Source organism: Oryctolagus cuniculus, chromosome 14 (assembly GCF_964237555.1).
Source record: "Oryctolagus cuniculus chromosome 14, mOryCun1.1, whole genome shotgun sequence".
Lineage (NCBI taxonomy): Eukaryota > Metazoa > Chordata > Mammalia > Lagomorpha > Leporidae > Oryctolagus > Oryctolagus cuniculus.
This window is the reverse complement of record NC_091445.1, coordinates 45,577,421-46,154,136: the sequence shown is the minus strand read 5'-3', so window position 1 is coordinate 46,154,136 and position 576,716 is coordinate 45,577,421. Positions and strand designations below refer to the sequence as shown.

The 576,716-nt window shown below is 45.0% G+C and overlaps 3 protein-coding genes, 1 long non-coding RNA gene and 1 pseudogene across 10 annotated transcripts; 3 read left to right on the top strand and 2 right to left on the bottom strand.

The window, feature by feature from the left end:
* Positions 1 to 28,282: 28,282 nt before the first annotated feature.
* LOC138845172 (uncharacterized) lies at positions 28,283 to 76,588 on the bottom strand. The gene is made up of 2 exons (XR_011381978.1): positions 76,429 to 76,588; positions 28,283 to 28,606 (listed from the first exon to the last, which is right to left on the bottom strand). It is a non-coding gene; the product is annotated as an uncharacterized lncRNA (long non-coding RNA).
* A 32,491-nt stretch (positions 76,589 to 109,079) lies between these two features.
* On the top strand, positions 109,080 to 353,813 carry MYO10 (myosin X). Of its 3 annotated transcripts, none has more exons than XM_008262083.4 (41): positions 109,080 to 109,541; positions 160,964 to 161,062; positions 210,254 to 210,412; positions 229,322 to 229,509; positions 244,334 to 244,468; positions 245,945 to 246,069; positions 246,509 to 246,522; positions 246,640 to 246,724; positions 248,290 to 248,393; positions 262,159 to 262,288; positions 264,606 to 264,724; positions 265,212 to 265,358; positions 265,529 to 265,629; positions 265,739 to 265,805; positions 266,324 to 266,416; positions 266,836 to 266,904; positions 267,089 to 267,171; positions 269,907 to 270,015; positions 273,761 to 273,841; positions 310,765 to 310,850; positions 310,988 to 311,102; positions 317,310 to 317,416; positions 318,168 to 318,377; positions 318,732 to 318,771; positions 319,438 to 320,322; positions 321,071 to 321,194; positions 325,518 to 325,761; positions 330,450 to 330,545; positions 335,557 to 335,650; positions 336,365 to 336,420; positions 338,542 to 338,684; positions 338,906 to 339,100; positions 340,265 to 340,422; positions 342,488 to 342,611; positions 343,525 to 343,822; positions 344,572 to 344,779; positions 346,222 to 346,358; positions 347,718 to 347,838; positions 348,229 to 348,681; positions 350,905 to 351,096; positions 352,330 to 353,813. In XM_008262083.4, exons 1-41 carry the CDS (start codon positions 109,521 to 109,523, stop codon positions 352,429 to 352,431), a joined length of 6,117 nt encoding a protein of 2,038 aa, XP_008260305.3. In that variant the 5' UTR covers positions 109,080 to 109,520; the 3' UTR covers positions 352,432 to 353,813. The 3 variants fall into 3 exon arrangements, with proteins under 3 accessions (XP_008260305.3, XP_008260304.2, XP_069912710.1); XM_008262082.4 differs by having other exon boundaries at positions 310,765 to 310,889; XM_070056609.1 differs by lacking the exons at positions 310,765 to 310,850; positions 310,988 to 311,102.
* On the bottom strand, positions 240,625 to 241,209 carry LOC127492760 (transcription factor BTF3 pseudogene; annotated as a pseudogene).
* A 26,744-nt stretch (positions 353,814 to 380,557) lies between the features above and the next one.
* RETREG1 (reticulophagy regulator 1) lies at positions 380,558 to 529,186 on the top strand. Of its 5 annotated transcripts, none has more exons than XM_051853556.2 (9): positions 380,558 to 381,020; positions 423,118 to 423,224; positions 429,433 to 429,463; positions 518,361 to 518,487; positions 522,152 to 522,236; positions 524,532 to 524,669; positions 525,432 to 525,496; positions 525,731 to 525,857; positions 528,371 to 529,186. In XM_051853556.2, exons 1-9 carry the CDS (start codon positions 380,707 to 380,709, stop codon positions 528,865 to 528,867), a joined length of 1,491 nt encoding a protein of 496 aa, XP_051709516.2. In that variant the 5' UTR covers positions 380,558 to 380,706; the 3' UTR covers positions 528,868 to 529,186. The 5 variants fall into 5 exon arrangements, with proteins under 5 accessions (XP_051709516.2, XP_069912708.1, XP_069912707.1 ...); XM_070056607.1 differs by lacking the exon at positions 380,558 to 381,020 and adding an exon at positions 381,553 to 381,573; XM_070056606.1 differs by lacking the exon at positions 380,558 to 381,020 and adding an exon at positions 381,666 to 381,685.
* A 10,291-nt stretch (positions 529,187 to 539,477) lies between these two features.
* ZNF622 (zinc finger protein 622) lies at positions 539,478 to 560,355 on the top strand. The gene is made up of 7 exons (XM_017344654.3): positions 539,478 to 539,688; positions 540,612 to 541,842; positions 542,959 to 543,207; positions 543,416 to 543,578; positions 548,960 to 549,072; positions 557,437 to 557,580; positions 560,098 to 560,355. The coding sequence occupies exons 2-7, from the start codon at positions 541,209 to 541,211 to the stop codon at positions 560,223 to 560,225; spliced, it is 1,431 nt and encodes a 476-aa protein (XP_017200143.1). The 5' UTR covers positions 539,478 to 539,688; positions 540,612 to 541,208; the 3' UTR covers positions 560,226 to 560,355.
* The last annotated feature ends 16,361 nt before the right edge of the window (positions 560,356 to 576,716 follow it).

Below are 576,716 nucleotides of genomic sequence, written 5' to 3'. Positions count from 1 at the left end.
AATCAAAACAACAAAAAGACCAAAAGAGTGAGGAAATTCCATGTAAATTGAAATAAAGGCCTCTTCCTCAAATTAAAAATTATAAAGAACATCTGCTAAAAAAGTTTAAATTTATTGAAATAAGACAGCAATGGGAGGGTTGGTATAATTTTTAAGGAATAGGACAAGGGAACTGGTTGACTGGCTACAAAGAGATCACACGGAGACATTCTTTGAGTGATGAAACTATTCTTTACACTATGGTGCTGATAGACACATGATTCTATTCATTGGCCAAAACTCATGAAACTGCTAATGAAAAAGAATAAAGTTTAATGTACACAAATTTTTAAAAACCTAACCTGGGGGCAGGCATTTTGTATAGCAGTTAAGTTACCACTTGGGACACCCACACATCCTATATTGGAGTGCCTGGTTCCCAATCCTGGCTCCTCCACTTCTGATCCATCTTCCTGTTAATACACACCATGGGAGATAACAGATGATGGCTCAAGTACCTGAGTCCCTGCCACGCACCTGAGAGACCTGCATTGAGTTATGGGTTCTTGGCTTCAGTCTGATGCAGTCCTGTGTGGGTGTTTAGGGACTGAACCAGTGGGTGGAAGATACCTCTCTCTTCCCCTCCTCTCTCTCTCTCTCTAAGAAAAATTAAACAAAACCTGGATTTTGGGGAATGCCAGGATGAATTTCAGACTGTGACAATAAGCAAAGTTCAGTCTTCCACACCCTTTCCTGTCTCCATCACTCCACAGATGATTTTTTTTAAAAGATTTATTTATTTATTTGAAAGCCAGAGTTACAGAGAGGCAGAGAGAGAGAGAGAGAGAGAGAGGTCTTCCATCTGCTGGTTCACTCCCCAGTTGGCTACAAGGGTCAGAGCAGCACCAATCTGAAGCACTTGGGCCTTCTTCCAACTGCTTTCTCAGGCCGTACCAGAAAGCTGGATTGGAAGTGAAGCAGCTGGGACTGGAACTGGCGCCCATGTGGGATGCCAGCACTGCACGCATCCACTACGCCATAGCACCGATCCCACCACATCTGATTCTTTAGCAAAGAGAAAACTCACATTAAACTGCCTCTAAAGATAGGTCATACATATAAAGGCTCTTAGGATTTATCTGTTGATATATGAAAACTAGAAGACAAAAACAAAGGCATCCAGGCCAAAAACATTATAAGGAACATATGTAAGAAGAGGAATTAGTCCAAGAAAATAAGGGAAAATGGGGCTGATGTCATGGCGCAGTAGGTTAATCCTCCACCTGTGGCACCGTCATCCCATATGGGCACTGGTTGTAGTCCCTGCTGTTCCTCTTCTAATCCAGCTCTCTGCTATGGCCTGAGAAAGCAGTAGAGGATGGCCCAAGTGCTTGGGCCCCTGCAACTGCATGGGAGACTGGGAAGAAGCGCCTGGCTTCTGGCTTCGGATCGGCACAGCTGCAGCTGTTGCGGCCATTTGGGGAGTGAACCACCAGAAAGAAGACCTTTCTCTCTGTCTCTTCCTCTCACAGCCTATAACTCTACCTCTCAAATAAATAAATTAAAAAAAAGAAAGAAAGAAAGAAAATAAAGGAAAATGTCCCTAGTACAGTTTGGATATGGTTGGAGTTTTTCCTCCAAGGATTCTTGTGTTGGAAGCTTGATCCTAGGTGTAACAAGATTAACAGGTGGTGGGAACTTCTACAGGTGAGCTCCAGTGGGAAATCATTAGGGTATAGGAGGCATAGCCCTAGGAAGGAGTTGAGGTAGTTCTGCTAGAACCCTGATTAGTTCTCTAAGAGAGCTGCTATGAAAGAGTGAGCCATGCCCCTACCTTCTCTCTGGCTTCCTGTCTCACCAAGTGACCCCTTCCTCATGAGCACCCACCATCAGGATACAATCTACCATGAGGTCCTCACCAAAACCAAGCCAGTGCTGGTACAGTGCCATTGACCCTCCAGAATTAATAATCTTCTTATCTTTACAAAGCATGGAGCCTCAGGTATGTTGCTATAGTAATGGAAATAGGACAAATACAATCCCAAATTGTTTTTCAAAATCTCAAAGCAATTAAACATGATATGACTACTTTGTAAAGAGAGGTCATCCAAAATTTACAAAAATTTGAAATGAAGGTGGTGAGACTGCATTAAGTTGGCCATGTGTGAGAAAGAAATGCAAGAGAAAATGAAATCATGACAGAGATGAAAGGCACATGAGAAGCAAAAAACAACAAAACAGAGAGAATACACAAAAGTTAAGATAATCATGGACATGGAAGGAAAAGTTTGAAGAAATTACACACCTCATAAAGGAAAAGAACAGTGATGTAGAATAGTTAGAAAGAGAGGCCAGTGCTGTGGCACAGCAGGTTAAAGCCCCGGCCTGAAACCCCGGCATCCCAAATGGGCACCGGTTCTAGTCCTGGCTGCTCCTCTTCCAATCCAGCTCTCTGCTATAGCCTTGGAAAGCAGTGGAAGATGGCCCAAGTCCTTGGGCCCCTGCACTCACGTGGGAGACCTGGAAGAAACTCCAGGCTCCTGGCTTCAGTTCAGCGCAGCTCTGGCCATTGCAGCCATCTGGGGAGTGAACTAGCGGATAGAAGACCACGCTCTCTGTCTTTACCTCTCTCTCTGTAATTTTGTCTTTCAAATAAATAAAATAAATCTTTAAAAAATAAAAAAGAATAGTTAGAAAGAACATCAGCAATATAGAAAATAGGGAAAGGATATCCAATAATACATAATTGATGTCTTGAAGAGAATACAACAAATGGATCATAAAAGTAATATAATACTGGAGTTTAACCTCAGACATGCAGATGAAGAAGGCACACATGTCCCTGTGAAAACTTACACAGACCTACTTATTACTATATCTTATGATGGAAAACCCATGGAAGTTTAAGAAATAGAGAAATAATTCTTCAGGCATTTAGGTTCAAGAAGAAATTTAATTTACTTGAGAAAAAAATTACTTCAGCCTCAGACTTCTCAACAGTCAATACCAGAAACTCTTGTTTCATGTTTACAGAATTATGTGGAAAAGTGTCTCTCTGGAATCTTGGGTCCAGCTGAACTGTCCTTCAAGTATAAAAGCACATCCTTAGACATGCAAGAACCCAGAAAATACAGCACCTGTATATATGCCTTTTTCAACAAAAGGCACTTAAATATTTCAGGCAAATCATACAGACAAATCTAAGAGTGGAACTGCCAGTTACCGTGTGACTCTGGTCCAGTGACTTAATGTCTCTGTGCCTATTTTCTCATCTGTAAAGAGGAAATGATTATAGTATCTACTTCAGAGAATTGCTATGAGAATTAAATGAGACACTACAAGAAAGTGCTTGGTATAATGTTTGGTACTCAGTCAGCACTAAATAATCTTAACCATTTTTAAGATTTTTTTTTTATTTGAAAGTCAGAGAGACAAAAACAGATAACAGAGAGAGTGCTATGGTCTCCTATATGGGTGGCAGAGACCCAAGTTCTCAGGTGGGCCCATGCTGTCTCCCAGCATGTGTATTAGCAGGGCACTGGAATCAGAACAGGAGCCAGGACTTGAACCCAGGTACTCTGATATGACATGCAGAATTCTAAGCAACATCTTTTTTTTTTTTTTTTTTTTTTTTTTTTGACAGGCAGAGTGGACAGTGAGAGATAGACAGAGAGAAAGGTCTTCCTTTTGCCGTTAGTTCACCCTCCAATGGCCGCCGCAGCCGGTGCGCTGCGGCCGGCGCACCGCGCTGATCCGATGGCAGGAGCCAGGTACTTATCCTGGTCTCCCATGGGGTGCAGGGCCCAAGCACTTGGGCCATCCTCCACTGCACTCCTGGGCCACAGCAGAGAGCTGGCCTGGAAGAGGGGCAACCGGGACAGAATCCGGCGCCCCGACCGGGACTAGCACCCGGTGTGCCAGCGCCGCAAGGCGGAGGATTAGCCTAGTGAGCCGCGGCACCGGCCCTAAGCAACATCTTAAGCACTGTGCCAAATGTCCACCCCCTGTCGGGTTTTTCCAAGCATATGAGTCTCCAATACACGTTCTGAGCAGTACTCAGAAGCCATTGGAGTCAACTTAAGAGCTTTAAAAAGCAGCAATGTCAAGCCCATCCCTGGAAGTTCAGACTCCATTGGTAAGGGAAGGCAGGCAGGGTAAACCACAGTGAACATTGTCAGCATCGAAAAAGAGGCCTCTATGTGGAACCCTAATAAAATGGAGGCAGTAGCCTTGAGGGGAAAGCTCTCAAACGCACACACACCCATGGTAACTATTACAAGGACTCTGCAAGCCACAGCCTTGAACAAATGCCACTGCAACCTTGACAAAGAATACTTTTTTGAGAATATCTGCCCAGCAATTGCCCTGGGCTGACACCGCCCTCATGATTAACCCTTGTAGGCTCAGATAATTGTTCCCAAACCACTTATGTCACCTTCCTCATTTAACATTTATAAATTCACACCTGTTGCCTCTGTGAAGGTGCTCCAAATCCACAGGCCCCCCAGAGTACATCTTTCATTCCTCAAGTTTTGAGAACTGTTCTTTCCATTGTTATTTTACTTGACATGTGTGTTTTTTAAGTCTTTTTTTTTTTTTCCAAACATCTCTTTTTGGGGCCGGCACTGTGGTGCAGCAGGTTAATGCCCTGGCCTAAAGTGCCGGCATCCCATATGGGTGCCAGTTTGAGACCTGGCTGCTCCACTTCCGATCCAGCTCTCTGCTGTGGCCTGGGAAAGTGGTAGAAGATGGCCCAAGGCCTTGAGCCCCTGCACCAATGTGGGAGACCAGGAAGAAGCTCCTGGTTGCTGGCTTCAGATCGGCGCAGCTCCGGCTGTTGCAGCCAATTGGGGAGTGAACCAACAGATGGAAGACCTCTCTCTCTCTCTCTCTCTGTAACTCTGACTTTCAAATAAATAAATAAATCTTTTAAAAAAATCTCTTTCCTCATTTTTTTTACCTTTCTGGGATTCTTCATACTTACAATCAGTCCACAAACCTCATAATTTTTTATAATTCTTTGTTCTTTCCTACTTGATTTGTCTGTTGGTTTATTTTTGAAAGATATATTCATTTGAAAGGCAGAGTTACATAGAGAGGGAGAGAAAGAGAAATCTTCCATCTACTGGTTCACCCCTCCAGAATAGCTGCAACAGCCAGGGCTGGAGCAAGCCAAAGTCAGGAGCCTGGAGTCTCCTGGGTCTCCTAAGTGGGTGCAGGGACCCAGAGATTTGGGCCATCTTCCACTGTTTTCCCAAGTGCATTAGCAGGGAGCTGGATGAGAAATGGAGCATCCAGGTCTCGAACTGGTGCCCATATGGGATGCCAGCATCACCTCTGGCAGATTTACCCACTATGTCAAAATGCTGGCCCCACTTGGTTTTCTTCTTTTGGGATGAGAAGGTTTCTAAATACAACTTTACAATTTACAAAACCATTAATTCTGTAGATATTCCATCATGTCTCTTCTTTTATTGCAATATTATGCATTTACTGATATTTCTTTTTCCTAATATATTATTATGGGAGGTACAAACATGCAGAAAGATTGTCTTTAATTTTGCAGTGAACTCACCTATACTCCCAACCTAAATTCTGTCAGTAATATCATTCAAGATTTGCTTTATCATATGCCTGTCCCTTGAGCCATCTTGTTTTTTGGACATATTTCCAAGTAGATCACAGACATCAATATACCTCCCCTCTAGATTTCAGCATCAGATCAGTATCTTTTAACTCATTCTCCAAGCCATTCTTAAATACAACCCAGCTTGAAAACCACTGTGAACCTAAACAAACTGCTAGCTCACAGCTTCCTGGCTCATGGCACTCAAAGGATTTAAGAAACTTCTTTCTTCTACTTGCTCCTGAGAAATCCTCTCTAAAACCCTTGTGGAAAAAGCCAGACCAATGAGAAATAATGTCTAAATCCAACATGAAGCAAATACAAGTTGAGCAGATCAATATTAGGTTAAACTCCAGGAAAAGACAGAACAATGTCTTACACATCACTCACACTGGTAGTCAAAAGGGAAGGACATAATCACAAAGTTTCAACCCAGGATGTCTTTCAACGGATGGTCTTCCTGTGGGTAACGAGAAGGGTTCTTTTCCTTTCTATTTGACTTACTGTGGAGTAATGAGGATTCGCCCCACCAATCTTGGCAGTTGCCTTTAAATACTGCCACTGGGGTGGGCATTTCGCTCAGTCTACATTGATTGGAGTGCCTGGGTTCAAGCCCCAGCTGTGCTCCCAGCTTCCTGGAAATATGCACCCAGGGAGGTGCACTCCTATCATCCCTACTGCAGATACCTCTGGCCCTAGCATTTACCAAGGTCACAGATTTAGTGAGAGTAAGTAAGGCAATTTGAGGAACATTGACCCTCTCCCCAAGGGGGCTGATTGGGTACCCCAGGCACTTGTGAGGAAGGGATTGATTTCAAGATCTCAGTCCTTAGGTAAAACCTGGGTTTGCATGAGTTAACAGCATTCTAAAGTGCTTGCGCTTATCAATTTTATATCTAGAGTTCCTGCTGAGTGAAACTGTCTAATTATGCATACCCTTTGTTAACTGGCCCTAAATGTGTGACCTCCTAATAGGCTGAAAGAGAGCACACCTGAGACGCAAACTAGTTTGCTTATTGGATTCTAACTAATTTCTGAGACTAACTGCCTCATCTGTGCTCAACTTCATGTGAATTTGGCTAAAACTTTTGAGCATAAAGTGGATTTATTGTAAATACTACAGTACAGTGGAAGAGACAGCTTGGCTTCAACTATCTGCTCATTCCAAAATAAATGCTGTACTTTTCCTCTTTCACTAGGATGCTATTTGTTCTCATTTTTCTTTGATTTTTCCAATCAAATCATATAATAATGTATGCAAACTACTGAAATTTCTGTGACTTTAGAGATGAGAATAATCACTTTTCAAGAAGTTCAAAAATTCTCATGTGCATGTGCACCTCCATTCTCAACTAGTACATGTTCAGCAAATACTTTGAGTTTAAGCAAACACTGAGTGGGAAACACAACTCTGGCTTGTGGGCATATTTTTATTCTTTAGCAACCAACTCTACAAATTTCTGAACCAGATTTCTTCCCAATAGGCATATAAATAAACTTTGCTCTGCTTTGTGCCAAAGGAGGTGACAGGCAAGTCCACTTCTCACAGGATGTGTACTCACAGTGCTGGACCAAGGGTGCAGAGAACAATGGGAAAGCTGGAATTGGCTCTCCCCTCTGCTGCTGCCTCCTGGGTGTCTGATCTTTTGAACACCAAGGCCTGGATAGGCCAGTGGTGAGGAGAAACAGACTCCAGGATCCAAGCTGAGAGCCATGAATGCTCATGGACACATCAACCACCTCCCCAGCAACCACCACTCCCAAAAGGCACAGACCCCCAAGAGGAGGAGGTGCTGGGTTCAGGAACAATTAGGACAAGGAAATTGCAAAAGGAAAGAAAGGTAATCAGGAGAAAAACATGTGAGGCCCTCATAAGGTAGTAATTATTATCCTGGGCTTCTTGTTTTAATGAAAAATGCTAGCGTTGTCAACACCAATGTTGCAATAAAATTCCATGTGTTGAAGCCTGCAAAATGCAAACAAGAGTTCGCAGGCCTGAGGATTTAAGTTTTGTCAGCCTTCTGAGACAAACGTTCTGCTTTAAAACAAAGCTAAAATTCTCCCTTGATAGTTCAGTGCTTGCTGTTAGAAGACTTCTGCAGTGTGGCATCTTCTAGAAGCCTCAGGCTTTACCAGGGGATGACTCACTCTTAGCGAATACCATCTGACATTCATTTTCTTAATTGGATTCATTTTGCAAATAGGGATATGAAATATGGAAAGGGTTCAGATGGCTTCTTTGCAAATCAGAATCCAAGAAGAGCCCCCTATTCCTCTATCTATACTCTTCTCATATCTTCAGAGCTTGCCTCATTCTGACTTCTATTGAACGGATGAATCAAAATGTCCTTACAATCTAGGCAGGGGTATGTCTCTCAAAAGTTTCCTTCCATCAAACACAACCCCTGTCCTATTTTTTTGTACCTTATGAAACCCACATTTACCTATGAAATAGATTTTTTAAATTTAATGTTAACAATCATGTTACTGACACAATATGCCAAATAAACATAACCCAGGACGTTTTATCTTTGTGAAATAGGGAAGAACTGGGGCTGGCATTGTGGTGCAGCTGGTTAAGCCACCACCTGCAATGCTGGCATCCTATATGGGTGTTGGTTCAAGTCCCAATTGTTCCACTTCCAATCCAACTCCCTACTAATGTGCCTGGGAAAGCAGTGGAGGACGGCCTGAGGCATTGGGCCCCTACAACCATGAGGGAGACCCGGATGAAGCTCCTGGATCCTAGCTTTGGCCTTGCCCAGCCTTGGATGTTGGGGCCATCTGGGGAATGAACCAGCAGATAAAAGAGTCATTCTCTCTCCCTTCCTCCCTTCCTCCCTCCCCCCGCCCCATGTGTGTGGGTATGTGTGTGTATGTAACTCTTTCAAATAAATAAATAAATTTTTAAAGAAAAATAGGGAAGAATTTCTCACAAAGAACCAAATGTTAAAATGGGAGCCTAGTCCTGTATTTAGTTAGTCTAATGCCAAGGGGAGTTCAACAAAGAGTGTATCTTGAGCTGACAGCACCCAGAGAAATTTGAAAGCCAGGCTGAACTGGGAAGGAAACCTTGGTTTCCTCTCTCTGCTGATTAAGAGTCTAGCACTCTAGGGTGCAGCTCCAGACACGGAAGGAAGATCTTATCATGACCCGGGAAAATCTCCATTGTTCAGTGGTCCTCATTTCCTTAATGCTGGAAAGGAAAAGAAATAACATTTAAAGCTCATTCTAGCTTGTCAGCTGACTGGATTCAAGAGTTTACCTCTTTTTTTTTTTTTAAGATTTTATTTATTTATTTGAAAAGCAGAGTTACAGAGGGAAAGAGAGAGAGAGAGAGAGAGAGAGTCTTGCATCAGCTGGTTCACTCCCCAAATGGCCGCAACAGCGGGGGCTGGGCCAATCCAAATCCAGGAGCCTGGTGACTCCTCCAGGTCACCCACATGTGTGCAGGGGACCAAGGAGTTGGGTCATCTTCTACTACTTTCCAAGCCATAGCAGAGAGCTGGATCAGAAGTGGAGCAGCCAGGACTCGAACCAGCGCTCATATGGGATGATGCCAGCACTGCAGGCGCAACTTTACCTACTACACCACAGTGCCGGTCCCCAAAAGTTCACTTCTTACCAAGGACTGATGGCTGCCTGAGGTACCCCGAGGAGCCTGGGATACCACCAATAAAATTTCTCAGTAACCTACTGCCATTGGTTGTATCTGTATTCACAAGTTCTAAATTAGGGTAAGAACTATGCCATTTATTATTCTCTACCAATAAATTAGGCTCTACTATGTTAGGCAGAGCTTGGGTCACACAGTGTATTGAGATGTATATTACTGATTACCAAGTTTATTAGCTTATGAGAAAAAAATACAGCCTCTAAAATTTCCACTTTTTGGAGTCTGTTAATGTTTGCTTTGTGGCTAACTACATGATTGGATTAGGTAAACACCCACGTCATAAAAGAACATTTTTTCCACAGGACATGAACTCCTACATATAGGTCCTACTGGGAGTGATTATTATATGCTTCTAAATTTATTCTTTGTTATTTTTATCCACTTGGTTTATTAAATTTTGAAAGATGTATATTAAGCCTCCCAGAACAATTTTTCATTTTCAAGTTCTCTTCACGTATCTATGAGTTTCGTTTTATATATTCAGCTATTGTATTGTTTTTCCACAAGGGCACATGACTATAATAAATTCTTGTGATGTATATATTTTATAATAAAATAACATTATTCTTTGTAACATTATATATAGGATACCTTATATATACATATTATATATGCATGCTTTCATTGACTTTCACCTGACTTTACACCATTTCTTTCAAATGTATTTTCTATCAAATGTAGAAAGAACAATATCTTCTCTGAATCATTATGAACAAAACCTATATAAAGAGTTGGTAATATAATGATAATTAATAGTAAATTATTATTCTTTAAATCTATTTTTTCATTCTGATTATCCTTGTGTGATAAGCTGAAATGATTTTAAAATTAAATGAATTAAATGAATGACTTTTGCTTTTTTCTAGTCAATATTAGGAGGAACAGAGTAATAGAAAACTTGCCTACTACCCCGGGCCCTTCCTTACCAGCTGTTCCTCATCAAACAAGTTAGCTTGGAAAACAAGGAAGGTGTGTCTGGCCACTGCCTCTGGGCAGTCATTAATTTCATTTGGAGCCACATATCTAGTTAGCTGTATTGCTTTTCAGAAGGTGAGGAGTCATCACTTTAAATAAGGTAGAGAAAGAAGCCACACATTTAATTCTTTGGTGTCTTCTTAATGACTTCTTTTCTCTTGAGAGAACAGCTTGACTTTAGGTCCAAAAAGATTGACACAAACTCAGCATTTTTGTAAGTATTCAAAATGGGAAATTGAGAAAGAGTTTATAGTACTGGAAGCTGCAAGGAGTTCTTTCAGAGGATCCTGGGAAGTCAACGCTGCTTGACTTTCTGAGAAACTGGAGAATCAGCCGCTCTCCTGAGCAGCAGGGTCAGAAGAATTTTGTCAGTAGATAGGCATGTCCTCCTCCCTCCTTCAGGCCAAAACCTAGAAAAGTTAGTACACTATTTCCAGTACTCCAGTGCCCTAGAAATGGCGCTGTATGCATTTCTACCCATTGTATACTTAGGCAATCAAAGCCATTCTGTCAGTAAATGGCCCTTTATCATTTTTGTGACAGCTGGAAGGAAGTCTTTAGAAATTTCTCTAGAGGGTGCAGTGGGATGTCAAAGGAATTGCAACTTTTAGCAGGAATCTCAAAGGTGCCAAGTTCACACTTGGCTGAAAGATGTTTAATCCCTAATCAAGCAAAGGGAAACAGGATGGTCAGAGAGAAGGCAGAAGGCACTAGCGCTCAACATTTCTCCAAAAAGGGGAAACAGCTTTTTTTTTTTTTAACTGCCTACCAAATAGGAATGTTCTAGATATAAATCAGGTGAGGGGGTAGTGGGGTGACACACAGTAAGGCAAGTAATTTATGCTGAAGCAGTGATACAATTTTACATATCTATCCCCGAATGTAAACCTGTAGCAAGGGAAGAACTTCCAGAGATCCTCAGTACATCAAGAGGTTTCATTTGAGTACATGAAACTTCAGCTTTTAAAGGCAAAAACCAGGGAAGAGGCTGTAGTGCAGTAGATTAAGCTTCAGCCTGTGATGCCGGAATCCCAATTGGACAGTCAAGTCCTGGCTGCTTCACTTCTGATCCACCTCCCTGCTAACGGCCTAGGAAAGCAGTGGAACATAATAGCCCAGGTGCTTGGGCCCCTGCAACTATATGGAAGACCCTGAAGAAGCTTCTGCCTCCTGGTTTTGGTTCGGCCCAGCTCCTGCTGTTGCAGCCATTTGGGGAGTGAACCAACGGATAGAAACCCTCTCTCTCTCGCTCTCACTCTCTCTCCACACTTGATCTTAGCCAAAAGGCCTAGAAGCGATCACTCTCTCTCAATCTGTAACTCCACCTCTCAAATAAATAAATCTTATTTTTATTTATTTATTTTTTTGACAGGCAGAGTGGACAGTGAGAGAGAGAGAGACAGAGAGAAAGGTCTTCCTTTCCTGTTGGTTCACCCCTCGATGGCCGCTGCGGCCAGCGCGCTGTGGCCGGCGCACCGCACTGATCCGAAGCCAGCAGCCAGGTGCTTCTCCTGGTCTCCCATGGGGTGCAGGGCCCAAACACTTGGGCCATCCTCCATTGCACTCCCGGGCCACAGCAGAGAGCTGGACAGGAAGAGGAGGGACCAGGACAGAATCCAGTGCCCCAACCGGGACTAGCATCCGGTGTGCCGGCGCTGCAGGCGGAGGATTAGCCTATTGAGCCGTGGCGCCAGCCATAAATCTTATTTTTTAAAAAAAGGAAAGGGACCGGTGCTATGGTGCTACAGGTATGAGCCCTGGCCCACAGTGTCAGCATCCCATATGAGTGCTGGTTCAAGTCCCAACTACTCCGCTTCTGATCCAGCTCTCTGCTATGACCTGGGAAAGCAGTGGAAGAGGCCCAAGTCCTTGAGCCACTGCACCCATGTGGGAGACTCAGAAAAAGCTCCTGGCTCCTGGCTTCGGGTCAGCTCAGCTCTGGCCGTTGTGGTCATTTGGGGAGTGAACCAGTGGATGGAGGACCTTTTTCTCTCCCTCTCTGGCTCTACCTCTCTCTGTAACTCTTTCAGATAAATACAATAAATCTTTAAAAAAAAAAGTCAAATAAAAATACCTATCAACTCCTTTCCATCAATTTTTCTCTATATTTGATGTTCAGTCTGCTTCCAAAAGTACAAAACTATCATTTGTACACCCATGTGCTTACAGAAGCATTGTTCAGAATAATCAAAGGGTGGAAGTAAACCGAGTGTCAACAGGCAAATGGCTGGCACCGCGGCTCACTAGGCTAATCCTCCGCCTTGCAGCGCCGGCACACCGGGTTCTAGTCCTGGTCGGGGTGCCAGATTCTGTCCCGGTTGCCCCTCTTCCAGGCCAGCTCTCTGCTGTGGCCAGGAAGTGCAGTGGAGGATGGCCCAAGTCCTTGGGCCCTGCACCTCATGGGAGACCAGGATAAGTACCTGGCTCCTGCCATCAGATCAGCGTGGTGTGCTGGCCGCAGCGCGCCAGCCATGGCGGCCATTGGAGGGTGAACCAACAGCAAAAGGAAGACCTTTCTCTCTGTCTCTCTCTCTCACTGTCCACTCTGCCTGTCAAAAAAAAAAAAAAAAAAAAAAAAAAAAAAAAAAAAAAAAACAGGCAAATGGATCAGCAAATTGTACAATGAAATACCACTCAGCCTGAAAAGGGAAGTAAATTCTGATATATGCCACAACTCAGAAGAACCTTGAGGATATTAAGCTAAATGAAGTAAGACAATCACAAACAAATACTATGAGACACCCAGAAGAGTCAAGCCCATAGAAACAGTAGGTAGACTAGTAGGTAGACTAGTGGTGGACAAGGCTGGGAGTAGTGGAGAATGAGTTATTATTTAAGTGGTATAGTTTCAGGCTTGGAGCAAGAGTCCAGCTAGCATGCACTCCAGGAGGCAGCTGTGTGGACAAGTGCTTGGGTCCCTATCATCCCTGTGGGAGCCCCAGATGAGTTCCAAGCTCCAAGCTGCTACAGGCATTTGGGAAGTGAACCAGTGCATGGAGAATATCTCTCTTTGTCTTTTGTCAAATAAATAAACAAAAACATATTTTTAACAAGATATGAAAAGAGATATGGAGATGGATAAGGGTGTTGCTATTATTAAACACAGTGTAATGACACTGAACTGTACTCTGAGCAATAATTGGTAAATTGTATGTTATATGTGTTTTACCATAATAAAAAAATGGAGAATAACTGCAGAGTCTGTGGAAAGAGATACATTTCTGCAGCAGGGGTGAATAGACAGCAATCCATGATCAATGTTGTTGGTAAGAAACAGCTTCTGTTTCGGGACTGGGGGAGGTGGTAAAGGGTCCGTGATGTGTATGTGTTTTATTTAAACTCGACTTGGCCTTCATGGGTCAAGCCAGGATCCAATGTGTTCAGAGAAAGTGGAACTTCATGTGGTATTTTCAGTCCAAACAGAAACAGGAAATTCCAGTGACCTCTGGACAGAGAACAAGTTCTCTTGAGAAGATCTCACTGAGTTTTCCATACTGAATGGGTTCTGAATGGTTCGGATGACATCCTGAAACACATGTGGACCATTTCAATTTCCACATATCCTCAGCATTGAATAAAGTTCCACCATCTCAGAATGATGTTAAAACTTGGAATACATTGCATTGCAAACAAGCAGAGTTAAATTCTGCTCTGATCACACAAGAGATGAAGGTTCTTATTCATTTTATTTATGAGGCCTTGCCTATCCCAAAAATGCAACCACTGAAGTTATTCTATTAAACAGAGTAACATTAAGTCCCTTATTAAAATTAATGCACACAAAGTCACATGGAGGTGGCACATGTTACCACCCCAAACTGAATTATCAAAGTTAATTAACCATCATTAAGCAGAATGGAAATGAGGAAAGAAAAGAATTAACATTCATTTAGCTCTTTCTATGTACCTATATTCAGCTAAGTTCTTACATAACTTTTTGTATTGCATTCTTATGACATTTTGATATAATGATTATTATTTTTTAATTTCTACAGTTAAGAGAATTAAGACTTAGAGATATTAAGTAAGTTGTCTACAGCTTTATGGCTAAGAACCTGATTTTGAATCCAGGTCTGACCAATCCACCCACCCTCTGCCTAGTTAACACCCATCCCGTGGTTGAGCGGAGAAATGGATATAAAGGAAACAGAGTAGCATTGCTCCACAGAAGTAGAATGGGAGGCATCTATGTAATCATAAATTTTCTTGTGGTCCTGTTTTAAAAAGTAAAACTAAGCTGGTCAAACTTATTTTAATACTATATTTTATTTATTACAATGCATCCAAATCCATATCTTTTTTTTTTTTTTACAGGCAGAGTGGACAGTAAGAGAGGGAGAGAAAGGTCTTCCTTTTGCCGTAGGTTCAACCTCCAGTGGCCACTGCGGCCGGCGCACCGCGCCTATCCGAAGGCAGAAGCCAGGAGCCAGGTGCTTATCCTGGTCTCCCATGGGGTGCAGGGCCCAAGCACTTGGGCCATCCTCCAATGCACTCCCTGGCCACAGCAGAGAGCTGGCCTGGAAGAGGGGCAACCGGGACAGAATCCAGCGCCCCAACCGGGACTAGAACCCGCTGTGCCGGCGCCGCTAGGAGGAGGATTAGCCTATTGAGCTGCGGTGCCGGTCCCCATATCTTTTCAATGTGTAATTAAATGGCATAAAAATCTTTAAGACATTTTTACCTTTTTTTTTTAAAGATTTATCTATTTGAAAGGCAGAATGAGAAGGAGGGAGGGAGGGAGGGAGAAAGGGAGGGAGGCAGAGAGAGAGAGAGACAGAGACAGAAATCTTCCAGCCACTGATTTACCCCCACCAAATGACCACAAGAGCCAGGGCTGAGCCAGGCTGAAGCCAGGAGCCAGGAATTTTATCTGGGTCTCCCACATGGTAGATAGGGGCCCAAGTATTTGAGTCATTGTCCACAGCTTTTTTCTTTTTTATCATCCACAGTTTTCTAACCATGTTAGCAGGGAGCTGGATCAAAAGCAGAGTAGCCAGGATTCAAACCAGGACTCTGATATAGGATGCCAGATCACAAGCTGTGGCTTAACCTGCTGTACCACAACACCCACCCAATATTCATTTTTTCATAGTAAGGCTTTGAAATATACATATTTCATTTTTTATGTGAAAGAATCAGCAAGAGGAGACAGATATATTTTCCATCTGCTGCTTCACTCCCCTAAATGCCTGCAACAGACAAAGCCGGGGCAGGGCAAAGACAGGAGCTCAGTATCCAATCTGTGTCTCCCATGTGGATAGCAGGGATCCAGGTTCTTGAGCCACTACCTGCTGCCTCTGGAATTTTAAGTGGAACCAAGACTTGAACCCAGGCACTCTGACATGGGATGTCAGTGTTCCAGGTGGCGTCTCAGCTGCTGTGCCGAGTACCCACCCCAAGATCCAGTGTGTATTTGACATTTATTGCTTATCCTAATTTGAACTAATTCAAGTGCTGGCAAGTCATGTGTGGCTGTGACTACCATATTGAGCCACATCACTCTGGAGCACTACTTCCTTGTAGATTTCAACCATTCCTAAATTTGATCATTACAGTTTTGTCTTCACCTAAATTACTTAGAAAAATATTGACCAAGACAAAATCCTCAAAAGGTTAACTTAGAGTTATTAGCTTATCCAGCAATCCTACTTTTAGGTATGTACCCAAGAGAAGCAAAATGAAGCACAAACATTTCAAGAGAAATGATAACATACATATATACAAGTTGTATGAGAGTGTTCATACCACCATTATTCAAAATAGCCAATAAGAGGAAACAACCTAATATTCATCAACTGTTGGGAAGATCAGAAAAATGTGCCATACACAGCATGGACTATTAGTCCATGCACTAAAAAGGAGTGAAGCACTGTTGCATGCTGTACCACAGATAAACCTAGAAGTCATTATGTGAGTAAGAAGATCCAATAACAAAAAGACCACATATTATATGATTCTTTGTGTATGAAATATACAGAACAGACAAATCTATAGAGACTGAAAGTGGATTCATAGTCTTCTCGGACTGAGGTGGGACAGAGGAGAGAGGGATTGGGAGGATATGGAGAGTAACTATTAATGGATATGGAGTTTCTTTTTAGAGTGATAAAAGTGTTCTAAAATTGATTGAAGTGATGGTTTCTATTCTAAAAATTACTGACTTACACTATTTAGATGAGTGAATTATATGTGAGATATGAATATATGAAATATATGTGAGATATGAATTATATCTCAACAAAGTTGTCATAATAAACAAACTCACTAGAACCCTTAAAAATATACTAAGTGAGGCAAAGGCTTAAGTGGGAGCCTACAATTAGATGTTCATCAGCTAATCAATAATCATTAAATATAATATTTCTAAAACTGCTATCATGTTTCTAGTCCTCTGGCCTGTACCAGTGTTGATTATGTTCCTAATCTTGTCTCTAGGGAGAAAATTCACCCAAGAAACTCCTGGGGAGGATGTGTTGGAGTTAAGAACTTTGTCAGATACATATGGTAGGCCCCTACCCACTAGAGTTAGTGATCCATAACAGCAGAAATGCAAAGAAATGAACAGAGATAGCCCCTGTAAATAGTCAAATAATGGAGACTCTATAGAGAACCTCATAGAATGTTCACAGGAAAATAAATTAAATGTAGCATTTCTACCAGTATAGTGATCCCACCAAAAGGACTGATTACAATAATTCATCATGGGTTATTTTTAGTGACATTCTACTAAGTCCTGGGGACCTTCCTTTCTTTTGTAATACTCTGAAGCGAATCATATCACATTTTCTGTTTTAGAATATTGCCAGGATTCCTCATCATGCCAAATGGTCAATAGACCCCAGATTCTGTTTTCACTTCTTGAAAATAGTTAAAATGTTTGGTACCTTCAATTCTGAGATCTTTTTCTAATTTGCTGACGATTCCTAAATAAAAAGAGTCTGATAAAAATTCCTCTAATTGTGCACGTGTGCAACAGGAAAAATGTTCATCAATGTTATTATCAGTGCTATCCATAAGTACCCATCAACAGTACAGTGATTAAAAGGTACTAATTTTCCACACCATGGACTATTACATGGTAGTGAGAATGAATGGACCATGCAAACACACCAATGTGACTGAATTTCAAAAGCAAAGTTGAACCAAAAAAATAAATCACCTGGAATGATCGCATATAGAGTTCTAAAATAGGCAAAGCTAAATGTGAGAGCACTTCTAAAAATTCAAGGAAAATGGAACTAAAAGATAAATTTTTAATGTTTATTTATTTTCATTACTTTAGAGGGGAGAGAAGGAAGGAAGAGGGAGGAGAGAGGGAAGGAGGGAGGAAGGGTGGGGGAAAGAGAAAAAGAAAGGGATAGAGAGTTAGAGAAAGATTTTCTTTCTACTGGTTCACTCCCCAAATGTCCATAAGAGCCAGAGTTGGACCAGGTCAAAGTCAGGAACCCAGAACTCCTCTGAGTCTGCCACATGGGTGGTAGGGGCCTAAGCACTTGACCCACCATCTCCTGCCTCCTAGGATGCATCAGCAGGAAGTTGGTTGGGAAATGGAGCAACCAGGGCTGGAACCAACACTCTGATATGGGATGCAGGCATTCCAAGCAGTGGTTTAACCCCCTGTACCACAATTCTTACCCCAAAGTGCAAAACAATTTTAAATCCATACAAATGATTGCATAAAATGCATTTTATGAACTTTTTGAAGACCTATCTTGCTCAGATTTCAAAAATTTCTGTACCAAAATAAAAATTTTTAATCTACTTTCAATGAACTTTTTGAATTACCCTCATACACTTATGCATATACACTATTTACTAATACACAGAAACACACAAAAGCAAGGATACGATTAATATAAAATTCAAAACACTGGTTTTGAGGGAGATGGGGAAGGATGTGCAGTCTGGGTAGAGCACATAGGAAACTACTGGGACACTGCTGATATTCCATTTCTTGGCATGGATGTGGTTGAAGAGCTGTTCATTTATTTTGATGTTTCATCTATACCTATGCATTTTCACATCTGTTTGTTTGCTTTACAAGTAAATAACAGCTCCACATTCTGCCAGATGGGAGAGGTTTCCATAGGCCTCTATCATTTAATGTACATATTATTCTGCCTTACTGGTCTATAACAGAGCCAGCAGTAGCTGGAATCTGAAATTCAACTCTACTTAAAATATATAGATTTCCTTGTCAGCCAGGAGTTTTAGAGTTGGAAAGATATTTGAGACAGAGGCTTCCTGGAACCTCGGAGGGCTGCCAGGGAGCAAGCACAAGCCTCTCACCTCATGTCTCATCTGGCTAATGGCCCAATCAGACCACCCCCAAGCAGAGCAAGTCAGGGAAGCTGGTGGAAGATGTGCACAGAGGCCTGATACATCCATTTATTAAATCTTTGTTCTTGGACATCAAAAACTTCCAAAGATGAAGAAGAAGACCATCCTAGACCCTTGGGCAAATGATAATGGAAGTAGATGCCATCTGCCTACTCATCATGATCATAAATCATTCCTCTGGACAGAGGCCTAAAAGGAACTCTGGCCCAGCAGTTACCAGTGCACTCAGCGGGCTGGGCTATCCGTAAGTGCCCACCATCTTCTACATGCCCACAATGCATGTAGAAGAGCCATGAGTGTGGAAGGAAGGGATGGTTATCACCAACCAGCGACTCACTCTCCCTCTAGAGGACTTGCCAGACAGCTTCAGAGCATCTTCTCTACAGACAAACCCCACTACCCACAGAAGATGAGTGGCCTTTCTCCCAGTCTTGGTTGAGATCAGCTTTAAACCACATTCATCAAACAGTCTTCACAAGGATCCAGAGACCCCCCTCATTTCCTCTCCTTTATAAAATCCTCTCATTACTTGGTTAATGCTACTATTAGGCTCATTGGTTGCTATTCTCACCCTATCTTTTATACTATTGTGTCTGTTTAAATGTTTACAGCAGTTGATAATGGAATGAACCAAGGCCTTCACCAGCTAGGCAGTCAACCAAATGCTGCTACAGGGATATACTGTTTCCCATCCAGGAGACAGCGGCTTGAGACATCACCCCATGCCAGCAAAGAGTACCTCATCACCCCATGTCAGCAGGAAGTAGCTCTAAAGACAGATCATCATCTCTGTACCCTTCCTGGACTTTTGGGACTAATGTAACCCCATACAACTCTTGCTTTTTAAAAAGCAAAAGGGGGGAATGTTAGTAAAATGGCAGACTTATTTATGGCGCAACCTTCACCCCGGACACCAACCTCTGCAAGAGACTCTAGCCCCCGCCTCCATGGCTGGAAGGCAGGTGGCCACAGGGCCCCACCACTGGTGTCAGCTCCACCCACCCTAATGGGATTCATTGCTCTTACTTCCCTGGCTGCCCCCTCACAAAGGTTTAAGAGGACCTGTTCCTGAACACGTGGCTCTTAATCTTTCTTTCTTTCTTTCTTTCTTTCTTTCTTTCTTTCTTTCTTTTTTTAATTTTTGACAGGTAGAGTGGACAGTGAGAGAGAGAGAGAGAGAGAGAGAGAGAGAAAGGTCTTCCTTTGCCATTGGTTCACCCTCCAGTGGAGCGCACCCGATGGCAGGAGCCAGGTGCTTATCCTGGTCTCCCATGGGGTGCAGGGCCCAAGGACTTGGGCCATCCTCCACTGCACTCCTTGGCCACAGCAGAGAGCTGGCCTGGAAGAGGGGCAACCCAGACAGAATCTGGCGCCCCGACCGGGACTAGAACCCGGTGTGCCGGTGCCGCAAGGCAGAGGATTAGCCTGTTGAGCTGCGGTGCCGGCCTCTTAATCTCTTTCACTCTCTGTCTCTCCATCTCTCTCTTTCTCTCTCTCTTGATCTCTCTCTTATGCTCTTCTTGTCCCTCTTTTCCTTCTTCACCCCTTCCCTCCAGTCTGTTGTGTTTCTCCCAATAAACCCTTTCCCTAAAAAAAAAAAAAGTGTCAACGGTAGTCACTTTTTTTTTTGGACAGAGTTATACAGTGAGAGAGAGAGACAGAGAGAGAGTTATAAACAGTGAGAGGGAGAGACAGAGAGAAAAGCCTTCCTTCCGTTGGTTCACTCCCCTAATGGCCGCCACAGCCGGTACTGTGCTGATCCGAAGCCAGGAGCAGGGTACTTCCTCCCAGTCTCCTATGTGGGTGCAGGGACCCAAGTACTCGGGCCATCCTTCATTGCCCTCCTGGACCACAGCAGAGAGCTGGACTGGAAGAGGGGCAACCGGGATTAGTACCCGGAGCCCCAACCAGGACTAGAACCCGGGGTGCCAGCGCCACAAGCAGAGGATTAGCCAAGTGAGCAACAGCGCTGGCCCTGGTAGTCACTTCTAAAGACAGCAACAACTACACCTGTTTATGTCTCATTTATTCAGGTTCCTTCTCTGCAAGAGATGATGTTTTTACTTAACAGTTACCCTCTGAAGGAACAAGAACAACAAACATTTTTAAACTTTGCCATGGTAACTTATTTCCAAGAAAGGATATACTAGAAAAGGTAAGCAAAACAAGAGCTATTTCAGGGACTTTAATTTTTTTAAGAAAAAAAAATTTTTATTTGACAGGTAGAGTTATAGACAGTGAGAGAGAGAGAGACAGAGAGAAAGGTCTTCCTTCTGTTGGTTCACTCCCCAAATGGCTGCCACGGCCGGAGCTACGTCGATCCGAAGCCAGGAGCCAGGTGCTTCCTCCTAGTCACTCATGCCAGTACAGGGGCCCAAGCACTTGGGCCATCCTCCACTGCCTTCCTGGGCCACAGCAGAGAGTTGGACTGGAAGAGGAGCAGCCAGGACTAGAACCCAGCGCCCATATGGGATGCCGGTGCTGCAGGCGGAGGATTAACCAAGTGAGCCATGGTGCCAGTCCCGATTTTTTTTATAAAATTAAAGTGTCTTCTCTAAGCTGTGTTGCAGAAGGTAGTTGCATCTGCAGTCCCCAAAAGGTTAGCCATCCTGGATTGGCTATCCCACAAGGATTCACAGCATACAGGTCTTGCACAAAATGTTCAAATCAACCTGAATCTGGATTACTTTTCTTCAACTATGGATTTTCAGGAAAAAGGCGGCTGGTGGGCATAGGACATAACCTTTCATCTCCATCAGTCATGCTCATTTGAGGGACATATACAATTTAGAATGACCCACTACAAATGCCTACCGGGGGAGGGGCTCTATCCTTCCAATTGAGTGTTTGGGTACAGAAAAGGAATTAGAACTACAGTATTTGCATGTGACTTTCAGCTCTATGCTTGTTGGCCTAAATGGCCAAGATTTTCACCTGTGTCGACTCTATTCTATCTTAGATCCATGGTGCTCAGGCCTGTCTTCTCATTAGAATGGCCCACATAGGATTTGGTGGTTGGTTAGTTGGTTGTTTGGTTTTAAGTACCACTGTCCTGGCTTCATCACCCTGGCCTCCGACTGAGCTGGTCTACAGTAGGGGTTCAGGGCTTGCAATCATTGAAGATCTCCATGTGTTTTCTTAAAACATGACTAGGCTCAAAAAGTGACCAAGTGAAAACTCAGGAAGGGTCGGCACTGCGGCTCAATAGGCTAATCCTCCACCTAGTGGCGCCGGCACACCGGGTTCTAGTCCCAGTCGGGGCGCAGATTCTTTCCCGGTTGCCCCTCTTCCAGGCCAGCTCTCTGCTGTGGCCTGGGAAGGCAGTGGAGGATGGCCCAAGTGCTTGGGCCCTGCACCGCATGGGAGACCAGGAGAAGCACCTGGCTCCTGCCTTAGGATCAGCGTGGTGCTCCGGCTGCAGCGCGCCAGCTGTGGCAGCCATTGGAGGGTGAACCAACAGCAAAAGGAAGACCTTTCTCTCCGTCTCTCTCTCGCTATCCACTCTGCCTGTCAAAAAAAAAAAAAAAAAAAAAAAAAAAGAAAGAAAGAAAAGAAAAAAGAAAACTCAGGAAGATCAAAGGCAGTCATACACCAGAGACTTGCTGTCACTCCAGATGTTTATTTATGTCTAATTTGATGAAAGGATGAGGGAACACAGGGGCATTTTACTGCAACCCCATATGATGCTGGGACACAGAGCATGGAGCCCCCATGGCCTGGGAGGAAGATGGGAATAGGAACTGAAATTGGAATCCATCACTTACCTAGCAGCTATGTAACTTGAGCCAAGGAAGAAAAGACTGAGGAGTGAGAGAAGAGCCAAGTTAAGGCAGAAAAGCATTAGTGAGGAAAGTAAGAGACCTGACAGCAAGTCAGGGAGTGTCAATAAGGATTAAGCTTTGGAGTCAGTTGGACCTTAGTCCCAACAACAAGTTATGATTTTTTTTAAGCCATGACCTTAGGTACATAACCTGTTCTCATCTGTGAAACTGGATCCTAACTCCTAGGATTTTTCTGAGAATAAAATGAGATAATGTACAGGAAGATATGACAACTGCAAGCACCTGGTAAATACTCTGTCCAAATACAACAGAATTCCTGCCCTCCCGTGCTAGCTTGCTCCTCAGATAAGGAGAATCCCAGATAGGGAAGGAATGAATGTCAAAATAAAGAGTCAGTTAAGTAAAAGATACATTCTCATTTGGTTAAAAGAAATTCTACATATTCATTGACAATATTCCATCAATATTGATTGAATAGGGAAACACTGTGATACTAATATTACAAGGATATTTCAAAAGTTTCATGGACAAATGAAATTAAAAAAATACATTTACGGGGGCTGGCACTGCAGTGCAGCGGGTTAAAGCCCTGGCCTGCAGTGCCAGCATCCCATATGGGCACCGGTTTGAGTCCCTCTTCCTATTCTAGCTCTCTGCTGTGACCTGGAAAAGCAGTAGAAGATGGCCCAAGACCTTGGGCCCCTGCACCCACTGGGGAGACCTAGAAGAAGCTCCTGGCTCCTGGCTTTGGATCAGCTCAACTGTGACCGTTACAGTCATTTGGGAAGTGAACCAGCAGATGGAAGACCTCTCTTTCTCTCTCTCTCTGTAACTCTTTCAAATAAATAAAATAAATCTTTTTTAAAAATACATTTATTTGGGGGAAAATGAAATCCCTGCATGGCTTTTTTCATAACATGCATTCTCCATGAACTCTTTGAAGACCCCTTACCTGCATGGATTTTAAATTTTTTGCACCAAAGTAAATTTATTTTTAAATTCTATCTTCCCACAAGCAACTCATATATCCTGTGTGTGTGTGTATATATATATATACATATACACATATATACACACACACACATATATATACATATATGCATATATATTATTACATATATGTCGCTCCCCCTCTTCGTGGAGGAACGACACTAAGCCCTGCCTAGGCTTCATATCCGAGTCACGGCACCATTATGTCGCTCCCCCTCTTCGTGGAGGAACGACACAGGACCCTGCGTTGTTCTTTCGTCTGCTCAGCCCTCCCCGGGTTTGCTGCTGGTTCTTCCCGGGTTGGCTACTATCCCTTCCACCTCCGTGGAAGGGCAGTTCCCCCTGGCCACATTCCCCACTTCCGCAGGGGAGCGGCACACCGCCGGCCGGCTCTTCTCGGGGGCTGCACAGGTGTTCCCCTTAGATGTTCCCCGTAGATGTTCCTGGTGCATGCCGTCTCTCTCCTCCTTTATAGTCCTCCTCCGCCAATCCTAACTCGGCTGCCCACACGCCGAGTACGCTGCTCTCCTCCAATCAATAGCAAGTCCTACAGTTTATTAGTTGAACTGGAGGCAGCTGTGCGGAAGCTGTTTACTTCTCTCCCAGCGCCATATTGTGGGAGAGCAGATGCATAGAATAAGTCTTAATTCCAGTAACTCAGTCTAGTCCGGTTGCTCCCCACACATATATATTTATGATTCTAGTGGGATGTCTAACTATTGAACCTATGAAACTGAGCTGCTTGTAACACCCTCTCCTCCAACCAGCCAGCTCCTTCCTGAGCTTTGGAGTTGCCATTTACTGAGTCATTCTTGACTCTCCTATACTCACATCTAACCTGTCAACACATCTTAACTCTACAGCAGAATAAATTCTGACCACCACTCACTTCCTCTACTGCCATCAGCCTGGCCCAAGTCACCAACTAGTTAGTCCCCTGACTGGTTTCCCTGGCCCCAGCTTTGTCACCTAATACTTTGTTTTTCAGCCCTGAAGATGCAGTGATTTTGGTTCAGACATAAGTCAGATGATCACCCCTTCTCTCATCAAAATGTTTCCTTTCCCTCCTTTCTCCAGCCTTCTCACCACCCTCATGGCTTCTTCCCTCTCTTCTCTTCTTTCAGGTTTGAGATGGCTCTTTCTAAAACCTCACGCCACCTCCCACTCCACTCCTTGCTCCTGCCCTGTTATCACTTCTCACGTGCCATATATTTCCCTTGTCTGCCTCATTTATAGTCTCTCTTTGCACCAGAGAGTAAGTTGGTGATGGCAGCAATGTTTGCTCACAGCAGTCTCTTTAGCACCCAGAAAATTTACCAGCACACATAAATGTTTAACAAATATTTGTGTAATAAATAACCAAATACATAAATGGAGTACTTTCTCCTACAAAATGTGCCTAGGAAGACAGCCATGTGAGAACTCATGTTAAATGAAGGATTTCACGGTCAGAAACATTTTTAATCATTGACGCAAGCAGCCAAGAGGGCAAAATGTATATCTGGTCTAGAAGCCAGAAAGAGATTTCATTCATGGTTCTATGTGGCTGGACAGCCATAGCCACCTTTTGGCACCTCAACCTTCTTGGAAAAGTGAGATAACAAGTAGAGTTTTCCCTAAGAATCAGTAAATCCAAAAAGTCTCCAGAAACTGGGCTTTAGAAAAATGTATAGCAAAGAATTCATTGGAGAATTATTTGATCACTTAGTTGAACTCAACCTTTAAGGATAATATGAAAAAAATCATAGTGGAACTTGATCCAAGACAAGGTTCAAACTGTATTTGGGCACAAGCGTCATCTCACCATTGTTAGGGGAATTCCCACAAACTGCCAAAGCTGGGACTCTGGCCAGGAAGGGATTATCTCCAAGAAAATGCTCCCTGAGTGCTTTCCAAACACATCCACTGCACGCAGTACCCTCTGTACACTCAGATGCTGTCTTTTGTTGTTTCTGAACTGTGCCTTCTACAGTACAGTTGAGAAAGAACAGAGGAGCTCTGCCTCCAGGCCCTGAACTCCTGGCATCTGGCTGCACTCTCAGGCAGTGGAAGCGACTAAGAAGACCTAGCCTCTGGCTCTTTGCCACTCTCTCCTTTGTCTCCCGTAAAGAATTGGGGCTGGCATTCTGGCACAGTGGGTCAAGTCTCCACTTCTAACACCAGCTTCCTGTATCAGAGTGATGGTTCAAGTCCAGACTGCTCTGTTTCATATCAAGTCCCCTGCCAAAGTGCCTGGGAAGGCAGCCGGTGATGGCCCAAGTGTTTGGGCCTTGGGATGAAGTTCTGAGCCTCGTCCTGCCCTGGCCACTGGGGCCATTTGGGGAGGATAAAAGATCTCTCTCTCTCTCTTTCCCTATCTCTGTCACTTTGCCTTTCAAATAAATAATAAACAAAAATTTTTAAGAGAACTGTTCTTTGTGCATAATTGTGTGGGTGTCTCTCAAATTTCCATTTTCTTGAGGTAGAAGAGACTCCCTGTCACACAGAATTTATCTGTTTGTATTTCCCACTCTTGGGAAGTTGCCTGGAGTCACTCCCCTAGGGGGCTTCATTTTGTCACTTAACTGCTCTGTTTCCCTGCTGCTGAAATGCCTGGAGAAGCTCACCACACACAACCCCCACCCCACTGCTTGGACTGCTGAGTACATCTCCTTCAAATCAAACATCAAAGTCATCTGGCAACCAGTTTAGCAAGTTTGGTTTTTTTTTCCCCCTTCTGGGACCCTGGGGCTGTTCCAGGTTCAGCTGATCAGGGTTGTCATCTTTTTCCCTTCCTGGGATGTTTCCTGGATAAGTAGAGACTATGAGTAACAGGCAAGGCTACCGGAGATGAGCAAAATGGCATTGGATGACTTGCAAGTTCTTAAACACATCTGTCACTTGTGTGCTTTGATTACAGTTGCTTTTCTCTGGCACAATCTAAGGACGGCCTATAGGCCAAGGTAAAATATGACGAAATTCATCAGGATGTTGGTGAATGTGAACATTTTTACTCCTTCGCCTGCTGGGGTTAGCTGGAGGTTCCTAATAAACTTAATTAAATTAAACCCTAAGCAATGACTAATATCATCCAAGCTATGCAAGAGAAACATTTTCATTTTAATACTCTAAAATTATACATTTCTGCAGTTTTTTCTGCTCATAATTTTACTTAAATATTTCAGAATTGCAGACACAATGGGGAAAATTTCTTTTTTTTGGTTACATTTTTTAATTTCTTAGGGCTATTGCCAGTCATGACTGATATATAATTGAATATTTAAATACTGCATTTGTAACTTCATTTTAATAACTTGTATAAGGGAGATAAGTTCTTTCCATTTATCCTACTACTTACAGATTCTCACTCTAAAACATTTTAATATTAATGGCATTATTTTGTATTTTTTAAAGCCCAGCACACACAGACTCTTAATGAGCTCCTGTCCTTAAGGGTGAGGGACAGAAGCTTAGAATTCTAGGAAAGCCATGAAGTTACTGTCAAATAGTTAACACATGAAGCAAGAGGTGGATTTGGATTTCAGGAGGAGGATGCCAAGAATGGCTTGCTCTTTACCTGACAAAGTATCATTAAAGGAATTGGAGAGAGAGGTTTTCACGGTGATGCTCTTTAAGAAATTCTGTAGGTGTCGTGCAGGGCGGGAATCACACCAATGTGGGAGACAAACATGACTTCCTGGTTGACCTTGCTTTGCCCTAACATGACCACTGGGAACAGTCTACTTGTTTGGGGTCCCAAAGCATAAGTTCTTCACCCAATTAAGGTTGACACTTGCAGGAGCAGGAAGGCTGTAGCTGACACCTAGGAAGACTCCAAATATTACTCCCAATAAGTCTGTGAGGACAAGCATGACAAAAGCACAGCTGAAGTTCCAAGGTTTGGGCATAGGTATATCCAGGTAACATGTCATCTTTTGGAATATAAGAAAAATCCCTCAATAAGGCCTGCGCATAAAAATTTTTAATCAGTTATTTTCTATCTAACCCATAAGAGAAAATATATCTAAGCAGTTCTCGGGGAAACTAAGATAGAACAATGAAGTTAAATTCCACTGAGGCAAATATTTAGATTTCCTATCTTTGTATGGGCACAAAACAATAGAAGATTCTAAACAGGGATCCTGACAGTGGGGTCTCTAAAGAAGACGGACTCAAGACAGATCAGTTCTATGACAGATCAGTTCTATTTGGGAATCAAGAAGCTATCTGTCCATCACTGTTCTTGTATTCTTGTATGATATCATCCATATTCATCTGATGCCAAGGCAGAATCCCACAGTGTTCTCTAAAAGTCTGTGGTTAAGTCCATTATCAAAGAGCAGTATTTAGAAAAATTTCTAATGAGTCAAGTTATGTCAGACTCCAGTCAAAGCACTTTGCCTGTATCATAAAGTTTAATCCTCAGTATGAGCCATGAGATAAGAACTGATAATACCACCCCTATTTCACAGATGACCAAACTGAGACAAATGGTGTTAAAGGGATTGGACCAAACTCTGAGGGTGTGAATGTCAGACCAGGCAAGCCAGCACTGGAGGCACCTCATGACACTGCCTCTTTCTTGAGTGGCATAGAGACAAGAGACAGAGATCTTCCACCCACTGATTGATTTCCTAATGCCTGCAACTTCCTGGGCTGGACCAAACTGAAGCAGGGAACTCAGAATTTCATCTGGGTCTCCGATGTAGGTGTCCTGGAACCAAGTATTTAAATCATTACCTGCTACTCCCCATGGTGCACTTTAGGAAGAAACTTGGCTCAAAAGTAGAACTAGGACTTGAACTCAGGCACTCTGATTAACTGCTGCAATAAATCTTGATCCTCAATCTTTTGTTTAAGGTAAATGGATATTTTATTCACTTATACTTAAACCAACCAAACTGGTTCTAATATCATTATGTAGCAAAATATAAAAATTTTTAAAGATTTATTTATTTGAAAGGCAGAATTACAGAGAGGCAGAGGCAGAGGCAGAGAGAGAGAATCTTCCACCCGCTGGTTCACTCTCCAAATGGCCGCAACAGCTGGAGCTGGCCAATCCAAAGCCAGGAGCCAAGAGCTTCTTTCCAGGTCTCCCATGCAGGTGCAGGGGCCCAAGGACCTGAGCCATCTTCTACTGCTTTCCCAGGCCATAGCAGAAAGCTGGATCAGTAGAGCAGCCAGGACTTGAACCGGAGTCCATATGGGATGCCAGCACTGGAGGCGGCAGCTTTACCTGCTACGCCACAGCACCAGCCCCTAAAATATTTTTTACAAATATTAGAATAATGAACACATTAGGGATTATAATAAAACACAAGCCTAAAAGGCCGCTACGGCCAGCACACTGTGGCCGGTGTGCTGTGCCGATCCCAAAGCCAGAAGCCAGGTGCTTCCTCCGGTCTCCCATGTGGGTGCAGGGCCCAAGCACTTGGGCCATCCTCCACTAAACTCCTGGGCCACAGCGGAGAGCTGGACTGGAAGAGGAGCAACTGGGACAGAATCTGGCACCCCAACCAGGACTAGAACCCGGGGTGCCGAGGTGCCTGCGCCGCAGGCGGAGGATTAGCCTAGTGAGCAACACCAGCCAATTCCAAATCTTAGCTATTGTGAATTGAGCTGCAATAAACATGGAGGTACAGATAGCTATTTCATATGCTGATTTCATTTCCCTTGGGTAAATTCCCAGGAGTGGGATGGCTGGGTCATATAGTCATTCTATATTCAGATTTCTGAGGTATCTCCATACTTTCTTCCATACTGGCTTTACCAGTTTGCATTTCTACCAACAGTGGATTAGGGTACCTTTTTCCCCACATCCTGGCCAGCATTTGTTTGTTGATTTCTGTATGAAAGCCATTCTAACTGGGGTGAGGTGAAAGCTCATTGTGGTTTTGATTTGCATTTCCCTGAGGGCTAGTGATCCTGAGCATTTTTTCACATGTTTGTTGGCCATTTGGAATTCCTCTTTTTAAAAACGCCTGTTTAAGTCCTTTGCCCACTTCTTAACTTGGTTGGTTGTTTTACTGTTGTTGAGTTTCCTCATCTCTTTATATATTCTGATTATTAATCCTTTATCAGTTGAATAGTTTGCAAGTAATTTCTCCCATTCTGTCAGTTGCTTCTTCACTTTGCTGAGTGTTTATTTTGCAGTACAGAAGCTGCTCAATTTGATGTAATCCCATTTGGCCATTTCATCTTTGATTGCCTGTGCCTCTGGGGTTTTTCCAAGAACTCTTTGCCTATGACAATGTCTTGCAGGGTCTCCTCAAATTTCTCTAATAATTTGATGATATCTGGTCATAGATTTAGGTCTTTATAGATGACAACTTCTTAAGTCTTTATATTCTCTGAGCTGGCCCAGAGTGCAATCAAATCACTTTACCTAAAGCTTTGCTATTTAGGGGTAGAGGTGGGGGTTCAGAGGGGATGGGGATTGGAAATAGCCTGAATTTACAGTGGCAGTCTATCCTAGTTAAATACATTGTTCAACTCTGCACTTTGCTTTTTAGATGTTCAACATATGAACATAAAGCATGTATTTCAAACAACGTACAAATTTGTTCAAAGTTTATGAAATTCCGGCCGGCACTGCGGCTCAATAGGCTAATCCTCTACCTAGCGGCGCCGGCACACCGGGTTCTAGTCCCCGTCGGGGCACTGGATTCTGTCCCGGTTGCCCCTCTTCCAGGCCAGCTCTCTGCTGTGGCCCGGGAAGGCAGTGGAGGATGGCCCAAGTGTTTGGGCCCTGCACCCCATGGGAGACCAGGAGAAGCACCTGGCTCCTGCCTTCAGATCAGCACGGTGCGCTGGCCACAGCGCGCCAGCCGTGGTGGCCATTGGAGGGTGAACCAACGGCAAAAAAGGAAGACTTTTCTCTGTCTCTCTCTCTCTCACTATCCACTCTGCCTGTCAAAAAAAAAAAAAGTTTATGAAATTCCAAAAATTGAAAGAATGTCAGCCTAAATCACACAACTCCTAATGTGTGTCAACTATAGCTAATAAGCACATGTAGTAAAGTTCACTGAACAACACACAAATATTCTGGTGAAAAACAATTTTATTATTATTCACTGCATCTTCAGATGAAAAATTGTGCTGCATTAATATTTATAGTATAAGTTTTCTGAGCCTGACAGCAATATTGGCAGTGCACAGTCAAATATCAAATGGCAACAAAACTTGTCTAGTACTAGAGAAAAAGGTTCCCAGCACTTGTACATTCAAAGTTTCTTTGAAGAACAAACAATATTTCACAGAAATGTATGAGGTTTATGTTTGCATCCCCTCCTGCTGGTAAAGTGTTCTCATCTATGGCCTTGGCAATCTGCTCAGCGGTGCTGGGCTTTCCCACATCACTGAGACTGACTTGTTTTCAGTTGTATTGTAGTACAAGTTGCCACAAGAATGCAAAAGCTTTTAAACAAAACTTGGCACCCATGTGGATAATGTGAACCTGCTATGTGAGGTCATGCTATTGTTGGCAGTGTTTACTTCAGCAAGTAGGAATTTGTATCCTGCATTGTCCAATTGTCAACAAAATAGAGTTTTTAAAAATTTGTATTTTTTCACTCAAGTAAGTTATTTAAATCTAGCCATCGATTTGTGAGCTCCTGGAGAATGGGAATGACTGTTGCATTGCCATCTGCCTTTTTTATCTTTCACATGATTTAGTCATACTAATCAAAAATGCATGTACAAGGGCTGGCGCTGTGGCACAGTGGGTAAAAGCCACCACCTGCAGTGCCAGCATCCCATATGGGCGCTGGTTTGAGTCCCAGCTGCTCCACTTCTGATCTAGCTCTCTGCTATGGCCTGGGAAAGCAGTGGAAGATGGCCCAAATCCTAGGCCCCTGCACCCACATGGGAGACCTGGAAGAAGCTCTTGGCTCCTGCCTTCGGATCAGCCCAGCTCCAGCTGTTGCAGCCATCTGAGGAGTGAACCAGTAGATGGAAGACTTCTCTCTTTCTCCCTCTCTGCTTTGGCTTCTCTATAATTCTGCCTTTCAAATAAATAAATACATCTTTAAAAAATGCATGTACATATTCACACATATATACTCATATATGCAAACATATAAACATTTATGGTTGAAGTGATCAATGCTATACTTTTTTTTTTTTTGGACAGGCAGTGTGGACAGTGAGAGAGAGACAGAGAGAAAGGTCTTCCTTTTTCCGTTGGTTCACCCCACAATGGCCACTGCGGCTGGTGCACTGCGGCCAGCACACCACACTGATCCGAAGGCAGGAGCCAGGTGCTTCTCCTGGTCTCCCACGTGGGTGCAGGGCCAAGCACTTGGGCCATCCTCCACTGCCTTCCCGGGCCACAGCAGACAGTTGGACTGGAAGAGGAGCAACCAGGACAGAATCCAGCACCCTGACAGGGACTAGAACCCCGGGGTGCCGGCACTGCAGGTGGAGAATTAGCCTACTGAGCCGCGGCGCCGGCCAATGCTATACTTTTAAGTTGATCACTCTAATGGAATGGAGGGAAGCTCAAATAGAAGATAGAGAGAGCATTTTGAAGATAATTGTAGTATTCCACACAACAGTAGGAGCCACAGATTTAGAAAAGCAGTAATGGATTTGACACCAGGATTCAAACCAGACTCTTCAGCTCCAGAGCCACCTCTTTGTGCTGCTTTGACTTTGGCAATGTATCTAGAAAAATACAATTAATGGGGGAGGGGTGGAGTCATGATGCTTAATTTTCAGATCTTCTAGATATTCTATATGTTCAATTGTGAACTTGAACAAAAATTTATAAATTTTTATGTTCTGGTGTGTGTCACAGTAACCAACTTAACATCCCCATTCACCAAAAGATTTTCAACTTGGAAAAAAACAAAAAAAACATTTAAAAAGTAGTGATTGATCCCCTTCGTTGTCTACTCAGTAAAGCTGTCCCAGGGCAATATTTAGATGGTGGAATGGATGGGATTAAGTAGTTGATGGATGATGAGTATGAAAGAAAAAGAAAGATATAATAGGATAATAACACTTGTTTTACTCAGCTTTTTGTCATTATAACAAAATACCTAAGGAAATCTAGCTTTATCAAGAAAGAGGTTTATTCTTGCTTATGATTCTGGAGGTTCACAGCCCAAGGTTAGGAGGCTCCATTGTTTAGGTCTCTGATGATGGTGCTGTTTCTGGCTGGGTCCTGGGGCAGCACAGAGCATCACATAACCAGAAGGAATGGGCTGGTCTATGTCTCTGCATAAATCCACCACGATTAAATCACTGGGCTCTAGTGAGTCAATGCAATCTAATCACACCCTACAGGCCCCATCTCTAAACATCATCACTAGATTAAGTTTCTACCCTCTTAGTACCAATAGCATAAGACTTGAGAAACCTAACTCCTGTGTTTTGGGGGACAGATACTCAAAACCTAGCACAACTTTATTCATTCTGAGAAACTTGCAGATGGGAGTGTAATTTTCCAAGGTGGAAGAAATTTCCCAAATAATCATTACAAGCATCTACCTTCCTTTCTCCCATGGGCTTTCCATTAGTATTGGGGTCAACTCTTCAACTGATGTACTTGAACTGTATTTAATCATTGCCTAGTTATTTCACTCCAGATATTCCTGATATATTCCAAGCAGCCCTGATCAAGCTGAAAAGCACTGAATTTTGCACAGGGTGCCAACATATCTCCTGCAACAAAGACTGTCTCTGACAGGGCTATGGACTTCATAACACTGCTAGGTGATACTCTGGATGATCCAACTGATCATCCCGCTTTACTAAAATCCATTGACTTCTTCAAATCAATCGGCCTTAATCCTAATATGCTTGCACTGGAGACAATAAGCTACCTTCCTCTACTAACACAACCAATAAGTAAAAAGTGTTTAGCTTTCATGTGGAGTTGCAGAGTTATCTACCTAATGAACTGAATTAAAGATGAAGCAGGGCATGAATTGGAAGAATCAATATCATCAAAATGTCCATTCTCCCAAAAGCAATTTAGAAGTTCAATGCAATACCAATCAAAATACCAAAGTCATTCTTCAAAGACCTAGATGCTGAAATTCATATGGAGAAACAGGAGACCTCAAATAGCTAAAGCAATCCTTTACAATAAAAACAAAGCCGGAGGCATCACAATTCAAGACTTCAAGACATACTACAGGGCAGTTATAATCAAAACAGCCTGGTACTGTACAAAACAGTACAAAAACAGATGGATAGACCAATGGAACAGAATAGAAACACCGGAGATCAATCCAAACATCTATAACCAACTCATATTCAACAAAGGACCTAAAACCAACCCCTGGAACAAGGACAGCCTCTTCAACAAATGGTGCTGGGAAAACTGGATGTCCACATGTCGAAGTATGAAGCAAGACCCCTACCTTACACCTTATACAAAAATCCACTCAACATGGATCAAAGAACTAGAGATGCGCCACGACACCATGAAACTAATTGAGAGCATAGGGGAAACCCTTCAAGATATTGGAACAGGTGAAGAATTCCTGGAGAAGACCCCAGAGGCATGGGAAATCAAAGATAAAATAAACAAATGGGATTACCTCAAATTGAAAAGTTTCTTTACAGCAAAGGAAACAGTCAGGAAAGTGAAGAGGCAACCAACAGAATGGGAGATATTATTCACAAACTACACAACAGATAAAGGATTAACAACTAGAATCTATAAAATGATCAAGAAACACCACAGATTCAAAACAAACAACCCAATAAAAAGATGGGCCAAGGACCTCAACAGACATTTTTCAAAAGAGGAAATCCAAATGGCCAACAAACACATGAAAAAATGCTCAAGATCCCTAGCCATCAGGGAGATCAAAACCACAATGAGGTTTCATCTCACTCCGGTTAGATTGGCTTAGATACAGAAATCAACCAACAACAGATGCTGGCAAGGATGTGGGGAAAAAGGGACACTAATCCACTGTTGGTGGGAATGCAAACTGGTAAAGCCACTATGGAAGACAGCTTGGAGAGTCCTCAGAAACCTGAATATAGCACTACCACAGGACCCAGCCATCCCACTCCTTGGAATTTACTCAAATGGAATTAAAGGAGAGAAAAAAAGAGCCATTTACACCTCAATATTTGTTGCAGCTCAATTCACAATAGCTAAGACATGGAATCAATCTAAATGTCCATCAGCGGGTGACTGAATAAAGAAATTATGGGATATGTACTCTATGGAACACTATACAGCAGTAAAAAACAATGTAATCTGAGCATTTACAACAAAATAGAGGAAGCTGGAAAATATCATGCCGAGTGAAATAAGACCGTCCAAAAGGGACAAATATCATATGTTCTCCCAGATCGATGGCAACTAAACGAGCATCTAAAATGATACCCATTGAAGTGAAATGGACACTATGAGAGACAATGACACGATCAGCCCTTGTCTAGACTGTTGAGGAACAACTTACTATTTTATTCCTTTTAGTATTTTGTTGTTGTTATTGTTGCTCTGTTTGTTCTACTTAATACCACTGGTTGAACTCTGTAATCAATACACACTCATTCTTAGGCGTTTAAAATGAACAGAAAAGTGATCTCTGTTAAATATAGGAGTGGGAATAAGAGAGGGAGGAGATATATAGGTCGGCACATGCTCACTCGGACTTACCTCCAAAGGTGGAAATAGAAATGTGCCAGGGCTTTATTTCATTTAGTCTTCTCATAAAATTAAAAAAAAATTCTACCTGGATTATATTATTACACTCAAGAATGTGTGAAAAATTAAATGGTTGTGAATGAAAAAAAAAAAAAAAAAAAAAAAAAAAGAAATGTGCCAGGGGATTTCAACTCAATCTTATCAAGGAGGCATGTACCAATGCCAGCGCACTTGGTAAAGTGATAAGAGTAAGTACACAACCGAAGAGATTTCACAAATAAGACCAGTGTAAGCAAATAATGAAGGATTGAATTAAAAGGGAGAATGATCCTGCAGGGGAAGCAGGACACACAGCAGACTCATAGAATGGCAAACGCCCCAAACAGCACTCCTGCCTCAGAATCAACCCTTGGGACATTCAGATCTGGCTAAAAGGCCCATGAGAATCTCACAGGCATGGAAAGCCATGACACGGTGGCAAAAAACAATCTAAATGAAAGATCCTGGTGAACAAGACCCCAGCAGAAGGAACAGGCCATCAAGGAGGGAGGCGCCTTTCTCTGAAGGGAGGAAGGAACCTCCACTGTGATACGGCCTTGACTAAACAAGTTCAGAGTTGGTGAACTCAAGGGGCTTCCATAGCCTAGACAGCTCATGGCAAGAGCCTTGGGTGACTGCTGACGTCATAAATAAGAGTGCCAATTGTTAAATCAACAACGGGAGTCACTGGGTACATGCTCCCCACGTAGGATCTCTGTCCTTAATGTGTTTTACCATGAGAGTTAAAGACAACACTACTAGTCGAACAATACCCTATACCTTGTGCGGCTATGTGAGGGCAGCCTGTTGAAATCCTTGCTTAGTATATACTAAGTTGATCTTCAGTATATGAAGGTAATTGAAAATGAAACTCGATGAAGGGCGGGATGGGAGAGGGAGTGGGAGAGGGGAGGGCTACAGGAGGGAGGGAGGTTGGGGGGGGGAAGCCACAATAATACAAAAGTTGCACTTTGTAAATTCACATTTATTAAATAAAAAAATAAAATAAATAAAAAGATGAAGCAGGGGTCAGACCCTCAGTGGAACTACCAGTGAACTCACTTTGAAATTGCTATAAGGCAGATTTACCAATCATCGACTTCTGCCCAAGTATTCCTCTGGATATGGTGACATCAACACTTGTAAGCACTTATCTGCCACCATTTGGAGAAGCCCATATTAACAGGAAAAATAAAAGCATTCTTTTTACATCTTGCGTTATTATGTTAAGAATTTTTTAAGTCTATGGATAAAATTAGATATTTCTAAAAAAAATTAGATTCACAAATAGATTTTTTACTTTTCCAACACCAACACTGTTACACCTCTCAATTCATAGTCATATTATCAGGAATTTATACTAATATAATAAATAGTCAAATCCTCTCCAGTGTCCAAAATGTTTTTAAGTGTTGTAGAAATTTTTTTCTTTTGCCTTGACAGTAAAAGGAATGTTTGTGAGTCATAAGTTAGAATGTCAGAGTTGAAAAGACAATTCCAGCCCCCTTAGCTTTGTAGAGAATTAAAACAGGAATTTAGGATGACTGAAAAGCAGTCCCTTTTTCCTAATTATGAAACAGGTTAATATAGTGAAAAAATCCAATTGACAAAAATGCTAACCTTTGAACTCATTATAAGCACAAACAAGCAAAATATGTTTGAAAATTGATTAATTACAACCCCACTTAGGACTTTAATGTCACAAATCTACATATATAGACAACAAAGAGATATCATGTTTCCTATACCAGGGGAAAACATTAAGGTATTTGATTTACTCCAAATTATCACTGGATAATATTTTAGACATTTTCACTTATCTACAATGTTTGCACTATTACAAATCTAAAAGCAAAGCATTACTCTTTTTTTCAAAATTCAATTTTTACCTTTCTCACTGCTCTATGACTTCAACTTCATGAACACTGTCACATTTTGTATTTATTATTTTGTTTTAAGTTTCAGCTGTAGAACACATGTTCAAAGTGTTTTGAAAATAAAAATTAAAAAAAAAGGGAAAAAAGCAACTTCGGAACAAGGAAGTGAGTGTATCTTTCTATATTAGGTTAGGTACTTGGTGGAAGGAAAAGGAGAGTCATTTTAAAGGTCTCATTAACTTTTCTTTGTTATTTAGCCGGATGCCTTCCTAAATAATGGCCTACTCAGTTGAAGAATGTTGCACAAGACCTAAAATTCTCCCTGGAAATCTCCTAAGATTAGCTCAAATCCAAAAATTAGATGCAGAAGTTTTTCCTCATATGCAGATGGAACACCTGTCTAGACAAAAGTGCAATTTTAGCCACATGCTAATGTTACTAATGACATTATACTCATTCGAAGAATTTATTGCAGGGCCACCAAATACAAATTATCTTTAAATCTTATAGGACAGATGCAGTTGCAATCCCAGAGGAAATAAAACACAAATGATTCAGAGCAGTAGGGGAATGTACATTAAATGTGAAAATGTGAAGATATATGCACAAAAGGAATTGCAAAAAAACAGCTCTGCTTGAGAAAAAAGTTAAAGATCACATGAATTGATTTGCACTGGGCTTATCAGCTCTAGCTGCCATAACAAAATACCATAAACAGAAATTTCTCATAGGGCTAGAAGCTGCATGTCCAAGGTCAAGTTGCTGGCAGGTTTGGTTCCTGGAGCGGACTGGATTCATGGGATGCAAATGGCCACTTCTGGCTGTATCTTCACATAGCACCCCAGGATAGGAATGGGTGAGAGAGAGAGTATGTGTTCTGGTCTCTCCTTACCAAGACACTCTCTGCAAAGGGAGGTCCCACCCACATGCCCTCACCTAAACCTAGTCACCACTCAACAGCCCCATTTCCAACCACCATCCCACTGGGGTGAGAACTCTAACAGGGGAATTTTGGCAGACATCAACATCTGTCCATAACAGTGACAAGTGGAAGAAAGAGAGCCTTTGAAAGGGGTAAAGTGCAGTGTTTGATGTAGGAGAGAAAACTGCTGATTGGACTAAGACCAAAAACTTTCAAAGTAGGTTCAATAATGACAACCAGGGCCAGGTGTATGGTTTGTATAGCCCGGGCCAGGTGTATGGTTTGTATAGCCCAGCATAAGATGAAAATATGCCAGCCCTTATCACAAGGAAAAGACAAAATGGCCGTTAAAAGTACCAAGTACAAACATATGAAGTTTTCTCTGTTCTGCTGCGCTCTCTCCACTGATCATTGCATCTTTTATTTGCCATTTAATGTTATTCTAAGTAAATTAAAATTTAAAATGTAGAGTACTAACGTGATTTTTGCTGTTTTCTATGTATTGGTCAATGTCCATTTAAAATGCAAATATAAGAGCATTTAACTCCTGTGCGGATTACTAAAATCACACAATGTATATTTCAAAGCTTGTAGACAGATATGTCTTTCATTATTACCAATATAGTGGAAACATGTATAAACTAATTCAGATGTCTTTTCATATCTTGATATGCTCACATTCCACTAACACACACTCTACCTTTGGCTTCCTGGAGAGTAAGGAAAGATTGAGAGGAAAATGATCTATGAGTGACGCTGCCATTCCTTTTTCCCAATGTCATCATTTTCAGTACACGTGGTTGGACAACATAAGGAAGTGATCTGAGTAAGAAAGAATGCCAAATGGCCCCTTGGTCATTTACATTTCTTAGAATATCACCACTTCTTTCTGTAGCCAAAGGCAGTTCTGTTTCCAAAGAGAAAAGCATGGTTTCTCAGGGTGGTCCAAGACTCTGCTTACTAATTTGTAGATATACAATGCTGAATTCGCACTTGCTCTGAGCTGCTCTGAAGACCCATGGGTTCTGTGCCCATGGAGTTTTCAAGAGATACATGCAAATAGGACAGCCAAGGATGACTATGAATGCGAATATTGCCCACATCCCTTCTGCTCCTTGGTTACACCAGACTGAGGCTTAGGTGCAAAGCACAGATTCAAAGACAAAATGAGTTCAGAATTTCAAGTTAAATACTGCAGGGCATTAAACCAGGAAGAAACCCTTCAGGGCATGGGACCCCTGTAATCCTGTAGGTCACACAACCACGAAGTTGGCTCTGGTAACAATACAGATATATAGGGAGGAAAATATAGAAAAGGCTCATTCCAGAATGTAAGGGAATTGGGAAGACAATTGTCATCCATGCTCCCTCTATCCAAGCCAAAACTCCAAGTCTACCAAATGACAGGGCCCCCTAAAAGCCAAGTGTTATGACAGACATCCTATGACACTGACATGACTGCACCATGCTGGAAAAGGCATGCTGCTATACATAATTTTTGGTCCCCTGAGACTGCCAGTTGCACATGCTTTATTCTCTCAGCCCCATTAGGGAATGACTGTGGTGGCTGCCCGTCAGTCTGCCTGCAGGCAATTTGATGGTACTTTGTTCTCAGTGATAACCCTCATTGTAAGAAATGCAACCTTTTTAAGATGCTATCAGAAAAATCACTTACAAGGCAGTCAAGGCAAAGAACTATTGTGATAAGGGGTCCCAACTGCAGAAGTTACACCTGAAGCTCAACTGATATAAGGGAAAGTTGATTCCAGAACTTTTTACCAAGTTTTATATAGAACCAAGAGTCATTAGAGTGACACTACCTAAAAAATTTGAAATAATGGAAAATGTCCTTCAGTGCCTATCAGAATCCCCTGCAGGCAGTCCCAAAACAGGCTCCTGGGCCCTGCCCCAAGAGTCGCAGCTCAGTGGATCTCAGACCCAAGAAGGTATCAGAATTGGGACTCTTCTGAACCAGCTATGAAAAAGTACCATTTTGGCATCAGTCATGCACCATCTGTTAAAATGAAATGGAGAGCTGTCAACACACTGCTTTCCTGGTCCTGTGCTTTGCTCAACCATCCCGTCTAGGTTTACTAAACAGACTGCAATAAAAACTTTACAACCTACACTTGGACTGAAAGGAAATTTCGAGAACACTGATCACATTGATCACAGGAGCATTACATTCTGACATTTATTGTCAGGGTTCAAGGTTACACTTGGTTCTTTTGCTGCCTCCTGGTAGCAGTCACTCTACCTCTAGCATCAGCAAACAGAGCCATTCCACAAGATGCTTGTGATTACAGAGCAAGCAAGTCTCCCAAGATGCTGCGTTCTCTCTTCTCCCTCTATTTCGTGCCTAGAACACAGTGAGGTACAGGAAATCCATGTGGAAGGATAGAGGGAGGCAGAGCTGGAGGGAGGAAGAGAGACCCAGTGGGATAAATCAAGGTTGCTCACAAGAGTCAAAGCTGAGTCTTCATGTTTCTGTACTATTTTGCCACTCTCTGAAATTCCCAACTTCCCTTTTCTTAGGATGAAGTTGCTCTGTGTACAAAGGTGACTGGTATCATAGCCTATGCCCAAGAGACGCAAAAACAAAAACCCCAAATGCTATTTTTAACAGTTGGTGTAAGCAGGATGTGAGGGACATTGTTTGAAAATCACATTACCCAACAAAGAAAAATAATCTTAATCGAGGTTGTTGTTTTGGGTTTTTTTCCCCTGACTCACTATACTGTAAGGGTACTTCAAAAAAGTCTGCAGAAAAATAATTAAAAGAGAAGCTTACTGTGGTGCAAAAACATTTTGAAATCCACACACAGTTTTTTCACAATCTCTATTTTCCAAAGATCCCTCATTTTCTCACTGCCCTGGACCCTGTCTTATTTCATTCTTAGCATTTCCTTGGATTACTATTTTTGCAATAACTTTGGACTGAAGTAGGATCCAACATTGGCTTTTCAACTTTATACATCTTAGGTATGACTGTCGGGCAGGGTTTTCCTTTCAGATTTCAAGGTCCTTTTGTATGCAGCACCCCAGCCATCCCCTTACTCCAACCTGAACAACCTCAACAGAGATCCCTCTGGGAGTACAGGCAGGTGTGTGCACCCGTGGTATCCGCACAGGCTGCCCACAAGTTCTGCACCTCCCTTCCTAGCTTCAGTCTACAAGCTAGCCAGATGTCAGGGGTGGGGTTTTGTTTCATTGTATTGTTTGCTTTTCTACTTACTGCTCTGAATGGTTTTCAAGCAAATGATTACAGGCATGTTAGGAACGGGATGTGTTCAGAAGGTTTGTGGTGAATAAGCTGTTCAAAGAAGCTTAGTGCAGCCTGCTATCCCTAGCTCACCACTGGCTTATGGGCTCAGGGTGAGCTGTCCTCTGGGGACTAGATGGAAGGCAAGGGGCCTTAGGTCCTCATTTTATCCACTGTTCAGTGGAAGAAACAACCTCTTTATAAGAAGTTGATTGTATTGACAACTCAGGACTTTGTATAATAGCTGGCGTTTTTGAAGACTGCTATTTATTCAAGTTGCGTTATCTCTCAGACAATGCCCTGAGCACCCCACCAGTCACCCTGGAAGGTTTGGACAACATAAGTATTTCCCTTTAGAGAAGCCAAGTGAATTCTACAATAGTACAAAGTGGCAGCCAGTTCTCTTTGTCTCCAAATCACTAGACCGAATGTTCATTGGATTCTTTGTGCCAATCCCTCTCTGTGTATTGTTTTTATGAAATAAGAATGGAAGGAGGGTGAAGAAAAGCTACAGGACATGTCCTAATCACATAGAGAGATTACAAATGTGCTAGACCCAAACCCATGCCTCCAGGTCCGAGCCCGCTTCCCTCTTCCTTGTCTGCAGTATGCATATTTTAGTGGAACTGGATCCAGTTCTGGGGATGAGTGTGCAGATGAACGGGGTCCGTGGTGTAAAGGCACCGTCCCTCAGTGGGTGGATGTAAGTCCCAGCTCAGTGCTCACCTCCCTGTGTGACCTGGAGCAGGTACTTCCATTTCATCATCTGTAAAGGCAGGCGATGACAGTGTCCTTAAAGGGCTGTTCTGAGGGTCTTTCTAGTAAAAGAGTGGCCTTTTTATCAACAGCTATTGTGTCTGGGGAAAAAGAGTGGATCCTTTCTCTATTTTGACCAAAAAAAAAAAAAGAAAGAAAGAAAGAAAGAAAGAAAGAAAGAAAGAAAGAAAGAAAAGAAACAGAACAGAAGGTTGTCACAGTGGTGAGTGAATGTTCTCGTTTTCCTCAGACAGAACTTGATGAGATTTCAGGTCACTGGGATTAGCTCAGGGAACAAGTAAGATACTAACTAAAGAAATTAGGGTAAAAGGCTAATTAAAGTCTTGAAAACACTACTTAGAGAGCAGGCCACATCTGCAAATTCCAACTCTGCATCCCTGGGGTTCTGAATCTTCTGGAAACACTTCTGGTGGGGTAGGGGTGGGAGGGATGATCTAGAAAAATTCTAACCTGGAGGGGAAAAGAAGTGAGGGTGAGACTGAAGAGTGCAATGAATGCTGGAGTTGATGTGAACTGAAGTATTGATAATTAGGCAATGGAATGACACCCGGCAACGTCAATGTAACTATTGCTACACATGTGCCCCTTTCAAAGCTGTGAGACACAGACACTTAGAACTTTTAAAACCAAAGTCTGGGCAAGGAGTGATGATTGCACAACATTGGGAATGTGCTGATCGCTATTAGGATTGCATGTAGAAAAATGGTTCAGATGGTTAAAAAATACTCAAACTCAGCCTTCCCTGTCCATTCCTGTAGAGCTGCCCCAGGGCGTGCACCTCACAGCACATGTCTTCCACGTCCAGATGTCCAGGCTTGTTGGTCACACATATCCTGGTCACAGTGTAACACTCACAGTGAGTCAATCAACAACAAATCAAAAAGAGAATAATAGAATTTCACTTTGAAACAAGCAGTTCCTGCTGCTCCTGTTCCAAGCATCAACATGAAGTTTAATTGGAGCGTCTCCTTGAGATTACAAGATGAGGTGCTCTGAAATTGTTCCTAATTTAGTATTATTTTTCCAATAATGGGTTTGTCTCTATACCGTGCAACCAAAACAAGGCAAAAGAGTAAGTAGGGTGCTGAGACTGACAAGGCCTGCAAATGTCACTACAATGCCCAGTTTCCCATTTGTTGCAGCAAAGTGGTCTCATTATATTATTTGCTATTTTTGCTTAAAGTTGTTATAAATCTGAAACTGTAACACACAGCTGTGCTAATAAAATAGGTGTTGATTCTTGTTTGAAAGCCCCAGGCAGAACAAACTGAACAGTTCAATGTCTCTGCTGTTCATCCATGGTGATTTATGATTTATGCAGTTAATGGGGAGCGATGTGCACTGAACCTTGGTTTTCATCCACTCGAGGGAGAGTTACCTATCCCTCACTTGCACATGGCTGGGTCCTGTAGCTGCACTGAAAGTGACCAGGAGGCAGTAAGCCACTTCCTGCGGTGAGAGGTGCCAGCAAGAGCACAGACTGAGAAAAATTTCTGGAGATTCTGGGAGCCTGTAGGGGTGTGAAGTCACCAAAGCTCCATGTACACAATCTTAAAATGGGGCTCAGAAAATTGCAAATTTAAAACCAAATTGGGGGGGCACTGTGGTGTAGCAGGCAAAGCCACTGCCTGCAGTATGGGCATCCCATACGGGCACCAGTTAAGAGTCCCAGCTACTCCACTTCCACTATGGCCTGGGAAAGCAGTAGAATATGGCCCAAGTCCTTGGGCCTCCGCACCCATGTGGGAGACCCAGAAGAAGCTCCTGGCTCCTGGCTTCGGATAGGCCCAGCTCCAACTGTTGTGGTCACATGGGGAGTGAGCCAGCGGATGGAAGACTTCTCTCTCTCTTTCTATCTCTCTCTCTCTCTGCCTCTGCCTCTCTCAGTAACTCTGCCTTTCAAATAAATAAAAATAATTCTTAAAAAAACAAATCGGGGACTTAATATTTAATTTGTATATGGGGAAAAAACTTCTCTCTCTCTCTCTCTGTTTTCTTTTTTGACCGACATATATAGAGAGAGACAGAGCTCCCATCTACTGGTTCACTTGCCAAATGCCCACAAAGGCTGGGGATACGCCAAGCCAAAGCCAGGAGACAGAAACTCAATTTGGGTCTCCCACTTTGGTGGCATGGACCCAAGTACTTGAGCCATCACTTGCTGCCTCCTAGAGTGCATGTTACCAATAACCTGGCTGGAATCACAAGCAGAGTTGGACTTGAATCCAGGCACTCAACTGCTAGGCCAAACGTCTGCCCCCTTGCTTGCTTCTCTTTCCTCTGACTTCACATGTCTCTGTGGCAACAAGGCGTAAGCATATTTACTTTGTATTCTTCAGTTTCTCCAGGGTAAGAAAAGATCCACTGGAAAATGGGAGATAAGAGGCTGGTGCCGTGGCACACTAGGTTAATCCTCCGCCTGCAGCACCGGCATCCCATATGGGCGCCGGTTCTAGTCGGTTGTGCCTCTTCCAGTCCATTTCTCTGCTGGGCCTGGGATAGCAGTGGAAGATGGCCCAGGTGCGTGGGCCCCTGCACCCGCATGGGAGACCAGGACGAAGCACCTGGCTCCTGGCTTTGGTTTGGCACAGCTCCAGCCGTTGCGGCCATTTGGGGAGTGAACCAACGGAGAGAAGACCTTTCTCTCTGTCTTTCTCTCTCTCTCTCACTGTAACTCTACCTGTCAAATAAATAAATAAAATATTAAAAAAAAAAGAAAATGGGAGAAAATTCACATACTTCACTGTTTTTCATAGCCAGTGCTGTACAATTTGGAGTTACTCAGTAAGTCAGCGTTTGCCATTTAATTTTATCTTGTGGTTAGGTGGGACAGATTAAATAAATAAATTAAATTTATTTATTGTTAAATAAATAAATTAAACTGTGAAACAGAGTGGGAAGCTAATTCCTCATGACAATCAAGGCCAGCCTTAGATGGAACTCGGAGCCCTGACCTGTCCTGTTGCAGAAGTTTCTGAAGAAAGCATCATTGCTGAAAGTTGTCACCAGGTCAGGTCAGGGGGCAGAACCCCCTAATCTCTTTGTTCTCAGCCAGAAACCTTGGGCAGATAGAGGATGGCAGGAACTGTGGCAACACATTCACCTGACATTGCACTGATCTCACAGGCCTGACATCAAACCTGTTGATTTACCGGAAAGAAGAACCAACAGCATGAGGATGCCAGCCTTTGGGAGAAGACAATCAAGGCTCTCTCTGCTTCCTTCCTCACCTGAACTCCCTCCTCTACTTAGCTGAATTGGAAAAAGGCAAATACATTAATGCTGATAAGGATGGGTCTAATTCTAGGAAATCATATTGGCCCACTTCCTAGAGCTGCAACCTTTCAGATGGGACAGGTGACCATAGCAGTTGCTGCGTTCTTCCCTTCCTGAGGTCACAGTGGCCACATCTCTCAAGCACACTTGGCCACCTCCTTTTCTTTAACTGGAGAAAACATCTGTAGAATTTATTAAGCACTCACTCTATAGGGTGGTCTACCATGGTGGGAAGAGACATCTTAATTATCATTTCCATTTACCAATGAGGAAATTGTGGCCCAAAGAAGTCGAATTTCCCAAAATCCCAGAGCTGAAATTCAGACTCAGATCATCCAGTTTTCCAGCATGGGAGCCTAACCATCATTCCATACCGAAAGTCATCACACTTTATTGAAATTGTATATAGGGTGACCGGCAATAGACTGTCATTTCCATGAGGGCATCTTGATCTCTTGTTCCCCCTGGGCTCCCAAATCCATCACAAGGATGACTGCTAGTAGGTACTCAATAAATATTTGTTGAATGAATAAAACAAGAAGGCCAAGAACAGAAAGTATAGGCATAAAGTTCTCTGGTTCCCTCTTTGCTCCCTTTTCAGCTCTCAGATTTGAATACCTCTCTTCAAGTCAGCCAAGGCAAAGGACTGGGGTTCGGCCCAAGAATGTGAGCAGAGTATACGTTGAGGGGCTCACATTCTAGGCCTTCTGAGTACACTCAGATTAAAAGATGTGTCCTTTGAGGTCCATCTAATCCCCAGACAGGGAGGCACCAAGGATGACAGCCAAACCCCAGTGAGCAATGAAGCATTTTCCAGTTTTGCTTTTCCTTGTTTATCCTCTGCATATATACTGCCTTCCAGCACCTCACAGCAAATAGGTGACTGAATTTAGATGTTCTCATTTCCAGGTCAAATCACCATTTTGTAAGGCCTTTTTTTTTTTTTTTAATTTATTTGACAGGTAGCGTTATAGACAGTGAGAGAGAGATAGAAAGATCTTCCTTCTGTTGGTTCACTCCCCTAATGGCCGCTATTGCCGGCACTGTGCGGATCCAAAGCCAGGAGCTGGGTGCTTCCTCGCGGTCTCCCATGCAGGTGCAGGGCCCCAAGCACTTGGGCCATCCTCCACTGCCTTCCTGGGCCACAGCAGAGATCTGGACTGAAAGAGGAGCAACCGGGACTAGTACCCGGTGCCCCAAACGGGACTAGAACCCGGAGTGCCGACGCTGTAGGCGGAGGATTAGCCAAGTGAGCCACAGTGCCGGCCTGTGAGGCCCTTTAAATATCAGCTCAAACACAGGTTTTTTGTTTTTGTTTTTGTTTTTCAAATAAATATCCCATACCAGTCAAGCACACAATGATAGCATTTCTCATTCCATTTCCCTACTTAATGATTTTCTATAGCACCTATCTCCATGTTATCTCTTACAAGTTTTTATATCTATCTTGCTTATTAGTGATCCCCTCCTGCTAGAATGTTATGCTCCACAAGGATGGCAATTTGTATCTATTTTTTTCACAATATATACAAATCCTCAGAACAATGCCTTGCTCATAATAGTCATTCCATTAATGCAAAGGGGTCTTCCAAAAGCTCATGAAAATGCATATTATGAAAAAAACTACATATGGATTTAAAAATTTTTTGCAACAAAATATAGCAGAGACAAAGGAAGATCCTACATCTACCAATTCACTCCCCAGATGCTAGGGCTGGTTCAGGCTGAAGCCAGGAGTTAGGAACTCAATACGGCTCTTCCACATGGGTGGTAGGGACCCAAGTACTTGAGCCCTCATATGCTACCTCCCACAGTGCACATTAGCAGGTTCCTGCTGAATCAAAGACAGAGGAGCCAGGACTCAAACCAAGGACTCCAACATGGGATGCAGGCATCTCAAGCAGCATCTTAACCACTGTGCCAAACGTCCATTCAGTTATCATTTAATTTCACTTTTCTATGAATTTTTTGAAGTGCCTTTATAGTTCTCAAATAATCTGTGTATATTATTTAGCACAGAACCATCCTTGTTTGGTATTGTGCATACTGTTTACGGTATGCTGTGTATACTGTTTATTACTCAATAAAAACAAGTTTAAAAATTCAAATATTCAAGGGAAATATTTACTAAGATGGAGTAACCCAAGGCAATGAATGGTGAGTGACTATTAAAAGCACAGGATTTCCAATGGGAGGGACAAAAATATTCCAGAAGTGGATCATGGTGATGGTTGTGCAAACCTATGAATATACTAAAAAGCATTACATTGTACTTCAAGTAAGTGAATTGGAAGGTATGTGAATTACTTCTAATACCAAACTGTTTAAAAAAAAAGTGCTAGTAACAAAAATCATTCAGTTCTGCTAACTTTAAGAAGATACCAATTTTACATCTATGATAATTAACTTTAGTTTATTAGCAACCAGTGGCTTCTGGGGGACAGAGGTAGAATATCAGGATCATTCCCAGGCCTACTCAGCTGAGACCACAGGGCTCGGCCTCAACTTGAGCTGCACACAATGATTTTAATCCCTTTACTGGGAAATGACAAAAAAAAAAGTAAATGACTGGCTCAATAGGCTAATCCTCCGCCTTGCGGCGCCGGCACACCGGGTTCTAGTCCCAGTCAGGGCGCAGGATTCTGTCCCGGTTGCCCCTCTTCCAGGCCAGCTCTCTGCTATGGCCCGGGAGAGCAGTGGAGGATGGCCCAGGTCCTTGGGCCCTGTACCCGCATGGGAGACCAGGTAAAGCATCTGGCTCCTGCCTTCGGATCAGCGTGATGCGCTGGCCGCGGCGGCCACTGGAGGGTGAACCAACAGCAAAAGGAAGACCTTTCTCTCTGTCTCTCTCTCACTGTCCACTCTGCCTGTCCAAAAAAAAAAAAAAAAAAGTAAATGACTGAATATTTGCTTGTTGTCAAAAGCAAAGTAAGTCTCTGATTGTCCACAAGGACATTAAATAATGTCCTTCTGAAAACACACCAGACCATGTGGATGACCCAAGAGGCCTACAGTTAGTATCTATTTCTCAACTGTTTGCTAGGCTTGCTTATTTAACAGATTAGTGGGGCAAGGGAGGAGAACCCTGGAGAGAGTTTACCAGGACTTCTCTTTCTTTGGTAGCCTATACAGACTGCTCTTGAACTCCTCCATTTATTTTAACAGCCTCCTCTGCAACCTGAGTGCCAGCTCTGAGTTAAAGAATTGTCACACACACACACACACACAGATCTAGCATAGCATATCTCACCACAAAATGTAATGCACGAAAAAAAATATAATGCATGTTTTCATTCAATATTTTTTCCAAATAAAAACTGAGGTCTACAAATGCTTAAAGAGTCATCCAGACACTTCTATGCATGGGAACGATATAATTCTTCTGGACTCACAGAATCACATCACTGGGGTTAACTGGTGCTTTATGAGGGCTCTGAAGAGAGGGCTATTATCTCCTATGCACCACCCCACAGACACTCCATGCTGTCCCCAAAAGGCCTGGACTTCATAGGCCTGGCTCTCACTCAAAAGCAATTCACGAGGATGTACGGCCTCAGGCTGCAGCAAATTAAGGAATTCAGTTAAAATATACAACACTGGCTACCGCTCTATCGCTGACCTTTTTTGGGCTGTCCATGTTCCTGGCTATCAAGGCTAAGGCTGTTTTGGAATCATGGTAAGACAAAGGTTAACTGACCTGCTGTTTCCTTTCCCTTTAGTGTTAAAACTTAACAATTGCAGGAACTGGGACTAAACCTCTAGACATTTTATTTCATTTTTATTCTTTAAATTCTTACAAGTTTAGCAATTGAAAATATTGTAAAGTATCTCACTATTGTTCTCACGAGAAGTGAGGTATAATATTAGCATGCCATTAAAGACTATCTTTTTCTCTGCTGTTCCCCAGTATAGTCCTCCAGCATGTTTGAAACCTGAGGGTTGTGTTAAAGCATTAATTGAAATTTCATCCCCATAGAACAGCTCTTCAGCTTCCAAATCAAGTATAACAAAGATCAACACTTAGCTTGGTCATTTGATTGAGTGATTGATCAATTATTTCTACCTCATCTAGGTCCCAATTTGAGTTTCCAGTAACCAGGAAGAATTCTTTCCTTTGAGAGATGGTCAACAACTTATCCAGGCTTTCTTATTCACTTATAGCAAAATGTGGGGAAAAAGAAAAAGAAAAAAGAAAAAAACAGCTGGGACTATGTTCCACAAAATTAAGTGCAAAGTTTTGTGCATGCTGTCATTTTCTAGGAGTAAGTTTTCTACTTTTCAAGAGAGTCTTCAAAAGGGCTTACAAACCAAAAAAGCTAGGAACTAGTTTGAGGATATCACTGCTTGAACATAGCTAAGAGCAACATTGCTTCTTAGAATTTTCTTTTGGATTTCATCACCCCAATCCAAGCAGGGGTGAATGTTTTTAGGGTAAACGATAGTGGGGCCAGAACACCATCTGGCTGGCTGGGTTAGATCCTCCCAAGAGCCCCTGTATGCACTAGGCAAAACTCCCATGCCCATTCAGCCCTTACTCTATGGAAAAACGAAGCTCTTGGATATCCCTGATGTGGTAAAGAGTGTCAGGAATTTCACGCTTTGTTTGGTGGAGGCCAGATATCCTGTGTAGGAAGACACAGAGAAGCCTCTTCCCCCAGGAGCTACAAGTGCAGGTGTGGTAAGAGCTGCACTGAGTTTCCACACCCATCGGTCAGTGATGAGGCCCCATCCATCACCAGGGCTGTGATTCTGCCACCTGCTTCCACCAACAGCGTGGATGATCACCACACCCCCACCCCACCCGTTAGCTATCATACTCAATACACATCAAAGTCAATCTTGAAGGAGGGAAATAGCCATAAAAGATTGCCTTAGGAAAAAATGACTAAACGAAAGATTTCTGTGAGTGAGATCCCAGTGGAAAGAAGAGGCCATTAGAGAAGGAGGTACCTTTCTCTGAAGGGAGGGGAGAACTTCCACTTTCATTATGGCCCTGTCTAAATAGTGTCAGAGTTTCTGGACTCAAAAGGCTTCCATATGGGCCGGCTCCATGGCTCACTTGGTTAATTCTCCGCCTGCCGGCATCCCATATAGGCACCGGGTTCTATTCCCGGTTGCTCCTCTTCCAGTCCAGCTCTCTGCTGTGGCCCGGGAAGGCAGTGGTGCATGGCCCAAGTGCTTGGGCCCTGCACCTGCAGGGGAGACCAGGAGGAAGCACCTTTGCTCCTGGCTTCGGATTGGTGTAGCTCCGGCCTTAGTGGCCATTTGAGGGGTGAACCAATGGAAAGAAGACCTTTCTCTCTCTCTCTCTCTCTCTCTCTCTCTCTCTCACTAACTCTGTCAAATAAAAAAAATTAAAATTTAAAAAAAAAAGGCTTCCATAGCCTTGGCAGCTCATGACAAGAGCCTCGGGTGATCACTGACATCATAAATAAGAGTGTCAATTGTTAAATCAACAACAGGAGTCACTGTGCACTTGCTCCCCATGTAGGACCTCTGTCCTTAATATGTTGTACTATGAGAATTAACAGTAAAACTAGTCTTCAAACAGTATATTATACTTTGTGTGTCTGTGTGGGTGCAAACTGTTGAAATCTTTACTCAGTATAGAGTTTATCTTGTGTATATAAAGATAATTAAAAATGAATCTTAATGAAGAATGGGATGGGAGAGGGAGTAGGATGTGGAATGGTTTGGGGGTGGGAGGGTGGTTATAGGGGGAAGAACTGCTATAATCTAAAAGTTGTACCTATGAAATTTATATTTATTAAATAAAAGCCTTCTATAAAAAGATTTCAAACAGGACTGCCTTAGGGACACTACATGCAAGGCAGGACTCTGTTGGAGGTAAGGAGTTTAGGGTGGGTAACTGTTGTGAACTGCAGATTTATGTCCCGCCCCCCACAAATTCACTCACTGAAACCCTACTCCCCAAAGTGGTGGTACTTGGAGTTGAGGCCTTTGGGGAGTCATTAGGTCATGAGGGATAGGAAGAGACAAAGGAGAACCCGCTTTTCTTTCTGTTCTCCATCATGGCATGACAAAGCAAGAAGGTGGCCATCTGCAGGCCAGGAAGAGGGCCCTTTCCAGAAGCTGCCCATGCCGGCACCCTCAGTTCAGACTTCTGGCCTCCAGAACTGTAAGGAAAAGGTTTCTGTTGTTTGTGACAAGCAACACAAACCGGCCAAAGACAGTGGCTTACAGCATTAGCTGTGAGATTTCCACACTCCAGTTACAGACTTCCCACGTAATCAGACTGAGTATCTAGAAATGCAGCCTGATAGAAGACAGTGAACACTGCTTGACATTAAGAATGCCCACCATGGAGGCAGCTTTCCTACCACAGTGCATTAGGCCACGTCCCATATTGGAGTGCCTGGTTCATGGCCCAGCTGCTTACACTTCCCATCCAGCTTCCTGCTGGTGTGCACTCTGGAGGGTGACAGATGGTGGTTCAGGTGTTTGAGACTCTGCCACCCACATGGCAGAGAGGGATGGAGTTATGGGTTCCTAGCTTCAGCCTGACCCAACCCTGGCAGTTGTGTGCCTCTGGAGAGTGAACCAGTGAGTTGAGGATCTCCCCTCAACCTCCTCCTGGTGTGTTTGTGTATGTGTGTGTGTGTGTGTTTCTATGCACTTCAAATAAATAAAAAATAAATTCATTAACATAAAAAAAAGAATTCCTGCCATCTTCCACTCTTCCCTGCTGTTCCTTTTTTCCTTTTTCAGGGTTATAAAGTGGATTCTGGACTTAAATCTTGGTTCCAGTTTTTCCACTATTGTCCTTTAACTTCTCTATCTTTTGAATGTGTCCCCAGAAGGGAATTTTTAGTATTAGCTTAATCATTATTGATTGGAAGAGTGAGTGAAGAATCAATGAATCAATTTCAACCAAAGATTTGATAGTGCTGGGAGCTTTACCCTCCACCTTTGAATTGTGCTTCATGCCTCCCTTATGTTCTCCCAAAGTATTCAAAAACATTATTTCCCCACTAGGAGCTATGAAAGTTGATGCTGAAAATACATCCAAAAGAATCATCACATTCAATATGGATACTTGTCTCAAGTCAGTCCAGTGTGTTTTATTTTCTTTGTCCTTCAAAAGGCCATTGGGCTCAAGAATAGAGGCAGGTGAGCCAAAGGGTTCCTTCCTGCCCACCACATCAGCATGAAGGCTGTGTGTCTGGGAGCCAGCAGGACCCACACCTCCCAGGGTGCCTGCAGGATGTTATGGCCCCCACGCTTCCTCCAAGGTGGGGATTTTCTTTCGTGGCCTGTGAGTTTGTTACAGCTCAGTGTGACCACATGATCCCTTGTGATAAGGGATGTTTCACTGGATCCCATTCCTAGCTATAACCAGGTTAGAGAAATCCTATAAATGATCCAAAGCTAAAAATTAAAGTGGAATGGGGCTGGTGCTGTGGCATAGCGGGTAAAAGTCATTGCCTGCAGTGCCGGAATCCCATATGGGTGCCAGTTCGAGACTTGGCTGCCCCATTTCTGATCCAGCTCTCTGCTATGGCCTAGGAAAGCAACAGAAGATGGCCCAAGTCCTTGGGCCCCTGCACCTGTGTGGGAGACCTGGCAGAAGTTCCTGGCTCCTGGCTTTGGACCAGCGCAGTTCTGGCCATTGTGGCCAATTGGGGAATGAACCAGTGGATGGAAGACCTCTCTCTCTCTGCTTTTCCTTCTCTCTGTGTGTAACTCTGACTTTCAAATAAATAAATCTTTTAAAAAATTTAAAGTGGATTGGAGCTCTATACCTACAGTCAGCACATGGCACTGTTGCAACAGAGGCTAGCTCCCTGTCCTTTGCCCTGTTACTACATGTTTCTTATCCCTCTGAAGAACGTACTAGTTTTTTCTACACAGCAGCATATTGGTAACACATTCAATGGATATCCCAGCTCCTTATTCTTTGAGGAACAGACTTCACCCAAGATTTAGCCACAAACCCCTTGAGAAATGACCCCTATGTTCCCCACACAAAGGAGTTCTTTTGAAAATTTGTCAAGTGGTATCTGACTGATTTAGTCTATATTGAAACAAGTGATAACATAGATGTCTAGAAATCTATTTTAGGCTGCAAATAGTTCCGGGTCACTATTAACATTAGTAAAAACAGGTGGATATAATCTAGCATTTTAGCAGCAAACCAGGTATATATACTTAATAGAGATTTAAAACCTACTAAGTCTGTTTACCTATCTGTAAAGTGAATACAATAATTTAATTGATATAAAGTGACTTGATTTAGGCCATAATTAACAAATATTAACTATTATAATTGTCAATATCCTAAGTATTGCTAACTACCTACAGCTCAAAGGCCACAGCCCAAATAGGGAATTTGGCTATTACTCACTCTGCAGAATGGAATGAACTTGCAGCTGCTTTGCATTTTCAACTGAACAAACCATTGCCCATTAATAAATTCCAAGTGCTCAAACCAATCACAGTCCATAGTGAGGAAACTCTGTAACTGGTTGTGCAATATTAAGCAAAAAAAGACATGGATACTTGCAGGGAGAGCATGGGTGTTAGATTCCAAGAACAACTCAACAAATCACTTACGTTATGAAAATAGCCCCCAAATTGTCAGTGCTTTGTTCCTGCGTAACTTTAATCCTACAAACTTACTTCTACAAATATTATCAGATGATATCAGTTGACATTGAGCCCCAAAAGATCATATTATTGCAGGACATTTTTGAATTCTCAATGCAAGGCATGCCCACTTAGAGCATCTTCATAGTTTTGGCATTCATAGACTTCTAGTCCCATAGACTTCTAGCCCCATGAGGCTGAATATATCTAGGCCAGAGAGAGTTGTCTCATGTTCTAAGTTCCCTTAGGAGAAGAAAATGAAGAGGAAACTTTCAACCACATGACCCCATTCCTGGTAAACCAGAAAACTGCTCAACCGTGGCATGTCAACTCACGGAGCAGTCCACGCCATATGCCTGGGGTGCTTTCCCCCATCTTGCTTATCTGCTAAAAATGTACTCACCCTCCATGTCTCAAGAGCAACCTCTCCCTGAATGCCTTCAAGACTTTCTTAACTTCCTGGTTTTTTTTTTTTTTTTTTTTTTTTTTTTTTTTTTTTTTGACAGGCAGAGTGGATAGTGAGAGAGAGAGAGAGACGGAGAGAAAGGTCTTCCTTTTGCCATTGGTTCACCCTCCAATGGCCACCATGGCTGGTGCGCTGCGGCCAGCGCACCGCGCTGATCCGAAGGCAGGAGCCAGGTGCTCCTTCTGGTCTTCCATAGGGTGCAGGGCCCAAGCACTTGGGCCATCCTCCACTGCCTTCCTGGGCCACAGCAGAGAGCTGGCCTGGAAGAGGGGCAACCGGGAAAGAATCCAGTGCCCCGACTGGGACTAGAACCCGGTGTGCCAGCGCCGCAGGTGGAGGATTAGCCTATTGAGCCGTGGCACCGGCCACTTCCTGTGTTTTAAAACACAACAGTAAGGCTGGCGCTGTGTTGCAGTGGGTTAAGCCATAGGCCTCCGCACCGGCATCCTATATGGATACCGGTCTGAGTCCCAGCTGCTCCACTTCTGATCCAGCTCCCTGCTAATGTGCCTGGGAAAACAGCGGAGGATGGTCCAAGTGCTTGGGCCCCTGCACTTGCGTGGGAGACCCAGAAGCTCCTGGCTCCTGGCTTCAGCTTGGCCCAGCCTCAGTCATTGTAGCCATTTGGGGAGTGAACCAGTGGGTGGAAGACCATTCTCTCTCCTATCTCTCTGTAACTCTGCCTTTCAAATAAATAAATAAACCTTTAAAATAAAAAAAGAAAACAGTTGCACACACGCCTTTAAATATCTTTCACTAAGCCCATGACTCTATAACACCTCTTTGTAGTCCCAAAAGCTAGCACAGTGCTGGAAAATAGAAGTCTCAAACATTCTGGAAAGTTCTTATTTACTACAGAAGCGGTAATATTCATCCTCTTCCTTACTTCCCTGCTTTCTTAGGTATTTGGCTCTGTTTCTTCTTCGTCCATGATCCTCCCCCATATGATTTCCAATTTTGAAGAATCAGATCCAAACAGATCCTAAATTAATATTTCCTTCAAGTTTTCCAAACTCCTCCTTTTATGTTCATTCAGCCTAGTTAATAGATTCATACTTCTGAAGTGCTGGGAATATTCAAAAATAACATGACCCCATGAATCCAATTAATCATTAAAAAATGTTATTCAGCTAGCCCTTAAAACATTGAAGTAAATGTTAGGCTGAAGTGTTGAACTCTTTACCTAGAATAGAGTTAATCCTCTGTATATAAAGTTAAATGAAAATAGATCTTAGTGAAAAACAGGACAGGGAATGGAGGAGGAGGGGTGGGAGAGTGGGAGGGCAGGTACAGTGGGAAGAATCACTATGTTCCAAATGCTGTATTTATGAAATGCATGCAAATAAATAAGTAAATAAATAAGAAAGTCATTCAGTGGATCCATGCACAACCGCATCCCGATGACAAAGGTGTTCTTGCTGTACACAACTCCTCCTGTATACAACCTCAATACCACAGTTTAATATCAATTGGGTGAAAGGTAAAGACACAGGAACATCTAAGGTAAGAAGAAGTAGGCCCTTTCACCCACAGGATCTGTTTAAGTAGTTAGATGCAATTGCAGAATATTTACATTCATTAATCTATTCAAAACAATACAGGGAAAAATTAGCTACACCACTTTTGACTTCAAACCCCCCTTTCTCTCCTTTAAATGGAGGGCTTCCTCCAAATCTGATGACATATTTCCTGTAAAGCCCCTCTTTACACTTTATACCTTGGTAATTAATAGATTAAAAACAGTACCAGAAGGAATTTTTACATTCCAATAAAATGCCTCTGTGATACTGTGGGAAAAAAAGAGAGAGCAAGAAAATGCTAATCATGGGAAGAGCTGAATTCAGCAGCCCCCAGCTTGCTCTCTTGGCTGGGGTAGTAACAAGTAACCCAGCATTAGCCCTTAAGGGCTCTCTCTTGCCCTTGGCCATTCATCATTTGAATGATGCCTTATCGTCATTTCAGCAATGCTTTCAGGAGTCAGGTAGCATGCACCATTAGCTCTGCTTATTTGAATTAAAATTTTATAATTTTTTTCTGGCATTAACCATCAAAGTACAATTGGAGCCCAGTTGAATGACAGTATCCAAACCACCAGCCTATGGACAACACCAAACTTCAGCCCACAACTAGCCTGGAGCCTTTCTCCACCAAATATACCTTTTCTCAATGACTTATTTGGGAAAAAAAATTCTGCTGAAAGTGATTACTCTTTCATATATCTTCCTCTATGGTTTAAAATCTTAGGCAATATTTAATACTGCAATATTGAAAATTATTTTGAGAAATCAGTTGCATATATAAAATTCTCAAGTATTCATCATCAAATATTCATCTGGAGAAAGACTAATTGCTCAAACTTGACCTCTCTGTCATTGTTTTGACTTCGTGGGTGGGAGGCAGTTGACAAACAGGGATTAGATTCCCAGCTTCCCTGTCAGCTTCTCGACAAAGCCCACCAATAAGGGCAGTGGTGGTGACACACGCCATTTCCACATCAAGTTAGTAAGAAGCAGTGAGTGAACCTTTCCCCCTGCTCTGTGTCAGGGTGCCCACGTGATACAGCTGAGCACAGGGCCCTGGGAAGCCATGTGATAAATATGACAGAGCTGCAAGATGTAAGGAGCTCAGATCCCTGACAGATTGGAGGAAGCCACTCACCCAACAGGAATGTCCACGTTAGACTTTACCTGAGTAAGAAATAATTTTTTTAGATTTTTATTTATTTATTTGACAGGTAGAATTACAGACAGTGAGAGAGAGAAAGAGAAAGGTCTTCCTTCCGTTAGTTCACTCCCCAAATGGCTGCAACAGATGGAGTTATGCCAATCCGAAGCCAGGAGCCAGGTGCTTCGTCCTGGTCTCCCACGCGGGTGCAGGGGCCCAAGCACCTGGGCCATCCTCCATTGCTTTCCCAGGCCACAGCAGAGAGCTGGATTGGAAGAGGAGCAGCCGGGACTACAAGCGGCGCCCATATGGGGTGCCGGCGCCACAGGCAGAGGATTAGCCTAGTGCACCACAGCACCAGCCCCAGAGAAATAAATTTCTGTTGTGATTGAGCTGGTGCACATTTTCCAGTTTGTTTTACAGCAGCTAGCATCATCCTTCCTTAAAAAAAAAAAAATCACTCTTATTTTAAGCCAAAGTACATAACTGTCCTTAATGGTACGAGCTTAATTTCTGACCCTAAAAACAAACAGTACAAGAGAACAACGTTATCTGTTAACTGAAAATGTCTTTTTTAATAATGGAGCATTTATTTTTAACAAAAAAACTCTGACCTTCCTATCAATGTTATGCCTCCAGAACATTCTGTTGCTGACTCAATATTATTTTATTTATTTACTTTTATTCTAGAGGCAGAGAAAGAGAGAGAGAGAGAAATAGACAGTTCACATCTACTACTTCATTCCCCAAATGTCTACAACAGCCTGGCTGGGCTGAAGCCAGGAACCCAGAACTCAATCCAGGTCTCCCATGTGAATGACAGGGACCTAACCACTTGAGCCATCACTGATGCCTGTCAGGGTTTACTTTAGCAAGAAGTTGGAACTGGGAACCTTGAGCTGGAAATGAAGCCCAAACAATCGTGGGTTGTGGGCACCCTAATGGTAAGCCAAACATCTACCTCCCTCAAGTTATTTCAGCACATGACTTACTATTGATCTACATTCAATGCTCTACAATCATCTTCTCATACTCCTAATAATACGCTAGTGATACTCTTAGCACAGTCTCACAATTCCTCAGTTTCCTCTTTAATAAACTTTCATCTCTATTCAAGACACCCAGTGAGGCAGGCTATCACTCAAATCTGTTGATTACCAAGATATAATATGCTAATATTCCCTGCCTTCTTCCTTTCCTCCTTTGTCTTGTGTTGAACATACTGTTTCACTATTACGAATTCTAGTATTTCACTCCAATGTTGTCATCCACATCTACTCTTCCAATCATATATTCTGGAAGATCACACACCCCAAAGGCTATTCTGTTACATGCTTAGCACAGAAACATCATATTGAGACACTTGATACCCTTGAGCTACAGGTCTCTGCAGAGAAAAGAGAGTTCTGATCTAGGATGAATGAGTACTGGAAAAGCATTTCTGTTCTCTTTCTCCAATTCTTTCTACACTACTAGGCAGAGTGCTTTATCCAGATGACCACAAGTCAAGAGTAGCATCTCATTCTTGTTTCCATGTGGGAAGGACATCTGGCTCAGAGTCCCAGGCCAGCTATTTTTCTGAAAACAGACCTGGAGATCCACATCGACAGCTTACTGTTTCCTGTGCTGAATGTAGCTTAACGGCTGGCGCCGCGGCTCACTTGGTTAATCCTCTACCTGCAGCGCCGGCACCCCAGGTTCTAGTCCTGGTTGGGGCACTGGATTCTGTCCTGGTTGCTCCTCTTCCAGTCCAGCTCTCTGCTGTGGCCCGGGAAGGCAGTGGAGGATAGCCCAAGTCCTTGGGCCCTGCACCCACATGGGAGACCAGGAGAAGCACCTGGCTCCTGGCTTCGGATTGGCGCAGTGTGCCAGCCGTAGGGGCCATTTTGGGGGTGGTGAACCAACTGAAAAAGAAGACCTTTCTCTCTGTCTCTCTCTCTCTCTCTCTCTCACTGTCCAAATCTGCTTGTCCAAAAAAAAAAAAAAAAAAAAAAAAGAATGTAATGTAACACAACTGTTGCCCTCCCTGGCACCAGTACTGCTCTAAATGAGTTTAAGGTCTAAACTCATGGGGTTGTTTACGTGGGTTTAAAGTAGGGTTTATTGAATAATTTTCTGAGTCAAGATGGATCTACTCTGCCTGCCCCAAGAAAGCACACAGGAGGTCTTGTAAATGGAGGTCAGAGGTATGTTACCAGTCTCTGATTCTTATCTGAGTCCTGGTCTGATCAGGACCCCAAGGACAAAGAAGGACAAGGTACAAAATAGTCTCTTTTCTGAATATATGGTCTCTTGGGAGACACAGGTATGAAACCAGTGGCTATATTAATATATGTATGAGTATGTATGTCTATGCATGCATGTGTGTATTAAATATGATATTGGAGGGTGGGTAATTGGCACATAAATTAAGATATCACTTGGGACACTCACATCCCATATCAGAGTGTCAACTCCACTTCCTGCGAGGCAGCAGGTAATGGTAAAAGTACTTGGGTCCCTGCCACCCATGTGGGAGACCCAATTGAGTTTCCATCTCCTGGCTTCAGCCTGGCCAACCCTGGCTGTTGAAGTACTTGGAGAATGAACCAGTAGATGGATGTCCTTTATCTCTATCTCTGTTTCTGTCTCTTTTCCTTTCTAATAAATGAAAATAACATTTTCAAAAAATACAATATTGACATATGCATTCATTGTGTGGAAACAAAGAAAAAGAAAACCAATGAAATAAAATTCCTCTTGGCAGGAATGACTGGGGAATAGGAAAGAAGAGAAGATCAAGAAAGCCTTCTGAGATGCATAACTTCTGAACTGAATCTGCAGGACATGGAAGAGATAGCAGGCAGAAAAGAGAGGAGGGCTCACCAGGCAAAGTGACAACCCAACCAAAGTATGCAGTCACAGGGAGGTCATGCCACTGCTAGGGATTTTCAAGTGTGTAGACATGACAAGATGCTTGTCAAAGAGAGGTAAAAAGATTTCAGGTTGGAGAAACAAGTAGAGACCAGACCATGAAGACTTTTAGAACTAAATTTCCTCCAGCTTTGGTCGTGAAACACTACTAAGTTGTAGAATCAATTTAGTGAGTTATGATCTTTTTTAAAATGGAGAACATTACAGTATTTTGCACTTTGTAAATCTGGGTATCGTTTCCTCAAATTAGAAAGGTTGGTACTTGTGTGGATTTGCTTACTGGCTTGTTAGGTAAATGTTTTTCTTACAGCAGTTCTTCTCCTGTGGGGTAACCATGATGATGAAGACATCAATGTAAATGCATGTTTAGCTCAATTCCAAGATAGATACATATAGAAATATTTATAGATGCATATGTCTGGGTGTGAATACACAAGGGTTAGTATGTCAACATATATTTCCATGCTTTGTTGGCTGAGAGAACCACCTAGAAGAGAAGCAATGATACCCCAGCGACAAAAAGCATGCCTCACCATCCACATTTTGGTTTCTAGCGTCATTTTTCAATAAAAGAGATAGGGCCTTAGAGAAATCACTGATTCTGGGACTGGTGCAGGAAATGTACAAAATGAAATTGGGGGCATCTTCCAGTGCCAGAAATCAGGTAGTGCTACAAACAGCACAAAATATTCACACACCACATGAGCATGTCAAAGGAGCAAATAAGTCCACAGAAGCAGCTCCCAAAGGCCAAAGCTAAAGCATCTAAGCAACAGAATAAAGTAGCTGTGGGTTATAATCCAAAGTATAAATACCCATGAGGGTTGGGGGTGGGGAGAAGGAGAGGGAGAGGGAGAGGGAAAGAATAATAAGTCTCCAGCACAGAAGAATTCTAAGTGATTTATGTATGTATTCCACTTCTAAGAAAGGTAGAGCTTGACTCCTCACCCCTTAGGTTAGGGTTGTACATGGTCACTTCCTTCCAAAGAGTGTCACTTTTCCTGTGTGGAAATCATTCTGCCTTTCCTGTTTAGTCATCTTCATACCTCCAGACAATTTTGCTATAAAATGCCTTAGGCTGATAAACACTACCTCGGCTAGATGGTTCAAGTTAACATCAACGTGAGATGACATGTTGACAGACCTTGCCTGATATAATGCAATGAGAATGGTAGATTACCTCTGTTGTCTTCTTCCCCCAAATCAAAACTGTAAGTCTAATCATGAGAAAAACATCAGGCAAATTTCAATCATGGAACATTCTACAAAACACTTAATTGTAACTCATGGGAAATTTAAGGACTTAAAAAAAAAAAAAAAGATAGAAAGTCTGAGAAGCAGTCCCAGCCCAGAGAAGTGTATGGTGACATGATGACTAAAATGTAATATGGCATTCTGGGACAAAAAAAGAGATATTAGGTAAAAAAGGAAAAAACTGTGAATACAGACTTTAGTTAATGATAATGTATCAGTATTAGTTAGCTAACTTTGACCAACATTCCATCACAATGTAAGATACAATTAATTAGAGGGGGTTGGCATTTGATTCAGTGGTTAAGATGCTCCTTGGGATGCCCACAGCCCATTTCCAAGTGCCTGGGTTTAGTTCTAGCTGTGCTTCTGATTTCAGCTTCCTGCTAATGAAAATTCTAGGAGGCAGCAGATGGTGGTTCAAGTACTTAGGTTCCTATCACCCATTAGGCAGACTTGGATAGAGTTCCAGGCTCCTGAATTCGGACTGCCCTGGCACTGGTTGTTGTAAGCATCTGGAGAATGAACAAATGGATGAGAGATACATCTCTCTCTCTCTCTCTCTCTCTCTCTCTCTCTCCATCTCCCTCTCCCTCTCCCTCACTCCTTACCCCCAATATCTCTTTCTCTGTCTCTCAGCTTTTCACATAAATATCACATAAATAAATTAGTAAATACATAAAAATAATAATTTAAAAGATATAATTAACAAGGAAAATTCGTTATGGAGTATTTGTAAACTTGTGGTACTATCTTCAAAACATTCAAATAAATCTAAAGCCATTTTAAAATTTAAAACATTTCTATTCAAAAAATCACAGAATGTAGTACAGAGAGGAAAAAAATCAAGGACAATATTTAACATTATTCAAAAAATTAATACATCACATTGAACTAACAATAGAGCAGATCTGTTGTGGGTGTCTCAGCCAATGCTAGGATAGAATTTAACATTTATAATAATAAAAATAGGTTCTCCTCATTTAAGAATCACAAAAATTTTTCAGTATATTCAGACTTAAAAGATTATGGGGGGCCGGCGCCGCGGCTCACTAGGCTAATCCTCCACCTAGCGGCGCCGGCACACCGGGTTCTAGTCCTGGTCGGGGCACCGGATTCTGTCCCGGTTGCCGCTCTTCCAGGCCAGCTCTCTGCTGTGGCCCGGGAGGGCAGTGGAGGATGGCCCAGGTACTTGGGCCCTGCACCCCATGAGAGACCAGGATAAGTACCTGGCTCCTGCCATCGGATCAGCGTGGTGCGCTGGCTGCAGCGGTCATTAGAGGGTGAACCAACAGCAAAGGAAGACCTTTCTCTCTCTCTCACTGTCCATTCTGCCTGTCAAAAAAAAAAAAAAAAAAAAAGATTATGGGGAAGTGACATGCATACAAAATTTCTGCTGTTCTTTGGGTTAGGATTTTAAAACCATTCTTCAATGAGAGTTTGTCATCAAGAACCTAGGAGACTATAAGGCAATACCAAATTTTCTAAGCTAAACTAGTTGAGGCACATTTTAAAAAGCTAAGAGCTTGGATTCTACTTTGTATGATATTTGCCAAATCACTAGACACTTCTGGGCCCTAAGTTTCTCTATTCAAATAATGAGCAAAGTAATCTTGAATAATCTCTAATATCCTTTGACTTTCAACTTGTCTTTCATTCCAGTCAATGCAGTGTGAAAACTCAAGAAATACTTTGAGTAGGTATGCAAAGGATTTGGGTTACAGAGTAGAAACCAATCTATCAACAGTAAGCACTGATTGGCCTGGATGGGCCAATTTTCTGGAATCTTTATTAATAATGTAGAACTGTATGGTTTTTAATGGAATTAAAAAAAACTTGCTTATTTGTTTGAGTAGCAAAGGGATAGGGAAAGAGAAAAACAGAGAGAGTTCCCATCCACTGTTTAACTCCATAAATACTTACAATGTCTGAGACTGGGCTGGTTGAAGCTGGGAGCCAGGAACTCTACCCAGGTCTCCTACATGAATGGCAGGTACCCAACTACCTAAGCCATTACTACTGCTTCCCAGATTCTGCTTTGGCATCAAGCCGGAGTGAGGAGCTGGCAGAGCAGGACATGAAACCTAGTCACTCTGATATAGGACATGGGTGTTTCAATATCTTATTTAACCACTAGGCCAAATGCCTTCATCTATCAGAAAATAACTATATACCTTGTTTGCCCCTAAAAGCCCAAGAAAGAAATAGACAGCAAAATTTTAAAAGCTATCCAAGGAATATTTCAAAACCCTCGCTTCTCAAGTAATATTTGGCATTAGTCTAAAAATCAAATGTTCACTTTTCAGAGTGTCTTAGGTCTTCAATTAAAAATGAAGTATAATAAAGACTCTGATCCCAGTTTGATGTTTAACTGCTGACAATTTCAAAGTCCTACCACACCCCCCTTACCCCTTCAGCCCCATATCTGGGCAAGTTGATAAGAAAGCCCAGATGTTCCCTTCTTTAACACCAGTGAAGTTCAAACCACATAAGTGTGGCACACACATGAAAGCCCTCACTCACTCCTGGCTACCTCCCCAACTTAATAAAAGCCAAGCGAGTCATTTTCTGCTTCCTAAAGCCAACTTTGGACCTGTTTGGGTGCCTGCCCTGCTCTCTTCAGAAAGCCTCACCACGTGCATAGCACACCTTTTCATTTCCTCTTGGCGCTGTGTGTCATCAAAACCGACGACCAGACTGATCTGGGTGGAGTCTCATATAATGCCACAGGATGATTTCAACAGGGGAAGATGTCTCTCACTTTGTTCTCATGAATCACACTAGAAGAAATCATTTGTCTGGTGCTGTGGTCTGAATGTTCGTGTCCCCTTCAAATTCCTCAGTTGAAATACTAACCTCTCAGGTTAGTAAGTCCCCAGGTAACTTCTCCAAGTGACTAAGACTCCAGGTGACTCCTGCTCATAATTCCTGTGCCAACTCACAAATCGTTACTACAGGACAGTACCTAGAGGTAAAACAGGATTGTAAATCATGTTCTTTGGAAGGAAGAGACCAATCTGCTTTAAACACCCAATTTGGTTTTTGGCATAATTTATTTAGTTAGAACAGGCATTAAGATTGAAAGTCCATTTCTGTCTATTAATAAAGAAACACTACAAGGTCCTTAGTGGGTTACAGATAGTCCATTAATGTAAGTTGAGGGGCCGGAGCCGTGGCTCACTTGGTTAATCCTCCACCTGCAGCACCGGCATCCCATATGGGTGCCAGGTTCTAGTCCCGGTTGCTCCTCTTCCAGTCTAGCTCTCTGCTGTGGCCCGGGAAGGCAGTGGAGGATGGCCCGAGTACTCGGGCCCCTGCACCCACGTGGGAGACCAGGAGGAAGCACCTGGCTCCTGGCTTTGGGTTGGAGTAGCTCCCGCCATAGCAGCCATTTGGGGGGTAAATCAATGGAAGGAAGACCTTTTTCTCTGTCTCTTTCTCTCTCACTGTCTAACTCTATCTGTCAAATAAAAAAGAAAAGAAAAGAAATAATGTAGGTTGGATTCAGGGCAACCAACCAGTGCTGAAGGCAAATATTTCCAAGGGTCTACCACTTGAAAGAAACTCTGCCAATGAAATGATTAGATTAGCTGTTAACTCTCAGGATTCTTTTTTTTTTTTTTTTTTTTTTTTTACAGGCAGAGTGGACAGTGAGAGAGAGAGACAGAGAGAAAGGTCTTCCTTTGCCGTTGGTTCACCCTCCAATGGCTGCCGCGGCCGGCGCACCGCGCTGATCCGATGGCAGGAGCCAGGAGCCAGGTGCTTCTCCTGGTCTCCCATGGGGTGCAGGGCCCAAGCACCCGGGCCATCCTCCACTGCACTCCCTGGCCACAGCAGAGGGCTGGCCTGGAAGAGGGGCAACCGGGACAGAATCCGGCGCCCCAACCGGGACTAGAACCCGGTGTGCCAGCGCCGCAAGGCGGAGGATTAGCCTAGTGAGCCGCGGCGCCGGCCAGGATTCTTAAACCAGTAAAGATCACAGCTTCATTTTAAGTCATCCGAGTGTGCACATTACTTGGCATCTTGTTTTGTAACTCTATTGCAGGTGATAATAGAAAGCTTAATTTATACGTCAAAGTTTTTCCAGTTTGTATGTTATGTGTCACATGAGCTATTCTTAAAAATCTTCTTGAAAGCCTCATGAAGATATTTCTGTTGAGGGGAAAATGGAGCAAAATGCTTTTATGCCAGTCTGCTATGAGGAGGATACCTTGCCATAGAAAGCAGAGAGTTCCCTCATTAATATTGCTTAGCCCTGTAATGCTTCAATTTTCAGCTGGGTTCCAAATAGAAGACGTCATAATAGAGCTGACAAAGCGTTTCTATGAGGGTAAGAGTCATCCATGTCTGAAGTGGCTCCACTGGGATTATCGTATTACATTTGTGGAAAACCACCAACGCAACCCAGGCGACACTCAGGTTGGCCGTTGAGAGTAATATATAGTTGTCTGGTGCTGAGGTCAGACTAATATGGATAAGAAAGAAAAATGCTTTGAAAAAAAATCAAAGAAAGAATGAAAGGAAAAACAATATTCCCCTTGTTGGTTTGTTTCCCAAATTGGGACCAGTCCAATATGCACACCCCGTTGCTTCCTGCTGGCATGCTCTGGGGGTAGGAATCAATCCGCCCTTTGTAGATATTAAGAAATTGTGGAGGCATTAAGAAGAACACTGAATGGATGCAATGTAGTTAGAGACAAAGGGTGTAAGTGATGTAGAGGAGGGGTCAAGAGGAAAGTTGGTTAAGTCTTGAGGAAACTGGTGTCCTATTGGATGGATGGAACAGCACGTGGGGAACCTCAGGGCATCCAGGAGACCACCCCACAGCTCGGAGGTTACTTTTGGTTCTACTACTCTTAATGATTTATTCCGCCAACCAGAAGCAAACAGCAGATTTCATGTGTGACTACATTTAAAAGGGACTTCTACAAAATTCTTAAAATGCAATGCTTCTTAAATGTTTCATTCTGGGCCGGCGCCACGGCTCACTAGACTAATCCTCGCCTGTGGTGCCGGCACCCCAGGTTCTAGTCCTGGTCGGAGCGCCGGATTCTGTCCCGGTTGCTCCTCTTCCAGTCCAGCTCTCTGCTGTGGCCCGGGAGTGCAGTGGAGGATGGCCCAGGTCCTTGGCCCCTGCACCCGCACGGGAGACCAGGAGGAAGCACCTGGCTCCTGGCTTCGGATCGGTGCAGCGCGCCAGCCTCAACACGCTGGCCGTGGCAGCCATTTGGAGGGTAAACCAAAGGAAAAAGGAAGACCTTCCTCTCTGTCTCTCTCTCTCTCACACAGTCTAACTCTGCCTGAATAAAAAAAAAAAAGTTTCATTTTACAATAAGCTTTATGTGTGTGCATTTATGGCTGACTCATTCTGCATCCCATAGTTAGGATATACCAAAGGACTTCACAAAGTTCACGAGAAAACAGAATCAAAACAGAAGTTAATGTTGATGCAAAAAAGTTTTTGACATCCACACACAATATGCATAATGTGTATTTCCTATGAACTTGTTGAAGATTCTTTGTGTTCTTCCTATGCCTTTTAGCAAACACAAGTCCTGTATGCATCTTGTCTAATGTTCATATTAGACCTAGCTACAAAGTTGTTTTAACCTTGAGATAATTGTGACTGTTAAAGGCTTTACTCCACACTAGAGAATAAAATGGAGAGGTATTTTTTTTTTCTTTTTAAGTGAACAACCAAAACATTATTTCGCTAAAGCAATAAACCTCAACTGTAAATCATACCATGTAGTAAGTAGGTCACTGGAAACTAAAATGATATCAGATGTAGTCTAGGATTTCAGTTTAGCAAGATTATCTTTTGTAATTGCTATTAAAAAAAAAAAACAACCATTTTTCACTAAAAGCTTGGAGGAATGTTAGTTTTTAAAACCAAACAGAAAATCCTTCCTCTCATGACAAATACTATTTATAAAACTGCATCAGTTCACCTTCCTACTATAGTAAAATTGTATAAAGACTCTTGACTAAAAGTTGCATGATAAAGCCTCTGCTAATATGGATTTTCGATCAGGATTCACAAGCCACTGCTAAAAGTGCTGTCCCACCAAGCAAGCAAATAGTGAATGAGAAGTGAATTCTGTAGAGAGAGAACAGAATTCTCTACAGAATTTCAGCTGAAGAGGGAATGATACAGCTAGAACAGGACCACCTATGAATAAACGGGCCAGCCCCTGGGCATTTCAAAAGAAGACACAACCAGATCATCTTCCCGAAGGAAATGCACCACATCACTTATTCAACAATCTTGCTGTACTCCCTCTCAAACACTGAACTGGGCCTGGCATTGTGATGCAGCAGGTTAAGCTGTTGCCAGCAACGCCAGCATCCCATACAGATGCCAGTTTGTGTCCTGGCTGCTTTACTTCTGATCCAGCTCCCTGCTAATGCACCTGCTAAAGCAGCAGAAGATGGCTCAAGTGCTTGGGCCCCTGACACCCATGTGGGAGACCCAGATGAATCTCTTGTCTTCATCGCGGCCCAGCCCTGGCCAGTGTGGCCATCTGGGAAGTAAACCAGCAGAAGAAAGATCTCTCTCTCTATCTCTATCTCTCCCTCTGTATCTGTAACTCTGTCTTTCAAATAAATCTTTATGAAAAAAAAGTTGAATTGGAATCTGAGCAAGACTTTAGATCTAACTATACATTTATAAAGAATAGAGGGATGTTATATGACACCATGCAGATCCAATCAGCAAATTCTATTTATGGAAAACTACATGATAACCCAGTTTCTTCAGCAAATAAATTACAAAGCATTAAAAAAAATGAAGGGTATATTACATAGTTTAAGAGACAGTTAAGAGAGATATTCATCACAAGGTATGTTCTTAGAGGTATCCTGACTCAAACAAACCAACCAAAACATAATGTGACATACACTTGTATGACACAGCTGGAAGCTGACTGGACATTTTATCATAGCTAAGTAAACATTGTTACTTCTGTTAGTATTAAGAACACTATTTTGGCTATGTTAACAGAGGGAGAATCCTTGTCTTCAGAAACAAAGACAAGCATTTACAGATTTTTAGGATTCTTTTTTTTTTTTAGATTTATTTATTTATTTGAAAGTCAGAGTTACAGATAGAGAGGCAGAGGAAGAGAGAAAGAGAAGTTTTCCATCTGCTGGTTCACTCCCCAGATGGCCATAACAGCCAAGGCCAAGCCAGGCCAAAGCCAGGAACCAGGAGCTTCATGCAGGTCTCCCGCATGGGTGCAGGAGCACAAGGACCTGGGCCATCTTCCACTGCTTTCCCAGGCGCACTAGCAGAGAGCTGGATTGGAAGAAGAGCAGTCAAGACTTCAACCGGCTCCCATATGAGACACTGGCCCTACAGGCATTGGCTTTACCTGCTATGCCACAGCACCAGCCCCTTAAGATTCATTTTTATTTGACAGAGCAGGTACTTTCTGAGATTATTTGATCCTGGAATGCTATTCTCCCCACCCTCTACCCTACCCCCTCATCATGTCTCAATGATACCTTGCACATATCTCTATCTTTACACCTATATATTGCTCAATATCTTTTTTTTTTTAATTTTTTTGACAGGCAGAGTTAGACAGTGAGAGAGAGAAACAGAGAGAGAGAGAGAGAGAGTTATAGACAGTGAGAGAGAGACAGAGAGAAAGGTCTTCCTTCCGTTGGTTCACTCCCCTAATGGCCGCTATGGCTGGCGCTGCGCGGATCCAAAGCCAGGAGCTGGGTGCTTACTCCCAGTCTCCCATGCAGATGCAGGGACCCAAGCACTTGGGCCATCCTCCACTGACCTCCTGGGCCACAGCAGAGAGCTGGACTGGAAGAGGAGCAACTGGAACTAGTACCCAGCACCCCAACCAGGACTAGAACCCGGGCTGCCAGCACCGCAGGCAGAGGATTAGCCAAGTGAGCCACGGCGCCAGCCCCAATAATCTTTTTATGTGCGTGTTACTACTAGACTGAGCACTGTAAGTTTAGAAATGATGCCATTATTGACTTGTTTTCTCTAATGCCTGACACAGGGTGAATCAATGAATGAGTGAATTCAGGGCTGATTCATTAAATTAATATCTTAGTTTTAGCTATATATGTTTACCGCTGCCAAGAGTTTTGAACTCTCCAATAAAAATACTAAGTAGTGTCTGATTCACAAGCTACAGAATTACCATGCCAGCTTTCATCCTTGCTGTTTTGGCTATGTCTTCCTCCAAAGATACAAAAATTTATAGTCATAATAGCTAACCTTTGTAGCCTACTTCCTATACACCAGGCCCTGATATGAGCATTTTATGTATTTTAAATCCTATCTCCACATCTTTACGATGCAAGATCTGGTATGATCATCTCATTTTAGATGATCTGAGGCACAGATACACGGGAAAATGTCCACGTTCTCACCTGATAAGGGGCAGACCTGGGACTCATGTCCAAGAGGTCTGGCTCCAGAACATTCTTGCTAGACCAGGGTCACCAGCCTTGGAGATAACTAGATTCCTGCCAGCCTAATGGCCGTGAACTTCACAGAAAATGTCAAGTCTCGGTCTTTGTGGTTCCAAGCACCTGATATATAAATGGTGACTTTATCTCAATCAAAATAAATTCAGAAATAAGCACAACGTTTGGAAGATGAATAATTGGTATACAACATCAGAATAATTTAAGATGTTCTTCAGATGTTTAGTTGAGCCCATTGAGTTGCTTCCCATTTAAGTCTAGCTATGTTGCCCAGCTGGTTAACGAGTGCCATTTCTCAGGATGAGATCAGATGTGGCATTGACCCCACGCATAAGACATCCATCATCCAACTGGGAACAAACCCGCATTCCCAATTCAGCTCTTTCCTCTTGCTGCCTCTTGCCACCACGTGGGTTCTCCCTGTTTGGAATCATCATGGCTAATCAAGGTTACAAAACATTGGGCATTCTTCCTTTGTTTCAGGAATGTGAAGCTGGCCAAAATAATTGTTGAAAAAAATATCCAAGATATAATTGGATAGAAATTTCTAAAACCCCACCCACTCCCCCCCCCTTTTTTTTTTCAAGGAAGAAAGAGGCTGATTGACTCCAGTATTCTTGGCTAGGCCATTACTCAAGCCACAAATACTCCAGTTATCCAGTGAGTCAGTGGCCTTCAACCACACTTTAAATAAAAGCCATGTATTATGATATTTTTCACGTTTTTTACTCCCAACTGTGTACCCCATGAATGCTAAGCTATTGTGATTTTTTTCCCCATTTCTTCCTGCCCCATCCATTATTGCAAGAGGACTCTTGCTTGTTTCCTACTAGCATTCAAACAACAAACTAACATTTTTTATCTACTCACTTATTTATTTTCATTTGATTTTGAGAGACACAGAGAGATCTTCCACCTGCCAATTTACTTCCCAAATACCCACAACAGCTAGGACTGGGCCAAACCAAAGCCAAGAGCCTAGAATTCAATCCAGGTCTCCTAAGTCGGTAGCAGGAACCCTAGTACTTGAGACATTTGCTCCCACCCAGGATATACATTAGCAGGAACCTGAATTGAAAGCAGAGGAGCTAGGACGCAAACCACACACACTCATATGGGATGTGGGCATGGCAAGCAGTGACTTAACTGCTGTGGCACACATCTATTCCACAACAAGCTTTCAGGTTAACTCAATTAACAGCATCTTGCAGTCTATCCTAATCCTATTCTTTTTATTCTTTTCCTCAGTTTTACATTTTTCATTATAGTATAAATACATCCATAGCATTTTAGCCATTTTCAATTGTGCAGTTCAGTGGCATCATGTACATTCCCATTTCTGTGCATCTGTTGCCACCATCGTCTCCAGAACATTTTCATCTTCCCAGACTGAAACTTGTGCCCATTAAACACCAACCCCTCCCCCACCCCAGTTCCTTGCAACCTCCATTCTATTTCCTGTCTCCATGAATTTGTCCTTTGCTGTTTGAATGGTTCCAATAAATGTGATAATTATTATAAGGGCAGTGGGTTGCTGAAACAAGGAGAGGTCTCTGTCTTTGTTCTTAATTATCATTTTTAAACTTTTGATTATTAAACTTGTGAATGAACCTTACTCTTGACCATGTAAATCCACTTGCTCACTACATTTCCTTCAGTACATTTTTGTGGTCATTAATATAATCAAGTAGAAAAAAAAGGGGGTCTAATTAAAGATAAATTTAGAGTGTGCTGGAGAAATAAGTTGCACCATTGGTTTGCAATTCTATGTATTTCAGTGGCATCTCTGTTCATGGGCAAGGTCAATCATGGATAATTAAGAACTTTTGAGGTAGTCAACTGATTTTCTGTAAATCATGGTTTTTTTGGTTTTGAAGATTTATTTTACTTATTTGAAAGGCAGCATTGTGGGGAGAGAGGGGGAGTGGAAGAGGGGAGAAGGGAAGAGAGAGAGAGACAGAATCTTCCATCCACTGCAACATTTGGGGCTGGGCCAGGCTGAAGCCAGGAGCCAGGAACTCCATCTGGGTCTTCCATGTGTGTGGCAGGGGCCCAAGGGCTTAACCTGCTGGCCACAACGCTGGCCCCTTGATCATGTTTTTAAATGAAGAACTTTTTCCTTTCTCTGATGTCTTCAGGCTGGCAGTTCAGAAAATAGGCAAGATGGTAACCCTCAGAAGGGAACAACTAGGGAGAATTAAGTACTTCATAGCACCTGGGGGCAAATGGCAAGGCAGAAAAGACTCCTCTGTTTTCAAAGCTAAGAGGGCAGAGGGCAAAGTGCAGCAGGAAGAGGCCCAGCAAATCAGCGGGGCATGGACGCAGGTCCTGGAGTTCCAGTGGGGGGAGGAGGAGGTAGCAGAGTTGAACAACAGTGACTTGGGGCCTTGGATCAAATTTCACAAGAAACAGTCCTTTTCTGGATCTCACAGAAACAGGGGTAAAACATACCCCTATTCCCAACCCTCCGACACTCTAATAAAGTAATGATTTCGAAGGGAAGGGAATGGAATGGTAGGGGAAAGGATCACCTAGATTTAGTGGGCAATGTGATATGGCCCAACAATGAGTTCTAAAGAACCTGATTGAATAAAACACCTTTTAGCATCATTGGTGAATTGTTCCAAAATATTTCTTTCATCCTCAAATTTCACTGGGACAACCATACACACACTTAAGATCCTTGAACAAATATCCTATACATTTTATGGAATCTATATAACACATTAAATAGAATGCATACATTGGGGCCGGCACTGTGGCATAAAGGGTAAAGCCCTAGTGCCGGCATCTCATTTAGGCTCTGCTTTGGGTCCCAGCTGCTCCATTTCTGATCCAGCTTTCTGTAATGGCCTGGGAAAGCAATGGAACATGGCCCAAGTCCTTGAGGCCCTGCACCCGCAAGGGAGATCTGGAGGAAGATCTTGGTTCCTGGCTTCAGATCAGCTTAGCTCCAGCTGTTGTGACCAACTGGGGAGTGAACCAGTGGATAGAGGACCTTTCTCTCGCTCTCTGCCTCTCCTTCTCTCTCTGTGTAACTCTGACTTTCAAGTGAATAAATAAATCTTTGGGGGAAAAAAAAGAATGCATACATTATACATGGCGTGTGTGGGTGGAAGTATATGAAGAGAACTAAAAAGTGAATTAGCAAGTGATCCACAGCATATTGGATGTTATTCTCTTGTTAGGCAAAATATGGCCTTGGTAAAGTCCTCCATAAGATAAGATGCCAAACATAGATCACTCAGTTGTCCCACAAGCCCTGTAAAAAAGAAGGAGAGATGTCCTGAGCACTCTCCTGGTGGGGTAATTACAAGGGACTTTCTAAAACAACCATCCCTGCTTACCTTTCTGCAGTAATTATCCTCTCAGGGAATGGGGTCTGTCCTGAGGTCCCTCCATCCAGACCTCCAATACCTCTCTCTGAGGAAAGCAGTCACCTTTCCTTCTAGCCTGGGCCTGAACTATTTCAGATTGTATTGCTCAGGGCTCTGAAACCCAGAAACAGAGTAGAGGAGATTGTATGGAGCCTTAAAACTCCTTTCCAGCAACAATTCCAAAAATTTCATTGATTTTGAGAATGGCTAAAATCCACAACTGTTTGCTGGTTGTGTTTGACAGGCAAAGAGACACAGAGACAGATCTTCCATCCACTGGTTCGCTCCTCAAATTCTCAGAATATCCGGTCTGGGCCAGGCCAAGTCAGCAGCCAGAAGTCAATCCAGATCTTCCACATAGCTAGCAGGGACTCAACTACTTGAGTTGCCTACTCCCAGGGAGAATACTAGCAGTGGAATTTACAGTGGAGACAGGACTTGAACTCAGGCACTCCAATATGGGATGTGGATATCCCAAGCAGTCTCTTTTTTTTTTTTTAACTTTTTTTTTTTTTTTTTTTTTTTTTTTTGACAGGCAGAGTGGACAGTGAGAGAGAGAGACAGAGAGAGAAAGGTCTTCCTTTGCCGTTGGTTCACCCTCCAATGGCCGCCGCTGCAGCCGGCGCACCGCGCTGATCCTGGCAGGAGCCAGGAGCCAGGTGCTTTTCCTGGTCTCCCATGGGGTGCAGGGCCCAAGCACCTGGGCCATCCTCCACTGCACTCCCTGGCCATAGCAGAGAGCTGGCCTGGAAGAGGGGCAACCGGGACAGAATCCGGCGCCCCAACCGGGACTAGAACCCGGTGTGCCGGCGCCGCAAGGTGGAGGATTAGCCTATTGAGCCACGGCGCCGGCTCTTTTTTTTTAACTTTTATTTAATGAATATAAATTTCCAAAGTACAGCTTATGGATTACAATGGCTTCCCCCCCATAATGTCCCTCCCACCCGCAATCCTCCCCTTTCTCACTCCCTCTCCCCTTCCATTCACATCAAGATTCATTTTCGATTCTCTTTATATACAGAAGATCAGTTTAGCATACATTAAGTAAAGATTTCAACAGTTTGCTCCCATACAGAAACATAAAGTGAAAAACACTGTTTGAGTACTAGTTATAGCATTAAATCTCAATGTACAGCACACTAAGGACAGAGATCCTACATGAGGAGTAAGTGCACAGTGACTCCTGTTGTTGACTTAATAAATTGACACTCTTGTTTATGGCATCAGTAATCACCCTAGGCTCTTGTCATGAGCTGCCAAGGCTATGGAAGCCCCCTGAGTTCACTGATTCTGATCATATTTAGACAAGGCCATGGTCAAAGTGGAAGTTCTCTCCTCCCTTCAGAGAAAGGTACCTCCTTCTTTGATGACCCGTTCTTTCCACTGGGATCTCACTCGCGGAGATCTTTCATTTAGTTTTTGTTTTTTTGTTTTTTTGTTTTTTTTGTTTTTTCCCAGAGTGTCTTGGCTTTCCATGCCTGAAATACTCTCATGGGCTTTTCAGCCGGATCCGCATGCCTCAAGGGCTGATTCTGAGGCCAGAGTGCTGTTTAGGACATCTGCCATTCTATGGGTCTGCTGTGTATCTCACTTCCCATGTTGGATCGTTCTCTCCTTTTTTTATTCTATCAGCTAGTATTTGCAGATACTCATTATTTATGTCCAAGCAGTCTCTTAACTACTGCACACAGTTTTATAGTAAATATACAGGTAAAGAATAATTGACACCTAGGTATAATTTTTTCATAAAATACATTTATCATGTCCAGTGCCGCAGCTCACTAGGCTAATCCTCCACCTACGGTGCTAGCACACCGGGTTCTAGTCCTGGTCAGGGTGCTGGATTCTGTCCCGGTTGCTCCTCTTTCAGTCCAGTTCTCTGTTGTGGCCTGGGAAGGCAGTGGAGGATGGCTCAAGCGCATGGGCCCTGCACCTGCATGAGAGACCAGGAGGAAGCACCTGGCTCCTGGCTTCAGATCAGTGCAGTGTGCCAGCCATAGTGGCCATTTCGGGGGTGAACCAACGGAAGGAAGACCTTTCTCTCTGTCTCTGTTTCTCACTGAATAACTCTGCCTTTCAAAAAAATTTTTTTTAAAATACATTTATCATGAACATTTTGACGATCTCTGCCCTCCACATGCATAGATTTCAAAGTTTTTTGGGGTACCAAAATAAACATATCTTTCATTCCAATTCCCTGAACATTTTGAGGTACCCTCATGTTAGCCAGAATCACCAAACACTTGCTGAAATACATCAGAATCTTGAGAAGACACTCACCAATCAAGCTAAAACTACACAAGGGTGAGATGGTGAAGTCAACCAAACTTGGAGCGCTTCATCTGTTCAGGCAAAACCACTGTTAAGCTCACTTCAAACATCTTGGACTGAGACCAGAAAAGCTGTTTCTGCCTTCTGGGATTTTTTTTTTTCTTCCTTATCCTAGCATCAAAATGTAACCACAAAGGGAACACAACAGCTCAAATCCCAAATGTTGTTTCTCTGTTAGCTCCAGCTGAGAAATTCATCACATCCCAATTTAGTAGCTATTCTCTTTCAAGTCCTGTAAACATCAACTTAGACACAAACAGGCAGTGCAGGTAGTGAGAAACTCAAAACATCACCAGCACCTCCTGGGCAAGCTTCCTTTCTCTGCCTTTCCGTCACACTTGAAGGAGCTGTGCACGACTGCCAGCCACACAACAAAGCACACTGAGGCCTTTCATGGAGAAACGTCCCTCCTGCCTGCCCTCTCCAACTACTGTGCATGCTGCTGCAGGCTGTGAGCCAGTGATCTGGCTAACAGCAACCTGGTACTTCGGGGTGACTGCCCATTGAGAGGAGAGGCGAGAGGTCATTGGAGAAGAAATTCTGCACAGTTAAGTGTCTTGCTCAGCGGGATGTAATGAGTGTCTGATTCACCATCCAGAGCTCAGTTGTTAAAGATGGGTTATTAGAGAATACAACACGAGGAGCGTTGGAAGAGAGGAGAAAATCTGTGTTTTGTCCTGCCCAGCTCTCTGACTGCCTGCTTCTGACTTGTGCTAGGAGAGCAGGGACCTAGCCCAGCCCTGGGCTTGTGGGCATCGTCACAAAGCCCGCAGCCTGAGCTGCAAGACTGAATGGTGATGTACCAGGTGCAAAGCAACACTTTAAACGCGTTCAATGTTTAAGTTATTCCGCTCTCCTGAAGCGCTTTGAGAAGTAAAAACATTGGCTTTCACTACTCTTCGTGTATTATATCTCTGGGAAACTGGGTTAACCAAAGACATATATTTGCTCATGTTTTTCGTCTGAGTTCTGTTCATTTTAATTCCTTGAAGGATAGAGAACAGAACCTTTCTATGGTCTCTACTGGCAAAATATTTGCCCATCACTCTAAACCAACTTAGCCCTTTTCCTTTTCTTCCCTTTTTTCTTCCTTGCCTGTTCCTCCGATATCACAGCTCTTGTCTCCTGTTTTCCATCCTTTCTGTTCACTTCAACCTCTCTCTTCCCTTTTTCTCCCAGTTTCTATTTCACAGCTTAGGCTTTCAAGACATCTCACTTGTTATAGGAGAAGCAGCAGATACTTACTGAAGGAATGGATGAGTGGGTGAACCTGCCATCCAGACAACCTGGGGCTGCTCCCGAGACACAAGGTAGAAGAGCCAGGAGGAGAGTCATGGAAAGGAGAAAGAAACACAGAAATCCCTTGGACAAGACGTGGCATTCTGTCAGAAGAAAAATAGAGCTCAGCAGGGAGCGGAGGCTGGCCAGGTCCCTCTGCCCTTTCTCAAGGAAGGAGAGCAGAGGAGCCTGGCTCAACTGAAATAATTGACGAGTCATGCCCAGCTGCAAGAAATGAGCAGGCAAGTAACAAAAATTCCTAAAAAAAATGACCCAAAAAAGGGCTTATTCCAAACCGAAGTTACCAGTTGTACAGGAAAAACTCATTCATGGATTGGAACACAGTGGTGTTCATCTCCTGAAGAGACAACAAAGAACCTCCCATGTAGAACCTGTGTCCCTGTGGCCAGACAAAAGACAGGACTAATGTGAAATGGCACAACTGAAAAGAGAAGGACCACACACAGCCAGGAGGCCACCAGCACACAGGTCCTCCTGTATACACCCACATAGAACACAGAGCGTAGGGGCCGGTGCTGTGGCTCACTTGGTTACTCCTTGCCTGTGGCGCCAGCATCCCATATGGATGTCAGTTCTAGTCCCAGTTGCTCCTCTTCCAGTCCAGCTCTCTGCTGTGGCCCGGGAGAGCAGTGGAGGATGGCCCAAGTGCTTGGGGCCCTGCACCTGCATGGGAGACCAGGAAGAAGCACCTGGCTCCTGGCTTCGGATCGGTGTAGCTCCAGCTGTAGTAGCCATTTGAGGGGTGAACCAACGAAAGGAAGACCTTTCTCTCTCTCTCTCTCTCTCTCTCACTGTCAATTTAAAAAAAAAAAAAAAGTGGACATTCTTGTTTAAAAAAAAAAAAAACACATAGCGTATTCGATAGTGAGAAGCATGCACTGTCCAAGGAGGAAAATCTATTCCTTTTAGTTATCTCATTGCAAGGCAACTCACTTTATCTTTGTGTCCTGAGCAATGGCACAAGTGGACAATATCAAAGGATCAGGGGGTTATTTCTGCCCGTCCTCTCTGTGTTTCCATACCACATCCCAAATTCGAAAGATCAACAAAGCACCAGTTTACACAGATACTGACAGCAAAATCCATTCCAGGAGATCCGATTTCCCTCCCTCATTGTTGCTACTTCTGGCTCTAAGATCCTACCCTTCAGCCATATAAAACAGGGCCTGTATAGGAGGCATTAGGGATGAGGTTAAAGGGAAAGATGGAAAAGTGAAGAGTAAATGGAAAAAGAAGTGTCATGTGTCCCCCATGTCTTTTTTTTTTTAATGAAGACGCAAATGAAAAACAAATATGTAAAAATATTTTGGGGGGCTGGCGCCATAGTTCACTCAGTTGATCCTCCGCCTGTGGCACCGGCATCCCATATGGGCGCCGGATTCTGTCCCGGTTGCTCCTCTTCCAGTCCAGCTCTCTGCTGTGGCCCGGGAAGGCAGTGGAGGATGGCTCAAGTACTTGGACCCCTGCATCCACATGGGAGACCAGGAAGAAGCACTTGGCTCCTGGCTTCGGATAGGTGCAGTGCGCCGGCTGTAGCAGCCATTTCGGGGGTGAACCAACGGAAGGAAGACCTGTGGGAAGCAGGGCCCGGCTCCCACAACATGGCGCTGAGAGGGAGTAAACAAATTTTACACAGCGGCTTCGGCTGCTTCATCAATTTGACTAACGAGCTGCAGGAGCTGATCCAACCTCTGATTGGAAGAAAGCGGCGTGCTCAGCGGGGGGGGGGGGCGGGGGGGGCGGGGGGGGCGGTGGAGCACGGATTGGTGGAAGAGGACTATAAAAGGGGACTCAATTGCACTTTCTAGGACAACTGTCTCCGGCCTTGTGGAGAGTTCGGGGGGTGGTTTGGTTGGAGAGTCGGTTGGAGAGTTCGCTGGGAAGCTCGTGATTTCTCAGTTCTTCTCTTTGCTTGTGCTTGCTTTACTGTAGAAAAAAACGACTAAAAGGGGATAACAGTGTCCGGTCCAGTGCCGCTCCTCCGTGAGCGGAGAGGAGTGACAAAGACCTTTCTCTCTGTCTCTCTCTCTCTCTCACTATCTAACTCTGTCAAATAAATTAAAAAAAATTTTTTTTGAAGTTCATTAATATAAATTTTGTCTTGGCAAATAAATGTGACAAATCAGGTAACCCTATGGCATAATCCCCCCCTTTATATTTACTTCTCTATAATATCCAAAAGACTTAGAAAATGGCTCCACATAATTCCTCAAATGTTTTTCTTCCAGGCAGCATATGATATTGACAACTGTTGGTTTTATTAAATCTCAGGTCAGCTTCACAGGTTTTCCTGTGCTGACAATAACTTGCAAACACCAAGCTTTCATGGAAGGAATACACTTCTATCACTACCTGGTTCACTACCTGGTTCTCCACTCCACATCTTTACTCATCCTTGGCTTCTAGGGTACATCTGAAGAAAAAGTTGAATAGTCTCCACAGGAGAGTCTGCCCTGCAGTTGGTGGTTAACTAGTAACTTTTTTTTTTTTTTTTTTTTTTTTTTTGACAGGCAGAGTGGACAGTGAGAGAGAGACAGAGAGAAAGGTCTTCCTTTTGCCATTGGTTCACCCTCCAATGGATTTGGGCCATCCTCCACTGCACTTCCGGGCCACAGCAGAGAGCTGGCCTGGAAGAGGGGCAACCGGGACAGAATCCGGTGCCCTGACCGGAACTAGAACCTGGTGTGCCGGAGCCGCAGGCAGAGGATTAGCCTATTGAGCCACGGCGCCGGCCTACCTAGTAACTTCTAAAAAGCTGTGTCTCCAAAGAGAAACCAAGGTGTTAATCTCACACTACTGTGACTATAATTTAGGTAACTCCATTCTAGGCCAAATTAAGCCGTCATTTTCCTTCTCAAAATATTCAAAGTGCTTTACAGAGACGAGCAAACTAAACCTCTCAAATCTTTTTTGGAAGATGAAAAAAATCATACTTGCTTATGGAAGGGCAAATGTTTTTCTCCTCTGTTCATTCTTCTTTGTTTTTAGTGGTAAAAACAGAGGCAACAGCTCCAGAATGCAATGACATTGGAAAGCAGGTAGGAATTAAGCCACGCTGGCCCACAGCTTCTCAGTGCGTGGACAAGGATGACCCAGAGATTTTCCCAGAGAACCATTCTGGCTGGTGGTGGGAGTCTCAGAGACCTTGGACTCCCAGACCTGCTGGAACTCAGTCCTTTATTTAATTGTTCCAATCTCAGCGTACATTTCAACATTCTGGGCCTTTCTTCTCCCTGCAATGCTGGCAAATTCTGTATTTTCTTGTGTTAAATTTGAAAGCTACTCCCATCCCCCAACTACACGCTATGTGTTCCTCGGGGAGGAGGGAGAGAATCTTTTGAAGAATAGATCAATTGTCCTCCAATACTTTCTCTTTCCCCAACCCTGTCCCCAAATACTCCCATTTATTCTCTCCATATTTTAGCGTCATTAAAAAAATGCTCTAAGTAGAGTTAATATGTTCAGTGCCTGGGAAGCTTGGAGAAAGGGTCTAAGAGAAAGAAGAAAAGAGGAAGTGCGAGCACATCCCATAAATTGTTTCAACATTCATGCTGAGAGATTATGAGCAGGCAGAAAACAAAAGGGCCCTATGAGGGATTTAAGAGATATATTGTATTCGGTTCTGCAACTCTGGGGTTGTTACAAAGGGTTCTTTAAATATTTCTGATGGGAATGAAATGAATTATGGCTCAGGAAGGGGAGGAGGATGTAAAAGGGCAGGATGTCAGGTAAGTGGAAATAGCGAAGTTCCTTCTGGGCCATAGCCAGCCCACCCTTTCCCTGAGGGTTTTTTTTTCCCCATTTGTATTTAATCCCTGGAAGTTAATTATCCTTTGCATAACTAGTTTCTCACCTCAATATAACCTAGGTCAGAGCCGCTTGCATTTTATACACCTCCAAGTTCTATGCATTATATTTTTAAAATGGAATCCTCATATAAGTCATCAAAAGACATCTCCACCTTTTGAAGTATAAAAAAAGCTCTCACCACGCATCATTCATTTAGTCATTTTTTTTTAAAGATTTATTTATTTGAAAGGTAGAGTTAGACAGATGGCCCTCTTCCATCTGCTGGTTCACTCCGCAAATGGCTGCAATGGCCAGAGCTGGGCCAATATGAAGCTAGGAGCTTCCTCCAGGTCTCCCACATGGGTGCAAGATCCCAAGAGCTTGAGCCATCTTCCACTGGTTTCCCAGGCACGCTAGCAGGGAGCTGGATCAGAAGTGGAACAGCAAGGCCGGCGCTGCGGCTCACTAGGCTAATCCTCTGCCTTGCGGCGCCGGCACACTGGATTCTAGTCCTGGTTGGGGCACCGGATTCTGTCCCGGTTGCCCCTCTTCCAGGCCAGCTCTCTGCTGTGGCCCAGTGGAGGATGATCCAAGTTCTTGGGCCCTGCACCCACATGAGAGACCAGGGGAGGCTCCTGGCTTCGGATCAGCGTGGTGCGCCAGCCGCAGCGGCCATTGGAGGGTGAACCAACGGCAAAGGAAGACCTTTCTCTCTGTCTCTCTCTCTTTCTCTCTCTCTCACTGTCCACGCTGCTTAAAAAAAAAAAAAAAAAAAAAAAAAAAAGAATCATCTCCCAGGCCTGCGTTTAATCCTATGACAGCCACGGGGAAGGTTAGTGTCTCCTAGTGTATGCTAAAAAAGTGGAAAGGGAGGCAGTGAGCAGCACAACACCTGAGCTAGCATCAAACAAGCAGCTTCCCCGCTGCACCTGACGCACCCTGAGCTTTCCCCTGCTGCTGCCCACTCACTCTTTGCTAAAATGGGGGCATAAAGGCTGGCCCCTCCATCTTCAGTCTTCCAATCCAACTCAAAGCAACACAGCTAAACATGAAGTTAATTTTAAATTTCAGGTATTTAACATATAAAATGATCTCGGCCAATAACTACTAGGCTTTCCTTGTGTTGGTTTGCTTTATGTTCATATCTGTTTTAATCTGGAAAAGGAATGTGTGAAGTCTTTCACTCATTTATTTGTTTTCTTTCCTTTTCTAAAAAAGGCCGACAGCAAAATATCTAGATCGAAAACCTACCAGAGCTGCAAAAGCCCAGAGCCAGCTGTGTTCATGCTGCTACACATGAACCAGGGTTCAGTGAGCCTTTTCCCTAAAGGGCAGTGAAGAGACACTTAAGGCTCTGCTGGCCTGCCACACTATTCAACTCTGCATGTGCAGTTCAAGGGCAACTGTGGACAGAACATAAATGAACAGGCATGGCTGTATTTTAGCAAGTCTATTTAAGGAACAGCCGAGTCAATCCACCCTCTACTGCACACAGGTGCACCCCCTAGAGACCTCCTCTGAGGTCCAGGGGTCCAAAGCCTTCATGGAATCTCCAGCCGCCCAGTCCAAAAACCATCTACCAGGCTCATTTATGCTCACAGATTTTATGGTTGGCTTGGGAGTGTTTCAGTGGCAGGACCCATAGCTCTCATCAGAGTCAAAGAATCGATGACTCCAAGGTTACACCTGAGATCTGGGATGTTCTACTCCTGGCTCAGGCCTGCAGGGTTAAGTCTGGGGCAGACAAGGATCCTCACACCCTGCTGCATTTTCCATTTCTTCTCCCTGTTATGGGCATCACTCACACTGCATCATTAACCTGGGTGCCCAAAACACCTTGCAGAACTTTCTTGTCTCTGAATCTTTGCACACACTTTGCAAGCTGTTTGACGGGAACCTTCAATTTGATCCAATTTAATTCATGAACAACTATTTGTAAAGTAGCTCCACACAGCCAGGCTGTGTGTCCTTGGAGTGGAGGGGTTAGGGGTGGGCAGAGGAACAGTCAGAAAAGCAAACCTGCAATTACCAACTCGGTGTAGCAGCGAGAGTTGAAGGTGCTGTCAGAAAACTCAGGAAGGGCGCCTAACCTGGATTTGGGGTCAGGGAAATGTTTCCTGGAGGAAATCCCCGTTATATTGGGCCTTAAAGAATGCACAGGAATCTGAATCTGGAACCAAAGCTTGCTGAGCAAAGAGGCGCAGATGTGTAACTATCAAAACACAAAACATGACTGAGTTTGTCAGAACATGTGACAAGGTGGGCATGGCTGTGTCACCAAGGATCTTGGACTTTAGGACAAGGACAATGAGAAGTCATCTCATCGAGGCACAAACCTGCCACTCAGTGTGGCTGTCCAGCCAGCACTTTTGTCACAACTGGGAGCTGGTTAGAAATGAAATCCTGGGGGCCAGCGCTGTGGTGCAGCAGGTAAAGCCACCGCCTGCATCCCATATGAGTGCTGGTTTGAGTCCTGGCAGCTCCACTTCTGATCTAGCACTGTACTATGACCTGGGAAAGCAGTAGAAGATGGCCAAAGTCCTTGGGGCCCTGAACCTACATGGGGGACCTGGAGGAAACTCTTGGCTTCCAAAAGACCCAGCTCTGGCCACTGTGGCCATTTGGGGAGTGAATCAGCAGATGGAACACCTCTCTCTCTCTCTCTCTCTGTCTTTCTCTCTCTCTGCCTCTCCATCTCTCAGTGTGTAATTCTGCCTTTCAAATAAACAGATAAGTCTTAAAAAAAAAAGAAGAAGAAGAAAAGAAAGAAAAGAGAAAAAAAAAGATCATGTTCCTGTTACCACTCTAACCTGAAACTTTTCCATACTATAAAACTGGACATCTTGTTCCCTCATGGCTGCTGGCTGGGGCAGCTCCTGCCACCACCCAAGGTGAGTATCCCCTACCTCTGCCACCACTACCTGCAAAGGGCTTCACTTCACTGGCCTTGCAAGCCATCCAAGAAATGTGTTTGACCCTTTGATCTTCTGTGACAGCAAGTTTCTCCCAATGACCACAAGCTGCACAAACAAGTTGTTTCCTTTGATTTGCTCTAAGTTTCTTTCATAAACCCCCCCCTTTTTTTGACAAGCAGAGTTAGACAGTGAGAGAGAGAGAGACAGAGAGAAAGGTCTTCCTTCCGTTGGTTCACACCCCCTCCAATGGCTGCTAGGGCTGATGCTGCACCAATCCGAAGCCAAGAGCCAGATGCTTCCTCCTGGTCTCCCATGTGGGTACAGGGCCAAAGCACCTGGGCCATCTTCCACTGCCTTTCTGGGCCACAGCAGAGAGCTGGACTGGAAGAGGGGCAACCAGGACAGAACCGGTGCTCCAGCTAGGACTAGAACCCGGAATGCTGGCACCACAGGCGAAGGATTAGCCTAGTGAGCAGTGGCGCCAGCCAAACAGTCCCTTTTAAGAGAATAACTTTTAAAGGAGACATTAATTCAACTGTTTGTGGTTTCATTTTGTGTTGGGGGGGCTCCCAGGGAATATATTTTTTAAAACCTTTGCAAAATCTGATTTTTTTTTCTTTTTTAAAAAGATTTATTTATTTGAAAGGCAGAGTTGCAGGGGGTGGCGGGAAGAGACAGAGAGGTATATTCCACCTGCTGGTCACTCCCCAATGGCCACAGCAACCAGAGCTGGGACAGGTTGAACCCAGGAGCCAGAAGCTTCTTTCGGTCTCCCTCATGAGTGCAGGGGCCCAAGTACTTGGGTCATCTTCTGCTGCTTTCCCAGGCACATTAGCAGGGAGCTGGATTGGAAGTAGAGCAGCTGGGACTCAAGCTGTTGCTCATATGGGAAGCTGCATTGCAGGCAGCAGCTTAACCCACTATACCAAAGCACCAGCCCCTCTGATTTAGCTTAAATTGTATATTTTTTGATGGATATATAAATAATACATGTCCATTTCCCAAATTTTGGAAAGTAAAGAAAATATAAAGAATGTTCATCTTGAGGCCAGTGTTATGCAGTAGCAGGTTAAGCCGCTGCCTGCAATGCTAGCATTCTACATGGGCGTCAGTTCAAGTCCTGGCTGATCCACTTCTGATCCAGCTCCCTGCTAAAGTGCCTGGGAAGGCAGCGGAGGATGGCCTTAGTGCTTGGGCTCCTGCACCCACGTGGGAGACCTGGAGGAAGCTCTGGCTCCTTGCTTCAGCCTGACCCAGCCCTGACCATTGTAGCCATTTGGGGAGTGTATGGAAAATCTCTCCCTCTGTCTCTGTAACTCTTTCAAATAAATAAATAAAATTTTTAAAAAAGGAATATTCATCTTAACTTCTAGAATGTTATGGGTGTGTTACTGATTTATATGATTTAAACAGGCACATTAGCATTTTCTCCTATGTAAATGTTGTTATTATACCCCATGCAAACAGAATCAAATTCATGTCTGTGCAATATTCTGATGCCTGAACTCTTATTGACTCCCAGGCAGAAAGGTGATAGAAGAGACTGGATGGATGGAAGACCAGCTGAGGCTCCAGGGCATGGGAAGGGACAGGGTGAAACTCCCACAAGGAATTCTTAATGGTCAATGATTTCTCACTCCAGCTCCCTCTGGAGTTAAAAAAGAAACTGAAACACAACTATGACAATATGAAATCTCTAGTGCTTTCCCAAACATCCTTGTGCTTCACAAATCCATGTGAGCATAGAAGTCCCTCATTGGTCCATCAGTATCCATGTATGATCGGTCTTAGGATCACGGATGCTCATGTCCCTTGCACAAAATGGCGTGGTGTTTGCATAGAACCTGCACACATCCTCCCATACACTATGAATCATTGCTAGACTACTTACACTACATAATGCAATGTAAATACTATGTGAATAGCTGTTATCCTGAATTGTTTTGAGAATCGTGACAAGGGGGGAAAGTGCTCTGTACAAATGCAGTTTTTTCCTGAATCCCTGACTGGCACCTTCCTACTCCAGGCCTTTGCATTGGTTTCAACGGCACCTGTTCAATTTCAGAGGTACTTTACGAACCCATGGACCAATAATGCACCCTCCTTTGGCACAGCTCTGCCATCCCACAGCTCTGAGCCATCCTGTGGATCCCTTATCAAAGATACTAGAAGGACAAGATCTTGGAGGAAAAATCTTGAAAGAGCCCTGAAAAGTTGTGCATCCAAATTTCTACACAATACAGGAGTCTCTCTGATAATGTCCTTGCCTGGATTCACCCAGCATTTTTATGCTTTCCAAGGATACCAACACAACCTGTTCCATTCCAGGCACTCTTTTTGTGAATCAACCCCTACAACAATGCCACTCATTGACCAAGGTATGGCTGCAGTGTCCACACATAGAAAGAGTCTTACCTATGACCACAAGTAATCCCTCACGTGGGAAAGACCCCGTTGACTTCTCTTTCCCAGGTTAAACATCCCTGTTAGCTTCTGTGGCCCCAAATATGATGTGATATTCAGCCTCCTTATGACTCTGCTTGTTTTGTTTAGAAACAAAAAACCTCTTGCTTCTGATACTGTTTTAGTTTCCTATAACATTAGTTTCCTATAACAAACTACACAAATGTAGCAGGTTACAACAGGCACCTTTGCCAACCAATGGACCAATAATGCACCCCGATTTGGCAGCACAGCCTTGCCAGGTCACAAGCTTCCAGTTCTAGAGGTTTTAAGTGTGAAGGAAGTCTTACAGAGCCAAAATCAAGGTGTCAGTAGAGCTGTTCCTTCCTGCATCTTCAAAGCACATCTTTCCAGTTTCCCATTGTCTCCCTCTTGTTTGAGGACAGTTGTGATTACACTGAAGCCCCACCCAAATAAACCAGGATAACTCTTCCATGTCAAAATCATTCAGGATGCAAAGTCCTTTTTGCCATAGAAGGTAATACATGCAGATTCCAGTGGATTAGGAATTTAATCCAGCCTCCCACAGATACCTCAGTGAATGCATAAAACTGCATTAACTTTTTCATCAGCCAAGTCTTTCTTAGCCTATGTGGCTTTTGCCATTACGTCATCTTTCACATGAATAGCAGTTGAGCCAGGTCTTAACTGTGATGGTCATGAGGGCATTTACCTCTCCCAGGCACATAATAGGAATATTCAGATGCTCCTTGACTTACAATGGGGTTAATTCCTGATAGACACATGGAAGTTGAAAATATCCAAAGCTGAAAATATCCTAAGTTGAAATGCAATGAATACACCTATCCCAACCTACTGGGCATCACAGCTCAGCAACACAGTTCTCTGCAGAGTACTAGCAGCTGTCCCTGGTGCTAGCAGGGTTGATTGGGAGCTGGGTCTCACTGCCACTATGCAGCATCCAAAGAGAAGATCACACTACATATCAATAACCCAGGAAAAGACCCAAATTCAAAATGCAAAGTGTGGTTCCTACTGAATGAGTGTGACTTTTGTACCATTGTAAAGCAAAAATGTTCCAAGTCTTCCACGATAAGTCAGGGACCATTTGTGCTTCCCCAGTCCATCTAGAGTTAGGTGTGGTTATGTGACTTGCTCCGCTAATGTGATAGGAGATGAAATGTATTATTTTGCTGGAAGCTTTAAGAGCTAATGCCGTTATTTGCCATGTGACTACTCCCTCTGTCACTGTGAGCAGCAGTGTTCAGATAACTGCTTCCATCAGCCAAAATCTATCAGCAGAGATGCCAGAGTGAGGAAAACATGGAGCGAGGGTCCTGAATGAACCACTGTGGAAGGGGCAGGAAAATAAGAACTAAAACGTCACCACTGAAGTCACTGGAATTTAGGAGATTATGTGTTACCATGTATACTCTAGCCTATCCTGACTGATACAAACTCTATAAGTGAGTCAATTTTTAAAAATTTAAACAGTGAATGTCACATTTATTACAATGATGTTTCTTTTCTTTTTGACAGGCAGAGTGGATAGTGAGAGAGACAGAAAGAAAGGTCTTCCTTTGCCGTTGGTTCACCCTCCAATGGCCACCAAGGCCGGCGCGCTGCGGCCGGCGCACCACGCTGATCCGATGGCAGGAGCCAGGTACTTATCCTGATCTCCCATGGGGTGCAGGGCCCAAGCACTTGGGCCATCCTCCACTGCACTCCCTGGCCATAGCAGAGAGCTGGCCTGGAAGAGGGGCAACCGGGACAGAATCCGGCGCCCCGACCGGGACTAGAACCTGGTGTGCCGGTGCCGCAAGGCGGAGGATTAGCCTAGTGAGCCGCGGCGCCGGCCACCATGATGTTTCATATTTTCTATCCGACTGCCTGGCTTAACTCCTGGCCCCTCCATTTCCCATCCAGCTTCCTGCTAATGTGTATCCTGGGAGTCAGCAGATGATAGCCATACTACCCATGTGGGAGACCCAGATAGAGCTTTGGGCTCCTGGCTTCTATCTGGTTGCTGTAAACCTCTGGGGAGTGAACCAGTAGATGGATGATCTCTTTCTCTCTCTCTCTCTCTCTCTCTCTGCCTTTCAAATGAGATGAAAATAATTTTTTAAAAAAATCATGTTTTCTGTAATGATCAAATCTTCAAATTTTCACAACTAGAATATCAAATCATGCAATAAACAATGGATATTTTACACTTTAAAATCCATTAAACATTTTCTTGTGTTGTGATCAAAATTACTGAGTTGAAAAATTTTTTATTAGGGCAAAGTCAAGTGCATCAGCTTTTGGCCTACTATTTGAAAACTTTCCCTAGATTGACATTAATCCAAAAATAAATCTCTTGATGCACTGTCATTCAACCCATGTTCTTTCAACTTAGCCGTAAGTCACAGGATTTTCAAAATGCTTAGTCAAGTTTAGCAAGAATATATCGTTATTATTCTAGTAGCTTTTTAAAAACTTAGTTAGCATGTAAACTTCAGTTTTTAGGAATCCAGGCCAATTTATAGCGATCCCTGCATTCTTTATAATAAAAACTATAATAAATAAAAACTCCTGTGTTCGCTAACAGGTTTCTGAATGTATCGCTGTGGTCCACAGAGAAGGCTGCGCAGGGTAGCAAGGAGATGCTGTATCAGCTACCGCAGCCGTAAAACGAAGTTGCTGTCTCTCTGGACTTTAAAATTGTTCCTATGCAGCTTATTTTATTTTTGTTGAATCAAATAAACAAGAGGGTTTTTCCATGGAAAAAAAAAAAAAAGAGCTCTAAAACTGTACAAGGTTTTATGTAAATGTCACTAACTTGTATTTTCCACGAAAGTTTTTTGTTACTTTTATTTAAATTTTCAAATAGTTTTTAACAGATTCAATGTGACTTATAGGTACAATTTTTTTTTTTTTTTTTTTGACAGGCAGAGTGGACAGTGAGAGAGAGAGACAGAGAGAAAGGTCTTCCTTTGCCGTTGGTTCACCCTCCAATGGCCGCCACGGCTGTCGCGCTGCGGCCGGCGCACCGCGCTGATCCGAAGGCAGGAGCCAGGTGCTTCTCCTGGTCTCCCATGGGGTGCAGGGCCCAAGCACTTGGGCCATCCTCCACTGCCTTCCCGGGCCACAGCAGAGAGCCGGCCTGGAAGAGGAGCAACAGGGACAGAATCTGGCGCCCCGACCGGGACTAGAATCCGGTATGCCGGTGCCGCTAGGTGGAGGATTAGCCTTATAGGTACAATTCTAAGAACATAATGATATTCCCTTCCTCCCTCTCTGTTTCTTTCCTTCTTCCTTTTTAATTTTTGAAAGAACATATTTTAAAATTATATTACAGCAAAAAGACTCAATGCTTCACAAAATAAGAAGTTTAACAACTAACTTGTGTTTTCTGAGACTCCCTGAAACACCAGGTATTGCTAGCCCATTTCTTTTTTTTTTTTTTTTTAAGATTTATTTATTTATTTGAAAAGCAGAGTTACAGAGAGGCAGAAGCTTCTGGGTCTCTTGTGCAGGTGTAGGGACCCAAAGACTTGGGTCATCTTCTACTGCTCTCCTAGGACGTAGTAGAGAGCTGGATTGGAAGTGAAGCAGCTGGGACTCGAACCAGCGCCATATGGAATGCCAGCACTGCAGAGGCTTTACCTGCTACACCACAGTGCTGGCCCTCTAGACCATTTCTTGAGACTTAAAATAGCAAAGGAAATTGTGTTCCCTCCTATTTCCTGTGAGTGGTTTTAATTTGAGTTCAAAATTACTGAACAGAAGCAAAAGACACTGGATTTGCCATTTCTTAATACTGTTCCCTTCTGCCATACTGCCTTTCAGAATTAAACATCCCAGGTTCACCAAACATAGTCACCTTTGTAAAGAGGAGGAGAGATTCATGCAAAAGATACCCCTTATAATCTTTTTAAAAACTATTTATTTGAAAGGGAGCATGTCAAAAAGAGATTTTTATTTGCTGGTTCACTCCCCAAATGTTCAAAAGAGCCAGACACTCTGATATGGGATGGCAGTGTCATCACCAATGGTTTAACTCATTGTACCACAAGGCTGGCCTTTGTTCTTAAACTCTTAATCTCTATACAGCAGTTAAGGAACAGTGCTATTTTAATAGATTCTCAGAGACACAAACGTGGCAAGAGTGGTTAAGTTCAGGGGACTCTAGAATCAAAGCAGCAGGGTTTGAATTCTGTCTTCATCACTCATAAATTTCAGGAATTCAGATAAACTGCTCAACTTTTAATTCTTAATTTCCACATCTATAAAGCAGGATAATAATAGGACTCACCTTGCAGTGTTACTGGGAGGATTAAAGTACATAATGGAGGTAAATTGCACAAAATGAAATAAGTGCTTACCAAGTGCTTTTAAAAGTTGTGTAAGATTTCCCATTGTACTGCAGAGCATAGAGACAAAGAATCGATAAATTAATTTGCTGGTCAATAGTATATAAAAAAAGGACCACCTTTTCTTTATGCCAAACTGTTATATGAAATAAATGAAATAACGAAGAGTTAAGTACAGTCCAGATGTTGCCTGGTGCTTGTGGAATTTGGCTACAAATTCCTTTCAAATGTGAGGCTGCGTGCCTTTATAATTCTTTCTCCCTGACAAATGGCGTGGACTCAACTTGACTTAGGTTGCAAAGGCTGGACACATTTTGATTACTTTCTTTACTGTCGCTTGCTTTTCTTAGTTGGGTTGGTTAAGACCAGCAGATCATTAGGGACTCTCACCCTTTCTTGTCATTTCTGTCTCTAAGAATCCAGTTTCCCTATCTGTGTAACAGTGTACTTAGGACTCCAGAAAGGAAGAAGAGGAAAAAAATCCATCAAAGTCACTAATCCAAGACATTCTGATGTTACTTTCAGAGTACTTTTACAGAAAACAGACTTAATCAAAGGGGAGCAGGACTATTATTTCTGATATTTTGTAGATTAATTAATTTCCATAAAATATTCATAGCAAAAAATCTATAAGGATATGGCATAATTGAGTTTATCTGCATTTTATTGATCAGTTAATCAACATAAAATCCTCTTACATTCCCTTCAGACTGAACTTCAGGTTGACTGTTTGGGGTGAAAAAATATGTATGTATGTATATAATTTTCCTATCGAACAACATCAATGACATATAGCCTGTCGATTTTATTTTTCTTCTTTAACTACATTTGTGTTCTACTTTACAATGATTGAACAAGGGAACCTGTGTGACCTGTCCCTCTCTTCTCTCCTCCTTCTACTTTGTGCCTGGGATGTGTGCCCTGCACTCGGGCTCTTCATTATGCTGGGGCCGCACATAATGAAAGCCTGGCTCTTGGGCCTCTTTCATCTTTGCGCTTATTTTCTGAAGTGCATTCCTTCACGAAATCATGGTCAGCTCTGCCCTTCCTAAAATAACACCAGGGCACTTCAAGCTCTACCTCGCCCTCCCCCACCACCCTGACTGCACATGAAACTCCTGTGTGGTAGCATCTGGGAGAAGGGTGCTGTCAGGGCTGGCGACATAATTTATGGGACCCTTTGTTCAAAATGCAGGGGGAAAAAAACTACCACTAGTGGTACCAAAATAGAAAACTCTTTCCAGTCTTCTGCATCCTCTCCCTTGACTCAGTATGGTGCTTTAAACTTGCTATATAATGTCTTTTTAAGTAAAAATTTTGTAAAATTTAAATTAGTAACAGGAGTTTTGCTGTTCATCCTTATGTTGGACAGTGCCACTTTTTTAGTGAATTCTCAACTTTGTATTCTTTTTTTTAAAACTTTGTTCATATGAAAGGCAGAGAGAGAGAGAGAGAGAGAGAGAGAGAGACTCAGACATCTCACATCTACTGATTCAATCCCCCAAATTCTCACAATAGCTAAGTCTGGGCCAGGCTGAAGCCAGAAGCCAGGAACTCCATCCAGGTCTCCCATGTGAGTGGCATGGACCCAGGGACTTAAGCCATCACTTGTTGCTCCCCAGGCACATTAGCAGGAAGCAGGATCAGAAGCAGAGCAGCCAGGACTTGATCCCAGGCACTCCAAAATGGGATGCAAGCTTCCAAGCAGTGGCTTAACCTGCTGCACCAAAATCCCTGCCCCACTGCCAGTTTAAAATGAAAATATCAGGGCATGCAAAACTCATACCTGTTCCTGTACACAGCACTGTGTTACTTTGTTCTTCAGAGAACAGTGGAAATGCTACACAAAACTCACCCAACCATCTTAATTTCACTTCTTGATGCACACATATTTTACCTCCACTTTACCTTACTGACGATAAGGAAGGACCTACAGGAAAAGGAATCAGGCCCTGCTCTACTTTTCTTTTTCTTTCTATAGCACCATTTCTTGCACAAGTGCTTGCCTAATACATGGAGGTAACACAATTGACAAAAGATATGATAAAACTCCTTGTTTGTCATGTTGCCTAAAATATTATTGCCTTCTCTCTGCATTCAAAGCAGTTTTGGTTTGAACAACAGTGTGGCCTCTTGGAGCAGTCAGCAGACACCCCTCACCCACCCACCTCCCAACATTTCAGGCACAGACATAACCCACTTCCCTTGTACTCACTTTGAGCCTCCCTGAACTCCATGCATCCAGGTCCTCAGGAATTCCATGCTCATTGGCACCAGGAATGCTGTCCACCCACGGGGCAGCAGGGTCACCTGTAAACATGCATGTTGTGTTTTGCTTCTCCGCTCACCTGCTCCATTAGACTTCACCAGGAAATACAAGTTCAAAGATAAGAATTATGAAGGCTGTCAAGAGGGTGGCAACAGAGAACCAAACCAAAAATGGGACTCTGATAAGCTGCAGTTCTGTGCACATCCAGAGGGTACATCCCCAAGACACTGGCTCTGGATCCTATTGTGTTGGCAATTGGTCTTATTCACATAAGACCTCATGACCACCTCACCTCGACTATAAAAAAAAGAGAGAGAAAGAGAGAGAGAAACAACACCCATCTTGTTGGGCCAAAGACTGTTAGTCACACTTCACTACACGGCTCTTCTGTGACTTTTTCTAATCCTGCTTAATAGGCAAACAGATCCAAGAGTTAAACATCTCATTGTCCCAGGCATAAAGTGTATGCAACAATATTGTGGACATGGGTTAGAAAAGAATTTGGAGAGATAGGTTTTTTTTAATTTTCTTTTTTAGTATTTTTTAACTTTTATTTAATAAATATAAATTTTGAAAGTACAACTTTTGGATTATAGCAGCTTTCCCCCCCCCATAACCTCCCTCCTACCTGAAACCATCCCATCTCCCACTCCCTCTCCCATTCCATTCTTCATCAAGATTCATTTTCAATTATCTTTATACACAGAAGATCAACTTAGTATATACTAAGTAAAGATTTCAACAGTTTGCACCCACACAGATACACAAAGTACTGTTTGAGTTCTAGCTTTACTGTTAATTCGCATAGTACAACATATTAAGGACCGAGATCCTACATGGAAAGTAAGTGCACAGTGATTCCCGTTGTTGATTTAACAACTGACACTCTTATTTATGATGTTAGTAATCACCCGAGGCTCTTGTCATGAGCTACCAAGGCTATGGAAGCCTCTTGAGTTCACAAACTCCAACCTTATTTAGACAAGGCCATAATCAAACTGGAAGTTGGAGAGACAGATTTTCATAGTTCATAGGATTCTTTTTGAACAGTGACTTAAGTGCCTAAAATAACACTTTCTCAAATCTAGAACAAGTTCACCTATTTTAACACACAATTGAGTAACTTGCTGAATATATATATATATTTAAGATGTATTTATTTATTTGAAAAGCAGAGTTACACAGAGGCAGAGAGAGAGAGAGAGAGAGAGAGAGAGATCTCAAGAGATCTCCCATCCGCTGGTTTACTCCCCAGATGGCCACAACAGTTGGAGTGGAGCCAATCCAAAGCCAGGAGCCAAGAGCTTCTTCCAGGTCTCTCATGCCAGTGCAGGGGCCCAAGGACTTGAGCCATCTTCTACTGCTTTCCCAGGCCATAGCAGAGAGCTGGACTGGAGGTGGAACAGCCGGGACTTGGTGCCCATATGGGATGCTGGCATAGCAGGCAGTGGCTTTACCCACTATGCCACAGCATCAGCCCTTGAATGTATTTTTAAGAAGCTTCCTAGGGGGTCAGTGCTGTGGTGCATTGAATTAGGCCACTTCTTGCAATGGAGCACCAGCTTGAGTCCAGATGCTCTGTTCTGATCCAGCTCTCTGCTGATATTCCTGGGAAAGTAGTAGATAAAGCCAGAGTGTCTGGTCTCTGCTACCTCTGTGGCAGACCATATGGCATTCCTGGCTCCTGGCTCAGCCCTAGCTGTTGTGGGAATCTGGTGAGTGAATCAGTAGATAGAAGATCTTCCTCTCTCTCTCTCTCCCTCTGTTACTCTGCCTTTTGAATAAACAAAACTTTTTTTCTAAAAAAAAAAAAAAAAACCTCCCTGGATATTATTAATAGATAAGATGAAAATATTTTATAATATATATTTGTACTAAAAAGTATTCATTGCATATCTAAAATTCAAATTTAACTAAACGTACTTAATTTTTATTTGTCAAATCTAGTAACTGACTCTAGTGCAGATTGGCCACATATACATTCTTAAGTTTTCATGAGGTAGAATTGTTTACAGTTGCCTGAAAGTATTTTTTTTTTTGACAGAGACAGTGAGAGAGAGACAGAGAGACAGAGAGAAAGGTCTTCCTTTGCTGTTGGTTCACCCCCCAAATGGCTGCCACGGCCAGCACACTGCACCAATCCGAAGCCAGGAGCCAGGTGCTTCCTCCTGGTCTCCCATGCAGATGCAGGGCCCAAGAACTTGGGCCATCCTCCACTGCTTTCCCGGGCTACAGCAGAGAGCTGGATTGGAAGGGGAGCAACCGGGACAGAATCTGGCGCCCCAGCTGGGACTAGAACCCGGTGTGCCGGCGCCGCAGGCAGAGGATTAGCCAAATGAGCCACGGTGCTGGCCACCTGAAAGTATTTGATGAGCAGACATGAGGTTTTGACAGTACTGTCTTTGAGCACAGTGGATCTAAAAGCCATCACGACAGAGTTCCAGAGCATTCCCTACAGAGATGTCACTCCAAATATTTCCATCTCTTCCAGGAGTCCTGCTAATATCTACCCCTTTTCTCACCCCTTTTCCCTCACTAGAGCTTTCTACCAAGTGAGGGCATGGGGAGGAGGATCCTGATTTTGTGGGTCCCATAGTCCCCCTGTGCAAATTGGGGGTCTCTTTATGAAAAATAGTTCCCAATCACAAGTACAAAAGTAGGCTGAAAATGAGCATTACATGGAATGAATAAAGAAATCACCACAAATTGCAAATTACAGAAAGCCTATTATTCATGAACACTCAAGTATAATAATGTTTCCCTGTGTTTCTTGACTGCATACTTCTTAATCACTTCTTCAAATGATAGCTTGTTTTGTAATAACACTTTCTATAGAGAGAAATTAATGGTATTCCAGTCTTTAGCAAGAAGAATGGAAATCTACTTTCTATTGTTGATAACATAGAGGAACTTCTCTCTATTTAAAAAAGAACAAATGGCCATGGTTTGTATGCTTTTAAGGTTGTTGATAAATTTGGGCAGACTTCATTTAAATTTCTTGTACACATGAGCTGTCAGATTTCCAAGGACTTGCTTTGTTTATCTCTAACCTAGTTCTGCCCCTGGTGTTGGGCAGCGGTCAAACATAATTCTGGATGCTTCTGGGAGGGTGCTTTGAGATGGGATTTACATTTAAGTTGGTGGACTTTGGTAAGTCAGATTGCCTTCCCAAATGGGTGTGGGCTCCTTCAATCAAGAGGCCTTAATAGAACAAAGGCAGACCTCCCCTGAGCAAGAAGGAATGCTGCCACCAGATAGCTCCTCCCTGGGTCTCCAGCCTGCTGGTTCACCCAGCAGATTTTGGACTAACTAGGCCTCTGCAATCATATGAGCCAATTCCTTCAAACAAATCTGTCTCTTCCTCCTTCTCCTCTGAGGTTTTGTTTCTCTAGAAAACTCCAATACTAAATTTCCCATTTCTCAGGACCCCTAACCTCCCACCATCCACTCTAATGCCCTCAGAATACAAAACAATAGAGTGGACTTCAGTGGAAAGATCAGCAGTCTAAAGGTGAATCAATTACAGTGAAAACATCTCATCAAAGATTTACAAAGTCATAGGAATGCATCACTAAGTCCTCTCTAAGGCCCTGAAAGCCACTGAATCAGAGAGAGGTCCTTAAGTCCCACCTCCAAAGTTAGGGTTCTTTTTGCAATCCTGAGGCTATACTTCCTAGGCAGACACACACCACACAACCAGTACCAATCCTCCACCCCTCTGATCAACTCAAAGGTATCCCTCTTCCTCTGCCCATCTCCCCTTGATCAATTCACTTCCCCCTTCAACTGGTCCATTCCCATCAGTGTCCATAGTTCTCTGCTTCTCTTTATAACAAAAGTACCAGCATTCTGCACTCAGTGTCATTGGTCTTCTTCCAGTGTGTCTTACACCTGCTTGAATCAGCTTAGTGGAAAAGACCTGGAAGGCTTCAACAGCCTAGAGCCCCTACACAATCCCTAGATGACCACTTACCTCTTTATTTCAATGAGAGGGAAAAAAATAAGCTTCTGTATACTGAAACTCCAATTACTTGTGCTCACATATGGCTAATCTTCATCTCTGGGAATTCTGCTAAGGGTGAATTCTTCCCCAGAGGATTTGCTATAAAAGGCCTCTGCCTACTATATACACTGAAAATTCATTATTTTGCTTGAGTTTATGCCAGGTTTGGCCCACAGGCCACAGTTACTGAGTACAGAAGAAAACAAAGAGTATATAAGATCATTTCAATGACTGATACATGCTGTAAAGGAAATCAGGAGAAATAATGTGATACAATATAAACAGTGTGTCAAAATTAGGAGAGCTGATCAGATAACAACTGAGTAGAATCTTGATCCAGGAGATGAGGCAACCCTGCAGAACAAGGGTGAGTTGCTAGTGAGGAAGCATTGTAGATGAAGGAAACTCAAGTGCAAAAAGCTCTGGTGTAGGATCAAACTCCATGGCTGGTGTGCTTTAGATACAGAGAGGTCTGTGTGCCAGGCAAAGAATGGGAGGAAGAAAGGCAGGAGACCAGTCTTGTAGGGCATTATCAGCCTCAAAAGAAGATGGTACATATGCTAAGTATAAGTTCTTGGGAAGGGTTAAGTATAGCAGTAAAGTATTGTCAGCTCACATTTTAAAAGCTTACTCTTAACACTGTTGTGGAACAGAGAAATCACTGTTGACATTGACAGTGGAAAGGAGAGAACTGAAGAAGAAAAAAGCCTCACAGATGCCCAAGAGGAAGAATGCTTTGGATACGTTTTTCTGTAAGACTATGGGGTGGCAGCTGAAGGGTGTACCTAAGTGGTTTAAAGAGGGAGCTACTGGAACACTTTGCTGATCAGAATGTTCTCAAAGGGGCTGGCATTTTGCCTAGTGACTAGGATGTCACTTAACCGTATCAGAGTGCTTAGGTTTGAGTCCTGGCTGTGATTTAGATCACAGCTTCCCGATAATGCATGCTCTGCAAGGTAGCATGTGATGGATTGAGAACTTGGGTCCATGTCACTTATGTTGGAGACCAGGATGGAGTTCCTGGCTCCTGACTTCTGCCACAGACCTGGCGGCTGCAGGCAATTTGGGAATGAACCAGCAGATGGAAGATCTCTCTCTCTCTCTCTTTTTGCCTTTCAAATAAACCAGCTAACTTTAAAAAAGAAGAAAAAAGTGTAAATCACCTTAATTTCTAGTTCTCTAGGAAGTTGAGACCCTGTAGGACATTCAGTGAGACAACTCCTCATCAATCCTCCTCTCCATCTCATAATCCCTCTCCCCATAAATCTTTGCAGCTCTACATCTTTCTTATCTTCCTCATGTGTACCATAGTTTACCCTTACCTCTCTTCTTGAAGGCTCAAGTTGACCTTCTTTTTAGTGATGGTTGAAATATCACCCCAGCCATGGAGAGTATCCATCCTCTGATACCCATAACATTTCACCTTCTTCAGTAGTGATCTCAAGTTCCTTTTTTAATGTGTACGCATGATCTCCTCAACCAGATGATAAAATTTGCTATCTATTATATTATTTTCTGAGTCCTAAGCTGCCAAGGACAAGCACAATAAATCATGAAATAGTAGATGCAACAAGGGTGTGCTCATCCCAACTCATGAGAACAGATTGTTAAATTTTCTGTAATTTTGTAAGCCAGTCATCAAACACAATCATCACTGTAAATTAAGTCATACAAACTTACAATTAAATAAGTTCAATGAAAATCAAAGGTTGGGGCTGGTGCCACGGCTCACTTGGTTAATCCTCTGCCTGCGGTGCCAGCATCCCACATGGGCACCGGGTTCTAGTCCCGGTTGCTCCTCTTCCAGTCAAGCTCTCTGCTGTGGTCCAGGAAGGCAATGGAGGTTGGCCCAAGTGCTTGGGCCCCTGCACCCGTACGGGAGACCAGGAGAAAGCACCTGACTCCTGGCTTCGGATCAGCGTAGCTCCGGCCATAGTGGCCATTTTGGGGGTGAACCAATGGAAGGAAGACCTTTCTCTCTGTCTCTCTCTCTCTCTCTCACTGTCTAACTCTGTTAAATAAATTAAAAAAAGAGAGAGAGAGAGAAAATCAAAGGTAACAAATCCTCAAAGATCACTGTTCCCAATTCTTCTAGTACATTTTACTATTATCTATGCACTTGAGATGATTTTGTCTATTGGATCGATTCTGGTGGAAATCCAACGTGAGCTTGTGCATCTCTTCCTAACTCTGTCTTTAATTAACCATACTGGTAGCTTGAAGTCAGTCATTGTGAGAGAATGTACCCAACAGATATTGGAAAATCTCTAAGTCAGTGCTCTCCTCTCTAAAAAGTCAGATATCAAACACTCTCCAGGGTGCTATTAACTGTAAAGTAAAATAAAGGAAGCTTAAAGAACCACACTATCCAGGTCTTATGTGCCATAACTACACACACACACACACACACACACACACACTACCCTAACCATTCTGAACTTGCATCCTTGGCTGAAAACCATCTTTATAACTCGGATCTTTCCATACGCTCTCTGCCTAGAATGTGTTTTCCTCTCTTCTGCATCTGGTAGGCTCCTCTCATCCACAGAGCCTGATTCAAGGGCAGGGAATCTTCTCCTGACTCCCTGCACTAGTTTTGCAGTGCTGCTCTCACAGAGGAACATAAACTGGGGGTTCACAGAGCAGAAATGTATTATCTCATTGTTCTGGAAGATGGAATTCCATGGTCAAAATGTTGGCAGGGTTGATATCTGCGGAGGCCTCTCTCCTTGGCTTGCATATGCCACCTTCTTCCTGTGTCTTCACCTGGCCTTTCCTCTGTGTGCTCATATCACTGATGGTCGCCTTGTATATTCAGATCCCTTCTGATAAGGATACCAATCACATAGGATTGGAGCCTGCACTGACCTTCACAACCTTATTCTAACTGCATAACCTCTAAAGACTTTATCTGCAAGTACAGTCACAGATTGAGGTAGTGGGCATGATGGATTTAACAAAGGAATTTTGGGAAGCACAACTTAGCTCTTAACTCTCCACTAGGCATCGCTTATTATTTTATGTCTTATAAGCTTGTGCCATTCTTCTGTTGCAGAAATTTGCAGTCATTGTGAAATGATCTTTTGGTGTCTCTTTCTCTCTCCCTTTGCCACTGGTCTATTGATTTCCTTAATGGCAGAGTCCCAGTCTTAGGCATCTTTACATTGTTTAATGCTTGACATCATAGGCTGAAAAAAAAAATAGTAGATTGAAAAGGAAGAGTAAACTAATGAAGGTCTTCCCTTACACAGGAAATCTATTTTCTTTTTCTTTTTTTATTTAGTTGACAGATAGAGTTAGATAGTGAGAGAGGCAGAGAAAAAGGTCTTCCTTCCGTTGGTTCACTCCCCAAATGGCCACTGCGGCTGGAGCTATGCCGATCTGAAGCCAGGAGCCAGGTACTTCCTCCTGGTCTCCACGTGGGTGCAGGGGCCCTAGCACATGGGCCAGCCTCCGCTGCACTCCCGGGCCACAGCAGAGAGCTAGACTGGAAGAGGAGCAATCAGGACTAGAACCCGACACCCATATGGGATGCTGGCACCGCAGGCGGAGGATTAAACAAGTGAGCCACGGCGCCAGCCCCTATTTTATTTTTCAAAATAAGAATGTTGTCAAGATTATATAGGAATCACCCACAATATCAGAAACTAGAGTAAAGGGTAAAGAATAGTTTTTAATTACTCTACTCCCACCATCTAGAGATAACATCAGCTCATCATTTTTGTTCTTTTGCTCAAAGCTCTCTAGACAATTAATTTTTTTTTTTTTGATAGGCAGAGTGGACAGTGAGAGAGAGAGACAGAGAGAAAGGTCTTCCTTTGCTGTTGGTTCACCTCCCTCAATAGCCGCTGCGGCTGGCACGCTGCAGCCGGCACACTGCGCTGATCCGAAGCCAGGAGCCAGGTGTCTCTCCTGGTCTCCCATGGGGTGCAGGGCCCAAGCACCTGGGCCATCCTCCACTGCACTCCCGGGCCACAGCAGAGAGCTGGACTGGAAGAGGGGCAACCGGGACAGAATCCGGCGCCCCGACCAGGACTAGAACCTGGTGTGCCGGCACCAGGCGGAGGATTAGTCTATTGAGCTGCAGCGCAGGCCTACACAATTAATTCCATCACAGGGAAAGAGACAGCTAGTTATCCTCCCATATCTAGTCTTTCCCCCTTCCAAATAATAGTTTCAGCTGAACAGATAAGGACACAGTTCTCAGTGTTCCTTGCACTGATGTTTGTGTTCTGGTCAAGAGAACAGGAGTGGGTACTGTGTGTGACCACTTCTAGGAATCTTCCTCAAGAGCCTGCAGATGCACTTATGGTCCCTTCCCTCGTTCTCTCTCCTGCCTCCTGCAGCCCAGAAAGCAAAGGCTGTTTGCTGGAACTGCAAGACTGAGGGCCATACTGGCACAGAGGTGAGAGAGAGCTGGAAGGAGTGGTGTCCCTAAGAACCTTATGGGATATCTTAGCCTTCTGAGCTCTGCATATGGTAGAAAAATAAACATGTCTGCTCTAAGCCACTGGTTTCTAATAGAAATTCTATCATGCACAGATACAGCACACCATTGTAACTTGTATTAATTCCTAACTCCATATCAGTACAGAGGACTTGCAGCATTTGCAGCTGTTGGGTAGTCTTTTGGATTAGAAATGGCCACAAAAGAAAACAGTTCAGTGGTTGCTAAAAAAGGTAAACATAGAATTATTTTAGGACCCAGCAATTCTGCTCCTAGGTGTAAACCCCAATGAATTGAAAACATGCACATGAATGTTCATAGAGGTATTATTCACCATAGCCAAAAAGTGAAAACGACCCACATGTCTACAAACTGATGAGTAGATTTTTAAAATGTGGCCTATCCACACAATAGATTACTAATCAGCCATAAAAAGGAATTTCATGAAAGATCATTTCAATGAGTGATATATGCTGTAAAAGAAAGCAGGAGAGATAATGTGATATAGCCTAACCAGTGTGTCAGAATTAGGAGAGTTGATCAGATAACAACTGAGCAGATCCCTGATCCAGGAAATGAGGCAACCCTGCAGAAAAGGGGTGAATTGCTAGGGAGGAAGCATTGTAGATGAAGGAAACTCAAGTGCAAAAAGCTCTGGTGTAGGATCAAACTCCATAGCTGGTATGCTTTAGACACAGAATGAAGTACTGATACAAGCTACAACATGGTTAAACCTTGAAAACATTACACACAGTAAAAGCAGTCAGTCATGGATGGTCACCTTTTATGTGTTTCCATTTCTACGAAATACCCAGAATAGGTAAATCCAGAGGCAGAAAAACAAACCAGTGCTTTCCAGATTCTGGGGACAAGAAACAGGATCACAGCCAGCGCCATGGCTCACTAGGTTAATCCTCTGCCTGCGGCGCCAGCACCCCGGGTTCTAGTCCCGGTCGGGGCGACGGATTCTGTCCTGGTTGCTCCTCTTCCAGTCCAGCTCTCTGCTGTGGCCCAGGAGTGCAGTAGAGTATGGCCCAGGAGGAAGCACCTGGCTCCTGGCTTCAGATTGGTGCAGCGCACCCGCCGTGGCAGCCATTTCGGGGGTGAACCAAAGGCAAAGGAAGACCTTTCTCTCTCTCTCTCTCTCTCACTGTCTAACTCTGCCTGTCAAAAAATTAAAAAAAAAAAAAAAAGAAACGAAACAGGATCACAGAATATTCTGTATCAAAATAGTAGAGATGGTGGTACATCTGCTATCTGCTCATGAGCTCTAGGGTTTAGAATGGTGAGTTTTGAGTTGGGTGAATTTTACCTCCTCCACTGAGAAAAACAGCCACGGATTCTTTGCAGCTTCTCCCATTAAGAGAGACTGGGTTGGCCTTGGTTCATGGTTAGACCAATCAACTGCAGCCCAGCAACATCATGTGACTTGTGTTCAAGTACTCTAAAGGTCTTGCAGCTTCTTCTGTCACACTAAGGGAATCCTTCACACCACTACAGTGTGAAGAAAGGCCACGCGCAGAGAGTGGACCAGCCACCCCAGTGGGACTATTACCTAGTGTGAGAGGCTGCCTGATGAGTGAGGTGCTAGATCACCAGACACAGCCCAGCAGCAACATGACTGCTGCTACCTGAGTGCACTCAGGTGACAGCAGTGGTGGCCAACCTGGTCAAGCCACAGAATTGTGGGAAATAACAAGAGTCATCTTTGTCTTAAGCCACTTAATTTTAGGTGATTTGATATGCAGAAACAGATTACTAACACAAAAAGCCTGTTTTTTATGCACATAGTTTACTTAACCAATCTCCTTCTGAATGGCATTTAGGTGCTGTCCAGATTTTTAACTGTTCTAGACAATTTTTCCCTGGGAAATCTCATATAAACAACTCTGTATACTTGTTGGATTCTTCCTCTCTGACTCTCAGCTGTGGCTCACTTGCATTTAATGGACCCTTTAGGGAACTAAACCCCAAACATAGTCTTGACACAAAAGCAAAATCAATAGTGGTGTCTCAGGCAACTTTCAGTGGGAGAAAGCAAGGCCCTGCCAGGTTGATGAAGAGAGTTTGTGCAAAATTGATCCTGTGATGCAGCCCATGAGTCATTCCTCAAGTTTCTCACTTGGTCAGCCTTATACTCTTTTTTTGTACTATTTTTCAAGGCTTCTCTTGGGGTGTGTGAGACCCCTATAGACATATATAATTTAAAAACATATTACAACTTTCATGGATGATCCCATGTGATTTCTCACATGGGCCCACTGCTTTTTATTACCATCTGTGCTACCAAAATTCATGCTCAGAGCCTTCCCTGTTTCCTCCAACTGCTTGTTCTCTAGATTAAACCTTGACTGAGTGCACTGATCAGTAGAATCAAAGCCATACATTTAAGGCAAGGGACTTTGGGGAAGTTGCCAATGGATTGGAGGGATTGTCAATGTAGGGATGAACCTCTTAACATATGAATAAGATCTTCCCAAGATTTAGGGCAGCTCTGAAGACAGATAACCTTCTCATCAAGGTAACTGAAATATGATTAATAATTTAAATAAATAAATATAGGGAAGTTGGGAGAAGCTGGAGAGGGGTAAGTGAAAGTTTAGTTTGAGAATGTGATGTGTGAGAAGAATTGCAGTAGGAAAAAAGTAACAGTTAAAAAATGTAGGCTTGGATGTCTTAGACTTGAATTAAGGACCTGAATCATTTATGAATAGATGATAGTTGAAGCACCAAGAATACAGGAAGAATGTAAGAATGGAGGGGAAAATGCATGCTTGGGGTTGACCACAGGTTGGAGGAAGGGGAGCCTACCAAAGAGAGAAACAGCTGGTTGAGATGGAGAATCAGGCAAACTCAGAGTTAAAAAGCTAAGAAGGACTGGCCCCATAATTGGTGGGGCCCAGTGCAGAATGAAAATGCAAGGTTCTTTGTTCAAATCCATAAGAATGTCAAGATAACAGCAACAGAGCATTACACCAAGTGGGAGGAGATCAGTTCTGTGCAGTTTTACTGGCTGTACGTCTATGAAGCTGGTCCTTAGGCTAAGACATCAGAGAGCTTTTGAAGGAGGCAGGCCAAGCAGGGTGAGTTTGGAGGACAGTCTGTTGAATGATGCTGTGAATATTCTAAGGTCATAGTGAACTTCAGGGGAGTGAGGCTGGGGACAGAAATCAGATCAGAAGGCATTGAAGTTGATTGTCTGGGGGACAGACAAAGTACAGACAGTAAAGAATGAGGAGTGTCCTGTTTTGTGTCGTTATTACCAGAATACCTGAGGCTGGTCATGTATGAAAAAAAGAGGTTTATTTGGCTTATGATTCTGGTGTCTGGCAAAGGCCCTCTAGCTGCATCACCACGTGGCAGAGAAGCAGAAGGGGAAGCAGGCATGTACCAGAGACAAAGCACTTGGAAGAGCTTCACTTTATAACAATCTCTCTAGAGTAACTAATCCAGGTCTAGAGACCTCAGTCACTCCCAAGAGACAGAAATCAATTCTGAGGGTGGTGTCCCATGAGCTAATTACCTTCCATTAGACCTTAGTCCCACCTTTGATACTGCTACATTGAGGACAAATGCTCGGGTATGCACAAACCACGTGGGTTTAAGGAGATGACCAAACAGTTCAGGGAGCAATTAGGTTAGGACTGAAGTGTTTTGTTTTGTTTTTAATAATATATTTATTTGAGAAAGAGTGAGCGTGCGTGCGAGAGAAAGAGAACACTTGCAAATGTTCCCATCTGCTGGTTTACTCCTCAAATGCACACAACGGCCAGGGCTGGACCAGATGAAAGCTGGGAGCTGGGAGCTGGGAGCTGGGAGCTGGGAGCTGGGAGCTGGGAGCTCAATTCAGGTCTCCCACACAGGTGGCAGGGACCCAACTACTTCAATCATCACTTGCTAGGCACTTGGAACCCAGGTACTCTGATACCAGATGCAAGCATGCAAAGTGGCATCTTAACTATTAAGGCCAAATGTCAGTCCTCTGGATCAGCTGTTTTTAGATATGAATAGAGTAGGTGCAATCACATTTATGGGCTTAAATTGGAGCTAGAAAGACTGAAGATGCAAGAAAGCGGAATAAGGAAGGCCTCGGGGCTTGCTGTGATCAATAACACAGGGGTGGGAGGATGACCTATGGGAAGTCAGCCTGTGAGCCTCCCGGGGGGGATGGAAGACAGAGGAAGGGGCTTGAAAATACAAAGAAATCAGAGAATGGGGAGACGTCATGCACAGCCCCAAGAGGGCTTAGTTCTCAACACCGAGGTTTTCAAGCTTTCAAGGATTTCTTACTATTTATGTATTATACTCAACAGGACCAGGTCCAAGCATGGAAATGGATTAATTTACAAAAACTACGCTCCATATTTATATAGGATATCACTTTAGAAGGAATTCTTGTTATAGCTCAAAGTGACAGGGATTTAGTTGGAATTAACTGTCCATCAAATGCTCTCTGATGGAGCAAATTACGTTCTTGTCCTAGCTCTTGTTGTTGAGAAAAATGACTGCTGGCAAAATGAACCCTTTGAGGGTCTTACCCCTGTTTTATTTTTGTGTTTAGTTTTCAGCACTTGATTTATTCTCTTACAATGTCAAACATTTCAGGTATTTTCCCCCCAAATTGTACTCTTTATTTAGAAGTCATTCACAGTTGTTTTCAATTTCACAGGAAAAAAAAATCCCTCAAAGATTTTTGAATTGTAAGTTAGGAGAAGTCAAAGAAATGCTAATCTAAGTATTTTTGAAAACAAACAAAAAAATTTTCCTTAATTGTTGTTAGTTCAAAAAAGCAAAACCCTCGCATTTTTAAACCCCCAAGACCATTTGTGAACAGAAAGGACAAACATCTAGTTAGTGAAGCATGAAAGGATTTGAGAATTGTGTCAGTTATTAACTTCTAATTTGTGTGAAAGACCTTCCAGAACTTTCCCTTTCTGTAACTAGTAATTAAACCATTACTCTGGAGCAATTAAGTGATGAGTATTTAATAAAAATAAAGATAATGGAAGAAGACTCTACACCTGAACACACATCAAGATTAGGAGCAGCAACAGCAGCAGTAGCAGCAACAAGAGACGGCAATTTGAATTCACATAGGAATTTCTGAGAACCCATTTCAACTACACACACACACACACACACACTGGGGAAGACAAAAACAGAGGAAGATCGGATTACTACTTGTATAAGCATATACATAATTATCCCATAAAATAGGGAGATGGTCCACTCAATAAAATAAAATTTCGTCAATTCTGGGTTAATTTATGCCACTTAAAAACCGATCTTCAATTGAGTATTCTGGTTGTTTTCTTTCGAAAATGCTTGGTATATTTGAAAACAAGCAGGAGAGTTTGTCCCAGAGAAACTTACCCACTGTGGCACTAATGTTCTCCTGCCTTGGTCATCTCTCAGGTTCGAGAATCAGTCATTTAGCCTTAGCTGCTTTGTCCATTGGGACGCAGTTTGCCAAGAGGAAGCACTTAACTTCTAAAGAATAGCAACAAGAGTGGGTATTCTTAGAAATCTCTTGATTTTAAAAGCTTGCCTTTCTCTGTCCAATCTTGTCAAAGCCCTCGTAAATGTGGCACAGTCCTTTGTAACAACTGATGCAGCCCCAAATACTTGAGGGTTAGGTATCCTACTTAGAATGCTTAAAATAACATGAACTTTGCTGTTTGTTAAGCAAATAGTCTTTAGGCTACAGTTTATCTTTACACTTTTTTGAGAACAGGCTCCTATACAGAAACAGAAAATCTGATTAATTCTGACACCCCAAAGTGGTGATTCTTAAACTCTGAATTGTCTCCCTGTGTGTTTATTAAAATGCAGATTCGTAAGCACTCTACCTGCCCCAGAGTCAAAGGTAGGGTTTTTTTGTGTTTGTTTTTCACTGCCCCTGGGGACTCTGATAAGCTGGTCTAGGAATCTTTTTTTTTTTTTTTTTAACACTGCTGTGAACTCCAAAAATGATTCAGTAAAATTCAACCTTATATACTGGACCTCGCTCATAATTCTTGTTTTTGTGTGGTTGGGGGTGGGGAGAGAAACTCCTGCACCCATCGGTTCACTCCTGAAGCAACAGAAGAGGCTGGGGCTGAGCCATATCTCCCTTGTGGGTGGCAAGAAACCGGTAAACATTCTGAGTCCCCGCCACTGATCTCCAAGGTCTGCACTAGTAGAAACTGGAATCAGGAGGCCAAGACAGGCATCGATCAAGCACAGGTTGTCTGATCTTGGACTCAGGTGTCTTAACTGCTAGGTCAAATGCCCTACCTCAAACACCTGCCTCAGGCTCATAATTCTTTTTAAACATTTATTTTCCAAGTGCTTGAAAGGCAGAGAGGGAGAGACAGAAAGAACTGAGATCTTCCATGTGCTAGTTCACTATTCAAACGCCAGCAACAAGTGGTGCTGCACCAGGCTGAAGCCAGAGCCCAGAACCCAATTGGGTTCTCCCATATGGGTGGCAGACACCTAAGTACTTGGACCATCACCCGCTGCCTCCTAGGGTGTGCATTAACAGGAAGCCGTATAGGAAGCCACAACTTGAACCAGGCACAATGATACAGGATGCAGGCTTTCCAAATGGAGTCTTCACTGCTGAGTGAAACACTCACCCTATGCTTGTAATTCTTTATGTGAGTCAAATTGGGGAAAATTATTAATGCTATCGACTTAAGTGACATAAAAAATTAAGGCCTTATTTTTTTGGGGGGAGGGTGCAGCTTTAGGTTTACAGAAAAACTGACAGGGAAAGTACAGTATCCATGTAGCCTGCCACCCCTTCCCCATGTCCCATATTACTGACACATTGAGTAAATTTGGCACATTCGTTACAACTGATGAGCCAATACACTGGAAAGTGACTTGAAATGACATGGCCAGGATTGCCCAACACATCGGTGGCTCATCTGATGCTGGGAACAAAGCCACACGCTCTCCTGAACAAACTCCCTGGTAATCTCTCCCGCAGAGACGTGTGCAGATTAATACCATAATGACTATAATTGTTCTGCTCCAGTATCTCAACCTAAGTGGCCACGGGACTCATTTGACTAAGCACTTCGGTTGGCGCCTGGGATCGCTGCTGTTTACCTCGGTCCCAACTTAACTTTCCTGACAGCCCGGGACACCACCTCTAGTGGCTTCGAGCCTTAAGTGTGTAAACCTGTGAAACAGAGGGATGGCCCAGCACGATAACAGCGTGAACTAGCTAACACTCTGCCTCTTTCCAAAGGCAACCGGGGGCCGCGACAGAATTACTCTGGAATGAGCTACGAGGACGCTTGAATGCCCAGGCCAGGATTACAGAAGAATGTTTCACTCATTCTGACACAGGCTGAAGATGCACACTTTAAAGCAGCAATGAGCTTCTATACTCCCGACGGAGAAGACAACATGCTTCATTCTCCTCAAGCGTCTTCAGATAACCCCCCCAAAAGCGGGCACCTAACGGGGTGGTGGCGCAGGTGCATTAAGACGGCTTGGAATGGAGTGAGGGGAGCGGCTCGGGTTTCCGAGCTGTTTTAAAGGTTGAGTGGCCGCTGGCAGGTTCCCTAGAGACAGCCTCCCACGCCCCTTCGTGGGGAAGATCCGGTCATCTTTGTCCGCAGCGCGCCGGGTACCAGTGCTTTTGTGCCAGGTGCGCGGGTGACCATACCTGGGCCGCCTCGTACCCGCGGCCTGGCCACGTCACCTTTCTCCTAACTCGTCACCCACGGGCTCTAGCTCAGCCTCGGGCCAGGCGCCATCAGGGCCCACCTTGCCGGGCTCCACCGCAGCCCAGGTGAGTCCCCGGACAGGCTCGGGGAAGCCGGACGCGGCGCCAGGCAGTCGGCTCGTTCACCTCCCCATCTGTTTCCTTTAGGTCCAGAACAAGGGTTGCTTTTTGAGGGGTGCTGCTCCTGGCCACGTCCTCTTCCAGTTTACAAAACCACACTTCCTCGCATTATGAAAAGGGGCTGCGAACCTAAGTGCAGGAGACAGAAAACTCCGCACGGGAAGCCGGCTTCCGGAAACTCTCCTCAGGCGCGTTCTCCTCAGGCGCCGGCGACGCCGCGGCGCGCGCTTCCTTCCACGGGAACCTCCGGCGTCCCGAGCCGAGTTACCCGAGGTGCGCGCTCACTCGCTCCCAGGGTTTGCGGACCCCACCCCAGCCCCGGCTAGGTGACTGTTCCGGTCTCCACCACAGCAGAGCAACCTCCCACCCACGGCCAGGTGGAGAGGTGCGAGGGGGCCCCGGCAGCCGCCCAGCCTTGAGGGCCGGAGGAGCCGGGTGGGCGGGGCCTGAGCGGGAGGCGGGGCCGGCCGAGGAGCAGCGCGGGGCGCGGTTGGCTGAAGGCCCGGGCTCCTGGAGGGGCGGGGCCTGGCGCGTGGGCGGGGCCGCGCTGCCGTCCGCGAGTCTCGGTGCGGGCGTGAGCCGCCTGAGCCCGGCGCCCGACTGCTCACCGCGGCGCGCCCGCGCGGGGAGACGGCCTCAGGCTCGCTTTGTGGCCGGCCGGAGTGCCCGGGAAGGGGGCGCGCTCGCCAGCTCCCCGACGCCCTCCCCCAGCTCGGGGCGGGGGGGAAGGAATGTGCCACCAGCTGTTCCCGGCCCGCGAGCGCTCCGTCCAGAAGTGAGAAACTCGGAGGAAGCAGAGACAAAGGCTGCGGTGGAGACGGATGAGTTAGGGACTTGGGTCTGGGCGAACAAAAGGGGGAGGACTTCGAGGACGGGGGTCTGGCCATGGCTGCGGGGCAGCCCCGCGCTCTGGCGTGGCTGGCGTCCGCGCCGTGACACGCACGGTGTCCCCGGACCTGCCGCGGCGCGGGCGAGCGTGGAGTGCCCGCCACGATGGACAACTTCTTCCCCGAGGTGAGTGCGCCCGGCCGGCCTGGGAGCCTCTCCCCCAACACACAGCCCCGAGCCTGCGGTGATGAGTAAGCGGGGCAGGTTTCGGTTCGCCCCGCGCGCCCGCAGGGGCGCTCCCCATGCGCGGGCGGCCGGTCCTTGGGGGCCCGGGTCGGGCAGTTGGCCCCCGACGCCGGGGGGCTGGAAGCCCGGGAGTGCTCCGCGGGGACGTGCCTGTCTCCGGGAAAGGTCTGCTCTGGCATTTCCTCTGCGGAACGTGCCGGCTTCCTGTGCGGGTGCGGAGCGCTCCCGAGGAGCCGGCTCGGACCTTGCGGTCCGGATCCTGCGCTCACCAGCGAGGGCTCGAGCAGGGGGTCGGGGTGACTCCAGAGAATGGGTCCCCGGATCTAGGGTTTGTGCTGTCGGCCCCTGGCAGAGTCGGAGTTCGAATTTTCAAGCAACTTCCTTTAGGGCACACGGTGGTTTTTGTAGATCACGCTGATGTTCCTTTTAGGGTGACCGAGTTATTTGAAAGTTGACTTGGGAAGTTTTTTGTTGTTTTTTTTAAATCCTGGGATCGAGAGTTGCTCTGGTTTCTTGGCTCCCTTTCCTTTCTTGGTTGTGTTTATTTAATAAATTCTGTTTAAGTTTGAGGTTTGAAGTGGCTCAAAGTAAACTTAGTTGACTTGAGGGAGACGGATGGATTTTCATGGAAAGTCAGGGGGTGGGTGCTCCGTGCATCCAGCACAGCCTTGGAATCTTCCAGCCAATCAGTTGCTGAGGGTTTGCCTCGGTGTGGACCTGCTTTATTTGACTTGATTGGAGGTAATATTTCAAGTCACTCTGCTTTCATGACATTCTCAGACAACTGCTTATGGTGGCCAATGTCATCAGTATGTTCTCATGCAGTAGCGATATTTCATTTTTCAAAGTGGTGCCTCCAGTGTTGACTGGGAAATGTACCTCCATCAGTGCTTATCCTTACTTTCTTCAGAGAAGTGCATGTAACTGTGAGCTGCTAGCATTTGTAGTCCATGGGCCTCTGTTTCCACGCATGTAAGAAGGCACTGGACTTTTTGGGAGATGGAAGTTGTCCACTTGTGAAAAACCGTCGGGCTCTCATGTTCTTTTTCATCTCTAAGTAAGCTGAGGTTCTGCCTCTAGGGTGGCTGTGCTTGGCTCCTTTAATGCTCCCAGTCCCTTAGAAAATCCGATGAGAACACAGAGTTTATATACAGAGTGTTGGGGTTCCAGTCCACTGGAAGCCTGGGGACCTCTGGGGTCTGTGGCTGCCCTGGGGAAGAGCTCTGCCCCCTAGTGCAAGTGGGGGGAACTTGAGGGCTACGGTTGCCTTTGCACAGCCCATCTGACCTCACTTTCATTCCCCTGTGGGACCTTGAAGTACTCTAGTTTTTGCACTTAGTGCGGTTCAGAGTAAGGAGACTTGGCTGTTGTATTTTATTTCAGTGATAAACATAATGTTGAAGTTATCCTTTAAGCATCATGTGCTCCATGCTCTTCGTTTTTTTGGATGAAGAATCTTAAAGCTGTTAAGACACATGCCTGAGACTGAGAGCTTGTTACAGAATCCAGAGCCCTTTTCCTTGGCTGCCGGTGGCTTTGGAATTTCTCAGAAGTTTTCATTCATTCAGGGTTGGACTTTAATCTGGTGATGTCTTGGTATTACCACGTTAATTTTCCCATCTGCCTTCTCAGTTCTACCCCTGGACATGGTCACTTTGAATAGAAAGGAAACAGGAGCAAGTCTGAGAGGCTAAACAGTGGTGTGTTAATTGGAGATGCATCCTAACATAGGTCCAATCTCTCTCTCCCTCTCTCTCTCTCAAAAGGCATTTTTTGTTAACTTGCCCAGTGCAGAAAATGTAATGTACTGTTCAAGTGGATACAGTAAGTGTGCGAGTAACATTGCCAAGGACAGTTTGCTTGTGTGGCTTTCTTGTGCTAAGCAGTGACCAGAGGTTCATTGTTAACTTTTCCCATTGTGGGTAAGGCATGACAACTTGTTGCTTGTTGGACAGCCCCTTGAAGCTGCTCCTGAGAATTGAAAAAAGTCATACTGAGTGAGATGCTGCATGCATGAATAGCCAAGTGATAAGGAAATGCAGGTATTTGTGATTCCCGGCTGCTGTGTCAGAGCTAGAGCAGTGTTTCTCAAACCAGGTGCCGCTGACATTTTGGGCCAGGTGATTGTTTGGTGGCTGCCCTGTGCACTGTAAGGTTTTGAGCAGCACTGCTGGCCAGTACTCACCAGATGACAGTAACCCCAGCTCCCTCCCCCAAGTATGACAACCCAGCGAGGTTGCTGAACGAGCCACCCGAGCAGAGTCACTCGTGGGTGAGACCCACGAAGCAGTTGCTGCCTGTGTTCATTCCTGTATGAGTTGCAGACGCGGCCTTCTTGTCAGTGCATGCCTCCCTGAGGCAGGATCAGGCGTCTTGCTGCTGCTGGCCGGGCGCTGGCGCGGTGTGTGCCAGTCAGCGGCGGCGGCGGCTGCTGTTTCAAAATGTGCTCCAGGATTGGAGAGATGGCACGGCGGACTCCCCAATCCGGTTTCAGTTTCTGCATGGCCTTCATTAGATTTTTATGGCTTCTCCTGTGCTAGTTGTGTGTGCACTTCAGGGGAGAGGCTTGTTTTTTCAGCATTTTGTAGGTAAGTTGTTAAAAAGTTTACTTCGGCCCCAAAACTAAGTTTAGGTTTGTCTGTAAGCAGAAGGAATAATAATAAAAAAAAAGGCAAACAGAAAAGGCTTAGCCAGCAGAGTGGCAAGACTACTGTGCACACTTGTTGATGCTTGCACATGGTCCTGTTTCTATGTTCCAGGGCCAAGAGTACAGTGCCCAGAATACAGTGGGGGCCGGTAAGTACCGGATGAACTTGAACTTGACTCTGCTGTTTTCTGTTTTTGGCGTAGGTGTGGCATAGTGGCTGTTTAAGCACAAGATCTTTTGAGCCATAAATGAGCACTTTGGTTTTCCGCACAAAATGTACACAAGTTAGACAGTCATAAATACAAATATAGAAAGCAGGTATTAATGCCTTAAGGGATAAATGGTTAGTGGAAAATGTGCTCGATGGACTGTTTCTTCTAGCCAGCTCACTCTGCATTGGAACAGACTCAGCTCTGAAGATGTTCAGTGGAAACAGCCGCCTCTTGCACTTAACTTGAGAAGGCACGTGGTTTTGGTTGTTACCTGGAGTTGTTTAGATAGCTTGTGAAGCTGGAAAGAGAGTCCCCAAGCCTATCTTTCTGTGCTCCTGTAACATGCTTTTTATTTGTGATCTCTTGGTAGCCTTTTCTTCTTAGAAAAAAAGGGAGACATTGTAATTTCAGGCCACTCTCCCCAGTCATCTCTCAGTGTGAAAAGGGGGAGAGCCGAAGCCTTCTCTGCCCTATATCAGTTCCTGAAGGCCGCTGTCATCTCGTATCAGCACATTCACTGACTCCCTTTTGCCTTTTCTCATGGTGGAGTTATGGTGCCTTGCCCTTTCTGTGGAATCCCAGAAGATTTCTATTGTCCAGTACTCATTTTTGCCCCCCTACTATGTTGGGGACAGCAAAGCCTGGGGAGCAGCTGCAAGCCGGAAGCCAGACAGTTGCTGCTAGCAGGGAGCCATGAGCAGGCCCAGGGCGCTAGCTCTCCCCATATCATGTGGCCTGCCTTTCTCACTTTCTTCCTCTCACCTCCCACAGAATCAACCAGCGTGGGCGTGGCCTTCACAATTTAACTAGGTTGGGGGGGGGTGAGGAGAGGTAGAGCAAAGTGTTTGCTTTTCCAGCTCTGCTGGCTTTGAGTGGGGTTCCCCTTTGAGAGCATGGGCCTCGAATCCCCTCTTCTGTTGTGCTTGGTAGGACACAAGATATCTCATTACTCATGGGCTTCAGAATTTTGGATTCAGAGTAACTGATACCATCATTCGTGTCTAATTCGCAAGGAACTTTCAGGAATGAGCCCCGGTGAAGCCTGCATTCAGCTTGGCACCAATTCCCCTTTTCTAAACGCCCCTGGGCACAGAGAACAGCACCCAGTTCACGGCAGTGGCAGCCCAGTCCCACTCCTCCCACCTGTGGGCGCTCAGCCCGGTTATCTGGACTTCTTGGGCTTTTTTACTGTCTGGCAGTAAGTGGGCATAATAGTGTCTGCCTTGCATGGTTATTAGGCGAATTCCAGATAAGATTTACAAAGCACTTGGCACACAGCAGGTGAGTAGTAGTGAAAGGTTAGTTATAGTAACTGGGCTTAGAAATTACAAAAGCATGCCCTTTGCTGCTGGCTGTCACACCAGCACTGGGTGCAGAGAAATAGCCCTGGAGCTGGTGTTCCCAACACCAGTGTTGTTTCCTCTGCTGAGTTGGGTTCATTTTCTCCCTTTTCTGATGGATTTTGTATTTACAGAGTTCTGTCTGAAGCGTGTCCTGACTGCTTTATAAACTCAAGTTCACATTTCTTGGTTTGGTTTTCAAAGCTTTCTGATCTTGTATCTTTCTCTCTCTCTCTCCCTCTCCCCCTCCCCCTCCTTTTTCTCTCCCTCCCTCCCTCCCTCTCCTTTCCCCTCCCGTGAGTTCTCTTTGGAAGGATCTGTTACCCAGTCTTCCTCCATACCTTTGTCTCAGTGCCCCTGTCTGCTGATCAGATATCCTACCTGCCCAGCTGCTTTTTGAAGCTGTCTCTGACAGGGCTGGCTCTTTCTGTCCTGGGCTCGTGTTCGGAGGAATTCACTTTGTTAGAGGCCTTGCATCCTTCATGTCTCTTGTCCTCTCCTTTCTGAGTGAGCAGCTCCTCAACAGCCTAGTATCTACTTTAGAAATAAACTCTGTCATCTTGTTTACACAAAAAGTTCACAAGGCTGAGATTTGATTCTTGTATACATAGAAGTTACTTTCCCTCAATGTACACTTTTTTTTTTAAGATTTATTTATTTTATTTGAAAGGGAGAGTTACAGATTAAGAGAGAGAGTGAGAGAACTTCCATCTGCTGGTTCACTCCTCAAATGGCCACAATTGCCAGAGCTGGGACGATCGGGAGCTTCTTCCGGGTCTCCCACGTGGGTGCAAGTGCCCAGGCAGTAGGGCCATCTTCCACTGCTTTCCCCTGCAAGTTAGCAGAGAGCTAACAGAGGAGCAGCTGGGACCATATGGGATGCTCACACCACAGGTGGCAGCTTTACCTGCTATGCCACAGCACCAGCCCCTGTATGCTGCTTTTTTTTTTTTTTTAATGATGAGAGGGGACACGTTTCTAACTTTTGTCTCAGTTACAAAACATCCCACAGCTCTTTGATAAGAACGATAGATATGCCTGTGTTTCTTGATATGTGTGCCTGGTATTCGCTAAGCACTTTACATTCAGTAACTGATTTAATTCAGTTACTAACCCTGTGAATGAGACTCTATAATTACAGGTACTCTATAAAGTGAGTCACAGAGGGGTTAGGTCACTGGCCCGGCATCACCCAGCTAGAAAGTGACTGGCAGGATTTGAACCCAGACAGAGCCGTGGAGAACCCTATGCTTTTGTTTCCTGGCATCATCTTTTCTAGACTCTTTGATAAGACGCATTATACCATAGGTAACTAGTAAATGATTTTTAAGTTGGAAACCAACTGCATGGGAGTTTGAGAAAATAAGTGGGCCACACCCCCAGGAACCTGGAAAACGCAGCAGGAAAAATGCTGATCAGCTTTTAAATTTGCTGTTAATTTTTTTTAAAGATTTTATTTATTTAATTGAGAGAGCTACAGCCAGAGCTGAGCTGATCCGGAGCCAGGAGCTTCTTCTGGGTCTCCCACGCTGGTACAGGGGCCCAAGCACTCAGGTCATCTTCCACTGCTTTTCCAGACCACAAGCAGAAAGCTGGATCAGAAGAGGAGCAGCTGGGACACAAACTGGTGCCTACATGGGATGCTAGTGCTGCAGGCGGAGGCTTAGCCAGCGACACCACAGCGCTGTCCCCACATGCTGCTAATTTTCATTTGGTTTGCTTTTTACCTAAGAAAGACAGGTACCTTCTGTTCCCTTATAAAATGTGACTTTTAAAGCTACCGGCCCCAACCTCATAAAAGATAGTGGGAAGATTTGCACAATAAGGCACTTAGGAAATTAGATTTCTGAGAAGTGCTTATTGTATTAAAAGAAAAGAGGAGAACTCATTTGTCTCTGCAGTGTTCTTCAGTGAGATGTTCTGACTGCTTCCCCAGCGCTTCTGCTTCTCCGTGTCGGTTCTCTTTCACTTGTTAGCTTATTAACACCAGAGGAGTGATCCCTGACAGCAGGTTGGATCATTTCTCAAAGAGCATTCCTTGAATAAAACATTTCACCACCTTCCTGAGAGCTATTTGGAAAATGTGTCCACTGGCCTAACGTAAGAAATATGAGTCCACGGTTTAAATCTGGCATATCATGTCACATGACATCATGCCATCTGACTCTGCCAGTTACAGGAAAAGGCGGTAAGAGTTCTTGTGGCAAAGCCACAGTACAGTTATCGAAACACAGGTCGGGTTGGTAGCATATGGGAGTTTTACAGTTGATAGCTCCACCTTCACCACACCTTTGCTATCTGCTCTTCAGGATTAAGATTGCCCCAGTATGAAGACGTTTAAGGAGCTGGCATTGTGGCATACAGAGTTAAGCTTCTGCCTGCCCTGCTGGCATCCAGTGTGGGCACTGGTTCTTGTCCTGGCTGCTCCACTTCAGATCTAGCTCCCTGCTAATGTGCTTGGGATAGAGCGGAAGATAGCCCAAATCCTCCTGCCCCTACTACCCATGTGGGAAACCAGATGAACCTCCTGGCTCCTGGCTTTGAATGGATGATCTCTCTGCTTTTCTCTCTCTCTCTGTCTCTCTGTAACTATCCCTTTTGAATAAATAAAAATAAAATTTAAAAAAAGCATTTCAAGTTTTGGCAATGAAAAGCAATGAGATATTTGTGTTAGAAGAGAAAAGGTGGGAACAGGTGAATTTCTGTGCTTTAGAATTGGGTTGCTTACCTTTCCTACCTGTTGATGATTTTAGAGACAAGATCAAATAATATTGGTGGATGTTGGATTGGGATGGAAGTTTTTACTTGTTTTTTTTTTTTTACCAACATTGGATCCTAAAAGAATTTTTTTTTTTTTTTTTTTTTTTTTTAAGATACACACACAGGCCGGCACCGTGGCTCACTAGGCTAATCCTCCGCCTTGCGGCGCCGGCACACCTGGTTCTAGTCCCGGTCAGGGTGCCGGATTCTGTCCCGGTTGCCCCTCTTCCAGGCCAGCTCTCTGCTGTGGCCCGGGAGTGCAGTGGAGGATGGCCCAAGTACTTGGGCCCTGTACCCCGTGGGAGACCAGGATAAATACCTGGTTCCTGCCATCGGATCAATGCAGTGCACCGGCTGCAGCGCGCCTGCCGCGGCGGCCATTGGAAGGTGAACCAGCGGCAAAGGAAGACCTTTCTCTCTGTCTCTCTCTCTCTCACTGTCCACTCTGCCTGTCAAAAAAAAAAAAAAAAAAAAAAAGATACACACACAGAGAACTACTGTTCTCTGGTTCATTACCAAATGTCATCAGTGGGCTGGATTGGACTGAGCTGAAGTCAGAAGCCAGGAACTCACTCCAGGTCTCCCCTGTGGGTGGCAAGAACTCCTCGAGCCATCCCTGCTACCTCTGTGGGTCTGCATTAGCACAAAACTGGAGTCAGGAGTCAAAGCCCAAAGTGGAGCAGTCAGTTGTCATTGTAAAAGGGGGAAAGGAGGTTTAACTGCTAGACTAAATGTTCAACCTCCACTAATTCTTTTAAATGCTTTTTGTTTGTTATTTGGGGGTGGGGGTCAGTCAGTGTGTGAGTAGTATCCACTGACAATGATACCCATCGTGGGGAAGGTGTACTTAGGTCTCCAAAGAATCTGTGCTCATAAAATCTATTATGTGTATTAAAATTCTCTTTAAGAGAAGGTCATCCAAGACACTGCATTCTTACTTCTGTGCTACCATTGATAAATCCTTGATTTCTTTTGTCTCTTAGTTACTTAGGATAGTTACTAGGAACATGTTTAGAATTAGGATTGTTCTTGCTGGAAAGGACTTTTGTTGAGCAGATTTACTATACTTTCTCATATCACCCTTAACTTAATTTCTTTTCTGATTCTTGCAAAGAATATTAACTCACTTTAGAAAATGTAGACAATGCCATAATCAAAAGACAAAAAGAGGGGCTGGGACTGTGGTGTGGTAGGCTAAGCCTCCACCTGTAGCACCTGAATCCCATTTGGGTGCCAGTTCAAGGCCTGGCTGCTCCTCTTCTGATCCAGCTCTCTGCTATGGCCTAAGAAAGCAATAGAAGATGGACCAAGTGCTTGGGCCCCTGCACCCACGTGGGAGACCTGGAGGAAGCTCCTGACTCCTGGCTTTGGATCAGCTCAACTCCAGCCATTGTGCCATTTGGGTGAGTGAACCAGTGGATGGAAGACCTCTGTCTCTTTCTCTCCCTCTCTATGTAACTCTGCTTTTCAAATAAATAAATTAATCTTTAAAAAAACAAAAAAAGAATCTCCTTTGGTCCCACTCTTCATGTTTTGTGCTTTGTGCTTTGAGACTTTTTCCCTGTGCCCATGTATATGTTTCTATTAAAACACTTCTGTGATGCTTTTCACTTACAGGTTGATTGAGGCAAGCTTTAAATATCAAGACACTTGAGCATGGACAGGCAGCACCTCCTTCACAGGATCAGGAGCAAGAGGACAGATAGAGGCCCCATGTCACTTTCTCTGAATACTTCAAAGTTGTAAATCAAGTTTTTAGACTGCTGAATAAAGTGTCTTCCATTCTACCTTCATTGGGCAGAATTGAAAAATATCTTAAAGCTATGGTTTTTATTGCTGAAAGTCATCAGAATATCAAGGGGGAATGAATTTAGTTATGGTTGCACCTATCTGGGGTTCTGTTGATGAGCAAGTGATGTTTGCATGAGTAATAAAGATGTATATTGCATAATATGTTTTCCATAAATCTACTTTTCTTGCCCATATTTTAACAGAATCACTAATTATAGGGTAATAGTCAAAATTTTCACAATAATTAATATTTTATGGACAATAATGCTTAAGTAGAAAAGCTTTCTGAGTCACTGTGGGTCTTAGATTGTTCTTTTATTGCTCTCAGTTTGGAGAAGGCCCACTTTGCTGAGGCAGGGAGGTAGTTACTGACATCATCAATAAAAGTCACACAATAAGGCCTTTGGCATGACAGTAAGTTTGCCACATGGGATGCCTAGATCCCACATTGACGTGTCTGGTTAGAGCTATGGTTCCCCTGCTTCTGGTCCTGCTTCTTGATAATGTGATCCTGGGAGGCAGCAGGTGATGGCTCAAGTACTTGGGTCCCTGCAGCCCACCTGGGAGACTATGTTGAGTTCCCAGCTTCTGTCTTCAGCATGTCCCAGCCCTGGCTGTTATAGGCATTTGGAGAGTGAGCCAGTGAGTGGGAGGTCTCTCTCTCTTTCTCTCTGTCATCTTCTATCTCTTTGCCTATCAAATATAGTGAAAATAAAAACATAAACATAAAAAAGTAACTTCATACAATAATCTAGATTAAAAAGGTATTGGAGGAGGGTCTGTGCTGTGATGCAGTGGGTTAAAGCCCCAGCCTACAGTGCCGGCGATGGGTGCTGGTTTGAGTCCTTGCTGCTCCTCTTCTGATCCAGCTCTCTGCTACTGCCTGGGAAAGCAGTGGTAGACGGCCCAACTCCTTGGGCCCCTGCACCCACATTGGAGACCTGGAAGAAGCTCCTGGCTCCTGGCATCAGATAAGCTCAGCTGTGGCCATTGCATTCATTTGAGGAGTAAACCAATGGAACGGAAGACCTCCCCCTGCCCACACCCCCGCCTCTCTCTGTAACTCTTTCAAATAAATAAAATAATTCTTTAAAAAAAATGGGATTGTGGGTGACAGATACATTTTTTGAAATACTCCAGAATATTCTGACTTCATTACAAAGTCACCATCATTTGTATTGTGAATTTTCACTATTTAAGATTTATTTATTTATTTGAAGGAGTTGTAGAGAAGGAAAGGCAGAGGTAGAGAGAGATCTTCCATTTGCTGGTTCACTCCCCAAATGGCCGCACCAACCAGTGCTGGGCCAGGCCAAAGCCAGGAGGAGCCAGGAGCTTTTTCCAGGTCTCCTATGTGGATGCAGGGGCCCAAGGATTTGGACCATCTTTCACTGGATCAGAAGTGGAGCAGCCAGGTCTGCTGCTCAAATTTTCACTGCTTTGTACACAAATATTTCTTAAATTGTTCCTTGTGGGGTAGGTGCTGTGAAAAAGCTGGTTAGGCCTGCATCCCATATCAGAGTACCTGAGATTCAGTCCCACCTCTGCTTGTGGTACAGCTTCCTGTTAGTGTGCACTCTGGGAGACAGCAGCTGATAGCTCTAATACTTGGGTCCCTGCCACCTGCATGGGAGACTAGATGCAATCCTGGCTGCAGGTTTCAGCCTGGTCCAGCCCCAGTTGTTGTTGGACATTTGGGGAATGAGACAAGTGAATGAAAGATATCTCTCCTTCTCTGCCTCTCTCTTCTCCCCGCCTCTCCCTCTCTGTTGCTCTGCGTTTCAAATAAAATAAATGAAAAACAATTTTCTATATTTTTAGTATTACAAAGAAAACTGAAAGCAGAAGTTAATTTATTAAAAATCTATTTTCCAATAAGACTATAGCTTAACCCATTTTACCCAGAAAGTATTGTATATAAAATATATGGAGATTATGTCTGTATGAATCCTTTCCTTCTTAGCCATGCAAATATTTTTTCTTGTGATTTTTCACTTTTATGGTGTTTCACACATCGTTCCTTTTCAATAGAGATAAAATTTTGTCTAAAATCATTAATAACATATTTTTGTAGTGAAATGACCAATCTAATTTTGCTTGGGGTTTTTGGAAGTTTTTTGCTATTTTTCTTAATAATAAGAAATAGTTCATAACAAATGACTGCAGCTAATGCAAATTCAAACTTAATCATGTTACCTTCCACCCAAGACCATGATTTGCACTTTGAAGAATTTCTGCATACTTATTTTGCCTTATTTGTGATGTGCATTGTATTCTCTGAAGTCTGTGGCCCAGGTGTCCAGTTCTAAGACTAACTCTGCTCATTCTTCCTGGGGGTCCACCATGAACTGACCATTTTAGGTTGTTTCTAGTTGTTCGTTTTTATAGAAAACAGCAGCACATGGACATTTTCACACCTAGATCATTGCATGCTTATCTGATTACTTCTGGTGAATAAAATTGTCCAGCAGTTGAGGTGTTTGATCAGAAGGTTTGCATATTTTTACTTGGGTTATTCGGTAGCCAATGTTTTATTTGAAAGGCACAGTTACGGGGCGGGGTTGGGGGAGGATTGATCTTCCATCTGCCAGTTCATTCCCCAAATGGCCACAACGTCGATGGGGCTGTGCCAGGCCTAAGCCAGAAGCCCAGGACTCCATCTGTGTCTCCCACATAGGTGGCAGGGGCCCAAGTACTTGGGCCATGACCCACTGCTTTCCCAGGCGCATTAGCAGGAAGCTGGATTGGAAGTAGAGCAGCCAGGACACCAACTGGCGCCCATACAGGATGCTGGCATCAGAAGCTTAACCTGCTATACCACAACACTGGCCCCTGAAGTGCAGTGTTTAGCAGGGAAAATGAAAATCCTAGATTTATGCTTCCATTTTGAGGCTCTTCTGTGAGCCTCAGTCAACAAACAAGATTGTCGATTCATACACCATTTTCTTGCTAATCCCAGCATGGCCACTAGCACTGATTTGAGACCAAAGCACACACAGGGACCTGGCTGTACATTGCCTGTGGAGCCAGTGGGCATTCATTTTGGAGAAATTGTGTATATGAACTTTTCTTTTAGTTCTATTCCTTTGCATTGTGAGTTAACCCTGGGTAACTATATATTTTTTAATGTGGGGGCTATGCTACCTGTGGGGATTTAAGTGACATACAACAATGTTTGCATGAGTATGTGTGTGTATGTTTATGTAGGTGTGTGGATATGTTTAAAGCTTACTATTTATTAACCCAGGAAATCTGTCCATGGACTTTGAAATAAAAATGTTTAGTGAGAAGTGAAAATAACACTATAGCTTTGACGAGGTGTACAACATTGTCATTAGTAAGGTTTGTTTCTGTTTATTTCTGCCCACATTTTATTTATTTATTGAAAAGACTATAGGAGATTTAGTAATGTGAAGGCTGAAGAAACTAGACTTACGTTGAAACTGGCCAATTTACTATTGCAGAAGCGAGCACAGGTTCTCAAAACATACCTGTGCAGGTGGCTGAGCTAACTATTCTCAGAAATAAAAACAAAACCATGGAGGGGCATTGACCTTAGCTGTGACAGGCTAGGTTCACTTGATATCTGATGATCTGATTACTACAGGACTACAGGAGGCCACATCTAAGGGGCAAGGTGGCAGCTCTCTGGAAGTTCTCAACCTCATATTTCCAAATGTGGGCAAGTATGCCCACTCTTCAGCCTCTCTCAACCTTGGCACCCTTGATATTGTCAACCAGCTCAGTCTTTGTTGCACGGACCTGTCCTGTATATTGTAGGATTCTTGTTTGTGTTACTAGAGATAGACAGACAAGGCAGAGGGGGAGGGAGAGTGAGCTACCATCTACTGATCCACTCTACAAATTTTTATAATGTCCAGCATTGGGCTCGGGCTGGTACCAGATCTGAGCACTCAAGCCAGGTCTTCTGTTGTGGATGACAGGGACTTAATTACTTGAGCCATCACTACTGCCCCTGTCGCTCCCCCTCTTCGTGGAGGAACGACACAGGACCCTGCGCTGTTCTTTTGTCTGCTCGGCCCTCCCTGGGTTTGCTGCTGGTTCTTCCCGGGTTGGCTACTGCCCCTTCCACCTCTGTGGAAGGGCGGTTCCCCCTGGCCACTTTCCCCACTTCCGCAGGGGAGCGGCACACCGCCGGCCGGCTCTCTCGGGGGCTGCACAGGTGTTCCCCTTAGATGTTCCTGGTGCATGCCGTCTCTCTCCTCCTTTATAGTCCTCCTCCGCCAATCCTAACTCGGCTGCCCACACGCCGAGTACGCTGCTCTCCAATCAGGAGCAAGTCCTACAGTTTATTGGTTGAACTGGAGGCAGCTGTGTAGAAGCTGTTTTCTTCTCTCCCAGCGCCATATTGTGGGAGAGCAGATGCATAGAATAAGTCTTAATTCCAGTAACTTAGTCTAGTCCGGGTTGCTCCCCACAGCCCCCAGTAGTGATGTCAGTGAGCAGGAAGCTGGAGTCAGGAATGGAACCCAGACACTGTGATGTGGGATGAAGGCATCGTAACTGCTAGACTGAATGCCTGCTCTTTTGGTAAAGGATTTTGAGCAGTATCCCTGGATGCTTATCACTAGATACCAGTAGCATTCTTCTCCACCTTCACTGTGGCAACCAAATGTCTGTCGACATCATGGAGTGTCCCCTGGTGGGCACAGTTGCTTCCGGTTGAAAACCACTGTGTTACACTCCTGTAGCCACAGATTCAACCTGGATGCTGATAGTACTTCTCCTCCTCCTTCATTGCTGTTCGTCTCCCTGGATGGTGAGGACCACACATGTATCAGTGTTGAAGTTTTATTCTATTTGGTATCCAGATTTTCCCAGAGAGTTTTGGGCATTTACAGTCACTTTTTAACTCAGAAGTCGTGTGTTAAATTGTTAAGTCCAGTTAGATGATTCCTGGCCAGCTGGTTCTTCTCTCCAAGGCTTCTGTTGGTCTTTCTTCTGGAACCCTCATCCCCAAGGCTCTTTAGAGCCTATCCTTAGAGCAATAAGGAAATGTTGATTATACTGAGTCATTAAACCAATAGTTGTTCTCCACTAGGAACAGGACAGTCCGTGTTGTCTCATGAAGCTTTGACAACATGAGTGCTGTCCCTCTTCCCTATATATTTTGTGTGGTTTTGTTCTGTATTCTTCTTTTTAATACTCAGACATTGCCCAAATAGTACAGAGAGACTTTTCCTGATACCAGCAGCTCATCTGGTGGTGATAACTTATGTAACAACAGTACCATATCAAAACCAGGAAACTGATATTGGCACAGTCTATAGATCTTATTCAGATTTACATACATTCATTTTTTTGTACACCATTGTGAATAGTTGTAAGCAGTGTTTTGTTTTTTAAGGATTTATTTATTTATTTTGAAGGCAGAGTTACAGAAAGGCAGAGAGAGAGAGAGAGAGAGAGAGAGAGAAAGGTCTTCTATCTGCTGGTTCACTCCCCAAATGGTCACATCGGCAGGAGCTGGGCTACTCGGAAGCCAAGAGCAAGTAGCTTCTTCCGGGTCTTCCCATGTAGGTGCAGGGGCCAAAGCACTTGGGCCATCCTCTACTGTTTTCCCAGGCCATAGCAAAAAGTGGGATTGAAAGTGGAGCAACCAGGATGTGAACCGGTGCCCATATGTGATGCTGGTACTGCAGGTGGTGGCTGCACCATAGAGCTGGCCCCTGAAGCAGTGTTGTCACAAAATGTAGGGTTGTGTTAGCACTGTCAGAGTCATCATGCAGAACTGTTCCATGACAGTCCCTCGTGCTACCACTGTAGAATCCCACCCTCCCTCCTCCAACCCCCAAAGGTGACTTATCCATTTTCCTCAATCATTCTATCACTTGAGAGTGTTTTATAAATGGAATCAGTATCTAACCTTTGAGACTGGCTTTTTTCACTTAGGCCAGTCATATTGTTGCATGTGTCCATAATTAGCCCCAATTTATTGCTGAATATTATTCCATTGCCCAGGTACTTTTAATCTTGCTTACTTATTTATTTCAGAAGGAGAGAGAGAGACAGAGATTTTCCATTTGCTGCTTTACTCCTCAAATGTCTACAACAGCTGGGGCCAAACCAGGCCACAGCTGAGAACTGGGAACTCAATCCAGGTCTTTCACACAGGTGGCAGGGATCCAACTGCTTGAGCCATCACCTGCTGCCTCCCAGGGTGTGTGTTAGCAGGAAGCTGAAATCGGGAGTATAGCCAGGATTCAAACACTGGCAACTCCCTTATGGGAGGAGGCATCTCAAGAAGTAGCTCAACTGCTAGGCCAAATGCCTGTCCCTCAGATACACTTTGAATACCTATTGGCCACATCCACTGTCAGTCTGAGACTGACAGTTACTTGCAGAATTTGTCATTATTTTGTCCCATGGCTGAGAAGACCCAGATTCTCACAGCTCTCCTTATTTATACCTTGTAAACAAGTGCTGCTGTTATCCTCAGAGAGTTTTCCTATGTCTGTCTTTCTCAACTAGTGTGAGGTAGACTTGGTCAGACAGTACATTTAAATTTCTCACTCAAATAAATATAATGCCTCTCAAATAAATAAAAAGGAAAATATATAATATAATATACATATAAATAAAATATTAATCCTGGGGTTCTCTCTGTCCCTCTGGTCCTGGGGCTTGCCTGTTTGGGAGTAATGCCCAGTGAAGAGGAGCCCAGAGTGGAAGCCAGGGGAGTATTTCCCTACTTGTTTCTTACTGCTTCTGGCCCCATGCTTTGAAAAAAAGATATGTGTATTTGGCACTGGGCAAAAATAAAATAAGATACATTTTTTAAAAAAGGGAAAGGAGAGACAAATCCCGTGATCTGGAACTCTGTTTTACTTTTGTACTTCCCCAGGTGAAGGCTGCTTGATCAGACAGGGATTGGACTGATGTCAACTCTTCTGGTGCCAGAACTCTATTCTTCCCCTGCTGCTGTTGCCAGTTTTTCTTTCAAAGATGATTTATTTATTTATTTTAAAGATTTATTTATTTATCTGAGTTTTACACACACACACACACACACACACACACATAGATACTCCTTCTGGTGATTCACTTCCAAAATGTCTGCAACAGCCAGAGCTGGACCTTCCAAAGTCAGGAGCCTGTGATTCTGTCCAGGACTCCCAGATGAGTGGCAAGGGCCCTAGGACTTGGGCCCTTACCCACCGCTTTCCTAAGCACATTACTGAGGAGCTGGATTGGAAGTGGAGCAGCTGGGACAGGAGCTGGTGCTCCTATGGGGTGGCAGCTGCTCCACCCTCTGTGCCACAAAGCTGACCTCTTCCTGCCAATTTCTGAGCCCTCCTCCTGCATTTGGTCTCTATTAAAATCTGAGCTGAGATGGATTCCAAGCCCTAAGCAGAATACGGTTTCTACTCTCTCCTCCTGGGTTGTGTGTCAACGTTAAGTTGAAGAACTTTTCCCTTGATGACTCCTGTCTTGTGTGAAAAATGTCTACTTGTTCTTGTTTTTTGCACAAAGCATGTAAAGTGTGTCTAGTGTTTCACTGACAGGTAGGTGAGCTGTTGTCTCTCAAGTATGAAAGAAATAACTTTTGTTTTATTAGTTTCATATAGTTGGATACGTGTGCATATACACATAGTCTCCAACTCACTATGTGTCTACTTAGGATCTTTCTGGATGTTGTGAGAGAACATGCATTCAGCAGACTTTGAGTCTTGAATTCGGAGTTTTCCCTGGCTGGCAGTGTGTGGTACCTCCCTCTCTGGCAACACAAGGCAGCAGCAGTAGCCACAGTTCCAGGTCAGCTCAGGAGCAAGAAGGGAGGCCACCGATGCTCCACAGTGGGCTTTGTTACCAAGCTATGGTATTCCATAGGTAGGTGGATCAGATCCAGTTTGGATATGGTATTTTTACCCACTGTGAGTTGGCTGGGACATAGCCCTGTGGTAAATCAAGGAGCGCCTGTGTATGATATTTAGCATTCTGTTTTCCTGGCTCCTGGCTGGGGCAGTCCCCCCTGTTGAATGGGAAATGAAGTCTCTTACCAAGTCCAGGAGCCCGAGGGCCTTTGCCCACACCGTTTAGACATTGATTTGCTGTAAACAAGTAGAGTTATCATCAGTAGGTCACTAGGCAGTGTTTGAGCTGCTTTCAGTTTTCTAGGAAGATAAAGTCAGAAACAGCCTCCTTACCTTTTCTTTAAAACAAACAACAAACAACTTTTATTTATTTGAAGGGCATAATTAGAGAGGGAGATCTTCCATCTACTGGTTCACTCCTCAGATGGCTGCAACTGCTGGAACTGGGCCAGACAGAAACCAGGAGCCAGGAGCTTCCCACGTGGGTACAGGGCCATTTTCTGCTGCTCTCCCAGGTACAGTAGCAGGGAGTTGGATGGGAAGTGGAGCACCAGGGGCCACAGTGCCAGCCCTTTCCCACCTTTTCACACACCCTTGCCTGGTTACAGTGGGAGCATCTGAATACTGCATTTTCAGACATCAGTAAGAAAATATCTGATAAAATGAGCTTTTGGGTATGAAATTTTTTTTATTATACTTTTTTTTTTTTTGGACAGGCAGAGTGGCAGAGTGGACAGTGAGAGAGAGAGACAGAGAGAAAGGTCTTCCTTTGTTGTTGGTTCACCCCCAATGGCCGCTGCGGCTGGCGCGCTGCGGCCGGCGCACTGCGCTGATCCAAAGGCAGGAGCCAGGTGCTTCTCCTGGTCTCCCATGTGGGTGCAGGGCCCAAGGACTTGGGCCATCCTCCACTGCACTCCCGGGCCACAGCAGAGAGCTGGACTGGAAGAGGAGCAACCGGGACAGAATCTGGTGTCCTGACCGGGACTAGAACCAGGTGTGCCGGCGCTGCAGGCGGAGGATTAGCCTATTGAGCCATGGCGCCGGCCTTGGTTATGAAATTAAAAGGGCTGGGTTCTGCCATGCAATATTTTGAAGAATAAACAAATCAAGACTCTGTGCATATGTTGTGAAGGGTAATTATGCAGCCATCTTTTCTTCATAGTTATTATTTTCCATAATTTAAAACATGAAGTCATCAGTTCTAAGAGCAGATCTATTCTGACTTGGCTGCGTTTGGCTTCTAGATTGTGTGTTGTGTGCACTGCTAAGAACATGTGCTTCTGAAATTGAAAAAATCTCTTTCACGGGTTCAGAGTAACAGAGTGTGGCTTTATCTTTTTTCTCTTGTTATCTTTAGGATTTCAAATAGATTCCTTTTCCCCTGAGGCACATAGAACCATGCTACTTTACCCATGAGCTGCCATCAAATCATGGGGTCAGATGAATCACTCAGGGTTTGTCCTCCGAGTCTCTAAAACATCCCTGTTGGCTCTTAAAGCCCCCCAGAACCCTCCATGTGACTCTTTGTAGTTGGCCTGTGCCTGTGAAACAGTGAAATAAGATATCCTCAGAAGAGTGAAAGGCCCTTGTGAGCCTGGTTGTGAAATGTTTGATGAAGCTGAGTAGCTATTCCCTCATGAAAAGCAGAACTTTGGAAGTCTGTTTAAGAAGTCGGTATTTGCTGTCTTTAGCATAACCCAGCTTAAGACCAAATTACCATTTATACTTGTCAAAGAAAAAAAATATGCTGTATTTTTGAATTGATACAGTGCAGAGTTTGGGGGAATAATTTGAATACGCAAAATTCTATTGTGGTGCAACCCTTGTGCCATCCACGCAGTCTCAGAGCATCAGCATTTTCTCGTACCTTTTTTTTAACTTGTGAAAATTCATTGCACTTTTATCACGGTGCTGAATTCTTTGTGTGGTATTTTGTTCCATCTTCCCAATGGTTGTGTGTGGTTGGTGTCATTTTCTATTCTACTTCTCATGTGCAAGCACAGTCTCAGAGGATTAATTTGCCCAACTTCACACAGCTGAGAAGCAGTAGAACCTTGAACCCAAAGGGGTTTGGCTCTGTGGAGCTTGAATTCATTCGGAGGTAATGGCAGTAGTTGGTGTAGATTTGGGAAAAGAGGTGGAGACAGAATCGGTGTGGAAATCCTCAGGAATGGGTTTTTCTTCTCCATGCAGTACATCCCCAAAATCATGTAATACAAGCTCAGGAAGAATGACCTGTTCTTGCCAACAAGTGGAACAAGAAATAGAAATTTTCCCACAGTCAAACAAAGCCAAACACAGGCCTTCTTCTTCTTCTTGTGATGGCAACAATGGAACACTCATTGTGAGTAATGGACTTAAATAGGAGTTCTGTTCAGGGAAAAGATCCAAACAGGAGTTTGTTTTTAAAATTTTTGCTTACTTATTTGAAAGGCAGAGAGAGAGAGAGAGAGAGGAGAGGGAGAGATCAATCGATCTTCCAACTGCTCCCAACAGCTAAGGCTGGATCAGGCTGAAGGCAGGAGCCTGGAACTCAACCCAGGTTTCTCACAGAGGTGGCAGGAACCCAAGTACTTGAGCCATCACCTGCTGCCTCTCTGGGTACGCATTAGCAGGAAGCTGGAATCTGTAGCAGAACTGGGACTCAAACACAGACGCTGTTGTGTAACATCTTAACTGTTAACACCAAATGCTGGCCCCAAAAGAATGGTTTTAGTGAAATTTTGGTATATTTCTAAGGAGCATCCCTACTGGATGTTAAAGTGACACTGGTTTTTTAGATAATTTTTCTGGACTTTTGTCTGTTTCTGGTAAACTCTAGATCTTGTTGAGAGGTGAGTTTGCTTGGGAATCAGTGTGCAGTTGATAAGTTTCCCCTGAGCTAATGCGTCTGTCTGCCTTGCAGATGTGAGTGACACACTGCTGTCTGGTTGCAGCTTTTGGCTTTTGCATTGTTCACATCTTCCTCACCAGAACTGGATCAACGGACTGCTGCATTCAAGAAATTTTAAAAAACCGTTTTGGAAATTGACCTTCATTCTGCCAATATGAGATTTTAAAAGATAATGCAGGGTTGTTACTAAAATCAACTTTGCAGTGTTGTAATTCAGTTAGGTGGTGATACTTGGTAGCTGCTAATGCTTTTCTTGCTTTTCATTCCTAAAGAATATAGATTTTTTAGTTTAATAAGAAGTTGGCCAGCATGGTTTGATCAGCAGATATGTCCTTGACATGTGTAGCCTGGATGTTGCTGGGGTGGGGGGGCATCATCAGAGAAGGGAGTGGCTGAGAATTATGTTTTATGTAGGGTAGTAGTTCTTAACCAGGGGCAACTTTGCCTCCCTGGGAACGTTGACCATTGTCCGGAGACACGACTGGTTGTTACCACTGATGTGGGGGTCACTACGACTGATCTCGAGTGAGTGGGAATCACAGATGCTACTGAACATCCCAAATCACGCAGGGCAGCTCCTGTGACAGGAATGACCTGGTCCAGAGCATCAGCAGTTTTGAGGTTGGGAAGCCCTCAAACCAGAAGACTGGCTTGTTTCTGAAAGACTTTGTTACTTTAGTTTTTTGTTTTATGAGTAAAAATCATCACTGCTAAAGTAATTTCTTGTAGTGTCTTTTTAGGGATGGATATGAATGATGTACTAATTTTAATATTTTCCTTGTATTTGGTTGTGTTAGCTATTTCTGTTTATTCCAACATTGATTTCTGTGGCATTGGTGAACAATTGGGTTATTAAGATTTTTTATTTTTTAATTTAATTTAATTTTTTTCTTAAGATTTATTTATTTAATTGAAAGAGTTACAAAGAAAGAGGAGAGGCAGAGAGAAAGAGAGGTCTTTCATCTGCTGGTTCACTCCCCAGTTGGCCGCAATGGCCGGAGCTGCGCTGATCTGAAGCCAGGAGCTTCTTCTGGGTCTCCCATGTGGGTACAGGGGCCCAAGGATTTGGACCATCTGCTGCTGCTTTCCCAGGCGATAGCTGAGAGCTGGAATGGAAGTGGAGCAGCCAGGTCTCGAACTCATGCACACATGGGATGCTGGCAGTGCAGGCAGTGGCTTTTACCCGCTACACCACAGCACCAGCCCCAAGTTTTTCTATTTTAAAAAAAAAAAATTTTAATTGACACATAATGATTGTACATATTTGTGGGATATAGCGTGATTAATTTGGCACATGTGTATAATACATAATGATCAAATCAGGGTGATGAGCAATTCCCTTACTATAGCCATTTATCATTTCTTTGTATTGAGAAGCTTTGAACTCCTCAAAGTTGCTATTATTAAATGTCTTTTTTTTTTAAAGATTTTATTTATATTTTGAAAGGTAGAGTTACAGAGAGAGGGAGAGACAGAGAGAAGAGTCTTCCATCCGCTGGTTCACTCCCCAGATGGCCACAACAGCTGGAGCTGAGCCAAGAGCCAGCAGCTTCTTCCGGGTCTCCCATGCAATGCGGGGGCCCAAGCACTTGGGGCATCTTCTACTGCTTTCCTAGGCCATAGCAGAGAGCTGGATCAGAAGAGGAGCAGCCAGGCCTCGAACTAGTGCCCGTATGAGATTCCCGTGCCGCAGGTGGCGGGCTTAGCCCATTATGCCATAGCGCCAGCCCTATTCTTCATTCTTTTAGAGCTTTTTGACTACACTTCCACTTAACCCTGACAAGTGAAGGCATAGAGCCAGAGGTGGGGATTATTTGGCCTGCAGAATCATTTGCTGTGGCCCTGCCAAGGCAACCGCTGGCAGGACTCGAAATTCCATAAATCTGTAGAGGGCTAATTTTTAAGTTGATAATTTTGTATGGCCCATGAATGATCTTATAAACATCCAAATGGCCCTTGGCAGAAAAAAGAGGTTCTCTACTCCTGGCATCAACAGAACAAGTTAGGGCACAGGGGACTAGAAACCTTGTATGTGTATGTCTGAGGTGGAAGAAAGAGAAGGGGCCAGCATTAGCAGCCTGTACTCTTCTCTCTGAAGCTCTTTCATGTCCCTTGATTGTTTTAGTTAATTACCCAACACTCGCATTACAGACCCTGATAAAACCAGAGGCAGGCTTTTTCCGTGGGCCAAGAGAACCTCTGCCCTCCCTTCTTTTCTACTCCTCACAATCCTGATGAGTAAATAGAACTGTGTTTGCTTAATTTTCACCGCGCATGTTGTTTGCTCACCAGTCACAGTAATGAATCACTCTGAAAGCTTGGTAAGAGCAGTTGAATCCAGAGGCAGAACTCTTACTGGCTGAAAATAAATGAAGACTGCTTGTAAGTTCCCGCTCTTAATGCTGTCATCAACTTTTCAGGCAGGAGGGAATCCAAGTTGTGTCATCTTAAATCTTAACCTATGGCTTAGAAGTGAGTTCTTTCCTGCTTCTCCCCGCCTGCCTTCTCCTCCTAGCAAGGGGAGAGAAATAAAGAAAGACAGACTTAAAGTGCTGGGGGACCAAATGACTCAACTGGTATAGGACATGTCCAAGTATTCATTCATCCGCCCTGTTAATTCAGAATAATGATAAGAAAAGTGAGTATGATGAGTGGGTGCTTCAGAGGTCACTACTTGTTAAAGGCCACTATTGATGGAATCAAAGTGAACTGTTTGTGCTGGTGACCTTGAGTTGGCCTCACCTGCTGTGAGATCCAGGATAAGGCCCTTGTCAGGTCACACAGCTAGGTGGGATTCTAAGTCTTGTGGCTACTCCAGAATCTTGTGTGTTCATTTCTTCTCTTCTAAGTTGTGATTTCTAGGGCATATCGCAGTTCTCACGGCCAGGTGGGTTGGCAGTCCTGAGAACTGGCGGTGCTTTATAAAATATGAGGACTCTCTCTAGTGCTGTAGGATCCCACGCTAAGTAGTGATTGTCTTGGAAGGTTGTTTTCACTGCTTGGGTACCCAATGAAGGCTGTGTTTTGTCTAGGACTCCCTCAGCTGTAGGACGTATCTGGGGCTGCAAACTCAATATTTACAAATAGGCAAATCAAAAATAGTAGAATGGGAAGAGAACAGGTCTACAGAATTAAAGTGACATAGATGGGCCTCGTGGGTTTTAGACATTACTGATTCCAGTGAGGTGATGTTTAAAGTGATTTACACTTTTGCTGGCATAGCACCATGAGGGGTGTCAGGTTCTCCTACAAATGGGCCCTTTGGGCTTCACAGGGCATTTCAGCAGAAGGTCGTGGAAGTCCCTGGGAAAGCTGTCAGAGGCTGAAGTCACAGAGAGTGGCAGTGAAGGAAGGCAGTGCAACCAGCAGAATTCTGGCGTGGACTCAGCCCAGCTGCCCATACTGCTTTTCTGGTAAAACACCCTATTCTCTGCCGAGCTTCCCATGGTGCTCTTGGAAGAGACAACATCTTAAACTTGTGGCCCTGTTTGCAGTACCACTCTGAGTTATCCAGGTCTTCAGGATGTTAGGATCAGAGTTGCTCATGTTCCTTTGCCTTCCCTGATGCTCCTGGCCACGGAGGTCACTCTCCCCAGTGCCTGTTCCAGGGACCAGCCCAGGCCTGTAGTGTGTGTGTGGTGCTATTTCTTGCCTTAACTGAAAGCCATGTGGTCAAGGTCATTTCTTCTGGTGCCTCTTGGCTTCTTTCTTGTCTTTTAGTGCCTGTTCAGCAACTGTATCCTAACATTCCACTCACTCATCCCTGCTGTAGGCCCTTGCTTATTGCTTCTGGAGCCCTGGTTTTTGCTGGCCATACTAATGAACTTGAATATGTGTCTGTGTATCGTAATTGTAACTCTCTTGTTCTGACTCAAGATGCTGTAGTCCCTGGGCCACACCCAGAACACCATTACCCTGCTCCAGCCATGGGGCATGCCTGTGATTGGTCCCTCCGCTGTGCTGCACAGTCCCCCTACTGGCCTTGCTGGCGTGCTCAGTGCTGGCCACCCCTACAGACTGGGACTTATCGCTGTTCCAGGATCCAGGATCCAAGGGCTGAGAGATCTTCCTGGCACGCTTCTTCAGCTGGGGTATTTGCCCTGCAGATGCAGTTTTACGCACGGCTCCTTCATTCACAAACTGGTAAAGGAGGGGAGACTCTGATACTGGGGTGAAACTTGAAATCAGTCTGCCTTGAGTTTGAGACGGCCAGACAGGGAGAAGCAGAAAATTGCCCTGTGAGATATTCCCAAGCAATTCATGTCCTAGAGGCCTGGATTCCTTCCAGAGTTGCCAGGCGGGCACCTCCCTGCTTTATGGCAACTCAGAGACGTCTTGGCGAGCACTCAGAATTTGAGTTCCAAAAGCTCATTGGCAAAAGTAAGAGGAGAATATTGATTGCACCTTTTTGATTTGATGAGTTCTTAGCACCTTTAAATGCCAGGTGTGGAAATGGTATGTTTTGATAATGAGGGAGAAAGAAATGAGGCATGTGTGTGTGTGAAGCTGATCACAACAGAAGGGCAGCACTGTGAGAAATGTGAAGCTCCCTTTGGATGAACTTGAATAAAACCAAAGGGAAGAGAGAATCTCTTGCTTTTTGAAAAATCAACAGAATTTCCTTGCGTTCTGGTGTTCAGTTGGCAGGGCTTCAGAAAGTGTGCCTGAAGCTCAGGAATCATCCCAAACCAAACTAACGGAAAAAGTCGGCCTCTCTGGAGGCTGGAATTCAGTATCAGGGAGTGGACCTGATGTGTGTGCGTGTGGTGCTGGGGGGAGGGAGGACAGGGTGTAGGTGAAGCATGTCTGGAAGCCTTAACCCTTGGCAACTATAAATAGAACACTTGCTCACTTGGGTGGCTAAAACACAGACATTTACAAAGTATTTTATTCTACCATTTGGTTAGAATTAAGGTCTGATTCAGTATATTATGTCCAAGACTAGCCTAAAAACATACTCATTTTCCTTTTGATTGGAGCCAAATTTAATTAAGAGCACTGCTTGACAAGCCCATTAAGTAATGGAAACACTTCCCTTCAAAAGCTTCTTCTGAATGGAGGCATTATGTACAAAGTAATGCATATGTTAAAACCTGCACTGAGAAACAAAAGACATGCGGCATTGTGTGAAAAGAAAGTCAGGAATGCTGTCCCCTAGAGCAGGTAGGTAAGGAAGATGAGTGAAACCAGCCAGGCTAGGCAATAGGGAGTCGTGGGGACTGTGGCTGACTGGACTCACAGATTTGGGAGAATTAGGGGTCAGTATTTGAAAACTTCTAGTTTTAAAAGAGAGGCCAGAAATCTAGGTTTCTATGAATTGTCTCAATTTGGACAGTGTTCGCAGGTAATGTGAATTAGTTTGGTTTTTACTGAGCAGACCTAACAAAATTTAGCTGGGACTTGTACCCTTTAGACAGTGAAGAAGTGATGCTTCTTAACTGGGAGCAAAGAAAGGGATGGAGTGGCTGATACTTTCCTTCAGGTTGTTTTTGTTTCCAAAAAATTCACTTAAGAGGGTGGCATCTGGGTTACACTTCTGCATTTTGGGAATGGATCCCCCTATTATGTGGTCTTTCAGCTCATTCTTTATGTTTTACTTGGACAATCCAAGGACAGAAACTGGAAAATCTTGTACTTAGAATGGGAGATGTGGGAAGTTGTTTTCCTATTTTAAAAGTTTACTCACTTTCCTTTCTTGCATTTGTGTAAGGCTTGGAGAATTGAATGCCATACTAAGATTCTGTCCTATCTCTTGTTATGATTTAGCATTCGTGCATCAGTGACTGAGTGCCTCCCCAAAGACCACCTCATTTGGAAAGTTCTAGAAGCACGGGGCCTGGGTTTGAATGCTGCTGCCCTGATGCCTGCTGGGTATCTGACCTGGGCCTCACACTCTCATTTGTAAAACAGCTTTGTTGTTGACTGTCCCATCCCACAGGGTTAATAAGAGAATGAAATGCAGAGTGTGATTAAAATGTTAAGAGGAGCGATGGACATGTATTGGGCAGTGAAAAAATATTAGATATTATTGTTACAGTTATTAAAACTAATAATTCAGGGGCCGGTGCCATGGCTTACTTGGCTAATCCTCTGCCTGCAGCACTGGCATCCCATATGGGTGCCGGGTTCTAGTCCCTGTTACTCCTCTTCCAGTCCAGCTCTCTGCTGTGGCCCGGGATGGCAGTGGAGGATGGCCCAAGTGCTTGGGCCCTTGCACCCGCATGGGAGACCAGGAGGAAGCACCTGGCTCCTGGCTTCAGATCGGTACAGCACTAGCCGTAGCAGCCATTTGGGGAGCGAACCAACGAAAGGAAGACCTTTCTCTATGTCTCTCTCACTGTTTAACTCTATCTGTCAAATAAAAAAAAAAAAAGATGAATAATTCCATAAAATATTTGAGTCCATGTGAGAGAATCTTGATATAGATATTTTCATGTGATCCTTATGGCAATTGTATGAAGAATAGGACACTGTTTGCATTTTACAGATGTCACAGAAGTGTCCATGGGAGAAGGGATGGGGGGGGGGCAGCAGACCTTGGTGGGGCTCTGACCTGGCATTTTCCAGCTGTGCGACCTTGGCCCAGTTATTGTCAGTCTTCTAGGATCTAGCCTGGATCTCCTCTGTGTGAATGCAAGGACTGGATTGGGACATCTCTGAGGATTCTGTTCATTCTGATTTTTAAAAATTTTGCTTTTTGAGGTAAGATTCACATAACTGTTCATTTACATTGTACAGCTCCTACTTCTAATTTGAAAATATTTTCATTCCCCCAAAATAAAAGCCCGCAGCCAACAAGCAGTCATTCCCCATTCCTACTTCCAGCCCCAGCAACCATCAGTTTGCTTCTGTCCGTGTGGACTTGCTATTCTAGACATTTCACATAAAGGGAATCATACAATAGGTGACCTTTGGTATCTGTTGTCTTTCACTCACCTCAGTATTGCTGAGGTTCATCTATATTGTAGCATGCACGGGTTCTTCATTCTTTTTTGTGGTTGAATAATATTCCAGAGTTGGCTTGCATTTTTTTGAGAGATTTATTCATTTATTTGAAAGGTGGAGTTCTGGAGAGAGGGAAAGACACATACAGATTTTCCATCTGCTGGTTCACTTCCCAGATGGCCACAACAGCCATGGCTGGACCAGGCTGAAGCCAGGAGCTAGGAGCTTCATCTGGATCTCCCACATGGGTGATAGGGGCTCAAATGCTTGGACCATCTTCCGCTGCTTTTCCAGGCAGTTAGCAGGGAGCTGGATCAGAAGTGGAGCAACCAGGACACAAACCCAGTACCCATAGGCTGACATTGCAGGCTATGTCTTTACCCACTATATACCACCATGCTGGCTCTTGGCTTGTATTTTTATGAATGGAGTTTAAAAATTGATGGAAAAATAGAATTAAAAGATAAGTTTCTTTTCATGCAAAAAAAATGAGATCCATATAGTTTATTCCTGGTCCACATTTCCATGAATTTTTTGAAGACCCTGCATATTTGTGTGTAAGACACATTGTAAAACAATGTTTATTTATATACCTACTTCTATTTTGTATCTATAATGTATGTATTTCTGTGTTTACACCGCACTGATGTCTGGCTTATCTTGAGAGACTGAGGTAGGTCTGTTTTTTACTGTAATGGTACCTTTTCCAGAGGTCCCACTTTGTATTTCCTTTTTCCATTGGTTTACCTAAAAAGGTTTTTAAAATAGTCTGTTCACCTGAAAATACACTGCCAGTAAAAGCGGTCAAAGGCTTCAATGACTTGAGAAATGTAATGGTCATTCCACTCACAGGCGCCCGGGGCTCGTCTCCCCACTGCCAGCCTAGTGGCACGCTCATGTATGTGACTTTGCATGCATCATCACTTGTTTTTACGTGGATTTCATCATTTACCTTAACTATGTGCCTGTTGTAAGGAGACACACATATTTTTGCTTAAAGCAGATTCAGAGGTGATTTTTTTTTTTTGCTGGAGTTTTTTTTTTAATAAGTGATTATGAGAGTTTTGCTCTTTTAATAAAAGAGTGGTACAGTTTTACATGACATTTTAAAGCAAAATCTAGAGTGCAGAAAGAGGAAGTCATGTGAACGTGTGCGTTACTCATCCTCATCCCCTTCTCAGCCCTGAGATCTGGAAATGCCAAGAGCACAGCTTTCCCATTTTTTCCGTAGTAGTTACATTCAAAAGCCAAACCATGAGCACACTTTGCTTGCTTTTTCCACACTGAAGCTGTGTGTCCTGCGGGTGGTTTTTGAAGAGGAAGTGTAGGTCTCCTTATTTCAGTGTTACTTCATGGGGTATTTTTAAACATCGTCTTCCTCATCCTGTTGGATGTGGCAGTACTTGGGGCTCCTTTAGGGATGAATGGAATTATCCCTGTGTGTAAGCTTTTTGGTTTTGGATTTTTGTTCTTTTCACTGAGTCGCTCTACATGAGAGTCCAATAGAGGTGGTGATCGGTGGTCTCTGGTGCTCTCAGTGACTTTTTCCTTCAGTCTCTGAGTTTTTCTTGGGCTCCCTGGGTTTACATCTACACTATTCCTTCCCATTTCCCCTGGATTCCCTTCTTTGAGAGGCTGGATGGTGCTAATTACCAGACTGTGTGCCCTGGACTTGTCGCTGCCTTGAATTCCAGCTCCTTCACTTAATAAATAAAATTCCAGAGAGGCAAATAACAAACAGAAGGGGGAAATAAAAATGTTGAAGTGGTATCGGGAGTGATGGTGTCCGTCTGAGTTCTGGAATATAGATGATTTTTCTTCTTCACGTTGGCCAAGGGGCCTGAGAGGAGAGGCAGTGGTTCGGGGACATCAACACAGAGGGACTGATGAGGGACAGTGTAGGGCATGGCAGTGATAAGAATGTCCCCTCCCTAGCTTGACTGGCCTCATGATGGCACAGACCTTCAGGCTGGGGTAGAGGAAGTTTATGGAGGTTGACGATGTGGTAGAGTTGGCCATGCTGGCTGCTGGCACTCAGCCCTGGGCAGTTAATGACTTAAGACTCCTTCCAGTGCTTGTCGGAAGCAGCAGACCGGTGGTGCCTAAGGGGCTGATTTTTTCCCTCCACCCCGGGGGACATGTGGCAGTGTGTACACCTATGTGTCACATAGGTGGTCTGCACAGGCCAGGAATGCTGCTGAGCTTCCTGCTTTGCACAGGGCTGTCCCTGTGACATCCAGCTGACTTGGTTTGGGAAGCCTCTGCCCGACCGGCCAGCAGCCTTGGAATCAGGGGTTAAACTTCTCAGCTCCTCGGGCAGCAGAGAGTTTATTCTGTAAAGCAAACAAAGGAGGGTCACTTGGTGCCCTTGGGTCCTTGAGAGCCATAAACTATATTTGAAAGTGGGTTGCGTCCAAGGAGACCATCTTTTTCTTTGGCAGACCTGGAATGGAACTTGCCAGATTTGCAGCATGTGCCAATCAGGGGAGGTCTGAAATGGGCCCCTGGCCCTGGCTGGCTGGGGGCTGTTCCTGCGCTGAGGGGAGGGCTGGCTTTCAGTGAGGCAGCTCACTCCAGGGTGAGCTGCTGGCCTTAGGGCCAAGCTGGTGTTCCTTTGGTTGCTTCTTCACTCCAGCCCCCTCCTGCCCTCTCTCCTATTGAGAGCAGGAGGGTCTGGGTCCCAGGACAGGCTCAGACAATAGGAAGGGTTTGTGAGAAGAGGACATCGAGGTCAGGAAGGGAGATGATTGTTCTCAGGACACACCGGGAGCTTAGCAGAATGAGAGCAGACAAGTGTGGGATGCTGGGATCCCTCTTGGAGGCGCTTCCTTCTAGGTGTCTGAAAGCAGGTGCGTGTAGGTTTGCTCAAGAGTCAGGCTCTGGAAGCATGGATTTAGAGTGCTGTGCGCACCAGCAAAATCTCTTGCCTCGTGTTGAGTTAAATAGGCAAGACTCGTATCAATAGAGGCCTGTGCCGTTCTGCTGTACTTGGTGCTGCCAGTGATTGAGCCCAGTGTTCAGCCCAGCATTCTCATCCATCCTCTCATTTTAAACACGGGCTCAGGGAATACAGGTCCCCACTCCCATGTAAACACACAATTCCCCTTTGTATTTGATCTGCACTTATGATTTCGTTGCTTTCTCTCTCTCACATGCATGAATTTCGGTGTATTTTTTTTTTGCCAAAGTAAGCATATCTTTTTAATTTTTTTTAAAGATTTATCTATTTGAAAGAGTTACACAGAGTGAATAGGAGGGGCAGAGAGAGAGGTCTTCCATCCGCTGGTTCACTCCCCAGTTGGCCTGAACGGCCAGAGCTGCACCAATCCGAGGCCAGGAGCCAGGAGCTTCTGCCAGGTCTCCCACACAGGTGCAGAGGCTTAAGGACTTGGCCTTCTTCTACTGCTTTCCCAGGCCATAGCAGAGAGTGGATCGAAAGTGAAGCAGCCAGGACTCGAACCAGTGCCTATATGGGATGCTGGCACTGCAGGTGGCAGCTTACCACTGTGCCACAATGCCGATCCTAGCATATCTTTTTTTTTTTTTTTTAAGTATCTTAAGCTTTTTTTCTTTTAAGGTTGATTTATTTATTTGTTTGAAAGGCAGTAATAGAGAGATGGGGCCTGCGTTGTGGCGTAGTGGGTTAAGCCACTGCCTGATACACAGCATCCATATGGATACCTGTTTGAGTCCTGGTTGCTCTGCTTCCCATCCAGTTCCCTGTTCATGCACCTGGGAAAGAAGCAGAAGGTGGCCTAAGTACTTGGGCCCCTGTACTCATGTGGGAGACCTGTAAGAAACTCCTGGCTTCAGCCTGGCCCAGCCCTGGTCATTGCAGCTATTTGGGGGAATTAACCAGCAGATAAAAGACCTCTCTCTTTCTCTGTCTCTCCCTCTTTCTCTCTATCTCTCTAGCTCTGCCTTTCCAATAAATAATCATATAAAAAGAAAAAAAGAAGAAAGGAACAAAGAGAGCGAGAGACACAGATATATCTCCCATCCTCTGGTTCACTCTACACATGTGCCTGCAACAACCAGAGCTAGGCCAGGCTGAAGCCAACAGCTAGGAACTCCATCCAGGTCTCACATGTGTGGCAGGTACCCAAGTATTTGGGCTATCATTCATGGCCTCCAGAGGCATTAGCAGGAAGCTGGATCAGAAGCACAGAGTAGCTGATACTTGAACATGACACTCCTATATGGGATACAGGTATCCCCAAGTGGAGGTTTAATCCACTGTGCCACAAAATCCACCCCTAAACTTATCTTTTAATGCCATTTCCCCCTGAACTTTTTAAGAAGAAGATTTGTTTATTTGAAAGGTAGAGTTGGGGCCCCGGGAGAGAGATCAGTCAGTCTTCCATCTGCTTGTTCACTTCCCAAATGTCTGCAATGGCTGGGGCTGGGCCATTCCGAAGCCAGGAGCCTGGAACTTCATCTGGGTCTCCCAGTTGGGTGAAAGGGACCCAAGCACTTGGGCCGTCTTCTGCTGCCTTCACAGGTACATTAGCAGGAAGCTTGAGATGCGCCGGCCTTGTAGGCAACTTCTTTACCTGCTCTGCCACAACACTGGCCTCTTGCTTGAACTTTTTGAAGTGTGCTCTTCTTATGGCTGTTTCTGCGTTTACAAGGGTTGTCTCTGCTATACTAAACTCTTTAAGAGCAGACCAGCTTTTATTCATATTTTAGGCTGCTGATCAGTTCTTTGTACTAAGCGTCTGGCTGTGCTATTTTACTACCATGCATTACAGCAGTTAAGCCCTTGACCACTCTGTGAATTGATGTTTGCCATCTGCACTTGGTAAATAGTAAGCAGTGGCTTCAGATATCGGAGGGATGGGAGAGGTGGAACTGTGCATGTCTCTGAGGATGGACTTGCCTGGGATCAGTTAATTTTCTGGTATGTGTAAGTATATACCAATAAAACTGATATTAAAAAAAAAAAGAAAAACTAGGTCAGGTATTTATTGCAGCAGTTCAAATGCCACTTGGAATGCCACATTTCATACGGGCGTGCTTGGGTTTGAGTCTCTGCTCTGCTTTGGATTCCAGCTTCCTATTCATGTGCATCTGAGGAGGCAGCAGGTGTTGGCACAAGTACCTGGGTCCCTACCACCCACCTGGGAGATCAGATTGAGTGCCGGACTCCTAGCTTCAGCCTGGTGTGGCCTTGGCTGTTGCAGCCATTTTGGGAGTGAAACAGATGGAAGTTCCCTGTCTTGTACTTTCTGTCTCTCAAATTAATTAATTTAAGAAAAGAAAAGAAAAACCAAACCCTTTCTACCACCTGTTAGTTCTGGGACCTGAGGCAAGTTTTTGAAACCCATTTTGTGCCTTATTTCCCTCACCTGTGAAATGGCATCAATGTTAGTTCGTTGCTCAAAGGGCATGGGAAGAATTAAGCAGATTAGTGCATGTGTGTCTCAGGACAGTGGCTGGCACGGGGTCGATTGCTGTTGCTGTTACTCTGCTAGGCTGTGCAGCAGGGAGGGATCAGGACCTGATGTCCTCACCACGGAATTCTGCATCCTTCGTGGCTCTGGCACAATGCCACAGCCACAAGGGATAAGGAAATATTTGTACAGTGAATGCATGCATTTGGAATTCTGGCTGGGGGTGGCTCTCCAGGTAAAATGAATTTGTTGAAAGGTAGGAAAATACCTTGTGATGCATGAAAGATGTAGAATATCAGGATAAAGTTCTGGAAATATTTTTGCCTACCTTGGCCTGGGCTGAAAAAGCCAACAGGTTCTCACATCTGTGATGTTAAAGCAACTCACGCCACTTGGGAAATAGGGCTTCGTGATGGTCTGGCTCTAGAATATGCCAGGGAGCCAGGAAGGGGGTGTGAGGATTCCTGGTACCCTTTCTGCCTGCGGAACATGGCAGTCTGGTCTGCCCTGGGGGTAGTGCAGGAGGTGGGGCTGTGAGTGCATCATTGCCTGGGTTCCAAGAGAAGGACACACTGGTCACTCAGTGTAGGAAGCTGTAAAAGACAATGGGTGTTGGGAGAAAATTCAGGGCGTGGTGTACTACTTGCTTGTCACTATCATTGTTACTCATCAAATGTGAGCCTTACAATCTGCTGTATGAGTCTTCTCGACGTCTGTTTAAATGTGTAGAGCTTAGCTTGGGAAAGTGAGTTGCACACAGAAATGTCAAGGTCCTTGTCAATAGGGCAGGGTCGGTAAACTGCAAACACTCTTCTGGCTAAGTGTGCGGCTGGGTGGAGTTTGCACTGAAGCCAGTGTGTTCCTTGGATGTTGTCACAAACCCTCCCTCCATCCCTCTCTTCCTTCTCAGTGGCAGGTACTGCAGTGTGTGCCGAGATAGAGGGAAGAACAAGCAGAGGTGATTTAGCATGGAGGCTGGCATGCAGTGAGCTGTTTTGTTTACATTTGGACTTCTCTATCCGGTGGAGGCTCAAGAAGTGGGGAGCTGAGCAGGGAACAAGGGCCTTCCAGGGGGGCTGAAGAACCTGTGTTGTGGGCAAAGCAATGGGCAGAGGCTTAGCTCACCCTGAGTGAGACCTGAGCAGTGTCCCAGGGGAGGATGGAGCAGTAGGCAGGATAAATAGTGCCTGGCTGTAGGCCCCCGGGTGTTTAGGTTTTGGGGGTCATGCTGTCAGTTTTGTTGTTGTTTTGTTTTTTTTTTTTTTTTTTTTTTTTTTTTTTTTAAGGCAGAGTGACAGAAGAAGGGAGACAGAGATCTTCCATCTGTTGATTCAAACCCTAAATGACTGCCATGGCTGATACTGGGCCAGGCTGAAGCCAGGATCCCAAAGCCTCATCCGGGTCTCCCACGTGGGTGGCAGTGGCTCAGTCACTGGGACCGTCTTTTCCTGCTTTCCCTAATGCATTAGCAAAGAGCTGGGTCAGAAGCAGAGCAGCCAGGACTCAAAAACCTGGCCTTCAGTATGTGATACTGGAGTCAACAGGGAGCGGCTTAACCCACTGCACCACAGTGCAGTCACTCGAGATGCATCCCTGCAGGCTCCAGGGAAACTTTTTTTCTGTTGCTCAGGCAAATTTCAGTGTCTCACCTGCAGCCCATGGGAACTCCAGTTCAAAGTACATTTGCCTGGGATCACTGTAATTCACCCTGCAAGCCACTTTTCCTTTTGTTACGTTAAACATTTCTAAGTGCAGAAAGGGCAGTTTTGAGGTAAGAGCACGCACCCTCTGCTATTTGTTCTGTAGTTCATGGTGTGGTTGTATTTGATTTCACTCCGAACCATCAGTAACTCAGACCAGGCAGACCAAGAGCTGACGTGTGCAGTTAGGGGTTCAAGAATGTAGAAAGCATTGCTGTGAGTTCCGTTCTGCAGTAAACAAGTTTTTGTTTCTTGCTTTAGGGCAATTTATGTACTGGGTTCCTAGAGCTGCTTAAATCATCACATACACTGAACATGCAGAATTTATATTCTTGGAGCAATGCTGTTTCACCATATTAACTTCGGGTGGAGGTGGAGAAGAAGTTTGAGTGGGTATTGGACTGTGGCAGTTCAGGGTGGGACAGGCGAGGTGGTGGGTACATCCTACATACTTGGCTGCTTGTCCCGGGAATCTTGTACATACGAGGTACTTCAACAAGTTCAAAAAGTAGAAAATGGAATTTAAAGATAACTTTATTTTCATGCATAAAAATGTTTAAACCTGTGCATAGATTTTTCATAATACACATTTTCCATGGACTGTTTGAAGACCCCCTCATCTGTTCCCTAAAATGGGGAATAGCAGACATTTAGAAGACATTATCTTTACTCACAAAACTCCTTCTCTGGATTCTGGAGTCCACAGCTGTGCTGTCTAGAGCTTTAATCAGCAGCTCCATGTGGCCATGCTGAACTGAGGTGTGCAGTGAGTGTGACAAATACACCAGGTTATGAGAATGGGTATGCAAACAAGGAGGTCAGATATCTTACTAAGACGTTCTTACATCAATGACATGCTTAAGTGATTATTTTGGGATTTTTAGGTTAAATAAAAGATACTATTAAAGGAATAAATGCTTTAAGACAGATAAAATAAAAGATACTAATCTGACCTGTTTCTTTGTGTTTTTTTTTTTTTTTTTAAGTGTGACCGCTGGAAAATGTAAAGTGCCCCATGTGTCTGTTGGGCGCATCTTCTTGCTGGCAGACAGGAAGGGCTCCCACAGAACCAGGCCCACCCAGCAGGGAGCTCCTGAGGCCCTGTCTCTGCTCGCAGTTTCTGCTGCCGCTCCCCTGGGGAAAACTGCTGAGCCGCTTCCCTCACGACCTCGCCTCCCCCGCTGCCAGTGGTGCTTCTTGGAGGAATTCTGCTTATCTCCCAGCCTGTGATTGATGACAGCAGAGAGGGCTCGCTGGCCTGTAGGTCAGCTTCTTAGAACAAAACAAGTTCAAGGAGTTCTTGAGATTGGTAGGGTCTGCAGAGTTTTAATAACACTCTTCGAATGAGCGAAAGCGTCTGTTGGGTGGATGATGATTGCAGCTGAGTTCTGTGTCAGCCACTGAGCAGTGCAGCTGTCGCTCATCCCTAGTTCCTCGGTAACTACAGGGGACACCAAGAGCCCCTGTGACACAACAATCTGTGGCTGCTCCAGTCCCTTCCATAGAATGGTGTAGTATTGGCTTTTGTACAGTATTGTTTAGGGGATGCCTACAAGAGGAAAAGGCAGTATATGTTCAGTGCAGTTTTTTTAAAAAGTATTTTCAGTTTGGAGGTAGACCTCATACATACGGCAGGACAGTTATACAAGTGGTCTTGCAAAAATGCACAGAAAATTGAGGTTTATTTTAAAAATTGTGAGAACTGTGCCTACAGAAGGTCATCAACAAGTTTGTGGAAAATACGTATTATGAAAAAATTGTGCTTGGATTTAAAAAACCTTTGCACCAAAGTAAACTTAACTTTTTAGTTCCCATTATCCATGAACTTTTGGAAATACCATTGTATTTGTTACTGGTTTTCCTGTTAACACTTGCCTTTCAACCAAACCTGTGTGAGAGGCTTTGACTCTTTGGTCAGCTCAGGGATTCGAATCCTCTTGGCTCTGTCCTTTTTAAAGATTTTATTGCATATTTCCTTTTTTTTTTTTTTTTTTAATTTATTTGAGAGGTACAGTTACAGAGAGGGAGAGACCGAGAAAAAGGTCTTCCAACCACTGGTTCACTCCCCAAATGACCGCAACAGGTAGAGCTGGGCCAGTCTGAAGCCAGGAGCTTTTTATGGGTCTCCCATGCAGGTGCAGGGGCCCAAGCACTTGGGCCATCTTCTGCTTTCTCAGGCCATAGCAGAGAGCTGGATGGGAAGAGAAGCAGCCAGGACATGAACTGGCACTCATACGGGATGCTGGCGCTGCAGGCAGAGGCTTATTAACCCACTACACCACAGCCCCTGTCCCAAGCTCTGTCCTTCTTGAATGATGCTGGATCCCATAGTCTGTGGCAGAAGGTCCCCAGAGAACAGTGTCCCCATAGCATGGAGACCAGTGATTGTTTCTCTGGGTTTCCAGGGCCTGTGGACAAACCCCTGCGGCATTTGTAGAGAGGACGGGGAAGTTAGTATTGAGTGACTTTGAGAAGCTTCCAGTTTGCTGTTGTTGGTGAGAAAGTGGAACCTGTGCATCCCAGGCAAGTCTCTGGGGGGTCCTGGTTTCCACTGGCAGAGTCGAAGTGTAGGCTTTCACACACGTTGACATGGGCCCATCCAAGGGGAGGGCACTTTACCTGTCTTCAGGTAAGATGCTCTGTGTTATTGGGTTATCTGTGGTGGCAGTGCAGGGTCCCTAAATCAGGCTAATAGAGGACATTTTCTAACAAAGAGTAAATGATAGTTAATGTTCAGTATCTTAGTTTTGTGTGGCCGTGGAGTAATTTATGAAGAATAGAGATTTATTTCTTACATTTCTGGAGGCCGGCAAGTCCAAGGTCAAGGGGCTTGCGTTTGGTGAGGGTATTTTTGCTGTGTCATCCCATGGTGGAAGGCAGAAAGGCAAGAGAGTATACAGGTGAGTGATTCAGCAAAAAGAGGGCTGAATTCATCCATGTTCATTCATGGAGGCAGGGTACTTGTGACCTCATTATCTCTAAAAACTACCATCGGTCAATACTGTTGGATTGGGGATTGTTTCCAACACATGAACTCTGGGGGAACCAAAATTTCAAACCATGGCATTGAGCAGACCAGGTTTGTCACAGGCATATTTTTGTGGGAATTTCTAAAATAATTTCTAAATGATAATGTTTCAAAATGACTGGCCTTTCAACTAAACAGTTTCCAAGTAAATGCAGTGCAGGGATAGCAATGAATGTTAACTCTCAGAGTAGATGATAACTGCAGAAGTCAATATCAGCGTTTTGTAGCCAATTCCTCAGGAGCCAGAGGCTCGGTTCTGTAGAAAGAGTTACGTATGTGAGTGGGAGTGGGGGAGAGAGAGAAAGGGAAGGGGGAAGCCTTATCTCCCTCTCTCCCTTCCTCCTTCCCCAGCTTTCTTTGGAGCTAATGCTTTCCCAGTTGTTCAGATCGTTGGTTTGAAATCCAACGTGTGTGTTTAACTGATGATTCCTTCATGTAGGGTTGTTTTGAATCAAACCAGATTTAAGAAGCACTGAGTGGGCCTGCGCTGAGGCTCACTAGGTTAATCCTCCGCCTGCAGTGCCAGCACCCCGGGTTCTAGTACCAGTTGGGGTGCTGGATTCTGTCCCGGTTGCTCCTCTTCCAGTCCAGCTCTCTGCTGTGGCCTGGGAAGGCAGTGGAGGATGGCCCAAGTGCTTGGGTCCCTGCACCTGCATTGGAGACCAGGAGGAAGTACCTGGCTTCTGGCTTCGGATCGGCACAGTGCACTGGCCGTAGAAGCCATTTGGGGAGTGAACCAACAGGAAGGAAGACCTTTCTCTCTGTCTCTCTCTCTCATTGTCTAACTCTGCCTGTCAAAAAAAAAAAAAAAAAAAAAGGCACTGAGTGGCTGGGTTTTTCTGGGTAGCCACTGGAAGACCCCTGCCCCATCCTGCTGTACACTGGATCAGGGAAGGCGAACATGGTCCCCACCCCAAGCCGGGCCCTAGAATCATAGAGGCCAGTCCCTGTCATTCCAGTGCTGTGCACTGGCCATTGGTCTCTGGGAACTATTGACTTTTGAGGGCTCTGCAGTGAAGACAGGGCTGCAGGCCTCCCTCCCAGACAGCTTCTGTCCAGGAGCATTTATCAGAGGTTGGCCTGGCCTGGTTGAGGCCTCTCAGACATGAGCTTAGCCTACTGTGGTCAGCCTGCACAGGAAAGAAGGGCTCCATTTTTCAGAGTTTTAGAGAGAAGCATCCAGGAGAGGAGCACGGAGGGCGCAGAGGCCAGGAGCTGGGATTGTGACCCTGCCTGGCTCAGCAGCTACATCTTGGCTCCCTGGCCTCCCTCTCTGCCCCAGCCCTGGTGTGTGGGAGGAGCCCTTCTCTGTGTGTTAAGGACAGGTTGATTGCATGCATGCCCTTGCCTACAGAGCGGAGTTGGGCTTTTCACTGAGTGTGTGTGTTTTTGTATGCTGGGGGTAGCTTAAATTGTGTCTGGAGTAATTTGGGAAGGGTCTGTGGCATGAGAGGAAGGGCTGGGGTGCTGGAATCCATTCCTAGGAGATCTCTCAGGGTTCCCAGTGTCTCCCTGGGAAAGCTGCTTCCTTGCTGGGTTGAGCCTACTTTTACCCCTGCTCCTGGGCAGGAGAAAGGAAAGCAGGCCGGAGGAGGGGGAGTCCTCATTTGGGACCAGGGGGCCTGATGTCCAGTGGGGGACACCCTGGCAAGGAGCCAGTAGGAGCTGGGAAGCACTCTGTCTGTTTCACCCAGGACTCAGAGCTTGTCGTGACCTGCCCCAGGAGGGAGGGACCTGGCTCTATGGCTGTGAAAACACATCCTGGGCGAGTGCATTCTCTGTGCTCCACACCCTGGGGTCCTCGCTGCAGCCCCTGGCTCCCACTTCCTCGCAGCCTTCCATTCTGCTGAAGGATATCTTGAAAATTTCCCAGTTGGAGGGTTTTCTGAACTGAGGGTGAATTAAAGTACCTTAACTGCTGAGAGAGAGAGAGAGAGAGATTTACATGTAATTTGAAAAACATGTGTTGATGGCAAAATGCAGTAACTTTGCCTGTGTTTTAATGGTGAGGGAGAGGCGAGTTCAGTCCTTGGTGCTTCTTAGAGCAGCAGGCAGCTGAGGCTGGGTTTTCTTGGGCTGGACAAAGGTGAATGCCTTCATTGTTTAGTTGTGTGGAGCTGTTAATAGTTAAGGATGGTGACAGATGGAGCTGTGTAAACCAGTTTACAGCGCGTCTTGGTCTATGCTAGCCCTTGCCTAATTTGCAGAATATTAGACCTTTCAACCTGAAGCTTCCGTCTGGCTTGGGGGTCAATCTTATGAATCCCTTGGAACCCTCCTCTCACTGGGATCCAATTCATGGATCTCTCTTAACCTTGCTTCCTGTGTCGGCACTCCTGGGGTCTGGTGCTCCGTGTGTATCCCTGCATCAGTCTTGCCCGTCAAGTGTAAATGATTGATTTCAACCTCATCTCCATCAGCCCATCATCCACTGGACTGCAGGCTCCGGGAAGCGAGGCCGAGTCGTTACTGTCTTTGTCTTCTTGTCACAGCACAGCACCTGGTTGTTAAATGACTCCGCGGGCCACCCTTGCTCTCTGCATATCCTCTCACCTGCATTCTCAGAGTTAGCCTGCTGGAACCCGCACTTCTGGGAGACAGACTGCACTTATTTTTCTCCTTCTGCTGATACCGAAAACCAGGGCCATGCAGGTTAATTTGTCCGAGGCTCCACAGTCCAGGTCTGGAAAAGTCCTGTTAGGCATTTTGACCCCTTGGAGTGAGTCATTGAAAACCGCTTAGTCTGTTGTCGGTTGCTATGACAAAATACCTGAGGCAAGGTAACTTACAAAGAGTAGAGGGTTATTTAGCTCCTGTTTCTGGAGGCTCCAAAGTCTAAGAGTGCAGTGCCAGTGCCTGGTGAGGGCCTCCTTGCTTCTCCATAGCATGGCAGGTGTAACAGAGGAGGCCCAGTGTTAGAACCAAGCCACACGTGAACGTGAACGGATTAATCAGTTTATGAGGGCAAAGCTGTTGTGACCCAGTCCCCTCCCAGAGGTTCCATTTGCCACCACTGCTTCCCTGGGGACATGGCAGCTCCCCTTCAGTCGATACAGGAGAAACTCCCCAACCAAGCCCAACCCAAGGGACCGTCTACAAAGCACCTGACCAGTGTGTCTCAGAATTGTCAAGGCCATGCAACAACAAAAAGCCGAGGAATTGTCATGGATCAGAGGAGATCAAAGAAGGCGTGACAGCAAGACACAGTGTGTTGGGACAGAAAAAGATAAAGGGAAAAACTGGTGAAACACACGTAAAACGTGGTGTTGCATTCGCAGCAGTGTTCCTATGGTTCTGTAGGTGATCAATAAGCTGCAGTCACAGAAGATATTGACAGCAAGGAAACTGGGAAGGGATGTACCAGGACTTCCCTGTGTTATCTTTGTGACTTATGTGAACATTCAGACTCTCTGAAATGTGACTTTCCTCAGAAATCGGCAACAGCAAGCCCTACCCACCAGCCTTACTGTCCTTCCCTGCCCTGCTGTCTTGTACTCTGAGGATCTGTGTGCACCCATGCTGGCTGCCAGAGAAGCACCTGCTAATGGAGAAGCCCCGAGTCCTGGAGAAGATTTGCCTCAGACTTCAGCATGTGTCCATTCAGTTTATTTTGGTGCAAAAAAATATTGAAACCCATGTCTATGAACAGTCTTCAGAAAGTTCACAGAAAGTGCTTTGAAACTAGAAAACAGTGCAAAGTATGGTTTTGGTAGAATGGAGGAGAGGTTGTGCATGTGCAGAGTTAAGTGAAGCTGTACATTCTTACACTGGGTAACAGCATTCAGAGGAACCTTAAATGAAAGTGATAGGAAGGCTGAAAGTCATCAGGTGTGACCCCAGTAGATAGCCCGCACTGAGTGGAAATCCTTACAGCATTGGAGTGCTTTATAAGTGAATTCCTGTGATCTTCTCACATTTGTATCTCACACAAGCTTAGTGTCCATTCATTTTTTTTTCAAAGATTTATTTTATTTATTTGAAAGAGTTACAGAGAGAAGTAGAGACAGAGAGAGAGGTCTTCCATCCCCTGGTTCACTCCCCAGGTGGCTGCAACAGCTAGAGCTGTGCCAATCTGGAGCCAGGAACCAGGAGCTTCCTCCAGGTCTCCTGTGCGGGTGCAGGGGCCCAAGGACCTGGACCATCTTCTACTGCTTTCCCAGGCCATAGCAGAGAGCTGGATCAGAGGAGGAGCAACCAGGACTAGAACCAGTGGCCACATGGGATGCTGGCGCTTCAGGCCAGGGCTTTAACCGGCTGCACACAGCACCGGCCCCTGTCCCTTCATTTTGTTCATAGTTGTCTCAAGTAATGAGGAATGGTCCTGGGCTCCTAGTAGGAGAGCTGGCATTTGAGCCCATATCCTGTGGGGAGCATCCAGTGCCACTTCTCCAGCCTCACCCTGGAATTTCCCTGGGGCCCTGCTTCTCGCTGTGGTTGCTGCTGTTGGTTTTCTGGACACTCAGCAGAGCACTGACGTGGGACTGGGGGCTGCTTGAGCCGTTCCTGCTGCCTCCCAGGGTGCTCATTAGCAGGAAGCTGGAATTGAGAGTGAAGTCCGCAGTCAGACCAGGCACTTTGATATGGGATGTGGTTGTCTCGGGTGGCATCTTTTTAAACAAAATCTGTTCACCAGTTGATGGCGATCCATGTTGTTTCCACTTTCAGGCTATTGTGAATAAGGCTGCTGTGAGCCTTGTGTACAAGTTTTGGAGATGTGTATTTTCATTTCTCTTTGGTATATACCTAGGAATGAAATTGCGGGGTCACAGGGTCATTTCTTGAGGGACTGCCAAGCCTGATTTCCACAGCAGGAATACCATCCACGTTTTGATCAGCAGATAAGAAGGTTCTGGTTTGTGCATATCCTCACCAACAGGTTTTCTGATCAGACTAAATTCAGTATGATTTTATGAACAGTATTAACTATTTTGAAAAGTTAGTAGAATTTTGCAAAGAAATTAATATCTATGAACAGAAACGAGAAATAGCTGTTTTAAGTGTATTCACCTCCTACTGTGTTCTTGGGTCATTTGTTTTTATGAAGTCACAGTAAACTCCTGTTCTGAATAAGTTTGTGTATTTTTTCTAAAAACAGATGGTAGCCAGAACACAACCAGGATCTCATTAAGATAATCTTATCAGTTTTGTTTATTTGTAGTTTTTTCCCCCCATGGAAAAAAATGGCCCTTGTCAGTCGTAGGAGAGGACAGTAAGCTCTCAGAAAGACAAGGTAGAGGCCGTGTGCAGTTAACATTTCAGAGTGCCAGCCTCTTGTGGTGGTCTTTTGTTGCCCTTTCTGTTTTATACCTCCTACTGTTTCCACTAAAAGGAAGAGGGGAATAGGAATGCAGCTCTCATACCAGCTGTTTTGTGTCCATCAGAGAATATTTCCCACAGTTTCTGAGCATTCTTAGAATCGGAACAGCTTTATACATTCTATAAAATCTGCCTGTTCTACCCTGTTTCCCTACTTCCTTTTCTTGTTCTGTTCCTTGGGTTACATAATTTTTTCCCTCTGGGACAAGGAGACTGGACGGGGAAGGTATCAGAATGAGCTCCTTTACTTTTGTGCACTTTAGAGCCGGACAGCTTTATTTACTGTTCAATCTCCCCTAGTGCGTGGGACATAGGAGTGGGGTCAAAAGCTGTTTCTTGGGCGGATGGCCTTGTGGGAGGGAGGGAGCCAAAGAAGGCTTGATGGATGGGTGGAACAATTTGCAGATGGATGACTGAGTTTTAGGCATGTTGGCTGATACGTTAGGACCGTTTTCTGTGTTCTTTTAAACACATACATGTTGGTTGTAAGATGATTAGTTAACTAATGGGATAATTTTATTTTTGTCCCTCATTTTATCACATTCCTAAGTGTTTGAAACAGTGGATAGGTCTTGTTTCTTTCAATGTTACATTTCTTCTGGGAGTATTTCTAGTTGCTCTCATCTTACAAAGTATCTGGAAAGGTGTTTGGAGGAATTCTGATAGGGAAAATCAGAGCTTAAAAATTATGACTGATGCATTCGCCTGCTGGAGCTCCACACCGAGGAGTGAACTCTTTACAGAAGTAGATGGGCGTAATTTGGACCTCATACCATTTAGCATAGCTTCTTTGGGTTGTGATTTTGATTGAGAGCGTGGGAGGTCCATTAATCTTTGTGTATTTACCTGGGGAATGTTGAATGAAGTGTAGTTTTTATTAGTAATAAAAGACAACCTTTTCCTGTTTTCTTTTTTATTTATTTATTTTTTATTTTTTTGACAGGCAGAGTGGACAGTGAGAGAGAGACAGAGAGAAAGGTCTTCCTTTGCCGTTGGTTCACCCTCCAGTGGCCGCCGCGGCCGGCGCACCGCGCTGATCCGATGGCAGGAGCCAGGAGCCAGGTGCTTTTCCTGGTCCCCATGGGGTGCAGGGCCCAACCACCTGGGCCATCCTCCAGTGCACTCCCTGGCCACAGCAGAGGGCTGGCCTGGAAGAGGGGCAACCGGGACAGAATCCGGCGCCCCGACCGGGACTAGAACCCGGTGTGCTGGCACCGCTAGGCGGAGGATTAGCCTAGTGAGCCGCAGCGCCGGCCCTTTTCCTGTTTTCTTTCCTTTTCCTCTCCTCTTTCACTTGCTGCCACGTCCTGTGTATATGGAAAGTGCTTTTCCTGATAGCTGATGGTGGTGACAGAGTTCGACATCATTGGCAGAATAATGGGCACATTGGTTGCACTGGACAATGGGGATGGACCAAAGACCTGGGGCAAGTTCATCTGTGACCTTTATGGTAATAAGTGCAGTGAGGCCCTGGTTTACACCACGCTTTGTGTGATAGGTCAGTGTTTCTGAGTTGTTTAGAACCTTCTGTCCTCTATGGCAGTCATGTTATAGATGATTCTTAAAACCATAGTAGGGGCCAGCTCCATGGCTCACTTGATTAATCCTCCACCTGCAGCGCCGGCATCCCATATGGGCACCAGGTTCTAGTCCCGGTTGCTCCTCTTCCAGTCCAGCTCTCTGCTGTGGCCCGGGAAGGCAGTAGAAGATGGCCCACATGCTTGGCTCAAGTGCTTGGGCCCCTGTACCCGCCGGGTACTAGTCCCGGTTGCTCCTCTTCCAGTCCAGCTTTCTGCTGTGGCCCAGGAAGGCAGTGGAGGATGGCCCAAGTGCTTGGGTCCCTGCCCCTGCATTGGAGACCAGGAAGAGGCACCTGGCTCCTGGCTTCGGATTGGCACAGCACTGGCCGTAGCAGCCATTTGGGGAATAAACCAACGGAAGGAAGACCTTTCTCTCTGTCTCTCTCTCTCACTGTCTGTAATTCTACTGTCAATAAAAAATAAAAGAATAATAATAAAAAAAAACCATAGTGAAGACCAAGAAACGGGAATGATGATGATAATGTACCTGAACGCTACAAATTGCTGAAGTATATTTACTATGAAAATGTATGGTATGTTAGTGATACCGCCAATGACTCCTGTAGGCCCCCATGGGCAGCTCCCCAGCACTCTGGTGTGGTCTCTGAGGGGATATTAGTTGAAGGAATTCTGAAGTTGGATGGCAACAACACATTTCCACAGGAATTTCAGTCGCATCAGCTCCAGTGGGCATGGACAGTTGTTTTGGGCCACCTGTATAGAAAACAAACACCTATCATTGTTCCGAAGGCAACAGAACAATGCTACAAATTTGGGACCCTTGAGCCACATATTTCCAATATTCCCAGCTGTCTGCTCCCAAAGTGACTCTTGACCTTGCCATCCTCCCTAGTTGGAGCATAGCAGAGCTTTGACCTCATCACCTAATTCAGACCTGAGCCTGAAGCCACCCGTGCTCCCATCAGAGCAGCCATGAACCATGTTGAAGCTTTCTCTTTGGATTTGATATGGTTGTTCATAAGGGAGTCTAAAACCCTGTGGCTTTGAGATGAGGAACTGAGGCAGAGGAGCTCTGTTTGTGTAATCCATGGCAAGGGTCTTTAGAGCCCACCAACTGATGTAGGCCACAGGATACTTTGGGGAGAGGGCTGCCCTCACTGGTTCATTGTATTCCCAGGTCCACTGCTGAGGGTGGCCATCCCTGCAGGGGAGAAGTATTAGGTTACATCCTTTCTTTCATTTCTGAATCCCCTGGTGCAGTCTCCAGCCCCCAGGGCTCCCCTGTTCCCATGTCCCAGTCCTTTGGTTAGCGCTGTGATTCCTGTACTCATCGCGCACTGCCCTTCACCTTGTTCCTTTCTCTGTTCCTGCATGCTTTGTGTACAAGGTTTCCAACAAATTTTGTCATCAGAGTTGAAGGAGTGCATAGTGGATAGTTCTTGTTTGTGTAGCTCAGTCACTTGCATGCAAACATTAAAAATCAGTTCTATTTTTTAAAAAACACACAGCAGGCGGAGGTCTGGCGCCACTGTCAGACCATCAGGCTTGGCACCCTTTGCCCTTCTTTGTCAGCTGCTTTGAATTGTGCTGCCGCTGCCACGCCCTCCATTCCATGTGCTTTAATGATACCGGAAATTAGATCTGCCCAGGTGTACTTTATCTGCACTGATCAAACTCTGTGGGGTTGTTGAAATTCACAGAATTTGGACAGTGGAGCCTATTTTCAATTATTAGGTCAACCACAGCAAATGGTTTTAAGATGTCTTCAAACTGACCAAGATTCTAGAACTTTGTGTCACTCTAGCATAGTGGATCAACTGGGAAGACCTCCCAGCCTCCAACAAAGAAATAGTCCAGAATGCCAACAGCACTGAAGTTGAGAAACCTGTGTTAGAACTTTGTGTTAGAAAAGCCATGAATCCGGCCGGCGCCACGGCTCACTAGGCTAATCCTCCGCCTTGCGGCGCTGGCACACCGGGTTCTAGTCCCGGTCGGGGCGCCAGATTCTGTCCCGGTTGCCCCTCTTCCAGGCCAGCCCTCTGCTATGGCCAGGGAAGTGCAGTGGAGGGTGGCCCAAGTACTTGGGCCCTGCACCCCATGGGAGACCAGGATAAGCACCTGGCTTCTGGCTTCAGATAGGCGCGGTGCACCGGCCACTGCGCGCCGGCCACAGCAGCCATTGGAGGGTGAACCAACGGCAAAAGGAAGACCTTTCTTTCTGTCTCTTTCTCTCACTGTCCACTCTGCCTGTCCAAAAAAGCCATGAATCCTTTGATGTGTGTTTGAGTCATAAGAATTAGAAAATGTAGCATCTGATAAGTTGGAAAGGAGTCTCCTACTTTCAACAACAACAACAAAAGACTATAAAACAGGAAGAACAGTGCCAATTAAGTCTTGGGTACGCTAATATATTACTCACTTGGCAATATCTGGAATTAATCAGAACAGTGACTCCATCCCACCCCTGGGGCTTCTGCATTGCACATGTTCTAAGCGAGGTGATGCTTTGCTAAGACATCACAGGCAAAAGTAGGAAAACTTCTTGTCTACTGAATTTTTGTGGATTCACATAGCCATATCAATTTATCTTACCCACGATTGAATTACGTGATCTCTGACTCTTAAAGCAGATTACATTTCAGAGACAAATTGTCACTTTGTCATGTGGGTGGTCAGAGGTGAGACAAACAGATTTGGTGTCCTGTCATGGGTCTGAAACCAAGTTGTATGCTGGCCTCTGGGCTCCAGAATGTTCTCTTTTTGGTAAATCTAGTTAGAACATGGCACACAGCCTGGCCTTAAAAGTCATTCTTCATCTCTTCTTTTGGATTTTTCTTTACCTTATTTTTTCACTATTTTGGGAAAAAAATTTACATTAGTAGAGAAATATAATAGTATTTTTAAAAGATTTATTTATTTATTTGAGGGCAGAGTTAGAGAGAGAGGGAGAGACAGAGAGAAAGGTCTTCTATCTTCTGATTCGCTCCTCAAATGACAGCAATGGCCAGAGCTGCGCTGATCTGAAGCCAGGAGCCAGGAGCTTTTTCTAGTCTCCCTGATGGGTGCAGGGGCCCTAGCATTTGGGCCATCTTCCACTGCTTTCCCAGGCCATGGCAGAGAGCTGGATAGAAAGGGAAACAGCCAGGACTTGAACAGGTGCCCGTATGGGATGCTGGCACTGCAGGTGGAGGATTAACCTACTATGCCACAGCGCAAGCACCAATATTTGTTACTTGATAGAACAACTGAAATCTGTGCAGGTAGTACTGTCCTCTTTACCAGGATCAGAAACCTTTTGTATAATGGACTTGCAGGTCAGTACCGTAAGCTTTGGGACCTCCCTCACTCAGCCACTGGAAGGAGAAGGAGCCCCAGACAGCAAAGAATGGTTGAGGCTGCGTCAGGAGGTAGTTGACCAGGATTTCTGATTACCTTCAGGTAGCAGGATCATTGAACACAGTAATACTGTGTTACAGTCTGCCACAACCCTGTCCTTCGATGAAGCTGAGCAAGTCTCTTTGTGGTCCTGTAGCCCCCTATCCTGTGTTAATAGAGAACGGAGACTTAATGAATTCAACATGGATCATCAGAGGTTGACCTTTATGCTTAATCATCTGGCTTTTTATTATGGATTTTTATTTATTTATTTACACTGTCATCACCCAATGATAGAAACATGATTGGGCTTATCCTACTATTAAATTGTTAAGAAGATTCATGTACAGTTGATGTATATAGGCTGAGAAATCAATTTATTTAAAAAACTTAAAAGAACTTGAAATTATCGAGGTATAATTCTATCCAGAATAGTTCACACATTAATGGTGCACAATTGAATGGCTTTTGGTTCATGTATACAGTTGTGTAACCATCGCTACAGTCTGATTTTACAGCAGTTCTTGTCATCCTTAAAAGTTCCTTTTTCCCTATTCGGTTTGTGTCCCTTCCACGCTCAGCTCTGGGTAGCCTTTCTTCTGCTTTGTGTATGTATAGATTCACCTGGCCCAGAAATTTCATACAAATGAAAGCCAACAATATGTAATTGTGTCTAACTTCTTTGATTCACCATGATGGTTTTGAGGTTCATCCTTGTTGGTGAACCTATCAGTGATCTTTTTGTTATTACTGCAGTTCCACTGCATTCATTTACTACATTTTGTTTGTAACATTTCACAGGGATTTGAATTGCTTCCAGTATTTGGCTATTATGAGTAACGCTGCTGTGAATATTTACATACAAAACTTTGTAAAAATTGTCTTTTGAAAAGGTAAATATTTAGGAGTTGAATTGAAAGGACGCATGATAAGAATGCATTTGGCTTTTGAAGAAATTGGCGAACTCTTTTCTAAAGTGGATGTATCATTTTACATTCCCATTGGTTTCTCTGCAGCCTCACCAACATTTGGAAGACGCAGTCTTTTTTATTATAGTCAGGAAATCATTTGTTGGTAACAGAAAATGGGGCCCCTTGTGAACCTCACTTTTGAAGATGGGATGGTATTACTTGCCTTTCTGTCTTACAGGATTGCTCCAAAGATCAAAAGAGATGAGCAATTTATGTGCAATTGCTTTCTATTGCAAAAACGTTTCTGGTGATTATGTGCAGAAAAGTTCTCAGCTGCTAAGTTTAACACTCCCATATCCAGCTCAGAGATTAAGATGAAAACATACTTAGGTTTTAATAAAACCTGTATGTTAGGATCAAACTTGTTCCACTTGCTAATAAAGGCAGTTTTTGCCCAAATTGTAAGCTTTCTCCATATACTAGGTTGCTGTATTGGATATTAAATGTTATTTAACAATAACAGAATATAATGGTTTGCATATGGTGGGCAGAGTTTTCTTCCCACTCAAACTTGGATGTTCTGGTAAATGTCTGCCCGTCGAGTCCGTTTTCAAATGCTTGTGGGTGGCCTCTCTGAGACCTGGGCATATGTGTTCTATTCTAATAGAATGGTAGTAGGAAGATTGGGGGCTCAGAGAAACCAGCGAGAACAATCTGTGTAGAAATACCCATTTCAACGCTTTTACTTGACAATTCTGATTCTGTGAAAATTGTCAGTTCCACTTTTTTGAAGAACAAAGGGAGTGTTTTGATCACGTTTCCCTCCTTACCTGTGCAAGACAGCTGTTGACTGTAGATCTAAGGGGACGGGCCACTGGGCTCTAGATTTGAAATGTGGCCTGGATTTTGTGAAACGTGCTTATCAGCAGCTCTTCACACCTGTTGAGAAAGACCTTTGGACTACGGAAGCTAAGCTGTGTGTTTGATCATACAGGGCTGTGTCCACAAAGGGCTTTTTAGTACTTTCAAACAAGAAGGCAAAGAGAACACAGCAGCTCCAAGTTCAAGTCAAAAGAAGCTGCATGTCAGAGTGAAAATAGGTTCTGTGTGGCCCCTGGAAGTCAGGAGATTTATATTAACCCTCATAACAATAATGTTGATTTGATAATGTTGCATCGTAAAATCTTCATTTCAGTCTTAATAGATAGGCAGTTTTAATCAGTGGGGAAGCAGGTACATGAAATCTTTTCTCATGATCGCAGTACACTAATGATCATAGCACACGGAATTCTTTGGATTTTGATTTTAACCTAGTAAGTGAAAGTTCTCGCCATATATGGCTGTGGAAATTTCCATTGGCATGGGTGTACGCATGTATCTGGAGGTCTTCCAAAACTTTCAAATGGTGTGAATTAAAAAGGGGATAAAAAAAATCACTCGGGCACTTGGAAATCTTTTTCTAGAATATTCCAGATAATGTGGTTTGGATAGGGGATGATATTTGAGAGAACGGTCTTAGCAGATGCCTGAAGTTACTGTGCTTTTTGCAAGCAGCCATTTGCTACTAAAGAAGGCAAGACCACAAGGCAGTTCTAAGGGTCCTCCTGTCACTGTGTTCCCAGTGTCTCAGCCTGAAGCTGAAGTCGGAAGTATGTGACCAGTTTGATGGGAACAGGAACTTGGCCCCTGTTGATGTTAATGTGTTCTTTAAATAGGTGGGCTTCGGGATTTTTTTTTTTTTAATTTAAGATGTATTTATTTATTTGAAAGAGTTGCAGAGAGACAGAGTGATCTTGCATGGGGCTGAGCTAGGCTGATGCCAGGAGCTTCATCAATGTGGGTGCAGAGGCCCAAGTACTTGGGCATCCCAGGCACATTAGCAGGAAGCTGAATTGAAAGCTGAGTGGCCAGGACTCGAACCATCGCCCGTATAGTATGCCAATATCACAGGTGGTAAGTTAACCTGCTGTGCCACAGTGCGAGCTCCAGCTTCAGGATTGGTATGGGAGCACCTCATACTCACTTCTGGCACTGTTTTCTACCTTTACAGAGGAGGCTGCCAGCCCCTCTGTAGGAAGACAGTGGAAGAACCGTGGTGGGTGAACAATTGAAATCCCCATCCCACGGTGAAAAGGCTGCATGTGGTGGGGTGGAGCCTGGTACGGAGTTGTTAGAGGGGATGCTAGGAGAGTTGCAGAGCTGGCAGGGAAGTTACTGTGGGTCAGGTAGTGGGGGAAAGGAGCCTGTTGGATATGAAGTGGTGCCCCCACCTGTCGTAGTTGACAGTGGTTAGAGAAAAGTTTTAGGTCCTTGTATGTGGACTCTAAATAGGATCATGACTGGCACTGAGAAAGCAACTCTTAGTCACAATTTTATATCTTCTTAAATTTTTATTTTCAGGAGGATGAGAGTACATATAAATATGTGTGATAACTTGTTATGCAAAGAGATATTTTTGTTGTTAGGTTTTCTATTGAGACAGGAGCTCCCATTGGCTGATTCACTCCCCAGATGCCCACAATGACTGGGGCTGAGCCAGGCCAAAGCCTGGCTGCTGGAACTCAATTCAGGTCTCCCACATGGGTGGTAAGAATGCAAGTACTTGAACCATCACCTGCTGCCTCCCAGGGTTTGTACTGGCAGGGAGCCGGAGTCAGGAGCCAGAGCCAGGCATTGAACCCAAGCACTCTGATGTGGAACATGGGTGTCTTGACCAGTGTCCTACTGTTTGACTAAATCCCACCCTGTTAACATTTTAATTGTTGAATTGGTATTTATGTTTAATTTTTCAACGTTTATATTTTAAATATTGAATTGCTGACAGATTTGTGAATGCATTTTAGTATATTTATGAATTATTTCAAGAGAAAAACATAATCGGAGTGATGTAAACAGATAGCATGGTGTTAGGAATGGGAGAGACTTGATTTGAGAACTGTCTGGGTTGCCAGTTGTTTAACTAGTGAGGAAAATAAAAATGAAAATTGGATAATGCCAAAAAATATGCCCAGGGTTGAAACAGTAGCATCTGGAAGTTGCTCTCTTTCAGGCTACACTGTGAATTTTTAGGTGCGTGAGGGGTTTGGTGGAGTCCTGGAAAATTTCACTCTGTCAGCCAGAGATCTGATATTTATTAGGAACGTTAATCCCTTGTTTGCACACTGCAGTTGATTCTGGTACAGGTAAGACTTCGTGGAATGGTCTGATGTCCTTCAAGTGGGCAGATGTGCGGGGCTTTGTCTGGGAGGAGCCGGGGTCCCCCAGGGTTCCTGAAGGGAAGAAGCAGTGTGGTGACGTAGCTATACTTGGGGTGCCTGCAGCCCAGCTGTATAAGCTCTTGTTCCCTCTTCTGCTCCACCTGTGAAATGGGACTGATAGCAGTGCCTGCCTCACGGGGTATTTGTGGGTCAAATGAGATCACCCAGCTAGGTTGGTTGCATGGTAGGAATTCAAGGGCTGCTATTTTCTTTGCTTTCTCTGATGAGTGGGATGGACTCTGGATCAGAATCAGGGATAGTACGGGCTGTGGATGATGTGTCTGGAAGGTTTCATTCTTTGCTTATTTGAGAAATGCGTTTACTTTTCAAAGAGATTTCTAAGAAAGGAATGTAAGTGGTGTTTCACCGCAAAATGCAATCCACAATCATGGTTAAATCCTGTTTGCTTTGTTTACAGGGAACACGGGTCTGGCTGAGAGAAAGTGGCCAGCATTTTCCCAGCACTGTAAATTCCTGTGCAGAAGGCGTCGTTGTCTTCCGGACAGACTATGGTCAGGTGAGAAACCGCCCCTGCAGCTTGCTGACATCCCTGTTCTGCCTCGTAGATGGTGCCCATGGGCATACGTGCTTCAGTCCATGTACAACCCTGACGTGTTTTTTCTGAGCAACAAAAAGCCAGTGGGGTTGTCTAATGTATACCTTGTGTGTGTGTTAGGTACAGTATGATTCTCCCAAGTGGAATTCAGCAGGTGCTCCAGCCAGGCTGGGACAGAGGACAGAACAGTTGGCTCTTTCCCCTTCTGTGACCATCTCCACAAATCAGAAGTGCAAGCAACTTGAGAAGTTGAAATACATGAACGCTTTCCTAGTGGTGCCCTTACTACTGTCTCTTAAAATTCTTAACTCTCGGGCCGGCGCTGCGGCTCACTAGGCTAATCCTCCGCCTAGTGGCGCCGGCACACCGGGTTCTAGTCCCGGTCGGGGCGCCGGATTCTGTCCCGGTTGCCCCTCTTCCAGGCCAGCCCTCTGCTGTGGCCAGAGAGTGCAGTGGAGGATGGCCCAGGTGCTTGGGCCCTGCACCCCATGGGAGACCAGGAAAAGCACCTGGCTCCTGGCTCCTGCCATCGGATCAGCGCGGTGCGCCGGCCACAGCGCGCTGGCCGCGGCGGCCATTGGAGGGTGAACCAACGGCAAAAGGAAGACCTTTCTCTCTGTCTCTCTCTCTCTCACTGTCCACTCTGCCTGTCAAAAAAAAAAAAAAAAAATTCTTAACTCTCATAGTGTCTTTTTTTTTTTAAAGATTTATTTATTTTTATTTGAAAGTCAGAGTTATACAGAGAGAGGAAAGGCAGAGAGAGAAAGGTTCTTCCATCCAATGGTTCACTCCCCAATTGGCCACAACAGCTGGAGCTGCGTTGATCCGAAGCCAGGAGCCAGGAGCTTCTTCCAGGTCTCCCACGCGGGTGCAGGGGCCCAAGGACTTGGGCCATCTTCTGCTTTCCCAGGCCACAGCAGAGAGCTGGATTGGAAGCGGAGCAGCCGGGACTAGAACCCGTGCCCATATGGGATGTCGGCGCTTCAGGCCATGGTATTAACCTGCTGCACCACAGCACCGGCCCCTCTCATAGTGTCTTAGTCCATTCTGTCTACTGTGACAGAATAGCACAGACTGGGTGACGTCTACAGACAAGAACTGATTTGGTCCCAGTTCTGGAGGCTGGGAAGTCTCTCAAGAGGAAACGTGGTGACGTCCTGTGTCCAGGGACAGCTGCCCCTGCTTCACAGCTGGCTGTCTTCTTGCCGTGCCCTCCCGTGGTCGAGGGAGAAAGGCAGCTCTCTGATGTCTCTTTCATAAAGGCATCAGTCCCACTGACAAGGACTTCACTCTCCCGACCTGATTGCTTCTCTGAGGCAACACCTCTGAATACCAATGCTATGGAGGAAAGGATTTCAACATCTGAGTGGGGAGAGGCAGACGCATTGGCTGGGGACCAGTGAGATTTGAGGGTAGTGGGGAGTCCTCATCACTCCAAGAGGGCTGACGGAACTACTTAACCTGGGCTTTTTTAGGAACCTACTTAGGCAGCTGAGGGTGTTTCTTCTGTACATGAGATGGTGTTGCTCTGGTTTTCCCATTCTTTAATGTAAGATGAATGAGAAGTGCTGTCTGTGAAAATAAATATTACTCACTTGATTATATTTCGACAGTTGTGAGAAGCTTATTTCTCTTAGCTCAGTGACCTCAATACTCCAGTAATGCTTTATGTTCTTGTCTAACTATGCCAGGCTTGTCAGAGGCTCCTAACACGACAGCTACTCAGTCACTTAGTGCTCCTAACTTTACCTCGGAGTCAGCACCTGTGCCAGGTTGCCAGCTCCCTCCAATGGACAGCTCTTAATGAGTGGGCAGTGGAATGGACAGTCAGGTTAATTAGCAGTTCTGCTCTTTTTTTTTTTTTTTTTTTTTTAACATTTACTTACTTATTTGAAAGGCAGAGTTACATAGTGAGAGGGAGACACACACACACACACACACACACACACAGATTTTCCATCTGTTGGTTAACTCCCCAAATGAACAAAACAGTTAGGGCTGGGCCAGGCCAAAGCCAGGAACCAGGAGCTTCATTTGGGTTTCTCAAATGGGTGGTAGGGGCCAAGACACTTGGACCATATTCTGCTGCTTTCCCAGGCCATTAGCAGGGAGCCGGATTGAAACTGGAGCAGCTGGGACTCGAACCTGCACTGTTATGGGATGCCTGTGAAGCAGAAAGCAGCTGGACCTGAGATCTATTCATGTTTTGACAGGACTTATAGATGGTGGGTTTATGGAGAACTAACTAGAATAACATATACTTAAGACAGCACTGAATTTTGCACTCAAATCTTCAATCATCAAATACGTGGCTTTATGTTATCTGTGCCATCATTTCCAAGTGATGCTTGGTGATTCCTTAGGAGACTCCAGGGTTTATAATGTGAGAAAAGTGAGATGAGAGTTAAAGAGGTGGGTTCAAGTTTGCATCAAAAATTGGCAGTGAAAGGCCCACATTGTGGTGCAGTGGATAAGCTGGTGCTTGGTATGCCCCCATCCCATATTGGAGTGTTGGTTGGATCCCAGCTACTCCACTTCTGATCCAACTTCCTTCTGATCCAACTTCCTTCTGATACACCTAGGAAGGCAGTCATGATGTCACAAAATCTTGAATCCATACCATCCATGTGGGAGATGCTGATGGCGTTCTGGGCTCCTGGTTGTGGCCTGGCCCAGCCCTGGTTGTGTGGGTATCTGGGGAGTGAACCAATGGATGGGGGATTCCTCTGTGTCTTTCCATCTGTCTGTGTCACTCTACCTAAAATAAATAAATAAATAAAATTTCAAAAATAACTGACAGTGGCCAAAAGACCAATTTCTTTCTCTGCTGACCTACTTACTCTTCCCCTGCTTGTATCACAAATTCACTGGACATATGGGAATAGTCACCAATGATTACGAGAAATTTTTAACTGGTGCCTTGGACAGTGTACTTACCCTTACCTAAACAGGGTTTAGATTCTTGAAGGAATGAAGGTCACAGATGTAGACCTGTCTTGATCATGCACCTTTATGGTAGCTTTTCAAGTTATCGGTTAATTTCAACCTAATTTGGTATATTTTTAAACAGTATTAAGAATTGGCCTTAATGAGAAGTTAGTGTTTACTGGTACCAGAGTTTTGGAAGATGAAAAAATTTTGAAGATGGATGTTATCAGTGGATACACAGTATTGTGAATGTGTGTAATGTCATTGCAGTGTGCACTAGAAATGCTTGAAATGATCAGTTTCATGTTAGTGTGTACATTTTGCCACTACACACACACACACACACACGCACACACACACACACGCACACACACATACATACACACATGCTTGAGGTGAAATGGAAACTGGAAAAATTTTCAAATGGATATTGGCTTTTTTTTTTAAGATTTCTTTTATTTAATTGAAAGAGTTACAGAGAGAGGTAGAGAGAGAGAGGTCTTCTATCGGCTGGTTCACTCACTACAATGGCCAGAGCTGAGCTGATCCAAAGCCAGGAGCCAGGAACTTCTTCCTGGTCTCCCACGTGGATATAGGGACCCAAAGACTTGGGCCATCTTCCACTGCCTTCCCAGACACATCAGCAGGGAGCTGGATTGGAAGTGGAGCAGCCAAGATTTGAACCGGCACCCATATGGGATGCTGGCGCTGCAGGCAGGGTCTTTAACCCACTGCGCCACAGTACTGGCCCACATGTTAGCATCTTTGAAAACAATCCCACTGAAATTTTTATGTTTCTCAAATATGGCCTCTTAGAATCCATTAGCAGTTAACAAAACTATTGCTGTAATTTTCCTTTGACTGGAGCCATGCATCTGAAACTTTAATGCCGGTGAGTCACCTGGGGATCTTGGAAAGTGGCAGATCCTGTCAGGCAGGGGATGGGGCAATTGCTGCAGCTTTAGAGTGGGGAGGATTTGGAAGATTTTCCTGCAGGTGCCTTGGGGTCATGGTTACCTAGACCAAGTGCCGGAGGTGCTCTCTAACTCTCTCTCTCTATCCCATGAGTGCAACTGTTGGAGGAGGCAAAGGTGAAGATGAGGAGGAGGGCTTTTGGGAAGGTCGGGAGATGTTGCTCTGGCTCTTCGGAGCTGTTCCATTCTTCTCCATTCCCCTGTCCTCGTCACTTCACTTCGAGTGTGACCAGGGCTTGGGCTGACTATGTCATAATAATTCTCAGATGGAATCCTAAAGTGGGACGTCAAGGGCACTGGATGGTTGGGAGATAAAAGTTGACTGTTTCTGTGTGAGATCATGAAGAGTCACGCTGTCTTCCGTCATTCTGTCTCTGTGAGAATTTTGTGTGTTCTTCAGCTGTTCTTTTTGGCAGAGAGGTGGTTTTAATGTTAGTGTGAAATTCCATTGCACTCTGAAATTTAAACTGCTGTAGGTTGGCTCTAGAAATACAGAGGACCAAAGTGCTCCTTCCCATTTGACCATAGCCTATGTGATCCTCGGTGTGAGGTACCTGTGGTTAGAAAAAGAAATGAGCAGGTGATGTGTGCACATACTTTGTTGAAAAACATTGTAGCTGTGGCCTCCAGAGCCCACAACACAGGTAGGTAAGCACATGTCCTAGAAGAGAGAAATGAGCTGTCTTCTTGGACACCATGCTCTGGACTAAGTTTTGAAAAGTGCAGATATTAAAAAGCACCACAGTTCTGTAGAATGCAAATACAGCTTAAAGCTCAGCTTCTGTTAAAGGGTACACTGGAAGACAGCAGTAACCATTTGTCTTCTCTGTAGATTCAGGAGGTGTGTGAACAATCACTAGAGCACTCTTTAGGAACATTGTAGAATTGAGTAGTAACTTCTAAATTAGATTTCACATTGAGAATTTGAGCTATTTTATTGCCTTTTTCTGGAGTCTAATTTAATTGCTCTGACATAGTTTAGAGTGATATCAATTTGCCTAATTGTATTTTGAGGGGTAGTTATTTAATTTACCCAGTAAACTTAATCAAGGGGATTACAAGATGCAACGATAAGTTGGCTCTACATGGGGTCTCCCAAAATATTTACTGGCTGGAGATTTAATTACCCACATCTACAAGTAGACACCCGCCTCCCTGCCCTGCTCTTTAATTTGCAACAAGTATAATTAGACTTGGTTTTAAAAGTTATTCTTTGTGTTTTATTAATCTGCAAAATGGCCATTACGTTGCCTGGTATTTTCAAGTTGTCCTCACTGGCTGAGAAAGTCAGGACTTGAAGCCACATAGGAAACAAGGAACTATTTACTTGTGATCACATCTCGCCTTTAGCGCCAGCTCTAGCCTTTTTGGTTTAACCTTCTGATTTTGACTTACTGGAGTTTGTGCTGCAGGCCTGATTTGGTGAAACCTGATTGATAATGAGTTAATTAGCATGGTGACTTTTCATTACATTTTTTGCTCACTTTCACACTTCCTGCCCTGTCTGGCTGCTTTTCTTCTGCCTTTTTTCTTTTTCTTCACCCTCATTGGATGTCATATGGATGGGGACAGCCTTTAGATCTCTTCACAGCCTCCTCAGTACACCATCTGTGCACACTCTGGTCCCTTGGAGAAACCTCTCTCTGGCTGGCCTGTTGGATGCTGGAGAATGGACAGTGTGCAGCCCAGCACGTGTCCTAGTTCAGAACAGACCCTGTGAATCATCGGCTGTTGGATGACTCGAACTTGGTGATTTCACCTTCCCTTGGGCAGAGAGAGGTTGGTTGGCTCTAACTGTGAGGGTAGTGATGGATCCTAGATATTTCTGAGAGCCCAGGAATGCCTGTGCTTTTCAGCCTGGGTAGCTGCATCCCAGGCTTCTCAGGCCAAGCCAGCTGTTGACTGAGCAGCTGCCTGGGTAAAGAGGCAGTGCAGGAGGAAGCGTGGTCTCACCCACCAACTTCTTTTGCATGGCATACTCTTTGTGAGTGAGTAGCAGGAGTGGCCTGTTCTGGGGTCCCCAGGAGGCTGCAGCCCTGGGAAGAGCTACTGGACTGTGAATTGTTGGGAGACAGGGGAGACCAGCACAGAGACAGCTAAATCTGATGGAGGAGAAGGAATTTGGGGTCAACATTGATAAAGCAAAAATTAGTGTCACTGGGACAAAGAGACACTCAGAGTCACACTCAGGGGCAGAAAAGACAGATTCTTTCCTTTCTTTCTTAGATTTATTTATTTTAAAGGCAGAGTTAGAGAGATCTTACATTTACTGGTTCATCCCCCAAATGGCCTCAACAGCTGGGGCTGGGCAGGGCCAAAGGCAGGAGCTTGGAACACCATTGAGGTCTCCCTGTGGCAGGGACCCAAAACATCTTCTACCACTTTCCCAGGCCCATTAGTAGGGAGTCAGATTGGAAATGGAGCAGCTGGAAGTTGAACTGGTTCTCCTATGAGATGCTAGTGTTGCAGGCAGTAGCTTAACCTGCTATGCCATTGGCCAAGGCAAATTCTTTCTGGTCAGCTGGCCTGGTCATAATTCTCTTCCTTTTATGTTGTTGTTTGTGACTGTTCTAACCTCTTCCCAGGCTTTTTAATCTCATTTTTGTGAGTGTAAAGGAAAACATTTTTCTTTAATGGGAACATCATACCCATTTTTTCTTCCTCAATAGGAAATAAACAAGATTGCATTTTGGCTGACTGTAGCCTTGCATGTCTCAGAGATCCCTTGCACGACGTTTGCTGCTTCCAGTTAATTAACTTAGGGATTCAGTTGAACCATATGAAATTGCCATCTCTGGCAGTCAGAAGCAGTTGAGTATTGGCAGTTTCATGTGGTTCAGGCTAATAGCATGTGAATGGCATTCTATTTTAATTTTGTGTGTTAACTTATCTTTGATCTGTTTACAATTTAAAGGTAGGATTTTTCTGATGGCTTATGGTAAATTCAAATAGAATAGACTTTTGTTTACAGCCCAGTTGAGAGGCAAAGCCTGTGCCCAATGTGCTGTATAGAGGTCTGGCTTTTGGGGTGCCATCTCCAGCATTAGGTCTGATGCTGTGTACATGCCTTTGTTAACAGCTGTGACATTTCTTGTGGGTGTTTCACTCTGTGATGGATATCTAGAGGATCAGCCATAATTAGTCTTCTCTGCAAATATTTGAGTTGAAACCAACATGAATGAAAAAATATATAATTTATGTTTTTGGACTTGGGCTTCTTAAATATCTTTTTTTTTTCTGTGTGTCTTCATCCTGATAGATCACCATTACATAAAATTACTATTTTCAAGTGTACAATTCACTGGTATTAATTGCATTCAGAATATTACCACTGTCTACTCCCAAAACTTTCTCATCATCCCAAACAAAATCTCTGAGCCGAATAAGTAGCCACAACCTATGCAATTTATTCTGAAACTATTTTTCTTCTTGGATACCTTTTCTTATACCACTTCTAGAAAGAATAGCAAGGGTGGTAAGTATTTGGTACAGCAGTTAAGATACCACTTGGGACATCTATATCCATGTCACAAGGCCTGGGTTTGATTTGGGAGACAAGGATGGAACTCCGGGCTCCTGACTTTCACCTGGCCCAGCCTGGTTGTTGCAGGCATTTGAGGAGTGCGCCAGCAGATGTGGACTCTCTTTTTCTATCTCTCTACCTTTCAAATAGTGTCTTTTCTCAAGGAATGGACAATGTCAAGAAAGATCACTTTAGACTCACTCTGGATTCTTAGGATGTAGAATCTGATGGCCCAGCTCTTAGGTGTGCTGAGTACCACACACCTCTCAGCTATGGTCATGTCTGGTGGGCAGGGGAGTGGGTGGGTGAAGACACCATGTCACCAGGAAGGCGGGCTGCATACACACTCTGGTGACAAGTGACAGATAATTTTAAAAAGCTGAATGCATTTGGCTGCTTTTATTGAAACGTTAGTAGGGCTCTAGTTGTTATTCTTGGACTTCACTTCAATCAAAACAGTACAGCTGTATTAGAAAGATGGCATTGAGCTGGGGAACTTTCACAAGGTCTGTGCTTTTCCCACATTTTGCTGTTGCATCCTGGAAATAGCCATCCTTGATGTGAACATTCAGTACAGCCCGTGAAGCTTCAGGAGTCAGGGGTCTGTACTCCAGGGACCCAGCATCCTGGCACTTCCTATCTGGCCTTCTAGAAGACACAGTAGAGCACAACTCGTCCAATCTTCTTGGTACTGAGTTTGAGGCATGTTTGTAAGCTCAGAAAGCCTGTGGTTGGGAGCCTGTAGACCTCTTCCAAGAATTGGGTTTGGCATCTTGTGGCTCAGAGATGGAAAGTTGAATATTTCCATTAATTTTCACTCTGGGACTACAGAAGAAGAAGAAGAAAGCCCTGCTCATTCATTAGTACACTGAGCTCCAGGAAAAACATGTGCATGTTTGCAAATCTCTGTAGCTCTGCGTGACAAGCTCAATTCTTGTAATCTAGAAGGAAACTCTCGCTCAATCAGGCCAAGCCCTTGGTCGTTGCCCACTGGAGACCTGCTTCCTGCAGAGATGCACCTCACTGCCTCTGGCTGCATTCAGGGAGGGGAGCACCACAGGACTTACTCAGAGAGGCCTTGATCTCTCCATCCAAAAGAGCCACCTCCTCTGCATTGTATCCTCATTGTTTCACACGCTTTATTTGATTTTTCTTTTTTGTCTCCCTCTCTTCACCAAGACCTTGAGGATGGGGGAGTTGTCCTTGTACCTGGGAGCAGAGTGTACACAGAGAGGCACCCAATAAAGAACAAAGAAGCTTCATTTGTAATCAGCAAGAAGCCAAATGTGTCATTAGGGTGCTGCATGCTCTTTTAAGAGTCTTATCATGTGACATTTTACTAAAGAAGTTACAAATGCTAAAGGACCACAAAATATAAAAACCTCCTGGGCTACATGAGGTCAGAGCCATGGGAGCACTTGGACCACGTTGTTTCTGCTGTGGTAGTGTACTACCCGCCGTGGACTGTGGATGATTGCACTCGAGAGACTCCAGAAACATATAAACTGCATGTTCATTCTTGGGGTAGGGTGTGGCAGGAGGGTGTTGAGTTTGCCTCAGTTTCTTTTCCTGAAATTTGCCATTTCAAAACCTGAGAGATCGTTTTTCTTCCTCGGACTTTCAGAGCCATGTAGAAGCAAGGCACCTATCTCAGGGACAAACACTGTGAGCTATTGTTTGTTTATGCTCTGAGGTGTTGTGGACCCTAGCTGGCCAAGGGCACCCCATTTCTGTCTTGTTACTGTATCCCAAGGCCATTGCAGAATCCACTGGTGAGACCTCCCTGGTTTCTGAGGCTGCTTTGCTGCACCTTTAAGTGAATCCAGCTGAAGTGGATTTGAAGCCTGGCCCACTTCTGACCCTTTTTTCCAGAACATGGCTTTTGCCTCCCTACCTCAGCCCCTTTGGACTGAACCTCTGGGCCCCTCCCTGTGCAGCCTCCCCAGGGAGTGGATGGGTTGGTCTGAGGGATGGGATCCCAGTGAGCAGTGTGTACTAGCCCCACTGAGTGCACACACATGGAAGAGAGGGCAAAGGGCCATGACTTTCCTTGGCTTCCTGTCCTCCCTTGGTTCCATTTGTTAACTTTTTCCCCAGTGGGTTTTCCTGGACTTTGGTCTCCTTTTCCTCCTGGGACCATTGAATATACCTTATCTTCTCTCCCTGAGGCTGGTCTGTTTATCTGGACTCAGGCATGCCTCTAACCTGCCTATTTGTCTCATTCCTGCTTCTTCCATGTAAGCCTGAGCCATTTCCAGATCTTCCCTGCAACCAGCAAAACTCATGGTCTTGCAGTATTCTTGCTTGGGTCCAGAGAAGGGCTCAAGGTACCATTGGCACCCAGTGTTGCTTTTGATTCTGTGGTTAGCTTAGCAGATTAAATTGCTCATATTTGATAGTTAGTGCTGGGGTAGGGGTAATGGCTATTATCTTGCATTCTTGGCACCTATGAATACTGAAAATAATTAGCCAATAAATTCTCACTGCCAAGGTCAGACCAGGCAGTAATTTATGGCTGGAAGAGTTGAAATAGGAAACTGATTAAATCCTGCTCAGTTCTTTTCATTTTGAATGCTTAAATTAAACTCTGTACCCTTGTTACAAATAACATTTTTGTGCAAAAATGGATGCAAAGAACTTGTTTGGAAATAAAAGCAGTTCAGAAACGATCTCTGGGAATCAGTCATGGCATCATGTAATGCTGGGTGAATTTCATTGAAAAAGGCAGTTGTGTTTATGCATTCCATTCCTGAAGTTCACTGATAGGCCTCTTATTGGAACAAGTCCTTCCCAAGACTCAAAGATACACATGGTATATTGATTTTCCAGCCCATGTCCAGGGACATCCACAGTGCACTGAGACCAGGAGGGATGCCAAAGTTCTGTATCCCTGTATTCCAACTTTAAACCTGTTCAGCATTGCAGTCCAGGATGGCACAGGGGTGACATGAGAGAACCCCATTCTTCCCCCTTGGTGAGCAGTAGGGAAAGGCACAGCCCAGTTCTAAGCCTTGTCTTCCTCATGGTTGATGAGGATGAGGACGTTTCATCATGGCTGCCATTGCACATGAGCAGTAGGCAAATGACGGTCTTGCCGGGTGACATCTCTGCTAAGCACCTTGCCAGTGAGTTTCAATCTGTTTGTCCTGTGCAGTTCTCACCACTACCCTATGAGGATGGCCACATCTTAATGATATGGAAATCAGGTGTGACAGCCTGTGTGATAGTGTGTCCAAGAGTCCACACTTGTCTAGTGATGATGGTGGGGATAGAGCTGGGTTTGCATTCAGAGTTGACCTTGACCTGTTAGGTCCTAAGAAGGAATGTGCAGTGAGAGAGGCTGGGAGCTTTTGGGCTGGGGCTTGTTGGCTATTTAACTGCTTTGCTTTGTTCTTTTCTTTCTGTGGGCACCGGGGATTTACTGTGCTCATCCTTTTCTTTCTTGTCTTGATGTTTATGCTTACTCTGGAGTTAAAACTGTTCCAGAGTGGCAGGTTCTTATGCCACCTCCCTGCTTCCTCTGCCTTGCTGTGGTTTTTTAATTTGTTATACTGCTTTATGGAAACAAAAGAGTCACTTTTGAAAAAAAGCTTCGTAGTCTTGTGTTCACAATCTTGCTCCTGTGCTCCTTCTGAAAAAGCAGTTCTGTGTCGTGGCTGCATGTTGTAATTTATCAAGAAGCTTTTACCCAGAGCCCTGGCCCTGCCCCAAACAGTGACATCAGAATCTCAAGGGAGACTCAGGCCATGGTGTGTTTTTACAAAGTTTCATGGGTGCTGTGTAATGAGTAGCCAGGTTTAGAACTATTTCTTTTTTTAATGTATTTCTTTTACTTCATTGTTTTAAAGTTTTTATTTATTTATTTATTTATTTGAAAGGCAAAGTGATAAAAGAGGAAAAGGGGGTGGGGGAGATAGTCTTCTACCTACTGGTTCATTCTCCAAATGCTCACAAGAGCTGGGGCTGGGCCATGCTGAATCCTCGAACCAGGAACTCCATCCAGTTCTCCCACATGGATGGCAGGGACCCAAGTGACTGAGCCATTGCCTGCTGCCTCCTAGGGTGTGCGTCCTCAGGAAGCTGGATCAGAAGCAGAGGTGGGACTCAGTCCCAGGTACTCCGACAGGGATGTGGATGTCTCAGATGATGGTTTAACCTGTGGCACCACAACTCCGGCCCCTCTGAAGTATTTTGCAAGCTAAATGACCCTTGAATCAAACCATTTCCTGGAAAATCACTGAACAAGCCTCACTTTGGCCAGCTGGGCTCAGAAAGCACAAACGGTGTTCGTGGTCATTCAGTAGGTAGGCCTTGATTTTACCCACATAGCTCCTTTTCTTCCATTCTTTAAATCTGCCTAATTAGTTTGAAAGGTAGAGAGACAAACATACAGAGACCTCCCATCCACTGACTGACTTCCAGATGCCTGCAGTGTCTGGGCCTGTGACAGTCCCAAGCCAGGAGCCAGGAACTCCATCTCAGTCTACTATAGGGGTGGCAGGGGCCACCACTGCTGCCCCCTAGAAGTGTGCATTATGAGGAAGTTGGAATGGGGAGTAGAGCCTGGACTCAAATCCAGGCACTCTGACCGGGGATATGGACATCACAAGCAGCATCTTTTTTTCTTTTTAAAGATTTAATTATTTTTATTAGAAAGGCAGAATTACACAGAGAGAGTGAGTGAGAGAGAGAGAGAGAGAGAGAGAGAGAGATCTTCGATCCACTATTCACTCCCCAAATGGCCACAACAGCCAGGGCTGGGCTAGGCCAAGGCCAGGAGCCTGGAACTCCATCTAGGTCTTCCATGTGGGTGGCAGGGGCCTCATCACTTGGGCCATCCTCCTCTGCTTTCCCAGGCACATTAGCAGGGAACTGGATCAGAAATGGAGCATCCAGGACATGAACCTGTATGCATATGGGATGCTGGCATTGAAGGCGGAGGCTTGAAACACTGCCCTAACACCAGCCCCACAAGCAGCATCTTATCACTGTGCCACATGCTCACCCCAGGTAGCTGCTTTTCTAGACATCTTTTTGTAGCTGATTCTGTGAGCTGTCTTCTATTCCCTCATTATCTTTGTGAGTATAGCTCTTTCCTGTGCCCATTTACTGTCCATCCAGCCGTCCGTCCATCCTTCCCTCCCCCATCACTGGGCCCTGGAGTCCATCTGAGTAAGCCTCGTCACAGCCTCTACCTGTTCCTGGTCTTCCTGTTGTCTGTCTTCTCCGCCTCCTCAGGCTGAACGCTGCTGTAGCAGGACGCTTGGGTTTAAATGTCCTGTGCACATGGGGCCAGTGTTGTGGCTCAGTGGGTGAAGCCTCTGTCTACCACACTGGCATCCCATATCAGAGCACCAGTTTGAGTCCTGGCTGCTCTGTTTCTGATCCAGCTCCCTGCTAATGTGCCTGGGAAGGCATTGGAGGATGGCAGCTGTTGTGGCCACTGGGGGAGTGAACGGGTGGATGGAAGTGGATGGAAAATCTCTGTCTCTCCCTCCTCACGTGGGCTCATTGCTATACCTTTCTAAAAAATAAATAAATCTTAAAAAAAAAAAAAGGAGTTTAAGCCATTAGAGGCCTATCTGGTAACTTCTGTTTAAGGAGTAGATGTTACATAGGGCCATATTCTATGAGATTCTGGCTCTTACATGGTTGTGCTGCCATTTAAAAGGTAACAGGCAGCTAAGAAAATCAAACCAAATGGCTGCTTCTGGGAGAAGCTTCTTGGGTGCTAAGGTAGCACCCAAGGTAACAGAGATGCTAGATATATTGTCCTATGTGGTTTATCAAGGCTGTGTATCTCATTGTATGCCAGTGTAACCTCCAATTTTAGGAAAAGTAACAACTAGCTTTTTGAAGGCAGCCGTTTGCATTGCAGAAGTCACAGTGGCGCTGTTAGTGAACTCAAAGCTGATGGAATTGCTCCAGGGGTGAACTGATGGGGAGCAGCAAACCATGTCCTGCACCTGCAGCCTGTTTATGAATGGCCGACATGAATGCTTTTTGCATTTTTAAATGTTTAGAAAAACTCAAAAGAATAATATTTTGTGACTGATGAAAATTGTATAACATTCAGATTTATTGGATTTGTATTGGAATCCAGCCATGCCCATTCATCGGTCTGTTGTCTTTGACGGTGTTGGAGCTACAGCAGGTTGGTTGGAGGGTTGTGAAGCCTGGAGTTGGTTTGCCGAGCCTGATCCACAGGAGCCCGTTCCCAAGTACTGCTGATAGGGACATTTAGTTCTGCAGGAGGCTTCCGGTGCTTCCCAGGCCTGGCTGGACAGCGGAATCCCTTGAAAAGCCACTCAATGAGATTCCAGGGCCACTGTGCCAGGCCAGATGGTGCAGTGTCCCTGGAGATCAGCCCGGGAGTGTTTGCAGCCAGGCAGCACTGTGTACTGTGAACCCTGCCGACTGCGGGGAGATTCCTTCCTTGTCGAGCCCCATCATTCTGTTTTCCCCAGAAGCAGAGAGTGTCTTGCCCAACGAGGGGTAAGGTGGTCTCTGGCCAAACTCTTTTTTTCTTACTGCCTGGGGGGCAGTGATTCTCACAGCTGATCAGGCTTCAGAATCACCCAGAAGGCTTGTTAAACTGCTGAGTCCTTGCCTCCGAACCAGCAAGTCCCAGGTGGAGCTTGGCTATTTGCATTTCTCACAAGCTCCCAGGTGCTGCTGATGCTGCTGGTCTGGAAGTCACATATGGAAAAGGCATTTGTGGGGCTTGGCATGGGGGTGTGTGTGTGTGTGTGTGTGTTTTCTTTGAATCCGTGTTCTACATAAGAGCATCTGATGCACTGTCTTATCCCCTTCCCTCCCTCACCGCCAAAAGCATGTTCTTTAAAAACACAGATGGTCGCTCACACCATCCAAGTAGCTTTTTGGATGTCTGTGGCCATAAAGGAGTCATTCTCAAACAGAGCTGGGTCAGAAATAAGACTTTGTCTGGAGAGCTTAGTTTTAAATGCTAACACCTGTCAGTGGTTTAGTCTGTAACTCGGTGTTTTGTTTTGTTTTGTTTTGCTTTCTGGTTTGGCTTAATGGCGAGCTGCTCCCTGACACAGTGAAAACGGGAGCAGCCTGTGTGTTGTGTTGATTCCAGTCCAGCACATTTCCAAAGGTCCACTCCTTGAAGTGTTTCAGAGATCAAGTTGATTGTGTTTAGATACTTTCAGAAGCGCTGCATTAAATCTTGGTGCTAACGAGTATTTTCTAAAAAGCCTTATTTATTTGAAAGGCAGAGGGACACATACTCAGAGTAAAAAAGAGAAAGGGCAGAGGGAGGCTTTCCATCCCTGGTTCACTCCCCAAATGACTGTAACAGCCAATTCTGGGCCAAGCAGAAGCCAGGACCCAGGAACTTGCTTTGATCTCCCAAGTGAGTAGCAGGACCCAAGTACTTGGGACCATCTTCCACTGCCTTCCCAGGCACATTAGCAGGGAGCTGGATCAATAGTTCAGCATCCAGGTTTCCAACCAACACTCTAATAAGGGATGCTGGTGTCGCAGATGGCCGCTTAACCTGGTGTACAATGACATCAGCCTCTAGTGCTTATTTTTAATATGAAAGAGCCGTTAAATTGTAAAGCTGCCTTTTGCCACATGAGGGAGATACAAAGGTAATTAAAAAAATGCATGGAAAATAATATTATGAAAAAAACTTTGCATTGATTTCAAAATGTTTTGCACCAAAATAAACTCATGTTTAAATTCCGTTTTCTATGAATTTTTTCAGTACTTCAGTTGTATTCCTATGTTCTGAGGTCGATTCCATGTTCAGAAGGCTTGTTAGAGCTCTCAGGCTCTCTTATCCCATTGTCCTTACCACTTGGTGTTAAAGGACACTGGACTGGTAACCAGAAAGACATGATCTCCAAGGTAGAGAATTTAAATAACTCCACACAGGGTCGTACACAACCCCAGAATGGAGCTAGGGCAACACTCCCCCCAGGACAAGTGATCCCATCTGTTGAAAATTCCCCTGTTTCATTTGTTTGGCTTGAGTGATGCATTGATGCTTTACAAAAATTGCGAGGGGCGAGTCCTTTTGAACAGGTCTTTCATATTTGTGTTTGGATGTCATATCGGTACATTTTTGTGAACTTGTTTCAAACAAACTGGTTACAGTTCATACCGAGATGTGCAATATGACGGATTGAATTAGTCCAGTGAGTGAGAGTGGAAAAATATGCTTAGAGGGTTTCCTAGACAAAGACGCTATAGCAGCCGCATGCACGTAAAACTATATTAACATTTGTAGACCAGCACCGTGGCTCAATAGGCTAATCCTCCGCCTGCGGCACCGGCACACCGGGTTCTAGTCCCGGTCGGGGCGCCGGATTCTGCCCCGGTTGCCCCTCTTCCAGGCCAGCTCTCTGCTATGGCCCAGGAGGGCAGTGGAGGATGGCCCAAGTGCTTGGGCCCTGCACCCCTTGGGAGACCAGGAGAAGCACCTGGCTCCTGACTTTGGATCAGTGCGGTGTGCCAGCCACAGCGGTCATTGGAGGGTGAACCAACGGCAAAGGAAGACCTTTCTCTCTGTCTCTCTCAGTGTCCACTCTGCCTGTCCCAAAAAAAAAAAAAAACAAAAAACAAAAAAACCCCAAACCTATATTAACATTTGTAAATTCAGCACATGGCCTGTGTTAGAAGCTCCAAATGGAGTGGCCTTGTTTCAGAGGTTGAAGTCAGTCTTTAATCTGGCTGCTGTTTGTGTGTTCCAAATGTTTCTTGGAGTAAATAAATATTATATTCCTGAGTCTTCCAATGAGGTAGCAGGGTACTTAGCTCTGAGAACTCAGTGAGTATTTCAGTCCCCTGGAATGATCTTCTGTTCTGAACTGGATCCATCTTCCTGCCGTGTTGGAGTTCAGGCTGTCTTACTGCAAGCATCTGCTTTTGCTCTTGCAAACAGAGCTAATGACAGATGTTCACTGGCTGGGCTAAGAGGCAGCCACTCCTGGGACAATGTGCTGCAGCATATGCTGTCCCCAGTTTCAGGAAGCTTTTTTAACAAAGAGAGACCAGGCCTCTGGGGAGTGTTGCCAGCATGGCGTTGTAAAGGGCAAATCCTGCCCAATTAACCTAATTTCCTTCCCCCAAGCAGTAATAGATCAGGGAGGTTAAAGTTGCAGCGCTTGCAACATTAGTATTTATTGTTTTTGTTGTAAAACATATTTATCATTAACTTTTTTTAGGTAGCTCATACAAGAATACTTATTCCACTTTGTTTTCCTCCTAAACGGCATAAACTCAATTTGGAAAAAGGTATGTGGGTCTCCTACACTTTTGCTGGAGTAGCGCTGGTGCGCACAGATGTCAGCATCCAAGTCCCCATGCTACCTTCAATGACCCTGTTTGCAATATTCTTTGCAATGGATGATGTCAGTACCACAGAGAAATAACGCCTGTCTTTTGAAGAAAGTCATTCTTTTTGTATCCATTATTGGCTCATGGATATCTTTGATAGACTTTTTTAAAGATTTATTTGTTTATTTGAAAGTCAGAGTAACACAGAGAGAAGAAGAGGCAGAGACAGAGAGGTTTTCCATCCGCTGGTTCACTCAATTGGCCGCAACAGCCAAAGCTGTGCCAATCTAAAGCCAGTAGCCAGGAGCTTCTTCCGGGTCTCCCACACAGGTGCAGGGGCCCAAGGACTTGGGCCATCTTCTACTGCTTTCCCAGGACATAGCAGAGAGCTGGATCAGAAGTGGAGCAGCCAGGTCTCGAACTGGCGCTCATTTGGGATGCCAGCACTGCACATGGGTGGGATGCAGGTGTCCCAAGATGCATCACAGAGTGATAGGCGCCTGCTTCCTGTCTCCCCACCTTAATCTTTCTGCAGTAAAGAAGTCTGTTCAGTCTTTTGCTTCATTGTTCCTCCCAAACAGCAAGAAGCTCTTCACAAAACTGATGCACAGTAACACGTGTTCCCTTTGAGAAGCCTGGGCTACACGATGCTTCCTTTTTTGTGGTTGCTGTCTTTCTTTTTTGTTTGTTTGCATTTTTATTATTATTATTATTTGACACGTAGAGCTACAGACAGTGAGAGAGAAAGAGAGACAGAGAGAAAGGTCTTCCTTCCGATGGTTCCTCCCCAAATGGTCGCTACGGCCAGTGCTGCGCCGATCTGAAGTCAGGAGCCACAGCAGAGAGCTGGACTGGAAGAGGAGCAGCTAGGACTAGAACCCAGCGCCCATAGGGGATGCCGGCGCCACTGGCGGAGGATTAACCAAGTGAGCCACGGCGCTGGCCCTGGTTGCTGTCTTTCTTTGGGCTCTTATTATCCTTTCCTAAGAGAGACTGCACCCGCATCACATCTGGGCGTCAGTTCGAGACCTGGCTGCTCCGCTTCCGATCTAGCTCTCTGCTTATGGCCTGCGAAAGCAAAGGAGGATGGCCCAAGTCCTTGGGCCCCTGTACTCGTGTGGGAGACCCGGAAGAGGCTCGAGGCTCCTGGCTCCTGGCTTCGGATTGGCACAGCACTGGCCGTTGAGGCCAACTGAGGAGTGAACCATTGGATGGAAGACCTTTCTCTCTCTCTCTCTCTCTCTCTCTCTCTCTCTCTCTGCCTCTCCTCTCTCTGTGTAACTCTGACTTAAAAATAAATAAATAAATCTTTAAAAATAAAAAAAGAGAAATGCCATGAGGTCTAATCACGAGGCTCCCTTTTAAATGGTGTCTTCTGTTGACTTTCGTGAGGTCTCTGGCAAGCATGGTTCCCATTCCATTTCCATCTCTACCCTCACTGGTTCCTGCATGCACACTTTCCTGTTGTTACTACTCAGCTCCTGTGTGGCTGCCTGGTGAAGGCTGTGGATGAATTGCTGGAGGAGAAACTCCCAGGAGGCTTCCATGGGCCAGTGGCATTCCAGCGTTGACTGAGTATTTCTAAGGGAGAGGAAAGGACTGTCCAGACACTTTGGTTTTGCTGTGTCAATCTCCGGGTGAGCAGTCGTGGACCTAGGAGCTTTGATGAAGGCAACATGAGAGAAAACAAGAGCGAGGGGGAAGTAGAGCCTCTCCTTTATGGGCAGGCATCGTTCCACTTTGCAGGCTGTCTTCCCCCTGCAGAGTAATGAGGTCCAGCTAATCCCAGGCTGGAAAGTGATACAAACCAAACTAGGGAATCAGGAGAGGAATTCACAACACTGTTGTGGAATGTCATCCAGTGGCCAAAAGCCAGAGGCAAAAAATTGAGTTAATATTGTTGTACCTGCTGCCCAATAAGCTCTTGTGAATGAACACATTTAGGATATAACTGAAGACCTAACTGATGAATGAGTTCATTTACATAGGGATGACACGAAGGACATTGTCTGTACATCCATGATTAAGCCAGTGTGTCTGATCATTCATTGACAGCAGTGAATGGCAATAAATCAATTTCCCAAGTGACCTGGAGATGATCCTTTTTGTTACTTTATGACCTTTTTGAACCTGCACCTATAATCTCTGTATTGCTCTTTTAATGTACATTTCAAGTCATGTAAGAACTTTGGTTTTGGGGGCCAGTGTCATGCTGTAAAGGGTGAAGCTGCCACCTGTGACGCTGGCATCCCATATGGGTACCAGTTCATGTCCTGGCTGCTCTACTTCCCATCCACCTCCTTGCTAATAGCCTGGAAATGCAGCAGAAGATGGCCCAAGTGTTTGGGCCCCTGCTACCCATGTGGGAAACTTGGAAGAAGCCCCTGGCTCCTGGCTTCGGCCTGGTCCAGCCCTAGCTGTTGAGGCCACCTGGGGAGTGAACCAGTGGATGGAAGACCTCTCTGTCTCTCCTCTGTCTCACTCTGACTTTCAAGTAAATAGAGTTTTTTTTCTTTTAAGGAGAACTTTGCTTGTGTTGGGCTTCTTCAGTCTATCTACAACTATCTACCTATCCTGCGTGTGCATCTGCACATCCTCACCGGTGACCAGCTATCTTTCCTTTCTTCAACTAAATGTTGTGTATTAATTGGTACTATTTTTTATTTTAAGTTTGCTCTGTTTGGTTTCATCCTTCCAGAGAACCCTGTGTGGCAAATACAAATCCTCCTCAGAATTTTGCAGATCTGAACAGTCTTGAGTGGTCACTGATCGATCCCAGGTTATTACTTTGAGCCCTAAAATGAGATCCTTGGTGTAGAAGTGACTTGTAAACCTGACATTTGTAGAATTATCTGCAGTTCACAAAATAGTTTCATTTGATTAATCATGTTTTGATCCTTATAACAACCATGTGATGCAAGTTTCTGAATTTTAACCTGTCATTTATAAACATCTGCTAACTTCTGTTCTCTGTTGCAGAGACAGAATTCAGGATCTGTCGGTAGCAAGGACGTGCATTCTAGTATAGAACATATCTAAGTAGTTAGATCTAGGGAGCCAGGTACCTGAGGCCACTCCCCTGGGATTAAGTGTAACTCATTCTTAAAAATGTGAAATCGTGCAGGGGGACACCAACAGCACGGATCATCAGAACACTATGGCTACACTTTCATTCTCTTCCTGAAAGACTTCAATTTCAGAAATGTGTATGTGGAGGCTGGTGCCATGGTGCAGCGGGTTAAGCCGCCATCTGCAGCACTGGCATCCCATATGGGTGCAGGTTTCAGTCCTGGCTGCTCCATTTCTATCTGGCTCACTGCTTAATGCATCTGGAAAAGCAGTGGAAGACGGCCCAAATGCTTGAGCCCCTGCATCTACTTGGGAGACCCAGAGGAAGCTCCTGGCTCCTGGCTTTGGATTGGCCCAGCTCCAGCTGTTGTGACCATTTTGGGAGTGAACCAGCAGCTAGATCTCTCTTTCTCTCTCGTGTGTGTGCATATAGTGTGTATATATATATATATATATATATCTGCTATATATAAATAACTATATATAAATTACTGTCTTTCAAATAAATCTTCAAAAAAAAGTATGTGACCCCAGGTGGAAATCAAGTTTTTATGCTACCTGCTGTTTAAATTAAAAGCCATTTTACTGGACAGGAAAACCCAGAGTAAACTACTCACACCCCTCTCTGACCCTGCCCCCATGCCCTTCAGAGACATTTGTCACCTAAGCCATCAGGATTGCGTTAGGTTGAGCTTACCTGTACATGGCCTTTTCCCCATTTCATTCTCTCTGCAGATGTCCATATCTGTTCCTATCCTGTTTAATTAGGAATTTGTTTTCCTCTCAAAAAAAATTGAGGAATGGGCATTTGGTGTTGGAATACCCACATCCCATAGTGTAGTACCTACTGAATGTTGGCTCTGCTCCCAATTCCAGCTTCTTTATATTGCATACCCTGGAGGCAGCAGATGATGGCTAAAGTTGTTGGGTCCCTGCCACTCACTTGGGAAACCTATAATAAGTCTTTAAAAAAAAAAAAAAAAAAAGAGGCCGGCACCGCGGCTCACTAGGCTAATCCTCCGCCTTGCGGCGCCGGCACACTGGGTTCTAGTCCCGGTTGGGGCGCCAGATTCTGCCCTGGTTGCCTCTATTCCAGGCCAGCTCTCTGCTGTGGCCAGGGAGTGCAGTGGAGGATGGCCCAAGTCCTTGGGCCCTGCACCCCATGGGAGACCAGGATAAGTACCTGGTTGCTGCCAATGGATCAGCGAGGTGCGCCGGCCGCGGCAGCCATTGGAGGGTGAACCAATGGCAAAGGAAGACCTTTCTCTCTGTCTCTCTCTCTCACTGTCCACTCTGCCTGTCAAGAAAGGAAGGAAGGAAGGAAGGAAGGAAGGAAGGAAGGAAGGAAGGAAGGAAGGAAGGAAGGAAGGAAGGAAGGAAGGAAGGAGACTTAAGAAGAAGTAAACCCATGGATGTGATCTCTCTCTCTCTCTCTGTGTTTCTCTCCCTACCTCTCAGTAAGGGAAATAAATAAATTTTTTAAAAAGAAAAAATTTTTAAAAGGATATAAGCAGCTAGAATTTGGAGTGTCAGATTTAATACATCAACGCAATATAAATAAGAAATAACTGAATGACTTTCTGGTGTACTTGGGTGAAGACATTTTCCCCGTTCTTGCTGGGCTGGGCAGAATGGACTAATGCACAGAGGGAGGTTAGTGGAGACCAATTAATTTTTTACTTGCCTAAAAGCATTCCTTTTTGTCTTTCAGAAATTCCAGGTCTAAAGTTGCCATTAGGATCGGAGTTGCTGAATAAATAGTTCAGATGTCAGTCTTCTCAGTTACTTTGTGCAAAGAAAATATAAGCCATCTGGGCTTCCCGTGCTTCTATTATGCTGGCTCCAAAGACAGAGCAAAACAGTTTTGTTTTGGGGTCACAGCAGATGTATGCAGCCTGCCATCGTAATTTCTTTTGTATGGGTTGGCATATATTTTAGCTGCTCTGAAATGTTGAAAAGATTTCAAACCAAGTTGGGAAAGAAGAAAATAAATCGATGTGTTTTTTTCATGACTGCGTTTACTAGTTCAAATATTTTGTGAACAAGGATCCTCTGAAATAAGTACATTTATTTAACACCATTGGGATGTTTCTCCAGATTTGTTGTTAATCCACTTATTTGGCCAGATGTTTAACTTATGTCTGATTCATGCAACTTGGATTTGGTTTCAGCATATACCAGAACAGAATGTCAGATTGTGAAATATTTTGGTATAGGTTAATGTAATATGTGGGAAATGTTGTAGAATAAAGTTCCTGTTCCAACCACAGCAGCCTGCAACAATTTCTAAATGTATGCTAATAATTCTCCCTTACCTTTCTTTGCTAACTCATGCTCTTATAGGTACATACTTTATTTTGGTGGCATAGAAAGACTTATCTATAAACATTCAGTCAGAAATGACTTTCCCAGGAATCTGTTAGTTTCAAGACCATGCCTAGAAGCTGGCTTTTGAATTTATGATTAGTTATCTGCAGAAAAGCCATCTTACTACAGGGGCAGGGGACAGGGATTGAATCTGTGATGTGGTCCCTCTGTGGCTTAGGTGGCCCAGTCAGTAAATGTGTAGGTGATTGACTAGAGCTCTTTTTTGGTTATCAAAGTGGGACAGAAGAATACTTTAAAAATAATTCAAATCAAAATTATTTTTGCTGCTTTTTTGCTATTGCTTTAGCCTGCCTGAGTTATGGTCGTTATTTCCAAATGTGATTGAATAAAAGATACATGCCCTCAAGCTGTGCTGATCCCCTTTGTAGAACTGAAGAAGGGCCATGGTTTCTACTCTTCTAACTGACCCTACAGGCAGCATCGTCAGTTATGGTAACTTTGAGCAGCGGTGTTGGGGACGTGCATATGTGTACACAGCAGCCTCCAGGCTGCCAGGCAGAAGAAAGACCAGTGCTCATGTATGGAGCTGGTGGCAGCGAGTACAAGCTAGCGTTTTCACTGATGGCAGCCTTTGCCATTAGTGTTTTCCAAAGTTGTCACTTGTAAACACAAGTCCTAAATGATGTTAGCAGAAGTAGGTGTGCAATGGGTTAAGTTTGAGAAAGGCTGCTAGGTATAGATATAGATATAAATAGATATCAATATATTTAAAGAAGGAACTGTGTTTAGTCATTTTTTTAAATAATGATTTACATATATCAAAGCCAGATAGCCAGGGAGATCTTCCACGTACTGGTTCTCTTCCCAAATGCCCGTAACAGCCAGAGCAGGGCCAGGCCAAAGCCAGGAGCCAGAACTCAGTTTAGGTCTCCCATGTGGATGGTAAGGACTCAAATATTTTCTTCTTTTTTTTTTTTTTTTTTTTTTTTTTTTTTTTTTTTGACAGGCAGAGTGGACAGTAAGAGAGAGAGACAGAGAGAAAGGTCTTCCTTTGCCGTTGGTTCACCCTCCAATGGTCGCCGCTGCAGCCGGCGCACCGCGCTGATCCGATGGCAGGAGCCAGGATCCAGGTGCTTATCCTGGTCTCCCATGGGGTGCAGGGCCCAAGCACCTGGGCCATCCTCCACTGCACTCCCTGGCCATAGCAGAGAGCTGGCCTGGAAGAGGGGCAACCGGGACAGAATCCGGCGCCCCGACCGGGACTAGAACCCGGTGTGCCGGCGCCGCAAGGTGGAGGATTAGCCTATTGAGCCACGGCGCCGGCCTAGGACTCAAATATTTCTACCATCACCTGCTAGCTTCCAGGGTGCACCTTAGCAGAAAGCTGGAATCACAGGCAAAACCCTGACTCCAATCCAGGCACTCTGATACGGGATGCACGTGTCCCAAGATGCATCACAGAGTGATAGGCGCCTGCTTCCTGTCTCCCCACCTTAATCTTTCTGCAGTAAAGAAGTCTGTTTAGTCTTTTGCTTCATTGTGCCTCCCAAACAGCAAGAAGCTCTTCACAAAACTGATGCACAGTAACACGTGTTCCCTTTGAGAAGCCTGGGCTACACAATGCTTCCTTTTTTGTGGTTGCTGTCTTTCTTTGGGTTCTTACTTTGTTAATCAGCTGTTACCAACATTGTCTTCTCTGGGGTTTGAGTCGTATATGGGAGTTACTCAAATGCTCTACTGTTTTTAAGTGACTTTTGATTCTCTGTCTTCTCGTTTGCTAAGTGGTGGTGGCAGTACCTGTCGAGTTACTTTCAGGAATAATGAGAGCACTTAGGGATGAGCCAGTTGTTGTGGATATGTAATACCTGCATCGTGAGTTTCGACTGTCATCCCAGAGGTGACGATGACCTTCCTCATGTTCTAGTTCCAAATCTGCTAATTACGGAGCTGTTTGTGGCCAGCCACCCAGCTTCTCTTCAGCTTGCTTTAGCTACTAACGTAGGCAGGAAGGAAGAAATATTTATTTGAGAAACAGAGAAAGAGAGAAAAATAGATAGAGCTCCCATGACAATGGCCAGAGCTGGGCCGAGGCCAAAGCCAAGAATCAGAAACTCAGTTCAGTTTTCTTATGAGACATTGGCAGGAACGCATTTACTTGAGCCATCACTGTTGCCTCCTAGGGTCTGCATTAGCAGGAAGCTGGAGTTAAAAGAAGGAGGATCCAGTGTCTTATCTGCTAGGATCCCTGATTCAGCCCCTTTTGACAGGAAAGAGCCAAAATAATGGAAAGGCACTTTAGAGGTTTACAAACTACTTTTAAAAGTTTGTGAAAAAATTAAATTAAAAGGATAAGTTTGGGGGCCAGCACTGTCACGTAGTGGGTGAAACTGCTGTCTGCAGTGCCGGCATCTCATATGGGCACCAGTTCCTTTCCTGGCTCTTCTTTTCCTATCCTATCCTATGGCCTGGGAAAGCAATGGAAGTTGAATCAAGTGCTTGGGCTCCTGCACCCACCTGGGAGACCTGGAAGAAGCTCCTGGCTCTTGACTGTGGATCGACTCAGCGCCAGCCGTCGCAGTCATTTGGGGAGTGAACCGGCAGATGGAAGACTTATCTCTCTCTCTCTCTCTCTCTCTCTGCCTCTGCCTCTCTCTAACTCTGCCTTTCAAATAAATAAATCTTTTTTTTTTAAGTTTATTTTGGTACAAAAATGTTTTAAATTAATTCAGAGAGGTATTTTTTAAAAGTTTGTGGGAAATGTGTATTATGATGAAGTTGTGCATGGATTTCATTTTTTTTTGCATTAGAATAAACTTTTGATTCCATTTTTCACAAACTTCTTGAAGTTCCTCTGTATAGATGTTGAAAGTTTGTCAGTGAAGTATGCTCTTTCATGACAACCAAAATTTAGGAGGATTTCTTTTTATAAAAAGTAGTAGACTCCGTGGAGCCAGGTGTTAGCTTCTGAGCTTGGGTGTGGGAAGGAAGAAGACTGCTTGGCAGGTCCATTCTACTTTGTGTCACACCCAGAAATGACAGTCACCCTTGAATGACTTCAAGGTAGTTTTTAATGTTCCAGAACACTTGGTGTGGAGGAAACATCTTCCAGATCCTGTTTAGTCTTGTGGTACCTAGAGGCAGTCATGCGATAATTAGCCTACTGGTAGCTGGTCTTTCTGTGTAGCTTCATATCACTTCGGAAATAAAATCAATATCCATCCTATGAAAACAGTTTGCCAAGGTGGGTAAGTATTTGATATTCCTCAGTACCTGGGTTCTGGAGCCCAGAGATTCCCAGGTCTTGAGCTTGCTGCATCCAGAAACTCTAGGAGACCAGCATATGCCTGTCCCATCTTCTGTTGTGTTGGGTAAAGGCATTTAATAACTTTTGCTGTCATTTAAAATTTTTGAAGAGACAATTGGAAATATATATGTATATATTTTCATTTGAGAGGCAAAAAGAAAGATCTCTCACCTGCTGATTTACTCCACAAATACCCAAAACTGCTAGGGCTGGGCTGAGTTGAAGATAGGAGCCTGGAAGCTCAGTCTAGGTCTCCCATGAGAGTATCAGGAACCCACCCATTTGAACCATCACCACTGCCTCCCAGGGTCCACATTAGTAGTAAGCTGGAATCGGGAGCTAGAGTTGAAAACCAAACCCAGGATCCCTATGTGGGATGTGGCTATCTTAACTGGTCTCTTAACCTCCAAGCCAAACACCCATCCCTAAAAGGTAAGAATGGTGAACTCAATCTGAATCTCCCGCATGGGTGGTAGGGACCCAGCTACTTGAGGCATTGCTTGCTGCCTCTCAGCATGCACAAGAGTTGGCATCAGGAACTGCATCCCAGACTCAAACCCAGGCTCTCCACTATAGAATTTGCTCTCTTAGCCACTCTGCCAGTGCCTGCCCCCAGATGTATTTTAAAGAGAGAAACAGTCATGGGGAAATGGAAAGTTAATGTTTAACCAGAAAGCTTCTAGGTCTTCTGAAGTTCATTAATGCACCAAAGCTGGTTTGCACAAGTTACCCTGGGAAGGTTAAGTTTGGGTGCCAATCAGTAATAATTACATGGTTACATAAGAACTTCAAACACTTAGCTCCTGTTACTTCATTATAATATATCTCAGTGAACACAGAGACTGGCCCATAAATGAGGAAACAGGGAAGCAAGCAAAGTTTGAGTCCTCAGTCACTCAGCATCCCAGGTGCTGGCTGGTGACAAATCACAGTCTACGCACTCCTCCCAGTAGACCCGGAGAAACTGATTCCATGTTTCCATTGCTCCCCAAGCATCCTAGATTGAACCTTTCAAATCATAACACTAGGAAATTATTTTTCCAAAAGAAGCCTTATTCACTTCTTTTTGTTTTCTTTGAATAATTAATTATTTATCCAGCTCTAGGCTGACCAATCAGGCTATGAAGATTTTACATAAATCACAAATGAAAAATCCATTTCACTACTATGCAGGTCCACAGCACACATTAGCATTGGACCTTTAGCCTCATATAATGTTTTTAATTTTCAGAGTACCTCAGAGAAGTAGGTGGAACAGAGAACAATGGTGCTTGAAAATAAAGATCATTTCCAGTGACTTAAAGATTTACCCAATACACTTTCTCCAAGAATTTGCCCTTCTCTTGGTTAAAAATTCTCCATACAAAAAGGGGAATATGTAATTATGAAAGTAATTATGATAAGAAATGAGGACTATTAAAAAACAAAGCAGGAAAACTCAATTTAACTTCTCACTGGAGACATGTATCTACCAGAACTTAAAGTTTCATTGTTGTTTTTTTTTTTTTTTTTAATATTTATTTATTTGAAAAGGTAGAGTTACAGAGAGGCAGAGGCAGGGAGAGAGAGATCGTCCATCCACTGGTTCACTCCCCATATGGCTGCAATAGCTGGAGCTGAGCCTATCCAAAGCCAGGAGCCTGGAGGAGCTTCTTCCAGGTTTCCTATGTTGGGCCATCTTCCACTGCTTTCCCAGGCACATTAGCACAGAGCTGGATCAGAAGTGAAGCAGCTGGGACACCAGTCAGTGCCCATATGGGATGCCAGCAATGCAGGTGGTAGGTTTACCTGCTGTGATATAGCACTGGCCCTTGTTTTTTCAAAAAGCTTTGTTCAAAAAACAAAGATGGCCTTGGAACAAATTCCAACACAAAACCAGCATCAGCAGGATTCTAATCACTAATCAGTGCTCTACCACTTGCACAAGTTTTTGTCCTTAAAGCTGTGTAAATACACATAGGAAATTAGGTGAAAGTTTCAGAAACAGAGGAGCAAGTGCTGTATGATTACTCTCAGTATTTTCAAAATCAACATCAATGGACTTCTTTAAGTTTCATAAAGACTGCAGTGGAAATTTCTGTGCACCCTCTATATTACCTATGTTTTATAAATTCTCCATGAAAATCGTATTTGAACAAAGGAGTCATATTTGTGTATGTGTATTTCCTCTCTCCTTTTTCAGATATGACTGAATTAAATTATTATCAAATAATTGATGTCTGAGCTTGACATGTTAAAGTCTTAAAAAACCTGTCTTTAAGTAAAGAGAATGAGAGTGAAGTGCCAGCTGAAGACCCAGACTCAGAGCTGTGCCAGGGATGTGCAGTAGATTTTCTCCTGAATTCTCTGCTGAATTTCCAAACCCTTAACTTAAATTGATTTTCAGTAGGCAAATGGGAATTATAAGACAACAGAGTTCTTCATTAGTTTAAGTTCTTCCATTTGAAAGGTTGTCCTAGAGCAGGTGTTATGAGGCCACAGCTTGGGATGCCCGCATCTTAAACTGGAGTGCCCATTTGAGCCCTGGCTATTCCACACTGCTGGTCCAGCTCCCTGCTAAGGCCCCTGGAAGTCAACACAAGATGACCCAAGGACTTGGGTTCCTGCCATCCATGTGGAAGACCTGGATGAAGTTCCTGGCTCCTGGTTTCAGCGTAGGTCATTGCTGTAGAAAGACGGTGAGAGCAGGTGGGATGCACACTCTAAGCTGGAGCTCGTGACAGGTTCAGTGATGTGTGGAGGTCAGTGGGGAGCAGGGCTTGCCGGGTGTGGTTTTGCCTGTCTGAAGGGCCTGGCAGGGACTAGGCTGCTGGATGTGTGGCCAGGGGCTCAGAGGACAAGGGGAACAGCATAAATCAGGGCCAACAGAGCCAGAAAAGGGCAAGCTTTCCAAGGACGGTTTCACCATCAATCCAGTGGGCCAGCTGTCAGGGAGGAGCGGGCGTCCTATCTCAGCAGGGGCCTGCACTTCCAAGTCCCTTGACCCCTGTGTGCAGCCACTTGTCAGGTGCTGACAGCAGCCTCGTGAGCTTGGGAGGGAGGACTTCTGTCTGCCTTTGCACAGAATAAGGAAGGGAAGTTTCCGAGAAGTGGAGTGACACGTGCCAAGCCGCGTGCCTGTGATGACAGCACTGTGACTGGAGCCGTGGGCTCAGGAGCAGCGACTTCCTTGGCACCGGGGTCTCCCTCCATCCCACAGCCGCTGAGCTTGGATTGCAGTGCCTTCTTAAGGCCCTTTCAGGATTCCTCCCTGTCTCCCCCACCCACCCCCACCCCACCGTGGCGCTGATCCTCATTTATTTCTTCAGCTTCTTGATCCCCAGGATCAATACACTTTGGACAAAAGGACTTTTAGAAGGCAAGTGAGCAGACATTTTACCTCTCATCACAAGAGTCAGAAATTTCACTTAAACTTCGATGTGCCTGGGGACAGCTTACCTAAGGTGTGTGCACACACATAAAGGGGTTTCTATAAGATGCTGTTTTCTAAGGTTTTAATTGTACTGTGGAACCCAGAACATACTTGCCACCTGCTTTTCTGCTTATTGTGTAACACTACCTCCACTCCTTCCAACACCCCCCCCCCCCCCCGCCAAAACCAAAAAAGGTTAGTCTCATGCCTCCCATGATTGAGTCCTCTTTGTCTGGTCATCAGATACTGTGCTAATCTCAGCAGGAAATGTTATGGCTGTGCCAGGGCATGGGGAATGGAAGCTAGTAAGTTAACAAGAACACCAAGCTCCTGAGCCCTACCTGGTCAGAATAATGAGGCTAGGACAAAGAGATCGTGGGCTTTACTGTTAGACACACTAACAAAAAAGCTTGCTGATGAAAAACTGTGTAGGGAGGGTTGGCATGGAAGTCAGCTTCCGTTGATTGAGTTCAGATAGGACTTGGCTTTGAAGAAGGGGAGTCTGAATTAGTCCTTAGCCACTCCACCCTCCGAGGCCTCTGCGTCTAAATGGCCTGTGGGGCTTGCAAAATGTAAAACATCCCTTCTGTCTCAGAGAAATGGTATAAACTAAAAGTTTTCAAGTGAAAATTAATTTCATGCCTGCTCATGCATAAATGAAAGGGTATTCAAATCAGAAAAACAAATTTGGTGTCAGCATTGGTACAGGTTTGAGCCCCAGCTACTCCACTTCCCATCCAGCTCTTTGCTGATGTGCCTGAGAAAGTAGCAGAAAATGGCCCAAGTCCTTGGACTCTTGCACCTACGTGGGAGACCCAGCTCTTGGCTCTTGACTTCGACTTGGTCCAGCTCTGGCTATTGTGGTGAATGAACCAGTGAATAAGCTCTCTCTCTGTAACTCTGCCTTTCAAATAAATAAATAAATCTTTTTTAAAAAAAGAGTTGGTAGGAATTTGTTCTGACCTTTTGTTAAAAGGGAAATAGTGTTTCCCTTTTAACAGGCTGAGCACAACTCAGAAAACTAATATCCTTCATATCTAAGCTCTTCTAACCTACAGTGAGAAGACCTTAACTTTAAACTGAATTCATTTGCAAATGTATATTATTTCTGAATTTTTTTGAGTCTGTCTTTAGGGCTATATAAGCAGCTTTCAAACATTAAAAATCCCCATGTTGAATTTGTTTTTTTCCCCCTTTCATATATTTATTTTAACTTTAATTGTAGGAACTAGTCTTTTTTAGAAACATTTTTGATACTGCAATTTTTTAAAAATTATTTATTTTGAAAGTCAAGAGTTACAGAGGGAGAGATAGACAGTGAAAGATAATCTTCCTTCCTTTCACTGGTTCACTTCCCAGATGGCTATAGCAACCGGAGTTGGGCTGAAGCCAGGAGCCAGGAGCTTCATCTCTATCTCCTACATGTGTGGCAGGAACCCAAACACTTGGTCCTTATTCCACTGCTTTTCCAAAGCCATTAGCAGGGAGCTGGATTGGAAGTGGAGCATCCGGGATGTGAACCAGCACCCATATGGGATGCCAGCATTGCAGGTGGCAGCTTTATCTGCCAAAACCACAACACTGGCCCCAGGTACTACAGTTTTTCAAGTTTTCTTTTATTTATTTGAAAGGCAGAGTGACAGGGAGGGACAGAGAGACAGACAACGAGAGAGATCTTGCATCCCCTCGTTCACTCCCCAAATGGCTATAAAAGCTAGGTCTGGGTCAGGCTGAAGCTGGGAGCCTGCAACTCCATCTAGGTCTCCCACATGGGCGGCACAGGCCCAAGAACTTGGGCCATTACCTGTCCCTTCCCAGATGCATCAACAGGGTGCTGGATCACAAGCAGAGGCAGGACTTGGTCCTTAGCACACGGATAATGGGACACAGGTGTTCTGAGTGGCAGCTTAACTCACTGCACCACAGTGGCCACCACAGAAGTAGTCATTTTAAATATGGGCTTACAGCCTAGTTTGTATTCTCTGTTGACAATTAAAACATCTACTCTGAAGGCACATTTGCTTTTATACATTTTATTCAATCTGCAGCCTGCCAGCTCTTTTCCTGATAGCCCTAAATATTAGAACTATGGTACCAGAATACTTTCAAAAGTTTGTGGAGAAATGAAACTAAAAGATAAGTTTATCTTAGTGGAAAAAAAAGAATCTGAAATCCATGCATAGTTTTTTTTTGTTTTTGTTTTTTAAAGATTTATTTTTTATTTATTTGAAAGACAGAGTTACAGAGAGAGAGCCAGATAGAGAGAGAGGTCTTCTATCCACTGGTTCACTCCCCAAATGACTGCAATATCCAGAGCTGAGCTGATCTGAAGCCAGGAGCCAGGAACTTATTCTGGGTCTTCCACATAGGTACAGGGACCCGAGGACTTGGGCCATCTTCCACTGCTTTCCCAGGCCATAGTAGAGAGCTGAATCAGAAGATGAGCAAACCAGTGCCCATATGGGATGTCGGTGCTGCAGGTGGCGACTTAACCTATGCCACCACAGTGCTGGCTCCTAAGATTTTTGTTGTTTTTGGTTTTGGTTTTTTTTGTTTGTTTGTTTTTGTTTTTGTTTTTTAGCCATCTGGGCACAGAATTGCTATCAGACTCAGACCTTTTTCTCCCAATTTCTTTATTTCCTGCAAATAAGATACTCCAGGCCGTCAACCCTGAAACCCTCTTCTTCTGTGTATTTGTTTGGTTACCATACTGCAGACTCTGCCTTTAGCTGCCCAAGCCCACTGTTTCCTGACCTCCTCTTTCCCCATCCAGCCTCACCAGGCTGAGCACAGCAGCAGTAATGATGCTGAAGGCCAGCATTTGTGGAGCGTAGTGGGTCACCGCCCCAGACTCAGCACTATTTTTTTTTTCCAAAGAAACCTTTTATTTAATAAGTACAAATTTCATAAGTACAACTTTAGGAATTTAGTGCCTTCCCGCCATACCTACCCTCCCACCCCCACTCTCACCCCGACTCCTCCTCCCTCTTCCATTCTCAGTCCTATTCTCTGTTAAGACTCATTTTCAATTAACTTTATACACAGAAGGTCAACTCTGTACTAAGTAAAGATTTCAGCAATTTACACATGCATGCACACACAATGTTTGAGAACAAATTTTATAGTTAATTCTCATAGTACAACTCATTGAGGACAGAGGTCCTGCATAGGCTGTAAATGCACAGTGACTCCTGTTGTTGATTTAACAATTAACACTCTTATGTATGATGTCATGACATGAGCTGCCTAGGCTTTGGAAGCTTTTTGAATCCACAGTCTTCATCAGTATTTAGACAAGGCTATAAGCAAAGTGGATGTTCTCTCCTCCCTTCACAGAAAGGTATGTCCTTCTTTTGATGGCCACTGGGGTTTCCACTCACGGAGATCCTTCATGTAGAACATTTTTTGCCTCAGGGTCTTGGCTTTCCATGCCTGAAATGCTCCCACGGGCTTTTCAGCCAGACTAGGAAGCCTTAAGAGCTGATTCTGAGGTCAGAGTGCTATTTAAAGCAATTGTCATTCTATGAGTCTGCTGTGTGGACTGCTTCCTTGGTTAGAACATTCTCTCCTTTTTAATTGTATCTATTATTATTACCAGACACTTGATCTTATTCATATGATCCCTTTATCACTTAATCCTATCTATATGATCAATTTAACACTTAATATGATCACCTTAACACTTAAGATGGCGTTTTTACCACCTAGCTTAATGGGATTTGGGGTCCCATGGCAAGTTTTTTTTTTTTTTTTTTTGACAGGCAGAGTTAGAGAGTGAGAGAGAGAGAGAGAGAGAGACAGAGAGAAAGGCCTTCCTTTTCCCTTGGTTCACCCCACAAATGGCCACTACAGCTGGCATACTGCGCCAATTCGAAGCCAGGAGCCAGGTGCTTCCTCCTGGTCTCCCATGCGGGTGCAGGGCCCAAGCACTTGTGCCATCCTCCACTGCCCTCCCAGGCCACAGCAGAGAGCTGGACTGGAAGAGGAGCAACCGGGACAGAATCCGGTGCCCCAACCGGGACAAGAACACCCGGGGTGCCGGTGCCACAGGCAGAGGATTAGCCAAGTGAGCCATGGCATCGGCCCCATGGCAGGTTTTTAAAGTTTACCCTTAGAAGTAAGTCCATAGGAATGTATGTAGAACTATATACAGCTTTATAGTTACAAACTTCTACCTCCCTCTCTTATTCCCACTCTTATTTTTTACTGAGACCTATTTTCAGTTGACTTTATACACATATGATTAACTCTGTGCTAAGTAAAGAGTTAAACCAATAGTAGTAAGAATAAGAAGAAAACTGTTCTCGACAGTCAGGACAAGGGTTCAAGTCATTGCTTCTCAAAGTGTCAATTTCACTTCTACAGATTTCCCTTTAGGTGCTCTATTAGTTACCACAGATCAGGGAGAACATACGGTATTTGTCCCTTTGGGACTGGCTTATTTCACTATGTATGAAGTTTTCCAGATTCATCATTTTGTTGCAAATGACTGGATTTCATTTTTTTTTACTGCTGTGTAGTATTCCATATTGTACATATCCCATAATTTCTTTATCCAGTCTTCAGTTGATGGGCATTTAGGTTGATTCCATGTCTTAGCTGTTGTGAATTGAGCTGCAGTAAACATGGAGGTACAGATAGCTATTTCATATGCTGATTTCATTTCCCTTGGGTAAATTCCCAGGAGTGGGATGGCTGGGTCATATAGTCATTCTATATTCAGATTTCTGAGGTATCTCCATACTTTCTTCCATAGTGACTTTACCAGTTTGCATTCCCACCAGCAGTTGATTAGGGTACCTTTTTCCCCACATCCTTGCCAGCATTTGTTGTTTGTTGATTTCTGTATGAAAGTCATTCTAACTGAGGTGAGGTGAAATCTCATTGTGGTTTTGATTTGCATTTCCCTGAAGGCTAGTGATCTGAGCATTTTTCATGTGTCTGTTGGCCATTTGGATTTCTTCTTTTGAAAAATGTCTGTTTATTGATATGAATGGAAGGGGAGAGAGAGCAGGAAAGGGGAGGATTGAGGTGGGAGGGAAGTCATTGGGGGGGTGGGAAGCCAATGTAATCCATAAGCTGTACTTTGGAAATCTATATTCATTAAATAAAAGTTAAAAAAAAAAAAGAAAGAAAAATGTCTGTCTAATCCTTTGCCCATTTCCTAACTGTGTTGTTTGTTTTGTTGCTGTGGAGTTTCTTGATTTCTTTATATATTCTGGTTATTAATCCTTTATCAGTTGTGTAGTTTGCAAATATTTTCTCCCATTCTGTCAGTTGCCTCTTCACGTTACTGAGTGTTTCTTTTGCAGTACAGAAACTTCTTAATCTGATGTGATCCCATTTGTTAATTTTGGCTTTCATTGTCAGGACTGTTTATCTCACTGTCCTGTGAGCTGGTGCTCAGTGATCACTGGTATCCTTTCATGCATGAGCAGTGAGATTCCAGATCCTGCATCAGGGTCGAGGGAACCCCTTGATATCAGAACTCTTCAGTGTTTCCATTTATCATCTACAATTTTGTCATTGGAGCTCCTTGCAAAAACCCAGTTTATTGGCTCTGCCTTAAACCTTTACCAAGTCAGACTCTCTGAGGAAGGTGCCCAGCACTGTCCAGAGGTTCACCAGGATTCTTTGACCACGGAACTGCCATCCTGTTTCTAGCTCCAACCTGGCCTCTGTCGTGGGTCTTACACTCTGACCTCAAGTCCTTTCTTACACCTGACTCTAACTAGGGGGTTGGTGAAATTAGGAAGCCTATTCACCAAGCTAGGTAGCACTGCTGATTTTGCTTATAAATCACAACGACTAATGTGCTGAAATGTAGTGTGGAGTCTGCTGCTCAGATACAGTGTGAGAATGAAACGATGCCATTTCTCCAAGCTTTCCTGGGATATTGCCACCACCACCACCCCCATAGCCTGTCCCATTGTGCCCTCTCATTTCCTGTGTGTCTTTGCTGTGCCTGTGCAATGTAGGGCCAGCAAAGTTACCGTGTGACACTCTGTGCTTACCTGTGTTTGTACACTTTTGGACAGGATTCTTTTTGTAAAAACCCATTCTGCACATTGCCAGCACTGTGTGATGTTTTTAGAGTATTCATCCTCAAATGGCTTGGCTTCTTAAAGAGGGGTGAGCTAGGAACCAGATTCTGATTTTGGGCATTACTTCAGAATTCTGGAAACTCTTGTATTTAACAAAAACAGCATGAAAGTTTTTGGGAGTCCTGGTTTTATCTCATTTCTGCCTGAACAAATATTGTATTTGAGAGATTGGTTATGTGGAACAAAACTCTGTACTATTTGATTAATATGACATCTAATTCCCAGCCATCTTGAACAGCAATATTTTATACTACAAAGTAGTGTGTGTGCCGGTATTGTGGTGTAGCAGATTAAGCCACCACCTGCAACACCAACATCCCATGTGGGCACTGGTTTGAGTCTGTCTATTCCACTTCCAATTCGGCTCCTGGCTAATGTGCTTGGGAATGCTCTAGATAGTGGAACAAGTGCTTGGGCCCCTGCAGCCCACATGGGAGACCAGATGAAGCTCCTGGTTCCTGATTTTGGCTAGCCCTGTCCATTGTAGCCATCTGTTGGAATGAACCAACAGATGAAATATTTGACTCTCTCTCTGACCCTCCCTCTCTCTTTCTATCTCTGTAGCTTCTGCCTTTCAAATAAAATAAATCTTTAAAAAAATTTTAAAGTGTGAAAAGACTTTTTGGCATTAACTGTTAAATATAATTCTCAATTGACTCTGCTTAATGATTTTTGAGGGCTACTCTATGCAGTATTTATGAAGGTGCCTCTACTAATAGATTAAAAATAGCTTTTCCCCCCATAGATTACAGAGAATATTGATCTTCTTCTCAGGTCCCTTACATGCAAATAATTTTAATTTCTTTGTTGGTCCACTTTGCTTTCATATAGTAGCATTATGGAAAGTTAAGAATCAAGGCCCTTGAGAAAAGTTGAAAGAAGGCCTTATGCAGTGTACATTCAGTTAGCATTATGAACACCCGTCAGTCTGCTTCTTGTCACTTGATGTCAGGGGACCTTGCATTTAGAGTGGAAAGTGCACATGATTGCCTGGCTCCGTCCCTGGACACACGTAGCCTGCACTGGTTTGCACTTGTATGAAATGCTGGCTGAATTGTCATGGAACCTGAGCTTCATAAACACCTTGGCATTGCTGCAGTATTCCTGCATAGCATATACTTTGAGTTGCAAGGCTTACTCAGTCTGCTTAAGGGTAGGCCCCATCTGCCATTCTTGTTGTCAAGTATAGTGAGTGTTTATTGAGCTTTTACTCTGATGAAACCATTGTGTTCAGTTGCTTTGGTCACTTGGCTCATACCACTGCAAAGCAGGTCGCTTTACTTGCCCACAGTTGTGTAACCTTGATCTGAGGTGGCCAAGGGTATGACTGGGCTCTGGTCTACTCAATGGGTGCTGTAGACCGTCCTCATTGAAATGGCAACCACCTGCTTCTGCCAGCACATAAGCTGACTCATCACAGTTGCAGTATGCAGGGTCTTCAAAAAGTTCATGGGAAGTGGAATTAAAGGATCAGTATTGTGTTATCCCCAAAGAAGTGATATCCATGCATTATTTTTGTTTCATAATATTCATTTCCCATGAACTTTTTGAAGACTTCTCACACATGGATTGAAAAACTTTTAATAAACTTTTAAGGCCATTTTCCTTGAACTTTTGGAATTTTCTGTGGTTTTGCAAATGTTTTGATAGCAGCCAATTGAGTCTTTACAGTTTCTGCTTAGCCACCCAGGTGTAGCTTTGTGTATTGGTGTCCGCCTGATTCAGCCACACTTCAGACTTTATTACACAGAAACCTTTTCAACCAGGGGCCTTACAGCATTCAGAGAAATGTCAGGGGATTCAGTCTTACTGCCATGAAAAGTGGGCCAGCGGCTCTTAGAGGCTGGAGTCTGGATGCTAAACACCTGCACATGAACGGGGCAATTTACCTGCCTTGATGCTGGAAGTGAACGTTTACCCTGGAACAGGAGCTCATGGTGGACATGCCCTTGGAGCCGTGCAAGTCTTGACAGAGAGAGAGAGACGCCAGAGAGCTGGATGAGGCTGCGTGGTGGAGACATCAACTGAGAAAAGCAGTGAGAGCAAGGTGGGAGGAGGGTTTCTCAAGCTGCAGGGGCAGAGTGGAAGTGGTGAGGCTTGTCCGGCGGAATTACCCTTGGGTGTCCTCAGGCTGTTCCTCCTCACCCATCCTCTCCCTGTCCCCGGCCTTGTGCTCAGCTCTCTGATAGCCCTGCATGAGTGACCTTCACAGGGTGAATCCACTTGTCACACATTCTGACGTTCCACATTCTGGAGCTGCTGGCGTTGCCTGATTTCTGTCCTGGTTCCTTCACGCTCCATTGGCATGTGCCTCTTGATGAGCAGAGCAGTAGACAGAATAGCATTTGGGAGGGGGACTCAGCCTGGGAGGCGGGCTCAGTGTCTGGTGAGAAAGAACACTGTGGTGTCTGTCCATTGGGGCCTTACATGTGCCTGGCTTCAGTACTGAGTGTATAACTTAGGTATATTTTAAAAATAGGAGCATAATTGAGAAATAATTAAATTATCATGAAATTTATCTAAGTGTACAGTTTGGTGCTATTTCTTTTAGTGTATTCACGGAAGTTGTACCATCATAATTTTAGAATATTTTCATCATCCCAAAAGAAAACCCTGTACCCACTAGTGGTCGCCATCCTGCTGCTCACCCATCCCTTGCAACCACTAATCTACTTTCTTTTTCTATGGGTTTGTTTATTCTGGACATTTCCTGCAAGGGGAATAATATACTATAGTCTTCTGTGTCCAGCCTCTTTCATTTAATATAGTGTTTTTAAGGTCCATGTATGTTCCAGGCAGCTTCATTATGTCATCCTTTTTATTGGTGAATAATATTCCACAGTGTAGGTGCACACCTTAGGTTTGTCCATCCATCTGTGCGTGGACATGTGAGTGTTTTCCACTTTTTGGCTGATAGGACTAATGCTGGTATTAACAAGCAAAGAAATCTACTCATAGTTTTTTTCATAGTAAGCACTTGATGAACTTTTTGAAGATCCTTTGTGTGCATGGTTTATCTCTCACAATCTTTGCCTTTGAGAAGATTTCAACCAGTTTCCCATTAGTTTCTCTAACCCTCAAGTAATCTGACTCTTCAGTGTTTGAGCAGATTTCATGCATCACCTCCTTGCATTTGTAGGCATTAACAGATAAATGACAGTTTCTGGTTGATGCGTTTGGGGAGAGAAGGGAAAGCACCAGCAGTGTTCTTTTTAGCCCTCAAGTTTTGTTCATTGTCCATATGTTAGAAAACCATCTCGGAGCTGGCGCTGTGGTGCAGTGGGTTAATGATTAATGCCCTGCCTGAAGTTCGGCATTCCATATGGGTGCCAGTTCGAGACCAAGCTGCTCCACTTCCGATCCAGCTCTCTGCCATGGCCTGGGGAGGCAGTGGAGGATGGCCCAGGTCCTTGGGCCCCTGCACCCATGTGGGAGACTGGGAGAAGGCTCCTGGCTCCTGGCTTCAGATCGGCACAGCTCCGGCCGTTGCGTCCAATTGGGGAGTGAACCATCGGATGGAAGACCTCTCTCTCTCTCTCTCTCTCTCTCTCTGCCTCTCCTCTCTCTGTGTAACTCTGACTTAAAAATAAATAAATAAAAAACATAAAAACTAAGGCTGGTGCTGCGGCTCACTTGGCTAACCTCCGCCTGCAGCACCAGCAGCCCGGGTTCTAGTCCCGGTTGTTCCTCTTCCAGTCCAGTTCTCCGCTGTGGCCAGGAAGGCAGTAGAGGATGGCCCAAGTCCTTGGGCCCTGCACCCTCATGGGAGACCAGGAGGAGACAACTGGCTCCTGGCATCGGATCAGTGCAGCGTGCCGGCCGCAACATGCCGGCCGTAGTGGCCATTTGTGGGGTGAACCAAGGGAAAAGGAAGACATTTCTCTCTGTCTCTCTCTCTGTCTCACTGTCTAACTCTGCCTGTCAAAAATAAAAAAATAAAAAATAAAAAGTAAATAAAAAAAGAAAAACCATCTCAGTTGATGGAATTTTTCTCTGTTATTAAAATGCCTCTTTTAAAAAGCGACTTCTGCCCTTCTTAATTGGTAACCTTCCTTTTTTCTTCCTATCCTTTTCTCTTTCCGGTGACCTTCTGCCTTCTTCCTAATCCTGCCAGTAGTTGAAGTAGTGTTTTCGTGGCATTTCTGCACATTTCCTTGATGATGGGGATGAGGCTAGCATATAAGGGAAGTGTGGGGAGATGATGATTTTGCATTCCAAGCTGCTGTGCTTTGATTCTGACCTCTCTAATTATCTTCCGGATGGTGTGTTTTCTCCTGGATTATTACAACAAGTTGGAGCCAAGCTGACTTTTTGCCCTCTCTATACTTGTTTTACCAAAGAGCCAAAAATGACTTTTGGTTTCAGTCTGAAATCTGGAATCATTCCAGTGCTATTTTTGTGCACTAGATTAATAATTACATTGTGCCATCTCTTGCAGTTCTTACTTGACACTTACAAATGCATTTTTCTGACATGAGTAGCATGGTAAAGATCTAATGCTTGAAGCTGGGATTCATTGAATTGGTTCGTCCTCTTAGAGATGGGTGCATATTTTGCTCAGATTTACCTTTTATTTTTATTTTTTTAAATATGATTTATTTATTTTAAAGTCACAGTTACAGACAGGGAGAGGAAGAGAGAGGTCTTCCATCCTCTTGTTCATTCCCCAGATGGCTGCAACAGCCAGGCTGAAGCCAGGAGTCAGGAGCTTCAGCCAGGTCTCCCATGTGGGTGACAGGGACCCAGACATTTCAGCCATCTAATGTTGCATTCCAAGGCCATCAGCAGGGAGCTGAATGGGAGTGGAGCAGCAAAAACACGAACAGGTACCCTTACGGGATGCTTGCGTCTCTGGTGGAGGCTTTACTGGCTGCTGCACAACCACGGTTCCTCGATTGGCCTGCTGCAAACTGGTCTGGTGCAAGGAAGGGAATTGAGAGGCGGTTTTCCACAACCCCGACCGTTGTGAACTTTGTGATTTGGTGTGGTCCTCCCCCCAGTTGACCCCTGGGCAGCTCCAGGTGCTCAGGGTGCTCCCGGAAATCAGCCAGTTTGACATCTGAGATCGAAGTTTTGCCATTCCCAACTACTAGGCAGAGAAAAGAAAGGCACCATTACAGTATCAGGGGTAAGTGATGCCAGAGGTTTCTGTCCGAGGTGCTGTGTGAGGAGGAGGACACGCAGCTCTGACTGGACCCTGTGGGTGAGACGTGGAAGAGGAGTGAACAGGGGGATGTGATCAGCCAAGGACAGATTCCAGGAGAGTTAACTCTCAGAGGGACGCTGAGTCAGTCTGTGGGGCTGCAGTCAGCTTGGCAGGAGAGGCAGCAGGACCTCCAGGAAGGGCATAGGGGAAAACCCAGGTGAGGAATCCATACCTCTTCCTGGGAGTGATTGGGAACAAAGTGGGGTAGGGTTTCAGCCTGGATGAGAACAGATAGTGTGGCATTCACAGCTGCACAATGCACTGAAGGGTTTCGGTTGCTTCCTTGGTACTAGGAGCTGTGCTAAGACTGTCAGGTGCGTGATCTTATGGCAGGCTTACACTGAAGTGTAGGTATTTTGGCCATCTTACGTCACAGATGAGAAACAGTCTAGGAGAGCAATGCGACTGGAACACGTTAAGATTGCTCAGCCAGTGAGGGACACAGAGGTTGCAAAGGCTCTTCTGGCCCGTGAGAAGATGCCTTGTAGGCAAATTTATTGCACTTGGCACTGCCCGTAGGGTCCTCTGTGTCTCTATCAGCAGGCGTGTTGCTCCCAGATTTAGCTTCCTCAGGGCCTCAGATCTCTCAGAGTTCCTAATCCTATCTGCTTGCCTGCAAACCCTGTAGCATCATCAGAGAGGTTCAAGATCCATGGTTAAGATTTCCTGTCCAGTGACATATCTGCTGGCAGCCTCCTGTCCTTATGATGTCATCCACATGGACGCCTTCATGGCCCACACCCTGCACCAGCCACTCTCTGCTGCAGGGATGCCCAGGGCCACCTTGTGCAGGTAACTGATGCTATCCCGGCTGCTTTCTGCCCCACGTGGCTGGCTCCCTTCATGCCTTGGCCATTTGCTTTCTTACAGCACCTCCTGCCCCATCCTCCCCTTGTGGCTCCCTGTTTACTACACAGGCCCCTGAGTGGGCTGTGGGCTCTATGAAAGGAGAGGCCATGTCCCTCATTACCATGTTCCCAGGGTCCTGCTCACAGCTGGCCAAATGACTGAGGAAACAAGAGAGAAAAATGTATGAAAAATAATGGAGCAGGTGAGTGTGATTCAGCATAGTGCACTGGGAAGGAGCCGCCAGTGAGTTTCCCTCTTTGCCTTCTCCTCCCCACTTTCGTCTTCGAAGCCTATTTGAATTCTTTCCTCAGCACTCCATGGCCAGTACTTTGACCTCAGCCAGGTCTTGGTCACTCCTACCCTCCTCTGGCCTCAGTCAATTTAGATGAGGCTCAAACCAAGAAGGATGAGTGACCGGATCATGGCAGAGGGGGACAAGGATCCAGACCAGGTGCTCTGTCTGTTCTACTTTAGCCTTCTCTCTAATTCAGCAATACCCTCAAGTGCACATGCGGTGCGCTTCTGCCCCTCCTGGGAGTACCTGCCTTCTACTGAGCTCTTGTTGAGTGTCAGCAGCTGGGACTTTTACTTCCATTATTTTCTTTAGTCTTCACTGTAATTCCAGGAGTTGAGTATTACTACTGCCTTCATCCTCATTTTACAGATGGGGACAGTCATGGGCCAGAGACATGAAATATCCTGTTCATTGTCCTTGCAGGTTGCATAGGCCTGGAGAAATGAATCCTGCTGAATAAGATCCTAAGCCCATGTTTGGGTCTTACCTCACTCTGCCTCTCCTTATGTGCTATAACTCTCTTAGAGACCTTTATTCAGCATTTATCAAGTCTGTGGAGTAGGCCTGAACTGGGCACAAAGGGACAGATAAGCATGATTCTGCCATCGTGGTAGTGAAGTGTGAAATCATAACAGAGCTCACAGCCAGCATTGGAAAGAAATGGAGCAGAATAGAAAACATGGGGGTGCATCAAACATGGTCATCTTAGTCCATTTTCTCTTGCTATAATGAAATGCTTGAGGCTGGGTAGTTTGTAGCAAATACAGCTTTGTCTGGCTCACAGTTCTGGAGGCTGGGAAATCCAGAGCAAGGTGTAGCATCCACTCGGCTTCTGCTGAGGGCCTCCTTGCTGCATCATGTAGGCACACAGAGCCAGCTGCCAGCCCACGCTTCTCTCTCTCTTCTTTTTCTTTTTTAAAAAGATCATTCATTTATTTTCAAAGAGTTACAGAGAGAGGGAGAGGGAGGGAGGAAAGGAGAGAGAGAGAGAGAGAGAGAGAAAGAATCTTCCATCCTAATAGCTGCAATGGTCAAGGCTGGGCCAGGCCAAAGCCAGGAGCTTCATCTGGGTCTACCATATGTGTTGCAGGTGCTCAAACACTTTGTTAATCCTCTTCTGCTTTTCTTAGGCCATTAGCAGGAAGCTGGATTGGAAATGCAGTAGCCAGGACATAAACGGGCTATATGGGCTGTTGGCACTGCAGGTGGCAGCTTTACCTGCTCTGACACAATGCCGCCTCCCTGCCTTATAAAGCCACTAAGGCTATCTTGAGGGCCCACCATCATGACCTCATCTAATCTTAATAATCTCCCAAAGGCCTCACCTCCATATACCATTAATGTGAGCTTGGTGTCTCAGTTTCCAACACCTGAACTTTGGGAGACACATTCAAACCATAGCAGTTGCAGTGACGATGACCTATAAAACCGCACAGTAGGGGCCAGTGCTGTGGTGGAATGGGTTAAGTCTCTGCCTGCGGTGCTGGCATCCAATACGGGCACTGGTTCTAGTCCCAGCTGCTCCTCTTCTGATCCAGCGCTCTGTTATGGTCTGGGAAAGTGGTAGAAGACGGCCTGAGTGCTTGGGCCCCTGCACCCACGTGGGAGCCCGGAAGAAGCTCCTGGCTCCTGCTTCAGCTCAGCCGTTGCAGCCATTTGGAGAGTGAACCAGTGGATGGAAGACCTTTCTCTCTGGCTCTCCTCCTCACTGTCTGTAACTCTACCTCTCAAATAAATAAATAAAATCCTTTTTTAAAAAAGGAAAAGAAACCATACAGTTCACAGTGGAAAACCTGTCTCACTGTGGGGTGAGATCAGAATGCAGACGTTCCAGCACGGACTGCAGCGATTCTTAAAACGAGATAATGGATAAGCGATTACAAACCCAGAAGGAGCTGTGAAGACTGCACACATGCTCGCATAAGGGTCGAGGGAGGGCACTGGGATCTTCTGAGAGGACAGCATTTGGACTGAGGTGTCAAGGAAGAGAGTGGGAAGGCAGTGGTCTGGGCACAGAACACAGTGCCAGAGCCTAGGCCAGGAAGGAGCTGGGGAACTTTCTCAGGAGCAGGAAGATTACAGACACTGTTGCGTGGCCATGAAATCCTCCTCCTCCTCCTCATTGTCATCATCACCCTCTGCTCTAGTGAAGAAGAATCAAGAACTCAATTAATTAATATTACCCTGCTGATTCTGATTTTCCTCTTTTCACTGTTTTTGTTTCTCTGATTGTTTTTAAAGGACTTGTTGCTGTCTTTTATGAAAAGTTTTGCTTGTTGTCACCATTTTCCCCCAGTATGTGCATAGACAGTCAGGGTATTTCTAGACCAGACATCTCAGCCTAGGCAATGTGGACCCTTTAGGTTGGGTTGTAATTCATGTTTAGTAGCATTCCTGGCTTCTGTCCACCTGGGGCTAGTAGAGTACCCCTCTCTTCCCCACATTGTACCAGCCAAAATCATCTTTAGGCATTGCCATGTGTTGGGCGTGGGAGGTGGGAGGGAGGCAAAACCAGGAGCCATTGCCCCAGAGGAAACTCCAGCCCAACATGAGATGAAGTTGACATGACTAAGAACACACTCCACCCCATCTGTCCTTCAGGTTAGGTTTTTTTTTTTTTTTTTCATTTTTAATTATCTTTAATTGAAAAAGTCAGGTTTGGGGGCTGGTGCTGTGCCATAGCGGGTATAGTTGCCGCCTGTAGTGCCCGTGTCCCAAATGGGGGCCAATTCAAAACCCAGCTGCTCCACTTCCCATCCAGAACCCTTATGTGTGCCTGGGAAAGCAGCAGAGGATGGCCCTAGTCCCTGGGCCCTTGCACCCATGTGGGAGACTCAGAAGAGGCTCCTGGCTTTGGACTGTCCCAACCCCAGCTGTTGTGGCCATTTAGGGAGTGAACCAGCACTCCTATCTATCTCTGTAATTCTGCCTTTCAAATGAATAAATAAATCTTAAGAAAAAGTCAGGTTTTATGCCTGGAAATTGCTAATGACTTTAATAAAGGGAATTTGTATGTAACACTCTGTATCAAAGAAACCATCACATGAGCTCTTGAGGGTTTCCTTTCAGTATCTGTACTCTCCTAAGGGTAAAAAAAATAAGAGTTAATGAAGACTCAGATCTGTTTTATCTAATTGGTAGACTTCTTATATCTTCGTTCCTCCTGCACAAGTGGGCTTGGTGGCAGGCAATCCGTCCCTGGGCCATTTTTCATGAGGTTGATGCAGATTCTTTCTATAACAGGAACTATTTGCTCTGAGGCCCTATTTTCTCCAAGTTGATTTCCTATCTGTCGGTCTTCCATATTCTACTCTCTTCTTCTTCTTCTTCTTCTTTTTTGTTTGTTTGTTTGACAGGTAGAGTTAAGGATAGTGAGAGAGAGAGAGACAGAGAGAAAGGTTTTCCGTTGGTTCACTCCCCAAATGGCCGCTATGGCCAGTGCGCTGCGCCGATCTGAAGCCAGGAGCCAGGTGCTTTTTCCTGGTCTCCCGTGCAGGTGCAGGGGCCCAAGCACTTGAGCCATCCTCCACTGCCCTCCTGGGCCACAGCAGAGAGCTGGACTGAAAGAGGAGCAACTGGAACTAGAACCCAGTGCCCATATGGGACGCCAGCGCCGCAGGTGGAGGATTAACCAAGTGAGCCATGGCTCTGGCCCTCTTAACTATGACTCTTCTTAACTATACCTCCTTTCTCCTGGCAGGTGCTCCTTTGAAATGACTTGCTTTATTCTGAGTTGGGGGTTTGGAACGACATCTTTTCAAATCGCCAGTGTTTCTTTTGGAAAAAAGAATTCCATTCTTTACACTTGGAATTCTCTCTCCTACTGCTTAGGAATAATCTTGCATAACTAATGCCCTGTTAGCTGTTGCACATAGAAATGATGTAATACAGTTGTAAGAGGCTCTTTTTAAAATTTCCTGAATAAGACCTTGGGTCTTATTAGTCCTTTGAAATCATTGCACATTAAATCAGTTGTTCATTCAACTAATAACACATTAAGAAGTCAGGGGCCTGAATCTGCCCCTCACCTCTGAAGTGTTTCTCCTGTGGTATTAACCTCTCAGTGAGCCTGAACCTGAAAACCTGATAGGAAGGAGGCCCTGTTGGTTTTCCTTTGACCCCACCAACTGTTGTGAATAAATCTTTATAGACACTCATCCCCAACAGTGATCTACATATTTACCTGTATGCATGTTTCTTACTTCCTTCCCCAGAACTGCAATGTAAGCTCTAGCCACAGGGTCCAGAGCACTCCGGCAACAATTACTTGCTTCAATGAATAGATTTGCTAAATTTCTAAGTTTTTTCATCACTTCCATGTTCCAGACACTGTTCTAAAATTTATTCACTTTATTTATTTGAAAGGCCCAGGAACAGACAGAGAGAGATGTACCATCTCTTGGTTCACTCCCTAAATGCTTTTAACAGCCAGGGCTGGGCCAGACTAAAGCCAGTTTATTTTGGTGCTAAAGAAACTTTGAAATCCTTGCCTCATTTTTTCATAGCACACATTTTCCAGGAACTTTTTGAAGACCTCTCTTGTGCACATAACATACATGTGTACAGCAGTCTCCCCTTACCTATGGGTATTTTGTCCCAAGACCCTCAGTCTGTGCTCAAATTTGCCAGTCTTACCAAACTCCATTTATACTGTGTTTTTTCCTGTACATATTTGCCCATGATAAAGTTTTAAGTTATAAATTATATACCAGTGTACTGTAATAAGAGTTATGTGAATGTGGTGTGTTTTAGCTGCCATGGTTGGGCCTGGAGTTTGGGCTAGGATATACAATATGGATGCATTGGACAAAGACTGGAGTCATATCCTGCTGGTTCTGGGAGAGTGTTCCTCATGCTACTCAGAACAGCTGCTTAAAACTTGTGAAGAGTAATTCCTGGAAATTTGCTGTAGTACTTTTGTACCTCAGTCGAAGAGAAACCATGGATGGGGGGCAGAGGGACTGCTGGTCGCATATACATGAATATTTATACACTCACATTAATGTTCAGTGTTTTAGGGTATGTACACCTATTTCCTGAAAGCACAGTTAATAAAACAGACTAGAATTGCAATATTCTAAATCTTCATGTCCAAATTCTAAATTTCTCAGTCTACTCAGAGTGACAGGTGGTTGGCTTTGGTGTTCTACATTCTTTCCTGGGGGACACTTTGGGAGGGGACTTGAGTGGTGTTGTTGGGAGCTGTGAGGAGCAGATAAGGTAAACCCCTCTGGTGTAGGTTGGAGGGTTGGGAGGGACAGAGGCTCTTCTTCCCAATTCTTAACTGGCCAGCAGTTGATGGGACCAGACAAGTTCTGCCTCTGTGCCACCTTTGTCATCACTTTGTATGGAAGACCTAAGTGCCCTGCCCCGTTGTAGTCTTTGTGGAAAATTTACCTGGATTGGCACCAAAGGAATGTGGCAAACTGAGAAAGAGCGGAGGGTTCCAGCTGTTTCACTTTGGGGACCTTTTTATTATTTTATTTTTTAGGTTGCCTCAAAGCTATCCTCTGAGTCTTCTTGGCTTAAGTCTCTATTTCTTTAAATTTCTTTGGACATACATGTTTCTTCATTCCTGAATGCCTAGTACCTTTTTCTCTAATACCTTGTTATTATGGTTGTGGGACACCCCACCCTGTACTTCCTGGTGGCCTCTACCTCTGCCCAACCCTGCACACATGGCAGAGTTGGCTCTGTTGCCAAGAGATGTGGCTGCTGGGGCTGTCTCTTCCCCTGTGGGTAGCTGAGCCCAAGGAGCAGCTGGGGCAAGTGGCTCTAACTTGGAAGAGATGGGTGTGTCACTGCACTGGCCTCAGGCAGTTTCTCAGGACTGATTTTGACCAACTCTTGTGGTTTATGTGGCACAAATGCCAATGCTGAAATTTCCATTGTTTTCTAGAAAAATAAAACATGCCATTTGTCAAGCCTTATGAGAACCATTGGATTGGCACTTTTACATTTCTTAGTGTTTCATTCTCTTTTGCAATAACATACCATTTTTTGCCATGTAGGCAGCTGGTAGATGTATAAAAATCAAATTCCCAGTCAAAAAGACCTGTAAATATAATTCCACAAAATTATTAGGTATGTGTGAATATACATGCAAGTATGTGCATGTGAAAGTTTTAGGTTTTTCATGTTATCTACATCCTTGCTTTTTTTTTTTAACCTCTTGGCATTTTATTTTACTTAACCCATTATTGCAGTACAAATAGAATAAAAACCGTCAAGTAGTAAATGAGTAACATGGGACAAAACTCCATAATCAAATGATTTATCACACATAAGCTGGTTAAACTTTGGTCAACTGATGGATCCTAAGTTGACATGGTTGATCCTGTACCAAATCAGTTATGATAAAAGAGCAGAGTGGACCTCTAGAAACACATGCTAAATAAGCTCAGTGGTCAGCCCCTCAGTGTGAGAACCACTTACCAGACCTCATACCCCTAGGTGCAGCATTTATTGCCCTTACTTGAAATTTTAAGGAAGACAGGCTGAGAAGCCAACAAAGAAACCATGTTTTACTTTAAATGTGAGGTGGGTTTGCCTTGGCTGAAGGTTACGTGATTGCCGTTTCAGGAGGGTTCCTTGTGCAGCGATGTTTTCTAAACACACCTGGGATGATGTGCTCCAGTCCTCGAACAGACGTATTTGGACTATTTATGTAATAAATAGGAGCTTTTTTAATACTTAAACTACTTACATTAGTACTTAAATTATGTAATACCTAAATTGAAGAAATTATTAGGAATCTTTGAAATTATTGTGTGATCCAGCAAAAACACTGTAGGGAAAGCAAAAACTTGGCCAGCTTCTTAACTTTTTCTAATTTATGTCACTTGGAGAAATATGTATTTCGAGAAGTTCATTAAAAAATGGAATTAAAGGATGAAGCTTGCTCTGGTGCAAAATTATTTTTAAATCCATGCAGAGTGTTTTTTTTTTGTTTGCTTGTTTTTTTTTTTTTTTTTTTTTTTTTGACAGGCAGAGTGGACAGTGAGAGAGAGAGAGACAGAGAGAAAGGTCTTCCTTTTCCATTGGTTCACCCCCCAGTGGCCGCTGTGGCCAGCGCACCGCACTGATCCGAAGCCAGGAGCCAGGTGCTTCTCCTGGTCTCCCATGTGGGTGCAGGGCCCAAGGACTTGGGCCATCCTCCACTGCACTCCCGGGCCACAGCAGAGAGCTGGCGGAGGATTTAGCCTAGTGAGCCACGGCGCCGGCCCATGCAGAGTTTTTAAATATTACACGTTTTGGGGGCCAGTGTTATGACACAACAGTTCAAGTCCCAGCTGCTCTACTTCCAATCCAGCTCCTTGCTAATGGCCTTGGAAAGCAGCAGAAGAAGGAAGGAGGCTCAAGTGCTTGGGCCCCTGCTACCCACGTGGGAAACCAGGATGGAGATCCAAGCTCCTGGCTTCTGCCTGGCCCCGTCCTAGCCATTGAGACCATTTAGGGAGTGAACCAGTGGGTAGAAGATCTCTCTCTCTCTCTCTCTCTCTGTAACTCTGCCTTTCAAGTAAATATTATAAAATCTTTTAAACATTCCACATTTTCAAGTTCTTTTTGAAGATCTCTCATATCAGAGAAATGAACTATAATTTTTGTGATTCCCAAAGCATGGGTAGTCTTTTCGGATATCTAATAACCCAACGCCAAAGTCATTGCTTCCTATGGAAATACGTAGGCAACATAAAGAAAATGAAGTAGTTCTTCGTGTTGTGCTTGTTATAGGCCAGGTCAGGATCTTTTGGCAGAGACCGTGTTGAGGTTGTATTGTCAGTTTCAGAAGCTTTGGTGGGAATCGTTTTCTGTGAATCACTAAACGGCTGAACTCTTTCCACCCCTCAGGTGTTCACATACAAGCAGAGCACAATTACCCGCCAGAAGGTGGTCCCCATGCACCCCAGGGACGAGGAGGGCGTGGACGACATGGCCTCCCTGACAGAGCTGCATGGAGGCTCCATCATGTACAACCTATTCCAGCGATACAAGAGGAACCAAATATACGTAAGTCCCACCTATTTCGCTTTTACAAGAAAACCCCTCAACTTCGAGCAAATGCTGATTTTTGTTTTCGTGCCTTTTGAGAAACTCTAGTTAATGGAAGTCAAGCCGCTTTCAAGGATTTTGCTTCAAGGCAGTTGGTTAAGGAAATCTTCTCCTGGTGCTTTGCTTTCTGTGGAAGCATCTTCCGTGCATTTGGGTGATTTGACCTCTCTCGGGAGTTCTGTAAGTGTTCTTGGACATGAAGAAGTTACCAGAGTTGTTTGACTTCCTCAGTGAAGGGCTCGGGGAAGGCCTGGACTTGCAGGGTGAATTCATGTGTTTAGCTTCTTTCACTTTTTCTCAATTTTCCTCTTTCAATGGATTTTTACTTCTGCCCATCCTGGAAGAATATTTGAGGAGATCCCATCTTTCTTTTCTTTTTTAAGGTTTATTTATTTATTCCAAAGGCAGAGGGGGGATGGTGACAGAAAAGTAGATCTTCCATTCTCTGGTTCACCCCCCAAATGGCAGCAACAGCTAGCTCTGGGCCAGTTCAGAGCCAGGAGTTAGGAACTCTGTCCTGGTTTGCCACGTGGGTGGTGAGGATCTAAGTGCTTGACCATCTTCTGCTGCCTTCCAGGCACATTAACAGGAAACTGGATCAGAAATGGAGCAGCTGGAACTCAAACCAGCACTCCTTCATGCCAGCATCACACATGGTGGCTTAACCTACTGTGCCACAAATGCCAGCCCCTTGGAAATCCATATTTCTAAGTTGGGATATTCCTGTTTCCTACTTTGAGTGGAGAAATGGCCATATAAAGCAGTCATGCAGATTTTTTGCTCAACTTTTATGAAATCTGGATATGTTCATATTATAAAGTAATATTTAAAAATCCTTTGTGCAGATAAGACATTAGCTGTCAAGATTGATTTGTGTATTTTATTTCTTTTCCAACTTCCTGTTTAAAGAGTCTCCATAGGAAACTACTTACACATCTTTATCTTTCATGTCAAGTTCAAATTCAAATAGATTTTAAGAAATAGCCAAAATCCTAATACTGTTAAAAACTCATGATCTTTTAGTAATTTTTGTTCTGCAGGAGTTAGATTTTTTTTAATATTTTATTTATTTTGAGAAGTAGAGTTACAGACAGAGGGAGAGACAGAGAGGTCTTCCATTTGCCAGTTCACTCACCTAATGGCTGCAGCGACCCGAGCTGGGCTGATCTGAAACCAGGAGCCAGGAGCTTCTTCTGGGTCTCCCATGTGGGTGCAGGGGCCATCTTCTACTGCTTTCCCAGGCAAAACAGAGAGCTGGACGTAAAGCGGAGCAGCTGGGACCCAAACTGGCATCCATATGGGATGCTGGCAGCAGAGGCGGAGGCTTTCGCCCACTACGCACCAGCCCCAGCCCCAGCCCCAGGAGTTAGATTTAACTAGTCAGTATTTCTGTGATTCTGGTGACTAATATCAGACTTTGAAGGTACTAATTTCCCGATAAATCTTGGGAGTAGAATCTTGGTCTTGTTTCCTGCAACTGACACCAGGTTCAGGCTTTCTTCTTTTCGGTTCGTTTACTCTTAGACTGGGGAAGAAGAAGTATAGAGAAAGATGAGAAATTAGATATCTGTGGATTTCATGTTTAATTTTTCTCAGCCTAAAAAATTGTTTATTTGCCTTATTTTTTCATTGTGAAAGTGTCATTTTTGCCAGATTGAGCTAATGTTTGCCAAATGTTTGCAGAGAGCCCTGTCTAGGGAAATTCAATCGTGTTGTAGCCTTCTGATGTGCTGAGCTTGCTCCCCCTAAGTCTTTGGATTAGAATGCTTTCCATATGTGAGTCAGAAAAGGTAATGCTTATATGTGTCTATGCAAAAAGTGCTGCAAGTTCTGTGTTTTGCATGTGCCAGCAGCATGAGCGTTACCCCTTCGTTTCCAATAGCACAGCTCTTCTTGTGGACAACCGGTGAGGTGTCTGCTTCCTTCCGTAGGTGTCTGCATCACCACTGCCTTGTGCCCGCACTTGCCCTGTGAAGTACCCAACACCCTCCTGTAACTGGTGTTCACGTAGCGCTTTTCCTCCCTGGGTTTGTCAAGGTCTTATTTTGTCTTCTTCGAACCAAGGACACTGCCAGGTGCCTGGTAGTTGTGCAATAAATGTTTGTAAAATAAATGCCATACATGTTCCAGATAGCCAGAAGTTGATAATGAAACCTGAAGCTGGAATTTGGAATTTTTTTATTGGTGTATGACTCTTGTAGGTCAGTATTTTTGAACTCATACTTTGCTGTCTTTAAAGCAGAAACACAAGTCGTTACTAAACTTTTTCAACAGACAATAAAAAAGTAAGTAAATTAGAAGGATAAAACTGTGTAGAGCCCCTGAAAACATTTTTTTCTTTTCCTCTTTTCATGGTAATGATGTTAAACCTGATAGCTAAATTGCCCAATAAATCCTGTGAATAGGATCTTGGTCTTGTTTCCTGGAATGAAGGCCTTTTTTCCTCCCTTTTGAAGGAAAAACAGGACTCTTATGCATCCAGTTGGCAGTTCAATTGAGTTAATTAAGCCTTTCTGTGCTTTCCTTTTGAGACTTGCATAATTGTGTGATCATCTCTAAAGTGGCCACCGTGATTTTCTTATTATCACGGAAGCTGTTTTCTGGGGAGGCCAGTACCTTTCAGTCTCTGCTCATACCCAACAGGCCACTGTCAGAACAGCTGTGGTGTTGGCTACCTCGTGCAGCAACTCTGAGCGATGCCTGTGTGTTTGTTCGGAAAACAAAAAGACACTTGTAGAGTGCCAGAGGTGTTGTATTCGTTTTCTGTTTCTGGTGTCACCAAGTCCCTTAACTGTACCAACTCACAACAAGTTCAGTTTCCCACTGTTTTGTAGGGCAGAAGTCTGACAGGTTCTCACAGTGCCAAGAACCAGGTATCCGTGGGGCAGCCTGCCTCCCTCCCTGGAGTCTAGTGTGCTTACGTGGCACTGTTCAGTTGCTTGCAGCTACTATAGCGCTGAGGTCCTTGCTGCTTGCCAGCTGTCAGCTGAGGGCTGATCCCAGCGTCCGGAGACCACCCACATTCCCTGGTTCCATGGTTTGTGACCCCCTCCCTTCGTCTTTGAAGCAGGTTGCTGTGGATCAAGTCCCTCTTTTGGCTTCAGATCTTTTCTCCTCCTTTTCAGCTTTTAGGGACTCGTGATTAGATGGGGCTCCCCGGCTCATCTCCGCGCCTCCTCGGCAGAAGCTCCTTGCCATGTGCCTTCATCCCATCCCAGGTTCTGGGGACAACTGTGGGCATTTTGGGTAGGAGCCATCGCTGTTCCTTCATTAGTGCTCTCCTTTGAGTCACTTCATTGGGAATCCAGGCATTTGCCCCCACCACCACCACCACCACCCCCAGCCGCTGCTAGAGCCTCGGCCACCCCTTTATTTGTTGCCTTTTGATTGTTTTCTGCCCTGAGTGGCCACAGGACTGGTCTCCAGGCAGCAATGCCTTTGCTGAGTGCTCTTGGCTTTTACTCCTTGGGGCCACTCTTGACTTGGGGACTTTATTAGAATCTGTTAAACTGTTCTTCCCCCTGGCCTTTGGCATCTTCCACTGAAATGGGTAGAAAGCAAGAAAAAGGACCCTTAGAATAGACAAATCAGAGTTGAGCCCTCCTTTTCTCCACTAATCTCCCGTGGCTCTAAATGAACAGTTTAGGCTGTCAGTTGTTTGTTTGCTTAAGATCTATTTATTTGAAAGGCAGAGTCTGAGAGAGAGAGAGAGAGAAGAGACAGGGAGGTCTTCCATCCACTGGTTCACTCCACAAATGGCCAGAGCTGGGCCAGGCCAAAGCCAGGAGCCAGGCCCTGGGCCTCCCACATGGGTGCAAGGGCCTCCCACATGTGACCTGGTCCATCCTCCACTGCTTCCCCAGATGCACCAGCAGGGAGCTAGATCAGAAGTGGAGCAGCTGGGACTTGAACTGGCACCACATTTGGCAACTTTACCCACTGTGCCACAGTGTCAGGTTTTTAATGTATGCTTTTTCAAGTCAGCACAATCCCCTTACCTGGCAGGGCAGGGCTGCTTCTGAACATGTGAAAACGTTAGAAACTTCAGCCTTTTGTGTCTTTCTGTCCACCTTGTTCATCTCATACCCACACACACACACTTATTTCAAAAGTTTCTGTGTTCGACTTGGCGCCATATTGAGGGGCATTTGGAAGTGGTTTACAGCATCTTCCTGAGCCTGGAAGCTTGCAGTTTGGCCATGGGGAAATCTCATAGGGAAAAAAAATCAAGGCCAGCTCACTGCATGGAGCCTTGAACCACTGGGAGTTTCTTGTAGAGTTCCAGCTTGTGGGGATGACACAGTTTGGGTTCCACTCCTGAGCCTTACCTTGGGCCCCTTCCCTGTTCTGTGGCTGAATCCCTGCCCCTTGCATGCTCTTGAGGGGCAGAAGTGCAGACTTTATGGCAATGTCTCTGGGTCTGTATGGCTCTAGCCTTGCTGCTGGTCCTGTTTGAGTCCAATACCCTGATTGGGCCTGTATTCCTCTCTCCGTAATTTCCTGTATGAGGCCTTGCTGCTGGATTGCCTTCTTGGAGTTCCAGGCTTTTGCTGTCTGAACTTTTGCCATCCTCTGCTGGCTTCCCAGACTACAGCCCTACTCAGCATCCCAGCCTGCAGCCCCCAACCAGAAACTCAGGCTTCTGTCCTAAACCTGTTGGTTGTGTACTTTCTGCTGCAGCGGATGGGGGTGGGGAAGGACACCTCAAGTACCCTCACCTGCAAGCTTCTAAAGACTTAAGAAGATGAAGTGCCAGTATGTTGTGGTGCCAAAAGATAAGAGATAGGGAGGAGGAACCTGAAGGTGGGTCAGGAAACCTGAGTTGGCTGTGGAGGGGGTGTCAAGAAAGACCATGCAGAGGAGGGATAAGAGTTAGAAGGAAAAGCTGGTGGGCACTGCACAGGAAGACAGAGAGATGAGAGTGAGTTTGCTGGCAGGCCTTGCTAAATGGCTTATGGCAGAAGTGCTGGGGAAAGCAAGTTCAGAACGAATGGGCAGGTCGGGCTTAGGAAATCCTCCAGCATTTGTTCTCAGTCAAGATTTTCTGCCCCCAGGTGACAACTGGCAATAGCAGGAGGTTGTCTTAGTTAGTTAGGGGCAGGAGACTCATGATGTCCAGTGAGCAGAGGCCAGGGCTGCTGCGCAACACCACCTGGTGCTCAGGACAGTCCCCCAAGAAAGAATTGCCTAGCCCAAGATGTCAGTAGTGCCATGGCTGAATCTCTGTGAAGAGAGAAATATTGGGACAGTTGCTAGGAAGTGCTAGGGAGCAGGGAGGGGACAAGTTAGTGGTGATGACATGAAGGTTTTGGTTTTTTTTTTTTTTTTTTTTTTTGACAGGCAGAGTCATAGACAGTGAGAGAGAGAGAGAGAGACAGAGAGAAAGGTTTTCCCTCTGTTGATTCACTCCCCAAATAGCCGCTACAGCCAGCACTGCGCTGATCCAAAGCCAGGAGCCAGGTGCTTCTTCCTGGTCTCCCATGCGGGTGCAGGAGCCCAAGCACTTGGGCCATCCTCCACTGCCCTCCCGGGCCACAGCAGAGAGCTAGACTGGAAGAGGAGCAAGCGGAACTAGAACCTGACACTCATTTGGGATGCCGCTGCCGCAGGCGGAGGATTAACCAAGTGAGCACAGCACTGGCCTGAAGGTTTTAGAGTGGGGAAGAAGGCAGTGAGGGAGGGGACAAATAAGAGGAGCGTGGGAGACAGGTGAGGGAGGGAGGTTTGTCAAGTCTCTTGTCTGTGAAGACCCCCACTGACACACCTGGCAGCTCCTTGAGCAAAGTGGGAAGATGCATAGAGTTTGGGATGCCTGTCTGGCTGTGCTCCCTGGCCTGCATCAGCTCAGATTGTTCTACCCCCAGACACTAAGCCCAGTGCCGTCAAGAGCTGCTGAGGTTTCTGCTGTGCTGGAAGTTAAGCTGTGTGCCTGCTCCTGGGACTGCCGAACTCTGGGGTGTGGCAGTTTAGTTCTGTGCTGAATTGAAGAGAAGCCCATCCGCTCCACCGTAGGGGTTTTGTCAGGCTCTGGGTTAGCTGCACGGAGGAGACTCCTTTCCCAGCCTCCAGGAACGGCCGCAGACCACATGATGGGAGAGGCACAGCAAATTCAGAGCTCGCCTGCAATTGTGGCGTGGAGGCTGGCTCCAGAGGAAGCCCTCCCATGTCCACCCAGCCCCAGGGCTAATTTGTTGGTCTTGTGGAACAAGCAGTAAAGGGATCAGAATCAAACAAGCTCATTTTAAGCAATGAGGTTGTGTCTAAAGATACTTGCTTCAGAAGGTACAGAAGATGCTTCACAGCTAACGTATTTTTAGGCTCTTCAAAAATAGCCTCCTCTGGTTGGGTGACATTCCAGCCCCAATCTGTAAATGTGTTTGCTGTTGTTCCTGAATTAACTTTGAAGCCGGCTTCTGTTTAGCAAGCCCCAGCCAGTGAAGAAGCTTGTGCTTGCCATAGGCCTGAGCCGAGTTCACCTGCCAGGAAGGCATAGCCACCTGCAGTGTGGTGACCGGGCAGCCCCTGCTGTGTGGGTCCTGTTTGGGGACAGGCAAATTGAAGTCTGTGTTTCAGTTTTTTGACTTGAGGTTTCCCAGAGGAGGCTTTTTTTCTTTCTTTCTTTCATTTCCCTCTCTTTCCAAGGCCAGTGTCAAGTAACAGTGCCTGGCTCTCATGGATTTGGGATGGCCTGAAGTCCGGATGGGTAGCACAGTCTTGGCATGTGACCCTGGTTGGGAACAGCTGAGTACAGTGTGGATTGTCAGAGGTTCCTTGTTTGTTGGCTTTTTTTTTAAAAAAAGGAAGAAATCAAGACTCATGTTGCCAAAAGATGATTGTAACCATCTGTCTGACTATATGTATTTTTAAAATTTTACCAACTGTTCATGTTCTTGAGTGACCACTTCCACATCAGCACATGATAGTGGCAGTTAGGAGCTTTGTTTTTATGATTTCTTTTCTTTCCTGACTCTCCATTGGTTCCAGTTACTTTCAACAAGGAGAGAATTTGAATCAGAAATTGAACTGGAGGAATTATCTGTTGTGATCTAGTTTTCTTTGCAGCAAACTTGAATGCTTGGCATTTTTTAAAATTGTTTAAAAATGTGTTTCACTGGACTGTGGCAAACAATTTTTTTTTTTAGAGATTTATTTATTTACTTGAAAGTCAGAGCTACACAGAGAGAGAAGGAGAGGCAGAGAGAGAGAGAGAGGAGAGAGAGAGAGAGAGAGGTAGGTCCTCCATCCGCTGGTTCACTCCTCAGTTGGCCAGAATGGCCGAAGCTGCGCCGATCCGGAGCCAGGAGCTAGGAGCTTCCTCCGGGTCTCCCACACATGTGGAAGGGCCCAAGGACTTGGGCCATCTTCTGCTGCTTTCCCAGGCCATAGCAGAGAGCTGGATTGGAAGTGGAGCAGCCGGGACTCAAACAGGCGCCCATATGGGATGCCAGCACTGTAGGCAGCAGCCTTACCTGCTACACCACAGCATCGGCCCCGGCAAACAGTTTTGTTATGCAGAAGACAGTGGGCAGAGCAGTAGAACACAGAACATGAATTTCTTTGGCGGATTAGTGGTCAGACTACATGCACCCGAAGTATCTTGTTGAGTTAGCTGTGCACTCCAAGGATGCAGAGTTACTTTATCACAGTCATTGTTTGTTGAAAGAGTGAACAAATGAAAGCTACTTCATTGATTGGTGAAGATAGACAACAAGCAAACCATTGGTAACAGTGCAGCACAACAATGAGTGATAAAATTATTTACCTGGAGCACAAAGAATGAGCATCAAAATGAGGTGAGGGGCCAGCACCATGGCATAGCAGGTAAAGCTGCCTCCTGCAGTGCCAGCATCCTGTATAGGTGCTGTTTTGAGTCCCAGCTGCTCCACTTCCAATCCAGCTCTCTGCTATGGCCTAAGAAAGCATTGAGGATGGCCCAAGTCCTTGGGCCCCTGCACTTGTGAGGGAGACCCAGAAGAAGCTATTGGCTCCTGGCTTCGGATCGGCGCAGCTCCAGCCATTGAGGCCATCTGGGGAGTGAACCAGCAGATGGAAGGCCTATCTCTCTCTGCCCCTGACTTTCAAATAAATAAATCTTTAAAAAAAAAATGAGGTGAGGAGAAGGTCAGAAAAATAATTCTACAAAGTTATTAGTTGCACTGAGGTTTGAGCATTTGTTGGGGAATTTGGTCTCCTAGCGGGAGATCACCCAGTGTAGAGATAGAAAATAGCGTGGTGGATTTAGATTTATTGGATGTGGTACATTGGAGACATTGGAGTGAATGTTGCATGCCGCTGCCTGTCAGGGCCATCAAGAGAAGGTGAGCAGGGGCCCAAGTTGGCTTGTGAAAGCTGTAGAGGACAACAGCTTGTGGCCATAGGCTGCGGGCTGGGAGGAGAGGTGGCCAGTAACTAGATAGTTACCAATCAGGGGAGCTGGAGTAAAGATTCTAAGAGGTAGAATCAGTTTAACTGTGTTTTGGGGACATGTAGGCTGAATTTCCATAGGATGATTGGATTACCCAGTTGGGTAGACTGTGCTGCCACTTGTCAGGATGTGACTGTGTGAGAAGAAACAGGTGTTTTAGGGAGATTAGGCTTGTCATGTTGACTTTGAGCCATCTATAAAGCATCCAATGAAGATGCCCAAGGGACCGTTGAATACAGGGGTCTGAAAGCTGAAGTTGCCTCCTGCAGGAAGGAAGTTGTAGCCCATTTAGCTGAGATGACTGAGACAGAAGGAGAGAGAGGAATAGTGTTTGGGAAATAAATCTGGATAACAGCTCCCACTTTAGAACAATTCCTCCCTTTAGGAAAGTATGCCATGGTACTGACTATTTATTTATTTATTAAAGATTTATGTATATGAAAAAGTTACAGAGAGGGGAAGAAACAGAACTTTTGCTGGTTCATTCCCGAGATGGCTGTAATGGTCAGAGGTGGGCCAGGTGGAAGCCAGGAGCTTCATCCAGGTCTCCCACATCAGTGTTAGAGGCCCAAACACTTTGGCCATCCTCTACCACTTTTCCCAGGCCATTAGTAGGAAGCTGGATCAGAAGTGAAGTCACTGGGACACGAACTGGTGCCCATATGGGATGCTGGCGTCACAGGTGATGGCTTTACCTGTGGTGCCACAACGCCGGCCCCATGACACTGACTTTAAATGACCCATGTCCCTCGTATATTTCAGATCACGTGATCCTCTTCATCCAGCTTTGCTGTCAGATGAAGCTCTTCTCGTTTGATTTTTGTTAGCCATAGCAACAGTGATGAACTCTTAATTTGTGTACTACTTCCATCTGGCTGTCATGTGAGGCAACAGAGGATGCAACATTATTACTGACAGCATCTTGGGCCCCAAGGGGGTGAGAGGTGTTTCAAGGAAGGTAGCTCTGAGGCTCAGGATCTTGCATCTTGTGACAATGCTGTTTCGATTTAGTTATTCCTGGGTTGAGATTTGTCTCTTTCCATATCTGTAAGCATACTCCATAAGTATTTGAGGTCACTTGGTCACTTTCCCTTTTCTGTGTTATACTTGATTTTAAAAAGAATTTTATTGTCTGAATCTAAGGTATACAACATAATGTCATGATATTCCATGTACACAGTGAAATAAAATTATCCTTGCCTTTTTGAAAACCTGGAATTGGTGAATTTAGGGTGAAGACATGCCGGGAGTTTCTCCCAACATTTTAAAGCAATTTGTGCTGCAGCTGTTCCAAATTATTAATGTGGGCAAGAAAGTGTACTTTTTGGTGAGTGATGTGGAACTTTTCTGACTAGAAAAAAAATTTTATGTGCCTTAAAATAGAATGTAATTTCTATTTCTGAACAGCCGTTAAAATGACCAAGCTATTTATTCCTCACAGCATTTGGAATCCACTGTGAGGGGACCTGTACCTGTTTGAGAGTGGCATGTGTCCATAGTCTTTAGACTGTGTGGAGTCATCGTGGCCATTTTTAGAGCAGTAATAATACCTTTTTATAGAGTGAGGAATGATAGAGGCATGCAACAAATGTTGTCTCACAGCTCTTGGGATTTCTTAGGACACTTGATCCTCGCTTCACTTGATACCTCACAGCTAAGCTGTTCTTCCCCCGCCACCCCCCAGCTGCCATCTTGACTTAGATTCTGCTATATTATTCCCATGAACAGCTTTCCTGATTATTCAGCAAACCTCTTAGACAGACAGCCTGCCTTCTAGTGACAGAATCATCCAAGCACAGTGAAGAGCAAGGCGGTTTGCTTAAGGTTTTGGGGAAAGGATGTATTTAACTATCATTATTTTTGCTGATGAACCTCTAGAATTTCATGTACTTTCTCTTTCTTGAATGAACTACTGGGAACTATTAGCATGGTTGCCATTTTCCCTTACACCTCTGAGCAGATTCAGAGGTGCCATTTGGCACATATATGGGGAAAATACCGGTCCTAACCCAGCAGTAAATAAAGACCCTTCAGTGGCCTAGAGACCTCCTGCCCCTTTGATGGGGACCTGTGGTGAGTTACCACCATGTGTCACTTACCATGAGGACGTGTTCTGAAGAATGCAGCCATGGGTGGCTTCATCAGTGCATTGCACTAGTTGACTATGATGCCACCAGGAGATGTCATCTTACGGGACTACCATGGCATGACTGCAGTCCAACAGACCTTCGGCTCTTCTATTACCTTTTTGGAGATTGGATTGAGGGAACAAGGCCATGGGAGACATCATGGGAAAAGGAGGAGACTGTGGAAATTGAGTCAAAGCGAGGTGAGGTTCTAAACAGACCAGGGCAGCACTCATAGAGGGAAAGAGAATGGTTTCTAGACATAACTCAAAAGCAGAGTGTGCCAGACATGGAGACACTGGGCCAGACAGGGTTCTGAACGTGGGGGAGTGGTGAAGGCAGTCAAGGAGGATCAGTGGCTGAGCAGCACACAGTTGGAAAACCTGGGTTCTCAAGCTCGCTCTCCCTTCGCAACTGTAGGGATAGCATTTTACCATCCCTTTGCCTATTCTGTCATCCGTCTGAAAAGGTGGGAGCAGTGACCTTAACCTACCCACTCCACAGGATTAGGTAGGAGCAAATGAGGGCGCTTGAGGATATGCACCCAGCTCTGTTGGCCATGGGACCTTGAACTGTCAGCATTACATTGGAAGCACGTAGGCCTAATTGTTATTTAGAATCCTGTGACAGGTGAGACATTTCTGAAAGCTTAGGAGTCTTTTAAGTAGTGACTCAAGTCGTCAGTGAGAAGGTGAAATAGTGCAGCTTGTGCAATCATGTTTTAAGAGCTGCATTTACCCCAGTACAGAGTGCAGATCCTGGAAGGAGACATTTTTATTATTAATGAGGCAAACTTTAAAAATGTTTAAAAGTAAGATTCTTTTTGAAAAAAAAATTATTTATTTATTTGAAAGAGTTAAACAGAGAGAGAGGAGAGGCAGAGAGAGAGAGAGAGAGAGGCCTTCCATCCGTTGGTTCACTCCCCAGTTGGCTGCAATAGCCAAGAGCCAGGAGTTTCTTCCTGGTCTCCCATTTGGGTGCAGGGGCCCAAGGACTTGGGCCATCTTCTCCTGCTTTCCCAGGCCACAGCAGAGAGCTGGATCAGAAGTGGAGCAGCCGGGTATTGAAGCTGCAGGCTTAACCTGCTACGCCACAGTGCCAGCCCCTAAAAGTAAGATTCTTTATACAAGCCAGACATACATTTTCCATATTCTTTAATTTTTTTTTTTAGGAATAGGTTTCAGATTATTGAGTCTTACCTCAAATTAACCCTGGTTGTTGGATGTTCCTGTTGGTATGAGTAAGTCTGTCTGTTGAATTTACCATTAGTCATGCCATCATGTATTTATTCATTATTCTGGCTCTAATGAGATTATTTCCTCCATCAAAATCTAAATGCCTTCTGTTCTCTCCCTTACTAAATGATCTACAATTTGTCACTAGAGAATTCTTGTTTGAGTTAAACTTTGAAAGGACATACTCTAAAACTTTTTATTAAAGTAGTGAAACATAATTCTTCTCTTCATTTTCCCTGTTTTCTATGTTGTTTTTTCCATTTCTCTCTTTGCACTTAGAAAAACAGATTCATGTATTCTATCCAACCCCCAGATTCTCAGTATAACTTTCTTAATCAAAATTTTAAAAATTTTGATAAAATGCACATAGAATGAAATTTACCATCCAAGTGTTCTCAGGTGTACAGTTTGGTAGCATTAAGGGTATTCACATTGTTGTACATCAATCTCCAGAACTCTTTTCATCCTGCACAATTTAAACTTTACCTGTCAGGGCAAGTGCTGTGGCTTAGTGGGTTAAGCTGTCTCCTGCAGTGCCGGCATCCCAGTGCCGGTTCAAATCTCAGCTGCTCCACCCAATCCTGCTCCCTGCTGATGCACCTGGGAAAGCAGCAGAGAATGACCCAAGTCCTTGGGCCCCTGCACTATGTGGGAGACCAGGATGAAGCTCCTGGCTTCAGCCTGGTCCAATCCTAGCCATTGCAGCCATTTTGGGAGTGAACCAGCGGATGGAAGACTTCTCTCTCTGTGTATCTCCCTCCCTGTAAAAACACACAAACAAAAACTCTACCCTACCAATTAAACAGCTCCCTCTTCCCCACTCCCAGCCTCTACCAGCCGTTATTCTACCTTCTCTCCTGTGGACAGGACTGTTCTAGATCATACAAGTGGAATTGTACAGGATGTGTCCTTATGTCTTCAGGGCTCATTCAATATTGTAATTTGTGCTCAAAAGTCCTTTCTTTTTAAGATTAAATAACTCCATTATATGGATAATAACACATTTTGTGTATCCCTTCATGAATCAATGGACACTTGAGTTGCTTCTACCTTTTGTCCTCTGTATACCTAATATTTTTTATACATTCCATAAGAAGCTTGAAAAACCACTTGACTCTGGAAATGTACAAGAGAGAAAAATAAAATGCTTGGAGAACAAGATTTAAGGAAATCCTTAAGAAGAACAAATTTGGATGTGTTATGAATGTGTGTGTTAGCTAAAAAATTCATGGAAAATGGGGGCCAGCGCTGCGGCTCACTAGGCTAATCCTCCGCCTTGCGGCGCCGGCACACTGGGTTCTAGTCCCGGTCAGGGCGCCGGATTCTGTCTGGGTTGCCCCTCTTCCAGGCCAGCTCTCTGCTGTGGCCAGGGAGTGCAGTGGCGGATGGCCCAAGTGCTTGGGCCCTGCACCCCATGGGAGACCAGGATAAGTACCTGGCTCCTGCCGTCGGATCAGCGTGGTGGGCTGGCCACAGTGCGCCGGCCACGGCAGCCATTGGAGGGTGAACCAATGGCAAAGGAAGACCTTTCTCTCTGTCTCTCTCTCTCTCTCTCTCTCACTGTCCACTCTGCCTGTAAAAAAATAAAAAAAATTAAAAAAAATTAAAAAATTCATGGAAAATGGGATCCAAATATAAGATTATTTTGGTTCAAATATTTTGAAATTTTTCAATAGTATACAAACTTTCCAAAAACTTGTAGAAGAACCCTAGGATTCATGGATTTCAAATATTTTGCACCAAAATTTCTGTTTTAACTACATTTTCTTTTTTTTTAAAGATTATTTTATTTGAGAGACAGAATTACAGAGAGGGAGAGACAGAGAGAAAGGTCTTCCACTGGTTCACTCCCCAAATGGCCTCAACAGCCTGAGTTGGGCCAATCCAAAGCCAGAAGCCAGGAGCTTCTTCTGGGTCTCCCACATGGGTACAGGGCCCCAAACACTTGGTCCATCCTCCCCTGCTTTCCCAGGCCATAAGCAGAGAGCTGGATCAGAAGAGGAGCAGCGGGAACATGAACTGACACCCACATGGAATGCTTGTGCCTCAGGTGGAGGCTTAACCTATTGTGCCACAGCACTGGCCCTTTAATTCCATTTTCCACAACCTTTTGAAGAACCCTTATATTCTATCTGTTCTAAACTCTATACTTAGAATATTTTAAATCTATGTTGGAACTCCTAACCACAAAACAGAAAGGATCATAATACTAGCTCCTACCTTCTTAGAAAAAGTCTTGTTGAAATATGTACTTAAGTACAGGCAGCTTCTAAGGGGCTCCGAGTTTATTTTTAACTTACCTTAAAAGTGAAAATTTTGGGGAGAGGTATTTGACTAGCAGTTAAACCACTAAGTGGGCCACTTGCATCCCATATTGGAATACCTGGCTTCAAGTCCCAGGCTCTGTTCTCAATCCCAGCTTCCTGTTAGAGCGCACCCTGGGAGGCAGCAGGTGATAACTTAAGGACTTGGGCCATTGCCACCCAAGTCAGAGACCTAGATTGAGTTCCCAGCTTCTGAGTTTGGCCTGGCCCTGCCCTGGCCATTGCAAGCATTTGGATGGTGAACCAACAGATGGGAACTCTGTCTCTCATAGTTTAAAAAATGACATTTTTTAAGCATGTTACATTACCAAGAACTTTGGGAAAAATTGTTTTGATTCACTGTATTTTTTTTTTAAAGATTTATTTATTTGAAAGTCAGAGTTACACAGAGAGAGGCGAGGCAGAGAGAGAGACAGAGGTCTTCCATCCAATGGTTCACTTCCCAGATGGCTGAAATGGCCAGAGCTGTGCTGATCCAAAGCCAGGAGCCAGAAGCTTCCTCTGGGTCTCCCACTTGGGTGCAGGGGCCCAAGGACTTGGGCCATCTTCTCCTGCTTTCCCAGGCAGTAGCAGAGAGCTGGATCAGAAGTGGAGCAGCAGGGACTCAAATGGGTGCCTGTATGGGATGCTGGCACTTCAAGCCAGGGCGTTAACCCACTGCGCCACAGTGCCGGCCCCGATTATGGTGTCCAAAATAAAGTAAAATTCTGGCTTGGTATCTTCTGGTGACATAAGTCTATGACAAAACTGTCATTTGTCTAGTCTTCAGTCCTTTCAGCGATCTTTCCAACACAGCAGGCCCCAGGAGGAGAAACTTGTGGCCTTGTACTCCAATACATGCAGAGTGGAGAAGGAGCCTTGGAAGCAGATGGCAGAACGTGGATGCTCAGGAGCTGGGCTGGTTTTAGTGTCCATGGGAAGATTGCATCTGTCTCTTGTGCTACAGACATTGACTATATGGGCTGAAAGCATGAATAAGACCAAAATTCTTCAAGAAAATATTCATTCGGCCTCATGGATTTAGTACCACAAGGGCATATGTTGTACCCTTCAGAAGTTTTCCATCAAAATGGGAAAACTCCAGGTTTTCTTTCACAAAACAGTAAGAATCAGTCATGAGCAATATTTGCATGAGACTTCTTGCTTCTTTGGAACATACAACACTGAGGACCATGTTTTCTGCATGGTAACTCCCTAATCTGATTGACAAGTGGGGAGTGCATGTTCACCCCCTGGTTCTAAGAGCCAGACCTGAAGTTCAGTGTGATTTTAGGGAAAGCACAGAACCTCCAGAGTTGTGGTTGTTGGCCGTGAGTAACGTCTCCCTTTGACTAAACCAGGTTTGCTGGTTTTGGTTTTCATCCTCAAACTGTGCTTCTTGAGGCCATTGGTGAAAGCCTTCAGTTTCTCAGTGAAAAGGGTGGGGTGACTTAGTAACAGAACAGTCTTCAGATGGGCTCCAGTTGTTTTTCTGAGCCAGCAAGACTAGGGGGGCTTCAGGTCATAGGTGCGGTGACATCAGCCAACTCAGTTGGGAGAAGCCTTGTGATGCTGCTTCTGAGGTCCTGCTTGTGTGACCCCCTGGGAGGTGGGCCCCGTATTTGCAGATCTCACAGGCAGCATTCATGTGGGACATCTGCTGCAAATACCCAGTTTCCTGTCCCCTGAAGAAGTGCTGCTGTCTGTGGGGATGGTGCCACCTGGACCTTGATGCCTGGGTTGTGTGTGTGGCCTGTAACTGCCTGGCCACCTCACTGTCGACTGGAAACATTTTATTTTATTTTTCATATAATGACTTAAGTATCTCTTCTTTTTTTTTTAAGATTTTATTTATTTATTTGTTTATTTAAGAGGTAGAGTTACAAACAGTGAGAGGGAGAGACAGAGAGAAAGGTCTTCCGTTCGCGAGTTCACTCCCCAAATGGCCGCAACGACCAGAGCTGTACTGATCCAAAGCCAGGAGCCAGGAGCTTCCTCTGGGTCTCCCACTTGGGTGCAGGGGCCCAAGGACTTGGGCCATCTTCTCCTGCTTTCCCAGGCAGTAGCAGAGAGCTGGATCAGAAGTGGAGCAGCAGGGACTCGAATGGGTGCCTGTATGGGATGCTGGCACTTCAAGCCAGGGCGTTAACCCACTGCGCCACAGTGCTGGCCCCGTCAAATAAACATTTATTTTAAAATATTAACCTATATATATTAATATATAATATATATTATATATAATATATATTAACAAATATTTTTAAATATTAACAACTGAATGGTGGATAGTACATTCCCAGTATTATATAAAGAACACCTATGTTGTTCCAAAAGTTCGTCACTTTTCCAAATGGAGACTCTGCATGTGTTAGGCCATCACTCCCCACATCCCTTCCTACCTCCCCCTGCCCTTAGCAACCACCGGTGTCTCTGTGTCTGGATATGTAAACTTCTGAGTCTGGATTCTTGAACTTAGTGGTGGCTTCACAAAGGCGTTCTGCCTTTTGGCTGTAGTAAAAACGGCTGCTCTGAACATGCATATACAAGCATTTGAGTATCCACTTTCAATTCCCTTTGATACATTTTGTTTTGTTTTGTTTTGTTTTTACAGGCAGAGTGGACAGTGAGAGAGAGAGAGACAGAGACAGAGACAGAGAGAAAGGTCTTCCATTTCCGTTGGTTCACCCTCCAATGGCCGCTCCGGCCAGTGCACTGCGGCCGGCGCACCGCACTGATCCAAAGCCAGGAGCCAGGTGCTTCTCCTGGTCTCCCATGTGGGTGCAGGGCCCAAGTGCTTGGGCCATCCTCCACTGCACTCCCGGGCCACAGCAGAGAGCTGGCCTGGAAAAGGAGCGACCAGGACAGAATCCGGCACCCTGACCGGGACTAGAACCGGGGTGCCAGCGCCACAGGCGGAGGATTAGCCTATTGAGCGGTGGCACCAGCCCCTTTGATATATTCTTAGGACTAGAATTTCTATTGTGATATCTCTTATGTTTGTAACTTTTTTTTTGGTTCAAATTATCTCCGAAATACTGACTTTCTTACATTGGAAAAGCGGTCCGTGATGTTCCTAGCAGTCACCATGAATATAAATGACTACAAATTGCTGTAATATGGGGCAGATGCTCGCAGGATCTTTGGACCTTTTGTCTAGTTTTTTTTTTTTTTTTTTCCCTTGGTTGAATTGCTGCACCTCAGCAATGGATGTGGTAGGAGAAGCCTCTAGAATTAGATTGCCTGGGTGGAAATCTTATCTCTGCCACTGATTGAATATGAGGTGCTGTTTGCAGCCTCCCCTTCACGCCTCAGTTTCCTTACTTGGAAAAAAAAAAAAAAAGTACCAGGTGCAATAAACCTACAGACTTTCCGAGTCCCTGAGAGGGGGAAAGAGTTCAGGCCCCATGGATTCACCTGCTAGGGCTGTATCACGGAATACACAGATGAGGAGGGTTAAACATCAGACACTGATTCTCCCATAGCGCTGGAGAATGGGAGCCCAAGATCGGAGTTTCGGCTTGGTTTCTTCCTCGGCTTCTGAGTGACTGCCTTGTCCTTGTGCCGCGGGTGTCCTTCGCTCTGTGCGTGTGTGTCCTGGTGACTTTTTCATGTCTACATTTTCTTGTCCTATACCGTTCATCAGAATGGATACCGGCCCCTTTCTTGGCCTCATTTTGACTTAGTTGTCCGTTCAAAGACCCTGTCTCCAAATGGGGTCACATTCGAGGTAAATGGGGTCAGAGCAGCAACACACGAATGCAGGAGGGGGCAGAAATTGCTCTTGGCACCCAGTAAAGCCCTTGGCACCCATGCCTGCACTGCATGAAAGGCACAGCAGGCGGAGGTTGCAGGATGCTGCTTCCCCCTGCGTGCAATTTACTGTGTCTGTGCCTGAGACCACGTAGCCGATGAACAGCTATGTTCCTATGGCAGGGGCCTTAAGCACAAAGCTTCAAGCTTTGATAACACTGTGGCCAGCCGTTTGCTGCCTAAGTAAGAGGAGCCTCTGGATTCTCTGAAGGTTTTTGCTTAATTTCTGTCCTGGAGGTTATGTCAGAAGGTAAGCCTGTCAATTATCTGAGGTCCGGATAGATTATATGTTACTTCATGAGGCGTTGCATTTAAAGAAAGAATACCAAGCATATCCCAAACAGTCTTGGGTCCTTTGAAAAGCTGTGTCTAACTGTGCAGCGCATAAACCTGGCCATGCTGACTCTGTTCAAGTGTCCAGTTCAGTGACGTGAAGTACATTCACAGGGCAGTACATGACAACTACTAACCCCACCAGGACCCTTCCCATCCCCAAATGTTTGAAAACTCTGTGTCCATTCAGCAAAACTCTGCCCCCTTTCCCAGCCCCTAGTTACCTGCAGTCTGTTTTCTGCGTTTCCCGTGACTTGAACTTTGCTGCTGCTAACAGCCAGTGGAGGAGGAGCGAAACCGTACTGGACAGCTTGTCTTAGGAGGAAGGCATCAGGATAGGAAGGCTACTGGGGAACAGGGATTTGGGCCTGGGCTGCTTCTCTTCCTTCTCCACTCCATTTATTTGTACAGAGTGGCACGAGTTTGCACCGGAAAGACATGGGGAGCAGGCAAACATGGGAAGCCAGATGCTGCGTCCCTCTGCGCCCGCACAGCAGTGGACTTGGGTGCGATGAGCCCACTGGGCAGGCAGCCAGCAGTGCACCATGGAGGGAGGAGGTCCCCTGGTGGCGACGGCATATGTCTCCAGGCCCCCGCCCATGTAATGAGCCCGTGTCCCACCCGTGTGCTTGCAGACCTACATCGGCTCCATCATCGCCTCCGTGAACCCCTACCAGCCCATCGCCGGCCTGTACGAGGGCGCCACCATGGAGCGCTACAGCAGGCACCACCTGGGGGAGCTCCCACCGCACATCTTCGCCATTGCCAACGAGTGCTACCGCTGCCTGTGGAAGCGCCACGACAACCAGTGTGTCCTCATCAGGTAACCCTGGCGGGGGAGTGGGAGTCCCAGGCCCTGCCCACAGCACTCCTGCAGCCAGCTCCAGGCACACTGCCTGCTTAGCCCAGAAGAGCTTTTGTACCTGCCTGTGGAGTTTTCCGTGGGAACAGATCCGTAACTATAGCTTGCAGAAGGCACAAGGGTTCCCCTCGCAGGGCACGTGGACCACGTTGGCTTGCTCTTGTCCTCAGTCATTATTCCATTCCACTCCTGTTAAAAAAAAAAAAAAAAGGCAGCTTTATTTTTCTTAATGGCTCTTTAGGACTTTTTTAAAAAATATTTATTTTTATTTCTTTGAAAGACAGATTTCCCACCCATTAATTCATTCCCGAAAGTACCCACAACAGCCTGGGGTGGTGCAGGCTGAAGACAGGAGCCTCAGAACCAGTCTGGTCTCCCACATGGGTGGCAGAGACTCAAGTACTTGAGCCATCACTGCTGCCTCCCAGGTGCACATCAGCAGGAAGCTGGAGTCAGAAACGGGACTATGACTGAAACCAGGCACTGTGACACAGGGTGCAGGGGCCCAAGTGGTGCCTTAGTGTGTCAAATGCCTGCCCCTGTTCTTTGGTTTAGACGTGATTCTTCCGTTTAAGAAAATGTTGCGTAATTCTTTCACTTGAAAAATGTTCCACATATTCCATAACACTAGTCAGAATGCTTGTATATCTGAACGATGTCTCTCTTTTTTCTCCAGTGTGATAAATTTACTCTAGATACAATCTCCCAAATTTAAGAAATGTTAAGAATTGCGTGCTCTTAAAGTTTATGTTTGAATTGGCTGTAAAAGAGGCTAACAATGTATTTATTAAGAGAATGGTATAAGAGCACGTTTAGTTCGATGGAGGAGGAAGGAGCTGGCATTCCTATTTTAGCTGAGACTTACTTTTTTTGGAATAAAGCCCTCCTGTCAAAACCTTTATCAGGCCGGCGCTGCGGCTTACTAGGCTAATCCTCCACCTTGAGGCGCCGGCACACAGGTTCTAGTCCCGGTCAGGGCGCCGGATTCTGTCTGGGTTGCCCCTCTTCCAGGCCAGCTCTCTGCTGTGGCCAGGGAGTGCAGTGGCGGATGGCCCAAGTGCTTGGGCCCTGCACCCCATGGGAGACCAGGAGAGGCACCTGGCTCCTGCCATCAGATCAGCGCGGTGTGCCAGTCGCAGCACGCTGGCCGCGCGGCCATTGGAGGGTGAACCAACAGCAAAGGAAGACCTTTCTCTCTGTCTCTCTCTCTCACTGTCCACTCTGCCTGTCAAAAAAAAAAAAAAAAAAAAAAACCTCTGACAGCCTTGATGTGGCTGTTCCACAGTGGTGCCCCCAGGCGCCACACAGGAAACCACTTTTGGGGGCGTGCGCTTCTTCCTGGTAGTGTTTACCTGGTATCCTTCTTGGATTCTTTGCGCTTTTATTTATTGCTTGAAAATTTATTTAATGGGGCCAACACTGTGGCATAGCTGGTAAAGCCACTGTCTGCAATGCCAGCATCCCATATGGGCACTGGTTTGAGTCCCAGCTGCTCCACTTCCAGTCCAGCTCCCTGCTAATGTGCCTGGGAAAGCAGCAGAGGATAGGTACAACTGCTTGGGCCCCTGCACCCATGTAAGAGACCTGAAAAAAGCTCGTGGCTTCTGGTTTCAGTCTGGCCCCACCCTGGCTATTGCAGCCATTTGGGGAGTGAACCAGCAGATGGAAGCACTCTCTCTGTCTCTGCCTCTCCTTCTGTGTAACTCTGACTTATAACTAAAATAAATAATTTATTAATAAATACTTATTAACTATTAATAAAATCATTACTCTTTTTTAAATATTGATTTATTTATTTACTTATTTATTTGGAAGGTAAAGTTGGAGGGCGGATACACAGAGATCTTCCACTGGTTCACTCCCTAAATGGCCACAATGGGAGGTGCTTAGCCAGGCCAGAGCCAGGAACACATAAATTCCATCTGAGTCTCCCACATGGGAAGCAGGGGCCAAGCACTCAGGCTGCCCTCTGCTGCTTTCCCAGGTGCATCAGTAGGGAACTGGATTGAAACTGAGGCAACCAAGACTCAAACTGGCACTAGTATGGGATGCCGGAGTCACAGGCAGTGGCTTAACCCATTTGCCATAGCACTGGCCCCAAGGATTGTTTGCATTTTCAAACAAGTGGGAATTACATATATGTGAACATAAGGTACTGGCAGTGGAAACAACTTGGGTAGTGGGGCTGTCGATGTATTCAGTTAAGCAAATTGGGATTATCCCAACACTCACAGGTGTCAGAATGAAGGCGTTGCTTAGTGTACCAACAGAGCTTTTGAGAGTCATGTGCCCACTAAAATAACATGACTATGACTAGACACGCTTTGTGTAGGCTCTTTTAGATGACTTCATAAAAGTTCAGTAATTAGAATTTAAGTCCATGCATTATATAATTTAGTAAGACTAACAGAAAGACGACCAAATCTATTTTAATATCTAATTGTTGTCCACACTTAGATACTAAATATTTGCCACAGATAATTACTTGTGTTTATTACTTTCCATGGAAAAATGAGAGCATGACTAATGTATCACTTGCTACACAGAGCAGCTTAAGAAGAAAGTGAAAAACCAAATGAGACCATTGTGTGTGAGTGTGTGTGTGTATGTGTGTGTAATAAAACGGAAAGGGGTTGGCATTTTCATGCCAAAGACTGTGGTATTTAAAAATAAGGGGGACCGGGGGTGGGGTGAGTCCCAAAGAGAAAGCAGCCTTTATGTACTGCTGATGTGAGAAGAGTAACCGTATTTATCTAAATTAATACTCAGGAAATAGACTTGAAGAATAGATTTCTCATTAAAATGTGTTTGGGTTTTAATAGATCTCTCCAGCAGCTTAGTGGGGAATGGGGCTATGGGAATTAGGAGAAACTTGAGTATAAAAGTAGGATTTGCTGAGCACAGGATCCCGTCAGGTTTCCTTGGGTATAATCTGCCCCCTGGTGGATGTGATGTGTTTTACTACTTTCAAAACATTGTCATGCTAATGCCTTTAAAAATCACAAAATAAGCGTATTTGGAACTCACCAGGATTTCCTAGATGAGTTTTTCTCCCATTTCCCTTAGCACACATCACTGACCAAGCTCTCCAGCTGCTTGGTGGTAATGCCAGGTACCTGGGCTTCTAATTCAAGCCTCTTTCTTGGATCTCATTTTCAAAGTTATTGCTTCTCTTAAACTTGAGTTTTATTTCATCTTTTTTTGCACATTTAAATGGCAGCGTATGCTGACATAAGTAAAAACACGTCACAGTATAAACACAGTTGTGAGTTGCTCAGTGACAGGGTCCATTCCGAGAAATGCATTGCCAGATGATTTCGTTGTTTAGACATCACAGTGTGCCTGTGAGGTCACTCCATGTGGCCTCAGAGCAGACAACAGGAGATTGTAACACTGCTATCCATGCAGCACACGTCTTTTAAAGCAGGCTTGTTCTTAGAAGTAGCAGGAATACATGCTAAAAGATTAATAACAGTATAGGATAATTAATACATAAAGCAGTAACATAGTGGTTTATTTCATGTACTGTACATAACTCTGTACTTTTAAACAACTAGCATCACCATCAACACCTAGCAGTGTGTTGTGTTGTGATGTGATGTTGTGATGTCACTAGGTTATTGGAACTTTTCAGCTCCTTTATAATTTTTTTTAATTTATTTATTTTACTTGAAAGAGCTACAGAGAGGCTGAGGCAGAGAGAGAGAGAGAGAGAGAGATGTTCTTCCATCTGCTGGTTCACTCCCCAGTTGGCTGCAACGGCCAGAGATGCACTGATCCGAAGCTCTTTCTCATCTCCCTTGTGAGTGCAGGGGGCCAAGGACTTGGGCCATCTTCTACTGCTTTCCCAGGCCATAGCAGAGAGCTGGATTGGAAGTGGAGCAGCCAGGACTCGAACCGGCGCCCACATAGGATGCCGTCACTGCAGGTGGCAGCTTTGCCCGCTGTGCCACAGCGCCAGCCCCTCCTTTATAACCTCACGGAAAATCCTTTCTTGAGCAAAATGTCAACTGTGAATCACATGACAATATGTATGAATTTAAACCTTACTTAACTGATTTTTTCATCAAAGTGATTTGACCTCAACTGATCTAGTACACTTTACCTCTCCACTAGCTTTAGTTTCTCCTACTTTTTTTTTTAAAGATTTGTTTATTTGTTTATTTATTTATTTATTTGAAAGTCAGAGTTACACAGAGAGGAGAGGCAGAGAGAGAGAGAGTAGTCTTCCATCTGATGGTTCACTCCCCAATTATTTGGCTGCAACGGCTGGAGCTGCGCTGATCAGAAGCCAGGAGCCAGGAGCCTCCTCCGGGTCTCCCATGTGGGTGCAGTGGCCCAAGTCTGGGATATCGTCTACTGCTGCTTTCCCAGGCCTTTACAGAGAGCTGGATTGAAAGAGGAGCAGCTGGGTCTCAAACCAGCACCCATATGGGATGCCAGTGCTTCAGGCCAGAGCATTAACCTGCTGCGCCACAGCGTCAGCCCCCAGTTTCTTCTACTTTGTGTGAAGGGCAGGCAGGGTTTAGTTTTTTTTTATAATCTTCTCAGTATCTTTTAAGGCAATGAGGCATCTTTAAAAAGTTCATGAAATATGCATATTAAAAAACTGTGTGGGGGCCGGCACCGCAGCTCACTAGGCTAATCCTCCGCCTGCGGCATCAAGCACCCTAGGTTCTAGTCCCGGTTCAGATGCCGGATTCTGTCCCAGTTGCTCCTCTTCCAGTCCAGCTCTCTGCTGTGGCTTGGGAAGGCAATGGAGGATGGCCCAAGTGCTTGGGCCCTGCACCCGCATGGGAGACCAAGAGGAAGCACCTGGCTCCTGGTTTCAGATCGGCACAGGGCGCTGGCCGTAGTGGCCATTTGAGGGGTGAACCATTGGCAAAGGAAGACCTCTCTCTGTCTCTCTGTCTGTCTAACTCTGCCTGTCAAAAAATTTTTAAAAATTAAAAAAAAAAAAAAAAAAAACTGTGCGGGGCCGCTGCTGTGGCATAACGGGTAAGGCCGCTGCCTGCAGTGCTGACGTCCCATGTGGGCACTGGTTCTGGTCCCGGCTGCTCCATTTCTAATATAGCTCTCTGCTATGGCCTGGGAAAGCAGTGGAGGATGGCCCAAGTCCTTGGGCCTCTGTACCCTTGTGGGAGACCCGGAGGAAGCTCCTGGCCTCCGTTTGGATCGGCGCACTCTAGCCTTTGCGGCCAATTAGGGAGTGAAGCAGCGAATGGAAGACCTTTATCTCTTTCTCTCTCTCTCTCTCTCTGCCTCTCCTTCTCTCTGTGTAGCTCTTACTTTCAAATAAATAAATCTTTAAAAAAAAAAAAAAACTGCATAGATTTCACAGATTTCTTGCACCAAAATAAACATGCCTGTTTTCCCAGACCTTTAGAAGTGCTCTAACACAGGGTAGGCAGACCCGTGGCTGATTTGAATTCGTAGCTCTGTAATCCAGCTCATTGCGGTATTCAGCAGCTGCCCAGCAAGTGCCGAGTGATGCAGACGACCTGTTGGTTCAGGGTCTCCACTAGCTTTGCTTGTTCTGGTTTTTCTTCTCGCATGTCTTTTGTATCCTGAAATGCTGCTGAACTGTGTCGTGTTTTTCTATTTCTGGAAATAGTTTTAGAGATGATGGTGTTAGAATGCTGCACAAAACTTGTGTCTTGGATTGGAAAGGCACCGCTCAGAATAAGACTTGGGACAGGGCTCGTATTCACGTCACACAGCAGATAAAGGAGCTGGGGTTGGGAAGGCAGAGAGAGGGAACTGCCGTCCACTGAGAAGACTTAATTTGTATGAGGTCAGAGGTGTCCTGATAGCATTTTCTGCTGGGAAACTGAGGCTAGGCACTGTGGAGGGAATGACTTGCGAAAGAGACTTGCGCTTTTCTCAATAAACACAAGATTTGAACTTCAGTCCCTTTGACTGCAAAGTCTGTTATTTCCAGAATAGGGTCCCGCCTCCTAGTACTAGTTCATGCCTTAAGGGCTTTGTTTGGCTTTTTAAGGCCTTTGGACTTAATCCTTTAGATCGTAGAAAAGTTTTCCTAATTGTGCTAGCAAGTGTGGACGTGATCCGATTTGTATTTTCAGACAGTCGTGTGACTCAGGGGCATTTGATTCACAGGGAGGGGAATGTTGGGTTGCTGGGTGTCGCTCCCCCTCTTCGTGGAGGAACGACACTAAACCCTGCCTAGGCTTCACATCCGAGTCACGGCACCATTATGTCGCTCCCCCTCTTCGTGGAGGAACGACACAGGACCCTGCGCTGTTCTTTCGTCTGCTCGGCCCTCCCCGGGTTTGCTGCTGGTTCTTCCCGGGTTGGCTACTATCCCTTCCACCTCCGTGGAAGGGCAGTTCCCCCTGGCCACATTCCCCACTTCCGCAGGGGAGCGGCACACCGCCGGCCGGCTCTCTCGGGGGCTGCACAGGTGTTCCCCTTAGATGTTCCCCTTAGATGTTCCTGGTGCATGCCGTCTCTCTCCTCTTTTATAGTCCTCCTCTGCCAATCCCAACTCGGCTGCCCACACGCCGAGTACGCTGCTCTCCTCCAATCAGGAGCAAGTCCTACAGTTTATTGGTTGAACTGGAGGCAGCTGTGCAGAAGCTGTTTACTTCTCTCCCAGCGCCATATTGTGGGAGAGCAGATGCATAGAATAAGTCTTAATTCCAGTAACTCAGTCCAGTCCGGGCTGCTCCCCACAGCTGGGCACCAGTAGAAAGTGCTGTGGGAAGGGTTGGTGTTGAACACAACCATGTGTGCATTTTAAGATTTTTTTAAAAGATTTATTTATTTGAAAGTCAGAGTTACACAGAGAAAAGAGAGGCAGAGAGAGAGACAGAGGTCTTCCATCCGCTAGTTCACTCCTCAATTGGCCGCAGTGGCCAGAGCTGCGCTAATCCAAAGCCAGGAGCCAGGAGTTTCTTCCGGGTCTACTGCTTTCCCAGGCCATAGCCGAGAGCTGGACTGGAAGTGGAGCAGCTGGGTCTCAAACTGGCGCCCATATGGGATGCTGGAGCTTCAGGCCAGGGCATTAACCTGTTGTGCCACAGCGCCAGCCCCAATTAATTTATTTTATTATAAAAGCAGAGTTAGAGAATGAGGAGAAGAGAGAGATCTTGCATCCACTGGTTCACCCCCAAAATGGTTGCTATGGCCAGAGCTGGGCAGATTCAAAGCCAGGAGCCAAGAGCTTCTTCTAGGTCTTCCACGTGTGTGCAGGGGCCAAAGCACCGAGGCCATCTTCCACTACTTTCCTAGGCTCTTTAGCAGGGAGCTAGATCAGAAGTAGAACAGCTGGGTCTTGAACTGGCACCTATTTGGGATGCCAACAATGCAGGCGGAGACTTTATCCACTATGCCACAACACTGGCCCCAACACGTTTGTCTTTCCACAATGTCAGATCTGTCTGTCAAACACAGACAAACAAGTCAGCCATAGCAAACCTGCAAGGTTAGCGAGTAGTGGGCATTACTCCCTCCAAGGAAGAGAGAAAGGAATAGTGGAGTGGAGTCCCTGGAGTGGAAGGCTCCGGTCACCAGGCAGGCGGACATCAAGTTCACTGAGGTTGCCGTTTCTTCAGACTGACTTGCTTGCAGAGTCACTTTGCGGCAGCTGGGAATTGTTAAAAGTGGAAATCCCTGCAACACCAGGAGGGCAGCGTTGTCTGGGGAGCAGAGCCGAAGTTCCTTGTCTTCTAGGCCATTTTGGCAAGAGTTGTCTCCCTCTCCTTAAATGAGTTCTTGTGTCATCTTGGAACTGAGCTCTGGTTCTATGTGTTTGGTGGATAAGCCCTTCATTCATGTCACTGGGCTCAGCCAGAGCTGCTCCATTTCCTATTGCAAAATGGAGTCACTGTGGTCAGCCTTCCTCAACCTCCATATGGGGTCAAAGAGTTTGTATTTTATCCTTCCTGGGTGAGACCACCTATGTAGCAGCTGCTGAGCTCTCCGCTTCATAATGAGTGCAAAGGGGTAAGCAGAGGCGGGCCAGACTGTGCTCCAATAAACCTTTATTTATAAAAACGGTAGTTTGCTGGCACCTTCGCTGCCCGTGGAAAACTAGGTGATCAGCCTGTCAGTGGGTGACGGGCGCTGTGTGCAGGCAAGCTCTGGATATTTCCTCCCTGCTTTCCTAATGACTTTGTTCCATCTTTGACCTCATGGCTGCTGATTCCTTGCCTTCTTCTCCTGTACTGGGTTGGTGGCCTTAAATTTCTAGAATGTTACATCTCAGGAGAAGATTTCTTAATTTGTTTCTGTGCCCTCCTTAACCAGCCCATGTGCCTCAGCGAGCTGGCCCGCTCCTGTCCGCAGGACTCCGTGTTCTGGCTCTCTCCCAAGTTCTCTGGCCACATCTCAGCTCCTCTGTCATTTTTCACACCCTCCTCTTCTAACCCAGCCTGCATCGTCTTCTCTGAGCGCACATGACCCCTGTAAACTTCCACACGCCCCTGCCACCTCCTCGGAGTTGCAGATTTACGTCCAAGTGCCCCTGAGGTGTCATCACTGAGGTGCCTCATGGATGCCTCATGGCGACGTGCACTAAACTCGTCACTGTGTCTCAGAAACGTGTTCCTACCCTTGTGTTTCCTGTTCTCAGCCAGTGGCCTCTCCATCCTGCCTGAGATCCTGGAAGTGATTCTTTGATCTAGAAGTTAGATTTTTGTTTCTTGGGTCATTTGTTTGTTTGTTTGTTTTGTCTCCAAACTGAAGTAAAGTACAGCAAAGTGTGCAATTTGAGGAGTTTTGACAAATGTGCTAAGTTATATTACCAACATTCGGGTCATCACCTAGCAGGCTCCTGGGTCTCAGGAATTGTTCCCTGTTCCTGGTGCTTACTGTGTCTCTCATCCGCTCCCACACCCCCTCCACCAACACCCCCAGCCAGGCCCGCAGCCTCCCTGTGTGTCAGTCTTCCTTGGGGTTCTCCCCTGTCTTCCTGCTGCCCCCCATCCCTCTCATGTGACTTCTGCCCTAGCATCTGTGGCCCTGCTTTCCCTCTCACTTCCCTCCTTTCTGTCCTCCACCTGGGCATCAGAGTGATTCTTTAAAACCTTCGCCTTGGTCAGGACACTCCTGCCTAAAAACTGCCTTCTGAATTTGCATTGTGACTACTAAAAATTCTCAAGTGTTTTAACCTGGCCTGTGAGATCCCACATCAGCATTTGTGTTTTCTTTTTCCTTCTTTCTCTTTTTTGTTTTGTTCTCATTGTTATAGTTACAAAGGTGATTTGTGCTTTAATACCAAGATTTCCCTAAAGCCCGTGTGTGTGTGTGTGTGTGTGTGTGTGTGTGTATAGCCCCATTGAGACCACAGCAGAGGACGATAGCTGCCATGAGCCAAGGAGAGCTCAGGCAGGGGAGCAGGTGGTGAGGGGTCTGGATCAAAGTGTCCCAGCTACAGAGAGTCCTGCTACCTTCATGTTAATGTCCAGAACCTTCTGGTTTATTCTATGAGCAATTTACTTATTTTCATTTTTTTGCCTTGTTTATGGAACATTTCCATATCCTATATAAGAGTAGTCACCACTTATATCCTAGCACAGTTCTGTCTGAATTATGTGGGACTGCTTTCCAGATCACTAGTTCTTCAACCTGGCTTCACGGTAGAATTGTCCAGAAAACTGTAAAGAATGCTGATGACTGAGTTCTGCCCCCGCCAGGTGTGGATGACGAACATACTGGGTGATTTGGATATGCTGCCAAGTTTGAGAACCAGTCTTGTAGAGTGCTGTACACATCTGAGTTTTGTTTTTGTTTCGTGGTTCACGAAAGAGATGCCCTTAAGATGTTTGAAGGAGGGGCTGGCACTGTGGCATAGAGGGTAAAGCCGCCACCCACAGTGCCGGCATCCCATATGGGTGCCAGTTTGAATCCTGACTGCTCTACTTCTGATCCAGCTCTCTGCTACGGCCTGGGAAAAAAGAAGATGGCCCAAGTCCGTGGGCCCCTGCACCTGTGTAGGAGACCTGGAAGAAGTTCCTGGCTCCTTACTTTGGTTTGGCTCAGCTCTGGCTATTGCAGCCATTTGGGGAGTGAACCAGCGGGTGGAAGACACCCCCACACATACTGTCTGTCCTTCTCTTTATGCCACTGCCTCTCTGTAACTCTGCCTTTCAAATAAATAAATAAATAAATAAATAAATCTTTGAAGAAAAAAAAAAGATGCTTGAAGAAGGTAAGATACAATGAGAAAATCAGCAGACATTGATATCTGTGACTCAATCTCCAGCCATAGGTATTCTTCCCATGCTGTTATCTTCTTCAAGTACTTTAAAAAAAAAAAAAAAGATATGTTTATTTGAAAGGCTTTGGGGGGAAGGAGAAAGAGAGATCGATCTTCCACCCACTGGTTCACTCTACAAATGGCTGAAATGGTTGGGGTTCAGCCAGGCTGAAACCAGGAACCAGGAGCTTCTTCCAGGTCTCCCATGTGGGTGCAGGGTCCCAGGGACTTGGGCCATCTTCTGCTGCTTTCCTAGGCACATTAGCAGGGAGCTGGATTGGAAGCAGAGCAGCCAGGACTTGAACCAGTGCCCATAAGGGATGCTGGCACGGCAGAGGGAGGCTTAACCTTCAATGCCACAGTGCCAGCCCCAAGTCCTTTTTTTTTTTTTTAACTTAGCGAAGAGGTTTATTAACCTTTGTTTCAAACTTTATTCCCAGGCTTTTCAGCTTAATTAGCTGTAAAGAATGAATGGGCGGCCGGCGCCGTGGCTCAATAGGCTAATCCTCCACCTTGCGGCGCCGGCACACCGGGTTCTAGTCCCGGTCAGGGCGCCGGATTCTGTCCCGGTTGCCCCTCTTCCAGGCCAGCTCTCTGCTATGGCCAGGGAGTGCAGTGGAGGATGGCCCAGGTGCTTGTGCCCTGCACCCCATGGGAGACCAGGAAAAGCACCTGGATCCTGGCTCCTGCCATCGGATCAGCGCGGTGCGCCGGCTGCAGCGGCGGCCATTGGAGGGTGAACCAACGGCAAAGGAAGACCTTTCTCTCTGTCTCTCTCTCTCACTGTCCACTCTGCCTGTCAAAAAAAAAAAAAAAAAAAAAAAAAAAAAGAATGAATGGGGTATAAGCAAAAACTGAAAGGATCTTAAAAATATTAGAGATCTAAATTTCTTCAAATCATAAACAAAGCGATTTTAAAAAGCGGTCATAATATAAAATAGCAGCTCCCACTAACTTCTTCAACTTCTTCTTCAAAAACTGACTCCATTCAGTTTGCATGATTCTCAGAAGCCTCATCAGAATTCTCCATGAGATCTGGAACTTCATCATCATGGTCCTCTCCACTGGTGCTTGGGCAGAGCGTCGGCCAGCCTCCTCAGCCAGTCAGGCTGTGTGCACCGCGCTGGTTTCAGATGCTGGGGAGCATTTCTGCTGGCTGCTTGTCTCAGCACAGCCTCTAATGGTGAAAGTGTTTGCTGCCAGAGAAGTCTGAATTTCAGGGTTGTTACTGTGGATCACTTTCCTTGGTTTGTAAACCCGTTCACCTCTTCAACACCATAGATACCGTTTGCCTCTAATTCCTTTAAGGAGAGCTGAAGATTTTCATGTCTGCTGTCACTGTGAACCACCTTCTTTCTGTGACTAGTTCCTTGCCCACCAGTGCGCACTTGCGCCTGCAGTTTGGCGAGTTTTTCCTGGTTCTTGAGAGTTTCTCTCATCGTGTCCATGAGTAGGGGACTAGAGTTGGTGCTCCATGGTTCTCTGGCAGACTCTGCTGAGAATAAGGGCACACAATTGGGGGTGCAGAGTGGCAGCTAGAGGCAAGTACGTCTTAAGTACAATGAACGCTCAGGGCAGTGAGAATCCTGGGTTTTCTTTCCCTTGAGCAAGTCCGCGCTGTGGAGTTTGAGCAGCTTCTTCTCCGTGGGCGTGTTTCTGCTGTATTCTGTTAGTCAAGATGGGCCAACTATTGTCACAAACACCCCCATATGCCGAGGGCTCTACAAAGGGATGGTTTATTTCTTGTTCATGGGTCGGTGAGAGACCTGGCTTTGTCCACCTCATCTGTTTTGGAGATGGTACCTAGGTGGCAGGTGCAAGGTGGAGAGCCCAGAGGACCACAAACAGGGTCTATAGCTACCAGGCACGGAAAGAACAAGTATCCCTCTTGCCATCTTGGGTAGCTGGCCACATTCAGGCCCCTTGTTACCAGCTGACTGCTGTACCTATCACAAGGAGTGTTGTCCAGGTTTGGGGCACACTACAGCATTGTTTCTGCCTCATCACTGTAACTAGAACTTGCCCCATTGTTTTGTTTTCAGTAATTCTGTCTCTATCAGCTGCTAGGTAAAAAGTGTTTTTTTTTTTTTTTTTTTTTAATATGGAGAACCACTTAAATCCTTCCTTGTTTTGTGTTGATTACTCAGCCCATTGTTGCTGAGGGCCTTTCCTTGGCGTGCCAGGCACCAGGCTGGGCTAGCACCGGTTATGCCAAGATAACCCCTAATCCCTGTACCAGGAAGATTCTGGTTGCTGATAAAAGAAACCCCAACCAAAGTTGGCCCAACTTAACCCTGGCTATTTATTATCTCAAACAGCAGGGGGCCGGGCAGTTTCAGGGTTGTAGATTTCACCACTCCACCACTCCTGTAGGGCTTGTCTCTGATGTTCTTGGCTTTGCATTATGATCTCAAGATAGGTGTGGATTCTCAGGTATTTGTTTTCTCCAGGAAGTGGGGGTGGACGAGGACAGACTGTCTGGTCTCTCTTGTGTGTATGCAAACCTCCCCTGGAGCCCTCATCACCCTTGACTTTATGTCTCTGGTGGAGACAAGGCCCAGCCCAGCCCTGGCGCTTACAGAGTGCATGGAAGGACTGGGGTGATGGACTGGTGGAGAGTTCCCATGGGCCCGCAGCACCCAGGTTGGCCCCGATGGTATCATCTCTGAGTCATTTCCTCTCTTGAATTGTAAGGGCTTAATCATTTACCAAATTTCCAGCAAAATTCCACTTTCCTGATTACCTCCAGGTCTCGGCACTCCTTGGAACTTCTCTTTGGAACTCAGCTTGGCTCATCTGTTTATCCGCTCATTTATGTTGTGAGGCAGTTGTGGACGTGCTGCCTCCTGGTGGTGTCTGGCTCTGCAGTCACATATCCCTTTGTTTTATTTCCGATCTCCCAGCCTGTTTGCTGCCTCTGTCCTCCCTCTGTGCTGAGTGTGGTGCCTGACACAGCACTGAGTGTGTTTCTCCTTCCAAATCTCATCCCTAGACCTTCCTCTCCCTCTGTAGCTCAACTCTGCATACCCAGGGCCTGGCCATTACATGCCTGTGCCTCTGCAGAATGCTTCTTCAGCCTAACACTGCTCCGAGTGTTACCTCCAGAGCTGAGGTCCTCCCGAGTGACCCTGATGGGCCATTCTTCGCTTTCTGTTCTGCACTCGGCTCTAAAGCACCAGACTCAATCCTAGCCTCTTTCTCTCTGCTGCCGTGGCCCAGACCAGCAGTCATAGACCCCATTCTCCCTTCAGGATCTGTCCAAGCTGACCTGGCTTCTGTGATTTCCCTCACGTTCTCGTCTCTCCCAGAGTTCTTCTTTCCTCTTTGCCTGCCTGATGTTTGTTGGACTATGCAGGCTTAACTCATCCACTCCACTTCTCTCGTAGTCCTCCTACTGAGTTGCTTTGTTTGTTTTTCCTTAACGATCACTAATGTATGACCTCAGACAGACCTGGTGTTTGGTTCTGATGTGGGCACTCAGGCACTGCCTCCCCTCCTAGAATTACTGTGAGAAGAAAGTAACTTAGTGTGGATCATGTACCTGCGTGTTTATTGCCTCTCCATCTTAATAACACTTAAGAGCTGGCACTGTGGCATAGTGGGCTAAAGCCTTTGCGGTGCTGGCATCCCCTTTTGGCGTCAGTTCTAGTCCCGGCTGCTCCTCTTCCAATCCAGCTCTCTGCGATGGTCTGGGTATGCAGTGGAAAATAGCCTGCCTGGCTCCTGGCTTCAGATTGGCTCAGCTCTGGCCATTGCAGCCATTTGGGAAGTGAACCAGCGGATGGAAGATCTTTCTCTCTGTCTCTCTCTCTCTCTCTAACTATGCCTCTACCTCTCAAATAAATAAATAAAATCTTTTTTTAAAAAAACTTAGGAATGATTGCATTTCCATGCATATCTTCCTGTTTTAACTTCCCCAGAAAGACACTGTTAATGTACTTATTTATCTAGCATTCACCTGACACCTGCCCTGAGCAAAACAGCTACATTTGTGAACAAAACACTGACACACCTTCTCTTGCAGAGCTTACTTTTCACAAAAAGGTGGTTCTGGGAGCAGGTGTTTAGCCTAGTGTTTCAGACATGCATCCCTCATCCAAGTTTCTTTGTTAGATTCCTGGCTCTAGCTCCTGATTCCAGATTCCTGCTTATGTGGCTCCTGGGAGGCAGCCGTGCCAGCTCAGTAGTCGGATTCCAGTTATCCATGTCGGAGACCCCTGGCCTAGCCCTGGCTGTTGCAGACCTTTCGGGAATAAACCAGTGGATGAGAATTCTTGTGCTTTCTCTCTCTGTGCCTCTTAAAAAGATAAAAGGTCTGTTTACCTCCTATGTTAGAAGAGGCCTGTGTGAGACCAGATACAGAGTGACCTGCAGGAGAAAGGACTTCTTTTTCTCCATAATGAGGCTTTCTTAGGCATTTTTAGCTCCCTTTTCCCTAGTTCTAGCTGTTGATCTGTTGCAGAATTGTAATGACTTTGGCTGAGCTCAGTTTCTTTGTTTTGTTTTTGTTTTATTTAAATCTTAGGTACTTGGAAGCACAGATGTCTGTGTTTTGTCTTTCAGTGGTGAAAGTGGGGCTGGTAAAACCGAAAGCACAAAGCTGATACTCAAGTTCCTGTCGGCCATCAGCCAGCAGTCTTCAGAGCTGTCCTTGAAGGAGAAGTCATCTTGCGTGGAACAAGCCATTCTCGAAAGCAGGTACTTCTCTACCATCCCCTTGTTCCCAACTCCAAATGCACTTTCCTTAGGGGATGGGAAGGTTAAAATAGCTTGGTCCACCTCTGTTTCTAGACTTTTGTCTGCAGTTCCTTAAGAAAGCTCTAGACCTGCATCCACCAGTGTGCAGCCTCCGTCCTACGGCAGGGCCCCTGATCCAGCCTCATGTGTGTCGGAAGCACCCGCATCCAGTGGGGCAGTAGGATTGGAGTCTGTGGAAGGGAAGCACTTGCCCAGCTTTCTGGAGGCCTTACCAAAGCACAAGCTTTGACCCCCGAGCCACTGTGTAAGGCTCAGCCTAGAGATAAACAGGGCTTTGCTCTGCATTCAGCCCTTGGGAGACTCAGTGTGAGCAGAGGGTGTATTTGTATCTTCTCCCCTGGAAGGGGAGCAGTGATATGTTGCATGGCAGGGAACCTCAGAACTTTGAAAGAGGGGCTGTGTGGACAGGCATCATCTGAGCTATGTAAATACATAATCGCCTGATGTCTGATTTATGCCTCATCAGATTTTAGAACCAACAGGGGCATTACTGATCCTGTTGTTAAGAGATTTGTTCAGTTTGCTGCCCAGGTCCTACAGCTGTGACAAGTTTTCTTGGGTTTTTTTGTTTTGTTTTTTTTTGTTTGTTTGTTTGTTTGGTTTTTTTGACAGGCAGAGTGGACAGTGAGAGAGAGAGACAGAGAGAAAGGTCTTCCTTTTCCATTGGTTCACCCCGCCACAGGCGGAGGATTAGCCTATTGAGCCGTGGCGCCAGCAGTTTTTGTTTTTTTTTTTATTTTATTTCTGCATTTAAACGTTGATTTTTCATTGAGGTGAAACACGCACACCATCAAGTCCCCCATGTTACAAGGTGTACAGCTCAGTGGCGTTCAGACATTCACGTCATTGTACAGCTGTCAGCACCCTCCCTCTGCAGAACCGCCTCATCTCCTCCCTGCAGCCTATCCTCCTTAGTGGGACCCTGCCACACTCATTTGCATTGTTCACAGTTGCTTTCAAATACAGCAGCAGTGCTGAAGAGCTGTGACACAGCCTGCAAAGCCTGGGAGTCCTGTGCAGAAACTGGGTGCTGATCCCTGAATTGTCTGCAACAAATGGGTGAACATGCTCAGTGTCTAGAATTCCACAGGGGGCTTTTTCTGAGTAGTTGTTAGGGGAAGCCCAGGCTCATCTGTGCAAGGGATGGGCCCCTGTGGTCTCCCTAAGTGTGTAACATTTTTTGCCAGCACTGCCAGCTGCAAGGCCTCTACTCCCCATTCGAAGTGGATGTGCGGGGAAAGCCCAGGGCAGTGTTTGGGAAATCTGGCGCTTCTGGGAGTAAACAGTCACCCCAGCTCCTCTGGGTTTCAGACATTCCCTGCAGTCATACATCTTTGGTGACATTTGTGAGCAATGCTCTTGGCATTTTCAGATCTGCCCTTTTAATCCTCTCTGCTGCCCTCTGCTCTCCCACAGCCCCATCATGGAAGCCTTCGGCAACGCGAAGACAGTGTACAACAACAACTCTAGTCGCTTTGGGAAGTTTGTGCAGCTGAACATCTGTGAGAAGGGCAATATTCAGGGCGGGAGAATTGTAGATTGTATCCTGCTTCTGTTCTGGTTTTGTCTACAGTGTCTGTTTCAATCAGAGGAAGCTCATTTCACTTACAATGAGGAGTCAAAAGGCATGAAATAAGACCTCTCTGGTTCCACTGGGTTATAGTCATAACATTGTTGACCTGTTAATTATTCTGTGAGATAAAGAACCACTTTCCTTTGATAGAATGCATCATGAGACATCAGAAATCTGTTTGCAATGGATTTGTCAAAGAATCAGGTACCTGTTAGCGTTGTCATGTTTGGAATTGGATTTAGGTGAAATAGTGTGTGCCTGCTTTGCTTGTCTTTGGGCACTGGAAGTGTCAGTGTCAAAAGAAATGGGAGCTGTGATTATTTGGGTAAGAAAGGAAAGTAAAAGGCTGGTGGAGTGTGTCATATCCTTATTTTGTTCCTTGACTTACCATTGCTTTTTACATGAAGATTTATTAGAAAAAGTAAGTAAACCTCATTTAATTTACATTTTCCTCCAAAATGACTGTTTGCAGAAATCACTGGGATGTGAGTTAAGGAAAGAAAGCATCACTGAATGTAAACCTGATTTATCTCCACAGAACCGAGTAGTAAGGCAGAATCCTGGGGAGAGGAATTATCACATATTCTATGCGCTGCTGGCAGGGCTGGAACATGAAGAGAGAGGTGAGTGAATGAGGCAGCATCAGAGATACGGGGATACACAACTCAGTTCCATGCACAGCACATTAGGAAGTGAGAAGACACCTGTTTTGATGTAGTTGCCGTTCTACCAACTACAACAAAATGTGTATCATGAGAGTACCACTGGTTGCTGAATTCATTTTTGAGCCAAACATCATAGTATTGTAGGGAGAAAATTATATAGATTTCCTGAATTTTTCTTTTGTTTACTTTGGAGTTTTGATATATTTTTACTTTTTAAGAGATTTATTTACTTATTATAGAAAGAGCTCTTCCATCCATAGGTTCACTCCCCAAATGGCCACAACAGCTAGAGCTGGGCCTGTCCGAAGCCAGAAGCCTGGAGCTTCTTCCTGTTCTCCCATGTGTGTCCAGGGGCCCAAGGACTTGGGCCATCTTCTACTGCTTTCTCAGGCCATGGTAGAGAGCTAGATCTGAAATGGAGGAGCCAGAACTCAAACCCATGCCCATATGGGATGCCAGCGCTGTAGATGGCAGCTTTACCTGCTATGCCACACGATGGCCCCCTATTTTTACTTTTTTTTAAGATTTATTTATTTATTCAAAAGACAGAGTTACAGAGAAAGATAAAGAGACAGAGAAAACAATCTTTCATCCACTGATTCACTCCCCAGATGGCCTTAATAACAAGGGCTGGGCCAGGCCAAAGCCGGGAGATTCATCTGGTCTCCCACATGGGTAGCAGAAGCCCAGACACTTGGGCCATCCTTTGCTGCCTTTCCTAGGCCATTAGCAGGGAGCTGTATCAGAATTAAAGCAGCCAGGACATGAACTGGCACCCATATGGGATGCTGGCGTTGCAGGTAACAGCTTTACCCACTATGTCACAACGCTGGCCCCAAATGTAAAAGAAATTTATGCAAAAGAAGCTAGTTTTATTTTATATCTCACCCAAATAAAACTAATTCTTAAATGTTTGGGTTTTTTTTTTTTTTTTTTTTTTTTAAATTTTGAAGCATGGAGCCATAGAGAGGAGAAACAGAGATCTGTCCATTGGTTGATTCCGAGGGTGACAGAGAGAGAGATGACAGACAGATGATGATCCAACCATTGGTTCACTTCCTCAGTGTCTGCAGTAGCTGGGACTAGACCAGGCAAAAGCCAGGAGGCCAGAATTCCATCCAGGAGCTCAATCTGGGGTCTCCCACAGGGGTGGCAGCAACCCAAGTACTTGGGCCATCAACCACTGCCTCTCAGGGTGTGCATTGGTGGGAGGCTGGATCAAAAGTATAACAAGGACTTGAATGTAGGCACTCTGATATGGGAGATGGGTCTCTTAACCATGAGGCAGATGCCTGCCCTTGTGTTTGATTTTCAAAATATAAAAAAAGGATCCAGTTTCTAGTAACATTTTCTGACCCCATTTAGTTTAATTAAATTTTTTCTACTTTTCCTTAAATGATGACCATAAGGGAACTGTATTATCTTAATTAGGGAAATGTTACAGAAGTAACAGAATGCAGACTGGGATTTTGCATTTTCCTGGACAGCTGAGTATAACTGTGTTTTCCCTTATCTTTCTACAGAAGAATTTTATTTATCTGTGCCCGAGAACTACCACTACTTGAATCAATCTGGATGCATAGAAGACAAGACAATCAGTGACCAGGAATCCTTTAGGGAAGTTATCGTAAGTTATTTTTCAATTTCTCCTATTATGAGTGACAGATTCCATTTTCTGTTTCAAAAAAAAATGTTTTAAGTCACAACGGAAGCAATTATATTTGGAGCAGTGTGTGAGAATAGGTAACAGTGCTCCTTTCTTACTCTGTAATATAGGCAGTTTTCTGACTGGAAGGAATTCTAGGAATCCCTTTTCTTTAGTATATGGGAGTCTTTGTGTCATTCAGGATACAGGGGCGGCTTACTGGGGACAGAGCATTCAGAATGTGGACCCTCCACCCAGAAAAGCAAAAGACAAAAAAAATTCCTGAGCATTACACTGGAGCAAGAAGGATCCCTTATTTTTTGAGCTTTTCATGCATGCTTTTGAAAAATGAGATCTGCACCCAAAAACAAATCTGTCAGCTGTTGGACCAGGTGACTGCACTGGGATGTCATCCGGTTCTCCTAGCCTAATTGTGACAGCCACTTCTGATTCCATGAACACCCTCTGAGTCAGTCACATGAGCTTGTTGAATATCGTAAGGACTTGCCTAGGAGGTGACTGTATCCAAGAGGCCTTTTCATCAAGCATTGCTGTAACCCATGTGACCAAGAATGGTCAAGAGATCTCATCCGGGTGGAGTCTTTCCCAGAGTCCGTCCTAGAAAAGGTGGACAGAAGGCATCTGGAGCCGATTCCTCATCATTGTACAGTTGTCCTCAGGCATCTGTAGGAATCGATTGTTTGCACCCTTTCAGATATCAAATTCTGCCAGTGCTCAAGTCCCTTACATGAAATAGCATAATATTTACATTTAAACCACACACATCCTCCTATATGCTGTAAATCATCTGTAGCTTACTTAGAATGCCTGCCACAATGCCAATGCTATGGAAAGAGCTGTTATACTCTGTGGTTTTGGAAATAATGGTAAGGGAAAAAGTTGGTACAAGGCTGGCATTCCATATGAGCATCAGTTTGAGTCCTGACTGCTCCAGTTCTTCTGATCGAGCTCCCTGCTGATGTGCCTGGGAAGGCAGTGGAAGATGGCCCAAGTGCTTGAGCCCCTGTGCCCCATGTGGGTGACCTGTATAGAGGTTCAGGCTCTGGCTTCAGCCTGGCCCAGCCCCGTCTGTTGCAGCCATCTGGGGAGTGAACCAGCATGTGGTTCTCTGTGTCTGTCTGTCTGCCTCTCTCTCTCTCTCTCTCTCTCTCTCCTGGTAATTTTGCCTTTCAAATAAATAAACCTTACCAAAAAAAGATAAACAATTTCTGCATATTCATTTCAGACAATTTTTTTAAAGATTTTTTTTGAGCTGCACTTGGTTAAATCCATGGATGTGGAAGGCCGACTGTAATTGTAAATATGGCTAACATTTATCAAATGCTTACTGTTTTAAACTCTGTCTCCTCTTAACATCCCTGTGAGGGTAGGAAGCTTGGTTGTCTGCATTCTGAGAATCAGGGGTGTAGGTAACTGGCCTAACCTTATTGAGTACCTGGCAAAGCCAGTATCCAGACATACTTAACTTCAAATCCCAGCCTGGAAAGCACAACGCGGGTGCCACATGCTCTGTTCCATGCCAGCAACTCTGTTCCATACCCTCTTGGTGTCCTCTTAGATTGCTCAAGCCTGTGGAATGAAATAAAAAAATCATTTCAAGCAGGTATAAATCATGCATCATTTCTCGATGTCTCATGTGTATCCCAGATTCGGAAATGACAAGCTAGGCCATAACACCGTGATCCTGTTCCCCTCCATTTATAATGTGGGCTGCTTTGTCTCAGAAAGCTCCTTCCTTTATTTAACTCATTAACAAGTCTCCTGCAGATAGCACGCTAATTGTAGACTCTAGGAGGTATAGGATCTGCTCTACAAATTGGTTTTTATGACGTCTTTTTCTAAGGACTTTTGGGCTTCTGTATCAATGGGTTTCACATCTTCAGACTCAATCATCTTCACATCAGAAATACTTGAAAAACAAATTGCATCAGTACTGAACATATATAGACTGTTTCCTAGTCATTGTTCCCTAAACAATATAGTAGGACAACTACTTACACAGCATGTACACTGTGTAGGTATTACAGGTAGTCTAGAAGTGACTTAAAGTCTGCTGGAGGGTGTGGGTGGGTTCTGTGCAAACACACACCATTTTATAAAAGAGACTTGAGCACCTGAGGATTTTGATTCACAGGGGTCCCAGATCCCTGACAGATACGAAGAAATGCTGTGTTTTAAATTATCTTTCCCAATTCTATCTTTATCTCCTAGTCTTCTCTCACTACTCAGACATTCATCATGATTCATCTATTTGGATCTTTCCTGAGAAGATAATGCTAGAATAAATTCTCAGTTTTGATGAGAAGGAGGTTTTTTTTTTTTTTTTTTTTTTTTTTTTTTTTTTTTTTTTTTTTTTCCTCCTACGTTTCTGGTTCTTTGTTGAGGCTGTCGAACAGTAATCTGTGATAAAAGAGCATTGAGTTTAGTCTCACTGACTCCCAGCAGCACTGAGCTCCCTGGCCACTAGGGTGCACCTGCTGTATAGGATTCCCTGGAGGAATCACCCTGAGGATGCTGTTACTCTGCCTCCTCTTGGGCTATCATTTTCCCATTCCTAACTGCACTCTTTTCATTGGCTGTGAGCAAACTTGTGGAGTTTGCCTTGTTCTTGTGATTGTCAGCTTTTATTGTTGAATTGAAGTAAGAAGCCCTTGACATTGAAATTTGGTCTTGGGATGAAAGGATGTATCTTGAGAGAGGGAGAAAAATTTATATACATAATTGATATAATAACATATTCTTGTTATGTAGTCTGTTTACAAAGTATGTTTATGGAGATTAAATGATAAGCTTAAAATTGCTTTCTAGTGTTGTCCCACCCTAAGTATTGATGAAAAACTAATTAATGGTTATTAAGATCATAAGCATGACATTTTCACTGTTATTGTATAACTTTGTTCTGGAAGTTACAAGCAGTGGAGCAGAAAAAAGAAACTAAATACACAACTTTTGGAACAGAAGGAGAAAAAATATTCCTTTCTATAAACAATAAAACCTGAGAGAATCAAAAAATTAGAGAGGTTTGCATTGTGGCACAGCAGTTTAAGCTGCCACCTGCAACTCCAGCATCCCACGTGGGTAATGGTTTGTGCACCCCATGGGAGACCAGGAGAAGCACCTGGCTCCTGGCTGCTGCCATCGGATCAGCGCGGTGCGCCGGTCGCAGCGCGCCGGCCGCAGCGGCCATTGGAGGGTGAACCAACGGCAAAAGGAAGACCTTTCTCTCTGTCTCTCTCTCTCACTGTCCACTCTGCCTGTCAAAAAATAAAAATTTAAAAAAAAAAAAAAAAAAAGGAACCTAGAGCTCCATCTGTTCTCCCACGTGGGTGCAGGGGCCCAGGTACTTGGGCCGTCTTCTGCTGCTTTCCCAAGCATGTAAGCAGGGAGCAGGATTGTAAGGGGAGCAGCTGGGTCTTGAACTAGCTCTCATGGGATGCAGGCATAGCAGGTAGCTGCTTAACCAGCTGTGCCAGAATGCTGACCCCATTCATGTTACATTTTTACAACAAACAGTAACTTCTTGTGATTATTTGATGATTATGTGATTATTTCCTGAAATCTTACTTTCTGTGATAACAGCTGGCCTTTGGTGCCTGTAGGCTCCACGTCTATGGTATTGATACAAGCAACTACAGACCAAAAACATAGTCAGGTCTGCAAAGGTCGTGCCAGCACTGAGTATGTGCAGACATTTTTCTTGTCATTATCCCCTGAACAGTACCATGTGTCAATGATTTACATAGTATTGACATCGCATTGGTATTCTGAGTCCTCTAGAGATGGCTTAAAGGATTAGATGGGAGGATATGCATGGGATATAGGCTAATGCACTCCATTTTACATCGAACATCCCTAGATGTTTGAGTCTATGAGGGCTCTTTTTTAAAAATATTTATTTATTTATTTGAAAGGCAGATTTACAGAGAGGCAGAGGCAGAGAGAGAGGTCTTTCATCTGCTGCTTCATTCCCCTGATGGCCACAATGGCCAGAGCTGCACCAATCTGAAGCCAGGAGCCTGAAGCTTCTTCCAGGTCTCCCTTGTGGGTACAGAGGTCCAAAGACTTGGGCCATCTTCTGCTTTCCCAGGCCATACCAGAGCTGGATCGGAAGTGGAGCAGCCAGGACTTGAACTGGTGCTCATGTGGGATGCCAGCACTGCAGGTGACAGCTTTACCCACTACATCACAGCACCAGTTCCTATGAGGGATCTTGAAACTCATCTCCAGAGGATACCAGGGGGTAGCTCTGTAGGAGAATGAGCATCAGAACGAGTGGCACATTTACTGCCTCACACAGCGCTCTGCTGCTAAAAGTGGCAGGCACCGTTCACAGAAGTCACTAATCCTGCTCAAGTGGATTTCTGTGTGCCAGGCACTGCTTTAGGCACCAGAGAGCCTGCAGTGAACAAAACCCTGTCTTCTGCTAGAGAGGTGAATAAGATTATAACAGATTATGCTGTCGGGGTTCATGCAATTTGTCTCATACCTCAGTGTCAAATGCCATTTAAACGTATAGCTTCATACTTTGATCCCTTGAAATTCCTTTCCCGAAGTGGGTGGGAACAAAGGAAGAAGGGACCATGTTCTGCTGAGGCTCAAGGATAATTTGCGGAATATGTTGACGGTGAGAGAAGTCACTTCTGTGAATTAATGTTTGAAAATGTCACTTCTGGTGACATTTTCATTTTTAGCTACTAAAAAAAATTACTTCCTATCAATTTTAATGTCAGTGGATGTACCCTGGTAGAGGGACCTTTTGAACACTGGCTTTTGGAGCACATGTTTAGCCTAGCAGTTAGGATGCTGGTGAGGATGCCTGCATCCATCCTGTGTCGATTCCTGCCTCTGGCTCCTGGTTCCAGCTTCCTGTCAGTGCAGACCCTGGGAAGCAGCAGGTGATGACTCAAGTAGTGGTCAGGTGCTTGGGTCCCTTCCACCCATGTGGGAGACCCGGATTGAGTTCCTGGCTCCTAGCTGCAGCCAGGCCCATCCTTGACCCTTGTGGGCATTTGGGGAGTTAGGAGCAGATGGGATCTTGCTCTGTCTATGTTATCTCTCTCTACCTCTCAAGCAAATAAAAAGTAAATTCTAAAAATGAAAGAACTGTGAGGATTTTTTTTTTTGTATTTTTAAAAATCTTCCTTGGCACAGTTTTAGAGGCTGGGTTTTTCCTGGGCATAAGCAGTGAACTTGCACTCAATTTCATAGCCATTTTTTATACAGACTTCCAAATTGCATAGTAAATCGTTTAGTCTGGATGAAAGGCCATTTCAAGTCAGTAGTAACAACTGATTTATTTTATTGCCTGCATTTGACCTACCAGGATGGTGACTGATGGAATGTGTGTCAGGTATCAGGAGTCTTTGTGCCATCATCCATTCATTCTCACTCCACAAATAGCATGTATTTTACAATGTGCTTGACTATGGACCAGGGCTGGGATATCCGTGTGTTTCTAATGGAATGTGGCCGTGTACCCCAGGCTTTCAAAGAATCAGAGGAAAATGCAATGCATTATGAAAATATTATAAAAATGTATGTCCCAAAATAAAAATCTATTAGTTCCACTTTTCATGAACTTTTTTCAAAGATTTATTTATTTATTTGAAAGCCAGACTTACGAGAGGGAAAGAGGTAGAGAGAGAGAGAAGTCCTACATCCGCTGGTTCACTCCCCAAATGGCCACAATGGCTAGGCATTACTTTTTCTAATAGAACAACCTTTTTATATGAAGCCCAGATACCCCCTCCTTTATGACCTCTGGACTTGCTTTCTTTGTTTTGTTAGAGTTTGAAACAAGTGACTCCATTTTAATTCTGACAGTTTTCACAGAATAAAAGTAAGTTATATTTTATAATGTATGTTAAATATTTTATATTTTATAAAACACACTTTTTTTTTTTTTTTTTTTTTGACAGGCAGAGTTAGGCAGTGAGAGAGAGAGAGAGAGAGAGAAACAGAGAGAAAGGTCTTCCTTCCGTTGGTTCATCCCCCAAATGACTGCTACGGCCGGTGCGCTGTGCCAATCCGAAGCCAGGAGCCAGGCGCTTCCTCCTGGTCTCCCATGCAAGTGCAGGGCCCAAGCACTTGGGCCATCCTCCACTGCCTTCCCGGGCCACAGCAGAGAGCTGGACTGGAAGAGGAGCAACCAGGACAGAATCTGGTGCCCCAACCAGGACTAGAACCTGGGGTGCCAGTGCCGCAGGTGGAGGATTAGCCTAGTGAGCCGCAGCGCCAGCCTTAAACACACTTTTTTTAAAAACTTTTATTTAATAAATATAAATTTCCAAAGTACAGCTTACGGATTACAGTGGCTTCCCCCCTCCATAACTTCCCTCCCACCCACTACCCTCCCATCTCCCACTCTCTCTCCCATTCCATTCATATCAAGATTCATTTTCAATTATCTTTATATACAGAAGATCAATTTAATATATATTAAGTAAAGATTTCAAAAGTTTGCACCCACACAGAAACACAAAGTGTAAAATACTGTTTGAATACTAGTTATAGCATTAATTCACATTGTACAACACATTAAGGACAGAGATCCTACATGAGGAGTAAGTGCACAGTGACTCCTCTTGTTGACTTAACAAATTGACACTCTTGTTTATGGCGTCAGTAATCACCCTAGGCTCTTGTCATGAGTTGCCAAGGCTGTGGAAGCCTTTTGAGTTCACCGACTCTGATCATATTTAGACAAGGTCGTAGTCAAAGTGGAAGTTCTCTCCTCCCTTCAGAGAAAGGTACCTCCTTCTTTGATGACCTGTTCTTTCCACTGGGATCTCACTTGCGGAGATCTTTCATTTAGGTTTGTTTTTTTTGTTTTTGTTTTTGCCAGAGAAACACACTTTTTTTAACATGACTGTATTACGTAATAAAATACAACATTGCGTCATGAATAAAGTATCATCAAGTTACTAGTAATTTACAATGCACAAAACAGCCTTTCTGTTGCCTTGCCTCATCTCAGTCACCATCATTTATCCGGTGGTCCTCTGAGATCTCTGAGCTTTATCACCTCCTCTCTCCATTTCTTTATTTTGTTTTCTTTCTTAAGATTTATTAATTTGCTTATCAGAAAGACACAGTGACAGAGGGAGAGAGAATCTCCCATATGCTGGTTTACTCCCTAAATGGCCGCAACAAGCGGGACCCATCCCTGCTGAAGCCAGGAGCTATGTCTCCCGTGTGGGTGGCAGGGACCCAAGCACTGGGGCCATCATCTACCGCCTTTGCAGGCGCATTATCAGGAAACTGAATGGGAAGTGAAGTGGCCAGGATTCCAGCTGGCGCTCTGATACGGGATGCAGGCGTCAAAAGTGTTGGCTTAGCCCACTGCACCACACGCTCAGTCTCTGTTTCTAGTGTGCCAAGCTGGCTTCCTGCAGTGTCTCATGGTTGGGACAGTGCCACGTATTGGTCACCTCTTCCCGTACGTACAGATTCATAAGCATCTAATTTTTATTAATGAAAGACTTCTCTTGAAACTGTTCAATATAACTTTGTGCTGGTTTTATAACTAAATAGTTTTTGGCATGTCTGAGCCATCCTGAAAGTTTCCCAGGGTTTTTCTCACTCTTGAGCCATATTGTTGAGGTAATAAAATAATAATAAGCTTTAAACTGGCTACTCTTGCCAAAGGGGTAGAGATTGCTTACTGAAAAGATTGTAATAGGACAGCAAGGAAAAATAAGAGGAGGAGGCTTTTGCTAGCAGCTTTAGCACACACCCACGCTGGTGATAATTATTTGTAGTCGTTAAATTATCCCATGGTATGATTACTGCAATTACTATTATCACCACAACCTAACTGGTTAATCACTTGGAGTCAGAGTTGAAAGCAAGGAAGTCACAAATTTATTAATATAGTAAGCATTTTTATTCTTTTATTTTCATATCTCAGTTACCTTTGTATTTATATTTTTTATTTTAAATTAGGTTATTTTAGCACTTTTTTTTTTTTTTTTTTTGACAGGCAGAGTGGACAGTGAGAGAGAGAGACAGAGAGAAAGGTCTTCCTTTTGCCGTTGGGTCACCCTCCAATGGCCGCTGCAGCCGGTGCACTGCGGCCAGCGCACCGCACTGATCCGATGGCAGGAGCTAGGTACTTATCCTGGCCTCCCATGGGGTGCGGGGCCCAAGTACTTGGGCCATCCTCCACTGCACTCCCGGGCCACAGCAGAGAGCTGGCCTGGAAGAGGGGCAACCGGGACCAGAACCCCGTGTGCCAGCGCCGCAAGGCGGAGGGTTAGCCTAGTAAGCTGCGGTGCCGGCCGGATTTTAGCACTTTTTAATTTTTTTATTTTTATTTAAAAAGCAGAGGGAGAGACATCTCTGGCTCACTCCCCAGTGCCTGCAATAGCCTGGGCTAGACCAGGTAGAAGTTAGGACTCATGAGGCCGGCACTATGGCATAACCGGTAGAGCTGCCACCTGCAGTACCAGAATCCCATGTGGTTGCCAGTTCTAGCCCTGGTTGCTCCATTTCTGATCCAGTTCTCTGCTATGGCCTGGGAAAGCAGTAGAAGATGGCCCAAGTCCTCAGGCCCCTGCACCCACGTGGGAGACCTGGAAAAAGTTCCTGGCTCCTGGCTTCGGATCTGCTCAGTTCCAGCTGTTGCAGCCACTTAGGGGAGTGAACCAGTGAATAGAAGACCTCTCTCTTGAGCCGGCGCCGTGGCTCAATAGGCTAATCCTCCACCTTGCGGCGCCGGCATACCGGGTTCTAGTCCCGGTTGGGACGCCGGATTCTGTCCCGGTTGCCCCTCTTCCAGGCCAGCTCTCTGCTATGGCCAGGGAGTGCAGTGGAGGATGGCCCAGGTGCTTGGGCCCTGCACCCCATGGGAGACCAGGAAAAGCACCTGGATCCTGGCTCCTGCCATCGGATCAGCGCGGTGCGCCGGCTGCAGCGGCGGCCATTGGAGGGTGAACCAACGGCAAAGGAAGACCTTTCTCTCTCTGTCTCTCTCTCTCACTGTCCACTCTGCCTGTCAAAAAAAAAAAAAAAAAAAAAAGAAGAAGACCTCTCTCTCTCTCTCTCTCTCCCTCTGCCTCTGCCTCTGCCTCTCTGTAACTCTGCCTTTCAAATAAATAAATAGATCTTTATAAAAAGAAATTAGGAGTCAGAAACTCAGTCTGGTTTCCTATGTGGGTGGCAGAAACCTAAGCCCCGGGCCATCATCTGCAGCTTCCCTGGGTACACATTAGTAGGAAACTGGATAGGAAGCAGAGATGGGACTTGTTCCCAGGCACTCAGGTATGGGATGCAGGTGTTGCAAGTGGCACATCAGCTCTCTGCCACAATGACCACCCTTTTCCCCAGTTTTTAAAGTATTTTCACATATGCTTTTTTTTTTTTTTTTTTTTTTTGACAGGCAGAGTGGACAGTGAGAGAGACAGAGACAGAGAGAAAGGTCTTCCTTTGTCGTTGGTTCACCCTCCAATGGCCGCCACGGCTGGCGCGCTGCAGCCGGCGCACCGCGCTGATCCGAAGGCAGGAGCCAGGTACTTATCCTGGTCTCCCATGGGGTGCGGGGCTCAAGCACCTGGGCCATCCTCCACTGCACTCCAGGGCCACAGCAGAGAGCTGGCCTGGAAGAGGGGCAACCGAGGCACACTCCAGCGCTTCGACCAGGACTAGAACCCGGTGTGCCGGCGCCGCAAGGTGGAGGATTAGCCTATTGAGCCGCGGCGCCGGCTGCTTTTTTAAAATTGATAAGCACTCAGCAAATAATTCTTTCGCGTTGTGTCATTTTTTCCCTCATGCTCATGAATGGATGGTGTTCCTGTTTCTGATTAAGTAATTCATGGTCTTCCAATTCTTTTCATACGTGACTTTATTGATGTTTATACTTGTAATAAAGTGCTCCCACTGAAAGTATACATTTCAGTCTACATGCCATCTGCCTGCAACCATGATTAAGACCATGAACGCTTTCCAAGCAGTCCCAACCACCCACCCCAGGCCCTAGGTCACTACTGATCTGATTTCAGTCACTCTCATAGACACTGATTTTTTAGAGATTCCTGTAAAAGAAATGATACAATGTGTATTTATCTGTTTCTACCTTTCTCCAGTCCTCTACTTCACGTGCATCTCTATTCTTTCCTTTTCCTGGTATTCCACTGAATAGACAGTGATTTTTACAGTCACCCATTAATAGTCTTGTTTTTCTATTGTAAGAATATTGCCAGTAATATTAAAAGACATGCTAGGGCCAGTGCCATGGCTCACTAGGCTAATCCTCCGCCTGCGGCGCTGGCACCCCAGGTTCTAGTCCTGGTTTGGGCGCCAGATTCTGTCCCGGTTGCCCCTCTTCCAGTCCAGCTCTCTGTTGTGGCCTGGGAGTACAGTGGAAGATGGCCCAAGTCTTTGGGCCCTGCACCTGCATAGGAAACCAGGAGAAAGCACCTGGCTCCTGGCTTTGGATCAGCACAGCATGCCGGCCGCAACACGCCAGCTGTAGTGGCCACTTGGGGGGTGAACCAACAGAAGAAGGAAGACCTTTCTCTCTGTCTCTCTCTCTCTCTCTCTCTCTCTCTCTCTCTCACTGTCTAACTCTGCCTGTGAAAAAGAAAAAAAAAAAAGACATGCTAGAAGGTAAGGTTCTTGTGCCTGTTACATTCTTTTTTTTTTTTTTTTTTTTTTTTTTGACAGGCAGAGTGGACAGTGAGAGAGAGAGACAGAGAGAAAGGTCTTCCTTTTGCCGTTGGTTCACCCTCCAATGGCCGCCGCGGCCAGCGCGATGCGGCCGGCGCACCGCGCTGATCCGATGGCAGCAGCCAGGAGCCAGGTGCTTTTCCTGGTCTCCCATGGGGTGCAGGGCACAAGCACCTGGGCCATCCTCCACTGCACTCCCGGGCCACAGCAGAGGGCTGGCCTGGAAGAGGGGCAACCGGGACAGAATCCGGCGCCCCAACCGGGACTAGAACCCGGTGTGCCGGCGCCGCTAGGCGGAGGATTAGCCTAGTGAGCCGCGGCGCCGGCCCTGCCTGTTACATTCTTAACTAAATGTTAACCTATTTGGTAACTGCTGCAACTCTTTTCAATTTTATAAACTTTCTTCCCAGGTTGATTTTTTTAAAAAATAATTATAGGTTAAAAAAAGTCATGTTTTATTTATATAAAGCTATTGAAATATAATTGTTTCAATATTACATTCATAAATTCCTTTAACATCTATTTCACATTCTTACAGGTTTGTTTACTGAATTTAACTTGTTCATTTGTAGTATTGTTAGTATTGTAATATTTTTTTCTGTGAATGTGTTAACGCTGGTGAGTATTTTATAAAGCTTTTCTGCCATTGATATTTTCCTTGGAACAAATTTCCTGTATTGTTGGAGATTACGTAGATTTCTTTTTTAAAAAAAATGTCATTTAAAATGACAAAATTATGTACATATGTGACCTAGCACAATGCTGCCACATAATTGTGTTGTTTGCCACAAGGATCATACTGACTTAGAGTACCAACAATCAAATGTATAAATGTCCCTGTGTCACCAATGTTTCTTATCACTCAGAATATTTTTTTTTTTTTTGCTAGTTTAATAGGAGTGATCTCAGCTTTAATTTCCTTAAGTGTGATTTCTTGGAAGGAAAACGTTACTCCTATGAGCAGTGTGTGTTTTGTTTTTGTTACACGTGTGGCATTCAGTGGAGCTCTTCTGTGAGTTTCCTTCTCGATTGTTGGCCTTTCTTTCTGGTATTACTGCTTTTTCCTTGTAAAGAAATTAAACTTTCCACGTTTCATAATGCAGTTGTTTCCTCTTGCCATTTCTGTTGCTTCCAGGGGGTGCGTGGTTTCCTCCATCTCCGTCTCTGGTAGTCATTGCGTGGGTCCAGGGCCCTTTGTAGGTTATTTTCCTCAGTGTTGCCCACACACAGTTCTGTCCTGGGGTGTGTGTGGTTTTCTTTTCCTCTTAAGTACTTTTTTCCCTCACAAGGATGTGGCTCCTAAATCACAATAGAAAATGAATGAATTTCAGATATGATTCAGAAAACACCTGGCTTAACTTGCTTAGATATTTGTCAGTAAGGAAGCCCTGTAAGTGCCTGTTTAGCTTTATTTTCCCTAGCACAGCATTATGGTAGCTGCCGCATAGTCTCCTGAGGCCAACATAGACCTTCAAAATCCCTTTGAGAAACTAAAAGGTGGGATGACTGTCTTGGGATGAAAGATCTGAATCTATGCATGTTTTCCATCAATATTGATTATGAAAGTAACTGAGCTCCTGGTGCAGTTTTATTCCACCTCTTGGGGTCCCCGTTGTGTTAGACCATTAAGACAGGGCCCCAAAGTTTACACTGAACAGATCTCCTGAAGTCTCATCCTTCTCCCTTCCTCAAATCTGCCCTCTCCCTCTGATTGTTATGTATAAAGAGAATGACAGGTGTTCCGTTATGCTTTGGTTTGTATAGAAAAGAAACCCTTTCTTTATCACTGTTGTTAAGGTGACTCCCTAAGGTAATCTTTGTAGCATGAAGACAAGGCTATATTATAAGGCAGGTATTTATTTTTATTACTTTGATTAAGTTAATTAAGTTACCCGTGACCGTTGTATGAGTTTTTCCTTTATCTCTTTTTTTATGTGTACCTGTGTAAAGGTTGCATCACTTTAAAAATGAGTGGTAGAGTGGGCCTTGTGGTGTAGTAGATTAAGCCAACCACTTGCAACACCCGCATCCCATATCACAGTACCTAGGATTGAGGACTGCCTCCATTTCTGATCCAGGTTTTTGCTAATGCATGTGGGAGGCAACAAATAGTGGCCCAAGAACTTGGGTTCCTGCCACCCACGTGGGTGACCCAGATTGAGTTCTTGGCTCTTGGCTCTTGGCTCCTGGCTTTGGCCTGGCCCAGCCTCAGCTGTTATATTTGAGGAATGAGCCAGGAAATAGAAGATTATCACTCTGTCTCTGTGCCTTTGAAAAAAAAATATGAATGGATGGATGGATACTTCAAAAATGATTTATTATGCATATATTTCTTTTTTTTTGCATTTAGAATAACACCTGAGGCTAGTACTGTGGCACAGCCGGTTAAGCTGCCCTCTGCAGTGCCGGTATCTTGTATGGATACTGGTTGAGTAACAGCTTCTCTGCTTCCAGTCCATCTCCCTGCTAATGCTCCTGGGAAAGCAGCAGAGGATAGCTCAAGTGCTTGAGCCCCTGCATCTGTGTGGGAGACCTGGAAGAAGCTCCTTGCTCCTGGCTTTGGCCTGGCCCAGCCCCAGCCATTGCAGCTATTTGGGGAGTGAACCAGCTATGGAAGATTGATCTCTCTCTCTCTCTGCCTTTCAAATAAATAAATAACTAAATCTTTTTTTAAAAATAGAATAGCATCTAATAAATTTTTTAAAAAGATTTATTTATCTATTCAAAAGGCAGAATGCTAGAGAGAGAGGTGTCCTCTATCTGCTGGTTCACCCAAGTGGCCACACCAGAGAGGGCTGGACCAGGCCACAGCCAGGAGCCAGGAACTCTGTCGGGGTTTCTCATGTGGGTGGCAGGGGCCCAGAGACCTGGGCCATCTTCCGCTGCTTCCCCAGGCACATTAGCAGCGAGCTGGACAGAAAATGGAGCAACTACAACTTGAACCAGTACATGGACATGGGATGCCCGGCCCCACATCCAGTAATTTGATTGTTAGGAGCGTTTTCCCTTTTCCTCCGTGTGACAAAGCAACACCCACCTCACGGCGTTGACTTCCTTGCAGACGGCGATGGCAGTGATGCAGTTCAGCAAGGAGGAGGTCCGGGAGGTGCTGCGGCTGCTGGCAGGGATACTGCACCTCGGAAACATCGAGTTCATCACTGCGGGGGGCGCGCAGGTCTCCTTCAAAACAGGTGAGGGGTGCCTGCCCACCCCCCCCCCCATGCTGTTCTCCTCAGAGGAAACACACCTGAAATACCGACTGCCTGGCCTTTTTACAAGAAAAGCCTTTCTTAATAGAATGGAGGGCCCCAGAACTAACTGCATCTGATGTCGGGGCGTCAGTTAACAAGGGGTCAGTGGGTGTGAAAACTTGTTCCTCGCCGGGATGACACCTGTGGCCTCATCCTTACTACAGAAGAAGGAAGGTGGGTCAAAGACGTGGAAATAGAAGCAGTGAGGATTTGAGGTAGGGAGAAGTGCCGTGAGTCAGGTGGTGCGGTGCTTCTTGTAGTTCTGCAGGGGTGGCCCAGTGCTAATGGCCAAGACCGTGAGTTTTCCCATTCACAGTGCTAGGCTCATAGGCTTGTAGCCAGCTGCAACCTGCAGGTTCCTCTGTTATTTGACCCTTTAACTTTAGCGGCTTCCATTCTGTGCAGGACCTCAGAGATTTGTTGTGAAGTTAAAATGGTCTGATAGACATAGAGCTATGTCAGTTGTCATTTTCTGGGAGTGATTTATGTATTGTATTTTTAAACATATTCTGGTGGAAGCAATAAATGAGTTCCTGGAAGCTGAGAATTTGGATGAGTTCAAGTTCAAATTAACCGAGTTCTGTAGGCAAGTAGTTCCCAAGCATTTGGTCCCACCCCGCTCCTCTTGCTATTCTCAAAAGTCATTGAACCTCAAAGAGCTTTTGTTCATGTGGGTTCTATCTGTTCAAGTTTACTGCATTAGAAATTAAAACCAAGCCTTTAAAAATATTTATTAATGTATTTGAAAACAACAATAAGGAACTCATGGCATGTTAGAATAAACATCTTATTTTATTTAGAAGACTGTTTTCCAAAACATAAGTAAGTCAGAACTCTTACACTGTCCTACATTTTTTCAAATTTCTTTAGCATTTGGCGTAATAAATGACAACTGGATTCTTTTACCTGCTTCTGCATTTAATTTCATTGTTTAAATGCCTTGTGTTATGTAGCCTTTGGAAAACTCTCTTGACTACTGGTGAAAAATAAGAGTAGAAAACCAAATAACATCTTAGTAAAGGTTAAGCATCCCTAATGCAAAAATCCAGAATGCACCAAAATTTCCAGTTTGTTGTGTGCTGTCAGTAATACCGCAGGCCGGCGCTGCGGCTCAACAGGCTCATCCTCCACCTGCGGCACCGGCACACCGGGTTCTAGTCCCGGTCAGGGCACCAGACTCTGTCCCGGTCACTCCTCTTCCTGTCCAGCTCTCTGCTGTGGCCCGGAAGTGCAGTGGAGGATGGCCCAAGTCCTTGGGTCCTGCACCTGCATGGGAGACCAGATGTACCAGCTGCAGTGCACCGGCCATAACGGCCATTGGAGGGTGAACCAACGGCAAAGGAGACCTTTTTCTCTGTCTCTCTCTCTCTCTCTCTCTCTCTCACTGTCCACTCTGCCTGTCAAAAAAAAAAAAAAAAGTAATACCGCAAGCAGAAAATTACTCATCTGACCTCATGTGACTTGTCACAGTCAAAAGATAGGCACAGGGGCCAACATTGTGGTACAGCAGGTTAAGCTATTGCTTGCCATGGTTTAAATCCCAGCTGTTCTGCTTAGGATCCAACTCCTGCTAATGTACCTGGGAAGGCAGCAGAGGATGGCCAAAGTACTTGGGCCCTGCCACCCTTGTTGGAGACCCAGATGGAGTTCCTGGTTCCTGGCTTTGGCCTGGCCTAATCCTGGCTATTGCAGCCATTTGGGGAGTGAACCCGTGATGGAAGATTGCTCTCTCTGTCTCTCTCTCTCTCTCTTACTCTGCCTTTCAGATAAATAAAAAAAAAAAAATGCAGGCATGAGAAAAATATTGAATAAAATTACTTTCAAGCTGTTTATGAAATGTGTGTATGAGCCTTAAATGAATTTCAGGTTTAGAGGGTCTCATCCCTAAGAAAACCCATTATTCATATGCCAGTATCCAAAATATGAAACACATTTGGTCTCAAGCATTTTGGATAGGAATGTACAACCTATATTCCTAAAGAAAGCAGTCACAAATCTGACAGGGTCTCCGGGACCTTACAGGATTTCGAAACCACACTTTGCTGGGCGCTAGATTCTTCTGTGCTGCTAACCTAAGATTCACGAAGGGAGTGAGTAACGTAACCATGTAATGTGTGTTCTGTAAAGTCTGCCTGAGAGATTCAGGAGTGTTCTTTGCTGCAGGGTGTGGCAGTGCATCCATGGGCTTAGAACCCATTTGGAGTCCAATGACTTGGTTGTTGTTGGGATCCACCTTTGTCTTCTTGTTGGCTTTCAGCTTTGGGCAGGTCTGCAGAGTTACTAGGGCTGGACCCAACGCAGCTCACAGATGCTCTGACCCAGAGATCCATGTTCCTCAGGGGAGAGGAGATCCTCACGCCTCTCAATGTTCAGCAGGTACGCACTTTTCAGATCCATGGCTTTGATTCCAACAAGTAACTGTAGTGACTTGTTCAGAGTGTAATGATAACAGAAGTGTTGGATACAGACAAAGCTATTGAACTGTCTCCTAGGAAACAGAAGTAGCATAGTGTTTTGAGAAGAGGTCTAATACAGACTACCTGAGTTTGAGTCTTGGCACTTTCCAATTACCACTTGAATAAATTGGGAAATTTATTCACCGTGCCTCAGTTTCCCTCTGTAAGGATAATTCTCATACCCCATTCATTGCATTCTTGTAACTTATAACTCAACATACAAAGTTGAGCTTGGAAGCCCATTATTTAAAGGAACTCTTGTGTATCCCACTATAAAATCCATAAAGTCAAGTGAGCTCCAGTTTATTCCTTCTCTAAATATCTGTATCTTCCCAGATGGTATTGATTTGCTTAACACTGGGGATCTGGGGGGCCTGTGTCACCTAGAGCTGTGGTCTCCCCCACAGGCAGTTGATAGCAGAGACTCCTTGGCCATGGCACTTTATGCACGCTGCTTCGAGTGGGTGATCAAGAAGATCAATAGCAGGATCAAAGGCAAAGATGACTTCAAATCGATTGGCATCCTTGACATCTTTGGATTTGAAAACTTTGAGGTAGGCTGCCAAAGACTGAGACACATGAATTCTTTTCTGTCCATTTACTGTCTGCTCTTCAACAAGTCTCTTCAAACACACACTGGTGTTTTTCTGCGCCGATTTTTCTTCATCTTTATGGGGAATAGTGAGGATGCTAATGATGCTTATTGAATGGCTTTCCCCCTTAGGTTAATCACTTTGAGCAGTTCAATATTAACTATGCAAATGAGAAGCTTCAGGAATATTTCAACAAGCATATCTTTTCTTTAGAACAACTAGAATATAGCAGGTAAGCACTCAAAAGATCCCTCTTCAAAAACGTTTTTAAAAATCAACTACATTAGATCACTTTGAAGAAATATTTTTATTTAACTTGGCCCTTTTAAATCTTTCTCCAGAGAGGGATTAGTGTGGGAAGATATTGACTGGATAGACAATGGAGAATGCCTGGACTTGATTGAGAAGGTAATGGATGTTGAAGAATGGCTATAGTCCCTAGGGTGTCCAGCTGGGTTGATTCATATTTACAAGAACAAAGAATCTTGTGCGAACACGCACATCAAAGATGTGAATGTTTAGAGCACAATGGGCCATTTGGAAATGTAAATGTAAATGTGCAAGGTGGAATTTAAATACTTGGCTGCCTTAAAACTATTGTCTCATAGAACTCAGTATTTGAGAGTCAACAGTGTGTGAATTGGCTTCACTTGGAAGCAGGAAAGCCTTGCCAACATCAATAGTAGATGTGCCAGTTCTAAAAGTTTTATCCACAAAATTGCAGTGGGCTCCATTTTTCAAAGGATTTACTTAGAATTCAAATTAATTGGTTTTCTTTATAGTGTAGGAATATGAAATTCTCTAAGAAATCACTCTATCATTTTTATATTAACCTCTGACTGATGGAGAGGAGAAAGAGTTCTCAGATAGTTTGAGAGGTACACATTCACCTCTTAATCATTTGACCCTTTTCTTTCCTCTTCTAGAAACTTGGCCTCCTAGCTCTTATCAATGAAGAAAGCCATTTTCCTCAAGCCACAGACAGCACCTTATTGGAGAAGTTACACAATCAGCATGCTGTATGTCAAAATCTGCCTGTTCTTAATTATGTCTGAATAGCAGATCTGTGGATTAAGATTACGTACAAGATGTCTCAGCACTGTTGGCTCAACTTTTCTCACATTTAACTTTTCTCCTCTCTACTTGAAACTCTTCTGTTAGCGGAGCCAAGTTGAAATAAGTCAGGATTGGGATTGGGGCTACTTGTCAGAATATGTCCAAGTGTTTTGTGGATAGAGAACTGAAAATTGTTAGCCTACTCTTAATGACATAGTCAAGAGTTGCATGGATGGTTTTGACAAAGTACATCTTATGTCTTGCCCTACAACTCTGACACGTGGCAAGATTTGATATTGGTTCCACCATCTAGTATTTAATATTATTTGGAAGTCAGAAGAAATCACTGAGTGAAATAAGGCATTACTTTTTTTTTTAATAGAATAACCACTTTTATGTGAAGCCCAGAGTTGCAGTCAACAATTTTGGAGTGAAACACTATGCTGGAGAGGTAACTTCTTACTAAGATACTTAAAATATCTCCCCACTTAGTATATAGAGGAAATCATAGATTCAGAAACTAATCATGCCTCTATTGAAATGATTTATCTTTGTGAGTTTAACATGAATGGAAATGCTTATGACCTGAAGTTATTCTTTTGATCAGTTCTGGTTTTATTTTTTTTTACAACTAGGTGCAGTATGATGTCCGAGGCATCTTGGAGAAGAACAGAGATACCTTTAGAGATGACCTTCTCAACTTGCTAAGAGAAAGCCGGTATGTACGTCATTTTCCTCCACAAAGTCAGTAACAAACAAATTAAAATTTGTGCAATTACCCTAGGAGGTAGCAGGAGATGGCTCAAGTAGTTGGGTCTCTGCTACCCATATGAGAGACTCAGATTGAGTTCTCAGCTCCTGGCTTTTCACCTGGACTGTTTCTGGGAAGTGAACCAGTGGATGGAAGATCTGTCTGTCTCTTTTCCTCTCTCTCTCTGCCTTTCAAATAAAATGAAAAGTAGATAAAAATTAAAATAAATGAAATTTGTATAAATGTATTATAATTATAAAACAAATTACTATTCTGGAAACACCTTGATGTAGTATCTTCTTCCCAGACAATATTTTGCCAGTACAGTGACTCAAGATATAGAATAATTGTAACAGCATTGACTGACTCTTAATGAAGGACTAAAGTGACCCAGAGCCAAGAGTTTGGTACTGTTATTGACCACATTATATTATAAAGATGAGGAAACTGAGGTTTGGTGTGGCTAAGTGACTTGCCCGAGACCCTCAATTGGTAACCAGTGACCTGTAGAGCCTAGTTGATATCAGGTCTGCTTGGCCCAAGATATCAGGCTATTATTCAGCTGACCTGCTTCTTCATGGCAAGCCTGGAGCCATATGCTGAATTAATTTCTGCCTTGGTGTTATAGGAGCCACATATCTCTAGTAAATATAAGGGGTGTCAAAAAAATAAGTGTTAATTTAGCCAGAACTATAAATTTATTACACAGTCATGAATTGTAAATTCACACCATTAAATGAATAGCTAAAACATGCAGAAATTTTTCAAATGATTAGTTTAACTATTTGTGTAGAAAATGTCAGGAACCTTCCCATCTTTAGAAGAATTTGTGAGAAAGCGTTTGGGAAAAAATGCTTATCTGAGAGTTTTCAAATACCTGTGTCCAATATGAATCTGTAACACAAATAAATATTATCTAAAGAAGGAAGTAGTACAACTGTTAAAAAGCTGTAATACTTTTAGAAATGTAAATATCAAGTGGCCAGTCTGTCACTTGGAATTGGGACAAAAAGGAGCCAATCGGAAGTGTCAGTGTAGAAGCTCAGCAGTTGATGTGTGTGGTCTTTGTTGCTTTAACTCTCCTTTGTGAAGATTTACTATTTACAACAATGTCAGTTCATTTTATATTTAGGTGAAGTTTCAGGCCTTTGAAAATCAGGGATGTTTATTTTTTAAAGAAAGATTTTATTTATTTGAGAAGTAGAGTTACAGAGGAAAAGACAGAAAGGTTTTCCATCTGCTGGTTCACTACCCAAATGGCTGCAACAGCTGGAGTTGGGCCGATTAGGAGCCAGGAGCTTCATCTGGGTCTCCCACGCAGGTACAGGGGCCCAAGCACTTGGGCTGTCTTCTATTGCTTTCCCAGGCCATAGCAGAGAGCTGGATGTGAAGAGGAGCAGCCAGGACCCAAACTAGCACCCATACTGGTGCTGGTGCTGCGGGAGGAGGCTTAGCCCACTGTGCCACAGTGCCAGCCTCAAATGAGGGATGTTTTAAACATAACATAACACGTTGCCTGTTGGAGCAGTTGTGTAGTTGTTAGGTTTAAGTTGATGTGTGACTCTTCAGTGGCAGTCTGTTCTAGTGAAAAAAGCAAGGTGGGTGTGCTGGATACCTTTGTTCTAATGGTAAGCGTTCTGGGATGGGAATGAGGAACTGGGCCTTTCTGCCCCAGGTTTCCCTCTGCAGATCCAGGGGCTTGGGCTGTTTGGTCGCTCCCTTCCCTTTCACCTTTGACATCTGTGACCTGTTAGTGCAACCAGAACTTTTCCTGAGAGAGAGCTCAATGCACATTTAGAGAGATTCAAAGAGTGAACATTGACAAGCACCCGAGAACCAAAATGAAAAAGGTTGGAACAAAGTGAGAAGCCGCCAGGAGAAGCACGGGTGCTGTCGCCTTGGGAGTGCAGATACCAGAACAACCTCCCTGCCCTTTCTAGTGACAGTGAAGCAACCCAACCTCCCTGCTTTATAACCCATAATACCTTCCGTGCATGGGAGATAAGAAGTTACTGGGAAGCCTGTTCTTTAGTAATACTGGTAATGAGTGTCATAGAACTCTTTCCTAAGAACTAACAGCAGCATGTAAAATATGCCAGACACTCTGATCTCAGCCTTTTGCATACATTTTCTCATGTCCATCTCATCAGATCCTCAGGGAATACTTCTAAAGTTGTCACCATTTTCCAGATAAAAGAAACTGGAGCCTAGTAAGAGGTGAAGCATCTCACCCTAGGGATGCAGCTGGGAGATGGTGGAGGCAGATTTTGGACCCTGGTCTGCCTCACTCCAGGGTGGTGTCCCGCAGTAGTGCCCTTCTATAGGTTAATTGGTTGGATCTTTGCAACCTCAGGAAATGGGTGAAAGAGGTATCTCACTTCTACAGGCAAGGAAGCTGCAGCTCCAGGGGATCGAGTGGCACCCCAGAAAATGTGGCGCTCCTCAGTGGGGTGCCACCCTTGGATCACTGCCAACCCCATTCTTCTCTGCAAGACTTGGTGCTCTGAAGGCTGGCTCATTTTTTTCAGTGCCTAAAGCTCTTTGGCAGTGGTTGGGTTGAAATTGGAAGCTGTCTTAGCCCTGCCAGGCCTTGGCGTAATACTTCTAATTATCAGTGGGAAAATGCCCCATAATTGCAGTTACCCAGCACGTAATAATCAGGTATGTGAGCCTCACGATCTCCCTGCTGTTCCTTCACACAGATTCGACTTCATCTATGACCTATTTGAACACGTTTCAAGCCGCAACAATCAGGACACCTTGAAATGTGGAAGCAAACATCGGCGGCCCACAGTCAGCTCCCAGTTCAAGGTCAGTCTCTACCGCTGGCTTTGATGAGTTGGTTGTTACTGTGGTTTTAATAATTGAGGGGGCTGGTGCTGTGGTGTAGGTTAAGCCTCTGCTTGCAGTGCTAGCATCTCATATGGGCACTGGTTCAAGTCCCAGTTGCCCCACTTCTGATCCAGCTCCCTGTTAGAGTGCCTGGGAAAGCAATGCAGAATGGCCCAAGTGCGTGGTCCCCTGCACCCACATGGTAGACCTGGAAGAAACGCCTGGCTCCTTGCTTTGGCCTGGCCCAGTCCAGACCATTGTGACCACTTAGGGAGTGAACCAGTGGATGAAAGATTTTCTGTCTCTCTCTCTTTCCTTCTCTGCCTGTATTTCTGCCTTTCAGATAAGTAAGATCTTTAAAAAAAAAAAAATTGAAAAGAGGTGTTGGGTATATGTGAGTTCCATTAGACTATTTAATTTTATTTTCCTTTATCATGCTTTTAAAATAGCAATTTATAAATATGTTTCTCATATGAAACATGTAGATTCTTTTCTTTATTAAATGAGGAATAGCTAATTTTTCCAAGCATTTGAAGTAAAAGTTCTTAAGAAGATATCTTTGGGCTGGCGCCGTGGCTCAATAGGCTAATCTTCCGCCTTGGGCGCCGGCACACCGGGTTCTAGTCCCGGTCGGGGCGCCAGATTCTGTTCCGGTTGCCCCTCTTCCAGGCCAGCTCTCTGCTGTGGCCAGGGAGTGCAGTGGAGGATGGCCCAGGTGCTTGGGCTCTGCACCCCATGGGAGACCAGGAGAAGCACCTGGCTCCTGGCTTCGGATCAGCGTGGTGCGCCGGCCATTGGAGGGTGAACCAACAGCAAAGGAAGACCTTTCTCTCTGTCTCTCTCTCTCACTGTCCACTCTGCCTGTCAAAAAAAAAAAAAAAAAAAAGATATCTTTGCCTGTCTTTGATTACTCCGGTTTGTATTTAATAATGACCATTTGCATATTTAAATACAACCATAAGAATATTCTTATTTGCATTTTAAGATGTAAGCATTTTATGTAGTTTAGAGGTAGGACAAACGAAGACCATTTCCCCAACTTAATTGTTATACTCTCAAGTGGAAAATGTTAACATGAAGAGGAAATGGCAGCATGTAATTCAGCACGTTTTTATGTCTGCCTTTGTGAGGCTGTCCTTGATTTGGTTCTTCAGTGGGCTGCACAGGGCTGGGTTCTGTGTGACACCTGTTGTATGAGTACAAGACAGGGGAGATGAGTCAGGATACGACCAACATGGCAGCAGGTTTAACTCCTGTGGGATGTGATATTCATAGCTACCATTTACTGCATACCTCCCATGTGCCAGTCATTAGGCTAATCACACTTCACATAGTTGTCTTGTTCATTCTTTACACGTAACCCTACAAGTATATATGATGTGCCCGCTTTAGAGAGAAGAAAAGTGAGGTGTAGTAAAGTGGAGATCGCTCAGTCCCTCAGAGGACTGACTCAGGGATTTTACTTGAAACTGGGGTCTCTGTCTCTGAAACCTGTGCTCTTAGTCTTCCAGCGAAGGTGCTCAGTTTTCTTTTTCTAGGTCAGTTTTTCCTGGAGCTGCCTGGGAAGGTTTTGTGCATTTGTGAGACCTGACTTGGACAAGAAGTGGAGGAAACGGGAAGGGCCAGGTGGACTTCCAGGTAGAATGAGGGCAGGAGGAAGACATCTCAGAGACAGAGATGTGAGACCTCCCTCCAGAGGCATCAGCAGATAGGAGTCTTCTGGACAGGACACCAGCCGAGAATTTAGGTTGTTATCAGAATAGGAAGGGCAGACAATGTGAAGAGGCTTTGTCCGCTGAGAAATCCTCAAGATTTCTGAGCAGAGAGTTGTAGTGTTGTAGACAACCTAGTTGTCTTTAGCATCAAAACTGTAAGAAAACAGAGGGAACACAAGTGGATTAAGAGACATGTATGTCAACCAACTACAGTAATTAAACCACACTTGGATTCTGATGCAGAAAAACAAAATGCTTAAAAATTATGAAATCTAGGATGAGCGTGTGGCCTAGGTCACATATGTACTACTACATTGTAGTAACTGGGTTTGAGTCCCAGCTCTGCTTCTGAGTCCAGCCTCCTGCTAATGTGTCTTCTGGGGAGGTAACAGGTAATGGCTCAAGTAATTGGGTTTCTGCCTCCCATGTGAGAGACTTGGATTGAGTTCCCAGCTCCTGGCTTCAACTGACCCAGTGTGCCATTGTGGGCATTTGCGGAATGAGCCAGGCCCTGGGAGCTCTGTCTGCCCATATTTCCTTCTTCCCTCTCCTCTCCCTCTCTTCTCTTCTCTCCCCTGTCCTGTCCTCGCCTCTCCTCTCCCTTTCTGTCCCCTCCCCTCTCCTCTTCTCTCCCCTCCCTTCCCTTCCCCTCTCCTCCCTTACCTCTCCCCTCTCATCCCCTATCCTCTCACCTCCCCTCCGCAGCCCCTCTTATCCTTTCTCATCTCCCTCCCTCATCCTCTTCCCTCCCCTCACCTCCTCTCCACTCTCCTCCCCTCCTTTCTCCTCTCCTCTCCCCTCCACTCCTCTCTCCTCTCCTTTCCTCTTCTCTTCCCCCCTCCTCTCCCCTTGCCTCCTGTCCCTTCCTCTCCTGTTTTTAAATTATGAAATTTGGGGGAGTTGAACATTTTAACATGAAATGTGAGATTCTTGTACATTGTAATTACATAATATTTTAAAGTATTTGACCTTTAATAATGCATGCTGAAATATTGATGGATAAGATAATATGGTATCTGGGATTTGGCTTTCTTTTTTTAAAAAAAGATTTATTTATTTATTTGAAAGGCAGAGTTAAAGAGGCCAGAGGCAGTGAGAGAGGGAGAGGTCTTCCTTCTGCTGGTTCACTGCCCAGATGGCCACAACTGCCAGAGCTGAGCTGATTCGAAGCCAAGAGCCAGGAGCTTCTTCTAGGTCAAGCACATGAGTACAGGGGCCCAGGCATTTGGGCCAACTTCTACTGCTTTCCCAAGCAATAGCAGAGAGCTGGATTGGAAGTGGAGCAGCCAGGACTCAAACTGCCGCCCATATGGGATGCTGGCGCGGCAGGCAGTGGCTTTACCCATTATGCCACAGCACTGGCCCCGGATTTGGTTTTCAATGGGAGATGGGAGTAGTATGCATGGAGACAGAGATCAGGCAGAATGCAATAGCTTTGAGCTGAAGCTGGTGATATAGACTCATTAAATACATTATCTGCTTTGGTGAATAATAATAATAATTTTTAAAAAACCCTTCATAACAAAAATTTTTAAGGAAAATAGTAGTATAGATTGATCTGATGTTTATAACCTGGTGATTAGAAGGCAAGAGTGAGATATTGTGGCTCACAGGACATGAGCATTGGTATTGGCTATTTTGACAGAAATAATGAATTAGGGAAAATAATTACAATAGAAAATCAGATACTTCACAGTTTTTCTGTACAAAACATTGAGATATCCTAGGGTTCCTTTTGCTTTATTGACCAAACATTTTTTGAAATGGCACTATTTCAAAGGAAGAGAAAAATGAGTTTTTATACTGTGAAATAATCTCAGTTACAATGAATTGTAATGTTTCTGCAGTTTTATATTAGGTTGACAAGTAAAAGTGAAAAAACTCTTTACTATTCCTGATTTATATTGTTTTGCTTTTTATTCTTATTTCTAATAAGTACTTTGATGCTGAGAAATTTAAAGAGTGACACACTAAGACTAAATCAACATGTACTTTTTCCTCCCTAATAGGACTCACTGCATTCCTTAATGGCAACGCTAAGCTCTTCTAATCCTTTCTTTGTTCGCTGTATCAAGCCAAACATGCAGAAGGTAAGATTTATGACAGTCCCAGACTGAAATCTCGATTGAGTCTTCCAAGGAGCAGCCTCCTGGGGTGGCTCCGTACAGATGTGGGGTCTCCAAAGTGCTGTCGTAAATGGTTAGAAATGGACAAGACGCTGGTATAACCAGTCCATAAATGAAAAGCTCCCTTTGCCCCTTGAACCTCAGTCTGCCTTTGAGTGATGCTGTTCGGCTTTAAGATCTGTTCGTAAAGGAAACCTTGGGAAGCCTGCCTTTTTTGTATTTTCTTTCTTTCTTTTAACCTTTGGTTTCAAATTCTTGAGGCCGGCTCCAGTGTGATCCAGTGTGTTTCGAGGAAATAGTTGGTGTGGGTTTTTTTTTTACTGTGGTTGATTTCTTTGAGCTTTCTGTTCTATTGCTACATCGTTAAACATCACGCAGAGACTGTAGCGCTGGGTTTTAAATACTTCAGCTAGTTGATCCTAACTCATGAGAAGACACCACAAAGATCATCCTTAGTTTTAATGTCTTGGCTATGTGATTTTAGCTTTTAAATGTTGTTACGTGATCAGAAACAATGTGAATTTTAAAAGGAGATGCTACCTAAACAAAGAAAATGTAGTACTATTAAATACAAGCAGTTGCTGAATCCAAGGCTAAATGTGCTGTTGCCTTTTAAAGTGTTTTTAATGAAATTAAGTTATTTGGATTTGGCAAGCCAGCCTCTCTGGAGCAATCCTGTGGGTGTAGCTGAGAAACCTGATCTGAACTGCTTCTCAGTAGGTTTACATTCTATCTTGATAGCTTTGCTGGTGCCACATGTTATTTTTTTATACTATTGACCAGTTGCCTTTGGCTTCATAGTACGCTGATTCCTTGTTTCTAGTTTAAAGATGTATACTTGTAAGAACCACAATATGGAGTTCTCTGTCTTTCGTAGGAGCAAAATCAGGTATCACTAAGAGTAAACTGTTCAGTTTGTTACCTGACGGTGAAGTGTGATGGTAGGAAGTTGGCATTTGTGTCACATAAAGTGGCTGGGTATTAGGTAGAGGCTCTATAATGACTTTATGTGCGCTGTTCTGGCAGTTGGAAAAGCAACTCCTTTCCTCATCTTTCAAATTTATATTAAAATGTTTCAGAAAATGGCAACATAAATAATACCTGGTGATAAGCAGTATCAGATATTAGTAGTTAGAACATCTTACTGGGCCGGCGCCACGGCTCTCTAGATTATCCTCCACCTGCGGCGCCAGCACCCCGGGTTCTAGTCCTGGTTGGGGCGCCAGATTCTGTCCCGGTTGCTCCTCTTCCAGTCCAGCTCTCTGCTGTCGCCCGGGAGTGCAGTGGAGGATGGCCCAAGTGCTTGGGCCCTGCACCTGCACGGGAGACCAGGAGAAGCACCTGGCTCCTGGCTTTGGATCAGTGCAACACACAGGCAGTATCGGCCACTTGGAGGTTGAACCAACAGAAAAAGAAAGACCTTTCTCTCTGTCTCTCTCTCACACTGTCTAACTCTGCCTGTCCAAAAAAAAAAAAAAAAAATCTTTCTGCATAGTAGTATTTCTTGTAAGCAGGTTTATATTCCACTTGTCATGCCTTGTGTTCCCATGACAATACAGATGGCCGTGATGTCTGTGGTGCACACATGTGTGAGCTCCATCAGCATTCCTCCCAATTTTGGCCACAAGAGAAGTAATATATCCTGTCTTTCCACCTGCAGACACACACAGGACTGGAAGAGGGGCAACCGGGACAGAATCCGGTGCCCCGACCGGGACTAGAACCCGGTGTGCCAGCGCCCAAGGCGGAGGATTAGCCTATGGAGCTGCGGCGGCGGCCTGGTTTCTGCATTTTAAAAAATGCGCCCACTCCCCCTTCTGTTTCCATGTGTGTTGGCTCCTGGCCCCTGACATCTCCTGACTGGAGACATGATAATTACCAACACACTAAAGGCACTAAAGAATGGGCCACAGGAGGCAGAGAAAACATCCTAGTCCTGTTAAAGGCCTCCAGAAGTGAAGGCTCAGAGACTGGAGCCAACTTGTCTGAGAGTAAAGGTGTTGGTGTAATGTGTGTCAAAATGCTGATGGGAACAGAAGAGCAACTTAGGGCTGCTCCAGTAGTGTGCCTGTAGTTCCACTGAAAATACCCAGACTGCTACTGCTGATTATGTTCAATGAAATTCATGTAAGCATCCCTTATTTGGAGCTTTTCACAAATGTCTGTAGTTCCAGGATAGATTCTTCTAGAAATTTCACAGGGAAAAATCTTGCCTTCCCTCTCCCCAGAGATGAGTGTGTCTGGAGCAGGGGAGACAGGTCTCTGTTATCACCCCCATTTTCTTCTCCATTCTGTTTATCAGGAGAACTTGGGAGGTTGCATTTAAGTGTGGGCGTGTGTGTATTTTGTGCATGATTTAAGCACAAGGATCACGGATTTGGGCAGACTCCAGAGAATTGGGGGAGGGGGGCAGGTTTTTTGACCAGAGTTGAGGACGGCAGCCATGAATCTGTAGAAAAATCAGTAGCTGCTTTTGTGCTCTTAGCAGCAAAGGCAAGACTCTCACAGAGGGTCCCCCAAGCCGTAGCCCCCCACCATGGCCTGCAGGACAGGCTGCCCTCCAAGTGTTTGCATCCCATCATCGGCTGCTGGGCCCTAAAGAATCTAGAAATTCTTTGCGTGTCTTTGTTTTATGAGTTACTTGTTAATTTGGGGTTTGTTTTGCTTTTTTTGTTGTTGTTGCTGTTATTTGGGAATTTTGTGTTTAATTTTGAAAAGGTGGTACAGAGGGAAACTGTTATAAATGCAGGACCACACATGTCAGTGCAGCTCTAACAACGCGTGGACTTGTTTTCTCTTTTATAAATGGCCTTTCTCCGAGCTTGGGTGTTGTGTGGAAGGCACTTCACTAGCTCCTTGAAGACTCCTCCTGGTGCTAAGTTATGAAGCCCATAAAAAAGCACCCGCCCTGGCCTCCACAAGCTCTGGAGGGAATCTTCTATCGCGTTTAGGATTTTCAGAGTTCACAAAGGGCAGGCTTCTCTATTAGATGGTTTTTACTCCGGCGACATGGCCTTTTAGCTCTTTTCTGCTGTGATTTGCTTAGGCAGTAGCAGTAGCTGACCCAGAGTGCCCCAGCCAAGCACAGAGAATTTCTGCATCAGAAAAAACCTGCTTGGCCACATCAGGATCTCCCCCCAAGGGCGCCCACAGCCTGTGATCTCTCCCTGCCTGGTATTTTAGCAAATAAATTCTAGTCAGAAAAGTCTCTCATTAACATTCCTCAGAAAAGCCCTCAGGAGGTTCAGGACAGATTTAAGGAGGGAACAGACTGATAAATATCAGCAGGCTCCTCCTAGTGTGAGAACTCCTTGTCTGCAGAGGCCAGGGCCACCTCCTGAAGAATCCATCCAGGCCACCCATCCAGGAGAGCCTGGATGGCTCCCCTCCACGTGTACTGTGTACTGTGTACTGTTTACTGTGGGTGTGGGGAGGACCTGGGTTTGAGGAGGGAAGTGTTAGGAATTCCAGCAGCAGCCTTACCTTTGTTAAATATATAGTTTATTTCTCATTTATTTGAAAGGCAGAGAGATAGCGATTTCCCATCTGCTAGTCCATTCCCCAAATGCCCACAGCAGCAAGGGCTACCAGACCAGTCAGGAGCAAGGAATTCAATCCAGGTCTCCTGTGTGGGATACAGGCACCCAAAACCTTGAGCCATTGCTGTGCCTCCCAGAGTGTGCATCAGCAAGAAGCTGGAATGCAGAGCAGGCCAAGGACTCGAACACGGGGGCTGCGGTACTGGATGCAGGTGCCCTAGTGGTGCTTAACGCAGCACCGAAAGCCCGACCGGCTTCACATTTGAGCCTTGGTATAACACTGCCCTGAAAGATTCCGTCAGGTCTCCTCCAAAAAGGTGAAGACTCAGGTCTCCTTGTTTCTCTGTGGCTGGGGGCTGATAGGGAAGTCACTTAGCAGGGGTAGCCTCTAAAGCAAGAGGAGAGGAGTGATGGGCAGGGTTGTCTGCACTGAAGGAGGCCAGAGATCAGGCCCCAGGGCGGGGAGACTGAGGCTCTATTGAACTTGCAGTCCAATCATATTTTCTGGAAGGTAAGATCTGAAGAAAGAGGATGACCCTAGAGAGACAGGGTTAGCCAAGACCAGTTGAGGGTAGAAGGTTTTGAGTCACCATCTGTCTCCTGCCTTGAGGCACAAGGACACCTAAACCTTGCCATACAAAGGGCTTCTTCAAGGACTCTGGAGGTGACCTGTGTCCCCCTCTTTCATGTGCTACTTTCATATCATGCTAACTCCCTCATGATGACACCTTCCTGACCAGGACCACACAGGAAGTGAGAACTCCAGGAGACACTGGAAACAGGAGCCTTTGGTTTCTACAGGCATGATAATTTGATGAATGGACTTAATGGATGTGAAACTTTTAGTCCAGGGATTCAACTTGGTGTAATCCAGGGGCTAGCAGCCATTCTCTTTCCCTACCCCTTTTTTTCAAACACACATCAAACATTTGTTTTTGTTTTTGTTTTTATTTATTTATTTATTTATTTATTTTGACAGGCAGAGTGGACAGTGAGAGAGAGAGACAGAGAGAAAGGTCTTCCTTTTGCCGTTGGTTCACCCTCCAATGGCCGCTGCGGCCAGCGCGCTGCGGCCGGCACACCACGCTGATCCGATGGCAGGAGCCAGGAGCCAGGTGCTTTTCCTGGTCTCCCATGGGGTGCAGGGCCCAAGCACCTGGGCCATCCTCCACTGCACTCCCTGGCCACAGCAGAGAGCTGGCCTGGAAGAGGGGCAGCCGGGACAGAATCCGGCGCCCCGACCGGGACTAGAACCCGGTGTGCTGGTGCCGCTAGGCGGAGGATTAGCCTAGTGAGCCGCGGCGCCGGCCCAAACATTTGTTTTTAAAAAAGAGACATTTTGATAGTAATGTAGCACATTTTCCACCTTAAATTTTTGGACCTGAGGTCAGTAGTGTGGTACAGCGGGTTAAACAGCAGCCTGTGGTGCCCGACATCTCATGTGTGTACCAGCCAGAGTCCCAGCTGCTCTGCTTCCAATACAGGTTCCTTCTAAGAAAGTGGGAAAGCAGCCAAAGCTTGGGTCCCTGCCACCCATCTGAGAGACCCAAGTTCTAGGTACTTGGCTTTGGCCCAGTCCAGCCCTAGCCATTGTAGCCATCTGGGGAGTGAACCAGTGAATGGAAGACACTCTTTCTCTGTCCGTCTTTCTGTCTCTCTCCTCCCTCTCTGTAACTGTCTTTCAAATAAAATAAATACAATCTTTTTTTTTCTTGACAGGCAGAGTTAGACAGTGAAAGAGAGAGAGAGAGACAGAGAGAAAGGTCTTCCTTTTTCCGTTGGTTCACCCCCTAACAAATGGCCTCTATGGCTGGTGCACTGCGGCTGGCGCACTGTGCCAATCCAAAGCCAGGAGCCAGGTGCTTCCTCCTGGTCTCCTATGTGGGTGCAGGGCCCAAGGACCTGGGCCATCCTCCACTGCACTCCCAGGCCACAGTAGAAGAGCTGGATTGGAAGAGGAGCAACCAGGACAGAATCCGGCACCCCAACTGGGACTAGAACCCGGTGTGCCAGCACCACAGGTAGAGGATTAGCTAAGTGAGCCGCAACACCGGCAATAAAATCTTTTTTTAAAAATTTGGCCCTATTATATTTCTCTCATGTCTTTTTTTTTGCTTCCTTTTATGCATCTCATTTCTCATTAGTCTTCTTGAGATTTTTTTTTTCCAGCAACCTTTTATGTTTCTTTTTGGGCTTTTGCTCTCTAATCCTTTCTTGTTTATAAAAGTATAGAGCTACCCAAGTCCTACTCTGCAGGGGGAATCTTACCCATTTTTGACCCAGATGATAGCACAGTGTCCAGGCAGTTGCATGTGCTTGGTAAATGTTGAATTGCTCAGAAAGGCAGATTATAGAGATGCTTGTGGTAGTGAGCATTCACCTTGTCAACAATAACGACTCATGTACCATCTTTGACCTTTATTGCAACAGGTTTCATCCCAGTTAATTTATTTTATTTTGGACATAGTTTTCGTTTTTGCTCATCCTTGATTTGTATTGTTGGAAGTTACTCTGGAGATACAGTAGTAGTAGCTAAATTTTGTTGTAATATCCTGGCTACGCACCAGCCTTCCCAGGATAACTTGGTACTCTACTCTGCCTGTCTCCCTTGGCTGACCCTTCTCAGACAAGGACCCCTCAGGTTCAAGGCCCTTTGGGAACTGCTAAACAGAGCAGCAGAGACTCAGTCACAAACATTGCTTCCTCTGGGGCTGATGCTTCATCCTCAAATACTCAGATCTCTAAATGAGGCGTTTCCCCTAAGGACTTTGTGATCTGCCGTGATTAGGCCGGGATGCACCATATAACAAAGGTTTAAACTTACAGGTTAAACATTGGGTTTTAACATTCTGATTGAACTTTCTGAAATTAGGGTGCAGTGTTGTGGTATTAAATTGGTTAAGCCGCCACTTGGGATGCCCATATGCCATATCAGTGTGCCAGTTCAAGTCCCTGATGCTCCACGTGTAATCCAGGTCCCTGCTTAATGCACTTGGAAATGCAGTAGATGATGATGATGGCTCAGGTATTTGGGTCTTTGCCATCCTTGTGGGAGGCCCAGATAGAGTTCTGGGCTCCTTTATCCTGATCCAGTGCTGGCTGTTGGGATGCAGTCACTTGAGGAGTGAACTGGCAGATGGAAGATCAATCTCTTTCACTCTGATTTTCAAATAAATAAATAAATAAATCTTGAATAACTTCCTGGAAGTACAGAGCTTTCATTTGGAGGATGCCCTATTTTGCTGAGTCTGACTCCAGTAGAGTAAAATCACCATTGTGTATCTGTCACTGGGGGAGCACACACAGCAGCTGCTGTTCTGGGCCAAAGTGTTTCTTATCACACAGCTCTTGGTTATTTGACAAAAAGTGTGAAACTGAGACCCTTCACCACCGTAAATACACCCTTGGTCACTTTGTTTCCAGGCCTTTCTGCAGATGCTGTAACTTTCTGTCTCAGGGACAGATCTGTTAAGTGTAGTGTTGTAACCTCAGGGACAGGACAGACAGACGAAGTACTTCGCATAGTGTCCATAATTTGCGCAGACGGTAGGGAAAGCAGTGATGAAATTGGCCTGCATGCAGGCATCAGGTTGTGTGGAGATGGCTCCTTGGACCACAGTGAGTCTTAGGCACATCGCAATTGCGGACCTATCCAGATGGGAACATATTTACTTTAAGAGCCAATGAAATGCATCCAGTTTATCCCCTTTCAATGTCACACAAAGGGATCATCCTCTTTGTTGCTAAGTAACCCTTGGAGAGGGAAAATTCACTCCTGACTACACCTGAGGCAGCTTGTTGCTTTTTCTTTTTTAGGGCCTTACTGTTTATGGGAAAGGTTTTATCTGTACTGAATGGTAGCTGCATTTTCACATCTTTCACTCACTGGTCTTCATCCATTTGGGGTTGAAATCAAATGTCAAATACTCATTTCAGTGAGTATGTCAAATATTAATAATGTCCTCATGAAAATATATTTTTTCCTCCAGTAGGCAGCCACCTCAGTGTAATTTATCAAAATTTTCTTTTTTCTTTGTTTTAATCTACTTGAAAGGCAGAGTGAAAGAGAGAGAGAGAGAGAGCGCCTCCATTTGCTGTTCACTCTCCTGAAATGCCCACAACAGCCAGAGCTGGGCCAGGTGGGAAGCCAGGATCCAGGAATTCCATCCTGGGTCTCCCATGTGGATAGCAGGGACCCAAGGACTTGAGCCGTCATCCATTGCCTCCCAGGCACAGTAGCAGAGAGCCGGATCAGAAGTCAAGTATGTGGGTCTCAAATCCGCAGCTTGATAATGGTACATGGCTTTCCCGAGTGGTGGCCCAATCTGCTGCACCATAACACCTGCCTCTATTCCAGAATTTTCATTCAAATGTCAGTATATGATGCTGTACCACCTCAAGGCTGTTGTATGACCTGGGGATTATTCCCCTGTCTTTGAAGCATGTGTACTGACAGTACCTCCAGTATGAGTATTAAATGAAGTCATGTACATATTATTGCATGAAATAATGGAGGTGAGAGAGAAGCCCAACATGTGCCCCTGTGACTTGTTTCTGTTTCCTCCCATTGCCTCCTGGGCTCCTGCACCTGGCCGGCTGGTGATACTCTCCCCATCTTTTTTGTCTTTGTTATTGTTACAGAATAAACATACCTATATCAGTTCTTTTATTTATAGATGTATCCATTTATTTGAAATGCAGTTACAGAGGGAAAGATCTTCTGTCAGTTAACTCCCCAGATGGGCACAACAGTCTAGGCTGGGCTATGCCAAAACTCAGAATCAGAGCAGCTCAGAACTAGAGCAACCAGAAGGGATGCTGACGTTGCAGGTAATGGCCTAACCTGCTGCACCACAATGTTGACCCTAATTCTTAAAATTAATAGTGGGAGCCAGCACTGTGGCACAGCATGTTAAGTCGCCATCTGCAGTACCAGGATACTATATGGGCACCGGTTCAAGTCCCAGCTACTCGTCTTCTGATCCAGCTCCCTGCTAATGTGCCTGGGAAAGCAGCAGAAGATGGCCTAAGTCCTTGGGCCCTTACACCCGCGTGGGAGATCCAGCAGTAGCTCCTGGCTTTGGCCTGGCCCAGCCCCTGCTGTTGGGGCCATTTGGGGAATGAGCCAGCAGATGGAAGATCTCTCTCTGTGGGTCTCCTTCCCTCTCTCTGTAACTCTGCCTTTTAAGCAAATAAATAAATATTTTAAAAAATTAATAGTGGCTAAGTTTTGGCACAATACTTGCCATTTGCAACCCTTGCATCCCATATTAGAGTGCCTGCTTGAGTCCCGCTGCTCTGCTTCTGATCCAGCATCCTATTAATGCATAGCCTTGGAGGCAGCAGATGGTGGCCCACGTATTTGGATCTCTGATACCCATTGAAGAGGCCCAGATGGAGTTCTGGACTTTGGCCTGGCCCACCCCTTGCTATTGCAGGCATTTGGGGAGTGAACCATCAGATGAAAGAACACTGAGGCCAGCGCCCCAGCTCACTAAGCTAATCCTTAGCGCCGGCACCCCGGGTTCTAGTCCCGGTCGGGGCACCGGATTCTGTCCTGGTTGCTCCTCTTCCAGGCCAGCTCTCTGCTGTGGCCCGGGGAAGGCAGTGGAGGATGTGCTTGGGCCCTGCACCCACATGGGAGACCAGGAGAAGCCCCTGGCTCCTGGCTCCTGCCTTCGGATAGGCGCGGTGCGCCAGCCGCAGTGTGCCGGCCACAGCGCACAGGCCATGGCGGCCATTGGAGGGTGAATAAACAGCAAAGGAAGACCTTTCTCTCTGTCTCTCTCTCTCACTGTCCACTCTGCCTGTCAAAAAAAAAAAAAAAAAAAAAAAAAAGCAGAAACCAAAGCAATTAGATATAACCAAATCTCAGCATGGAAATACAAACATGAAAAGATGTAATTTCTTAAGTATTCTGGTGGCTCAAGTATTTTCAAGCAGGCCAAACTTCAAAAACTGCGAGTATTTGGCCAGCGCCGCGGCTCAATAGGCTAATCCTCCACCTCTGGCGCCGGCACACCGGGTTCTAGTCCCAATCGGGGCACCAGATTCTGTCCTGGTTGCTCCTCTTCCAGGCCAGCTCTCTGCTGTGGCCTGGGAGTGCAGTAGAGGATGGCCCAAGTCCTTGGGCCCTGCACCCGCGTGGGAGACCAGGAGAAACACCTGGCTCCTGGCTTCGGATCAGCGGGGTGTGCCGGCCGCAGCAACCATTGGGGGGTGAACCAACGGAAAAGGAAGACCTTTCTCTCTCTCTCTCTCTCTCTCTCTGTCCACTCTGCCTGTCAAAAAAAAAAAGAAAGAATGAATGAAAGATCACTGTGTGTATATGTCTGCCTTTCAGATGGGAAAAAAATTAATAGACTATTGTTTTAGAAAATTTTTTTTTAAAGATGTATTTGTTTATTTGAAAGGCACAGTTACAGAGAAAGAGGGAGAGACAGAGAGAACTCTTCTGTCTCCTGATTTCACTCTTCAAATGACTGCAATGGCCAGAGCTAGGAGCTAGGAGCTTCCTCTGGGTCTCCCTTGTGGGTCACAGGGGTCCAAGCATTTGGGCCACCTTCAGCTGCTTTCCCAAGCTCATTAGCAGGGAGCTGAATCCAAGTGGAAGAGCCCAACACCAACCAGCACTGACATGGGATGCTGGTGTTGCAGGTGGCGGCTGAATCTACTGCACCACAACACCAGACTTGCCCAAGACTCTCAGTTGATAACCAGTGACCTGTAAACCCTAGTTGGTTTCAGGTCTGCTTGGCCCAAGACAGTTTTATACAGTGGACTCTGTAGAGTTGTCCACGTAGCCAGCTCTTCACTGCAGTGAATCTCACAGCCTTAGGGTTGGTCCCATCCCCTTGCAGTCTTATTGGACAGTGCCCATGCAGCACTGACCTGCGCTCATCCTTCCTGTCCTGGGCTTTGGCACTCTCCTGCACCCGTGCACCTGTGCACGTGCAGCACACGTTGCAGCCTCTTCTTTCCACTCTGGAAAATATCTCACGCAGGAGACCTGCAAAAGGGCAGTTTTACCTTTTGATGAACTGTTAGTCAAGGAAACATGGAGGCAACCACTCTTCCCCAGAGAGGGAGCAATCACAGCACACCCCTCCGTGGTCACTTCAGTCCTGTTTACCAGGTTGTCACAGTAACCATTCAGCCGTGCTGCCTGAAAGACCAGGAAAAAAGCCATAGATGAGGCTCAGCAAAATTGAAGAGTGCTGTTCCCAGGATGGATTTTCAAAGGCCACAACTAAGTTGCTCAATTTGGCCCTGGAGCATTATTAAAAAAAAAAAAGTAGATCATCTTTAAAAATCAAGAATCTTTGGGCCTTCAAATGTATTTATGTGTCTGTTGGTGCATGCAAGTTAGTTAGTTTGCTCCTGCAGTCAAAAGTATCCTCAGCAATTACCACGCCAGGCTGGCCTTCCTTTGAGTAGAATCAGGAATGAATTAAGCAGGCACAGCCCAAGACACCACATAAAAGGCCGGGAACACCAGCAAGCCAAAGAAAGCCCGTTTTTGTGTCTGTCAGCTTAGAAGCTCCTAGCGCGGACTGCTAAAGATGCAGCCATTTACGGTGGACAAAAAGTGAAGGGGGAAAAGAAACCCAAGGTACGGTTTTTGTCTCGTTTGTGTGCCTTGCAGTGGTTGTACAAGTTTAAAATTCTGCAGAGAACACACCAGAGCTGAGCAGAGCGTGCTGTTTCTCCGAGCACCCAGTTTTTAGTTTGTAGCAAATGGGTGAGTGCTGATTCTGAGCTCAACGTGTGTGTGCGAGGATGAACTACTAATGCTTCCTGAAAATGAGGAAGGGGGTCCACTCATCATATAAGGCATTGACAAGGCTGTGTGTTTCTGATATAGCATTTGCCTTCCTATGAAAGAATTTGTCATAGTAAGTTGAAAGCGGAAATGAGTGGCGTGCTGTCTTTTATTTGGATTTCTTATCTCAGATTACCTCTTTCAAAGCTTGTACACTGTACTCATACAGCTTTTCTCTGCTTTGTGTTTTATAGGAACTTTTAAAAAAAAATTTGCTCAAGAATAATCTCTTTGTAGATGGCATTGTGAACTGGTTTGTACACTAGTATGGAAATGCGTAGGAGTTGAGTGGCCATCTGTTGAATATTATGTGCTTGTTTCACATAAGCACACCCATGTGGGAATTTTGCAATCAGTCTGGAGAAACCTGAGGAGGCACACTTGGTTGGGATTCTCTTATTCCCCAAAGGAGAGGTCCCCCTAGGAAGAGCTAAAGAAAAGCGCCTGAAATGCTAATCTCTGCCTGGCAGACAGAGGATTCACAGGAATTGCAGTGAGGGGAGGGGGGTGTCTATTCAGTTGCTAAACTTGGCCTTGAAGGGTGTCTGTGTTTTCAGCCTGAAGGTGGCCTTTCATATTAAATTGACTTACTTTTAAAAAGAAATGAATAATAATGTGGCTGGACTGAGCAGGCTTTTGTTGAAACATAAGGTGGCTAAGTGGAAACCAAATATTGGAATGCTTGGTTTGGGCATCTCTTTTTAAAAGTAATGGATCTGATAAAGGAAGGTGGCTGTGCTCCTGAGGACAGGACAAGGTTTTCTGACCCTTCCTGTTTGGTTTGTTTGTTTGTTTGTTTATTTTGACAGGCAGAGTGGACAGTGAGAGAGAGAGACAGAGAGAAAGGTCTTCCTTTTGCCGTTGGTTCACCCTCCAATGGCCGCCGTGGCTGGCGTGCTGCGGCCGGCGCACCACGCTGATCCGAAGCCAGGAGCCAGGTGCTTCTCCTGGTCTCCCACGGGGTGCAGGGCCCAAGTACTTGGGCCATCCTCCACTGCACTCCCGGGCCATAGCAGAGAGCTGGCCTGGAAGAGGGGCAACCGGGACAGAACCGGCGCCCCGACCGGGACTAGAACCCTGTGTGCCGGCGCCCCAAGGCGGAGGATTAGCCTAGTGAGCCGCGGTGCCGGCTTTGTTTGGTTTAAATATGCGGACCTCCCCCACCAGCTGCAGAACTAAGGCTCCAGTGGCAGGACCCAGAAACACCCAAACTTTCCTCTTTCAGACAAAAGCCGTGGCTGTTAAAGGATACGTGTGGGACGATGATGCAATTAGAGCGACCCCAGTCTGCCCTGCTTTCTTCCCACCTGGGAGGTGCCAGCTGCCGACACTGGGTCCTTGGAGGGGGTGGGGGGGCCCCAGGGTGACCCTCCAACTCTGCGTTTCCACTCTGGTTCCACCAATCAGAGTAGTAGCCCCACTGCCGTGTCTGAGCCCCTCCCAGCACCAGCTGTCCGTCTAGCACTTGCAGACAGATTGTTTTTGTCCCCTAGCAGGGGTAACCCTGCATTAGCAGTTCCCCAGGCAGCCCCTCAACTAGTGATTCCTGTTAGTGACTTTGATCTAAAATTCAGGCTGCTCACCCAGCAGCTGTACAAAGAACCCCTTCCCAGATCCCCAGCAGCTGTCCAGCCCCCTGGATGACTTTGGAGCATAGGGCTGGGTTTGAGGCTAGAAACCAGAGAATGGTGTCTGGGGTGGGGATTGCAGGCTAACCCCAGAATTCTGCACTCTTGGGTCTGCCAGGTTTTCTCTGAACTGCACTCCCACCCTGGGTCTAGTTTCCATGTTCCTTTCTCACACCAACCCTTCCTTGATACTAGAAAACATTCTCGAAAGAATAGTGACAAGGATGAAAATATCATCACGATGGCCAACTGGCTTTCGCCTCCACCCCTCCCCAATATGAAGCCAAGATAATTGATTATAAAGCATTTTGAAAATACATGAAATATTTTAAAAAATCACTACTAATCACAATATCCTCACCCAGAGACAGTCTTCTTTACATTTTATAATGTATATACACACACCACTCGCACATTTTTAAAAATGATTTATTTAGTTATTTCTTGAAAGGCAGAGCAGCTGGAGGTAGGAGGTAAGGAAGGGGGGGGCGGGGGGGGGGACTTGTACCTGTTGTTTGACTTCCCATATGGCCACAACAGGTTGATCTAGGCCAGCTTGAAGCCAGGAGCTAGGAACTCCATCCCGATCTCCAACATGGGTGGCAGGCACCCAAGCACTTGGGCCATCTTCTGCTGCTTTCCCAGGCAATCCAGCAGGGAGCTGGATTGGAAGTGGTGAAGCCGGGTCTTGCACTGGCACTGAAATGGGATGCAGGTGTTGCAAGCAGCATCTGAACCTGCTGCACTGCCATGTCGCCCCCCCCCCCCCAAATAAACATCATAGTGTTTCTTAATTTTGGCACTTACTTTTTTTCAACTTATCTTGAAATAGTCCTATGCTTGCTTTCACGGCTATAGAATTCTGTCAATGGCTATGCTTTAAAGTCAAATTTTCTATTACTCATTTAGAAATGCTACTATATTATTCATATGTACAGATGCTGTTTCTTTATAGTAACTTTTAATTTTATTTGCTAAGTCAGAGAATGAACCTTGTCAAGACTTTGGTATATGCATGCACATAAGGCAAATGGCCCTTCCCTGAGGCTAGCAACAAACAGGGGAGATTTTGTAGTGTACATAATGAGGGTTGTGTGGCCTTTATATATAAAGAGTGACTTGAAATCAAGAAAAATGAAAAGAGCTATAAACAAGAAATTTACAAAAGGTGAAATGCAATTTCAAAATAACATGATAATCTCAGGAGTACAAAGAAGTAAAACAAAGTAATGAGATAATTTTGTCAGTGTGAGGATTGATTTTTGTTTGGTTGGTTTTACTTTTACTTTTTGTGTTGCTATTTAATTACACTTCCCAAGCTCTGTGGCTGTTTGAAATTTCTGACTGCTGCAGTCTTTGCTGAGAGGAAGTTTAATCCTGTTTTTAAACTTTTTCTTAACTCTCTAAATACAGATGTACACTCTGAGACACACATTAATAGGGGAGAGGAAAGGGGAGTGAATAGGAACCTGACCGGGCTTCTATCCATGACTGTCTTGAGGCTGCAGTCTCTCCTTGCCCTGCCCTCCTCCTCCCCGCCCCTCTCCCAGGGCCGGGACTCCACTAGCCACCCCTCCTTCCGGGCACCTCTGGGACCAAGCCTCCCCACCCCCACACCGTGCTCCTGACTGGTTCCTCTGGAGGTAGGCATGGCCTCAGGCACTGCCCTCACCTCCTCGCCCGCCTGGCTCCTACACAAGGGCGCACTTCTCACGTTCTGCACTCTGCTCCGGTCGGGTAAGTACCTCTCACGGTGAAACTCTTCCCTTAAGCTCTGGCTGCCTTGATTTGGGAACCTGCTTTTTCTACCCTACTTGTCTAGATTTCCTGGCTCTGTGTTGGTCCGTTTCACCTGTCAGGTATGTCCATCACTTCATTGCCCCTCCTTTCCCTACTGCTGCCACCACTTCTCAGACAGAACCATTTTCTTATTTGCCTGGTGAAGGCAGGGTTTCTCACCAAGGGCACGACTGACATTTTAGACTGGACAGTTGTTATTGGGCTGTGTCCTGTGCGTTGTAGGATGCTTACCAGAACACTGTTGGATGCCAGTACCAGCCCCAGCCCCAAAATGTCTAATTTCCAAAATGTCCCGAGTTGAAGTGCCCGTGCTGATTATGTGTTGGTTTTTATTCTTATTTTTTTAGTGGCTCTTATTGAAAAGAGCATCAGCATGCACATTAGTTATTTATACAGCTTTCACTTTTAACTTTGTGTTTTATCAGAAAGCATATGGTGAATCCAGAAAATAGTGTATCACTGAACACTTTCCAGATGGACTGAGTCCATGAGTTAAGTACCTCAGTCGATCCCTTCCATCATAAGTGGTGTTAAAGAGTTGAAAATGGCGGGGAAGGGCAGCAGGACCCCGGGCGTCCGTGGTGTGGCTGTCCTGCGCTCTACTTTCTCAGAAGAATGGCTGCCCTAGTTTCTGCCACTCCAGAAGGATAAAGCGGCTCATCAAAGTGTTCCCGATGCTTCATTTGTCAGCATTTCAGTAAAAGGAAAGGCCGTTTAGCCTTAGAATTATATTATGATATGCTCAAAGTTTGCCTCTGTGAAATTAAAGTGGCATTGTTAAACATAGTAGAATACTTTCCCCTATCTCCCATGTTTATAGTGGTGCAAAATTCGGTGGTAAACACATCTTTCAGAGAGCAGGTAGTGAGTGAGTGCTTTGAAAAGATCTCTAGATAATCAGGAAAATGGGGTATGTATATGCATGGTCAATTTTGGTAACTGAGATTTCAGCTTTTAATCTGATAAGCATGATTTAAATACGAAATCTTTTAGGCATACCCTGATATTGTTTTCTTATGGGACAACATAAGTTTAACGAAGGTTATTACATAGTAAGTAGAGGACCAAGACAAATTTTGCTGGGTCCAAAGCTTAAGGAGCATATCCCCTGGGATTATCTCAGCCAAACAAAATAGGCATCCCTACTATGTTAATTATGGCTTGACAAATTGCCAGCCAACCTTTTCTTTTTTCTTTCCTCTTTTTTTGTCCTTTCTTTGGCATTGACTCTGAAATGCTGGCCTGCATATTTGATCCACTGATTGCATGACATCGATTCCAGTAAAGCTTGGGCTGGGCGGTTTACATTGGACCACAGGTGCACACACTTGCAGCCCTTGCAGGCTTTTAATCAAAGGCACCTTGCAAATTAGGGAAATGAGGTCCTCTGTGGAGGTGGAAGGACAGGTTGGACCTGGTCATCCCACTTTGATTTCCAGGGCTCTCATCCAGCCTGTCAGTAGTCAGGGCCAGCTCTCGAAGGAAGCGAAAGGTGGAAAAGATGTAAAACTCTGTGTAACTGAACATCTCTTAACCCAGCCATTGCTTGCAGCCCTGTTGCATCAGCAAACGGGCCACTTTGACTCAGTTGCTGGTACTATCTGGGGCGTGCTAGACACATTTCTTGGTTGACACAAGCTCAGGGCTCTGCCAGCATTTAGAGTTAAAGCCTTCCCTTCTCATGCTCAATTTAAAAAAGTTAACTACAACACAATTGCCACTTGTTCTCCATTACTCACCTGGCCTGTTCATAATGCAGCCACTCTGCTTGTTGCAACACGTTGCTATAAAGTATTGAAATGACTTAGAAGGCAGCTTGGAATATAATGAGCCTTCAGCTACTGGCCTGGGTGCACAGGTTTTTTTGTTCTTTGTCCTGGTCATTTTGGTGAATGCTTTCATGCAGTCGCATACCTAAAACACAGATTGTAAGGGTCCAGCATTGTGGCATAGCGATTACAGCCACCACCTACAATACCGGCATCCCATATGGGCTCAGGTTCATGTCCCTGCAGCTCCACTTTCAATCCAGCTCCTTGCTAATGTGCCTGGGAAGGAAGTGGAGGGTGTCCCAAGTCCTTAGGCCCCTGCCACCCACGTGGGAGACCTGAATGCAGTTTCAGACTCTTGGCTTCGGCCTGACCCAGCCTCAACGACCTAGGGAGTAAACCAGCGATGGAGGATCTCTGTTTCTCTTTCTCCCTCTCTCTGTGACCATGCCTTTTAAATAAATAAGTAAATCTGTTTTTGAAAAACAAAAGATTGTGCTCTACTGGCTGGTTGAGAACTAGAAGCTGCCCAGGAATGCAGGACCTAGAGGGGACACTCATCTATGGGAATGGATGAGTAAAGGCTCCATATTTTTTTAAAATATGATTTATTTATTTTGAGAGTCAGAGTTACAGAGAAGGAGAGATAGAAAGAAAGATCTTCCATCTGCTGGGTCCCAGATGGCTCCAATGGCCAGTGCTGGGCCAGGCCAAAGCCCAAAGCCAGGAGTATCATCATAGTCTCCCATGTGGGTAGCAGGGGCCCAGGAAGCTGGGCCATCTTCTGCTGCTTTTCCCAGGCCAAAAGCAGGCAACTGGATCAGAAGTGGAACAGCCAGGACACCAACTGGCACCCATGTGGGATGCCAGCATTGCAGGTGGGGGTTTTACCTGCTACACCACAACGCCGGCTCCTAGACTCCATATATTGAGAGGCTGGGTGCAAAAGTAAAGGAAGGAATGAAGAGATGACCGGGTGACGTGTAAGTCATTTCTGTCCCCATAAATCTCATATCATAGTTCATGAAGCCCAAACGTTGTTGGGTAAAAATGCAGAGAGACCTGGGAGACTTCACCAGCATGTGAGATGTCATCCACAGGTCACCACTGTGGCCTGCTCTCATGGTTTTGACTTGTAATTCACAGAATTAAAGCTCTATCCTATACTTACACCCCTAGTAATTCATTAACCTGGGCCTGTTTTCCACTTATTCCAGGGCTGATGGCCCACAGCTTTCATAATTCCCAAAGAACAAGTTGATTTTGCTGCTGTTTGCCCAGTGAATAAAGCAACTGTCTTTAGACAATAAATCGTTAACAGATTGATAAAGCAAGTTACTCTTTAAATGTTTCTGGAGTGCAGTGATTAGTGACTGCTGTGTAGTTTGAACACGATTTGGCTCCCAAACTCACGCAAATGTTTAAACCACAAAGTCATAAATTGATGGTGCTGAGAGGGTAGAGGCTGAAGCCGCTTATGGGGTTTAGTAGGCGGGCCTTGGGAAGGTCCTTCTGCCACTGGGGATGTGCCCTTGGAAGGCTGCTCTGTGACAGAGTTGGTTTTAGGGCCCGAGTTTCCCTGCTTCCTGGCCACCCTGGGATCGTCACATGCTCTGCGTGAAGTCACCCATTTAAAACAGTTTATTTTTATTTTATTTATTTGAAAAAGTGAAGGGGGGAGGGAGAGGAAAGAGAGAGAGAGAGAGAGAGAGAAAGAGAAAGCAATCTCGCCAGGTCTGGGCCAGGCCCAATCCAGGAGCTGTAACTCCATCCCGATCTCCCACATGGGTGGTGGGGACCCAAGTACTTGAGACATCACTACCCCCTTCCCAGAATGCACATTAGCAGGAAGCTGGAATCAGGAGTGGAGCTGAGACTCAAACCCAGGCACTCCAATCTGGGCCACTAGGCCAAATGGATACAAGGACTAACTGTCAGCATGTCTGTAAAACTTCTCACTCGGACTCTGGCACCCAGTCAGCACTGGTGGTCTTGGTGGCTAATATGTGATGGTTGCTGTATGCATCACAAAGGAAACAAGTGCCAAGGAGCTTTGGTAGAGAATTTGATGCTGACTAGGGCTAGAACAGCAACAGGGGTTTGTTTCCTCTCAGGATTTCTAATCTGAACTCATTTACTGAAGGGTACATCCCCAAGTGAAGTTTGTGAAGGATGTGCCTTTATTTTGGGTACATGCAGGAAAAGATGAGTTTGTAGAAAGAAAGTTTGCACCCTAAAAACTGTTCCTTAAAAATCGGAGGAAGGGGAGGTGAAGTGAGTAAAGAACGTGGACGCATTAGGTTATTCTAAGGACAGATTGGGGCGGGGGACCAGCAGTCCCCATACAGTCTTCTGTTTCCTGTGTCTCAGGATGAGAAGCAAGTGCCCCCTCTCTCTCCCTTCGATTTTCGAGGCAGAAGGAGTCTTCCACTTAGAGTTCTGTTCCACACTCGTTCTCAGGAAGATGCCAGGGTGCTGCAAGCCTCATGCATGCACCCCTGGCTCTGAGGCTGGGAGGGGCCATCCAGGCCGCAGCCTAGATTCACTGTGTGCTTGTGGCACTGAGTCTGGCAGGAGCCCTAAAGATGGGAATAACCTGACCTCCTGTCTCCTAGCAACTCCCAGCTGCTCGGTGCAATATGCCGTGGAGTTTCTAATTTATACTTAACAGATACTGGCTGTGCTCTCCGGCTGGCTAATTTCCCGTTATGAATTACAGGCAACCCCTTTAATACATGACTAAGCAAGAGCAAGGGCTCCTAGGACACTGAGATCCCTGGGATCTCTTCCCACCGGGCCCCGGTTCCTTTTGGAAAGTAGAATTTGCCAAGGAATTGCCAATGCGTTACCACTTAGAGCAGAGAGCGTGGGGGCAGTTTGCAGGTCAAATTCTCCATTTGTCTTTGTTTTCTTTCTTTCTGGTAACTCAGTATTTACTCATGAATAATCATAAATCAGCTAAATATCTGTCATCAAAAAAGGAACTCTCTTCTTAACTGTAGGCAAGGCTTCGGAAAGTTCATGGGAAATTTGCGTTATCTTTTTGCTTCTTTGTTCTGTGAGTTTTTGAAGCCTTCCTGTGTGTTTTCATGTAACGTGGAGGGGTCCTTCCTCCCTGTTTCTCCCTGTGTCTGTGGTGCGATGGGACGGGGCGGGGGTCTCCAGCCTCTTCCAGCTCCGACACGGATCTGATGATACCACACTCCATCTGATACATGATGTCTGTTTGTGAGCTGGTGTTCCGCTCCAGCTTTTCTGAATTGCTGTTTTCATACTTTCTATGACAGCTCAGATTCCTCAAACCTAGTTCGAGGCTTTATTTATTTCTCTGCATTCTATTTCTTTTTCTCTATATCCAAACTTAAAAAACTTTTATTTAAAAACTAAGTGCGGTGAATAACATCCGTGCTGCCGGGAACTGAGGTGGTGCTTGTTGCTGTTCTGCAACCCCCTTGAAGCAAGGACTACGGCGCTCATCCCCCTCTTTTTTATCTTTGCCAGTCAGTCAATTTGGTGTTAGGTCTTACAGTCCGCCTGGCTAAACACCCCAGGTCCCAGGGTGACAAATCTTCCTTCCTGTCTTAGGACGCTGTGGGACAGCTGCAGGTGCAGGTCCCCCACCTCTCACACCTCAGTTCCTGCCTGCCTTTCTCCCGCACAGCACCCCCTGTGCAGGGAGCAGGGGCGTCGCCATAGGGACTGCGTAAGTGACTCAGTGAGTTTCACAGCTCCCTTAGCATTTCAATGAGTGATTCGGGCCTCCTTGCCAACATCTTCGGAGAGGAGCAGCTGCCCTCCTAATTTGTATTTCTCAGCATGATTTTTCTGAGCAGTTCTGAATAGAGGACTGTGACCTGTTTGACAGGGTGGACAGACAAGTAGAACAGTGAGGAACACAGCTCAGCTGAGGTTTAGTTTTAGTGAGATGAAACGCTGCGCTTGCTCCATGAGATACAGCGCAGCAGATCCTGCCCGAAACAGGATTGACAGCTGGGATTTCTGCGAAGGGTTGAACCTTCATCATCTTCACCAGGGCTTTTGGTCTGATTTGGAACAAATCATTAGTCTTTCCTTCCGTTTCCCTCCTTTGCCCACTCACTTTCTCCTCTCCTCTTTCTCTGGGCTTTTCCGAGAGTCTCTTTCAACATATTTTAATTGACTTGCACAGTGTTTTTAACATCTTGATTCAGTAACCCCTAATTTTAAATTTGTGTGACTTGTTCAAATTTAAGCTTTGCTTCTGCGGCCCTTCCTTTCATCCTTCAGCGTGAGCATGAACTTGTTCCATTTCAAACCTGTGGACCCCAGTCCCCTTAAACTCCCTTTAGAAGTTCCAAGTTCCTCATTGACTCACCTTGCTTGGTTCATTGGTGAGCCTTAATTTTTTTCCCCTAATTGCAGCATAGTATGCACATAAGAATGTGAGTGCTCAAATCACTCTTGTTCAGCTTGGTGTGGTCACCAGTGAACACAGGCATAGACCAGCAGTGCAGGTTGCGGGAATGGAGGGGCAGGGCCAGGGCAGCCACCAGCCATCAGCTGTGACCTCTGTAAAACGCCACAACCCTGCAGGCTGCCAGCCTTGTCCCAGATGATGCCCATGCACTCCTGTGTGTCTCGTTCTGAAAGGGTGGAAGGGCAGTAGCAGGAGACGTGCCCTGATTGATTCTAATCCACACGTGGCGCCAGCCTCAGAGGCTACCTCCTCGCTCTGCACAACCCCTGCTCTAAGCCTAACATCAGCCATCCTGTGCTGGCACATAACCTCACCGGGTGATTCCCCCAAAGCACTGGGGGCTCTGTGTTAGCTGCCCCAGCCGCCCCCTCCACAGTTAGCTTCCCTCCGTTTTTCTCCCTTTCTCGGGTGCTCACTGCATTTTCAATGCCACATTCCCAAGACCCCTCGCCATCCCAGGTTGCCTGGGCAAATGCCTGCTGTAGAGGAAGACCCTGCCTCATGACCCTTGGCATGCCTGGGGTCCCTGCTTCTTCTGCATCAGACTGGTCTGAGCTGGGTTTGCACTCAACCCCTACCCTGTGATATCCTCCTAGCTTTGGTGTCCTGCACCTACTCATGTGGGTACTTCCTCCCCTGCCCCACACTGATTTGCTTTCTGGGCCTTTTTGAGGCTCGCAATGTTAATTGCAATGGAGTTTTAAAGCATACACCAACTTCAAAGAATCTTCAGAGACCATGGTCTTACTAAAAGCAAACTCCTTCCTCAGCGGATCCCTCTTTCCCAGGGGTAGCTCCTCCCTTCCTAAGGAGCCCGCTTCCATCCAGACTGTACCAGGGATGTCACCTGCTGCCATCTGCCTCTGGGTACTCCACCAACAGCATTGTAGCTAATTCACGTGTATACGTATTGCATTTAATAAGAAGTATTTGTTTTGGAGGCTCCACAGGGTTGGGGTTTTGCATCAAGGGCATCTGGGAGTCTCTTGGTTTTTCTTTAGGATTGCAAAACAGCTGGGAGATAGCAGCCCTCACATCCTCATACAACTTTGTCACTCAGTTTTCTTCCACACATTTTTGTTTGAATATCTCTTTTGCCCATGGGATGTATCTCTGAAGAGCTTGTCCTCATCAAATAAACATTAATCTTCAAAAGCATTGGGGCTGAGCCCAGAGCACTCTCCTCCTTTTATTCGGAATGAAAATGCTTCCGAGGAGCCAGGCTGCAGGTTTGCCCCACACCATGCTGGTCCTGCTGTGGCTGAGCCCTGCTCTACAGGAAGCTAGGGTAGTGAATGCCTAGGCAAGGTGAATGTGTTCTCAAGGTGAGATGGAATGATACCATCCCCAGGAGAGCTGCCTGAATATAGTTGGTTCCTTTAACCAGGGGTGGCTGGCAGAGCCTACTGGAGAATGAACATATAGATGAAGAGTGGAGGATAAGGTGGAAAGATAAAAATCCACACCTGTTTGCATTTTGTCTTGTGTACCATTTGGAAAGCTTTCAGTAGGGACTGCTTTTCTGAATAGACGTTTTATGCTCAGGACAGTTTTGAGGAAGGATTTAAACAAATACAATTTCCTTATCCTTCAAGCAAGATTTGATGTTAAACAATACAGAAAAAAGTTCTGGGGCACACATTTGGCTTAGCAATCAAGATGCCCACATCTCATATCAGAGTGCCTGAGTTAAAGTCCCATCTCTACTCCTTAGTTCAGCTTTTGTAAGCCCTGGAAGGCAGCAGCTGATAGACAAGCAGTTGGGTCCCTGCCATCCATGTGGGAGTCCTGGATTGAATTCCTGATTCCTTGCTTTGGTCCAACCCAACCCTGGCCATTGCAGACATTTGGGGAGTGGATCAGCAGGCAGGAGCTCTCTCTGTCTGCCTGTCAAATAAAAAATAATAAGTAGAAAAAAAGAAAGAAGTCCAGTGATTTATGCAGAGTTAATAATATTGTAATACAAACATTCCTTAAAGTTAACATCAGTACCTTCTAGAATAATGCGTCTGAAACTGCATTATAAACTTACAAAAAAGCAGAGTTTTGGCTTTATATTGCCAGTTTGTTGTGGACTATGATAAAAATGAGGGAGGCAGTACAGATTCCTAAATGCTTGTTTTCACTTTTGGGGTCTGCCTGATTGTGTACTGACTCTTGTTTCAGGTGGGGTTTTGCTACAGGAAAGAAAAGCACAGAACCTGGGCATAGGTCCAGGTGCTCACTGGCAAACAGTCCTCTCGTATCAGTGGCTTCACAGATTTAATAGAACATCCATCTTTCCAGTTGGCCTTAAAAGAGGTCTCTGAGATTCGATTAAGTTAATGAAAATTCCTGGTCCATGGTAATCCATATTTAAATATGTGGTCCCATTATTTTTGGTTTCATTTTAACTGGGGAAGGAGACCATAGCTTTCCTTTCAGCATTGAAGAGCAATGCCAGCTCCCCTTTCTGCGATGCTGGGGTTCCCTGTTTGTAGGAACACAGTGCTTTCTCTCTTCCCACACAGATGGCAGATGCCAAAACCACAGGTGCCTTATCTCCAGAGGGAGTTGGACTGTGAGATGAGGAGACTGGGACCCACCTGCCCCAGGGTCTCTGAGAAAGCCCTGCCCAGAAGGATCAGAGTGAGGGAGTTTGCAGCCAGAGTGCAAGACAAGGGAGAAGGGAGCCCAGCGGTGGGCAGCGTCCTAAGCACAGGGCCATTGTGAGGCGGGTAGGGAAGTCTCAGCAGCAGGTGCAGGGGGTGTGAGAGGCAGGAAACCGGAAAGAAAAAAGAATGGAAGAAAGAAGCTGTGGAGTAGGTCAGGCTTCTATTCTTAGAACTCAAGGGAGCATTCAGCCAAATGTTCAATACGTGTGGTTTTGCAGACCATTTGTGGGTTTTGGAAACAAGTATGTGACAGGCACAATGGCAGCTACAATTCAAATAAGTAAATGTCCCAGGGACACCAAGAGAAAGGTCTGTTAGCAGATATAACCAGAGCTGTTAGATGTGACCTTTCCAAGCGTTTATTTACCAGTTTTTGGGGAAGAAGCCAGAATGCATGCATCCCCATTTTAGCCCATTCAGTCTATCTTTATCACATATTACCCCAGTATGGCTTGTTTTTCCATCGTTGTCATAGGTCCTGAAGATGCTGCCTTCAACAATTTGTTTAAAAAACAAAACCAACAAGCAAACTTAATGTCCTGGGAATCTCTGGAATTTATAAATAAGGAAAAATAAAATTCACATATGTTACTGGAGAATCACTATCTTGACCTTGAAAGATGTTTCAAAATTTATTTAAAATTAATGGTCATTCTTCATGTTCAGTTCATTTGTTCAGAGTCGTTAGCCTCAGGAGAACTGTTCATGGGCTGTCTTGTTTCTCATCCTTTGCATGAGCATTGTTTTCCATCTTTGAATAAGAAATTATGTTTTGTGAGAAATAATGTTTTAGTCTCTAAATATATAAGCCTTTCATTAAAGTGGTCTGATAGTTTATATAAAACACCTCCCGGTGTCAAGCAAATACAAGTAGAATTCTAATCTTAGCCTCATTCTTCGGCTTTTCAAAGCCTCAAGGAAGAGAAGCACTAGTAACAATACAGTGTGAGCCAGGTCTGTAATTCAGTTTTCCAGTAGCTGTATTTAAAAGAGTAAACAAGTCAATTCCACAAAGCCAGTTCAATACTATGGGTATAGTTTTAACCCAGAATATCCACAACATTATCATTTCAAGTAGTCCATTTCAAAATTATTAATGAGACGTTTCACATTTTTTTTCACACTGAATGTTTGAAATCGGGAATGTAATTACCTTTAGAACCCAGCTCTGTTTGCCCTGGTTCAGTGCCCTGTTTTCCGGGCTTTTGTTCTCTCACTCAGGAATCAGCAAACTTTTCTGTAAGTAGCAAGATAGTAAATAGTTTAGGCTTTGCCAATGTAGCTTGAAAGGGTCGGAGACAATGTGTGGCTTTGTTCCAATAAAACTTTATTTACAAAAACAGGTGGCAAGCCGGATGTGGTGCACAGCCTACAGCTTGCCAATCCTGGCTTTAACTTAACTGTATTATCTCCTTTGGGTTTTAATCCTCAGAAGGAGATTTCTATTTTGGTCTGCAACCAAGGTAGCTATTGTGATGAATTTCATTCAGGATTGCAGAGGAAATATGTAGAGGAAATAAACGCCATTGTTAAGCGGTGAATGCTTGGGAGAGGCAGGAACTCCCTGCACCTCCATTACGTGCACCTTGCAGGAAGAGCAGTGTCCTTAGTGGTTAGAAGTGCTGACTTGGCCATCTCCCCGTCTGGTTTCCAGTCCTGCCTCCCTCCGGCATGAGCTTTGTGACCTTCATTTTAATTAACCTTTCTGTGGTTCAGATGGTGTGCTGGTAATCATACCTGCCTCATAGAGCTGCTAGCATTCAATAAAAGCTAGCAGAGTGCCTGGCACACGGCAAGTGCGTGTTGGAGCTCATTTACTGCCGTTAACGCTGATGCTGGTGGTGTTGCTTGTACCGTCACCACTGGTAGTGTTCCCACTGCTGTTGCCATACATGCACTGGAGAAGACGTGATTCAGCTCTGTCTGCCATCCACAGGTGTTGTTGGCAGCCACTCCCATGGTGTCATTTTAGACTTGGACTTGTCCATAAGGAGAAGCACTCCTGTGTCCTAGGGGAGTCTTAGCAGGATCTGCAGGGATTCTACAAGAAAAGCCTTGGGAGCCTGTTGCTCCTCTGACTTTTTTGAGTACTTTGTTACTGGTCTCAGATCACTCACATTCTTTTGGTCTATATGATGAATACCAACCACACCCTGCCCACCCTTCTGGGTGGTAGAAATAAGCAGATGGCATCCTGTATGTGAAATACGTTGGAATTGTCAGATGCTGTGCAAATGTCAGCCAATAGCGTTTTCCAGGTTGTTGCTTCTCTTTGTCTTCTACCACACAATTTTATCATTGTGGACTGATTTACTTCATTGTCCAGTTATTCTGGTTTCATTGGCTCATTTGTCACAAGCCAGTTGATTACAGTTGCGTAGACTGACATGATTTTTAAGCAACAAAAAACACTACCCAGCACAGAGCTGGAAGGTGGGGTGGGTATGCAGTTTACAGAGGGCTCTGGGTGATCACAGGCATTGGCAATGTGGTGGAGGCCAGAGCCTAGAAGAAACACTGAAAGGTTACTCAGACGCAACAGTTGGAGGGGAAGAACCTGGCTTCAGCTGAGGTGAAGACAGGAAATGAATATTTTAGTCAAGAAACAACTGGAATTATCTATAATTGGATGAAAATGTAGGGTTTGTGTTGGAGTGTATTGCCTGGGAAGGTGGATTGGGTCCCTGTTGTGGGAGCCTTCACTCTGGCGTCTGCGCAGATTTGCAAGCTGGGGTATAATGTGATCTAAGCTGTACCTTGGAGAGGTTTTGTGAGTGTGTGCATGTGCACATATGTGTGTGTGTGTGTGCGTGCACGCTCATGCTTATCCTTCCCCATCAAGTCGTAGAGGTTTGTGGGTTTCTGCAGTGAGCACAGCGGGTCTCAGTGTGACAGTCGGGGTTTCCTGGCTTGGGGTGGTAACTGTACTCAGCCCCAGAGGGGTGTGGCCTGAAGGCTGTACTTGGTGAGAAATTTCCACGCTGTGTAATCTGACCTCCAGTCCTGACTCACAGCTCCACTTCTGCAAGTCATGTACCCTGCGCCTCACCTGTGGGGGTGCCTCTCCTCCGGGGGAAATTAGTTTCTGCCTCTCTTCTCAAAATGTGATGATTAGCAAGTGGCACCAACTGTGTAAAATGCTTAACAGCCTGGAGTGAAATGACTGCTGTAAGTACAAAGAGTCTTTGTTACTAGTTTAATTGGCAGTGTGTTGATTGCCTGCAAGGAAACTGTGTTGCTGCTTTAGTAACCATGCTTTTGAACCCTGTTCCAAGCCTGGTAAACTTCTCCGATGATATTTATTCATTCACTGCTCTTGAGAGTTTGATGTAGCAAAGAGAGCAGATCAAGATTGAGATGGTTTGCAAAGTCCTCTTTGTGAATGAGTCAGAGGCAGGATTGGAAAACTTCGGTAAGATTTACTATCAGTGTCAGGCTGCAAATAATTTATTAGTGCAAGATAACTGATTCTTGGTGAACTCCTACAGAATCTCTAACTTCTTCAAGTTTGAGGAGGGATTATCAAAAGGTAAGGTTTGTTTGTGTTCAAAGTTGAACAGGGTAGAGATATATTCCATAACAGTTATGCAAATGCAAGGATGCCGAATGTAATAAACCCTTTATGTGAGATTAGATGCCCTGTCCCCCACTGCCTCTGTTATATGTTTTTAATCAAAATGAACGACCTTTAGTGGATCTTTTTAATAAATGGCAACTTTTTTGTATTTCTTACGCTGCTGAGGGCTAATCCCCCCATGCCATGGGCTACGTCTTAAGTCCCCAGGCTGCAGACTTCGTGTATGTAACATTTAAAGTATTGCATGTAAAGTAGGATAAGATTCACTGAAAACCATTGTGAGGAAAAGTAGAACTCTTGATTTTTGAATGTCACAGCACTCACTGGGAGCAACAGGCTACCCGTGTGTGGGTGTTGGAGCGGGGTGCTTAAGTCTTACAAGAGAGGGAAAGTGTCTTGAAAAGAAGCTACTAAACTAGGGCAGTGAAACGACGGTTGGTGTAACGCGCAGGCCTTTGTTTGGCTTTCTGTAGCCGTTTGTCTGCTCTGAGGACCTCCGGGGTTGCCCGCTCCAGGGCTCAGTTCCGTGCCACTCTGCATCCTAGGCAGGTGGGATCTCAGGGGAGCTTGCAGCTGCGGGCCCAGGCTCTGGTGTGTTCCATGCAGTTCCCCTGTGGTTGCTCAGTCTCTGCAAGGTTTTTAATTCATATTTTCATTGATTAAAATAATCTCCAGTATATCATGATCATCTACAATCTTTAGACTTTGAATAAATTACCTCCACAGAAGGAGGAAAGTGTTGTGAGACACAGGGTGTCCAGGGGTTCCCAGCTGGATTCATTCCAGGTTCTTGTCCCAGCCTGAGAGATGAATTCAAAGCAGAAACATACAGGTGAGAGCAGGATTTATGTAGAGTGAAGAGACAGCACACATTCAGGAGTGAATGCAGGCAGCCTTCCTCTGTGAGGAGAGAGGGCACCTGCTGCTGCTGCACCCTCCCCTCCCAGGTCAGGTGGGCCCTCCCCTTTATGGGCAGGGGGTGAGTCCCTAATTAAATATAGAAATAGGGTAGAGTTTGGGTAGGGCACACCTGATGATCTCTGGAAGCTTTCGTGGTATCTCCTTGTGTGGATGCATACACGTGATCATCATGGCATCTCCTGCGTGACAAGTGAATCTTAGGTGCATCATGGGAAGTGGGTGTGCCAAGCCTGCACCATGTTAGATTGGCATGGAAAGAGGTGGGATTTTGGCAATGTGAAAAGAGTAAGGGGACTGCTGGTAACCTCTCAGCTCCCTTGTTCACTAGCTTCCTACCTACCCTCTGTCAAAAGGATTCAGACTACCAATAAATTATAACCTGTTTTCAGAAGCACCTGGATGAACTGTCCAGTTGTATTGTGGTATTTATTTTAAAGCAAAAGCAGGCATTATTAAATATGTTGCCACATGTGGGTGGGTCTCAGCACACTGCTAGTGTGTCCCTCTGTCCACTGTTGGGTGTTAACACCTGCTGGAGCAGCCGGGACTTGAACTGGTGCCCATATGGGATGCCAGTGTTGTAGGTGGTGCCCTAAACCACTATACCACAATGTCAGCCCCTAAAATTGTGATTTTTAAATCACCCATATTAGAGCAAGTCAGCCCAACAGGGTGGTCCCTAAGACCCCTTCTAGGGCTAAAATCTTCAGAAAATATCTGTGACCAGACGATAAAGTACCACTGAGAACTCCACAGTATGGAGCATGTGTCTGCCTGAATTGTCTTAATCTTTTCCCTAGAGAAGCTTTTATTTCTTGGAGAGTTATACCCTGTGGGAATATTCCCCAGTTTCATCACATGACACTGAGAAAATGAATTTGTCGCATATATGAGAGGTACAAATTTTCAAGAACACAAAGCTCTTTGAGCCCTACTTTCCTGGTTGATTTAAGCAAATATCAGAACCTGTCTGGATAAGTAATTCCACCTTGCTCCACTGTCGGTTAACTCGTGTGCAAAATGGAATAATGTCACCCATCTAAGCTTCTCCTTGGAGCTTCTGTGTTAAAATGCTGTGTCTAGAAGAACCACTGTGGGTGCCTCACACACTTCAACAACAGAGCAGCCTTTAATCCTGCTAGGCAAGGATTTGAAATTGCTTCACCAGAATTCTTCATTTTAAAGAAATTACCAATATTTAAAAACATTTTCTGGGTTTTATTTTAGACTGAAAAATAACATGTGCTTCTTAAACGAATCGAGGCATTTTAAACAAATGCCTAACTCTAAGAAAAGTCATTCAAGCAGTAAAGCAAAATACAGTATGTGGTAAATGACTATTATTGTTGTTGAGAATGACATTTAGCTTTGAGCTTCCTGCCAGCCAACACAAAAGGGGCAGTACAACTACTCTTTTCTCTTTTACTCACTGTTTATTTTCAGTGCATTTTATCTTGCCTTGATTCCTCTTTGGCAGAGGTGGGGGATAAGCACGTTACAGTGAGTTATGTGGTTGTTGCTCTACAAATTTATAGTTTGACACAGCATGGCACTTCTAGAGAGTTATTTTCCCCCTTCAAACTAGGTTTTTAAAAAAATTGATCTTTGGGACTAGCACTGTGGCACAACTGGTTAAGCCACTGCTTGTGGTGCTGCCAGTATCCCATATGGGCGCCAGTTCATGTTCTAGCTGCTCCACTTCCAATCCAGCTCCCTGCTAATTCACCTGGGAAAGCAGTGAAAGGTGACCCAAGTCCTGCCCCCCCCCCCCCCTGCACTCCCGTAAGACAAGTGAAGGCAGAGGGAAATGTGATTCAGTGGTGGGCCAGCCCCGCCTCCTGAGCCTGCACTGTTCTCTCCAGGAGACACCAGGGTGTGGAGAGGGTCACACCTTAGCATGGGGCCGGGCTTTGGGCTCCACCTGACAGTTTCTCCCTTGGAGTGTGACTTCTGTCTGCGGAGAGCAGAGACAGCACCTTCTCCCTAAAGCTCTGGCTGGCCTTGGCCACCATTGGTGGGCCTGGCTGGGCAGGCCGTATTCTTATCTTGGCCTGAGTTCTTAGCAGGCTTTCTAGGGTGCTTTTTGGGCAATCCTCAGAAATGCTAAAGAGTATTTTTTTTTTAACTTTTATTTAATGAATATAAATTTCCAAAGTACAGCTTATGGATTACAATGGCTTTCCCCCCCATAACGTCCCTCCCACCCGCAACCCTCCCCTTTCCCACTCCCTCTCCCCTTCCATTCACATCAAGATTCATTTTCGATTCTCTTTATATACAGAAGATCAGTTTAGCATACATTAAGTAAAGATTTCAGCAGTTTGGTCCCACACAGAAACATAAAGTGAAAAATACTGTTTGAGTACTGGTTATAGCATTAAATCTCAATGTACAGCACACTAAGGACAAAGATCCTACATGAGGAGTAAGTGCACAGTGACTCCTGTTGTTGACTTAACAAATTGACACTCTTGTTTATGGCCTCAGTAATCACCCTAGGCTCTTGTCATGAGTCGCCAAGGCTATGGAAGCCCCCTGAGTTCACTGACTCTGATCATATTTAGACAAGGCCATGGTCAAAGTGGAAGTTCTCTCCTCCCTTCAGAGAAAGGTACCTCCTTGCTAAAGAGTATTTGAACTACAATGGTGCACAAAAAACTAACTCACTGTTTTCTGGGATTAAATTAGCACAGAGTTAGTGTCCCCTTGCTGTTAGCAGGGGTCACTTTGCTTCTGTTGATGTCCTGCTGCAGTACTGATGCATTAGGGAAGGCCTGGTAACTTTAGGTCAGGCAGTGCATGAATGTGAGTGTTTCTGCCTTGTCCTAGTGAAGCACCACCCCTGGGCTTTGTGTCCCTGATCGTCAGCACCTCTCTTGGCCTTTATTTAAATTTTAATATGCAGGAGGTAAGATTTTTGCAGGCATCTGATTTTTGTGGATAGTAAAGCAGGCTCTTTTGACAATCATTTGCTTTTGTCTGGATGTTCTGAAATCTCACCGCTTCAGACTGTAGACAGAGGTTTTCCATTTTATTTTGGCATGATTAAACTGCCCAAGCTATACTTCCAAACTAAATATATCTCATCTCGTCTCCAGGACACAAACTTCTGGGATTCATCTCTTCTTGTCCATCTGACATGCCTCAGTGTCAGCCTGGTGTTTAATGTGCTCTTTTGAAACACCTGTTTTGATAATATAATTCACATACAATGAAATCGAGTGATTTAAAATGCACCATTCAATGGGTTTTTAAAAGAACATTTATTTTCATCTACTTGAAAGGCAGAGAGAGAGATTGGTCTTCCATCAGTGGTTCACTCCCCAAATGCCCACAACAGTTGGGCCTGGACCAGGCTGAAGCCAGGAGCCCACAACTCCATCGGGGCTTCCCACAGGGGTAGCAGGGACTCAGAAATTTGCATCATCATCTGTTGATTCCTGGTATGCAATGGTGGGATGCTGGACTGGAAGGACAGAGTAGCAGTATGAGATGTGGGTGTCCCAAGGGCTGGCTTAACCTGCACCCCCCCACACCTGAACCAGTGAGTTTTTGTCAATAGTCACACATGTGTGCATCCATCACCACAGTGAGTTGTAGAAAATTTTCATCATCTCAAAAAACTCTCTTACTCTTTAGCTTTCCAGGCCACTTTCCTCTACTTCCCCCAACCCCCCGTTTTCCTCCATTACTTGGATCAGCCCTAAGCAACCACTGATCCACTTTGTTTCTTTATATTTCTGTTACCTGAACATTTCATATGAATGGGGTCATGAAATATATAGTCCTTGATAACTTGCTTCTTTCACTTGCTGTAATGTCAAGGCTTGTCCATATTATAGCATGTATCTTTACTCCATTCCTTATTGTATAGCTGTCCCTGTGGTTGCATCCTTGGATTCAACCAACGAGGGACTGAAAGTATTCAAGGCAAAAAAAATGTTGTTTAACATACACAGACTTTTTTTCCTTGTCGTTATTCCTGGAACAATATAGTATAACCACTCCTGGCATATATCACATAATAACATTGTATTAGGTATTTCAAGTAACCTAAAGATTGTTTAAAGTATAGAGGAGAGTGTTCATGGGTTATATACCAACACTACACCATTTTATTTTTTAAAGATTTATTTATTTGGAAGGCAGGGAGTGAGAGAGAGTGGGCCTTTCCTTTTGCTGGTTCACTCCCTGAAATGCACAGATGAGCCAGCATTAGGCCAGGCTGAAGCCAGGAACCAGGTACTCCATTGGAGTTTTGTATGTGGGTGGCAGGAACCCAAGTACTTGGGCTGTCATCCACTGCTTCCCAGGTGCAGTAGCAGGAAGCTGGATCAGAAGCACAGAGAAGCTGGATTGGAACCAGGTACTCTGATAAGGGATGCAGGCATCCCAGGCGGCAGATTAACCTTCTGCCCCATGACCCCTGACCCAGGTAGCTTATTTTATGTGAGACCCTGGAGCATCAGAGGAGAAGCCTCAGAGAATTCTGAGAGCAATCCTCCAAGATACCCAGGAGCAACTGTGCACCACATTTGTTTATGCATCTGTCAGTTGGTTGCCACTGTAGGTTCCTCCGCAGCAGCTTCTCTCCTAGCCTCTCTGTTCCTCTCTCTTTCACCATCTTCCAATTTAGGATCCGCAGAATCCATTCTGTGTCTGATTTCTTTTACGTGCAAAAATATTATTTATCAGCCGGCGCCGCGGCTCACTAGGCTAATCCTCCGCCTTGCGGCGCTGGCTCACCGGGTTCTAGTCCCGGTCAGGGCGCCGGATTCCATCCTGGTTGCCCCTCTTCCAGGCCAGCTCTCTGCTGTGGCCAGGGTGCAGTGGAGGATGGCCCAAGTGCTTGGGCCCTGCACCCCATGGGAGACCAGGAGAAGCACCTGGCTCCTGCCATCGGATCAGCACAGTGCGCCGGCCGCGGCGGCCATTGGAGGGTAAACCAACGGCAAAGGAAGACCTTTCTCTCTCTCTCTCTCTCTCTCTCTCTCACTTTCCACTCTGCCTGTCAAAAAAAAAAATATTATTTATCAGTGTCTTCAAACACGTATAACTGTATGGGAAGTTTTCCTTTTGTCTGTGTGATGATTTCTGTCTGCTCCATAGCTCCCTGGGATATGCCTATCCCAGTTCTCTGTAGCTGGTGGATATATTCATGTGCATGTCCACAGAGAGAGCAGGGTTTGGGGGGAGGGGGTTGTTGCTTCCATTGTCTCCTTTGTAAAAGTGGTATCTGTATGCTTGTTCTATGGCTCGCTTTTCTCCCTCAGTGAGAAAAAAGGCCCAAAAGGCAATCGTGTGCTTTCATTTGATCTTATTTTTAAGTGGCTGCACAATATTTCCGGGGATGCTTGGTATCAAAATGATCCCGTCGTCCCCTTGGTAAAGGTCTTGCTTGCGGTGCTGTTGCGCAGGGCTGACCTGACCCATCAGCGGAGCTCCCTCTCTGGAACGTGGTGGCCACCCAACTTGAGTCCAGGCGCTGTCCACCTCCCCTGCTCTGTCCCAGACTAGCATGGAACATGCCAGGTTCATTTCCCACCTCAGGCCTTTTGTTGGTGCTATTTTTGCTGCATGGGTGGCTCCTTCCCTTGTTAAATGTATCTCATAAATACAATATTAGGAACATAGTAATTCTTCCCAGAATACCCGCCCTCCCACCCGTCCTTGCAGTGTTTTTTTTTTTTTGACAGGCAGAGTGGACAGTGAGAGAGAGAGAGACAGGGAGAAAGGTCTTCCTTTGCCGTTGGTTCACTCTGCAATGGCCGCCGCGGCCGGCGCGCTGCGGCCGGCGCACCGCGCTGATCCGATGGCAGGAGCCAGGAGCCAGGTGCTTTTCCTGGTCTCCCATGGGGTGCAGGGCCCAAGCACCTGGGCCATCCTCCACTGCACTCCCGGGCCACAGCAGAGAGCTGGCCTGGAAGAGGGGCAACCAGGACAGAATCCGGCGCCCTGACCGGGACTAGAACCCGGTGTGCCGGCGCCGCTAGGTGGAGGATTAGCCTAGTGAGCCGCGGCGCCAGCCTCCTTGCAGTGGTTTAAGAACCCAAACTCTGTTTTGAATCCATACACTTCCATGCTCCCTCAGTGTTTTCTTTTCTCTTGTGTTCCTAGGAACCTAACTTTAATATTTTTTTAATTTTAATATGGGTTAATACTAGGCTCTTCACTGCCAAGGTAGTACTGTTTAGCATGCTTGTCACCTGCTTCAATTTCTATATCCTTAGAAACAAAATCTAGCACCTGCCTTTTTTAGGTCTTTCCTTGTCATGAATCGCAAAGCCTTGCACATAGTAGGTGTTCAGTGAATTTTCAGTAATTGAGTCAATCCCAGATGTCTGTCTATACCTCACCTGGCTTATAGGCTGTTCCTTCCAAAGTCCAATTTAGTTGTCTGCATAAAAACTTGCCCTGTTAGTACCCTGCAGGCAGTCTTTGTTGGGCAGAAGTAAGTTCTGGAAAATGAGCTGCCAGTGGAGCCCGGAGTGCATTAGGGACGTTTTGAAAGGCAAAATACCTTTAAGTCATTCCTTGTCCAGCCTCCAGCTGTGACATCTTTGAAAGTTAAATTCACCAGAAAAGGAAGTTGCCCCGAAAAGAGAAAGCGCCCACGGAAACCCAGCGTCAGCCCCTGGTGATCCTGATGTGATTGCAGGGTGGGTTGCCCAGGGCGACAGTCAGCCTATGGATCCCGCACCCTGGTTAAATTACTGGGAAGGGGTAGGAACACAATGGCAATGGGAGTTTGCAAGCAGCAGCCACTCCCAGCTGCCCTCCTCCCCTCCCCCTCCCTCCCTGGGCTGTATCAAATCCTACAGCCACACCACACTCATTAGTCCGAGAGTGGAAGGGTTGTCATGGTGACCGGGCACTTTTTAAAGCACAGGAATGGTGTTCATTATTGTTCCGTGTCTTGAGCTGTGGGGAAGAGGCCAGTATGACAGTCGTTTTCCATATGCATTTTGGCCCCGGGAGCCCCCGCTGAAGGTGGAATGTCCCTCCGGGAGAGGGAGAAGGGAAGATGGTGAGTGTGCCTGCACTTTGTGAGGCGGGGGCGTTTTGGTAAAATCTCGGAGAATGTTTTCCTAACTTGGGTGCCAGACTGAGGAACTGTGCAGACTTTGTAAACAGAGATTGGAGAAGAGAAGCAAGGGGGGAGGAGTGACAGTCAGCAAGGCTTGAGAAGTGTTTTGGTTTCTAGTCTTGGAGCCTCAGATGATTAAATATTACATTGAGAAGCTTTCTGTGATACGGTGAATTGAGCGAAGTTGAATGTTCTGTGTTCGTTTTTGTTTGCTCCACACTCTTTGCCGGTTGCCGCTGGTCAGATTATATTCCTGAATCAACAGAATAGAAGCTTTGCAGCCAGCCGGCTTCAGAACAGTCACCCCCTCCCCGTCCCCTGTTTTAAATCCAGAGATATACAGTGTAAGAGCCACCAACCCCAATTCTGTCCTCAGGTTTCTATGCTTTTCTTACTCTTCTTTATGATAGTTTAAATAGTCAAGATTGAAAACCAGAGACCCACTGTGCTTTGAGTGTTTGCTCCAATTTGTTATCTGTCCTCACTTAAAATACCATCTCAGTAAAGACAGTTTGACCAAAGTTTTTGTATAGCAAATTAAATATGAGAGAAATTAGAGTGGCAGTGACTTCATCAAGAGGTGTAAGGGAAATTGACGTTGACTTTTTGCTTGTTTTGAAAGTGTGCAGGATAACATGGCTTTAAGCCTAATTTTGTGTTAATGACTGACTACATTTTTAAGGGTCACAAATTAAACCACTCTGCATTTTTTTTTTGTACTTTTTAACAATTACATCTTATGGCACGGTTTTTTGGTCCTTTTATTCACACTTGTGTAGGACACAAAATACAAATTAATTAAAGTGTATGGGTCGTTGGGTTGAGAAAAAGACTCAGGGTCCAGAAAGCCGTAAATGGAAATGACCCACTTTTCTGCTCTGCACTGAAAAACTGTCCTGTCAGCAGGGCGGTTGGCAGCTGAACAGACAAGAGGACTCTCTGCAGAATGCTGAGTCCTGGTGTGATTGCCTTTGTTTGTGTGTTCTTGCATTCTCAATAACTGGGGTATTTGACTAGAAATTGAACAATTTTAAAATCTTTTTCATTTCTGTCTCTCCCTTCTTCTCCCCTCCCATGCCATGTGTGTGTTTGCGACCCTTGCTGGTCACTCCTTCCTATAATTTAAAAGTGTCTTTAAATGCCCTAAAATTGCAGTTTAAAAAGTACGATAAAATGACACCTGTGTGACACTTTAGGTTGTTTAGGAAGCAAGCGGATTTTAAAACAAAGATACATTTGTGATATTTATGAGACGACCAGATATTTGAAACGTGGTTATTAATGTTAAGGAATTATTGGTATCTTTTAAGTTGTCGCGGTATTTTAGCATTAAAATATGGGATACACTGAACTATTTATGAATGAGGTGATGTGACATCGGGGTCTTTCTTCAAAGCACGTAAAAGGAGGCAGTAAGAGCCTGGTGGGTCTGGCATAATAGCCCCGTGGTTGATGGAGAGGTAGGTGAGGGGTCCACAGGGGCTCCTTCCGTCTGAGTTCTCATAAAGTTCTTTTGGGTGCACGCGTGAGCGTTTGTGTGCCTGCCGGCTCAGGCAGTGGTGAGGGAGGCCTTCCTAGGGCTGCCTTCTCTGGCTCTCCCAGCCCAACTGGCCTTCAACTCGTCCACGTTTCAGATGCCGGACCAGTTTGACCAGGCCGTGGTGCTGAACCAGCTGCGTTACTCGGGGATGCTGGAGACAGTGAGGATCCGCAAAGCCGGGTATGCGGTCCGAAGACCCTTCCAGGATTTTTACAAAAGGCAAGAGGGGGCTGAAATAGATCCACTTTCTTTCCCAAGGGGTTGGGGTAAGCAAGGACCCGCAGCAAAAGGTGATGCCATGTGTCTGTGTGATGCAGGTATAAAGTGCTGATGCGGAACCTGGCTCTGCCCGAGGATGTCCGAGGGAAGTGCACAGCTCTCCTGCAGTGCTACGACGCCTCCAACAGCGAGTGGCAGCTGGGGAAGACCAAGGTACCCTGACAGGGAATACCTGCAACCCAGCTGCAGAGGCGGCGGGTGGCGCTCACCAGCTGTTGTGCTCCAGGAATCACTTGTTTTTTTAGCAAACTTGTGTCATCATGCCTACCTTCATCTTTTTCTTCCAAGCAGTTACTGTTTAATGTGACATCCTCAGCTTGGGCAAGAATTAACGTTTCATTGGGAGACATCCTCATTGCTTGCATGAGTGGGTGTGTGTGTTTTGAATGACCCAGTGTTGAAGAATGAGGCAGCCCCCAACCTCTTAAGAAGTGAGCCCCCAGACTCCTCCAACTTGCAACAATTCACATTCTGAGGGTTATCTGTACATAGGCATCGGCCATTGTGTAGGAGACCGGAAGCCAGTCTGAACTGCTGTGAGGTCCCCAAAACTGAGCCCAGGGAGCAAGGAGTAAAATTCCCCCACTGAATTTGCAGCTATGGCAGAAGCCTCTTCACTGTTTGTTCCAGACAGGAGCCGAGCAGCGGGCAGATGGCCTGCACACCAAAGATGAGCCGTGACGTGCATTCGAAGGCATTTCCATGTCGGGGAGCTGCCAGAGAGCTCATTCAGCTTTCTGCTGGTTCTGCACCTGCCTGCACTGTCACTGTCCCATCACAGAATGACTCCCAGCAGAGGCACAGTGGGGGGCTGGCCTTTGAGAACCTACATGTTTTCCACAATGGGGGCTGGTCACCATGCCTTATCTTCTTGCCCTGCACTTAGCAGTGTGATACCACAAAAGGAGTTTGAAGTTCCCTAATGTGTTTTTAAAAGGAATTTCTGTCTTCTTAAAAAAGAGAGTGGGTAAAAGGAAGGGAGAAAGGAAGGGGGAGGGTGGAGAGAAAGAGCGAGATCAGGAGTGAGTACTTCTTCCATTGTGGCTGATGGATGCCTTTAAAGCCACTTTGCTAGAAACAGACATGACCGGCTGACCCCAGAGGAGGGGTTAACTGGCGAGACTTGGAGAGATCACCACTCATAGGGCAGGACAATGGGCAGGGTATTGGGTTAGCCATCTCTTGGTGTGTCTTACATTACTGCAGACTTCATGGTCCAGCAATATACATTGATTATCTTGCTGCATCACAGGGAGTGTGGCTTGGCTGAGTCCTTGGATTGGGGTCTCCCAGCCTACAGTCTTTCTCCCGAGCTTCATTCATTTTAGGACCTCGATACACTTTCCCAAGCTTACTTGGTTGTTCACAGGCTTCAGCTCCTTGTGTTTGTAGGAACGCAGTTCCCGTTTTCTTTCCTAGTGTCAGCCAATGCCTGTTCCCGGAGGCTCCCAGAGTTTCTTGCCAGATTCCCTGATCCCTCACACCTTGTAGCTCACTTTCCTGCCCAGTGGGAGTTGGACAGAGTATCATCACAGCAGTGACATCCCATCAGCGGGGCGTAGTCCCATCCCTTGCTAGAAGTCACAGTTTCCACCCACAGTCAGGAGGAAGCATGTACCACACAGTGTACCTGGTCAGAGCTCAGCCAGGACCCGTTAGTACTGAGAAACTGTAAGAGGTCACACACGCACATCCTCCTTTTATTCACTCAAGGAAAGTTTTCTCCCAAAAAATGGCTCAAGTGGAGCTTATGGGAGTGCAATGTAGTTTGCCCTGTTTGTTTTGTTCATTCAATCAAAAAGGAATTGTATTCTGTATAAACAAATACCCTCTTCTGTCTATCTCAAGGCCTCATGCAAAGATTACTGTGGCTCACCCAGCCATTGGTAGTCTTTTCTGAGCTCCAAAGTGCCATTCCATCCTCACCATCAGTTTACCTTACGGAAACCAGGCGAGGGAGGGCTGGGGATACTGTAGCATGAGGGATACAGAGAAGAGGGCTTCATCCTCAGTTTATTCTGGTACTGGAAGACAAGACACCCACATGCAGCTGAGGAATTAAATCATCTGACATTATCTCTTTGATGAATAATGCTCTAGCCTCTCCAGGAGGGAGATCCCTGTGGATTGAAGTGATCAAGGAAGGACAGGCTTAGTGGCACAGTGAGTAAAGCCATCACTTGCAATACCCACATTCTATGTGGGAGTCTTGGTCACTCTGCTAATGCCCCTGGAAAGCAGTGGATGATGAAGCAAGTGCTTGGGCCCCTGCCATCCACATGGGAGACCAGGATAGAGTTTCCGGCTTCAGCTTGGCCCAGCCCTCGCTGTTGTGGCCATTTGGGAAGTGAACCAGCAGATAGAAGATCTCTGTCTCTATGATGCTCTGCCTTTCAAAAAAACAAATAAATCTTAATTTTAAAAAAGAAGTGATCAGGGAAGTATTTAAGAAAAGGTGATCCTTATGGGGAGGAGCTAAATTTAAAAAAGAATTTAGGCCTTTATTTAGTTGAAAAACACAGGCTGACACAGAAAGTTCCCATCTATTGATGTACTCCCCAAATGCCTGCAGCAGCCAGACGACTAAAGCCAAGAGGAAGGAACTTCTCCAGGCATCCCTCCTGGGTGTCAGAAACCCCACTGTTTAGCCATTGCTCCCGAGTATACATTAGCCAGGAGCTGGAGGCAGGAGTGGAGGCCTCATGCGCTCTGTGGGTGTCTTAACCACTGTGCCAACCACCTGCTCCCAAGTGGAGTTAAATTTTAATTGGTGGAAAGTTGGAAGTGGACATTGGATGGGGAGCTTATCAGTTGGCAGAAACACTAGGAAGTAAATTGCGAACATTAAAGCATTTGAATAGGTGTCCTCTAGACAGCTTTGACCTTTACCAAAGTTTGATTTAATTATTCACAGAATTTGTTTCTGTGAGTGTTGCCACCAGAAAGAAGGCCTTTGCATGTTTGTTTTTTTGTTGTTGTTGTTGTTGTTTTTTTTTTTTTAAGTTTCTAAAGAGACCTTCCATCTGGTGGTTCATTCCTGAAATGCCCACAACAGTCAGATTGGGTCAGGCCAAAACCAGGAGCCTGGAACCCCAGTTGAGTCTCCCAAGTGAGTGACAGGGACTCAAACACTTGGACCAGCATTGACTACCTTCCAAGGCCCATTATCAGGAAGCTGGATTGGAAGTGGAGTAGCCAGGGCTGGAACCATCACTCTACCATAGGACATGGGTGTCCTGAGCAGCAGTCGAGCCCTCCGTACCACAGCACCTGCCCCCGTTTCTCTCTCTTGACCCCTAGGACTACACTGCCAGACCTTTCTTGCTGTTTTGTGACTATCAAGCCTGCAGGACATATTTCTATTTTTATTGAGACATCATTCTACAGGATCAAAGGGAAAGGTGACAAAGAGCCCCATGGATGTGTTCCACCTGGTTGGGCTCTGCCCTGTTCTCAGCTGCCTGTGGAGCCTGGCAGGGACAGACTCGGTGATACCTCTGTTCCTTGTCGCTGGGTCAGGCTGACTTGATCCTGGGCTAGCCCTGGAGGCATGGCAGTGTGACACAGGGCTCCCGGAACCCAGCGTGTTGTTTCATGAATTCAGGGTGGATGTTCCTGAAGAAGCTGGGTCAGGTCTCTGAAAGCATTTTGCTCTGTTCATTTGCCCTTTTGTTAGTGACGGAGAATGTGGATGAGGACACGGGAGAGAAATTCAGCAGGCAGAGCAGAAGAGCGGGGTTTCAGTGGGCGTAAGACGACAGCAGGCATTTCTCTGATTCCAACTCCAGCCAAGTCCTTTAGGTTTTCTGATGCTGGAGGAGACGTTTGCCCTTCATAAATGTTTCTGTTCATTGGTTAATAAATGCACCGGAGTTGACCCTGGTTCCATTAATGTCACCGCCATATTCTTTCTTATAAACACTGACAAGAGCAAAAGCATATGATTAGCATCTTCAATACTTAAAAAAAATAAACTTCAATACTTAAAAATAAAAGGAAGACTCTATAAATACTTCCTTAAAGTCCAGGCTTGACGAGAAGTGCCTCTGCTAGATGATTTGGGCGAGTGCAGAGAGTCCGTGTTTCTGAACAGCTGTAACCATTCCCTGCCCGCAAACAAACCTGATACTGACAGTGTCCGTCTTTTGCGTTAACATTCTGTGTGTATGCTGAAGACACATCTCTCCACACGGCAGCAGAGCAGTCACTGGGACAATAGGAAGAAGATTGTATGGAAGGTTTTCAGTGTCCCACAGGTGTTGAAAAGCCCAGGTCAGGAATAGGTGTGGCTCCCGTGAGTCACAAGGTGGTCAGGCTCTTTATTTGCCTTTTTTTTTTTTTTTTTCCCCAGTGTCAGGAAGGAGACGGGGAAATAGTCTGGAAAGATGGACTATGGGGAGAGCACAGTGCATCACTGTAGGCCAGGATGACTCAGGAGGATTAAATAAAAAATCGTGGAAGAACCAAAATGCCCCATCTTGACCGTTAGTTGAAAAGCATAAAACTATTTGACATTTTTAAATAGGGACTAATTAAACTTATGCACATATCAAATCTGAAATGGCAACATTAAAAGCTGTTTTGATATAAGGAAGGTCTTCATATTTTCATATTTTAGGAATTCTGATTCTTAGAGCCAATCACAGATACCTACCTTAGTTGATAAGTGTAGAATTCAGGTGTTCTTTCTCAGTTACAGGCCAGCAAGTTGCTGCAATTTGTTTAGTCCCAATTTTGGCATGCTTGAGATAGCCAAACTGAGAGGCAGCTGAAATAAATTAATTCTCAGTTCAAACTCAGTTTTCAGAATTACATTCTTATATTTTTTGTCTTTTTTAAAAAAATATTTATTTATTTATCTGAAAGGCAGAGTTACAGAGAGGTAGAGACAGAGAGAGAGAGAGGTCTTCCATCCACTGGTTCACTCCCCACATGGCCGCTATGGCTGGAGCTGGCCCACACAAAGCCAGGAGCCAGGTGTTCTTCCAGGTCTCCCATGTGGGTGCGGGGATCCAAGGATTTGGGCCATCTTCTACTGCTTTCCCAGGCCATAGCAGAGAGCTGGATGGGAAGTGGAACAGGTGGGACTTGAACCGGCACCCATATGGGATCCCGGCACTGCAGGCAGTGGCTTTACCGGCTGTGCCACAGCACTGGCTCCAGAATTACATTCTCAATGTCAGCATTTTTATGTGCAGTTAAATCTTTGAAGCCAGAATGTTCCAGTCACTTAGTAGACATGAAGAAAGGTTTCCACATGATAGCAAGAGAACATTCTAGAAATTTCCTGAGTGCCCTCCCACTGCTGCCTCCCTTCTTTGTCTTTTCTGTATCAATGGAGGACTAGTGCTGTTTGTTCCAGTCTGCATGAGATCAGTGTTTAGAAACTGATAGCAATTTGGCAGTCATTTTTTGCCTATTGAATCTAATAACAACCACGAGACTTGCTTCTTATATATCCTTTTTGTTGCTTTTCCTTTTTGTCCTGTGTCTTTATTGGATTTAATGAACGTATTAGTCCTTAACAGGCTGGACTGTTCTGGAAAGCATGGCCATGTGACTTTGGAGCAAACAGAAGGAGAGGGGGATGGCCAGCACCGCGGCTCACTAGGTTAATCCTCCGCCTTGCAGCACCGGCACACCGGGTTCTAGTCTCGGTCAGGGCACTGGATTCTGTCCCAGTTGCCCCTCTTCCAGGCCAGCTCTCTGCTGTGGCCAAGGAAGTGCAGTGGAGGATGGCCCAAGTACTTGGGCCCTGCACCCCATGGGAGACCAGGATAAGTATCTGGCTCCTGCCATCGGATCAGCACGGTGCGCCGGCCGCAGCGCACCGGCCATGGTGGCCATTGGAGGGTGACCCAACGGCAAAGGAAGACCTTTCTCTGTCTCTATCTCTCACTGTCCACTCTGCCTGTCAAAAAAAAAAAAAAAAAAAAGGCCGGCGCCGCGGCTCACTAGGCTAATCCTCCGCCTAGCGGCGCCGGCACACCGGGTTCTAGTCCCGGTCGGGGCGCCGGATTCTGTCCCGGTTGCCCCTCTTCCAGGCCAGCCCTCTGCTGTGGCCCGGGAGTGCAGTGGAGGATGGCCCAGGTGCTTGGGCCCTGCACCCCATGGGAGACCAGGAAAAGCACCTGGCTCCTGGCTCCTGCAATCGGATCAGCGCGGTGCGCCGGTCGCATCGCGCTGGCCGCGGCGGCCATTGGAGGGTGAACCAACGGCAAAGGAAGACCTTTCTCTCTGTCTCTCTCTCTCTCACTGTCCACTCTGCCTGTCAAAAAAAAAAAAAAAGGAGGAGAGGGGGAAAATCCTTACTCTCAAAAGATCTCTCTGACATAGAGATGTCATCCTCCTCCTGGGCAGGTGTTCCTTCGAGAATCCTTGGAGCAGAAACTGGAGAGACAGCGGGAGGAGGAAGTTACTCACGCAGCCGTGGTGATCCGGGCCCACATCTTGGGCTACTTGGCGCGGTAAGAAGCCTGAGGGGCAGAGGCGTGGAGCTCCCAGAGGAGTGCTCCCCCCACCGACTGACTGCGTGTCTGCAGGGAGGTAGCCAGAGCTGGCTGTGAACAGCAGTCCAGGGTCAGGAGTTCCAAGTCACTATGTGAAAGCCCAGACTAGCTTGACCTGGGCGAAGTGGGAGAGGGTGGACGTCTCCATCAGAGCAGTGACAGTCAAGGACCCTACCGAGGAATTTAAATTGTCCACTGTAGCCTCCTCAGCTCCCAGCTGTTTATTCTGGGGTTCTCATTTTGTCCCCCCAGGCCCATTCTGCTCCTGTTTGCGGAGGGAGGCAGCAGCTTTTCATGTGCATTTTATTTCAAGCTCCACACATTATACCGTTTTCTGCAACACAAAGCCGGCCTGCTGGGATGGGGTAGCGGCTGCTTCATATGAACAGGGGACTATATCAGATCCCTTGGGGTCCTGTTTACCCAACACTTGCTGCCACAAGTGCTCAAAGTCTGCATCTGGATTGTTTGCTTAGCCAGGATAGTGATAGGGCCTTACTGCCCTCTGGTTTGTTGTTATTCTTTTGTTTTTCTTGTGTTTTGTTTTGACCCAAGGGGCTCCCTTGTTCCCTTAAGTCTCCATAATGAGAGTCATTCCAGAACTAGGCCCTGTGCCTTTGTCCTGTCCCTCCAAGCAGACTCATTTGAATAGCCCCAGGCCGGGGACCTCGGCGGCTGAGGCTCTTCCCTCCTCTCCTTTCCTTGGCAGAAAACAGTACAGAAAGGTCCTCGACTGCGTCGTGACCATCCAGAAGAACTGCAGAGCCTGCCTGCTGAGGAGGCGGTTCTTGCACCTGAGACACGCAGCCATCGTTTTCCAGAAGCAGTTCCGAGGCCGGAGCGCCCGTCGAGTTTACCGACAGCTGCTGGCCGCCAAGCGGGAGCAAGAAGAAAAGAGGAAGCGGGAGGCAGAAGAGAGGTATGGGGACCTGCCTTGCCTGCGTGAAACAAAGGAATCCATTCTGGGTTTTGTGCTCCACATCTGCGCGTGCAGCAGTTGTTCCCAGCGGACCTGCACAGCCTCCTGTTGGAAACAAATGGAGACTTCTTGGCTGCGGGAATATGAAATTCCCTGGCAGCACTGAAGACCCAATTCTGTGTGTATTTTTATTCCTGCACAAAATAAGTGGATTGCCCAAGGAAGAGGCTCTGTCCTCTGTGATTTCTAAGCTGCCTTTAGCAAAGCTTTTTTTTTTAAGTTAGATCTCGCCAAAAAGTGGCTCTGGGCTTATTACTGTCAGTTTTTACGTTTCTGTTTCTCTTCTGTTTTTAGAGAAAGAGCACGACGAGAAGCAGAGCTCCGCGCCCAGCAGGTGACTCGCGCAGCAGACAACCTGCCCCCCTCATTTGTCCACTTCCCTCCCAACCTTTAAGAGCTGTGACTCCAGGTTTCAAACCTAAAAATCCCAGAACAACTTGGGAGGAAACGTTTACGGTGTAATTTCTAACCCATTACAAGGGGGGGGTGAAGATTAGTGGGTTTCTTAGGGCTTTAGTGGGAATCACAGAAGTGTGATTCCTCTAAACCAGCGTAACCACTACATTCGTTTGCTTGGGGCTGCCATGACAGAGTACCAGACCTGGTGGATTGAATAGCGGAGCTTGCTTTTCCCCATGGTTCTGGAGGCTGCAGTCCAAGCTCAGGGTTATTAGTAGGTTTGGCCTCTTCCAAGGGCTCTCTTGGCTTGCCGATGGCCATCTTCTCACCCTGTGCCCACACGGTCTTCCCTCTCCATCCTGATCCTTTTTTAAATGCAGACACCAGTCAGATGGGATCAGGACCTGCCCTAACAGCCTCTTTTTAATTTAATGACTTCTTTAACGATCCTGTCTTCAAATAAAGTCGCATCCTGAGGTCCTGGGCTGAGTTTCAGGGGGGACGCACGAGCCTGTGAGAAACCCATTTCATTGTGGCTGCAGAGTGGTGTTGTGCCTCCTGCAGAGTCATCCTCAGACTCCCCTTCTCCCCTCACGTGCAGGAAGAGGAAGCAAGGAAGCAGCAAGAGCTGGTGGCCTTGCAGCAGAGCCAGAAGGAAGCAGAGCTGAGCCAGGAGCTGGAGAAGCAGAAGGAAAACAAGCAGGTGGAGGAGATCCTGCGCCTGGAGAAGGAGATCGAGGACCTGCAACGCATGAAGGAGCAGCAGGAGCTGTCGCTGACCGAGGCCTCCCTGCAGAAGCTACAGCAGCTGCGGGACGAGGAGCTCCGGAGGCTGGAGGACGAGGCCTGCCGCGCGGCCCAGGAGTTCCTCGAGTCCCTCAACTTCGACGAGATCGACGAGTGTGTCCGCAACATCGAGCGCTCCCTGTCCGTGGGCAGTGAGTTCTCGGGCGAGCTCAGTGAGCTGGCCGAGAGCGCGAGCGGCGAGAAGCCCAGCTTCAACTTCAGCCAGCCCTACCCGGAGGAGGAGGTTGACGAGGGCTTTGAGGCCGACGACGACGCCTTCAAGGACTCCCCTAACCCCAGCGAGCACGGCCACTCTGACCAGCGCACCAGCGGCATCCGCACCAGTGACGACTCGTCCGAGGAGGACCCCTACATGAACGACACGGTGGTCCCCACCAGCCCCAGCGCGGACAGCACGGTGCTGCTCGCCCCGTCCGTGCAGGACTCGGTCAGCCTGCACAACTCCTCCAGTGGCGAGTCCACCTACTGCATGCCCCAGAACGCGGGGGACCTGCCCTCCCCAGACGGCGACTACGACTATGATCAGGATGACTACGAGGACGGCGCCATCACCTCCGGTAGCAGCGTGACCTTCTCCAACTCCTGCGGCAGCCAGTGGTCCCCAGACTACCGCTGCTCCGTGGGGACCTACAACAGTTCCGGTGCCTACCGGTTCAGCTCTGAGGGGGCACAGTCCTCGGTGAGTACCTGCGCCACCTGCCCGGGCTGTGTCCACCGTGCAGTGGAAGTGCTGTTGCGTCATCATGGAACTGAGGCGTAACCCTCCACGGCCGACACAGTCGTCCAGTCATGGCCTTAAGATGGTCTCAGCCCCTTCCTAGTTCTGGTTTGCGTTAGCAGATGGAACTCTGATTTGCCTGTGGCACGTGGAACACAAAACCCAGACTTTGGCCTTTGGTTGCGAGAAGTGTCATTTTAGATGGGGCCTTTAGGGTTGCTTTGCTTTGTGCTGGGGAATGAGACACTCCCTACTCTGGAACAAGGTTTCCTGCAGCATGCCGGAGAACTTTCTTTACAGTAGCTTCATAATCCGCACCACATGGTGTTATTTCGTACACTGAGTGTGAGGAGGAAGAATCCTTAGGGTTTAAACACACTCCTTCTGGTTATTTATGGGTTTTCCCCACTTTGGGCCTGCATTAAATGCTCTGTTGACTTGCTGAAACTTGAAAATATTTTTAGCATCGTAATTGAAGGGGGATTAACTCTTGCGTGCATGGTTTGATTAAAATTGCACCCTTTCAGGATGGTAGAATAACCTTCAGATTAAGGTATGTCTCAGGTTTAGGTATCAAGAGTTAGTCTTTTGTAGTTCTGACTTCTCGTGATCACCACGTTCCCCTGTGATGTTGTGAATGGGGAGCGTCGCTTCCTGTGTCCAGTGTTGATGGGTGCCGGTGTCTTCAGTGCTTTCTGTCCTTGTACAGTTTGAAGACAGCGAGGAGGACTTTGACTCCAGGTTTGACACGGACGACGAGCTCTCATACCGACGGGACTCCGTGTACAGCTGTGTCACCCTGCCCTACTTCCACAGCTTTCTGTACATGAAAGGTATGGCTGGCAGCCCCGAGGGCCTGGGTGAGGGGTCCAGCCATGGAACACTGGGGCTCTGTTTTCCCTGAGCTAATTGGCGGGGACTGGGAAGGTCACTCTGCCCATCCCTGACCTGGTGGAAGGCCGTGTGGGTGAGCAGAGCACACCAGGCCCGGTGGGTGGCATGGGTTTGCTGCGCTGAGCGTGGCCTTGACCCCGCCCTGCACTAGTGCAGGTGGCAGCACAAAGCCCCTCTGTCTGCTCTGTCGCCCCCCTCCTGCTCATCCCTGTCTCATGCTTTCTGTCTTCTCTTTCTCGCTCGAATGAACCCTGCATGTGCTGCTCTGCAGGCAGGAGTAAGCACCCGTTTGGATGGTACACAGCAGCTTTCTCACCCTAAACCAGTGACAAGGATAATGAGCAGCTGTAACTGCCACCAGAGTTTGTGTGGAGGTTTTTAGGCAGATTGTCAAAAAGAGGGAACCTTCCTGGTTCTCAGATGGGGAGAGAGTCCAGAGCGTGAGGCGGGGGTGGGTTAGCGGGGACCGGCATCTCCCCGACAGCCCTTTCCCCATCCTGTCTTCCCCCTCCTCCTGTACTCCTTGTCTTCCAGCCATCTTTCATCACTGACCCTGCCCTCCACTTTCTTCTCCAGTGTCCCCTTTCTGCATTCCCTTTTTCTTTTCTTCTTCTCTGCTTGAGATATTTTTCCCAGTTCTTTTTCCCTGCTTCCTCGGGAGCTGGCTGGCTGTGTGCTGATTTCACTTGACTTCTCTCTTCTTTTGTTAGCATCCTTTTTTTTTCCTTGTCTTTCGTCTTTCCTAATTTTTTTGGTTCTTCACTTACATTTTCCTTTTCATTTGATGTCATCTTCTCCATCTGCCTCCACTTCTAAAACAGGAGTCTAGTAAGAACACCATTCGCCTTTCAAATTCTGCCATTTTTTTCTTCTTAAAGATTTTTATTTATTTATTTGAAGGGAAGAATTACAGAGAGAAAGAGATCTTCCATCTGCTGGTTCACTCCCTAAATGACTCTAACTGCCAGGGCTGAGCCAGGCTGAAGCCAGGAGCTAAGAGCTTCCTATGGGTCTCCCACATGGGTGGCAGGGGCCCAAGCACTTGAACCATCTTCCACTGCTTTCCCAGGTGCATTAGCAGGAAGTTAGATTGGAAGTAGAGCAGCTGGAACACAAACCACTGCCCTTAACGCCCATCACAGGCGGTGGCTTAACCCCCTGCATCACAACTCCGAGCCTCAAATGCTTCCATTCTTGCCTCGGGTACCCAAGGGACTTATGAAAAGTCCTGTAGCTTTGGTTTTGGGAAACCCTTCTGTAGCCTGAAGTCACTGGTTGGTATGCACTTTTACAGGAGTGTTGCAATAAAAAAAGATTAAGGGATTCTTACCAAGTGACATAGCCAGCATTGGAATACTTGTCCAAGGGGAAACACAGTCATAAAAAGTCAGAACTATAAGGGATGGCATTGCGGTACGGCAGATTAAGCTGCCACTTGTGACACCAGCATCTGTATCTGAGTGCCAGTTCAGATGTTCTGAAAGCTACTCTTGCTTTCAGTCCAGCTCCCTGTCAATGTGCCTGGGAAAGCAATGGCTGATAGTCCTTGGTACTGGGCCTTTGCCACCCGTATGGGAGACCTGGGTGGAGTTCTTGGCCCCTGGCTTTGGCCTGGCCCAGCCCTGGCTGTTGAGAAGTGAACCAGAAGATTTGAGAAGTGAACCAGAAAATCTCTGGGAAACATCTCTGGAGCTCATGCCCTCTCTCTGCCTTTCAAATAAAGTGGAAAAAAAAATAAGAGAAAATCGATCACTGGCTTATATTTTAGGAGTATAAATGAGTTTTTACCAGCCTAATAGCCTACTAAAGATGCTTGCAATTAGGAAATTAATGGCATTGAACAAATTCTCAAAATTAAGAAGTATTAAGAGAGCCACCCATAATTCAGAGAGAGGCCTGGGAGTGAGTGCTGTTATTAACCAAAGAGTAGCAGACTAAATTGCCTATCAGTGAAGGCTGCCGTGAGTTCTGTTCTAATCTTTGAAACAGGAATAGGCTGTATCACTTAAAGATGATATATTAGTAAAGTAATTTTGTGCTAGAATTTTCCTCTGAGCTTGTTTTGAGAAACCCAGTGTAAAGTCACAAATCAGAAAAATAACTGTGTTTCATTCTGGTAGTCCTTGGCAAATTGGCTGTTTGTTATGGAAGAGCTCCAGAGCTTGGCCTGTTCACAAAAGATGTCTCAGCTCCGTGAACAGGGAGTGTGTTAGGTATAAGAAACAAGAATGTCAAGTTGAACAAAGCAGGTGCACTGTCCTTCCATTGCAAGCTAAACACAAACCAGAGGTGTTGTTGCTTCATTTTTTCCGATGTAAGGCTTAGGTCTATAATCAGTGATGCAGTCACTAAAGAAATTACCCAAAAAGGTCTATTTGAAATTTATTTTCCAATCTATAAAAAGAAATTATATTTACTTGAAATATGTTTAAATGCTGTCATATTTATTATTAGTTGATTTAAAAAAAACCCATGTGGACAATTTTATAAGAAGCTATTAAAGTAGAGTATTTTCTCTGCTGTATTAAATGATACAGATTTGGGTCTCCTTGGGGAATCTAGAATACAAAGGTATATGTTTCTGGAGAATATAGAAATTTTTTTAACCTATGAAAGTTGACATCTGTATATGCGTATTTCTCTCAACCAAAAGCAGTTTTCGACTAGATGAATTATAGTTAAGTTTTGTCCTTTCTTTTTAAGTCCAATGATTCAGTGTTGGGCTCCTCTGTCTCTTTCGTAGTCTCAGTCTGTTGCTTTATGTGGTGCCCTCTATATCCATTGCTTCTGCCTCCATGGCTTCAACCAACAACCATCAGAAATCCTGAGGAAGAAAATGTGTCTTTGCTAAACATGTATACATTTATTTCCTTGTCGTTATTTTCTAGACAATATAGTATAACAACTATTTACATAGCATTTCTATTGGGTATCTCATGTAATCTAGAGATGATATAAAGTACACAGAAAAATGTGTATATTTTATTTGCAAATATTATGCCATTTTATACTAGGGACTTGAGCTTCTATTGATTAAAAAAATGTACTCATTCATTCATTTACTTATTCACTTATTTATTTGAAAGGCAGAGTGACAGAGAGAGAGGGAGGGAGGGAGGGAGGGAGAGATATCTTCCATCCATTGATTCATTCCACAAAATGTTGCAACAACCAGAGCTGGGCCAGGCTGAAGCCAGGATCCTGGAACTCCCATCTGAGTCTCCCGTGTGGGTGACGGGGCCCAAGTGCTTGGGTCATCATCTGCTGCCTTCCTAAACACATCACAAAGAAGTTGTATAGGATGTGGAGTAGCTGGGACTCAAACCAACACTGATATGGGTTGAGAATGTCCCAGGCAATGGCTTAACCAACTGCATTACTGTGCCTGCCCCTCTGTGGATTTTTTTTGTAATCCATAGAAGCCCTGGAACCAATCCCCTCTAGATACTGAGGGTCAACTGTTACTATTTAAAGAACAGTTGGGTGATGACGCTTTTCTTTGAAAATATATGTTTATCCAAAAAGCTGTATTTTCTTTTCCTATCTAAGTTGAGTTTTATTACTAAACTCTGGAATCACTGATGATTTTGTTCCAACAGTAACCAAATGAGAAAATAAATGTGTAAGCTTAGGACCCCACTTAAAAATAATACCATCTCCGGGGCATTTGGAGGTATGCACGACCTGCCCACGTGGAAATGGTTCGCTCCTGGGTTTGGAGAGTCGGCCTGTTACTGGCCTTTCTGTGAGCTCCTCTCAGAGATTTCTCAGCTCTTTGAATAAGAGTTGCTTTGAAGATAAGGAAGGGATGACACTCCTGGGCAGCTCAGCTGAGCTGTTGTAGTCTCTGTCCAGTGCACCTGGGACCCAAGGCTTCTGAGTGCATGTCAGCTGGGCAGGGTTGAAGACAGGAGAAACCTAAGACCAGCTACAGGGTGGTGCTGTGGCGTATTAAGCTAAGCCTCCGCCTTTGGCACTGGGTGCCAGTTTGAGTCCCAGCTGCTCCACTTCCAATACAGCTCCCATGGCCTGGGAAAGCGGTGAAAGGTAACCCAGGTGCTTGGATCCCTGTACTCAGAAGCTCCTGGATCCTGGATCACCCCAGCTCCAGCAGTTGCAGCCATCTGAGGAGTGAACCAGCTGGTAGAAGACCTCTCTCTCTGTAACTCTGCCTATCAAATAAATAAACAAATCCTAAAAAAAAAAAAAACCCGCTACACATACTGTTGTACCTGATTCCAGTGACTTTCCTTGCGCTCCAGGTGGCTTAATGAACTCGTGGAAGCGCCGCTGGTGCGTCCTGAAGGATGAAACGTTCCTGTGGTTCCGCTCCAAGCAGGAGGCCCTCAAGCAAGGCTGGCTGCACAAAAAGGGCGGAGGCTCCTCCACGCTGTCCCGGAGAAACTGGAAGAAGCGTTGGTTCGTCCTCCGTCAGTCCAAGCTGATGTACTTCGAGAACGACAGCGAGGAGAAGCTCAAGGGAACCGTGGACGTCCGCACGGCCAAGTACGTTGACAAAGCCCAGGTGCAGGCTTGCGGGGTGGTGGTCTGGGCTGCAGGATTCCACGGCTCTGTGGTGCACCTTCCTGCAGCAATGCCTGCAGGAGGTATTCAGCGAGTCCTAAGAATGCACCTCAGTGAACTGCATGATTAGGAAACTGGGAAGCAGGATTGATCTGTGAACAATTTGCTCCAACATGTGGCTCTCATTGTGAGGATGGACTAGCCATTGGGAATGTAATAGTGTGTGTCAAGAGGAGGATGTGCACAGAGAACAATCAATGGGGAATCCTGTGTAGCACTTTCAATTCTTCCTCAGTCCTATGGACAAATTAGCTACATTGGGAGCAGACTGACTGGCCTTCCACCTGTATTGATTACTCCAGCCATCCTGTTCCCAGCAACGAGGGGAACAGAGCCCATCTTTGAGTCCCACACAACTCCCTTGTATGCCACCCCCATATAGAGCCAAAGCTTTGGCCTATCCAGGGCCTATTAGTTTTGTTTAAAAGTTTTAAGTATTGTCAGAAAATTGCTGAGGTTAGAGACAGCTGGTTTTCTTGGGTAACTGGATACTGAGCATACAAACTTATTTTGGGATAACCTGTAGCCATGTTCCACTCAAAATGGAACAACCACAAATATTTAGAAGGCTGGTGAAATAAGCTTTGAGAGATCAAATTAACTCCCCAAGTCATGCGACTTGGAAAGAAAATAGTGTTTCTCATCAGGCAGCATCAGCAACTTTGGAAAATTATTCAGTGGAAAGTTAAATGAGGAGAGAAAATGCATTTTTGTGCTTGACTTTATAAGGATGGATCATGAAATGCCCATAGCAGAATCCTGGATTTTTCTAGGTTGCCTTGGTAGGGTACATAAGAAGGGAGAGTACGTTTGTGGGAATTTGAGTCTGAATTCTGCAGCAACAGGTGTGGCCCAGCTATGTTATCTCCCACTGTCTTCTCTGAGCCCTGCCTGTCTATTCATGCTGTGGAACGGGTGCACAAATGCCAGGAGGCTGAGAGAGAATTGCGTGGTGATGAATTTCACCAGAGGGAACTGATGTACAGTGAGCCCTCCTTCTCCGTGGCTTCCACCTCCATGGGTGGGAAATCTGTGGGAGAAAAAGTCATGTCTGCAGTGGCCAGTTGCAGACTTTCTATTCATGTCCTCATTCCTTAGCCAGTAGGGTTACAAAACAGCGGTTTATATAGCACCTACATTATGTTAAGTGTTATAAATAATCAGGAGATGATTTAACATGTGCAGGAGGGTGAAAGGAGGTATGTGGTTAAATAGAAATACTATGATGCTTTGTGTAAAAGACTAACATGCACCTGCAAATCCACAGAGGTCCCAGAACTGTGGTCCTGCAGATACTAAGGGGTGCCTCTCTCGTCTGTGGCAGTTTGCTCTGGGCTGCTTAATGAAGCTGTCTTCTCCCAGTGCTTTGTCAGAATTAGTTAACACTGAGTGTTAGCTCTGCAGGCACACCTCTCACAGTCTAGAGAGCATGGTCAAGGTTTCTCCACATTCAGATTTTTTTTCATTTTATGTTTTGAAATCTGTTACTCATCTACCAGAAAAGTAGAAGCCTATAAGGCTACCCATGTACTCATTACCCAGCTGTCAGTGGTATCCACTCTGCATGGCCAAGAGCCCTCCATCTGCAGCTTCCTCCACCCTGCTCCCCCACCCCTAACCAGTTACATTCTTTTTATTTACTTACTTACTTATTTATTTAAAGTTTCTTTGTTTGAAAGGCAGAGTAACAGAGAGAGGGAGGGAGAGAGACAGAGATACCTTCCTTCCATTGGTTCACTCCCCAGATGCCCACAACAGCCAGGGCTAGGCCAGAAGCTCCATCTTGGTCTCAGACTTGGATGGTAGGACCCCAAATACTTGGGCCATCATCTGCTGCCTCCCTAGGGTATTAGCCGAAAGTTGGATTAGAAGTAAGGCAGATTCGATCCCAGGCTCTTCAATAGGGGATACAGGCATCCCAAGTGGTGGCTTAATGCGCTGTGCCACAACACCTGTCCCCCATTACACTGTGTGAAAGCCAATCCCAAACATATCATTTCATCCGTAAATATTTTAGTATACATTTGAGTACATTATCATAATACCATGACAACATTTGCAAAAAGCAATATTATCTCCTAATATTCTAACTCCAGGCATTGTTCAGATTTCCCCAGTTGTTAGCATAGGTTTGTTTGGTCTTACAGTTTCTTTCTTCAAGTCAGAATCCACATAAGGTCTAGACTTTGTCTAAACCTAAGCCTCCCTTAATTTATACATCTTCCCTCCATCTTCTCTTGCTGTCTATAATTGAAGAATCAGCTGCATTACCCTGCAGTTTCCAGCATTCCCTGATTGCATATCTGTGCATTGTTCTACCTGTTCCTCCTTCTCATTTGCATCCTGTGAATTGGTAGTTGGAGCAAAAGGACGATCATTCAGGTTTTCTTTCTCCATGAGAGGCTCTCATTAGTGGTGCCCATTTCTCTCTTTTCTCCCTGTTTTTTAAAAATGTATTTGAGAGACAGGCAGAGAGCTCCCCTCCGCTGGTGGTGTAAGCAGTGTGAGAGCGAGATCACGGTTGTGTTGAGGCCCTGACAGCAAAGCCTGCCCCTCCCAGTGAGCCCCTGAAGGAAGTCACGCTGCAGAGACACCAGCCCAGGCCACTGGACACTCAGGCTGGTCATTTGCAATGAACAGGACTTTCTCTGGCTCATAGTTCTAGAGGCAGGAAAGTCTGAGATCACGTAGATGTAACTGGCCAGGGCGTTCCTTCCGTGTCATCCAGAGACAGAAGGGCAAGAGTGAGCCAGACGTGCGAGGTGCAGCTTCAAGTCCTTTTCTAACCAGCACCAATCCATTCATGAAGACAAAGCCCTCGGGACCTAATCGCTTGTTACAGATACTACCTTCCAAACTGTGTTGCTTTGGGGATTAAGTTTGCAGCACGTCACCTTGGGAGACTAGGGGAAAGAGAACACATCGAACCGTAGCAGCTGAAACGAATTTGGGAAAGAACTCGCCCCAGACTGTGTTGCCTCCATTGTACATCAGAGAAGGAACTAATGGAAGTTGCATGCAGGAGTAGGGGCTGCTGCCCCAGAGTTTGCAGGGGGAGGGGAGATGTGCAGTATGAGAGGCCCTTCCCTAGAGAAGTCAAGGGAGAGCCTGCCTCTGGCCACACCACCATTCCACTTAGAAGCACAGAGGAGCCTGGCTCCCCCTGGAGGTCACAGCAGTCTTCCCTCATTTTTATTTTTATTTGAGATACAGACAACCCCAATCCAATGGTTTATCCTTTATTGCAGGCAAAGCCATGGCTGGGGCAGGCCAAAGCTGGGAGCAGAGAACTCAGTTCAGGTCTCCCATGTGGGTAGCAGGGGCCCAACTACTTGAGCCATCACTTGCTGCCTTCCAGGTTTTGCATTAGCAGGGAACTGGAATTGGGAGTGGACCCGAGACTCAAACCCAACCAGAAGCTTAACCATTAATCCAGAAGCCTATCCCTTCCATTATTTTCTTTAAAAAAAAAGATTTACAGAGAGATCTTCCATCCACTGATTCACTCCCCCAGTGGCCACAATGGGCTGGTCCGAAACCAAGAGCCAGGAGCTTATTCAGGTCTCCCACGTGGGTACAGGGGCCCAAGCACTTGGGCCATCTTCTGCTGCTTTCCCAGGTGCATTAGCAGGGAGCTGGATTGGAATTAGAGCAGCTGGGACATGAACCGGTGCCTGTATGGGATGTTGGCACTGTGGGTGGAGGCTTTACCCACTATACCACAGCACTGGCCCCTGCTTCCATCATTTTTAAAATTGAAAAAAAAAAGAAAGAAAAAACAAGACTGAGTGAGGGAAGCACTGTAGTCTTCTGTGATCTGTGATTTCACTTTCTGCAGTTTTAGTTCCCTACAGGCTGAAAATACAGAGAATTGTGTGTGTGTATGTGTGTGTGTGTGTGTGACAGAAAGACTCCATTCATACAACTTTTATTGCAGTGTATTGTTACAATTGTTCTATTTTATTATTTATGTTGTTAACCTTTTACTATGCCTAATTTATAGGTTGAATTTTGTAAGTATGTAAATATGTATATATATCATAAGTATATATGTGTATATATCATAAGTATATATATATATATTCCATCTGAAATCTGAAGTACTCCCAAATCAAACTTTTTGAGCACAGGCATGATACTACAATTGGAAAATTCCACACTTGCCCTCATGTGACAGATCACAGTCCAAGCATAGCCACACCAGAAATACCATATGAAATCATCTTCAGGCTCTGCATATAAGGTGTCTATTAAATACAAATGAAGCTCATGTCTAGACTTGGATTCCATCCCCATGTTACCTTATTGTCTATATTCAGATATTCCAAAATTAAAAAAAAAATTCAGAATCCAGGACACTTCCATTCTCAGGCATTTCAGATAGGAGGTACTCAACCTGTACAGGAAAAAAACAGAGCATACCTAGAGTTCATTGTTATCCGGCTTTCAGGCATCTTGGAATACATCCCCCAAGGATGAGGGGAACAAGTGCATACAGAACATGACCGGTTCCCACCTCAGATGTCAGCTTCCCACGAATTCCTTTTCTCAGTTCTCATTCAGAATTCTACACCCTTGATGTCCTTTTGCTGCGTTCGCTTTCTTGGCAGGGAGATCATAGACAACACCAGCAAGGAGAACGGGATCGATATCATTATGGCCGACAGGACCTTCCACCTGATCGCGGAGTCCCCGGAGGATGCCAGGTGAGGTCTGCGCTGCGGACTTTGTCCTAACCACATCCTTCCTCCTGCAAGCTCATGAGCTCGGCACAGAACCTTCATTGTCTGCTGCCTTTGGGAAGGTTTTAATTGGTCTTCCAGTTGGGTTTTTCCATTACAGTGGTTGGAGAACTGAGAGTCATAAAAGGTTTATGTTCTTGTCCCTTGAGGAGTTTCTCCCAGGGTGGACGTGTTCATGTCCAGCACAGCGTTCGGGATTTCTCACCGCAGATGTCACTAGAGAGACCCCTTGTGACCTGGGCCACGGCTGATAACTGTCACCCAGCAGCGTGTGTGAATTGCACTGCTACTCAGAGCTCTAAGCCTACCCTTTAGAGGCTTCTCAGCTTTGAAAGGGAACAGCTTGTGTTTTGCGTGGGGATCAGAAGAGCGGGGAGCATTAACTGGTGGCTGTTGAAATAAATGATAGTGTTGTGGCTCTTAAAGGTTTGTTTGTTTTTGTTTTTGTTTGTTTGTTTGTTTTTTAAGATTTACTTATTTGAGAAGCAGAGTAGACAGGTCTCCATTTGCTGGTTACTCCCTGAATGGCTGCCACGGGCAAGCTTGGCTGATCAGGAGCCAGGAGCTTTTTCCAAGTCTCCCATGTGGGTGTAGGGTCCCAAGCACTTGGGCTGGGCCATCTTCCACTACTTTCTCAGGCCATTAGCAGAGAGCTGAATCGGACAAGCAGCTGGGATACAAACTGGTGTCCCATGGGATGCCGATGCCACAAGCAGAGGCTTAACCTATTACACCACAGCGCCAACTCTTGGCATTAAATTATTCAGTGGAAGAGAGAGAACGTAACTGTATTTCCTGTGCTGTTCTAAATGTTTCACATACATTAATTCATTTAATTGTCATGTCAGTGCTGTGGAGTTGATCCATGCTTTGTAGAGTAGGAAAATGAGCTTCAGAAGAAGGATAGAGCCAACCGCACGCTCAAGTCCCTCAGCAGGGGCCCTAAGCTTCCTAGGGAGCTTGTGTTTGACTGCGGTCAGAACACATTGATGTCCCTTGTCAGCTGAGCAAGCTGTCTGACTTTTCTGGACCTTGGCTTTCTGTGTTGAGGTGCTGAGGTGGTGGGACACAAAGTTGAGGTATTCACTGTGTGGTGTGTGACACATCACAGGTCCCATAGTGGCTGTGACACTGTGGAGCCTCCATCCTGCTGGTCGCTGCTGCCCCATGAGTCTGTGAGGTGACGTAGGTTCCTGTCTTCCACCCCCAGCAACACTAGAGAACCTGTTCCAGTTTATGAGTAAAATCCAGTGCCCGTATCCTTCGGTTAGAACCTTCTATTGAGTTCTCAGGACCTCTAGCTACGCCTGCCCCTCTGAGTGCTTCTGAGTTGATACAACACCATGGGAGCAGTGTTCGGGGTAAAGACATCAGAAAATAGCTCTTCCCCTGGGAACAAACTAAAACCCTGTTTGAACCCATAAATTATAACACACTGGAAAAACAAGCAGACCTAGAATTACTGCCCCATCATTCCGTCTGGGACTCCTAGTGACCACAGGCGGTTTTGTGTGGTCAAGGGAATGCCCACAGCTTTTCAGATGAATTATAGACCCAGTGCTGGGCAGCTGTCCTGTCTGTTTTATGCCAAAACGAACCTGCTAAATTTAACATTCGGAATATTTTAGCCAAAAACTTTTCCCCCAACCAGTGGAACATATTTTTACCAAGTCCTTTTCATATCCTAAGTTATACTTGATTCAGGAAAAGAAATTTGAAAATTTAAGCGTTAACCATAGAGATCAAAACTACAGCAAATTTTGCTTTTCTTTGAATGTGATTCCACATGGCCCATATCTTGAATGCATATTTTTTCATTGTCTGATTTCAAATATTTCTTGAGCTATGTAAAGCAATGACTGCAGTTTTGTCTTTTGGCTGATCAGGGTTCATGGAGCAATTCAGATAGTGTTTCCCTTGGTCTCTTGGTTTCCCAAGCATTTGCTTAAATTGAATCTTTTCTAGTTCTGGGTCACATTTTTCTCCTTCAGAAATTCCAGGAGATAGGTTTTAGTGCTCTCCTGTAGGTACTTTACATGCCCAAATAAACTTAACTTTTAATTCCGTTTTGCATTAAAGTAAACTAAGCTCTTAATTCCACTTTCCACAAGCTTTCTGGAGTACCCTGGTATGTAGGTATTACTTTTTCACTTACATATCTCATTGCATACCAGGTACTTCCTCCTCTGCATTTCTTAGTGGGAGTGTGTAGATCTGTGTTGTGATCAGCCCCAAACAGGCGAGGGGTGCTCCTGCTTCTCTCTCGTGTTTGCTGATTGCTGAATAAACGCTGTGGATGGATGGGCGGCTCTTCATGGTCATTTTCCTCATGCCTGTGTTGTTCAAAGTCACATCCAGACTTGTTCTGCTTGATTTTTCTGGAATTGACATATTTTCTTATCCTGATGAAGCTGGAAGTAAGAAAACAGCTTTGAAATAAAGGGAAAGGAGTCTTCTAGTCTAAGTAATTGTCTGCTTTCTGTTGCAAGCAATTGCTTTTGATTTCCAGCTCTCCTGTGATTTTCTTTACTTGGGGAGAAATCCTGTCAGATGGTTGGAAACCCATTCCGGGAATGAAGAGAGAAACAGACATTGAGTAGCTGTTTGGGGGTGGCACTCTGGTATTATTGGTTGCCTTTCCTTGAAATTGCAAAAACAAAAAACCCAGAGGCAGAGAGACAGAGAACACCCATTCGCTGGTTCACTACCCACACGCTCACAGTGAGTTGGGCTGGGACCAAAGCCAGTAGCAAAGAACTCAGTCCAAGTTTCTCTTGTGAGTGGCAGGAACTGAATGACTTGAGCCATCACTGTGGCCTCCCAGGATCTGCATTAGCAGGAAGCTGGAGTCAGGAGCTGGGAATCAAACCCAGGTGCTCTGATATGGGATGTGAATGTCTTTTTTTTTTTTTTTTTTTTTTTTTTTTTAAGATTTATTTATTTACTTGAAAGTCAAAGTTACACAGAGAGAGAAGGAGAGGCAGAGAGAGAGAGAAAGATCTGCGATCTGCTGGTTCACTCCCCAGTTGGCTGTAACAGCTGGACATGCGCCGATCTGCAGCCAGGAGCCAGGAGCTTCTTCTGGGTCTCCTACACGGGTTCAGGGGTCCAAGAATTTGGGCCATCTTCTACTGCTTTCCCAGCCATAGCAGAGAGCTGCATCGGAAGTGGAGCAACTGGGACTTGAACCGGCACTGCAGGCAGCGACTTTATCCTCTATGCCATAGCACTGGCCCTGGGATGCAAATTTCTTAACCACTAGGCTCAACTTCATTTTTTTTTAAATGAAAAGAGAGAGCAGGTGTTCGGCGCAGTGGTTCAGATGCCACTTCAGGCACCTGCATCCCAATTAAGAGTTTCTGGTTCAAGTCGCAGCTGTGCTTCCAATTCTGGCTTCATGATAATGCACACCCTGGAAGGTAGTAGATGAAATCTCTGGTAGTTGAGCCACATTGTGTTCCTGGCTCCTGGCTTCAGCCTGGCCCAGCTCTGGCTATTGCAGGCATTTGGGGATTGAAACAGCAGATGGAAGGTCTCTCTCTCCCTCCCTCCCTCCCTCCCTCCCTCCCTCCCTTTAAGATAAAAAAACAAAATTTTAAAAAGGAAAGGCACCTATATGTTCCCTAGATCTATAAATTATGTCTTAAATACGGAGACTTGGTTTAAGTATTCTGAATTGAGTGGAGGATTTCTTTATTGGCTGCCAATTTCTTTTTTTTTTTAATTTTTTTATTTTTTAAACTTATTTAATAAATATAAATATCAAAAGTACAATTTTTGGATTATAGCAGTTTTCCCCCCATAACCACACTTCTACCCGCAAACCATCCCATCTCCTACTCCCTCTTCCATCTCATTCTTCATTAAGATTCATTTTTAGGCCGGCACCGCGGCTCAATAGGCTAATCCTCCACCTAGCGGCGCCGGCACACGGGGTTCTAGTCCCGGTCGGGGCGCTGGATTCTGTCCCAGTTGCCCCTCTTCCAGGCCAGCTCTCTGCTGTGGCCAGGGAGTACAGTGGAGGATGGCCCAAGTGCTTAGGCCCTGCACCCCATGGGAGACCAGGATAAGCACCTGGCTCCTGCCATCGGATCAGCGCGGTGCGCCGGCCGCAGCGCGCCAGCCGTGGCGGCCATTGGAGGGTGAACCAATGGCAAAAGGAAGACCTTTCTCTCTGTCTCTCTCTCTCACTATCCACTCCATCTGTCAAAAAAAAAAAAAATTTCATTTTTAATTATCTTTATATACAGAAGATCAACTTAGTATATACTAACTAAAGATTTCAACAGATTGCACCCAGACACATAAAAACACAAAAACAGTATAAAGTACTGTTTGAAGACTAGTTTTACCATTAATTAGCATAGTACAAACATTAAGGTCAAAGATCCTACATGGGGGGTAAGTGCACAGTGACTCCTGTTGTTGATTTAAAAATCGACACTCTTATTTATGACGTCAGTAATCACCCAAGGCTCTTGTCAAGAGCTGTCAAGGATGTGGAAGCCTCTTAAATTCACAAACTCCGACCTTATTTAGACAAGGCCATAATCAAACTGGAAGTTGTCTTCTCCATACAGAGAAAGGTGCCTCCTTCTTTGATGGCTGGTTCTTTCCGCTGGGATCTCACTCACAGAGATCTTTCATTTAGATCATTTTTTTCACAGTGTCTTGGCTTTCCATGCCTGAGAAACTCCCATGGGCTTTTTAGCCAGATCGGAATGCCATATGGGCTGATTCTGAGGCCAGAGTGCTGTTTATTGGCTGCCAATTTCATCATCAAGTGTGTGTGGAGGTCTCTGGGCCCTGCAGAGAACCATGGTGCTAAGGTGGAACATGTGGTACTGAAAGCACTCTGGCTTTTTCTTTAGCTTTGCTCCTTGGTGATTCAAACAGGTGGTGGAATGTGGAAGGGGCGCCCCCCTGGGCAGGTGCAGAGGCTGAATACGCCGTAACACTTGCTCTCTTCCCACAGCCAGTGGTTCAGCGTGCTGAGTCAGGTCCACGCGTCCACCGACCAGGAGATCCGGGAGATGCATGACGAGCAGGCCAACCCACAGAATGCCGTGGTACATGGGCCAAGGGGGCCGGGGAAGGAAGTCAGGGCAGTGGGGAGAAGGCAGGACTGGGACTTTGCAGACAATTTCTCTCTCTCTTTTTAAAGTAACAGTATAATGATTAAACAGAAAAACAGGACCTTTTGAGTTAAAAATCATGTGCAACACAAGTATAGCTTATGTTGCCTATAGTAGTAGGAATGCCTGCAGATTCTCGTGCCCCAAACCTGTAAAGGAACAACAACAACAAAACCCCATCCGTGTGAAGTTGTGGAAAACATGGCACTTTTCTTTCAAAGGACTTGATGAAATCTGAATTCTATGTGTTGTGTCTTCACTCTATCCCAGACTTATCCAAAAATCACAAAATCCTAGGTTAGAAATAGTTTTATTTGTAGATAAGAAACACTTTAAAGTTTTAACTTAATAAAAGACCATGGTTGAAGTCAGAGAATGTGTACGATCTGAAAGAAGTTCATGAGCGCCCTTCACTGAATATACCATGAGAACAGGAGTGAATCATGAACTAAGACTGTGGCTAGATTCTGCCCCGTCTCAGTGCTGTCTCTCTCCACCACATGGAGGGACTCTGTCTTGGGTAACGGTTAATTTGCAGTTCTGTCACAATACAGACTGCCTCAGGGAGCTGGGATCCAGGGCTCTGACTATCACGTGCACCCCTCTGGACAATGTTTCTCACCTGCTATGCCTTCTCTTCCTTCCCAGGGCACGCTGGATGTGGGGCTGATTGATTCTGTGTGTGCTTCCGACAGCCCTGATAGGTAAGCTCACACAGGGCCCCAGGTGGCTGAGCCACCTGGCCATGCCCCTCTCCCATGGACTGTGAAATCGCCCTGGGCTGCATCCTCCTTGATACCCAGACATCATCTTGGAGTCTTTCCTGGTATCTTCAGATCACTGCGGGAGATGTGGAAACCTACTTCAGACAGTCAATTCAAAAGGAAAGCCAGAGAGGAATCATCTTTACTGGGGTGCAGGGACCAGCTTGGGATTCATACAGGAAGAAAACAGCTACTTGGGCAAACAGTGTTCAGACCTAGGGAGGTTGCAGTTCCCTTCTAAGCTGAACATGAACTTGAAAAGGATTTTGATAGACTGGCCTTGTAGAGTGTTCTTAAAGCAAAGCACAGACATCTACTCGGCCTGACATTGCCCCTTCCCGGTGGTCTTTATGAAGACAAAATCATCTGTGAGTTCTGTGGATCCAGCAAGCTCTGTCCTTGTCATCTCTGTCTCCTTACTGTTTGTAAATTCTGTTTCTGGCCTGCAGCCAACCAAGAAAAGTTGTTGTAGAATCAGAAACAAAGGTGACTTCTGCCCTCAGTCAGATAGCCAGAAAGTGAAGACACATGTATTAACACTGATGAGAAGAATAGTATTTAGTGGGCACAATTCGAGTTCTGGGGTCTCCATTGCCCTCCCATGGACCAAGGCTTTTCCAAGCCAGGGATCCTGTTTTGTTTTGTTTTATTTTGTTTTGTTTTTTCCAGTAATCCACCTGCTCCATATGACACTGGCTTGGAATCTCAAACAAAAACATGTTATTTCAGCAATGAAATAACAGTTTCTCATTCTGATGCTCGAGTTCCCACTCCACCTTCTCTGTAGCTTTTTCTTCCTCCCAATACCTTCAGTCCATCAGCCTGGGCAGGCCCAGATCTGTGCTCAGAGGTTGGCACCCTTGCTCCACTGTTAATGTCTTCCCAAGTGCCTACCTGTTTTCTTTCCCACCTATAGAAATATTTTTTAAAAATTTCTTTTAAAAGATTTATTTATTTGTTTGAAAATCAGAGTTACACAGAGAGAGGTGAGGCAGAAAGAGAGAGAGGTCTTCCATCCACTGGTTTACTGTCCAGTTGGCCACAATGACCAGAGCTGTGCTGATCCGAAGCCAGGAGCCAGGCGCTGCTGCAGGTCTCCCACGCAGGGGCAGGGGCCCAACGACTTGGGCCATCTTCTACTGCTTTCCCAGGCCATAGCAGAGAGCTGGTTCAGAACTGGAGCAGCCGAGACTCAAACTGGCACCCATATGGGATGCCGGCACTGCGGGCAGCAGCTTTACCCACTGCGCCACAGTGCCAGCCCCTATTTTTTTATTTTTAAGAGGCACCTCAAGTGCAACCTTTTTGTATAGCTTTCCTTGCACGCTGCAGTCCAGTTAGTCTTTTTCTTGAATTTTGGTAGTATTTCACGAGAGTGAGCATTTGAAGACTTGCAAGAGACAGTTCTCATTTGCTGGCTTAGATGGAGGAATTAGTACAAGCACAGGCCTGACTGTGGGCATCACCAGACAAAAAAGAGGTGAGGGAAACAGTGAATGGCCATTATCGTGTTATCTGTGACTGGGAAATGCATCCTTGTTAGATTGCTTTGAAAACATAAACCCTTGTGGTTTGTTTTTTTTTTTTTGACCAGGCATCATGCAGCATATAAGATGTCACACTTGGCACCTATTGACCCCTGCACTCCTTTTACTGGGGTCTGGCCTGCCATTCATGACCCACAGAGATACTATGCAAGGCACTATCCAGAGGCAGGAAGAAATTGACTTTGGAGAGGCATCAAAAAAAATTTTTCCTCTACCGTCACCTTATTTAGCCTTCCCGGAACTGGGTTTCTTCTGGAAAGTTTTGCATGAAGAAATGTTTTCCCCTCCAGGAGCCTCCAAATGAGTGTGTTCCTCCAAGTTTAAAGGTTAATGACGCACGCACTAAATCCTGCAGAAATGCACAAAGTTTGCCGTAACATGAAATGCAGATCTCATCGCCCTGTGCAGCCCCGTGACCCCCAGCCAGGAAAAAGCCTTTATAGTCTTGGTGCAGACGGAGGGGATGCTGACAGCAGAGCTAAGAGGTGTGCTTCCTCCCCGCCCTGTCGCTTAGACCCAACTCGTTCGTGATCATCACGGCCAACCGGGTGCTGCACTGCAACGCCGACACACCCGAGGAGATGCACCACTGGATCACACTGCTGCAGAGATCCAAGGGCGACACCCGCGTGGAGGGCCAGGAGTTCATAGTGCGAGGTAACTGCCGCCGTCCCTGCTCCCGCCGGCCTCTTCCCGCGCCCTTGCTCCAAGTCATTTTGACTCTGGAGGGGTTTTGTTTTTAGGATCACTTTTTTAAAATACTGTCTCACACAGAGGTAGAAACACCACCTGTTGGTAGTGTAGCATCCTGTAGATCATGGTGTGGCGTTTGGGGTTTCTCCGTGGTTTTTCATGTTCCCTTTCATCCCCCTCCCCAGGGTGGTTGCACAAGGAGGTCAAGAACAGCCCGAAGATGTGTTCCCTGAAACTGAAGAAGCGGTGGTTCGTCCTCACCCACAACTCGCTCGACTACTACAAGAGCTCGGAAAAGAATGCACTGAAGCTGGGCACCCTGGTCCTCACTAGCCTCTGCTCGGTCGTGCCCCCGGACGAGAAGATATTCAAAGAGACAGGTAGCCACACCGACGCTTCAAACAAAGGGTGCATGTGTCTCGTGGGTCCATCTTCCCGGGCTGTCTGTGGGCAGCTGTACGAATTCCGAGTGTTTAACCCTAATAAAGGGGACTCGATTTACAGTAATGTGGGAAGAGTCTCAGCAAGGGTGAGAAAGTGGGAACAGGCGCAGATCGTCCCTCAGGAAGCTGTGTGTGGATAGGATCGTGTTTTCCTCGTTACCCCAGGAGGGTCATGTGCAACCTGCAAAACATAGAGCCTGACCATGAGTGAACTTGGCCTTGTAGCAGGAAAAGCAGGTAACAGGAGCGGAGAGGCTCTTTTGGTATTTTAAAAGCATTTCTAGAAGACTGTTTATTTTTATTATTCAGCTTACCTTATTTTAGATGTAAGTAGAGAGCGCTCCCATGTGCCGGTTCACTCTCCAACTGCCCACACTCTCTGGGCTGGGCTGAAGCTGGGAGCCGGGAGCTTGGTCCAGGTCTCCTGCGTCAGTGACAGAGACCAATCACTTGAGCAGTCATCACTGCTCCCAGGGTGTGCATTTGCAGGAAGCTGGAATCAGGAGCCAGAGCTGGATATCAAACCTGGGCTCTCCGATGTGGAATATACAGCATCTGTTAAGTGTTAAGCCAGATACCTCTACAACACTGGTTATTTTGATTTCTTCATTTTAACGTAGTTGCTCCATTCACGTTAAATTTGGGTGATGGTGCACACAGCCTGTCTCTGAGCATGTAGACTACTTGGCATGAGCGTTTTCTTCTGAAAGGAGAGGCCCAGGAGAGGGAGGGAGGAAACAGGAGGTGAGAAGGAGTCAGAAGCCCCAGGGGAGTTTTCACTAGAAAGAGTCACTAGTTTACACAACTGTGCCTTCTTCAGGAGCAAATGTTGCAAGTTACGTATTTAATTATGAGATTATCATTGGAATGTTTGCCCTTCCCAAGTATAAATATCACAGTGCAAGGACCATGTATTTTTGGTTCATCACTGGATACCTAGTACAGGACACATACGAATTTATCAAGTGTTCCTTGAATTAAATGACCGATTAATTAAAAAGAGCTCAGGTCAGAGGTGCTGAGTTTCTGGGACTCTGGTACAGGCACGTCACCTTGGTCCCAGAGGGTAAGGTTGACCTGTGTGCACTACCGCTGTTGCAGGCTACTGGAACATCACTGTGTATGGGCGCAAGCACTGTTACCGGCTCTACACCAAGCTGCTCAATGAGGCCACCCGGTGGTCCAGCGCCATTCAGAACGTCACCGACACCAAGGCCCCGATCGACACCCCCACCCAGCAGCTGATCCAAGACATCAAGGTAAGGTGGAGCCGAGAGGAGCTCTCAGAGTCGGCTCCTGGCACCTCGGGACCTCAGCATCAGTCGACAGCAGTTTGTTTTCTGTCATCAAAACTAGCGCTTGGTTAATTTTGTGCTCAGGTACATCTGCTTTTAGGGAACCTAAGTGTGAGTTTTCTGCTAAGAATGCCTTGTGTCTGGGGAGGTTTTGGTTGTGGCCACTGTGGCAGACCAGCTGCCAGGAGCTTTTTGCGGGCCACGGGCTGCAGCTGGAGCGTAGGGCTCCCTGCTCATGCACATGGGGGCTACTGGACTGGGGAGCCCTGCTCTGTCCTAGGTTCCACCTCAGCCCCGCTGGGAACATTCTAGAAGCAACACATAATTCTACTCTCACTCCATTTCTAGACCACACAGGTGAGTTCACAGAGAGCCCTGATGGCCTACAACACTTGGGGGTCACTATCAGGTACCTCCAAATGTCCAAAAGCCCAGTCTCTGGGCTAACACTGATCACATTAGTGTCTCTCTCTCTTTCTCAAATAAGTAGATAGATAAAAAGTAGAAACAACTGGGGCTGGGCCAGGCTGCAGGCAGGAGCTAAGTGTTTCTTCTGGGTTTCTGACATGGATTTTGAGGCGCATTAGCAGAGAACTGGATTGGAAGTGGAGCAGCCGGGACATGAACCAGTACCCACATGGGATGCTGACCCTGCAGGCAAGGGCTACATCACAGCGCTGGCCTGTAGACAGTGATTTAAGTAATTTTTTAAGTGTTTTTTTTTTTTTTTTCTGGCTTTATATTGGATATTGCTGAAAACATTTTATAGTGGAGATGAAATGATTGTGACAGAAGGAGTCTTTTTCTCTCTTCCAGCTTTTCCTTTTACCTGAATCTCTAAAAGTAACTTTGGCTTTTTTGTATCCCACATTGGCATTGTCATGAAATTCTGTGACGAGGGTTTCTTTCGTTCCACAGTGGTGGGGAAAGTGGGCACGTGGAAGGGTCCTTCCAGGAACGAAGTAACTGGGTAGTTTTCAGGAGTAGAGGGAGTATGAAATAGCAGGGACAGGGGCCGGCATTACAGAATAGTGCGTTAAGCCAGCGCATGGGGACATCTGCATCTCAGAGTACCTGGGATCTAGACTTGCCTCTGCTTCCTGCTCATGTGCCTGAGAGGCAGCAGAAGGTGGCCCATGTCCTTGAATCCCTGCCACCCAGGTGAAGCTCATGGCTCCGGTTTCAACCTGGCTTAGCCCTGGATGTTGTGGGCAATTGGGGAGTAAGCCAGCTTACAGTGTCTCTGTCATTCTGGAATTCGAATAAATAAAAATGAATAAGCTTTTTTTTTTTTTTTTTTTTTTGACAGGCAGAGTGGACAGTGAGAGAGAGAGAGACAGAGAGAAAGGTCTTCCTTTTTGCCGTTGGTTCATCCTCCAATGGCCGCCGCGGCCGGCGCGCTGCGGCCGGCGCACTGCGCTGATCCGATGGCAGGAGCCAGGAGCCAGGTGCTTTTCCTGGTCTCCCATGGGGTGCAGGGCCCAAGCACCTGGGCCATCCTCCACTGCACTCCCTGGCCACAGCAGAGGGCTGGCCTGGAAGAGGGGCAACCGGGACAGAATCCGGAGCCCCGACCGGGACTAGAACCCGGTGTGCCGGCGCCGCTAGGCGGAGGATTAGCCTAGTGAGCCGCGGCGCCGGCCGAATAAGCTTTTTTTTTTAAAAGAGCAGATGCAGAACCAGGAACATGGATTTGTACAGTGAATTAGAGATGATGTGATTTGGCTATCCTCGTTTACAAAAGAAATTTAAATTAATACTTTAAGTCTATGTATGCTCTGCTGGGGGGAGATGTTTAAATAACAAGAGAAAATATATGCACAAGAAAGCAAGAGAATGAGCTGAGTAAGGAGAACCTGTTTTTGTGATTGGCTTTCAGACCAGAACTTTGTGCTCTAAAGCATCAACACTAGGTTCCCACCACCATGGGCCTCACCACCCTTCGTGATGTTTGAGTCTTTTCAAGCTTATTCATACGTAGGGAAATAGAGTTGATTTTCTGAGTTATGTTTCTTTCTCGTGATGCCAGGAGAACTGCCTGAACTCGGATGTGGTAGAGCAGATTTACAAACGCAACCCCATCCTGCGATACACCCATCACCCGCTGCACTCCCCGCTGCTGCCCCTTCCCTACGGGGACATCAACCTCAACCGTGAGTCCACAGTTCCACCTGCAGTCCCGGAGGCTGGGATTTGGGTCTACCTGTTAACTCTAGCTCTTAGCTAACAGTGTTGCTTTTAGCTCAGACTCTTACTTGTCATGAATGGGGAAAAAAAGGTGAAACGCGTAGATTCCTTACTAAAGTGAGGTTTCCAAGTTTGATCGTAGAAACGGCAAGGACTATTGTAGTAAATGAAGAGTTGTAAGAGGGAGGCAGAGAGACGGCACTCTCCATGAACTCGGAGCAGCCTTCAGTACCCAGGCAGTCCTCAGCTTCCAAGGCTGTAATGTAGATGTTCTCATCCTCCTGGTGACGTGAAAGCTAAGTGAAGCCAAGCAACCTTTCCGTTTCTCACTTTCAGGGCAGTGCTCAGTAAGTGACAGGAGTTTCACTTTCAGGATAGTACTCAATAAGTGACAGGAGACACTCGACACTAACACCTGGTGTTAGATGGGATTGCCCAGTTGAAGGCTAGCTCACGTAGGTGTCCTGAGCACGTTTAAGGCAGCTGAGGCTGGTCTGGTGTGGTCAGACATAGCGAATACACCTTCAACTTAAGAGGTTTTCAATTCAGCAGTGAGTTTGTTGGGATTTAACCCTATTGTTGTGTTTACTTGGATTTAACATCATCATGTCAAGGAGCACCTGTGCCAGAGAACTAGATCCTAAAAGTTTTGTGTTCTAAATATGGAAACTGGCAACCAAGGAGCTTTTATGTAAACCTTTTATATATTAAAAAGTTCACTTATATAAACAAGACTGTCACCGACCCACGTCTGTTTTTGCAGCATTGTTCAGCTGCTTCAGCGTCATATGGATGTGCTGAGCACTGCCTCTGCCTGCTGCTCAGATTTTACCTGCTCTGAGACCCTCTTGTGACTTGGCTGCTTTCTGCTTCTCCTAGTACTCAAAGACAAAGGCTACACGACCCTTCAGGATGAAGCCATCAAGATATTCAATTCCCTGCAGCAACTGGAATCCATGTCTGACCCCATCCCGATCATCCAGGGCATCCTGCAGACAGGGCATGACCTCCGCCCCCTGCGAGACGAGCTGTACTGCCAGCTCATCAAACAGACCACCAAGGTGCCCCATCCCGGCAGCGTGGGCAACCTGTACAGCTGGCAGATCCTGACCTGCCTGAGCTGCACCTTCCTGCCCAGTCGAGGGATTCTCAAGTATCTCAAGTTCCATCTGAAGAGGTGAAGCCAGGGGGCACGTGGGAAGAGCTGGGCAGAGCTGTTCCCTAGGGAGGTGCCTGGGGTCCCCGCTGGTATCAGAGCACCTTGAACAGACTCCTCGTGTAGGTCCCTCGCCCAGGCCTGCAGAATGCAGACCTCCTGCTGCTCCTCGGGCCACACGGGCTGTTTCATGGACCACGTCCCTTTTTGGCAAACTGTCCTAATGGGTGCGACATTCAGTAATTTTAATTACCACTTCTCTGTGTAAACTGAAAAAAGACCCAACTGGATATTTGTTGAAGATCGAATAGGTGAAAACAATCTGATTTAGATTTTTTTTAATATTTAAAAGTTTCAGGTTTTGCTTATATTTTTAATAAATTTTATTGTACATAGCAGAGGTTTACAACATGACGTTGTGGGATATATTTAGCAAGTAAAATGGTTGTTATAGTGAGGCAAATTAACATAGCTCTTGTCTCACGCTGTTGCTTTGTATATGTGATGAGAAGCTAAAAGCTACTCATTTTTAGTTGACTGACTATGGCAAAACCGTCTTAACTGGCAATGTGATTCCTTTAAGGACGTAAGCTGGCAGAATTGCTCCCGACAGACTCTGCTTCTGCTTAGACTGAACCTTGACAGCAGTCTCCGTTCTCCACTGGGGGGCCGGTCACCACCTCCATCTGCAGAATCTGCCACCCCCAGCCCAGCTCCCAGCAGCCAACCAGCCTCCCTCTAGCAATTAATAGTCCCTGTTTGTCTCCTAGGATACGGGAACAGTTTCCAGAAACCGAAATGGAAAAATACGCCCTCTTCATTTACGAATCTCTTAAGAAAACCAAATGCAGAGAGTTTGTGCCTTCCCGAGATGAAATCGAAGCCCTGATCCACAGGCAGGAAATGACGTCCACGGTGTACTGCCATGGAGGAGGCTCCTGCAAGATCACCATCACCTCGCACACCACGGCCGGGGAGGTGAGGGTGACTGCTGCTTCCCCTTGTGTTTGGTGCATGACCACTGGTGCGCAGAACTCAGGGAGGTTGTGCATAACTAGACTGGCTCTCGTGCACAGCTGCTCGGTAAACAAGGAAATAAAGGGAGCCCACAACCAACCACGTGTATCTGGAGACAAAAATAACTGATGTGAAAGATGAGTGGGAACTGAGTTAAACTTGAGCCTCTGATCGGAGAAGCACCTGAGAGTGTGGTGGAGAGGGCAGCCCCGACTCGGGGGTCCACTGTGACCGAGGTGTGTGGTGTCACAGCATGCTGTGTGGGGTCAGGTGAATGTGTTTGCTTTTGGAAATTTAAACTTAGTGTTATGAAACAAGCAGGCTCAAAGAAGTAGTACAATAAAACCCCACAAGGCTTCTTGTGTAGAAGAAACGCTGTTTGAAGTAACTTGTGTTTCTTGGGGTTGAATTCGTCAGATAAACAATAGGCTTTAAGCGTTTCATCCACTTTTCCTACGGAGGGTCTCTATTTGGGATTTTTTTTTTTTAAAAGACATTTATTTATTTATTTATTTCAAAGTCAGAGTTACACAGCGAGAGGGGAGGCAGAGAGAGAGAGAGAGAGGTCTTCATCCAATGGTTCACTCCCCAATTGGCTGCAGTGGCCAGAGCTTCGCCGATCCTAAGCCAGGAGCCAGGAACTTCTTCTGAGTCTCCCACGTGGGTTCAGGAGCCCAAGGACTTGGGCCATCTTCTACTGCTTTCCCAGGTCATAGCAGAGAGCTGGAACAGAAGTGGAGCAGCCGGGTCTCGAACCGGCGCCCATATTGGATGCCAGCGCTTCAGGCCAGGGCATTAACCCACTGCACCACAACACCGGCCCCTCTATTTGGGATTTTTAACCTTTATGATGGGCGAAAGTGAGATGCATTTAGTTGATACTGTGCTTAAATTGTGAATTTTGGGTCTTTTTTCAGGCTAGGGGTGTGCAGGCCTGTCCTCTGCTGTGACACTGGGCAGCAGCAGGAGCCGCAGCTCCCAGGCAGCCATGTCATCAGGAAGGGAGACAATGATGCTCTCCAGAGTGCTGCAGTGCTAAGCTAGGATGTCCAGCAGCTTAGGTAGATTCTGTGCATTTCTGACTTAGACTTGGTTCATTGAGATATAGCCCCATTCAGTAGCATGGGTTTGCAAGAAATCAGCCCAGCATCTGCCCCATACTGAGGGGCAGTATACCCTGTGGTCTTTGGCAAAGAAGAGATGCAGTTAATTCTAAAAGAAGCGAAAAACAGCACCTTTGAAACTCTGGGTTAACCAGCATGACAGTTTTAAGAGGCTGCCTACACACACACACCCGCCACGCTTGCATCAGCATCTACCTCCAGGTTTGGGTGAAGGCACAATTGGAACTGCATGTGGGGACAACAACCTGTGGAGCTGAAGACCTCATGTGTGTCTTGCAGGTGGTGGAGAAGCTGATCCGAGGCCTGGCCATGGAAGACAGCAGGAACATGTTTGCCCTGTTTGAATACAATGGCCACGTTGACAAAGCCATTGAAAGCAGAACCATTGTGGCTGATGTTTTAGCCAAATTTGAAAAGTAAGTTCCATCTCCCCGAAGTGCCAGAAGGGGGCATAAAGAAACCCAAGAGCAGAGCTGGGGCTTTGCATTCCCTCTGTGTGTGGCTTTGTGGTGCGTTGCTGTCAGTTTTATTTTACCTGCATTGAAGCATATTGGTGTTTCAGCTCTCTCTTTGCTGTGTTTTTTGTTTGTTTGTTTATTTTTGTTTATAAGATTTATTTATTTATTTGAAAGTCAGAATTACAGAGAGAAAAGGGGAGAAAGAGAGAGAGAGAGAGATTGAGAGAGAGAGAGATTGATTTTCCATTCACTGATTCACTTCCCAGATGGCCACAATGGCCAGGGCTGGGCAAGGCCAGACCAGGAGCCAGGAGCTTCTTCCAGGTCTCCCAAGTGGATGCAGAGGCCCAAACACTCACTGTGTTTCTTGATTCCTAGATAAGGCTCTAATCTCAAATGTGATGGATGTATCCATGGTCCTCTTCCCCAGGCTTTTTATCAGGCCCCTGTTGTACCCCATGATCTTAGAGTTCTCTGATTCTTAGATTTTCATTTGTCATTGGCTTTTGAGATTGGGCTGATGGACTCAAGCAAGCTTATAAACTTTGCCCAACTACATTTTATCTCTACTATAAAATAGACCTATGATGCTTGATCTGAGATTTCGTACTCCCAAACCCAGCATGATGTGTTCAGTATAAACACAGCTCCCATGCAAGAATATTCATAGCAGTTTTTATAGGCATTGTAATGTGTTTGAGTCTTGGTAAAGGAAATGAGGAAATAGCTTTTGTTTCTTTCTGTGGATTCAGTGTAATACTTAACTAAGAGCCCTCAGAAAATACTAGTTGGCACAGTTTTGTTTTTTTTTTTAAAGATTTATTTATTTATTTGAAAGGCAGTGATTGAGAGAGAGAAAGAACCATCTGCCAGTTCACTCCCCAGATAGCTACAACAGCCAGGGCTGGACCAGGCTGAAGCCAGGAACTTCTTCCAGGTCTCCCACGTGGCTGCAGCCCAAGCACTTGGGCCATCCTCCTCTGCTTTCCCAGGCACATTAGCAGGGAGCTGGATAGGAAGTGGAGCAGCCAGGACTCGAACCAGTGCCCAAATGGGATGCTGGCCCTGCAGGCACGGCCCCATAGTTAGCACAGATGTCACTGAAGGATGCTCGTTGTCTTAAAGTGAAACCTGGGTAGAAGTGTGTTTTCTACCTCTGGTTAAGTGAAATTGCTAAGGAACTGTGACATGCCTCCCTCTTGGTGTCCTGGGCCTCTGCCTTCCCCACCTGGACAGAACGTCCCCCTCCCTGTAGCCCCCTGGGGGTCACCCACCTCTGGTTCTGTCTTCTGAGTCTCCTGTGACTTTTGTCCTTAGGCTGGCTGCCACATCAGATGCAGGGGACCTGCCATGGAAGTTTTACTTCAAACTCTACTGCTTCTTGGACACAGACAACGTGCCAAAAGACAGCGTGGAGTTTGCATTTATGTTTGAGCAGGTAAAAGGAACTTTCAGAAACAGATTCCTTGGCCGGCGAGTAGGGCTGAAACCCACTAGTCCACCTGCTGGTGTGCATGACAGTGCATCTCCCAGCACAGATGAGGCCAGCAGCTCCTTCAGCTACAGGGTGGAACTTGTGCACGTTGTAGGTGAGCGTCTAGGCAGGAACTGTTCTAGCTACAGGGAGAGAGACCATGAGGCGTAAAATCCATGGCATCACTTAGATGCTGTCCGTGCTAGGGAGAAATTTAAAGCAGTGGTAGTGGGGGTGGGGGGTACAATTTGAAATAGGACAGTCAGGAGAGGTGACATGTGAGCGAGCTCCTGAAGGAGTGAAGGCGGAACTGTGTGGGCCTTGGCCATGAACCTGTTGCCTACTTCTTTGCAGGCCCATGAAGCGGTCATCCATGGCCACCATCCAGCCCCTGAAGAAAACCTCCAGGTTCTGGCTGCCCTGCGGCTCCAGTACCTGCAGGGGGATTATTCGCTGCATGCCACCGTCCCACCTCTCGAGGAAGTATATTCCCTACAGAGACTCAAGGCCCGCATCAGCCAGTCCACCAAAAGCTTCACGCCGTGTGAGCGGCTGGAGAAGAGGCGGACGAGCTTCCTGGAGGGGACGCTGCGGCGGAGCTTCCGCACAGGGTCGGTCGTCAAGCAGAAGGCTGAGGAGGAGCAGATGCTGGACATGTGGGTGAAAGAGGAAGTCTGCTCCGCCCGCGCCAGCATCCTTGACAAATGGAAGAAATTTCAGGGAATGAACCAGGAGCAGGCCATGGCCAAGTACATGGCCCTGATCAAGGAGTGGCCTGGCTACGGGTCCACGCTGTTCGACGTGGAGGTGAGAATGAGCCGCTGTGTGCTGTGGGCAGGCAGGGTGCTGCCTGGGGGGCAGGCTGCATTTGGGAACACACATCGTGACCAGGTTCCTGTTGGGGACGAGATGGGACATGCTGCTTTGTATCACTGATATCTCCCACCTCCCCCAAAGGTTCCCTCCTCCTCTGCAGGACGTGCTTCTGTCATGTTAGAAATGAAGACAAAATTTAGATGGCATCTGTTCGTATATAACTTCTGTCCTTTCTTATGGAAGCTATAGATGTCATCAAAGTACGCTGCCAAAAGTCTACATTTCTTTTCTTTTTTTTTTTTTTTTTTTTTTTTTTTTGACAGGCAGAGTGGATAGTGAGAGAGAGAGACAGAGAGAAAGGTCTTCCTTTTGCCGTTGGTTCACCCTCCAATGGCCGCCGCGGCCGGCGCGCTGCGGCCGGCGCACCGCGCTGATCCGATGGCAGGAGCCAGGAGCCAGGAGCCAGGTGCTTTTCCTGGTCTCCCATGGGGTGCAGGGCCCAAGCACTTGGGCCATCCTCCACTGCACTCCCTGGCCACAGCAGAGAGCTGGCCTGGAAGAGGGGCAACCGGGACAGAATCCGGCGCCCCGACCGGGACTAGAACCTGGTGTGCCGGCGCCGCTAGGCAGAGGATTAGCCTAGTGAGCCGCGGCGCCGGCCTAGAAGTCTACATTTCTTAAAAAATGTACGGCTATACATACAAATTAGGATCTTCGGCCATACTTGCATTTTACTTCCTTGTTTTTTTCCCATGAGGGTAAGAATTTCTACTTCCTAGTCAGAAGTTAGCCATTAGCATCAACCCGGAAGTCATTTGACTCTTTTTCTTCCTCTCTTTAAAGTAAACATTTATTGAAGGGAAGTCTTCCTATTGGTCCACAGGACACTTGGACAAACCATAGGATCTGGGGGTTAAGTGCTACCCCCGTGCCTTTATGTAAATAAACTTTTTAAGGGAACACAGCCACGTCCATTCCTTCATGTATTTTCTTTGGCTGCTTATGTGCACAAGTGGCACAGTGATCAAGATGACCTGCAAAGTCTAAAACGTTCACTCCCTGGCCCTTAACAGAGAAGTTTGACAGCCCCTGGGCTGGATAGGCTTCTGTTTTTCTTAGGATCATGGTAATTCAGCGTGTTCTGTGATGATTTTGAAGCTGTAGCTCTGTGAAAATATAAAAATTTATTCTAAGAGCCCTCAGTGGCTGTTTTGGTAGATGCTATTTGGGGGATGAGTTGGTTCAGTTCCATTTGTCTCATGAGTGAGGTGTGTTGCATGTAGCAGTATCCCTCACTTACACCTCCCTGTGTTGTTATCCCCTACACGTGGGCTCCTGTGTCCTACCTCCCTGTGATTAAGCCCGTAGACCCCTGTTTGCACCGTACATATACAAGCCACACTGTCCCTGGGAAAAGGAACCAAGAGTGATGGGGAGCCATTTCCTCCATGATCCTAGGTTTTGTGTTTGAAGAATAACCATCCCAGGTAGGATTGGAGCTAGAACCAGAGACAGTAACAGCCCTGACGTGGGCATCCTGGGTGGCTGGGAGATCCTTGTCCCATTCCTCAGCCAGTGCAGGCGTTATCCGGCTGCTCCATGGAGCTAATTCAAGTCACAACTAGAAATGATGTCAGGAAGCAGAAGTCACAGCAATATGTTAGACCTTACTGATTAGATTTTCCCAAATGCAGGAGATTGCTTAACCAGTTGAAAACCCATTAAGATAGCAAAGAGGCAGTGTTTCTCAAATTTCAGTTCCCCGGAGCTCATTGAGTATATTCAGTATTCAGTGCAGAGTTCTAGACTCAAGGCTGCCCTACAGCTTCTGTGCTTTATGTTTCTTACAAAAGATTACATTTTTATGTATTTGAAATCAGAGTTAGAGAGAGAGAGAGAGAGAGAGAGAGAGAGAGAGAGAGAGAGATCTTCCATCGCTGGTTCATTCTCCAAATGGCCACAATGGCTGGAGATGAGCCAGGCTGAAACCAGGAACCCAGAGCTTCTTGTGGGTCTCCTATCTTCTGCTTTCCCAGGCACATTAGCAGGGAGCTGGGTCAGAAGTGGAAGCAGCCAGATCTTGAACTGGCGCCCATCTGGGATGCAGGCATCGCAGGCGAAGGCTTAACCTGCCACACCACAGCCTCAGCCCTTGTGCTGTACATTTCTAACTGCTTCTTGATTGGACCCTAATGCTGACTCTTCTGTTCACAGTGCAAGGAAGGCGGCTTCCCCCAGGAACTCTGGCTGGGAGTGAGTGCAGATGCCGTCTCTGTCTACAAGCGTGGGGAGGGGAGGCCACTGGAGGTCTTCCAGTATGAACACATCCTCTCCTTTGGAGCACCACTGGCAAATACCTACAAGATCGTGGTGGATGAGAGGGAGCTGCTCTTTGAAACCAGCGAGGTAAGAGGCCAAAACCAAGGCAGTGTATTCACGGGTGGGCTTAACAAGATAGAAGGTGTCCATTTCCTGATGCCTTTGACCAGGACATTTTACTTGATATAGAGTATGGGGTCCCTCCCTAGCTGCCGATTTCTCGAAGGCCCAAACGTGCCAGCTTCATCCCTTCCATACACCTTGGTGCAGAGATGTGGTTCCAGTTATTTGGAGCCTCACCCATGGAGGAAGGGAGAGACAGGGAAGTGATCCAGGGGGGCAAGAGGAAGTGTGTAATTTGGCAATAAACGCTGTGGAAATGACTGTCTAGTGACGGCAGAGAACCATAGCCAGGAGACTTGGCTCTGGTGCCATACACAGAGCAGAGAGAACCGAGGGGCACGGCCATCCCAGACGCAGCCAGTCAGGGTCACAAAACCCCACACACAGCCTCAAAAGAGCTGTTGCTGTGGGCTCTCAAGTTTAACAACTGTGCTAATGCAAGACACCGCTGAGGCTTCCGCAGAGGGAGCTGCTGGCAGTGAGAGCGGCAAGTGGGGGTGAATGGCGCGGTGCCCGGCCCCCACTGGAGAGGCGGGGGGAGACCACGGATGCAGTGCAGGAGATGGTGCTCAGCGCCAGGCTGCAGGGGTTCGTGCAGTCCCACAGACAGCAGGAAACCACTGTGGCATCTGGAGTGTGCATGATGGCGTGGCAGTGAGAAGAAAGATCAAGGGATGGGAGTGAGTGTGGGTGTGTTCAGCAGAGACCCTAGTCGGCTCTGAGGAGGCCTGGGCCACAGAGCGAGGCAGTTAACCCGTCCCAGGAAGGAGCAGCGGGGAGGTCCTGGCTCAGGGGTGGCTACTGTGACGTCTTGGGAGCCGGCTGCAGCCCTGGCCGCCCTGACAGTCCCGATGGTGCAGCTGCGTGGTGAGGGGCTGACTGGAACTAGTGTCCAGTCTTCAGGGCCATGGTTGTGAGTTCTGTCCTCGCACGTGGGCGCAGTAATCCCACCCTAACGATTCCAGAGTGTGAAATCTGAGCACGGACATCAAGTAGAATTGTGATTTCTCTGAGGAGCCGCCCCAAGGCAGTGCCTGCTGGGCCAGCCACAGCTCCCCGTCTCCGTGACTAGGGAAAGCTAAAAACAGCTCAGTGTTGTGCAGAGGCCAGCATTGGGTGCCGCCACTGACCCCCACAGGGAGGGGGCCCTGAGCCGGGGGAGGCTCGTGACCGTGTGTGGATTCTGCTCCCTGGCAGGTGGTGGACGTGGCCAAGCTCATGAAAGCGTACATCAGCATGATCGTGAAGAAGCGCTACAGCACCACACGCTCCGTGAGCAGCCAGGGCAGCTCCAGGTGAGCGCAGCGGCGAGCCCGCCTGTCTGCTACTCGAACGAACGTGCCGCCCTCCGGCCTCCGCTGGCTCCTGCACGTGCTGAGCCCAGCCCGAAGCAGAGCGGCCCGGCCTTTCTGGAAGCCCCTCCGCCAAGGGTCCTGTGGCCCTGCCAGCTGCAGTGATCATGTATTAAGCTGTCCACCTTAACAGTCTGCACACTTTCCAAAGCTTTACTACTCGTAGACGACACATGCCTTAAAGAAGAGGGGGAGTTCTCTTGCTGCGGCCAAAGCAGCCGGAAGTGCCTTAACTTGTGGAACCAACCCTGATCGACCTTAACTGTGCTACTGAAGGGAAAGACCCCCTCCCGCCTCAGAGAGACTTACAGAGCTGGGGGTGGGGGCGGGAGCATTCATCCACCACTTGTACACTAACCTCCCCGCCTGATTTCCCTGGCTCTGAGCAAAGCTGAGGGAGTGGGGAGCAGGGCGGAGAGGCAAGGGGACGTGTTTTGTAGCTGGAGTGCTGCTGGCAGCCTTCCTCATGGACTTGTATTACCTTTGGTCTCTGTTTCATCTTTTAAGTGCATGCGCTTGCGTGTGCATGCATGTGTTCATCAACTCAACCCCTTTAATCCTTGTTTCATGAGCATTAAAAGCAAAGGGAAAAAGGACGTGCAATGGTGTAAACAGTCTGTATATTGTAATAGTTCAGAGTCGTAGTCTCCAATTGTTACTTTATAAGGTGGTTTTATTAACAACCCGGAATCCTGGATTTCCCCTGTCTTTGCTGTATTTCACAAAACATGTTTTGATTCAGTTTTGTTCTACATGTAGCAAAGTCTGCAGTCTGTGTCTGCTGTATTATACACAGGTCTGCAGGCTACAAGATAACTGTATTTATGAACCACTCTTAAACCGCTGACTCCAGTGCTGTTTTTAGAATGATATGAAGTCATTTATGAATCCTTCATTTTTAAAAGATTTAAGTTAAAAAAGAAAAGTATTCCTTTAAAGGTTAGCATATATCACTCTGGATAGGTGACAGCTGTAACCGTGATGAATGCAAGGGACACATGCTGCATTCTGGGAAGGGGTAACGTGAGCGAATCTCCAGTGGACCCTGACATTAAATGCTGAGGCTTTAATAAAGTACACACATATTTTATCCCAAGTTTATACTGGTGATCTGAATAAGGCACCTGTAAATAAATCAGCATTTAGGACCAGAAGAAAAATAATCTGGTCTTGGACATTTTATTTTTATATGGAAAAGTTATAAAGACTTGGGTCAACTAAGTCTACCCACCAAGGAAAAAGAAATCTGCCTTATATCTGTGGACAACTGTGCATAATTGTTGTTTGTTGGCTCACAGCAAGTCTGACAATAAAAGATATTAGCTAACATGCCGTGTGTTGCTTCTGTCCGAGGTGGCTCTACGTGACTGGGCCCAGTTATTTTGGGTTTCCGGTTTGATGCTTTTGGTTCCAGGATGCGTACACTTTGTGTTTCCATGGTATCCACAGGGACTGGTTCCAGGACCCTCAGAGAGACATCAGAATCCACAGATGCTCAAGTCCTTTAGAGGAAATGGCCTAGTGTTCACATCGAACCTATATACGTCCTCCCATACAAGTTAAATCATCTTTAGGTTACTTACAATCCCTAATACAGTGAAAATGCCACATACACAGTTGTTACACTGTGTTACTGAGACACAGCGAGTTATTCCTCGAGTAGTTGGGTCTTTGTGTCTCATTTGTGAGATCCAGATGGAGTTCCCAATTCCTGGCTTCAACCTGACCCAGCTTGCGTCATTGTGGACATTTGGGGAGCGAACCAGTAGATAGAAGGTTCTCTGTCTCTGTCGTCTCTTTATCTCTGCCTTTCAAATAAATAAAAATGTAAAAGATGGATTTACCATAAACTTTTTTTTTTTAAATATTTATTTGAAAGTCAGAGTTATACAGCGAGAGGAGAGGCAGAGAGAGAAGAGAGGTCTTCCATCTGTTGGTCCACTCTCCAGTTGGCCACAACAGCTGGAGCTGCACCGATCCGAAGCCAGGAGCCAGGAGCTTCCTCTGGGTCTTCCCACATGGGTGCAGGGGCCCAAGGACTTGGGCCATCTTCTGCTGTTTTTCCAGGCCACAGCAGAGAGCTAGATTGGAAGTGGAGCAGCCTGGACTAGAACCGGTGCCCATATGGGATGCCAGCACAGCAGGCAGCAGTGTTACCTGCTATGCCACATCTCCAGCCCCTACCACAAACGTTGATAATCTAGCCGTGTTTTAATTCTTTTGGAACAAGAGAATACACATAGGACATTTTTTAAAAATTCAAAGACTAGAAATAAGAAGTCACTTTTCTTCTCAGCCATAGCCCCCATTTTCCTTCCCCAGAAGCAGTTATTTTTGCTACTTCCTTGAATGGTCTTCCAGAAATATTTTAAACAGTCTAAGCATCAACTCATGTATGTTTTCCCTGTCCCAGTTCCTTTTAAAAAAAAGCACAAAGTATTGTGTACCTTGCATTTTTTCCCCCAAAATAGTATTTTAGCTGCCATCCCACATTACTACCTTGCCTTATTTTCAACAATTTTAGAGTATCCTGGGCAGCTTTGTGGGGGGAACGCGCATATATATATATATATATATATATATATATGCCACCTAGTTTTTCTTTAAAAATAGTCTAGAAATCTAAGAACACAAAATAATCTTTTTTAGTTTTAAGGCTTTTTATTCAGATAGCACTGTTAGGTCAAAAATATCCCATATGAAAGCTCTGCATTATATATATGTTTGTCACACTGAGATCTATGATACATTCTAGAAGTATTTGTACCTGTGAGACCATGGAAACCCTTTCCCCCCAAAAGCTTACACTGTAATAAGAGATAAGGGACTAATCTAATCTGGGTCCCTGCCAATGTGCCTGATAAAGCAATGGAAGATGCTCCAAATGCCTGGGCCCCTGCATCCACGTGGAAGACCCAGATGAAGCTCCTGGCTCCTGGCTTTGGCCTGGCCCAATCCTGGCCGTTGCAGCCATTTGGGGAGTAAACCAGCGGATGTAAGCTTCTCTGTCTCTGATGCTCTTTCTCTAACTCAGCCTTTCAAATAAATAAATTTTTTTAAGAAATAGAAGACAAAATAAATATACATAAAAGTACCCTGTACTTGACTGCTGTTAACATGCAATGGAACAGAGTGGTGTGGTGACAAGATAGAAATACAAGAGCTATACATTCTAATTTTGGCATTGTCGATTTCAAAAGTGTGCACACTTTCATCCTTTTAGGAAAGGGGTTGGCAAACTACAGCCCATAGCCCAAATCCACCTGCCACCTGTTTTTTTGTTTTTTTTTTTTTGTTTGTTTGTTTTGTTTTGTTTTTTGACAGGCAGAGTGGACAGTGAGAGACAGAAAGGTCTTCCTTTGCCATTGGTTCACCCTCCAATGGCCGCCGCGGCCGGTGCGCTGCAGCCGGTGCACTGCGCTGATCTGAAGGCAGGAGCCAGGTGCTTATCCTGGTCTCCCATGGGGTGCAGGGCCCAAGCACTTGGGCCATCCTCCACTGCCTTCCCGGGCCACAGCAGAGAGCTGGCCTGGAAGAGGGGCAACTGGGACAGAATCCAGCGCCCCAACCGGGACTAGAACCCCGTGTGCCAGCGCCGCTAGGCGGAGGATTAGCCCATTGAGCCGCAGCGCTGGCGCCACCTGTTTTTTGTAACACAAGTTGTATTTGAGCAGAGTTACCTCCTCGTGTCTGTGCATTGTTTGGGGGGGCACTTTTCCTATAACAGCAGAGTTGAGTTGTAACAGAGGCCTCTCAGAAAGCTGAAAGGAGTTACTCTGGTCCTTTACAGAAAGAATCTGCTGACCCCCGTTGTAGTCACTTAAAAGCATAGGATTTCCTTTATAGCCCACTGCCAGCTCTGGTTAGAATGTTGATTCACGGTGTTTGAAGATTTTCTTTCCCCTTTGGGGATTGTTGCTCCAAGTCCCCCTTCCCCACCCTGTCTACTGTTCTGAGTGAATTTCCTGCCTCCCTGTGTTGCTACCTCTGGCCAAACTGGCTCAGATTCCCCTCGCATTTCTGCTTGTTCCATCAGCAGACAGACTCTTCCTCCACATGCCCTGAGGACCCCAGCCTTCTGCCTGCCTGACACGTCGTCAGGGCTCAGTTTGCCCATGAACAGTGACAAGGTCACTACAGAGATCAGACCCAAGCATAGGAAGATGCTAAATAACCATGCAGGTAGCACTGCAGAGGTCAAGCGTCAGGAGAGCAGATGCCCAGAGCAGACAGATCCTGGGGAGAAGGATGGCCAGGGAAAGACACCGCAAATGGAAATGCATGCCCGTCCTACACAAAGCCTTACCTTCCGTGCCTTGAGTTTTCTGCCCCCTGCTCGTCTTTGCAAATTTGAGTCTCAGTCACTGTCCACCCCTCTCATGTCAGCCCCACTGCTTCTGTGCTGTCCCAGTGTGGAGTATGGTGTTGCCCATTAGTGACGAAGGGGACGGATGCTGCCAGGGAAAGCCCCTGGGAAAGCTCCCTCAAGGAGTAATTCCTAACCACTTGGAGCACTGGCAGTGGCAACTGCACATGCTTAGCAACTGGCTTTCCAGTGGGAAAAGCCTTGCCTTACAGAATCTGCCTATTTTGTTTTAAATATTTATTTATTCAAAATTCAGAGTTACAGAGAGAAAGGGAGAGACAGATCTTTCACCCACTAGTTCACTCACCAGATGGCCACAGTGGCCAGAGCTGGGTCCAGCTGAAGCTAGGAGCCAGGAGCTTTACCTGGGTCTTCCACATGGGTGGCAGGGGCCCAAATTCTTGGGCCATCTTCTGCTTTTCCCAGACCATTAGCGGGGAGCTGGATTGGAAGTGGAACAACTGGGACAGGAACCGGCTCCCATAAGGGATGCCAGCATCACAGGCAGCAGCTTTACCTGCTGTGCCACAATGCCGGTTTGCTGATCTTTGAGATGTAATATTTCCACCATGGCTAATTTCAAGCAGTGGGCGGGGCGGCATCCCTGAAGGCAGGCTGGAACAAGAGGCAGCGGTGTGCTCCTGCACGGTGTGGAGCCCAGGCCTGCCCACTGCTGACACGGCCTGTAGTGGAGGGGAGATGGCCTTTGTTCCAGCGCGTACACACAAAACTTGGCACTTGCTTGTTCAGAAGAAAAACCTGAATGAAATAGAAAGAGGCCCTTATAAACTCTTAGGCACTTTGCATGGAAAAACGAGTAAAGATGTTTGCCAAGTATAGAATCTGTTCCTGTCTTTAGTTTTCCCAGGGACTTCTGTTTTCCCCCCAAGTAATAACAGGATTGCAGTTGATAAGTAGTTTGAGACATAAACAGGCATCCAGACATCTGTCTGTTGGGAACTGTCTGCTAGGTTATGGTTGTTGTCAGTTCCCGGGTGGTGTGCCCGAAAAGACAACCAGCAGTTCCTATAAATCTGACCTCTTGGGAGAATGGTTCTGTATAAGTTACTGAGTAACTTGGCATTGAGGACTATAATAGGTTCTTGGTTAGAGATAAGATAACCTTAAGTCTCAACACTAATCAGAACATAATTAACTTTAAAGTTCTATTTATTTGAGAGAAAGCTCCCTTCCACTGTTTCATGCCCCACTTGTCAGGACTGGGCCAGGCCAAAGCTGGGCACAAAAACTCAATCCCGATCCTCCATGTGGGTAAATCCAGTTACTTGAGCCATTGCCTGCTAAATTCCAGGTCTGTATGAGCAGGGAACTGAAGTCAGGAGCTGAAAGTCAGAGTTACATAGAAAAGGAGAGGCAGAGGTGTTCCATCCGCTGGTTCACTCCCCAGTTGGCTGCAATGGCCAGAGCTGTGCTGATCTGAAGGCAGGAGCTTCCTCTGGGCCTCCCACAGGGGTGCAGGGGCCATCCTCCACCGCTCTCCCAGGCCATAGCAGAGAGCTGGATTGGAAGTGGAGCAGCCGGGACCCAAACCGGCGCCCATATGGGATGCCAGCACTGTAGGCGGCAGCTTTACCTGCTACGCCACAGCACTGGCCTCCCTAATTAATTTTATAATATCTTGCTGTTTGGGTTTAAAACAAAACTACCTCAGTGTGGCTTTCTAAAGAAACAGAACTGTATTAAGTTGCTTAGCACTCATTTGGGAGTAACGTGAGCACAGACAAAGCAGTGTTGTGGGAGAGGTGGGGTCTAATTCCCTGTTGCAGGTCCTTGCCTTTTACCCGAGAAAAGCAATCTAAGTACGAGCACATGATGTGATAAAGTTTATTTGAACGGTGAGGTAAACACATGTGTGTGAGCACTGTTCAAGAACAGAGTGGCCAGGGAGGGAAGTACAGATAGTGCCTTAGCACCTGTCTTGCCTGTGTAGAGAGAACCAGCCCCTCCCAGTTACCAGCTTCTTATGAGGTTGGAAGGGGAGTGGCTCCATGGCACCTCCCCCAGATCCCTGGTGAGGGGAGATACATCCTGGGAAAAGGGTTATTTGACTGTCAGACGGATAGGATCACATAGGGCAGGTGACGTGTGGCTTCCAGCTCCTGACTCCAGTCAGGCTTCCTGCCTGATCCCATACCAAGTGGAACACATGAATAAAAAAACGTGTGAGACAAATGAGCAGAATGTATATTTCTAAAGCAGCTTGCTCTTCCACTCTCCTTTCTTTGTGTTCTTCTTTTGGTCTTCTCTCTCCAGTGTGGTCAATGGCACTAGTTACCGTTTGCTTGGCACACAATGTTTCAAATTCGGTGCCAAGTACATTACCGCGATTCTCTCATTTGTCTTCACAGTAGCCACGACGTAGGTGCTAGCAAATCTGTTTTACAGTCAGGATATTGAGATGTAGAAGCAGTTTTTTGTAACTTGCTGTAATAATTTGCCCTGCTGCGTAGCACATACACACAAACTGAGTAGCTAAACAGCACTTTTTTTTTTTTTTAACAGGCAGAGTAGACAGTGAGAGAGAGAGACAGAGAGAAAGGTCTTCCTTTCACCCTCCAGTGGCCGCCGCGCTGATCCGATGGCAGGAGCCAGGTGCTTCTCCTGGTCTCCCATGGGGTGCAGGGCCCAAGCACTTGGGCCATCCTCCACTGCACTCCCTGGCCACAGCAGAGAGCTGGCCTGGAAGAGGGGCAACCGGGAAAGAATCCGGTGCCCTGACCGGGACTAGAACCTGGTGTGCCGGCGCTGCAAGGCGGAGGATTAGCCTGTTGAGCCGCAGCGCCGGCCTAAACAGCACATGTTCATGTAGCTCCTGAGTCCATAGGTGATTGGCCTGAGCTGGCTCAACTGGGTGCTCTCTTGCTGCTCTACTGACTCATGGCTTTGCAGTTCAGACAGGTCAAATTTGTTGATCTTGCCTTGGCTTTCTCATGTTTAGGGTCACCGATGAAACGGCTCAGTTCTGCCGTATGTTGTTCTCATCCCCTGGTTAGCCAGCATTGCCTGGTGTCCACGGCATTTGGCAAAGTTTCAAGAAAACGTAAATGGTCAGGTGAGATTTCTTAATTCTTGGATTTGAAATCGACATGTTGATTCTGCCACATATTATTGGCCAAAGCAAGACATATGGCAGACCTACTCCAGAGGTGGGGAAATAGACTCCATTCTTTGATGGGAGTTTCTGCAAAGTCGTCCAACAAGTTTGGAGAATGTGGCCATTTTTCTCATCTACCACACTTGCTGAAAATCACAATCCAACTTCCAAAGAGGAAGTCCCATCTGCTTTTCAAAGAGAGCTTCTGCTGGAAATGTTTATTTTATATTCATGCAACTCCTGTTACCTGGTAGAATCATGAATTTTTTAGAAGTAAATGGCTGCTGCTATCAACTAGAGCAGGCTGTCTCCCAGCGCCATCCAGGTGGGAAGCACAGTGATTGCGAGTTGAGGCCTGCCTTTAGGAGCACCCCTTTCTCCCCTGCTGCTGTACAAATGGCTTTTGTCATTCAGACCTCACCTCAACAGTATCTACAGAAGGGCCCTTCCTCACCACCAAACACAGGCTGGCTGATGTTTATCACCTCATGTTTCCAATAGCACTTACCACCAAGCATTGTTGCATTGTTAGCTTACCGCAGGTCTTCCCCAGGTAGAATGTAAGATCTGTGACAGCAGAAATCTTTTCTTATGATCACTGTCACCTTGTGAACTAGAACTTTGTCTGAACACTACTGTGTTCCTAAATAAGGATTTCTGAATTAAACAAAAGGAGAAATTGTGACTTTGGATTTAGAGCCATCCCAGCTGAAATTCCCTAGAGAACCGGGCACATGGCTGACTTTGGAAAGGGCAGTCCTGGGGCACAGGGAGTGAAGGAGGGAAGCTGATGCTGGCCATGCTGGCCCAGCTTCACCAGGGGCCATGATGAGTCCCGGCAGCCTCTCTGCAGGAGCACCTGTGGCCATCGGAGGTGGCTCTGCTCAGGCTGCCCAGGGAAACCCCAGCTCAGAGCAGTCCTCCAAGGGAAGGAGAGAAAGAGATTCATCCTCCTGGTTCAATCCCATTGGTTTCCCATTGGTTGAATTTCACTGCCTTGGGACAGGTGGTGTGGTGCAATGGACTAGGCAGCCATTTGGGATGGCTGCATCCCATATCAGAATACATGATTTGAGTCCTGGTTACTTTGCACTGTTGATCCAGCTCCCTGCTAATGTGCCCAAGAAAGCATAGAAGATGACCCAAGAATGTGGATCCCTGCCACCCATGTGGGAGACCCAGATGGAGTTCCAGGTTCCTGGCTTCTGCCTGGCCTGGCCGCAGCCATTGTGGCTGGAAAGTGGACCAACACAGGAAGATTCTCTCTCCCTGTCTCTCTCTCTCTCTCTCTCTCCCTATTGCTCTACCTTTCAAATTTCTTTTTTTAAAAGCCGTTTCAGAAATCACATACCACCCTGTGATAAGCTGGCAATGACCCCCACCCCAAGCTATCTGCACCCTGTTCCCCAGAACCTGCAAATGTTATCTGTCAAAATGGACTTCACAGGTGTGCTCAAGTTAAGATGAGAAATGGGGAAATTATTGTAGATGACCCAGATGGGTCTGTGTAATCTCAAGTGTCCTTTATAAGGGGGAGGCAGGAGGCGATGTGAGGACTTTGGCAGGAGGGTGTAGGGATGCCTGACAGGGAGCACAGGCCGAGGAGTGCCAGCAGCCCTGAAGCTGAGAGGCGTCAGAGCCCTCGGAAGGACCCAGCCCTGCTGATGCATTGATTCTAGACCTCTGTCACTCATGTTAGATATTTGACTTCCGAAGCTGTAAGAAAATACATTTCTGGGGCCGGTGCTGTGGCGCAGTAGGTTAATCCTCCACCTGCGGCACCAGCATTCAATATGGGCACCGGTTCTAGACTTGGCTGCTCCTCTTCCACTCCAGCTCTCTGCTATGGCCTGGGAAAGCAATAGAAGATGGCCCAAGTCCTTGGGCCCCTGCAGCCATGTGGGAAGACCCAGAGGAAGCCCCTGGCTCCTGGCTTCAAATCGGCACAGCTCCAGCCATTGTGGCCATCTGGGGAGTGAACCAATGCAAGGAAGACCTTTCTCTCTGTCTCCTTCTCACTGTCTGTAACTCTGTTGCTCAAATAAATAAATAAATTTTTTTAAAAAAAGAAAATAGAATTCTGTTGTTTTAAACCATAGTATTGTGCTTAGTTACAGCAGCAATGGAAAATGCTTGTGTGGGGTAGCATTTCCTCTGAGTCGGGGGCAGGAGGATCCAGAGGTTCAGGCACACGGTGGGGCAGTATTATGGGGTGGAAACAAAGGCTGCTCTGGGACATCTTGGTGCTGAGGCAGCCCCAGCTGCTGAGAGCCTGGGAGACACAAAGCCAAGGAAAACTGAGGATTTTATACAGTGTGCTGTTGTGTGAAGCAGCTCTGGACAGAGAAGACGTGTATGGGTTGATTAACACTGTCTGTTATTACACACTTATTTCTTGACTTCTGATGGGGTTACATGCTGATGAACTGCTGAAAATTGAGAATATCCTAAGTCAGAACTGCATTTCTTACTCCCAACCCGCCACACCTCTGCCGAGTAGCACCGCACATGCAGTGTCGGTGGTTTCCCCTGGTGACCACAGCAGCGACTGAAGCTGTACTCCCTGCTGCAGCCCAATGTCACGCGAGAGAACCATGGGATTCATATCACGTCCTGGCTTGGGAAAATATCCAAATTCAAAATTCAAAGTACAGTTTCTACTGAACTTGTATCACCATAAAGACAAAAATCAAGCTTAGTGGTCAAGATGCCGATGAAGGCACCTTCATTTCATATCGGAACACCTATGATCAATACTCAGCTCCAGCTCCCAACTCCAGCTTGTTGCTAATGCAAACCCTGGAGAGCAGCAGTGATGGCTTAAGTGGTTGAATCCTTGCCACCTACATGGAAAACCTGGATTGATTCCTGGCTGCAGCTTTGGCCCAGTCTAGTCCCAGCCATTGTAGTGTTTTGTGGATAAGACTGCTTTATGTCTCTCTGCCCCTCAAATAAATTTAAAAAAATTTTAAAGACAATAATCGTCAAATATCACAAGCTGAGGACTTTATTTTTTGGGGTGTGAAGAATAATGCTGAAGTCCTGGGCCCTCAGAATGAATTTTATATAAGTCATGTGATCTATACTGTGGTGCAGACCTTCACAAACATGCCTTTCAAATTGGTAAAAGTCTATTCAAACTTTTATTTATTATTTTTAAATATTCAAATATTTTTATTATCTTTAAATAAATTTATTTATATTTTATATAGGATTTGTAAATTGTGTGTGTTAGGGTAACTCGAATTGCATAGCAAACTCCTACATTTCAACTGCCTAAGCACCTTGCTTAAGTATCAATACAATGTTGGTATAATGTAGGGGTGATGGTTAGGCCGACAGACACTCTGCTTCAGTACTTAGCTTCCAATACCTCCCTGGATGTCAACAAACAACTGGCAGAAAGGGAATAGTCGACTGGAGAAGGACCTACACTTCTGGACCTCCTTGGCCTGGAAGTGACATCACTTCTGCTCATTCACTAGCAAGAAGTGGTCACCCTGCATTCATTATTTGCAAGGGATGCTGGGCGGTAGCTCCTGGCGGGCAACTGCCTGTTCAGTAACAACTCTATACCAAGTGGAGAACGACGTTTTGGTGGACAGTCAGCTGTCACTGCCACAGTTGGACAACAAACATTCATGAAGACTTTTTTCCAAATACTAAAAAACTCTTTCCCCAGCCAAAAAAAAAAAAAACATAGAAAGTTAACTTGAAATCCTGTTGAGTTACTGCATCCCCAGGGGCCAAATGGACAGGCAGCCAACGAGAGATTGCTCAATCTGTGTAATTAAATCAAGGATGGATGATCAGGAGGTGAAGAGTTAGCCCTCCAATAAAAAGTCACAATTCCTCATCCAGTTCCCACACCAGAGCCATGGTTTTGACCCAGGCCCACTGACTGAAGAAAAGATCGTGTCCTTGGAGGGTGGGACTCTGCCACACCACAGCAAGTGTTGGAAGTCCTACATCTCCCAAGCCTTCACCAAAGGGGCCTTCTTGTGTAACTGAACTTGGAGGAATACTCGCATTTTGGTGACAGTTGGGCAAGGTTTTAGTAACATTAACAGCTAATGACAAAATCATCATCAGGGGTTCCTGTTATGAAGAATTATCAGGGTGAGGTGAAACATGGAGGCTGGTCCAGATACAGTTGAGAGAATGTACGCTGGGTCTGCACCCAGAGGTCACCTCTCAAAATCCCAAATGCACCATGGAGGGATTATTGAGTGTGGCTAACACTTAAATCAGTAGACTTTGAGTAAAGCAGATGACCATCTGTAATGTGGGTGAACCTCATCCACTCAGTTGAAGGCCTTAAGAGAAAAAAAGTGAGCTCCCTTGAAAGGAAAGGAAGTCTGTCTCTAGATTGCCTTAAGACTCAGGACTGCAATGTCAACTCCTGCTGAATTCCCAGCCTGACAGCTACTCTGCAGGTTTTGGATCTGCTCACAACCACAGCTGAGTGAACCAGTTCCTTAATAAACCTGTCTCTCTGCTTCCACATTCATGCACACATGCGCAGCCCATTGCTTCTTGCTTCTCTGAAGGATCCTAATACAGGAATTAGCTTTGACAAGACCTCTCTCTCACTCAGGCATTTATTCAGTCACCATGCCGTATTGTTGCAGTCCACGAAGTGTGTCCTATTCCCACCATTCTATGTCTCTTCTTTCTCTTATCTTGGTAAGGTGGTCAACATCTCTCACTAGTTCTGTTACAAAATCTGTTAACAATCTCCTTGCCTCATCTTCTAAACAGCCTGATGCTCCACCACCAAGTTTTCCTTCTAAGACAACCATCTGATCACATCCCTGACCTCCAAGGACTCCTTTTTTTTTTTTTTTTTTTTTTTTTTTTTTATTTTGACAGAGTGGACAGTGAGAGAGAGACATTGAGAAAGGTCTTCTTTTTGCCTTTGGTTCACCCTCCAATGGCCGCTGTGGCCCGCGCGCTGCAGCCAGCGTACCGTGCTGATCTGAAGGCAGGAGCCAGGTGCTTCTCCTGGTCTCCCATGGGGTGCAGGGCCCAAGGACTTGGGCCATCCTCCACTGCACTCCCTGGCCACAGCAGAGAGCTGGCCTGGAAGAGGGGCAACCGGGACAGAATCCGGTGCCCCAACCGGGACTAGAACCCCGTGTGCCGGCGCCGCTAGGCAGAGGATTAGCCTATTGAGCCGCAGTGCTGGCCTCTTTTTTTTTTTTTTTTTTAAGATTTATTTTATCTACTTGAAGACACAGAGAGAGAGGTCTTCCATCCACTGGTTCACTCCCCAGATGGCCAAAACAGCTGGAGCTGCGCCGATCCAAAGCCAGGAGCCTCCTCCAGGTATGCCACTTGGGTGCAGGAGCCCAAGGACTTGGGCCATCTTCCACTGCTATCTCAGGCCACAGCAGAGAGCTGGATCGGAAGTGGAGCAGCTGGGACTAGAACCGGCGCCCATATGGGATGCCTGTGCCCCAGGCCAGGGCTTTAACCTGCTGCGCCACAGCGCCAGCCCCCCAAGGACTCTTGTTTATTCCCCATCGAGTACAGGATATACCTTGAACTCCTCATATAGCATGAAAGCTCTTTGCTTACAAGTCCCAGTTAAATTCCCAGCTCCAACTTTGGAGTCCTTCTACAAGTATCCTATGTTGCACCCATATTTCACTAGTTGTCAGTTTTCAAATATGCCATGCATTATCTGTGTGTTTGGCTTCATGTGCCTATCAATTTGGGAAACCTTCTTACCTACTTTTCTTTTTCTTTCTTTCTTTCTTTTTTTTTTTTTTTTTTTTTGGACAGGCAGAGTGGACAGTGAGAGAGAGAGAGAGAGAGAGAGAGACAGAGAGAAAGGTCTTCCTTTTGCCATTGGTTCACCCTCCAATGGCCGCCACAGCTGGCGTGCTGTGGCCGGCACACCGCGCTGATCCGAAGCCAGGAGACAGGTGTTTCTCCTGGTCTCCCATGGGGTGTAGGGCCCAAGTACCTGGGCCATCCTCCACTGCACTCCCGGGCCACAGCAGAGAGCTGGCCTGGAAGAGGGGCAACCGGGACAGAATCTGGCGCCCCGACCAGGACTAGAACCTGGTGTGCCGGCGCCGCAAGGCGGAGGATTAGCCTAGTGAGCCGCGGCGCCGGCCCTTACCTACTTTTCAAACCATGGCCCAGAGATACTCTTTGTTCTGAAGCTGTCCCTGGATGCTCAGTCATACTTTTTAGAGCATGATGAAGGTCTTTCCATAAGCATTATGTAATATATTGGAATTATTGTATTTGCCTATTTTTCCCAAAAGACGAAAGACTCTTCAATTGGCCCTGTATCTTATTCAATCATATTAGATCCCTAAAGCTAGTGTTTTGTAAAGCTTCTAATAGCTACTGAAAAATAATGTTTGTTGAGCCAGGTTTTATGGATTAGAATTTATACCCCTTGAAAGCAGAGACTATATTGCTGTTCATCTTACTATCACTTCCTTCACAGGAACTTGTACATAGTTGAAGTTCAATATAAGAAGTCTGAATTTAAGAGATAACCTCCAGTTCTCTGGAAAAAAAATTGTAAATGTCATTTTCTTGTGGCGTCCAGGTCTTTCAGCCATCATTGGACTCCCTGCTAAACAGTGTCACAATGGTTTAAAATCAAGCAAGAGTTTCTGGAAAGAACTCATTGTCACTGAGGGTCACAGTCTTGAAGGAAGAAGAGAAAGAAGGAGGAAATTCTAAGAAATATCTCAATTTCTTGTCTTTTCTGACAGTCTTCTGAAAAACAGGGTTTTTTAAAATTTTGTTCTGAATATGTTCAAACCCACAAAAAAGTTGAAAGGATAATACAATGAACAAACCGGATACCCTTCATATAGATTCACCGACATCTAGCCGCACCTACTTCCTCTTCCTCTCTCTCTCTCTCTCTCTCTATATATATATATAGACACACACACATGTACACTTCTCTTTTGCTGAAAGCAGGAGGATGACATCATGGCATTTGACCCCTAAATGTTGCATCTTGCATCACTCAAACCAAGGACATTCTCTATAACGCCAAGTGAGGCTCACATTAATTAAACCAATATTAATTAAACAAGATCATCTGTCATGCAGTCTGGACCCAAATTTCCCTAACTACCCTCCACAATGTCCTTGTTGGCTATATTTTTTTAACCAAAAGCCCAAATTTCACATGGTGATTTGGCTGTTTCAGCTCTGTAGTCTCTCAGACTCCCCCTGCTCCTGACACCCATCTCTTTGAAGACCCAGGCCTGTTGACCTTCAGGATGTCCCACATCCTGCATTCCTCTGCTTTGTCAGGGTTTGACTCAGGTCAAATGTCTCCAATGAGGCTTTCCTCTTCTAGCGTCAGACTAAGGAGCTTGTGAGGTCAGACTGTTTCACCACGCGCAATGCCAAGCATGATGGGATGCACAAGTGGTGGAGGCTCACGGAGTTCTTAGTGCAAGGACACAGCCCTGAATTTGTAATTAGTAAGTTATCTGTGGGACTGGGTAAGCCTCTTTTCCCAGAGTCATATTATTCATTGATGATTATTGCCTACATTAATAATTACAAGTAGAGTCACAAAATGGTGCTTTTCTAAATCTAAAATCTAAGCTACATATGATATAATCTTTTGGAAAGAAGAGATTTCCTTTCTCCTTTGAAAATCACAGTGGAGTCATATGATTTTACTAGTTCCATGTACAGTAGTTATGGGCTAAGATTATTATTTTTGATCCTCAAAATTTTCCAGACTTGGTTAATAAGATACCTTTCAAGCTGGACTCTGTGTCCTTCTGACATGAACCAGTCAATAGCATGTGACTGTGTCTTTTTGCTTTCCGGTGCATGATACATTCCTCACTCAGCATTACTATTGTACAGCTCGCTAAAGATGCCTGACTCTTGTTGCCAGGGAGTCATTGATTCCAGGTTTCCTAAGTGGACAGAGCTGGACTCTATCAGTTCATGTTCTCCTGCTTACTGATAGTTCCAATTCAAATCCAGCACCACAGGGGTCTCTATTACCTCTCTCTGAGACCATGTTCCAACTCCCCCTTTACTTAACACCCTCAAATTCCAAGAGCAAGAGGTCAACACTGCCCTCAATAATCTGGCTTTGAGACGTTTCTGGGGAGGCTGAGCTTACGGCTCTGAGGCAGCTGGCTGCCAGGGCCTTCTTGGAGTGGGCAACCGCTCACAGGGAGGCAGTCGTCCAATCGGACGTCACCCAAACTTCCACCTGGGGCTCAGTTTTTATGAAACCTCTCTGTGGGCTTTTTACATAAAATCAATGTTTGCAGATTTACCACTAAAGAATAAAATAAGATGGGGCCGGTGCCGTGGTGCAGCGAGTTACAAGCCCTGGCCTGAAGTTCCGGCATCCCATGTGGGCGCTGGTTAGAGACCCGGCTGCTCCACTTCTGATCCAGCTCTCTGCTATGGCCTGGGATAGCAGTGGAAGATGGCCCAAGTCCTTGGGTCCCTGCACCTGCGTGGGAGACCCGGAAGAAGCTCCTGGCTCCTGGCTTCGGTTGGCGCAGATCTGGCCGTTGTGGCCATCTGATGAGTGAACCAGCAGATAGAATACTTCTCTCTCTGTCTCTACCTCTCTCTCTGTAACTCTGTCTTCCAAATAAATAAAATAAATCTTTAAAAAAAAAGAATAAAATAAAAACAAAACTTACATCTTTCTCCATGCAGATGATAGGTTCTTAATGAAAGTCTCTTTGACTCATTGCCCCTGGAGAAACGTCTCCTTTAGCTATTTCCTCTGAACAGAGTTCTTTGTAGGGTGTTCTGGTTAAACTACCCTGTGAGTGAAGTTGGTTTCTCTCTCTGACTTTTCATAATGCAGAGGATTTTTGTGAAATTCTGCTGTCAAAGCAAACCTTGGTATCTGTTGCAGCACATTTCCTGTGTGGTGCAGGTCTTCTCAGGAGACAATGGCAATCATTACAAAATGGGTGGATACAGAATCCAGATTCCCATAGAGATAGTCTCCCCATGAGCCTTGACTGCAATTATTTCACGTAATTCTCACAGTAGTCTTGGAGAGTTAAGTATTGTTCTTGTTTGAAAGGCAAAGAAGGCCGTCGCCGCGGCTCAATAGGCTAATCCTCCACCTAGCAGCGCCGGCACACCAGGTTCTAGTCCCGGTCGGGGCGCCGGATTCTGTCCCAGTTGCCCCACTTTCAGGCCAGCTCTCTGCTGTGGCCTGGGAAGGCAGTGGAGGATGGCCCAAGTGCTTGGGCCCTGCACCCCATGGGAGACCAGGAGAAACACCTGTCTCCTGGCTTCGGATCAGCGCAGTGCGCCGGCCACAGCGCGCCAGCTGTGGCGGCCATTGGAGGGTGAACCAACAGCAAAAGGAAGACCTTTCTCTCTGTCTCCTCTCTCTCATTATCCACTCTGTCAAAAAAAAAAAAAAAAAAAAAAAAAGGCAAAAAAACCAAGACTCAAGAGAGCCTGTGTTAATAACACTTTTATAGAGCTACTGTATTTGGTTAAATCTAAGATGCTTAAGACTTTAAGGTATATTCTGTGTTCAAGTAGTTAAGACATGAAATAAGAATATGTCTTCACATCAATAAAACCCAGTGATGTTAGTGGTATATCTAGGATCAAGTTCAGATCTTCATGACTATGAAACCCATGCTCTTCCTACTTGATCAAGAGTTTATAGAAGAGGGGCTAGGAAGAGGGGCTGGCATTGTGGCATAGTGGGTAAAGCCACAGGTGGTGATGCTGGCATCCCATATGGGCACTGGTTCATATCCCAGTTATTCCACTTTCCATCCGGCTCCCTGTTAATGGCATGGAAAAAAAGAATCAGAGATAGCCCAAAAACTTGGGCTCCTGCCACCCACATGGGAGACCCAGATGAAATTCCTGGCCATCTGGGGAGTGACCCAGCAGATGGAAGAGAGCTCTCTCTCTTCTTATGTAACTCTTTCAAATCGATCAATCTTTAAAGAAAAGGGGTATTATGGAAGAGAAGCTTGCTGAATTGCAGATAGAAGGAGAGTTGGGTTTGAAGAGGTTAAAAGAACAAGAAAAGGTTTTGCACATCAACACAAACATGGGTGTGAGTTTGCATGAGTGTGTGGACATAGGGAAGAGCTAAGTGTTCAGATTAGGAAACAGTGAGAAATACAGGTTTGAGAAAGAGATTGGCCAAATAAGCCAGAGCTTTAGAAGACAGCACCTAATTACTTAGGGTTAGCCATTTACAAGGGTGGGGATCATTATATGTGCATGGAGTGGGTGTTTGCTATGGTTTGAGTGCCTCCAACAAAACTCATGTTCAAATCCAATCCCCATTCTGAAGGATTCAGAGAGTGAGAACTTATATAAGTCTGACTATAGTATTTGGAGGTAGGGCCTTTGGGAGGTAATTAGGTTAAATTAAGCCACTAGGCACACAAATCCAGCGGGGTTGTGGGTTTATTAGAAGATGAGAAAGGTGGGTGTTCGGCCTAGAGAATAGGACACCAGTCAAAATACACATATTCCACACTGCAGTGCTAGGCACAGGGCTCAGCTCCTGATCCCATCTTGCTAATGTGGACCCTGAATGGTAGCAGCCAATACCTTACATGGTTGGGTCTCTGTATTCATGTAGTAGATCTGGACAGAGTTCTTGGCCTAGCTCTAGGCATCAAAGGCATTTGGAGGGTGAACCAGTGAATAAGAGCTCTATTTGTAAATTTTTCTCTCTTTCAATTATTATTATATTTTTTAATAATAATAATAATGAAAGGAGAGACCTGAGCTAGAACATTCAGTTTCATCATGGCTTCCAGAGAGTCCTCACCAGCAAGAAGAACTTTACCAGATACAGTCACCCAATGCTGAACTTCCTGGCTTTCAGAACTGTGAGCCAAATAAACCTTAATTCTTTATAAATTACTCAGTTTGTGACACTTAATTATAGCAACAGAAAATGGGCTAAGACCATGTTGCATGTTGAAAGCAGTATTTTCGAGAAGTGAACAAGGTGCATTGGAAGAGGAGATACCAGGTTCCTGCAGTTCAGATAAGCACCAAGCAGTGAAGCTGGTACAGGGATGGTGACCCTGAGACTGGAGAACAGAGGCTGCCTGGGGATGGGAGCATTTGAAGGAAGAGTCCTCAGCAATTGTTGGAGACAGATGGGGAGCCTCCATCGTGTATTATCCAAATCGGGATGTCTTTGAGAAAGAAAGGGAAGCACTATTAATAACCAAACCAAATAGCAGGCACCCACCAGGTCTGTGGACAAACCTGATGGATGGTTGGTTGCTCCAGACCAAAAAAATGAAGCATCATTCAGAACCACAATGAAGCATCATTGAGAACCACAATGTCTCTGCTGTTTCTAGCCTGGGATAACAGGTCACTGTACTTTGCAGAGCAGTTGTCAGTGCTACTTCTTGAGCAAAGGGTCTCTGTGACCCTCACCTGCCTTCCTCAACAGAGCTCAGGAGGAATCAGGCAGCCATTCATAGTGTGGGGGGAGCAGGATTTCCTGGAGAAACTTGCAAGCAACAGGGTCAGTAAAATAAGGATTGAGTTTTGTTTGTTTACTTTTTCTTAATTTGAAAGGCAGAAAGATAGAAACAGACTGAAAAATCCATTGGTTCACTCCCTAATGCCTCCAACATCCAGGTTGAACTGGGGCTGCAGCCAGGAGCCCAGAACTCAATCCAGGTCTCCCACATGGGTGGCAGGGACCTAATTCATTGAGCCATCACCTGCTGCCTGCTGGAGTGCACATTAGTAGGAAGCTGGAGCCAGGGCTCGAACCCAGGCACTCTGATTTGGAATGCAGTGTTCCAAGTGGCATTTTAACTGCTGCAACAAATGCCCACCTCAAGAGGAGGCCCTTTTTGATGTTCTTAGCCACACAGAGAGGTAAGTGCCAGGATTGTGGTGGTTTCAGGGACCCACTAGGATGGACATAGGTGGGGAAGAAGCCCTTTCCCATTGACTTTTCATCACCTCAGTTCTTTATAAGCCAAGAGCAATGACAGCCTTGTCAGTGGGAGAACACTTGATGGGTGCATCAGACGCCAGAAGTTGGAAGAAGTCCTCTGGAAAAGCCAGCTGCTTTGGGGCCTGGGACATTTAAGAGCCAGTGGCAAACTGGTTTCAGGACGGAACCATTTGAGCCTGTGGGACCCAGGGTTCCAGTGTTCTTCTGGAGAAAAGAGAAATGCTTTCAGTCTCAGCCAGGACTAAGACCAAGCAGCCCAGGGGCCCCTTCCATGGCCCTTGTTGAGAAACGTTCTATTGGGACACCACAGTGCCTGGTTTAAGTACTCTTCACCCAGGGTAGCAATGAGGGTGTACATGGTAGTATGATTTTGTGGCATAATAAGAAATACATATTTGATCTTTGTCCCTGGTTCCTGGCACAGACCTACACTGAACTCCTGGAACGTCCTGATAAGAGTAAATGAAGCATCTTTGTTATTCATAATAGGCCCTTTGCAGTAACACCTGAAATTATGCTAAGGAAGTGATTCTTCTGTGGACCACTACACAGCTTTAGGATGTGGGCTAAAAAAAAAAAAAAAAGCTCTCTGCTGTGGCCAGGGAGTGCAGTGGAGGATGGCCCAAGTGCTTGGGCCCTGCACCCCATGGGAGACCAGATCCTGCCATCGGATCAGCCACGGCGGCCATTGGAGGGTGACCCAACGGCAAAAGGAAGACCTTTCTCTCTCACTATCCACTCTGCCTATCAAAAAAAAAAAAAAAAAAAAAAAAAAAAAAAAAAAAAAAAGGATGTGGGCTGGTGGCCAGAGGAACCGAAATCTCCAGAGAGGGAGATCATTGAGTCAGTTACCAGTGGCCAAGGAGTTGGTCAGTCGTGTCTACATAATGGAACATCTATAAAAGTTCTAAATGTAGGGGTTCAAGGAGCTGATAGGTTGGTGAGCAAATGCATCCCCACGCCAAGAAAATGGTGCACGCCAGCTCGCCAAGGGACAGAAACTCCTATGGACCATCTGCATCTTGCCCGTGCACCTCTTCTGGATGTTCATTTACATCTTTTACATCTTTTATGATAAAGTAGTAATGGTAAGTGAACTGGTTTCCCTGAGTTTTGCGAGCTGTTCTAGCAAACTAGCTAGCCTAAGAAGAGATCATGAGAGCACCAGATTTATAACCAGTGACTCACAAGTATGGGAGACCTGGGACTTGCAATTGGCACCTTGTGGGACCCAGCCCTCAATCTATAGGGTTTTATGCTAATTCTAGGTGTTTAGTGCCAGCATTGTATTGAACTGTCGGACTCCCAGTTGTACTGCTATGGAAAAAACACATGTTAGTGCCAGATGTGTGGTAAAAATGGTTCAGCAGTAGACAGAAATCATCAGTTTTCAAAGAATCAACCTACAAGTAGACTATAATAAATATAATCTTAATATGTCTTTGAGTCTTGCAATGCTTATAGGTCCCCGTGAACACCACTGGCTGTGTAGTAACCATGGTTTACCTATTTCTGCATCTAAGAGGACATAAATGATACCTTATGACCTCAGGGCCTGTCACCAGGATCATGGCTAAAGGTACACCAGATTTCATGTCTAATTTCAACTGTATTAAAAGCAGGTGATAAACCAAACACATACTTTGGAGGACTGGATTTGTGTTGTAACTTTCGTAGCCATTCCACTATGTCTCAGTAACCTAAATTTAGCATAGAAAACACCCCTGGAGACTGGAGGCCTGATTTGGAGACCTGGATTTGGGGACAATCACAAGGCACTCTTGCTTGGATAATGGAAGTCAAGCTGGAGTTCTTGGACCTTGGGAAAAACAGACACCACTGCAAGCAACAGAGAAACCCATAAACATCAGGCACTCTCTCTAGCTCACAGCCGAGTCTGAGCCTCTGTGACTGATCCTTAAAACTCTCTTCCGTCTGTTCTCCAAAAGCCTTATCATGTACTCTGCACCACGTGGCCTCTGAGCTGGTGGGCACTTGGAACTTATCCTGATTGTGCCCTCTGATAAGTTCTAGTCCTGGCTCTTCCATTTTCCTGTTCTTTTTTTTTTTTTTTAATTTTTAATTTAATTTAATTTTATTTTTTGACAGGCAGAGTGGACAGTGAGAGTGAGAGACAGAGAGAAAGGTCTTCCTTTACCGTTGGTTCACCCTCCAATGGCCGCCATGGCTGGCGTGCTGCGGCTGGCACACCGCGTTGATCCGATGGCAGGAGCCAGGTACTTCTCCTGGTCTCCCATGGGGTGCAGGGACCAAGCACTTGGGCCATCCTCCACTGCACTCCCTGGCCACAGCAGAGAGCTGGCCTGGAAGAGGGGCAACCGGGACAGAATCCGGCGCCCCGACCGGGACTAGAACCCGGTGTGCCGGAGCCGCAAGGTGGAGGATTAGCCTAGTGAGCCGCGGCGCCGGCCCATTTTCCTGTTCTTTTGTTCAGGATCCCTGCTGGCCTCTGAGCTACACGTGTTGGCATCTAACTACCTATCTCACATTTCTGAAAATATCCCTTGGGAAACGGCCTCCCTCCCAAATCAGCTACCTTCCCTCCCTCCCACCTTAGCAAATGACAAGGAAAAAGCCCCTAAGGTGTTTTCCCTTTGCCAGGCTCTTTTTAATCCATGGTCTGAACATATCTTTCTAAAACACAAGCCTGTTCCCTTCAGCTTCTGGCTGCAAGCCCACTAATATCTTCCCATTGCTCTAAGGACAAAGCAGGCATTCCTAGCACCTGCTGGGGGGCAGGGCCTTTGTGACTGGTCTCCTGCTCACCCCACCCTGTCCTCCTGCTCAGAACTCACCGTGGATTCCTCCAAGGGCCAGAGGGCTTCTCTCCTGCCTCTAGGACTCGCACACCATGTTCCCCCATTCCTGTCACCTGGCTTCCTTCCTCAGGTTCTTTATTCTGTGCCCATGCCCTAAGCACTACCGGGGAAACAAGCAGTCCTGTTCATTTTACTATCAGCCCTAACCAGCATGTCATGTTTAATGATCAGTGATGAATGAATGACACACAGTATAATAAAGCAGAACCAGGGCCATGACAGGGAAAGTAGAGACTAGCAAGTGCGCAGTCTGCTGGCTCAGGTGCGACTGATGGGCTCTAAGTAATGCAGTCATCCTTGCTGAGCAGATGAGTGTGCTTGTGGGTGAACAGATAGGCATCCTGTGGGGATACACTAATGTAGTGTGCTGTAGTTTGAGTGTGTCCATCCAAGTTCCTGTGTTGCAAACTCAATCCCCACATTCATATGTTGATGGATTTGGGGGTGGGACCTTAAGGAGGTCATGTGGGTGGAGTCCCACAATGGGATTAGTGGCCTTCTGGAAAGAGGAGAGATCTAAGCTGGCATACTCCCTCTCCCTGGCGTGCCCTCCTGTCCTCCTGCCTTCTGCCATGGGCTGTTGCAACAAGGTGGCTCATGCCAGGAGCCAGAACCATCCCTTGGGACTTCCCAGCCTCTAGAACCATGACCCAAATAAATCTCTGTTCTTTAAAAATTGCCCAGTCTCTCTGTTCTAGTAGCAGAAAACAGACTAACACAGGGTGTGTCCATGATTCTTTTTAGTTAACCACTTTGCAGTCTTAAAACAAAACAAAACAAAACAAAAATACCCAAACCAGATAGTCCAACAGGGTCTGGGTGGCCACCATCTTGGTGTGAGGTTGTTCATGCTTGGTAAGTACCTCCATTACACAATGCTTGTCAATTGTACACTACTCTAGTTTCAATATTCTAATTCTTAAATGCACACTGGACATTCAACCAAAATGAAAATAGTGAATTCCTCCTCTGAGTTGGGCACTAGGTGAGGCCTTTGTTAAATGAAATAATCAGAGTTTTGTTGAAATACCAAAGTTAAACTTTGTTCAGCTTGTCAAATTGATGATTTAAACTAGAAACAGTGGCTGGCACTGTAGCATAGCGGGTAAAGCTGTCACCTGCAGTGCCGGCATCCCATATGGGCCGCTGTTTAAAGTCCCTGCTGCTCTGCTTCCTATCCAGCTCTCTACGAATGTGCCTGGGAGGGTGGCAGAGGGTGGCCCAGGTGTTTGGGCCCCTGTACCTGCATGGGGGACCTGCAGGAAGCTCCTGGTTCCTGGCTTCAGATTGGCTCAGCTCTGGCAGTTGCGGCCATTTGACGAGTGAACCAGCAGATGGAAGACCTCTCTCTCTCTCTACCTCTTTGTAGCTCTGCTTTTCAAATAAGATAAATAAATCTTTTTTTTTTTTTTTTTTTTTTTTAAGTATGAAGACAGGGGCCGTCGCCGTGGTACAACAGGTTAAAGCCCTGGCCTGATGCGCTGGCATCCCATATGGGCGCTGGTTCTAGTCCCAGCTGCTCCTCTTCCGATCCAGTTCTCTGCTATGGCCTGAGATAGCAGTACAAGATGGCCCAAGTCGTTGGGCCCCTGCACTCACATGGGAGTCCCAGAAGAAGTTCCTGGCTCCTGGCTTTGGATCGGTGCAGCGCTGGCCATCTGGGGAGTGAACCAGCGGATGGAAGACCTCTCTGTCTCTACCTCTCTCTGTAACTCTGTCTTTCAAATAAAACAAAATCAATCTTTGGCAATGACTTTTTATTTAAAATTTTTTATTTATATAAATAGAACAAATTTCATGTATTTCATACATAGTTTTAAGTACACAAGGATACTTTCTACCCAATCCTCCCTCACTCCCACTCTTCCTCTTGATTCCTTTCTTATTTTTCTTTTGATTTTTGTGATAATATACCTTTCCTTTCTTTGAGTACAAGTTTTATCATTAGTCAAAGGACCACCTAAGGAAACTAAAAACAATCAGTCAGCTGCCTGAGTTGACTGTTCCGCAAGCCCGAGTTAGGTTACAAATTCTATTTTTCTTAACAAGGTGAGTGCATGCATTGAGTCAGGTTTAAACAATACAGATTTATGTGTGATTATCAATCACACTGAAAATTGAGGTACATCTGGTAGAACAGATTGGTGTCACCTGGCAATTAACAGATTGGATTACTGATTAGGGAGGTTCATGACATTCCCACACTTGATGTGGATACAGTCACATGCAGGGAGAGGCAAACAATGGGGTCCTCCATCAATCTTCCAGCAATGGCTCTGAGTCATAAAGCTCGCTCCTTCTTAAAGGTATAGTAGGTGTTTCCTTGCACATGACTGTGTTTTCTCGAAAGATCCTGCTATGGGGTAGTTGCAGAGACCAACTGCACGGGGTCTTCATGGCCCAGGCAGCAATCTGGCTGATTTAGGCCTCTTCGGTCACTGTTTGAGCCCACATCTTGGAAACTAGGTGAGCTGAGGCTGCAGCACAGGCTACGATCTTCCTTTTCTTTTGTTCTCTCACGGCTACTGCGGGGTGGTGTGTTCCTTTATCTGTGCTTAGAGTGAACGATCTAGGTTCTCTTGTTCAGTGACAAGAAAATGAGGGAAAGTTGGGAATAAGGAATGGAGGATAATGGAAAGAGGAGAGTAGAATCACTTTAATACAATTATCAACAAGAACCCCATCTGGGCCATTGTTGTGGCGTAGCAGGTAAACCTGCTGGCATCCTATACAGGCACTGGTTCCTGTCCCGGCTGTTCCACTTCCAATCCAGCGCCCTGCCAATGACCTGGGAAAAGCAGTAGCAGGTGGCCCCAGTCCTTCAGCCCTTGCCATCCATGTGAGAGACCTGGAAGAAGCTCCCAGCTCCTGAATTAGGCCTGGCTCATTCCTGGCCATTTGGGGAGTGAACCAGCCGGTGGAAGATCTCTGTCTCTCCTTCTCTCTCAAACTCTGCCTTTCCAATGAATAAATCTTGAAAAAAAAAAAAAAAAAAGGGCAGAGAGAGACATACAGAAAGAAATCTCCTATCCTCTGGTTCACTTTCCAGATACTCCAGCTGGGCCAGGCTGAAGTCCAGAGCCTAGAACTCATCTTTCATATCGGCAGTAGGGACCCAGCTATTTGAGCCATTATCTGCTGCCACACAGAGTGCACATTAGCAGGAAGCTGCATCAGATACTCCAGTATAGGATACAGGTGTTCCAGTGTCTTCACTGCTGCACCAAATGCCAGCCTAGAGCTGTTATTTTCAAAACCATCTGATTTAGTGGCTACAATCACACTTGCATTTTTTGAACTTTTTTCCTCAGACACAGTCCCAATTTGCTTGTTTTTCTCAGTCTGTACTGTCAAATTGTCTAGCCCTTTAGTGTTAATCACTCTGTTCCCAACATGGAGCATTGCATGATTCAGAAGAGACTCTTAAACGACCCACAGGAGTTTTAATCATGGCATGTTACTGAAACTAGATGACAGGCTTTGTTACATCCCCGGTTGGCATTATCTTATTGAAGTCTTAGTGCTGAATAAATTACTAAAGCATCACAAAGATAACTGGACGCAGAACAAAACACCCAGTAGTACCCATCTGTGTGTCTATGCCAGGGTCCACTTCTGCCACACAATTTGTCAGTAATTCTAAGAGGTCAGAGGTGAAAGACAGATGAGAGCAATTAGTCTAGCCTTTTATGCACAGTTTCCTGTAGCGTTTTCTCCATAGTGATTTTAAAAGACAGAAAAGGAAAAGCTGCACAATGCCTGGCTGTTTGTAGGGAGAGTTATCATTAAAGAGAGATAATAAGTGTTGCAAACCACACATAGCAACAGGAGCTTAGCTTTTGTGTCTTGGTTGCCAACAGCTTTCAATACTACGGATCCGGACCAGAGTCATTGGAATTCAGGTGAAGAACTTTGCAAACATATTTTTGGAAGCAAAGCAACCGTGGACATGGGGGCACCCGAGTCCTCACCTCCTTGGCCTTCGACCCCTGTGCTGGCTGTGACACAGCACGGTCAAGTGGCGGATTTCAGATGATTGCAACTCCTGGGTTGTATCAACTGCCATACCAAGGCCAAATTACACAAGAAAGCTGCATTTATCTTTTCAAAGCTCCCCTGCAAGGGCCAAGGGGGAGGGAAAATACCATCTTTTGTGGGGTGAAAAGATCTGAATTGCTTCATTTCCTCCCAGGCTGCTCTCCTTGGGGTAGTCAGAGTTACACTCCTGAAAGGCAAGTTGGAGATGCCAGGTGGTCTACACTGCCTTCCTGTCAGAATCCAATGCTCTAGCACCAGCGGTCACCCAAGGCCACTGGCAAATAGACACGAGAACTGGGCACCTCTGCCTGCAACTCCAAACCTTCTCAGCTAAACCCCGACAGAAATCACTGCCCCTCCCCATCTACCCTCCCCTCTACCCATCCCAGCCTGCAGTTCTGGGAGATGCTCACTATCCCCAGGGCTCTTGAAACCTGATCCCTCCATTCTCCTCCTAACTGGGTCCACAGGATGAGTAAGGAACCTCAGAGCAGTTCGTGGAGCTCTCCAGGACAGCAGTCAATCCAGCACAATCCTCAGTCTCCCTTTGGGGTGCTGAACTGCTGAGTGGAAGCTCTAATCAGAGAGGTTGGCAGCGCACTGGGCACCTAGTAGGCGCTCATTGAACGTTTGCACACACTCGGGGAATAAACTCCTTTTAAATTTAACACACATGCAGGTCGGTGCACCCATCTGTATTGGAGGAGCAGAGACCGATGGATCTGCACACACACAGACACACACACACACAGTAGATGGGGGTGCCAGTTCCCCACCAATTTTTTGACGGTCCCCTGTAATACGACCACCCAGGTGAGCACAACAGGGCTGTGATTGCTTGGGACTGACCCCCATCCTTTCCGTGAGAGGGGCTGGAGGCTGGTGGAGCCCTGGGAGAGGGTATGGGGGTAGGATCTGTCTGGATTCGTATTGGCAATCCTGAGCATTGGGGGAGGGGCGCTTTAGACTAAAACAAGAACCGGGGGATTAAGGAAGAGATAAATTTAAAATGCAAATAGTGAAAACTGAGCCTCAACCACAGCCTTTCCCCCTGCCCCTACACTCGACCGGAATCACGGGGCAGGGCGGGGTGTGGGGGGGAGGTGGAAGAGGTCTCAGCACACCAGCTTGTCGACGGCGGAAAGAACCGCAAACTCGGCGAACCTTGCCGGAGCTGAGCAAAGGCCCAGCAGCTCTCCAGTCTTCCGCTCACCCGGGCGCGGCGCACGGCCGAGCCCGACCACCAGATCGCAAGCGGAGGCCGCGGCACTCCTTAAACGACCCCATTATTTTATTATATTTTTTCCTTTCTCAGCCTAGCACCCGTGCATCAGCGCTTTATTCCCCGGGAGCCCTAGACCTCCACTGTGGTCATTCGTGCGGGCGGTTCCCACACTGGCACTGGGGGGTCGGCTCGGGAGGAGGGTGTTTCAGAGGCTAATTGCGCTGCCCCGGGAAGGGGGCGCCCGGAGAATGCGCTCAGAAGCTGCAGAATGGGCGAGCGGTGGCCCGGGTCTGAAAAGGAACATAAAGGGAAAATGTCCCCATTTATTTCGCTCTGGCCGGGACTCCCTTGTGGATAAGGGAGAGGGAGGCGCAGCCGGGGGTAAGGGGGGGGTCTTCTTCCGTCGGCCCCTGGAGAGGGCATCCGGGGCGCCGCGCTCCCCGGGGACGCCGCCCAGCCCCTCGGCGCCCCGGCCCCGCCCCTGCGCGCACTTGGCCGCTCCCACTTCCCCCGGGCGGCGCCCCCGCCGCGGTCCGGGCTGACGTCACAAGACAGCCAGCCGCCGGCGCCCCACGGTGCGCACCCCGCACCGGACCAGCAGCGGCGCGCAGCTCTCGGCGCCGACCCCCGGGCGCGCGCGTCCTCGTGCCCGGGCCCGTCCCCGTCCGCGCCGCTGAAGATGGCGAGCCCCGCGCCCCCGGAGCACGCTGAGGCGGGATGCCCAGCTCCGGCTCCGGCTCCGGCTGCGGAGGGGCAGGCACCGCGGCTCCCGCCGCCGCCGCGGGCTCCCCGGCAAGAGGAGAAGGCTCAGGAGGCGGCGGCGGCAGGCGAGCGGCCGCAGGTGGAGGAGGCCGCAGGCTGGGTGGTGGCCACCGTGACCTGGCTGCTTGGGGAGCCTGGGCTGTGGCTGGGCTGCCGCGCCGGCGAGCTCCTGAGCTGGAGGAGGCCGCTGCGCAGCCTGCTCGCCTTCGTCGGTGCCAACCTGCTGTTTTGGTGAGAGCTTCGGCGGGGTGGGGCGGGGCGGGAGGGCAGTGACCTTGGGGCTCCCGGGTCGAGTGGAGGGGGGGCGGCGCCGGGCTTGGGGGTGCGCGCCCGGCGCTGTGGGGACAAGTCCAGCCCTGCTCCGCTTTCTCAGCCACCTGTCTGGAGCAGGTGGAGACACTACCATTTCCAATTCGCTTCAGACACACTTCCCTGTTGGAAACAGTTGTCTCATCCAAGTGTGTATCCGGCCTCCGACGGCCAGGTGGCCGGCCGACCCGCGTGCACCTGTAGGTACAGGTGTTTTCTGCGTGCTCAGAAAACTTGGGCCCTGACCCCGTAAAACTCGCAGGTCTTGTTGACCTGCTGCTCGGAGCGTGCCGCAAGCGGAGGTGCTTGAACTTGGGTCGGTTCTTGCATCCTCAGCGGGCGTATCTGGACCAGCCCGGGCACGTGCTCAACACAGCGCCGCCTGCATCAACCACGGAATGATGTGTTTTTCCTGCCCCTGGAGGGTTGTGTTTGCTGCTTTTGCTCCCTTTTGAGAAAAGCAGGCGGCAGACAGGTAGGTTTTGCACATGATCCCGCCCCCGAGGTGTGCACAGTGGGGAAGCCGGATGAACCTTAGCCACGACGTTCCTTAATTCGACACTGATCAACAGGTTTGTCTCTCCCAGGTGAGGTCGGGGAGGTGTCTGCCTCTTTTCCTGAGGGAGGGGCTTGTGATCTCTTTGCAGGCTGCTCGTGGGCGGGGAAAGCTGCCTTTGTTTGCTGTTTGTCCTCATAACAAACTTGACCCGCGGAACGCAGAATAGGCAGCAGCCTTAGCACCTTCCTGTAGGACGCTTTGAGAAACAGGCACCTGAACAAAGCATGCACAGCCGCTCATTTTCCAGGTTAACTTGATCGATGTGAAGATTTTCCTGCAGGTCTCTGCTAGTCCTGGCTTTCTTTTACCACAAGCTGTATCTTGTCAGGGTCCCTGAATGTGACTTCACTTTGGGTCTCTTAGCTTTGCTTCTAGAGTTTATCCCAAGTGCTCAGGTTGGGGAGTGCTCAGTTAGGAGCTTTGTATTATGCTAGGTGGGCCAGTAGTCCCATAGTCTTTTTGGGGCAATGTCTCTGTCATTTTACCAATGATAGACATGTTTTTAAAATTGTCTCTCAATTTTAAATTTTATTTTAAAAGTACCTATTTCAATCTAACAGTTAAAAAGTTTAAAAGTACAAATAGTTAATGTTTAAACTGTCTCTTTCCCATGCTAGTCCCTGGTTCCCGGTTTCCTCCCAGAGGGAACCAATGTTACCAGTTTCCTGTGTATCTTTTCAGATAGTGTATTTCAGCAAATATACAATATACACATTTGTGGAATACCATCTGGGCTGTGCTTCCTAGTATATCCTGGTGATCAGTTCCTTTTTTATTGGCTATATGGAACTCCACTGTAACCATGTCTCAAATTATTTAACATGTGCCCTACTAAGGCAGAGGTCATTTCCAAATTTGTGCTGTTTAATGATGTTGCTAATGGCCTTGGATGTGTATCATTTTGCAGATATTCAAGTATTACTATAGGATAGATTCCCAGAAGTGGAATTTCTGGGTCATAATTTTTTTTAAAGATTTATTTATTTATTTATTTGAAAGTCAGTGTTACACAGAGAGAGAAGGAGAGGCAGAGAGAGAGAGAGAGAGGTCTTCCATTTGCTGGTTCACTCTCCAGTTGGCCACAACAGATATAAACTTCTTCCGGGTCTCCCACGTGGGTGCAGGGACCCAAGGACTTGGGCCATCTTCTACTGCTTTTACAGGCCATAGCAGAGAGCTGGACTGGAAGTGGAGCAGCCGGAAATGAACCAGCGCCCATATGGGATGCTGGTGCTGCAGGCGACGGCTTTACCCGCTATGGCACAGCACTGGTGTATCACCATGCAAGTATGGTACTTCCTTGGGGTTCTACCAGTTGTACTCCCAATAGCATTGTGTAAGGCTGCCTGTCTTTATAGACTCTTGCTAAGATTATCTTTTTTTAATTTTTTTTATTTTTTATTATTTTTTGACAGGCAGAGTGGACAGTGAGAGAGACAGAGAGAAAGGTCTTCCTTTGCCGTTGGTTCACCCTCCAGTCCGATGGCAGGAGCCAGGAGCCAGGTGCTTTTCCTGGTCTCCCATGGGGTGCAGGGCCCAAGCACTTGGGCCATCCTCCACTGTACTCCCTGGCCACAGCAGAGAGCTGGCCTGGAAGAGGGGCAACCGGGACAGAATCCGGCGCCCCGACCGGGACTAGAACCTGGTGTGCCGGCGCCGCTAGGCGGAGGATTAGCCTAGTGAGCCGCGGTGCCGGCTAAGATTATCTTAAGAAACTTAAAAAAGTTTTTTTTTTTTTTCTAACTTTATTTGAGAGAAAGAAAGCGAGCGAGCGAGCATTCATCCATTGATTCACTTCCCAAATGTCCAGGCTGGCCAGTCCTGGAAGCCGGGAACTCAGTCACAATGGTGGCAGGGACTCAACCTCTTGAGCTGCCTTCCAGGGTCTGCGTGGGCAAGAAGCTGGAATTGGAGCCAGAACTGGGACTCAAACCCAGGGACTTTGATATGGGATGTGGGAGTCTGAATGGCTAGGGCAAAAGCCTGCCCTTTATGAGACCTTTAGGTCTTGTAAATCTAATAGGTAAAAAATAATATCCCAATATGGTTTTAATTTGAATTTCCCTGAGATTATTTCTTATGTTCAAGAGCCTCTATAATAATATTTTTCTCTGCATTTTCTGTTTATAACTAACCTTTGTTTTTTTTCAATTGGGCCATTGATCTTATTGATTTGTGGGAGCTCTTTTTATTTATTTATTTTAAAGATTTATTTGTTTATTTGAAAGGCAGTGTTACAGAGAGAGAGAGAGAGAGAGACCAATGACTGGAGCTGGGCCCATCTGAAACCAGGAACTAGGAGTATCTTCCTGGTCTCCCATGTGGGTGCAGGGGCCTAAGAAATTGGGCCATCTTTCAGTGCTTTCCCAGGCCATCAGCAGAGAGCTGGATCAGAAGAGGAGCAGCTGGGACTCGAACTGGCGCCCATATGGGATGCTGGCACTGAAGGCGAAGGCTTTACCTGCTATGCCACAGTGCCAACCCTGGGAACTCTTTTTATGTTAAGGCATTAGCCACATACCTGTAGTGATTTGCGGACATTTTTGGTATGATTAATGCTTTAATAACACTGGTTGAAAATTGTGATTTTTTTTGAATAAAATATTTGAAAGGCATATTTGGTATTATTCTGGAGTAATGTCTTCCATTAATGTTATTTATAATTCTCATGGAGGGAAACCTAATTGCCAGCTGTTCAATTTAGTTCTAGCCTCTCCTGATGTTTATTTATTCTTATGGATGTCCCATTTGCATTCCATGCATGGATTTTCTTTGACAGAAAGATAACAGTCCTGCTGTTTAAATTCTGAAATACTTGCTGCTTTTGTATTAAAATCCATTGTGGATTAAAATCCATTGTGTATATTAAAATCTTCTGTGGCTTAATGGATAAAGCCGTCGCCTGCAGTGCCAGCATCCCATATGGGCACCAGTATGAGGTTTGAGTCCCAGCTGCTCCTCTTCTGATCCAGTTCTCTGCTATGGCCTGGGAAAGCAGTAGAAGATGGTCCAGGTCCTTGGACCCCTGCACCCACGTGGGAGGGCAGGAAGAAGCTTCTGGCTCCTGGCTTCGGATTGGCCCAGCTCTGGCCGTTGTGGCTGTTTGGAGAGTAAACCAGTGGATGGAAGACTTCTCTCACTCTCTGCCTCTACCTCTGTGTAACTCTGCTTTTCAAATATAAATAAATAAATCTTAAAAAAAAAAAAAAGATATGTCCAATCTTGGCCTGAAGACTAGGCTGTACTGTCTTTCATTGTTATTTAAAAAATCGATTGGAATTTGTATTTCATTTATTAATTTCATTTAAAATTTTTAGTTTTCACTCCATCTGTTATTCTGGGGCTAAAACTGTTTTCAGAGGGTTGAATTTTCTTTAAATAGTGCATTTCTTAAATTATGCCAGGCAATGTGATAGTAATTCTATGTCCCAGGAATTCTATGGGACATTCTATGTCCCAGGAACTCTGAAGCATTGTATTTTCATGAGAGAAACAAAAAGACTAGTGTTAGAAATATGAAAAACCCAAATCTTGTCTTAAGCAATAGTGATATTTTCACTTTAATTGGTATTTTTCATTTTTATGGATACCAACTTTTAAAACTTTTTTTGAAATTCTTTAGTACCTGGTGATAGTGGTAGCTTTCAAGAGTTTGAAGTTTAAACTTTACCCACGCATCTGGTGTAAGATTGTAGTGCAGTATGCTACACGGATAAAGCTGAGACATGACCATGACAAGTGGTTATGACTCAAGGTTGCCTAGAACAGGTGTGATAGAAGAACCCAGGTATCAGTCTGCTTTTTGTTACTGTAGTGAAGTATCTGATGCAGTCTAACTTTATAAAGAGTAGAAGTTTAGTTAGCTCCTAAAAGTTGTATAGGTTCAAGGCTATGGCATTAGCTTAGCTCTGGTGAGGACTCATGGCAGGTGGTGTTACTGTGACTCAAGTACCCGTGGGAAGAAGAGCTCATTCACCTGACAGGAGCCTGACAGCTGGGTCGGAGCCAGGCTTGTTCCTTTGATAACAATCTTCTCTCCAGAATTATCCGGGGGCCCCCTAAAGACTACCTTAACTCCTTGCAAGGGTGCTGTCTTCAATGACCTAAGGACCTTCCCCTAGGCTTCAGCCCTGAAACACTCTCTACTACCTACCTACCTACCTTTCTTTCTTTCTTGATTAATTTCTTTCTTTATTTATTTGAAAGGCAGGGAGAGATCTACCCTCCTTTTGCTGGTTCACTCCCCAAATGGCCGCAATGGCCAGGGCTGGGCCAGGCCAAAGTCAGAAGCCAGGAGCCTCCTCCAGGTCTGCACGTGGGTACAGGGGCCCAAGTACTTGGGCCATCTGCTGCTGCTTTTCCTAGGCACATTAGCAGGGAGCTGGGTTGGAGCAGCAAGGAACTGAACTGGTGCCCATATGGGATGCCAGCACTGCTGGTGGAGGCTTAACCTTCTATACCACAGTGCCAGTCCCCTACCACCTTTCAGTTCTGCCACCCTGAGGACCAAGCTTCCAAGACATGAACCCTTGGGAGACAAAGTAAATCTGTGTGGTTGGAAATCATAGCAATCCAGAAAGGATAATTTGTTTACAGGAGGTTTACGGGTTTACAGGAGGTGGCAGTGGACTTGTGGATGCAAAAGATGGTGGGATCTTCATACTGAGACCATGCTTGAATTAGACCTCGAATGACTTGAGTAGATCTATGACATGGTTAACAGCATTCCAGTGCTTCGGAGTAGAATGAATCAAAGAATAGTATCTTGAATGTGTACTTAATATTTCAACCATAACCCAAGTAAGTGGCTACAGTGGCAGCATGGATTGGTAGAGTAAAAGCAATGGGAGATGAGGTTGCCTAGGTGGTTTGGGGACACTTGGGGACAGTGGTCACCTCAAATGCTATGCTACTTGAAATTGTTTTGTTTTTAATAGGCAGTAGACACAAAAAATGCCATGTAAGTGTATTCATAAATACTTTAATGGAAAAGTAGATTGTGGTTCATTTATTCCTACTATATAACAATGAAAAGAAACTACAGCATGAATAACCATGCAGATGAATTTTACAAATGTAATTTTGGGCAAAAGAAGCACAAAAATGATACATGCCGAATGATTCACATAAAATGTACAAAACTAAACAATATCGATTAGGGAAACACAGAGGAGATAAAACTGCAAGGAAAAATAAGACATTCTTGAATCAGATATGCACACATATATGGATTCTTATTCATGATGTGAAAAATATCAATAAGAGAAAAAAATGCTAAAATTATAGTATTTCCTTACACCTCAAATGAGCTTGATAAAATGTAGTACCTGTCTTCAAAGGCCGGGTTTCCACAACTAAGAGATTGGGCAATTACCCAGCAGTCCTAGGACTGATTGAGGGGCCTTTGATCCTACTCTCACACTCATTTTCCCAATGGAAAACACACTTTAAAAATTCTTTTTCTTAATTTTAAATTTTACTTATCTTGAAAGCTAACCTCACGTAACCTCATAGCTCTAAAAGTGTAAAGGGACAAAAGGATAAACATTTTGAAAATCTGTTTCCCAGGCCACTCTGCCTATCCAGTGTCTGCTCAGAGGCGGCCAGTGTTACAAATTTAAGCACAAAGTGCAATGAAACAGAAAACACCGATTTTATTTTTTTAAAGAGTCAACTCTTCACTGTTTACCGTGCTAAGAGGCACACACTCTTAATTGTACAGTCAAATGTTATCACAACGACATTCAAGATCTAGAATATTCCATCACCCCAGAAGCTTTCCTTGCGCTCCTTTCTTGTCATTCCTCAGCCCTGGGGACTGATTTTCTTTCTTTCTTTTTTTTTTTTTTAAGATTTATTTATTTATTTGAAAGTCAGAGTTACACACAGAGAGGAGAGGCAAAGAGAGAGAGAAGAGGAGAGGTTCACTCCCCCAGTTGGCCACAACGGCTGGAGCTGCACTGATCTGAAGCCAGGAGCCAGGAGCATTTTCCAGGTCTCCCATGCGGGTGCAGTGGCCCAAGGATTTGGGCCAATTTCTACTGCTATCCCAGGCCATAGCAGAGAGCTGGATTGGAAGTGGAGCAGCTGAGTCTCGAACTGGCACCCATATGGGATGCCAGCACTGAAGGCCAGGGTGTTAACCCAGTGTGCCACAGTGCCAGCCCCCATGCTTTCTCTCATTCTGCATTAGATTTGCCTTTCCTGGACTTTCACATTAGTGACGTATGAGGATAGTATGATTTCATTTGTGTCGGTTTCATTTACTCAGCATGAAATTTTAGATTCCTCCCTGCTGTGTATGTTAGTAACTTGTTCTTTTTTTGTTAGTTGCTGTCCATTTGGGTGGTTTCCATGTTTGACCGTTACGAATGAAGCTGTTGGAGAAATTCAGATGCAGATCTTGGTGTGAAGTGTTTGCTTTGGTGAAGGGAGTAGTGAGCTCTGACCTGTTTTGTGTGGCCCTGTGATGGTTGCCTTGGATAGGCAAGAAATGGAGCAGAATGCTCATATCCCAGTCTCCTTCTGACCATAACACTGAGATTTAATGGCTTGTGGTACAGTCCCCTTTGGGGGCCTCTGGCCTCTGCAGCCTAGAAAGCCACTGTGATGGGACTTGGTTTTGAGGCCACTGTTGGAGACCATGGCAGAGGGAAAAGTCAGTGCCAAGGCCTTTTCCTCAGTGTGCCTGGTGTTGCAAGAGGACATCACCTTCACTTAGTGTACCTAGTAAAACTGCAGGATTGTGACTGCACAGGGGCCATCTGGCCAGGACACCATGGGCCCTCCCGCTTTTCAGGCTGGGCTGTGTGCAGTCCATTCACTGTCTGCAGGGCCAGTTGGAAGGTTGCTGGCTCCCAACTCCCACTTGGCAGCATGTGCCACCGTTTCTCTTCCCAAATGGTTGGACCAGCAGCATCCGACAGCAGCGTCACCTGGATGCTTGTTAGCGCTGAAGGTTCCTGGACCTCACTGAAGCGGAATCTCTGCAGGTGGGGCCAGGACTCCTGGGTTCTCCCAGCTGATCTGATGCATGCTGCGGTTGGAGAGACAGTGTCTGTATGGGCGCTTTTCTCTATTAGGTTGTTTGTGTTGTTGGGTGGATCTAATTAGTAAGTGTATTTCTTCGGTGGGTTAAGCCCACCTTGTGGCCGTCTCCACAGCTGCCCAGGATCCCAGCCCTGTCCCAGGACAGTTCTTTGTTACAAAACTCAGTTGGCCTGCAGGGTCATTTTTTTTCCTAGCTAGGGAATCCTAGGCCCCTCCACTCACTGTTCACCTGGGTGGATCTGGACATGCCTTAGTTTCCGTGTGTTCCTCCTTTGGAGTGCCGTTCCTGAGATGGTCGGACCCAGGTGTGTGCTTTTCCCCTCCTCCTGGAGGTGTCCTTCTGGTCGCATAGCCTGGGACAGAGGTTCCAGTTGACAGTACCTCCGCTTGACCACATTGCCACTGCATTGTTAGACTCTCATCAGGCTGTAACTCTTATGTAAGTTTAGTAGTTTGTCCAGCTTCATTTCAATTGTTACAAAGAATGCTCACATGTAGCATTTTGTTTAAATCTTAGAGCAACCCAGTGAGGTATGTACTTGTATTGTTCTGTTTTACATAAGAGGAAATTGAGCCCCAGAGATGTGAACTGAACGAGCAAAGATGGCTTCGCCTGCACTGTTCAGTAGAGTATTTGCAGTGATGGAAATGGTCTGAGTTGGTGGTCAGTAGTGGCTATTTTTTTTAAAGATTTGTTTGAAAGGCAGAGCTAGAGAGAGAGAGAGAGAATCTTCCATCTGCTAGATTTTCCATCCAAATAGCCTCAATGGCTGGTGCTGGGCCAATCCAAAACCAGGAGCTTCATCTGGGTCTCCTGATAGACACCCAAGCACTTGGGCCATCCTTCTGCTTCCCAGGCACCTTAGCAGGGAGCTGGAACAGAAGTAGAGCAGCTGAGTCTCAAATTGATGCCTATATGGGTTGGTGTGGCAGGCGAGGGCTTTCCCTGCTACGTCACAATGCCAGCCTCCAGTAGTGACTGTTGTGTGTATGAAATGAGGCTAGTGTGGCTCAGGAAATGTCTTTCATTTTATTTAACTTACATGTCAATTTAAATAGCCACATGTGGCTGATGGTTGCTATATGAGACAGCATAGTCCCAGTTAATAGTCATGGGGCTGGGTCACAAAGTCATGTCCAACTTCGATAAGATCAGGTTTTTTCCTACTCCATCACTTGAAGTAACAATAGGAGACAATTTGAGCCTACATTTCCCCCTGTTACAGCATTACATGTAGTGTTTCCAGCATTGAGTGAACATCATTACATTGGGAGCTGGTTGCTTCTGTATGAATAGAGATCATTTTAGGCCATGAACCTGTCCAGTCTCTGTTCCTTGCCTTGTCTCTGTTCTGTCTCAGCAGTAGTCAATGGTTGCTGGATGAGTGTTTGCTCTGTGCCCTGTGTGGTGCTGTGTCCACAGGGTATACCAGAAGCCCAAGGTGTAGAATTGCCTCTGAGAGCTTACCCTCTGCTTTGCCATGGCTGGCTCAGTGCAGCAGCACATCATGGTTCTGTATTCCCTGCCACGGTCTCCAGGGCTTTACAGTTTAGGTCAAAGTGGCTCTGGAACAGCTGAGAACTTTGTGTAATTTGCTATACAGGTCTGGAAGAAAGGGTGTAATTTAAAAAGTGAGGTGAATAGTGAGAACTTTCCACAGAGAAACAATCCAGGAATTAGTGAGGGAGGGATGAGCCTTGGATGGTGTCAGAATGGTGACTCACACTGAGTTGGATTTCGGGGAGCAGAGACTTAGTCTTGGATGCTGGGGCCAGCATGGGATCTGGGGTGTGGATGCTCAAAAAGGTTTGATGAACTGAGCTGAAACAGGGACTGTGCCCTTGCATAGACGGAGAGGGACCAAGTGCAAGAAGGGCCTTGCAAAATAGTCAGGTCTCAGGTCATGGAAAGTAATTGTGGACCTTTGGAATTCAGCGTTCAGCAAGATTCTCCAGCAGCAGCCTCATGTGCCCAGACACAGGGGCTCCTTCCGGAGGTTGTGTGCGAGGCTGTTCTCAGACCTCGTGCCTCAGCACCAGCAATGCCGGTGCAGAACCTGCAAACGGTGCTGTTTGTACCAGAGTAGCGCTGCTTCTTGAAACACACCCGAGTTTCCTCCGTGCTCTGACAGCCGTGACACTCAGTCAGCTTCCCTTATCAGTTCTGCACCATTTTATGGTTCTGCTATGTAGGTAACCACCTCAGCTCCCTGTTGCTATTCTGTCCTTTTCTATTCATCCCACTATTGTGTATGCATATTTTTAAGCTGCCTGATTGATCCAAATGAGTGCAAATAAGTGAAGTGTGTCATTATTACCAGCTGCTGGGAACATAATGATGACTCAGACACATTCGGATCCCTGGGGAGAGAAACACATGAGTTAGCAAATAGCTCAAATAGAGGTTGTGCTCTGAGTGCTGAATTTTCCCGCTGAGGTCCCCTCCCCTACCTGGGGCGGGGACTTCCTTAGGCAGTGGGTGGGAGAGTATGGGGATGGGGAGGAGACAGAAGGATCCATGTGTAAAACACAGAGGAAAAACAACATGAGGGTGCTTCAGAAAGTTCATGGACAAATATAAGTAAAAGATTTATTTTGGAGCAGAAAAATTTGAAATCCATGCATAGTTTTTTTTTCATAATTAGCATTTCAAAGGCTCCTGGTATATCTTGTATAGCTAATGTGTACTAGGAGCTCAGTTAACCCATTGAAGCATGAGTAGAGCATACCATAGCACTCATAAATTTGTATCTTTGTTATATATATCTATATCTATATATCTATATAACCATCTATATAACTAAATATATATGAGAGAGAGAGGAGAGTGAGCAGAAGGGAGTGGAGGTGGCTTTAGGTGCTAATGGGAATATCCAGAGGTTAGGTTGGAAGAAGTGTTGACGCCAGTTTATGAAGAAGTGGACTGTGCTAAGTGACTTGACTACCTCAAATAAGCAGTTCCCATATGTGACGCTAATACAGTATCATCATATTCCTCGCTTTCAAGACAACCATTCAACAATGGTTATTTCTTAAGTGTCTGTTGTGTACTGACGCTACTCCCAGTGCTAGGGTTGTAACAGTGGACAAAAAAGGTAAAAATCCCTGTTCTCACAGAACGTATATTTCTGTGGTACAAGTGGTCAATGTGGAACTGGACGTTGTGAAGAAAATTAAAACAAGGACAAGGGCGAGAGAGTGACAGGAGGTGCTAGTTTGCTGGATAGGTCAGCACTGACCTGTCAGGAAGGGACCTTGGCCTGACACCTGAAGACCAAGTCAGGGAATGAGCCGAAAAGATAACTCTGGAGTGGCGTGTTCCAGGCAGAAGCAGTGGCTTGTGCAGAGGCCCTGGGGCGGGAGTGGGCTTGGGTGTCTGAGGAACAGCAGGGAGGCTTGGTAGCTCGAGTAGGGTGAGCAACAGGGAGAACGTGAAGTTTAGCTTAGAACTTCATGCCACAGCTGTGCCAGATCCTGCTGGCAGGCTTTTGTTGGCAAGAATGGGGGTCGAGGACCAGTTAGGGCACACGGTGGGGAGAGGGGCTGGCTAAGGTAGTGCCAGTGGCAGTGGGGAAGAGTGGATGGGTCCTGAGGAGACTTTGGAGGTAAAGGTGGGAAGACTGCATGATTTGGTGTGTGGGGGAAGAAAGAGCTGGGTGGGTGGGGGATAACCCAGGCTGTGAGGGTATCTCGTTCTGGCAATGTGAGGTCAGCAGATTGGAGCCAACAGGGAGGAGGGTGATACGCCCAATTGTGAGGATGTGCCCATCACCCATCAAGTGAATTATCCACATAAGTCACTTAGGGCTAGCGGTGTAGACTGATGCTGGGGACAGGTTAAGTTAACATAGTCAGTCCTTTGCATCCGTAGATTCCACTTCTGAAGAGTGAACCAATTGCAGACCAAAGATATTAAAATCCAATTGCATCCTGAATATGTGCAGACCTTTTTCTTGTCATTATTCCCCGACAGCTCAGTGTAACAGCTATTTACATAGCATTTACATGGGTTCAGGTTTTACAGGTGATCCAGGGATGATTAAAAAAATTTATTTATCTGAAAGTCAGAGTTACACAGAGAGGGGAGAGAGAGAGAGAGAGAGATCTTCCATCCGCTGGTTCACTCTCCAATTGTCTGCAACGGTCGGAGCTGCGCCGATCCGAAGCCAGGAGCCAGGAGCCTCCTCCAGGTCTCCCATGTGGGTGCAAGGGCCCAAGGACTTGGGCCATCTTCTATTGCTTTCCCAGGCCATAGCAGAGAGCTGGATCAGAAGTGGAGCAGCCGGGACTTGAACCGGCGCTCATATGGGATGCTGGCACTGCAGGTGGCGGCTTTACCTGCTATGCCACAGCACTGGCCCCAGATCCAGGGATGATTAGATGATCCAGGATTGACACAGGAGGACATGTGCAGCTTCTGCACCAGTCTTTGCGGTTTTACATGAGGAACTTGAGCATCTGCCCCAGCACATTCTGAGGCAGTGACTGCATAGAGTGGCAGCTTTGGCATGTGTGGCATTTCTGGGGAGCATTTGTTTGTTGAGCACAAGAGGGAGCTGGGGCAGCATGCTGAGGGCACTGCTGTCAGCAGGGTGGGCAGTCGGAAAGAGCAGCTTGCAGGGGAGGACGGGGCATGGGGAAGTCCATGCTCCAGAGGAGGCACTGGGGCAGCCCCTGACTTGCAAGTGCTCTTTCCTGGCCTCAGCTGGAGCTGTTTCCGCAAGGTCAGGTGTCCCTAATGATGCCAGAAGTGGGCTTGCTATCTTGCCTCCTCCACGTCACCACCCATCCCTACAGCATCTGGGGAATTCCTGGACCCTCTGGCTCTCAGGCTTGCCCCTGGCATGGCCAGCAAGGAGTTCAAGGAGCTTAGGAAATCCTTGGTGTATGCCCTGATTGAATGCTTGCATCTGCCCAACATTCAAGCCCATGCAATAGTGTGAGGAGGATGTGAGGTCAGAGGGAGGAGCCCTCACCATTGAGGTCGGCACTCTTGTGAAAGAGCCTTGCCCAGCCTGTTCTCCCCTTCCACCTGGGGGAGGCAGCGGAGGAGCCCTTGTCAGACCTCAGAAGCTTTCTGTCTCAGGGATGAAGGTTGGAAGTATCCCCTACAGGCAACCGGCCCACATTGTCTCTTAGCCGCACCTGAACCTTTTATCTGAACCATCAACTCAGTTGTGGCCAGATGGGTTCCCTGGGCTCCCAGGTTAAACGATTTGGCCGCTGCATAATGAGCCAGTCTTTTGTCAAGGTGGTGGCTTTGTTTCTGTGGCCTTGTGTGGTCTCATTTCCTGATTCCTGTAGCTGTCATTGACAGTAGCAAGGAACATTTATTGGGCTCCTGTTTTTTTTTTTTTTTTTTTTTTTTTTTTTTTTTAATTTGACAGAGTTAGTGAGAGAGAGAGACAGAGAGAAAGGTCCTCCTTCTGTTGGTTCACCCCCCAAATGGCCACTACGGTTGGAGCTACGCTGATCCGGAGCCAGGAGCCAGGTGCTTCCTCTCGGTCTGCCACACGGGTGCAGGTGCCCAAGCACCCGGGCCATCCTCCACTGCCTTCTCGGGCCACAGCAGAGAGCTGGACTGGAAGAGGAGCAACTGGGACTAGAACCCAGTGCCCACATGGGATGCCGGCACTGCAGGTGGAAGATTAACCAAGTGAGCCACGGCGCCGGCCCATATTGGGCTCCTGCTTTGCTGGTGTTTGGAGGAGATCATATTTAATTCTCAAAGCACTGAGCAAGGTGTCATTGCCTACAATTGGCACAGGGGATGTTCAGGGTGTTAAGGAATTTGCAGAGGTTCCAGCCCAGGTTCTAGGGTTCCTCCCCAATAAATTAGACTCGAGTGCAAGGGGAACTTGCAGTATTTAGTCAGAGCTTAATTCTGCATGCACATGACTTCCCTCTTTCTACAAGACGAAGTTAATTGACTTCTCAAATTGAAACGTCAGCTACCTCCCACACAGCTTGCTCTCTATCTACTTTAGAGAAAGAAATTATTAGATTTTTGCAAGGACCATTTCGGCACCTCCCACCACTTCTTCCTTGCAGAGGCCTGCAGCCGGCCACCGCTGTTTTCCATTTTAGGCTCTGAGTACCCAGCCAGATGTGCATTTCTCTGAGTTGTCAGGTGGCCCAGTTTCATCCTATTTCAGTTTCTTGCTGTGTCTTCCCTTTGGACCCAGGGATGGCTCTCTGTCTGCAGGTGAGGTGTTGTGTGGGCCTGCGCCAGTTCTTAGGCACTTGCATGGCAGTGTGGTGTCGGGTGGTGCGTGACACAGGCGCGGTTTAGGGTGCAGGCCAGGTGGAGTCAGAGGTGGGGATGTAGCATGCTGTGGTTAGGCCGTGGCTGGAGGTGGCCTGCTGAGCTGGTGTGCTGGTGGTTTATTGAAGGGGCAGGAGGGTGTTAGCCCATGGTGGCTGGCTCCTTTCCTGGCTCTCTTGGCAAACCCTCGACTCACCTGCAGTGCTGTTTTCAGCTCCTCTCACCCCCTGAGCGGGGCCCCTCCGGCCTCTGGGGCCTGTGGTGTTTCCAGGTCTTTGTCCCAGCACCTTCTCTGTCACTGGGCCTCACAGTCAGTGCAGTGAGGTCATCCCTGGCTGAGTTCTTGCCCGTGCCTGTGTGGTAATCCCTTTCCTGTGTACTGAGCACTGGGTGATTACAAAGGACACAGGCTCCTCTGGCTTGTGCTTCTGGAAGGCTGGGAAGCCGAGCAGCATGGTAGGAACACCTGGTGAAGGCCGTCCTACTGTGTGGCAGCGGGTGGAGAGCAGAGGACTCCTGCCATAGGAGCCCACTCCTGAGATAACAGCATTAGGGGGCAGAGGCCCTGTGACCTCATCGGCTCTCAGTAGGTCCCGCCTCCAAACATTGTTTCACTGGGCATGAGGCTTCCAACCCATGAACTCTGGGGACATATTTCATTTCAGTTGCCAATCTGCTTATATTCTTCATGGAACTTGGTACAATTTGAAGGTATTTTGTTTATTTTTCTAATTCTTAGACACTTATTAAAGCTGTTGTCACTTGGGTCAAAGGAAACAATTAAAACTGCAGTTACAGAAGATCAGCAGTGATGTGGGGAGTGCTGCGTGTCACACCCATCTTGGGGTGAGTGTTTGGTGCAGGGGTTATGATGCCTCTTGGGACGCTGGCATCCCGTATCCGACAGAGTCCCGGCTCCACTTCTGAATGCAGCTTCCTGCTAATGCACACCCTGGGAGGCAACAGGTGACGGCTCCAGTGACCAGGTCCCTGCTCTCCACACTGGAGGCTCAGATTGAGTTCCCGGCTTTGGCTTTACCCAGCCCCAGCAGTGGTGGGCATTTGTGGAATGAACCAAGTAGATGGAGCATCTCTGTCTCTTTCTCTTTCTCTCTCTTTGCTTTTCAAATACAATTTAATTAATTAATCAATTTAAAAATCAATCTTTCTCTTATACCCACAAATCACAACTTTTCCCTCAATTTTACCTTAATTAATATCAATTAATTCCACTGGGCTTTTGATAAAAACGCAGCAGTTTCTGGCCCTACCTTGCCTCCCTTCCCATTCCTGTTTCTCAGAACAAAGTTTGCTGTGCTCTGCTCTGGACTCTATATAGACTTCTAAATGATATTCTTAGAATACCATTTCCTGGGGCTGGTGCTGTGGCGTAGCAGGTAAAGCCACCACCTGCAGTGCTGGCATCCCATATGGGTGCCAGTTTGAGACCCAACTGCTCCACTTCCCATCCAGCTCTCTGCTGTAGCCTGGGAAAGCCGTGGAAGGTGCCCCAAGTCCTTGGGCCCCTGCACCCACATGGGAGACCTGGAAGAAGCTCTTAGCTCCTGGCTTCAGGCGCAGCTCCGGCTATTGCGGACAGTTGGGGAGTGAACCAGTGGATGGAAGACCTCTCTCTCTCTCTCTCTCTCTCTTTCGCTCTCTCTCTCTCCTTCTCTCTCTGTGTAACTATGACTTTCAAATAAATAAGTCTTAAAAAAAAAAAAAAAAACGGGTCAGGAGAAAGGGAGTATGCTGAATGGAGAGTCTCTTATCCCCTATGTCCTATGTGAGAAAATAGTCATGGTAAAGATTTCTTTTTTAAGATTTATTTATTTATTTGAAAGTCACAGTTACAGAGATAGAACAAGAGACTGTTCACTCCCCAAATGGTCACACATTCAGGAGTCTGGAACTCCATCTAGATCTCCCACCTGGGTGCCAGGAGCCCAGATACTTGGGTCATCTTCTGTTGCTTTCCCAGCTGTATTAGCAGGATCGGAAGTGCAGCAGCTGGGGCTTGAACTAGCGCTCATATGGGATGCTGGTGTTTCAGGTGGCGGCTTTGCCCATTGCACACAAAACCTGCCCCTAGTTTATGATTTTTTTTACATTTGTTCTGAACTCTTTATTTCTGTGTTTTTTTTTTTTTTTTTTTCCCTGTCATTGGACTTTTTCTCCTCTGTATGGGAAGAATGCATTCTTTAGCTTTGAGCACGTACAAAGGAAATGAACTTTTTGACAACTTGTGTGCAGAACATATCTTTATTCCGCTCTTGCTGTTGATTGCTTGTTTGTCCTGAGATAAGATTCTGGGTTGGGAATAAGTTCCTAGAGGATACTGAAGCATTGCCTTCCCATCTCCTCGCTTGCTTCCTGTGTTGCTTTTGGTCACACAAAAGCCCTTGCAATGCTTGATCTCTTGCAGAGGATCCGGTTGTCTCCCTGGAAGCTTCTGGGCTCTTCTGTTTGTCTTGGATGTTCTGGCCTTTTTGTGGGGATCAGCATCTGCTGGTCTTTATGTTCCAGGTTTCAGGCACCTTCCCATCTGGAAACTCGTATCCTTCAGTTCTGGAAAACCTTCTTAATGTCTTTTTGATAATTTCCTCTTCTCTGTGTTTTGTTTTTGTAAGTCTTACTTGTCCAACACTAGACTTCTTGGATTGCACCTGGTTTTCTATGTTTTTGTGTCTGTTTTCATCTTTATTTTCAGTTCTCCTTTCACAAAGATTGCTTTATCTCTCAGTCATCCATACTGTTTTAAAGTTTATGGCCTCGTTTTCTCGTTTTTACTTCTAAGACCCTTTTCTGATTTTTGGTGTTTCCTTTTGGAATGGTTCACGCTTTGGTTCTTGGCTTTTGTTCCTGGGGAATATTCCTGAAAGTTCTTTCAGGGTGTAAATGTTCCACTGTTAGATGTTTGAGGTGTTCCTCAAATACCAAGGGTCCTTTGGGTCCCATTCCTGTTTCAAAGTCAAGGACTCCAAAGCTGGTTGAGGCACTGTGTTCGGGGTGAAGTGTGCCCTCTTCCTGGGCTCACTGTAGGTGATCAGATGAGGATCCATTCCCACAGAAGGGCCTTGACAGGAAGCCCTCAGGTGTGTGGGCCTGCCCAGTCTCTAGAACTGGCTGACCTGCTGCTGGCATCTTTTCTGGGAGGCAGGATGGGGAGCAGGGCTTGACCCTGTGTTCTGAAAATGGAGCAGGAGAGGCAGTGGAGTGGGCACAGGGACTCTGCATGTAGGCTGCTGACTCCCAGCAGCTCCCTGTTTTCAGCATGACCCCTTGCCCGGCTCTCTTCTTTGCTGGTAGCCCCCATGCCTGAGCCTTTCTGCTGTCATTTCTCCAGAGAATGACCCCCCAATTGTCCCTGGGGTAGGACAAGGGGTCTTTGTCTCCTGACACTGCTAGCGGTGAGCGCTAAGATCTGAAGTTCTCACCGTTTATGGCAGAGACTCGCAGTGCTCCTCCTGTTTGCAGGTGCACTTTTTTTTTTTTGACAGGCAGAGTGGATAGTGAGAGAGAGAGACAGAGAGAAAGGTCTTCCTTTGCCGTTGGTTCACCCCCCAAGTGGCCACTACAGCTGGCGTGTTGCGGCCGGCGCACCACAGGAGCCAGGTACTTATCCTGGTTTCCCATGGGGTGCAGGGCCCAAGGACTTGGGCCATCTTCCACTGCACTCCCTGGCCACAGCAGAGAGCTGGCCTGGAAGAGGGGCAACCGGGACAGAATCTGGCGCCCCGACCGGGACTAGAACCTGGTGTGCCGGCGCCGCTAGGTGGAGGATTAGCCTATTGAGCCACGGCGCTGGCCGCAGGTGCACCCTTACTCCTGCCATTTCCCACTCCTGAGCGTTGCTGGGCTCCCTGGCGTAGAGTGTGTGTTTCGGATGGATGGAGCTCCTTTGTGGGCGTAGGTGGCCCAGGGCTCTCTGCACTGCTGGAAGGGACCAGCATGCTTTGTGGCGCCAAGGGTGGGAATTCTGCAGTTTGCTGATGCTTTGGGCTTTAGTGAGGAAGGCAGTGACAAGCCATTGCCTAATAATAATGTCATCACTCACTACCATGTGCTTGTCCAGTTCCAGATGTTCCAGAAAGTTCTCTTGTAGTATCTCTCAATCTGTGGGTAACCACTGCATGATGAGGTTGGCCTCATTACTAATATTCCCATTTTTTGGATGGCACTGAGGTCCAGGAAAGTTAGTTGACTTGCCAAAGGTGTCTAGCCCCTGTGTGGTTGAGGCTAGTTTATATCCAGGAAGTCCGATTGTGGTTGCCCATTAACCATGGTTTGCCAGCCTGTTTGCTCAGTGTTCTGTGAGTGTCATTTGATACAGATGCATTTCTCTGTACTTGGTCCAACCACTGATTTAGGATTTCTGGTGTTTAGATAAGTAGGGAGTCAGCCGGGCTCTTGTGTTATTCTTCTTCATGATTTAGATCTTCAGGGCAAGCTGGAAGCATAGCTTTTGGCTGTTTTTACTTCTAAGATCCAATGTTTACTTGCCATATAAAAGCTGCATGTGACTTTTATAGTTCTCCAGGTGGGGGAGGTTGAACACAGGGCTTCTTTGTGGGCACATTTCTGAAGGGTGCTCATGCAGAAGCAGCATGGAACAGTGCCCCCTGGAGTCACGTAATGAGTTTGCCCCAGCTCGATCTTGTGGGCTCACCTTTGCCTTGGAAGGTGGGTGTCAGGCTGGGCAATTGACCTGTATTGTGCAGAATAGTGTATAATCCTAGTCTAGGTGGTGCCTGAATGAAAGACAGAATTCATACTCTGGTCTTGGTAGCACGAGGTTCAAAGCAAATATCCTAAGCTGTCGTTGGCCGAGTTGAGACAATGTCAATGCTATTTACATTTCAAGTTTGGTTTAGAGTTTAAGGCTACAGAGGTGCCTGTTTCTTCTTCTACTTCCAAAACACTATGCTGGGAGTTTTGCTGGTGTGTGTAGCCTGGAAAGAAATGAGCCACTGGAGTAGCAGCCTTCAGCTGAAAAATCATAGCATGAAACTGGTTTTTTTTTTTTTTTTTTTTTTTTTTTTTTTTTTTTTTTTTTTTTACAGGCAGAGTGTACAGTGAGAGAGAGAGACAGAGAGAAAGGTCTTCCTTTTTCTGTTGGTTCACCCCACAATGGCTGCTGCGGCCGGCGCACCACGCTGATCTGAAGCCAGGAGCCAGGTGCTTCTGGTCTCCCATGCGGGTGCAGGGCCCAAGGACTTGGGCCATCCTTCACTACCTTACCAGGCCACAGCAGAGAGCTGGACTGGAAAAGGAGAAACCGGGACAGAATCCGGCGCTCCGACCGGGACTAGAACCCAGTGCGCCGGCGCCACAGGTGGAGGATTAGCCTGTTGAGCCACGGCGCCCGGCTGTAGCATGAAACTATTAAAATCGTCTAGGACCCCAAGCTGCCTGATGCTTTGAAGGTGCTAGGGAGATTCCAGTTGTGCAGATACCTGGGGGAGATACTTATTGCCATGATCCAGTTGCACTAGCTGTGACTTACCAAACCATGCTGTCTGGTTTGCTAAACAGCTAAAACCTTTCAGAAGATGGCGTCTGCATGATAAAATAAAAAGGAGAGGGCGTTTTTGTTCCGGTTTAACGCTCTGATTTTGTAGATGGAGAATATGAGTCTCAAGATCCCACAGTGAGCTGGTGGCAGCATGGCCAGGGTCAGACTCCTGACCCCTTATGTCAACTGCGTGCTCTTAGATGTTGAAACTGTGAGCTGATGAGACTCAGGAAGGCAACATCAGATACTCCCAAGCGCCAGAATCACTGCTTGTAGTTTGCAGGTCAGTGTGGGAACTTCACTTGCAGATCCAACCAGATCTTTGGGGTCTTTTGAGAGTTGGGACAGGTGTGTTGATAGATTTCCCCGGGATCTACCAGGACTCTCTAAAGCCCCAGCCTTGCCTCTCCGACTTCACTGTCTCTTCCTGCTCCCCTGACAGGTAAGCTGGAATTTGTTAAAAGTCACTTTGATAAGAGACAATCGAGGGCTTTCTCTTGCTTTAACTAGTAATGGCTGTTTGATCACAGCCACTTGAAACAGGTGTTTAATGTCCAGCTAATGGTAATGCAACTTGCTTTCCAATGATGAGGGTGACTCCAGCCTGGAAAACCTTTCATGTGGGAATTCTTGGCAGTGAAAATGCATTCCTCTTCAAAGGAAACACTTTTCCATGCTTCTTACTACAAATTTGATACATCTGTATTTGCTAAAACAACAGCAAGACCTGTTGAAAGGGACATGGTCACTTTAAGAATTGTGCTACTTGTCATCACACAACTTAAGGGCTCTCTAAAAGAGCTGTTGACCTCTCCTCCTTAAACTCGTCTGTAGCTGTTGCACACAATCCAGAGTGTCTACAAAGGAAAACATAATGCACTCGGTGCTTAACAAATGCAATCTTTCTCGTGAAATAAAAACAAAACCTAAAAGCAAGGATCGCAGGAGTCCTTTGGGACAGCCTGGGTGAAAGGCCTGGTGTGCAAGGTAAGGTATTCCTGCTGCTGACTTTCCCATCCTGAACTCTCAATGGCAGGTTTACCTTGAGATTCAAGGTGGCTCGTGGGCTCTCGTCTGGGGTTCAGTTGCTCATGCGTTGTGTAAAATGGAAATCTTTGCACATGCAGGAGATGGCTCATGAGCTGAAGGAGTGTTTTATGAAATGCCTCCTGCAGTTGCATTCCTGGAACCTGAATTGGTATAACTTGGAGCATTGACTGTGGTGTGGGAATCTTGTATCACCTGTTTCTTCGTTTTTTTTTTAGGAATGAATGTGTGTCTTCTGAGCAGAGCCTTGAGTGTAACTTCAAATATCTTGGGTACATTAGAAACCACCCCTTACATCCTCATGTTACTTACGGGTGCAACAGTAGAATATCAGGAATTTCTAGGGGGGAGACTTTTAATAATATTCATAATTTATGAAAAATGACAAACAACTTTTATAAAAGTTATATATATATTTAAAGATATTTAGCAATGAGAGTTCAGTTTTGCTTAAGTTCTAAACTTAGAATAGATTTTAAAACATGATAGGAAATTAAAAATATGACCTAAAGTTTGTTTTTCTGTTACTTAAAAAAATTATTTGTTTACTTATTTGCAAGGGAGAGAGACAGAGTTAGGGACAGACTGACTGAAAGAGATCTTGCATCTTCTGGTTCCCTCCCTAAATATTCTCAACAGTTAGGGCTGGACCAGGACAAAGCCAGCAGTCTTGGAATTCAGTCTGGGTGTCCCACATTGGTGGCAGGGACTTGAGTACTTGAACTATCACCTGCTGCCTCTCAGGTACATGTTAGCAGAGAGTTGGAATTGAAAGCAGAGCCAGGACTCAAACCCAGGCACTTATATAGGATGTGGGCATCCCTAGTGGCATCTTAACTGCCATGTCAAAGACCTACCTCTAGCTTTCTGTTCCTTAATTCACTAGTGTTAGTGACCAATGGCTTCTACTTATCAAAAAAGAAATTGGGTTTCTGGAGAAACTTTGAGTTTTAGTAACATCATTCGATATTGCTGAAAAGTTCAGTACATTTTAATATTAATGCCATGTATGGCCAAGATTTGATTCTGTGTACCTGCTGGCTTTTATCTGATGCTGCCCATCTGATGTGGAATCTCTGCAGTGTGGGACTTTTGTTTGGTGTATACAGGTGGATACTTTAAGGCTTATGAGACCGTGATCTGGTTCATGTTTGCTGTGTGCCTATAGCATGATAAGCATGGCTATAGACAGCAGCCTTTCTAGGGCCACACTCCCTGAAATGTTAATGGTGTTTGAATTAAATAAATATTTATTTTCATTTTATTTGAAAGACAGATGGAGAGAGATCTTCCATTCACTGGTTCACATCTCAAATGCCTGCAACAGCCAGGGGTGGGCCAGGCCACAGCCAGGAACCTGGAACTCAAGTACTTGGGTCATTGCTGCCTCCCAGGGTGTGCATTAGCAGGAAATTGGAACCAGGAGCATAGGTGGGACTTGAAGAAAGGCAGTCTGATATGGAGTGCTGGCATCCCAAGTGACAACTGCTGTGCCAAATGTCCATCTTGATCTTTGGCTTTTGTTTAGAAGAGCTACCAGATGTCTAGAAAGTAGCCTACACACACACTCAGTGCTGATGTGGCTTTCCAAGTGGTCATAGCTGCTTAGATTTGAGGGAAGTACATCTGTTCCTCCTTTGGTGATGAGGATGCCTGAATCAGCAAGGCACCCTCTTTTCTTATTTTAATTTAAAGATTGATTTAATTATTTAACAGAGTTAAAAGAGAAATCTTTAATCCACTGGTTCATTTCTCAAATGGTTGCAATGGCCAGGGCTGGGTCAGGAGCCAGAAGCTTCATCCAGATCTCACATGTAGGTGACAGGGACCCAAGCACTTGGGCTATCTTCTATTGCTTTTCCCAGGTGCATTTGTAGAGAAGTGGATTGGAAGTGTAGCAGCTGGGACTTGAACCAAGACTCAGATGGAATGCTGCCGTCCCTTGTGGTAGCTTAACCTGCAGTGCTACAGTGACAGCGCCCATTCTCTCTTCTAAAAATTTTTATTTGAGAGGAAGAGAGAGAGATCCCATCTGCTGTTTCGCTCCACAAATGTCCACTGGGCCTGGGGCTCAGGAGCTCAGTTGAGATCCCTCATGTGGGTGGCAGGAACTCAGTTACTTAAGTTATCACCACTGCCTCCTAGAGACCTCATCAGCAGGGAGCTGGAGCCAGGAGCTAGCACCAGGAATCACACCCAAGCATTTTGATGTGAGATGCAGGTGTCTTAATCTCCAGGCCAAATGTCTACCTCACTGTTCTTTTTGACCAGTCCAATCAGATCATTGCAAACTGGCTTTAGTACAGGATAAAATTGGAGAAACAGACTGACTTATTTATTTATTTATTTGTTTGAAAGACAGAGTTACAGAGAGGCAGAGGCAGAGGCAGAGAGAGAGAGAGAGGTCTTCCATCCACTGGTTCACTCCCCAGATGGCTGCAATGGCCAGAACTGCACCAATCTGAAGCCAAGAGCCAGGAGCTTCTATGTGGGTGCGGAGAACAAAGGACTTGGGTCATCTTCTACTACTTTCCCAGGCAATAGCAGAGAGCTGGATCAGAAGTGGAGCAGCCAGGATTATGGGCTGGGATGTTGGCACTGCAGACGGCAGCTTTACCTGCTACACCACAGTGCTAGCCCCCAGACTGACTTTTAAGGGTGCTAAGGTTGAATGTGGTTTCTCCCTTCTGAAACTCACATTGAAATTTGATCCCCATTATGACATTTTAAGAGGTGGCATGTTAAAGACGTGGTCAAGGCTTAGCCTGTCTTAGTGGATCAATCCATCTGTGTGATTAATGAAGTCATCGATGATTGGGTTAATGGGTTGTCTCCATAGTGTGTCTGTTGTGAAAGCCAGTTTGGGCCAGTCTCTCACCTGCCTTTCCTGTCCCTAGCCATGTGATGCCCTGTGCTGCTCTGGGACTCTGCCAGCAGGAAAGCCATCACCAGATGAGGCTCCTTGACCTTGAACCAGAATCATGAGTTAAATAGCCCCATTCTTTATAACTTACCCAGTTTGTGGTATCTAGTACCTTAGCAACAGAAAACAGACTAAGACAAATGGGTTGTCAGAAGCTAGGTCTTCTGATAAATAAGAAATGAAATTTAGTCTAAGCCAAGATCCAAAGGCCATTATATTATCCATTGCTTCCAGAAAATCTTCAGAAATGGTAGAAATTTTGCTACTACTTATGCTTTTTTTTATTTGAGCAAACTGTGACTGTTAGAATAGTGTGCTTTAGGGAATTCACAATTCATATTTATATAGATTGTGTGCGTGATTAATTAAGTATATTAACAGAATCATTCATTCAAAAAACACTGAATGAGCAACATCACAAGAAAAGTATTTAGTGAGCACCTGCTGTTGGCTGGGCAGTGACTAGTACCAGGGAGATGTTGTTAACTGGGAGAAAGCTTGTAGCTGTTGATGGTGAAGGCCCAGTGGGAAGAAATGACCAGGCAAGCAGACATACAAATACTTCACAAAGTTCATAGAAAATCAGTGAAAGGGTACATTGGGTAGAAATATCTTAAGAATTCATGCATAGTTTTTTCATAGCATGCATTTCCTGTGACCTTTTAGAAATACGAGTGGGAATCGAGAAAGGTGTTACGAAAGAACTGCTACAGTGGGAGAGCAGGGAACCCATTTTGATAGCAGGGTTGAGTTTTCATTGCCGCATTGCTGCTGAGAACCACCACTGTGCACTGTGCACTGAGAACCACCGCTGTGTGTGTTGAGGCAAGAGCTCGCTGTTGTGCCTTTGCTGTGCTTTAGAAAGCAAATGCCTTTTGCCAAACAATCCAGGTTTAATTTGTCAGAACAGTCAATTCCTTTGGGCATGATGGATCTGAAGTAGTGATGGTGTAAGTGGCTGGGGTATCTTTAAAGGATGGTGTGCTTGACCTAGGGAATTTCTTTGTCTTTATTTGCTAGCAGTTTTACCTCCGTTCTCTTCTTATCTGATTGGGTTGTAAGCATCTGATTGAAATGTAGACTCTATCCCAGGTTCACCATGCTAACAATGAACTGGAGTCACTTCTGGTTGAACTGAGGCAAGATCTTTTATTGTTCGTGTTTAACATCAAGTGTTACAAATGCTAAAGCTGCCCTACAGGTTTGCAGAACTTAATGAGAACCTGTCATGTTTCCTTGTCACGCATTCTTTTGTTCTTGCTCCCTGCGTTGTTTTTCATAGGCTTTGTCTGTCTTGTCTAGAGAGTTAGGGCGCTGGAGATTCCGGATGGAATTATCAGGAGAGATGTGTGTTTTCCGTTGGAGCTTAAGCAGAGCCAGTGCTCAGGGAAGGCTTTGTCCCGCTTGTTTAATTAGAGAAAGCTGTAAGGGTTGTTTGTATTATCATGAGCTGCATGTGTGTGCACACAAAGGAACAGGGAGCGGGCACACCTGTTGCGTAAAGGTAGTCCTTTCTAGCAAATGCATGTTGAGTTTGACAGCAGTGGGTTTTGAAAGGGGTGGCTTTGTTCCCTGTTAGAACACTTCTAACCACATTTCTCTAGCTCTTCCTGCTTTACAACTCATTCTTGGCAAACATTGAAAACAAACATCCTACGAGGTTGCCCTTTCACAAGTCAGGGTGATATTTCTGTGCAGTTCATTATTATGGCTCTCTGCCTTTCAGAGTGTTTGTAGGCATCTTCTGTGACATTCACTTCTTTTGTACGCTTGCTGTGTTTTGTTGACTGATTCTTTCTAAGAAGATCTGTAAAGTTTCATGGTTTTTGGGTTAAAAAAATTCCTTTGATGAGGAAGACTCAAGTTCTTCCTCTGGAGAGGACATCTCAGAACCAAATTTTTCTTGAATTTCAACCCATGGTTTGAATTCTTGTGGGCTAAACTTCAGGTTGAGTCATCTTATTTTTTTTTATTTTCCCTTAGCTCAATTTCCTTATTTTTTAGGGATTTATTTTGTGTTACCATAGATATTTAAGCTTTCTCAAATGTTTTTTGGACTAAAGTATAGTAGTTATAAATACGAGTACAATCACATGCATGCTTATGTGTATGTGTATGTGTACATGTGTGTTCGGGAGTAGGAGTTTCTGGAAAAAAGTGAACAGGGGTCTAACTGGATGGTCCCTCTTCAAAGACTTGTCTTTCTGTGTTTTAGTTTCCCCATTTGTCAAAATAGGCAATGCCAGAATAACTGTTCTGACAGCCCACCTTGGAGACACCCACCTTGGGAGGACAGCCCACCTTGAGAACACCCACCCTGGGGGGACAGCCCACCCTGGGAGACAGTACACCCTGGAGGACAGCCCACACTGGGAGACAGCCCACCCTGGGAGACAGTCCATCCAGGAGGAAAGCCCACCCTGTGAGACAGCCCACCTGGGAAGACAGCCCACCTTTGGAGATACCCACGCTAGGGGGACAGCCCACTCTGGGAGACAGTCCACCTGGGAGGACAGCCCACCCTGTGAGACAATCCACTCGGGAGGACAGCCCACTCTGGGAGACGGTCTACCCAGGAGGACAGCCCATCTTGGAGACACCCACCCTGGGAGGACAGCCCACCTTGGAGATACCCACCCTAGGAGAAAGCCCACCCTGAGAGACAGTCCACCCGGGAGGACAGCCCACCTTGGAGACACCCATCTTGGGAGGACAGCCCACCCTGTGAGACAGTCCACCCGGGAGGATAGCCCACCTTGGAGACACCTACCCTGGGAAGACAGCCCACCCTGTGAGACAGTCCACTCGGGAGGACAGCCCACTCTGGAAGACAGTCCACCTGGGAGGACAGCCCACCCTGTGAGATAGTCCACTCGGGAGGACGCCCACTCTGGGAGACAGTCCACCTGGGAGGACAGCCCACCTTGGAGATACCCACCCTAGGGGGACAGCCCACTCTGGGAGACAGTCCACCTGGGAGGACAGCCTACCCTGGGAGACAGTCCACCCAGGAGGACGGCCCACCTTGGAGATACCCACCCTGGGAGGACAGCCCACCCTAGGAGACAGTCTACCCGAGAGGACAGTCTACCCGGGAGGACAGCCCACTCTGGGAGACAGTCCACCTGGGAGGACAGCCCAGCCTGGGAGACAGTCCACCTGGGAGGCAGCCCAGCCTGGGAGACAGTCCACCTGGGAGGACAGCCCACCTTGGAGATACCCACCCTAGGGGGACAGCCCACTCTGGGAGACAGTCCACTCGGGAGGACAGCCCACCCTGTGAGACAGTCCATCTGGGAGGACAGCCCACTCTGGGAGACAGTCCACCCGGGAGACAGTCTACCTGGGAGGACAGCCCAGCCTGGGAGACAGTCCACTCGGGAGGACAGCCCACCCTGTGAGACAGTCCACCTGGGAGGACAGCCCACTCTGGGAGACAGTCCACCTGGGAGACAGTCCACCTGGGAGGACAGTCCACCTGGGAGACAGCCCACTCTGGGAGACAGCCCACTCTGGGAGACAGTCCTCCTGGGAGACAGTCCACCTGGGAGGGCAGCCCAGCCTGGGAGACAGTCCACTCGGGAGGACAGCCCACCCTGGGAGACAGTCCACCTTGGAGAACAGCCCACTCTGGGAGACAGTCCACCTGGGAGGGCAGCCCAGCCTGGGAGACAGTCCACTCGGGAGGACAGCCCACTCTGGGAGACAGTCCACCTGGGAGGACAGTCCACTCTGGGAGACAGTCCACCTGGGAGACAGTCCACCTGGGAGGACAGTCCACCTGGGAGACAGTCCACCTGGGAGGACAGTCCACTCTGGGAGACAGTCCACCGTGGAGGACAGCCCACTCTGGGAGACAGTCCACCTGGGAGGACAGCCCACTCTGGGAGACAGTCCACCTGGGAGGGCAGCCCAGCCTGGGAGACAGTCCACCTGGGAGTACAGCCCACTCTGGGAGACAGTCCACCTGGGAGGACAGTCCACTCTGGGAGACAGTCCACCTGAGAGACAGTCCACCGGGGAGGACAGCCCACTCTGGGAGACAGTCCACCTGGGAGGACAGCCCACTCTGGGAGACAGTCCACCTGGGAGGACAGCCCACTCTGGGAGACAGTCCACCTGGCAGTCAATCCACCTTGGAGCCAGCCTCTCTGCAAGACGGAGAGGCCAGGATGGAGTTCCTGGTTCCTGGCTTTGATGTAGCCCAGTCCTGGCTGTTACAGCTATTTATGAAGTGAACCAGCAATGAAGGATAATGGTCTCTCCCTCTCTGTCTCTCTCTCTCTCTCTCTCTCTCTCACACACACACACACACTCTTATTCTGCCTTTCAAATAAATAATCATATAAATTTTTAATATAAATGTTTATTTTTATTTTTTGCCAGGCAGAGTTAGACAGTGAGAGAGAGAGAGACAGAGAGTTATAGACAGTGAGAGACAGAGAGAAAGGTCTTCCTTCTGTTGTTTCACTGCCCTAATGGCTGCTACGGCTGGCACTGTGCCGATCTGAAGTCAGGAGCCGGGTACTTCCTCCTGGTCTCCCATGCGGGTGCAGGGACCCAAGCACTTGGGTCATCCTCTGCTGCCCTCCTGGGCCACAGCAGAGAGCTGGACTGAAGAGGAGCAATCGGGACTAGAACCCGGGGTGCCGGCGCCGCAGGCAGAAGATTAGCCAAGTGAGCCACAGTGCCGGCCTTTATATAAATCTTAAGAAGTAGACTTTGGAGCAAGTGGCTAAATGGTTCAGACACTTGGTGTCCTAGGCTGAAATGGTTCCCCTGAAATTCAGATTTTGAAGTCCCAACCCCTAGTCCACCTCAGAATGTGACTGTAATTTGAAGATAGGACCTTTAAAGAGATAGTTAAGGTTAAACAAGTGGCCCTGGTCTGATATGCGTGGGGTCCCTATAAGCAGAGAGAGAGGCCAGCATGCCTATGCACAGAGGAAAGACCACATGAGGGCACACAAGAAGGTGGCCATCTGCAAGCCAAGGAGAGAGGCCTCAGGAGAAACCCAGCCTTTTGACCTCTTGTTCTTGAACTTCTAGCCTGCAGAACTGTGAGAAAATAAATTTCTGTTGTTTAAGCTGCCTAGTGTATGACATTTTGTATTAGCAAACTTACACACTTGGCTCAAGTGTAAGGGCCTCAGGCCTGGTCTGGAAGAGTGTAGACAGGAGAGGGAGGTCAGGGCAGTGTGAAATTATTGAGTCCAAGAATGTGGCAAGGAATGGTTGTCACAGTGGGTCCATCTGTTTGTGACCATGATCTCTGACAGTGGATTGTTAGGGTGTGGCCAAAGTTCATTCACCTGGAGTAGGGGAGTAGATGCCTGTCAGGGCTTCCAGCAGGAAAGCAGGGAGGGGTTGGGGTGGAGGACCAGGCACAACAGTTGAGCACACAACCAAGGCAAGAGTGGGCGCCATATGGATGCCTATGGACCAAAGTCCAGTTCTTTGCATCCTGGGTGTTTTTTGAGTGGAAGAGGTGGAGAAGCAGGAGGACCTTCCATAGCTGTGGCAGTGCCCTCAGCCTTGGAACTACGAAGTGGCTAAATTCCTTTTTGGGATACAGTACAGGGTCAGGTACAATGGAATGGGCTCTTAGACCGTAGACATAAACTCAAGAGTGATTGACCACAGCTAGTGGGGATTTAAATGGTTGGAGCCAACATAACAGTAGCTTTTTCAGTTCTCCTCTTTAGAACAGTCTGGTACTTTAAGATTGATTGGTTAAAGCAAGATGCCAAGGGGCTCCACAGAGGCTCTGTATTTAGAGCCATGCATCTAAGAGACTCAGGTTTACATCCTGACTCTGAGCTGTAGGCTGCAGATTTTAGACATTGATCTAACTGCAACTATTTATGGATATGTAATTTCTACATATCTAAAGTAGTCATGTTATTTAGGAACATTCGGTGACATAGAAATGTGAAAATACCCAGCATTAAGTAAGTCCTTCTTGCCTGTTAGTTTTTCTTTTAGGCAGGTCTGTAAATGTTTGTTTAATTCATTAGTGTGTTCTTGTTCTCTTCCCTCCCACCCAAGAGCTGTTCTTCTTAGAAGCCTCTTTGGCATCTGTCACTACTGTGCCTTGGGTCTGGTTGCAGTGGTCTGAAAGTCCTTGTCTCCCCCAACTCCACTGCCATTCAAATGTTGAAACCTAATCTGCAATGTGATAGTATTAGGAGGCGGGGTGTTTGGGAGGTGATTAGAGTAGCAGCCTTTGTGGATGGGACTAAGGCTCTTATAAGAGGCCAAAGAGCTACCCCTTGTCCCTTTCCCCAAGTGAGGACACAGGGAGAAGTTGCCGTCTGTGAACCAGACACAGGATCTGCTGGGGCCTTGAAGACAGGTTTCCCAGACTCCACATTTCTGTTATGTGGTATTTTGCTGGAGCGGCCCAAGTGGACAGAGGCCACAGTGTGTGCATTTCTGTAGAGCTAGGCTTATGGACTGTTGGAAGGTTAGCTGAGAGCCCAGTGGTTCATAATCCTGCATATTAATGTGTGGATTCCTGCACCCCTTAGAATTCTCACCTACCAGATTTAGAGTAGGGCCTGAGGGTCTGTAATCTTTGAAAGTGTCTCAAGTAATCTAAGGTAGTTAAGGGAAGGACTTATGTACTCAATGCCTCAATTTATTTATTTATTTTTAAAAATTATTTATTTGAAAGGCAGAGTTACTGAGAGGCGGAAGCAGAGGGACACACACAGAGAGAGAATCTTCCATCTGCTGGTTTACTCCCTAGTTGGCCACAATGGCCGGAACTGTGCTGATCTGAAACCAGGACCCAGGAGCCTTCTCCAGGTCTTCCACACGGGTGCAGGGGCCCAAGGACTTGGGCCATCTTCCACTCTTCCACTGCTCTCCCAGGCCACAGCTGAGAGCTGGATTGGAAGTGGAGCAGCCAGGACTCGAATCAGCGCCCATATAGGATGCTGGTACTACAGGCAGTGGCTTCACCGGCTATGCCACAGCGTCAGCCCCATCAGTGCCTCAATTTAAAGATGGAAATGCTGGGGCAGAGGAACTGGAGCTATTTCCCACTATGCTAGCCTCTTTGTGCAGCTGCAATTTGGGCCCCAAATTTATACCATAAGCTCCTGCTGGGAAGACACAGAATAGCTCTTTGCCATTTGCATAGGAAGGAACTAACTGGGCTGCCAGTCCCCCAGCTGCCTGATCTATTTGCTTTTGCTTCTCCATGCCTCTTCTCCCTCTCACCCCTTAATCCCTTCTTACTGCCGCTTGCTGTGTGGCCCTGGGTGGCTTTTATCTGATCGTATTCTTTTTTCTTCCTATGACTGAGTGTAGTAGTTAGTGCTTAGCTTGCTTGTAACTCTGCTGGAGTGGCCTACAGAAGTTGACTCACCTGCCGGCTTGGAAGTCCCCTTCCCTGCTGTGACAGGTCAGGCAATTGTGAAAGGGCAGATATTCAATTTATATATGAAATGGAGCTAAGAAGCTGCTGCCCTGTCCTGAGGGACTTCTGACCTGTCAGTAATTTTTTTCTCCTAATTTCAATGCCAGGCAGCAGAGTCAAGCATGCCCAGTTGCATTTTGCTTTGACCTCAGATGGACTTGGTTCCTCTCCAGCCATGCCCTTGGCTTCTCCCACTCTGTGGGCTCAAGTGTACAAACAGAATGCGGACTCCCCGCTGCTGCTCCGTGCTGCCTGGTCTGTCCAGTGCCCCGCCTTGCTGACCTGGGCACATTCCCTGAATTCACTGGATTATCACCTGTTTGGACTGGATCCAGCCTGTTTCTCTCCTCTGCAGCAGATTCCTGCTGACTGCTGCCACCAGCATTTCCCTGTCTGTGGATTCTTCCAGAATTTCTAGTCTCCGAAGAAAGAAGCCATGTGTCTGTTCCCTCTTCTCACTCTTCTGATTCACTCTTCTGATTATCATAGCTAAAGAAGGACCTTTAGAAAGAAGCCTTTTGAATTTCACTTAATGTCTGATTTGTAATTAATTGAGTCCTTATTTTGTTCCATGATATTACCTTCTTCTTTCCAAATTATTTTGCATCGCCTGTTTTGTTGGTTTAAAGAACCATGTGCATACTTACTTCTCCCAGATCTGAAAATGGGATGCACATTATAGTTCAGCCTGGAGAAGCTCCATTTCCCTCCTGTCATAAGTTAATTTCGCACAGCATCTCTGGTCACCAATTTTGCAGGATCTGTATAAAAGACCAGGAAAAATGAAAGCCAACTTTAGTTGAAATTCAAAATTTTGCAATATTAAGGTGGATGGGTGCCCATGAGCCTGATTCCTGGACTGATCATTTTTCCCAGCAAAATGTGATGATGTGGGCTTTAGTGTTTGGTTGACCACTATGCCATATGATACCCTTCTTTTATGATTTGAGCCACTGTCATATTAATAAAGCTAGTACATATTAAGGACACTTTCTGGCTACATATAAGTCTGCAGTTACATCAGTGAAGGAAAACAACGAAAACCCATTTTTATATCTCTGTTTTGAAGCAGTCACAAAGCAAATAATGCAGATCAATTCCGACATCAGAACTCTAAGGGCTTCAGGTACTTTTATCCATAGATAGACCAAAAAAAAAAAAAAAAAAATCAAACCAACCAACAAAATTCTGCCTTGGCTGTTGCCACCATTCACAGAGTAGATTGCTCTTTACCCAGAAACAAGGGTCAGGATTTTACTTCTGGAAAAACCCAAGTCTTGTATGTTTTATCCTTAACCAAAGAAGTTGGTGATTTGGTTATTTGTTTTTATCTATGTTTGTATTTATTTTGGTGAACTATTTTTTCTTTCCTTATAAAAAATGTATCCTATTGAGCTATTTAATTTGCAAAACACATCATGATGTCACAGAAAATTAGGTTCTGTCAAATAGATGTACAACTAGTTAATTTTTTTTTTGTCATTAGCCACTGAACGGAGATCTGCAGAAGGTTACTGCAGTATCGTCATCTTAATTTTCATCATTAAATTGCCCACAAGGCCCAGTGCCCGTCCTCACTCTCTGGACAGCTTGCTTGGCTATCTCGCTGTGCTTTCCTCTGTTGCTAGGAGGCACGGGTGCCTGCCTGGAGCAGCCACATCCACAGCCCCTTCTGGTATTCAGTAAAGCGTCAAGGAAGAGCTGTGTCCTTGCCGGGTCGAATGATCCACCCCAGGAAGCTAAGGTGATGGGTTCCTTGAGGGTAATTTCGCTGCCCAGCCTGTCGGTGTCCTTGTTGAGTGTTGTGGAGTAAGTGCCATCACACTCAGTTGTCAGCAGCAAGGACAGACTAACTTTGATATTTGTCACAATCTATACTTTTATAGGAAAAATTTCTTGCTAAAATCATAGTGCATTTGAAGTGGAAATAATCTGGGGATTGCCCAGGTCCTTCTTTTGGCCATGATTGGAGGGTGAGGCTTTCTCTGGATCTTATCCTGGTCTCCTTTGTCTCTGAGCATATGGAATGAGTATTATCTCTTAGCTGACCTAGATAATGGAGAAGAGATGGGTCCCATAAAGTATCCTAACACTACTAGGTGGATAAGCCATCTGGTTACTTGAACATCAGATTCAGATAAAAAATAATGTTGCTGAATCTGCGAAAGGAATAGAGAAAGGTGTAGGGGAAATAGAAAATAGTAAGAAAAGAGCACACAGACAGATTTAGCCAGTAGGAAGATGAGTCAGATACAAGCATGGCTAGAAATCCTGTGTGGGCTGTGGTAATCACAAGGTAGACGTGAGTCACCTGGATAGTGTGGGATGTTTTTACAGCAGCCATTACTGAGGTGGAGAAGTAGGTCACACTGTCTACAAGGAAAGGCATATGGTGATTTACAGAACCGTACCTTCCAGAAGCAGCTGAGCCATGCAGCACGTCTTTATGAGATGAGCAGGGTATTATTAAACACATATAATTTCATATATTTATATATAGTTGTCAGCTACAGTCTTTTCCTTTCCTGATATGTATATTGTAATTGTCCTATATACTGTTTCCTTGTCTTGGTTTCCAGAATTTGGAATACTCTTTGTCAGATGAAAGTTACATCCTGTGCCAGCTAAAAGAGCAGGTAACCCTTAGTGAACCAGTGATAATTTTATTTAAAAAGACATTATTTTTCTTGGTTTTAATTGGAAATCCATTAATGTATAGAAATGTTTCTGATAATTAAAGACAGGAATTGTTGGAAATGTTATTTCTGAGTTTTCTTAGTCTTAAGATCCATTGATGTGGTTATGAGCCCCTAGACTGACATTAGACAAGATTCAGTGGCCTTATTGTTATTATTTTTTTAAACTAAAAACTGTTGTGAAGAGAAGAAGCGCTTTTTGGCTGCTGTGATGTGAATCCCACTGAGGGTAGGGCGAGACCCTCTGCAAATGCACAGGACCTGAAGGTCAAAAGGCCCTGCACTGCGGAATTCATGCTTAATAATTTCACCTTTGAATTAATTTCTTTTTTAATTTATTTATTTGAAAGAGTGTTATTTGAAAGAGAGACAGATCTTCTATCTACTGATCAACTCTCCAAATGGCCACAATGAGTAGGCTGAAGCCAAGAGCCTGGAACTACATCCAGGTCTCCTGTGAGGGTGGCAGGGACCCACACACTTGGCATCTTCCACTGCTTTCCCAGGTGCATTAGCAGGGAGCTGCATTGGAAGTGGAGCAGCAGGGACTCGAATCTGTGCTCATATGGTACACCATTGTCATAGGTGGCAGCTTAACCTGCTTTGTTACAACACTAGCCCCACCTTTGAATTTCTTTTGTGGGTGAAGTGGGCAAGGATGCTTGAGTATTACCTGGGGTACTCAGCTCCTGTGCAGTCCCAAGTGTTACAGAGAGAGGTAGAGACAGAGAAGTCTTCCATCCGCTGGTTCACTCCTGAGATGGCCAGAGCGGCCGGATCTGAGCTGTTCCAAAGCCAGGAGCCAGGAGGAGCTTCCTAGTCTCCCATGTGGGTTCAGGGGCCCAAGGACTTGGGCTATCTTCCACTGCCTTCCCAGGCCATTGTAGAGAGCTGGATCGGAAGAGGAAGCAGCCAGGACTAGAACCGGTGCCCATAAGGATGCGGTGCTTCAGGCCAGGGCTTTAACCCGCTTCGCCACAGCACCGGCCCCAGTCCCAGCTTCTATCAGTCCCCTCCTTGACACTGTTCTTGACTGCCTCCAGGGGACTAAGAGGTGGCCACACATTGTTGTCGGCTCTGAATGGGCAGATAAGCAAAGTCGCCCCATGGTCGATTCAGGCTGTGTTCCATGATTCTTTGGCAGGGCCTGGTGGTGTTTTGCTCTCCTGCAGAGAACTCACACATGCCTTAGAGTAACTCTCAGCAGAGCCAAGCAAGTCCAGCCTTACAGATGCTTAGACCTTAGTGGTACAGTGGGTTTCATCAAGGTGCTTAAGAAAATCTCTCATGATGTCCTTGTGGATGGAATGGGGTGACAGGGACAGGAAAATAGTGGCCAACGAGGTGATCTGCTGCATTCATGAAATGCTGATAAATCTGGGTCACTCTGGTCATGGCCAGTGGCAGGATTCCAGTGCTGATCAAAGTTGTTCATCAGTTGAGTGAGTGAGGACTGACGGCAGTCAGGTGTCAGATGTGTGGGTGTCCTGAAGCTGGGCAAGAGGAGAGAGGTGATTGATGGTACCCTTAGGGTCCACTGGGTTGAGTGACGGATCATATCCAACAAGAACATGTTTAATAGGACAGATTTAGATTTAAAAATCACATCTCAAAAATAGAACCCTCAATTTTTTTTAACTGCCTATAAATTCAACGTGAGCCAGCATGCTGATAGACCTGTTAAAAAGAACTGCTGAGATGGGTTGAAAACTTATGTCCACACAAAATCCTGCACGTCAGTTTTGTAGCAGCTGTATTTATAATTGCCAAAAGCTGGAAGTGACCCCGTGTCCTTCTTTGGGTGACTGGGTAGATGTTTGTGTCTCCTACGATGGGATATTATTCAATGATCACAACAATTGTGATAGCAGGGACATAAACACAACACTGACGGAGCTTCCATGTGTATTGTTGAGTGAAAGGGGCTCGTCGGAAAAAGCAAGCTGTGTGATTCAAACAATGTGATGTTCCAGAAAAGGCAGAACTAAGCAGACTGAAATGATGAGTGGCTGCCAGGGGCTCAGGAGAGGGTGGGATGAACAGGTGGAGCACAGGGGATTTTTAAAGCAGGGATGCTCTTCTGTGTGGCACTGTCATGGTAGCTGCACGACTCTGTGCCTTTGTTGGAGTCACAGGGCTGTCCAACACAGAGTGAAGCCTATTATAAGCTATGGACTTGATTAATATTAAGTTAATATCCATATTGGGTCATCAATGGTGACATGTCTATGTACTCATAATTGGAACTAATAAAGTACTAATAATGAAGATGCTAATAGGGGAAGCTATGTGGATTTTTTCTGTAAACCTAAAACTGCTCTAAGAATAGTTTATACACTGAAGAAAAAGAAAAAAATCTTAGTGCAGCTATGAAGTCCAGAACAGAGGGTTTAAGGGCCCTCGAGGTTCCCCCACTCTGTCAGACCAGGTGCCCAGGGGGCACGTTTGGTGCGAATGGAGTGGGCACCTGGAGTCTGGCAGGAGGATGAGAGCCTCGGGAAGAGTGGGGAGGAACCAGGGTGCTTGTCCTGGAGCCAACACTTCCAGGAAGCCTGGCCGTAGCCCCCAGGTTCTGCAGCTGTGGTGGCAGCTGCTGGTGTCTTTGAGGAGGGTTCCTGAAATCCCTTATGTCAGTTTGCTATTCAAAATAGATGCACCCTTAGACATTGGGGACAGTTCTTCTAGCTCTCTCCATGTGATAGCAGGCAGATAAAGAGGCAGACAATTGTGTCCAGAAGGCATTGTGAATGGTAAGAAAGCCAGCTGGGAGTCGTGTTGCCCGGACTCACATCCAGGGCCCATCTGCTGTGGAGCCAGCACAAGTTTTTCAGCCTTCCTTTGCTCACCTGTAAAATGGGGGTGATGATAGCACCTCCATCGTGGGATTGTTACAAGGATCCAGTGAGTGAAAACATACAAGACTCTTAGAACCGTGCCTCTTTTCACTGAACATCAGTTACATTATTCATCTGGAGTTTGGTTCTGCAGGGCAGAACTATTGCCACCAGCTATAGGCAAAGGTTAAGAGTGAATTTCTGAACGCTCAGCCTCTAGCCTGCTCGTCTCTTGCAGTCCCTTTTGGGTCCACTGTACTCAGCTTGCAGTGCATTTGTCTGTTCCTCCTGGCTGGATCTGACTTCCTTGGGCAGTGAGAGTTGAGATGCCACCTGTGCCAGAGACCCTTCTTGGATGTTCTCAAGCAATTCTCCCCTCTCTTTTCTGCTCCCACACCCTTTGCAACCGTGCTATGCCTAGACATGGTTGGTTACCTGTCTGCTTTCCCAATTTCACTGGGGCAGACAGGGCTTCTCCCAGCGACTAGCCTGGTGTCTGACAGATGCCTGAGGCTGGAATGAAAACAGTAATAATAGGATACTGCAGAGAATGGGATGCTGCGAGAAATCTGGCACTTCCAGGGGTGGAACTGGGGATGTGTGGAGCTGATGAAGGTGTCACCCCGAGGACCCCAAAGCTCTGCCCAGCTTGGTGATTGTACAACCTCTACTGCCGAGTCCCAGCATCAGGATCCCCCATGTCTGGTAGGCAGGGATCGTTCAGGGATGTCCTGTGAGACAGCTTTCACGTAAAGAGTGATGAGAAGCAATTTTGTTCACCTGCTTTGTAAAGAATAAATTTCCATTTTGTAGATTACAAAACCCTCATTTTTCTTTGTGCTTTCGATGTTTGCTGAGAAAACCTTGCTTTATCAACATAGGAAATATTAACAGCCATTTTCAAGAGAGTCTTTGGTGAATGACTACTTTCAATGAAAAGTTGAATTATACTTTCTTGAACACTTTAAACTGCATTTGTGAATATCATGTTGTCATTGTCCCTTTAAAGTACTTCTTAGCAAAAATTACCCAGATTGTCCCCATGCTTCTAGGGAGCCTACCTGAATGTTGTCCCAACAACCGAGATGGGCAGCTCGAGAGTCAGTAAGGATAACACGGCAGGGAACATTAGATTTGTTCAGATTACTGACTTCTTAATCAGCCAAGAAAAAGAAAGGAATGAAGAAAGCCAGCTAAGCTATCTAGAGAGGACAGTAGGGGAAAGTCGATGAATAGATAGAAGCCAGCATCAGCCCTGCCTTTCTGATGAGCTGCATCTCTCAGCGCATCCAGACGTGGGGAGGGGAGGGGAGGTGGCCATGTTTGGTGTGATCCCAAGAATCCCTGCAGCAGGAGGGAGTGGCCTCTGGAGAATTCACCACCAGACAGTGAGTGCTACTGGCCGCTGATGTCACCAGAGCAGATGCCGGATCCTCATGCACTGTGCCTCCTGGCGGAAACTCTCACCACTGCCTATCGTGGAGGTGAAAAATAAATCCCTTTCATTTATTTTCATTTTATTTGAAAGGGGTGAGAGAGAGAGAGCACTTCTGTCCACTGGTTCACTTCCCAAATCACAAGTCTTATTTACTCAGCTACCTGTTTTAAAGTAGATCCACAGACAAATTATCTTAAATATTATAAATGATTAAAATAACAAATATGCCTAGATTTGTCTAACTACAAATTGTGTTGTAATTCACGTTAGGGATTCATTTCTCAAGCATTTCTCTACTTCATTCCTGGGGTTAAAGATGCTAACCTACAAAGGAAACAACTATGAAAGCCCATGCAGTTGCGACCTTACCTTCCCAAGCAGTGCTGGTGTTGTCTTCGCAGCAGATGGAGGAGTCTCACTGACTAGCAAGACCTTGACTGAGATGCCAGCTGGATCCTGGCCCAGGACATGGAGGGGACAGCCTGAGTGCCCTTTGGAATTGCTCCAAAGGGGGTTGGTAACCGGGTCTGTGAAGCAAAGCCCTGGCATTAATTTCTTTCTGAAAGTTTGTAACTTCCAACAAGAGAGTAACTAATGCCCTTCAGTGCTTCAGTTTGGGTTTTTTTTTTTTTTTTTTTTTTTCTTTTTTAGAAGATACTGAAATGGCTTTCTGTCTTGTTCTAAATACCTTTAAACTTGAGAAAACTTTCCATCTCTCTCCTAGGGCTTTGTCCAACTCTGAAAAAGGAGGCCATTCTAATGAAGCCTACTCATCTGACTGTATTAGCAACTTTTCATCACCACCACACAATACCTGAGAATACTAACTTTGTAAAGAGAAAGGCTTATTTAGCCCCTAGTTTTGGAGGTTCAAGTTCAAAAGTGGGCAGCCCCACTGGTTGGGCCTCTGATAAGAGTGGCAGGGTGTATCAGGGAGGAAGGATCACATGGCAAGCCAGGAAGTAGAGAGAGCAGTTGAGCCCATCTCGTAACAACCCTTGGCCCCAGTGGCCCAAGAACCTACCATGAGGCCCAGCTCCTAATAACTGTAGTTGGATTGAATTTCCAGCCTCTTTGTACCATTAACTTATGACTTCTGGGGTTTAAATGTCTGTATGAGTTTGGGATCAAGTCCTGCTCAAACCATAGCACAACATTTCTAGATCCCCCTGATACATGTGAGCCTAACTCTGGGTTATAGCTCGCTGGTGGGCCCTGAGTCAGTGGGTGAGTCACAGTCAGCATTTAAACATATCATCATTTCCTTGGAAAATATCATAAGGCATTGTAAATCATAAGGATAAACATTATTTTTTGAAACTTTGGGTTCATTAAATGTCTATCAGTGTAAATGAATTTCTTATTATAGTCACTGTCAAAAATTTTGAAAACTGCCACTTCCGTGTGAGATGGGGAAACCTGAGAGAGCCCCACACGTGAACAATAGCTGGAATTAATGATAAACTCATAGTGAGGAGGGAGGCCCCAAACAGAACAAACAGTAAAACACAGCCTAGTTCAAACAAACGTTAATAGCTTTAAAAATAGGGCGTGTGTGGGGGCCAGTGTTGTGGCCTAGGAGTGCCAGTTTGAGTCCCAGTACTAGGCTTCAGATGCAGCTTCCTTCTAATGTACCTGAGAAGACAGCTGGAGATGGCCCAAGTACTTGGGTCTCTGCATCCCATGTGGGAGACCAGGATGGAGTTCCTGGCCCCTGATTTAAATCTGGCCCAACCCTGGCTGTTGTAGCCATTTGGGGACTGAATCAGTAAATGGATTGCTCTCTTTTTCTCTCTTGCTCTGCCTTTCAAATAAATAAATCTTGAAAAAACAAAAGAGCATGTGGTGGCCCCTTACTGGAGAAACAAATTATTTTCCGTTGAAGACATGGCTGTTGGCATTGTGGATTTTCGTTATGTCTCCTTCTCTGCGCTGCTTGTTCACCATTTGTTCCCCTTTGGTAGTGCAGTGCTTGTCCCAGTGTAGGGAATCCATAAATAAGTATTTGTTGGATAAAAATACTAGTAATTGGACCTCACACTTCAAAAGACCTAAGGAGAGGAGTCTGGGAATCTATAAGTTAGAAGTTTTCCAGGCAGTCAACCTGGTGGCAGTTGCAGATCGTAGTTTAAGAAGGATGCAACTGGGTGGGGGCCGGTGCCGTGGCTCACTTGGTTAATCCTCCGCCTGCAGCACCACTGGCATCCCATATGGGTGCCAGGTTCTAGTCCTGGTTGCTCCTCTTCTAGTCCAGCTCTCTGCTGTGGCCCAGGAAGGCAGTGGAGGATGGCCCAAATGTTTGGGCTCCTGCACACACACGGGAGACCAGGAGGAAGCACTTGGCTCCTGGCTTTGGATTGGTGTAACTCCGGCCATAGCGGCCATTTGGGGGAGTGAACCAACAGAAGGAAGACCTTTCTCTCTCACTCTCTCTCACTGTCTAACTATCTGTCAAAAAAAAAAAAAAAAAAAAAAAAAAAGGCGGCTGCAACTGGGGCTAGGAGTTTGGCCTGGTGGTTAAGGTGCTGCTTTAGATGTTTTCATCCCATACTGGAGTGCATGGCTTTGGTGACCACCTCACCTCAGCTCTGAACTCCCGCTTCCTGCTGATGCGGAGCAGGGAGGCAGCAGTGACTCCCCAGGTCTCAGGTAATGGAGTTCCTGCCACTCACATTGGAAAAGACTTGGACTCAGTTCCCGGCTCCTGGCCTTGGCCTGGCCTAGCCCAGCTGCTGCAGGCATTTGGGGAGTGAACCTGCTGATGGGAGCCCCCTTTCCTCTCTTTCTCTCTCTCTCTCTCTTCTCCTCCCCCTCCCTCTCAAATAAATACATTTTAAAAAAGAAAAGATGGACTTAGTCTACGTGCTCATTTGACTGGCCCAGGTCACACCTGCATTGAGCATTAAACTTGGTGCTAGACTTGGGTGCCCCTCTTCTGGTGAGAGTTCCACCCACAGCTTCTCCCAGAGTCTTGCATGGAGCTACTTCCCACCGCGCACAGTGCATGACCTCTGGATGGCCAGATGTGGTGCTTCCTCCTTGTCCTCCAAAACCAACTGGCACCTGGTTTTCCTTCTCTCTACCTTGGACTTTCTGTCTATGACAGTGCAGAGGCCAAACTCCTGCCGTTTGTCTGTCTCCTCAGTCTGTCCTGCCTCTGCCAGTCTCCAGCCCTCTTCTGTCTTCCGTTGCTGCTAAGGCCACTGCAGAGCACTCAGCCTGCAGTTGGCCTCTCCTGTGCGTGTTGTGTCCTCTCGAATAGCCTCCATTTTCCTTGGAATTGCATTGGTTCTCCCAGACCAAGGTCAAGTGCCACTCCCACCCAGTTCTCTTACCCAGTTCTCCCTGATTCGCTGTCATTCTTCCCTCTGTGATCTCCCTGCTTGCTGTGACAACACCTGTACCTCGCTTGCATTTTGTGAGCTCTGCCTATGGCGGCTGAGAAAAGGAGTTCATACAGGCAGTGTTGATGTGTCCCTCAGTTCTCTGTGTAGCTTGCCACCAGCGTTTAACAGTTGTCAAAGTTAATAGTACGCTTGGCCAATTGTGTAACACAGGGGTTTCGGCTTCTGAGAGCCTCATGGCCAGGCTGAGAGCTCCCTGTGCCGTCTTGGCCGGTCCAGTCCTAGGTAAGCCCAACAGCAGCAGAAAGGGTCCTGCGGGGTCTGGGTGCTGCTCAGAGTGAAGACTTCTGTTTGTTTCTCTCCAGAGAGGAGGTAGGCAGGTGGCCAAAGCGATAGTGATCTTAAAAGGAAAGGGGGAGCCGATTGGATCTTTAACTCCTGTTTTTAGGAGAAGGGGGCAGTGTTCAGAGGAGGCCTAAGACGCAGGACCGGGACGGTGAGTCAGAAGCATCTGCTGTAACCCGTGTCTGTCAGGAAGTGCCACAGCTCTGGTTCCTTAGCCCGTCACAGCCCTGTCTCAGGCCGGTTCCAGCATCCCTCTGTGCAGGGAGAAGCCCAGCACTGGGAGGGATATTTGGGCCACACCACGATCGCAAATCCTCTGCTGAAATGAAAGGTCAGAGCAGAAAGCCTGGCACAAAAGTACACATGGCTCAAGGGCTTTTGTTTTGCTGACAAAATTTTGTTGTGCCTGTGAGTTGACTTTCAGGCCCGTGAGTTGACTTTCAGGCCCGGCTGTTTTGAAAAGTGAAAGCATTGTTGAATGCATGTTTTGTTTCCGTGGCGGGAAGTCAACATGATTTTATAGCACACATTAAAATACTTGAGTGAAATCATGATTTCTTCTGTTTTTCTGCTGCAGGTTCCTTGCGTTGACTCCATGGAGAGTATATCACCTGATTTCCGTCATGATACTTGGGCGTGTTATTATGCAGATAATAAAGGATATGGTTTTGTCTAGAACGAGAGGTAAGAAAGCTCAGGTTTCATTTTTATGGTTTTCAGTTTCCTAGACTTTGAATTTCTGAACTTTGTGTAGGCACATTAACTAGTTTTTTCTTTGGTTAGTAGCACAGTAATTGATGACGTAGGCACTGACTTTGCTTTTCTCAGTAGAATAATTAGACTATATGGTCTCTAGTCATAGCTGTTGCTCCTGGGAAGAACGTTTATGTGTGCTGCTTTCTCTCTTGTCTTTAAGTTCTGTTTTAAATACCGTTTTGATATTTAAGTAGGCTGCAGTGAGGATAACAGTTAAATATTTATTACATCCCACATGATGAAACTGGGCCACTGGAAAATGGACCAGTTTATATAAAAATTTCCTCTGCTTCAGTGAAGGAAAACAGATAATTCAGGGTTTAAAAACAAATGATGGCCAAACAAATTTTTAAAGATAAATTGATGATGATTAAAAATGAATTAATTTTAACCACTGTTCGAAAGTGAGAACTTGAATTATTTTTTTAAATTTATCCAAGTTTTTTTTAAGTATTTTAACTATATTAGAAATCTGAGTCAAGTTTTTCCATATGTAGAGGGGCCTTTTCTACCATGTTTGACCTAGTTTTTGTAAATGGTAAGAACCCCCCCCCCTGGAATAATTGAGACCCATGAACCTTAATGTTGTAAGAGAAATCTGATCAAAAATAGCCAAGAGGAGGTTGCAATGGGGAATTTAATCTCAGCACTTGTATCCCAAGTGGAGGGATAATTTTGGTTGAAGTCTGTCTGGACTGATGTGCATAAGAAGAGGCTGGCATTCCTGCCTGGGTGGGAAAACAGGCCCACTTTGTAGGAGGTGGCTGTCTCCTCCCTCCCTAACATGAGCTGGAGTCCAGGGTTTAAGCTGTTGCAGATTTATCACCATGATATCTTGTGGCTCTTCTTTAAATCTGGTTTTTATTTTAAGCTTTCACAGTTTTCCAGCTAAATCATGGTATAAACCATTTCCAGAAAGATTGCTTTGAATTACTGTGTTTCCAGGTTTGAAGCTAATTCTGTCATGACAATGTTCCGGCAAGGTGAACACATTTGTTTTCGTGTGATTTGTGTTTTCCTTGAATCTACAGATTAGATTGTGTTCTTGCATGCACCCTTCCTTCTCTCCCTCTCTTCTCCTCTTTACCTTCCTATTCTCTGTTTCAGAGAACAGACACTTGACTCCCTCACTTTTCACCTTGAAGGAACTTGGTATGATCCTGGTTGTTTAAGTCTTAAGACTTTATGACTGGAGGCTGGCAGTGCATGAGGCTTTTGTGCAAGTGTTGCTTGGATTGGTCCATGATGGTCCCCCATATTGCTTGCTTGGTTTGTAAGTGAGAGAAGAGAGCCTGTGTTTCTCGAAAGAGCTTTGTGACATCTTCATTCCCTAGGCCCTCCCTCAGAGGGATCCCAGAAGACAGCCGTTTACAAGTGCTATAGCAGCCACTTCAGTTTGGTGGAACAGGTTGACTCCCAAATCAAGCAGGGTGTCTTGAGATTTTCAGTTGTGTGTCAGATTTGGCTGTAGTCTGGCATACAACTTATAAAATTCAGACAAATGTGGAAAGCCCAGGCCAGGTGTGAAAAATTTGATTTCTGTGGGAGGGGCCAAGCGTGAGAAAAGAACAATTGTCAAGACTTTCCACTTAATGTCTCTGGACCTGCAAAGGCCTTCAGCTTTGGGGAGTTTCACTCCTTGGCTTCATAGTCATAGGAATGAGGGTGTTTTATGTTCACAGACTGCCAAGATTCAGGCCTTTAAAAAATTAAGGTTGTGGAGTTGAAAGATCATTGGCCTAAGTGGTCTAATTCTTCCTGAGCAGGTTTGCTCCCTTTTCTTGTGGTGAGGAGCCACAGAGTAGAGTGTGTTAGTCAGTAGAGTGTGGCTGCAGCAAATGGCCAGAGACTTGGTGGCATGGAACAGGAGACAGTTCTCTCATGGTTCTGGAAGCCATTAGCCCACTGGGCCATGGTCAAGGTGTGGACAGGGAGCCACTCCCTCTGGAGGCTCTGATGAAGGATTTGCTGCCCGCCTCTCCAGCGTCTGGTGACTGCAGGTGTTCCTAGGCTGTGGCTGCATCACTGCAGTCCCTGCCTTTGTGCTTGCATTACCTCCCCTTTGTCTTTGTCAAATCCCTTTCTGTCTCCCTCTTAGAAGGATCCTGTGATTGATTGCCTTTTGGGCCCATCTGGATAATTCAGGATAATGTCCTCATCTCACTTCCTTAACCAACCCACACCTGCAAAGACCCCTTTTCCATATGAAGTAATGTTCCCAGGTTCCAGAGTTAAGACTTGGGACCCTGGAAAGCTATTTTGTCTGCTCTACCATCTGAGCTTCTTTATGCACAAAAGTGGGAGAAACCATCCTCACAACCCAGGATTGTACAGGGTCAAATGAAAGCATAAGAAAGAAGTGTCTTTGGCATAGTGACAGCCCCCTCTGTTCAACTGACAGAAAATCGGGTCAGCATGAGGTTTGTTCACTCAGTGGTCAAGCTGCATTGAGTACCTCTCTGTGCCAATGGTGTTGAATGGTGTTGTAGTGCTTCCAGTGGGGATCCAGACACGCAAGCCTCTGTAGCCAAGTGGAGCCCTCACACTGGACCCCCTAGGGCAGGACTGTGTCACAGGCCATCCTTTCTCTCGGGGTGACATTGCTCTGAATACGGTGTTGCTACTGCTTGAGAAAAACAGGAGAAATGGGATTCATTACCCTGCTTTCCCAGAGCTCCCTTGTGCATGACTGAAGAAATACTGCTGTGTGCTTGGTCCTCTGGTCTTAAGTCTTTTGGACAGAGACCCACTTGAATGTGGGAATAGTTGGCAGGAGCCTGACTCTGGGACCTTTTAGTGAAAGGAGCTACGGCAGCAAACTAGTCCCAGGAAGGCACAGATTTAGCTTCAAGTTAGATCCTGATGCAATTATGGTGACTCCGTGGCTGCAATCAGCTAATAGCCACCACAGTGGCAACCACCAGAAAAGGATGGTGAAGTCATCCGGGGCTTACTGGGTGGCTCTGCTTCCTTCCCACATTTTTGGCTAAATATATTAAACCTAGATTATTAAGAATTTAATTGTACCTCTGCCCCCAGTTATCCTGCTTGTTTTAAACTTTCGTAGCTCCCAAACTGCAGCCCTGCACCCACTGAAAGTAAGTCCCTCTGCCCCTTCCTGCAGCCCCTCCAACAACCATTCTACATCTGAGAGTTTGACTACTCTCAATTATCTGTGATACCATCTTAGATGCTTCCTATGAAATAGATGGCAAATAACTAAAATGCAGAGTACTATCTTGTGAATTACTTTGTGAAACCCACGGGAGCCCTTGTGTGTATTTGGTGAGTCTCTGGTCTGAGCTACGCTAGCTTTGAAAGATTTCCTCTCCCTTATCGTTGGGTGTCTCGAGTGTTTCCCTGCATTAACTCCTTTGGGGAATTCTTCTATAGAAAACTCCTCTTGCATCCCTCAACTTGTCCTTGACCACCTTTTCCTTCTCTGATCCTTCACTACTACCCTGTGAATAGTAGGAGGGCTCAGCAGGTGTCTCTGCTGTGAATCCGCACTGTCCTTATGCCACGTTCTGTGCGGTCAGGTTGCTGTTGAAGATGGGATCCATAGGGATTGTAGCACATGGACTCTAGTCCTTTAGGCACCCTCCTTGTATCGTTACAGCTTGGCTTTCTGGTGGCCTGGATTCTGTTGTCTCCCAGGTAGCTTCATCTTTGACCTTAGCCTTTGGAAGTGCTGTGCAAAGCCTGAAAGTCAATTCTTAGGGCGTTCTTTGTGTATCTCCCCTTGACCCCTGCTCCTGTTGAGCGAGATCTTTTGTGGCTATTGGTTTGACTCATCTTCAGCTTGGCCTCTTGTCATTTGCACATTCCCAGCTCCAATGTTGCTCTGACTCTCCACCCTATATGTGGCCCTGTCCTGGTCTTTGCTCAGAGATTAAGGAGATGCTGTCCTCACCATTTGAAACGTCCTTGTTCTCTTCTCCATCAACCATAGTCATTCCTCCAATTTCTAATAATCAAGTAAGCAAGCAAACATATGTTCCGTACTGTTCTACCTTCTTTTTATTCTTGGCCTCAGTGTTGTTAGAAAAATGTTATATGGTCAGCTAAGGCAGCCAGGCGGGCCTTGACGGCGTCTTCACTGAAGCACAGGCCCCGCGCTCAATGAGGGAGTTGCCCATGTTGATGACGCCGGGGATACAAGTGGAAAGAACGGGTCATCAAAGAAGGAGGTACCTTTCTCTGAAGGGAGGAGAGAACTTCCACTTTGACCATGGCCTTGTCTAAATATGATCAGAGTCGGTGAACTCAGGAGGCTTCCATAGCCTTGGCAGCTCATGACAAGAGCCTAGGGTGATTACTGATGCCATAAACAAGAGTGTCAATTTGTTAAGTCAACAACAGGAGTCACTGTGCACTTACTCCTCATGTAGAATCTTTGTCCTTAGTGTGCTGTACATTGAGATTTAATGCTATAACTAGTACTCAAACAGTATTTTTCACTTTATGTTTCTGTGTGGGACCAAACTGCTGAAATCTTTACTTAATGTATGCTAAACTGATCTTCTGTATATAAAGAGAATTGAAAATGAATCTTGATGTGAATGGAAGGGGAGAGGGAGTGGGAAAGGGGAGGGTTGTGGGTGGGAGGGACATTATGGGGGGGAAGCCATTGTAATCCATATTCTGTACTTTGGAAATTTATATTCATTAAATAAAAGTTAAAAAAAAAAGAAATGAAATGAAAAAAAGGAAAAATGTTATATGACAAGGGGAGTAAATGTTTTTAAAATGTTGTCCATCCAGTTTCCCAACTTGAGTTGATACCTCACTATTATTCACAACTTCATGGGTCCTTTTGAGTTGTTTTCTTTTTATATGCCACCCAACTCCCAAATTTTGAAGGAGCTTATAAGGAACATAAAACACAATACTGTGAAAGAGGACTAATAGAGGAACAGAAGACTGATATAATAACTATGATTGAACAAAAGATTTATCCACTTGCTTACTGGCAACCAAGGTATAAGAGGAAACTAGATTAATTGCACAATTCGAATTATCTGAAAAATACAAAGAAACAATTTTGAGAAGGTATGTCCTGGAAGTAAATGTTAAAAATATTTATCACATGGATTTTGGGATATTAACGAACATAAGGAAGATCTCTTTGGCCTTTTGTTGAAGACCTTTGGCGTTTTGTTTGATGGAACATTTTGTCATGATCATTAATCATATTGAACTTTGTTAAAGTTGGGAATCTTATATCAAGACACGATCCAATGAAGGTGGTCACTGGAGAATTAGAAAGTCGAAGAGATCTAGGTATATATAGATTGTCTGTGGACTTCACTTGAGCCTGGATAGAAGCTGAAAACATCTAAAGAGTAGATAATAATCTTCTTTCTCAAGTAGGTTGTCTTAGTTTTTATTTTGTCAGCTTCAAGTCAAGCCTCATCTCACATGCCACATCTATTATTGGCACTTTGTTGAGCAGCTACATTTTCTCTGTCCATGAACAACTACTTCTTTAAAAAAAAAAAAAAAAGATGTATTTATTTATTTGAAAGTCAGAGTTACAGATGGAGGGAGGGACACGGGGAGAAATTCACTCCCCAGATGGCCGCAATGGCTGGAGCTGGGCCGATCTGAAGCCAGGAGTCAGGAGCTTTTTCCTCGTCTCCCACAAGGGTGCAGGGGCCCAAGCACTTTGGCCATCTTCCATTGCTTTCCCAGACCATAAGCAGAGAGATGGATCAGAAGAGGAGCAACTGGCACTCAACAGGTGCCCATATGGGATGTCGGTGCCACAGGTGGAGGCTTAACCTACTACGCCACAGCGCCTGCCCCAGATTTCTACTTCTTAGAGAGTTCCTGTACTACCTACCTGAGTCCATATTTACTCAAGTGCATATTTTGTTCACCCTGCTCGACAGTAAAATCCCCAAGGCATGTATTCTAGAGCATTCCATTTCACGTGATGTGTGTTCAAGTGCTTTGCATGTGGTAGATTCTCAAAGTATTTGTAGACTAATTGTCCAAAGTATGCATTGTGTGACTTTTAATCCTAGTGTTCAAAGTTCTAAGCATTCCATATGAAAGAGAATGTTTAGAAGTTGAGAAACCTCAGGAGAACAATACCTGGTTAAGCCTCACATTTTCCTTCTCCCTCTTGCAGGTGCACAGTTGTGGAGAAGCCTCAGTGAAAGGTAGGGAACTTTCTTTCAATGTGGCTAATGATGGGCGGGGGGTGGCAGGTGACTCAGCCTCCAGAATGTTTCTCTGAGATAATATGTTGGTGACAAGGACCTGAATCCTTTAGTAACTTAATAATAAGAGTGGCAAAGTAAAGAAAAGCGTGGTCAAACTGAGGACAAGGATAAAATTGTGGCTCCTTCTAGGAGATGGTTTGTCTTATACTGTAGTATTGGGCAACGTGTGTTTGTGAGAGTCACCATGTGTGAAGGTGTGGAAGTGAAGAGAGGGAGGTGTTTTCGTTTGGGGTTTCCTTTCAAATTTCACTTTTGGGGAGCTGTCTTGGGAGAACAGTGCCTCAATGAGTTGTAGCACTCAGTGGAATGTTGTGAAGGGTGAGCCTTGCATTCATTAGAGGACTTCAGAGTGTGGGGAGACAATGAGGAGGGGCTAAGAGACTCCTTAAGAGTGAGGATGTGGCAGATGTTGACTCCCTGCTGACTTCTTGTCCAGCCAGAGCAAACATCAGCTCCGGTTTCATTTAGCCTCATCCATCCTGCTGTAGAGGAGCTGTTTCGAAGGGGAGGGGAAAGAGCTGAGGTGGTTACCAGGGGAACATGATTCACTTCACCACTGAGCATATGGGAGATGGAAAAATGAAGAAAGTATGAGGATTCATATTCCCCTAACATGAATTTTTTGCAGGAATTGAGTTTTGAAAATTATTTTCATTACTTTATAAAGGATGGTTGGGGTGCCTGATATATCAAAGTGGACATCAGGAAATGAATGCATGGGAAGGAAGTCAAACGGATGCCATGAAAGTCCTATGAGAAAAAGCACTCTTCCCCGCCCTGTCCGCAATTTGCTTTCATTAGCATCTTACATACTGTGGTACATTTGTTGTAATTAAAGAAGCAATGCCTGGTATTTTTATGAACTGAGGTCCACACTTTATTCCCTTGTTTCTTCGTTTCTTACCCAATATCAGTTTTCTGCTCCAGGACCCCTTAGGATGCACATGGCATTTAGCGGTCAGGTCAACTTAGGCCCCTCTTAGTGGAGACAGTTTTCCAGGCCTCCTTTGGTTTTGTTGACCTTGATGCTTTGGAGGTGTGCTCACTGTAGGACCACCTATGGAATTTGTCTGCTGTTTTTCTCATGAGTGACCTGAGATTTTGTGTTTCGGGAGGTAGACCACAGAGGTCAAGTGCCATGTTTTGCACCCACTCTTTTTTTTTTTTTAAGATTTTATTTGAGAGTTAGAGTTACAGACAGTGAGAGGGAGAGACAGAGAGAAAGATTTTCCTTCTGTTAGTTCACCCCCCAAATGGCCGCAACAGCCGGCACTGCGCCGATCCGAAGGTAGGAGCCAGGTGCTTCCTCCTGGTCTCCCATGTGGGTGCACCCACTCTTGAGAGTACTTACCACCAAAACAGCTTTGACTGTAGATCCTCATCTCAGTTCCCTGGCTGAGGTAGGATTTGTCGGATTTCTCCAAACTGGTGCCAAAAGAAGACCCGGAGAATCTCTCTGGGAAATCTAATTAAGGTCAGAAGGCTGCTGCTGAGGCCATGGCTGGAGAGAGGGACTGGAGTGTTTGTTGGAGGCATGCAGGCCACTCTGCCATGTGCCTGCCCCTGGCCAGTTTGGGGCCTGTGTTCTGGTCCTGCCTGTTACACATTTGCTGGACCATTTTGGGTCAGTGTCTTAAGCTTTCTTTGCCTGTTTGTTCCTATCTGTCAGCTGAAGAAGTTGAGAATTTCTCTCTGATTGTGAGTTGGGGAAGATGAGACCATGTGTGCTAGTATAATCTCAGAAGCCTTGTAAAAATAGCACTTGGTGCTGTTAGCCTCAGACAGCTTTCAGATTTTGTAATACTTGGTTTGGTCAGATTATCATTTCCTGCTGTGGTTTGAATGTAAATCCTAAAATTCTTGTGTAGGAAACTTAATCCCCAGTGCAATAGCATTGGGTGGTGGGGCCTTAATGGGAGGTGCAACTTACAGGATTTGTGTATGTCTTTCCTATTAATGTCCTTTTGTGTTTTTTTGGGCTTCTGGCACTTTTAGTGTGATTTAATTTACATTGTCTTCTGCAGTTTCCAACATTCATCACATTTAGGTGTGAAATTAAAATATTTGCTCCTGGAATTTTTTTCATGATGACTTGGTGTGTTGTGTACAGTGTTCCTTAGCAATGAGTAGGGCCTGTATTTTGGTGGTGAAAAATCAAAACACACCTTCAGGATAAAGGACTGATAAGCAGATCTTTAGAGGCAGAGAGAAGCACTGTTTTGCTCAGGGGAGCCATGTGGAGTTAGGGTCTTTCCTCTCCCAGGCTCCCAGGTACTAACCCAGAAGCCTCCCTTGGCTACAGGGAGGAGACACCCTGTACTCACTCTGTCCACACAGCCGGGTTCCCAGGTCACTCAGCAAAGGTTAGTGTTTCTTCTTCCAGCATTGTGCTGGATCAGTTTTCCATTTGTGCCTGAGCTTAGAATAAGCCAGGCCTTCCCTCTGTAGGGTTTCAATCAGTTCATGTAGGGAGCATCCAGAGCCTTAATTTTGAGGTTAAAAGGGGGCTCCAGTAGTGGACCACTCCTCACTCCTAATGCTCCTGAAAAGCTTTTCAGTGGAGAGGCGTCTCCCTTCTTCCTCCTCTGCAGTCCCAACGGCCCCTTCCTTCACAGATTCCTATTTGCTCTTTGGGAAAGTTCACATTTGTCAGCTAAACTGAGCTTAAAGTGTTTCATTTGAGAAGTAGCGTGAAGGTGATGGCATATATGGCTCCTCTTGTGTGTGTGTATAGTTCCTCTGGATATGTAGAGAGCGTTCAGAAAAGCTCATGAATGTTATACTGAACAAGTGTGTAATGATAACAAAGGTCTGATTCCCAGTGGTGTCATTAACAGTAAGAATTAGATCATCTTCATTAGGTATTGGTACCTGGAAAACTCATTGGCGAAAGGCTGTTTCTCAGTGGGTGTGTTCCAAAAAGGGCTCATGCTTGGCCCATTTATTTAATAATCACTAACTGTACAATAACTAACTGTACAATAGGTGAATCGGATTTATACAGAACTGTCTAGCAACAGAGCCAACTTAACATTGTCAATGGTCTGTTCCTAGTACTGAATTGAAACCTGACCCCAGGAATAATAATAGCTTTCTATTTCTGCACCCAATTGTGGAGGCTGATTGCATAAAACCCTCTGATATCACTAAGAAAGTACACACATTTCCTTTTTCTGTGTGCACAGCACCTTTGAAAAACATTACATCATTTTCAATTTGACCATGTTCTAAGCAAGTATAAATTATAAAGAAATATCTTTACTTACATATAATAATCATTAAAAACTTTTTCTTTACAATTTTGTAGGATTTATTTATTTGAAAGGAAGAGAGAGAGAGAGAGAGAGAGAGAGAGAGAGAGAGATAGATCTTCCATCTGCTGATTCACTTTCCAAATGGCAACAATATTTAGGGATGGGCCAGACAAATCCAGGAACAAGGAACTCCATTCTCCCATGTGGGTGGCAGGGGCCCAAACACTTGGTCTGTCTTCTGTTTTCCCAGGTACTTTAGCAAAGAACTGGATTGGAAGCCCAGCAGCTGGAACAGTGGCGCTCTTATGGGATGCCAGTGTCGCAGGTGGTAGCTTAACTCACTGCACCATGACACCAGCTCCTAAATTATTTTTAACCCAGAATATCTGTTGCATGTCTAATCTTTGAAATTCTTTTTTTTTTTTTTTTTGATTGGCAGAGTTAGAGACAGAGAGAAAGGTCTTCCTTCCCTTGGTTCACCCCCCAAATGGCCGCTATTGATGGTGCGCTGCACCAATCCGAAGCCAGGAGCCAGGTGCTTCCTCCTGGTCTCCCATGGGGTGCAGGGGCCCAGGCACTTGGGCCATCCTCCACTGCACTCCTGGGCCACAGCAGAGAGCTGGACTGGAAGAGGAGCAACCGGGACCGAATGCGGCACCCCAACCGGGACTAGAACCCGGGGTGCCGGCGCCGCAGGTGGAGGATTAGCCTAGTGAGCCACAGTGCTGGCCTAATCTTTGAAATTCTTTTAAGGTTTTATTTATTTGAGAGGCAGAAAGAGAGAGCATGAGAACTCCCATCTGTGGATTCACTTCCAAATGCCCATAGTGGCCAGGAGACTGAACCTGGGAGCCAAGAACTCCACGTAGATCACCCCTATGTAGATCTCCCATGTGGGTGGCAGGCCACCATCGCTGGAGGCATCACTGCTGCTTCCCAGGGTCTGCGTTAACAAGAAGTTGGAGTCAGGAGCTGGAGCAGGGTATCAAATCCAGCTACTCTGCTGTGAGTGGGCCTCTTAACTAGTGGGTTAATTGCTAGGTCGAGTCCATTCCTCAAATTTATTTTCCCAGTTCTTTAACGGTCTTTACATTTTAACCCCAGGAAGGGGTTGTTCTCATCATTACTCTCACTTTATTATTAGAGAACACAATTTTTTTTTTTTGCCATGATAACTAAAATATTTGAAATTGGAACATTACAGCTGACAGCTGTGGGGTGGTCCGACTGAGACTGCAGCTTTTAAAAGCTCCTAGCAGTGAGCTGTCCACGGGAAGTGGCTGCTTGGGCCTTGCATTTGACTGGCACCTTACACTGAACTCACTCCTGAGAGACGGAACCTGGAGTCTGTAGAGTCAGTCTTTCTGGAGCCAGCAGGGATTGGCAGGAGAGTCACGGGCATTCTGCCTCTAGTTTGGTCACATCAAGGGAGTCGCTCTCAGTCTGTCTCTCCCTCTCTCACACCCACTCTGATCAGAAGCAGTTGTGTGGTCCCAAATCCTGGGATGAAATGCCCCTTTGTTTTCTGGGCTCCTAGATAACTGCTAGTTCAAGCCTTCTTGCTGGCTGTGTTTTCTTCAAGGTTGGGGGAAGTGGGTGGAAAGTAGGAGTAGAAAGAGGAGCCAAGGTTCTTGGTTGGTTGTAAAAGCCATGCCCTGATGTTGAGGGACTTCCTGGGCCCAGAATGAACTGGAGTGTTCAAGTCAGAGATGTCTAATGCATTCCTTGCTCTCCTTGTTACACCACCATGAAAAGGTGAATCATCCAGAGTCACTAATTGTCTTCTCTGAGGAATGCAAGTTAGTAAGAAGACTGTGTGTGTGTAAAATATTTATCACTCATATCATTCTTATCAGAATTGCACAGACACAAGGCAAGCATTTAGTCTAGTGGTCAAGATGCCTGAGTCTGGTATTGGAGTGCCTGGGTTTGAGGTCTGGCTCCACTTCTGGTTCCAGCTTCCTGCTAATGTACACCTGGAAGCAGAAGATGGTAGCTCAAGTATTTGAGTTCCTGCCACTCATGTGGGAGACCTGGATTGAGTTCCTAGCTACTGGCTTTGGCCCTGTTCTAACCCTAGCTGTTTCAGGCCTTTGAAGAGTGAACTAGTGGATAGGCGCTCTCTCTGTCTCTGGCTCTCTGCCTCTCAAATACATAATATGAAACACACACACACACACGAGGAATTGCAGAGTGACAGAACTGAACTCCTAAACAGGTAAAAAGCATTAGTGGGCCGGCGCCATGGCGCACTAGGTTAATCCTTTGCCTGTGGTGCTGGCATCCCACATGGGTGCCAGTTCTAATCCTGGTTGCTCCTCTTCCTGTCCAGCTCTGTGCTGTGGCCTGGGAGGGCAGTGGAGGATGGCCCAAATGCTTGGGCCCCTGCACCTGCATGGGAGACTGGGAGGAAGCACCTGGCATCTGGCTTCGGATCGGCACAGTGTGCCAGCCATAGCGGCTATTTTGGGGGTGAACCAAGGGAAGGAAGACCTTTCTCTTTGCCTCTCTCTCACTGTCTGTAACTCTACATGTCAAATAAATAAATAGAAATCTTTTTTTTTTAAAAAAGCGTTTGTTACCTGATAGCTTTTTCATCATTGAAACTACTAGACTTTCCCATCTTAATTTTTTCCAGCATGCTTAAAGTCACCTCACAACTTGCACCTTGTCTCCTTGTAAGACTGGTACCCTGCTAATGTGGCTTACAGTTTCAAAGCTGTATTTTCTTGTTTTAAATTCACCCAACATTTAAATTCCGATAGGGAGCCACATCTCTATGAGTTTTAAAAGAAACTTTTTTTTGGAATTTGAGTGAATAAATGAATAATACTAATAATACTAATACTAAAACTAATAATAAGATATTCCTCAGAAAAAGACAGCCACTTACATTCAGAATATACTGGAAAGCGCAGAAGCCCATTTGTGCTTGGGTCAATCTTGGGCTGGAGATGCGTGGATAAGCCTGGGGCCTGAGCACCACTTTGGAAGTCTGTACCCTGCCAAGTAAGAACCCAAATAGGCCTTTTATTCCTTTTTTCAAAAATAATAATTGAGCACAATTCAGCAGTCATATCTTGCACAATGGAGAGTCAAAGCCCTTTTCTTCCTCTCCCCGAGGAAAGAACGGACCCATTCATTGGCTGATTGCAAGCCCTGAGCCAGGGTGCTGGGATTCGATCTGAAAGTTTCTCCAAGTTCTCCATCCAGATTCCAATCTGTTGTGTTAATTTTGCAAGATGTACTTCAAAAATCCAACCCAGTAAAGGCACACAGGAGATGAGAGACTAGTGCAGGTTTTAAAGCTGTTTTGGAGGAAATGTTATGCAGAACTAAGTTCAGTGTCCCTTCACCAGGTGTGGGGTATTGACATGAGAAGTTACTGATGGGGGCCAGCACCAAGTTGCGGGTTTGAGTCCCGCCTGCTTCACTTCCAATCCAGTTCACTGCTAATGTGCCTGGGAAGGCAGCAGAAGATGGCCCAAGTGCTTTGACACCTGTCACCCACGTAGGAGTCTCAAATGGAGTTCCTGGCTCCTGGCTTTGGCCTGGACCATCCTGTACTGTTGAAACCATTTTGGGGGAGAAGCGGTGGATTCAAAATCTTTCTCATCTGTATCTTCTGTCCTTCTGCTTTTCAAATAAATAAAACAAATATTTAAAGCAAAGTTACTGATGAGTTTTTAAAAATGTCTTGTGCTGGGCACCTGAGGCCTGCCGTTTTCTCTCAGGAGTCAGTAAGCGATGCTTGGAACACAGGTTCAGGGGAGAAGCCTCCCAGGAAATGGATGCAGATCTTCATGACAGCACCAGATGTATTTCTTATGGAACTAAAAATGAAATGAAACAGGAACTGCATTTCATGTCCCACTTGCTTCAATTGACAGGGGCAGTCAATTTTCAGACCTGTTCTGGTTGCATACCTTTCACAGGTAACATTCTTCTTAAACTCAAGCAGATTTGTCAACTCATGGAAAACCAGGGATCCAAGGTCTCTGCGGTCTGGAAGCAGTGGACGGTGACCCCTAAATGACTTAATACTCAGGACTCCCTGAGTGAATGGCACATAATATTATATTTTATTATAATTTGATTTTTGTTGCTTATAAATTTTTTCGCATTTCTTTAAGTGAATGTAATTCTATAATAGTCCAATTTAACGTGAGTTCAATAAACTATTTACCCATTTTTCCGGGGGCTACTTCATCTTTCTGTAATGAAAAGAATTTCCAGGGCAGTGCTGCTGCCTGGTAGCAGGTGAAGGTTGCAGCGCTGGTCATCTTATCCGGGTTCTCAGATTCTCTCAACCCCATGTTTCCAGGTTTGATCAGGGAGCAGATCCCAAAGGACTAAATATTTGCGAATGAATGAACTTCATTTATAAATACTCGTATATAAAATTATTAAACTAGACTAATTAAGTGTTCATAGTAGCATTCTTATTCCCATAAGTTTGAATAACCAAAGAAGGAGGAATGATTGATAGTTAACATTTCTCTTAACTCACCCTGGTCCATGTTGTGATTATAGGAATAAACATTAAGACTTTGCAGGTGGTTAGAACTTATTTCCCTTATTTATACTCCCTGAACATTGTTATTTGTAGTCATATTTGCCTTGTAGCATTTAAAAATAACTAATACTTTTCTTAGATTTAAAAAGTAATACAATGCTACTGTAGAAAATTGGGTATTTAGGAAACCATAAGAAGAAAACCTAAATCACTTATAAATTGATCTCTCAGAAATTACACTTACTTTCAGTGGTGGGTTTATTTCCTCCCAGTTGTTTTGTGACATGGTGTGTGTATTTTCATTTGTCCTTTCGACAAATACCTATTGAGTGTCATTATTGTCTGGCTTTCTAAGCATTAGGGAAAGAAAAAAAAAAAAAAACAGGAGGAGCAATAAACAATCAAAAAATCATTTCCTCTTGTAGTTTACTTTGAGTATGCTGGAAAATAAATAATTCTGACAGAATATATTTGTTAGATGATGAGTGGTGTTTAGGGTACAGTAAAACAGACGGGGGCTGGAGAGTGTTGATGGGGGGCAGGGATAGTCCAGTTTCTATTGGGGTGCTCAGGAAAGACCTGCTGAGAAGATTTTTAAAAAGTGATTTATGTGTCTATTTTATTTGAGAAACAAAGAAGGAGAGAGAGATCACTCTCATCCACTGATCTGCTCTCCAAATGCCCATTGTGGCCAAGACTGGGCAAGGCCAAAGCCAAGATCCAGAAGCACAGTCTGGATCTCCTTGTGAGTGTCAGGGACCCGACTGCTGGGCCAGCACCTGCCGCCTCTGGGGATGCATACATGAGAAGAAGCTAGGATTGGGAATGGTGCCTGGTCTTGAACCCAGGCACTCAAAGTGGGATGGGAGCATCTCCACTGGTGACTTAACCAAGTAGACCAGATGTCTGCTGTTGAGGAAGATTCTTGAGCAAAGATTTGAAGAAGGTAGCGTTATGAGTCATGTCCGGCTGAAGAGTTGCTGGGCAGGGGGAACAGCATATGCAAAAGCCTTGAGAGTGGAACTGTGTGTGAGGGCAGTTATTGTTTCACACCAGTAAATTGTTGTTGTTATGTAGCCATAGTAACGAGAATAAATGAAATGTTACATAGGCAATAAAGATACTGTGGTAGATAAACACTTAGAGATTTAAAAAATCATCTGTTGCTTTTTTTTAAGATAAACTATAGATTTTAAGTTAGTGCAGTGAGGTAGGCACAGTACTTCACAGTTATTTGTGCTTGTTCATAAATGTGGTTATCTCTGTGTAAAGGGAATGTGTTTTATTTTCCTGATCTTGTTTACCCTATTTCTTTTTCCCTCTCTATAACAAACATGCCCTTGTCATGAGGGGGGGTGACTGTAGGACGGTGACACCCAGGTTCTGAGGGAAGCACCCCCCAGTTTTTGTGTTCACACAAGTGCTCCAGGACTCCAGTTAGGAGAAGTGAGACTCTGCCACAGCCCAGTCATTGGAAATGAAGAGCAGGGCCGAAGTTCAGAGATGCAGACTGGGCTCGGAGGAGAGAAGCCAGTCTCAGACCACGCAGTCTCCCAGAACTGGGGTGAAGAAAAATGAGTTATGTCCAAAGTCACGTGATAATCTCTGAGGAGTGAGTTCAAAGTTCTTTTTTAAAAAAAGTTTTATATACTTGAGACAGAGTGACAGAAAGAAGAGGAGACAGAGAGAGAACGAGACAGAGAGAAGGGAGAGGGGAGATCTCCCATCTGCTGGTTCATATCTCCCAGTGGCCGCAATGAATTCCATCCAGGTCTCCCACACGGGAGGCAGGTGTACCCCCAAGAAAATAAAGATTTGGAATCTCTGTGTATCATCCAAAATAGTATTAAAATCTCTCCGTTTTTTGCTTCAGATTACTGAGTTTCGGTCTCTGCACATGTAGAAAAGAGTGAACTATAGAGGGCATCATTTTCTCAATAACCTGTCCTTCAGTCCTGTCGGTCGGTCTGGTCTACCTACATATACTCCTTAGTTATATTTGATGATCTTATTTGATATGTTGCAGATTATATGCAGCATAGACATAAGTTGAGAAAAACAAAATGTGCATGTGGGGTGGACATTCAGCACAGCAGTTATGACATCACTTGAGATACCTGCATCCCATGTTGAAGTGCCTGGTTCAAGTCTCACTTCCTGCTAATGTGCACTGTTGGAGGCAGCAGGTGATGGCTCAAATACTTGGGTGCCTGCTGCCCAATGGGACACCTGATGGAGTTTCCATCTCCTGGCTTTGGCCAACCCAACATTGGCTGTTGCAGGTGTCTGGGGAGTAAACCAGTGTATAGAAGATCTCGTATCTATCTCTCTGCCTTTCAGATAAAGTGAAAGAGAAATAAATGAATAAAAATGAATGTGTATGAACATATCCCCCAACCAGGACAGATGCTATTGCCTCTCCCTGTCCCTTCCTGATACCTAAGGCAAGCGTGATACTGAATATTGTGCTTGTTATTCCTTTGCTTTAAAAATAAATGTTTGTTTATTTAAATTGCATAGATATGTAGCTCTAAATAAAATTTTTGGTATTGTGGTCTGCAAAGTGGTACCTTATTTATGTAGTCTTCTAGAACTAGTATCTTACACTAAACACTTTTTTAAAAGATTGATTTATTTATGTATTTGAAAGGCAGAGTTGCAGAGAGAGAGAAACAGAAAGAGATATCTTTTGTCTGCTGGTTCACTCTCCAAATGGCCGCGATGGTCTGGGCTGGGCCAGGCTGAAGCCAGAACCCCGGAACTGCATCTGGGTCTCCCACGTGGGAGGCAAGAGCTCAAGCACTTAAGCCATCCTCTGCTGCTTTCTCAGGTGCATTTTCAGGGAAGTGGATTGAAAGTAGAGCAGCTGGAACGTGAACCAGCGCCCATATGGGATGCATCGCCAACCCTGCTAAACATTTTTTTTAAAAGATTAATCATATTGTTGTCTATTGCTGTGACTCATTCTTTTATTATTTTTTATTTTGCTGCTATGTAGTATGCCATCGTATGTATAAATTACAACTATATTTTCACTGGACTTGGAGTTTTTGTATGTTTGTTTTTTGTCGGACTGTGCCTGTTTCTGTGAATTCCTGAGTTGATTATATGGCAGTACAAAGGGTTACAAAAAGGAAAAAGGGAAATAAATGTCTAAATGTGAGCAGTTTCCAAAGCTGGATGCTGTGTGTCTGAAAGGTTGTGTGAAATCCCTACCAACACTTGGGCCTCGACGCCTTGAAAGATGCCCAGCCTCCTTGCAGCTGGAGTCCTGAGCCTGAGCCAGCTCAGCAGTGTTCTAGGGCTGTCAGCCACTAGAGGGGGTGCGAGAGGCAGGACTGTGCTCCTTTGTCAGCAGCTAAGAATAACCTGGGTCCTGCTGAGACCCCGCTGCGCGTCTGCACAGTGTTAGGAGGCCCTGCGCATGTCAGCAGGGTAAAGGCAGTAGGATTGCTCCAGCTGTGAGAACAAAATCCAGTTAAAGCTCACATCGGTCTCTGTACCCACGTGCACATAAATGCACTGATGCACATAGATTCTAGTGGAGTAGGGGAGTGGAAAGAATAAATAGGGAACGAGAGAAGTAAAAGAAGGATTCCCTGAGGGGGAATCAACCGAGACTGCATGGGGAGGAAGCTGGCAGTGTGTGGCAAGAAGCCCTGACAAAGGCCATGCTGCTCAGCTTGGAACCAGACAATGATTTGCGAGGCCATTAGAAACTCAGTGATGCTTTTGTGACTGTTTTACTGCTGGTTTCTGTCCACTGCCTTCTCAAATCTTTTGAATGTTCTTGTTTGCCTCCAAAGTCTGTCTTTCTCTCCTTGGCCCTTGACTTATGCCTTTTCCTGTCTTAGAAATGAATGGGAATGCATAGAGCTCCTCCAGTCTCTCCAAGAACTCTAAATAACTTTGAATCACAAATCCCAGAAAAAAAGCTTAGTTTTCAAGTGATTGTGTAGACGGAGGACTTAGTGGTGAGTTGTTGGCCTCCAGTCGTAATTGAATCTGATAGATATTGAGGCCACAGGTCCTTGCTTACTAGAAAGTGGACAAGACCAGTGGCTGTTGATGAATGTCATCAGGACCTTGGAGGGTTTGGGGTTGGCTGAGTAATTCCTGTTCCCCAGCTAAAGATGTCCATCTTCTGACCCCAGAACTTGTGAATCCATTCCCTTCCTTGGCAAGAGAGACTCTGCAGGTGTAATTCAATTAAGGACTTGAGATGGCAAGGTACCTGTGTGCTGCAGATGGGTCCAGCATCATCACAAGGATCCTTTTAAGTGGGAGGTCAGTGGGGCCAGCGCTGTGGGTTAGTAGGTTAAGCCTCCGCCTGCAGTGCTGGCATCCCATATGGGCACTAGTTCTGGTCCTGGCTGCTCCACTTCCGATCCAGCTCCCTGCTAATGGCCTGGGAAAGCAGAGGAAGATGGCCCAAGTGCTTGGGGCCCTGCTCCCACGTGGGAGACCCGGAAGAAGCTCTGACTGACTCAGCTCTAGCAGTTGTGGTTATTTGGGGAGTGAACCTGCTGATGGAAGACTTCTTTCTCTGTATCTCTGTCTCTCAAATAAATAAATAAATCTTTAAAAAGAAATGGAGACAAAGGAGGAGAGAAGTTAGGCTGCTGGGTTTTAAGAAGAGAAGGGGCCGTGAGTCAAGGAATACAGACTCCAGAAGCTGAAGAGACGAGGGGATAGATTCTGCCTCTGGAAGGAGTGCAGCCTGGCACGCCCCGGGGGAGTCTGACCACCAGACCCGAAGGGAGTAAGTTTGTGTGGTTTAAGGCCCCTAAGTTCGTGGTCACTTGTTAACAGCAGTGGCAGGAACACCTAGGTCCTTTGAAGAAATGAGAAATGCAGGTTGACCCTGATTTATGGGGAGGGCTGTGCTCTGTAAGGGGAGGGACAGACTGGTGCAGGGCAGAATGGCCAAGGTCACCCAAGCAAAAGGAAAGGACAGGCAGCCAGGAGTGGGCCTGGTCGAGTCTTCCCACAAGCAAGCAGGAGTAAGAGGCTTAGAGAAGGAGTCAGCTTGGTCAAGGTAGTCATGTGCCAACACCATGATTACTTATTTTTAAAAAATATTTATTTGAAGACAGCAGAGAGAGAGAGAGAGAGAGAGAGAGAGAGAGAGAGAGATGGATCTTCCACCTGGTAGTTCACTCCACAAATACTCACAGCAATGAAGTCTGGACCGGGACAATGCCAGGAGCCTGGAACTCATTTTATTTTCCTACATGGGTGGCAGGGTCCCAAGTACTTGGACCATCTTCTGCTGCTTTCCTAGGCACATTAGCTGATAGCTGGATTGGAAGTTAGGCAGTCAGCCTGGACTCCAACTGGCACTCACGTGGGATGCCGGTGTTGCAGGTGACTGCTGAGTTGGCTGTGCCACAATGCTGTGTTTAGAAGCCAGGGGCAGAGCGTTTTAAGGAGATGGCCCTCACCCATACTCTGGGAGCACTCAGGAAGCTCACTGGGAGATCTTTATACAATTAAAAATATGTATTCATTTTTACCTATTTGAAAGGCAGAGCAACAGAGAGAAAAAGAAGCAGAGAGAGAATAATCTTCCATCATTTTGTTATGGTGATTATACACATAATGTTAAGTTTACCTTGAGTGACGTTCACTCCCCAAATGCCTGCAACAGTTAGGGCTGTCCCAGGCTGAAGCCAAGAGCCTGGAACTCCATCCTGGTCTCCCACATGAGTGGGTGGAAGTTAATTACTTGACCCATCATCTGCTGCCTTCCAGAGTGTACTAGCAGGAAGCTAGATCAAAAGTAGAAGCAGGACTTGATCCCAAACACTCTGATATGGGATATAGGCAGTCCCAAGCAGTGGCTTAACCTATTGTGCCACAACTGCTGCACCCAATATTTAAAACTTATTCATTTTTCATTTATTTGAGGCGGGGGGAGAGAGATCCCCCATCTACTGGTTCTTTTCCAAATACCCACACAGCTGGGACATGGCTGTACCTAACAGCTTGATGGCAGGGACCCAAGCACTTGAGCCATCACCTCTTGCCTCCTGTGCATTAGCAGGAAGCTGGAAGTGGAGCAGAGCTGGTACTCAAACCCAGGCACCCAATATGGGATGTAGGTATCCCAAGTTAGTATCTTAACTGCTGTGCTAAATCCCTGCCCCCAGGACTTTTATAACATTTTCTTCATGCTTTTTGTTTATGTGTGTGGAAGAAGATGAATAGGAGAGGGGGATTTTAGGAGTGATAACCCAAATTCATGGCCTTAAAGATGAGATGAGGGCTGAGAAAATGGAGGTAGGAAGTGTAAACCACACATTGGAAAATCCTGGTGGTGAATGAGTAGAGAAATGAAAGTGACTTGGAAAAGCATCAAGTTGGTATTTTTTGTTATGGTGATTATACACATAATGTTAAGTTTACCTTGAGTGACGTTTATTACATTACTGTGTTGTGACACCTTCAACACTGTCTAGCTCCTGAGTGTTTTCCTCACACCAAAAGGAAAACCACACCATTAAGGAGCCACTTTCTTTATTTAAAAAATTTTTTTATTTAAGATTTATTTATTTTACTTGAAAGAGTTACACAGAGAGAGAGAAGGAGAGGCAGAGAGAAAGAGGTCTTCCATCTGCTGGTTCACTCCCCAATTGGCTACAGCGGCCAGAGCTGTGCTGATCCAAAGCCAGTAGCCAGGAGCTTCTTCTTGGTCTCCCACATGGGTGCAGGAGTCCAAGGGAATGGGCCATCTTCTGCTGCTTTCCCAGGCCATAGCAGAGAGCTGGATTGGAAGTGGAGCAGCCGGGACTCGAACCAGTGCCCATATGGGATGCTGGCGCTGCAGGCGGCGGCTTGACCTGCTACGCCACAGTGCCGGCCCCAGGAGCCACTTTCCATTCACCTCCCTCCAGATCCTGATAACCACAGTCCACTTCCTCTCTCTATGAGCCTTCCCTCTCATGGATATTCTGTGTAAGTGGATCATACTTGGATGTCCGCATTGTGTCTGGCTTCTTTCACTTAGCACACGTCTTCACGGTTCAGCATCCTTCAGTTCCTGCTGATGCTTCATTCCTTTCCATGGCTGAATACTACTGCTCCATTGTCTGGAAATACCACATTTTGCTTTGCCATCAATTGATGGCCATTGAGGTTGTTCCTGTATTTTGGCTTTAGGAAAAGAGCTGCTTGGTTTTACCTGATTTGGTTTTGTTTTCAGAATAGAGAGATATTACCCTGTCGGTGAAGAGGAAGAGCTGAGTAGCCTGGCTGACTTCCGTCCAGTGGATGGTCCCCGATGCATGCCTCCAGTCTGCTGGGGCAGAGCCCACAGTCAGAGTCTGTCCTGTCACAAGGTGGAGGGGTTATGTCAGCGGAGAGGTAGACCGGGCAGGTGATTGATTGGCCATGCCTATCATCTTTAATTTCTACTGAAAATCAATGAAAGCATTGAGTAGCTCTGCAAATGCCAGATGCTACTTGGGAATGTACTTTCAACAGCAAAGTCACTGTTCTGAAGAGGCACCCAAGAATGTGCCTTCAGTTGTCATTGAAGCCGTATTTCCACTTTATGTTTGCTTATTTTGTACCGAGGAGGGGATATGCAGGAAGGAGGGAATTGAGAGAGGGCAGCACTAATATATAGGAGTCTGAAAGGAAGAATTGGTTCCATGGCCTGGCACCTTCCCTGGGGTGCATTGCTTTATTCCTCACGTGCTGTTTATTAGTCCTTTTGAAGGCTATTCTTGCTTTGGCCTGCTTTTAGTACCTGAACAACTGGGAGAGAGAACTTATAATCCTGCAGTCATTTGGCTTGTATTCTTACAGAGTATTTTTAAACTATAACATTCAGAGCCATCTCATGTCATTCAAAGCCCATGAGGCACTTTGAGTGTTTGTTTCTGCTGAACTACGAGTTTGAGAGCTTGAACTGTATTTTTAATTCTACAGAAAACACATTTTTACAAGATCTTTTCCTTAATTTGTGCCTTTTTTGGGGGTCAGTTATTACCGTTATTAAAATGATGATGATATTTTCAGTCGTGACTCAGGCGTCATCTGCTATGGAAAGAAAAGTGCATTCCAGAGTGTAGCATGCTAGATATTTTCAACTTGGAAATGGCTGTTTATTTTGAATAAATTATATATTGAAACACTTCTCCCTCTGGGGCAAAGTCAGGTTGAAATCATCTTGCTTTAAAGGTCTCTTAATGGATGTACCATGTTCAGAATAGATAATGAAGACTCAGTCATCGAGAGTTTTACATGGAGAAGAAACTTGGATTTTTAAATGGAGAACTGAGTCTGAAATTGATTTGGAGTCAGAACAGGACTGCCCCAGGTCTCTGTTAAACAGGAACAGAAAAGCCAGCCCTTTGCCACAGTTTTGGGGTTAAGTCCTCAGTGGATTGGTAGGTGATTGAGTTGGACCATTGCTTGCCCAGTGGGAGGGGTGTGTCGCTCCCCCTCTTCGTGGAGGAACGACACTAAGCCCTGCCTAGGCTTCATATCCGAGTCACGGCACCATTATGTCGCTCCCCCTCTTCGTGGAGGAGCAACACAGGACCCTGCGCTGTTCTTTCGTCTGCTCGGCCCTTCCCGGGTTTGCTGCTGGTTCTTCCCGGGTTGGCTACTATCCCTTCCACCTCCGTGGAAGGGCAGTTCCCCCTGGCCGCATTCCCCACTTCCGCAGGGGAGCGGCACACCGCCGGCCGGCTTTCTCGGGGGCTGCACGGGTGTTCCTTCAGCTAGATGTTCCCCGGTGCATGCCGTCTCTCTCCTCCTTTATAGTCCTCCTCTGCCAATCCCAACTCGGCTGCCCACACGCCGAGTACGCTGCTCTCCTCCAATCAGTAGCAAGTCCTACAGTTTATTGGTTGAACTGGAGGCAGCTGTGCGGAAGCTGTTTACTTCTCTCCCAGCACCATATTGTGGGAGAGCAGATGCATAGAATAAGTCTTAATTCCAGTAACTCAGTCTAGTCCGGTTTGCTCCCCACAGGGGTGTGGGATCCTGGGTTGAGGGATCGGTCCTCTTTGGGGCACATGGAAATTAGGGATCAAGTCTAAGTTTGTCTTTGTTCTTCCATCAGGGTAGGCAAGTCTTCAACAGTGAAGGTATACACGGTTTGTCCTAAGTGCATCTTCTTATGTTGGCCATAATATGGGGCTGATAATCTAATCAATACAGCAGGAAGACTGTTTGCTGAAGGATGTTAGCTGACCTTTTCCTCTGGATACTGCCAGCCAATGTGTGGAGTAGCAAAAAGGTGTTCTCCCATGAGCGATGGCTTTGGAGGAATGGAGGATGGCAGTTGGGTAGTGGGTGAGGCTGTGTGACAGACAGGGTGTGCATCTCAGATCTGGTGTCAGTCATGTGGCCTGTGCTCCCCGCCCGTCTTGGCTTAGGAGACCCTTTTGTTTTGGTCTGTTCAGGCTCCTGTGCACAGGTCTTAAACCAGGGTTCTAAGATAAAATAAGTACGTACTTCTCACTGTTCTGAGGCTGGAAATTCAAGATTCACGTGCCATCAAAGCCCGATTCTTGGTGATGTCCCTCTTCCTGGTTCGCAGAAGCCTGCTTTCTTCTATTTGCACATAATGGGGGGAGGGGTTGTGGTTCCTGCATCCTGTCATAGGCACCCATCCCATCATGGAGGGCTCCACTGCCATGACCTCATCCAAACCCAGTCACCTTCCAAAGGCCTTCACTTTGGGCATTAGATAGTCAACATATGAATTTGGTGGGGGCATAAACTGTCCATAGCACTGTTCTTCTCCCCCTGCCCTGTTTGAATTTAATAATGAGGGTAAGTAGAGGGATTTAATTGAGTTGATACAGTTCATTGGAATACTGCTTAAAGAGTCAGATGAAGGTACACGTAATCCAAGTCTCTGGAGAGGATCATAATGAAATAAAAATTATGAAGATAATCTGCCCCACATCAGACTCCTGGAGAAGAAATTATTTGCTAATGCCTTTTGGTTCAGTAGTTCTAGTATCTCCCAACTTCTTTAGATACAAAACGAAAACAGTCTGCCATATTCTTATTTTTAAGATTTTACTTATTTATTTGAGAGGCAGAGTTACAGACAGAGAGAGGGAAAGAGAGACAAGTTATCTACTTCCCAGAAATTCACTGATGAAGGCAGTGAGATTGTTTCCAGTATATGAAATTCTGGGGGATACTCTCAAGCTATGGGATGTATCTATGTGGAATATTTGTGACCAGGGCTGGCGCTGTGGTGCAGTAGGTAAAGCTGCCATCAGCAGTGCCGGCATCCCATATGGCCACTGGTTTGAGTACCAGCAGCTCGGCTTCCTATCCAGCTCCCTGCTAATGTGGCTGGGAAAGCAGCAGAAGTTGGCAATAAGTGCTTGGGCCCCTGCACCCATGTGGGAGACCCCAAAGAAGCTCCTGGCTTCTGGTTTTGACCTGGGCCAGCCTGGCTGTTGTGACCATTTGGGGAGTGAACCAGCAGATGGTAAACCTCTGTCTCTGCTTCTCATCTCTCTCTGTAAGTCTGACTTTATAAAGATTTATTTATTTATTTGAAAGAGTTACACACAGAGAGAAGGAGAGAGAGAGAGAAGAAAAGAAAGAGAGAGAGAGAGAATCTTCCATCTGCTGGTTCACTCCCCAGTTGGCCGCAACTCCGGAGCGATCTGAAGCCAGGAGCCAGGAGCTTCTTCCATGTCTCCTACATGGGTGCAGGGGCCCAAGGACTTGGGCCATCTTCTACTGCTTTCACAAGCCAAAGCAGAGAGCTGTACAGGAAGTGGAGCAGCTGGGATTCGAACTGGTGCCCATATGGGATGCCAGCACCGCAGGCGGCAGCTCTACCTGCTATGCTACAACTCCAGCCCCCTCTAAGTCTGATGTTAAATCAAACAAATAAATCTTTCAAAAAAATTGTGGCCAAAAAGATTATCATATGTTCTCAGGATCCTTTAAACATTTATTTTAATCAGCAGATCATGTGAAGCCTGGCAGGGAAAGGATTAGTAATGAATGTGTTGAAACATCCTCATTTGCTGTACTTTTCTCTTTGGTCAGGTATTGCATAAAATCTCCACAGAAAATGATGTGCACTTATTTCTTGTTTCTGTGTTGGAGATCTGCTGGAGTCGCCTGGTTTAGGCAGGGCTTGGCTCTGTGATTTGGGGTGCATCCAGGCCTGCCCAACAGTCTTTCAGCCTCGTTAGACCAAGTTGTATTGTGGTCGTGGACAATGGCAGGAGGAACACAAAAACACAAACCCAGTTATTCAGTCACATTTCAAGCCTCCACCAAAGCACGGCACGTGTTCAACACTGAAACCAAGAAGGGAAGGAGAGATCTGGAGTGAAAAATTTGTCTCTATTTAATTTGACTTTTTGTATTTTTAGGTGATAATCTTTTCATTGAGCTATGTGCATTTTTATTCTACATTCAGTACTTTTTAAAGCTCTTCAGAATAGTGATTTCTGTGACATGTACATATATATTTATTTATAGGGTATAAGCTTATGAGTTCAGTCTCTTTTTGAATCTTTTAAATTCCTTTTTCTAAGCCTTAGTATTTTATAGGTGTTGCTTCATTTTTAAAAAACTGTGATTACTAGATTTATCCAGCACTAATTTTAGGGAATTTACTTAGTACTTTACTATTCTTTCCTCTTTCAAAACCAGAAAGAACAGTTTTACCCAATAATAATTTCAGGACATAAAAGTTTCGGCAAATTTGATATTATACTCATGTATTTATGTGTGTTCATGTATTCAGAGCTAAAGGGCTTTGTGAGAAACTCCTGATTGTGTGACTCTGATCATACTGTGTACTTTTGTGTTTATAGAAGGGCCTCTACAGGTCTATTTCTGTAGCTTAAATTAATGGTACTGAAACAAGTTATTTTTTTGCTTTGGATCATACATTAAACTGTAGGTTATTCATGGTTATTCAACAAAAGTTCATAGAGAACCCACAGTTATGGGCTCTGCGGGAGTAGGGTTGAATGTGAATATGGAAAATGTATTCAAGGTACATTCTTTTATGCTGAAGAAACTGTCAAACAATTGATAGGAAATATATACTACATAGTACTAACGATTTTTTGACTTAAAAAATCTACTTTGCGTGAATAAAACTGAACATCTTTGCAATTGATTATTGCCTATAGCCCTTATCTATTTTTCAGCTGGACTATGGACTTTTTACTTTTTATTTGTTAAATTGTCTAGTAGAGCCATTAAACCATTGACTCTAATGTATATTAAAAATATGCTATCACACACATACACACAAAAGAAAAAGAAACCACAGTCTCTGGTCGAGTTCATTAGCCATCTCTGCTTTCCCTTGATGAAATGTCTTTTATCTTAGGCCTGAGTCCAAAATTCTTCACTTGAACTTCTTGTGATATTTGTAAAGGGATGAAACACTTTATAAATAGTCAGTCTTTCTGGTTGTGATTTAAGAAAAGGAACTGAGACTTGCTGTAGTCTCCTTCGTCAGTTTTTGACAAAGCTGCTGTTTTGGATTCCTGTTTAATCTTTGGGTCCACCTTCCCTGTAGGTGTCTTGCACTTGAGTCTGGATTCTTCCCCCAACATTTACTGAACACCTGCTGTGCATAAAGCAGGCTTTGTTGGATGTGCAGCCTAGTAGTTCATATTATGTTCACATTTTATTGAATTTCTCTTGATGTTGAAACATGGGGGAAAAGTGTCAAATGTCAGAAAGGAGGTAGAAATGACAGAGTGGTGTATTGTTGGGCTTCGTTGAAGCTGTGTGAATTCACCTTTCAAGTGATTCTAAAGAGATTCCATTGCTATTTGCTCTACATAAAGAAAGAGATCCCGTGATACCAGAATAAAAATAGCTGTAAGGATTACATCATCAGAAAAAGTTTTCATTGGTACATCAAGACTTGAGAGAGGCAAGTTCATGGTTATTTTTAGATTGATCCTATTTTCTCACAGAAATGATAATTTAAAAAAGAGTAAGAGAAAGGTAAGAGGAGAAATGACTGAATGCTACCAAATTTATTTTGTATACATTTGAATTTAAAATTGGATTCTGGCATCAATTTTTATTCATATTGAATCAGTACCCTATTTTATTCCCGTTTTCCAATCATCTGCTATTATGCCTTCAGGCAACATGTTGCTTCTAACAACTTTTTCTTTTCAAATGTTGGTTTATCTCAGGAATGTGAGATTTTAAGATTTGTGCAGTGGGAAAGCATGTTCCAAGGACATTCTTTTCATCGTAGTGTGTTTTTCTTTCTTGGGATACACGTTATTGCACCTCCCCTCTATGCTTCTTATGACCAGGGTGGAGAGGGACTTGTGTGGATTCTCTCAGCACTGCTGCATTGTCACAGCCTAACCCTGCTTATGTCCCAACTCTGCCTCCATGGCTGGACAGGTGGAACCAGGTGCCTGAGAAGCTAATTTACCTGTGTCTCGAGGAAGCTTCTGGGGTAACAACAAACAGAAACCCCATCCATCTGGCACAAATGAAAAAAGAATGATTATTTGAACTCATGACATCTCATGGAAAATGAGAGCAAGAAATGTAAGAACCAGGGCCAGAAAGTTGCCAGGAAGAGAGAAGCAGCTTGATGCCTTCCTAGGAGTCCGAGGGAGCTCAGGGAGCTTGGAGCACAGAGTGGGGTAGGCACAGAAGGGGAGGCTTGGATGCTGGTAAAGATAAACTGGGAATGACTGTCTGGAGTATTTGCCAGGTTCTGAGCTAAATGGTCTCTGTGACTGTCACCTCTTTGTACCTGTGGACTCCACATTCTCAATCAGTGGCGAATTGAACATAATCGAAAAAAAAATTATGTCTATATTGAACATGTCCAGATGTTTTTCTAGTCATTCTCTAAACAGTACATGCACTATAGCAACTATTCATTGAACATTTACTTGTGTTGGCATTATAAGTGTTCTAGAGATGGTTTAAAGATTAGGGGAGGATGTGTGTGGTGTATGTGCCAGCACTTTACCATTTTATGTAAAGGACTTGAGTATCTGTGGATTTTGGTACCCATGGACAGGTATAGGGAGAGTCCTGGAGTCAGTCCCCCACAGATACCAAGGGATCACCATGTTACCAATTTTATCCTCAAGATGGTCCCAGGAGGCAGGCAGTAATTAGCAAGGACAAGACCACGAAAGCTTGGTTAAATGACTTGACTGCAGAGGTGCAGGGAAGATTTCAGCTCCTGTTGTCAGCATCGTACCATAGTCCGAACCCAGCAGCATGTGCTTCTTACTCCAGGATATAACATCTTCAATAGTATTTTGGGAAATAAAGGCATAGTTAATAATTTAAAATGTTTGTATCATGTGAGGAAGCAAACAGTGTTGTCATTAGTGTTAAGGGGTTAGAGATCGTCAAAGCTCACTGTGTGTGTCTGTGTATGTGTGTGTGTGTGTGTGCGCGCGCGCGCACACACGTGTATGTGGGAGCATTGGCTAGATGGAAACAAACTCTTACCCAGGGACTCTCCAAATGTTGGAGAGGCAAATTGTTTTTTTCATTGAAATGGTTTGTTTGCTATAAAAGTTTATATACTTACTAGGTTTAAAGCTTGCTTTTTTTCAGACATTTTTGGCAACATTATATTGATCCTTGTCATATTAACTAATCTCTTCTTTGGCATGAATTCTCCTTACATGTAGAAGAATTAAATTGGTAAGTAATGTGGCACTAATAGAACAGACATTGGACTTTGTGCACACCAGCTCTCCTCTCTAAACCTGTTTCCTTATTGGCTAAAATGAAGACTTATTATAAAGTCATGAAAATCAAGACCCTGTAGTGAGTAGATCAGCGGAACAAAGTTGAGTCCAGAATGAGCCCACAGATGCCTGGAGTCTTCAAACACTCATAGAAGATGCACACTGTAAAAACTATGCTTGGATTTCAAAACATTTTTTGTACCAAATAAACTTGCTTTTTAATCTCATTTATTTATTTATTTTAAAGATGTATTTTATTTATTTGAAAGACAGAGTTATAGAGAGAGGTAGAGACAGAGAGAGAGAGGGGTCTTCCATTCTCTTGCTTACTCCCCAAAAGGCTGCAACAGCCAGAGCTGAGCTGATCCGAAGCCAGAATCTTCTTTTGGGTCTCCCACTTAGATGCAAGGGCCCACAGACTTGGGCCATCTTCTACTGCTTTCCCAGGCCATAGCAGAGAGCTGGATCGGAAGTGGAGCAGCCAGGACTCAAACCAGCACCCATTTGGGATGCTGGAACTCCAGGTTGGGCCTTTAACCCTTTGTGCCACAGTGCTGGTCCCTTTAATCTCACTTTTGGCCGATTTTTTTTGAAGCATCTTTATATATGACAGCCACTTTGAAGTCAGTTTAGTGGAGAAAGGATACTTTTTGAAACTAACAGTGCAGGCAAATTGAATAGCCATATGCAAAAATGTGAACTTTGCTTCCAAATTCACCCAAAAGGGAACATAAGTGAACCAGTGGGTGCGGGCTCTCTCCCTCTCTACTGCCTCCCTCTCCCCATCCCTCTATCTCTATCTCTGCCTCTACTCTCCCTCTCTTTTTGTTTCTCAAATAAAAAAATAATTTAAAAGGGGGAAGAACATAGGCCTAAATATACACCTTAACCCATAAACCTTTTCTTTCTTTTTTTAAAAAAGATTTATTTATTTGTTTGAGAGGCAGAGTTGCAGAGAGAGAGAGAGAGAGAGAGAGAGACAGAGAGGTCTTCCATCTCCTGGTTCACTCCGCAAATGGCTGCAATGTCAAGAGCTGGACTGATCAAAAGCCAGGAGCCAGGAGTTTCTTCTGGGTCTCCCATGTGCGTGCAGGGGCCCAAGAACTTGGGCCATCCTCTTCTGCTTTCCCAGGCCATTAGCAGGGAGCTGGATTGGAAGAGGAACAGCTGGGACTCGAACTGGCACCCATATGGGATGCTGGCACCGGAGGCGGAGGCTTAACCTACTACATCACAATGCCGTCCTCACCCATAAACTTCTAGAAAAAAACATAGGAGAAACTCTTCATAACCCTGGATTAGGGAATAGTGTGTTTAATATAATATCATAGGCATCACCTATTAATGTGAAATTTGACTTCATCAAAATTCAAAACCTTTGCTCTTTAACAGACACAATTAAGGAGTGAAAGTCATAACACAAACTTGGAGAAAACACTTAGAAATCATGTATCTTAAAAAGACTTGTATACAGTGTATATGAAAAACATTTAAAACACTTCAACAAGGTAGACAAACACAAGATAACCTGTTCTACATTGTTAAACATTAGAGCTGCAAATTAAAACCGCAATGAGATAGCACTATTTGATGGCTAAAATGGAAAAGACTGACCATACCAAATGTTAGAGAGGTCGTGGAGCAATTGGAACTCTTATATGCTGCTAATGGGAAATGAATGTGCCTTCTCTAACACAGTTTGGAAGTTTCTTAAAAAGATCAACAGGGGCCGGCACCATGGCGCACCCTTTGCCTGAGTCCCTGTTACTCCTCTTCCAGTCCAGCTCTCTGCTGTGGCCCGGAAAGGCAGTGGAGGATGGCCCAGGTGCTTGGGCCCTGCACCTGCATGGAGACCAGGAGGAGGCACCTGGCTCCTGGCTTCGCATCGGCGCAGCTCCGGCCGTCGCGGCCATTTGGGGAGTGAACCAACGAAGGGAAGACCTTTCTCTCTCTCTCTCTCTCTGTAACTCTACCTCTCAAATAAATAAATAAAATCTTTAAAAAATATCAACATACATCTATCATAGGATTCAGCCACTTATCGGTGTTTTCCAAGAGAAAGCAAATCATATGTTCACACAAAGACTTGGACATGAATGTTAATAGCAGCTTTACTTGTAGGAGCCCAAAACTATCTGTAAATAGGTAATGGAAATACCTTGTGATATATTCTTACAATGGAATATTTCTCAACAATGATGGAGTAATTATTGATAGACTGATAAATGAAACAGCAGGGATGAATCTCAAAATAATTACTCAGATGAGAAGAGGTAGACAAAAAGTACTTAATTTTTGATTCTATTTTATATAATTAAAATATGTATTTATTTATGTGATAGGCAGAGAGATACAGAGGGGAGAGAGAGAGTGAAGGACAGAGGGAGAGAGAGAAGAAAAGGGGAGAGGGAAGGGAGAGAGTAAAAGTGGAAGGAAAAATGGAGAGGGGGGAGAGAGAGGGAGGGAGAGAGGGAGGGAGAAGGAGAGAGAGAGACACAGGATGCTCCCATCCACTTGTTGGTTCATTCCCCAAATGCATGTAATGACCAGGTCTGAGCCAGGCAGGAGCTGGGAGCCCAGAACTCAACCCAGGTCTCCTATGTAAGTTGCGTGGATTTAACCACTTGAGCCAGCGATGCTGACTCCCAAGGTCTGCATTACTAGGGAGCTGGAGTCAGGAGCTAGAGCAAGGTGTAGAGCCCAGGTGGGAACATCTTAACCAGTATCTTAACTGCTAGACCGAACACCCACCCCAGAAGACAATTTCTAAAATGCAAACTAATCTATAGTGAGAAAGCAGATGCCGAGAGACTCCTTTCACATGTGCAGTGTAACATGTATTTCTTTTAGTTAAATGACTCAGAAGTCCTGTGAGAATAAAACAGTACTTTTTTTTCCCATTTTTTTGGGGTTATAGTATAGGAACAGACAATTATAGCCCTGAATTATGAACCAGGTTTACTTGGGGATAACTTTCAGCCTTCTTGTTTGCATGTTATAAAAACAAAAACCAAGGTCAGGTGTTGTGGTGCAGTGGATTAAGCTATTGCTTAAGATGCCTGTGTCCCATGTTGTCATAGTGCCTAGTTCAAGTCCTGGCTACTCCACTTTTGATCCAGCTTCCTGCTAACGTGGCAGGAAAGGCAGCAGAAGATGGACCCAAGTGTTTGGGTCCCTGCCACCACATGGGAATCATGGATGGAGTTCTGGGATTCTGACTTTGGTCTGGCCCAGTCCCAGCTGTCGTGGGCATTTGGAAAATGAACCAGCAGATGGAAAATTCTCTCCTTCCCCTCCCCTCCCCTCCCCTCTCCCCCTCCCCCCTCCCTCCTTCCCTCCCTCCCTCCTTCCCTCCCTCCCTCCTTCCTCCCTCCCTTCCTCCCTCCCTCTGTTTTTTCCCTGTTGCTCTACCTTTGAAGTACATAAATAAAGTAAAACTTAAAAAAAAAAAAAAAAACTTCCAGGTTAAAAGAGGGAAACTAAAAGAATATCTCCTTATCCTTAAACATTTATAGGGTGGGCTGGCGCTGTGGCTTAGTGGGTAAAGCCACAGCTTGCAGTGCCAGTATCCCATATGGGCATCGGTTCTAGTCCCAACTGCTCCGCTTCTGGTAGAGCCCTTTGCTACGGCCTGGGAAAGCAGTAGAAGATGGTTCAAGTTCTTGGGCCCCTGCATCCCTGTGGGAGACCTGGAAGAAGTTCCTGGCTCCTAGCCATTGCTGCTATCTAGGGAGTGAAGGAGTAGATGGAAGACCTCTCTTTCTCTCTCTGTTCCTCTGCCTCTTTCTAACTCTGCCTTTCAAATAAATAAATAAATACATCTTGAAAAAATTTATATGGTAACATTATCTGCTCAATCCATAGCAGTTTTTATTAAGTGTGATCCAGATACTTAAAAAAAAAAAGAGAGAAAGGAAGGAAAAAACGAAACGGGATGGTTGGTTGGAGGCAATCAGGTTTTCTGTTTGTTTTGATTTCATTTCCTCCATTGCCAGGCCTACTTTCTACTTTGCTAAGGCCTGTCACTGCTGTTGTATAGACATGAGCAACATGAGGTACCCCCATCTGTGGGCTTTCCTCAACTGAAAAGCTGTCAGGTAGGAGTCAGGAGGGCTTGTCTGCGTGTTTATTTGGTTCCTTCCTACGACCGCAGAGGCTCCTGCGTTCCCCAACCTGCAGGGACAGAAAGAAGAGCTGTGTTTGCCGAGACTGGGGTTGCCTTCCTCCTCTGAGTGAAGAGGGTGGGTGGTGTTGGAAATGTTCTGTGACTTGTGGCAGTGGTTTCGCTGTGTCAACATCTGCAGAACCCACCAGTTTTTATGCTTTAAGTGGATGCACCTGTTCTGTAAAGTCTACCTGGATAAAGTTGTGGTTTTTCAAACTCTACACATTTTGCTATCAGCCTAGAATATGGTGGCCACCGCACACAAGTGTTAAGAAAATTATCATCGCTTTCCCTTTTTCTTAGGAAACCAGACCTAAACCTCTTTTAGTTGCTGTTTTAACCATGGTAATATCAATTAGTTTTTATTTATAAACACAAATGCTATCTCTTTACATTGGTGTATCTATGGGAAAAGTCAAGAGTGGAATTGAGGTAGTTTTCACTGATTGTCTCAGTCCATTCAGGCTGCCAAAACAAAATTGCTTAGGCTGAGTAAGTTGTAAACAACAAAAAATTTGTTGCTTGCAGCTCTACAGGCTGGGTAGTCCAAGATCAAGGCCTCGATAGGTTTGGTGTCTGGCAAGGGCCTTATCCTCATAGATGGTATCTTCAGGCTCTGTGCAGCCTCCTTTGTAAGGGCACTGACCCCATTCCTGAAGGTGGAACCCTGCTGTATAAATCACACCTCATAGCCCCACCTCTCACACTTGTCTCATTGGTTATTAGGTGTCAGCATATGATTTTTGGAGGGACGCAAACATCACCATAACACTAATTACACATGAGGAAAGCGTGATGATGAGTGGTGTCTCCCTGCACGCAGAAGCTCTGGGGCACTTTGGGGGGCCAAGGTGGGGGTTTTTCTGGAGTCTCTCCAGCGTGGCAATGGCACAGAACAAATACTTGTTTGTCAGGTGACTGAATCCATGTTTTCCCCACTTCAGCTGTCTGAATTACTGGCTACTCCCCAGGGCTCCTGATTTATTTACACAAATAACTGGAAAGGCATGTGGAACAAAGTAGCCCACCGTTCTGCATGTCTTCATGGTATTGCTGTTGATTTCTGTGCTCAGGTCCTTAGCAGACCCATAGCTGGTGTGAAAGGGATGCGTGGCTTCCTGTTTTGTTCTTGGGAGGATGGGTGAGCAAACAGTTGTGAGGAGCACACAGCACTTGTGCTGGTGTGAGATGAAGTGGCACAGGGAGGGTGATCTTTCCTTCCCCTCTTAGATAATCATCCAGCGGTTTCAAATTACTCATTGACAAGTTTACCTCCTTCCCCCTCCCCTTTTAAAGATTTATTTATTTATTTGAAAGGCAGAGTTACAGAGAGAGAAGGTCTCCACACACGCGCACACACACACACACACACACACAGATACACAGATCTCCCATCCACTGGTTCTGTACCCAAATGGCTGCAACAGCCAGGGCAGGGTCATGCGGAAACCAGGAGCCAGGATCTTCCTCTGGGTCTCCTGCATGGGTGCAGGGGCTGAAGTAGTTGAGTCATCTTCTGTTCTTTCCCAGGCCATTAGCCAGGAGCTGGATCAGAAGTGGAGCAGCCAGGACACAAACTGATGCCCATATGGGATGCTGGCTTACAAGGCAGTGGCTTAACTGGCTACTCCACAAAGCTGGTGCCAGGTTTAGTTTTCTTATAGTGTTGAGATACATCGTTTACTGGGGTGTGTGTGTGTGTATGTGTGAATTTCCTAAAAAGGAGAGGATCAGAGGGCTTGGATGCCCAGTGTTTAAGGTCCTTGCTCTCATAATTGACTCTGTGGTAGAAGTGAGTCCGCCGGTCATCCCTGTGCTATATCACAGAAGGCAGTGCTCCTGTTCGACAGGAGCAGGTGCATCAGCCCCTACCCTCTGTCATTCCTGAGCTCCCAATCAAGCCTCAGCGGTTCTCTGTCCTCTCCTGTTTTGTCATTTGTTGACTTTGTGGGTGACTCTGCCAATAAACAAAGCTGATGAGTTGGTTCATCGTGCTTCAGAAATGTGTAAGCTTAAAGTCAATCAGTAGATCACTGCTCCAGAAAATAAAACTGCTGTGGAATACCTGCTGTGTTGGTCATTTTAACTGGAGAGACCCAGGCTTGTGGTTGAAATGTACTCAGGATTCCTAGATCCCCATCACAAAAGGTTCCAAAAGACTTGATTTATCTGAGATGCAGATAGATAGATAGATAGATAGAGAAAGAGAGAGGGGAAGGGAGGGGGGAGGGGAGGGGGAGAGAGAGAGAGAGATCCTGTCCATGTCCCCTTGTTCACTCCTCAAATGCTCACAGTGACGACCCTGGGCTGGGGCCAAAGTAGGAGCTGGGAACTTACTTCAGGTCTCCCGCATGAGTAGCAGGGACCCAGTCACTTGAGCCATCATTGCAGCCTCCCTGAGTGCTTATTAGCAGGATGCTGGAGTCAGGAACTGGAGCCAGGAATGGAACCAGGGCGCTCTGTTGTGCATTGTGGGTGTCTTAACCACTAGTTCAAATGTATGTCACCCCCCCCCCGCCCCGACCTGATTTGGACAAACCTTCGTACTGAATGTCCCTCTTTGTATTGGTGATCAAATCCTTTGTCCTGACCAAGATGCACTGAATAACAGAAATGAGATAATCATAAGCTTTCATGTTGAATGTATTCTTCCTTCAAGAAGAATTTGCTCCTTTTAAAATGCCATTCCCATTTTCTATACCAGGGCTACATTACTTTAGAAAGGAAAGTTCTTTTAAAACATGTCATTCAATTCAGTCATATTTGATAAGTGGAGAATCTGGTACCAGTAATTATTTGACATGTGCGTGTCTGGTGAATAAATACTCGTTAATTTTTGACAGTTACTCAGAACACAGTCAAGGCAAGTCAAGGAAGCGATGGCAATGCCTTCTGACAAATGCGTAAGGTCTGCCTTCAGGTAGTGCTGGGGGAGGGCAGACCTGGCTGCTGGGGCTGTTGGCTTTCCCTGTGATTGACACTCAAGCAGAGATGCAGCTGGGCCAGGGAGGACCAGCGGGTGTGTTTTGACCTTTCCTTGTCTCCTGACTTGCTCAGTCCCAGCCCTGGGTTATGAAACATGTTCTCGAAATTATTTCCAGAGGGCACAAGTCCCTTTGGTGACAGCTTATTTCTGGATTCCCAGTTCAGATGCCCGGACTCTGATGACATTCAGGGGTGTGTTTCCCAGCGCGGCTGTCATCTGATTAGTCACCGAATACTAAGGACTCTCCCTGCTTGCTGGCTTTGGGGTGGAGCACGTGAGTGCTGAAGCAAAATACCTTGTTTATTTCCTGAGGGCTCATTTTAAAGGCTGTGAAGTCAGGCCTCCTCCCTCCCTTCCTCAGGTGTGCCCAGCCATTTGGGAGTGAAATACTCTGGTTCCAGGCAGGAAAGTGGCCTCTAAGAATGAATTTTATGTCCAAAAAGAGGATTGCAGTACCTTGGGGCAATCTGAAGTGAGGCTGTAGCAGGTCGTTACGACCAGTCCCCAGTCTGGCTTTGGCCGAGGGTGCCCTCGTTCCTTCTCCATTCTGAGGTCTCTTCTCCAGCCCCACTGGTGCAACTGGCCATGTCTTAGCAGGCCTGGGTTGTCCTGAGACAGGGACATGATGGTTAAGACAGGCATGCAGGTCTCAGTGTGCTTACGTGCTCAGCTTTAGAGTGGATGTAGTTGGGGAGGCTTCCAAGAGATCATGAATGTGTAGCATTTCATTGAGTGTCTGGGCCTGAGTATGCAACTCAGCTCATCTTGGTGATCATCATTATTGTTATCTGTGGTTATCTTTGTATTATTCAAGAAGCAACCACGCCCTGGATTTGAAGCTACTTCCATGCTAAGAGCCAGCAGCCTGCGCTAATCCCACAGCTGCCCTGAGCAGTCACTTCACACACTCATCTCGTCCAAAGCTGCCTCTTCATTTCTTTCCCTGAGGCTGGCGGCTTGGTCTTCAGAGTTGGAGCCAGGCGCCATCTGCTCCCCGTTGTAGCTGAGGTGGGTGGGGGTGGGGGGTTAGGTTTCTCAGTCTTTTCCAAGGCTCAGGAGTGCACCACAGCTCTGGAAATCGGCCTCTTCCTTGGGCCTTGACGGCCTCTGTGTTTGACCTTGCAGTAGAATGAAAAGACCGAGCTCAGCTGGTCCCGAGATCCTTCCCCTACTACGGTTCTTGATTCTGTATGCATTCTGGAGAGATGAGAATTCCTGCACTAAGCCGGCTTTGCTTGCCTGATATTTGCTCTCAAAGTTGTGGCCCTGCATGTGGGGCCAGAGAGTAGTCCCAGGCAGGGATGCCACCATGCGTGTGCAGGTGAAGGGCACCATACTGGAGGGTGTAGCCCTCTTTCTCCTGCTACCCCAGTGTTCTATGTTCAAGCCTCACATTGTCTGTTTGCCTTTGATGACCTGGGGTCAAATCCACACACTGTGTACCCCGCACCCCTCATTTTCAGATGCTTGATATTCCAGCTGGCAGCCCTGCTGAGCCGTGGGTGGTCCCATTGCATTTTCAGGCAGGAGAGAGGGGTTGTTAACAGGATGAGACTCACACCTGAGTTTTTTTTTTTTTTTTTTTTTTGAAGATTTATTTATTTACTTTGAAAGTCAGAGTTACACACACAGAGAGAAGGAGAGACAGAGAGAAAGGTCTTCTATCCGCTGGTTCACTCCCCAACTGGCCGCAACAGCTGGAGCTGTGCCAATCTGAAGCCAGGAGCCAGGAGCTTCCTCTGGGTCTCCCACATGGGTGCAGGGGCCTGAGGGCTTGGGCCATCTTCTACTGCTTTCCCAGGCCATAGCAGAGAGCTGATTGGAAGTGGAGCAGCCAGGACTCCAACCTGGCACTCATATGGGATGCTGGCGCTGCAGGCAGTGGCCTTACCCGCTGTGCTACAGCACCAGCCCCACACCTGGGGTTTAACCCAGCTTGCTTGCACACTCTCTCTCAACAGGTGCATGGCCCCTGGCAATTTACAAAGCCTCAAAGCCTCATTTCTTCACTTTAATATGTGGAAAATGGTATTTAATTCAGTAAGTCATGGTGAGGATTAGAGCCCAGGGAAGCCTATAACGTACTTGGCACAGCGCCTGGCCCTAGGGAAGGCTTCATGAACACAGCAGATGGTTGATTCACTCAGACTCATTCTGAGACAGGCAAGGAGGGATGGGCTCGGGGCTGGTCAGGAGAAGGGAAATTGGTGGACATTGGACCTTTTGCATAACTTCCTCACATCCCTCATCGAGGCGTAACTGCCAGGGTTTGAATGTGTCCTCTGAAAGTTCACGTGTTGGAAACCCAATTTCCAAATTCATTTGTTAATAGTATTTGGAGATGGTGCTTTTGTGAGGGAATTAAGATTGGAAGAGGTCACCTGGTACCCCAAGAGAGTGTTATTGACTTTATAAGAACAGCAGGAGAAACCTGAGCTGGCCCTGTCTTGCCAAGTGATGCCCTCTGCTGTGGGATGATGCAGCAAAAAGGCCCCCACCCAGTGCTGAACCGTTATTGGCACCATGCCCTTAACACCTCCCAGCCCCTGGAACTGTGCACCCAAACAACTTCCATGCTTTGTAAGTTACCCAGCCTTAGGTATTTATTTTTCCCAGCAACAGACGATTAATGAAGACAGTGGCTGTTGTCATTGTGGGGGACTTCCAAGGCACGAGGTGCAATATCAAGTCCATCCTCAGCTTTTGACTCTGCTCTTTCCACTCTGCTAGTTCATCTGTGAGGGCTCTTAAAGAAATCTGTGTTGGAAAGCATTACTTGAGTCTGCTAGCACCCTCCCCAACTTAAGAGTCTGAGATGAAGGTTGAAGCCCATTGTCTTATAAAACCTCCCTCCCACCTCAGATCTTAATTTTAACACACACCATCTTAGGCATCTGTTTGCTTTGGTGCTGTCAACACCTTGCACTGTGTCTTTGGGCACCCAGTTGTAGCACCCTGTGATGATTCGTGATTTTTCCACTTGGTGCAATCTGACACGTGTGGAGTTAGAGTTTCCTATTGGATGGCAGCAGGGAGTAAATGTCAGAGTGTTGAGAAAATGAAATGGGAGATGTATGTTTGTCCTGTGTCCTTGTGTCTCCTGGTGGCTCCTTGGGACAGAAGTTAAAATGTGTTGAAGTGTGGGCATGCCCAGGCCCAGGGGATGCATTCAGTTGGCAGTTCATGTTTTGTGAGCTGATCCACTAATGCTGACTAATAATTCTTGTCTCTCTCATGGCCACTTGTGAGTACTCAGATTCTTCATCTTTGCAGACGTGGAAGTGCGCTTGGGTTTTCATCAGGCTGCCCAGTGTGAGGGCATTTTGGGAGCACTTATTTCTGTGGATGAGTCAGTGGAGTCACTGATTTCAAGGCCACCTCTGGGAAGAGGTGGGTGTCTTTGCTTGTTGAAAGCTGACCTGGAAATCCTGATTGGTCGCTCAGTGTGGGCAAGAGAAGTGAAGCAGGTGGGAATTCACCACCTTCCTTCTTGGGGCAGGAGTGGGAGGTGGGCTTCAAAGGAGATGAAGGGACTTGACGTCCTCTTGCTTTGTGTCTTCCTGTGCGATATCAGATCAGGCAGGTGCATGAGGCTATAACTTTTGTCAGCCCAAGGCAGCATGCATCCAACAGCTGCTGTTGACACTGGTTGGGGAGGGGAGGGGTCTCTCTGCACTTGCTGTCGCTGGGATCAAGTGGAATACTCGGATCTTACATGGATTGACCCCAGCTGAGCAGCCTAGTTGTGAGCCAGCTGAAAACAGATTTGTGTATGTGTAACATATACAATATAAAAATAAATGTGAGCATGAGAAAGAAAAGAGAGTTGGGCATTCTGACTTAATATCTACCTTGTTAGGATTCTACCTTCTCCCACCAGCTGTTACCAAAATGTGACTTTGTAAATCTGTGTCTTCATTTGTTTAATGTCCAGCGTTTTACCTCCCTGGGAGCTTCCAGGAGGCAGAGTGCATGTCTCTGTTATCTATCCTTGTGTCTCCAGGGCCTACCACAGGGCCTGGCCCATAATGTAAGTGCTCAGTAAGAATGATGAACGCCTGAGTGATCTGGCTCTTCTAGAAGAGACTGTCACTTACAGAAGAAGAAAAGCTGTAGCAGGAGGCATTTTCTCTTGTAATTCGACAGGGATGTGTAATCAATATAGCAGTCTCTGATGTAGCGGCACATCACTGGGGGCTTCTGCTCTTAACAGGTGAAAGGGATAGAGGATAGGAGACTCATGTGAAAAGTGCCTCCGGAAAACTCAGAACAGGCAAGTGGGGGCTGGCTGGGATTGAAGTGTGTGAGTGTTGACATGAGTACAGAAATACCTGGGCTACCCCTTCTGATTGATTCACACATTATCACATGACTGCCTTGGCCTCCATAAGCTCGGCTGACATAAGCATGGTAATCTCTCCTTTCCACCCTTCCCCCTGCATCCTCACCCTCCAGCGTGGCTGGACAAGCGCTGAGCCCCACCACACTGCCGACACACACTCTGAGAACCGAGATGTGAGTTACCCGCTGATCTGGGTGGCATGGACAAGTCACCAGGGCTGTCACCCGTGGTTCACACACGTTAATGCCGATGCTCAGTGGTTTTGTGGGTAAAGTGTCTGCTGTTGTAAATCGGCAGGCATAGAGGGGACTGTACCTGTTTCAGCTGCCAGACCTTTCCTGTAATGGGGATTTTTTTTTTAACTGAGTTTGAGCCTTTCCAAAGTAGAAGATTACATTACTTTCTCTGCTCGATAAACCAGGGTAGGAGCCACATAACCCCTGGCTCTACTCAGAAGATGCGGTCTCAGCTGGCACTGTGTGGTTCACTTGGCTAATCCTCCGCCTGTGGCACTGGCACACCATGTTCTAGTCCTGGTTGCTCCTCTTCCAGACCAGCTCTCTGCTGTGGCCCAGGAGGTTAGTGGAGCATGGCCCAGGTCCTTGGGCCCTGCACCTGCATGGGAGACCAGGAGGAAGCACCTGGCTCCTGGCTTTGGACTGGTGCAGCGCGCCAGCCGTTGCGGGCATTTGGGGAGTGAACCAATGTAAGGAAGACCTTTTTTTCCGTCTCTCGCTCTCTCTCTCTCACTGTCTAATTCTGCCTGTCAAAAAATTAAAGAAATAAAGAGGATGTGGTCTCGCCAGACATTGAATTAGAAGCTGGTGATGAGAGTAGCAGGCTCCTCCTGGGGCAGGTGTTGGCTGAGACATCTGTCTTCCAAAACAGCAAGTGGTGAGGGTTCTGGGAGGCCCAGGCCTCTGTAGGCTGCATGAGGGCAGAGCCTGTGCGTGTTTCTGGTAGGGCACCTCTGTGGTGTGATTTGGGAAATGCTTGCCATCTGGTTCTCTGGTCTTCTGGAGACTCCCTGGCCTTCACTGAATTCCTTTTCTCCGTAAACCTGCCAGAGTGGGTCAACTCCACTGGCCACCAGAAACCCTGGCTCCTCCTGTAGACCCGTGAATCAGCACCCCAGGCACTGTCGGGCTTTCTCTGCTGGTTACGGTAGAAACTTCTTCATTCCCGAACATCAGTGAGAAAGTCTTAGGCCTAGAGACCTCCAGGTTGGTTTGCCTTGGACATTCTTCCTTCCACTAAAAATCTGGCCTTTCTGCTAGGAGGAGGAGAGTGCTGGGGGTCAGGTTTATGCTCTTGGATTAGGGGAATCGTGGATCACATAAGACTTCAAGGTTCATCTTAACCGCTAACATGTATTTCAGTCTTTTGTAAGCTCCTTTCACTCCAGAAGCCTGGAATCTGGGGTGGGCATCTTCCTCCAAGGGTTGTATTCAGATCTTTGGAAGTGCTGCACACAGAGAATTCAGAGAGCATACTGCGTAAATTCATCTTTGCCCTGCAGTGGGATTTGCAGTTTATTTTGTGGGCTGACATAATGCTTCTGTATCATCTGTCTTCCAAGTTGTCATTGTTTTAAATTTCAACAATCTTTTACAGGAGCTATGTTCTATGAGTTCTACCAGTTTGTAAAACAAAGAGTAATAAACAATGAAGAAATCCAGCCTACCTTCCTAAGGCTGACTTATGTTGTGGTCACTTAGAATATAGTTTCATGTGGCAAATATATATAGTCTTGTGTACATGTAATTTGTAAATATTTCTTTGGAATGTTTCTTTCATTTCTTTTATTATAAAAATAAAAAATGGCATCAGCTCATTGATTTGTTTTTTGCATGGAGACCCCACATGAGGGAATAAAAATAGCAAAAGCAAACAGAAAAAGCTTTTTTTAAAAAAAAAAGATTTATTTATTTATTTGAAAGTTAGAGTTAACACAGAGAGAGAAGGAGAGGCAGAGAGAGAGAGAGAGGTCTTCCATCTGCTGGTTCACTCCCCAGTTGGCCACAACGGCTGGAGCTGTGTTGATCTGAAGTCAGGAGCCAGGAGCTTCCTTGGGGTCTTCTCTTGCGGGTGCAGGAGCCCAAGGACTTGGACCATCTTCTACTGCTTTCCCCGGCCATAGCAGAGAGCTGGATCAGAAGTGGGGCAGCTGGGTCTTGAACCGGCGGCACCCGTATGGGATGCCGGCACTGCAGGCAGCAGCTTTGCCCACTGTGCCACAGCGCTGGCCCAGAAAAAGCTTTTGAACACTAGCAAGGAGATGAAGGTGAGACTTCTGAAAATTGTGCATCATGCATTGTCTCCAAAGATTGAGTGACAAGCAAGCTACCAAAATTTGATGTCCCTGGACTTCATTGGGATATCAAGAAAAATTGTTCCATCTAAGTATGTGCCTTCCTATATCAATAATTTAAGGAAGATTTCCAAAGCCAAGGAGATCATGGGTCCATTCCCCTCATCCCAGAAGTCTGAGCACCTTAACCAGCAGGTGCAGCTCTCCCAGCTAATCCTGGTGTACAGGAAGCTTGCAGTTAAAGGAAAAGTTCAGGGAAGGCTTTATAATTATAGTCACCCTTGAGTATCCATAGGAGATTGGTTCCAGGACCTCCTGCAGATATGGAAATCTAGGGATGCTCAAGTACCTATATATAGCAATATAGAATTTGTGTAACACCTGCACATATCCTCCCATAATATACCTGAAATCATCTCTAGGTTACTTATAATAACTAACGCGGTGTAAATGCTACATAAATAATTCCTGTACTTTATTGTTAGATTATAATGACCAGGAAAAAATGCTGGACATGGCATTTTTAAAAAATATTTTATGGGGCTGGTACTGTGGCATAGCTGGTAAAGCCACCTCCTGCAGTGCCAGCATCCCATATGGGTGCCGGTTCAGGTCCCAGCTGCTCCACTTCCAATCCAGCTCTTTGCTATGGGCTGGGAAAGCAGTAGAAGATGGCCCAAGTCCTTGGGCCGCTGCACCCATGTGGGAGACCTGGAGGAAGCTCCTAGCTCCTGGCTTCAGATCCGCGCAGCTCTGGCCATTGCGGCCAACTGGGGAGTGAACCAGTGGATGGAAGACCTCCCTCCCTTCCTCCCTCCCTCCCTCCCTCCCTCTCTCTCTGCCTCTCTCTGTATAACTCTGACTTTCAAATAAGTAAATAAATCTTTAAAAAATATATTTTCTTTTCATGATTGATTGAATCCATGGATGTGGAGCCATGGATGTCCGGGTGGAGGAGGGGGAAGACGAGTTTGGTTACTGCATACATTGTGAAAGAGAAGCCAAACTTGGCAGTTTCCACTGCTTAATTTGTTTCAGGAAATATCTGTTTAGTGCATGGTGCGTGGGGTTTCCTCTCTCCTTAGCTCTGTCTGTCCACTCCCCATGTCAGGTATTGTCCTGCTTCCACCTTACTTCTTCCCCTCCCAAGCCCAATATACCCTAAATAATAGCCAACACATCCCAGGCATCCTTTCCCTGGGAGACCTTTTCTGATGGTCCTTGAGCCCTCGAAGCTGCCTCCTCTGCTGCCTTTGTGAGTTTCCCTATCACTTTGTCCGTTCTCTGTGGTGATAGCCTTTGTCACACTGCTGTGTAGCCACTTGTTGATTTGTTTGTGATTACTACCAGACATAAACTTGGTGCCCATGGAGACCATGGCTAATCTTTGCCCACCCAATGCCTGACCTGCAGTTGGCAACAATAAACAGTTGTTAAATCAATCAGTCATCCAGCCAACCATGTCATTAATCAGTCCATGATGAATCATTAATCAATCCATGATGAATGAATAGGACAGTGCTAAGAGAAGAAAAACGTCCTGACTCAGCTGTTTATAAGCTCTGTGACCTTGGCCAAGATCCTTTGAGTTTCTCAACCTCATTCTTCTTATCTGTAAAATGGGATAAGAACACCTTCCCCAGATGTTATAAGGAGTATCTGAAATCATGAACATGAAGGATTTTGCACATAGTAAGCCCACCTTAGGTGCTGTTATTAGTTTCCAGGGGGTGACCTGGCCAGCATAGTTAAAGACTAAAAATGAAAGAACAGGAAATCTGAGGAATATTTTCCACCTTCCTTGCCTTCCTTCTTCTTTTATTCATCTCTTACGTTGAAATTCTCGTGAAAGAGTAAGAAAGATCATTGTAGTTGGAGACAGGAACAAGGAATGTGTGAAATTAAATGGCTTTATTTGTTGGGTATATTTTTCCCCCCAGAAACCTTTTATTTAAGGAATACAAACTTCAGACATTTCATAATTACAACTTTAGGAACATGGTGATTCTTCCCACCGTATCTTGGGCATTTTTTAAGCAGGCATTGAAGTAGGGCTGCCAATAATGCTGAGCACTGTTCTCGTGTTTGGCTGTGATGACATTCGCACTTAGCTCATGCTACCTCTAACCCGATCGTACACTTAACCCACTTCACATTCATTTACATATTGTAGTAAGTCCTCACGCAACAACTCTGCGAAGTTCTGGTTAAATAACTTGCCCAAGATCACAGAGCATCAGGACACAACAGGCTGGCTCCAGGGGCCACTTGGCAGAATTGCCCTGTGAGCACATGTGCTGTGCCCAGCACAGTGCCAGACACTGCCCTGTAGTGGTTGCCTGTTCAGGCAGAGTGACAGTCACGTGGAGAAGTAAATATGGCTTGGAGACAGGAGAGGGCTATAGCTGCGATGAGTTTCCTGGGAGTGGACTGTGATGTGGAGATGAGCATGGGACTGAGTAACAGGGAAGGGAGGGACATGAGGAAGAACCCGTTGAAATGATATGGAGGGTGAAGGGCGAAGTTCTTAGACACAGATCACTTGACATCAGGCGTTGCTGAGACGTGACATGCTGCTGACTGAACAGAAGTCAACCTGAAGACCGTGCTGGGTAAACATTGGGTGGGAGAGCCTGAGCATTAGGTATTTATGCCTAAAAGGACATTGAAGCTTAAATTTTACTCTCCCCTGTTCTGCCTCCAGTTGGGCTGCCACAATGCAGTAGTGTAGTGAGGATGCGAAAAAATTAGTCAAACTCACTGATGGAGCTAAGAATGAAACTTCCTAACATGATTTACACTAAGATTAAGTTTGCTGCTCTACACTGATGCAAAACAAGCCTGGCATGTCTCCACTGGGATGGTGATGATAGTAAGTCGGATGCTGATATTTGAAAACTGCATTTCTGATTTGTTAAATTACCACCTTCACAGTAAGTGCTGCTGGTTTGATTTGCACCTGATATGATAAGAAGCTAATTATATGACAGAATGACCCACGTGGCAGGGCAATTTCAGTCATAGCAACACAATATTTATCTGGACAGCAAAGGCTAGCTGCTAATTCAAGATGCAGTCTTTTCCAGAAACTCAGCCAATGCAGTGAAAAACAGCTTTCCCCATTCTGCACACAGCCACCCTCCAGTCCTAGGAAACACAGCTATAAGTTATTTCTTATCAACTACCAGTTTTCTCATGATGACCTTTCTTATCAGTATTTTTGCATTAAGTTATCTCAAAACAGAAGTATGATCAATGACAAGACCCCAAAATGAAGAACCCAGAATTTTGTTTTCATTTGTAGAGTGTTTATACAGAATCCCAGACTTTGTTTTCTATTTGTAGATTTTATCTGGTTATAAAAGGAATATACAGGTGAGGAAATTTTTGAAAACATTTAAAGAACACCAGTAAGAGTCATAGAGACAATTGCTTTTAATAGTGATAGGACAGGGGCCAGCGCTGTGACATAGTATGTTAATCCTCTGCCTGCACAGCTGGCATCCCATATGGGCACCAGTTCTGGTCCTGGCTGCTCCTCTTCTGATCCAGCTCTCTGCTATGGCCTGGGAAAGCAGTGGAAGATGGCCCAAGTGTGAAACCTGGAGGAAGATCCTGGCTCCTGGCTTCGGATCAGCTCAGCTCCGGCCACTGCAGCCATCTGGGGAGTGAACCAGCGGCTGGAAGACTCTCTCTCTCTCTCTCTGACTCTCTCTCTCTCTCTCTCTCTCTGTAACTCTGCCTCTCAAAATAAATAAACAAAATCTTTTAAAAAAATAGTCATAGGACCTAATTGCTTTAGTGTCCAAATGGAATTGAGAATGTGAAAAGGTAGCTACACTAGCTGATATGGGCAGGAACTTAACATCCAGATGTCTGGTAAGCTCTGTGACCTGGGCCAAGATCCTTTGACTCTCTCAACCCTAGTCTCTTTATCTGTGAAATGGGATAAGAACACCTTCCTCAGACATTATAAGGAATATGTGAAACAATGAATATAAAGGACTTAGCACATAGTAAACCCACCTTAGCTGCTGTTACTATTAGTATCTATCAAGGTTAAGCTTCCCATCGAATAATGATACAAAATGACCACCAAGTTTCTTTGATGGGGTGGGGATACTAGTAACTCAGATGTTGATATATGAAAACAGATGGTATTTTAAAATCAGTTTCAGAATAGGCAAAATGTCCTTTTATTACTTCTGTGGAGTGTGTGTAAAATACAGGGTACAGGGGTTGGCCAACTGAGGCCTGCACTCACCTGTTTTGTCCATGGCTACTTTCCTGCCCTCACAGTATGGCTGAGCAGTTGTGACAGCAATCATGTGCCCCTTAAAGCTGAAAGTATCAATTCTGAGGCCTTTTATATAGAACTTTGCCTGTAATATGTCAGACATATTACAACACAGACATGCAATCAGATACTCTTCAGACATGTGCTTTGAAGGGCTTCATGGTGTCCATTTGATTTCACCTTGTCCGTTAGTGCGCATGTTCTGTTCATCTGTGACCCTGATCTCGCACTCTCACATCAGGCTGGGCTACAACTCATCTCTCACTGGCCCTCCGCCCCTTCCATTGACCCTGAAAAAGCTGGTCCCTACACCAGCTGGAGCTATTCTGATGAGTTCCCATTCCATGCAGATGCAATAGATGGCCCACACAAGGTGACCTTGAACACAAGTTCCATTCAAACTCCCTTGGAGGTAAGGTGATCTCCCATTTCCATTGCCAAGGTCTGGGGAAGACTGGTCACCTTGAATATATGTATTGATTGGCCCGCACGAATAGAAATGTAGAGTCCCATTTTCTATTCATAGTAATTGTAATTCACTACAAACTCACTGTCTGCTAATTTAATTATGCTAATATATGTAAAATCACATCTTTTTTACGTAGTATATTGCTTTAAATATACAGGTTTTTTTTTTTTTTTTTTTTTTTTTTTTTTTTTTTTTTTTTTTTTTGACAGGCAGAGTGGACAGTGAGAGAGAGAGACAGAGAGAAAGGTCTTCCTTTGCCGTTGGTTCACCCTCCAATGGCCGCCGCGGCCGGCGCACCGCGCTGATCCGATGGCAGGAGCCAGGAGCCAGGTGCTTTTCCTGGTCTCCCATGGGGTGCAGGGCCCAAGCACCTGGGCCATCCTCCACTGCACCCCCAGGCCACAGCAGAGAGCTGGCCTGGAAGAGGGGCAACCGGGACAGAATCCGGAGCCCCGACCGGGACTAGAACCCGGTGTGCCGGCGCCGCTAGGCGGAGGATTAGCCTAGTGAGCCGCGGCGCCGGCCTAAATATACAGGTTTTCTAATATCTCTTTATGCCAGTTTTATTGAAACTAGGGCCACTTTTTTTAGTCAAACACATTTTCCAGAACAAATTGCCATCACTACTAAGTTGTGATAGAAAACTTTAAAAAATTAGTCACTGGAAATTTTGCCAAGATATAAACAATCATTTTGATTAATCTTCATCACATAATCACTTACTGTATTACTTTTTGAAGTTTTTTTATTTTTGTGGGGGGAGGGAGAGAGGGAGACAGACAGACAGACACAAAGAGACACATTCCAATTTACTGGTTCGCTCCCCAAATGCTTGCAATATCTGGGGCTGCACCAGGCCCAAGCCAATAGCCCAAAAGTTCACCAGATCTCATATATGGGTGATAGGAACCCAAAGTGCGAGTCATTTTCCATTGTCCCAGGGACAGGGAGAATGACAGGGAGACAGAGAGGGGAGAGGGAGACATTAGCAGGAAGCTGGATTGGAAACAGAGACAGAAGCTCCATGTCAGTCCCACTGAAAATGGAATGCTGCTATCCTAAGTGGCAGCTCAACCCACTGTGCCACGGTGCCCTGTCTTTGAAGAAGTTATTGAAAGAATTTTCAGTTGAGAATGTACACATTCACAAGTAATTATGAACTACATACTAAATTTATTTTTCTCTCTATTATCATTTATTTATTTTACCAGTTCTATCAGGCATCCTGTATGACATCTAAAAGCTCCCTAATTAGCATTGGTGGATGTCCTTTCAGCCATTCTTCTGTCCCCAGTATTTTTCTATTCCAAATAAATTGAATGAATAACACTGGTACATGACAAATTTTCTAAGATGGTAAGCAAGTGGCAACATCCTTTTTTTCAAGGGTAATTTCAGGTGAAACAAAGCAAAGCAGGAGAACTTGGCCATGCGTTCAGATGCATAAGGTAGAACCTCAGCTCCACACAGCCCTATGAAACCCTGCTCTAGAAAATCCTCCTTGGTGTGGCCCAGTTGTCCTGAAAGACTGGAGCCAGCTGGGCTGGGGCCGAATCTCAGATCCCCCATTGGTGACTCTGAACAAGTGCTGTGAGTGTCCTTCCTAGCTGAGGCCACTGACACTCTTCAGAGCTGTTCCCGTGACCTGCTGTGTCACGTGGGGTCTGAACAGAATATACACCCAGTAAGTGTGTGATGCATGAACAAGTGAGGCGTGAGACTTGTCTGTCCACCCAATGGCATGCCTGTAGGTCAGGACTGGCTGATTGTTCTTGCAAACAGAGAATGTTTTTCTATAGAATCTCTTGGTTTCTTTGATCCCAGGAGTGATGGCCTCTGTCAACACAGGGAGATTTCCCTAATTGACAGTTAAATTTGTGTGACTGCTGGGCAGGGTTATGATGTTTAGTTGATCAGACACCAGTCTGGAGGTGCAGGTGTTTTTTAGTCGTGTTTAATGTGTTTAACACTCTACTTTGAATAAAGCAGATTGCTATCTATAATGTGTACAGACCTCACGCAATCAGCTGAAGGCCTTTAGAGCAAAGACTGCGTGTCCTCAAAGAAGACAGAATTCTGCCTCTAGACACCCTCAAGCAGGAGCCTGCAACTCCTGTGGAATTTCCAGTCGGTTGGCCCTGCAAATTTCAGACTTGCCAGCCTCTGTGTTAATTCCTTAAAATAAAAATTCTCCCCCCCTCTAAATATGTAATATGTACAGGGTGGGCATTGTGGTACAATGGGTTAAGCCACATTTGGGATGTCTACATCCCATGTCAGAGTGCCTGGCTTTGCATCCCACTTCCAATCCAGCTCCCTGCTAAAGCACATCCTGGGAGTTAGCAGGTGATTGCTCATGTATTTGGGGTCGCAGCTACACATGTGGGAGACCCAGATGGATCCCTGGGTCTAGCCTGGTTCAATCTGACCCAGCCCTGGTTGTTACAGGTATGTATATAGTGAACCAGTAGATGGAAGATCTCTCTCTCTCTCTCTCTCTCTCTCTCTCTGTTACTCTGCCTTTCAAATAAATAAAGCAAATATATTTAAAAATATATGTATGATATAATCAAAAATATAAATTTCTATATAAACATGAAATTTATTAAATTATAGTATAGACAATATGTAACATCTAGCAAATGTATACTACACATATACATGAATTAATATGCAAGTACTTAACAAAATTCATGGAGAGCCAGTACTGTGGCATAGCAGGTGAAAGCCACTGCCTGCAGTGCCAGCATGTCATATGGACACCAGTTCGAGTCCTGGTTGTTCCACTTCTGATCCAGCTCCTCGTTAATGCACATGGGAAAGCAGCAATGATGGCCCAAGTCCTTGGGCCCCTCTACCCACTTGGTAGGCCTGGATGAAGCTCCTGGCTCCTGGCTTCTGCCTCTCTCTCTCTCTCTCTCTCTCTGCCTCTGCCTCTGCCTCTGCCTTTCCGTCTGTCTTACTCTTTCAAATAAATAAATTTTTTTTAAAAAGTTTATGGAAAATTGAATTAATATAATTTTATTTTGATGCCAAGGATATTAAAATCCATGCATGTGAAGAGCCCTCAAAAAGTTCATAGAAAAAGGCGTATTATGAAAAAAATTACACTTGGTTTCCAAAAGTGTTTTTGGGCTAAAGTAAAGTTACCTTTTTAATTCCATTTTTCCAAAATTGTTTGAAGTTCCCTGTGAGTGCGTATGTGTATGTGTGTTCTGTTTCCTTGGGGAACCCTGACCAATAGACCTGGGAACTCAGTGTCCGTTCAGTCCCGACTTTGCCCAGCTGTCTGCCGCAGCATCCGAGGGCAAGCCTGTTTCACAGCTGGCTTCTCCAGGAGCACTGCTTGTGTTTCTAGTCATTGTGAATGGCTCAGGAACAGTTCTTTTCAGTGTTGAGAGGGACTCCCTGTCTTCCTGCTCACATGAGGCCAGTTTCACTCTTGTGGGGGCGGAAGGCGACCTGATTGCTGAGAGACTGTAGGTGAACAGTGTGTCCTCACTGGCACGTCTGTTGCAGGTGATGTGGTCACACACGTGGTTTCCTGGCCCCTCTTATGGCTTCTGACACAGCATGTCCCTTGCCCTTCACTTATATTTAGGCCTGGGATGATGTTTACATTTTAACAGGGTGAGCCAGGCCTGGGAGCTAGAAGAGAACGTGCCTACTACACACAGGTCATTGCCAACTGTAGATTTTGGCACAACTTGTGATTTTGTTGTCTAATTAAAAAATAACAGGAAATCAACTTTGATGCAAAAACATTCACATTGGTTATAAAAAGCAGAGTGCAAACAGTGTCTGACGGTGTGATTCCACCACGAAAATTTACGATGAACTGTGTTTGTGACGTTGCCATGGTTTGATGCTAAAAGTAGGAGCACGTAAAGAAGCCAAGTCTCATTTCCATTTTTAAACCTTGGACTTCCTCTCATCCTCAAAATAGGAAAGAAGCATGGGAGGTAAGGACTAATGGAACACATGAAAAGGAAACATGGACTTGATTTAAGTCTTGGAGATCTACTGAAGTGAGGGGGAAAATTGGCAGGTTGTCATTCACGACTAACCGTAGGAACACGTTGGAAATAGTCCAAACTGCTCACTTCTGGACACACCACTCACACAGCATCAAGGAGCCCACAGGTCATCTCATGTTGCACGTGTTCATGGAAATGGGTGCATGGATATTTGTTGCCCTGCTGTGTCAGCTTCCCTTCGACTTCTGAGTTCACCCTGGTTTGCCTCTGGTGCTAACACTGGGTAGGGAGGGAGCTGAATCATCTAGGAAGGCTCTGGGTGCTTTGTGATTAATGCGGGGCTCAGCTGGAGAGGGTGGGGTAAAGTTGGCCAAGCTGAGCAATGCTAACAGTGCAGAGAGGGACACTTGGGTAGAGAGGTGAGCTTCTACTCCTAGAATGTCTAAGGAGTTGGAGGAGGAGTTGTTAGTGAGAAGGCAAAATCATGCTGATGGCTGGAGCAGTTTGAGCAGCAAAATAACGCAGCCCTGGAGTTTAACCCAATGTGTAAGGTAAGTACAAATAAATGAACAGTTAAGAAAATGTAGGAGAGGAAATCAACAAATCTGCTTTGTAGAATAATTCGAAATACTTTGTGTTGATTTCTGCAACTCAAGACTTGCAGTTTTGTCCCTTGTGCCACCCTTCCTCCCTCTTTGAGTGTGCATTGGATTGAATGACTTGCTTTCTAAGAATAGAATACAGAAAGGAAAAAATAATAACTTTACAGTAGACACACCTGGCAAACACTCCTCTATCCAACCCATCAAGTCCACGTCACCAGAGATGAGTTACATGGATGTCATGTGTCCCCTAACAGGATATGATGGGAGGGTCTTTCATGTTGTAGTGTTCCTCCCCCAAACCCAGAATAGAAATGTGAGTTTTGATCATGTTTAGTCATGAGAAAAACATCAGACAAATCCAACCCGAGGGATACTGGCACAGTTCTCCCCAAACCTGTGCAGGTCATGAAAACCAAGGAGAACTTGAGCAACCCTCACGGACCCCAGGAGATGAAGTGGGTGCTGTGACTGAACGCAGTGTGGCACCTTGGATGGGATTCCTGAAGGGAAAAAGGAAAAAGTGAAAAAAACCTAGTGAATTACAAATAAGGTCTTTAGTTTAGTTTATACTGATGTGCCAATATTGGTTTTTAGTTATGATAGGTGTACCCTGGTGATACCAAATGTTAACATGGGCAAATCTGAGTGAGGAGTGAAGTAAAGCTTGCTATTACTATCTTTTTAATTTTTATAAGGACTTACTTTACTTGCGGATACTATCTTTATTGTAAACCCCAAGTCATTTCAAAATAAAGAATTTATTGGGGCTGGCATCGTGGCTCACTTGGCTAATCCTCCACCTGCAGCGCCAGCATCCCATATGGGCGCCGAGTTCTAGTCCCGGCTGGTCCTCTTCCAGTCCAGCTCTCTGCTGTGGCCTGGGAAGGCAGTGGAGGATGGCCCAGGTGCTTGGGCTCCTGTACCCGCAAGGTACAGGAAACACCCGGCTCCTGGCTTCAGATCGGCGTAGCTCCAGCCATAGCGGCCATTTGGGGGGTGAACCAACAGAAGGAAGACCTTTCTCTCTGTCTCTCTCTCTCACTGTCTATCTGTCAAATAAATTAAAAAAAAAAAAAGAATTTATTTAAATGAAAAGACTTTGTGTATGTTCCTGGGATAGGGGTTCTGGATGCCAGAGGAAACCCCTTTGAATTGTAGAAGCAGGAAATCGGGGTTAACACATTCTGAGTTCTCCTTGAACCCAGTTTGTCTTCTGAAGATGTTCAGAATACAAGTTTTGCACTTGCTTTACTCTGTTTTTTAAAGCCAGTCGCTGAAGGGTGCTGTGGTTTGAATGTGCCCCCGTGGTTCATGTGTTTGGAAACTTGTCACTGGTGTAGCAGCGTTGAGGGCTGGGGTCTTTAAGAATTAAGTCATAGGGCCGGCACTGTGGCACAGTGGGTAAGGCCACTACCTACAGTTCTGGTATCCCATATGGGACACTGGTTCAAGTCCCAGCTGCTCCACTTCTGATCCATCTCTCTGCTTTGGCCTGGGAAAGCAGTAGAAGATGGCCCAAGTCCTTGGGCCCCTGTACCCACATGGGAGACCTGGAGGAGGCTCCTGGCTCCTGGCTCCTGGCTCCTGGCTTCGGATCGGATCAGCTCAGCTCTGACTGTTGTGGCCAGTTGGGGAGTGAACCAGTGGATGGAAGACCTCTCTCTCTCTCTCTCTCTCTCTTTCTCTCTCTTTCTCTCCCTCTCCCTTCCCACCCCCCTTCCCCTTTCTCCCTCCCCTTTTCTCTCTGCCTTTCCTTCTCTCTCTGTGGAACTTTCAAATAAATAAAATAAATCTTTAAAAATAAAAAGAATGAAGTCATGAGGGCTGCCCTTCTGAGTGGTTCACGCTGCAGCTGTGGGAGTGGATCCTGATGAAGGGATGAGTTTGGCCCTGTTCCCCTCTCTTTCTCTTGCTCTTCTGCCCTCTGCTGTGGGATGCAGCAGAAAAGCCCTTGCCAGTTGCACGCTCCTTGGACTTTCCAGCCTCTAGAACTATGGGGGAAAAAAAGCAAACCACTCAACACCCCATCTCAGGCAGTCTGATATAGCAGCACAGGAAGTGCTAAGACAAAGGTGTTTTTTTCACCTGATAGAAATGCAGCCTCTTGGGAGTCACCACGGCTGCTGCATCATTAGGAGCCCTGAGCTCGAGAAGATAAACCATGCCTTAAGCTTCACAGTTTCTCCTTAGAGAGTGATTGGGGCCATAAGGAGATGATAGCTTGTTAGGCTATTGCAGCAATCTGCACTTCCTAAGGAGTTAGAAGGTCTCTAACGTAGAGTCCCACTCCCCCTTATCAAGATCAGCGTTGTGCCCAGCTTATCCTATGGTAAATGATTCCAAAGAAGTTCCTCCCTCCTTGAAAATGCCCAGAGGCTGGAGGATGTTGGCCCTGGTTCCTCAAACCCATTGCCTGAAGGAGAAGTTCTTTCAGTTCTGTCATTCCCCATCCAAGGCTGGGTCAGCAGGTGACACTCACCCAGCCAAGGCCACAAGTTGCCTGATGGCTCAAGATGTTTGAGGGACTCACAGCAGGCTTTCTGGCCACCTGACCCACACCTTCCAACAAACAGAAACACCTGTAATGATGAACTTTTATAGGGGGTTGAGCTGAAACAAAGTATCCGTTTTAGTTTGACTTCTGCACCAAATACCAGGTGTGTAGCTGAGAAGTGTCTTACTGAATGCTTTTCAAAGAATGAAAAATTTTGGCCGGCGCCGCGGCTCACTAGGCTAATCCTCCGCCTAGCGGCGCCGGCACACCAGGTTCTAGTCCTGGTTGGGGCGCCGGATTCTGTCCCGGTTGCCCCTCTTCCAGGCCAGCCCTCTGCTGTGGCCAGGGAGTGCAGTGGAGGATGGCCCAGGTGCTTGGGCCCTGCACCCCATGGGAGACCAGGAAAAGCACCTGGCTCCTGGCTCCTGCCATCGGATCAGCGCGGTGCGCCGGCCGCAGCGCGGCGGCCATTGGAGGGTGAACCAACGGCAAAGGAAGACCTTTCTCTCTGTCTTTCTCTCTCACTGTCCACTCTGCCTGTCCAAAAAAAAAAAAAAAAAAGAAAGAAAGAAAGAAAAATTTTAACCCTGACATAAGTAAAATGTGATAAGGACGATCAACATAGAATAGAGGTGTTACATAACCCATAGTTAAACAGAAGGTTGTATGTAACTGCCCCTGAGATAAGGCGTCTTTTGAGCTGTGTATAACCCTTGTTGAGTCACTCCTGCCTTTACCATGCACAAGGACCTCTGTCTATGATGTGTGGACTCAGAAAATTTCCGTTTCCTTTTATTTGCTAAGAGCAGTAAGATTTGCCAGAGTTGTTTTGCTGCTGTGTCCTTTTGTCCTAAATTTCTTGGAACCAGAGGTTCTCTGTGAAGGAACTTCAGCTGTGAAATGCACTGATAGCTTTAGAAGAGAGCTTCAAGTAAGGAAGTAAGCAGGAAGATTACACAAGAATGGACCTGTTCCCTGGAAGGCAGCTTGAGCCAGCGGGTTCCGCTTGCCTCCTGTGAGGAGTTCGGTCTCTACAGGTGTCTAAACTCCTGCAGGGGTTTCATCAAAGTTGTTTGTGGGGTGAGGGAAGGGTGGGAAAGTGGAGAGATGAAGAAATTGGCTTGACCACAGAGATGCTCAACTGTGTTCTAAGGGGAGAAGGTATGGGGAAGCAAGAAGGAATGAACCAGTCCCAGGTGACCAGGCCCTCTGAGAGGGAGTTGCCAACAAGAGTTTGTAGCCACCACGTTTGGCGCAATGGAGTGGGTCTCAGTAATCCCAGGACGTAACGAGAAAGCAGTCTGTGTTGCATGTGATGCATGAGGTCTGGACACTGCCCTGTGTTCATGCAGTCCTTTTCTTCCCCTTCCTGAAGCTGTTGCCAAGCCACCAACTCTTCCTCTCCACATCTCCCAAGGCTACTCCTGTACTCGGAATCCCTGCCACTTCCTGCCCTTCTGCTTCGCCAGTCGTTACTGTCCCTTCCCTGGGTTGAACCCACTAGATGAAGGGCAGATCGGGTGCTTGTAGACTTCACATCAGTATTCCTATGATCATTAACTTCTAAACATTGCAATTTAACAGTAGCATATTTTGAACTTCTATTAAGAAATGTAAGACTTCAAAAAGGTCATGGAAATAAAGATTGAAAGGGTGAGTGTATTTTGGTGCAGACAATGTTTTGAAATCCATGCTTAGTTGGTTCATAATACACACTGCACACTGCACATGAGCTTTCTGCAGACTCCTGTGTTTGATCAGAATTATGGTATATGCCATGTACCTCCATAGACATCAGCACGGCTGGCGAACGATGGCTGTTACAGAACCTAGCCCACAGTGGCTCTTGGATCTTTCCTGGAGCTGTCTGTCAGCCTATCACTTCCTTCTACCTCCTTCCCCCTCCAGCCATTAGCCAGTGTTTCTCTCCTTCCTCACGTACCCCTCATATTCTGCAAGCCCATGTGCCCCACTCTTGGCCTCTGTGTCCCTTGCAGGCTGGCTGACCTCTTTAGGGTTTTTCAGGTGGCTGCACTTTTCTGGGTTCAGGTCACTTGTTCCAGATGGCTTCACTTCCGCGTGCCTTTTGGGGATCAGAGTTCAACTTGGAAATGGTCAGAGGGTAGATATGGACTAGGCAGGAAGCATCTGAGAGGCTCTCGCCAGCCAAACTGAGTGGTCTGTGGCAAAGCTGTGGCTCCAACTGTCATTCCCTACTGAGACTGTAACGAATTTGTGCCAATCAAGTTGTGATAATTCAGCACCACTGAAGAGCATGGAAATTCTGAAGATTAGGTTGAGAAAATGGTGATATATTTTGTTACCCTACAACTGTGGCTGCATAGGAACATGGATGAGTTAATAATCATACCAGGAGGTGTGGCTGGAGACTGCTTCAATCAGACTGCAAATTGGAGGACTATAATGATTGTCTCAGTCTGCCTTCTGTTGCTGTGAAAGAATGTCCCAGACCAGGCAATATATGAGCTTCAGAGGCTTGGGGTGCTGCTTTTAGGGTGCTGGCTATGTTTGGATGAAGAGAACGTTGAGGAAAACACTCCATGTGCTAAGCTTAAAAAAAATGTAAAAGATAAAACTGGGTTAAGTCTGATCTAATTATTATAAGAAGAACCTGTAAAACGATTTCTCACCTCCTCTCACTGGCTGTCCAGATGGTCTAGTTCACTGTTTCCAACTGCACCTTGAGCTACTCTGGGTCTGCAAGGACCCAAGTCAGGGGCTGCCTGTGGAGGGATTGAGGCCATGTTTCAGTGCCCTGCCCCCATTTAAATCTAACTCTAGTTGGTTTGGAGATGGTTGCATCTTCTATACATTAGGCTTTGATATAAAATAGCATTTTGAAAAAATAAAGTGTACGTTGCTTTGAAAGTCAGTGATCTAGGACGAGTCTCAGTATGGTTCTACCAGTCAGAAAGCAGGAGGGAGGGCACCATCTTTGCCTCAGTGACATGGCTCACATAGTGATTAGTCACTAGATCGTTGTTATTGAGTGTTGTCACTTACAGCATGTATAGCTCATTTGATCCTTTTTTGTTTGCTTTTTTATTTTTATTTTTGGCTTGATCTAAGGAGAAAAATGTCTACTTCTGCTTTGTTCCAGAAATATACTGGGCTTGATACTAGTTCCATACCCTTATTCTACTTTTGCAAAGTATATAACATACACTGTGAATTTTCTTGGGAGACAATTCTGCATTGGTGACTTTGGAAGTCTCTGGTGGGTTATGAAAGGTGGAGGAGCAAAATTCTTACACTTTTATGTCAGTGGGGGTTAGGTTTACTTTGGTTTTCCTTCTCTCATTCTTTCAAGTAACACTTCTTTCACTCAACAGTCAACTGCTCAAAGGTAGGAGCTCTTGCTGGTCAGGTTGGAGCAAAAAATCTTGAAGCTCAAGAGCCCATCTGGAGACATGATGCTTAAGGCCTTGTATTTCAAGCAAAAGATTGAGCATTTCTACCCTTGAATGACAGAGAGCCATCAAAGCTTCCCATTTCCATTTCAAAGTCTTTTGGGGAACTGGCATTGTGTACTGGGTAAAGCCACCACATATGATGCTGGCATCCCATATGGGCACTGGTTCATGCCCTGGCTGCTCCAGTTCCAATCCAGTTCCCTGCTAATGGCCTGGGAAAGCACCGGAAGATGGCCCAAGCATTTGGGCCTCTGCTACCCACAAGAGAGACTTAGATGAGGCTCTTGGCTCCTGGCTTCAGCCTGGCCCAGTGCTGGCCATTGCAACCGTCGAGGGAATGCCCCAAGGAGGTCAAGTCAAGGACAGTCAGGTCTGTGCTGTCTGAAGCATGCCGGGGTCACAGTGGAGGAAGAAGGTAGATCACAACGGGTGAGGAGTTGATTAGAAACCACTGTGTAGCTGTAAAGGCAGAAGACAGAGGTTCTTAGAAAGGCATGTGTAGTGAGAGGCAGCTTTGGGGAATTGGCAAGGGGAGGGTGGGATAGGTGGTGGCACAAGTCCTAGATGAGAGAAGAGGGGAGGGAATCAAAGGCTAGGGATCCGCCCTGGCCCAGACATTTACCCCTTTTGACTTTTGAGGCTGGAGAGAAGGAAGGATTGGCAGTCAAGCTATCAAGGGAGTAAAGCTCAGTGGACTCTTCCCAGTACAACTCTATTAATTGCTTTTTGTAATCTCTGTACCTGTCATTTCTGATTAAAAGCAGTTCTGGAAATGTTCTCAACACAGTTGATAAGGGGCCAGCTCTGTGACATAGTGGATTAAGCCACTGTCCGCAGTGCCAGCATCCCATATGGGTGCTGGTTCAAGTCCTGGCTGCTCCACTTCTGTTCCAGCTCCCTGTTAATGTACCTGAGAAAGCAGCGGAAGATGGCCCACATATGTGGACCCCTGCCTTTCAAATGCATTAATAAATCTTAAAAAAATTGATAAGATTGTATTAGGTAGTTCACTATCACTTTTTGTTTGATGTCTGATTTAGAACAATTTTGTTAGAGAATTAAAGCTCCTGGGCTGGGAAAGCATTATGATGCAGCATAAACCCACCAGCTGCAACACTGGCAACCCATGCATACATTGGTTCAAGTCCTAGGTGCTCCATTTCCAATCCAGCTCCCTGTTACTGTACCTGGGAAGGAGGTGGAGGATGGCCAAAGTGCTTGGGCCCCTGTTATCCACAAAGGAGAAATGGACATAATCCTAGCCTCTTGGCTTTGGCCTGGCCCAGCCCCAGCTATTTGATGAGTGAACTAGAAGATGGGAGATCTCTCTCCTCACCCCCACCCCATACTGTCTTTCCAATAAATACATCTTTAAAAAAAGCTCTTGGACTGTGTTGTACAGAAGAGTGTGATGCAAGCTATGTGTATAATTTTGAATTTCCTAGTAGCCTTGTGAAAAAAGGTAAAAATGAAATAGGAGAAATTAATTTTCCTAATTTTGTTTAACCGATATATATAAAATACTCATGTTACCATTCAACATGCAATCAATATAAGATTTATTTATTTTTAAGAAAGATTATTTATTTGAAAGGCAGGATTATAGAGAGGGAGAGAGAGACAGTGGCAAAGAGAGACCTTTCACCCACTGGTTCACTCTCCAAATGGCCACAATGGCTGGGTCTGGACCAGGAGCCTGAGACTCCATCCAGATCTCCCATGTGTGTGGTAAGGGCCCAAGCACTTGGACCATCTTCTGCTACTTTCCCATGCTCATTAGCAGGGAGCTGAATCAGAAGTGGAGCAGCCAAGACTGGAACCGATGCTCATGTGGGGTGCCATTGTTGCAGAGGGTGGCTTAATCCTCTGTTTCCCAGTATAAAATTTATTGATGAAATATTTTACTTTCTTTTTTCCTACCCTGTCTTAAAAATCCTAGTAACATATTTCAATTCAAATCAGGCATATTGCAAATGCTGAGAAGTCACACGTAGGGAGTGGCAGCCATATTGGATAGCACAGGCTGGGAAAGTACACACATTTTATAGTACAGAACACTAATATAAGAAATAAAAATGTGTTCTTTTTTTTTTTTTTCAACTGGGAGGTAGCAATGACTCTGCCCTTGATCATACTCTAGTCAGGTTTCTCTGAGTTCCTTTTCGACTAGGCCATGTCTTTGGGTAAGTCCTCAAGAACCCACAATTAGCAAGAATCTCTTACCTGCCATGTCTGATCCTCCTTTGATATCTGACCGAACTCCTCATCCACAGCCACCCCCAGGTAATATCTGATCACTCTGACCTGACTTCAGCAAGAATTCTGTCCAGTTAGTTTAGCAGAGAACTTCCCTACTGCTTTGTCGGTTTTGTGTTGGTATAAAGAATAGAGTTTATAAAGAATAGAGTTTATTTTGTTCATGATTACAGAGGGGTGTCCATGATCTGGTGCATCATACTATGGCAGAAGGCATCACCTGCCGAGACAGAGCTGGAATCGACTTCTGGTCTCTCTTCCTCTTATAAAGCCTACCCTCCTGACCTCGTCCAATCCTGCTTGCCGTGTAAAGACCCCACCTCTAAATACCATTATCATCTGGATGTGGGGATTGTGTTTGTACCACATGAACTTTTGGGGGACACATTGAATTTGGGAGACACACAGTATGTACCCCCTATCAATCTTCCATTCATTCATCAATCCCAACGACATCCACCTTGTTTCTTGGCTATAAATCAGTCCCCACTTTTTCTTGCTGTAGAATGGAGCCCGATCTCTCTCCCCTGATGCAAAGTCCCCTGGAAAAAAGTCTGCTTTACTGCCCTTTACCAAGTACCAGGACCATTTTCTTTCTTTAACAGTGGATTTCCCCTCTACCAGAGAGTAGGAGGTTAGGGGCTAAGAACAAAGATGCTGGTGCAGGATGACCCAAATGAGAATCCTGCAGCCACGGTTCCTGATGTGATGAACTTGGTGAGGTTCACAGCTTCTCTCTGCGTCAGGCTCCCCATCACATTGTAGGAGTTAACGTCTGTTGGGTTCCAGGTACTTTGTGTTGAGCAAATAGCAAGAGCTATTGTGCTGTTGTTGTTTTTTTTATTATCATTATTATTGCAGATTCTCTACCGATGCCCACTAGTTGCAGATGGATTAGTAGGTTATTTCAGACTCTGAGTTCTGGTCATTTAGCCCATCTGTTTAGAAAGACTGTTAGAGGAATACTAGCTCAAAGTCCCTGATACTGTTTCAATACATTCAGAATTCATAAACTCTGCTATCACACTGAGTTCCAAAACAAATGGACCTTGAATATTCTGTGCCCCATTACCCTCAAGGCTACATCCCTCGCTATTATCAAACAAGATGTTAGACATCATTAGAGTCTATTCATCATTTTCCCAGGTATGGGTGGGTGGCTCTCAGTCCTGTGTTCACAGTCTGTCAGTCAAGTCTTTGGGTCCATAGCATTAAAACCAAACATCAGTGGCTGGCGTTCTGGTGCAGTGAGCTGAGTCGCCACCTGCAATGTGGGCATCCCATATTGGAGAGCCAGTTCCAGTCCTGGCTGTTCTGCTTCCTATCCAGCTCCCTGCCTATGTGCCTGGGAAAGCAGTGGAGCATTGTCCAAGTGTTTGGGCTCCTGGCACCCATGTGGGAGAACAGGGTAAGAGTTCCTGGCTCCTGGATTTGGCCTGGTCCAGGCCAGGCTGTTGCAGCCAATTGTGGAGTGAACCAGCCTGGTTGCAGACACCTTTATCTTCTAGGAAATCTCCAGGGGCTTCCTTGCTGGTCAGGTTTGGATAGGAATGAGTCTAAAGGATTGACTCCAAATTGGTCCCTGGGTGTCAGAGCCTTTCTGCTTCCAGGATGCCATCAGGATCCCTTCCAGGCCTCCTTTTTTTTTTTTTTTTTTTTTTTTTTTAATTTATTTATTTGAAAGAGTTACAGAGAGAGGTAAAGGCAGAGGAAGAGAGATCTTCCATCCACTGCTTCACTCTTCCAAAGGCCACAACAACATCTGGGCCAGGTCGAAGTCAAGAGCGAGGACCTTCCTCCAGGTCTCCTTCGTGGGTGCAAGTGCCCAGGGATTTGGGCCATCTTCTGCTGCTTTCACATGTGCTGCATTAACAAGGAGCTGGATTGGAAGTGGAGCACCTGGGACTTGAACTGGCACCCATATGGGAAGCCGGCACTGCAGGCTGGGATTTTAACCTGCTGTGCCACAATGTTGGCCCCTGGTCTCTCTTGAGAAGAGCCCATGATGTGTCTGAACAAGCTCTTTCCAGGCTTGAACACTTTGAACACCTTGACTGTCCTTGAACTTCTCACTCTGCTACCTCTGATCTGTTCTCTGTGGCCTTGAAGAACAGACGTACTCCTTTTTTAGAAGGAACCCCTTTAAATATTGGAGAGGAACTGATGTGTCACTGCTGCCTTTCTTTAGGGTCTCCTTACTTCTGTAGAGCACATATCTTAAAACCACCAACCGACCACTGACTTGAGAAGCAGGTGTCAGAAATCTGTGTTACAGACCTCTGTGGGGACAGGCAAGAGGGGAATGTGGCTTTCACTCATGTACCTGGAGATTTGATCTCATTGTGCAACCTGAGGTAGAAGTCTAGTGCCCAGTTTATTTTAATGGCTTTGTTTTGCCTTGGTGTTTTTTGCATATAGTTACAGGAAATAATGGAGTTAGAGTTAGGTTTGGTGTGAATATAGTCATCTCCTCTTTTTTTTTAATAAGAAAGATTACTTATTTGAAAGTCAGAGTTATAGAAGGAGACACACACACACACACACACACACAGAGAGAGAGAGAGAGAGAGAGAGAGAGGAATCTTCCATCCTCTGGTTCATTCCCCAAATGGCTGCAATGACCAGCTTAGGCCAGGTGGAAGCCAGGAGCCAGGAGCTTCTTCCAGGTCTCCCAAGTGTGGCAGGGTTCCAGGGCCCATCTTCTGCTGCTTGCCCAGGCATGTTAGCAGGGATCTGGATTAGAAGTGGAATAGCCAGGACTCGAACCGGTGCCCATATGAGATGCTGGCATTGCAGGTGGCAGCTTAACCTGCTGAGCTACAAGGTCAGCCCCTAGTCATCTCTTATCCTTAAGGGATGTGTTGCGAGATTCTGCAAGTGGATGCCTGCAAGTGCAAATAGCATGGAACCCCACGTATGCTGCGTTTTCTTGTACATACATACCTTTGCTACAGTCTAATTTGTGTTAGGAAGTTCCAGAGCTTCAACCTGTTACAGAATAGATAGAAAGAAACAAAACTCTTAGGCCAATGATTGTGTAAGGCATCAAGAAAAATGGACACTTAGCTTTGAATGGCAATGATTTTTTTTTTAAGGCCAAACCACATGATTAAATTGTACAGGGAGATAAAAATGCTCATGAATTTCTTAAAGTAAATGTGCATGGATTTTGTAAGAGTGTGGATATAAGAACATTTACAATAAGGAGGTGTCTGGCTGCTCAAGCTTTTGCTAACTGTATGGGGTCTGCTCTGTCATGAGCTGGAGGAACAAAGTGCGCCCACCAGCGGGCCACCCAACTTCACTGGGCTGCTGTTTGAGCATCTGAAAATCTTGGTGATAGGTCAGTGGCTCCTCAGTTGTTTCCTACATCTGTATTCTGAGTGCTTTAGTTCTTGATGTCCAGCAGATTTCAGGTTAACTGGAGTGAGGGAACTCTTAGCACCTTCATCCCCAGTGGATTAGACGACACTATCCACATTATCCGGGCAAGGAGGCCGGCCCTCAGCAGATGCACTTGACAGCCACGTAGCTGCTCTCTGGGTTTGTAGTCTGTGCCCTCCTTGTTTTCCCTCTCCTTGAGAATTTTAAACATTTCCACAGATATATCTGATGGGAAATGCAAGGAGGGAACAAGCCTTCTTAAAGAAGTGCTTAAAGGAAGCTTCAGTAAATACTTTTTGGTAGTTGTTTTAGTCCATTTTGTGTTGTGAGAAGTGAAAACACCTGAAGTTGGGCAATTTGTAAAGAAGGGAGATTTATCCAGCAGTTGGGGAGGACACAAAGTCCCAGAGCATGGCGCTAGCATCTGGTCAGGGCCTCTGTGGCTGTGTCACAGTGTGCAGAGGGTGTCACATGGGCGGGATGGAAGTGGGTGAGCCCAGGTCTCCCTCCCTCCTCCTCTTTCATCAAGATTTATTTATTTATTCAAAAGGCAGAGTGACAGAGAGAGAGAGGGAGATGTATCTTCCATCTATTGGTTCACTCCCCAAGTCCCTAATGTAACAGTGGGGGCTGGGCCAGGGTGAAGTAAAGTCAGGAGCTAGGCACTCAGTCTGGGTCTCCCATGTTTGTGACAGCATCCAGTTACTTGGATCATTGTTGTCTGCTGCATCCCAGGGTGCACATTAGCAGGGTGTTGGATTAGAAGCAGAGGCAGGAGTTGGTCCCAGGCACTCCCACGTGGCATATGGGTACCCCAAGATGACTCAACATAACCCTTTTTATAAAGCCTAACGTCCTCATGAGTGCTTCACTTCTCATGACCTCATCTGATTCTCATTACCTCCAGATATGGTTAATATGTGAATTCTGATTATATTTCCAACACACAAACTTTTGGGGATGTACTTGAGCTGCAGCAGTAGTATTAGGTAATGCATCTGCTATAGCACAGATCACTTAGTTGTACTTTGACACTGAGAGCAGGTTTCAGGGATACATTCAGTTCTGTACTAGCCTGCAGCTAAGCTCAACAAAAGTTAACAGTCCATATTGAAGAAAGAGTAAAATAGAATTGGGGAATGAGAAAGAAAACTTTGTGGGATAGGATGGTCAGAACTGAGAGTTGGATATAAAGTTAGAGTTGGGCTGATGAGGCTTCTTCATACAGGTGCTGAAATAGTATAATTGATAATCACCTATAATATTTCAGTAGTTCAACTTTCCAGTTCTTTAACAACCTGGAATTCCTTCCTTCTTCCTCCCTCCCTCCCTCCCTCCCTTCATCCCTCCCTCTCTCCTTCCCTCCTTCTCTCCCTCCCTCCTTCCCTCCTTCCTTCCCTCCTTCCCTCCCTCCTTCCTACCTATAATATTTCAGTAGTTCAACTTTCCAGTTCTTTAACAACTTGGAATTCCTTCCTTCTTCCTCCCTCCTTCTCATCCCTCCCTCCCTCCCTCCTTCCTTCCTTCCTTCCCTCCCTCCCTCCCTCCTTCCCACCTATAATATTTCAGTAGTTCAACTTTCCAGTTCTTTAACAACCTGGAATTCCTTCCTTCTTCCTCCCTCCCTCCCTCCCTTCATCCCTCCCTCTCTCCTTCCCTTCTTCTCTCCCTCCTTCCTTCCCTCCTTCCTTCCCTCCTTCCCTCCCTCCTTCCCACCTATAATATTTCAGTAGTTCAACTTTCCAGTTCTTTAACAACCTGGAATTCCTTCCTTCTTCCTCCCTCCCTCTCATCCCTCCCTCCCTCCCTCCCTCCCTCCCTCCCTCCCTCCCTCCTTCCCTCCTCCCCTCCTTCCCTCTTCCCCTCCCTCCTTCCCTCCTTCCCTCCTTCCCTCCTTCCCTCCTTCCCTCCTCCCCTCCTCCCTCCCTCCCTTCCTTCCTTCCTCCCTCCCTCCCTTGCTTCCTTCAGCTTAGAACTCCATCCATGTCTCCTCATGGGTAGGAGGAGCCCAAGCACTTCGCCTATTTTCTGCTGCTTTTCCAGGAACTTTGGCAGGGGGCTAGACTGGTAGGGGAGCAGTTGGTATGCAAACTGGTGTTCCTGCATGGGTTGCTGGTGTCACAGGAAGTGCCTTGGCATCAGGTCCCCATGCCACACAACAGTGCTTTGGTTCTAAAAATCTCCAGCACACCCTGAACTTAATAAGTCTGTTTTCTTTCAAGGCCCTGGTGTGTAAGGTGTGTGTTTGAGCTTCTGCACCTCTTAGACTTAGAAGTGTACAAAACATTGGGTCTTGTGTGAAATATTAAATTGTTTAAAATTATTTGAAATTGTGATGTACATATGTCACCAAAAGCGAATGCTACCTGAAAGAAAGCAGATTATATTTTTCCCATGTTTTGGCTTCTCAGTTTTTTAATGCTCTAGAAAAATCAATTTTACCAATACACCTTTTGAGATATACAGCAAATATAGGTGTCTTGCTTGTATTAGCATTAACGTAACAAGGGAACACTCCCATGGCAAAAGAAAACTATTAATAATTAGCTCTTGCTCTCTGCCTACTCTGATGTTAATGTTCCCAGGTAGGAGGGGAGGAAAATTGCTTTCAGGGTTTTAGCCAAAGTTTTCAGGGAGTATTTCTAAAGCAGCCTCCTGGCCTTTTCAAAAATAAAAAAGGATTTGAAGTGATTTTTCTCCTCCTCTTTAGAAAGGCCAGCAAATGAGGGTCGCTGGTCGCTGATGACTTGGTGCAGCTGACGGCTGGGCCATGTAAGTACCGAGGTCCACTGTGTCAGGGTGAGGCTGCCTCCCCTGGACATGTGACTTGTGACGTCTCGGGGTGGGAGACCTGCTGCCCACAGGGACACTTCCTCATCCAGTCCTGTTTGTACACTCTCTGTTTCTGAGTGGAGGAATCTGCATGACCATGCCAAACCCTTCGCTCAAAACCCAATTGCTTAATGGCCTTTGTTTTTGCCTTTTTTTGAGTCAGGAATCTTTTTGCTGAGTGGCCCAGCCTTCTGCAGATAACCAGGCCTCCCTGCTGGGAGAGAACAGCCAGTGTGCTCTCTGCTCCCTGACTCCCTGCTGTGACTCCTGGGAGGAGATCTGATAGCCCAGCCTGAAGTTTCACCCTCCCCGTGGCCATTCCGCCTGTTGAGGGGCGCCCAGTCATTCCATGGGGAAGAAAAAAAAGGCGAGAGAAAGGGCAGGCCGGCCTCGGTGAAGTCATCCAATGAAGGTTAACAGCCGGGTGGTGACACCTTCTCACACGACTGCAGGAAAAATGCCGGGCAGCTGGGCAGTGCTCACTCCGGGTGCTGTCACGGAGCTGGCAGTAAGAGGTGACCTGTTTATTTTTAGCAGGAGGCAGTCATAATAACCCGACTCTTAGCTTCATTCAAGGCAGGCCGGCGGGCGCTTGGGAAGTTTGTCAACACTAGCTTTCTGAGGAAGGGGAGGAGTGCTTTTCTCCGAAAAGGAATCTCACTACCTGGGTTTTTCCCTGCTGGTACTGAGCCTTTGAGTGGAGAAGCAGCAGCATTTAGCTTCCTCAGCCGTGGTCCCTGGGTGCCGCAGACCCCTGCTCTGTTATTATTTTTAAAGGGCAGAAATGCCTGAAGGTGAGGACTTTGGACCAGGCAAAAGGTAATTACCAGAAATACCTTCTCTTCAGGTTGTTTCATGTGCTGAAATTTTAAAAATATTTTTAAAATATTTTGAGTAATTTAAAAAGTAGTTTAAATGAAGAGTTTCTAAAGGTTGGGAAGGCAGTCCATCCTAACTGCAGGAAACAGAGTTTTCTATGGAGTTTTCTATAGTTCTCTCTGAAGAGAGAACTAACTTAATATATTAGAAACGTATGCAGCTAAGTGTTGTTCTTGAGTGAGGAAGTGGTTTTATACAGGGTGTCAAGTCTTTTTGATGTCTGATTTTTAATTTTATATGACAGCTGTTGGAAATATATGCAAATGAAGATTTTAAAAATATGTTGGCATTTTAAAGACTTGTTGAATATTTCTTAATGTTAAATATTGGACCAATATACTGATTTAGATATTTCAAAACCTTTTTTTTTTTTTGATATGATTCTTTGAAAATGTGGTCAGTTGATTGTATCAATGTCTTCCTCAAAATGTCTCTATGAAAGGGGGAATGGGAAACAGGAGAAGCAGCAGGCAATAATTCTGGCTAGTATTAGCATAACTATGCCTTTATTTAAAGTCTCCATTTTAGACCCATTGCTGTTAACAATATGTGTGTGAATCCCTTAAGTGCCTTTATGGAAATTCTAATTGGGGTCATTAAAATTCAGATATGAAATTCAGAAACAAAATTGTTAAACAAGGAAAGAGAGCATTGACAGTTTTATTAAAGACAAGAAAGACATAACTCTCTAGGAATAAGAGCCCCAAAGTATATTTTTATCTTTGTATTAAAGACAAGCACCCCATTTTCAGCTGTTGGTAGATGGATCATGTTTGTATATGTGGACACTATAATCATTTGGAATAATATCCTTAAAAACTATGTATCTTCGTGGTTTTCTGACTTTTACTTTCTCCCAGATTCCTTCCTAGTACATCAAAAGAGACATTAAGGTGACATTTAGTTGAACAATAAAATAACCTTCCACATACATGAGGCATTAAGTCATCAGAAGATGACATTTGTAAAGGTGCCTCTAGTAGGGTGTGGATTAGCAAACCAGTTAAGAAAACATTTTCAGAGAACTTTCAGTGCCAGTCTTGGTTTCCAGATGATGGGGTTGGTCTACTGGAATTGTGAACACCCCTCTGTGACATTTCACATTTCTGGACACAGGACTTTCTCTTTTTCTCTTGGCACTGGGGTATTCCTATCAACTCTGCATAGAATTGTGTACAAAACAGGCACTTTTAATAAATACTCATTAAATTGAATGCATTTGTAATCCAGTGTACACCTGCAGTACATATCTAGGGGACCAGATAATTCTAGAGATGGAATAAATTGGCAGAAATGTGATAAGTTTTGCTTTAATTAAATTCAACATCATCACAATGAAATTGAATGCGGAATTAATTGTTGATAATAAATATTTTTGAACAATTGTGCTGTAAGCTAAAACAACATGAGTTTTTTTGCCAAGAATGTTTTACTGCTTTAAAGGGATAAGCAGGAAGGGAGAATTTATATACATACATAAATACATATTATACACATGCATATAATGTTATTATCAGGGGCTAATAAAATATTTGATTAAAAATGGAAAGTTCTCCTCTACTTCCTATAACATACCCTTACCCCTCATTTTTTATTTAATAACTTTCAGGTCTTAACACTCAGTGGTTTTCTGTATAGTATACATTGTTTTACTTCAAATATTTATTTTTTCCTCTATCTATGCAGGAAGAAAGGGGGAGAGTTTAGAGCTAGGCTAGAAATAACAGATGACAATTAAGAGAGAATTTACTCTTGCTAAATCTGAGATTAAATGCCATTGGACAAGTCCTTTGGTGCCATGTCTAAAAGAGAAATAACTATTATAAGTCTTGAATCTGCTGACAGACTTGTTCTTGGAGCCCCATTGCAGCACGTTCTACTTGAATCGCATCCGGAGGCTTCTTCATGTTACTTTAGCTCTGTTTTGGAACTTGGTGACTGCAGGGAGCTAAATCTGAGTTTGGGGTTTAAACAAATCAGAGAAAGAATGCCATTCTGGAGCAGGTGAGGGAAGGCAGAAACCCAAATTAGGAAATGTTGGATGCCAAAGAAGGGGGGAAACAGAGGCATGATTAGGGAAGCTGACAAGATCAAGAAATAGGAGGAAAATGGCCCTGGCCAGAGGCGTGGCTCCATAGTGGTTCCTTAGTCTACCTCATTTTGGGTCCCACCTTAGAGCAATGGCACAAAAGACCCCTAAAGATCCCTTCATAGCTTGGGTAGAGGAGTGTGGATGGATGTGTCATGAAGGGAGATGGACTCCAGACACCAAGAGTGAGTGCTCTCTCTTTTAAAAAAAAGTATATTTATTTATTTGAAGGGCAGAGAGAGAGAGGGAGAGATACTTCCACCTGCTGGTTCACACGTCTAGTGGCCACAACATCCAGGTCTGGGCCAGAGCCAGGAGCCAGGAGTCAGGTGCCGGGAACTCCACTCTGGTCTCCCACATGGAGGCAAGGGCCCAAAAGGGCTTGGGTCACCTTCTGCTGCCTTAGCAGGTACATTAGCAGGAAGCTGGATTGGAAGTGGAGCAACAAGTACTCCAGCCAGCACTCTGATATGGGAAGGGGTACTGCAAGTAGGCCCCACTGCCACCCTGCCCCCCCCCCCCCCATGAAGAGTGAGCTTTTAATGCATCTTATCAACAGATAATTATGTTCACACATTCATTGATTCACCTGGTGCATTATCTGTGGGGCTCTGAATCTCTGCCAAGTGCTGTGTCACGTAACAGGTACGGGGCTAGGCCCTGCTGTCCTTAAGAGTGCAGCCTGAACTGAGGGGAGACAGACCTCAAGGGGAAGCATTAGGAGGCAAGAGGGTTTGAGAAGGTAAGGGTTAAGGGAATAAAATAGCAAATGGTTCTACAGGAGGTGTGTGGGGCTGAGATAGGGGAGGGTACCAAGCAAATGGTGGCTTCTGGTTTGGGACTGTGATGCATTGTTATATGACTTTCAGTGAAATCTGAAGCCTGGTTTGACAAAGCCACTGGTCTGCTAGAAGTGCAGCTTTGCAATACCAAGTTCCAGCCACTCACAGACCTTTTTGTTATGGGTCTGCTCCAAACTGCTGAGGTTGTTCTAGACATAGGAAAGGTTGCTATATTTAAGAAAACCAGAGTTCTGGGAGCGAGTGTTATTTAGCCTCGCAGGTAAGTTGCTGTGCCCCATATCAGCTCTGGCTCCTGACTCCAGCTTCCCACCAGTGCAGACTCCAGGAACAGTGGTGGTGGTTCAAGTAATTGGGTTCCTGCCTCTCATGTGGGAGACCTGGGTTGCATTTCAGTTGCAGACTTAGGCCCAGCTCAGCACAGGCTGTTGTGGGTATTTGGGCACTGAATCAGCTGATGGGAACACATTCTCCTCCCTCTCCCTCTCCCCCCTCTACCCCTTCAATTCACCAGCTCTTACCCCTTCTAGTCTTTCTGCCTCTCAAGTAAATAAGAAAAATATCTTTTAAAAAAAAGTCCTTTAAAAAGCACAATGGCCTAGTTAGTGTTTGGAAATGTATTTAGCGCTGAATTTTATTCTTGGAAAATATAAAATAAATTATTTGAATATATATTTTTTAAAGATTTATTTATTTATTTTAAAGACAGAGTTACAGACAGGCAGAGGCAGAGAGAGTGAGAGAGGTCTTCCATCTGCTGGTTCACTCCCCAGATGGCTGCAATGGCTGGAGCTGGGCATATCCGAAGCCAGGAGCCAGGAGTTTCTTCCAGGTCTCCCACATGGATGCAGAGGCCCAAGCACTTGGGCCATCTTCTACTGCTTTCCCAGGCCATTAGCAGGGAACTAGATTGGAAGTAGAGCAGCTGGGACTTGAACCAGTGCTCATATGGGATGCCGGCATTGCAGGTGGTGGCTTTACCCGCTACACCACCCATGTGAGGTCACCAATAATACAGCTAAAAGGAGAACCACAGTATTGATTCTCATGTGCTTGTGGAGGTCAGCCCTATATTTAAGTGAGTGTGGACCATGGATAAGACCATTTAACTCTACTATGCTACATCTTGTTCACATGAACCTATATATTCCTAAGGAATAATAGACATTCAATAAAGGTTTGTTGCGAGAATTAATGATTTTTCATCTTCTCTGGCACAGAGTCATAGGAAATGTTTACCACTTATGAAATCGTATTTTGACCCAGCTGGGTTAATATTTGAAATTGATTAAGAATGTGGAGAAAAAGGCAGTCTGTCCTTGTAAGAGAGTTTGTTCTGCGTGAGATATCTTAGCCACCAGTTAACAAGCAGCTTGCTTCCTAAATCCTTCCAACTCCTAAATAAATTTCCAGTAACCAAGCCATTAGTAAAGCTGTTTCATAAGCGCAGAGTGCCTAAAATGCAGTGGAAGAGTCTTTCTGTTTTGCAATATCCAAGGAGGAACTGCTGTGGTTGTGTAGTGGGCTCTGAGAAGGTCTGGCTCCGGTAATTGACAGGGCAAAGCCAGAGTATGTGGGCTTCCCCTACTCCCTGCCTTTTGTCTCTTTATGACAGATCTCTGGCTAATTCCGTTTGGTTGTTTTGCTTCATCTGCACACTGCACTGATCTGGGTTCTGCAGGAGGTGTGTGGGCACAAAGACTTGCCTGAGGGGTGAATCTCACACATGGTTTAGAAACCAATGTCCTTTGAAACCTTCTCCCACTGAAGGATGTTGTAGCTATTCATCTGTGGTGATAAAAATAGTAGAAGGAAAAAAAGAACTATGAAGACGCGAAGATCAACTGTAATCTTTTTATTTTTTACAGACTTATTTATTTATTTGAAAGTCAGAGTTACACATAGAGAGAAGGAGAGGCAGAGAGAGGGAGAAGTCTTCCATCTACTGGTTGTCTCCAACTGGCCACAACAGTTGGAGCTGTGCCGATCCGAAGCCAGGAGTCAGGAGCTTCTTCTGGGTCTCCCACGCTGGCACGGGTGCTCAAGGACTTGGGCCATCTTCTACTGCTTTCTGAGGCCACAGCAGACAGCTGTATTGGGAGTGGAGCAGCTGGGTGCCCATATAGGATGCTGGCACTGCAGGCAGTGGCTTTACCTTCTATGCCACAGCACTGGCCCCAACTATAATCTTTTTTTTTTTCATTTGACATAGTTCTTTAATAATATTTAACATACAATGAAATTGGTATTTTTTAAGGTTCTTATTTAATGAGTACAAATTTCATATGTACAGCTTTTAGCAATATAGTGTTTCTTCCTCCCATTCCCTCCCTCTCACCTCCACTCCCATCCCACTCCTCCTCCCTCTCCCATTCTATTTTTCATTAAGATTCGTTTTTAATTCACTTTATATATACAGAAGACCAACTCTATACTAAGTAGAAATTTCCACTGTTTGCACCCATACAGACTTACAAGTGTAAAGTACTGTTTGAAGACAGGTTTTACCGTTAATTCTCATAGTATACCTTATAAAGGACAGAGGTCCAGCATGGGGAGTGAGAGCATAGTGACTCCTGTTGTTGATTTAACAATTAACATTTTTATTTTTGATGTCCCCAACTGTAATCTTAATACCCTTAAGATATTACTAGAATATCTTCTAGTTCTTCTTGGACATGGTGTCTTGGCAAAGTTACAATAGGTCTAAGGTACGTGGAATTTTATAAGCTGCCCCCACCCGCTTTTTCTCTCTTAAGCATTTCCCAGGGGCAGCTAAATATTTTGGAAAAAATCATCTGGATTTGCCCACATTAATCATTGTTACTCAAAATCCTTGTTTCATTTATAAATGAGAGTGGGATATAACACTGTTTTTCCTAATTAGGGGAATGATGGAATCCAAAACTGGGGTTTAGAAACTGCCAGTTTCTTAAGACCTAGGCCCAGAAACTGGTGTAACATTCTCGCCGTATTCTCATTGGTCAAGGCTTAAGGTCCCCAGTTTGAGGGTAGCGGACATAGAGCCCACTGTTTCCTCAGAAAGATTGATTATCATGAGACTTTATTTTACAATTATAGAAAAAGTATTATAAAACTTTCTTAGTTGTCAATGGAAACTTGACATCTGGCTGTCTTGCCTGCTCTTGAAAAACTCAACCAGTGACCTCTCAGCCTACCAAGTAGTGCTCTAATAGCCCAGTGTCTTGTTGCATAAGCTCATTTGTACAGAATAACGACCTAGTTGAAGCTTATAAGCATTTATGCTTAACCATTTTACCCATTCTGCAAAGACGTTGAGAGCATGGGCTTTGGAATGATACAGTTCTTTCCATCCTGGCTGTCACAGCCTCACTGTGTCCTAGCTGGGTAACCATGAGAAAGTTACTTAATCTCTCTGGATTTCATTTTATTCATACAATGGAGGTATTAAAACGTACTTCATGGGCTTGTTTTATACATTTAGTATGATAATTACATTAAATATGAAGAGTCTTCAGAAAGTTCATGGAAATGCATATTACAAAAAAGCCTGATGGCTTTAAAAGTTTTTTTTTTTTTGCACTGAAATAAACGTATCCTTTAATTTTACACAAAATCTTTCAAGTGCCTTTGTACTTAGTTACAACTCATTGGTAAATCTTCAAAAGTAGTTGATAATAATATGTAAGTTACAGGTTTCCTTCTAGCAATACAAAATAGGTATATCACTTTTGAGCAAAAAACACCCTAACTAACTTAGCCTAATCCTTGTGAAGATCCTGATTGCCGGAGGTAACATATAGGGAGCAATCCATCCTAAATAAGCATAGTCTACCCTCTCTTTATGCATGGTGGGCTCTACTCATAGAGGGGTATGCAGAGTGGTTGAACTCCAGCTCTCTAAACTGCCTTTTTTTTCCTTTTGGACAGGCAGAGTTAGACAGTGAGAGAAAGAGAGACAGAGAGAAAGGTCTTCCTTCCATTGGTTCACCCCCAGATGGCCGCTACGGCTGGTGTGCTGCACCAATCCGAAGCCAGGAGCCAGGTGCTTCTTCCTGGTCTCCCATGCTGGTGCAGGGCCCAAGGACTTGGGCCATCCTCCACTGCACTCCCAGGCCACAGCAGAGAGCTGGACTGAAAGAGGAGCAACCGGGATTAGAACCCAGAGTGCTGGCGCCACAGGTGGAGGATTAGCCTGGTGAGCTATGGCGTGGGCCTAAACTGCCTTTTTAAAAGGATTTTTTCCCCAGAAAACTTTTCTTTAAGGTTTACAAACTTAATGCATTTCATAAATACAACTTTAGGAACACAGTGATTCTTCCCATCGTACCCGCACTCCCACCCTTCTTCCTCCTCCCTCTCCTACCTACTCCCTCGCCTATTCCCATTCTTACTTTTTACTAAGATATTTTCAATTAACTTTATAAACATAAGAGTAACTCTATACTAAGTAAAGAGTTCAACAAATAGTATGAAAAAAAATACTGTTCCTCAATAGTCGAGACAAGAGTTGTTCAAAGTCATTGCATCTCAAGTATCAGTTTCACTTCTATAGATTACCTTTTAGGTGCTCTATAGTTTCCATAGATCAAGGAGTAAAGGGTTTTTTAAAAAATATTTATTTTTTTTATGAAAGCAGAGTTACAAAGAGAGAGGGAGAGAGGGTAAAGAGAAGGAGAGAAAGAGGTATGTTCCATTTGCTGGTTCACTCTCTAAGTGGCCACAACAGTTGGGGCTCTGCCAGGCTGAAGCTAGGAACCTGGTCTCCCACATGGGTAGCAGGAGACCAAGCACTTGGGTCATCTTCCTTTGCTCTCCTAGATGCATCAGCAGGGAACTGGATCAGAAGCAGAGCATAGTTCAGTAGCTAACCCACTGAATCACACCACCAGTGCCCCCTGTCTGAAGTGCTTTGAAGTGCACTCCTGCTGGGGCTGGGCTAGAGGGTCCATGTATTCTTCATGTTTGACCAGGGCTGTGAGGTTTGCATGTTGGGTGCATCTTGTTCCGACCCTTCCTAGGACTCCAGGGGATGTGCTGAGTGAATGAAAGTATTTATTCCTTTTAGTGAGGAGTGAGGATACCTACTCAGTGTGTGTGTGTCTTCAGGAAGACGTGCATTTGCAGAAGGAGTTTCAGGCTCAGGACATGCATATCTCATGCACTGCTGCTTTGATTTTATATTATGGATCTGCCAGTCTTCTAAATGATCCTATTTGATCTTCTGATTGAGCCATTTGGGGATTGGAGTGAGAATTATTGTTCCCCTCTAGCAAGAGTGTGGGACCCTCTGGAATACTGGCTTGAGCGTTTTCCTTTCCTTCTGGTCCTTTAGCCCCTTGCCTTGCAGGCCCCAGCTCTGTCCCCATGGTTGTGTAACCAGATAAGGCATCTTGTTGGAAAAGCCAATGGGAAGTTGACATCCGTGCCAGGCTGTAACCCTAAGCAGCATGCCCTGGTGTGGGGCTCATGTCCTGTAGCCAGTAGAGCAGCTCTGCCACACACAAGGTAAATACATATGTGAAACAACAGAGGAAATTAAGTGTCCTATTCAGTTAGTTTTTACCTTATAGCTCAAATGCGGTTCCATACTAGTTAAGGGAGATATGGAGAAAGAAATACAGTGCCTTCATTTTGCCTTTGTGGAAGTAGAGCGTCAGTCATAGTGCTTGAAGGTTACTTTGAAAATCAGTATTTTCTCTCGCAGTCAAGCTTCTCTTTCAGCTAAGTTCAGAGGATTTGAATTTGTGTCTGTCGGTGGTTGTCCCCATTGCTGCCCACATTTGACAGGCAGAGTTAGACAGTGAGAGAGAAAGGTCTTCCTTTTCCGTTGGTTCACCCCCCAAATGGCCGCTATGGCTGGCGCTCTGCGCTGATCCGAAGCCAGGAGCCAAGTGCTTCTTCCTGGTCTCCCATGCGGGTGCAGGGCCCAAGGACCTCGGCCATCCTCCACTGCACTCCTGTGCTGCCCACATTCTTAATGTATGGTGGGAGCCAGCCACAACTCAGAGGAAAGACCTTCAGGCAGAAGTGAGTTTTGAAACTATATTTTTTCAGCTGTTCTTGTAAAACCACCAAAAAACTCTGAATGAGAAAATGTAAGTGAGCTCCTATGGGAGTAATGGCTTCAGACACTTGGCCTGACTGGGAATGACCTCATCTGGAGTGTTCTGTGAAGGAAGTGAAATTAGGCAAGACAGTTCTACCCCAACAGGTTCTTGCCTGTGTGTTTTCTGATTTGCCTCTCATACTGTGGTTCATGCTCAGAGCTCTCATTCATCTGGTCTCTCCCTAATCTCTCTTTCTCTCCTTGTGCCTTCTCACCAGGAAACTGCCTTCTCACACCTGTGGCAGCAGCCTGACAAGGGCCAGTGCAAACCTGGATGTAGCAATGCAGCACAATGGACGTAGGTCACGAAGTGTCCTGATGCTGCAGTTGAGAAAGGGTGGGATAGAAAAGGCGCCAGGTGTCCCTGGAGACTGGTGTGAGCTGTGTCATCATCAGGAGGACAGTTGTGCTGTCCCTCTCACTGGACTGATTCACTCTCACTGGGGATACAGATGGATCACAGTCCTATAGGCTGGCTCCAGGGAGTCAGATCAAACCCAGTTTCCTGCTTCAGCCACATTTTTGCAGGATTGGCCTGTGCTGGGAGTACTCACTGGGTAACTTCCAAATGACAACCATTAAATAGGCTTCTTTGTGGCCTTTAGTAGTGTCTTGAGGAGGCATCATTGCATATGGATCCTTTGCATGGGTGGGGGCTACAGTTATGAGCGCCTGTTACATAACAGCTCAGAATGTCCCCTCTCCCTGGCAGTGCCTTTGTCGTCAACAGGCAAGTGCTTCAAGGGTAGAGATTGGAGCTCCCAGAATTGAGCAGACACCCACAAATGATGGTGATGTTGGTGGTGGTTAATGAGTGTCATATAGTAATTACCATCCTGATGTGACTTCCTTGCTTGCTGGGTGAACAAAACCAAGCAGCTGGGCACAATGCCACTCTGACTCAGGAAGTGACATTTCACGGTGGTGCTTAAATAAAGGCAAGTACTTTGTTTTGAGAAGAAAACAAAAACCCATCAGTGGAGCATCTTAAATGTACCTGTAACAGTAACAACTTCGGGGACTATTTTGTGCTTCAGTGAACTAAGCCACCACCTGCAACACTGGCATCCTATATGGGAGCACCAGTTCAAGTCCCGGTTGTACCACTTCCAATCCAGCTCCCTGCTAATGTGCTTGGGAAAGCAGCCATTCTTTAGATACTTTAGATACCGCGAGAGATTACAAGTGTGTTTGTATTTCTTGGAAATTACTGCTTTCTGCTGCTTAGAGTATTCTATGCAAGAATCACAGATTTTGTGGCATTTATATAACATTTCAGGAAGAGCTTAGAACATTAGTGGCAGGTAATTTTCCTTCCAAAGTAATTGACATAAACTGAACACAATTCTAAATAGTCATAATTTCTCCTTCCTGAAATATTATGAAAACTTGATATTAGAAAGGTATTCGTGCTAAGTAAGGACTTGAGATATGGATTTAGTTATAAAAAGATACACTCGTAGAATTAATTGACTTCATGAGACAAAGAGAGATTTACTCTGTAAGCTAATATACAACAAACAGGGGATCTCTGTCCAAGGAAATAACTGATAATCCCCTCTTTGGGCACAGCGGAGGGGAAAATGGGATGCTGTTGTGTCGCATAAGGCAAGTGTTGAGGGCTTGATGGCAAAAGGCTTTATTCTTTTATGTCAACTCCTACAAAATGGAAATTGTGCCTGGAGCTCTGATAGGGATCATGAGGCCTTGTCGAGAAGTTTCTGGAAGGAGTGCTATGACACATTAGTAGTGTCTTGCCATGTGTGGGGAGGGTAGAGTGGTATACATTTGCTGAGTGAGGATGGGACTGGGACTGGGACTGGGGCTGGGTGGTGATCCTCCTTTTTGTTTATTTAGATAACATAGGAAAGACCTTCAAGTGTTCAGGAATGTTGATGGGACCTTCATCGGTTACCCATGTTCTGATCTTAAGACCTTGGCAGTTTTACCCAGGAAAATCAGAAGGTTAGGTGTCTCCTTGCTAAAGCCAGGATAAACTTTTAGAGCTAGAACTATTTTAAGATCAGAGTGAAATCTTTGTCATTGTAATATTTCACAGTAAAATATGGCGCAGCAGCTTTGCTGGTAACATGACAAGAAACTGTTCATATATTTCATTTGTTGTTAAGTGAAGGACAATTTTTCATTCAGCTCCTCTGCTTTGTCTGGAAAGAAACGGGCTTTGGAGGCTGGTGGGTGAGAGCTAGAAAATTTAGGCACTGATCCAGTGCTGCCACATCTTGGTCACATCTGTCTTTATCCTATGGAAGATGGAAGTATTTTACCCAGCTTGTCAGTTTGTTTTGGGGGTTAGAGATAATAGTGAGCTCCTAAGGTAATTGAGTCCTAGCACTTGGTACATGCTTAATAAATGGGAGATGCTAAGGCTGGCATCGTGGTGCAGTGGGGAAAGCCGCCACCTGCAATGCTGGCATCGCAAGTGGGCAACAGTTCGTGTTCAGGCTACTCCACTTCCGATCCAGCTCCCTATTAATGGCCTGTGAAAGCAGTGGAAGATGGCCAAAGTTTTGGGTCTCCTTCATCAATGTGGAGACCTGAATGAAGCCCCTGGCTCCTGACTTTGGCCTGGCTCAGCCCTGGCTATCATGGCCATTTGGGGGGTTAACCGGTAGATGGAAGATGGCTCTCTCTCTCTCTCTCTCTCTCTCTCTCTGTCCCTCCATCCTGCTCTGTAGCTCTGACTTTTAAATAAATAAAATAAATAGGAGGGGCTGTTTTAGTAGATTCTCTAATGGTCCAAGTTAGCTGCCTGAATTAATCAGTGCTCTGCCTTTTTGTAGAGGTATCTGAAGCCTGCCACACCCTGAACTAGAAGACTGCTGTGGTCTGGAAGCCAAATCCAACCTGTAGTCTGTTTTTGTAAATCAAGTTCCTTTGGACCACAGTCATACTCTTTCATTTTATGTTGTCTGTCATCACTGCCTTCATATTACAGTGACAGAGTTGAGTACAAATACCATGTGTATAACCAACAAAACAGAAAATATTTACTATCCTTTGGCTCCCTACAGAGAATGTTTGCCTATGCGTATGCTGATATATAACTCTAGTTACATAAATACAGCCACGATTTGAGCTGTATGCTTACTGAGTCACTTGTGTTTATTCTCATATCTCTTTGTCCCTGTTGTTATAATGATAAATGATGTAACTGGTGAAGTCAGAGACTAAAAAGAGTTTTATTGTGTCAGATTCTGCTGGTTGTTCCCAAATACCTGGCTTCCCTTTGTTCTTTGGTAGCAGAATCCAGAATTTCAGCTGCAAGATGGCCGCTGGCAATTGAACTGTGTTTCCTAGACTCCTGTGGCTGGGTATGGCCATGTGACTGTGTTCCAGCCATTGGGAGCTGAGTGGATACTGTACATGGAAGTTTCAGGAACTTTAAAGGGAAAGGAGAAATGTTTTTTGTTTCCCTTCCCCCTTTTTGCTGATGGTAATGTGTATTGAATAGCAGGAACTGCAGTAACTGTGTTGAACTATGGGTTAGTAATGTGATTTCAGAGTAACTGATCAACAATATGGAAAGGGCCAGGGTCTCCAGCATTATGAATGCCCCATGTCAGCCTTCAGCCTCTGGTCTCTGCCTTCTTGTTTAGACAACTAGTGCTTTTACATTTGATACGATAGGTGGACTGATATCTTAATACATACAGTTGTTTATTTCTAGGCCAACTAAGTGGAAGGCATTAGAATGAGTCAAGAAGGGCAAGTGCTAATTGCCTTTTTAAAAAAATGTGTGGATAAAGCAACTAAGAATGTTGGAAGAGGGTGAGAATTAAAATTTAGAATGATCCTTTACTTGGGTTTGACTTGTCATTGAATTCTTGGTCCTCTTTTAATAAGTCATTTGGAAATCATGCAGAACATATGGAAGTGTGTTTTAGGCAAGAACACCAGTCTTTGTTACAAGCCCTAAATCAACTGGCAGTGTGATGAGTCCCTGGGTACTTAGATGGATGGAATGAAATACCCCTGAGTTATGCTGCTTGCTTTGTTGGTTCCCAGTCAGCCTTTAAGTTGTACTCTGACTCTGAGTACAATTTCTTGTTAACATGGTTTGAGATTAATAGATAATCTATGTCCTCCTAGATAAGGGAAAGGGAATGTTATCTGATACTGAAAAAACAGCTTTAAAAGTGCCTGTACTTTGTTAAAATGTGAGGATAGGACCTTTTAAGCCCTAAGTGCAGAATCTGAAAAAGGAAGGTTATATTACTCCCAGATAATTAGGCCTTGATGTCTAGCAGCACCCACTGTTTTTGGTACAATTTGTCTCTACATTCTAACCCATGTCTCTGGGATCTCCAGCTGCATGTTTACAATGAAATCAAGGGTCCTAGCTTTGATCAAACACCAAATTTCTGGTTCTATATTTTACCTTCTTGGCTAGAGAAAAATAATAGGTCAGTGAAGATGCAAGCATGTGGACTGAGATTGAGAGAGCAGAGCCCATGCACGGCAGGTCAGCAGGGTGGCCGTCTGGCCATGCAGCCAAGAAGGGCCTGCCAATCAGCCTGAGGCGTCACAGCAGGCCATTGTGTGTGAAAGATGAAGTTCCATATGGCTTTAAGTTTCTTCCAACACAGAACCCCAAGCTGTGGTGGATCCTGGGTTTTACCTTTCACGTTTTCAACATACTCACAGCACTAGGCCAGTCAGGAGACTGGCATTTCTCAGCTGAGTAGGAGGCCTGTTGGCTGGGAACCACTTTTGGCCCGAGACCTGATTCCATGACAGTTCTTGAAGTGCCTCTGATAGCTTGTATCTGAGACTCTCTTTCTTATCAGTATCAAAAGGATGTTTTTAAGGGATGTTGTCAGCATTAAATATTCCTCTCTCAAGTTAATGCCAACTTCTAAATTCATCCTTTATGTAGAAAAGTAAATGTTTATTTATAGAAGTAGAGAGCATAGCCAGCGCTGCGGCTCAATAGGCTAATCCTCCGCCTAGCGGCGCCGGCACACCAGGTTCTAGTCCCGGTCGGAGCACCGGATTCTATCCTGGTTGCTCCTCTTCCACTCCAGCTCTCTGCTGTGGCCCGGGGGTGCAGTGGAGAATGGCCCAAGTGCTTGGGCCCTGCACCCGCATGGGAGACCAGGAGAAGCACCTGGCTCCTGCCTTTGGATCAGTATGGTGCGCCGGCTGCAGCGGCCATTGGAGGGTGAACCAACGGTAAAGGAAGACCTTTCTCTCTGTCTCTTTCTCTCTCTCACACATTGTCCACTCTGCCTGTCAAAAAAAAAAAAAAAAAAAAAAAAAAAAGTAGAGAGCATAAAGTATTCATTGTTTTTCTAGAATCAGATTTTCAAGTCAGCATGTAAATAGATAGGCTGCTTCTAGATTATAGAATCCTGAGCAGAAGGTCTTGTTGGTATATGGGCTATCATCCAAAAAGGGTTCACAACCTGTCTGGTTCAGTCCCTTATTTTAAAGGCAGAGAAACCAGAGTTCCTCATGTGGACTAATCAGACCTTCAAATGGCCTCCCATTGACATCTGTGGTAGCCAAGCTACTGATGTGTATATTCCTACAGTCATATGATTAATGACAGGGAGGCTTCTGAGAAATACGTGGTTAGGAGATTTTGTTGTTGTGCAAACATCATAGAGTGTACTTACACAAACTAAAATGGCCACCGTGTTACTAGGGAATATTATCTTATAGGACTGTCATTGTATATGTCCTCTATCATTGAGCTTCCTTGGGTAGCACATGACTGTATATCCCCACATACTTAAGCAAATTGGGTACAAGGATATAAACTTAATTTCCTCTTATGATTCTGAAGAGATTATTCATAACAGAATTCATAGAATTCATTCATTCCTGGCCTGTCTGGCTATATATTCAAAGAGTCTTCTCTGCAAGATTTGATTTGAAAATAAAATGAGCCTAAATCTGTACTCAGTCTCTGACGGATGGTTTCCTGGCTATGGTATGTGGGGGGTCATCCAAGCCATGTTGGAACTGGATGATTTTATTGAAGACTACAGAGATGAGAAGGTACAAGTTTCATGTTTATGGCAGGAGAAGCCATGACATGTCTTTGAAAATAGCTGCCTTTTATAAGCTCACCATTCTGATGAGCCCTTTTTTCCCCATTTTGTTGAAAATGCACCATGGTAACATGAGGAAGAAGAAAAAAAGGAAGACTGTCCATGATTCTATTCTGATCAAAATCTAAGTCAAAGTATAGACTATCTTTTGAGGCAGAGCTACATCTGCATCTCTCCCTTTATGTTGCTCATTGTGTGTTGTTTATTCAAGAATCATTGCTCATTTTTAGTCTTTTAAAGATTTGTTTTATTTATTTGAAAGATTGCCATTTTTGCTTTTTTTCTGTGTCTGAGAAGGGTCTAATTCTCTCAGTAGAAGTATATTCCTTTAAAAGCCATTGGTTATGTCATTAAGTTGCAGACTTATATGAAGAGGAATGAAAGATGCACTGTATTATTAGTGAAATGTTTAACACTGAAAGAAATATTTGATGTTGTCACAGTTTTCATATAACTAGGACAAAAGTTAAAAAAAAAAAAAAGGCAGGAAGGAGATATTTACTTTTGGCTGCAACTGCAGTTAATCCTAGATTGTAATTCATTGGAAATTGTGGTTCCCAAATAGAATGCAAAGAAAGGCTTATATCCAAATCAGCAAACTTCTTCATAATAATTTCTGTTTCCCTTGAGGAGTGTTTCTTGATTTTCTGATATTATCTGTCCTTCAGAGATAAAGTAGAAATCTTTCCTTCCCTTGGGGATAGTGACTGACGCTAATCTTGGCATTCACCAGTGAATGGGTGTTTAATCTCCTGCTCATCTCAAGTACACGCTTGTTCCCTACTGGTAATGGAATTGACATTGTGCATGCCTGTGCCTATGAAAGTTTAGTTGTTAAAAAGTCAACAAAACTGAAAATGCTGGAAGTGACTTCTAGCTGGCATCTTGCTCATAGAAACTTGGAACTATAAGCACATATGTTGCATGATGGGCCGTCTTGAGTCAGCCTTCCCGAACCTCTTGTTGGTTGGAATCATACTGGGGGAAGTACTGGTACTTAGTTTGATGAGGAAGGGAGAACCTCACAAAGTAACTCATCTCTGATTTATTTAAACCATGGTATAAAAAGGGAGAGCCCCAAATGGACACTAAATTGCCTCAAGGAAGATAGGGCTCAGCTTGTCTGGGCAGCAGAAGCAGGCACCCAGCTGGTGTCTCCTGGTCCCTGGGCTTGGGAGAAGGAGTTGTTCATGCGGCTAATTTGTTTGAGAAAGTGAAGGCTTTAAGTTGAGTGCTGTGTAATTTCTTAATCTTGTGTTTGCTTATTTAATCCTCCAGTTGACACATCTTATTTGCTTTGTCATGGTTCTAATTCTGTGCATGTTTATGCAGAGAAGTATATCCCTGTTCTTATTTTGTTCTTCTGTATACTTACATGCTGAGGAACACTGGAAGTATCCACAGGATTAAAACATTCCAACACATTGCGTGAAGAAATACGAAAATCTGTAACCAGAGAGGGACTGACCTTTCTAAGAAAAATTCAACAGGCATTAGCATCAACAGATGTTCACTACCAACAGAGAGCACGAGACCCTTCGTCACCAGCTGAGAACGGGCGGCCTCCTGGCCAGGGCATATTTATAGGTGCGAAGGTTACAGCAGCTGTTTGTCACTGTTGCTAGGTGGCAACTTAGCTAATGACAAATCCACCCCACCCCCCCCCTTTTTTTAAGGTTTGTCAATCTGGGCTGTTTGCATAGCTAACTTTCTACTTTCTGAAAAACATTGTTTGGCTTCAATTCCCATATCCTATAGCTTCAGAATAGAATCATGAACAATGTAAACTAATATATTTTCTCTGGAGGTTTGATGATAGAGAATTTCTAAATATATTTGGAAATGATATTGCACTAGGAACATGTAGGGGTATGAGGAGCCTGAAAAGTGACCAAAAAATTCTGTGTGTTTAAGAGGAGACCACAGTAACTAAAAGTGTTCCAGCAGACTGAGGTTGCCCTGCAAAAACTTGAACAACAAAACGAAATGGCCTCCTTGCGTTATGATACTGCATGCGAAGGTTAGGTGTTCTGTGATCTTCACATTCGGTGATACTCAGCCTAATGGGATCCTGGCCAGTTCTCCACTGGCATTGCAAATATTGGTGGTCCTTGTGAGAGTGGTGCCGGTTGTAGGTTAAGTCAAGCATTAAGGCCCAAATAGAGCCAGAAGGAATCCCACATGAAATACTGATTTCCAGTCCCAGAAAGTCTCGGAATATATGAGGCATGTTCCTAATTACCTAATTCTGAAGGCAACTTTATGGGCCATTTGCAAGAAAGAAAACAAAAACTATCCAATATAAATAAAAGTTGGTTTCCAAATTTTAAGGAAACTTTTTTATTGTATATATTTTTATACTTTTAAAGGAATGTTATGCTAATTATTGCCAATATGTAATGTGTAGAAACATTCAGCTAAGTGAACACTAATGTTTGTAATTCATTTATTCATTCAATATTTTTACGTACCTCACAGTTGTCAAGTTCTGTGAACCACTGAAGACAGAGTGATGTCCAAAACTTTCCTTCATGGAAGGAATTTAAAGTCTGAGGGGGAGTCCACAATGTAAATACCACAAATTAATTGCAAGTGGTAATTGCAGCAGGAGAACATTACAACGTGAAATGGTGGTCAGAACAAGGAAATCTGCAAGGCTTCCACCCCTGCTCAGCCTCAGTTTCCCCTGGGGTAAAATGGAGACAACTGCAATCTCAGGGTGTGGAGATGACACAGAGATGAAGGCAGGGCACACAGAGAGCTGAACAATGCCTGGGACACACCAGGAGTGCAGTTGTGATTATCCTGGGCACATGTGCTCATTTAGGTTTGAGGCGCTGAACTCAAGATTGTGAACTTTGTGGGTTTTAATTTACAAGCTGCTGAAGTGGCTAAGAGGTAAAAACAGGCATTTAAACTCTACAGGACCAAGGAGTTTAATCTGAAAGCCAAAGCTGCTTTTAGCTATTTCTACCTATGTAGCTTGGCAGTTAGAGACCCATAATCCTACCCGTGTTAGTAATCCTCAGAGAGTTCCTCCTGTGTCCCACATGAGGAGCAGTTCCTGTTGCATGTGTTAACTCCTCTCTTCCATTGTGCAGTCCTTAGGTCTGTGACCTTGAGCCATGTGCTCATGTATCTAGCCCTGAATTTCCTCATTTGTTAACAGGAATAATAATAATAAAAAAAGTCAGAGTAACACGTTAGGTGGAGGGATGGAAGGAGACACTAGACTTACAAGATGCAGAGCAGTGCCTGGCTCCCCAGTATTACCTATTATTCTCTTCCATGCTGCCTGTAACCCCCTTTACTTGAATTGTTCAACTTATTTGCATCTTGTTTTTCACTAAAAGTTGTTGCTGGAATAAAACTCAGGCTAATCTGTGCAGTCTTATTCTGTAACTCTTTTTCAATTTCTATCTACCTCATAAAGGAAAATACAACATTTTTGATTGCTTCCAGTGAAAAATGTAGCACTTTGTTTTGTGTTGCAAATGCCAGAAACTAGCTTACAGCAGAAGGCAATAGGCTCCCATAATGGGGATGTCCACAGCTGGATTTGCTTTGCTCCTTGCCATTTGGGCTTCACAGTTCCCAAGATCTCAAACCAGACCATCCAGGCTCCTTCCTCTTCTCTCCACCTCACACACTTCCTTTCCCCTTTTCTTTTCTTTTTTTTTTTTTTTTTTCCCTTTAAGATTTATTTTATTTATTTGAAAGACAGAGTCACAGAGGCAGGTAGGGACAGAGAGAGAGGTCTTTCATCCATTGGTTCACTCCCCAGACGGCTGCAACAGCTGGAGCTGCACCAATCCGAAGCCAGGAGCCAGGAGCTTCTTCCGGGTCTCCCACGTGGGTGCAGGGGCCCAAGGACTTGGGCCATCTTCCACTGCTTTCCCAGGCCACGGCAGAGAGCTGGATCGGAAGTGGAGCAGCCAGGTCTCTAACTGGCGCCCATATGGGATGCTGGCACTTCAGGCCAGGGCGTTAACCCACTGTACTACAGCGCCAGCCCCTCCCCTTCTTTTTCATCCGCTCCAGGTGGCCTGTGTCTTGTTGGTAATTATCTCCTCAGAGCTCAAGAAATAGTGAAAGGACTTGAACTTTGATATATTAAAATATGCAGGTTTTTTTTTACTTTGAAAAATAACTTTCAGTTGTAAAACTACTTAGTTTGATTTTCAAGTTAAAGTAGCATATGCTAAAACGTTTTCTTTTTTTTTTTTCTTTTTTTTCTTTTTTTTTTTTTTTGACAGGCAGAGTGGACAGTGAGAGAGAGAGACAGAGAGAGAAAGGTCTTCCTTTGCCGCTGGTTCACCCTCCAATGGCCGCCGCTGCAGCCGGCGCACCGCGCTGATCCTGGCAGGAGCCAGGAGCCAGGTGCTTTTCCTGGTCTCCCATGGGGTGCAGGGCCCAAGCACCTGGGCCATCCTCCACTGCACTCCCTGGCCATAGCAGAGAGCTGGCCTGGAAGAGGGGCAACCGGGACAGAATCCGGCGCCCCAACCGGGACTAGAACCCGGTGTGCCGGCGCCGCAAGGTGGAGGATTAGCCTATTGAGCCACGGCGCCGGCTCAAAACGTTTTCTTATCCTGTGAAATGGACAATCATGAAAAGATCATGTATGGCCTCATATACCCAGTTCCCAAATTAGTGTTCATATTGTTTCTCCAGTAGCCCCAGATACAGTTACAAGCCATTTTAAAAAGGTGAATTCCGTGTGTAGTGAGTGTGTGTGTGTGTGTGTGTGTGTGTATGTATTGTATCATTCTGGGGTCATATGTAAAATTTTACTGCTGGGTTGGGACCTTTACCTTAGTCATCTGCAAATATCAGGAGCCAGGAGTGGTGACCAACAGTTACTGTGTCCTCTGGGCATGTTTATTGAAATGAGACTGAAACATGTTTATTCTGTGCCAAGATCCATTTGTTTCCACGTTATTTTTTGTAGTGCCATAGGTGAACTAGCACGTGCTCACTCTTAGAGAATCAGTCTATTTTTAAAAAGCATGAGTTACATTTCTTAGGCAAACAGAACCCCCTAATGGAGAACACTGTGTGTTGCATTCTCTAACCATGACCAAAGAGCACTGAATTCCACAAAACAATATTTAATAAAATGTTAATAAATTCAATAAAATATTTAAACATTGGTTTGGATAAGTAAATTTTTTTTGAAAAAGGCACACAATAAATTAAAAGATACACATGAAAGAAAAGTAGGAAAAACCATCCAGCTCTCAGTTTGACTACGTGAGTTAGCTGGCTCACAGCAAACCCCGCTGCTTCGCGTTCCTAGGAATGACAGCTGAGGTATCTAGGATCATGCTGACCCTTTGAGGGCCTCGTTTTAAGAATGTTAGGTAGGGCCAGAGCTGCACTGAGTTTGAGACTAATTGTTCTCTGCTGCTGTGGCAAGACCTCTGAGTCCTCTGCCAAGGTCCATGAATCCGGAGGTTTCCATCTGGCTGGTGGGACCTGCTGTCATTCCTGTCACAAGACGTTGTTCCTTCTGATCCTTTCTGATGGCTCTGTTCCAGCCTCTGAGTCCCTTACACACATGTGCCAGTCAGTCAGCTGAAGACTCCGGGAGGTAGCCCCACAGACCCCTCCCTCCCTCTCTCTATCTCTGTGTGTTTCTGCAGTGCTCTGTCTTACAAACTGTGGCCTTTTGGTCTCTTCAATTCAGGGAGTTCACTGCGTTCACAGGACTCCCTCACTGGTTTCCTATCTCTCAGGGAGTCACTATCCTTCCTTACCTAATGCTCAGGGTCTTGCAAACCATTGTCCCTACATCTTGTTTCTTTTCTTTCCTTTCCTTTCCTTTCCTTTCCTTTCCTTTTTCTTTTTTTTTTTTTTTTTTTTTTTTTTTTTTGGTGATTTCAGGTGGGAGAGTAAGTTAGGTCAGTACCACATCATCTTCCCATGAGCAGAAGTCCTGCTCTTGTTGATTGATGAGAAAGGAATTCTATACAACTTCTCATGAGTGTTTCACCGGGCTAAGAAACACTTAGTACCTCAAAACCACCTGAGATGCTTATTAAAAAATGCAGATTTCTGAGCTTCTGCCAGGCCTGCTCCACCAGAAGTTCCACCAGAAATGAGGTCTGGATAGCTACTGTTTAAACAGTGCCCTGGTGTCACACACCCTCAACATTAGAAACTGCATCCAGGGCTTATTGGGGCCAGATCAGCTAACAGATGTAACTGTGTTCTAAAGGGGAGGTGGAGGCAGGAAGAAGGGATGGTGGCTTGAAACTGCCAGGTAGCCAGAGCTCCTTTCTGTGGATGAAGTGGGGCTGCCTGTCTGAGCAGCCCTCTGCCTCATTTTTATTCCCTTAGTTTCTCAGGCAGGTAAAACCACAGCAAAGACGAAAGACCTTGCTCTGACTTAGGGTTCTTTGGTAAATAATTGGCTTATCTCAATCACAGAATATCCTTTGACAAACACCTGCCTAGCTTTTCTGTAGGAAAATGTAACCAAATGGCATTGCTGGGGCCTCCATTTTGATAAATTTGGGGAAAACACTTACAGCTGTAGAGATGGGTAAAAGTCCATTTGAAGGGGGCATGGCCATGTGGAGACAGGGAGTTGTAATGACTTCTCCTTGGAGCCACTTGAACTGGACTCATGGAATGTAGGAGCAGTTGGGAATGATGGTCACCAGGAAGGGACTCTTAGGTGTTCCTTTTCTTGTGGCTGGAGTGTGCTGCAGTTTGTTGAAGGCAATAATGTGAGAAAAATTGGAAGGGGGGAGAGTGAGGAGGACAGATGGAAGAGCTAACCAAAGAACTTTATTTCTCTTTGAACTCAGAAAGTGCACCTGTTCTCTCTGAAGCCAGGGAGTTGATATGAATAATAAAGCCATCGGTAGCTAGTTTCTGCCTTAGATAAACTGAATCATGAAAGACTTGTAGTCTTTGGTTATGAACTTGGAAAGAACTGAAAGTGTTTGAAGCCTAAATATTTTTCACTTCCTGTTAGTTGGGGCTTACATGGCACATTAATCAGTGCCAAGAATGGTGGGAAGACAGCCACACATCATGGAAAAGATCTGGTTCCCAAGCCTCGTCCGGAATGCGCAGGAGATTCTTTCCCTGGGTATGTGTTTTCCAAACAGGGCTGTCTAGGAAAACCTAGAGTTTCCTATGGAGCAATTCTGTGTATGTTTGCAAACGTCACGTGTCCTACACGTCAGCCAACCACCAAGCATGAAACTTGCTTTCTGCTTACTATTTGGATTCTTCATATGAGGCATTCTATTTTCCTGGAAGAGCTGGTCCCACTTGATACTGCGTTGGTAGTGGCCAGTTGCACCCTACTCCTCCTGGTTCTAGGAAGGGGCGGGGAGGAACATGACATGTTTCTTCTTGATCTAAGTTACAATGTGATCTCTTGGAAGGATGTCATTGAATTAATTTAACCATTGAGGAGGGCCTGCATTTTAAAGAAAATAGAACTGTTGGAAATGAGGAGTCAGCCTTAGGTCTTGGCTGTGCTCCAAACTAGATAAATCTTGGTTCCATGTTCTACATGTATAAAATAAAATAATCTGAAAAGTTGGTATCAAATGTCCCATCTCACTCCAAATTATTTAACTCTGTGTTATGTAAATTGAACCGTGGTGTTGTTAAGGGTAGAGTTACTGGAAGGCCATAGAAATGCCCGTTATTGTGGTACTCAGAAGTCACCAGTGGACAGTTTTAAACTCCTAGGGAACAGCTCTTTGGGGTTCATGTCTCACTTAGAAAAGTGTAGAGTGGCATCTCTTCTTCACTCTTGAATTCAGATTTTATTTTTAATCATATATGTTCCCATTGAATTTTATTCAGCATGATCTGAATTTTTATTTTTAAAAGATTTATTTATTTATTTGAAAGGCAGAGTTACAGAGAGAGGTAGATACATACACACCACAGAGAAGTATCTTCCATCTGCTGTTTCACTCTTCAAATAACCATAACGGCTGGGGCTAGGCCAGGCTGAAGCCAGGAGCCTGGAACTCCATCCAGGTCTCCCACATCACGTGGTAAGGGCCCAAACACTTGAACCATCTTTCCACTATTTTCCCAAGTACATTAGCAGGGAGGTAGATCTGAAGTGGAGCAGCCGGGACTCAAACTGGGATTCTCATGTCACAATGGTGGCATAAACTGCTGTGCCACAATACCGAACCTTTAACATTTATTATATTTTTATTTAAAAACATTATTTATTTAATTTGAAAGGCAGTGTTACAGAGAGGGAGAGACAGACAGAGTGAGAGATCTTCCATTTGCTGGTTCACTCCCCAAACGGCCACAATGACTGGTGCTAGTCCAGGCCAAAGCCAGGAACTTCATCCTGGTCTTCCATGTGGGTTCAGGGACCCAGGGACTTGGGCCATCTTCCTCTGCTTTCCCAGGTGCTTTAGCAGGGAGCTGGATTGGAAATGTAGCAGCTAGGATTTGAACCAGTGCCCATATGGGACGCCAGCACTCAGGCAGTGGCTTACCCTGCTGCACCACAACACTGGCCAATAAACATTTATTTTTATCTCAAACACTTATTATGCTTTCCAGAATCCATTTGGTTAGATAATATTTTGAAATTTTTGAACATAATGAATTTCTCATTTCTGTTTATAACAATTCAAATAGAATTATTATGTTTATATAAGTGTAAATAATGATGGATTTATTGTCCCCAAAAAGCATGAACTTTTTTCGAAGGGGATAAATTTGCTATAATTAAGGTGTTTTCTTATGACTATCAAAGATAGTCAGGGGCTGGTATTGTGGAGCAGCAGGTTAGGCCATGGCCTATGAGGCTGGAATCCTGGGTTAGAGCCCTGGTTTGAATCCTGGCTGCTCCACTTCCAGTCCAGCTCTCTGCTAATACTCCTAGGAAAGCAGAAGAAAGTATTCCAAGTAACTGGGCCTCTGCCACTCATGATGGAGTTCCTGGCTCCTGGCTTCTGTCTGGCCAAAATCTGGGTATTGTGATCATTTAGGGAGTAGACCGGAAAATGGAAGACACCCCCCCCCACCCCGCGCCGCCTCTCTACCTCTCTCTTTCTCTCTCTCCACTCGCTGTAACTCTGCCTTTCAAATAAAAATAAATCTTCAAAAAAAAAAAAAAAAAAGGTCACAAGGTGAATATTCTTTTCTAAAAATTTATTTACTAGTTGTTTGAAAGGTAGAGTGACAGAGAGGTGGGAGTGGGGGGAGAGCGAAAGAGAGATCTTCCATCCGCTGATTCACTCTCCAAGTGGACACAATGGCCAGAGCTGGGCTGAACTGAAGCCAGGAGCCAGGAACAACTTCTGGGTCTCCCACCTGGGTGTAGGGGACCAAGGACTTGGTCCATATTCTACTGCTTTCCAAGGCCATAGCAGAGAACTGGATCAGAAGTGGAGCAACCGGGCTCAGCACCCATATGGAATGTTGGCACTGCAGGTGGTGGCTTTACCTGTTATGCCACAGAGCTGGCCGCGAAAGGTGAATATTCTTTTTTCCAGCAAGTGCTAATATTGTTTCTATAGTGATAGTTTAGATAGGCCCCTTTCCAATTTTAGGGTGTTTATCTACTAGAGTAATAAAACATGTATATACACATATTGTATATGTATATGTAGCTTTAAAACAGTGGTAAGTGGATTCTCATGTGTTCATCATCTCAGTTGATAAGTGGTCCATGGTCCTGGCTAATAAATAAGAAGCTCCTGTGTGTCTTGCTTGAGTCATATTTTCTGCTCAATCCCCACCTAACGTAACTCCTCTCCTAATTTTTTTTTTTTTTTACCATTTCCTTGCTTAAATAAATCTGTTTAGTCTGCCATGATTTTGAGATTTACCTAAATGAAACCATACTTTATATAATCATAGGCCTTATATAAATGAAATCATGTGTTTTTCTGCGGTATCTTTCATCTCTGAATATGTTGATCGGGAGGTTTATCCACAGACATGGAGTTGGAGTTCCTTCATTTTTGCTGCTGTTTTGTCTTCCATTGTTGAGCACAGCTCACCTTATTGTTCATTGTCCTGATGCAAGTGTATTTCACATTCACTTCAGAATAAGAAGTGATAATTCATTCTGTTATAAAGCTTTCATTGATTTTTGTTAGTCTATTTGCCAAACAGCTCAACCGAATCCTTAAATACTACTCAATATGCAGCACAGAAATTAAAATCTGTATTTCTGTCATCCTCAAGGTATCATTAAACAGAACAGTAGCCTTGCCTGTCCAAGCCAATTTGCAGCCAGTTGTGGTGTTGAGAAAAAAGACCATGGTTTCATAACCTCCTATGTCTTTTACTACACAAGCTTTTGCTTTCCTTTGCAAAAACCTTTTCCCACTCATCAAATAAATTGACAAACTTTTGTTACAGAGAATGGCTTCTTAGCCATGTTCTTTTTAATGGATTTGACATTCAACAGGTTATGCAAATCTGGTGCTAGATGTGGCTACTAGTGAAAAGAGGATTCAGGGTATAATTAATGCATACATAAACTACACCCTAACAGCTAGACATCTCCGAAGTCCATTTATTATGACAGGCAGGAAATCAGCTGAGGCTGATAGAACAAAGAGGATTGAAATTGAGATACTTCTTTCTTCCCTTTTTTAGTGGTATCACATTCATTTAAATGTGGATTAAATTTTAATATTTAAAAAAGGAATTTTAAGGGTGGGCAGAGTTAAGCAGAGTTCAGACACTGCTTGGAACACCCACATCCCATATCAGAGTACCAGGGTTCAAGTCCTGGCTCCACTTCCAGTTTCAGCTTCCTCTGGGAGGAAGCAGATAATAGCTCAAATGCTTGGGTCCCTGCCATACCTGTGGGAGATCCAGGTTGAATTCTGGGCTTTTGGCTTCATTCAGGCCGCACCTTGGCTGTTGCAGGCATTTGGGGAATAAACCAGCAGACAGAAGATCCTCATTTTCTCTCTCTTCTTCTCTCCCTCCCTCTCTTTCACTGCCTTTGAAATAATTTTTTAAAAAAGAAATTTAATTTACAAATTGCCTTACTATTAAAATATATTAAGAAGTAATAGAATGTACACATACATAATTTCCTTGTAGTTGAGCATGTAAGGTCCACGGTTGTTCTGATTTGTCTTTAGGCTGCTGGAGTTGAATCCAGAGATCAACCTCATGGTGAAACTCTTAGAATCGTTGCTCAGATGATTACTAATAACTCTTGTCTTCTGTTAGTAACTTTGCTGTATTTATTTATTGCCATAGCCATAGCTCACTGGCAGTGCCTTTAGTAGGGTAGGCACTAATTATTTCTTTTTCTTTTCTTCTTCTTCTTCTTCTTTTTTTTTTTTTTTCTTTTTTGATAGAGTGGACAGTGAGAGAGACAGAGAGAAATTTCTTCCTTCTGTTGGTTCACCCTCCAATGGCTGCTGTGGCTGGCACACTGCACTGATCCGAAGACAGGAGCCAGGTGCTTCTCCTGGTCTCCCATGGGGTGCAGGGCCCAAGCACTTGGGCCATCCTCCACTGCACTCCCGGGCCATAGCAGAGAGCTGGCCTGGAAGAGGGGCAGCCAGGACAGAATCCGGCTGACTAGAACCCGGTGTGCCGGCGCCGCAAGGTGGAGGATTAGCCTATTGAGCCATGGTGCCGGCCACTAATTATTTCTTGAATGTGTGCATCTGAGGGCCTTAATATTCAAGAGTATGTTTGGACTGATATATATGTAAAGATTGATTTATTTATTTGAAAGGCAGAGTTACAGAGAGAAATAGAAACAGGGATCTTTCGTTCTCTGGTTCACTTCCCAAATGGACACAATGACTGATCCTGAGCCAGGCTGAATCCAGGAGACAAGAGTTTCTGGTCTCCCACGTGGGTGCAGGGGAGACACTGGGCCATTCTCAGCTACTTTCTTTGGCACATCAGCAGGGGCTCAAACAGGTGCCCATATGGGATGCCAGTGCTGCGGGCCTTGGCTTAACCTGCTGCACCACAGCACTGGCCCCAAATTGGTATATTTTTATTAGTAAGGTTTGCAAGAGCAGCAGGATTTAAGCTTGGTGTTAGTATAAATTTAGGGAGTAACATGTTTGCTGGTGCCTTTTTGGAGTACTGTGTCTTGTATTTAACTTACTGAGGCTCCTGTGGGAAAATGAGGGCAGAGACAGAGCATCTTGCTAGGGCTACACATCATATCCAACACCTTCTATGGTAACTGGAAAAGACGCTCTAGAAAAATAGTTTTTTTTTTTTTTTTAATGGGATCCTGTTTAGTTTAACAACTTTCTATAGTTTACCAAATACTGTCTATATGAAAAACACATTGTTGGTATATTATTATTATTATTATTATGCTTATTGCCAATGTTTCTTCACAAGTACTGTGGCTTCCTATTTCTTAAGGTTTAAAAAGTTTCAAACAAGTACCACAGACCTGTGTGATCTGGGTCTGCTTCTGCCTCTGAGGCTTCATACAGTATTTTTTCCTGTTTCATGTCGCTCCACATCAGAACTCAGTAGGATGGTGCTTTTGGCTCCTTCACCCTGCAGGGTCTCTGTACATTGTTCTATCTAGGACTCGCATGTCAAACTGCTAATCCATTCCAGTTCTGAGCTTAAAAATGACTTCATCAGAAAATATGCCCTGAAGCTTCCAGTCTGTCCTTTTCCTTGAGTATGTTCCTTGTAATTGGATAATTCATTGTGTGACTAGTTGTGTCTGTTGGCATACCAGCTTAATGAGGCAGCTATATTACTGGTTCACCCCTGAATTCACAGGCTTGTCTATGGTATAACCAACAGTGGATGTTCAATAAGTATTTGCTGAACCCATAAATGTTGAATGAATCATCTAAAAGTTGTTATTTTTTTTTTCTTTTTCCTCTCTTTTTAGCTGGGAGGTTGTGAATTCTAAACCAGATGAAAGACCTAGATTCAGCCACTGTATTGCAGAATCATGGATGAATTTCAGCATATTTCTCCAGGAAATGTCTCTTTTTAAACAGCAAAGTCCTGGCAAGGCAAGTTTTCCAGTTCATGGGTGTGTTTTAAAATGTCCTTTTTAACAAATGAACTAATCTCTTTGACTAGCTTGCAAGAATTCTCCCAGCCTGAGTTTAATGTACTCGGAGCAAATGCAGTAAAAGCTGCTATCAGCAAGGTTCAGAAATGTTAGTGTGTGAGCAGTAGAAACTGAACCTCATGTTTTGAAATTGGATCAGCTTGGCCGGCGCCGCAGCTCACTAGGCTAATCCTCTGCCTAGCGGCGCCGGCACACCGGGTTCTAGTCCCGGTCGGGGCGCCGGATTCTGTCCCGGTTGCCCCTCTTCCAGGCCAGCCCTCTGCTGTGGCCAGGGAGTGCAGTGGAGGATGGCCCAGGTGCTTGGGCCCTGCACCCCATGGGAGACCAGGAAAAAGCACCTGGCTCCTGGCTATTGCCATCGGATCAGCGCGGTGCGCCGGCCGTGGCGGCCATTGGAGGGTGAACCAACGGCAAAAAGGAAGACCTTTCTCTCTGTCTCTCTCTCTCTCACTGTCCACTCTGCCTGTCAAAAAAAAAAAAAGAAAAAGAAAAAAAAAAAGAAAAAAAAAGAAATTGGATCAGCTTTATATTTTATATATATTTATCTAACTCACTAACTAGAATGAGTGGTGATTGATCTTATCAGAAAAAAAACAAAAAGAAAATACTGTGTTAAGAATTTCAGTTACAGTATTGGTCTGATTCCAGAGTCAGAGAGAGATGAAATGAACACACAGTCCACATAGTGTGCTTTTAGAGATAACTGACTCTTAACATGCAATCAAGAAAGAGGGGATTCTTATATGATTTAATTAAGAAAGAAAACTTTTGGCAAAAACATTGATCATGAATCTATAAATGGAATGGATATTTTTCTTTTTTTAAGATGTATTTATTTATTTGAAAGTCAGAGTTACACACAGAGAGGAGAGGCAGAGACAGACAGACAGACAGACAGAGACAATGGTCTTCTATCCACTGGTTCACTCCCCAGTTGGCCACAATGGTTGGAGCTGCACCGATCCGAAGCCAGGAGCCAGGAGCTTCTTCTGGGTCTTCCACGCGGGCGCAGGTGCTCAAGGACTTGGGCCATCTTCTATCACTTTCCCAGGCCATAGCAGAGAGCTGGATCGGAAGTAGAGCAGCCAGGTCTTGAACTGGCACCCATATGGAATGCTGGTGCTTCAGGCCAGGGTGTTAACTGCTGCGCCACAGCGCCGGCCCCTGGATATGTTTCTAAGATCAAAGCCTGAGGGGAAGAGTCTTAAGTGGTTGGAAAGGGATTATAAGAAGTGCGTGTACTTGCACTGTGATCAGCAGTCTCGGCAGCCTGAGTGATGTGCAGAATCATCAACAGACCTGGTCTACTGCGTGTTGCCTTTGTGTTTCTTGAATATCCAGCTGCTGCAGCTAAAATGAAAAGCTAGGACTGACAGCATTTAAAATCCCACTCATTATACTATATGTGGGCAAACTTATAACATGTTAAATAGAACTATGCTTGACGATATTTTGAGCATGTTAAAGTTGCAGTATTGTATGGATATATATTTTTTTAATCACTGGAGGAAATTTTTAGAATAGATACCCATATGAGGGACATGATGTATTTTGATGCCTATTTTACTGAAATAATTAAATATATTCTAGGAACATTCTAAATTCAGACTTCAGCACTGGATTGCACTAATGTGCCCCAAGTCAATTAGCTTAAGATGAAGATATTGCATAGGACTGTAAAGAAATACCTGGCACAGGACACTTATGAAGGAAAGAAGTTTGTTTTGGCTCACAGTTTTGTAGGCTCACAGTCCAAGATTGGCTCTGCCCCATTGGTTTGACCATCTGGTAAGGCCTGAGGATAGGGATGGCATTGTGTGTGCAGAAGCAAAGAAAACTGCTGACCTTCTCCTGAGACCTACCTTCTAAGGGCATGCCCACGTAGATCCAAAAACCTCCCACTAGGTCCATTTCCTAGACTCTATAATTGGATTAAGTTTCCATACTTTTAATTACTATTAACCCGTGTTTTTGGGATCTGAATATATGCATAAGTTTGGGATCCAAAATCAGGTTCACACATGGCAAGGAAATCATAAGAAATTCATGTGCAAACTGAAATCTGGATATACTAATGTTTTTATTGATTTGTTTGTTCCTTTGACTTTAAAAAAGCCGTTGCTTTTCAATTTCATTTCTAGATCTTCAAGTTTTCTAAGGGCTTTTGCTACTTCATAAGCAGCTCTTTTATTTTACAAGTCCATGTAGTCTCTTTGTTACTAGTTAATTTATTAACCGTATGCCAAAGAGTGGAAAGTCAAAGTTAACCTGAAATTCAATTAATTAAACTTTAATTCAATTCAGTTACATTCAACTTGCTCTTTCTGTTAACCAGTCATTGATCAGAGGTGTGTATTCCTTCTTTATGTGTCTTTTGAAATTCCTTTAATGAGCTTTCTTTGTTCACTTATCAATTTAATATAATATCACCAATTAAAGGCAAAAAATAAATAAGATAATTTAAGACTGAAGTATAGAAATCAACTGAACACCTCATAGGAAAAATTTTTGTCTTGGCATTTTTTTTTTTTTTAATTTTTGACAGGCAGAGTGGACAGTGAGAGAGAGAGACAGGGAGAAAGGTCTTCCTTTTGCCATTGGTTCACCCTCCAACGGCCGCCGTGGCCGGTGCGTTGCGGCTGGCGCATCGCGCTGATCCAAAGGCAGGAGCCAGGTGCTTCTCCTGGTCTCCCATGGGGTGCAGGGCCCAAGGACCTGGGCCATCCTCCACTGCACTCCTGGGCCACAGCAGAGAGCCGGCCTGGAAGAGGGGCAACCGGGACAGAATCCGGCGCCCCAACGCGGACTAGAACCCGGTGTGCCGGAGCTGCAAGGCGGAAGATTAGCCTATTGAGCCACGGTGCCAGCCTTGTCTTGGCATTTCTATTGGGAACTAGGGAAATTTTCTGTGGATTGTTTTTAAATTTATAAAAAGCAGCCAAGTATTTTATTTATTTTATTTTATTTTATTTTACTTTATTCTGGTTGTAATTGACAGAGAGAAGGAAAAGATTCAGATTTCACTGGAGGAATTTCATTTGCAGTTGGTTTCCTGGTGACCCAGAAGTGGGGTCAGCCTGAGGCATGTGTATGATTAGGAAGGAGGCTAGTTATGGCCATAGATTTACCTCAACTGGCAGTTTTTACATTAGGTTTATACAGATACCTCTTATTTCTGTAACATATTTTGCTGTGTTTATGAATTTTGATCATATTAGCATGATACTTTGAACATGCAGATCTAATTATAAGGCTGTATTACTTTTATTAAATGATGCAGAGTGAAAGAAGTTTCTGGGGCCATATTCTTCAGTTCTCTTGGACCTTGTAGTAATATAACCACAAGCATGACTAATGGGAGTGGTGATTCTCAGTGTCAGAAATTAGCCCCTGTGCCTTCTAAAGGATTATTACTAAGTATTGGAGCAGACTAAGGCTTTCAAAGCAGTAGTTACTAGTCAGCCCTAAGTGGAAAAAAATACAGTTTGAAAAACATTTGACATAACTTGAGAGATCACATATAGGTACAAAAATATGTGTGTTTATCCTAAAATGTCTTGGTGTTATGCATAACTGTTCCATGCTATTTCTATTATTTGTAGTTTTGTCTCCTGGTCTGCAGTGTGTGCACATTTTTTACGATCTTGGGAAGTTACATTCCTGGGGTTATACTCAGCTATCTATTGTGTAAGTATAGTAGAACACTTGGATCACTTGTGTAATGCCTGTGGTATTATTTAGTGGTCATCAGGCCATAGTTTTGAAGAGTAGGGATGAGTTCTTGCCTATAAAACAAGTTGGCTCTTCTTTAATAATCTGCTGTACAAGGTTTCTTTTCTTAGAGATATGTTTATATTTTAAAATTGGAAGAATAGCTGTGAAAGGCAGGATTTTTATGTCAATAAAACTATAAATATTTGTCCCCACCTACAAATACACCAGCATCTTTGCCTTTGTGCACGTTCTGTGATTCAAAAAATAATTAAAACCCAAATGAGATACCATTGCACCTCCACAAGGATTGCTAAAATTAAAAATGTTGACCCTGTCAGGTACTAGGGAGGATATGTAGCAAGTGGAATTCTCACGTATTTTCTTTGGTGGCTAGGTAACTGCAATTGTGTTGGCAGTTTCTTAAAAACTATATGACCCTGCTTTAGCTGGGTATTTATCCAAGAGAAATGGAAGTATCTGTGTTGTTAAGCTTTTTGTTACTGTAATGAAATACCCGAGGAATGCTAACGTAAAAAAGGAAAGACATTTATTTTGTTAATAGTTTTGGAAATTTAGATCCAAGATCAGGCAGGCCTCACTGATGATGTTCTTACTGGCAGAATCCTAAAGTTGCAAAGGATTTTCCATGGCAAAGGACATGGAGTTTGTCTCTCTCTCTGTCCCTATCTCTGTCCTTATAAAGCCACAAGGATTCAACATGGGGACTTTACCCTAGCGACCTAATCCAATTTAATCACTCACACCATTAAGCACTTTAATTAAGTGTTCACTTTCTCCAAGCAACTAACATAATACTTTGGGGAATGAACATCTGAGTTCAGGGGTTAAATATCCAAACAATAACAATATGTGTGCACAAAGACTTGTTCACAGTGGATTTATTTGTAGCAGGCAAAAGCAGAGTACAATCTGTGTGTCCTTCAAGAGATGAATGGATAAACAAACTATGGTAGATTCTTATAATGGATTACAGACTATGGTCTGTTCTTACAATGGATTACAACTCAGCCTTAAAAACTACTTGTTATACATGCAACCCCATAGATATGTCAAAGAAGATACAGATATGGATATGAGTATATCTCTAAGAAGAAACCAGATAAGAGAGTGTATACTATATAATTCTATTTATATATAATTCTAGTCTAAGTAATCTTTACTGACAAAGCAGATCACTGGTTGCTTAGGGATGAGATGGGTGGTGGTAGGGAGAAGCAGGTTGAGAAGAAGCAGCAGAAGGGGAAAGATTAATAATAACGGGAGGAAACTTTTGGGGTGGTAGATATATTCACCACCCTTATTGTGGTGATTGATTCTTACCTGAATGCATATGTCAAAACTTAACAACTTATACACATTAAATATGTGCGGTTTATTATATATCAATCATAATTTTAAATGATATAAAATGTAGATTTTCTGCTACTGAAAGAGATGAAGATCTGACACCACTACCATTTTATGAGGCAAGTGCTCTCCCTTTAACCCCCATATTTTCCTAATTTTTTTTAACTCTGGCCTTTAAAATTTATAGGTAATTCTTTGGCCTCTAAAAATATGCAAGTTCCCAATTCTTATTTGAAGTAGCAGACATTTCCTAACACCAACAACACAGAAATAAAACAATAGAATACATTCAATGTGGCAGTCTAATTTCCTTTTGTATTTCAATGTACAACACAAAAATGCAAGTGGTCAGGGCTCAAATCCATTCTCCCAGATAGAACTCCTTTATCATCACCCTTTTGGTGCACATTGTTTAGGAGTTAATGGAGAAGAGGTGTGGGGAAGGAGCAGGTAGGACATCAGACTGATGGTTGCATTCATCTCATTTATAATCTGCATTAACCATAAGAAATAAAGGTATTATCCAGATATTACTGATATGCTAATAAATAATAACATTCCCATGGTAAAATGGCATTTAATAAATAAAACTGAGGTTTTAATCTAGGAATATTATCTGAAAGAACACATTTTTTTCTGTAAATTTTGAGGGTAAAAGGGAATTGATCTAATTGCAAGTCTGAAAGCAATGACTATGAACCCTTCTGAGTGTGCTGTAGTAGAAAGTCTTTTCATTACAAGAGAGGAATAGAAATTACGAACTTACCTCACAGAGGCATTTCCCTAGGGGAAAACACTTCTGTTTTCCACATAGAAACGTAATATTTGTGAAATCCTAAGGCGTAGCCTTTTGAAGGGAGCGGCGTTTTTACCTACACCTCTTTTCTTCTTGCTTTCCAGTGTTGTGTGCATTCTTGTGTCCGCTGTTTAAGTGTAATGATATTGGACAAAGAATATACAGCAAAATCAAGTCAGTTTTGCTGAAGCTAGATTTTGGAATTGGAGAATATATTAACCAGAAGAAACGTGAGAGATCTGGTAGGTAAAGTTTGAAGTTTAGATTCAATGCGTGAAATGAGACATTAGCAGTCTATTTATTATGAAATCACCTTCAATACATTTCAGAAGACGTTTACTAAATATTATAGGAGCTAAGTTCCCCAAAGTTAAATGCACACACACACACACACACACATACACACACAGCCTTTTCCTAGTTAAAGGCTTTTATTTTTTATCTTGAATGTACAATACATAAATAAATTGTTTTTTTAATCCAGACTGTCAGGGGAGGGAAAACAGACTTCAACAACTCTATATTTTGATATTTATTATTTATTGGACTATTACAAAAAAAGGTAGGTCTAAGAATTTGGGAGTCATGTTGAGGGAATTGGAAGAACAGGGAAAGGAAAACTTGCTGCATTTATTTGTTAACTTGGTGTAGGATCTTGGATTCTCAAAGTATGGCATGCATCAGAATCACCTGAAGAATTTGTTAAGGTGAAGATGGCTGGGCCCCACTCCAGAGTTTCTGACTTAGACGAGGGTCCAGCCTGAGCATTTCCAATTCCACGGAGTTCCTGGGGATGAAAAGGCTGCTGTTCACACTCTGAATATGGGACATTTCCTTTGGAAATCAAATATTTTGCAAACATGTGAAGCTTTTTAAGTGCAAAAATTTACTTATATGTAGGCATGAGAAAAAATGAGGAAAACGGGATAGGAATACATAATAGAAGAGTATACTGCGCCTATGTTGGCCAGGAAATTGAAAGCTTCTCATTTTTTTCTCAACAGAAGCAGATAAAGAAAAAAGTCACAAAGATGACAGTGAATTAGACTTTTCAGCTCTTTGTCCTAAGGTATTTTTTGCTTGATTTTCAATTTGTTTCTGTGTGTTTTGACCATCATTTAATTGAAAATCATAGCTGAATGATTTTGCTAATAGACTCCTCCTATTTTATAAGTTGAACAATTTCAAAAGAGAAATAATCATCTGGTTTGTATTATTCTGACCTTTTGAAGGTTATTAGGGAATTTTCCAAAAGGTTTCTCTCTGCAGTTCAAAGTGTGCCATGGTGTTTTTATTAACACAGATTAGCCTCACAGTTGCCGCCAAAGAGTTATCCGTGTCTGACACAGATGTTTCCGAGGTGTCCTGGACGGATAATGGGACCTTCAACCTTTCAGAAGGATATACTCCACAGACAGACACTTCAGACGGTATGCTAATACCCGTGAACAATTTTCTGTTTATCATTTTGCAAAAATATGAATTCTGTCAACTGTTGAATGGATAAATAAAATGAGGTGTGTTCACAACATGGAATATATTACTTGGCTTTAAAACTGAATAATGTACCAGTACTTTCTGCAACCTGGGTGAGCCTTGAAAACACTGCTCAGTGAAAGAAGCCAGACACAAAAGGCCACTTATTGTATAGTTCCAATTATATGAAATGCCCAGAGTACACAAGTCCACATTGAGAGAAAGTAGGTTAGTGGTTGCTGGGAACAGGAGGTCAGGGTCGGGAGAAATGGTGAATGACTGATAGTTGGCACAGGCTCCTTTTCAGAATGATGATGTGTTTTAGATCTAGATGGTTATACATCTTTGTGAATATACTAAAAAAAAAATCACTGAATTGTATACTTTAAAACTGTGAATTTTATGGTACATGAATTATATCTCAAAAGCTAATTTTTTTAAAGTATAAGAAAAAATCTAAGTTAATGTCCAAATCTGCCTTTATTTAAAAGACCAAAAAAAAAAAAAAAAAAAAACCCTGAAAAAAAATTAGCCTCTGAAATGTCTGGCAGCATTGCTTATGGCAAGAACTGGAGAGAAAGCAGCAGCTGATTCTGTGCATTCAACCCTAATTCTGAATTAGGGATTCAAAGGCTTAAAGCATGAATTCCAAAATTTGTCATATTTGTCTTCAAAGTTTAAAACCTTATTTTTTATAATTAGTTAAATTTCGTCTGTAACCCACATATGAAATAACACTTGTGCAATGACTTAGCTGTTGCTAGTCTCCATGGTTTAAGTCATCTCAGCCACTTATTGCTCACATATACATATGAGCAGATTATCACAAAGACACTCTTCTATACTTATTTTCCAAGGATGCACTTTCTTTTCCTATGAGAAGGTAGGACACAGGCTCTGCAGCATTTGAAAGAGGGGTTTGGAGGTTGGGAGACCCAAGTGTATTCTTATTTTTGTCATTAGCTAACTATATGAGCTTGAGCAGGTGACATAATTTCTGTAGGCCTCATTGTCCTCATTTTTAAAGTGGATTAGTATGGGGCTGGCACTGTGGCGTAGCGGGTGAAGCTGCCCCCTGAAGTGCCGGCATCCCGTGTGGGTGCCAGTTCGAGTCCCGGCTGCTCCACTTCCTATCCAATTGTTGTGGTCATCTAGGGAGTGAACCAGCAGATGGAGGACCTCAATCTCTCTCTGCTTCTCCTCCTCTCTCTATGTAACTCTTTCAAATGAATAAATAAATCTTTTAAAAAATAAAGTGGATTAGTACAAGAGGATCACTGTAGTTCACTCAAGCTCTACAAGCTCGAAACATCTACAATTGTGGTCATATTTTAAAGACCAAGATATAATGTACTTTGTTCTCAGATTTATACAAAGAGGATCCAATTTACTTTTAGGGATTTTCACTAATCGAAGATAGCACATTACTGTTGCAAGGAGTTAATTGTTATGGAAAGGATTCTCGATGGGAAGTAAAAACAATAAAATCAGTCTGTCTGTCTCCTAATCTGATATTTTTTAAAATATCCTTAATCTTGATGTGGTCAGCTTCAGCTATATTATGGAGAGCCATATGTTTCCATAAGTTCTTAGGTTGAACATCAAGTAAAAGGAACAGTAGCTTCTTTTCATTGCTTTAAAAAAAATGTCACAGATAAGTAGACTTGCATATATAAAAAGCTGAGGCTAGATAATATTTACAATTTAATAGAGCATATTTCATGAAAACTTCCAATTGAAGTGTTCATTTCATGATCATACATATCCCTGTTAGCTTAAGATAATTCCCACCCTATGGGCAGGATGGCCGTTTTAGGGTGATAATTTTTTTTTTAAAGATTTATTTATTTATTTGAAAGAGTTACACAGAGAGAGAAGGAGAGGCAGAGAGAAAGGTCTTCCATCTGATGGTTCACCCCCCCAATTGGCCACCACAACTGGAGCTGTGCCAATCTGAAGCTAGGAACCAGGAGCTTCTTCCAAATCTCCCACATGGGTGCAGGGCCCAAGGACTTGGGCCATCTTCTACTGCTTTCCCAGGCCACAACAGAGAGCTGGATCAGACATGGAGTGGAGCAGCCGGGTCTCGAACCACCACCCATATGGGATGCGAAGCGCTTCAGGCCAGGACGTTAACCTGCTGTGACACAGTGCTGGCCCCATAGGGTGAAATTTTAAACTGTAGTCAAAATCTCAAGCTAATATTAGATAAGAGTGAATATTAATTTTTATGTTTAAGAGGAAAACTAACTATATGGGGATAAATGTAGTTTTTGTATACTTGTAGAAAGACTAGGGAGAGGCCCAATATGTGATTAAATTAATTCAACTTGACTCAGGAGGCTAGATGAATGCCAGGATTGGCCAGAGAGTTCAGATCAAAGTCAGATTCTTTTAGACAGCTCTATTACTCAACTTTTTTTTTTTTTTTAAATTGTCCTTACACAAGAACTTCTGTATTTCACAGATCTTGATCGACCTAGTGAGGAGGTATTCACTCGAGATCTTTCAGATTTTCCATCTCTAGAAAATGGCATGGGAACAAATGATGAAGATGAATTAAGCCTTGGTTTGCCCGCTGATCTCAGGAGGAAAAAGGAAAAGTTGGACAGTGGTCATACTCCAGGCAAAGAGAAGCAATCAGCAGCTGGTCTCACCCTCCCGTTGAACAATGACCAAACCTTTCAGCTGATGAGCAACCTGGCCGGGGATGTCATCACAGCCGCAGTGACCGCTGCTATCAAAGGCCAGCTAGAAGGCGCCGCTCAGCAAGCACGTTCTCAGGCTGCAGCCAGCCCAGCAGAGGACACAGACACTGAAGAAGGTGATGACTTTGAGTTACTTGACCAGTCAGAGCTGGATCAAATTGAGAGTGAATTGGGACTTACAGAAGACCAGGAGGCAGCAACACAGCAAAATAAGAAGTCTTCTGGCTTCCTTTCAAATCTACTTGGAGGCCATTAATCTGGGAATCACTTGCAACGGAGCACAGATAAACCACCAAAAATTGCAAACAAGCAAAAAAAAAAAAAAAAAAAAAAAAAAGGAAAAAATTTTGAACTGTAAGCTTTATGATTACTTTAGATTTTTTTGTTTTATTTTCCCTTCTGCAGTGACTATATTGGATATGTATCAGCTGACACTGATAGATTGATATTTCTGATAGTTATTTTTATGTAATAAGCATGGAAATGAACTTTATATATGTATACTTACTGTGTTGTCAGAGATGAATATTAGGGATTGTTTTTAAATAAAAAGGAAAGAATCCAAAACCACCAAATTATTATGATCTCCCTGTAAGTATTCTTTATTTCTCCTTTATAGTTAATTTTTCAAGCATGCAAGAAGAGTTTATTGTAAATCATTGAAAAATATTAACAATTAATTGTGAGTACTTGCTGTATCAGCTCCCTTATTCCTAATACTTTGGGGAAAAACTGATAGATTTTGATGTAAAAAGGCAGAAATTATCATGTATCTTCAGTTGAGGGGCTTAGGGAAGACCATCAAAATAAATTTACTAGGAGAAATTTTAGAAATGTGTTTTAAATACTATGGATAGGCTGAAACATTTCCATGTTTTTTCTGCAGTCATAGAATTTGGCTTACTTGGGAAGTGGCGTGTTCCACTGACTGCCCTTTCTTGCAGTGGCTGAGATGAACCCATAAAACGCAAGGAGTGATATCCCAGTAGCCAGAGTGGATGATGGATATGATGTAAACAGATTGAGCTGTTTTATTTTTCATTTTCATATGTTTGTAATAGGGGTGATGAAAGTGTGAATCTATTCTGTCTGCTGAGACCTAAGTTAAACCCTTACCTTTTATATTTTATCATGGATAAAAATCTACAATTGTGAAGCTAGTTCTTGATATGTTCTACAAGATATATTATCAGCAATAAAGAAACAGTAACTCTGTTTTCTTAGTCTGTCTAGATAGAGGAGAGGAACTTGCTTGGCTTTAAAGTGTAATAAGTTGCCACTGAAGTCTAAATATGTCATCTGCTCTTTATTGGGAAGTTAGAATATATTTTTCCTTTATTTTAAACATTTATAGATCATCTTTAAATAACCAAATTTAACTTAATGGTTTTTAACAAAGGACTAAAAAGCAGAAAGCAAGCTAGTTTTGTTTTGTGATATAAATTTATATTACTATTGAGGGACCATGTCAGCAACCACCAAAAATCTCTTAATTCGTCAGTGATAGCTGGCATTTCTATGGATGCACCCATACATCTGAAAGGAAGCAAAATCTAAGGATTTAGGAAATGTTTTCCTTCCTTTCACTTTATCCCTTTTCTTGTATGTCTAAAGACTAATAATTATAGATAATCTGAGAGTTGAATGTAGCATCTCAATTATTTTTTCATTCTGAGATATTAAACTATCTAGACCAAATTTTGCCAAATGTTGAAGGGAGAAAAGTTACTTAAGACTGACACGTGCTTTCTGTACTGACTGCTTAGCTGTCGGCAGTGCCTCATGATGGTGTTTGGTGTTCTTTGTTGATTAAAAGTGAGCCTGTGCCTTCATTATCTTGCCCATTTTGGCAACAGTGGGAACCTGGTGGTAGAAAATCTCTGAACTGTGTGTTTCAGAGGAATCAACCTGAATTTCTATGACAGTTTCTGGACATGAAGAAAAATACAGTCACATATTTATAAGACAGTTGTTACCAGGACTCTTTTTTTAAATGTGTATATTTCTTCATTAAAACATACTCTTGGTCATGACATCAAAAATTGTGAAGGTCATTTCAGCTTTTTCATTGCAGAGAGTATAAGATACAGAGTACACCAAGTAATTAAAAAATAATGTTATAAGTTACAGAACAAGCTTACTAGAAGATACACTTAAGGGCTGCTAATATGTGATGGTATGAACAATAAATCTAGAATAAAATGTTACAAAGTATAAATAAAAAGGTATATGGGAATGGGAAGGTTGGCAAGGTAGAAAAATATGTTATCAGCACCATCGTACATATAAATATACACTTTAATATTATTTATATAAGATTATGTGGTTACCAATTCACAAACTAAAATAACTGTACTCTTCTAAAAACTTTTAACTCAAATGAGGATGTTCAGAGTTTGTGTGTGTGTGTGTGTGTGTTGGTGTGTGGGGGCATTGTTTCTGGTTTTAAGATACAGTAGCAAATAACTCTCTGTGATTGATCTAGTACAGTAGGTGACTATATATCCTATAACATGAAAATTTATGGGAATTTGCCCAAAGGAAATCAGCATATGAAAGAGTGATCTATACTCCCATGTTTATTGCAGCTCAATTCAGAATAGGTAAGATATAGAATCAACTTAGATATCCATCAACTGAAGACTGGATAAAGCAATTATGACATACATACAACATGGAATATGACATAGCAATAAAAAAAAAAAAGAAATCCTGTTGTTTGAAGCAAAATGGATGCAACTGGAAACCATCATACTTAAGTGAAATAAGCCAGTCCCAAAAAGACAAATACCATATATTCTCCCTAATCTGTGGTAACTATTAGGGTACCTAAAATGTGATCTATAGAAGTGATATTGACACTTTGAGATGTGATGTCAAGCCCTTGTCTTGACTTTTGAGGAACAGGGTTTTTTTTTTTTTTTTTTTTTTTTTTTTTCCCCATACTATTTGTTGAACTCCTTATTTAGTGTAGGGTTAACCTTATGAGTATAAAGTTAACTGAAAATAGATTTTTGTAAAATAAGATTGGGACTAGGAAAGGGAGGAGGAAGAAGGGTGGGAGTGCAGGTAGGAGGAAAGGAAGATTTGGAAGAATCACTATGTTCCTAAATTTTTATGTGTGAAATACATGAAGTTTGTATACCTTAAATAAAAGGCTTCTAGGTAAAAGTAAACTAGAAGGAAAAAAAGGTGAACATAAAGATATAAAAAATTTTTTAAAAATAAAAATTATGTCAATGCAATATTCCCCCAATATCTAAAAAAGTTGCTAAAGGAAGGCTTGGGAGATTTACATGAATGCATTTAAAATGTTTGCCATGAGGTGGAGTTACAAACAGTAAGAGGCAGAGACAGAGAGAGGTCTTACTTCCATTGGTTCATTCCCCAAATGGCTACAATGGCTGGAGCTGCGCCGATCTGAAGCCAGGAGCCAGCTGCTTCTTCCAGGACTCCCATGCTGGTGGAGGGGCACAAGCACCTGGGCCATCTTCTACTGCTTTCCAGGCCACAGCAGCAAGCTGGATTGGAAGAGGAGCATCTGGGACTAGAACCGGCACTCCTATGGGATGCTGGCACCACAGGTGGAGGATTAACCTACTGGGCCACAGCGCCGGTCCCTAATCATGGATTTTGATTGTAAACAATAAAACAGTGCTCATGAAGTTGAAGCTTGTTTTGAAAGGTCAATCCAGACTTCTTGAGTACTCTCATTCTGAAGCACTTCTGCATTTTTATGCACATTGCATAAAATTCTTCAAAAATTACTTTAAAAAATATGCCTGCTCCTCATTTAGTAGAATATTAGGAAAAGAGACTTTAAAATATTTTTTTGACAGGCAGAGTTAGACAGTGAGAGAGAGAGAGAGAGAAAGGTCTTCCTTTTTCCGTTGGTTCACCCCCCAAGTGGCTGCTATGGCTGGTGCGTTGCAGCCAGTGCGCTGAGCCGATCTGAAGCCAGGAGCCAGGTGCTTCCTCCTCGTCTCCCATGCAGGTGCCGGGCCCAAGGACCTGGGCCATCCTCCACTGCACTCCTGGGCCACAGCAGAGAGCTGGAGTGGAAGAGGAGCAACCAGGTCAGAATCTGGTGCCCCGCCCGGAACTAGGACCAGGGGTGCCAGCGCTGCAGGTGGAGGATTAGTGTAGTGAGCCGCAGCGCCAGCCCGAGACTTTGAAATAGTTTGCAGTTGGCAAATATTTTCAATGTATTTCAGCATCCTGCTCATTTAAAATACGTTACTTTCTTCCATGTAATAACTGGCAACTGCCAGCATGCTACTGATTTTAGGCAAGAAGAAAATCTACATTTGTTTAAGAAGAAAGTGATTTTAACATTTATATTTTCTGTTCATAATTTAGTTTATTTATCTACATTGTTCTGTGTTAACTGCAAGTTAGGAATTATTCTGAAAACCCTTACCGAGCTACTGTTGTCACAGATCATTTAAATCATGATCATGAAGCAAGAAATCTCAAAATTATATATCTACATTGTTCCTCCACTTCCACCACAGCATTTATGTTAAAAAAGAATGTTATAAATGAGTTCTGGTTTATCGCTCTGTGACACAATGTCAAAGTCATATAACATTCCCCAAGTCACAGTCTCAGAGTCCTTAGGGATAAAATAAGGAAGTAAATTATTAACTTCACACAGATATTTTGAGAATTAATGAGAAAATTAAGTATCTGAAACACTTTAAAGAGGAAAAAAGCCTGTATACAGCCAAAATACTGATTTTTTTCCCCTATGTTGCAACTAAGTCATCTTCCTAAACATTAAAACAAAGGCAATCAACAAGTACTTGCTTCCAAGAAAACCCTAGAAGGTCCTTTTAATAGATCTAGCACTATATAGGCCTCATAGTCCAATAGATGCTTGTGGAATAAATGAGTGAAAAATTTTGCAAAAATGTCAGTCCTGGGGCCAGTGCCGTGGCTCACTTTGTTAATCCTCTGCCTGCAGTGCTGGCATCCCATATGGGCACTGGATTCTAGTCCTGGTTGCTCCTCTTCCAGTCCAGCTCTCTGCTGTGGCCCGGGAAGGCAGTGGAGGATGGCCCAAGTACTTGGGCCCCTGCACCTGCAAGGGAGACCAGGAGGAAGCACCTGGCTCCTGGCTTTGGATTGGCGTAGTTCCAGCCTTAGTGGCCATTTGTGGGGTGAACCAATGGAAGGAAGACCTCTCTCTGTCTCTCTGTCCAAAAAAAAAAAAAAAAAAAAAAAAACTCTCTCTCCCTCTCTCTCTAATTCTACCTTTCAAATAAATAAATAATCTTTATAAAAAAGAGAAAAACTGTCAGTCCTTTCAATTGACTCTCTGGAACTTTCTCTAGTCATTTTTAATAGTTCTGATACTTATCAGCTGTGAATCTCTGAGAACATCAAGAACTCTATCTCCTCCACAAAATAAAGACATACAGTACCTACTTCAAAGGATGTGGCAGGGATTAAGTGCCTAAAGGTTTAGGTTGGCCAACCATGGACCAAATCCATCCTGCCACCTATTTTTGTTTTGGCTACAAACTAGGAAATTTTTTTCATTTTTTAATAGCTGAAAAAATAAGAAGACTATTTTGTGACACCTGAAGACTATATGAAAATAAAATTTCAGCATCCATAAATAAGTTTTACTAGAACACAGTCATGCTTATTCATTTTTGTATTACCCATGGCTGCTGTTGTGCTGTAACAGTGAAAGTTGAATAGTTACGACAGATAGACCTACAAAGGCTAATGCATTCACTCTCTGGCCCTTTACAGGAACAGTGTTAACTTTTGGTCTAAGACAGAAAACACTCAGTTACAGTTAGGATCTTGTTTATGCTTCATGACTAATAATTAAGTGGTATCTTAGTCCATCTTCTGTTGCTATAACAATACCTGAGCTGGGCAATTTATATAGACAAGAGGTTTAGCTCACAGATGTAGAGGTTCAAGATCATGGCCCCAACATCTTCTGAGCTTCTGGTGAGGGCAATGCACGACAGAAAAGTGGAAGGGAAAGCTGATGGGGAACGTGGCTATGTGTGGAAGAGAAGTCAGCTGGTGAGAGACAGGGGAGACTGACCTGCTCTCTATAAATTTATTCTTGTAATTAATCCAGTCCCTTGAGATCTTACTGACTCCCAAGAAATATAATCCAGTCCTAAGAGAACTAACCCAGTGTACTGAGAAAGACAATCAATTTATGAGGGTGACATTCCCATGACATACTTACTTCTTAAAGGTCCCACAACCTCTACAACCATTACATTGGGGATCAAGCTTCCAGAAGATGAACTCTGGGGAGCAGACCATAGCAAGTGGTATTGCCAAAGAGCAGACTAAATTGTCCAAGGTTAAACAGAAAAGGGAAAATCAGCCTGATCCAAAAGACTGTTATCTTTCTAATATATTATCTAGTGTTTATTGTTTTTTTTGATACATTAATAGCCATAATTTTACATAATTTAACAATTTTGCTAAATATTAAAATACTGATTTTATTTTAGATTATTATCTTTCTTTTTTCAAAGAATCAATAAGCCAGCTAATAAATATTATTTTAAGTGCTTTGATAATCAGACTTTGCTGTAAATTTCAACTCAGGTAATTTAAGAATAGAAGATTTTACATACCGCTATCATTTGAATATTTTCCTGTCAAACACCAGGGTTTATTCTTCAAAGTCTTACACTGGTAGTACTAAAAGAGTATAAAGTTAATGCAGTTATGATATTTAGAGATGAGGCCTCTGGGATGTGATTACATTGGTTTAGGTTGTGAGAGTGAACCCTATGATTAATTCCTGCTAGCTTTAGGAGCGTTCAAAGAGACACAGACAAGAGTGCTCCCTGCTGCTTGCTATGTGATGCTCTGCACTGCCTGGGACTCTGCCAGCAGGAAAGACTTCACCAGATGAGTCTCTTAGACCTTCCTTACACCTGCAGAGCCATCAATCAAAGTAAACCTCCTTTCTTATAAATTCACCTATCTCAGGTATTTTGTTATAGTAACAAAAAAAAAAAAAACCCTAATACACATATCTAATACCCATAGCATTTACCATTATTTTTTATGACCACAGAATTCATGTTGTAAACTATTTGATAAATGTTAAATTTTTTATTTCTGGATTTGTTAATCCCCCAAGGTTAATCTTAACCAATTATATCCCCTTTAAAATTATCCTTTAAAAAAAAAAAAAACTAAGATGCCATTGCAATAAAGGAATGTGAAAAGCAGTAAACCCATCACAAGAGACTATTCTAATCAGTACATCAATTGGCCTAAAGGCAATCCCATTAGAGTTTATTTTACATTTTAGAATGAACAAAGATTAGCATCTCAAAGTCCTCCAAGAATGAAACATTAACACTAACTGCACTGTCACTTTTCCAGTATGCACTGTAACTTGAGTAGTTTGAAAATTGAGCTGTATTAAGAGCTATGTCACAGTAGCCATAAAAAAACTCTGATTTTCAAATTTAAGTTTTTTTCATGAGTGTCTTAGTTTAAATTCTTTCATTAGAGTGATCAATATGGTAATACATATTTTTGATATGTCAACAGATATTAGCTATGGATAGAGATTTTAACATTCAACGATCCCTTGGTTATTCAACTTTGATTAACCAAGGAACTATTGGCTATAGACTTCTCTTTTACTGTATTTCTCTAATCAGTTCCAGACACTGCTGCAGGATCTACTCAAGGACTACTGATTCCCATATAGACTGAATCACTTTGTGACTCCCTACTGTTTATCAAAAAAGCAACAGCAAAGTCTAGAATTCAACTCTTTTTTTTTTTTTCCCCAGGCAGAGTTAGAGAGAGAGTTATAGACTGTGAGAGAGACAGAGAGAAAGGTCTTCCTTCTGTTGGTTCACTCCCCTAATGGCTGCTACAGCCAGCACTGCACCAATCCGAAGCCAGGAGCCAGGCACTTCCTCCCGGTCTCCCATGCGGGCGCAGGGACCCAAACACTTGGGCCATCCTCCACTGCCCTCCCAGGCTACAGCAGAGAGCTGGACTGGAAGAGGAACAACTGGGACAGAATCCAGCGCCACAACCGCGACTAGAACCTGGGGTGCCGGCTCTGCAGGCGGAGGATTAGCCAAGTGAGCCATGGCACCGGCCTAGAATTCAACTCTTTAGCCAATGATACTTTAACACTTTCTATTTATTTTCCTTGTTTACCTGTATCATGTTTCACCCAAACTAGACTTAGACTCTTTCTAGACATGTCCTTCATTTTCCTCTCTCCACAGTAATTCTATCTGCTTCACCCTCCCTTTTCCACTTGCAGATGAAGTCCTCAATCCTCCCCATCTTTAGGACCCATAGGAAGTGTCAGCTCCACTAATGAACACTTTGGTGCTCTTTCTACCTGATGACACTTGTCTATCACACCCTTTATATTTTGTTGTTCAAGGCTCTATCTTCATTAAATTATATTTAATTGTGTATTTTTCCAAATCCTAACAAATTACAAAAGCTTCTTCAGGGCAGGAGTGTCTTAATTTAGGACCAGTAAAATATTATAAAGGTAGCATGGGGGCAATACTATGAGAGATACCAAAAGCCAGGAAACAGAATTTAAACTTTATCTATAGGCAACAACCATTCTTGAATACAAGTGGCAAAAGAAAAATACTATAGGAAAATCAGTCTGCATATTATTCGGCTTTTTGTTACTGTAACAAATACCTGACACAGTTACTTATGAAGGAAGGAGGTTTATAGTCCAAGATTTGATGGCCCCCTTGGTCTGGCATCTGATGAGGGTGATTAATAGCATAATGCATGCAGAAAGATCATATGGTGAGTCAGAAAGCAGAGGGATAATGGCTGGGCCTGACCCAGTCCTATTTAACCAACCCTCTTGAAAGAATTACTTTTTCAGGTATGCCAGTGACCTAGGGACCTCCCAATAGGCTGGCTCCTTTATAAACACCACAATTGGATCGTGTCTCCAACCTTAATCCATTAACCATTAACATTAGATACCAAGCCTTTAACACATGGGCCTTTCTGGGGCACCTAAACTAATATCCAGACCATGGGGAAAAGTAGAGCTGTCTAGGAGACTGTAGAGGAAGAATAGTACATTGGAAAAACAGTGTGCCAGAGAAACCATCACCACTTTAAAGAGTAAAAGTAAAGAACTATGCAGAGTTCAAAGAGGCTGAAATGGGTGGATCACGGAAATGGCCTACAGAAGACAGGGAGAACATACTTGTAACAACCTGAAGAACAGAAGCTGGAAGAACCATATAAAATAACACGCAAAAGTAAAACCAGAAATTCTTTCTAAAGCCATCCTCTACTTTACTTTTTAGGGAAGCTTGAGAATATACATTGGTTTGCTTTTTTCATTTGATGGCTAATACTAGTTACATTTGTTAAAGTATCTGTCCAGAGGGTTCAGCTATTTTATTTTTTTTCCCCAACGCACATTTTACTAGTGTCTACTTGTGTCACATCTGCAAATGTCCCATTGACAAAAGGAAGTCACACGGCCAGGCCTAGTGTCTGGGGGATGTGAGTGGAGGAACCACAAAAGGGCATAGAGAAGCAAGTGTGGTACATGGAAGGCCATTCATTTAACAATCAATCACAAGTTGTTTAGGAACAGTGCTCTCTTCCTACAGGCCATACACAACAGCTAAAACTAAAGAGAAAACCAAACCATTCTCCTGGAAAAACATCATTTTCCTAAGGGTTTTATTTATTTATTTATATTTTTATTTTTTTGACAGAGTGGACAGTGAGAGAGAGAGAGACAGAGAGAAAGGTCTTCCTTTGCCGTTGGTTCACCCTCCAATGGCCGCCGCGGCCGGCGCACCGCGCTGATCCGATGGCAGGAGCCAGGTGCTTCTGGTCTCCCATGGGGTGCAGGGCCCAAGCACTTGGGCCATCCTCCACTGCACTCCCGGGCCATAGCAGAGAGCTGGCCTGGAAGAGGGGCAACCAGGACAGAATCTGGCGCCCCAACTGGGACTAGAACCCGGGGTGCCGGCGTCGCAAGGCGGAGGATTAGCCTAGTGAGCCACCGCCCTAAGGGTTTTATAATCTAGTCTAGTATGTCTGCAATTTTTCTCAATGTCATAAAATTCTGAAGACAATCAATTTGAAAAATACACTTCTCAGAGAACATTTTGAGAAGAGAGAGGTCAAATGATGTGATGATGACAGTGTTTAGCAGCTTCCAAAACTTATCTTGGCCCTTCTGCTTTGAATGAGCAAATCTGTAGACAGAAGATTGAACCATAAGACCTTTAATCTGCTTTTCCAGTACTGAGATTTTGTGATAAACCATTTGGTAATCAGTCTATTACAGGGTTTCAGCTATTTTAAAAACTTTTTGATAACCTCAAAGTCAAGTTTTCTGGGAACAAAAAAGCCATCCAACTTAACTTTTGCCCTGCAAAAGATTAACATTTAATGAACCACCAATGTTCCAGCACTGTTCTAGCACTGGAGTATACAGCAATGAAAGGAGTGCCCGCTATCATGGAGTGTATACTCCCAATGCAGGTTACTGACAGGTAGTGTGACTAGCCATATTGTTTTGTCCAGGATTCAGGGATTTCTAGGATGAAGGACATTCAGTGCTAAAACTGAGAAATCAGTGATGAACAGCGAGTGCAAGCAGTAGCCCATTTCCCACATTGGTCCCCAAAGACCATCCTGCCGTCTCCCTTTTGGTATCTACAACCTTATGTCGTCCTCTCCCACATTAAATAAGTTGACCTGGGTAAAGTAACAGCATATTGTGGAAATGACTGTGTGTGACTTCCAAAGCTAGGTCATAAAAGACACTGGGGTCTACTTCACACTTTCCAGGGGAAGCCAATGGCCATCTTAAGGGGACACTCAGACAGCTCTATGGAGAGTCTTCCATTTGGCAAGGAACTAAAACCTGTTGCTGTTAGCCATGTAAATAAGCCTTCTTTAAAGGAGATCCACCAGCCACAACCAAATGCAGTCAAACTTCCATAGACTTCCAACCTAGCCAACATGTTCACTGCCATCTCATAAGATCCTTAGAACCACCAGCCAAGCCACTCCAATGCCTGACTTAGAGACTAAGGTAAAAGATGATGCTAAATTTTTGGGAAATTTGATAGAGTGTTAGACAACTAATGCAGTTCTATAGAGAAAAGTTATGCCTAATAGAGTTGAAAGTAGGCAATACTTTTGACAATAGGGTTTGGAAAAGATTGTTCAAGAGGGATTTGGGCAGAGAGCAAAGGGAGAAGGCCAGCAAAAGGACAATCCAAACAAAAGGCTAAAGGATTTTGGATTTACTACTAACAGAAGGTACTTGCTTGGTGTTGTTAGAACAAGTGTCATTGTGACCGCAGTGGGATCAGCAAAATTTAGAGGGGCTGTAGGAGTAGTGGGGAGTAGAAGATTTTGTAGGGTCTCACTGAACAAAGAACAAGATGTTTGAATTTTATTCTGAGTCGAGGGAAACTATGGTTTGCAGCAGAAAAAGAGCTGCACCACCTGACCTATACTTTTAAAACTTCTTGTCTTCTTTCGGTGTTATTGGCAGCTTGGATTCCAAACATGCAATGTTCAGGGCTGTGATCAGGCCGAGTCTGGCTGGGCTAGGCTGTGTAGATGTAACCATTAATCCCCAAGCCTTTAAAGCCGGTGTTTTCTGGAGAACTGCACTTTTATGTGAGTTTGGGGCCACATGTTTTTCAGAGAAGTACAATATTCGGTGTATGTGAGTATGGGGCCACACAGACACCTGAGCACATGAAATGGGGCTGGTATGAATTCAGATGCACTGTATGGGCAAAATATACACCAGATTTCCAAGATTTGGTACAACAGAAGAATGTAAATTACATGTTGAAATGATCTTTCGGGTAGATCGGGTTATAAATACATATTTATTATATATTATTATATAAGATATTGTGGATTTATACATAATATATTTAGTAATATAAGTACATTACTAAAAGCAATTTCACCTACTTCATGTTGTTTTTTCTAAAGGGCCCATTAGATTTAAAATCTCATCTTGTGGCTTGGATTATATTTCCATTGGACGGCGGCAAGCCCGTGCCATCGGCACCTGACGGGCAAACTTTTAGTTTCGTCTGGCGAAGCGCTGCCTCAGAAAGACTCGGGTGTTCTGGCTACAGGGGCACTGCAGGCGGTCCTCAGCGAACTCCTTCCCTGGAGAATAGGACCCGACTACACCGCAGGAACCACCCAGGGCGGTCAGCAGCCGCCTTCACCGCGTCACATTGCCCAGACAACCAGGAAGAAAGGCAACCTTTAAAAGGGGCGGAGCCCTTCAATCAACACCCCTAACGAGACCAATCCACGACCTGAGCGGCCAGTGGTTGTCCTCACCTTCCGGGACTTCACTCGGAGGGGGGCGTGGCCAAAGGCAGAGGCGGGATTTCCTGTTCAGCTGTGCGTAACTTCCGGCGTATACCGGAAGTTCCCTCGGCGAGCTTCGGGAATTTAGAGCGCTGTGTGGCTCTTCGTGGTCGCTGTAGCAGATTGAGGTCTGAGGTTCTTGAAGGGCCTGGCGCGCTGATTACTAGATTATTGGCTTATTCATCTGCCGTTTCTCGCCTGGCGATGGCGACGTACACCTGTATTACCTGCCGCGTGGCGTTCCGTGACGCGGAAATGCAGCGGGCCCACTATAAGACGGACTGGCACCGCTACAACCTGCGGCGCAAGGTGGCCAGCATGGCCCCGGTCACCGCCGAAGGCTTCCAGGAGCGCGTGTGGGCGCAGCGGGCCGTGGCGGAGCAGGAGAGCAAGGGCACGGCTACGTACTGCACCGTGTGCAGTAAGAAGTTTGCCTCCTTCAACGCCTATGAAAACCACCTCAAGTCGCGGCGGCACGTGGAGCTGGAGAAGAGGGCCGTGCAGGCCGTGAATCGCAAGGTGGAACTGATGAATGAAAAGAACCTGGAGAAGGGGCTGGGCGTGGACAGCGTGGACAAGGATGCCATGAACGCGGCCATCCAGCAGGCCATCAAGGCTCAGCCGTCCACATCTCCCAGGAAGGCGCCCCCGGCGCCGGCAGAGGAGGAGTCCAAAAGTTCTGTGGCCCAGGCTGCGGGGGGACGTGTGATTCACGAGCGGGACCCAGCCGAGAAACCGCCCCGGCTCCAGTGGTTTGAGCAGCAGGCGAAGAAGTTGGCAAAGCAACAGGAGGAGGAGAGTGAGGAGGAGGTGGAGGAGGAGGACCTGGACGACGAAGGTAATGGCCCTCTCTGGAGGGGCCGGGGGTTGGCGCCCCTTAAGTTTCCAGAGTTATATTCGAGGTGGGGATGTGTGTGTCCGTGACGGTGATGAGGGGAGGTGGTGTAGATGCGTTCTAAAGGGCCTTATCCGGCCAGCATCGCCACCGGGAGTTTTGTCTGTTTTAATCTAATTGCAGATTCAGGGCCCAAAACCTTACCTGAAGAGCGAATAGGTGCTTAATCAATATTTGTGGAACGGGTTGATGTCTTCTCCGTTTCGTATGAGCAGGCTTTTAAAATATACATAGGAGAACATGCTATAGTCGCACCGCCTGCCGTGGGAGTTGTGATTCTACTGGGTTTCCAGTTAACGATGGTTTCTGCACTTAATTTGATTGATTGTAAACAGATGGAGGGGCTCCAGATCAGCAAGCCTGAAACGTGGAGCTTGAACCAGCAACCTAGCCTCCTTGACTTTAGGAGCCTTTTATTTCCTTCTTTTCCCGGCATTCTGTTAACACTGATACTGTGTTTACTCACATACTCCATTTATAACAGAACATGTGAGACTGGTTAATGTATAGACAACATAAACAGTTTGGAAGACTGGGAAGTCTAATGGCAGAATGGCCTTTTTATAAAGGTACTGAGCCACCCGGGCAGAGTCCTCATTACCTAATCATGCAATAAAGGCCCCGCCTTTCAGTACTGTCACACTGGTGGTTAAGCATTGACATGGTGGACACATTCAGATCCTAGCAGTTCCACCACTGCCAAGTGAACACACACCACTGTGCATCTATGAAATGGTAGATACAGACATTGTTCTAGCAGTATATAAAAGTATTCATCTAAATATGAGACCACGGAAGTCTTTAGCACTGGGCTATGAAGCATAGGAAAGAAGCAGTTTACTGTGTACTGGAAAAGAAAGATTAAGGAGTTTTTTTTAGTTATTCAAACTTGTTTGTGGTAAATGAACAGCTGAAATTGAGATCTTAGAGGAAGACTAAGGGTTGGAATTAGTATCCTCTTTCTCCACATACAGTTTGCCTCATGCAGATCATTATGGCATTTTTAATTGTGATTGCCACTTTTCTTTAAACCATGTTTTTCAAAATTCTGGCTTGAAGACTGGGAAGATATTGATTCTGATGAAGAACTGGGATGTGAGGACACTGAAGCGATGGACGATGTGGAAGAGCAAGAAGCAGAGGAGGAAAGCTCATCCCATGGCGCCATCCCTGTAACAGACTGCTTGTTTTGTCTCCATCATTCAAGCTCCCTCATGAAGAATGTGGCTCATATGACTAAAGTCCACAGCTTCTTTATTCCTGATATAGAATATCTTTCAGATCTTAAAGGACTGATTAAATATTTAGGTAAGTACCATAGTTTTCCTTTTTATGAGGAAATACCACAGTAATGAGAGTCAAATTTAAGAGAAGTTTTACGATTCTTACCAGTCGTTGATGTTCATTTTGTGAAAATCAAAGTCTTGGTCAGTGTTTTTGGAGTTGTGGAGATGAAACTTATCCTGGCCACGAAAAGCTTTGATATTTTTTGATAATTTTTCCTCAACTTTTTCAGGAGAAAAGGTTGGTGTTGGAAAGATTTGCTTGTGGTGCAATGAGAAAGGGAAATCCTTCTATTCCACAGAAGCAGTGCAGGCACATATGAATGACAAAAGCCACTGTAAGCTCTTCACAGATGGTGACGCTGCTTTGGAATTTGCAGACTTCTATGATTTTAGGTAAGCCTGCGGTTTGTGATGTGAAGTGAGAAGTAAGGGCATCATATGTACATTGAAGTGATGGTTGATGTGCCAGTGCCAGCACTGTACAGTGAGTATATCCATAACTCTGGTAAGGCCTCTGGAGATGCTTGTTGCCTTAATTTTGTAGATAAGAAGCTCAGTTTAACAGTTTAACACAAGTAGTAAAGAGACGATCTCAGTCCCAAACTGAAGTGTTGTTTTTTTTTTTTTTTTTTTTTTTTTTTTTTTTTTTTGACAGGCAGAGTAGACAGAGAGAGAGACAGAGAAAGGTCTTCCTTTGCCGTTGGTTCACCCTCCAATGGCCGCTGCGGCTGGCGCGCTGCTGCCGGCGCACCGCGCTGATCAGATGCCAGGAGCCAGGAGCCACGTGCTTTTCCTGGTCTCCCATGGGGTGCAGGGCCCAAGCACCTGGGCCATCCTCCATTGCACTCCTGGGCCACAGCAGAGAGCTGGCCTGGAAGAGGGGCAACCGGGACAGAATCCGGCGCCCCAATTGGGACTAGAACCCGGTGTGCCGGCGCCGCTAGGCGGAGGATTAGCCTAGTGAGCCGCGGCGCCGGCCTGAAGTTTTTTTTTTTTATTATAGAAAGCTTTTATTTAATAAATATAAATTTCATAAGTACAACTATTGGGTTATAGCGGTTCTTCCCCTTATACCCACCCTCGCACCCCGAAACCATCCCACCTCCTACTCCCTCTCCTGTCCCATTCTTCATTAAGATTCATTTTTAATTATCTTTATATACAGAAAATTGACTCTATACTAAGTAAAGATTTCAACAGCCAAACTGAAGTTTGTCTGACTTGTTTTTGTTTTATGTGGTTAAATGGTCAGTTCATTTTGTCAGTTCCCTCATAAACAGATTTGGAAACTGTCTTTCATGTTTTGGGTTTCTCAAAAGTCCTTAAACATAAGCTGTTTCCCAAGGAGTTGAGATAGTTTCTAAGCTAGAGCATTTCATGTGAGATTATCCCATAGATAGTTCAACTCCAGATAGAGTCCTGACCAACTCATACATCATGCCATAGATATATTTTGGATGTTCACGAACCACTAGTTCTTGTTGTCAACATTCCTGTGACCCAGGGCAGGAGATAAGCAGCTGTGTAATAACTATACCAGACATGCACAGCCCAGCTGATACTGGTGCTCAGAAAAATCTTAAATCTTTAAGGTCTTCATTTTGCATTTTCTCTCCTGCTTCTCATTTTGCAGTCACGGACTTGTAGTTGGCAAGCGTAAGTAGGGAGTTAGACAGATTGAGTGTCTGCAGAGGTGGAAAGCATCTTCCTCCAGGCAGTAGACAGTATTTATCCCTCTCGGGCATCCTGTCAGTAGTATTTATGACTTTCTGATGGTCGGAGTGGTCAAAGCAAATACCTGAGATTGAGTCAAATGACAACAGTTAAGTGGCTGACTTGAAACGCTGCAGTTCACAATCTCTGGCTTCGCTCGTCTGCACTTAATGTCTGTACTCAGGATTCTATGTCCTGTAAGTCATGACTCCCAAGTGGATTTCTCTAGTATAACCTTCCCTTCAGCTCCAGATTTACATATCCAGTTACCTCCTTGACATTTCTAGGTAAGTGTCCAGAAGAAATCATGAACATATTCAAAGTCAAACTCTTGCTGTGCATCCTAATCTAAGTAACTGTCCTTCCAGTTACTTAAGGTAAAAACCTTGTAGTCAGTCATCTGTTTTCTTTCATGCTTATGTGAAATCTATCACCACATCCTGTTTTACCTACCCTCAAGTTATCTTGGACTGACTGCTCACTACCTCCGTGACTTCCAGGACTTCCATCAGCTTTCACCTGGCTTGCTGCACTACTATTCTGCCTGCTCAGTTTGCTTATTTACATGCTTACCACCTTCTATGTTCTCTTTTTTTTTTTTTTTAATATTTTTATTTATTTATTGAAAGTTGGAGTTACACAGAGAGAGAAGGAGAAATAGAGGCAGAGAGAGAGAGAGAGGTCTTCCATCCACTGGTTCACTCCCCAACTGGCCGCAATGGCCAGAGCTGCGCCGATCTGAAGCCAGGAGCCAGGAGCTTCCTCCAGGTCTCCTATACGGATGCAGGGGCCCAAGGACTTGGGCCATCTTCTACTGCTTTTCCAGGCCAAAGCAGAGAGCTGGATCAGAAGAGGAGAAGCTGGGATTCGAACTTGTGCCCATATGGGATGCCTGCACTGCAGGCGGCAGCTTTATCTGCTACACTACAGTGCTGGACTCTTTGTTCTCTTCTCAAAACTAGCCAGATGGGTTCTTAAAAAATACTAAGTCAGGTGAAAGTGTTCTAAATCTTCCAAAGGCATTCTCTCTCCCCCATCCCTCTGCATCCCCACCTTTAATTTATTTGAAAGGCAGAGAGACTGATGGACAGAGATCTCCCATCTGCTGAGTCACTCCTCAAATGCCTAACACCGAGGGCTGGGCCATTCCAAAGCCAGGAACCCATAATTCTGTCTGGGCTTTCCATGTGAGTGTCAAGGACCCAAGTACTTGAGCCATCACCTGTTGCTTCCCAGGGTGTACATTAGGAAGCTGGAATTAACTATAGAGACTTGAATCTAGACATTCTAATAAGAGATGTAGGTATCCAGTGTCCCAACCGCTAAGTCAAATAGCTACCTCTTAAAGGGCTTTTTGTCTCTCAGGAAAAACCCAACTACAAGGATGTACGTGATCTGGTTTCAGCTGTGGTTTTAGTATTTTACATTTTTTGCTGTCTGGATTCCAGTAATAACATGTGTTTCTCAGGAACCTTTCATTTGCTGTTATCTTTACTTAAAATTTTTGGTCAGTTAGTTACATGACTTGCCCAGTTACTTCCTACTGAATTTAGCATAAATTTCACGTTCTCAGTGTGACCTTCCTTGACCAACTTCCATGAAATAGCAACTTTTACCAATCCTTTTTTATTTTATTTTAATTTTCTTCATGGCCTTTATTGTCTTTTTACATGTTATGTGTTTTTGTTTATTGTCTAAGCTTTAAAAGGGTGGTGTTGTTATTTACTGAGCATTCAAACTGAACCTAAATTTATAACTGATGTAAATGATTCAAGCAGTAAATTTCTCTCAATCAAAATAGTGCTTTTTTCAAAAATAGTGCTTTTTTATCTATTCTGTTAAAATGAGAATTGATGTGAGCCTTTATAAAAGTGAATAATAAATGATTGATATATCTTAAATAAGTAAAAATTGATAATGCTCAGTATAGAAAACTTGGAGAGTAAAATGCCTTTACACACAAAGCTTGTTGAGTGCTTACTACCTCCCAGGCACTAGTTAACTGTCAGTTAACAAAATGATAAATTGCTTGTAATCCCACACTTCTTGCCAAGATAACTAGTGTTAACTTATTTTGGACTTGAAACTTTTTCTTGAAGAATGAACTTAGAGAAAAGGACACATACGTATATTTAAGATACCATAAGTCTGTCCAATGAAATTTTAAGTGTAATTAACACCCAGTTGGAGAAACAGAATGTTAGCAATACCCTGACATTTCCCTGTGGATCCTTCTAGAAGCTATGCCTTTTGTCTTCAAGAGTGAATTCTATTGTGACTTAATATTGATTTTGTCTGTTTTTGCATTTTGTATGATGTAATCACAGGAATGTGTTCTTGGGTTTGGCTTCATTTGCTCTACTTTACATTTGTGAGACCCATCTGTACTATTTTTTTTTTTTTTTTAAGATTATTTATTTTAAAGTCAGAGTTACACAAAGGAGAGGCAGAGAAAGAGAGAGAGAAAGGGAGGGAGGGGAGGTTTTCCATTCGCTAGTCCACTCCCCAATTGGCCTCAGTGGCCAGAGCCAGGAGCCAGGAGCCTCTTCCAGGTCTCCCACATGCAAGGGCCCAAGGATCTGGGCCATCTTCCACTGCTTTTCCAGGCCATAGCAGAGAGCTGGATTGGAAGTGGAGCAGCTGGTACTTAAACAGGTGCCCATGTGGGATGCCAACACTGCAGGCAGTGGCTTTACCTGCTACGCCACAACCCTGGCCCCAATCTGTACTATTTAAAAAAAAATTGTTATTTATTTGAAAGGCAGAGTTACATAGGGGCAGAGACAGAGAGATCGTCTGTCCTCTGGTTCATTCCCCAAATGACTGCAATGGCAGGAGCTGGGCCAATCCGAAGCCAGGAGCCAGGAGCTTCTTCCAGGTCTCCTACACAGGTGCAGGGGCCCAAACACTTGGGCCATCCTCCACTGCTTTCCCAGGCCATAGCAGGGAGCTAGATTATAAGTGGAACATCCAGGACTCGAACCAGTGCCCATATGGGATGCTGGCACTGCAGGCGGCAGCTTTACCTACCAGGCCACAGTGCTGACCCCCATCTGTACTATTTTGTGTAGCTATGGATGATTCATTCTCATTCTTGTGTTTTGTTGTGTGCTCCACAATGTCTAGACTACTCTTGATGTACATTTGAATAGCTTCTGGTTTAGGGCTGTTACTAATAATGCTACTACGTAATTCTAGTATGTGTCTTTATTCAAATGTGTACATATTATTTGTTGTATATTTAGGAGTTGCATTAGAGAATATGTTCAGTTTTAGATGATACTGTGAAATTGTTTTGCAAAATTGTTCTCTATATGGGAGAACTTTTGATTTTAGCCACTTTGGTGGGTTTTAATTTGTTTATGGTGAATACCAATGTAATTAAGAATTTTTAATGTATTGGCCATTTGGATATATTTTTGTGAAGTGCGTGATTAAGTCTTTTTTTGTGTTTTTCTGTTGGGTCTGGCCTGCTCTTAGTATTTTAATGTACATTTTGCCACTTATTTTTTGTGTATGCCTGTGAATATGGATTTGTTAAAATTTATTTGTAGGAGTGAGAGATTCTTCTTTACCTGACCTGTCCAATAAGATAATTACTAGATGTGTCATTAAAATGAATTAAGCATTAATAAATTCAGTTCTTTAGTCATATTGCTTACATTTGAAGTGCAGTGTTTAAAAGCACATGTAATTAGATGGAGCTTCCATATTGAGCAAATAGACTTGAACATTGCTATCAACAAAGTTCTGTTGGACAGCACTGTTGTAGAATTTGTTTTTATAATGAGTAAATTGATTAGAGCTACTTGTCCAACTCTTCATTCTTCCTCTTTTCTCTGTTTGTTTTAGGGAAAAACAAGTTCAAGAAAGGATTCTTTCTGTTCTGAGTCGTTTGCTCACTTTTGCTACAGAGAAAATGCTAATAAGTTGTTTTCTTTTGCTAAACCTACCTTTTAGGTGGCTAGTGAGTTTGCCACATTTGCACATATCACGTGTGTCTCTTAGGTAAGATAGGAGTATTAGTCTGATTCTTCATGCCAATGTACTGTTTGTTATAGGAGCAGTTACCCAGATCACAGGGAGGGAGAAGACCCTGATGAAACTGAGCAGTTGCCCTCAGAGAAGAACTTGGAATATGATGATGAAACTATGGAGCTGATTCTGCCTTCTGGTGAGTGCCTTTATCAACAGTGCCAGTAGGATTGTCTGAGCTGCATATCACCATTATTATCTTTCATATTATTCCTCATTATTTCCATGAGGGAAATAGGACATAAAACTTGAAGTGTGTGTTTATGTTCTCATATGTATGGTATACTTTGGGTTGTCACTTACCTTGAAATTAGCTGTTTGTTTTTTTAAGATTTATTTATTTTTACTTGAAACTCAGTTACAGGGCCAGTGCTGTGGCGCAGCAGGTTAATGCCCTGGCCTGCAGTGCCGGCATCCCATATGGGCACCGGTTTGAGACCTGGCTGTTCCACTTTCGATCCAGCTCTCTGCTATGGCCTGGGAAAGCAGTAGAAGATGGCCCAAGTCCTTGGGCCCCTGTACCCACATGGGAGACCTGAAAGAAGCTCCTGGCTCCTGGCTTCTGATCAACACAGCTCTGGCTGTTGTGGCCAATTTGGGAGTGGACCGCCGGATGGAAGACTTATCTTTCTCTCTCTCTCTGCCTCTGCTTCTCCTTCTTCTCCTTCTCTCTGTGCGTAACTCTGACTTTCAAATAAATAAATAAATCTTAAAAAAAAAAAAAAAAAAAAAAAAAAAAGAGTTACACTGACAGAGGAGAGGCGGAGAGAGAGAGGGTCTTCCATCTGCTGGTTCACTCCCCAGTCGGCGATAATGGCTGGAGCTGCGGCGATCCGAAGCTAGGAGCTTCTTCCAGGTCTCCCATGCAGGTGCAGGGGCCTAAGGACTTGGGTCATCTTCTGCTTTCCCAAGGCCATAGCAGAGAGCTGGATAGGAAGTGGAGCAGCTGGGACTGGAATCAGCACCCATATGGGATCCCGGCACTGCAGGCAGTGGCTTTACCAGCTGTGCCACAGCGCCAGCCCCCTGCTGTTTCTTTTCGATTTGAACAATGCTTTTTGCTTTGATTGAGTGTCCCTGCCTCCCTTCCTTTCTCCCTTTTTTTTTTATTAAAATATGTAGACCTTTTCTGTACTGTTCTCATATAGATTTTTTGGGTCCGATTTATGTTTTTCTTTACTCTAATTCACTGAGCTGCTTCTTGTTTCCTTAGCTGCTCAGGCTCCAAATGGTTGGCTGGCATGTGAATTTCTGATGGACAGTGTCTGAGTTGCCTGACTGTATTCTAGTTGTAGGAGATACTTTGAGTTCTTAAAATTCTGCCTTTGGGGAACAGGATTCTTGGTTGGAATTTATCCCTGGTATGAGAAGATGAAGAATCACCATGAATATAGAAAGTTATCCACTGTTTTTCATGTGGGAAGAAAGAATAGGAAAAGATGTAATTAATAGCTGAAAGGCTGGAGAAATGAATAGAATGGCAGACAAAAGATTCTAATAATTCGTGGCACTTTCTTAGCATGTTCAAGCTTTTCAGCAAGCCTGCAATTTAGATTCTACATACTCATTTGACTTATGAAATTTAGGAGGTTGAAGTAACATGCCCAAGATCACACATCTAGTCGGTTGTTGCTCCCCCTCTTCGCGGAGGAACGACACAGGACCCTGAGCTGTTCTTTTGTCTGCTTGGCCCTCCCCGGGTTTGCTGCTGGTTCTTCCCGGGTTGCTACCGACCCTTCCACCTCCGTGGAAGGGCGGTTCCCCCTGCCACTTTCCCCACTTCCGCGGGGGAGCGGCACACCGCCGGCCGGCTCTCTTGGGGGCTGCACAGGTGTTCCTTCAGATAGATGTTCCTGGTGCATGTTGTCTCTCTCCTCCTTTATAGTCCTCTTCCACCAATCCCAACTCTGCTGCCCACACGCCGAGTACGCTGCTCTCCTCCAATCAGGAGCAGGATCAGCTCCTGGAGGTCATCACTCAAGTTGGCGAGAGACAGCTGCATAGAAGCTGTTTACTCCTCTCCCAGCGCCATATTGTGGGAGAGCAGATGCATAGACTAAGTCTTAATTCCAGTAACAGTCTAGTCCGAGTTGCTCCCCACAGTCGGTGAAGCCTCTTTCCCACTTCTATACACTGCCTTTGGAGATTTGCGATAATGGTGAGGGCAGGAACAGCACACAATGCCAATGGAGATTTCCACAGTGAAGAGAAGCCCCTTTAACATTGCCCTTCACAGACAACCATGTGTAACTCGGAATCATAACCTCTTAAGACAGGGGCAGCTTTAGCAGCTGATGGCAGAAGGAAAGTGCAAGCAGAACCCATCTTGAAGATGTAATTCTACAATGACAAGAAAATTAAAATGCCATGTAATGTGGTGGCCTATGTAATACTCAATTGCAAAAGCCTAAATATAATCACAGAAAACCTTCTAGTCTTCCTCTAGTGAAAGTATTAATACAGAACATCAGAAATAATGTTTCATAACTTTTTTTTTCAGGACTATTTGTTTAGACTCTTGTCTCATTCACTTCCACTTCTTAACTGTAGAATAAGATAACTACATTAGCACATGCTACAAGCATGTGCATGAATGAACATATATTTGAGAAAAATTTTCACCTGAACTTTACACTTTTGAAACTTAAAAATATAAAGAATTCTTAGCCTTGTAGAAAACATTTTTTGTGGGTGAGTTTGTTGCCTAAGGTTAAGCAAAGGCCAAATTAGGTGTCTTTGTGGGATCTCTTCCTCTCCTACATACAGATGATTTGGCAGTCCCTAGATGTCTTCTGAGTGTTTTTGTTTTCTTTTAATCCAGGTCTGTGTCCTCATGACAAATAACTGTCCATTTCCAGGCTGGTTTCCACACAAACCGAAACAGAACATTCTTTTTAAAGCAACAGTATATTTTTTTGTCCCCTGGAATTCCTGGAATGAAGCCATTGCTTTTGGATAACTTGTAGTTTCTCTGGCTTCTGGCCCCTTGGGCGTCTTGTGCTGTTCCCTTACTACTCACCTATAGTTGCTTCTTCTGGCTCTTTGTGTGTGTCATGCCTGTGTCTTCCTCTTACGCCTTCTGTAAGACTCATCTTACTTGGCTTTATCCTCCTGGGCAGTCTTTCTGAATTCCTCTCCTGTTCTTCTGTTGGTTGTTGAGAGTTCCCTCTGCTCCCGGGACATGTGGTATATCTGTGATAACCTTCACCTTACTCCTTTGTAGTTGTTGGCTTGTTTGTCTCCCCCCATAGTTTTGGAACTGAAAACTGCTTCTTTTACCTTTTCATCTCAGTTTAGGTTCTCAGACACACAAGAGCCAGATAAATGTTGACTGAGAAGGTGGAGGCAACTATTGAAAAGAAACGAAAGTTGATTCTCTTGGGCTTGGAATGAATGAAGAGCAGAGCAGAGGGAGTTCTCGGGCTTGAGTCACATTTGTCTGTGTTACTGTTTGATGTCTGGGGAGAAGATTGATTTGCTTTTATATTGTGTAGTCAAAGAAGAAAGTAGCATGAGATTAGCTTAGCTTTTTAACATGTGGGTTTCCTTGTTTACAGCTGCAGGTCCAGTTACTGAGTTGTGTTGTTTTAAACTGTTCTGGAACAACCTTAGGACAGCATTTTGACATGGACTTGGAGGTAGTGGGGTACCCAGTTTGGTACTAGGATATTGTGAAATGCTGTGCTTTTGAACTGGAACACCCAGGAAAAACCCAGCCAACAGCTATAAACTATCTTACTGCAAGGGTTCGTTATTTATTTATTTATTTATTTATTTATTTATTTATTTTTTACAGGCAAAGTGGACAGTGAGAGAGAGAGAGAGACAGAGAGAAAGGTCTTCCTTTGCCGTTGGTTCACCCTTCAATGGCGCCGCGCCGCACCGCGCCAATCTGAAGGCAGAAGCCAGGTGCTTTTCCTGGTCTCCCATGGGGTGCAGGGCCCAAGCACCTGGGCCATCTTCCACTGCACTCCCTGGCCACAGCAGAGAGCTGGCCTGGAAGAGGGGCAACCGGGACAGAATCCGGTGCCCCGACCGGGACTAGAACCTGATGTGCCGGCGCTGCAAGGCAGAGGATTAGCCTAGTGAGCCGCGGCGCCGGCCCCTACAAGGGTTCTTAAGTAGACCATGCACATTTTTTCTGTGTGGGCAAAGCCAGGAGCCAGGTGCTTTGTCCTGGTCTCCCATGCGGATGCAAGGGCCCAAGCACTTGGGCCATCCTCTACTGCTATTCCCAGCTACAGCAGAGAGCTGGACTGGAACAGGAGCAACTGGGACTAGAACCTGGTGCTCATATGGGATGCCAGCGCCGCAGGTAGAGGATTAACCAAGTGAGCCACAACACTGGCCCCTGCCGTAGATTCTTAAAAGCATCTGTACCTGGAGAAGATTAAAGAAGAAACATCTGTATATAAGGCATTCTCTGCCTTCAGAGGCCCTCTCAGATGACTGAGAACTTAGAGTAAGTCTTTGTTTAATGACAGTAAAATAGATTTCAGAGTGAATAAAAAATGACCAGTATTGTGAAATTTCTTCTATCTGGACTGATATATTTTTCATGTTGCCCATATTTTTACTAACTCAAGTTTTACAAATCAGTTGTGCCAGGGCCGGTGCTGTGGCGCAGTGGGTTAAAGCTTCAGCCTGCAGCGCTGGTATCCCATATGGGAACTAGTTCAAGTCTCCGCTGCTCCTCTTCTGATCCAGCTTTCTGCCATGGCCTGGGAAAGTAGTAGAAGATGACCCAAGTCCTTAGGCCCCTGCACCTGCATGGGAGACCTGGAAGAAGCTCCTGGCTCCTGGCTTTGGATCAGTTCAGCTCTGGCTGTTGTGGTCATTTGGGGAGTGAACCCGTGGAATGGAGACCTTTCTCTCTCTGGCTCTACATCTCTCTGTAACTCTGTCTTTCAAATAAATGAAAAATCCTAAAAACAAAATACAGACAAAAAAAATCAGTTATGCTTTAGTCAGTCAGGTTTATTATGAGAATTGGTTTGTTCCTGAATCTCAATATTGGTTTGGGGTGTTTTTTTTTTTTTTTTTTAATGATCCAAGAAAATGGGAGATCTCTGATCAAACACTATATAAAATGTAGCAACAACATATTTAATCATCACCTATTTATCTCTGAACAAATTTACATTCAGAAACCTCTTCCATTGTGCTCATTTGTATGATTGGCTTAGCATGGATATTAGCTTGAAACCCATTTTGAAAGGATTCTTATGTGTGGAAGTTAGTGAATTTTTTTTAAGCTTTATTTTATTTATTTGAAAGAGTTACAGACAGAGGTAGAGACAGAGAGAGAGGTCTTCCATCTGCTGGTCCACTCCCCAGATGGCCACAACAGCCAGAGCTGTGCCGATCTGAAGCCAGGAGCTTCTTCTGGGTCTCCCACGCTGCTGCAGGGGCCCAGGACTTGGGCCATTTTCTACTGCTGCAGTAGAAAATCCCAGGCCATAGCAGAGAGCTGATGGGAAGAGGAGCAGCCAGGAGTAGAACCGGTGCCCATATGGGATGCCAGCGCTTCAGGCCAGGGTGTTAACCCGCTGCGCCACAGCACCGGCCCCAAGCTTAGTGATACTGAATCAGCTACACTTGGTGCCTATTTTAAATGGTTAAAGTAGTAATTGTGATGCTCTAAACCTAGTTACTTAGATTGTGTGTGTGTGTGTGTTTTTAAAGATTTTATTTATTTATTTGAGAGGTAGAGTTACAGACAGTGAGAGGGAGAGAGAGAAAGGTCTTCCATCTGTTGATTCACTCCCCAATGGCCGCAATGGTCAGAGCTGTGCTGATCCGAAGCTAAGAGCCAGGTGCTTCTTCCGGGTCTCCCATGTAGGTACAAGAGCCCAAGAACTTGGGTCATCTTCTACTGCTTTCCCAGGCCATGGCAGAGAGCTGGATTGGAAGAGGAGCAGCTGGGACTAGAACTGGCACCCATATGGGATGCGGGTGCCACAGGTGAAGGATAAACCAACTGCTGTCACAGTGGCAGCTCTCAACTTGTATTTTAATCATTTAAGTAGATGATTATGAAGCCAATGACAAACAGCATCCAGTAGAGGGCACTCTGAGCATTTCTTTTGAAGACTCTAGTCTGGCTCAGTCCCTGTGTTCTGTTTTCCTCATTGCTCTTCAGTTCTTACCGAGGAAGCCTGTCTGAAAGACACATTCAGTTAGCTGTTGACTACCCTGATGAAACTGTTGGTAGGTTCACAGGCGATACATAGCTAATGTTCTTAGGAAAATGACAGTTTGGAATTTTGTTTTCCAGTATCCAGTTTAATCAACAGGCTATTTGTTACTGCTATGGTAAAAACTAGATGGACAGGTTGTGTGCTTCACCATAACTCATACATAACCAATCCTTTATTTATTTTGGTTGTCATACTATGTCCTGAAAATATTATTTTTATGTATTTTTGATGAGGACTTTTGAGTTGGACTGTTTTTCGCACTGTACAGTTGGTGCTAATGTCAGGTGCTTCCTCATCATTGACATAGAGTGGGAATAGTGCTAAACACTGAGTTTTCATTTCTGTCCTACTAGCTGTCAGAAGCCTTGGCATTAAGTAATGAAGCCTGTTCAAGGATTTTTTTTTTTTTAACTTTTATTTGATGAATATAAATTTCCAAAGTACAGAATATTGATTACAATGACTTCCCCCCCATAACATCCCTCCAACCCGCAACCCTCCCCTTATCTACTCCCTCTCCCCTTCCATTCATGTCAAGATTCATTTTCGATTCTCTTTATATACAGAAGATCAGTTTAGCATACATTAAATAAAGATTTCAACAGTTTGCTCCCACACAGAAACATAAAGTGAAAAATACTGTTTGAGTACTAGTTATAGCATTAAATCTCAATGTACAGCACACTAAGGACAAAGATCCTACATGAGGAGTAAGTGCACAGTGACTCCTGTTGTTGACTTAACAAATTGACACTCTTGTTTAAGCCAGCCTTCAGTAAGATATTTCTCAGTGTTGCTTAAGAATATTAATATATTGATTGTATATAATATATTAATATGTACTTATGACCAGCATTGTTATTCCCTGGCTTGGGAGTAATTGTTTTTACAAATATGTCCTGAATTAATATTGTAAAGAGAAAATCAGTTAAGCAATCCTGAAAGATTGTTTTTGCCATCTCCTGAATATGATCACAAAGCAAGCAACTTTTCCATATCTATTTAGCCAGTGAACTATTTTCCAAGTAGGAACGTAAAATAACGTGATTGGAAAGAATATCGTAAAGGCAAATGCAGCCTTCCGAAATAAACTATCATGTTCATAGTCTTTTTACTTGAAAGATTCTCTATGTTTTTATATGTGTAAATGTAAACACTTTTCTAGCAACTGGGTTTTAGCCACATTTATTTTAATTGGAAATAGCTGTTTTATACTTTATGTACATGTTGTTGATAAGTATCTGCATGTTTATGGGCTTCTGGGAAGGTATTTGATTACTTATACCCTCGATTAAAATTCTATGAAAGCATAGCATGTATTTAGTAAGCACTTAGGTGATGCTGATGCCACTGGTCTGGGGACTATCCTTTGAGAGCCACTGCTGTGATGGAGCCTGGCTCCTGCAGTTTCATCTGTTGTGAAGCTGAGACACAGGTTGGGTTGTTGTTCCTGTAAAGGACCAGAGGCAGTAGTTCAGGTTTTGAGTGCCATCGTGTCTCTGCAGTTCTCCAGCCCTGCTGTTGTGGTATGAAAGCAGCTGGAGGTAATACCTACACAGATGAGTGCATGTGTGTGTGATCCAGTTCTATGAACAAAACATGACAGTGGTCAGATTTGGTTGTCTGGCTGTAGTTTGCTACCCTTCCTATTAAAAGATATGCCCCACCCTTAAATAAGGGCCTTGATTTGTTCTTTTGTAAATATCTTTATTCCCTCAGATTTTTGTTTTTGTTAAATTTTAGTTCCAAAGTTTTTGATGGTCAGTCCCTTTTCCCCATAGTTTTCTTATTTGAAATGTACAGGATCTCTTTTTCCCATTGTGTTAAAGTTGGTAATGGTCCTATCTGATAATAACATACACAGTCATATATTGTAATAACATCATAATATGTTTGAAATTAAAATCAGAGTATGATTAGCTCAAAAATTTAGCAGCTCCTTCTAAATAAGCAAAAGCTGTGAAGAGAGTGCAGCTTAAATGCCTTTTAAAATCCTGGCTTAGCAGGTGATTTCATCACTTAGGAAGCAGTAGAAAGGAGTTCCTCAACCTTGGCACTGTTGACATTTTGGGCTAGGTATTTGTGCATTTGAAGATACTTAGCAGCATCTTGGGCTTTTACCCACTAGATGCCAGTAGCACCTTCTACTTGTAACAACCAAAGCTGTCTCCAGTTAGTGCCAAATGTTTCCTATTGGATAAAATTGCCCCTTGAAGATTGAATTTGGAAAGCTCTTGCGTTATAGCTCTGCCTTGCAAAAACTATCTAATTCAATGTTTATATATTGCTCTTATGGAAAACAGGTGCCAGAGTGGGGCATCGCTCCTTGATGAGATACTACAAACAGCGATTTGGCTTATCAAGAGCTGTTGCAGTTGCTAAAAACCAGAAGGCTGTGGGCCGGGTACTCCAACAATACAGAGCCCTGGGATGGACTGGCAGCACAGGTTTGTTGGTGTTTACAGCTATGAATGGGCTCAAGAACTTATTTTTCCAGAAAGAGCTTGGGTGAAGTTGTTTCCATTTATGTGTTCTTATGGATCCTATCCAAGGGAAACTTAACCTCTTGTCTCTGGGAGCTTCCATTACCACTTAATAATGTTAATGGCAATAAGCACAAAGCTGCATGTCTTAAAAGTTTCATATTCTTGGTATAATAATTTCATGTATACTATCAACTTTTTCAGAAGACAATAGTTAGAAAAAGGATGATTTAGTAATCATCAAAAGTTGAAATTATCCTGAAGGCTACACAAAGGAATTAAATAGTATTCCAGTGGTTAATAGCTTAAGCTGTGGAGTCATGCATGACTTACAGGATGTACTTATAGATTCTCAGATGATGAACATGAGTAATCTAATTAATCTAAGCTTCTACTTCCTCATTTATACAATGGATATGATAACGATAGTATCTGCTTCTATGAGTTGACATTTTAATATTATAATGCATGCTCATGTGATGCAGTCCATAGGAAACTTAGTCAAAAGAATAAAGCACACTCCAAGATATTGATGTAGTTGACGACTTCTTGGATAAGACCCCCAGAGCATAGGCAACCAAAGCAAAACTAAACAAATGGTATTGTATCAAACTCAGAAACTTTGGCACAGCAAAGTAAACGATCATAGAGTGAAGAGACCACCAACAAAATGGGAAAAAATATTTGCAAGCTACCTATCTGACAAAGGATTAATACCCTGACTAAATCAGCCAATTGAAAAGCTCAACAACAAAAAAATAACCAATCCAGTTAAGAAATTGGGCACAGGACCTCAGTAGTTCTCAAAAGAGGAAATGCAAATGGCCAGCAAATATAAGAAAAAATGCTCACCATCACTAGCCATCAGAAAAGTGCAAATCAGAACCACATGAAATACAACCTCAGCCCCATCAAATGGCTAAAATCCAAAAGACAAGGATTAACAAATGCTGGTATGGATGTGGAGAAAGGGGAATGTTTATACACTGTTGGTGGGAATGTAAATTAGTACAACCACTGTGGAAAACAGTAGTTAGATTTAAAAAACTAGAAATAGACATGCCCTGTCATCCAGCAATCCCACTATTGGGTATATATCCCAAAGACATGAACATGTTGTATCAAAGAGATACCTGTACCACCATGTTTATAGCAGTGCTGTTCACAATAATCAGAATTACGAATCAACCAAGTTGTCTATTATCAGATCATCAGGTGAATGGATAAAGGAAAATACACATATACAAATACAATAGAATATTATTCAGCTATAAAAAGAGTGAAATTCTACCATTTGCATCAAAATGGATCCAGCTTGGAGGACCTGATAAGCCAGACACAGAAAGACAAATACTTCATGTTTTACCTCATATGTGGGAGCTAACACTAAAAATGAAAAACAATTTAAAAACAAAAGCAGAATAAAGAAATGCCTGTATCAGTATTGCCACAAATATATTTTTGTCACATTTTGTTTTATGTATTTGTCCAACCAGTGGTTAAAAATTGTGATACTATAGTTTTAATGATCTGTGGTTATTTCAGAATTTATTGTATATGGGTGAAATGTTCATCCTTCCATTTGATTATTGTTTATAGCTCTTGCCTATATTCCTGCTGAAATAGGGTCTTTACGTTTTATTGTTGATCTCTTTATTTAGTGGAGCATTAAGCCCTTGACTGTAATGCTAATTAAAAATATGTTATCTGAAAAATTAAAAAAGAACAAAAGAGAGAGGATGAAGTGGGGGAGGAAGGAAATATTATAAAAATTGTATCTGTGAACTTCATTGACCCTGTTTTCTTTGTATTAATATTACATTAACATGAAAAAAATAAAGTATTGTAAAAGAAAAAAAAAGAAAAAACCCACACACACACAAAAAGAAAGAAAGAAAGCAGGCCACTGAAATTGTTAAGCTTTGAAACCTTATCGATACAATATTATTTACATTTGTTCTGATACATCTGCAGGAAGCCAGTTATCCTTAGACCTTCAGGGAAAATATCAGCTGTGGAGAGGATAAGAGGACAGCTGCTTTCTGATGGCCTGGAAAGCTCTGAGCAACTGAAATCCATTTAAATCCACTGTGTTTTACGTACATGTGCTTTCTGTCACTGTGGCTGCTTGGGAGATATGAGGATGCTTGAGTCTAACAAAGACTGACTTCATCTTGCTCTTGTCAGGAATTTATTTGACTCCATTTATAGTTTCTGCCCTTCTCTATCCTCAGATCCATGGGCCTGCACTTTCTGTGCATATAAACCTTTCCAATGATTAGAACTAAAGATGCTCATTCCAGAGAAATGTATATATCCAAGAGTTCTGGGTTGCAATTCTAGGGTGCACGTAGACCCCCAAAGCCCAGCTAGCAACTTCTTTAAATTACCTCAAACTTTGGAGTCTCGGCAAAGACTGAGTTTTCTCTAATCACAAGTAACAGACTTTTGCCTCATTTCTTCACCCCTTTGTAACCACAGGAGCAGCTCTAATGCGAGAACGGGACATGCAGTATGTTCAGAGGATGAAATCAAAATGGATGCTGAAGACAGGAATGAAGAACAATGCCACCAAGCAGATGCACTTTAGGGTTCAAGTGAGATTCTGAGTGTCTGCCAGGACTGAGTGATGTGTCTCCTGCACAAGTTTCCACCTTGAGGACCACCAGAAGCCAAACTGTGGACCCCTTTGCTGCTACTTCATTTGTTCTGATCTGATAATAAAAAATCTGGATTATATTGGCTTTCAAATGTCATTTTTCAATAGTGTTTAGATCTTATGGTTTTACAAACCTGTACTTTTGTGTGGCAGTTGCTTCATTGCTTCAGCTTTTGAATAATTTATGGCTCTTCACATAATGTGGGAAATTCAGGAGGGACGTATCCACTTCAAACTTAGCTGAACTTTAAAAATAACTCACTGTGTTACGGCACTGGGGCCTATGTAGTTGAACTTTGAGGCTTACGTAAGAAGAGCAAAGTTGAATGTTGCTCACTGAATGTGTGTGTCATGGCTCTTGAGGTGGTGAATCACTGCAGGTACATTCACTATATTTAGGAATGTTGAAGAGCATGCTAGTGGCTTGCTGTGAAGTTTTTTTAGTTCTAAATGTGAACACACTCCCAGCCTCCGGTAATTACCATTATACCCAACTTCTATGGGATCAGCCTTTTTTAATTCTACATATGAGAAGTCACAGAATTTTAGACAGTGATGGTACATTTTAACTAACCTAGTTCAGTTGTTACCACTTCACTTCTCCCCTCCCTATGTTGTCAGTGTAGCAGAATCCGGGGCCTTGGGGTGATATAAAGGTTCTCATCCATGGTACATAACAGTAATTGACAGAGCAAGGAAAAAATGTGTTTCTCCAAGTGTGCATGTATGCTATAGTTTGGAGATGCTTAGAATCTTCCCCAAAGGTTCATACTAAAGTTTCTGGTGATGTTGAAGTGGTGAAACCTTTTTTTTTTTTTTTTTTTTTTGGACAGAGTTAGATAGAAAGGTCTTCCTTTTTCCGTTGGTTCACCCCCGAAGTGGCCGCTACGGCCGGTGCATTGCAGCCGGCGCGCTGCACCGATCTGAAGCCAGGAGCCAGGTGCTTCCTCCTGGTCTCCCATCGGGTGCAGGGCCCAAGGACCTGGGCCATCCTCCACTGCACTCCTGGGCCACAGCAGAGAGCTGGACTGGAAGAAGAGCAACCGGGACAGAATCCGGTGCCCTGACTGGGACTAGAACCCGGTGTGCCAGCACCGCCAGGTGGAGGATTAGCCTAGTGAGCCGTGGCGCCGGCCAAAGTGGTGAAACCTTTAAGAGATGATGCTCAGTTTTGATTTAAGTCCTTGAGGTGCAACTCTTGGAAGAGATCAAGGTAGTTCTCACAGGATCAACTTAGCTCTTGACAGAATGGGTTGTTATAAAATGAGGTCACACCTCTCCCCCACTTGACCTTTTCTTCCTGTGGGTGCTTCTCTTTTTCCCTGCCATATTGTGATGCAGCTGGGGGCCCTTAGGAAGCCTGCACCATGCTGTTTAGACTCTCCAGTAACCAGAATTTTGAGCCAAATAAGTTGCTTTTGTTTTTTTTTAAATATAAAATGTTTATCTAGGAGACAAGGAGTAGAGAGAGAGAGTGAGTGAGCAAGCGAGCTTCTGCTGGTTCACTCTGCAAATGCCTACATTGGTTGGGGCTGGAGGCTAGGACCAAGACTGGGAACTGGGAATGCAATCCAGGTCTCCCAGTTGGGTAGCAGTAGCCCAATTACTTAAGCCATCACTGCTGCCTCCCAGAGTCAGGATAGAAATACAGCCTAGACACTCTGATGAGGGACATAGGCATCCAAACCACTAGGCTAGACACTCAATCCTTCTTTGTACGATGTCCTGACATCCTTTGAAATCTAGCTTTAGGTCGCCATCATTCTGTAGCTCCTGTTCTCAGTGCACCTGCAGAATTGGCATGATGTGGACACCACGATGGCTTATACCTTCCAGAGTGGCAGATTGAGCTGTATGTAGTTCCATTTGAGCCGTGGCTGAGATGGTCAATAGATGTTGTACTAGAATTTAGGGACTGGAATCCCAAGGTGGTTCAGGGGATGGAATCCCAAGGTCCTATGGGCACTTCTCTAGAAACCTTGCCCTTCAGATCTGAGCTTGTCTTAATCTATGAAAGGCTTTTGGGGTCACTTTTGTCATCTTGATGAATGGAACCTGGCCTCATTCTATCTGTATTAATCTCTTTAGTAAATGGTCACTTGGCCATACCTTTAGTATTTGCACCTGTGTTTTTTTAATTCTTTACATGGCCTGAGAGTTTTCCCAAGCCTTTGTTCTTTTTGAATTACAAATTCCATCTTTCCATTATTTTGCTCTTCTCTTACTGTAAGCAGAGAAAAGAAGCTATACAGAACATTGAACTTTTTGCTCTTAAATATTTCTAGGACAAAATCCTATTTCATTGCTCTTAAATCTCCCTCCCTCCCTCCCTCCTTCCTTCTTCCCTCCCCTTCCCTCTCCTCTCCCCTCCCCTCCCCTCCCCTCCCTCCTCTCCCCTCCCCTCCCCTCCCCTCTTCTTCCCTCCCCTTCTTCCCTCTTTCCTCTTTCTTCTGCGCTTCCAATAGTGGGAGACCTGAAAGGGGCTCCTGGCTTCAGAATCAGCTCAGCTCTGGCCGTTGCGGCCAACTGGGGAGTGAACCAGCAGATGGAAGACCCCTCTCTCTGCCTCCTTCTCTCTGTGTAACTGGCTTTCAAATAAAATAAATCTTTTTTATAAAAGAGATTTATTTATTTTATTTGAAAGGCAGAGTTACAGAGAGGCAGAGGCAGAAAGAAAGTCACTCCCCAAATGGCTGCAACGGCCAGAGCTGGACTAATCCAAAGCCAGGAGCCAGGAGCCCCTTCTGGATCTCCCACGTGGGTGCAGGGACCCAAGCACTTGGGTCACCTTCCACTGCCCTCCCAGGCCACAGCAGAGAGGTAGATCAGAAGTGGAGCAGCTGGGACTGGAACCAGTGCCCATGTGGGATGCTGGCGCCAGGGGCGGCTTTACCTGCTACACCACAGCGACGACCCCAAATCTCACCTTTCTTAAAGCTGTAGCACATGGATACAATCCCACTAAGAACTTTGCCACTTTATAGCAAGGGTAGCCTTCAATCCTACACCTTCTTCCTTATTTCCATTTCCATCTGACACCTCATCAGAATGGCCTTTGCTGTCCATATTCTCACAACATCATGACCCAAGAAGGCTCCTCTCCCTTCAGCTCTTTTCTTCTTCCAAATACTGACTGGAATTGCACTTAATACCTCTCTTCACAACAGTACAAGCTTTTCCTATCTTGCTTCTACCCATTCTCCCAGCTTCTACCCATTACAAATCTCCTTTACATTTTCAAGTATTTGATATGGCAGTAGCCCCTATGTTTTGATACCAATTTTCTATCTCAGTCTGTGTCACTATAACAGAATATCACAGACTGGGCAATTTTTAAATAAACATCTATCATCGTTCTGGAATCTAGGAAGTCTAATAACCATGTGCTAGCGTCAGGCAAGGGCTTTCTGGCCGTTTCATCCAATAGCAGAAAGGAGGCAGACCAGAGTGAGGGAGAGCGGGATCAGGCCAGACTTAACTTTTGTAACAAACCTATTCTTGTGATAACAAACTCGCTCCCATAGTAGTGTCGTTAATCCACTTATGAGGGCAGAGCTGTCATGATCTAATTGCCTCTCAAAGGTCTCACCTCTCAACTCTTTGGAGAGCAAGTTTTCAACTCATGAACTTTGGGGTGACACATTCAAACCATAGCAAACATTTGTTAAGGTCCAGTTTAACAAAAGACAGCTGGATTGCCATATCTGATTCTGCATTCAGTGAGTAATATAAAACACATTACATGAGGCCTGAAAACTCCACTGTTACCTACTGGGAGGATGAGGATGAAAGGGCCAGTGATGTTTTAATGTTACTAAGAAAATAGCCTTGGCTTTGCAGTCCTCTTAAAAGGATCTCAGGGATGCCCAGAATCCCTTAGCCACCCACTGAGGATGACTACATGACACTTTACCTCCTCTCAGTACACATTATATTTGACTGAATATTAAGTGCTCCTTAAGAAACAGTGTCTCTTCAGGAAAGTCCCAGCCTGCTGTGAGTAGTCTCTGCAGACACTGGGATGCAAGCCTGGTTTTACACTTGGGAGTTCTTGACCTTCACTAAGTTAGTTCATTTCTCTCTGTTTCAGTTTGCTCATCTTTAAAATAGAGCTCATTCCCAATCCCTTGCAGAATCACTGTGGCATTCCTTCAAAATATGTGACAAGATGCCAACCAGGTGCTGATGTACAGAGGATGTCTGACCAAGGGTAGCATCTATGCATTTACTTCAAGTTGGTTAATGATGGCCATGGGAAGAATAGGAGAGGATAGGACCAGCCAAAAGGGAAGGAAAGAGAGGAATCAGCAAGGACAAATCCAGAACTGCCCTCCCAAACTAGATGTTTTTAGAGATTCGAAGATGTGTGTTTTAGAAGTTTAATCTGTTACATACATTGCAAATAATGTTAAATGTCTGCAGTACCTTGGAGGAACACTTGGAAATCAAACACATTCCACTCACACCTTGGCCTACAAACAGCACCTTGTCCAGGCCAGTATTTGAGGCCAAAAAGATGTACAAAAAAAAAGTCTTCTGAGTATTCTGAGCTCTGGGTTTTTGGGACTGTAGGTATGGGATTATGACCTTGTCAAGTGCTAGTGCATCAGCACCAAGCTAGGGATTGTGCTCCATGCTATTTCATGTTGTCATCATGACTGTGAGCAAGAAGCAGACGTCCTAGGACAGAGACATCTCTGTAATTTGCTTCTCAACTAACTTTACAGGATCCCAGATTTGGAGAATGGCCTTTGACTTTCTATGACTGTTGCCTGAAATTTAAATTCTAAATATTTATTTGTGAGAGGGGAAGGGGATTTAGACCTATGGGTTATGTGTGTGTGTGTGTGTGTGTGTGTATTTGTGTTGTGTGTATGTGTTCCAAAATGAACACAAAAGCATAAATAAATATTCTAATGAATGCATAGAAAGTTTATATTTAGCTTGTTGAAAATCCACCTAGCCAGGAGCCTAATTTCCTGAAGAATGACTATAAAATTAGATGACCTATCTTGGATACCAAAAAGATCCATTACCTCCCACATTCATAGGGATAGAAATTGGATAGATGGCAGCATTTCAAGCCCTGTAAACTAGAGTCCAGACTGATTGTTTCATATTAAAAATCTCCAACTTACAGAATTTCATAGAGAATAAACCCTAAAGTTGAAGATAAAAGTTCTGGCTATGAATTAATGTTGAACAATATGAGAGTATTATGTGTACTTGGAAGTAAATTTCTGAAGAATTTGTCAGAATTTGACATTACATAAGTATTATACAATGTTTTAAAAACAATTTCAACTTTGGTTTCTGATGCATTTTATAATGATTTGCAGTCTCAGATAAAATTATTATACTTGTTTATTTATTTTAAAGATTTATTTATTTGAAAGGTAGAATTACAGAGAGAAAGGTCACTCCACAAATTACCTCAACAACTGGGGCTGGACCAGGCTGAAGCCAGGAACCGGGAGCTTCTTCTGGGTTTCCCATGTGAGAACAGGGGCCCAAGAACTTGGACCATCTGTTGCTGTCCCAGGCATATTAGCAGGGAGCTGGATTGGAAGTGGAACAGCTGGATCAGGCAGCTGTTTGACTTGCTGCGCCAGTGTGCTGACCCCAGTTGTGTTTATTTTTAAAGATTTATATATTTATTTGAAATATATATAGGAAGAAACACACACCCACACCCACACACCTTCCATCTGCTGGTTCACTCCCCAAATATCTGTAACCACTGAGCCTAGATCAGGCCACTGCATCTGGGTCTCCCACATGGGTGTCAGGAACCCAAGTACTTGGGCCATCATCTGCTCTCTCCCAGGCACATCAGCAGGAAGCTGTATCAAAGTGTGAAATGGCCAGGTAGAACAATGCACTCTGATATGGGATGTGGACATCCTAAGTGATGGTTTAACCTACTGTGCCACAATGCCTGTCCCAAAATAATTGTAAGTGATTTTTCCCCCAACACCATGCACAATCTTTTTCTGATTTTAGGGATGGTGGTAAGTTACATGTATTTGAACATCTGTATTTGTACATGTCACATACATCAGTAGGCACTTTGACTCCAACTTAAATTCATAGATACTGTAAAATTATAGTAGACTTCTTTAAATTTTCCATTGTTGTGAATTCAGCCTCATGGTGCTTCACATGTTTCTGCTCCTACCATGCCCAAAAGCAGAAAGTGTTTTTTAAAGGGCAGGGAAGTAGACTAACCTTTCATACCTGTGTTCAGTTAAATATAAATGACTGCTGAAACGAGTTGGAAAGACTTGATTTTTCTTCATCCTCCCTCTCTCTCTCTCTCTCTCTTCTTTCTTCTCTCTTTCCTTCTTTTCTTCCTTCTACCCTCTCTCCCTCTCTCTTTTCTCTTTCCCCCTTCCCTTTCTCTTTTTTTCTTTCCTTTTTTTTTTAAATTGAACTTTACAGTTTCTAAATACAGATAATCACAACTACCTTATTACTTTCACCATCTAGACTTCTTTTGGGAGCACCAATTATAATCACACCATGTGCGTGAACCCCGGGCTTCTCTCAGGATTCCTAGTAACTAGGATGTGGCAGGAAAACTGGTCTCTTTACCATAGTTCCACAAACTCAGCAGCTCCACATGCAGCTTGATAGGGATGCAGTTGTGTGCAGCCCTGGTCTCCCCTCCAGGACTCAGACCTCCATTCCCCCAGCTACTGGGAGTGCTGACCTTTGATGTCTTGCAAATAAGACTGCTGGGAGTGGATGCATTGGTGGGCCCAGTGTCTGAGATATTTGAGAGGTTCAGGGGAAGTGATAATGGTGAGTACAGTAGAATTGGATGGCTGTTGCCAAGTGCTATAAAGTGAGAGAGAAAGGCAATGAGAGGCTGCAGTGATTAATCAGCAATTTAAGGCTAAGTGTGAAAGCCAGAGGGCCTATGATAGTTTATAAAAAAACCAACTCTCATCTGTTGCAGCCACAGGCAGAAAGAAGCCGGGAGCAAGCCTTGGACTTAATTATAAACCCTGCAGAGCTCCAGAGAAAGTTGAATTCTCAACACCGGCAAATCTGCTACACCAAGGTCAGGGCTCTGATTGGGAAAGATTGTGGTGCTGATACTTGGGTTGAGGGTATATGTGTCCATGCACCGAATATCTTGAATCCCCAGATTTCCCTGAACCCTCTGAGCCTACCCATCCTGATTAAAAGCTAGTGCTGCCCCCTTGCTTCATCACAAAAATTTAAAGAAAAATATAAGAAAGGAAGTAGGAAGGAGGGTGGGAAGTATCATTATGTTCTTAAAACTATATATATGAAATGCATGAAATTTGTTGCATATATATGACAGTGCAGAAGCCTCTGCCTTGCCAGACAGCATGTTCCCAACTTAGGCTCTAACTACATTCCTTTACACTAGACCAGGATCTAGAATGGAGATCAACAACTATAGCCTTCAGGCCAAATCCAGCCAGTAGTTTTTTTTTTTTTAATTTTATTTAAGTTATACAAGTTTCATATAATTTACATAAAATTTAGGAGCATAGTAGGACATCCCCCCTACTCTACCTCCCACCCATGCGCCAACCCTTCATCCCCCTCCCTCTTGGATTCCCATTCTTAATTTTTGTCAATGAAGTTTTATTAGGATACATGCTCTCTTTATTCTACAAGTTGAATAGATCCAGAAAGGACTCCATATGACCAATAAAATATAGGACATTATTATCTGGCTCGTCACAGGAAAAGTTTGCCACCCCAGGACTAGAATTAAGTTAGAAGTACTGATTCTGATAAGGAAGAAAATAGAATATACCCCAAAGATGCAAGACTTGTCAACACATACAGGATTGAACCCTGAAAGAATTAAGGTAGAAAGCATATAAAGTTGGAGTACTGATCTACAAGAGAGGACTCTCCTGAGATCAGAGATTTTCACTCTGCTTGGTTGATTGTTGGAGTCTCTTAGTTGAGCTTTTTCTCTTAGAAAAGCAATGGACAGATCAGTGGAGGAGAGATGTGAGCAACACCTTAGCAGACAGTGACAAATGAGATTACAAGGCTCAGAGAAGCAGGCATCCTAGAGTGGTTGTGCTCTGGAGAGCTGGAAAATCCACTAATACACTCAGTTTATTTGGAAGTCAGAGTTACACAGAGAGAAAGGGAGAGAGGAAGAGGGAGAGATAGAGAAAGAGATTTTTCATTTGCTGGTTCACTTCCTAAATGGCCATAACAGCTGGGGCTAGGCTAGGCTGAAGCCAGGAGCTAGGAGCCAGGAGCTTCTTCCAGGTCACCCATGTGGGTGGCAGGGGCCCAAACGCTTGGTCCATCTTCTGCTGCTTTTCCCAGGCCATTAGCAGGAAGCTGGATTGGAAGTGGGGCAACTGGGTCTCAGATTGGCTTCCATATAGGATGCCAGCATCGTAGGCAGCAGCTTTACTTGCTAAGCCACAACACCAGCCTGTCTTCCTTGAGATAATGTGGGATGATACAATGCCTTTGTGATAAGATGAAGGGAGATGAATAGGGGGCCGGCGCTGTGGCACAGCTGGTTAAACCCTGGCCTGAAGTGCTGGCATCCCATATGGGCACCAGTTCTAGTCCCAGCTGCTCCCCTTCCCATCCAGATCTCTGCTATGGCCTGGGAAAGCAGTAGAGGATGGCCCAAGTGCTTGGGCCCCTGCACCCACATGGGAGACCCAGAAGAAGTTCCTGGCTTTAGATCGGCACAGCTCTGGCCATTGTGGCCATCTGGGGAGTGAACCAGCAGATGGAAGACCTCTCTCTCTGTCTCTACCTCTCTGTAACTCTAACTTTCAAATAAATCAAATAAATCTTAAAAAAAAAAGATAGAGATGAATGATGTAAGCATGGTGATTTAGCTTTAGGCCACTATTTAAGGGTTACTTCAACACAAGCACTGCTAAACCATGGCAGACAGTCTGGTAATCAAGGTGACTATTGAGTGACTAATGGGCAGGGTGTGTATACAGCATGAGCAAAGGGATAACTCTTATCCCAGGTAGGATGGAGCAGGACTGCATGATTGCTCATGCTGCTATTCAAAATGGTGTGCAATTTAAAATTTATGAAGGTTTTATTCCTGGAACTGCCCATTTATTATTTTTGGACTGTTAACCATAAGTAACTGAAATTGCAGGAAGTAAAATGATAAGAGGGGGGACTGTTCTGAAAGATGATGATCCCATGGGAAAGACAGCAAGATAACAAGATAACAATGCTTATACCCCACTGAAGAGTCGTAGCTGATTTCCAAACCTGAGTCAGTCCTTCATCCTGGAACATACTGACTGAAAGAAAGGCTGGTTTGAGAGAGGATCTGTGGCAAGCGCTTACAATAATCATTTTCCCAGTCTTTACTTTAAGCAGAGTTACAGAGAGGCAGAGGCAGAGGCAGAGGCAGAGGCAGAGGCAGAGAGAGAGAGAGAGAAAGAGAAGGTCTTCCATCTGCTGTTTCACTCCCCAGATGACTGCCATGGGTGGAACTGCGCATATCCAAAGCCAGGAGCCAGGAGCTTCCTCTAGGTCCCCCACATAGGTGCAGGGGCCCAAGGACTTGGGCCATCTTCTATTTCTTTCCCAGGCCATAGCAGAGAGCTGGATTGGAAGTGCAGCTGCCGGGACTTGAACCAGCACCCATATGGGATGCTGGCATTGCAGGCAGCAGCTTTACCTGCTACACCACAGTGTCAGCCCCCATTTTCCCAGTCTTTAGCCAAAAGAATCTGTGGCCATTTACTCAGCTGTTGAACAAGAAAGAGAGAAATCTCAGCTATTTCAAGGACTCTGTAAACTTCATTAATTTTTGGAGATTTGTATATTTTGTCATGATCCTTTCCTAAAGTGGTGGCTTATGAAACATTGGTAATAAGAAGCCAAAATCAGTCTATTTCACATTGAGTTCTTTGGCTCCATGAATCCACCTGGTGGTCATTCATTTAGTGTCTGAACACAGCACTGAAGAGGACATCTATTGTGGTTGGTATAAAACCCTCATCTGCTCTTGGATTTGCAGTGAATGCCATAGTGAGAAGGCTATTTGGAAGCCTCTGAAATTTTTCTACCAGGGCCAAAAGAGTAAATAAACAATATCATATCCAGGGGTATTGGCATAGAAATCTGCCATTCTGAACATACTTAATATTGCAAGAGTAGTGGTCACCTGCTGCCCCCATTTAATTCACCTGTCTACCCCTTCAAAACCAGAGGTCGTGATAATTGAGAGTGGATCACCAGGAAGCCAACTAATTACCTAATATATTTATTGTTCCTATCAAATATACAATCTGCCAGCAACAGAGACCAACAATAAAGGACCCAGCTAACAACTGTATCCTAAGAAGATCTTACAACCACTTGTTAGCAACTAGATTACATGGAATCCCTTGCAATCTGGAAGTGGCAGTGATTTATTGTATTTGTCCTTTTCTGTTGCTAATAAGACAACATCACAGACTGGGTAAGTCACAAAGAAAAGAGGTTACTTTGGGTTCATAGTTAGGTCCAAGGTCATGGAACCACATATAGCAATGATCTTACTGGCAAAGTCCCCAGGGAAATCAGGGCATCTTGTGGCAAGAGAGAGGGAGCACATGCAAACTGTATGTGTGTGTGCATGAGTGTGTGTGTTCCCTATTCTCTCTCTCCTTATAAAGCCATCAATATTCAGTATGGAGGCTCTACTTTGATGACCTTATCTAATCCTAATCACCCCCCAAAGGCTCCACCTGTCAACACAACAGCTGGATTAACTGTCCAGCCTCTACCTCAAAATAGAGATTAAACTCCAGTGTGAATTTTGGAGGAGCAAACCATGTTCAAATCACAGCATTTATCTTGTTGGAATTAAGATGCATTCCAGAAATGACCATCTTTCCTGCCTACAGGGACTCAGTCAGTACCACCACCCACAGGCTCACAGATTATTTTTTAAAGTGTCATGAGATCTTGCACAAATGAACCTGGGTAGTAACTATAGCTTATAATATAACAGAATTCTTTTTTTTTTCTTATCGGGACAAATTTGGATTGTTTTTTTTTTTTCTTTCAAACTTTTATTTAATGAATATAAATTTCCAAAGTACAGCTTATGGATTACAATGGCTTCCCCCCCATAACGTCCCTCCCACCCGCAGCCCTCCCCTTTCCCACTCCCTCTCCCCTTCCATTCACATCAAGATTCATTTTCAATTCTCTTTATAGTATAACAGAATTCTTACTGTGTCCTTGATGGGATCATTCTACCTCTGGGAACTAGGACCCAAGAGGCTAAACATGCAAAGATAAGGAAGCACAAATTCCCATTGTATAGCAAAGGAAGAACAGCAATGGCATATGACCATGGGGTTCATTGGTCTCATCACATACACATCACTCAGAAGTTGCCTGCTTACTGCAGTCTTTTGAAATTGTCACTAAGGTGCTAGCCTGGAGATTATGCCTTGTGAGGATGGGATGGCATTAAAGTAATGTCCTTTATATACTTCCATGTTCCAGTAGGTGTAATTGATTGTCCTATGAAACAAGGATTGGAAGTGGGCCTGGTCCTACTCACCATTACTCCCAGTGTCTTAGGGGATGTGTGCTTCCTTATCCTTGCACATTTAATTTTCTGGGACCTGGTCACCAGAGAACAGTCCTATCAGGGGACACGGCAAGAATTCATTAAGCTTGAAGCTACAGCTGCTGCTCAGTTGCAGCCACAGCCAATCAGATGACTCACTGGTTGTCTCTTGGTATTGCTTTACTCCATTTTGTTGGTAAAGAGCAAGTATGCTAGCCATGGCTTGAACTTGGTCATTTACCATCCCAGTCATGCCTTCGTGATGACCGGGCTTAGGGTTCTCAACGATGAGAACCTGGGTGATCCCACCAGGGAACCCACACAGACCAACAGCAGTGGTTTATGGGAATTGAGAAGGAATAGCAAAAGGGGGATAATGATTCCATCTATAGCAGCAAGGGCTTGGATTTGTCTTAATTACTGCTCATGCATTTCCACAGGAAAAGGGATCATCTAGAATCATATGGAACTGTTTTTAGATGAGGTGACCTTACAATGAAAGAATTACATCAAGGAGGCCCAGGGATAGACTGTAATGGACTGAGGGACTGATCTTCAGATCCCTGCTTCAGGACCTGCACATATTGCCTACCCAGTCATAAGAGCTGGCCTGTGACTTCTGCAAAGGAATTCATCTGTAAGTCCTAGTTGGAAATGGCCTTTGTCCAAAAGGAGCCACCTTACCCAAGGTTACAGCCCATTTCCACTGGCATCCAAAGATGTGTTATGCAATGATACAAACGCCTGCCATTGTCTCAATTAGGAACACTCTGAAGGGCAATTTCTGCTCTGGTCTCCCTGAGGCCTCTTGTAACTGCATCATGTGTCATAATTCAAAGTCTCACCTGAGCAGGAGAAAGTGCTGAGAGCACACTGCCATCAAGTCTGTGTGCTGGCCTTACATCACAGAGCCTGATTCTTGGGGACCTGACCTGCCAGTGTGCTCTTAGAAATATCTATACGTTCCCCATCGTTTTAATATGGAGCTGAAAAACAAACCTATAATTAACAGTACATTTTTTCTTCATAAACTGAAAATTAAAGTACTTTGTAATATTATCCAGGGGAAGACACTTGGCTGAACACAAAGGATTTTGCTTCTATGGGAAGGCAGCTCCACAAAGCATCTTTCCTTCAATAAGCTTTTGGTTTTTCAATTATTTATTTTCTAATCAAGTTCTAATCCATTGTTTATATAGATGTTTCTGAAGTATTTTTAAAATGTAGTATGTTTTAAAATTAGATCTCCATCTGTCATCATATGGAATGTGTGTAGGCATACAGTGAATGGACTTATTTTTAACCCCTGAATGCTATCAGCATAACAGTATCCCACAAAAAGTAATGCCATTATGAGTGCCATTATAATTACTCACAATTAATTTTGCTTCACTTCTTGATCCATAGTATCAGATTTTCGAAAAACTAAATCATCACCCTAGTCTTGTTAAAGAAGATCACAGAAAATTGATCAGCAGAATTTGTGTCCTCTTTCATCTCCAAATTATTCCTTTGCAATGATTTGCTGAGCATATCATAGTCCTTTTAATTCACTGAATTTTTAAATTTAGATTGAGAGTTTTGATACTTCTTCTATTTAAATTTGTGTTAATATTAGACACCAAGAGAATGGAGCAGCTAATTAATCTTTTTATTTATCATCAATTTCAAAACTAATCAGATAATATTTATAGTGATTTCATTTCAAATACAGATAAGAAACCAGTGCATAGCGTATGTGTCACTCCCCCTCTTCATGGAGGAACGACACAGGACCCTGCGCTGTTCTTTTGTCTGCTTGGCCCTCCCCGGGTTTGCTGCTGGTTCTTCCCGGGTTGGCTACCGACCCTTCCACCTCCGTGGAAGGGCGGTTCCCCCTGCCACTTTCCCCACTTCCGCGGGGGAGCGGCACACCGCCGGCCGGCTCTCTCGGGGGCTGCACAGGTGTTCCTCTTAGATGTTCCCCTTAGATGTTCCTGGTGCATGTTCTCTCTCTCCTCCTTTATAGTCCTCCTCCGCCAATCCCAACTCTGCTACCCACAAGCCGAGTACGCTGCTCTCCTCCAATCAGGAGCAAGTCCTACAGTTTATTGGTTGAACTGGAGGCAGCTGTGTAGAAGCTGTTTCCTCCTCTCCCAGCGCCATATTGTGGGAGAGCAGATGCATAGAATAAGTCTTAATTCCAGTAACTTTGTCTAGTCCGAGTTGCTCCCAGTTGCTCCCCACAGTATGGAGTAGGCTTTTCCGATTAATGCTTTTTCAATTGCTTATTCTATGCCTTTTAGTCCGTGGTATGAATGAAATTCATTGTCACATGTTTTGATATCCCATTAAACATAATTTTTCAGTGTTAAACTTTTTTTTGTTGTTTTCTAAACATACACAAAGGTAGAAGGAATAGTACAATGAGCTTTCATTTATTCATCACTTTAACAATTACCAAAACTTTGCAACGATTGTTTAATCTGTCCATCTCAGCTCTTCTCCAGCCTCTCTCTCTCCCCCCAACACACACACACACACACACACACACCCCACACTAATTTTTCCTGTAATATTTGAAGCAAATACCAGACATTATATCATTTTCCTTAAAAATCCTTTATATGAACGTAAGCAATGAATTAAAAAACACCACCCAGGGCTTAACATATGCAACAAGTAACAACAATATCTAAATTGTTGTACTATCTAATCCATATTAATCCAATTATCTTAAAGTTTTTCTTTTAAAATTGACCTATGAAAATGCTAAGAACCAATAAAACAGCAAATGCAGTTGTCTGATCTCTTAACTGTTTTTATCTACATTGTGCTTCCTTCTGTCTCCTCAGTTACTTTCATGCCACTGAGTTTGTCTTTTAGATCCTGTATTCTAGATTTGCATGATTATTTATTATTTCTGTATTTCTTATAAACTGGTATCAGGTTATGTCTAAGTCATGATTTGATCAAGATTAAAATGTTTTTTTATGTCCTAATATTTTTTATTCTGTGTACTTGCTGTGGAATCAAATCATGAGCTCTGTTTGCCCCACTTTCAGTAATGTCAATAACCAGTCACGAGATGTCAGAATGCTCTATGAGTCTCCTAGGAACATTTCACCTATAGTTAAGCATTCACTGACAACCATTGCCCACGCCCAGTGTTACTTTAGGGATTAAAATGGCAATGTTCTTATTCTGTCCTTCCTTCTGCTTTAGAGAGTCATAATTCTGTTAAGAAGAATTTATCCCCACCTGTCATTTGCCTTCCCTAAAATACAGTTGGTAGAGGAAAGCCTGGACAATTTTATGATCTTTTAAAAATCTTTTTTAATGCTTATTTATTTTCATCTATTGAGAGGCAAAACAATATAGAGAGAGTGAGAATGTGGGCAAGAGAGATCTTGTATTTGCTGGTTCACTCCACAAATCCCCTGAATATCCATGCTAAGCTAGGCTGAAGCCCAGATCCCTGAACTCCATCTGAGTCTCTCCTATGGGTGACAGGAACCTAAGTATGTTGGCTGTCACCTGCTGCTTTCCAGGATGTATTAGCAGGAAGCTGGAGAGGAGAGTGACTGGGACTCTAACCCGCACTCCAATAGGGAATGCAGGTGCCCCAGGCAGCAGCTTAACCCTCTGTATTGTAACACCTTCCCCTAAATATTTATTAATTTTCAGAGCAGTGAGTTGGTACTCTTAACCAAAAGTTGTTTTAAAAGAATCATATGAACTCATTGATTTTATTATGTTTGATAGTCACCTTGTGCCATTTTGGCTAGTGTAATCCTTTTCAAATTGGCTTTCTTTTGACATGACCTTTTTGTTTATTAAGAGCTTCATGGCATTTTTGCATTTGAAGATGTCCCAGGCTTAACTTGTATATTTCATATTCCATCTAGATTCTCAAAAGGAACTTGATAGATCAAAAGAAATAGCATTTTTGAGGTTGCTTGACATATGGAAAGAGTATATCCTTTGGAGGTAGGTAGATAAAGGTGAGAATTACAGCTCCATTGTTCACTAGCTCTGAGGGCTTAGCAAAGGCTCATAAAATGTGGATAACAAGAACCTCTGTTTGGAAGAGAAATTTATAACATAGAAAATGATTTTACCCTAGCATTAAGTGGAAAAAGCAATTTTTACAGTTGTAGAAAATGCATCCAATACTATTGTGATCAAATACATAAAGATGCCGATTGTGCCATCATTTGATGGTGAAATTGCAGGTTATGCTTCTCTTTGTTACACCTCACACTGTACTTTTCCACATAACCTAGAATGGAAAGAAATAACTTCATTAAAAGAACAATGAACCTCTATTGCCAGTCCTATAGTGTTGATTAAAATTCATTTGCAAAATGATTCATCTCATACTCTTTGTGTATCTCTCATGGTCAATTTAATCCACTTGTCTTCTAGCAGAATTTAATGCAAATTATACAATAAAGAAAAATATTGATGTAACTATACACTGCCATCTGCTTCCTTTCTCTATGCTCTGTTGTATTGATTTCAGCAGACCAGGTCAAACCTGAGTGTTTCCTGCTTTCAAGGATGACCTCTGAAAGCCTCCTACAATTCAGCCTCCTTGTTCCCATGGGAGGGACTCTGCGCTCTCGGTTGACAGCTGAAGGCAGAGCAGTAAAAACAGGAAGTAAAATGAAATCTCCATTTGACATGCTTCTGAATCAGTTTTCCTATGGGACAGAATTGCTGGTGTTGGGCACTCATTGAAAATAGTTTTATTGATCAAAAAACGAAACTAGTTGGTTTTTATTCACCCATGGATTCAGATTGAATTGTCAGTGATGAATTCCTTTGCAGTCCTTTCAAAACATGGCAAGTGGTACTATGTATATATAGTGGAAGATTTCTTCAGGGGTTTCT

What these genes read in the sequence shown, in the direction of transcription:
- MYO10 (XM_008262082.4), top strand. Translation starts at nt 109,521, where the DNA reads ATGGACAACTTCTTCCCCGAG. An exon ending in CAGAGCTCCGCGCCCAGCAG is followed by an intron (nt 318,772 to 319,437) that starts GTGACTCGCGCA and finishes CCTCACGTGCAG; the next exon opens with GAAGAGGAAGCAAGGAAGCA. An exon ending in GTTTTAGCCAAATTTGAAAA is followed by an intron (nt 346,359 to 347,717) that starts GTAAGTTCCATC and finishes TTTTGTCCTTAG; the next exon opens with GCTGGCTGCCACATCAGATG.
- ZNF622 (XM_017344654.3), top strand. Translation starts at nt 541,209, where the DNA reads ATGGCGACGTACACCTGTATTACCTGCCGCGTGGCGTTCCGTGACGCG. An exon ending in AGGACTGATTAAATATTTAG is followed by an intron (nt 543,208 to 543,415) that starts GTAAGTACCATA and finishes CAACTTTTTCAG; the next exon opens with GAGAAAAGGTTGGTGTTGGA. An exon ending in GCAGACTTCTATGATTTTAG is followed by an intron (nt 543,579 to 548,959) that starts GTAAGCCTGCGG and finishes TGTTTGTTATAG; the next exon opens with GAGCAGTTACCCAGATCACA.
- RETREG1 (XM_051853556.2), top strand. Translation starts at nt 380,707, where the DNA reads ATGGCGAGCCCCGCGCCCCCGGAGCACGCTGAGGCGGGATGCCCAGCT. An exon ending in AACAGCAAAGTCCTGGCAAG is followed by an intron (nt 518,488 to 522,151) that starts GCAAGTTTTCCA and finishes TATTATTTGTAG; the next exon opens with TTTTGTCTCCTGGTCTGCAG. An exon ending in TATACTCAGCTATCTATTGT is followed by an intron (nt 522,237 to 524,531) that starts GTAAGTATAGTA and finishes CTTGCTTTCCAG; the next exon opens with TGTTGTGTGCATTCTTGTGT.